The sequence below is a fragment of the Aotus nancymaae genome, unplaced genomic scaffold (genome assembly GCF_030222135.1).
Source record: "Aotus nancymaae isolate 86718 unplaced genomic scaffold, 86718_ANA_hifiasm-v0.15.2.pri h1tg000011l, whole genome shotgun sequence".
Lineage (NCBI taxonomy): Eukaryota > Metazoa > Chordata > Mammalia > Primates > Aotidae > Aotus > Aotus nancymaae.
The window spans coordinates 14,082,197-14,658,912 of NW_026988422.1; the positions used below are offsets into that span (position 1 = coordinate 14,082,197).

General features: G+C 40.1%; 7 protein-coding genes and 2 long non-coding RNA genes across 20 annotated transcripts; 4 read left to right on the forward strand and 5 right to left on the reverse strand.

The window, feature by feature from the left end:
• Positions 1–567: 567 nt before the first annotated feature.
• On the reverse strand, positions 568–60,044 carry LOC105725071 (cell surface glycoprotein CD200 receptor 1). Of its 3 annotated transcripts, XR_001109206.3 has the most exons (10): positions 59,694–60,044; positions 32,701–32,784; positions 18,400–18,465; positions 16,506–16,823; positions 16,134–16,382; positions 12,452–12,560; positions 11,864–11,909; positions 11,003–11,068; positions 10,617–10,688; positions 568–918 (listed from the first exon to the last, which is right to left on the reverse strand). XR_001109206.3 is itself a non-coding variant. In XM_012464020.3 (9 exons), exons 1-9 carry the CDS (start codon positions 59,758–59,760, stop codon positions 10,677–10,679), a joined length of 1,017 nt encoding a protein of 338 aa, XP_012319443.2. In that variant the 5' UTR covers positions 59,761–60,044; the 3' UTR covers positions 9,962–10,676. The 3 variants fall into 3 exon arrangements, 2 of the variants coding, with proteins under 2 accessions (XP_012319443.2, XP_012319442.2); XM_012464020.3 differs by lacking the exon at positions 568–918 and having other exon boundaries at positions 9,962–10,688; XM_012464019.3 differs by lacking the exon at positions 568–918 and having other exon boundaries at positions 9,962–11,068; positions 59,694–60,042.
• On the forward strand, positions 57,771–60,398 carry LOC110567877 (uncharacterized). The gene is made up of 2 exons (XR_002478210.2): positions 57,771–58,201; positions 59,811–60,398. It is a non-coding gene; the product is annotated as an uncharacterized LOC110567877 (long non-coding RNA).
• Positions 60,399–75,578: 15,180 nt separating this feature from the next.
• On the forward strand, positions 75,579–93,405 carry GTPBP8 (GTP binding protein 8 (putative)). 2 transcript variants are annotated; one of them, XM_012464010.2, is made up of 6 exons: positions 75,579–76,191; positions 77,822–77,920; positions 79,579–79,709; positions 81,335–81,434; positions 83,933–84,051; positions 92,093–93,405. In XM_012464010.2, the coding sequence occupies exons 1-6, from the start codon at positions 75,856–75,858 to the stop codon at positions 92,133–92,135; spliced, it is 828 nt and encodes a 275-aa protein (XP_012319433.2). In that variant the 5' UTR covers positions 75,579–75,855; the 3' UTR covers positions 92,136–93,405. The 2 variants fall into 2 exon arrangements, with proteins under 2 accessions (XP_012319433.2, XP_012319432.2); XM_012464009.3 differs by lacking the exon at positions 92,093–93,405 and adding an exon at positions 85,419–91,407 and having other exon boundaries at positions 75,580–76,191.
• On the reverse strand, positions 86,703–103,920 carry NEPRO (nucleolus and neural progenitor protein). Of its 2 annotated transcripts, XM_012464006.3 has the most exons (9): positions 103,794–103,920; positions 101,690–101,844; positions 98,533–98,612; positions 97,888–98,013; positions 97,367–97,444; positions 95,388–95,749; positions 94,977–95,038; positions 92,266–92,507; positions 86,703–89,773 (listed from the first exon to the last, which is right to left on the reverse strand). In XM_012464006.3, exons 1-9 carry the CDS (start codon positions 103,894–103,896, stop codon positions 89,305–89,307), a joined length of 1,677 nt encoding a protein of 558 aa, XP_012319429.2. In that variant the 5' UTR covers positions 103,897–103,920; the 3' UTR covers positions 86,703–89,304. The 2 variants fall into 2 exon arrangements, with proteins under 2 accessions (XP_012319429.2, XP_064230679.1); XM_064374609.1 differs by lacking the exons at positions 86,703–89,773; positions 92,266–92,507 and adding an exon at positions 92,514–93,928.
• A 4,676-nt stretch (positions 103,921–108,596) lies between these two features.
• BOC (BOC cell adhesion associated, oncogene regulated) lies at positions 108,597–357,581 on the forward strand. 4 transcript variants are annotated; one of them, XM_021668841.2, is made up of 20 exons: positions 108,597–108,681; positions 287,001–287,092; positions 320,340–320,518; positions 321,547–321,825; positions 338,916–339,062; positions 341,131–341,274; positions 342,728–343,021; positions 343,370–343,642; positions 344,698–345,005; positions 348,406–348,568; positions 348,981–349,091; positions 349,550–349,756; positions 350,124–350,305; positions 350,833–350,938; positions 351,289–351,411; positions 353,622–353,843; positions 354,551–354,786; positions 355,001–355,077; positions 355,588–355,781; positions 356,835–357,581. In XM_021668841.2, the coding sequence occupies exons 3-20, from the start codon at positions 320,425–320,427 to the stop codon at positions 357,020–357,022; spliced, it is 3,348 nt and encodes a 1,115-aa protein (XP_021524516.2). In that variant the 5' UTR covers positions 108,597–108,681; positions 287,001–287,092; positions 320,340–320,424; the 3' UTR covers positions 357,023–357,581. The 4 variants fall into 4 exon arrangements, with proteins under 4 accessions (XP_021524516.2, XP_064230678.1, XP_021524518.2 ...); XM_064374608.1 differs by lacking the exon at positions 108,597–108,681 and adding an exon at positions 282,009–282,046; XM_021668843.2 differs by lacking the exon at positions 108,597–108,681 and having other exon boundaries at positions 286,544–287,092; positions 348,409–348,568.
• Positions 357,582–362,685: 5,104 nt separating this feature from the next.
• Positions 362,686–393,229, reverse strand: LOC110567868 (cilia- and flagella-associated protein 44-like). Its single transcript, XM_064374611.1, has 7 exons — positions 393,140–393,229; positions 380,389–380,499; positions 377,618–377,734; positions 376,514–376,715; positions 368,856–369,016; positions 366,865–366,999; positions 362,686–363,288 (listed from the first exon to the last, which is right to left on the reverse strand). Exons 1-7 carry the CDS (start codon positions 393,143–393,145, stop codon positions 363,112–363,114), a joined length of 909 nt encoding a protein of 302 aa, XP_064230681.1. The 5' UTR covers positions 393,146–393,229; the 3' UTR covers positions 362,686–363,111.
• A 27,805-nt stretch (positions 393,230–421,034) lies between these two features.
• On the reverse strand, positions 421,035–491,235 carry LOC105724992 (cilia- and flagella-associated protein 44). The gene is made up of 21 exons (XM_064374616.1): positions 491,010–491,235; positions 483,510–483,614; positions 471,335–471,487; positions 470,271–470,424; positions 464,093–464,255; positions 460,228–460,330; positions 457,478–457,694; positions 455,347–455,461; positions 452,165–452,329; positions 449,935–450,090; positions 449,594–449,641; positions 448,892–448,991; positions 448,264–448,358; positions 444,880–445,089; positions 444,132–444,242; positions 435,299–435,460; positions 433,850–434,086; positions 425,077–425,222; positions 424,132–424,402; positions 421,382–421,437; positions 421,035–421,212 (listed from the first exon to the last, which is right to left on the reverse strand). The coding sequence occupies exons 2-21, from the start codon at positions 483,607–483,609 to the stop codon at positions 421,035–421,037; spliced, it is 2,940 nt and encodes a 979-aa protein (XP_064230686.1). The 5' UTR covers positions 483,610–483,614; positions 491,010–491,235.
• On the forward strand, positions 452,311–483,935 carry LOC135274216 (uncharacterized). Its single transcript, XR_010341996.1, has 6 exons — positions 452,311–452,369; positions 460,922–461,040; positions 471,706–471,761; positions 479,132–479,297; positions 483,528–483,616; positions 483,722–483,935. It is a non-coding gene; the product is annotated as an uncharacterized LOC135274216 (long non-coding RNA).
• Positions 491,236–501,745: 10,510 nt separating the features above from the next.
• On the reverse strand, positions 501,746–565,494 carry SPICE1 (spindle and centriole associated protein 1). Of its 5 annotated transcripts, none has more exons than XM_064374622.1 (18): positions 565,434–565,494; positions 556,390–556,488; positions 553,077–553,124; positions 548,950–549,093; positions 544,041–544,134; positions 543,257–543,306; positions 539,353–539,471; positions 529,094–529,233; positions 528,757–528,894; positions 528,133–528,398; positions 525,768–525,899; positions 522,616–522,763; positions 520,782–521,006; positions 512,106–512,590; positions 509,321–509,501; positions 507,041–507,143; positions 503,700–503,787; positions 501,746–502,474 (listed from the first exon to the last, which is right to left on the reverse strand). In XM_064374622.1, exons 2-18 carry the CDS (start codon positions 556,486–556,488, stop codon positions 502,421–502,423), a joined length of 2,514 nt encoding a protein of 837 aa, XP_064230692.1. In that variant the 5' UTR covers positions 565,434–565,494; the 3' UTR covers positions 501,746–502,420. The 5 variants fall into 5 exon arrangements, with proteins under 5 accessions (XP_064230692.1, XP_064230688.1, XP_064230691.1 ...); XM_064374618.1 differs by having other exon boundaries at positions 543,200–543,306; XM_064374621.1 differs by lacking the exon at positions 565,434–565,494 and adding an exon at positions 565,248–565,415 and having other exon boundaries at positions 543,200–543,306.
• Positions 565,495–576,716: the final 11,222 nt, after the last annotated feature.

Here is a 576,716-nt window from a genome sequence, read left to right on the forward strand (position 1 = left end):
AAAGCTGAAGCCATCTTCCAAAGGGAGTTTATTCTGTTTTTTTCCTATCCTTGTCTCCATGTTTTCTTCTACTTTATAATAGGCCCAGTTGTAGTATTTTAATTCTCTTGCTCTGCTTCATTAGCACTAATGAGAAATCCCCTGCTCTTTTAGATGGTTGTATTTCTGGCTCATGAGCAACTTAAAAAGAAGCATTTCCTGTTTGCACAGTTGAGCTGATGATGACTGAATTCTCTGCTTTGTGCTTTTATACATTTACTTATTTCAAGAGAAGTGTGTATATTTGACCCATGATTCAGATCCAATTGTAATTGGTTGAACTATGTCCCAGATACTGTCAAAATGGTTCTTATGAGGGATGTATAATCATATTTTTTTATAGATAAGGAAGTAGAGATTCCAACTGTAAGGTTTGAACGAAGCAACTGATATTTAAATGAGGCAACTGAGGCCAGTTATTGGAATAAAGAAATTTAATCAGCTCCTGGGCGAGGTTCTACGGTCCAACAGGAGGGGCCGAAGAAGTCGCGCTTCTCTTCTTGGGGTGTGGGGTTTTATAGGGAGTAGAGGTAACTGATTGACTATGGGGGAAACAAAGACAAGGTAGTTCTGTTGGGTATTAAAAGACTGGGGACGGGCGAGGTGAGCAAAATGGGGGCATTTCCACTGGGTATGAAGGGAGTAAGCACGGACGAGGGGCTGGTCGAGGACGTACGGGGGAGCTACCATAGGGCAGGTTCTTGGCGGGCCTTTTCAAAATTTCTGGCGGGTGCAGGGCTGAGATTGAAATGCAGAAATGGGCAAGGGGGAGCCCGCGTGGAGAGGGCAAATGCTGAGCAATGCGCTCAGAATGATGACGTCGTTTTTAGGCGCGGAGAGAGAGGGGCGTGTCCATTCGGCTCCCAAGGAGGCACCGGCCTTACACCAACAGGTTAAGAAACTTATCCTAAATCAATTAATGATACAGTAGAAGAAGAACCAGGAGAGAAACAAAGATCTTTTCATAAGTAATTTTCCTTACTTTGTATTGCATTTTGTATGTGTGTCTATGTATATTTGTTGGTATTTTGTTGTGTGGTTTATGAAAGAAGTAAAAGGGGTATGCACTTTAACACAGAAATCACTGAGGCAGAAAGTATTTAAAAGTAACATGCTCAAAAAGACCATAATACAAATAATTCTCCACCTAAATGATCATATTAGCCTCTTCTCCTTCATAATATCTACAAATATCTCTTTCCATCTCTTTGTTCGGTTTGTTTTTTGGCTAAAGGGATTTAGGATATGCTCTTTTCTTCTGCAAACTCATGATTGCTATGTGGGTTGCAAAGGTAAAGATAGAGAATGCTGAACTTTCTACCCATAAATTCTCCTTACATCTTCCTGACCACACAATAATCCTGCCCTTGGATTTTCCTGTGTGTTCGCCCCACCTACTTTCAGTGGTTCATACTCGTTTCAGTTTGGCTAGACAAAAGGAATGGTTAGTGATAATTTTGTATGAAAAAGGTGGAGGAAACTGTGCACCTTTGTTAACTTTCTAGACTATATAATTATCACCAGGATCAGATTCTTGTCTCCAAATAGATAATTCCTCCGCACATTTGAAGGTGAAATTGGGATTTTTAGTGAAAGAACAAAGCAGTTCTATCCTCCATATCTTGCCCACCCTCTATTTCGAGTTGATTTTTGTGTGGGCTATAAGGTAAAGGCCTAATTTTATTCTTTTGTGTAGGAATATTCAATTTCTCCAATATCAGTTGTTGAAGAGACTGTCCCTATTGTGTATTTTTGGAATCCTAGTTGAAGATTAATTGACCATATATGCATAAATTTATTTCTGGGGTCTCTATTCTGTTATACTGGTCTATATATGTCTGTATACCAGTAGCATACTGTTTTAATTGCTGTTAACTTTGGCTGGGCATGGTGGCTCATGCCTGTGATCACAGCACTTTGGAAGGCCAAGGCAGGTGGATCACCTGAGATCAGGAGTTTGAGACCAGCCTGGCCAACATGACGAAGCCCAGTCTCTACTAAAAATACAAAATTAGCCGGGCATGGTGGTGCATGCCTGTAATCCCAGCTACCTAGGAGGCTGAGGCAGGAGAATTACTTGAACCCAGAAGGCAGAGATTGTGGTAAGCTGAGATCATGCCATTGCATTCCAGCCTGGGCAACAAGAACAAAACTCCGTCTCAAAATATAAAATAAAATTGCTGTAGCTTTGTAGTATATTTTGATATAAGGAAGTATAATGCCTCCATGTTTATTCTTGGCTGTTTAAGGTCTTTTGTGGTTCCATATGAATTTTATAATTGATTTTCTATCTCTGTAAAAGTGTCATGGAATTTTGATAAGGATTGAATTGAATCTGTAGATCTTTGTAGTGTCTTAGCCTATTTTACAGCTATGACAAAATACCACATATTGGGTAATTTGCAAACAAAAGAAATCTATTTCTCACAGTTCTGAAGGCTGAGAAGTTCAAGATTAAGGCACCAGTAGATTAGGTGTCTGATGAGTGCTACAGTCTACTCCAAAAACAATGCCTTCTTGATGCATCCTCTGCAGAGTAGGTTTGTTGTGGGCAAACTTGCCCCTATCTACCTCTTTAATAAGGCAGTAGTTCATTCATGAGGGTGAAGCCTTCATAGCCTAATCACTTCTGAAGGACCCCTCCTCTTAATGCTGTTGCATTGAAGATTAAGTTTCAACATGAGTTTTGGAGGGGACACAAACATGAAAATCATAGCCGGTAGAATGAACATGGTAACAATATTAAGTCTTCCAATGCATGAACACAGAATGTCTTTCCATTTGTTTCTGTCTGCATTAATTTTTTTCATCAATGTTTTGTAATTTTCAGTGAACAAGTATTTCACTTGCTTAGATAAGCTTATTTATATTTTATTTTTTGATGCTGTTGTAAATAGGATTTTTTCTCATTTTCTTTTCAGATAGTTTGTTATTAGTATATAGAAATGCAACTGATTTTTGTATGTTGATGAAAGTTCATAAATACATGGAAATTAAATAATGCATTTTCAGACAATCAGTGGGTCAAAAAATAAAAGGGGATATAAAAAACACCTGACACATACAACATACCAAAACTCCTGAAATACAGCAAAAACAGTAGTGAAAGGGAAGTTTATAGCAATGAATCCCTACATTAAAAAGAAGAAAAACCACAAATAAAAAACTAACCCTACACCCCAAGGAACCAGGATGATAATAACGAATTAAACCCAAAGTTATCAGAAGAAGGAAATAATAAAGATTAGAGCAGAAATAAACAAAACAGAGATAGAATAACAATAGAAAAACATCAATGAAACTGAGGTTGGCTTTTTGAAAGATAAAATTCACAAGCCTTTAGGCTAAGAAAAAAAGAAAAGACAAAATCAGAAATAAAGGAGAAACATTCCAACTGTTGCCATAGAAATAAAAAGATTATAGGAGACTATGAACAATTTTATGCCAGCAAGCTATATAACCTACAAGAAATGAATACATTCTTAGAAACATACCACCTACCAAGACTCAATCATAAAGTAATAGAAAGACTTAACTAATAAGATTAAAGTCAGAATCAGAAAACTCCCAACAGAGAAAGGCCCAGGGCCTGATGCCTTCACTGGAAAAATCTACCTAACATCTAACAGATAATTTATACCAGTTGTTCTCAAACTCCTTCAAAATCTTGAATAGGAAGGAACACTTCCAAACTGATTTTATGAGGCCAGCATTACCTTGATGTCAAAATCAGAACAAGATACCACAAGAAAACTACAGCCCAATATCCCTGATGAAGATAGATGCAAAAATCTTCAAGTGACTCTTAGTAATATTTGCTCCAAACCAATAGTCATAGAGATGATCTTCTTACATAAAACAGGGGATCTGTGATGGTAATTTTATAGCTGGGAGAAAGGTGTTAGCTGCTATAATGAATTACGACAAATGTAAAGATGATACATTTGTTATGGATTGAATTGTGTTCCCCTAACATTTACACGTTGAAGTCCTAGCTCCTAATACTTCAGACAGGGTCACTTTAGGGATAATCAAGTTAAAATGAAGTCATTAGGGTGGGCCCTAATCTAATATGATAAGAATCCTTATATAAAGGGGGAATTTGGAGACAGACATATACACAGGGGAAATGTCATGTGAACATGAAGGTGGCTATGATGGTTAATATTAGGTGTCAACTTGATTGGATTGAAGGATGCCTAAATAGCTGGTAAAGTATTGTTTCCAGGTGTGTCTGTGAGGGTGTTGTCAGAGGAGATTAACATTTGAGTCAGTAGACTGGCAGAGGAATACCCACCCCCAATGTGGGTGGGCACCATCCAGTCAGCTGCCAGCACAGCTAGAACAAAGCAGGTAGAAGAAAGTGAGATAAGCTGGCTTGCTAAGTCTTCTGGCTTTCATCTTTCTCTTGTGCTGGATGCTTCCTGCCCTTGAACATCATACTCCAGGTTCTTCAGCCTTTGGACTCTTGAAGTTACACCAGTGGTTTGCCAGAGGCCCTCGGGCCTTCAGCCACAGACCGAAGCCTGCACAGTTGAATTCCCTACTTTTGAGACTTTTGGACTTGGATTGAGCCACTGCTGGCTTCCTACCTCCTCAACTTGCAGACAGTCTATTGTGGGACTTCACCTTGTGACCATGTGAGTCAATTCTCCTTAATAAACTCTTTGATATATACATATATCCTATTAGTTCTGTACCTCTAGAGAACCCTGACTAATGCAATGGACATTCACAAGCCAAAAAGAGAATAACTAAAGGCGACAGAGACATGAAAAACCCTTTAAAAAAATCAATGAATCCAAGAACTGGTTTTTGAAAATATCAAAAAAATAGATAGACCACTAGCCAGACTAATAAGAAAAGAGAGAAGAAATGGACACAATAAAAAATGATAAAGGGGATATCACCACTGATCTCACAGAAACACAAACTACCATTTGTAAATACCTGTATGCAAATAAACTAGAAAATCTAGAAGAAATAAATAAATTCCTGGAAACATACATGCTCCCAAGACTAAAACAGGAAGAAGTCAAATCCCTGAATAATAGACTAATAAATTCCAAAATTGAGGCACTAATTATAGCCTACCAACCAAAAAAACAAACAAAAAAAAAGCCCAGGACCAGACAGATTCCAGCTGAATTCTACCAGAGGTACAAAGAGGAGCTGGTACCATTCCTTCTGAAACTATCCCAAAGAATAGAAAGGAGGTAGTCCCTCCTAACTCGTTTTATGAGGCCAGCATCATCCTGATACCAAAACCTACGAGAGGCACAACAAAAAAAGAAAATTTCAGGTCAATATCTCTGATGAACATCAAGGTGAAAATCCTCAATAAAATACTGGTAAACCGAATCCAGCAGCACATCAAAAAGCATATCCACCACAATCAACTGGTCTTCATCCGAGGGACGCAAGGCTGCTTCAACATACACAAATCAATAAACGTAATCCATCACATAAACTACCACTGTCAAAAACCACATGATTATCTCAATAAATGCAGAAAAGGCCTTCGATAAAATTGAACATCTCTTCACTCTAGAAAATCTCAATAAACTAGGTATCGATGGAATGTATCTTAAAATAATAAGAGCTGTTTATGACAAACACACAGCCAGTATCACACTGAATGGGCAAAAGCTGGAAGCATTCCCTTTGAAAACTGGCACAAGACAAGGATGTCCTCTCTCACCACTCCTATTCAACATAGTTATTGGAAGTTCTGACCAGGGCAATCAGGCAAGAGAAAGATAAATCGAATATTCATATAGGAAGAAAGGAAGGCTAATTGTCTCTGTTTGCAGATGACATGGTTGTATATTAAGAAAACCTCATCATCTCAGCTCCGAATCTCCTTAAGCTGATAAGCAACTTCAGCAAAGTCTCAGGATACAAAATCAATGCAAAAAAATCACAAGCATTCTTATAAGCCCATAATAGACAAACAGCCAAATCATGAGTGAACTCCCATTCACAATTTTTACAAAGAGAATAAAATACCTAGAAATACAACTTGCAAGGGATGTGAAGGACCTCTTCAAGGACAACTACAAAACACTGCTCAAGGAAATGAGAGAGGACACAAACAAATGGAAAAACATTCCATGCTCATGGATAGGAAGAATCAATATTATGAAAATCGCCATACTGCCCAAGTAATTTATAGATTCAGTGCTATACCCATCAAGCTACTATTGACTTTTTTCAGAGAATTAGAAAAAATTACTTTAAATTTTGTATGGAACTGAAAAAGAGCCCATATAGCCAAGACAATCCTAAGCAAAAAGAACAAATCAGGAGGAGGCTGGGTGAGATGGCTAACACCTATAATCCCAGCACTTTGGGAGGCCAAGGCAGGTGGATCACAAGGTCAGGAGTTCAAGACCAGCCTGGCCAACATGGTGAAACCCCGTCTCTACTAAAAATACAAAAATTAGCCGAGCCTGGCAGCACATGCCTGTACTCCCAGATACTCAGGAGGCTGAGGCAGGAGAACCACTTGAACCCAGGAGGCAGAGGTTGCAGTGAGCTAAGATGGCACCACTGTACTCCAACCTGAGTGACAGAAAGAGACTCCATCTCAAAAGAGAAAAAAAAAGCTGGAAGCATCACACTACCTGACTTCAAACTATACTACAAAGCTACAGTAATCAAAACAGCATGATATTGGTACCAAAACAGAGCTATAGATCAATGGATCAGAACAGAGGCCTCAGAAATCATGCCACACATCTACAACCATCTGATCTGTGACAAAACTGACAAAAACAAGCAATGGGGAAATGATTCTCTATTTAATAAATGGTGTTGGGAAAACTGGGTAGCCATATGGAGAACACTGCAGCTGGACCCCTTCCTTACATCTTATACAAAATTTAACTGAAGATGGATTAAAGGTGTATATGTAAGACCTAAAACCATAAAACTCTAGAACAAAACCTAGATAATACCACTCAGGACATAGGCACGGCCAAAGACTTTTAGTGTTTTCATGACGAAAACACTAAAAGTGATGGCAACAAAAGCCAAAATTGACAAATGGGATCTAATTAAACTAAAGAGCTTCTGCACATCAAAAGAAACTATCATCAGAGTGGCAGCCTACAGAATGGGAAAAAGATATTGCGATCTATCCATCTGACAAAGGGCTAACATCCAGAATCTACAAGGAACTTAAACATATTTACAAGAAAAAAACAAACCACCCCATCAAAAGATGGGCAAAGGATATGAATAGACACTTCTCAAAAGAAGACATTTATGTGGCCAAGAAACAAAAAAAATGCGCATCATCACTGATTGTTAGAGAAATGCAAATCAAAACCACAATGAGATACAATTTCTCGCTGGTTAGAATGGTGATTATTATAAAGTCAAGAAACAACAGATGCTGGAGAGGATGTGGAGAAATAGGAATGCTTTTACACTGTTGGTGGGAGTGTAAATTAGTTCAACCATTGTGGAAGACAGTGTGGTGATTCCTCAAGGATCTAGAACCAGAAATACCATTTGACCCAGCAATCCCATTACTGGGTATGTACCCAGAGGATTATAAATCATTCTACTATAAACATATGCACACATGTGTTTATTGAAGCACTGTTCACAATGGCAAAGACTTGGAACCACCCAAATGCCCATCGATGATAGACTGGATAAAGAACATGTGGTACATATACACCATGGAATACTATGCAGCCATACAAAAGGATGAATTCATGTCCTTTGCAGGGACATGGATGAAGCTGGCAACCATTCTTCTCAGCAAACTATCACAGGAACAGGCAACCAAACACCACATGTTCTCACTCATAAGTGGGAGTTGAACAATGAGAACACATGGACACAGGGAGGAGAACATCACACACCAGGGCCTGTTGGGGGTGGGGAGCTAGGGGAGAAATAGCATTACGAGAAATACCTAATGTAGATGACGGGTATTTCTTCTTTTTTTTGGTTGGACTTCTTTTCTCATAATTATTTTGAGAAATATCTACACATTGATACTTTATACTTTTTATTGCAAATACTGAATTTTATAACTAAAATTATAAACTAATATATAAAAAATATATTACATAAATCAATTAAAATGATATATATTAAAAAATACATATAATTTATATATTATATAATAACATATAATATATACATTATATAATATATAATTTATTATATATTATATATTAGTTTATAATTTTAGTTATAAAATTCATTTGCAATCAAAAGTATAAAGTATCAATGTGCAGATATTTCTCAAAATAATTATAATGAGAAAAAAAGTCCAACCAAAAAAAGAAAGTATCTATTGTATGATCCTCTTTATGGAAAATTCTAGAAAATGCAAACTAATACATAGTTACAGAAAGCAAATCAGAGATTGCCTTGGGAATGAGGGATGAAGAGGAACAAGAAGATTGTAGGGACAGGCTCACAAAGAAACAAGAAAATTTTGGAGGATGATGGATAAGTTTATTATCTTGATTATGCTGATGGCTTTACAGATGTAAAATTATGTCAACATTTACCAAACAGTACGTTTTAAATATGTCAATATTTAACAAACTGTACACTTAAATATATCAATTATATCTCAGTAAAGCTGTTTTCAGAAGTTTGCAAATGAAGCATAGACTCAATAGATGTATAATTATGATGAATAACTTTCACATAACTGGAGATGTTGAAAGACAGAGTCAGAGACAGAGAGAAAATTGACAAATCAAGAAAACAAAGGAAAAGATACAAAATGGGGTGGGGAGAAAGCACAGTGAATGGGACATATAAAATGAGATTTGTAAAATGTAATTGACTATGTAAGTAATCGCACCTAACTCCATCTCAGCCTCTGCTTCCTGGATGACCTTGCTGACCTACCAGGTATAATCTCTAGATTTTCTAATTTGACAGGTCTAGCACGGGTTTGGAGAATATGTATAATTTTTTATATGATTCTAATGTTCACGCTTGTTCCAGCCCATAGTTGAGATTTTAGTACAATTATTTTCTGTACAATACTTAACTTTCATAAATTGTCGTGAAGTCTTTACTATGATGTCATTTAACATGCCTGTTTTGACATTATGTAGTTAAGAGGTAAGTATAGTACTGTCTTACTTTATCAGTAATTTTTAAAAAGATGGTCTTGGACCTAACTAACTATGAGGCTCAGCTCAACCAGGGTTGGATGAAGAATTAGTAAAGTTCAAGGACAGTGTAATCATGTTTGTTATGACCATTGCTTGGTCATATTTATATGCAGAAACCTAATGGACTGTGTTTTTTAGCCAAGCCAAAATTTTTTGATCAAAATATCAGCTACCAAGTGTCATTAGATTAGCTTTACATCCAAAATAGACTAAGAATCCTTTTAAGGATCAAAGTCCATAGTAACTGAAATGTCTAGAGGGAGAAAAATATAAGAGAAAATAGCTGTCTTAAAAGTCTCAGATGGCATGATTGAAGAATGAATACATTTTGTTTTAATTTCTATCATGACAAAAAACTTTTAATTTTTTTTCTTCTATGGAGCAAATAGACTTATTTTTATAATTAAAAAATAATTTCATGATATTAAAAATGATTACACATTGCCAATATTTGGCTCTACAGAAATATGGAGGGGAGGGACATGCCACCCCATGGCCACTCTCTTGTAATGTAGCTCATATCTTATAAATAATGCCCCATGTCCTCTATAGTGCATATTTTGCTGCTGATATGGTCAGTAGACATTCATTATTCAATAAATGTCTCATAATAGAATGTACACCCTAAAAATACACGATTCCAATGTAGCACATCTGCAAAACTGTTAGGCATCAAGTATCAGCACCTCTGTAGAGATATAATGAGTTCAGAAGAAGCTAATGTTCTCACAGGTGCATTCACTCTCATACAAACATGACCAAAAATGTAAATTCATTTTTATTAAATAGTATAATTCTTATTATAATCTCACATCATATTTAATCTGGTTGATTAAAAAGAAAAAGTGGCAACCGTAGAAGCAGGAATCTTACAGATATTAAAATAGAAATTTAAAGAAAGGCACATTTAAACAATGTTGGAGGGAATTTGACATATGTATTTGACACAATTTGACATATATGTCAATGGCAAAATTTATAAACCCTTTGACGTGACAATTCCACTTAAGAAAATTTTCCTACGGATATACTCAAACAAAAACAAAGAGACATAGTCACAAGAAACATTCTATGTGGTGTTGTTTATACCACAAACAAAACTTAAAAGAAATAAACAAAACTTAAAAGAATCTAAATGTCCATCATTAGAGTTCTGTTTAATTAAATAATGATATAACTATACAATGGAATTTTATATAGCCATTAAAAAGAATGAGGTAGCTCCACTTGTCATGATATAAAATGATCTCTAAGACTTATTTGGTTTTCATATGTATAGAACAGTATTGCAGTGTATTGTTCCCACTGGTGCCTTGACAAAGATATCTGTATGTATATGTAAATAGACATATAAATGGACACATATACCATAGGCATATAGACATGTCATATATACATAAAAATATTCTGAAAGGATACACAAGAAACTGTTCATGATTGTTCCTTCTTCAGTTATTTCTGGAGGAAATTTGGTTTTCATTATTTGCCGTCCTGCAAAATTGGAATATCTGGTCATGAGCATGTATTTTCTTTGTAATAATATCAGTTCTTCAGAGAACTAGCTGGTGGCTAAGAATCTAAAATTCCTATTATACAAGGGTATAAATGAAAATTCATTAAAATGTCTTCTAAGAACCTTGGAAAACCTAATTTCAATATAAGTCTTCATTCTGGAATGTAAGAAAATCAGACAGTAATTATAATGTATCTTGTTTGTTGTTGTTGTTTGGTGCAAGAGTCCAACAAATTATAAAGCATGGAGGTTTGTGCCAACTTCACTTTGTAATGCCTGAGATAACCTTCACCTTGTTTGTAGTATCATAGAGCGGATTGTTTTTCACTGTGTAGCTTGCATAGGGCTGCATTTCATCCTAAGAAAGAACTCAAAGTTAAAATCAACTCAAAATAATCATTATAGAAACTATCTGTATTTTTGTAGCAGTAACCCATAGTTCTATTTCTAACAGGTGCTCCAGAGTGCTTATAATTGTGTTTCTGGGCTTATATAAACATAAGAGCAGGCTTTGTTCTAACATTTTATCAAAAAGTATTTATCAATTACACAAGTCTCTGTATGGAGACAATGGCTCTATGAAAGTAGGAATGGAGATGAATGAAGCGATATGAGAAGTATTCCAAAGGAGAGCTTTGGAAACTTAGTAAGCTACTTATAATAAGAGATTAAGGAGCAGGATATGTTTTAAGTTTGTGTAAGAGAGAAATGTTGATAGTGTTGAAGAGGAAAGGTCATCAATTAGAGATGCCTTAGAAAGCATTTCATTGATTGCGTATAACAACTCTTCTTTGGTACATGAAGGAATTGTAATTATTTACCCAAATGTAAAAATTAACATGCACTTTCTCTCCCAAGATCCTGCCCTAAATTGGTGAAAATAAACACCAATTCAGTTTCTCCAAAGATTAGAGTCCAAAGGAGGCAAACATCATGTGTGTTAGGATATAGTTCATGAAGTGAAAATGTGGATCAAGACTGATGTATAAATGGCATTTAACAGATAATTAACAAAGTAATCACACATATAAGCATTGTAAATCAGAATTGTTTGTTTTTCAACTGAAACACTAATATTGACACAAACTACAAATTAAGTTGCTAGATTTTCAGACTATTGGCTTAAGTTTGTAAGTATTCTTTTTTATCTTACCTCCTCAACAACTGGAGTAGCTTCTGTTTTATTCCATTTATATTTTCTATAAAAATAAAATAAACTGAAGTGAATGGAGGAAACATCATTGTTTAGATTGAAAATGGGAAAAATAAGACAGTACACTATTGACAATTGTGGTTATTTTTGATAGAAGCCATAGTAAATCGGAAAGAAACTACTAGAAATGAGTGAAGAATACTGCTCGTGATTAATAACCCCAAGCAAGAGTATTCTGGATTTTGAAAAAGGAAATGAAATTTTGCAATATAAGCTTGATGCAATTGAATGCATGTAACAACTCTTCTTTTGGTACATGAAGAAATTCTAATTATTTACTCAAATGTAAAAATTAACATGCACTTTCTCTCCCAAGATCCAGCCCTAAATGGTCTAATTTTCCAGGCTTCTATGTAAAAGCAACCTTGCAAAATCTCTCTCATCATTCAAAGTAGTCCAAGTCTAATACTCTTAAGATTTGATTATGAGAAATTTGCTGTTAACATCCTAATATTCCCCAATCAATTCCGTATTTCTGAGTCTTTTCTAGCCTAATTAAGCTGAAAAAGAAAAATCATCAGTCAATACCTGCAGCCACTGATTTTCAATAACAAAATGAATCCCACGATGATCAAAATAATAATAGGAAGGATGATATATGGAATGTATAATTTTGCTGATTTTTTGGCACCTGCAACTACAAACAGAAAAATATAGGGTTCAAATGTGGTACAATCCAAATAATGTACTATCTTATTATTCAGTGTTAAAAAGAAATGAGCTATCAAACCATAAAAAGACATGGAGGAATTTTAAATGTATATTACTAAGTGAAACATGTCAATCTGGAAAGATTACATATTGTATGATTCCAATTTTAAGACATGGAAAGACAAAACTAGGGGAATAGTCAATAAATCATTGATTGTCTGGTGGTGAGGAAGGAGGGAGGAATAGGAAGAGCAAGGAGGATTTTGTAGGACAATAATAATACTATACTGGTGGATACATGTCATTACACATTTGTCCAAATGCATACAATGTATAACACCAAGAGTGAACTCTAAAGTATGGACTTCGGGTGGTAATGTTGTATCAATGGAGGTTCAACAATTCTAATAAATGTAACACTGTGGTGCAGGATACCTGTAGGTGGGGGAGGTGGGCATGGGCAAGGGCAGGGGTTATATGAGAAATTTCTGTACTTTTCACTCAGTTTTGCTGTGAACCTAAAACTGCTCTAAAAATTAATGTCTACTAAAAATATCTATATTTATATCCATGTCTATAGATATAGATGGCTCAATAATGTCTCACATTACATGAAATTCATATCTGTAGTTTCATTTTCAATACTTCTAACCCATTAATAGTTTGAGAATTATTTAAATTCCTTTTTCAATGCAGAATCCACAGTTTTCAGCAAGACATCACCTTATATTAGGATTTTGTTGCTATAAAGATTCATGAGTGGTGAATTCCTACCACTCTTTTACAGCAGAGTGTTTCTTCCCTCCAACATTCATAAATGGGCAGTAATGGCATTTATTAATAAATAGGCAATTATAAGGAAGGTACTTGGAAAAGTAACCCTAATTCTGCAATCATCTTTCTGCCAGGGCATTGAAACTAAAATGAATACATAGCAGTCTATTTATTAGCTGCCGGCAGCAATACAAAACTCTGACAAGCATGCAAGTCAACAAAGGAATTGCCAACTTGAGAGGCAATGATTTGCAAACTATGCTTCTGGTGTTGTGTGAATATGGCTCAGGGGCAGCAGAAGTATATGAAGTGGAAACTAAGCAGGCTGGTGTCCGGTCCTCCCACTTTCCTTCCAAAGTTGATGTTTTTAAATATTGAATTTCTCCATATGTTATATGAAAATGGAATGTTTGGTTTCACTGTTTAAAACAACATTTTAAAAAAACCTTGCTTTCCAACCACTAAGCTCTCTCTCATTGAATGTGTACTAGAGAGGCTGAAGATCCACAGTGCAAGGAAGACATCAGGGACATCCTTGCACTACATAGGAATTTGAACAAGAAGTTCCCTTCAGTTCTGAGACACTATAAATCTGACATCATATTGTAATATGAAATGGTGAGATTTCATACATAACCAAGGCACAACTGATCTTTTCAGTGAATACTACTAAAAAAAAATATGACTTAAATAATAGATATTTAAAAATGGTGGTTTCAACACATGAGATTTTTCTCTTCTCCCTCATTAAAACTTAGTAAAGTGTTAGTAAAAAGATTTTTTTAGTGTAGATCTGCAAAGACAGAGTTAAGAGGGATGAAGACAAGAACAGATGAAAGATTTCACACTGTTTTTAAGTAAGAAATGAATAGAAAACTGGCTAATGATTTACAACATAGAATAAATAAAAACTTTAGTAAACACAGAAACTCCAGGAAGCCTCTAGAGTAGGAAGCACCAAATGTAGAAAAAGGAGTATGTGGAGGGGTGAAGAGTGGGGCTAAAAGTTCAGAGCTTCTCTGAAAGTTTGTCTTGAGAACAGGCAGGTTGCCACATCTCCTGCCCCATCTTATGTCTCACACCTTTCCCAACCGGCAGAAAAAGGGGAGATTGGCAGATTGGCCTAGAGAAGATGGCCTGGAGAGACTCCAAAGTCAAGGATCCAGACATCAGGGAGGGTGAGAATAACATACCAGAATGAATACAGGTATAAAGGAAAGTCTGATTCTCAACAGTGCCGCACTCACATGCACGCTCACACACACACACACACACACACACACACTGTTCTCTCCCTTCCCAAACACTGGTAGGCGTATCTCTCCAAGGCCAGAGACTGCTGAGTTAATTTCTGCAGAGCCTGAACAACCCCAGAGAAAAGGCCTTCAGATATATAACAAATCTGCTAATTATTAAAAAATCACGTAGCTCCTTTTCACTGTACTGAAGCTAACTGGTTGGCAAACACAACCATTAACTAGTAGAGCTTCCAATTAGTTCATTAGTACTCATTTCAAAATGATCCATACCCAAGGACTACCAAAGAGTTAAGAAAAGTCTCCTATATGAAGGAAAGAGTTAAATGTGTGGAAGACAAAAGAAACTCAGATTACATAGATACAGGCTAAGAAGAGGATTGAGGCAATGAGAATGTCCAAGACAATAGCTGTACAGCAGGTCTAGAGGCCAATCGGGAGATTAGACCAAGCACATAGAAAAATTCAAGAAGGAATGACTGAGAAAAAATAGAACTAACAGCTTACCTAATAAACCCTAAAGGGTTCTCTACTTTTGTCAGTAGGCTTAGTGATAGTTTACAACAGGTACCTACATTCTTAAGGAAACAAAACAGGTAAAGCAATAATAAAGTCCAAAAAAGTGTCATTCAAAAGGGAAAGCATGAGTGTATTTCTTGATTCAGCACTTAACAGTACTTAAATATTCAGTTTAATGGGAACATAGGCTATTAAGTCAACAATTGCATTACCTCAATTGAAGTTTGAAGGAAATAAAGAAGGTAATGTGAAATCCTCATCTACCATAAGAAGTTGTGATTACATAATGTCTAAATTTGATACAGTAAGAAATAGCAGTATGTGCACATTACCTAAAAATGGCACCAATTACTAGAAGAAACACTGGAAAATCTGAAAGTACCTACCTCTGGGGAGTTTAATGGAGACGGCAGTTGGGTTGGAAAGACAGGGGTAGGGCTAATGGTTTTCATGAAGCCTTACGGAACAATTGCACTGTCAATATGTTTGTTGATATTTAATCATTTTAAAATAACAAGAAATGAGAGTAGGATGAGAGCAGAGTAAATAAACAGTAATGAACTGAATCATAATGTTATTATAAGACATTTAAGAAATTCAGTGATGAAAAGCCTGTAAAATAAAATTACACCAAACTAAAAATTCATAAAAACAACTTATGAGTGAATGTATTCTTCTAATAAAACCATAATTATGTGCTTTAAAGTATACTTTATTTTTCAGTAAACCATAAGTATTATTTTTAAAAGAATACTCATGCCAATTAACTACTAGCATAGAAGTGAACATTAATCATAGAATTAAATCGCATTCTGAAAAAGGGCTTTTTACAACAAATGCTTGGACTATTCTCTGAAACACATCTCTTTATTTTGGTCAGGGAAGAGATAAAAACGAACAGTGGAGAGAGCATCCTTGAACAAAATCTATTTGCACACCTCTTTTTTTTTTTTCCTAATATAACTCCTTTAAAACAATGGGAAAAAGTCAAAACTAAAACCATTACTGACCTGGAAGTAGCTCTATGTCCAGACTCTTGTTGCCAGTCAAATGGGAGACACGGCAGGTCACGGTAGACACATCGTGGCCCTCCCAGTGGCATGTACTCTTAACAGTCACTGTGCCATTGCCCAAGTATTCTTGCTCAGTGACACAATCCCCCTCTGGGATCCAGGAGATCTGTGCAGCTGGCTTCCCTGCAACTGCCTTGCATACTACAGCTCCATTCCTGCTTTGAAACAGGGTCACTTCAGGAGTAACTGCAGAGAGGAAAGGGAAAAAAATGCTTCGGTTTTCACATAAAGCATATGGAATTCAGAGAGACACTTGCTTCACTCACAGATCTGGTGATGTGAAATACCACAATATATGATGCTCCTTACCTAACACTTGGAGGTGATATCCACGATGGAAATTCCCATCAGGTGTTCCCATTATGCATCTGTAATACCCGTCATGAGTGATGACCACTGGACGAATCTGAAGGGCAGGATTCTGATCAGGTCTAGAGACCCAGGTTATTCTCTCATCGGTACAGTTGGTTTCCTTGGTCTCATTTGTTTCTTTCTTGTAGGCTTTTTTACAGAAAGGCTGGCCTCTCAGGATTATTTCCCATGTTATTATGATCAAATATTTTAATGCGATAGGAGGGCAACAAAGCACAGCATTTTCACCCATCAGTATAGGCCATGAAGTATTAACTAGACACATGCATGAAAGGAAAACAATAAAAGAAAATAAAGAATTTCATGTGTTACATTTATTAAGATATTACATGAAGTTACACTAGAACATAACTTTGCTGGTGATGTTATTCCAAAATATTAGACTCATAAAAAATTAAAATTCACAAAATATAAATAATATGTTGAACTCAATCCAGAGATTAACCAATTTTCTCCTGTATTATGTATTACTAGAAGTATAATACATTTTATAAAGTATTTTGATATTCACTCAGAAGTTTTAATATCTAGGAACAAAGAGAATTGTAAATTAAACAACAAAGGCAATGTCCTACATCTAATCTTTAGGTGGTGGAGACTATTGTCTTTATCATACAATTTATGTGCCACAGGAAAAGAAAATGGAAAAATTAGTGATGTGGTTGTCTCCTCCTCAGCTCTGGTGAGCACAAAAAAGTCTATCTCTAAGGTTTTTGTTTCAGACAAACATAAATATGGTAAGTATTCATATATAGTTCTTTCTTTTAAAGTAACTAACATGGCATTTGGGTTGAACTAGCTAGAAATTTTATTAAGTTCATTAGTTCATTTTTCATTTAAAGAATCACAAAGTCAGTAAAATCCACAGATCTTTAAAAAAAAAAAACCACTTATTTCACCAGTTGAGCCATCCCATAAAAATGAAAAATGATAATTCCTACTGATGAGATGCTTAGAAATATTTATTTCTTGTGAAAGTGTAGTGTGATATATAATTTTTAAGAAAGATTTATTTCCCTTTAGGCATTTTTTATAAAAAAAAATATTGCAAATCCATGAAATTATCAAATATAGCTTTTGGATGAGTTTTCATTCCTATTTAGTCACACATACACTATCAGATAATTCGGCTGTGAACTTAACTCACAGATTTTATTTCTGTATACCCAATCCAATTATCAACACTATATGCGTAAGTTGATCCCTGTCCATCATTTAAAGGAAAAATTACGCCCTGCATCCTACAAGCATCTTCCAAAATAGAACCTCGCACATCCCATAAATCAACAAGTTGGTGACTTAGTAAGGGCTTAGTGAGAGGTAATTAGTCATCTAAAGTATCTGTCACTACTCACCTGTAACAACGGTGAGTGTCAGTGATTTCATCACTATAGCATCAGCAGAATCAGCTATAAAGGGGCAAACCTTTATGTGGATGAAGGATGTTTTTGCTAAACCCTGTATTTAATATCTCTCCTGTCCTGTTTTGGTGTCACCTGTCTCTTATGTGGTTTGTACTCCAGCCCTTGCATTTCACAGCAAATTAATAAATACATAACTAGATGAAGAAAGAGATAGTACTTTAACATAGATCTGAGAGGTAGTTAAATCCCTGCTTCTTCCACCACTCCACCTTAGCAAAGCTTTAGAGGCTTGTTTGGAGAACAGCTAGAGGTTGGGTCATTCAGGATCCTTCATATCACAGTACTCAGATCACCACATTCTTCAAGTAGTCATAAGGCTGGCTTCCAGTCAGGCCATCAGCTAATATTTCTAAGAAAGCTCAACTTTCCATCCCTCAGTGCTGGCCATGACTAAGGAAGCATATTACCTTCTGTGGGAAATGCTGAATTGTTCTGTGTAATCTGTGTTCCATCCATACATGAACTGCTTGAGGCTAGAAAATATTTAGAGAAGAATAAATGAAATCAATTTTATGTACTTAGAGTGGAAGCCAGCATTTCTTCACAAAGTCTTATTCAACATGATAGGCAATCAGTTAACCATAATTAAAATTACACAGAAATCATTGTAAAACATGCAATACCATTGATTTGATTTTTTAAAAAAAGGAAAGAAATCATTGTAAAACAGAAGTTAGAAGTCATGTTATCAAATATGTTAATATCTTGAAAATTATAAGTGGTTAATCAATAATTCTCCTTTATGATACACTTTGGTTTGAACTATTTTGAAAATGGTAAGCCTGCGTCTACCGCATCCTTCTTCTCCAGCCAGGAAGATTGGTCCATGTGAGCAGCTCACGTGAGCTGGTCCAGATATATCCCTTCCTTCAGCTACCACTTCTCAATCAAAGTTATTTGGTCCAATGTTGGGCACCCCCCCCAGGTGAATACAGCATTGCCCTTTCTCAAGAATTTTCGAAGCCAAACTGAGAAGGGTCCATCCATCTCTGTCCATTTCTCATTTTTTTCTACTTATTAGAGTACAAAGGAAAAAATATAGCAGAAGCAAATGTCACCAAGATGGCTGACTGAGGCCCCTGGTGCACATCTCCTCCACAAGAAAGGACCAAGCAATGAATAGATGGCTAAGATTATACTGGAGTATCAAAGGGAGAGTGCAGGAGTGCAGCAAAGGAGTGGAGAGGTGCCTGTGGTCATCAGAAGCTCAGGAGGGAAGCATAAAAGCACCCTGCCTCTGGCACCCCATCTTCCCACCTGGTGGACATACGTACAGACCAGCTGAACAGCTGGGGAACTGTGCCCAGGGCCTGAGAAATAACCTTGTGTTCCCACTCCCAGCAGACATGCCCCCAGACTGGCTGAGTGGCTGCCCACCCACTCCAGAACCTAAGAAAGCCCAGTGGGTCCACCCCTGGAAGACATGCCCTGAGGATAGCCAAGCAACCATGTGCTTGTGCCCCTGGCTGGGGAAACAGCCCCATAATCCCAAACCCAGCAAGCTAGATGCCAGGTTGAGTAACCCACCATGTGTATGCAAGCACCCATGACCTGGAAAACAGACTGGCAAACCAACTCCCAGCAAAGCTGTGCCACTGCTGCCACAAACTCTCACCACCTAGGTCACAGGAACATTTGCAAACATCACTAAAATGGATTATATATGAATAAGTTTTCTCCTAAGGAGCCTATACCATAAAATTAGAAAAGGCAACAATTGCACCAGATGTGTAAGTATCAACATAGAAAAACAAACATGAAAAAGCAAGAAAATATGATAGACCCCACAAAGGAACACAGTAATTCTCCAATAACAGAACCAATTATAAGGCAATATATGAAATGGCAGAAGAAGAATTCAAAATAATAATCTAAAGGAAACTCAGATAAAGAAGAATATAGATAAACAAATAAAATCAGGAAAACAATTTGTGATTTAAATGGAAAAGTCAACAAAGAGATAGCTATCATAAAAAAAGAACCAGACAAATTTTAGAGCTGAAAAAGTAAATGAATGAAATATAACAATTTTTCAATAACAGTATGGAAAAATTAGAAGAAAGGATTTCTGAACTTGAAGACAGGTCTTTTAAACTAATACATGAGGATTTAAAAGGAAAAAAAATAATAAAAAAAAAAGTTTACAGAATTTATGAGACACCAGTAAGCAAAAAACGTTCACATTATAAAATTCTGGAAGGAGAAAAGAAAGAAAAAGGCATAGGAAACACATTTAATAAAATAATAGCAAAAAATTTTACAAGTTTTGGGAGAGAGAGAGATATCCAAATCCAGGAAGTACAAAATTCTCCAAATAGATTCAACCCAAATACATCCTCTCTAAGGGACTAAGGGACATTATAGTCAAATTATCAAAAGTCGAAGACAAAGGATGAATTATAAAACCAACAAGAGAAAAGCATCAAGCCAAATATAAGGGAATCCCCATTATACTGATAGCAGATTTCTCATCAGAAACCTTACAGGCCAAGAGAAAATTGAATGATGTGTTCAAAATACTGAAAGAAAATAACTGTCAGTCAATATTATGTCCAGCAAAACTACCCTTCAGAAATAAAGGAGAGACAGTCAACAACAGAAAAAAAAAATTCAAATGACAGATGTAAGTTCTCATCTATCAAACAACCTTGAATGTAAATTGATTCAATTTCCCAATTAAAAGATTTAGACCAGCCAAGTGGATTAAAAATAAAGGCCCAGTCAGGCATGGTGGCTCATGCCGAGGAGGGCGCATCAACTGAGGTCAAGAGTTTGAGACCAGCCTGGCCAATATGGTGAAATCTCATCTTTTCTAAAAATACAAAAATTAGCTAGGCATGGTGGCAGACATCTGTAATCCCAGCTACTTGGGAGGCTGAGGCAGGAGAATTGCTTGAACCTGGGAGGTGGAGGTTGCAATGAGCCAAGATCATGCCTCTGCACTCTAGCCTGGGTAACAGAGTAAGACTCCATCTTAAAAAAAAAAAGAATTCACTCACTATCATGAGAACAGCATGAGGGTAACCACCCCCATGATTAAATTACCTCCCACCAGGTTCCTCTCACGACACATGGAGATTATAGAAAATAAATTCAAGATGAGACTTGGGTGGTGACACAGCCAAACCATATCAGAAGGGGTTTACTTTCAGTTTTCTGTAGAGGGCTAGCCAGCTGTCCCAGCACCATTTATTAAATAGGGAATCCTTTCCCCATTGCTTGTTTTTGTCAGGTTTGCCAAAGATCAGATGGTTGTAGGTGTGCAGTGTTGTTTCTGGGTTCTCTATTTTGTTCCATTGGTCTATGTATCTGTCCTTTACAACTACCATGCTGTTTGGGTTACGGTAGCCCTACAGTATAGTTTGAAGTCAGGTAGTGTGGTGCCTCCAGCTTTGTTATTTTTGCTTAGGATTACCTTGGCTATTTGGGTTCTGTTTTGGTTCCATATGAATTTTAAGATAGTTTTTTCTAATTCTGTGAAGAATGTCAATTATAGTTTAATGGGAATTTGAGCAATATGGCCATTTTCACAATATTGATTCTTCCTATTCATAAGCATGGAATTGTTTTTTCATTGTTTGTGTAATCTATGATTTCTTTGAGCAGTGGTTTATGGTTCTCCTTAAAGAGGTCTTTCACTTCCTTATTAGCTGTATTCCTAAATATTTTATTTTTTTTGTGGCAATTGTGAATGGGAGTTCATTTGTGATTTGGCTCTTGTCTGTTGTTGGTATGTAGGAATACTAGCAATTTTTGCACATTGATTTTTGTATCCTGAAACTTTGCAGAAGTTATTACTTACCAGGTTAAGAAGCTTTTGGGCTGAGATGATGGGGTTTTCTAAATATAGAATCATGTCATCTGCAAACAAAGATAATTTGACCTCCTCTATTTTTATCAGAATTTTTTTGTTCCTTTCTTTTGTTAGCAACTTCCAATACTATGTTAAATAGAAGTGGTGAGAGAGGACATCCTTGCCTTGTGCTGGTTTTCAAAAGGAATGCTTCCAGCTTTTGCCCATTCAGTATGATATGAGCTATGGGTTTGTAAAAAGATTAACAAACTTCACAACCCATTAGCTAAGTGAACAAGGAAAAATGGAGAAAAAACAAATTAATAAAATCAGAAACAAAAAGGAGACATAATCACTGAGACCACATAAATACAAATGATCATTAGAAACTATTATGAACAACTACACACAAATAAATTAAAAAGATTAGAGGAAACTGATAAATTCCTGGATACAGACAACCAACCAACTTTAAACAAAAAAGAAATGGGAAACCTGAGCATTCCAATAATGAGTAATGAGATTGAATTAGTAATGAAAAGTCTCCCCAAACAGAAAAGTCCAGAAACAAATGGCTTCACAGCTTAATTTTTTTTTTGATTACAAAGATTTTTATTCAGATTTTTTCTCTTTATAAGATATATAATATAGCTGGGTTTAGTAAAGACCCTTTTGAAACCATTCCTATGCTGAATAATATTCACAGAATAATCATACATCAATCTTATTTCCTCAGTAGCTTTTTAAAAATTATATTTTAAGTTCTGGGATACATGTGCAGAATGTGCATGTTTGTTACATAGGTACACACATGCCATGGTGGTTTGCTCCACCCATCGACCCATCATCTACATTAGGTATTTCTCATAATGCTATTCCTCCCCTAGCCCCCACCCCTCTACAGGCCCCAGTGTGTGATGTTCCCCTCCCTGTGTCCATGTTCTCATTGTTCAACTCCCACTTATGAGTGAGAACATGCAATATTTGGTTTTCTGTTCCTGAGTTAGTTTGCTGAGAATGATGGTTTCCAGCTTCATCCATGTCCCTGCAAATGACATGAACTCATCCTTTTGTATGGCTGCATAGTATTCCATAGTGTATATTCCATAGTGTATATGTGCCACATGTTCTTTATCCAGTCTATCATCGATGGGCATTTGGGTTTGTTCCAAGTCTTTGTTATTGTGAACAGTGCTGCAATAAACATATGAGTGCATGTGTCTTTACAGTAGAATGATTTATAATCCTTTGGGTATATACCCAGTAATAAGATTGCTGGGTCAAATGATATTTCTGGTTCTAGATCCTTGGGAAATCACCACACTGTCTTCCACAATGGTTGAACTAATTTACATTCCCACAAACAGTGTAAAAGTGTTCCTATTTCTCCACACCCTCTCCAGCAGCTGTTGTTTTCTGACTTTTTAATAATCACCAGTCTAACTGGCATGAGATGGTATCTCATTGTGGTTTTGATTTGCATTTCTCTAATGACCAGTGATGATGAGCTTTTTTTTAATATGTTTGTTGGCCAAATCAATGTCTTCTTTTGAGAAGTGTCTGTTCATATCCTTCACCCACTTTTTGATGGGGTTGTTTGTCTTTTTCTTATAAATTTGTTTAAGTTCCTTGTAGATTCTGAATATTAGCCCTTTGTCAAATGGATAGATTGCAAAAATGTTCTCCTATTCAGTGGGTGGCCTGCTCACTCTGATGAGTTTCTTTTGCTATGCAGAAGCTCATTAGTTTAATTACATCCCATTTGTCAATTTTAGCTTTTGTTACCATTGCTTTTGGTGTTTTAGTCATGAAGTCTTTGGCCATGCCTATGTTCTGAATGGTATTGCATTGGTTTTCTTCTAGGGTTTTATGTTTTAGATCTTACCTTTAAGTCTTTAATCCATCTTGAGTTAATTTTTGTATAAGATATAAGGAAGGGGTCCAGTTTCAGTTTTCTGCATATGGCTAGCCAGTTTTCCCAACACTATTTATTAAATATGTAATCCTTTCCCCATTGCTTGTTTTTTTAGGTTTGTCAAAGATCAGATGGTTGTAAATGTACGGCATTATTTCAGAGGCCTCTGTTCTGTTCCATTGGTCCATCTGTCTGTTTTGGTACCAGTGCCATGCTGTTTTGGTTACTGTAGCATTGTACTATAGTTTGAAATCAGGTAGCATGATGCCTCCTCCAGCTTTATTCTTTTTGCTTAGGATTCTCTTGGCTCTGTGGGCTCTTTTTTGGTTCTATGTGAAATTTAAAGTAGTTTTTTCTAGTTCCGTGAAGAAAGTCAATAGTAGCTTGATGGGGATAGCACTGAATCTATACATTACTTTGGGCAATGTGGTCATTTTCCTGATATTGATTCTTCCTATCCATGAGCATGGAATGTTTTTCCATTTGTTTGTGTCCTCATTATTTCCTTAATCAGTGGTTTTTAGTTCTCCTTGAAGAGGTCCTTCACATCCCTTGTAAGTTGTATTTCTAGGTAGTTTATTCTCTTTGTAGCAATTGTGAATGTGAGTTCACTCATGATTTGGCTCTCTATTTGTCTATTATTGGTGTATAGGAATGCTTGTGATTTTTGCACATTGATTGTGTATCCTGAGACTTTGCTGAAGTTGCTTATCAGCTTAAGGAGATTTGGGGCTGAGAAGATGAAGTTTTCTAAATATACAATCATGTCATCTGGAAACAGAGACAATTTAACTTCCTCTCTTCTTATTTGAATACTCTGTATTGTTTATCTTGCCTGAGTGCCCTGGCCAGAACTTCCAATACTATGTTGAATAGAAGTGGTGACAGAGAGCATCCTTGTCTTGTGCCAGTTTTCAAAGGGAAGGCTTCCAGATTTTGCCCATTCAGTGTGATATTGGCTGTGGGTTTGTCATAAACAGCTCTTATTATTTTGAGATACATTCCATCAATACCTAGTTTATTGAGATTTTGTAGCATGAAGGGGTGTTGAATTTTATCAAAGGCCTTTTCTGCATCTATTGAGATAATCATGTGATTTTTGTCTTTGGTTCTGTTTATGTGATGCATTACATTTCTTGATTTGCATATGTTGAACCAGCCTTTCATCCCAGGTATGAACCCAACTTAATTGTGGTGGATAAGCTTTTTGATGTGCTGCTGGATTCAATTTGCCAGTATTTTATTGAGGATTTTCACATTGATGTTCATCAGAGATATTGGCTCGAAATTTTCTTTTTTGTTGTGTCTCTGTCATTTTGGTATCAAGATGATGCTGGCCTCATAAAATGAGTTAGGGAGGAGTCCCTCTTTTTCTATTGTTTGGAATAGCTTTAGAAGGCATGGTACCAGCCCCTCTTTGTACCTCTGGTAGTATTTGGCTGTGAATCTGTCTGGTCCTAAGCTTGTTTTTGGCTGGTAGACTATTAATTACTGTCTCAATTTCAGAACTTGTTATTGGTCTATTCAGGGATTCAACTTCTTCCTGGTTTAGTCTTGGGAGGGTGTATGTGTCCAGGAATTTATCCATTTTTTTCTAGATTTTCTAGTTTATCTGCCTAGAGTTGTTTATAGTGTTCTCTGATGATAGTTTGTATTTCTGTGAGATTAGTGGTAATATTACCTTTATCATTTTTTATTGTATCTGTTTGGTCCTTCTCTCTTTTATTCTTTATTAGTCTGGCTAGCAGTCTATCTATTTTGGTATTCTTTTCCAAAAAACCAGCTCCTAGATTCATTGATTTTTTTAAAGGGTTTTTCTTGTCTCTATCTCCTTCAGTTCTGCTCTGATCTTAGTTATTTCTTGTCTTCTGCTAGCTGTTGAATTTGTTTGCTCTTGCTTCTCTAGTTCTTCTAATTGTGATGTTAGGGTATCGATTTTAGATCTTTTCTCCTTTCTCCAATGGGCATTTAGTGCTATAAATTTCTTTCTACACACTGCTTTAGCTGTGTCCAAGAGATTCTAGTACATTGTGTCTTTGTTCTCATTGATTTCAAAGAACTTATTTATTTCTGACTCAATTTTGTTATTTACTCAGTAGTCATTAAGGAGCAGATTGTTCAGTTTTCATATAGTTGTGTGGTTTTGAGTGAGTTTCTTAGTCCTGAGTTCCAATTTGATTGCACTGTGGTCTGAGAGACTGTTTGTTATGATTTCTGTGCCGTTGCATTTGCTGAGGGGTGTTTTAGTTCCAATTATGTGGTCAGTTTTAGAATATGTGTGATATGGTGCTGAGAAGAATGTATATTCTGTTGTTATGGGGTGGAGAGTTCTGTAGATGTCTAGTAGATCCAGTCGGTCCAGAACTGAATTTACATCCTGAATATCCTTGTTAATTTTCTGTCTCGTTGAATTGTCTAATATTGACAGTGGGATGTTAAAGTCTCCCACTACTATTGTGTGGGAGTCTAACTCTCTTTGTAGGCATCTAAGAATTTGCTTTATGAATCTGGGTGCTCCTGTATAGGGTACACATATATTTAGGATAGTTAGCTCTTCTTGTTGCATTTATCCCTTTACCATTATGTAATACCCTTCTTTTTTTTTTCTTTTTTTAATCTTTGTTGGTTTAAAGTCTGTTTTATCAGAGACTAGGGTTGCAACCCCTGCCTTTTTTTTTTTTTTTTTTTTTTTTTTTGCTTTTTTTATTTTTTTTGCTTTCCATTTGCTTGGTAAATATTCCTCCATCCCTTTATTTTGAGCCTATGTGTGTCTTGGCACATGACATGGGTCTCCTGAATACAGAGCGCCAATGAGTCTTGACTCTTTATTCAATTTGCAAGTCAGTGTCTTTTAATTGGGGCATTTAGCTCATTTATATTTAAGGTTAATATTGGTACATGTAAATTTGATCCTGTCATTATAATGCTAGCTGGTTATTTTGCCCATTAGTTGATGCAGTTCTTTCATAGTGTTGATGATCTTTACAATTTGGTATGTTTTTGCAGTGGCTGGTACTGGTTTTTCCTTTTCATATTTAATGCTTCCTTCAGAAGCTCATGTAAGGCAGACCTGGTGGTGACAAAATCTCTCAGCATTTACTTGTCTGTAGAGGATATTATTTTGCCTTCACTTATGAAAGTTAGTTTGGCTGGATATGCAATTCTCGGTTGAAAATTCTTTTCTTTAAGAATGTCGAATATTGGCTCCCACTCTCTTCTGGCTTGTAGAGTTTCTGCAGAAAGATCCGCTGTTAGTCTGAAGGGTTTCCCTTTGTGGGTAACCCTACCCTTCTCTCTGACTGCCCTTAACATTGTTTCCTTCATTTCAACATTGGTGAATTTGACGATTATGTGTATTGGGGTTGCTCTTCTTGAGGCGTATCTTTGTGTCTTCTTAGATTTCTTTCTTCAGTGTTTTATGGTTTTTCTTGCAGAGATCTTTCATCTCCTTGGTTAAATTTGTTCCTAGATTATTTATTTATTTTTGTAGCTATTGTAAAATGAGATTGCTTTCTTAAGTTCTTTTTCATCTGGTTTGTTGTTTGTATATAGAAATGCTACTAAGTTTTCTATGCTGCATTCCAGCCCAGATACTATGCTTTTCCCATGGTCTTTGCAACCCACAGACCAGGAGATTCCCTCAGGTGCCTATGCCACCAGGGCCCTGGGTTTCAAGCACAAAACTGGGTGGCCATTTGGGCAGATACCCAGCTAGCTGCAGTTTTTTTTTTTTTTCATACCCCAGTGGCGCCTGGAATGCCAGCGAGGCAGAACTGTTAACTCCCCTGGAAGGGGGGTTGAAGTCAGGGAACCAAGTGGTCTACCTCAGTGGATCCCACCACCACAGAGCCCATCAAGCTAACTGGCTTGAAGTTCTTGCTGCCAGCACAGAAGCCTGAAGTTGACCTGGGATGCTTGAGCTTGGTAGGGGGAGGGGCATCTGCCATTACTGAGGCTTGAGTAGGTAGTTTTCCCATCACAGTATAAACAAAGACACCAGGAAAGTCAAACTGGGCAGAGCCCACTACAGCTCCGCAAATCTGCTGTTGCCAGATTGCCTCTCTAGATTCCTTCTCTCTGGGCATGTCATCTCAGAAAGAGAGGTAGCATCCCCAGTTGGGGGTTCATAGATAAAACTCCCATCTCTCTGGGACAGAATACTTGGGTGAAAGGGTGTTTGTGGGCTCAGCTTTAGCAGACTTAAACGTTTCTGTCTGCTGGGTCTGAAGAGAACATTGGACCTCCCAGCACAGCACTTGAGCTCTGCTAAGGGACAGACTACCTCCTCAGGTGGGTCCCTTACCCCCATGCCTCCTGACTGGGAGATGACTCCAAGCAAGGGTCAACAGACATCTCACACAGGAGAGCTCTGGCTGGCGTCTGGTGGGTTCCCCTCTGGGATGAAGCTTCCAGAGGAAGGAACAGGCAGCAATCTGCTGTTCTGCAGCCTACGCTGGTGATACCCAAGCAAACAGGGTCTGGAGTGGACCTCCAGCAAACTCCAGCAGACCTGCAGCAGAGGGTCCTGACTGCTAGAAGGAAACGTAACAAACATAAAAGAATAGCATGAACATCAACAAAAAGGACATCCACACAGAAACCCCATTTGAAGGTCACCAACATCAAAGGCCAAAGGTAGATAAATTCACGAAGATGAGGAAAAACCAGCACAAAAAGGCTGAAAATCCCAAAAACCAGAACGCCTCTTCTCCTCCAAAGGATCACAACTCCTCACCAGCAAGGGAACAAAACGACCGAGAAAGAGTTTGACAAATTGACAGAAGTAGGCTTCAGAAGGTGGACTAGAATAACTCTCGGTAAATTGGGATAAAAAGAAACTTTCTCAACTTAAAGAATATCTACAGAATAAAACAGAAGCAGGAGATGAACAAAGATGAGAGTCCTCACCTAGTTCACCTAGTTCAACTTTCTAATTCCATAGTTTCTGAGACTGATGTGCATTCCTTCCCTTTAGCTCTGTAGAATTTTTTACAATCACAATAGTTTTAACCTATTTCAAATTATGTTTTTGAAAAGTTGCTATATTATAGTTTTTAAAAAATAAAGAAAATGGAATACTATGAAGAATTCTATGCCCACAAATTTGGTAACACAGATGAAATAAACCAAAAAGACAAAACCTGCCAAAACAATTTGGCCATTTAAACAGGACTCTATCTATTAATTAAATTGAAGGAGAAAGAGGCAAATTAAACAGAACTATATCTATTAAATAAATTGAATCAATAATTAATAACCTTTCAGAACAGTTAGCACTAGGCCTAGATGCGTTCAGTGATCAATTTTGTTAAATATTTAAAGAAGAAATTATACCAATTCTCTATAATCTCTTTCAGAAACTGAAGTGGAGAATGCTTCCTAGCTCATTCTGTAAGGTTGGCATTATCCTAATACCTAAACCAGACAAAAACATTACTAAAAAAGAACACCACAGACCAGTATCTCTCATAGACATACATCTTAAAATCATCAGTAAAATATTAGCAAATCAAATCCAAGAATGTTTTAAAAGAATTATACTTCATGACCAAATGGAGTTTATTCCAAATATGCATGGCTGGCCCAAAATTCAAAAATTAATAAATATCATCCATCACATCAATAGGCTAAATGAAAAAAAATCATATGATCATTTCAATCGATACAGAAAAAGCATTTGGCAAAATTTAACACTCATTTATGAGTTTTTAAAAACTCTTGGTAAACTGGGATAAAAAGAAACTTTCTCAACTTAAAGAATATCTACAAGAAACTCTACAGCTAACATCATAATTAATGCTGAAAGCTTTCTCATTATGATCAGAAACAAGGGAGGGATGACTCTTTTCACCACTGCTTTTCAACTGAAATTTCTAACTAATGCAATGACAAGAAAAAATAAATAAAATGGATCAAGATTGGTAAAGAAGGAATAAAATTGTCTTTGTTCATACATGACATGATTATCTATGTAAAGCATCTGAAGGAATTGACAAAAAAATAAGAAATTAGTTTTGTATGTTAACCTTGTATTTTACAAGTCAATCACTTTCCTGTAAGTCAGCAGTGAACAAGTGGAATTTGAAATTAAAAACACAATACCATTTATATTAGCATCCCCAAAGTGAAATACTTAGGTATAAGTCTAACAAAATATGTGCAACATCTGTATGAAGAAAACGATGAAACTGATGAAAAAGAATCAAAGAAAATCAAAGTAAATGGAGAGAGACCTTGTGTTCACACCTAGGGTGAATCAATATTATCAAAATGCCGGTTTTTCCCACTTGATCTATGGATTCAACACAATCCCCATCATAATCTCAGCACGTTATTTTATGGATGTAAATAAACTGATTTTTAAGTTTATCTAGAGAGGCAAAAAACTCAGAATAGTCAACACATTGAAGGAGAACAAAGTTGGGGGCGTGACACTATCCAACTTCAAGATTTGCTATAAAGCTACAATAATCAAGACAGCGTGGTATTAGCAAAAGAAGACATAGATAAGTAAATGGAACCAAATATAGGGCCCAGAAATAGACTTACATAAATATTATATTTGGCAAATTAGCAAAGGCAATACATTGGAGTCTTTTGAACAAATGGTATTGGAACAACTGGACATCCATATGCAAAAATAAGTTGAATCTAGATAAAGATCTCACACCTTTCACAAAAATGTACTCAAAATGGATCAGTGACCTAAATATAAAATGCAAAATTAAAAAAAAATCCTAAAAGGTAACATAAGAGAAAGTCTAAATGACCTTTGGTTTGGCAGTGACATTTTGGCTATCACAGTAAAGGCATAATCCATGAAATAAAGAATTGATGCTTGGCCGGGCGCGGTGGCTCAAGCCTGTAATCCCAGCACTTTGGGAGGCCGAGGCGGGTGGATCACGAGGTCAAGAGATCGAGACCATCCTGGTCAACATGGTGAAACCCCGTCTCTACTAATACAAAAAATTACCTGGGCATGGTGGTGCGTGCCTGTAATCCCAGCTACTCAGGAGGCTGAGGCAGGAGAATTGCCTGAACCCAGGAGGCGGAGGTTGCGGTGAGCCGAGATTGCGCTGTTGCACTCCAGCCTGGGTAACGAGCGAAACTCCGTCTCAAAAAAAAAAAAAAAAAAAAAAAAGAATTGATAAGCTGGACTTCAGAAAAAATAAAAATTTCTACTCTGTGAAAGACACTGTCAAGAGAATGAAAAGACAAGCCACATACTAGAAAAAAACCACAGTCATCCTTGTTACAAATGGGGGATTGGATCCATCACCCCATAGATACCAAAATCCACAGATGCTCATATACCTTGTAGAAAATGGCTTAGAATTTGCATATAACCACCTGTATTCTTTAAATCATCTCTAGATTACTTATAATACCTAATACAATGCCTGTATATCACTACATCCTGCGGATTCAATGTAGTATGGCAAATTCAAGTTTTGCTTTTTAGAAGTTTGTGGAATTTTTTCCAAATATTTCCAATCCACGGTTGGTTGAATCTACGGATTTGAAATCCATGGATACAGAGGGCCAACTGTATTAGTAAAAGACATATTCAATAAACGACTGTTATCCAAAACACATAAAGAACTCTTAAAACTCAGCAATATGCAAGCAAACAACCAGATTGAAAAACAGGTTAAAAATCTTAACAGGCACTTTACCAGAGAAGACATATATGGAAAATATATCTATGTATGGAAAATAAGCATATGAAAAGATGCTCTACATCATATGTCATCAAAGAAAGGCAAATTAAAACAACAATGAGAACCACTACACACCAAAGGCGAGGAGTGGAACAACAGGTACTCTCATTAATTGCTAGCAGGAATGTAAAGTGGTACCTCTACTTTGAAATACAGTTTGGCAGTTTCTTACAAATCTAAGCAATCTCTTACCATGCAATCCAATCACGTTTTTTCTTATTTACCCAAAGAGTTAAAAACTTAACGTTCATACAAAAACCTGTGCATGGATGTTAATTGCAGCTTTTTTTATAATCGCCAAAACTTGGTGGCAGCCAAGATGTTTTCTTAGCAGGCAAATACATAAATAAACTGTGGTATGGTCACAATGGACTATTATTCAGTACTAAACAAATGAGCCATTAAGACCTGAAAAGTCATGGGGACACTTAAATGCATATTTTTAAGTGAAAAAAGCCAGTCTGAAAATGCTGTATACTGTAACATTCCAATTATATAACACTCTGAAAAAGACACAACTATGGAGACAGGATATCAGTATTGCCTGTAGTTAGCTGGCAGGGAAGGATGAATAGGTAAAACAGACAGGATTTTTAGGGCAGTGAAATTAGTCTGTAAAATGCTATCATGGTGGAGATATGTCATTATGTATTTGCCTGAAAACATTAAATCCAATCCCAACAGTGGCTCCTAATGCAAACAATGGACTTTGGGTGATAATGATGATGTTTCAATGTAGGTTCCTTAATTGTAACAAATGTACCACTCTAGTCAGGTATGTTGATAATGGGGGAGGCCTTGCGTGTGTGGGAGCAGAGGTTACATGGAAAATCTCTGTACCTTCCACTAAATTTTGCTATGATCCTAACACTTCTCTAAAAAATAAAGTCTATTAACTTTTCTTTTCTGTTTCATTGTTAATTATAATGGCAAACAAAAATTTTGGAGACAATCAGGTTGAGAGAGGATATGGAAAATATATCATTAACACCTATTAAGATATGCTTATTAACAAGTGCTCTGGGATAATCTAGGTTTCAAAAGTTGAATAAAAAATTTTTGAATAGACCATAGGTTTGTTTAGTGATCCCATTCTTAAAATAGGTACTCAATCAGTATAGGAATAATTTCAGAATGAAAAATGTATCAACACTCTTAAATATAATATCATTTAGATAATACAGATAATGCATGAGACAATTCAAGATCCTAAAATGTAAACCCTATATGGACATCAAGCACTCCCCTACTAGAATTATCATTAAAAGATGCACACTACCTAAAGCGAGATTCTCCTTGCTATCCTGCAGTATTAATGAGTTGTTTGGTCGAGCAGCACCCTCCGCTTCTGAATATGTGCATTCTGAAAAAGACATAGGGGGTAGAGAGAGAAATATGCATTAATAGATCTGACTCCTAGTTAAAATCATATTTTTTCACATTCTTCAGACTGTTTTTGTATTGCAGATGCCAATGAATATCTAAGTTATGACAGCTAAGCAAAAGTCTCGGCACAATGTGTCTCAGTATGAACTTTTGACTTGCTCTTCCTCACTGATTGGCATAGTCCTGCTTTAAGCCTAGCGTACCCATCATCCCCCTCTTGCTTTATATGCAAGTCTTCTTCCAGGCTTATATGCATTTAGTTTATCTCTGAGTGTGGAAGAAAATGATTTACTGTCTTTTATAGGCTTTTCAAGCACCAATGAGAAGGTAGAAAAGTTTAGTGGTGACGTATTGATTGGATGCTGGTATGGAACAAAAGGATTTTCCTAAGAATCATTGAAATCACATCACAGAGTCTCTGATGGGAAAAAGGTCCCCAACCTTTTTGGCACTAAGGATCCATTTTGAGAAAGATAATTTTTCCACAGACAAGGGGGAAGGGGAGGGCAATGGTTCCTGGATGAAACTGTTTCACCTCCAATCATCAGGCATAAGTTAGATTCTCATAAGGAATGCACAACCTAGATTCCTGGCATGCACAGTTCACAACAGGGCTCATGCTCCTATGAGAATCAAATGCCTCCAACTGATCTGACAAGAGGTGGAGTTCAGGCCACAATTCTCACTCACCTGCCACACACCTCCTGCTGTGCAGCACAGTCCCTAACAGGCCAAGGACTGGTACCAGTCTGCAGCCCCGGGGTTGGAGACTGGTGATATAGACAATGGCCTATTAAGTTTACATTTTTGTAAGCCAAGCTCTTAGTAGGAATTGGTAGTACACATCTTTTAAGCAGCAATTATTGGCAAAGTACTCTGCTAGGCACAGAGATATCATAATAAACAATACCCCCTTTTTTCCAAGAGTTTAAGATGCAGGAGAGACAGCAGCTAGGGAAACAATTGATAATATAAAGTTTTCAGTGCAGTGATCAAAGTGCATGTGCTGTACAGAAATTTAAAAGAAGAGATGTTTAAATTCCAGGAAAACAGGAGTAAGAGATTAGAAAAAACTTTCCTATACTGAGTAATGTTTTAGCTGGATCTAAGTACATGAGGAGTTTTCCAAGAAAATAGAAGGGAAAATGTGAATAAAAATAATGGCATTTGAAGAAGGTACAAAGCCAAATACAAATTTACAAGAGTTATAAATAGTTTAGTATTGCCGTGAAGCAAGAAAACCTGGATGTGTAATTGAAGTTAAGGCTGGCTATCGGCAGGCTCTAACTGTGCAAGGCACAAAGCTCCTAGAATGTGTTCACAAGGAAAAGATACGCTCGTAGCTTTATCTATAGTGACTGTATCTGACTAGCAAAGAGAAACATTTTAGAGTAAAATTTAATACTCAGTGTTATTCTGGAAAATTTTTTAATCTACTGCCCCTCTCAGCTGCCATTTTCTTTAACGAACTGTTCTTTTAAGATAATAGTTTATTGAATGAGTAGAGTAGGAATAGAGTTTGGGTAATTTGCTTATGTTCTTTATTTCCATCTCTCTATGACTAGCAGATATTATTATTCTCATTTAACAGATAAAGAAATGTAGATTAAGTGATTAAACAATTTGACCAAGACTACCTGGCTAGTAAGCTGCTTCAGTTGCCCAATTATAAATCTTAGTGCAAGTAAGCCTTACGTGCACTTACATGAGTAGAAATCACAGGTTAGACCATAAGAAATATGCTAGGATATATACACAACCCAAATTAACCCAAATTGAAGTGAGTCTAAGCCATGTTATTGCAAGAGCACTGAGAGACAAACTTTTAAAAGAGCAGATCAAATGGCAAGTCCATAAAATCAGGATTACCAAGGCATCTGGACACAGACACTATGAATTCTAGATCTGAATGGGATTGGTTAAGTTAGGGAAGAGACAATTGTGAGAATTCATGGGCTTAGAATAGTGGCTTGCACAGTTCCCTGCTACATGGCTGAATCAAGCAATAAAAATAAAGGTCAACCCAAACCTATAGCGAACCAGACTAAACATATGGACAGAGAGTTTATGGAAAAAGAAGTAAAAATGTCTCTTAGTCATATGAAAAGATATTCCACATTAATCATGGTAAGAGGAATGCCAATTAAAAGTATTTGGCAATACCATTTCTTATCTCTAGCTGGCAAAATCCAAAAGTTTAACAACATACACTGTTGGGTGAGGTTGTGGAGAGACAGTTATGTCTATATGTTGGTATTGTTCAATTTTATAGTGAGGAAGAAAGGAGATATAGATGTAAAATAAGTAAGTTTAAAGCACTTCGGGAAGCCGAGGTGGGCAGATCATGAGGTCAGGAGATCAAGACCATCCTGGTTAACACGGTGAAACCCCATCTCTACCAAAAATACTAAAAATTAGCTGGGCATGGTGGCAGGCATCTGTAGTCCCTGCTACTCAAGAGTCCGAGGCAGGAGAATCACTTGAACCCAGGAGGTAGAGGTTACAGTGAGCTGAGATCAGGCCACTGCACTCCAGCCTGGGTGACAGAGCAAGACTCTGTCTCAAAACAAACAAACAACAGCAACAAAAAAAGCCTCAGTCCTAAATTTTAATCAAAAGTATCAATATCAACTCATGATGTATTTTTATCTTTCAAAATACATATATCTTATCTGCTGCTATGTTGAGGGCTAATTCATTACATAGTTATAAACAACTAATATAGTTATCAACCACATTGACCTAATTGATATTTTTAGAACACTAACCAGCATCTGCAGAATACATTCTTTGAAGTGCACATCATATATTCACTGAGTTTGACCACATTCTGTGCCACAAAACAAGTCTCAAAAACTTTAAGAAACTGAAGTCATATAAAAGATGTTCTCCAACCAAAACAGAATTAAATTAGAAATCAATTACAATGAGATTTTTAAGAAAAGACCAAATATTTAGAAATCAAACACATTTCTAAGCAACCCTTTGTTCAAAGAGGAAATTGATAAAGAAATTAGTTTTCACTGGATAATGAAAATACAACATACAAATTTGAAATAAGCAGCTAACACAGTGGATTTAGAAAAAGTAATACCTTGAGGTGCTAATTTTAAAGGAAGAAATGCGTGCAATTCACCCATAGGAGCAAGAAACAAAGGAGAGAAAAGACAATAAGAAATCTAAGAGCAGAAATAAATAAAATAGGAAATAAGCAATGCAAAAAATTAAGGAAATCAAAACCTGGTTTTTTGAAAAGATCATCAACATTTATAAACCAACTACTAGACTGACCAAGAAAAAAATAGAAAAAAACACAAATCTAATATCAGGAAGGAAAGAAGGGCCATTCATATAGATTTACATTCGTGAAAGGAAAAGTGAGGGAATCTTACTAACAATATTATGCTAATCAAATTCAGTAACAGTTGAAATGGACAAGTTCATTGAAGACAAAGCTTTTGAAACTTAAGAATAAAAAAATCTGAAAACCTTATGTCTTTAAAAAACTGAATTTGTTGATAAAAAGCCTTCTATCAAACTGGCTACACTGACAAATTTAAGCAAACATGTAAGGAAGAAGTAATATTAATTTTACACATTAAACCCTTTTAGAAAATCAAAGAGACAACACTTTCTAACTCATTTTATGAAAGTAAAATTAACCATAGATCAAAACCATATAAACACATTACAAATTAAAAAACAATGACCAGCAACACTTACAAATGATACAAATTTTTTTCACAAAATATTAACAAATCAAATATTGCACTAGGTAAGAAGTATTAGGTATATAATTTCCACAGATACACTTTAACAGTTTGAGGAAGTTTTTTTTTCTTCCCTAGAACTAATTGAACTTAGTAAAGTAATAATATAAAATACTAATCCTATTTCAAAGCAATTATATTTTTCTGTACTAACACAAAGAATTGAAAAATGAAAATTTTTAAATGTTTACAGTAATGCAAAAAATACCTAGTAAAAAAGGTAATAAAAGATGTTTAAGACCTGTACACTGAAAACTATAAAATATTGCAGAGTAAATTCAATAAATCCTGTATAATGGAAAGTCCCAATATTATTAAGATGTCAATTCTCCTCAAGAACAGTCTCAATCAAAATGTGGTAGTCTTTTCTGTGGAAATTGCAAAGATGATTCTAAAATTTATATATAAATGCAAACCTAGAATAGCCAAATCTATTTGTTTAAAAAGAATAACAAAAGAAAGAGAGAGAGAGAGAAATCTACTTAAGTTTAATCTTCACTCTGAAGCTACAGTAATCAAAACAATCTGGTATTGGCTAAAAGATAATCATATTTATCAGTGAAATATAATACATAATCCAGAAATAGACACACACATATATACTTTATTGATTTTTATCTCCTTGGGTAAATTTCTCTCTTAGTATTTTATTTTCTGTAGCTATTAAAAATGAGATTTTTAAAAAATTTCTTTCTCAGATAGTTCACTGTTAGTGTATAGAAAAGCTACTGCTTGTTAATGTTGATTTTGTATCCTGTTAATGTTGATTTTGTATCCTGCAACTTTACTAAATTCATTTTTTAGTTCTAAGAGTTTTTGGTGGAGTCTTTGAGTTTTCCATATATAAAGTCATGTTGTCTGCAAACAGGAACAATTTGACTTCTTTATTTTCTCTCTGGATCCCTTTATTTCTTTCTCTTGCCTAATTGCTCTGGCTAGAACTTCCAACATTATGAGGAAATATTATTAACAACTTTATGCTTCCAGTACCATGTTGAATAGAAGTGGCAAGAGTGGGCATCCTTGTCTTGTTTCTGATCTTAGAGGTAAGGCTTTCATTTTCCCCCACTAAGTGTGATATCAGCTGTGAGATTTTCATATATAACCATTATTGTATTGAGGTACCTTCCTTCTATACCTAATTTATTGAGGATTTTTATCATGAAAGGATGTTGAATTTTTTTAAGGTCTTTTTGCATCTGTAGAAATAATCATACGGTTTCTGTTCTTCATTCTCTTCATGAGATGTATCATGTTTATTGGTTTGTGTATGTTGATCCTTACATCTCTGGATGAAGCCCACTTGATCATGATTAATGGTCTTTTTAATCTGCTATTTAATTTGGCTTGCTAGCATCTTGTTAAAGATTTTCGCACTTATGTTTACCAGGGATATTGGCCTGTAGTTTCCTTTTTCTGTAGTGTCCTTGTCTTATTTGGGTGTGAGGATAATTCTGGCCTTGTAAAATGACTTTGGAAGTATTCCTTCCTCTTCAATTTTTGGAAGAATGAAAAGAATTGGTATTCTTCTTTACAAGTTTGGTAGAATTCAGCAGTGAAGCCAACAGCTCCTGGACTTCTCTTTGATGGATGACTTTTTGTTACTGATTTAATCTTCTTACTCGTTACTGGGCTGTTCAATTTTTTTATTTCTTCATAATTCAGTCTTGGCAGGTTGCATATGTCCAGGAATTTATCAGTTTCTCCTAGCTTATCCAACTTGTTGGCATATAATTGTTTATAATAGCTTCTTGTTATCCTTCATATTTCTGCGGTATCAGTTGTAATGTCTCCTTTTTCATTCTAATTTTATTGATGTCTCTTTTTTTCTTAGTTTAACTAGCTATAGGTTTGTTGATTTTATCATTTCAAAAAGGAACTCATTTCATCACTTTTTTCTATTGTTTTTCTAGTCTCTATTTTATTTATTTATGTTCTGGTATTTATTTTTTGCTTCCTTCTACTAACTTTGGGCTCAGTTTGTTCTTGTTTTTCTGGTTCCTTACTTTCAACATTAGGTCTTCTTTCCTGATGTAGGCATTTACTTTATTGCTATAAATCTTCCTCTTATAACTATTTTTGTTGTATTCCATAGGTCTTGGTATGTTGTGTTTCCATTTTCAGTTGTCTCAATAATTTTTTTTTATTTTTCTTTTAATTTTATTAGCCAATTGGTTATTTAGGAGTATATTGTTTAATTTCCACGTATTTGTGAAGCTCCTCCTGTTATTGATTTCAGGTTTATATCATCATGGTCGGACGGGATACTTGATATGATCCCAGTTGTTAAAAATTTGTTAAAATTTGCTTTGTGCCTGTGATATTGTAAAATGTACATTTGGGTTTTGACCCTGTTTCCTGACATACATCTCCTAAAATTCTTAAAGTCTCCAAAGTGATGTCTTTTGCATATGCTCATTAGCTGACTGGTGGTTAGTAGCTTCAGGGTGGCAGCTGGTCACTGGGAAGACCAAGGCATGATTACCTGGTTTACTTTCAGCCCCACCCTTCAACCTCTGGGGAGAGTAAAAGTGCTGAAGTTTATGTTGATCACCAATGGCCAATAACTAATCAATCATGCTTGTATAATGAAGCCTACATAAACATCCAAAGGATGTTTAGAAAGTTTCCAGATAGCTAAACATACAGAGGTTACTAGAAGGTGGTGTACCTGGAAAGAGCATGGAAATTCTGCACCCCTTCCCACATGCCTTACCCTATGCACTTTTTCATCACTTTTTCATCTATATTGTTTGTATTATCTTTTGTAATAAGCTATTAACTATAAGTAAGTGTTTCACTGAGTTCTATGAGCTGTTCTAGAAAGTAAATCAAACCCAAGGAGGGGGTCGTGGGAACCCAGACTTATAGGCAGACAGTCAGAAGCACAGGCAAAACAACCTGAGGCTTGTAATAGGTATCAGAACTGGGGAGGGAAGGCACCGTCTTAGGGACTGAGCCCCTTAACCTATGGGATTTGATGTTTTCTTCAAGGAAATAGTGTCAGAATTGAATTGAATCAGGATACAACCAGCTGGTGTACACTGCAAAATTCATTGTTTGATGTGTAGAAAACAAACAAACTTTTGGTCACAGAAGTTGTCTGTGTTGATTGCTATGGTGTGAGAGCAAAGGAAAAACAATTTGAGTTGTTTTTCCACTCAAAGTAGTCTAACCTATGATCTAACCTAGAGAATGTTTCATGTGTTGTTCAGAAAAATGTGTATTCTGCAACTGTTGGATGGAATGTTCTGTATATGTCTGGTAGGTCCATTTGTTCTACAATGTAGTTTAAATGTAATGTCTGATTGATTTTTTTGCCTGGATGATCTGCCCATTGCTAAAAGTGGGGTACTGAAGTCCCCTAATGTTACTTTCTTTCAGTCTATCTCTCCCTTTAAATCTATTAATACTTGATTTTTATATTTAGGTGCTTCAATATTGGATACATATATATTTACAATTGTTATATGCTCTTACTGAATCGACCCCTTTGTTATTATTTAAAGACCTTTTTGGTCTCTCTTCACAGTTTTTGACTTAAAGTCTATTTTATCTTATATAAGCATAGTCATTGCTGATCACTTTTGGTTTCCATTGCATGAATATCTTTCAGTGCATGTGTCCTAACAGGTGAAGTGAGTCTCTGTAGGCAGCATATAGTTGGGTCTTATTTTTTTTAACCATTCAGCCACAACATGTCTTTTGATTAAGAAATTTAATACATTTGTACTCAAGGTGATTATTAATAGATAAGAACTTATGACTACTATTGTGTAAATTCCTTTTTTGCTGTTTTGTAAATCTTTTTTTCCTTTCTTCCATTCTTACTATTTTTTCTTTGTAGCTAAGTAATTTTCTCTAGTATTATGTTTTGATTCCTTGCTTTTGAGTGTGTATCTACTATAGGTTTTTGCTTTGTGACTACCTTGAGGCTTACAAAAATATCTTATGGTTATAACAGGTTATTTTAAGGTGATAATAACTTAACTTTGATAACAAAAAGAAAACCTCTACATTTTTATTTCACTCACCACTCACCTCCTAACATTTTAAATTTTTGATGTCACCCTTAGCATCTTTTATATTGCATATCCCTTAAAAATTATTCCAGTTGTTTCATTTGAAATGATTTTACCTTTTAACCTTCAAACTAAAGATATAAATGATTTACAGACCACCATTACAGTATTAAAATATTCTGAATTTGACTATGAGTTTTATACTTTTAGACGTTTTTGTATAACTCATTAGTGTCCTTTTCCTTCAGCTTGAAGAATGTCCTTTAGCATGTTTTTTAATTATTATTTATTTATTTATTTATTTATTTATTTATTTGAGATGGAGTCTTGCTCTGTGACCCAGGCTGGAGTGCAGTGGCATGATCTCGGCTCATTGCAACCTCCATCTCCCAGGTTCAAGTAATTCTTCTGTCTCAGTCTCCCATGTAGCTGTGATTACAGGTGCCTGCCACCACTTATAAGACAGGTCTGGTGGTGAGAAATTCCCTCAGCTTCTGTTTATCTGAGAAAGTCTCTCCTCCTTCATTTCTTAAGGACAGTTTTGCTAGTTACAGTATTCATGATTGGTAGGGGTTTCTTTTTTTTTTTTTTTTTTTTCATTTATTTAAATATATCATCCTACTCTCTTCTGGCCCATAAGGTGTCTGCTGAGAAGTCTGCTTCTAGGCACATTGGAGCTCCTTTTTATGTTATGGCTTCTTTTCTTTTGCTGCCGTCAGGATCCTCTCTTTGCCTTTGATTTTTGAAAGTTTGATTCTAATATGTCTTCGGGTAGTCTTACTTGAATCGAATCTAATTATAGAGTTTTGATTTTCCTTTAGCTGAATATTTTTATCTTTCTTCAGGTTTGGAAAGTTTTTTGCTATTATTTCCCTAAGTAAGTTTTCTATCCCTTAATCTTTCTCTTCTCCCTCTTGAACTCCAATGACTCAAACACTTTGTTCTTTTGATGCTGTCTCACAAATCCTGTGAGCCTTCATTTCTTTTCATTCTTTTTTTCTCCTATGACTATATATTTTCAAATAACTTGTTTCAAGTTCACAGATTCTTCCTTTTGCTTGATAATTCTACTGTTGACACTCTACATTATATTTTTCATTTTGTTCATTGTATTTTTCACCTCCAGGATTTCTGTTTGATTTTTTTTTCAAAATTATTTCAGTCTCTCTATTAGATTTCCTTTTCTGGTCACTTAGTATTTTCCTAATTTCATTGAATTGTTTCTCTATGTTTTCTTGAACTTTGCTGAGCTTCCTTAAAACAGTTATTTTGAACTCTCTATTGGGCTATTCATACATGCCTTTGTGGTTGGTCATTGTCACTTTATTTTGTCTCTCTGGTGATGTCATGTTTCCCTGATGTGCTTGATCCTTGTGGCCTTGCTCAATGTCTATTTATTTGAAGAAGGTGCCACTTCATAAATTGACTCTATGTGGGAATGCTTTTCAACAGTAAGCTTTTCCAGAGATCCTGGGAAGACCTACTACCATGACTCCTATGCCCCAGATCACTGTGGCCACTGGAGAACTAGGTGCATCCTAAGCCTGGTACTGCTATTGCCAGACTGGAATCCCTTGGCCACTGAGATTGGTTTAGTGTTGGAGTGCACCCAATGCCATGTGGTCACTGAGGCATGCCTGCCTCTGAGGTTTGTTCAGAGACAAAGGACACTGTAGTTAGCTAGCAGTGATACACAGTGCTGATTGAGTTTGCCTCACATGGGTTATGGGTTCTTACCTGGTGCTGGGTGGGTCTGGGGTCCATGGGCACCAGCCTGCAGTCAGGGCTCATGGGAATCTTCCCAGTGCTGGATTTTACTTTGGTGGGCCCAGTGTTAGGGTCCAATGCAAATTTCTATGTTTGTTTCCCTCTCTTTCCCCCAAGTAGACAGTATTTCTCATCACAATGTGCTGTCTAGAATTGGGTAAGAGGTGACATAAGTAATTTAAAACTGACCTCCTCTTCGATAGATCTTTTCTTATTAATATACTTATAACTAGGCACTGTGTTCTCTCACTTGGTTTCTTTAGCTCTCGTGAAGGTATTTTCATGTGTAAATAGTTGTTCAAATTGATGTTTATATGGGGGAATGATTGCTAAAGAGTTCAGAGACCAAGGACACTGTAGTCAACTGGCAGTGATGCAGACTGCTGATTGAGTTTGCTTCACATGGGTAATGGGTTCCGGCCTGGTGCTGGGGTGGGTCACCTTCTTGCTCCACCCTCCAGCCTATTGATTTTAAATAAAAGTGTTAAGGTAATTTTTAAAAGAGCTACAAGTTATTCAACAACACATGTTGAAAAAACTAGTATATATATATGCAAAACAATGAACCTCAACCTTTTACACAGACACAAAAACAGTTACCTTTAATTGGATTATTGGCTTCAATGTAAAAGCTGAAACTGTAATACCCCAGAAGAAGATATATAAGAGAATCTCTTACTTTGACATAGGCAAAGATTTATTGGGACATAAATAGAACAAGCCATGAAAGGAAATTTGATGAATTGGACATTAACAATATTTAAACATTTTGCTTTTAGAAAGATATCATTAAGATAATGAAAGACAAACCACAGAGTAAAAGAAAGTATTTGCAATATACATATTTAACAAAAGACTGCTATGTAGAATGTGTTAAGAACTGCTACAATTCAATAACTTTGAAAATCAGTTTAAAAATCTGGGCAAATGATTTGAACAAGCTTCCTCATCAAAAAATAAAAAGATATTAAAATGGTCAATAGATACATGGAAAGATGTTCAGTATTAGTAACCATAAAGTAAATGCAGATATAAAACATAGTGAGATAATGATTACACACCTATAAGTACAGATAAAATTTAAAAGACCAATAATAAATCCTGGCAAGAATGTGGAGAAATTAAAACTCTCATACATTACTAGTGGGAATGTAAAATAATGTAAATTACACTGGTAAATTACTGGCAGGTTTTTTTTTAAATTCAAACATGTGCCCACTGTATTACTTGGACATTCCAACTGTATTTACCTAAGAGAAATGAAAACGTGTACACAGAAGACTTATGCATGAATGTTCATAGTGGCGTTACTTGCAAATATTTATTCAAGATTGCCAAAAACTGGAAATAACTCAAATGTCAATTAATAGTTAAATGAATCATTTATCCATACAGTGGAATATACTCAACAAGAAAAAGGAAGACACAATATTGACCTACCTCAAAATCATTCTACTAAGTGAAAGTACCAGACAGGCACAAAAGAATGCATACTACATACTACAAAAACATACTACTACTAATATAAGATGCTAAGTAATCTTTGGTGACAAAGAACAGATCAGTGATTGCCTGCAAATGAGGGTGAAGGCAGGGATGGACTAAAGATACATGAGAAATATTTTGGAAAATGATGAAAATGTTTTGTATCTTGTTTGTTGTGATGATTCACAAGTATATCAACTGTCAACATTTATCAAATTATAGTAGTTTGGGGGTTTAACACATGTAAAGTTAGAATATACATCCACACAAATAAATACAAAACAAAATCTAAACAAAGATCTTTCACAGTGGAAATAATGTTTAAAAAAAAAATCCATTTCTATCTAAGTCAAAATCATCAGAAGTAAGAATGTTTTTGTGATTTTACGACTAGCGAAACCTCTTACTCACTTTGAGCACCAGAAGTTTCCTTTCCCAAGTCATCATTGTCACATGCCTGAGCAAGCATATACCACCCCCACACAGAAACTTAGGCATGACTATGCAAACCCATACTTTATGGAGGTTTCCTCCAGTGAGGAAAAAAAAAAAAGGCTCTCAGACACAGCACATGATTTTCTTGTTATCTTAAGCAGTTTTTATTTATTGTAAAATGCTGTGCTCTGCATAATCTGCTCTCTTAAAAAACTTAGAGATAGACATTTCTGAAACGTCACCATTCCTGTTAAAAACACCTAATTCAGTAACTATTACTAACCAAAAGAGAATGAGGATTATTTCATACTTAAATAGTTAACATTGTTGCTAATATTCATGAATTATTTCTAACGTATGGAGATGGAAAATAAAGACGATGTTCTGCCCTTTCATTCAGTTGCAGGTCTTCTGGAGGAATACAAACAGGTAAGTTAGGAGTCTGATGAATGAACTTCAAACTAAAACTCAACTTGGGGCCAAACTGTGGACTAACTAATGTGACTATGATTTTATAAGATAACCATATTAGCTGCAAAAGAGAATAGTGTATAGGTTTTATTGTGACATTTCTATGGACATTCTTTATAGGACTTGGGGCCTCTATGCTGGTAATGAGCTAAGTAGAATTCATTCTTATTGTTTATTATAATCTTTACAGTTATTTAAATTTTAATGAATTTACTATAGGACTTCAAAAAGTAGAACACAAACTAAATATACATTAAAATCTAAAAATATCCTGGAATTTTACTTGAGGAAATCCAAATAAAATTATTTCACTCTATATTTGGTGAGTCAAGATTTTAACCCTTGAAGTCTGTTTTCTTTCAAACTTCCGTAAGTCTCAAAGTTTCTTTCAAACTTCAATAAATCTTCAAAGTTATTATAACAAATGTAGAGATGAACCACTATGGATTATGCATGGATTAAGCATTAAACAATTTCTAATGGCTTGAAAATATTACTTTTACTTCTTCCTTTCTTACTTCTTTCTTGAATCTTTTTAGATAACTGAATGAATTACATGCTCTCATTTTCCCTTCAGTAAAACATATACTATCATTCTTACCCACTTTTAACAAATAAGGAATTACTCATGAAAGGTATTCAAAGTACATTACAAACTGAAGCATTAAGTCAATTGCAATTACATACATTTCTCCTAAAGATTCAAGGTTTCATTTTAAATGAATGCAGCTTTGTAACTGAGATCTTAATCACACACAGACTCAGAAATTCAAATTAGGCTGCCAGAGCAACTTTTATGTACCTACACTAAGCATATGACTTTTTTCTCATCACCAGTATGGTAAAGTTAATACAACACAGAACGTTTTACTCTGAATTTCCTGGAAAAATTAATGTTTGCCATTTTAACAATATGAAATGCAACATGGTTTTCAAATGAAAACATTCTCGTTCACATGTCTCATAGCATATTATCTTAATTGTTCTTCCATTGAAGAAGGAAATAAATTGAAATAGTAAATATGAGACTTGTTTTGTAAAATCATGTTCGTTACTTATGAACCAGAATTTTTCCAGGGAAAAAACTATTTTGCAAACATTTGAAATTTTAGAATAAAAGTTATTTGTATTAACAACATTATATAAACAACTACAAACTTAAACATGGATAAATCTCAACTATAATGAGTAAATGAAAGACATTATAAAATAATATACACAGTATGATTCCATGTATGCACCATCACCAAAAAAGACAAAATAAATTATAGTGTTTGGGATTCCACACACATGATAAAATGTAAAGAAAATCAATGAATATCCCTCAAAGGGAATGATTAGCCTAAAAAATAATGACTACGTTTAGAGCAGAGGTTGGGGGACGTAATTGGGGAGGAAGTGGCAATAGTCTGTTCTTAACTTACATAGGATTCAATGTACAATTATTCTTTAAAATGTACATAAATCATATAGAATATATATTTCATGTTAATATAAAAGAAAACTAAAGTAAGCATAAAGAATACAAAAAGTACAGATTAGTACTTACTTTTTTACTTTTAGCATTTTAAACACAATTTTAAAAATTGATTATTTCATATGTTCATGTTCTGATACTTTATGAAACTGATTTTAATTGTTAAAGATATCTAGTTAGTAGCAGACAACACCAAATTAGATGTTCAGTTAAAAAAAAGGGAGAGGGAGTGAAAAATCAAAGTTCTGGCAGAGACAAATATAGACAGAAACTTCAAAATTAAAATTAGAAAAGTGACTAACATTTGGGCTCTTTCATTTATTACCCTTGGAGTCTTGCAGGGGTTACTTTCTAAACCCATTTGCTTCATCTACACATATGAGAATGTAGTATCTGATATCACTGGTCACTCAAATTCCTAAAGGGAAAGATGATTATTTATGTCATTGATAAAGAGTATTATGAGAAATAGCTAGTCATGTGGGAAAATAAAATCAGATTCTTATTTCACTTCTCATATCAAAATAAAACAAAAGATTTAAATATACGAAACAAAAAAGTACTAGAAGAAAACATAAGTAATTTTTTTTTTAATCTTAAAAGAGATGGCATGACTAAAACCATTGTTGACCGGACTCAGAGGCTTCCTGGGATGCAGGACATTTCATACTAAAACTAGGAAAAAAGTTCCAGGCAAACTGAGGCAGTTTTTCACCTTCAGTGAAGAAATCTTTCTAATCGTGATGTAAAACATGGAAACCATAAAGAAAAATATTGAGAAGTCTGACTCTAGAGAGAATTTAAAACTTCTGTATGACAAAAAAGAAAAAGAAAAATACATAAAATAATGCTGCCAAGCAAAAACCTGGGGAATGCTTGCAGCATTTAAAATAAACAAAGACTAATTTCCTTCAAAAAAATATGCTGAAAACACATAAACCAATGAAGAAAAAAAGAGATGGACAACTCAACTGAAAAAACAGGCAAAGATATGAACAGGCTGACAAAAGATTAGACATGTTAAAGATGATATAGCTAGTAATTATAATTCTACTCTTTAGGTACAACATAGAGATAAAAAAATTCAGATGGGTTATAAAAAAACTGAGAAGTGTTTAGAAAAGTAACAAGTTTCAAAACAATAACTGAATAATGAATTTGATGGATGGACAAAATTTAGAGAGCAATACAAATTATGCTAATATATTTGGCCCTACTTTTTAAAGGCAATATAAAGTCGGTAGCAGTTATTAGGGCACAGTGCTAATAAAAGCTATCTTACTGGCCTGTTTTGTTTTTTGGGTTTTAATTTTTGGTTTGGGGAGTATTTTTTTGAGGAAGTTGCTGTCACAAACTCCAAAACTAGTTAACAGAGACAAACATGTCTCTAACCTAAGGCAGATGTTGTACAAATGTGTATCACTGATCACAAAGGACAACATGTTCAATGGATGTGTAAATATTGAATTCATATTCATATTAACATATGCAAAGATATATGTACTAGGATATTAATTATAGCATTGTTTTCCCAAAAATCCAAAAACAGTTTTGAAATTGTAATTTTAAAAAACTGAAAACAACCAAAAAGTTGATCTGTAGGGGGCTAATTAAATGTTATAAAATAATATATAAGAAGAGCTTTGAAAACTACAAAATATCATTAAATTGTCATTTTTGAATGCTTATAAATGCAGACCCAGTGCTAAGTACTTTACATGCATCATTGGACTTAATCCTTACTGCCACCCCAGACAGGGATTATAGGTAAAATCTCCAAATTTTATTATTAATTGGCAGCTAATTTTTTTAAAAAATTACATGCATCAGCTAAAGGTGTCTGCAAGCCAGATGTAGCCCATGAACTGCCAAACTGCAGTCTTTGATGTTAGAGAAGAGGCCAAAACTAGAGCCTTGAAAACATTGTTAATTAGAGATCTCTTGGAGGCATTACACTTAACAGAAACAATGAAGAAAAGTAGGAAGTAAATGCAGTGCCTTAAAGGCAAATTACATGGTTTGGCTGTGTCCCCACCCAAATCTGATCTTGAATTCCCACATATTGTGGGAGGGACCCAGTAGGAGGTAATTGAATCACGGGAGCAGGTCTGTCCTATGTTGTTCTCATGATAGTGAATAAGTCTTACAAGATTTGATGGTTTTAAAAAAGGAGTTCCCCTGCCCACAAGCTCTCTTCTCTTGTCTGCTGCCATGTGAGATGTGCCTTTCATCTTCCACCATTATTGTGAGGCCTTCCCAGTCACATGGAACTGTAAGTCCATTAAACCTCTTTCTTTTGTAAATTGTCCAGTCTCAGGTATGTCTTTATCAGCAGTGTGAAAACAGATTAATACAGTAAATTGGTACCAGAAGAGTGAGGTGCTGCTGAAAAGATGCCCAAAAATGTGGAAGCGACTTTGGAACTGGGTAGCAGGCAGGTTGGAATGGTTTGGAGGGCTCAGAAGACGGGAAAATGTGGGAAAGTTAGAAACTCCCTAGAGACTTGTTGAATGGCTTTGGCCAAAATGCTGATAATGATATGGACAATGAAATCCAGGCTGAGGTGGTCTCAGATGAAGGTGAGAATCTTGTTGGGAACTGGAGCAGAGGGGACTTTTGCTATGTTTTAGCAAAGAGACTGGCAGCATTTTGTCCCCCTGCCCTAGAGATTTGTGGAACTTTGAACTTGAGAGACATGATTTAGGGTATCTGGTGGAAAAAATTTCCAAGCAGCAAAGTATTCAAGACGTGACTTGGGTGCTGTTAAAGGCATTCATTTTATAAGTGAAGCAGAGCATAAAAGCTCAGAAAATTTGCAGCCTGACAGTGTGATAGAAAAGAAAATCCCATTTTCTGAGGAGAAATTCAAGCCAGCTGCAGAAATTTACATAAGTAACAAGGAGCTGAATGTTAATCCCTAAGACAATGGGGAAAATGTGTCTAGGGCATGTCAAAGGTCTTCACAGCAGCCCCTCCCATCAAGGCCTGGAGGCTTAGGAGAAAAAAAATGGTTTCATGGGCGAGGTCCAGGGTCCCCATGCTGTGCACAGCATAGGGACTTGGTGCTGCTCCAGCCATGGCTGAACGGGGCCAACATACAGCTCAGGCCATGGCTTCAGAGGGTGCAAGCCTCAAACCCTGGCAGCTTCCATGTGGTGTTGAGCCTGCCAGTACACAGAAGTCAAGAATTGGGGTTTGGGAACCTCAGCCTAGATTTTAAAGGCTGTATGGAAATGCCTGGATGTCTAGGCAGAAGTTTGCTGCAGGGGTGGGACTCTCATGGAGAACCTCTACTTGGGCAGTGTGGAAGGGAAATGTGGGGTTGGAGTCTCCACACAGAGTTCCTACTGAGGCACTGCCTAGTGAAGCTGTGAGAAGAGGACCACCATTCTCCAGACCCCAGAATGGCAGATCCATTGACAGCTTGCACTGTGCCCCTGGAAAAGACACTCAATGCCAGCCCATGAAAGCAGCTGGGAGGGAGCCTGTACCCTCAGAGGCAGAGCTGCCCAAGACTATGGAAACCCACGTCTTGCATCAACATGACCTGGATGTGAGACATGGAGTCAAAGGAGATCATTTTGAACCTTCAAGATTTGACTGCCCTGCTGGATTTTGGACTTGCATGGAGCCTGTAGCCCCTTTGTTTTGGCCAATTTCTCCCATTTGGAATCACTGTATTACCCAATGCCTGTACTCCCATTATATCTAGGAAGTAACTAACTTGCTTTTGATTTTACAGGATCATAGGTGGAAGAGTCTTCCCCTGATGAGACTTTAAACTGTGGACTTTTGAGTTAATGCTAAAATGAGTTAAGTTTTTGGGGAACTGTTGGGAAGGCATGATTGGTTTTGAAATGTGAGGACATGAGATTTGGGAGGGTCCAGGGGCAGAATGATATGGTTTGGCTGTGTCCCCACCCAAATCTCATCTTAAATTCCCACATGTTGTGGGAGGGACCCAATGGGATGTATTTGAATCATGGGGGCAGGTCTTTCTTGTGCTGCTCTTCTGATAGTGAGTAAGTTTCATGAGATCTGATGGTTTTAAAAATGGGAGTTTCTCTGCACAAGCTCTCTTCTCTTGTCTTCTGCCACATGAGATGTGCCTTTCACCTTCTACCATTATTGTGAGGTCTTCCCAACCACGTGGAACTGTAAGTCTATTAAACCTCTTTCTTTTGTAAATTGTCCAGTCTCAGCATGAAAACATACTACTTATACACCAAGTAAATAGGAGGTTTCAAGACAGGAAGAATCAATATCAAATCATATGGAGAAAAGTCTTAAACTATGAATTAAGAAGCTTCGAGGTTTGGTAACAAGAAGGTCATCAGTGACCTTAAGATCTGAAAGAGAGTTAAGTTTAACAAAGAAGTACAAGTGGAAACCAGATTAAAAGGGGCTGACCAGAGGTAATGGAGTCAACAAATGTGGATTTAGTCTTTCAAGAATGCTGACCTTGAAAGGATGGGAGAAATGAGACTGGTTTTATCCTTTCATGTCAAACTTGAAAGAGAGACAGATGTGGCAACATCAGGAGATATGAGGGATCAAGAAGATATTTAACAGTAGAGGAGAACACAGCACATTTGTAGACAGAAAGAGAGAGCCAGAAGTTACAAGAATGAGGAAGCTAACTGGTCAACCAGGATCCCAGAGGTACTAGAAGGAATGAGACAAAGAAGGTTTGCTTTTGAAAAGACTGATATTTCGTCTCTGAGAGGGGAACAAAAAGGGTAAGAACTATTACAGACACGAGAAACATTTTGACAAGTAGCTCGGTAGAGCTCAGGGAATGACAGCTTGAATGAGACCACGTCCCTGCTCTCAGAAACCTTCCCATCTGTGAACATTAAAGAAGTCCACACTGGAAAATGGTAAATCGGGAGGTGAGCAGCTGTCTGCAAAGGAAACAAGGATAGTTGGGGTGATGAGAAAACTAGGAAAGACCTAGGGCAGTGCTCTGAACCCTGCCTCCCATCAGAATACCCTTGATCTAGACTTGTGAAACTCTAGATCCCTATGCACTGGAAAAGTCTGATTAAGCAGATTTGAGCTCCATAGGCAATTTTAGGCTCTATAGGGATTCTGTCTGGCAACTACCTTTAAATCACTGGATTAGAACTATCCCTGGGAAACAACTAAGGAAAAGACAAAGACAAATAAGATAAATTTTTTGAAGAATAAAAATAACTAGATTTTATTATTAGGGATCTGTAAACATTTACCATTTGGACATTTTTTTTTTTTCAAGAACTTATCAGCACCACAAAATGAATCATATAACCAGATATTCTCATATTAAGTAACGAATAAACCTTTAGGCAAAGGTAGCATTTCATGGTAAAGTAACAAAATGGCAGAGAAAAAGAAAATTACTAAACACCTTAAAACTACATGAACACATACTAGTTGGAAAAATATTTCTTCCAAATCACTGAGTTTTCTCAAATAATATCCTTTAAACACATTCAGGTTTCCCCTATGTTAGTAGAAAAAAATTTATTAGATACGACTTCCTTTTCTAGCTAGGATCCCTTCTCCTTTCTTTGCTGTCTAACTTCTAGAATGAGTAGTCTGTGCCCACAGCCTCAATTTCCTTCCCACCCACTCCCTCCTCAATACCAGCAATCTTGCTGCTCCCACGTCCATCTACTCAAACTGCAATTTTCAAGGTCACCAGCCCTTTTATAGTCAAGCTTTTGGCTTGTTTTTAGTGCTGGCATTCCTAAGTTGCTTGGTGGATTTTGATACAATTAACCACTTTCCTCTCCTTCTAAAACCCCTTTCCTAGCCTTCCCACTACGCCCATGCATTCCTTCTCTGTCTCCTTCCCCATCTTCACTGCGTCCTCACATATCTATTCTGCAATCTGTCTTTCTCCTTGAGCATCATAATGTCAGTATTCACAAAAGTCTCAGCTGCTCTTTCTCTTTACACTTTTCTCCTCTTGCTCCTCAACCTCTTGAACTTCAACTAGATCTCTACACAGGTGATTTCCTCTTGTTTTCAGCACTCCAGTCATAGTTTAGCTCCCTTTGTCCTTCATCTGGCCTGTTTGACCAGCCTGGAATGTTCATCCCTCAATTCTTCTTACCTCGCTGTTTTTGTTCCTCTTCATCTTAAACATCACTTCCTTGGAAAAGCCTAACTTGACTCTCAAACCAGATTAGACTTACCAATTACACATTTCTATGTCACTCTATATTTATATTTATCCTTATGTACTTGCACATTATTTAATTATTTGCAGTAATTAATTTAATATCTATTTTCCCCACCAGATTTAAGCTCCATGAGAGCAGGACCTATGTCTGTCTTGATCAAGTGTCCACAGACATGAAGCACAGTGACTGATACATGACAGACTCTCTAAATTACTGAAGGACAGAGTAACCCACCGATATTTTAGCTTTGACTTATTTTTCCTAAACAAGAATCTCAAACATTTAGCTGAAATATTTCCCCACTTGAATGCTTGCTGTCATTTCAAGTGTATCATATCTAAAAGCCATAGATTTTTCTCCCACCCACTTGCCCCATCCCTTTCCCCTCTAATTTTTGTACTATGAAGGTGTTCGAAACTCAGCTCATACCCCAGAAAGCTGTGTGATATTATTAGCAATCCCGTGTACACACCTGGGCTTTATTTGCCCCATGTATAAAATGAAAGATTTTTAATTTGAAGGTTTCTAAAGTCCTGCCTTCCTGAGGGCTTTATACTTCTTAATAGTGTCATACACCTCCTTCATTTCACAAATGAGGAAATTACTGTCAAAAGAAGTTAAGCAATTTCTAAAGATGAAACAGCTAGTGGTTAGAATTACATAACTGACCTTTAGACCCAACACAGAGTTATATTAGTATTTAGAAATTGGTATCTATTGGTATCTAAATTAGTATCTAGAAATTTTACTAGAAATTGTGGAAAAGAAGAATGAAATTTTATTGAGAAAAGTGAAATGTACCAAAACATTCAATGCATGGGGAAAATTTAGAAAGCAAAAGGGCATAATATATTCAATCTTAACATCCAAGACAATATAACCACTAAGTCAATATTAGTTGTAAAAGTACAATAATATTTTTAAATATGTAGATGAAGAAAGTTTCACTTCTTTATGAGCCAGTGAGTTTCCACAGATAGGAACTATAAATTGTGGGCAAAATATTAAAAAAACTACCTGAGGCCACCTGAAAGTGGAGGAAGCAGAAAAATTATTGGAGAGTGTCAATGCTTGAAAAAACACAACGGCTCAGGGTTGTGGGTATAGGTTCCATTTTTTATGTAGGTTCCCATTATTTCCCCATTTTTACTGATGTTAGTCCCACGAAGGGCTGCAGTGGATACCATATTAGGCAGCTAAAACTCTAATAGAAAACCCACAGTTTTCTGAAGAACCAGAGGGCAGATTTTAAGGCAACCTTACTCTCTGAAAAGCAACGGAGTCAAAGTAAAAGAGTTCCAAATTCTGCACACACTCTACCCATATCTCTGCTGAGTCGAAAGCACACATTGTAGGTCACGGTCAAAGCAGATTAGCTAGCAGTAAAAGAACTGGTATTTGAAATGCTGTCCAAGGGGTAGAGTTTGCAGTTTGAGTCCAACCAAGTAATATCAACACTGCAACATAACAGAATCTGTGCAACATTCAAAACCCAAAAAAACCTATTTAATTTACAAAGAACCAAGGAAATGTGGCCCATTCTTAGGAGAAAATACATTAAGAGAGACCAATAACTTCAAGTTGACCTAGATATTAGAATTCTCAGACAAGAGTCTTAAAGCAACATTCAGCTATGCTTGGTGGCATAAAGAAAAATATACTTACAATGAATGAATGAAAACACAGAAAAATCTCAGCAGAGGAAAAAAAAACTTTAAACAAATAAATGGAAATTTTAAAATGGAAAAATATAATATCTAAAATAATATATTCACTAGGGCTTTACAGAAGAATGGAGAGGAGAGAGGAAATTGTAATCATGAGTAAACTTGAATATGTGGTAATAGAAATAATCAAAAGAACAGAAAGACAAGATATTGGGGAAAATACCTATAAAAGGAGAACCAAGAACTAAGAGAACTCCTCACTAGCAGACCTATACTACTAGAAACAGTAACAGAAATTATTCTGGGATGAAAGAAAATAATACCAGGTAGAAACTTGGAAATTCAAGAAAGAATTAATAGTATTATAAATGGCAACTACAGTGGATATAGTTATGTGATACCAACAAGTGCTTTTGACTTTTTGTTCTTGCCACTAGGATCACTGTCAACAGACGGTCTTCAGTTTTCAGCCTCTCCAGGGATGACTTCAGCTACTTTGACCAAAGTTAGACCCTTCCCAGGGGAGCCCAATCCAATAACTGATTTAGATGGCGGAATAAGGGACCACCATTTTTATTCAATGCATGGCCTCTCTAAGGCCACTCTAGCTCCTGAGCTCCCTGTGGGGTCAGGTGAGGGTGTCAATTGGTTTAGATTGCAGGTAGACTTCTCCCTCTGCTCAAAAGCATCTGTACACAAAACTCTGAGAGTTTAATTTCCAAGAGAACCTGCAACAGCATCGATAACTCAAAGTAGCAGAGATTTTTCCACAAAAGTATTTCTTTAAAAGTGGAAAAACTGGCCAGGTACAGTGACTCATGCCTGTAATCCCAACAGTTTGAGAGGCCAAAGCAGGAGGATCGCTTGAGCCCAGGAGTTCAAGACCAGCCTGGGCAACATGGGTCACCTTGTCTCTACAAAAAAATACAAAAAACATTAGCCTAAGGTCAAGGCTGCAGTAAGCCATGACTGCACCACTGCATTCCAGCCCGGGTGTTAGATAGAGTGAGACCCTGTCTCAGAAAAGAAATGGAAAAACTTTTAGCCCTTCTTTAATCCTGGAACTTTTTGATATTGCTTGCCTTAAATACAAATTGGATTTTGGTTTTTAGAATGGGGTCTAAGCATACAAACTCTAGCTAGAAAATCTCGGAAGTTGTTTGCTTAGTGTTAATGCATGAATAATGTCATTTCTTCCTGGGGAAAAAAGAGCTGATTGTGACTATGTCTATTATATGAACTATATAAATCAGTGATATTTATTACTATTATTATTATTTTAAAAGTAATGATTGTTGACTTGATTCTTAGGGGCTACTAGCATCACACAGTCCTTTATAACCGCAGATCTGCTCCCAGATCCCAGTCAGGAATTGACAAAGGTACATGAGTGATAATAAGGGAGAAGAGGCAAAAATATGTCAATGGCTACTACATTTTCATCAATGTACAGGTTAATTTTTCAAATATAACATAAACAACTACTGGTATTTCGTTTTATTAACTAAATACCATTAACTGAAATATTCATGATCTTATTGGGAGGAAATTTATCTTCTATAAACTCTCTCATTTGTTCCCATTACCTTATTGCCATCCTCAACCTATTAGCATCCCTATATCTACTGTCTCCTCTTAACCCTCAATTTCAGAAGAGTATCTTCTCTTATTTGAGGTTAAGCACTCAATTGGCACTCCATATTGGCTCCCTTCCTGTCTCCTCTCAGATCTTCCTATCTTTTGTAGACTAGAAAGAGATAAGTATGGTTCTCAGAGCCCATATCAGATATCTCTAGTGCTTATTCTATTTTTTTTGTCTCTATATTTATTCTGTTCATGGAATGGATCATCTACTTCATGAATGATTCACAAACACTAGAATTTTCTATACAGTCATCCTTCAGTGTCTGGGGGATTAGTTCTAGGACCCCTATAGAAAGCAAAATTCAAAGAAGCTCAAGTCCCTAATATAAAATGGTGTGGTATTTGCATATAACCTATGCACAATCTCTCATATACTTTCAATCAACTCTAGATTGCTTATAATACCTAATACAATGTAAATGCTATAGAAACAGCCCTTACACTGAATTATTTAGGAAATGACAAGAACAAAATCTGTACATGTTCAGTACTAATGAAATCCTCCACTTTTTCTCCTTATATTTTCAATCTGAAATTGGTTGAATCCAGGGATGCAATACAGAGAGCTGACTGTATTTCCAAGTATCTGTAGGAATTTTCATCCTGCTTGTCCTCCCTTCCTATGCTGAACTTAACATCTTCCTCCACAAAGAAGCTCCCTTCTCAGTCACATATATATCTCAGTGGCATCACAGAACTTTTTCAAATGAGAACCCTAGCATAGCTCTTGACTCATGTTTCAAAATAAATATATAATCCAGTGCCACTATCACTCAATGGAACACTGTCACCACATCCAAAAATGCTACTTAATTATATTATTTTCCTGTTCACCAAAAAACAAGTGGTTCCTCATTGTCTACTGACCGATACCCAGGTTTTTTTACTTAGCTATTAAGGACCCCAAAAAGCCAGCTTTATTTCCTGTTGTCATTGAATGCATAATTGCTGTTCCTGCAAGCTACAGTTCTTTCTCTCTCTGAAGCACCTTGCATTTATACATGCTACATGTCCTGTCTTTCCAGTTCCTTTCTCTACCTTCCCCTGTTTATCCAAACCTATCATTCAAAGCCTAGCTCAAGACCCATCTCCATAAAGCCTTCAACAACTCCAACCCACTGTAATATCTCCCTCCTTTAGATTTGTACTAGTTTCATACACAATTTCAAGATTTACTGACTTTAAATGTTCACCAACTGTTTTATCTTACCTTTCTCTTTCTAATTTAGATGGCTAATAACTTTTAGCCACTATTCTACACACACATATATACCGATTAATAAGGACTTTTAATTAATTTATTAATTGCTTAAACATGAACACTTAGAGAAAAACACACCTATAAATTATTATAATATGTAAATTCACAAATATCACAAACTGGAAAAGGAAGATAGAGCTAAAATTATTAATAAAGACAAACCCTTCTTTTGCTCAATTGTTTTTAATCTTTTTCCATTGTTTGCAAATCTGCCAAAGCTACCTTAGAGCCCTGTCTGGATTTTTATCTCCTCTTCTTGTTACTGCCTGTCCTCTAGTGGAAGATAACAATAAATGAATAAAAATTAGCCCAAAGAAGGAAAGAAGTAGAGGGTTCCTTTTTAGTAACTCATAATCACAAAACAGTAACTTTTACAGAAGATGGAATAATTTTAAATGGAACAGAAAAATACAATTTGAACACACACACACAAAATCTAGAAGACAATAGGGCTAAAAGAAGGAGGCAGAAGTGGCACAGGGTATGGGGAGTGCCAGGGAAGGGGACCAGGTACAAGCTTGGGAATAGTGCTCTGACGTGCACAATTTAGGTTGTTTTTATTTTTCCCTTCAGGTTTTTCTGGATAAATCTTGTCTACTGACTACCATGCTGCTTGAAGTTATAAGCAAATAAATAAACAAAAAGAAAGTAGGGAAACCAAATGAATACTATGTTTTACATTTAAGTCATTAGCTCCCTTGCTCCTTTGTTAATTTATCTTGTACAAAGCGAGTTCTGTAAATGACTTTATGCCTTTATTGCTAAAACTGCTCTGTTATTAATACAAAGGCAGTATTAATAACAGAGCAGTTTTAGCAATAAAGGCATAAAGTCATTTCCCCAAGTGATATGCTTCATTGTAAACCTATCACAACGAATCACTGCATGTAAAGTAATATACTTTTTTATATCTTGATTTTAAACATTTAATAACTTGATAGTAACATAAGCATAGACTTCATAGATCTGATATATGCAGTCTTTCCTAGTTGTGTTCAGAAATAGTTTTAAAATGTAAACCTTTCAACCTTTAAAACTGAAAATTATAAATTATGTTTTAATGGTTTTTTTCCTTTTCTCAAAAGTAACAGTGCAATTTGACATAAACAGCTCCTTGCCTATCTGGCTTTCCCAGCCAAGCTGGGTCCTGCACAAGTTTCTATAAGAGTTTTCTACAACAAGATCTCAACTACTGAAAGATTCAGATCACTTCAATTTTTTGTAGGTAAATAACAGTCTATTAAGACTAAAACTAAGTATTGGCTTGACTTTTTTCCCTGGTGCCCTTCAGTGAAAAGCACAGTGGTTAAATAATGAGGAAAACTGCCTACTCAAATGTTTAGCCGTGCTTACTGATGTATGTATATCATTACTGATTGTGATTCTGCCATATTCTAGTCATATCTAACCTTAGGAAAATCATTTCACCTCTCTACGCCTCCATTTCTACCTTTGTAAAATGGAGAGGTGTCTTCCATGTCTACTTCACTGGGTTGCTGTGCAGATCAAAGGGGAAAAAGTATGTGAAAATTCTCGATAGGAAGGTACAGTCGTAGAGTAGTTATTTTGCATGTGCTTGCTAGTAAGAGTAACATGTTGAAAGCAGATTTTTTGCTGGAAGATGAGCAGCATTTTAAAGTCATTCAGAAATGAGGAAGAAAAATACCTTTTCTTCTTTTAATTATCAAATTATAACATTTAAAACCAACTACACTCTTCCCTTGCAGCTGCTCCATCTACTAAAAGTGAAACCTGAAAACTCCCTCCGACACCAACTCCTACCAACCTTCTACAGTGAAACCAGGACACCCCCACAGTGGCCCACGTTCTGTATAACTTCTGTAGGAACCTAGATGTTGAGGAGTGGGTTGTCTAACTCATAGCGTCTCCTACAGCCCACACATCTTGAAGATAAATACAGACATACATCACAGACGTGCCACTGTAACTGTTATATTTTTTTAAGCGCCTTATCATTGAAAGTGACAGAGAGCAATAAACTGTCCTAATCTATGCTACTGGCAATGTGGACCTAAATGAGTTAGGGTTCTTATTTTTTAAAAAAAAAATTCTTGAGAGAGAAGAGGCTGGTTGCAGTAGCTCATGCCTGAAATCCCAGTTCTTTGAGAGTCTGAGGTGGGAGAATCGCTTGAATCTAGGAGCTGAAGATCAGCCTGGACAACATAGCAAGACTCCATCTCTATCAAAAATTTTTTAAATTAGCCAAGCATGATGGCACACATCTGTACTCCTAGACACTCTTGAGGCTGAGTGGGAGGACTGCTTGAGCCCTGGAGTTACAGGCTGCAGTGAGTTATGATGCACTACTGCACTCCAGCCTGGGCAACAGAGCAAGACCCTGTCTCAAAAAAGGGGGTGGGGGCGAGAATGAGATAAAGAGAACCTAAATGACTTTGATTGCTGCTGGCGTGTATTTGATGTATCCTGCCTTGTTCGAAAAACAGGAGGAAATAAGGAAGTGGGCAGTAAGACAAGTTATAGAGATGTGTGTATTACAGTCGGATACAAAGTAACATAAGTAAGACACGGGAAAAATGATGGTAAAGGAAACTAGATACAGGAGTAACCCGTAGTTAGCAACCCTCTAGATCTATGATTGCAATTGATTTGCATTGCCCCAGAAGAAAGACAAAAAAAACTCAGGAAGAACTGAGACCAGGTTTCTCACCATTCTCCCAAAGAGAATTCAAACTTACCAGTCACTAAGAAGACAGTCAAAATCAACAGTAGCCCTAGGTTAGCAGTTCTCCAAGGACAGAGCATTTCTGTTTTCTCTCTTTCTGCCCTTCACTCAGTAATTTTCCTCCACACAGGTACAGAAAGAGCTGTGAGCATGGTGAGACCCTTTCTGGTCAACTTCTCGGTACAGAATCCTCTCAGCCCATCAACCGCGCGGCGCTCCCTTCCTTCTAGCTCCCTCGTTCACGTCTATGTGGTTTAGCCTGATTAGTAACTTGGAAGAACAGAAGCTTTTCTCTGGAACTTGACACAGCAATAGATTTCCTGTATGAAGCCCTGAAGCAAAGACAGAGGAAGCAGATTGATTGAGTTATCTCTCAGCTCATTGGTTCTCTTCTCACTTCTGCTGCACACAGATAAACTTTACAGTAAGGCATTGAACATGTCCAAAATAAACAGATTTGTCTCAACTTACACTAAAAAGTAAAACAGAATATTTATTTATTTTGGCCCATCCTTGTAAATTTCTCAATCATGATAACTTTTAGAGGTTTCTCCCGGTTGAAGAGCTTTCTGGCCTTAATATTCAAGTCTGGAATATAATAGTTTTCCTTGAAAATTATGTGAAATTACCGTCTATAATGGAAGTCAACACTCAACTCTGTAAGCATCATAAGTATATTAGTTTCCTGTTGCTACTGTAATAAATTACCACAAACTCACTGGCTCAAGACAATATAACATTTATTATCATACAGTTCCGAAGATCAGAAGTCTGAAATGGATCTTAGGGGACTAAAATCAAGGTGTTGGCAGGGCTGCACTCCAGCTGGAGGCTCGGGCAGAATTTGTTCTCTGCCTTTTCCAGCGACTAGAGAACACCTGCATTTCTTGGCTTGTAGCAACATCGTTCCGACCTCTGGTCCACGGTCACATCTCCTTCTCTGTTACCCTTCTGCTTCCCTTTTATAAAGACCTCATGATTATTTTCAGTCCACCCAAATAATCTAACATGATCTCCTAATCTCAAGATCTTTAATTGAAACACATCTGCAAAGTCCTTTTTGCCACACAAGCTAACATAGTCACAGGTTTCAGTAATTAGGATGAAGGTATCTTGTTAGGGGTGAGTGAGGGCATTCTATTTATCAGAATTCGATACTTATTGCCATTCACTTTCACCTTTGAAGAGTTAGACTGATCATTTTAAGCAAATTAGAAATAATTATGCATCTTTTAGTTGCCACACATCTGGAATTCAGACTCCCCGCCTCAAAAAAAAAAAAAGTCTTCCTTAAGGTTACTAGTTCCTATGCTTTTAAGTTACGTTTGAGGGTGGGGGGAATCCTCTATGTGCTAAGAATTTTCTACCCCAAGGCAAAACTGTACAGGAAGGGGAAGAAAACATTGCAAACAGGAAAAAGATTGAACAGCCTGCATTTTTTTCTGTTAGCAGTTTCATCTTCCTTCTTGCCAAACATTATAAATATTCCCCCTTTCCCCTTCTGAAGCTTTTTTTTTTTTTCAAGTTAATTAATTTGATGAAGACAGTGAAATCAAGTCCTTGAGGGCATGGAACACTTGAGAGTATGAGCTATGACAATGGGGAGACCATAATAAAAACGTCTTTCCTTCTGTCTAATGTTTCACCAGGTGTCGGGAAATTAGTGAGAATACGTCATTTAAAATATGGGTAACATTCTGGTTTTCTACCACATAGAAGTTAAAGTTGGTTGGGAGCCGTGGCTCATGCCTGTAATCCTAGCACTTTGGGAGGCTAAGGCAGGCAGATTACCTGAGCTCAGGAGTTCGAGACCAGTCTGGGCAACATGACAAAACTCCAAACTCCATCTCTACTTAAAATATATATATAGAGAGAGACCAAAAAAAAATTAGCCAAGTATGATGGCACTCATCTGTAGTCCCAGCTACTTGGGAGGCTGAAGCATGAGAATTGCTTGAACCCAGGAGGCAGAGGTTGCATTGAGCAGAGAGAAATTAAAGTTAAAATTCACACTAGTTTAGGATACAGATAGACATTGGGTTAAGTCTCTGTTGTGCAATTACTAGCCCAGTGATACTGGGAAAGTTTCTTACTCAAGTCTGTATCTGTTTACATTATATTGATATGAGCTTTTTCTCATGTCATCAAAAATTCTTGGAGATCATTTATTTTAATGTCTGCTCGATGACACAGCCAAAGCTAAACCACAGGAGGGCTAAATGGCCTAAGGCCTCAAAGCAACTTGTTGGCACAGCTGGGAATAAAATGTGCTATATTTTCTAGCCCTGTGTTCTTTTCACTCAACTCCTCTGCTTTGAAATTTCATGCAACAACTTTCATAGACACACTCCCATGCACTCACCTGAGGTCAGACCACGATCTGCAGTCAGCAGTTTAAGAATCAAGTGATGGATATCAAAAACCATAACATTTGCAAAATAGATTTGACAGGATGAAAGCTTCTCTCCCTGGTCCCTCATCCTCTCCACCCGCAAACCTCACTCTTGTAACCTCTCAACTCCCACCTTCCACCTTTTATGGAGGGTGGATGTTTAAAACAATAAAGGGACTAAAAGTTTGTTAACATAATTATCCACCAAAGACATGCCACAAAAGTCAGTATAAGAGAAAGATGTGTGTGTCTCGTAATGCACCGCTCTAAAAACTCTGAAAGTCACAAATTCTCCCTGGTTGGGCCCTTTGGGCACAGGACCCAGGAAGCAAGGCAAAAGAGTGAAAAATGATGAAGAAACCCAAACCTTTTACTCCACCAGTCTTCCAGGTCTCCTTCAATAATACAGGTTACGAATCAGAGCATATGAGAGACAAACAACAATGTAATGCCAATTAATGCTGTAGAAGCCAAAACAAAAAGACATAGAAGCTTTAGTAAGTTAGAACTGCTTTAGGCCATAATTCCCCCAAATCAACACAGTTGGTTTACTCAATTTATCAGTTGCTAAACTGAAAATTGATTTAGGTTTGTATAAATGCTGTTGAAGTAAACTTCTTCCAATCAGGGGTATTTCTCTCCGATGTCAGATTCAGACTTAGTCACAGCTGAAATCATTTAAGATGAAATGTTGCAGTCTTGCCCTTGGGATTCCTCCCAATTACATGGAAGCTTTGCATGGCTCTTGAATACTCACTGCAAAGACTTCATGGACTTTTATTCCTGACTTCTTGTTCCCTGGACCCTTTGTTCCCCAGACCTTTTCCCCCAGTACCATTGCCTACCATTCACCTCCTATATTTGAGTCTTGACTGCCTAGAACTTCAGCACCTGCCTGCCCCTCCTACCATAGCTGAATTTTCTGGATGTGTGTCCTTGCAAAATGGGCCAATAACTACTTCCCTTTTCATTGTTACTTTTGGTGAACTCTCTGGCTTAGACATCTGACCTGACTTACCCTTCCCTACACATGCATATGTGCCCCCCCCGATACACACACACTCACACAAATGTATTAGCTAACACTTAGTCCTAATTCCCTCAATCTACCCTGTCCTACTGCTAGCCAAGTACTAACATAGCAGTTTCACAGAGGTAAAAAGAACAGTACCTAATAGTCTAAAGAATTTCAAGGGACTCAAACTCACAACACTCCACTCTTTTCTTTACTTCCTCTCTGCTCCCATGTACAATAACTAGAGATTTTAATCAATGAATTACCACGGAGATGCTATAATTCAACATAAAATTGCATAAAAAGACTGCTTTCCTGGCCATATTTCATTTTCTATTTTCCAGTTCACCTCTCCGTAACCTTCATTTACCCACGCTCTCAAGACTCGTCTGAAATCCTGTATCTTCCTCCATGGACAATCATTAAATGGACTAAACGGTAACTTAAAAGAGCCTCACGAAATGCATATTTCTATTTTTATACCTTCCATTATATTGATTTTTCTTGAAAAATTTTACTCTAATATATGGTTGATCTATGTCACATGCATGAAAATTCTTAAAGAGTAGAAAAAAGTCACATTGAAATTAATGATTACTTTTTATTATAATTTTATAGATAATACAAAAAGGAAAATTGAGAAATAGTTATTTGAAAATTAAATGTGGGTAGTATCAAAATAAGCAAAATCAGAGTAGAGAAATTAGCAATCACATTTTATATTCAGCTAAATATCAACTGCAAATCTCACTGGTCATATCCATGGCAGATATTTATCAAGCTCTAAGCTTAAAACCCTGGTCTTGTTCTAAGCAGTTTATAAATATTACCTAATTATCTCAGCAATCCTATGTAGTAAATACCATTTGCCATTGAGGAAACTCAAAGCAGAGAGATTATATAAAGTGTGAAAAGCCACACAGCTGAAAAATGATAGATACAGGATTCAAGCCCAAGAAATCTCACTCCAAAGTCTGCTTCTTAAACTATAAGACGAATTAGTTTCTCCTTTACTACCTACTTTTTTGAAGGTGGTAACGGTTTTGTCTCCAATACATCTCCCACATTTCTAACCCCTACTGAATCTATCTATTCATTCACTCTTTCTTCCAATTAGACACCCTTACCATCTCATAATTGGTCTGTTTTCTTTAAGTAAATAAGCAAACCCTGTGGTGTTTCTAATCATCTATTTGCATTAAGATTGCTCTCTGCTGCCACCTGGAGATAATTTGGTGAAACCAATGCTAAGATTTTTGTAAATGTATCTAGCAAATTCAAAAATAACTACACATTAAGATTTTGATCACAAAGTATGCTAACATGCCTAAACATTATACATTTAATTTACATCATTTGGAAACTGCTGAAACATAACAAATGACCACCTGTTGGATAGTACAGATATTATACCTTGAAGAAATGTTGTTGAAAAAGAAAAATTAATCTTTTGAGTTGCCAGAATGGTTTAATAAAAACAGTGCTGCCAGGCATGCTGTTTCATGCCTGTAATCCCAACACTTTGGAAAGCTGAGGCAGGAGGATCACTTGAGCCCAGGAGTTTGAGATGAGCCTGGGCAACATAGTGAGAGCCCATCTCTATAAAATAAAATTTAAGAACTGTTTTAAAAGCAGTAGTGTAAAGAAATGGATAAATGGATGGATGGATGGAAGTCAGATTCCCTACCTGATTGCATGAAAATTTGAGAAGATTGCCATCATTGGGTACTGTGGAATGCAAACTCTAAGATGGAGTTTAATGTGAAAGAGTGTTATTATATTAAGGAGTAACCTCAGATCATCACTTGGGGATAAGAAGGAACACAAACTGATGTGAATAGGGGAAATCAAACTGTAAGATAGGCCCACACCAGACTCAGCTAACCCTATGGGAAGCTCCAGAGCTAAAACTGCCCCTTAGAGTTGTCCTCTCTTGGCCTGAAATGGCCAGATCTTTACACTTCTGCATCTATCCTTGGGTAAGGCAATCCATGTAGAGGCCAACCCCTGAACCGTGGAAAACACTATCAACAATGGAGCAACAAAGTCCTTCACTGAAGGGGGTTGATGGTACCCCACAGTGTCTGCCAATTGAATAAATGTTAGAAAATAATCTACTGTAATTCTAGTCTCAAATACAATGATATTCCACTCAGTCAATTGTCTTTCACTCCCAAGAAACCAAATTAATGGAAAATCTTTCCAAAAATATAACTTTGAAGGAGCTCTGCATTAATATATTTCCTACCTGAGGCAGTCAGGTAATTTTCATCTGTAAGTGTCAACTGAGAAGATATGGAAATGAATTTTTAAAAGGAAAAGCCCAGTCATACACCTTGGCTAAAAACTAACATCAAGGCAAAGCATGCTGAAGAGAAACAAGTATGATCTGATCTCCAGAACACCCTGATACTAAAGTCAAGAAGAGCAGAACATTGTAAAAGGAAATATTTCAGACTGAGTCAAGTGGGTTTACCTTAAATTTCTCAGACAGTATTAATTAATAAGTGAATTAGTTCTATATAACTTTCTAACAAAAGAATATGAAACATGAAAATCATATCAGTCAGAGAAGCTTGTATTTGCCTGAAATTTTATTCAAATTTTATTGGGCTTTTCTCAAAGAAATGATGAATATCTGTTGATCCATCATGATTTTATTATATCAGTGGCTTGAAAATGTTGTCCCCAAATTACATATTTGACCACACTGTCTATCTTTTATAAGATAATTTAATGTTTTCAGTGAATAACTGAAAAATAGTTTAAATTGGCTAAACTCTAAATATTAAATTTGCAGTTTAAGAATGTCACCATTTTGTATCTAGTTTTGGGAGTAGCTGTTACTGTTATGGCCCCTAAGTTGAACTTCCTGGGTTCAAACTTCAGTTTGGCCCCTTAGTGGTTGGTTACTCTATTTTTTGTCTTCTGTTCTTAGATGCTATTTGATTCTTTTTTCAAATCTGCTACCATTTTAATAATTTTACTTGTCCACCAAAACTTCTAGTCTTTTATCTCCTAGAATATAAAAATAATATTTTAAAGTCTCTGTCTGATCATTCCAATATTTGAAGTAGCTGTGGGTAAATGTCTATTGGTTCTTTCCATGAAATGTGGTCTCCTCATGTACCAGGCATTGTGATTTCTTTCTCAAATTGCAGAAAAATTGGAAATGATTTGAGGCCCTGCAAAATTTTGTCTTCCTCCATAGAGGAATTTCATTTACTTCTGCCAGGACTCCATAAACATTAGCAATCAAGAATCACCTTAATCCGGTTTTAAGGACTAGAATTTTCTGTGCAATCAGATGACTCAAATGTAGGTTGCAGTCTGTGTGCTATGGCTTCAATGTGTCCTTTATATTTCATGTTGGAAACTAATCCCCAAATTCATATGCTGATTGGAGGTGCAGCATTTGGAAGGTAAGCAGGATTAGGTAAGGTCATCAAGTTGGGACCCCGATGATGGGACTGCTGGCTCTATAAGAAGAGGAAAAGAGACCTGAGCTGACACACACACTCTTGCTCGTTAGCCACGATACCCTTCACCATGTTATGATGCAGCAAGAAGGCCCTTACCAGATGCCAGCCCCTCAAACTTGGACTCTCCAGCCTCCAGAACTGTAGGAGATAAATTTCTTTTATAAATTACCCAGTCTGTGGTATTATGTTATAGTTATACAAAAATGGACTAAGACACTATATAAAGGGTGATTGTATTGTCCACACCACCCTACCCCAAACCACTCTTTCCCATTTCAAGAAGCCACCAAAGGCATTGCTAACCTTTAAACCAGCTCTTCTATATCAATCAGTAAACATCCCCAGGGTAAAAGTAGTTCCAATGCCAGTTTCACCAATCTGTATTTCTTTCTTTTTCTGAATCTTGGTGAGGTAATTCTTCATTACCTTGCCAGATCACTAATCTGCCATCTGTAGACTTTTAAAATGATTATGTCTAGATTTTCTACTTAGCTTGAGAGGGAAGACTAATCTAAATTTCTTTGTCTGCATCACCTGATGTAAAAGTCCCATCCCTTGATTCTTTACCTCAACTATCAGCAAGTCTTTTTGGTCTCTTTAAAATGTTTCCTGAATTTGACCATTTCACATCATCTCTACTCTACTGGATTAGAAAAGGGGGGATGCTGGGTGCAGTGGCTCACACCTGTAATCCCAGCACTTTGGGAGGCTGAGGCAGGTGGATCATGAGGTCAGGAGTTCAAGACCAGCCTGACCAACATGGTGAAACCCATCTCTACTGAAACTACAAAAAGTAGCCAGGCATGGTAGCGCATGCCTGTAATCCCAGCTACTTAGGAGGCTGAGGCAGGAGAATCACTTGAACCCAGGAGGTGAAGGTTGCGGTGGGCCGAGATCACGCCATTGCACTCAAGCCTGGGCAAAAGGAGCGGAACTGTCTCAAAAAAAAAAAAAAAAGAAAGAAAGAAAGAAAAGAAAAGGGGGAATGTAGTTACAGATTCGAAAGCCTGTTTTTTTTTTAAAACTAAATCACTGTATCATTTAACTTGTGGGCAGCAGCGAAAAGGTACAGATACCAGAAGCCACAGAACATTGTGTGCAGTGACTGCTTCCATTTTATCACAGCTTTCTGAAATATGTTTTACTGAAGTCGTTTTTATTTTGGTCACTTGTAGCATTGATTATGTTGTTGAAACATAAAAGCTCAGATATTCCATACATGAAATTTAAGAATTTTAAAAGTCAGAAGGCCTACATTAAGACATTTTTCTTAAAATAATGTATGCTCCATTGACATCTAAGTTACGTTTTTATGACTATTTTCCTACTAGTGATCTTTCTTTCTTGTATGCTTTCTTTTTACTTATCTAATATACTACCAAAAACTTGGAGTGATTTAATATGATTTCAAAATGCATGTAGGGGAATTTTCTAAAGAATACTGTTATGATTATCTCACCTTGCGAAAAGAAGAAGTAGGAAATATGAAGCTGTTGAAAACGTTTGAAAGTTGAATGTTCTGTATTTAGAAAAGGAAGTAGATAAGATCTTTTTTGATTTAATATATCTATCTTTTACTTGGCTAAATATGATAAAGCAATCAAACCTGTAAGAAGTAGTGCTCTGCTTCCTACCCAGAGTATCTTTAATTCTGGACATTTTCAACAAATTTCCTCCTTTTCTTTCATTTATTTCAAGTGACTCCCATAATATTGTTTGGTTTGTTTTTGTTTTTTAACATAGAGTTTTGCTCTGTCACCCAGGCTGGAGTGTAATGGCGCAATCTCAGCTCACTGCAACCTCTGCCTCTCAGGCTCAAGAAATTCCCATGCCTCAGCCTCCTGAGTAGTTGGGATTATAGGCGTGCACCACCATTACTGGCTAATTTTTTGCATTTTCAGTAGAGGAGGGAGTTTCCACCATGTTAGCCAGGTTGGTCTTGTACTCCTGGCCTCAAGCTGATCCACCCACCTTGGCCTCCCAAAATGCTGGGATTACAGGCATGATCCACCATGCCCAACCCTTATAATATTGTTATTTAAATTTCTTCTTTTCATCTTCACAGCTCTCAACTTTTTAATTTTTTATATTTTTTATCCCTTCCTAATAATTTTTGGAATATTCTCCAATCTAATTATCCTGCTCACTATTTTGTTCTTTGAGTTGATAATATTATTCAACTATTAAACATATCCATTGAGAAAGTTACTTCAACAATAATATCATTCCTATCCAGTATTTCCAACTGGTACTTCTTAGAAGCTTCCTGTTTCATGTTTGCTACATATTCCCTTATCTCTGAGGATATTTTCCGTTTTGATTTTAAATGCTTTGTCCACCAGGTCCATTCATTCTGATTACTTCTAGAATGAATTATCTTTTTCTTACTTTTTCTTCCAGTGCTTATGGGTTCATAATGTCAGTTTGTAAGATTATATGATTATAGTAAAAATCAGCTATCTTAAAAAAAATCAGCTGTCTTGGTAAATAATGGTTACCTAGAGAGGGGAATGAAAGGCTAGGTTCTGGCTTGTACTAGTCTAGGCAGGAGAAAGATATATCACAGCATTCTGGGCTCAACCACTTGTGTGCCCACCACCCATGAGATCCTGCCTATGAGGTAACCACCTAGTACTACTGCACCAGGCATTATTCCTTTCTAGAAAGTAATCACAAAACATCTTTTGAATCTGATTGTCCAGCCCCTAGAGGAGGATGGGGAAGGAGGTTGGAGGGAATGTTCAAGGATGTTGCTGCAGTCAACTCCAGCTAAATGTACTGTTCATACCAGTTGAATCACCAATTCATTGCACTCATCTCCAGAGGCCCCATACTTTATTACAGGTGACTGAGACAGCAGCTTTGATTATAACCTCCTTCCACAGGAAGAATTCTAGTTTTGCCATGTCCTATTAAAATGACTAGAGAAGGTCTGTCCCGCTTTTCTCAAAAATCTACAGAAAATTCACTTGTATTTAGAATGAGACCTGGAATACCTTGTTCCTGCAAGTATACAACCTCACAATAAGTGCAGATGAAAAACTTCTCATTTTAAAATGTTTTTAGCTTTTAATTTATGTGCAGAAAACAGTTCACATAGCAGGCCTATGGCTGCTACCCTTAGAAAGATTTGTTTATAAGATTAGCGCTGGGCTGACATTTGAGAACTTGACTGGTAAACAGTTTCCTGTATGAATAGAAAACTTTCTATTCGTGGTGAGTGGCTCACTTATCTAATCTATTTGTACAAACAACGTGGTACATACTGAACCTGCTTTCCTTCTGCAAATCTTAAATTTCAGTGACTATAGTCAGTCACACAGGCACTAGATGCCTATATGATCAGCACTCAGTAAAAACCCTGGACTCCTAGGCTCAGGTGAGTTTTCCTAGTAGATAGCATTTCACACATGTTGTTACAACTCACTGCTGGCAGAATTAATTGCATTAATGTGCAACTTACAGGATGATTAGAAGCTCGTGCCTAGCTTCCTCCAAACTTCACCTTGAGTGCCTTTTCTCTTTGCCAGGCTTGCTTTGTATTCTTTTGTTCTGGGAAATTATAGGCGTAAGTACAACTATATGCTGAGTCCTCTGCATCCTTGCTCACCTAATTTGGGAGCTAGTCTTGAGAACACCTGACATACTCTACCTATGAATAAGGTAAAAATTTGAATATATATCAACATATCTGCTTGTGAATGTTGCCTCATCTCAGGGTGTTAGAAAACATTCCATTCACTTCCAATAAGGTAACGTGATATAAACTAGAGGTGTACTACAAAGTAAACTTGCCCACTAAAATAACCTTGCTTAATACATGACAATAATTAAAATGTTAATGAATTAATCATTCAGAACAGCAAAATCCATACTATTTTCCAACAACAATAAAAAAAATCGTCTGAGTTTGTTACTGTCACAAAACACAATTTGAATATGGTAAATAGTATTCCAAATTATTTTAATAGCACTTGTATGACACAGAGTCAAATGCAAAATCACAAATAAAAAAAAAAATTAAGACCACTTAAAGCAATCATTTCTCTCTCTATTGATAAAAACAACTTTGAAATAAATGAACCTTTACTCCTCCTCCAGAACCCAAATCATTCTACGAACTCGCCTCCTACATATGAGTACTGTCTGATGGTTAATCTCTACATCTCTTTAGAGAAATCTGTCAGTGCAATAGGAACAACCTTAAAAGAAAGCTCAAAAAACTTATCTGAAAAAGAAAAAAAATTCTCTAAAGTTGAATATATTCTCTAAAGATACATTAATCAGGTATTTTAAAAACTCAATGCTTTCATGAGCTCCAAAGAAGCTCCAAGATCATGGAAAATATGTCTCTACTAGTTCTTGAAAGATGATAAAATAATAAATCTCAAGAATAATAATTTATAACTTAATTAAGAAATCAAGCCTGGGCGTAGTGGCTTAGGCCTGTAATCCTAGCACTTTGGGAGACTAAGGCAGGATGATTTCTTGAGGCTAGGAGTTCAAAACCAACCTGGGCAACATAGTGAGACTCTGTCTCTACAAAAAAAGAAAAGGCAAAAGAAAAAAAAAAGCTTTGTAAAATCAGCTGAAGGTGGTGGTGAGTGCTTGTCTCAGCTACTTAGGAGGCTGAGGCAGGAAGATCACTTGAGCCCAAGAGGCTGAGACTGCAGTGAGTCATGATTGTGCCTACTCCAGCCTGGGCAAAAGAGTGAGACCTTGTCTCTAAAAAAAAAAAAAAAGAAATTAGGTGAATAATTCCACAAGTTTGTGGAAGAAGTTTCAAACTTGTGTCAATGTGTCAGGTAATATCTAAAGTAAAATTTTAAAATGAATGTTGCACAGAAAATTTGAGAAAAATATAATTAAATGTATTTTAAATTTAAATTATTCATTCAGATCATAGTTATTACAATTTAAGTAATTTAAGTTATATGTGGAAGGTTCTCCCATGTCATGCTCCTTCACATAAAGCCTCTTTCATCTTCCTTTCTCCCAATATTTTCTTCCTAATACAAGAGTTTGAGATCCCAATTTGAATGTAGCCAGGTCTTTCTCATGGTTTGTTGGTACTCAGATAAATTCCTGGCATAGCAGGCACTCAATAAATGTTCATTACTGTTGTTAAGACAAGGGGAAAAGTCAGGGTAGGAAAGGTCTGGTGCAAATCAGACATCGAGATGTAATCCGTTCCCTCTCTCTACTTCTAGAAGTAAGTTCTGCTTGAGTCCCTGCTCTTGCTTCTGTCAGGGCATTCAAACCATGTTTAACTTAGGATGCGAGTTCTCTAGTGTCCCCGATGTCCCCTACTTACCTAGGACTACAATGCAACCTGCTTCATGTCTTAGATGGATTCCATAAGCTTTAAACCTATAGGACCTGGACATAAATTGGGATCACTCTGGACCCAATGGCCATTCACTATAGAGGCAGACATCACAGAACAATTGAGAGGATTCTGCCATACCTGTCTTCCTTCTATTCTCAGCTGAGCGTGACAGAGTATAACTATGACATTTAGGGCAGATGAATTATCAATAAAAGCTGATTCTAGGGATGCTGTATAAAGTATGTAACACCCATCAAAGTCATATTAAATTTTTAAAACCTTGTTAACTCTGTAATGAATGACCTCCTCCGCATCAAAACAGAGGCATTTTTTTCTCAGAAAGTTGGCCATAAATACATCCTAAGTCATATTGGAATAAGCATGTGATTATCTGAGATAAGCTTTCCAGGGAGAAGTACAAGGACAGAGGCAGTTGTGTGTATATGGCTTGCTTGAAAAACACCAAGGAAGCCAGTGTGGCTGGAATGGAGTAGACAAGGGAAAAATAAAAATAGATGAAGTCAGACAAGAGTGGAAGAAGAAAATGAAAGATCATGTGAGTTCTCTCAGGTTAGTGCAAGGACTTTTTCTTTGATTGAGACAGGAAGCTCTTGGAGGATTTAGCTTATAGTTTAACTGGATCATGGTTGCTGCCACTGAAATGGGAAAAGTACCCTTGTCCCCCTCACCGGGCATGTGATAGGGAGTGGCTCACTTCTTCAGGGCCCCACTGCTCAAACCTCAAGGGGAGCATACAGATGGGCAGGTTATGGGTCTCCGACACCACGGCAGTGTCTGGGGTGGATGTTTACAGCTCCTGAAGCCCCAGTGGGTGTGTGCTACCGTGTGCTCTTTTAGTTTTACCTTCTATAGGCGGCCTGTGTTAACCAGCTCAATCAGACCCCTCTACCTTTACAGAGGGCTTTCGGTATCCTGGGTTCTTGCCTTGGTGTACTAGAAGAATCAGATCACACGTGGACTTGGAGAATGAGTGCATGGTTTTATTGAGTGGAAGTAGCTCTCAGCAGACGGGGGAGCCAGAAGAGAGATGGTTTTCCCCTGGAGTTGAGCCACTCAGTGTCCCTCCAACTGCCCTGGCCAAACTGTGCATCATTCTGCCGGCCTATGACCTGCTGGCAGACAGCCAACATACTCTTGACATCCAGCAGTTGTGTCTTCTTCTATCAATGTGTTTCTCTCAACATCCAGCCGCTTGTGTGTCTGCCTGCTAGGATCTCAGGGTTTTTATAGGCACAGGATGGGGGCATGGCAGACCAGGGTGGTTTTGGGAAATGCAACATTTGGGCACAAAGCCAGGGGTGCCTGTCCTCACCTAGGTCTGTGGGCACAGGCCAGGGATGGAGCTCTAGCCACGGACCTGCCCTTCTCCTCCTTACACTTCCCTGTCTCCCTTCTGTATTATCATGTTGCAAATATACTGAAGGGGGCAAAGGGCAAAGGTGGGTGATCAATTTGAAAGCTACTGCAATAAGCTAGGTGGGAGATAATGGTGGCTTATATCAGGGTGGTAGCAGTAGATGTCTAAAAAGTGTCCAATTCAGGATATGTTTTGAAGGTAAAGCCAAGAGGATTGCTAACAACTTGGACTTGGGGGAAAAGAAAAAGAAGTCCAGAATTTCTCCCAAGACTTTTGGCTAGATCAATTAGAGGAATGGAGATGCCATTTAAAAGGAAAGAAGAACAGATTAGGAGACAATTTGAGAATATTAGAAATTCTATTTTGGACATGGTAAATGGGAGGCACATATTAGATGGCAAGGTTTTCTAATCTACAGTCCTTCTTTTCCCTACTTGGACTAAAACCCTATTCTGAATCTTAGCCCTGACCTAGCCCTGATCTAGCAGGCTAGATCCCTGACTCCCGATCTACACTTACTGGCTAAGGTCCTACTCCACACACAAAAAGATCACCTGGAACCAAGATGGTGCCAACAACCAGATTCACAGTACTATTGGCAGAACCCAGAAAGTCCTGTTGCAACATCCTATCCACCAGACTTGATTCCCTTCAATACTAATTTTGTTTTTATTTTTTATTTTTACAGGGACAGAGTCTCATTTTGTTGCCCAGGCTGGTCTTGAACTCCCAGGCTCAAGCGATCCTCCTGCTTCGGCCTTCCAAAGTGCCAGGATTACAGGTGTGAGCCTCTTTTCCTGGACTTTGATAATTCCCTGCAAAGTCTACCATGGGGTTATTATAAGCAAACTCCTCCTGATTCTAGCTTTCTCCCTTCTCACTAGTAGGTCTCACTGCTATGTATGTTTCACATTTGAACTTCTGCAAATTAGGAATGAGTTTAATTATGTTGAGGGAAAACATAATAATGTATCATTAACTCTAAACCATCCTTCTGTCGTTTTATATGCTTTGTTTATATAGATGCTTTTTAAAGATGAAGTGAAAGAGAAAAAAAGATTAATTGTCAAGTGGTTTTACTAGTCATATTTCTTTCCGGTAGACTGTGTGATCCCTCAGACTTTGCATGACAAGGCAATTTGCCGCAAAATCTATCCTGTCAAATAATTCTAAAATGTGTCTATTAGTCCTGGAACACCTCTAAAACCTTTCTAAGAATTGCCAAAACTCTTTCATGCTCTTAATTCCAAACCTGGGGCTCCAATGTTTGAGAACAAAATGGCACATACAAAAGCACTTTCAAAGCATATTTCATACATAGTAATAAGAATCCCAAATTTCTGATGTATAAAACGAAGTGTTATATACACTTTTATATATGGAGGAGTTTTAGCGAACAGAAAGACACCCCAAACCCGAATGCAAAGATCAATAAAAAGTTAGCTCCTGGTCAACATGATGAAACCCCGTCTCTACTAAAAAATATAAAAATTAGATGGGCGTGGTGGCGTGTGCCTGTAGTCCCAGCTACTTGGGAGGCTGAGGCAGGAGCATTGCTCGAACCCGGGAGGCGGAGGTTGCAGTGAGCCAAGCTCGCACCACTGTACTCCGGCCTGGTGCCTGGCGACAGACGGAGACTCTGTCTCAAAAAAAAAAAAAAAAAAGCCAGCCAGCAGCATATCAGGCTGCTGTATTGGCTGCCCTCAAAGTCGTTGGGTCTGTTCATTCATTTTTGTATCATATTTATTCAAGAATTGTCCTGTTTAGTTACTCAACGACCTAGGAAATAGCTCAAGAGGCCATGAGTTACCCCTTCTTTGCTATTTGCTGCTGATTCTTTAGAAAACCTAGTTTTTTTTTTTTTTTTTTTTACATACGAGTATTTTTCAGTTATTCATTTCATCATTATGATATCTGTATCTCCCATTCCAGCACTGATCGGCTTTAGGCAGAAGATTTGAAATAAGGTGATATTATGAAACGTTCACGAAACAATTCTGTACCATCTGTGCAAAACTGTTTTTGTAAGAAATCTCTAAAATTTAATGACATTTCCTGCAGTTACAGAGAAGGCTGAAATACAAACAGTCCCTTTCCCGAAAACGAGGTGCTATTTCAATCACATTTCTCACTTTTCTTTTTTGCAAAACTCTTTGTCCTAGTGATGTGGACGTATGACAGACGTCAATGGTTAATAAGATAAACAGAAACTGTGAAAATCAAACGTGCCTGGAACGCATCAGTTTCACACTTTTAGTCCTTCGCTTGAGACTCAAGGGCCACATGGCCAGGTAGGTCTTTCACCTCTGGAAACCGTTAAACATCCTTCCAGTAAGAAATAATCGTTAAGGGTAAGGTGTTAAAGAAAGAAATCCAGTGAGCTGTTCCCCACGGGTCACCGCCTCCCTCCACCTGCCTCCACCCTCCTCCCGCGCACTGAACGCAAAAAGCTTAGACAGGAGCGAGCGAGGCCAGAGGAGACTACAACTCCCAGCAGGCGTCGCGGCAGTGGGAGGTCACGCACGCGCAACCTAGGCCCCAGGACTAAAGTCTCGCGGCCGGCCTTCTGGGAGGGTAGTATGGCGGCGTCAGGGCTGCGGCTGGGAGCGGAAAAGCTCTTTGAAATGCCTGCGGTGCTGGGGCGACTGAGCCGCTGTCAGAGCACGTCCCAGGCCTTTGCTGAGGTGCTGCGGCTGCCGAAGCAGCAGCTGAGGAAGCTGCTGTACCCGCTGCAGGAAGTCGAGCGGTACCTCGCCGCCGACAGTAGGCAAGACCTTCACCTGCGGATCTTTAACCCGAGCCCGGAGGACATCGCGAGGGCGGAGAGCGTCTTCAAGGCCACTGAACATAACCGCATCGACTACGTCAGCTCCGCCATCCGTATTGACCACGCCCCGGACCTCCCCCGGCCTGAGGTGAGAGCGGCGATTCTCACGGTTTGCGTGCGCTCCGGCGTCCCAGCGCTAACCGCTGCCTATGTCATGGGGCTAGCGGGTGATTTTGCTGTTGTATTTTCTAGCTTTGTGTGAGCGCATATATTATTTTAACTAAATAGGGATATGCCGATGCTCCATGTACGTGAGGATACCCGAGAAACCCATCGTAAGTAGAAAATGCAGTCAGCACCCCCTAAGCCCATCGTAAAGTCAAAAATCGTTAAGTAGACCCACTGTAAGCCAGAGACTGCCAGGATACAGTTTACATTATTTGGGAATGAATATAGAAGACTTAATGCTTTAAAAGATTTTGAGACCCAAACTAAGCATTCAAAATAGTAACTTGACTTTTTTTTTTTTTCCTAAATAAGTAGGGAAAACATGCCAGACAAATCAGACAGAATTTAGACAGTGAGCAATAGGAAACGAGTAAGTTTCACAAACGAGATGATCCTTATCAATAATTAACTTTCGCCTAAACTTCCTATCATGTGCAAAAATAATAATTATCTCTAGATGGCAATAATGTGGAAAGTTTTTAATAGCAACTTTTATTAGTGAAATTTCATGAGTAAGCATTTTTGCATGTCCTACAATTCAATGATATTCTGTTCTAAGTCTGCTAAAAGGCAGCTGAACTCTCCATATGCATTTACAATAACTGCACCGTTGCCCAGAGATTTTTCTTCTAAATATATGTAGAACTATAGTCAGGATTCAGAGTACCTAAATTATTTAATGATTTTGAGACAGCCATTGCTATTTTATTTAAGCTTCTAAATTACTGGATTTTTTTGTAATTCGTTTTTAAAATTCACTTTTATCAGCATATTAGCATGAGGTTTGCTCTGGCAGAGCATTTAAAATTTTTGCAGGACTCAGATCAATTAATTTTGAAGGACTGACCAGAATTTTGCATGATAGGATCCCTGGCCCCTGCCTACTAAATGTCCCCCAATTGTCTTGATAACCAAAAATGCCCTTAAAATCTCCAAAAATGTCCCCCAAGGGCCAGTACTGTCCTCATTTAGAACAATTGATTGGTATTGTACCCCTCACCTCCAATACCATGTTCAAAAGCAGAGGAGAAAAGCTTAATGGGAACAAGAGTGGTCAAGGGCAAAGAGTAAGTTTTTAAATTGCAGTGGTGTTACAGTATACCATGGGAGTGCTTGAGAAAATGTGCTTCCAAACATGTAGTCGTACTTTTCATCAGTTTTGTTGAACTACATCTAGTTTTTACTCCAAAAAGCTTTGTAAATATGAAGTGCTTAATAAAAGTTGCATGTATTACTGAGGAGTGTAGTGAAACTAAAAGCACAGATTCTAGATATACATGTCCTGAGTTCAAGTCCCAATTCATTTACTTTCTATCTGTATGAAATTTTGGTTGGTTGTGTTCTCTCGTCCATAAAATGGGGATAATATCACCTACCTCCTAGGATGCTGTAAAAAATAAATAAGAAAATATATGCTGAATGCTTAAAATAGTACTTGGCACATTGAATTCATTCGATAAATATTAACCATGTTATAGAATTTGAAGTTTTTTGCAGCTAATGCAGAATATCGTATACGGCTAGTACTTATCTTCTTTTTTCTTGTATAGGTGTGTTTTATAGGCAGAAGCAATGTTGGAAAATCCTCCCTAATCAAGGCTTTATTTTCATTGGCCCCTGAGGTTGAAGTCAGAATCTCCAAAACACCAGTATGTTGAAATTTTTAAATATGTTTGGACTATCTCTTGGATTAGCTGGCACGAATAACTGTTGGAAGGTATAAGAAATCATAATTGCTAAGTTTCTAGAGAAGTTATTTCTTTCAAAAAAGTAATAAAGTAAGATATTCTAATGCCTTCATAGTTCTCTGAAGAAAACGAAGTGTGACTGGATTTATTTTAGTAGTCTTGACAGTATCTTCAGGAAATCTTTCTTTATCCAAATTTTGCAAAGAGTTGCCAAATAAAGTGTCTTATTGTCATTCTATATTTCCATCTATAAGAGTGATCATCTAGTTCTACACTGATTTTAGGGGAAACAGCTTTTAGGTTGTTTTGCTTTTTTCCTCCTATCATCTTTTCTAAGGTAAAAAGTACCTGAATTAGTTACACACACACATTGGGCATATTCTTACGTGCTTGTTATCCCAGCCAGTCTGCTGTAATAGCTGTCATTTTCCTCTGTTTTCTTAACGACACGGTCTCTACCAATATTAAGATACCCTTTCTTCAAAATCAGGCCCACTTTCTCTCACCTTATCTGGCCATGGTAAACCTTTCCACCAACCCTAATGTTCACTATACCTGCGCTCATGCATGCAGGCACGTGCGTGCACACACACATACACGCACACTTTTGAGTTGGAACCCTTCCATGAGACTTCACTAGGTCTTTTCTTGCTCCCCACTTCATATAATGATTCTCTGGCTCCATTGCTAATGATTCTTTCCATTCTTTAATCCTCCCATCCTTACTCCTGCCCTGCCTCACCAAATAAATCAGCTAAATTATCACTGCTAGGTAGAATGATCTCCTTCCTTTTGTGAGAGAACAATGGAGGAAATGTATTCTTGACATTCCCAATCTGTAATTCTAAAATAATTTTCCTATAGACAAATATACTATTTATAAAAATCTTTCTTTTGATAAGGAAAGATCTTTCTAAGATCCAAACAATTGACTTAACTTTTAAAATTGCCTATATAATCTTTTCTTTTTTGATTAATAAATGTCCTATGGACACAAAACTACAAATAAACCACTTTTCACCATCTTTACATCAATTTTAGTTGCACAAATATTATCATGTTACACATGCAATAAAAATTGTTTAATGAAAGCACTAAAATCCACCTAATAAAACATGCAAAATATCTTGATTTTAGGGAAGCAATAGTCTAGGTATAAGAAACCATCAGACTTTGGATCTAGGTTTTATGAAAACGTGTATGACTAATGGTAAGCATTTTAACTTATCCTTGCCATAATTAGTTTCTCTTTAAAGTGGAGATACAGTGTTCATCAGAGAATATTGATTGATGCAGTCACAATTTAGAGCAGGGTGAATTTTTCACTAAGGGTTAATGAAATAGGAAAGACTCCAAAATATTCTGCCTACATGTTTCTAATATGGAATCTAAAGTTCTTAAGTCATACAGATTCTTTTTGCAAAATGAAGGAAAAAGGAGTATGTTCTACCTATCTCCAGCCATTTCCCTTCTGTCTTCTTTGTCATCATCAACATAGTTAAGGTTATATACTTGGCTTTTAATAAATATTTATTGATTGAATGGAAAAGATTTTGAATCATTAAGTAGATGGAAGACATATTTTAAGACAGCTTTTCTTTTTCCATTTACTTTATCAGGGACACACAAAGAAAATGAATTTTTTCAAAGTTGGAAAACATTTTACGGTGGTGGACATGCCAGGTTATGGCTATAGAGCACCTGAAGATTTTGCTGACATGGTAGAGACCTACCTAAAAGAACGAAGCAAGTAAGGAAAAAATTTTCGTATAATAATAGTTACACATTTAACCCCAAAGCATGTTTTCATCAGTAGAGTAATATACACATGGTCAACACTTCAGTTTTATCAAATGACTTATTTTATAAGGTCCATTTTATTCTCATAATATTATACAATATTTAGGACCAAGGTATGTACTGCTTGCTTGTTCTCTGTCTGTAGTTTAGCTTACCCTTAATATTAAATTTAAGTGTTTTCTCAAATTGAGATTGAAACTAAAAAGTAATTCAGCATAGTTTTTTTTTTGTTTTTTGGTTTTTTTTTTTGAGACCAGACACCCAGGCCAGAGTGCAGTGACACGATCTCGGGTCACTGCAACCTCCATCTCCCAGGTTCAAGTGATTCTCCTGCCTCAGCCTCCCGAGTAGCTGGGACTACAAGTATGCGCCACTGTGCCCGGCTCATTTTTGTATTTTTAGTAGAGACAGGATTTCACCATGCTGGCCAGGCTGGTCTTGAACTCCTGACCTCAGGTGATCCGCCACCTCAGCCTCCCAAAGTGTGGGATTACAGGCATGAGCTACTGCACCCCAGCCCATCAGCTTTTTTTAAAACCAAACCCTTAGCTGGCTGATTTTGAGAATGAAAATTATTGGTTAAAACCAGCAAATTCTGATCATTTTTAAAATACTTCAGACATCACATCTGCTGCAAATGTTACCTCTTTTTTGTCTCCTTATGTAGTCAAGTGATAGTTCTGTTTCAATAATTGCACAATATATAGAAAATTGATGTTAATCTTTTAAAATGTAAAAAAAATGTTTATAAGTATCTTTGTTGTAGCTTTACATAGAGGATAAAATCAAATATTTACATAAGAAAGTGCAAAATATAATGTGTCTGGTTTCTGTTATCTGTTAGTCTTACAGTAATATTAAAAAGTTTCTATACAGGCCAGGCACGGCGGCTCACGCCTGTAATCCCATCACTGTGGGAGGCCAAGGCGGGTGGATTACTTGAGGTCGGAAGTTCAAGACCAGCCTGGCAACATGGCAAACACTGCATCTACTAAAAATAAAAAATAAAAAAATAAAATTAGCTGGGCATGGTGGTGCATGCCTGTAATCCAAGCTGCTTGGGAGACTGAGGCAGAAGAATCACTTGAACCCAGGAGGCAGAGGTTACTGAGCCAAGATCATGCCACTGCATTCCAGCCTGGGTGATAGAATGAGACTCTGTCTAAAAAAAAAAAGTTTCTATAACTTATGGTTAACTTGATTTTTATAATTTATGATCTGTAATTTATGGTTAATTTGATTTGTCTCTTACTTCTCCTCAACTTTAAGGTTTTTAGAGGCAGGAACTCACTCATTATATACCAAGTCCCAGGCAGAATGTCTTATGTCCAATATGTCCTTATTGAATTAAATTAATATTTAATGAATTTAGCTATTGAAAGTAAATAGAATTGAGACCTACTGGACTGCAGGATAAACTTCTGGCGAATTGAGAATTCCTTTTGCCTAAAGAAATTTTTTAATTTTGGATTGAGAATTATTCAAAGGAAAATTTCTTAGTATAATAAGGAAGAGGGGATAAATAAACGAGTATATTTTATATTGCCATTAATCTTCATTTCTATGTTATTATAGCTTGAGGAGAACATTTTTATTAGTGGATAGTGTTGTTGGAATTCAAAAAACAGACAATATTGCCATTGAAATGTGTGAAGAATTTGCATTACCTTATGTGGTAAGTACTTCCTTTGAATCATGGTTGCAATTAGATATCAGTTCTATGTACATCTGTGCATACATGTACCTTTTAACAATTGAGCTTGTATTGCCTCCTCAAAAGATAAAGGAGGGTGCCTTTTGAATAATAATCTTTTCAGTTACTCATCTATTAATATTAATTAAAGTAAGTTCTATGGCACTTTTATTCTCTTTTCCATCTCTCAGCTGTATGTTTTGAAAATTATAGTCAAAGGTTGTTTTAACCTGTTCATTTAATGTTCCTATGTAGTTTTCATATTTTTTTCTTTTTATAGCAACATAAATATTTGTTCAGAACAAGTCAGTAGCTCTTTAATAGCAGCTTGGCAGATAGTACTTATAAGAATGTGAATAAAACTGCAACTTAAAAAATTGCTTAATTTAAAATTTTGAAATTGTTCCAAGAATATAGCAGCCTCCAACACACACAAGTAGGATTTTTATATTTTTAAATCAAACAAAATTTCTTCTGGGAATTTCTTAGCAGTACTGTTTGTCTTTTGACCTAGAATAGAATACAGAATTGTAGGTTGGTATCCACATTAATTTTGCTTTGTGAGACTTCCAGATAAAATAGCACTCTTAAAGTTTCTTTCCAAAGAAAAGTGTAGAACCCAGTAACTATAATTTCGGTTCAAAATGATGTCAGAAAGCCACTAACAGGTAACAGTGTTTAGTACAAATCACGTCATGTTACTAGTTAACCACTTTTATTTTATTCTTGGGGTCATGGAATTCTTGGGGTTTACAAAAGTCCTATGAAGCATTAGAGATAATTTATAGTTGTGAGGAGTCAAAGGATTGATAGTCTACTTAGTAAAAATGCCTAAATATTGCCAAACTAAGTAATAGTATTCCTTATTTGGTATCACAGATACCAGTTTACGAAATCATATATTTTCCTCAATTTTAACTATAAGGAAATATTACTTTCTTTGTTGGAAAAGGAACTGGAATAGAGAAATTTTATCTGTATCTCCTTTTAAATATCAGTACATTTGCCTTTATGAGGAAAGACTCCCATTTGTGGAGGGATTCACAGGTAATTAGAAACGACACCCTTTCTGCTTCTCATTATGGGAAAAACACTGAAACCATGTTTTTCGTCTGCTCTCATACCACAACAGTTAACACAGAAGACTTCTGTGGCCAAATGTGTCAGGGGTTTTCCCCACCAACAAGCAGACGACACCAGCTGAGTATCTGAAAATTTGATTCTGATACTGTCTACCTGGAGATAGCATCAGATCCTACATATTAAGGATTCTATTGAGGATTCAGTCCCCAAGACTGCCCCTCTCCCCCAGCTTCAGACACTAGTCACAATTTTGGGCCTCTAGAATATCGAAACTGGCTTCAAGTCGGGGTTCCCACTACCCCCTCTTTGGGTTTAATTGCTGGAGTGGGTCACAGAACTCAGGGAAACATGTTTACTGATGGTATTATAAAGTATATTACAAAGGATACAATGAAGATGCACAGAAACTCCATGTCCTCCTTGGGCATGCCACCCTTTGGAAACCTCCCTGTGTTCAGCTATTTGAAAGCTCTCCAAACCGAGTCTTCCTGGGCTTTTATGGAAGATTCATGACATCAGCATCCTTTCTCCCGGGTATGGGGTGGGACCCTCTCTGGAATGAGGGTCATATGACCCACAGTCAGAAAGGTGAGGGAAGATTACAAGTCTTGTCTTTGGGCAGGTGAGTGGAAGGCAGGAGGTCAGAGAGATTTTGTTTCCCGATGCCTAACACATCCAACATTATAACAAAAGATTGTAACAAGGGCTATCGGAGTTATGAGAAAGGAACCATGGACATAAACCAATATATATATCATGATACCACACACTCCTGCCATTAACATCTTTTATGACTAAAAAGCATAAATGATTTGCCAGGAATACCTGGTAAAGTATTGGAAGAGTTTAACTGATTTTTGTAATCATCCATACTTTGACCTTTCTGCACTATGTACTTGTCTTTGGACAAGTAAAATTCTGGACTGACTTGGAATATAACGAGTAGCTACAACCTACAAATACCCTGATTTCTGATTTTTTCTTTTGAGTATAGGTCAAAAACTGATTACAAATAGGCAATTTTATATAGATAAAGCCAATATTCATTTATATATCCTAAGCTGTCAGGTATATTGTGATCATCTAAACATTTAGTTTATCACAGTTACAAATATGACCCTTCTTATTGATCTTTCCAAGATATTATGGCCCTGTGTGGTTAAAGCACTATAAGCAGCAAACACACTGTATACTTCATGTGTTTCACATATTTGCTCATTTAATCTTCACAGTTCCTCCTTCACGGATTTTTGTTACCATTTTTTAGACGAGGAAATAGGTACAAAGAGATAAGAAATGTACACGGGTAACCTAGTTGTAAATGAAATATTGTAGCTAAAATGTGTAAAATTATTAACAACCACTTTGCTAATGCTTAAAAATTTGTTTTCTTATAGATTGTTTTAACAAAAATTGACAAATCTTCCAAAGGACATCTTTTAAAACAAGTACTTGAGATCCAGAAATTTGTTAACACGAAAACTCAAGGATGTTTTCCTCAGTTGTTTGCTGTAAGGTAAGAATTGAATTGTTTTGTTTTCTGTTTTTAATGAAGTAATAAAATGAGAATGTTGTGGGTTTTTTAATTTTTGTTTTATTTCAAAAGTTTTTGGGGAACAGGTGGTTTTTGGTTGCATGGAAACATACTTTCGTGGTTATTTCTGAGATTTTAGTGCACCCATCACCTTAGCAGTATACACTGTACCCTATGTGAAGTCTTTTATCGCTCACCCCTCCCACCTTTCTCTTGGGTCTCCAAAGTCCATTTTATCATTCTTACACCTTTGTGTCCTGATAGCTTAGCTACTACCACTTGTAAGTGAGAACATACAGTATTTGGTTTTTCATTCCTGAGTTACTTCACTTAGAATAATGGTCTTCACCTCCATCCAGGTTGCTTCAAATGCCATTATTTTGTTCCATTTTATGGCTGAGTAGTATATCATAAAACATTATACCACATTTTCTTTATCCACTCGTTGGTTGAATTGTTTTTATAACTTAATGTACTGAAAACCTGTAATATTATATCAGTGTTTCTTAAATTAAGGTGTCATTTAAAAGGCATTTGAAGGCCAGGCACAGTGGCTCATGCCTGTAATCCCTGCACTTTTGGGAGACCGAGGCAGACAGATCACCTGAGGTCAGGAGTCCAAAACCAGCCTGGTCAACATGGTGAAACCCTGTCTCTAGAAAAAAAAAAAAAAAAAAGCCAGGTGTGGTGGCAGACGCCTGTAATCTCAGCTGTTCGGGAGGCTGAGGCATGAGGCAGGAGAATCGCTTGAACCCGGAAGCTGGAGGTTGCAGTGAGCCAAGATCACACCACTGCACTCTAGCCTGGGTGACAGAGCGAGACTCCATCTCAAAAACAAACAAACAAAAAACTGTAGTATATCCATACCTGAGAAATATTTTGGCTGATCTCCATACTGATGGATGGATGGATATAGGAAGACAGGTACATAAATAATATATACAATCATATAAAAATAATATATAAAATAATAGTAAATTTTTTAAAACCTGAAAAGTCTAACAAGGTAATTGAATTTTTGTTACAAAAAGAACAAATTAGAATATTTAAAAAAAAAAAAACCACCCAGGCAGAAAAAAAAGAAAACAACTAAAAAAATCAAGACTTATTCTGGAAAACAAAGCAAGATGGAAGGTATACTGAAGTTTTTGGAATCATGAAGGAAATGGGTGAGATAACATTGATCATCAGATCTTAGGATATTACACAAAGCAGCTGGGGGAAAAGAAGAACAGATTAAAAGGTGTTCTGCTTTCATGCATGAAATCACAAGAATTTGTAAATTTTTTAAGTTGACGAATTCAGATCTTATCTAAGGAAAGGAAGAAAATTATTTTTTCTTTTCACAGTGCTGTGACCTTTTCTGGAATCCATCTATTGAGATGCTTTATAGCAAATGTAACAGGAAATCTTGACTTGACTAATTAATGGCTCCCAGTTTAGCTGAAGATTCCCAAAAAAAAAAAAAAAAAAAGAAAGAAAGAAAGAAAAAAAGCTTTCTGCTAACTGGAGTTAAATACCTAGAAGAATTTCAACATTGTTTTAAATGTGCGTCTGTAACTTCCAAGAAGATGATTTCAGCTTTAAAACCTGCACCTTCTCAAAACAAGAATTAGCGCCTCGGGGAAAAAAGTTTATAAGTAATTGAATTATGGTGTCCATTAGAACAGATACCCTGTTTTAACAAACTGACAACAGCATATAGAAGTCCATAAAATGAAAACCTGTTACAACTATGTAGAGAAGGGTTTGCTGTTTTATTGGGCTTTTGTCTTTTAAAGAAAATGTCTACTATGTGTATTTTTTTAAAAAACATTAAAATAGGCTAAGTAAAAGGGGGCTGCTTTTCTGTTAAGCATCAGTAGGTAAGTTGATGAATATGTTCCTATGTAAGCCTATTTGAGTCCGTATTTGACTATTAAAAACTGTGTTAGTCCATGTTGGAAACAACCAAAAGAACAGAATTCAAGTTCCAGTTCTGACGTTTATTATGTATGTTGGATCTTGGGCAACTTACTTGATTTCTCTGAAATTCATTTGTTACTCTAAACTTGAAAGCTATTAATATTGAAATGAATGGTTTTACAAAAGGTAACATGTGAGAAGATAGCTACACATTTGTAAAGCCAAACCAACAAAGAAATATAGCAGAATTCACAGGTAGATTTATCACATGAAATGTCCTTTCATAGAGGAAGTAACATTTTCACTAGTGAAAAATCGAAAAAACAAAAATAGCTTTAGTGAGAAAACTAATTTGCAAAGGGTAAGAGAAAAAAGCTGACAGGACAGTTTAGACTGCTACATTTAAGGTTCAGAATGGAAAGATAAATACTTTCAAATAAAGTTAATAGAAAAGAGTTTTGTGAAGGGGCCACTGACCCATTCAGGTAAGTGGCTTAGTTTTTCCAAGTGAAGCTGAATAGTAAAAGATTACAGCTGTATTGCTGGATAAAAAAATTAAAGCTATAAACCAACTTCGTGGCTTTTTTCAGAAAACTCAATCTGAATATATTGTCATTTGTTTCATACTTCATGGAATTGGTCTAATTCTAACCAGCAGTGTTTTCAGCCAAAAAGATTTTTTAATATAGGCATTCATAAAATACATAGTGACAAGAATTTTCTTACAAGTCATCTATTTGTCTGCCAGTGTTACTCTACTGCTTTGTCTTATTCTTGGTTCTATAAGCAGAGCCTGAGCCAAAAGCTTACATATGTAAATTTGGAAAGTGATCCCAGGGAACAGTGGCAAAATGAAACCAGACAGACAAGCCTATTAATGACATATTCATTGAGTTAGCCAAAACATAGGCACTAGTGCTAGATCTTGAGGGAACATCTGAGAAGTCTTAGGAAATATGTGTTCTACATACACATAAAGTGAGCAGGTTCGATGCAGCCTACCCCTAAAGGCTCAGGGTGCTGAGATGCCAAAGAAAGAGGCTGACAAATCCAGTTTGTCAGAAACATTTAATAGGGACTTCTGCACAGAATCTATGTCTCAGGCAGTGATGAGACAGTGGATCCCCGCAGTTACCCCCAGACCCAGGGCTTATATGCTATAGAGAAAAGGGCATACATGCTTCAGAAGGAACATGTGAGACACTGAAGTCAACCCTCAGGGAAAGGCAAGAATGCTGTGTGCAGCATAGCATATAATTTGCTTAAGGCCAGGATTTACAGTGAGTGTGTATTATTTTAATAGTAGTAATTAGAAATCTTAGAGGCATTCCTGGAACAAGTTATCAGAAGTCAACATGGTAGATTAGCATCCAAGATGGAGTTACTTTAGCTTCACACTGTGCCTCTTTCTTTGAGGAGGGGATGGGGTGGCCCCACACCTCTTCCAGGTTGTACATACCCAAGTGCCAGGCAATTCCTGCAGCTGGTCAGAAGCTCAGGGGCAAGAATTGAGAAGTCCCCAGAGCAAAAGGCAAGGTTCAGCCCTACCTGAAACTGGATGCCACAGCAGTGACTTTAATAAGGCCAAGAGAATTTGAAGTGGCACACAAGAGGTCTCAAACACTGTCCTTATAAATGACTTGTGTGTCCAGAAGTGATAAAGTTGCTCCTCACTAGGGCGTGGATAATCCCAGCACTTTGGGAGACCAAAGTCTTGAGTCCAGGAGTTTGAGACCTAAGCAACATGGTGAAACTCCATCTCTACAAAAGTTTTTTTTTAAAAATTAGCTCTATGGTCCACAAAGCTATATACCAGTTCTCTTACTAATTTACCTTCCATTTCCTAATAGGTAAAGGAAATATATTGAACACAAGGACACTTAGAAGTTAATGGCCTTTCTAGACTTCTCTGGAAGGAAATCTCCTTGGTATTGTCCATATTTTAAGCCACTAAATAGCTACTATCATTTGGTAGGCAGCAAAAAGGAATATGAAAAGTGACTAGAGATTAAGAATTAAACCAGTTTACTTAACAAGACTTCAGGAGAGACGCTAAAGCAGTGTTGATATAACTGGATTTGGGGCCACTTGCATCAAAATCACTTGGGATTCTTGTTAAAAATCCACGTTTCTGGCCTGTTTATCAGTCTCTGGGAAAGGGCTCATCTGCCACCAGGTGATTCTCAAGAAGTCTAACATTTGAGAACCACTGGTAGAGATAACTGGGAAAATGCAGAAGGCAGACAGGGAAGGAAGAAAGCCAAATAAAGAATGGAAGGGAAATAAAAGGGTGGCTGATGAAAAGAAGGATGCAGTACATACTAAGGTACTGCTTTCTTTTTCTTTAAATCTCTATGTAACAAAAATTAAGGGCACGACAAAAGCTTATTAACCTAATTCTAGAAAAGTTAGAACACTGGAAAAATACCTACCTCAAACTTCACATCATTACTTGAAAATACTTAAGATGTACTCCCTCAGAGCAATAGTATAAGCAACATCCCCTATCAGATGATAGCATCAACACCAAATTATAAATGTTCTAGCCTCATTCCTGGGTCTATTTAATGTCTCCTAACATCATTTTCTCATTTTACTTTCTCAACTACCTGTTATCCTGTTATATTTCATATGTTACCATGAACCACTTTATATCCTTTTTGTAAAAATGTTTATTTGGAATCAATCACTGGCACCCAAATAAAGAAAATTAAAACTTCTTGGAGAACTCCAAACTCACTTTAATATAAGATGAACAAATGAACAGAAATAATGGTTGTAACCAGACCCTGGTAATACAAGCAGTGGCAAAGCCTGATGATCAATTCCAATATATAAACAAGACAGCAAGTGTCAGGAGCTACAGACTTTATAGAGAGGCAGACCTATCTACGATGGAGCCAATAAGGCCAAAGTGACCTTTCAGGTGTTTCCTTGCTATTCCTCATCCTCCCTCCTCATCTACCTCAAGGCACAATGGTTTTTGCAAATGGTTATTAAGCTGCCTGGTAAATCATAAAATTACTCAATTTCTAGAGACTTACTAGCCTCACTCAAGGAATTACATCTGGTTCTCAAAGGCAGGCTGTGGCAGACTATTCATCTTAACACCTGGCATGTGGTTGAAGCAAAAAAGAAGTACTTGTTGATGAATGGCACAGTGCTACTTTAAATGTAAACCTAAATGAAATGGAATGAACTCCTTTGCAATGCTGCACTACGGCAGCTCCTCTATGAGTCCAGGTGGTATTTCCAGATCTCAGCAGTTCCACTTAAAACAGAAAACTGAACTAGCCTTGTTAATCACTTATAAGTCTCATGTATGAACATCTAAACTCCCATTAAAGCAAAAATATCATCAATGTCATCTGTCTCCTTAATGGTTCCTGATGTAATGTTTTTATTTATTTGCATCACTGTGTACGAATCAGTTTCATTTCCATGGATGCCTCTAGGATTTTTATGAATCATTTTCTCCTTAGTTTGCATGACAGTCATTGAAACTCCACTACTCAAGAATTGCTTACTGTTAGGGTAGAGATCAGTTCTATGCACAGTATAGTGTGCGAGTCTCCACTTAGCACCAGTATCTGCCGCAACATTGTGAGTCCCTTGAGAGAACTTCTGAATTTCCCTTAAATGAGTTGACTGCAGCTTTCTCTGTGGTTTCCTTTGTCTCCGCAAAAATTTATTCTGTGATCTTCTCTGTCTCAGATGATGCTTCGAAGTTTTAATACCTGAGCCACGAAGAAGGCAGTTGCAAATAGACGTTTTTATGCAGTCTAGTTTCTTCGGCAAACTTTAAAGGACAGAGAGAGGAAAAATCTGGGCTTAAGATGCAGAAAAACAGGAAAAATCTGGGCTTAAGATGCAGAAAAACATTCTCAAGCACTTTTAATTTACCAACTGAAAAGAAAAATACACAACTTATCTACAAGTCCAGTGCCTGTGTACAATCCCAGAACTACATCGAAAAATATTGTTTCACCCCAAATCTGTTTTTCTTCAGAACACAAATGTCCTGATTGAAATGTAGACGAATGTGTCCCCATTTTGCTTTTAACCTCTCAAAAGTACAGCTGCCTAGCAATTAGCTGAATGCTGAGATACCTCCATACTTCAGTGTCATAGCTTTTCACTCATAACTGCTAATCTGTTCATAACGTAATGAGTGCGCATGAGGAAACATCACAAATGAAAAAATCTGACAGTATATATTTATCCGAATCTGGATAATCAACTTCATGCTGTGGCAGAAAATGAACAAAGAAAAAGGAATAAAGGCTAAGAGTTTATAAAACAATGTGAAGACAGGGCTTCTGGCCCAGACACACTAACAGCCATACACTACCCTTATTATGATTCATATGTCATCTTCAAGTTTGGAAATTCAGAACTCCAACAGCTGATCGTTTTAGATGTTTTGCTTCCACATGGGGTACATTGCCACAAGGTTTTTCCGTGCCTAGCTCAATTGTTTCATTGTTTGCGATAGATTTTAAAAGATGAGCACGGATAGAAAACTTTGAGGAAGCCCATTATAATAAAGTAAACCATGATCTCTGCTTCAGAACCATTTTTTATCTTACTATAAGCAGTGACTTTTAAGTGGGGAGAAGGTGGGTGTACTTCCAAGTTGAAAGGAAAACAGAGGGCCTGAATTGAGTTCCACATCTAACCCCTTGAGCAAAATCTTCCATTTACCCATCTATGAAATGGGAAACATACTGTGTACCCCACAATGTTATCATGGACATTCAATAAATTAGAAAGTTTACTACAAATATTTGAATGAAACAGCAAAACACGGCAATATGAAGGAGCACTGTATCTGGGGGAGTACTGAATAATGGTTTAACCAGTAAACACCAGTTTGCTACCCTTCTCATTAACTTTTAGTTGTTACCTCTGCCTCATCTAGCCTTGATTTTAAACCCATTTTGTTTTGTTTTGTTTTGTTTTTTTGAGGTAGAGTCTCGCTCTGTCACCCAGGCTGGAGTGCAGTGGCACAATCTCGGCTCACTGCAACCTCTGCCTCCCAGGTTCAAGCAACCTGTCTCAGCCTCCTGAGTAGTTGGGATTACAGGCATGCGCCACCCTACCTGGCTAATTTTTGTTATTTTCAGTAGAGACGGGGTTTCACCATGTTGGTCAGGCTGGTCTCGAACTTCTAATCTTGTGATCCACTTGCCTCGGCCTCCCAAAGTGCTAGAATTACAGGTGTGAGCCACCACGCTCGGCCTTTAAACCCAATTTTAAACAGAATGCTTCTCTACATCTCAGACTGTGTTTTCAGCCATAGAATATATCACTTTTAGGTTATTACAGAGCTTTAGGGGACCCACCTCAATGTAAAAACCCCTCAAACACTTTATCCCTTAGGAATATTCAACCATTTTTCCCATAGCTTCTAATCAAAATGTGTCACAAAACCCTCACTGTATAGTAATTTTTTTTTCTAAAACAGGACTATCTTTTCTGTAATTAAAAAAAAAAATTAACACATTTTCAATAGTTTGTTCATCCCCAAGAATGAATTTTGAAGCCCTGAGTACCTATTAGCTAATATCCATAGCTAACTATGGATAACAAACTATGGGGTATGGACAGGATATTTCTTAAAGAATACATTAAAAAACAGGTCAGGTAGAACAGGCTCTCAATATCTATTTGTGTCTGAAATCATTAATGTTAAGCCCTGAAGTGTCTAATGTCTAATTTCATGTAGTGCTTGATGCAATACTGGTTCACAAGCAAAGATAAGCACCCTTAAACAGTTCTGAATATAAAAATCACAGAAAAGAAATCAATGTATAAAGTGTCCAGCCGCTACAAACAGCAAACCTGACCGTGACCCCAGCAGTCTGGTATGGGCCTCATAGGAGGCAGGCACCTTCTGCTTCTGCTCTCATACCCTTATCCCACTGCACTGAAGCTGTCTGCAGAAAAGCTGCCTTCGCCCACAAGACCCTGAGCTCCCCGAAGGCCAACTCCTGTCTTTACGCAGTGTATCCTCAGGCTCAGCACACTAGACATTCTTAATGCTTCTTGAATGAGCGAAGAGCATAAATGACTGAAGTCCAATTAACCTGTTTATCTTCTTCCTCCAATGATATAGCTTTGCTCTTACAACAAAAGCAGCAAATGCAATTGCAGTTTGAGTACATCCCAATTTTAGCCCTGCTGCAGCAGCTGAACATCACATTTTAAAGAAAAGTGACCTGAATATATACTTTTACTCATAACAACAACAGAAAAAGTAAGAAAACATAAATTTTGTAATACACCTACCTAGTACCTTGAGCTTCCAGATGTTTAAGCCGGTTGCTTTTAAGAAGTTTGTTGCCCAGAAAAATGGCCTGAGCTTTGAGTTTTTTGCTCCTGCACCATACCACTGCCATTTGGATTTCTTCAGAAAGTTGTGTGAAAGACTCAGCCTCTCGGAATCTTTGTATGAAACTTCTGACTTGAGGAGTTGCTATCGCTTTCTGAGAAGAATGCTTGGTTGTCTTTAGTTTAAAATCAAAGCTGATCTGAAATGTAAAAAGATGAGAAAAATATGAAGTATTACTGACTTGTAATTATATGACAACAGGGAAAGCTAGCTCACAATCAAAATTTAAAAATTACAATCATCAGTCTTTAAATGCTTGAAGTGATGGATACTCCAATCACCCTGTGATTATTACGCACTGTATGCCTGTAACAAAATATCTTATGTACCCCATAAATACATATACCTGCTAGGTAGCCACAAAAATTTTAAAAAATGAATTATCAATCTTTAAGGAAATTTTTTTTGCTCACTAAGCTTTCCTCATGTCTTTAAAACCTGAATTTTTCTCCACTGCTCCAAATACAAGTTGTTTTGTTCCCTGTCTGTACCAGGACGGTTCCATCTGCAGCTGAGTTAGATGGAGACAGGAAAGTTAACGTAAATATTCTAACACACATATCTCACACACACAACAATAAAACCCCCCATGATTAAATACTGGCAAAAGCCTAACTGTAGGAGGTTGGGGGAGGTCACTGAAAGGCCCCCCTCCTCTACATCACTAGACTATCACACTTGTTTTTCACTTATTTCCATATCCTGAGCAACCATCTTCAATATTAAAAATGTTTCTGAAAACAGGAAAGACATGGGGCCTTGCAAAGCGCCCAGCAGAGTAGGCCCATTAATCAGCTAATGACCACTGAACATGTTAAAAATGCTCAACTGAGCAACACTTCCAGTTCTACTTCAACCATCTTCTGACAAGGCACCTTTACTTCTTCAACCCCTTTTTTCTATAATCAAGTCACATTTGGATTTTACTAACGTTTACTGTTTTTTTTTTTTTTTGAGACGGAGTTTCGCTCTTGTTACCCAGGCCGGAGTGCAATGGCACAATCTCGGCTCACCACAACCTCCGCCTCCTGGGTTCAAGCAGTTCTCCTGCCTCAGCCTCCTGAGTAGCTGGGACTACAGGCGCGCGCCACCACGCCCAGCTAATTTTTGTATTTTTAGTAGAGACGGGGTTTCACCATGTTGACCAGGATGGTCTCGATCTCTTGACCTCGTGATCCACCCACCTCGGCCTCCTAAAGTGCTGGGATTATAGGCGTGAGCCACTGCGCCCGGCCACGTTTACTGTTTATGAAAATATGCTACCACATGATGTGCTTATCTTTCTGCTTACCTTCTTCCAAATTTCTTACACTTAAAAGGAACTTTAAAAAGTAGAAAATATAAAAGTAACAACCCATGTCAATAGTTTATGTTTGGTCATCAACAGAAATATAGTGCTATTTGCGAAAAATATAGTAGCAATTAGTCTTGAATAAGAGGGATGTTGACCCACCAGATTCAAAACCAGCTCACCTACAAACAGGTGCACAGACTGCAGAAGTTTCAAGGCTCACAAAGCACCATAGTTCTTGAGACACAGTTGAAAAACTATTCTGGGGACTGGTGAATGGTAACAAAAACAGACTATGAAACCATACTGCCTGCATTCAAATCGCAGCTCTGCCATTTATTCACTATGTGGCCTGGCCAACTTTCTTGGCTTTTCTATGCCTCAATTTCCTCATCTGAAATATGAAAACAGTAATAAGCGTGCCCACCTTACAGAGCTTTTGTGCTATTAATAATTATATGACTTCATGCATATAAAGCACTTAGAACAATGCCTGGCACAGAAAGTATTATTCCTCACTCTGAATTCACGAATTGGACAGGACATCAATGGAAGATGGAGTCCTTAAAGTTCAAGAAAGTATGCTTAAGAATTCTTGAAGAGAAGTAAACTAACCCATGAAGAATACCAGAAGTAAAGACATTTTGCAAACACGGGGTTAAAAAAAAAAAGTCAAGTTACTGAGTAAAACACTAATGCTCTGATATATGCTGTTACAGAACAAACAGAATTTACAGACATTAATAAATCATGTTAAAACTTGAACCTCAACAAGAGTAAAGGAATAGCTTTATGACAAATGACAAGGATGATGACCAAAATGATGACAGTAGCTAATAACATCTAACTCCAATTAAATGCTTACCATACTCCAGACTCCTGAACACTTTACATGCATTAAACTGGCACAACCCTAGGAGGCACATATTACTATTACAAAATAGAGATATGAAGAGATCAGCAAACTTACAGAAGGTCACACAGCTAGTACCAAAGCCAGGATTCAAACCATCTGACTGCAAAGCCTATACTCTTAACCTGCAGCACAATCCATACTTAATGACAGATCTTGCAGTTACTTTAAAATTCTAGAGAAACTCCTACTAAAACATTTTTAAAGGTACTCTATTAACTGAATTAACTGGATGTATTAAAAATCCTCTGCCCCTATTCATTCAGAGGCAAACAGTGACAATAAGAAGGCATTAAGCTTAGAGCTGGGGATAAAATGAGAAAATTCAATCTCTGCCCTTGGTAAGAAGCATCCTCTACAAATTAGCAGAAATCATAAGCTAAATTTAATGAAGCCAGACAAACCTTAGTAGCTTTGTGTTTCAGCTTGTTGCAGAAAGCCCTCACATCAAATTCTGATGACTTTTCTGTGGAGGTGGAAAAATAGTAGATAAAAAAACTTAGGCACACTATTTTCAAATCTACAACAAATTCTTAAATGCATGACATTCCTTGCTAAATTACCACATAAGAAATAAAGAAATAAAGCAAGCAAAAAAACTAGGAAGCAACTACAGAAATAAAAAAATCAACTTTAAGTACTCAAGCTTAGAAGGCATAGGTATTACAATACCTCTCTAAAGATAATCAATGTGGATCAAAATTAAGATGTGAGATGTTGAATTTCTTTCCATGCAGTGAAGAGTACTTTCAACAGGTTTCTTTTTATTTGTTTTTTTGTTTTACTAGAGTATGTGCTGTATCAAAGCAAATTACCTCTGAAGATTTTCTTTTTCTTTACTGGCTGTCCAAGATCCTCATTATTCTGTGTATTTATCTTCATTTGTTCAGCATTTTTGGAAATTCCAAGTAAGGTTTCTTCGATGGCCTTTGGTGACTGCTCACTTATTAAAAACAGTTTATTTAGCCATTTAGTTATTCCTCTAGCTGCAAAAGCTGTAGGTATTTCTTTCTCAAAGACTTCAAAAAATGGCTGTCCTAAAAATTCAATGATATCAGAAGGAAAGGTAAAATCTTTGAAGTAAGGCATTGGTTGAATCCTAGAGACCTCCTGAAGGAATCCAAACAAAGTCTCGTAGAACAAAATCAACCTTTTTAAAACACCTTTATAGAGAACCCTAGAGAAAGAAACAGAAGCTAATTAGCCAGTAATTACAATTTGCAGATTACATAAAAAACTTGCAAGATTAAAAGCTGAAAATAAATGGCTATCAAGGTCTTCCAGTATGTATAAAAAACACTATAGTGCACACTTGTAAACAGCCAGATTAGTCCAACCCAACAGAAAAATCCCAAGTATAAAATGTTACTCAAGACCTGGCGCAGTGGGTCATATCTGTAATCCTAGCACTATGGGAGGCCAAGGTGGGCAGATCACTATGTCAGGAGATCAAGACCATGCTGGCCAACATGATGAAATTCAGTCTATACTAAAATACAAAAAAAAAAAAAAAGAAAGAAAAATTAGCTGGGCATGGTGGTTCGCACCTGTAGTCCCAGCTACTGAGGAGGCTGAGGCAGGAGAATCACCTGAACCCAGGAGGTGGAGGTTGCAGTGAGCCAAGATCTCGCCACTGCACTCCAGCCTGGTGACAGAGCAAGACTCCACCTCAAAAACAAAAAAAAGTTACTCAAAAAACCATAGGACAGTCCACTAGGAAAAATATATTTATATTCAAAAACAAAGTACTACATGGAGAAATGTACAAAAGGATGCATATCAAAGTCTTAAGTGTGGTTTTATCTAGATGGTGAGATTTTAGGCAAACTTCAGATTCTTTACATTTTGCTTTTTTAATTTCTTAAAATAGGCATGTATTATTGTAATCAGCAAAAATTAAAGCTATTTTCATTACAGAAAAGTTTCAAAGCTTTATCATTTTAAAATAGTATGATTAGTAATCAAACACTGTTATCTCTGATTAAGAATAAGGATAAAAAACAAAACGATAGGAAATAGTACTTGAGATATCCACGTTAAGACATCAAAATGTTTTCAATCTCTAAACACAGAAAAACTTTTTTTTCCCCTCCCGGTGTTTTCTTTCATTCATATTAGAGCTAATAATCTTAATTGCTTGAAATAGTCCAAAACAGGCCTTCTTATGAATAGACAAATTCTAATCATCCATCAGATCAGTTTCACAACATGTACTGAGAGACATGCAAAAGAACATCTCTTTAGTTTGCAAGTATTACCAGCATACATTAACTAAATATGCTTAGAAAAGCAGTGGTGTTTCAGGTAGCACATAAGGTCAAAAATTGCATTTATCATTGCCATTAAAAATTAGAAACCACGTGACAGAAAGAATCAAGTGATATAGGCAGCCCAGGAACAGCATCATTTTAAATGGCCTATATGACTACTGCCAACAATTACTTATTACTGCAATTCCCACTCTCAGACATTAATTTTTTTTAATGCTGAATACAAATCCACTGTTTCACTACAACCTACCATGACCCAGATTTCAGTGTCACACCAGTCACTCCCAATTTTTTTAGTTGCTCAGTGTTAGGCTGATCTTGTGGATTGAGATACAAAGCCTACTCCTTCAACATAACCATCAGCACTTGGCTTCCCATCTACCCCCAGAAAACTCTGATCAAATCAAGAAAGAGAATACCTGCACCTTCCATAACCCCATAGGAAAGTAAGTTTGAATACTACTAATAAACTAGGCTGAAAGGAAATGAGAAAGAAATGAAGGATTTCAGAGGTATGTACATACCATAACCTGCTCACCAACCCTACTATCACAAGGTTTAAAATAATGAACTCCTGCAAACCTAGATGTTTCACAGTCCAGCTGGAAAATCAATTTAAGGTGGGAAAACAAAACCAAAGTTAATTTGGGTTTTGTAAGTTACAATCATGAATGAAGAAATATATTGGACGTAAAGAGAATTTTCTTAAAATATTAAAGCCTTAAAGCATGTTCTGTTTAAGAATTTTAAACTTTAAAATACGGTAATAAACACTCTGCTAGTGTTCCTATTATTAAATTTATTTCTTAAAGTTTAGTTTCTAAGTTTAAGAATTTCTAGCTATTAATGCTTTTAGATAATATATGCTGAACAGTGACAGGCAGTCTCTGGCAATGGCCACATCAGGCAATTCCTGAGAAAAGGAGGCCAAGAAGCAATTCCTAATAACTCCTATCAAGTGTTAGCTTTCAAACAAAACTACTGTTAAATATATCCAAACAATTTCAATTCAAAAGAAGGTATATTTTAAGAGATTCAAGGATACAGAAATGTTTTGCAGCAGCAGTCCAACAAGCGAAGCAACAACTTGCAGGCTCCCAAAACCTTCATCAACACCAACTCCACCACTGGCTGACCAGGGACGACAGTGGTACTTATGGGCTGATTTTTACTTGAAAAAAAAAAAAAAAATAGAAAAAGTACATTACTTTCATTAAACCAAACAAAAAAAGGTTTATTTCACATTTGCCACTTTATTATAAAGGATATGACAAAAGATTCAAATAAAGAGATGCATAGGGCAAGGTATGGCAGAAGGGGCATAGAGCTTCCATGCCCTCACGGGGCGACCCTTCACATACATGTGAAGCTCCCATTACTTTTTTAAATATAAAACATTTCTATAACAGTTTTCAAGTGAAGACTTGCTTTAAGGTCAATTTCAAGTAGTTATATGCAATAACAGCCCACTGATGTTTTAATACAATCTATCATGACCCAGAGTTCACACTTGTCACTCCCCATACACCAATGTCAGAAGATTACCACAAACGCCAAGTGTCCCATGTTAAAATTTATACAGCTGAGGTATAATGATTATATTCCAACACCAAGCGTAGACAAATCAAAGGGAGATCACAAGACATCGAGTTCCCAGCCCACCACATCACAAAGCAACTGGACCACTTACCTGGGAAAAAACAACTCAAACAGGTCTTGAATTGAACCTGCCAAATTCATGTTTTTCAAACGTTTTAAACATTGCTCAACCTGAAAGAAGAAGAGCAGCTCAAATTCATGTGTATGTAATGCAGACATGGTCACTGATTATGACCAGGAAAGAGAAGAGTTCTAGATTTTCAAAGTATGGAAATATGCTAAATACCATAGACTACCTTATTTTTTTTCAGGGTAGAGAAATCCAAAATGCAGGCAATTGTTTCTGGTTACAAATTTGGAATTTATCCAGCCAAACAAATTTTTTAAATCAGGTGACTCCTCAGAAATTAGCATATGCCACAATGAGCTTGATGTTGTAAAAGGGACCAAAATGAGTATAGATTATTCTCAAGATTATAATTTTGCTGAGGCAACATGATTTTTAATAGTGAAACTACGCAAACAAGATAGCACATTATTAACTACTAAATCTCAACAGTCTATATAAAGTACCACAGAGATAAGGAAAATGATTGGCTTTAAACACTGAACAAATATATTCCTTGAGTATATGAAGCTTGTTCTTATGTTCCTCTGCATCTTCCCTCTTCCTCACTTCTCTTTCTTGAGTTTTTCCCCTTGTTTCCTTTGGAACCATAGTTCACTTACTGTATTTTCCAAGTGCTTTACCATCTTGCTTTGTCAATACCTCCCTCAAAGGATGGTGTCCAGACTTGAAAACCGAAAGATAGGAGGTGACCCTAAAGAATTTAAGGATTGTTCCCTCCATTGTTCTGAAAAGCACTATTAAAACAGAATCCATAACCTTGGTTCAATTTCTAAAAGTATATTTGCAGCTCTAGGAAGATACTCTTGTTGCCATTGCCCACCCGTATTTTTGTATCTGTCTAGATGCAGTCTCATGCTGCCCTTTGTGTGGTATTCCTGAGGACTACAGAATTCCTACAGCATTTTGTACAATGCATGGCTCTTACTTTTTTAAAAGAAAATTTAAAATGCTATTGAGTGCCTACTGAACGCTGTTGTAAGAACTGGATCACAGTGGCAAACAAAAAGGACAAAATATATTGCCCTTGTAGAGCTTACATTATAGCTGGGAGAGAAAGGCAGTCAATCGATGGTAGGTGGTGTTAAGTTCTATGGAGAAAAATAAGGCAAAAAGGGAGTGCTGAGAGAATTGCAATTTTAAATAGGGTCTGTTTCTTATTTTAGCATTTAGTTAATATTTTACATGTCTTCCTATTGTTACTACTAGATTTTTAGCAACTAGAGATAGGGAAGTTTCTAACACCATTTTATCTCCCAGCATGCCCTACATGTTCTCCACAGAACAGGAATCAAGACTGTTTTCTGTGTTTCATTTAGGGGAACGTTTACTTACATGAAAGTTCTCTGTAAACTGTGAAATGTTAAGCAGTTATAAGACAGTAGTAGATGTGGTAATAGCAGCTGCAGCAGCAACATAAGCATGAAACGTGTTTCCCACCTAAGGGATTACATACAATATAAAATATATACACAAATAACTTTACCACAACACAGACTGTGTTAAATGCTATAAGAGAAGTACAAAGAGGAGGCCCAAATAGCCAAGAATTAAAAAAAAAAAAAAAAAAAAAGAATTCAACTTCAGTAATAATCAGGAAAACACGACTTAAAATGAGATTACTATAACATAGACTATCACTGCCAGGAAGGCTTAAAATGGGACTTAGAGGATAGGAAGGCCTTTAACAGGCAGACATGGAGAGGCTGGGCATTCTAAACATACAGAACCAGGTGAGCAGACTCAGGAGGAACAAACAGTGAGCATGTAGGTGCATTAAGAGTTCAGGTTAGCGGGAATAAACACACCTGAACGTGAGAGACAAGCCTGAGCTAAGAAGACTGAAGAGGCCAGATCACAGATCTCGTAAGCCAAGCTAAGAAGTTTGGTCTTTACTCAGGACACACTGGAGAACCACTAAAAATCAAAGTTGTGTTTTCAGATGATTAACCTGGTTTTCATATTTCGAATATGCCAGAGCTTAGGAAAAGCTGAAGGAGGAAACACCAGTTATGATACTAAGAACAACTAAAAGTTGACAACTAAAAGTTGACAAGGTCTAAGAAGGGAAAATGGCAGCCAGAACTGAAGAGGTGACCAAAAGCAGAGGAAGTTTTGCTTTATGGACTGCCTGGATGGGAGAGCTACATAAAAGACAGAGACTAGAGAACACCAAATGTTTATGACTGGGTGATTATTTACAACTAGAAGTTAGAAGCAGAAATACATTCATTTTGAGGGTCAGCAAGCTTAATTTGGATTAAAAAGACTCCGAAAAAAATAAAAGCCACCATAGAATAGAAAATTTAGGGAAAGACCAGATCTTTCTTTGATAAAATCTTCATCCTTTTCACTTTAAGTACTAGGGGTCGAAAACTAACGAGAAGGCACGCATCTTAAGATTAGAGAATACATCTTTTTCATTCCTGTATACACAGCACTACGCAGTGCCTGGTACACAGAAAGTTCAAAAACACTTGCAAGGTGGCCCTGTCACACAATGGATAGCCCTCTGACCTTCTAAAAAGTACTTGCAGAATTAAGTGAATGAATGAATGAGCATATAAGGAAGCCAGCTTAAGAGGCTCTACTCTTATGCTGTAGCCCGAGCTAGAGGGCCCAATTTTGTCTTAAATTCCAGACGTTACATGAAACCAGTTTACACCACAACTTGCTATATACCCAATTACTCTAACATACCACCAATTAGATTATGTACCCCATAATAAGTAAACAAATTTGTTCTTTTTATAATTTTAGCACTTTGATTATGCTCAGGGAACTGTTTCTTAATGTCCAACACTTTGTATTGCTCAAATCATTTATCTTTGAGCTGGGCAAAGGCACTGTTGTTACAGATAGTATATAATGAAGACAACACTTAGTTACCCATTAGAAACAAGACTGGGAAAGACTTAATCTAAACATACTTCTTTTCTAACAAAAATTACTTTTTGAAATGCTTTCCGGAAAAAAAAAAAGACCCCATGTAACTGTGGGCTATAGACCTATATATCACAAATAATTTACTAAGAGTCCCATAAATAGCAAAATAGTAAGTGGCAGTGTGATCTACATCTTCAAATGAACAGGTTGGGTCTCAACTACAGGGCTTCCTCACCTGTTTGAGGGCCAAATGGGATTTGTGGTGGCCCATTCTGTTGTGATTGCTGTAAAGGAGTGTACATAACACATCTGTTTCTGCATCTAAGGCTCGGCTCTTCAGTGATTCTGTGACGAGATGGCATTCTTTAATTAAACCTGCAATCCAAAGGTCTGAAGCAGAGACATTTATTTAATAAGATTTAGTATGTATTTTTAGATTAAGTATATTATATCAAAAACACACTGAAAGAAGCATCTTTCCTTACTTGTTTTGAAGGAATCAAAAACTAATGTAATCAGTCTCAACTATAAGAACATAAGGATTCTAAGCCTAAGAAAAGTTGGAAAATGGTAACAGATGTTATAAAGTCCAGGAAATCATTAAGATAACATCTGGTAAATAGGAATCTATATCTTCACATTGCATTTTATCATGGTTTAATAATCTTTCATATGAATACTGTGTGTCAGTCATTCGGTGTACACTTACGCCTCAAGTGTACCCTTACGCCCCCACCTTGAAGGTGGGGCACAAGTCACAACATGGGTAATACTTCTCTAACTCCCCATGTTGCTATGCCTGAAAGCAAGACAGAATAGATAAATTCAGTCTTCAAAATCAAGGGTTCTGTGTTTGGATATCACTTTAAGAGAGACACAAACATATTCGGAAAAGAAAAACCACCATAGTAACTGGAAATCATATTTGATGAACGACTGACTGAACACCAGGTGCTCAGCAGATGCTACCTAGTCTGAAAATCTGTAGCAGTCCATAAAGTCTAAGATGTAGTTCATGTGCTATTTATGGCTCTAAGGGTAGCACTAGCATTCTAGGGGGAAGTAAAGGCTGGTTGCTACCTAACAAGAATTTTCTTCCTGTCCCAACAACTATCTGAAGACAGAATGGGCTGCCTCGGGGATGGGTAGTGAGTTGGTGATTTCCCATGCCTGACAGGAATTGTTAAAGAATAGAGAAAAAGGGAAGATTAATCTGTAAAGTGTGTAGGAAGGTTAAATGAGATAATGTGATAGATGGGATTATGTGTAAAGTGAGTAGGATGGATAGATGGGAAAGAGGATGTGATGATCTAAGCCAAGCTTGTCCAACCCGCCTTATTTTGTTGTTGTTCTGTTTAGTTTTGGGCTTTTTGCAGCCTGAAGCCATGGTTTTTAGTTTGTCTCTAGGGAAAAGAGGGATGAGGAAGGGGCTTTACTGGCCCAACCAGAAACAAACAAAGAACCCATGACTATTCTCTCCCTTGGGCCCCGGATCTAAGTAGTTAACATTCATAAGAGCTACCATTTGAGTGCCCATTTACTATGCCAGGCCGTGTTCCAAATGTTTTCTTCATAATATCAACTCTTTAATCCCCCGAAACAGCCCTATAAGGAAGGTATTTTTACCTCCATTTGAAAGCGAGATCAATGAGGCACAGAAAGGTTCAGTAATTCCCTCAAACTCCAGCAAAGGGTAGAGCTAGTATTCAAACCCAAAGAATCTGGCTCCTGCGCCAGGGTCCTACCTACTATGTGCTCTACACCCTAACAATACCATCCATTTAGGTGTAAAACGCTGTCGTTTACAGAGCACTCGCTCCTAAATTACATCATTAGGTATTCCCAACGCCCAAGTGAGGGATAGGACGACTGGCTCCATTTTACAGAGAAGCAGATAGTGTCCCGCTGCTTAGGTGACATCCACCGCTCCTCGGGGGCAGGGGGCAGGAAAAGGACGGAAAGGGGAAATGCACGGAAGGGTAAACAAGACTCCCCGAAGCCCGAGCGAGCAAGGGTTCCCGGGCAGCACTGTTCCCCGGCACTAGCTGAGTCCACCTCTCTCCGCCCCCTCCGCTCACGGCTGAACCTTGGTTCTTCACCTCTCCAGCCAAGCCCTGCATTAGCACAGCTGGTTCCATGAAGGATTGCAAAGCCAGAGGCCCTACGAGCTCCCCCAGCAAAATGCAGGGACCGCGCGACCCCTGTGTGTCCCCCCGCGCCCCTTCCCAGCGTCTCCGGGGCCCGGGAAGTCCCGGGCCCGCCCCCACCCCACGTGCGCCGGCCCGGCCGGGCGGCCTCCTCCGAAAACATCCCCAGTCCTCGCCCGGGGCCTCACTCACGAAGGTTCGCGCTGGGGTTCTCCACCATCACTGCGCTGCGGCTCCCCGCCTTAGGAATCCTCACGCGGTTCCACGACTCCGAGCCCAGCTGCATCGCAGCCATCTTGCGAGGCAGGAGACTTAGAAAAGGCGGAGCTACGCGAGAGCACGTAGAACGATCGGAGGAGGGGCGATGGGTCCGGGCGGGAAGGGAGCAGGGGGTGGGATTCGGGCGGGAAGGGAGCAGGGGGTGGGATTCGGGCGGGGCCAGGAGCTGGGCTGGGGGCGGCCTTCACCGAGTAAACGCGTGGGGGCGCTGGAGGGCACTGAATGGTGGGACTGGGAAGGATCTAGACAGTCATCTGTGCATTGGTTCCCAACATATGGCGGCGTAGAATCACGGGGGGGTGTTTTGGGGGAACAAAAGCCCCATCCTGATACTAAGCAATCAGACTCTCTGAGAATGGGGTGAGGAAAATGCATTTTGTTTAAACTTTGCACAGGGCATTCGGAAGCACAACCAAGTTTGGAACTATTAAATACTTCTAAGCATTTTACAAATATGGAAAATGAGGCCCAGAATTGAGTTGGTGCTTTCACCCCCAATTCTGCCTCAGACATTAGGGAGAAAAGGAAGAAATGAACTAAAGAGGTTTATGCAAGGTGTGGAATTTGTAACGAAGAAGGAGTGATTTGCTTTGAGTAGTAAAGGAAGGCTCCTTTATGTCCTGAACCACGGAAAAACCTACGTCACATAAGAGAAACTTGGAAGTCACCTGTCATTCCCACTTTTGTCAGTCTCCAAGACAAGATCATACTCCAAGCTCTACGGATCCTTACTTCCTTAATATCTTTCTAATAATTCACTTATCCTCAGCCGTATTAGTGTCCCTTTACTTAAGTGCTTAGGACTCCCACAGTAACGTATTAGAAAAACATTAGAGTGAGTTTTGGAAACAGACTTGCCAAGGTTCCATCCAGTTCTAGCTTTGCTGCTTACTAGCTTGTTGAGCTCAGGAAAGTTACTTACCTCCTCCTCCAGACTTTAGTATCCCTGTGGGTAAAATGAAGATGATAATAATAGTATCAATCTCACAGACTTGTAAAATGCCAAGGCACTCCTGGCACACAAACAATAAACATTTACCATAATTGATATTGTTGATGTTTTTACTACTATTTAATGCAAGCAGTCTTACTTTATTGGAACACTTTCCAGGCTCCTTCTGTGCGCCTTTACACATACTACTTACTCTACCTGCACATCCTCCAAAACACAGTCTCCTTTCTTCAGCTCTGGGGTCATATTTTGAGTAATTCTTCCTGAACACCCCATCCTCACTCACTCCATGACTTGACATAGAGGCCTCTTTAATGTATTACCACACTGCCCTGTGTTGGCCTATGTATTAGTTTTCTATGGCTGCTGTAACAAATTACCACAAACTTAATGGCTTGAAATAAGTAGAAGCTATTTTACATTTCTGGAGGTCAGAAACCCAAAATCAGTTTCATTGGACTGAATTTGGCAGGGCTGGTTCCTTCTGGAGTCTCTAGGGAATAATTCATTTCCACTCCTTTTCCAGCTTCTAGAGGCTGCCTTCATTCCTTGGCTCGTTTCACTATTCTCCACCTTCATAGTCAGCATGATACCTTTCAGTCTCCTCTTCTTTCGCTCTCTCTCACCCTCCTGCCTGCCTCCCTTCAGCTGTCAAATACTGAGATACTGGTGCTTGGATATAGAGAAATATGTATTCGATTTGGCCAAAGTGAGAAGGCAAGAGAGCAAGAGCTCTCAAATCCACAGTAACAAAAAAGAAGCAGGGAGTTTTTATGCAGCTAGAGAGTAAGGGAGAGGGAGTTTCAAGGAATCCAGGGGAAAAGTCTGCATTTCTTCAGTTTCAGATAACACCTTGTGCAGCCATATGTACATAGCAGCTGGTTGCAGTGTCCTTCAAGGAATTCCTACCTTCTCCAAACTATTCTTATGACCCCGAAGTTATCTCCTCCTGCTTGACAAAGAAACAGTACATCGGCAGTTTATAATTACGTTATGAGAACAAGGAATACCGGGCAAAAAGTGAATGGTTAACATGTACAAGCAAGCAAGGGCCTGATCAAAATTTTCCTTATTTCAGTCACAAAAAAAAAAAAAATGCGGGAGTGCTGAAGTCTCAAGCACCTGGTTATATATCTACAAAATTCCTTCTCAGTGCAAGATAACATATTTACAGATTATGGAAATTAGGATGTGAACATCTTTGGGTGGGAGGTGGGGGAATCGTTATTCAGCCTACTACAACCTTTCTCACAGAATTTACCTCATTGTATTGTATTTCTTTGTTTACTTTCATGTCTATTTCTCCAATGGCATATGAACCTACTGAAGATAGAACTACTATCTCAATGCTTAGTTCAGAGCCTGGCATGTAGTAGGGCCTCAATAAATATTTGCTGGCTATGTAAGAGGTTGGATGATGCTTGAATAGAGTCTTTTGAAGGATGTGTAGGAACTCCCCAGGCAGTTAAGGGAAGAAGAATATTACTACAGAGAAGTTTTAAGCAGCATGGGTTTGAAGAATCATTAGTCCTGAGATAGTACTGCTGGGACATGATTTGTGCTGACGGATAGAGCTGGGAGTACTGGTGTCAGGTCATGGGAAGATAGAGCTGGGAGTACTGGTGTCAGGTCATGGGAAGAATTTGGATTTTTACCTAAAGACCAGTAGTTCAGAAACCTGGCTGATTATCAAAATTGCCTGGATAGCTTTTAAAAATAGAGATTTTCAGCCGGATGTGGTGGCTCACACCTGAAATCTCAGCACTTTCGAAGGCCAAGGTGGGCGGATCATGAGGTCAGGGATTCGAGACCAGCTTGACCAGCATGGCAAAACCCCATCTCTACTAAAAATACAAAAATTAGCCAGGCGTGATGGCAGGTGCCTGTAATCCCAGCTGCTCAAGGCTGAGGCAGGAGAATCGCTTGAACCTGGAAAGCGGAGACTGCAGTGAGCCAAGATGGTGCCACTGCACTCCAGCCTGGACTGCAAGAGCGAAACTCCATCTCAAAAAAATAAATAAATAAATAGAGATTTTCAGGTCCCATTTTAGAAATTCTTATTAGTTCTGAGTAGGGCTGTTTTTAAAAGGTCTTTGTGATGGTAGGTTGACGTGCCCTCACTATAGGTGATAAAGGAGTCACTCGCTGAGTCTTAGGCAGGGCAATTTTTGTCACCTTGTCTCAGAAGAAGAGCACTCTAGAGAACAGATTTGGGAGGGAAGAGGTTGGAACAGACCCATCTGTTCTATTACAAAAGCTAAGGCCAGAAATGATAGAGGCCAAACCTTCAAGCATTTCTACTGAATATAGACAGTATGACTTATTTACAGTATGACTTATTTAGATGTCTAGCATGGATTGAGAGTATCCCTTATCTGAAATGCTTGGGACCAAAATTGTTTCAAATTTCCCATTTTTTTTAGATTTTGGGATAATTGCAAATACACATGAGATATCTTGGGTATGGGACCCAAGTATAAACAGCAAATTTATTTATGTTTGATATACACCTTAAACACATGGCCTGAAGAAATTTTATGTAATATTTTTAACAATTTGCTACATAAAACAAAGTTTGTGTACATCTCAGTCACCCATGTGGACAATCTGTGGTTGTTTGGTGTCAACATCATTCCTGACTCTGAATTTATATGCTACTGTTAAGCAATCATTTTCTTCTGCTTATTCACACATACATGCTTAATAGTAAAAAAGAAAATATGATATACTGTTAATATGGTGAAAAATAATGTGTTCAGGGTAACTTGTATCATGTCAGTACTCAAAAAGTTTGGCACTTTGGAGCACTTCAGATTTTGGATTTTCAGATTAAGGATGCTCAGCGTGTATTTACATATTTACGTGTCTAAAATGATTATATGGTTTGGGTCTGTGTGCCTACCCAAATCTCATGTCGAATTGGAGTTCAGGGGTTCAGGGGTGCCCTCAGTTCCCCTGAGAGGACGTTCTCCAGGTTCTTGGTCTAACACTCACCAAGAATGGGTGAGGAGACCATGGCGCAGTGCGCTCTTAAAAGTAAATGCCAGACTCAAAAGTGCAGAAAGTGATTTTATTTAGGTAGAGAAAGAAAAAGAAGAAGGAGAGAGAAAGAAACAGCTAACTCTCACACTCAGAGAATCCAGAAAGATGGAATCCAGGAGAGGAAAGCAGCTTCCACACTGAGAAGGGAATAGAGAGAGATGGAGTTTAGGAGGGGAAGACAGGCTTCCACAAGAGAGTGTGGAATGGGACTCCAGAGGGGAAATCCAGGAGAGAGAAAGATGGCTTCCATGAAGGGAGTGTTCATGGAAGGGGACCCAAACATGGAGTCCAAAGGTGTGTGGAAGAAGGGGACTTTTAACCTGGGAGGAACCCCCACCTTTTCTAAGTCCCCTGGCCAAGGAAAGGAGTTCCTTAGAACTTCCGCTGGGGTGATTGACTCTTAGTTTCTTCCCAGTCCCCTGAAATTTAAACATAAATAGTTAAATTCACGGATGGAGAGAGATGGGAGGTGGGCATGGCACTGGGAAGTTCTTGCCCTTAAAACTACGCCCCCTTGTGGACCCAGAAAGAGAACACATTCCGTCAGAATTATCACCCCCAATGTTGGAAAAGGGGCCTGGTGGGATGCAATTGGATAGTGGGGGCAGAAGTCCCCCTTGTTATTCTCATAATAGTGAGTTCTCATGACAGCTGGTTGTTTAGAAATGTATAGTAACTCTTCCTTTGTTCTCTCTCTTTCTTCTTCTTTGGCCAGGTAAGATGTTCCTGCTTCCCCTTCACCTTCTGCCATGTTTGTAAGTTTCCTGAGGCTTCCCCAGTCATGCTTCCTGTACAGCCTGCAGAACTGTGAGTCAAACTTATTTATAAATTATTCAATCTCAGGTAGTTCTTTATAATAATGTGATAATGTATTAATACAAATGACTTCCACTTAAGTTTGAAATATGACAAAATATGACATTCAGAAGAAGAATAGATTCAGGTAAGGTGGCAGGGGTGCTACGATAACTTTTGATATGCTGAGTTTGAGATTGCCCATGGCTATCCATGAGAAAATGTGCAATTCACCAGATGTATAAATTGGGCTATAGCTCAAAAATGATTGCAAAGGGATGAAGTAAAGACAGTGAATATAGGACAATATTTTTTGTAGTTGGATAGAAGTGAAAATGGAGTTTATTGGTGACAGAGAGATGCAGGATCAAGTAGAGTATTTTGTTTTGTTCTGATTTTAAGGATAGTGTACCAGTCAGGATTCCACCAGCCAAACAGAAACAGTAGGCTATATAAAAGGATTTACAGAAAGAAATTGACTTATGCCATTGTAGGGGTCAGATAGGAAAGCCTGAAATTCATAAGGCTGGAAACTCTCAGGCAGTAGCTGAAGCTCAAGTCCACCAGCAGAATTTCTTCTTTCTTCACACCTTCAGGGAAACCTAAGTTCTATTCTTTAGGCCTTTCAACTGATTGGATCAGGCTCACCCACCTTACCCAGAATAATTTCCTTTACATAAAGTCAACTGATTGTAGACATTCATCACATCTACAGAATACCTTCACAGCAACACCTAAGTTAATATTTGATTGAATAACTGGGTACAGCCTAGCCAAGTTGACACATAAAACTGACCATCACAGATGGAAAACAACTTGATAAAACATATATATAGGCTAAAGGGAAGAATTTGAAGTATGAAAGAAGCTGGATGTAAAAAAAAAAAATAGGAGAGAATTGTTGGAGAAAGACCCATTACTCATTCAACAAAGTTTCTGAGCATTAGTTTTTGCCAGACACCATACTAGGAACCAGAAGAGACAAGCAGGAATGGAATCAAGTGCTAAAGTAAAGGGGTTGACTTAAACGTCAAAAACTTTTGTTCTCTGAGCCAGGAAGAAAAATAAAAATAGCTATAGATATGGATCTATTTGGGATGGAGTGATAGATAGCTTCTGTGTTCTCAGTGAAGGAAGATTTGAGATCATTACCAAGAGTGGAGGAGGGCAGGGAGATGGTGTTCTGGATGAGCAATGGATGTTGAAATCTGAGCTTCCTTAAGCCAGGGGACATGGAATAAACACAGGCTATATACATTACAATGTAAGGTTTTAGGGCCATACTGTAAAAAAAATCTCTAGACTGCAAAGGAAGGCTGTCAAAGACACAAATGACCATTAAATGTAAAACCTTTTCCATATCATTTGTAATTCATGAAATACAAATTAAAATAATTTTTAGGTTCTACCAAATAGACAAAGAGTAAAAAGCGTGGTGTCTGGTGTTGTTAGGGCTTTGCACTAAAGTGTAGCTACAAAGTTATCCTTTGTTGTAATCATGAAAAAGGAAAGTGACATGATATCCTCACAATAATTTGATTACTTTCTAATACTTTGACAGTGGAATGTTTTATTCCCCAGAAAATCATATACAGAAACCAAATATGTAAAACAAATATATAAAAGTGGGATTGCAGTGGTTAAGGATGTATGGCAGAATGCAGGGCCCTCCCATTAAGGCCATTTTGAGGGGCTGTTTCATGAGGTACTTGCCTGGGATACTTCTAGAACAGTTTGAAACCCACTGTTGTAAATAAACATGTATTCATGTGAGAAATTATTGATGATACATTAAGATTTTTTTAAGCAGTTCAGAAAATTGTATGTCATTCCTTGAAAAAAATACATAGCCACACATTGAGGAAAAGGTCTGGAAGGATCTAAATGAAGGTTATAAAGGATAGATTTTTTTCTTCTTCTATGAGTTGTTTTAATTTTATATTTAAGAAAAAAGAAGTATTACTGTTGTAATGAGAAAAAAATTTATTTATTTATTTATTTATTTATTTATTTGAGATGGAGTCTCACTCTGTCACCCAGGCTGGAGTGCAGTGACGCTATCTCAACTCACTGCAAACTCCACTTCCTGAGTTCAAGCAATTCTCCTGCCTCAGTCTTCCCAGTAGTTGGAATTACAGGCACCCACCACACCTGGCTAATTTTTGTGTTTTTAGTAGGGATGGGGTTTTGCCATTTTGGACAGGCTGGTCCCCAAATCCTTACCTCAGGGGATCAGCCCACCTCGGCCTCCCAAAGTGCTGGGATTACAGGCATGAGCCACCTTGCCTGGTGAAAAAATTTATTTTTAATGCCAGATTACTGTGTACCAAGATGTTTGTGTGTGTGCATGCACAATATATTTAGAGACATATGCCTTTTGGCTTATTCATCTATGGCCTTTCAGCTCTAATCCCATGTTTCTATGTTTGCTCTGTGATGCTGGGACTGAGACTCTGCAAACTACTTTGCTAGCTGGTAGATATATCAATATGGGCCACTAGAGGGAGGTTGAAGGCAAGAACAGGAGAGAAGGTACTTCTCTGCTCCATTGTCCCTGGCAGTGTTGCCCAACACTGTCTTCACTCCAGGTAACGGCAGTTGGTTCCAGTCCCTGACTCTTTTTGACACACACCCTGACCTACCCTCAAAGGTACTAGCAGCACCAGGATGGTGTTCTGTCCTCAGAGATCTGGGTCCCAATTCTTAAGTCCTTTCCTCTAAAAAACCTAAATTCTGATAAACCCAAATTTTTTTACCTGGTTTCTCCAGTTCCAGGGATTGTAAGTGCTTTTAGTTACATCTTTGCATCTTAGTTCTTAAACATTCATTTAACCAATTCCTTATACTCCTTATATTATTTCTGGTGGCCAGGCACAGTAATCCCAATACTTTGGGAGGCTGAGGTGGGTGGATCACTTGAGGCTAGGAGTTCCAGACCAGACTGACCCACATGGTAAAACCCCAGCTCTACTAAAAATGCAAAAAATCAGCCAGGCATGGTGGTGCATACTTGTAATCTCAGCTACTTGGGATGCTGGGGCAGGAGAATCCTTGAACCCGGAAGGCAGAGGTTGCAGTGAGCCAAGATTGTGCCATTGCACTCCAGCCTGGGCAACAAGAGCAAAACTCCATCTCAAAGAAAGAAATCTTTCTGATGAAATGTATAACACTGTATTATTCTGTTTTACTAATGGACTCTGACTGGTATGATATTTGGAACCAAAAGTGATCCCAGGAAACAGCCCCTCTAAATGGAATTCTGTGGTTGGTTTGGCCATGTCCTTAGCTTTGAACACAGGAGTGATGGGGAAATTGGGTATCAGAAATCCTTGGTGTGCTGCAGCATCATACGTAGTCACCTGAGGCTGGCTGTGAGGAAGTGCACTTTGAAGCCCATTGACTCCATGACTGTTATAGTAACAGTGATGCTTCTGAGTGCACTGGAAAGCCTATAGAAAGTGACATGCTTAGGTATTTAATGCAGCTCAAGTCACAGAGATTCAGGGAGCATCTATGGTGGCCCTAAAATAATCAGTTATTTCTTATAGTTTCATAGCTGAACTTGACCCAAAATTCAGTTGCGTGGGTTGCAAAATTGCAACCTAAATTGAATTCATAGATTCACAGATCTCATATGTGAAAGTTAGAGCATTGATTGGTAGGAAGAAGGACTCTGAGCCTTGAAACTAGTTGAACTTGGGAAAAGCTGAGAATCTTGGAGCAGTCTGTCTTCCTGTGTCTGAGGAGACTTGTATGAAGACCCTATAATAACCTCAAGACTCACCAAAACCACTTCTCATCACTTCTAGAGCTATAACTAAAGTCAGACCTCAGTCTGCTTCGGGGGACAAGTACAAAGTCTGAAATGGAAAGAAGTAGTTTAGACTTCAAAATAATTCCAAAATATTGCATTAGTGACAGAAACTGAAGTAGTGTTGGATTTTAAGGTTATTAGACCATAGAGGGTGGAATATAAAGCACTGGACTAGACCAAATGTATCAATATGAGTCATGATATCAGTTACTAGAGAGTCTTGCAGCTAGAAGTGTATCTAACAGTTTTCTTAGATGATTGAAACTTGAATCCAGCCATAACCTATATTCAATGAGGTTACGATGCCAGAATTTTCCTGGATTAATGTAAAAGGACATATCCAAAGACTTAGGAAAATTGGAATGTTGGAATAGATGTATAATCTGTGGTCTGCACGTCCACCCCAGCATGACTGTGTGTTCTGAGAGAGCTCCGAGGTCACGCCCTCCACTAAGGCATTGAGAAATACATTAATGAGGGTCTATCAGTTTCTTTACAAAGTTCTGCAATGGATGTGTTCTGTAGGTCAAAGTGATGGTAGAAGATACCTTCATTGAAATTGGCTTCTTGATTTCAATGGGATCCCAGAATGAAAAAGGCCAATTGGCAATGATTAATTAGAAGAGACAGTTTGATGCATTTACTATAATGAACATTAGGAATAAAATGGTAACCAGATTGTTTTGACTAGCAAGGAACTTTAGTGGAGGCTAATTGCACTGTCTATAGGAATTAAATAGATTGCACCCTATGAAAATATTACTTCATCTATATAACAGGAACCAGGAACTTGATTTAAGCTCCAAACTAGAGAGACATGACTTCTTACTTAGTTTCCAGACTTAGCCAAGTTCAACAATGTAGAGTCTCTTGATGGACAGGAAATTCAGGACAAGGATGTTTATCGCTGTCATTTACAGTAATAAAAGTATAAGCACATATAAATATTGTTGGGGTTCAAAGTGTGGGACCTTAGAAATTGAGAAAACCACAGAAGCAAGATCATTCTTTCATATTCTCGTGCCTTTCTGCATGAGAGCCAGCCATAAAAGAATTATCTGACCTACCGCCCCTGAAAGTAGTCCATAAGACATCACAAGACAGGTGTTCTGCTCTATATCTAGAGGAGATAAAGGAAGACATACAGAAGAATCTGAACAAACAGACCTTGCTAAGTTCTCCCCCAACTCCTGTTTATTACCATTATGTCATACTCTCCTTTGTCCAATCATGTTTCTCCACAACTATCTACTTCTTTCATCAGCTTTACCATAAAAATACATAGTTTCCCGTAGGTCTTTGGGTCATCATTTCTGAAGGGTTCCATGTCATGCAAAACTTTGTTAAAATATAAATTTTATGTGTTTCCTCTGTTAATCTATCTTTTGTTATGGGGTGGTGGGGGTCAGTCATAAACCTTGCAATTGGTGAGGAAAAGATACTGCCTTTTGTCCCCTACAATATCCATGTTTCAGATATCTGTTGCTGGCTAACCATCAATAACTTAGTGCCTTAAAATAACTATGTGAATGCTTACAGTGCTGTGGGTCAGGAATGTGGGCAGGGCTCTGCGGGGTGGCTTGTCTCTCCTCCACATGGTGGTGTTGGCTGGCTGGCATGACTGGATCGAGAGACTCCTAGATGGCTTCACTTACAAGTCCAGCATTCCTCCTGGGATGGCTCAAATGGCTGAGGGTGAACTGAGATGCCTGGATCTTTATTCCCATGGCTTTATCTGGGCTCACACATATGTGTAGGGCCTCAGTTCTCCTCCATGTGGCTTCTCTCTCCACACAGTATCTCATCCTCTAGGACCTATGTCTCTACACAGACTCTCTACAAATAGGATAATCTGGGCTTCTTTACATAGTAGCTGGGGTCCACCCTGAGCAAAAGCAGATGCTACAAGGCCCCTTAGGATCTGGGCTCAGAAGTCCTCAAATGCTACTTTCATCACATTCTTCTAGCCAAAAATTCATAAGGGCAGCCTAGACTCCAGGAATGAGGAAATAGATCCCCACTCTTGTTGGGAAAAGCAGTCAAGAATACTACAAAAAGACATAGACACAGGGAGATGTGATTCACTCATTGGGGGCCATTTTTAACAACCTACTACAGCTTAATAAGAAACATTTCCTCTTAGAAATTATGATATGCCCATAGAATGAAAAACAGTTAGGGTAGGCAAAATGGCTATAACAAACAGATCCAAAATATGTAGTAGATCAGACATATTAGATGTGTATTCTTACGCGTTTCCCCATCTTGTTCAACACATGATTATTTACATTTTAGGTTTCTTCCATTCTTGTGACCTTGAAATCTCCCCGGGCCTTGTCATCATCTGCATCCAGCTATATGAAGGGAGAACAGATAACATAGAGGAGACACGCCTGCCTCTCATTACATTCATTACACTCATTACATTCATTCTCGGTTTTTTTTTTTTTTTGGCTCCCCCCAACTGCAAGAGGAGGCCTGGAAACATAGTCTATTGCATACCCAGAAAAAAGGAAATAGACTAGGCATAGAAGCTTATGTCTGTAATCCCAGCACTTTGGGAGGCTGAGGTGGGTGGATCACTTGAGGCCAGGAATTCAAGACCAGCCTGGCCAACATGGTAAAATCCCATCTCTACTAAAAATACAAACATTAGCTGAGCATGGTGATGCATGCCTGTAATTCTAACTCTTTGGGAGGCTGAGGCATGGGAATCACTTGAGCCCAAAAGGCGGAGGTTACCGTGAGCCAAGATCACACCATTGCACCCCAGCCTGGGTGACAGAGTGAGACTCTATCTCAAAAAACAAAACAAAACAAAACAAAAAACTGAACAGCAGAAGACTTTGCTACAATCATTTTTTAAAAAAGAAATTTTTGATGGCCCAGAGAAGTGCTTGTCACTGCTGTGACTGGCTGGGGCTGGCGTTGCAGGTGGAAAAGGAATTTACCAAGAAGTTGTAGGTAAAGAAAGGCAGGTTTATTAGAGAAAGTATGAAGATACATTGCAAGGGTGCAATGAGCAGCACAGCAAAGAAGGGGCTGTCTGCAAAGAGCCAGGAGCTGGAGGAAAGTTTTATAGGGTTGTCCTGGAGGGGGTACATAGAGAACGAGGTCATGCTGTGGGGCTATATGCAGAGTGAGGTAGTTGTTCCAGTGGTTGTTTGTGGTTAGCTGTCTCAGAACAATTGTTCTCGCCCACATGGGACCCCTTCTTCATTGTTGCTTACTCGTCTTAACAGGACTTCACAGTGCTCACATTTTATTAAATGATTAAAGGAGATAATAAAACTGGATACACAACTCCAAGTTGGGAAAGAGGCAAAGGGGGATGTGTAACCAGAGTAAAACATAATGCTGAGATATTAATAATAGTTATTTCCAGTTAGTGAGAATACAGAAGTTTTATTTTGTATTCTTTTAACTTTCTGAATTGTTCAGTGAACATAAATTAGCTCTATAAGATGACATATTATTTTTTAAACGTTAAAATATCTCAATTATAAACACAAAGTGCTCATTTAGCAAGGATCATTGCTGACAATCCATCTCCCGTCTCAACTCTTAGAACCTCATAGAAACATAGCGATAAAAACACCTGCTGATAGCAGTCTATTTTCTGAGGTATTCAGAGGCCAGCGTGCAATTTTAACCAATCCCTAATTGACAAAAGCCATTTCTAAGTCCATTGTTTGAAGAGGAATGCATTCTCCCACAAAATTAACGTGAAGGATGATGATAAGAATCCAAGGCCAGTCCACCAAAACCACTCTACTGCAACCATATACAATATTCCTGCCGTTGATCCCATAGAGACCAACCCTGGATCCCAGGATTGCTACAGAAAAGTGCTTTCCATGGTCAAGGGGAAGACAGCTGGAGCATATCTTTCCTCACCTTGTGTCACCCTCCACCCCAACAAGCCCTGGCAGCCAGAGCGGGAGCTTTGTTTTCCCCCCTCTAGTGCGTGACTTTGAAAGATTGTAATATATTCTATGGAGAACATTCAGCAATATGAAAGCCTTTCCTGGGCCCACGTGTCCTTTCATGGTCCACAACTGGTAGAACAGTTTGGAAATCCTTGAATTCTGGAGAGCTCGCTGGTCAGTCCTTGGGGAATGCAGGTAGCTATATTGAAAGAACCTGCTTAAGTACAGTTCTTGACATCTGGGCAATCCATTAGGGGAAGATCACTTCAAACTCAACAACAAAGTCTCCACATTTCTTGGGCACTTTGGGGATGGAGAGGTCTTCTCCAGGGGCTTTTCACTGCATGCCAGGCCTGATGACTTCCTTGAATACAATGGGTATGGTCTTGCCGTCCAGAGTGGGCTGTTCACTGTGCAGCCACACAGAGCCTCCCAAAGGCTGATCCTGGCAGGATAGATGACATCAGAGCCATTTCTCTTAAGAATACCATGTGGCTTGTCCTTTAAAACAAAGATTATGTCAGCTGGAATGTTACTGAAGGTTTGGTCTCCTTCCTTGCTTGGGAAAGGTGATTTTGGTCCCTCATTTCCATCATGTTTTTACTTCAGTGGTCCAGATCTTGACTAGAACCAGTTTCCTCACCATGTGGAAAGTGGGAGCTAGGACTTTCTCAGCAATGAGCCTTGCCATGGTGGGAGCACAGAGGCAGAGGGGAACGGCTTCCAGGGCGGGGGCAGTAGCTCCCACAGGGCATGGTCCTGAGGGAGACAGGTGGTGGGATGTTACATGAGGATGACTAGGAAGATGCCAGGGACCCCTAGGATGGGGAAGAGGTGTTTTCCTCATTTACTTTTCTCCTCATGGAAGCAGCCATCTTAGAGACTTTGGTTCCTCTCCATCCCAAGAACTCCATTATCCCACTTCCTTTAGTGTCCTCGTCTCCAGGAACCTTCACATCAACCTCACTGCAGGTACGCACTCTTAGCCATATCCCAAATCTTACCCTCAACCAGAGTTGTTCCTTCTCTGAAATCATGAATTTAGAGATTTCCCTTTCTGATAATTGGTGCTTATTTTCCAACTTTCTTACTCAAGTTACTCCTTGTAAATCTGATCTTAAACCACACTGAATCACCAGTCCGCAGCACCCTCTTCTCCTCTCATCAGGACCCCCACCTTCATCTTTATTTGTGCCCAGCCTGTTTCTTGCCAGCATTCTCAATTCCCTTGCCCCGTCGTACTTCCAGGAGATTTGCTGGGCAAATGCCCAACTCTATAATAATTCTACTCTGAATTTTCTGGGATTCCAGAAAAAAACAGAAATCCTTACATCAGAACTCAACTTTCTTTCTTTTTTTTTAATTGTATTTTAGGTTTTGGGGTACATGTGAAGAACATGCAAAATTGTTGCATAGGTACACACATGGCAGTGTGATTTTCTGCCTTCCTCCCCTTCACCCATATCTGGCATTTCTCTCCATGCTCTCTCTCCCCACCTCCCCACCCCCCACTGTCCCTCCCCTATTTCCCCCCAACAGACCCCAGTGTGTAGTGCTTCCTTCCCTGTGTCCATGTGTTCTCATTGTTCAACACCCGCCTATGAGTGAGAACATTGTTCAACACCCGCCTATGAGTGAGGTGTTTGATTTTGTGTTCTTGTGTCAGTTTGCTGAGAATGATGGTTTCCAGGTTCATCCATGTCCCTACAAAGGACATGAACTCATCGTTTTTGATGGCTGCATAATATTCCATGGTGTATATGTGCCACATTTTCCCTGTCCGGTCTATCATCAATGGGCATTTGGGTTGGTTCCAGGTCTTTGCTATTGTAAACTGTGCTGCAATGAACATTCGTGTGCATGTGTCCTTATAGTAGAACGATTTATAATCCTTTGGATATATACCCAGTAATGGGATTGCTGGGTCAAATAGAATTTCTATTTCTAGGTCCTTGAGGAATCGCCACACTGTCTTCCACAATGGTTGAACTAATTTACACTCCCACCAACAGTGTAAAAGTGTTCCTATTTCTCCCATCCTCTCCAGCATCTGTTGTCTCCAGATTTTTTAATGATCACCATTCTAACTGGTGTGAGATGGTATCTCAATGTAGTTTTGATTTGCATTTCTCTAATGACCAGTGATGATGAGCATTTTTTCATATGTTTGTTGGCCTCATGTATGTCTTCTTTTGTAAAGTGTCTGTTCATATACTTTACCCACTTTTGAATGGGCTTGTTTGTTTTTTTCTTGTAAATCTGTTTTAGTTCTTTGTAAATTCTGGATATCAGCCCTATGTCAGATAGGTAAACTGCAAAAATTTTTTCCCATTCTGTTGGTTGCCGATTCACTCTAATGACTGTTTCTTTTGCCATGCAGAAGCTGTGGAGTTTGATTAGGTCCCATTTGTCTATTTTGGCTTTTGTTGCCAATGCTTTTGGTGTTTTGGTCATGAAGTCTTTGCCTAGGCCTATGTCCTGAATGGTTTTGCCTAGATTTTCTTCTATGGTTTTTATGGTGTTAGGTCTTATGTTTAAGTCTTTAATCCATCTGGAGTTAATTTTATTGTAAGGTGTCAGGAAGGGGTCCAGTTTCTGCTTTCTGCATATGGCTAGCCAGTTTTCCCAACACCATTTATTAAACAGGGAATCCTTTCCCCATTGCTTGCTGTTGTCAAGTTTGTCAAAGATTGGATGGTTGTAGATATGTTGTGTTGCCTCCGAGGCCTCTGTTCTATTCCATTGGTCTATATCTCTGTCTTGGTACCAGTACCATGCTGTTTTGATTACTGTAGCCTTGTAGTATAGTTTGAAGTCTGGTAGTGTGATGCCTCCTGCTTTGTTCTTTTTGCTTAGAATTGACTTGGCTATGCGGGCTCTCTTTGGTTCCATATGAAGTTTAAGGTGTTTTTTTCCAGTTCTGTAAAGAAGGTCATTGGTAGCTTGATGGGGATATTGTTGAATCTGTAAATTACTTTGGACAGTATGGCCATTTTCACGATATTGATTCTTCCTAACCATGAACATGGAATGTTTCTCCATCTGTTTGTGTCCTCTCTTATTTTGTTGAGCAGTGGTTTGTAGTTCTCCTTGAAGAGGTCCTTTACATTCCTTGTTAGTTGTATTACTAGGTATTTTATTCTCTTGGTAGCAATTGTGAATGGCAGTTCGTTCTTGATTTGGCTGTCTTTAAGTCTGTTATTGGTGTATAGGAATGCTTGTGATTTTTGCACATTGATTTTGTATCCTGAGACTTTGCTGAAGTTGCTTATCAGTTTCAGGAGATTTTGGGCTGAGATGATGGGGTCTTCTAAATATACAATCATGTCGTCTGCAAATAGAGACAATTTGACTTCCTCCTTTCCTATTTGAATACCCTTTGTTTCTTTTTCTTGCCTGATTGCTCTGGCTAGAACTTCCAATACTATATTGAATAGCAGTGGTGAGAGAGGGCATCCTTGTCTAGTGCCAGATTTCAAAGGGAATGCTTCCAGTTTTTGCCCATTCAATATGATATTGGCTGTTGGTTTGTCATAAATAGCTTTTATTATTTTGAGATACGTTCCATCAATACCTAGTTTATTGAGGGCTTTTAGCATAAAGGGCTGTTGAATTTTGTCAAAGGCCTTCTCTGCATTGAGATAATCATGTGGTTTTTGTCTTTGGTTCTGTTTATGTGGTGAATTACGTTTATAGATTTGCATATGTTGAACCAGCCTTGCATTCCCAGGATGAATCCTACTTGATCATGGTGGATAAGCTTTTTGATGTGCTGTTGCAATCGGCTTGCCAGCATTTTATTGAAGATTTTTGCATCTATGTTCATCATGGATATTGGCCTGTAGTTTTCTTTTCTTGTTGAGTCTCTGCCGGGTTTTGGTATCAGGATGATGTTGGTCTCATAAAATGATTTGGGAAGGATTCCCTCTTTTTGGATTATTTGGAATAGTTTCAGAAGGAATGGTACCAGTTCCTCTTTGTATGTCTGGTAGATTTCGACTGTGAACCCATCTGGACCTGGGCTTTTTTTGGGTGGTAGGCTCTTAATTGCTGCCTCGACTTCAGACCTTGTTATTGTCTATTCAGGGTTTCAACTTCTTCCTGGTTTAGGCTTGGGAGGATGCAAGTGTCCAGGAATTTATCCATTTCTTCCAGGTTTTCTAGTTTATGTGCATAGAGTTGTTTGTAATAATCTCTGATAATGGTTTGAATTTCTGTGGAATCTGTGGTGATATCCCCTTTATCATTTTTTATTGCATCTATTTGGTTCTTCTCTCTTTTCTTTTTTATTAATCTGGCTAGTGGTCTGTCTATTTTGTTGATCTTTTCAAAAAACCAGCTCCTGGATTTATTGATTTTTTGAAGGGTTTTTTGTGTCTCTATCTCCTTCAGTTCTGCTCTGATCTTAGTTATTTCTTGTCTTCTGCTAGGTTTTGAGTTTTTTTGATCTTGCTCCTCTAGCTCTTTCAATTTTGACGATAGGGTGTCAATTTTAGATCTCCCCTTTCTTCTCATGTGGGCACTTATTGTTATTTTATTTTCCTCTAGAGACTGCTTTAAATGTGTTCCAGTGATTCTGGTATGTCTTGTCTTCGTTCTTGTTGGTTTTGAAGAACATCTTTATTTCTGCCTTCATTTCATTGTTTATCCAGTCAACATTCAAGAGCCAATTGTTCAGTTTCCATGAAGCTGTGCGGTTCTGAGTTAGTTTCTGAATTGTGAGTTCTAACTTGATTGCACTGTGGTCTGAGAGACTGTTTGTTATGATTTCCATTCTTTTGCATTTGCTGAGGAGTGATTTACTTCCAATTATGTGGTCAATTTTAGAGTAGGTATGATGCGGTGCTGAGAAGAATGTATATTCTGTGGATTTGGGCTGGAGAGTTCTGTAAATGTCTATTAGGTTTGTTTGTTCCAGGTCTGAGTTCAAGTCCTGGATACCCTTGTTAATTTTCTGTCTCGTTGATCTGTCTAATATTGACAATGGTGTGTTGAAGTCTCCTACTATTATTGTGTGGGAGTCTAAGTCTCTTTGCAATTCATTAAGAACTTGCCTTATGTATCTGGGTGCTCCTGTATTGGGTGCGTATATATTTAGGATCATTAGCTCTTCTTTTTGTATTGATCCTTTTACCATTTTGTAATGTCCTTCTTTGTCTGTTTTGATCTTTGTTGCTTTAAAGTCTATTTTGTCAGAGATAAGAATTGCAACTCCTGCTTTTTTTTGCTCTCCATTTGCTTGGTAAATCTTCCTCCATCCCTTTATTTTGAGCCTTTGTGTATCCTTTCATGTGAGATGGGTTTCCTGGATACAGCACACTGATGGGTTCTGGCTTTTTATCCAATTTGCCAGTCTGTGTCTTTTGATTGGGGCATTTAGTCCATTTACATTTAGGGTTAATATTGTTATGTGTGAATTTGATACTGCCATTTTGATGCTAGCTGGCTGTTTTCCCTGTTAGTTGATGCAGATTCTTCATTGTGTTGATGCTCTTTACTATTTGGTATGTTTTTGGAGTGGCTGTTACTGGTTGTTCCTTTCTATGTGTAGTGCCTCTTTCAGGAGCTCTTGTAAAATGGGCCTGATGGTGATGAAATCTCTGAGTACTTGTTTTTTTTGCAAAGGATTTTATTTTTCCTTCACTTATGAAGCTTAGTTTGGCTCGATATGAAATTCTGGGTTGAAAGTTCTTTTCTTTAAGGATGTTGAATATTGGCCCCCACTCTCTTCTGGCTTGTAGGGTTTCTGCTGAGAATCTGCTGTGAGTCTGATGGGCTTCCCTTTGTGGCTAACCCGACCTTTCTCTCTGGCTGCCCTTAGTATTTTCTCCTTCATTTCAACCCTGGTGAATCTGACGATTATGTGCCCTGAGGTTGCTCTTCTTGAGGAATATCTTTGTGGTGTTCTCTGTACTTTCTGTACTTGAATATTGACCTGCATTGCTAGGTTGGGGAAGTTTTCCTGGATAATATCCTGAAGAGTATTTTCCAACTTGGATTAGTTCTCTTCGTCACATTCAGGCACACCTATCAAACGTAGATTAGGTCTTTTCACATAGTCCCATATTTCTTGGAGACTTTGTTCATTCCTTTTTACCCTTTTTTCTCTAATCTTGCCTTCTTGTTTTATTTCATTGAGTTGATCTTCAACCTCTGATATCCTTTCTTCTGCTTGGTCAATTTGGCTGTTGAAACTTGTGCATGCTTCATGAAGTTCTCGTGTTGTATTTTTCAGCTCCATCAGTTCACTTATATTCCTCTCTAAGTTGTCCATTCTCATTAGCATTTCATCAAATTTTTTTTCAAAGTTCTTAGTTTCTTTGCATTAGGTTAGAACATGTTTTTTTAGCTCACGGAAGTTTTTTATTACCCACCTTCTGAAGCCTGATTCTGTCATTTCCTCACATTCATTCTCCATCCAGCGTTGTTCCCTTGCTGGTGAGGAGTTGTGATCCCTTGTAGGAGGAGAGACATTCTGGTTTCGGGTGTTTTCATCCTTTTTGCGCTGGTTTCTTCCCATCTTTGTGGATTTCTCCACCTGTCATCTTTGTAGTTGCTGACTTTCAGATTGGGCCTCTGAGTGAACATCCAGTTTGTTGTTGATGAAGTTATTTCTGTTTCTTAGTTTTCCTTCTAACAGTCTGGCCCCTGTGCTGTAGGACTGCTGAGGTCCACTCCAGGCCCTGCTTGCCTGGGGATCACCTGCAGTGGCTGCAGAACAGTAAGGGTTGCTACTAGTTTCTTCTTCTGCTATCTTTGTCCCAGAAGGATACCCGCCAGATTTCAGTCTGATCTCTCATTTATGAGGTGACTCTTTGGATATACGGGGGTCAGGGAGCTGCTTGAGGAGACAGTCTATCATTTATAGGAGCTCGAGTGCTGAGCTGTGAGCTCTGTTGTTCATTCAGAGCCAGAACTCAATTTTCTAACACCAACCCTACAAACTTACTTGTCTCCAAGTCATCCTGTCTTCCATTCCTTCACTTACAACAGATAAGGTGACCTTCCCCTCACCCAAGTCAGATCCCCCCATTTGGATCCTGTTTCCTAAATCCTTCTGCCTTTTTGTAAGTTTCAAGCAATTAATAAGTCCCTTACTTTCTTACATCAACAATAAACTCTTTCCATTGAGTCTTTCCTATGAGTAGTTAAACATTAACAGGTCTCTTCCATCTTGGAACAAACAAACTCCTTCCACTCAAGGTTTCTCCACTTGTCCTATCTCCTTTTCCTTCCTTTCCTCCTTCCTTTCTCCTTTCAGGGAAGTAGAGAGAGATGATGAATTCCACAGCCAAACTCCTTGAAAGCCTAACTCCTACTTCACCAAGTAAGTACTCACCTTTCAACCAACTGCAAATTAGTTTCTAAATACTAAAATTACCAGATCAGTCAGCATACTAGCAAGAAGCAGAATTCATCCCACATGGTTCAAGGGAAGAAGCTGCTGATAGAGATACAGGCAGGATGAAGGCATCAAAAATGGAATTGTGAAGCACTCCAAGAGCAGCGACAGAAGGAAGCCATTATCATTCCTAGGGCTGAAGAGACAAGAGGAGGAAATAGAACAGTAAGAATGAGAACCAGGGAGAAGAGGACACCTGGTGGGAATTAAAGTCAAGGAGGGGTGGACTTAACTGCCTAAGGGAAGACACTAAAGTTGGATGGAACTGGGGAAAAATGTTCTGCTCCCTCTGTTTCAGTCATCCCATCTGCCATTGCTTTCTTGGCCAAACCCAGCTGAAAGCTAGAGGACAAGGGAGCCTAAGTGATAAAGTCTGCAGAGTTCAGCTTTCAGGGGCACAGGGGAGAGGGGAGAATGGTGGATAAACAGAATAACCAGAACATGCACCCACAACTCTTTTTTATAAAAGTCAGTGTCTTCTTTTGATATTGTTGCCCACTGCCTCCTTGAAATAATGTCTTCCTGTGGCATGTGTGGCATCATATTTGGCCACTGTTCCCTCTCTCAGGATGCTCCTGCTCAGTTTCTTTTGCTGGTGCCTCTTCCTCTGTCCTTTTCTTTATATTGTTTTTCTCTACAGACCCCCAAGGCTCCATCTATAAGTTGAAAACTCACAAAGGTGTACCTCTAGTTCAGATTTCTTTCCTGAGCTGTAGACTTCAGGGTATGCAACTAGAGTACATCTCTGTATATCTGATGATCTTGAAGCACCTCACATTCAATGTGTCTTCAGTTGAACTCACCTCTCATCCTCCTCCCTGGAAACGCACACCTCTGCCTGTATCTCATTGAATAACATTACTACCCACTCAGTTATCCAATCAATCATCCAAGCCATTCTTTTTCTGCTGATAGAATGATTTTCCGAAAATGAAAAATATGATGATTTTACTCCTTTGCTTTCACTGGCTTATTAATTCCATGATAAATCTGAACTTCTTAAAGTGACTTGCAAAGGTTGTGTCAAATATTTCTAGGTGTTCAACAAGATCTATGTTCTCCTCTTAGTCGTGGGTGCACAGCTGAACTACTTTTTCTAGACTTGAATTAGGTTTGGCCAAATGACTGAGTTCTAGCCAATGGATGCCATTTCCAGACCAGTGCAACTGAAAAAAGCATCTGTCCCTTTTTCACACTCTCCTTTCCCCCTTCAGCTGTGAGGATGAAGTCCTAGGGGATGGCAAAATCACAAGAAGGAATTGGCTGGAGGAAAGCCACTGCAGACCAGGAACACCTGCTGGGACCATTAGGTGAACTAGGAATAGATTCATATCAAAAACTGAGTGTAAAGAGGTTAGGTAGCCCAAGGTCATATGGCAAGTATTCAACAGAGCCCAGATTTCAATCCAGATTGCCTTATACCAAAGGCCAGGTTGATATTCGTGGTGTACTGCTTTTCTTATTATAATTAAGAGTTGTATTATATTGCTTAATTGGTTGTCTACAGCCTGTAAAAGCTTTTTAAGAAAAAGGACCATGTATGCTGTTGACTTTTGGCACCTAGCAGTATATCTGGCATGTAATAGGTACACAATAAATATTCACTGAGCCAGGCACGGTGGCTCACGCCTATAATCCTAGCACTTTGGGAGGCCAAGGTGGGGAGATCACCTGAGGTCAGGAGTTGAAGATCAGCCTGGTCAACATGGTAAAACCCCATATCTACTAAAAGTACACAAATTAGCTGGGCATGGTAGTGGGTGCCTGTAACCCCAGCTACTCTGGAGGCTGAGGCAGAAAAATTGCTTGAACCTGGGAGGTGGAAGTCACAGTAAACTGAGATCATGCCACTGCACTCCAGCCTGAGCAACAGAGTGTGACAAAAATAATAAATATATATATATCAAATGCTGTAGTCTGAATAGTGTATCCTCCAAAATCCATATGTTGAAATCCTAACCCACAAGGTAATGACATTAGGAGGTGAACCTTTGCAGAGATGACTAGGTCACAAAGTAAGAGCCCTTATGAATGGGATTGTTGCCCTTGTAAGATAGACGAAAGGTAGCTCATTATCTCCTTTCACCTTGTGAGGACACAGTGAGAAGGCACCAACTGTGAAGCAGGAAATTAATCCTCCCCAGATATCAAATCTGTGGGTACCTTGATCTTGGACTTCCCAGCCTCCAGAACTGTAAGAAGTAAATATTTTTGTTAATGAGCCACCAAGCGTATGGTATTTTTGTTATAGCAGCCCAAATGGAGTATCACATCAAATGAGTAGCATTGGTGACTTAAGGAGAATATAGTGACAGGGAGAGCAGATAAAACAGTTATTACTCCTCTCTTGTTTTACTGCTTTTGGCTTGGTGAGAGGAGTATTTTGAGGAAGAGGGCAGAAATCTCATGTGTAAAGGGCAGAGATCAATCAAGAGTTGACAGTATCTGAAATGTCATTAACTCTCACATTTCAAAAGATGCCTGAAAGAGAGAAAGTCATTTACATGGCATTTAGGGCTGTCTATAGCTTATTTTCCCAAGAAAAATTATACCTAAGGAAGAAATTTCCAATTTTTTGCCATGTAAAATGAGTTTACATCCAAATCTTATTCACGCTTTAGTTTCTAGTTCAGAAGTCCCTTGTTTTACCTGCCCCCAAAACGGAAAGTAAGCTCCTTCATGTCTGAATTCTTTTTTGGGGGTGGGGGGGGCGGGAAGACAGAGTCTCACTGTGTGGCCCAGGCTGGAGTGCAGTGACACCATCTCGGCTCACTGCAACCTCCGCCTCCTAGGTTCAAGAGATTCTCCTGCCTCAGCCTCCCAAGTAGCTGTCACCACGCCTGGCTAATTTTTGTATTTTTAGTAGAGACCGGGTTTCACCATGTTGGCCAGTATGGTCTCAAACTCCTGACCTCAAGTGATTTGCCCGCCTCGGCCTCCCGAAGTGCTGGGATTACAGGCATGAGCCACCACACCAGGCCCTCGTTTCTGAATTCTGATCTTGTTTTACCGCTACCTCTCTTGTGAGCTGCCCATGGTCTGCCTTGTTCTCAAGACATTTACTCTCAGCTCTGTAAGCACCTTCATGCAGGTGATGAATTCATCTTCCATAGCACTGGCATGTGGGTGTTCAGGGAATACTTGTTGAACAAAAACCGAATGAATGAATGAATGAATGAATGAATAAAAAATCCTTCCTGTATGAACCAATCACTAATCTGCATTAAGAATTTCTTAATTCAAAAAGCACAACAGCTCTAGAGGGCACTGGAACACATTTGAAAGTCACACACTGGGTGCACAATATGTTAATATGCCATACTCCAGTCTCCAAAATTTTTCCTTGATTCTAAAAAGCATAGTCATAGATTTTAATTAAAATTGCATGCTTCTACCTGGACATACTTGAGAATTTTTTTCATTTTTAGGGCTTAAAAAGATAAGTATATTCTCTTGAAATGTAACTTGTATGCAAAAGTCTTAAGAAGACTTTTGTGTCAAGGGACTCTCACTTGTGTCAAGGGACTCAGAAGGCATAAGACCAATATGCTTTATTTAAACTTCTGAAATGAATTTTGGTTTGGAATTCGATCTGAACATATAGGTCTAAACCCTAATTTACAAACTCAAGTGTATTAATAATTAGAATTTTCCTGGGTCACATGCTGACTTTCACTTTCTGGAAATGTTTTTAAATGAGCATACAAGAATTTTGAAATTATCTCAAAATACACAAAATGTTGACGAAAAGGAAGAGCAAGTGTGGAGAAATGAGAAACCAGTTCTCAGCAAACAAAAATAAAAAGGGGATAGAATTAAAGCTCCTGTTGCTGAGAAATCAGATTCTCCTAGAACAACCTTTCCAACTCCATTCATTTAGATTAACATTTTAGTGAAACAGTAGCTGTAAGTGTAATTATTCCTCGTCGACCTTTGCGCTGACACTTGACAGCATTTGCCACAGAGATCAGTCCTGTTATGGCTTGTTCAATACCTGTTCTTTCCACCAGAGGGCAGCAAGAGGCCGCACACAGATTACTCTCTAAACAAGTCATTCTGGCTTCAGTGAGAAGCCATGTGGAGGAACCTACTAGGTTACAGCCCTCCTCTGCAAACCAAGATCCACAGCCTCAGACAGCATGGAGACAAATCGCCTTATCCCTGGCAGAAGATTTTCAGATAATCGGAGAAACATCTCACTGGCAAAATGCACATAATTTCAAGTCTTGGCCCCTGAAGAAGGAGTCAGTGGTGGTTTTGGACAGGAATGGCATAACTTAAATGTATTTTCAAGGAGCAGAATCACCTGATGCTGAGAACAGCTAGACTGAAAAAAAGAAAAGAAAAGAAAAAAGTCAATAGATACTTGAATGTATTTTATCTGCATTAAATACTAACTGCCCAAGAATTGGACTTGGAGAAAATGAAATCATTATGTCTACTCTTTGACAGCCTTGAGACAAAATTTCCAAGTCAAATTTAAAAGGCTTCAGATTTGATTGCTTGTTTTGCTTACTTCTGTCTTGCCAGTTACCTCCTGAGAGTTGGGCAAAGATCAGTAAGATCCCTCTGCTGTGGCTGCCAGCAAGTCTGTGCCTGATTTGATGAGACGCTGAAAAAGTACCAGTGCCTCCTCCTCCAAGGCCTCTCATGGAACATAGCACCCTAGAACTATGCCAAGAGACAGCCAAGCCACATTTCACTGTCTGCTGCTGAACCAAGCTCTGAACAGGGGCCATCTTTTCTGCTCAAGAAGTTGTTATTGAATTCTTTCAAGTGCTTGCTTTGGGGACAAAAATGGTCAAGAAAGATAGTCTCTGTACAACCAACATTTCCAGGAAACCCATTATTTGTGCATTTTCTGTATACTCACAAACACACATAAGCACACGCACACATGCCAAGAAATAAAAAGTTTTCAGTTAAGAGAGCCATGTTCCTAAAGGCTTTATCTTTTGCACCAGTATTTATTGCTGTCTATCCTCATAAGGTCTATTATGGGAGATGTAGACCTTACAGATGCTGGCATAGTAAGAACTTTGCCTCAGGAGTATATGAGAAAACATAATCAGGCAGAAAGCAGAGGTATTCAAATAATGACAAGGTACTAAAGTGTGTTACAGCCGACACGTGAACTCACATCTAACTCAGTTCAACTCTGGGATAAAAATAAGCATCAAGTATGTAATCTCTTCACAAGTATTTAGGCACCATGAGAACAGCAATATTTAGTTTCTTGTTCCATCCCAAGTGCCTGGAACATTTCTGATGCTCAATTAATGTTTGCCAAATAACAGAAATACTTAGGGAATGTACCACATCAGAGACAAACATACCGTCTCTTATAAGTCCATTTTAGATCATCCTTTTATCCCTCCAGTATTAACACAGATCATGATTTCTTTAGCTCAACACCAGCTGAAGTAGTTGACTTAGATTTAGGAGCTGTTTTGTATCTAAAGGAGCAAGATGCTCACCCGGGAGAAGTGCGTGGGCAGATACTGGCGGAATGAATGGAAGACTCCCATCTCACACTCTCTCTGGAATATGGTTACTGGATTTAGCAAAGAAAAATATAAGGTGTTCAGTTACATTTGAATTTCAGATAAATGAGTTTAGCATGGGACAAACTTATACTCAAAAATATTCATCATGTAATTGAAAGTCAAAATGAGCTTGGCCTCCTGTGTTTTATCTGGCAATCCTACCATGGGGCATACACTTTCTGAGTGGAAAGGTCAGGGGATTGTCCGACTTCTTCAGTTATGACCTCTCTTTCTCTCTGGGCACATAGGTTATATCCTTTTAACTTTAATGTATGAATGTCATTGTAGTATGATGATCACAGTGGATTCCATTTAATCCCGTTAAGTGTGCCATCGAAAATCCCAGTATTTGAAAATGTTCCTTGAGCTTAAGGATTTGAGAACCACTAGTACGCAAACTTTAGTAAGCAGCCTTCTTTAATCTGAATGAAGGGTGTGCTGAATAATCTTCTTCCTCCCCTTTGCATTGGGAAATTATTTCTGGGCAGATACCTTTGTTTAGAAGGTTGAAAATAGGCTTAGGTGGCGCTGTATTTCCTAAGTAACTTCCTGCCAATTATTAACCTCTTCATTGTAAAATGAGTCTAACAGCTCATTCAGGAGGTGACGCAGGGGTTCCTAATGGAAGAGCATGGGAAAAAAGGACTGAATTAAGTGATGATGATATGAACTCAACCTTTCCAACACAAATAAGTCTTAGAAAAAGTGATCCCCAGAGTTCTGTTTGAAAACATCTTGTGTTAGTCCTGGACCACAGCCAGTCTTTTCTGAGAACCCACACCTAGTTGTTACTCTAAACAAGTTATTAGTTCCTAGTTACAGTCTTAAAGAGACCAGGTCCACCTGAGATCAGCGCTGTGCTTTACGGGTCAACTTAGCCAAAAGGCTCAGCGAATAACCCTGATGCCTTGGGTGGAGGCAGGAGGAGTGGCTGGATGCAGAGGAATCCAGCTAGTAACCAGGCAAAGGATTTGAATAGGTGCTTTTCCATTAGAAAGTCTCTCTTCAAATGACCTCAAAGCTAAAATTATAGAATTCTGTAAAGAAAGTTATCTTTTGTCACTTATAAGCATTACCATTTTTTATTGAATTATACTATAAGTGAATATTGTTAAATCAAATGAGACTAATTAAATGAATAAAAATAAAACATTTACCTTTTCTGGAAGCCTTCATTATATTATAAGGCATTTTAAGGTATTTCACAAATTAACACCAATCTATCTTTCCAACCTCATCTCCTTCTGCTTCTTTCTAGAACTACTACATTCTAGCCAAAGGTTTCTGAACTTCGGTATTATTGACATTTTGAAGGGGAGAATTCTTTGTTGTAGGAATGTCCTGTGCATTGTAGGATATTTAGTGGCATCTCTGGCCTCTACCCACTGGATACCAGTAGAACATTCCCCAGTGCAAGAGCTTGGCAATTAAAAAATGTAGACATTGCCAAATGTCCCCTGGGGGGCAAAATCACCTCCATGAAGAACCACTCAGGGCAAAATCACCAGCATTGAGGACCACTGCTCTGGCCTACGAGACAACTTTCCCTCCTATGAACACATGTTCTCAAGCTCTACCCACACTCCCCCACCACACACACCTTTCATTCCCGTTCCCTTGACCTAAAACATCCTGCTTTCCCTCTTTCCATTGACAAACTGGTGCTTATTCTCTGAGGCCTAAATCAAATGCTACCCTATACAGCTTTCCTTACAATCTATGCCAACTTCATTTCCTTTCCCTCCTCTAAGCTGCCATGGGCACTGCACACCTCTTTCCTTATACTAATAATGTTGACCATATGAAGTTGCAATTATTTATTCACCCTTCCCTCCTTCTCCCAAGGGGCTGTTTCTCAAGAGCAAGGTCTGTGTAACTATGCTACCCAGCATGGTTTCCTGTGTATGCATGTCTGTGTGTGTGTGTGTGTGTGTGTGTGTGTGTATGAGACAGAGAGAGAGAGAGAGAGTAAATGGACAAATATATACAGCACTCAAGTAAGTGCTTTGTTGAAGTTTATAAGCTATACCATTTACTGAATTCCCTAAAGAAACGTGGATTTTAGTTCTCATCACATAGATTAATTTGTTAGATTAGATCTCACTAGACCTTATGTTCCCAAAATCTGGATTACTATTTTTCCAAATATGCATGGTATTTTCCCATCTCTACAACATTTTGGAAATTCTTTTCTTCACCTGGAAAGTTCTGCTCTCCTTTCTCCCTGTCAAAATCCTCTTCAAACATCACCTCTACTTTTCACAACCCTGGGCACACACACACACACACACCATGCATACACACCACACACACACACCACACACACACACATACAACACACATGCTGTGGTCTCTTCTTCCTGAGAGAGCTCTTGCTTTTTTTCTTCTTTTCCAGCTCTCCTCATCTCTGTCTTCTCGCCAATGGTCTCTTCTTAAAGTTGGATTCTAATCCTTGAAGGCAAAGATCGTATCTTCCTCTTCTTACTTCTGCAGCTCCTCATACAGTGACTTGCACATTCAAAGTATTGAGTAAGAATTAGTTACGTTGAAAAGAAAAATTAGAGATTCAGAGATTGTCTTGAAAGCAACCTCTGAATATTTAATTAATATCTGGACAAAAATGTGGGTAAATACAAAAAAAGAATGGATTTTGACAGCATCAGAGTCAAACTTTAGAAAGATGAACTCATCTGGGCTGGGAAATCATGAAGATGCACCATCAGGCACCCATGGTGGTGCAACGGTGAGGTAAAACCCTAACAAAGATGGCAGGGACCATTTCAGAGTAACACGAAATAGGATTGGATGCCTAATAGGAAAGGGGGCAAGGGAAAGAGAGGAGTGAGGAATTAATAATATTCTAATCCTGAGTGGGTGCTAGGGTGATGACAGCATCACTCATCAAAATATAAAGGCTTGGGGGAGAAGGAAAGAAAGTCAGAATTTGAGAAGCCAGTGAGCTACCTCAAGGAAAATATCACAGAAACGATTGGAAATGTGAGAGTGAGGCTCAGAGAAGCTGAAGAACCCAGAGACAGGGTTGGGAGTCAGTCACCTAGCTGAGGCCAAGGGTCATTAGAGGATGACTAAGGAGTGGGATCTGTGACAAGAGAAGGGAAGAGGGGCTGGTGGGGATGGGAGTAGCTGAGGAACAGGACTACGGAAGCCAGGAGGGAGCAAGGTTTCAAGAAGGTGAACATTTCAAGAATTGAAACGATGCAGAAGGTGAGCAAGAGGGCTGGAGATGTGCCAATAGACTCGTGGATTGGAGATCTGCTGACTTTTGGGAGATAAGACTCAGTGGGGATCAGAGGCTAAAAGCTGTTAGGTCAGCCGTGAAGGAGTAGTGAGAATGTAACGGCTGAAAGAGAAGAAAGCAATTTCCTCAACAAGTGTGTTAGTAAAAGGAAGGCGATAGGCACCCGAATCCCTTGAGGGAATAGCAGGGTTTGAAAAAGTTTTGTTTGTTTTTAGGTCGTGCAAGACTGGAACTTGTTTGTTGAAGGAGGGTGAGGAACTGGAAAGTGGATTTTGAAGCACTAAGAGAGAAAACATAATAAGCAAAGTCTCACAGGTGGGCTGGGATTGGTTTCGTTGAGGAAGGGCCGCCTTTTGAAGGAACAAGGTATCTACCCCTGAGAGAGAAGGAAAGGATGGATTAGGAGTGAGGAATCACATAACTAAGACAATGAAGAGAGTGAAAGGACCCACCTGTAGACATTTCCACTCTGCTGGAGCTAGAGAGTAGATAGTGAGCCAAGGCCATGGGGTTTGTGAAACTGGACTTCCACACACATGATCCTGAGACAAATGTCTCAGGAAACTGACAAGATCATTTGAAGGATTGAAAAGCAGCAGTGAGGTCCCAGGATTCCTTTCAGGTGGATGTATCTCTTTCTGGAAAATTCCATCACATCCGTCAACAGCCAGCTCAAATGTTCCCTTCTCTGGCTCACCCAGGTGGAAACGAAACTCATGGGAGTCATTCTGTCTCCCCGCACCTCCACAACCTTTCTAAAAATATTTACCTTGTTGTATTTGACATTTTATGTTCTCTCATTTGTCTCTCTTGATAGTTCTTAAGTTTCTAATTGGATAAAGATCATAATTTATCTCTAAATTCCTAGTGTTTGGGAACATGGCTAGCATACATTAGGTGCTCAAAGGGTGACGAGTGAGTGAATGAATGGAGAGATGAACACAAGAATAAATAATATTTTCCCCACTGGTGGAAGCTGACTTTTGCTTATAGTATCATTCATTAATGAGAGGACGGAGAGTCCCAAGGAAGTCTGGTCCTCTTTTCTGGCTGCACAAGATCAGAGAAAAACTGCACATGTGGCTACATGTGAAGTCAAAGCAAATAACAATCATAGCCATGAAATGAATGTGAAATGCAAATGGGTTTCTCAAAACCCATATGCAGTCCTGAATAGCAGAAGAAAAGAGTGGGAGGATGAGGAACTGAGTGAAGAAAGGGACCAAGCCCAAGAGATAATTTTCAGTTGGTAACAGAATGACTTCCTAAATCATAGAGTGTGTGGTCCAGAAAGCAGAGAGCCACAGATGCCGTTACTGTAAAAAGCCCCTCGTGACTTTTTTTGGAAAAAGTAAAGTCTGTTTTGGATCTGGCTATCTCTCTAGCATAACTTTGCCTTAAAAAGTCATGGCTCTGTGAAATGCTATTTCAGGTGGAATTCAGTTTAATGTGAATACGTGATGCCTTGCAACACTGATGAGTCTGTTTATGGAACCCCTACTTTGTATTCTGCGTGTCTGTCTTTATTTTTCACAACTTTCCTGCTAGTTGGGTGTGATTATCCCTGTTTTACACATAAGGAAACTGAGACAAGGAGCAGATAAGGGAGGAACCTCATATTGGACACTGGTACACAAAGCCTAGATTAAAGACCAAGTCTTTTTACCTGCAAAACCCATATCTGTCCACTTTACTACACGATGCTCCATCATGTGTAATCAGAAGCAGGCAGCCATGGGGATGCATAGAATCAAGGCCAGCTTTATGGAACACTACCTGTGAGGGCATATGAACCCCGTGTGTAGAAGGGCCTGGTGCTTGGTTTAATGTTCTGCTGCTACTATCTTGAAATTCTCGTTTTGCACTGGGCATTTTCATCTTGCACTGGGCCCCACAAATGACAGAGACAGTCCTGCATAGAATCAGAATATTGGAGCTCGAAGGACTTTGAGAGATCATCCATTCCACCCTCACCCATCTTGGAGATGAAGAAACTGAGGCACAGACAGTAGAACTGGCTGCCTTTGGTTACATAGCTCATTCATGTCAGAGCAACAGTATAACCCAGGTCCCACAGAATCTTTCCCCTTTGCTGCAGGAGCTTATCTCCAGCCAAAATATCACTGTGGCTGAGCTGGGTCAACTCATTTTACTCCTGGGCAAATGGCCCTGGACTTTTCATGAAACCAAAGGCACATAAACCTGAATGTGATTCCAGCAAAACCACAATGTCTACTCTGTGGTAAAAGAAACCTTTAGCTGAGTGTCTCACCAAACACCTCTCTCTCCTGCCCAAACCTCACCAGCATGCATTTCCTACGCTGGGGGTGCCAGCTCAGCCAGGATCAGGGGGTGGTCATTGCCAGGGCAGCCAGAGAGAGGTCAGGCTTAAGGCCAAGCCCCAGCTCCCACCAAAGCTGGCCCAGAGAAGGATGAGCATTGGGCCCAAGGCATTAATATTCCACATCTGCTAAATTGATACCACATTAAGCCCCTTAAGAAGGGCCTCTTAGAGTTACCCTCAGGTCATTAAGACAAATAACCAAGCATTTGTAAGAGTTTGTGCTCACCTCTTCTATGCCCACATATTTGGATGCTCCAAAAGAGGATGTAGTGCTCTGATTGTCAGCCTACAAAACATGGATTTGCAGCTGGGAGCAGTGGCTCACGCCTGTAATCCCAGCACTTCAGTAGGCTGAGGTGGGCAGATCACTTGAGATCAGGAGTTCAAGACCAGCCTGGTCAACATGGTGAAACCTCATCTCTACTGAAATAAAAAATTAGCTGGGCATAGTGGCATGTGCCTGTAATCCCGGCTACTTGGGAGGCTGAGGCAGGAGAATGCTTGAACCCGGGAGGCAGAGGTTGCAGTTAGCCGAGATCGCACTACTACACTCCAGTCTGGGGGACAAAGCTAGACTCCATGTCAAATTTTTAAAAAAAAGAAGAAGAAGAAAACATGGATTTGCCTCAGACACACTGGAGTTGGTGGCTCTGCTTAGTGGAGAGCCAGGGCTGAGATGCATTGGGCTGTTTCAAAACCACATGTATCTGCACCAGCTGAAAGAAGAGAAGTATGGCACATACAGATGACCAAGGAAACTTGATTTTGTCTTAAAAGAGCCTCTCTTGGCCTGGTACAGTGGTTCACGCCTGTAATCCCAGCACTTTGGGAGGCCATGTTGGGCGAATCACAAGGTCAGGAGTTCGAGACCAGCCTGGCCAATAAGGTGAAACCCTGTCTCTACTAAAAATACAAAAATTAGACAGGCATGGTGGCACACACCTGTAGTCCCAGCTACTCAGGAGACTTGAACTAGGGGAGGTGGAGGTTGCAGTCAGCTGAGATCGTGCCACTGCACTCCAGCCTGGGCAACAGAGTAAGACTCTGTCTAAAAAAAAAAAAAAAAAGAGCCTCTCTTGGTTTCTTGGAATTGTGGTAAGATTTTGCCTGTAGGAACAGTATGAAGAATTTTCAGGTTAGTGAGATAGGACGGACACACATAAGCCCCACTTAGCATGGAAGCAAGATGAGAGCAGGGAATTTTACTTCTTTTGTTCAGTGATGCATCTTGGGTACCTGAACAAGGCCTAGTAGGTAGCAGGTGCTCAATAATTACTTGATATGCGAATAAACGCTACTGTGATCTTGAAGGACCTTAAGGCATCCATATAACAATGCATAGTATAGGGTCATAGATTTTTTTTCATTTATTAATAATATGATAACCAAGGAGGGATATTCAGAAACTCTGAGGTGATAGAATGGGTCCACAATGTCTTGTGTGTGTTTAATCCAAATGACAGCAAGCAAGGGGGGTGGGGTGGAAATATTAGAAGTTACTATTTAATTTATTGAATTATTCCCATATGGCTCTGTGGATTTTGACTCATTCTAGAAACTCTACCAGACAATGAGAGTGGGTATTGCCCAGCCTTCACCTCCCTTCCCTTCCCTTCTTGGGATAGTCTCTTTCTCTATTCTACACAATCTTGATGGGACTGGAAATCAAGATGCTAATATAGCCAGGAGGTGGGCCTAGGAGTCACGAGTGACCAAATATACCCCTGTCTCAGGTCTTTCCATTTTAAGTAGATCAAAACAAGGATGCAAAAGAAAAACGAATGGAGGATATTTTTTCCAGCAGCAATGACCGGACAGGGTGGCTCCTGCCACCTGGATGTCCTGAGTTTCTCTGGCTCCCCGCTTGCTTCTGAGCTGATTTCTATGGCTTCTTTTCCTTTATGTGAGCTCTCCAGTATACCAGCAACACATTCCCCTGTTATTTAAGTTAGCCAGGGTTTGCTTCCATTGCTTGGAGCAATAGAACCCTATCTGACTCATCTGATTCCATAACTGTCTGCTAATTAGCATCAGAAGCTTTGCAAACAAATAGCCCCAACGGGTATCCCAGTTAGGAGCAGCCTGGAGTGCCCAGGACCTCTCCTCATCTCCACCCCTGATTCTAGCCTAGGAGGGGTCATACCTTTTGATTTTAGGGGGAAACAGGCAAATCAGTTGGGGCCATCAGTGCCCCAAGTTTCTGTCTGCCTTAACCTCACCTCCCACCATGGAATCACCATCTTTAGAACAGTCCAAAATCTGCATGACCCTTGGGCTCTGCTCTGGTCTGGGCCTTGAAGGCAGTGATCATGTCTCAGAAATCTTCATTCCCTGTGCTTGGCCCTAAGCAGGCAGTTAGGGTTCAAGCTGAGAAGTATGCAGATGGCTTAGAGCTGTGGCACTCAATCCTGGTCATACCTTTAAATCACCTCAAAAAATTTTTTTTTAAATCCAGATACTCAGATCAAAACTTCATTTCAGTTGTTCTGGATTAGGACCAGGAATTTTTCTAATTTTTGTTTTGTTTTGTTTTAAGACAGAGTCTAGCTGTATCGCCCAGGCTGGAGTGCAGTGGCGTGATCTCAGCTCACTGCAACCTCTGCCTCCTGGGTTCAAGGGATTGTCCTGCCTCAGCCTCCCAAGTAGCTGGGAACACAGGTGTGCACCACCTCACCTGGCTAATTTTTTGGGTTTTTGTTGCTGTCATTGTTTGTTTTGTTTTTAGTAGAGACAGGGTTTCACTGTATTGGTCAGGCTGGTCTTGCACTCCTGACCTCAGGTAATCCACCTGCCTCAGCCTCCCAAAGTGCTGGGATTACAGGCGTGAGCCACTGTGTCCAGTCTCTAAGTTTATTTTTTGAAATAGTTTTAAACCAACAGAAAAATTGCAAGAGTACTCTCTTTACCTGGATTCCCTAATTAATATTTATTAACCTTTTAGAGAGAAATAGATATGTATGTGTGTGTGTGTATGTGTACACATATACGCATAAGTGTGAATAGTTATACAGAACTGTATACATATATGCTTTTTATTTCTTCATATATATGTGTGTGCCTATTTATAGAGAAAGAGAGAAATGAACTGAATTTATTATAGTCTTTTTTCTGACGTCATGACCCATAACTCCTACAGATTCCAGTGCATACTTTCCCCAAACAAGAACACTCTTCTGTATTACCATATACTACCTTTCCAATCTGAAAATGAGCATCAACCAACACTACCTTCCAATCCACTAATCCCTTTCAAGTTTCTCCGACAGTCCCAACGCCATGTTATTCCTCGTTCCAGGAATTCCTATTGTCTCACTGTTTTCCTTCAGTCTGGAACAGTTCCTTCTTCTTTCTCTGGCTCTGGCTCTGTGTCCCTGGAAGTCTTAAAGAGGACAGACCTTTCATTCACGAGGATGAACCTCAACTTGGCCCAGTCGGATGTTTCCTCAGACTCAGGCCTTGCACTCTTGGCAGAAAGACTGAAGAAATGATGCTGTGCTCTTCTCAGTGTGTCACGTCAGGAGACTCTACTCTCTCAACCAGCCCCACTGTTGGGATGTTAACCTTGGTCACCTGGCCAAATTTGTGTCTGGCAAGTTCTCCACTGTGAAGCCACCACTTTTCCTTTGTATTTCATCAGTACTTTCTGGGGAGACATTTCAACATCACACCAATATTCTATTCCTCATCAAACCTTCACCCAGCAGCTGAGTATCCATGAATGACTCCTACCTTTGTCAGCCACCATAGGTTGACTGCCAGATGGAGACTGTCCATTGCCAACATTTCAGATAGTCTGTGTTCCCCTTCATTTGCTTATTTATATATTCACTTATTTGTATCTGTGTGGACTCATGGATTCTTATCTTATTCATTGAATTTCAATCCAGTATTTTCATTATTTATTTTGGTGCTTTGGTTGTCTCAGATTTGGCCAGTGGGAGCCCCTTCACGCTAACTTCTCTCTCCTTTTGACATGTCCCAGTAATTTTTTGAGCACTTCTTTATTTTCTGTCACAAGATAATTCAGGCTTCTCTTGTTCTTTCCTTGCCTTAGCCCTGTAATTAGCCATTCCTCTCAGGAGCTTGGCTCCTTTTTTGTGGAGGGAATATTTAAAAGCCGAGATCTGGGAACTTGGTGTGTATATTGCTAGATGTATCTATCTATCTATCTATCTATCTATCTATCTATCTATCTATCTATCTATATATGTTGCAAATATATATATATAAACATATATATATATTTGAAAATTCATGAGTTTCTGCCAGTACTTCCAATTTCAATCCAATACCTTAAGATCTCCCTAGATTTTCCTACTTCCATGATTATAACTCTTGTCCCAGATGATAAGAAACATGGATCTGACTATGCTCAATTCATTCACCTATTTGCTCAGTGCGCTAACTTATTTGCTGAATGTAACCAGTCCCCAGCCTTCCAGCTGCTTTTCTCACCTGCCACCTCTGCATCTTCCCCCACCTCTGTCTTCCTCAGCAATCAGACTGCCGCTTGCCATGTCATCACCACAGCATCCCCTCCTTCCTCACTGTCCTGATCCCTTGGATGAAGATTCAAAGAGAAAAAGAAAGGATTCGTATTTTTAAAGTGTTTCCCAAATGATTCTAAGTGTGTCAGCAGACTTATGTACATCATTTGGACCACATAAGTAATAGAAAGACAATACTTACATCTAAGCCTGAGTCCCAAATTATCAAATACACCATATGACATTTTCCTGGAAGCATTCCTTTTTTAGTAAGGATTCAGTTTCACAATTAAGAGTGGACTTGGTAGGCCCCTGGAAGTTATAGGGAGTCATAAGACTTCAGAAACAAGATGGTTTCTTAGTCAGTTCAGGCTGCTGCAACAAATTACCTCAGACTGGATGACTTAACGCATATTTATTTGTCACAGTACTAGAGGGTGGAATGTCCAAAATCAAGGTGCCAGTAGGTCCAGTGTCTGGGGAGGGCCAGCTTCCTGGCTTGCAGATGTACATCTTCTCATGACATCCTCACATGATAGAGAACAATAAGAGAGAGCAAGCTCTGGGTCTCTTTCTATAAGGGCACTAATCTTATTGATAAAGGCTCCACCCTCATAACCTAATTACTTCCCAAAGGCCCAACCTTCTCATACCATGACATTGGAGATTAAGATTTCAACATATGGGCCTGGCATGGTGGCTCACGCCTATAATCCCAGCATTTTGGGAGGCCGAGGTCAGGAGTTCGAGACCAGCCTGACCAACATGGAGAAACCCTGTCTGTACTAAAAATACAAAAATTAGCTGGGCTTGGTGGCACGAATCTATAGTCTCAGCTACTCAGGAAGCTGAGACAGGAGAATCGCTTGAACCCAGGAGGCAGATGTTGCAGGGAGCCGAGATTGTGCCACTGCACTCCAGCCTGGGTGACAAAGCAAGACTCTGCCTCAAAAAAAAAAAAAAAAAAAAAAAATTTCAACATATCAATGTGGGGAATAATGCAAACATTCCATCCATAACAGTTGGTAGAATAGCAGAAGTGGGAAATGCCAAGGAAAAGTACGTAATTTTGCTTCAGGCTTGCCCTGCCTATGTCCTCTCAAAATTATCTCATGCACTCTCTCTGAATGTGCATATGAGTCACTGTTCCCTAATCTAACTTGCAGTCAACCTTATTTGACTCCTGAACTATATGAAGAACGTACCTGCTTTAAATTTTTTGAAAGCTTCACTCCATTTCTAGAGTTCTTCTTGCATTTTTCCACTTTGAGGAATGAATTATACTCCTGGCAAGGAATATAACCAGTGGGCACACAGTTTTGTCTTGAGCTCATCTCTACCACTACCTCAGCCTTGACCTCTTATGTCTGTTTTTGGCTGCCTGAACCTTGGACCCCCACTCAACAACCTCACTGCCTTCTTTATTTAGTCTTTGCAATATGGTCTGGTAGGAATCACAAACCCAGCACTAAATTCCACAGGCCAGAATTGCAAAAGTAGAGCAGTATTAACCTACCTGAGCCAAAGTTAATGCATTTTCTTCAGCTCCACACTAATGAAGAAATTTGTCAAATATTTATTCTGGAAGACAAATTAAAATCAAGTTAATAGGAAAGGAGAGTGAATGATTGAATTCTGTTATTGCCTTTCCTGGCTCCTTATGTTACTGGAAAAAGCCATAAAACCTTATTTGTGCTGTTCATTTTCATATTTTCATGCTTACATTATAACAGAAAGAAAAGTCAAGGTTGGCTCCAGATGAAACATCTCTGCTTGGAAAAGGAACACTTTGTCTCAAAGCCACAATTGGCACAGCCCTGCAAAGCAAACTTACACAACAAACTCAGGGTAAAAGTCAAATAAGAGAAGAGCTAAAAGGAGACAGAACTCAACAGATGGAGGCTCTTTAATTTATTAAAGCTCTGAAAAAGGTCCATGAAAAATATAGTTAATATCTGGTTTGCTAGTAACAGCAGGTTGGTCTCCAGAATCTTCCTCCGACATGATCATCAGTTCCCAGAGATCGTTGTGCATGGCATTTCAAGAAGGAACCCTTGAGTAAATCACAGACTGACGCAGACACCCCCCCCCAACCACAAAAAAAAATGACTTATGTGAAGTAGATGGTGTTCACACTGCTTAAAGTGTAGCACTGGGAGTGCCTACTCTTTTCTAAGATAGAAACAGGGAAGCATAGAGGTTACTATGTTTTCATGGGTGTGTGTTTCTACATTAAAAAGTGAAGTATCAGAATAGGAAATGAACATAAATAAAAACAAACCACACAACTTGTAACCTGAAAAGAATACCACAATAAATAGAATAAATTAGAACCTGAAGCTAAGACAAGGCTGGGAAATTATTATAATTACATTCCATAAGAAAAATTTTGAAGGTCAGGAAGATTGTTCTAATCAAGGCATAGAGAAATTCAGTCAATCTCGGCTTCACTTTTGCTCCTACTATGTGCAGTGCATTGTGTTCACACCATGGATTGATGAAAGAACTAGAAGGTATAGCTCCTTCTAGTTTTATTCCAGGTCTGTGGTGTGCTGGAATTGGCTAAGACTGACTTGTGGGAACATATTGTTAACTATTCAGGAAATTCTTGAGCAGGTTGCTAAACCATTGTTAGCTTGAAATTAGCCACAAAAGAATATGTAAACCATGAACATGGACAAATGCTACACATCAGGACTTTGTTTTTCAGAGAGTCATCTTAACAACACACCACTGCCATAAACATACATAGACCAAGTCCAAGGCTGCAAATCATAGACTTATAAAGATTTGTCTGTCAGCTTGAATGTTGTTGGTGTATGTAAATGCTACTGATGTGTGTGCATTTATTTTGCATCCTGAAACTTTACTGAAGTTGTTTATCATTTCCAGGAGCCTTTTCACAGAGTGTTTGCGGTTTTGTAGGTACAGAATTGTATCATCTGCAAAGAGAGATAGTTTGACTTCCTTACCTGTTGGGGTATATTTTATTTCTTCCTCTTTTCTGATGGCTCTGGCTAGCACTTCCAGTACTACGTTGACTACGAGTGGTGAGAGTGGGCATCCTTATCTTTTTTCTGTTCTCAAGAGGAATGCTTCCAGCTTTTGTCCATTCAGTATGATGTTGGCTATGGGTTTATCATAGATGGCTGTTATTATTTTGAAGTGTGTTCCTTCAATGCTTAGTTTCTCAAAGGCTTTTCATTGTAAAGAAATGTTTGATTTTATTGAAAGCTTTTTCCACATATATTGAGATGATCATGTGGCTTTTGTTTTTAATTCTGTTTATGTGGTGAATTACATTTATGAATTTGCGTATGTTGAACCAGCTTTGCATCCTAGGAATGAAGCCTACTTGCTCATGGTGAATTAGCTTTTTGATTTGATGTTGGATTCAGTTAGCTAGTATTTTGTTGAGGATTTTTATGTCTATGTTTGTCAGGAATATTAACTTGTAGTTTTGTGGTTGTTCTTATTGTGTCTTTCCCAGGTTTTTCTATCAAGGTGATGCTGGCTTTGTGGGATTAGTTAGGGAGGAGTCCCTCCTCTTCAATTTTTTTGGAATAATTTCGGTAAATTGCTACCAACTCTTGTTTATACATCTAGTAGAATTTGGTCGTGAATCCATGTGGTACGAAGCTTTCTTTGGTTGGTAGGTTTTTTATTAGTGACTCAATTTCAGAGCTCAATATTGGTCTAATAAAGATTTCAATTTCTTTCTGGTCTAATCTTAGGAGATTATGTGTTTCCAGGAATTTATCCATTTCCTCCAGATTTTCTAGTTTGTGTGTGTATAGGTGTTCATAATAGTTTCTGAGGATCTTATGTATTTCTGTGGGATTGATTATAATGTCACCCTTGTCATTTCTGATTACATTTATTTGGATCTTCCCTTTCTTTCTTTCTCTCTGTTTTTCTCTGTCTCTCATGCGTGTGCTGATGCATTAATGTAGCTAGCAGTCTATCAATCCTGTTTATCCTTTCAGTGAACCATATGATCATCTCAACATATGCAGAAAAACTTCAACATAATCCGACATCACCTCATGATAAAAAGCCTCAACAAACCATATATTGAATGCATACCTCAAAGCAATAAGAACCATCTATGACAAACCCACAGCCAGTATCTTACTGAATAGGCAAAAGCTAGAAGCATTCCCCTTGAGAACCAGAGCAAGACCTATTCAATATAGCACTGGAAGTGATAGCCAGAGCAATCAGGCAAGAGAAAGATTTAAGAGACATCCAAATAGGAAAAGAAGAAGTCAAATTATCTCTCTTTATGGATGATATGATTCTATACCTAGAAAACTCTAAAGAGTCCACCAGAAGGTTTCAGCAACTGAAAAACAACATCAGTAAAGTTTCAGGACACAAAATCAAAGTACAGAACTCAGTAGTATTTCTATACACCAATAAGGTACAAGTTGAGAGCCAAATCCAGAATGCAATCCTATTTATAATTGCCACACACACAAAAATACCTAGGAACACAACAGGCCAAAGAGGCAAAAGATCTGTATAAGGAGAATTACAAGATACTTTTGAAAGAAATCATAGATGACACAAACAAATGGAAAAACATTCCATGCTCATGGATTGAAAGAATCAATATTGTTAAAATGGTCATACTGCCTTGTTAGGCCATTCTTGCACTGCTATAAAGAAATACCTGAGATTGGGTAATTTATAAGAAAAGAGGTTTAACTGGCTCACAGTTTCTGCAGGCTGTACAGGAAGCATAGTGGCATTGCATTGTTTGCTTCAGACCTCAGGAAGCTTCCAAGCATGGCAGAAGGCAAAGGGGGAGCAGGCACATCACATGGTAAGAATGGGAGCAACCAAGAAAGAAAGTGGGGACAGGGAGGTGCCACACACTTTTAAATGACCAGATGTCACAGAACTCACTCACTAGCATGAAGACAGCACCAAGCCATGAGGGACCCACCATGACCAAAACACTTTCCACCAGTCCCCACCTTCAGCACTGGGGATTTCATTTCAACATGGGATTTGGGCAGGGACAATATCCAAACTCTATTGCTGCCCAAAGCAATCTACAGATTTAACGCTATTCCTGTCAAACTACCAATGGCATTTTTTACAGAACTGGGAAAAACTATTCTAAAATTTATGTGGAACCAGCAACAAGCCCAAAATAGCCAAAGCAAGCCTAGGCAAAAAGAACAAAGCTGGAGGCATCACTGTACCCACCTTCAAACTACACTTGTAAGGTATATTAACCCAAAACAGCATAGTACTGCTACAAAAACAGATACATAGACCAGTGGAAAATAATAGAAACCCCAGAAATAAAGCCTTATATCTACACCCATCTGATCTTCAACAAAGTCAACAAATATAAACAATGGGGAAAGGATTCCTTATTTAATAAATGGTGCTAGGATAGCAGGCTAGCCATATGCAGAAGAATGAAACTGGATTTTTAGCTTTCACCATATCCAAAAATTAGCACAAGATGGATTAGTTTTAAATGTAAGACCTCAAGCTATAAAGCTCCTAGAAGAAAACCTAGGAAACACTATTCTGGACACTGGCCTTGGGAAACAATTTATGACTAAGTCCTCAAAAGCAATTATAACCAAAACAAAAATTGACAAGTGGGACCTAATTAAATTAAAGAGCTCCTGCACAGCAAAAGAAACTATCGATAGAGTAAACAGACAACCTAAAGAATGGGAGAAAGTATTTGCACACTATGCATCCAATGAAAGTCTAATATCCAGAATCTATAAAGAACTTAAACAATTGAACAAGCAAAAACAACCCCATCAAAAAATGGGCAAAAGACACGAACAGATACTTCTCAAAAGAAGACATACAAGTGGACGATAAACATATGAAAAAATGCCCAACATCATTAATCATTAGAGAAATGCAAATCAAAACTACAATGAGATACCATCTCACACCAGTCAGAATAACTATTATTAAAATGTCAAAAAACAACAGATGCTGGTGAGGCTGCAGGGAAAGGAGAATGCTTATATACTGTTGGTGGGAATGCAAATTAGTTCAGTCACTGTGGAAAGCTGTTTGGAGATACCTCAAAGAACTTAAGACAGAACTACCATTCAACCCAACAATCCCATTATTGGGCATATATCCAAAAGAAGACAAATTGTTCTACCAAAAAGACACATCCACTCATACGTTCATCACAGCACTATTCACAATAGCAAATGCACGGATTCAACCTAGATGCCCATCAGTGGTGGGCTAGATAAAGAAAATGTGGTTCATATACACCATGGAATACTACACAACCATAAGAAAGAAAGTATCATGCCCTTTGCAGCAACATGGACATAACTGGATGACATTATTGTAAATGAATTAATACAGGCAAAGAAAACCAAATGTTACATGTTCTTATTTGTAAGTGGGTGCTAAATATCAGGAACTCATGGACAGAAAGATGGCAACAATAGAAACTAGGGAGGAGGGAGAAAGGCATGGGTTGAAAAATTAACTATTGGATACTATGCCTAGTGCCTGGGTGACAAGATCATCCATATCCCAAACCTCAGCATCACACAATATGTCCAGGTAACCAACCTGCACATGTACCCTCTAAAATAAAAGTTAAAAAAAAAAAAAAAGAACATGAGGAATGACACTAGAAAGGACACAGTGACCCTATGAAGCCAGTCTCCAGGACAAGGCAAAGCCATTTGGTGCCATGGGTAAATTCCTGTTGAAAACAAGGCTCAAGAAAATTGAGGGGGAAAAAAATCTGCATTTTTTTGCTTGACAACCTTAATCACCATCCTCACCTCATCCCCAGTCAGGGCCATCCCATCAACCTATTAGACTTCTAAGGAAAGGCAGAGAGGAGCACAAAGGAAAGAAGGGGAAGATAGAAAAGCTGCTGAGGCATAGAATTCATTGGCTCCTAGAGATGGAAGGGCCTTGAAGATTACCCACCCAACCCAACCCCCTTACTTACAGCCGTGGGAATAAAGCCAAAGAGGCGAAAAAAGACACCAAGTTTATATAGCTATTTAAGTGGCACAGCCCAGGACAGAAACTTGGTCTCACTCATTATTCCTACAAGATGCCAGGTACTGTGTTGGTTCCTAACCCTGGCTCTTTTACTGCCATACCATTATGACTTACAAACACGTATGGGGAGGCAGTGCGGAATTAAGGGAAGAAATGAAGCTGATTAATCCCTCCCTCCAAGCCAGCACATTTAGTATTGGTTGTTTCAGAAATAATTTGGTTTATTAATTCCAACCAGGAAGGACCTGCCAACTTAGAAAAGGGATGGGGGCTGAAAAGCTGATCATGAAGATGCTGTGAATGTACCATCTGGTGTACATTGGAAAAAAGTGTCATTTGTCCTAACTTGAGTTCCAAGTCATAATTTCTTCAGTCACAACCTTTACTTCCTAAGAGACTACCAAAAATGAGCTGGTGATTTCAATTTCTTCCAGATGGAAAAATGTTGATGTCATCTCAAACCTTGCCTCTGTGAGAGTCATTTTATTCTTCCCAGCATAATGGAGCAGCTGAAACAGAGGTGTCAGAGTTGGAAGGAGTCCTTGAGACTAAACTGACCCCTCTGGAACCATTTCCTACCTGTGAAGGTTGCACTTCTCAGACTAAGGAGAGAAACTCGTGCTGTGGCTGCACCAGTGGCACCTTCTCGGGAAACAGATTTGGTTCTGCACTTGCCAACCAATTCCTGTTATCAGCATTACACTTATGTTATATTTTAAGAAGAGAGGTTCTTCTTTAGACAGGCTAAATAAAACTTTTGTGAGAGAATGACTCCAGGCTGGTCCTGAAAGGGACTGATAGAATGTATAGCTTGATTGTTCCCCTGCCTCTCTGATTGCAGTGATCATTTCAATAGAAGCATCAAGCGAGTCGACTTTTGGCAAAGTGGACTTTCCATAGCAAGAGGATTACAGAGATTTCCTTCAAAGGGTCATTTTGGAGGCTAATGTTGGGGGAGAAGAATAATCTCAGATCAATTTTCAATATTCTTACTTTGTGCCTAATAATTAACTGTATTGCTGAGATGACTCATCACCCATAGCTATGTCCACCAAGCAGATGGTGACCCCACATAGCTGGGAATAAAGTGAAGCTGTAGAGACTGAGAACAAAACAAAACTGAAAACATTTACTACAGACTCACCCCTCGCCCCTTTCTTTCTCTCTCTCTCTCTCTCTCTCTCTCTCTCTCTCACACACACACACACACACACACACACACACACACACACACACAGAGTCTATAACTAAAATGACAGGAGTGCTTTAGAAGTACCCAATTAAGTCAACTGAATTCCAAGGAGAAGAATCTTTATTCCAACTTCTCATCAAGGGCTCTGGAAGGATGTTACCACCTAGATCAATGTGTGGTATGTTACTTCAAAGCAAATCTAGTGGTACAGTGTAGTTAAGCAGAGAAAGGTGCACAAATTTATCTTTCCTAAGCCACTTTCAGTTGCCCATGGCATGTAGAACTCAAATTTAGTTGAGAATCTATCTAAAAAACTTGCCAAAGATTGCCTGTCAACCTGAGGTGACCCTCAGCAGAAGGGACCACCTCGATCAAGACCAAATATATGATAAAGTCCCAGCTCAATTCCAAAGGGATTCACAGATGAGACAAGAACACCAGGGATGGTTACTGTCCCCGGTGGAGCCAAAAGGGACCTGAGCCAGTATTATGCTGGCCACTGACTTTAATTAATGCCTGCAAGGCCAGTGGTGACCAGGTGGACGAAGGACATCTCTATGAGTCCAGAAGAGCAGAGGGCACATAATAGTAAGCACTTAACAAATACATACTCTAACTTATTTCTATTTTTCTTTCCTGACTATAGACCCTGGTATCTTTGGGACCAACATTAGATGCAGAAGCAGTAACCTTAACTAGACTGCTTAGCCACCTTCCATGGCTGTTCGAGATCTAATTCCTGCTAAAGATTCCCTTACTCAATATCTCTCATTTCTGATCAAACCCTAACTAATAAAAAAAGTGGTACCAGGAGTGGTTTCAGAGTAGCAAAACTTTAAAGATGGGTTATATTGCCTTTGGGTTTTCTGAAAGTGTTACTCTGATCTGATTAGATTTTACCTACTTCCAGGGGTAAATGACATACTGGTAATTCACAGCATGCAGAGGCAAAACTATGTAATCATCTTCCACCTGCAAACATAGGTAATCAACTGCCATTAGGAGTCAAAGCTTTTTCTTTTTTTCCCCAATAAGTTTTTCGGGAACAGGTGGTGTTTGGTCACATGAATAAGTTCTTTAGTGGTGATTTCTGAGATTTTGGTGCATCTATCACCCTGGCAGTGTACACTGTACCCAATGTGTAATCTTTTATCCCTCACCCCACTTCCACCCTTTCCCCCAAGTCCCCAAAGTTCATTATATCATTCTTATGCCTTTGCATCCTCATAGCCTAGCTCCCACTTATAAGTGAGAACATACAATGTTTGGTTTTCCATTCCTGAGTTACTTCACTTAGAATAGTGGTCTCCACTTCCATGTAGATTGCTGCAATTGCCATTATTTCATTCCTTTTTATGACTGAGTAGTATTCCATGGTATATGTATACCACATTTTCTTTATTCACTCATTAGTTGATGGGCATTTGGGTTGATTCTATATTTTTGCAACTGGAAATTGGGCTGCTATAAATGTGCATGTGTTAAATATCTTTTTCATAGAATGACTTCCTTTCCTCTGGGTAGATACCCAGGAGTAAGATTGCTGGATCAAATGGTAGATTCACTTTTTAGTTCTTTAAGGAATCTACACTGTTTTCCATAGTGGTTGTACCAGTTTACATTCCCACCAGCAGTGTAAAAGTGTTCCCTTTTCACCACATCCACACCAACATCTATTATTTTTTTATTATGGCCATTCTTGCAGAACTAAGGTTATATTGCACTGTGGTTTTGATTTGCATTTCCCTGATAATTAGTGCTGTTGAGCATTTTTTCATGTTTGTTGGCCATTTGTATATCTTCTTCTAAGAATTGTCTGTTCATGTTCTTAGCCCACTTTTTGATGGGATTCTTTTTTTTCCTCTTGTTGATTTGAGTTGCTCGCAGATTCTGGGTATTAGTCCTTTGTTGGATGTATAGATTGTGAAGATTTTCTTCACTCTGTGGGTTGTCTATTTACTCTGCTGATTACTTCTTTGGCTGTGCATAAGCTTTTTAGTTGAATTAAGTCTCAGCTATTTATCTTTGTTTTTGTTGCATTTGCTTTTGGATTCTTGGTCATGAAGTCTTTGTTTAAGCCAATGTTTAGAAGTGTTTCTCCAATGTTACTTTCAAGAATTTTTATGGTTTCAGATCTTAGATTTAAGTCATTGATACATCTTGAGTTGATTTTTGTATAGGGTGAGAGATGAGGATCCAGTTTCATTCTCCTACATGTGGCTTGCCAGTTATCCCAGCACCATTTATTGAATAGGGTGTCATTTCCCCACTTTATGTTTTTGTTTGCTTTGTCAAAGATCATTTAGCTGTAAGTATTTAGGTTTATTTCTGGGTTCTGTATTCTGTTCCACTGGTTTATGTGCCTATTTTTATACACATACCTTGTAGTTTTCGTGACTATGAAGTTGGGTAATGTGATGCCTCCAGTTTTGTTCTTTTTGCTTACTCTTACTTTGGCTATGTAGGCTCTTTTTTGGTTCTATATGAATGTAAGATTGTTTTTTATAGTTCTGTGAAGAATGATGGTAGCATTTTGGTGGGAATTGCCATGAATTTGTATATTGCTTTTGGCAGTATGGTCATTATCACAATATTGATTCTACCCATCCATGAGCATGGGATGTGTTTCCATTTGTTTGTGTTGTCTGTGATTTCTTCCAGCACTATTTCGTAGTTTCCCTTATAGAGGTCTTTCACCTCCTTGGTTAGGTATATTCCTAAGTTGTTTTCATTTTTGTTTTCTTTTTGCAGCTATTGTAAAAGGGGGTGAGTTCTTGATTTGATTCTCAGCTTGGTCGTTGTTAGTCTATACCAGAGCTACCGATTTGTGTACATTATTTTTGTATCCTGAAACTTCGCTGAATTCATTTATCAGTTCTAGGACCTCTTGGGGAGTCTTAGGGTTTTTTAGGTATATGATCATGTCATCAGCAAACAGACAATTTGAATTTCTTTTTATCAGATGGGATGCCCTTTATTTTTCTTGCCTGATTGTTCTGGCTAGGTCTTCCAGTACTATGCTGAATAGAAGTAGTGAATAGGGGCATCCTTGTCTTGTTCCAGTTCTCAGGGGGGGATGCTTTCAACTTTTCCCTATTCAGTATAATGTTGGCTGTGGGTTTGTCATAGATGGCTTTTATGACCTTAAGCTATGTCCCTTCTATATCGATTTTGCTGAGGGTTTTTATCATAAAGGGATGCTGGATCTTGTCAAATGCTTTTTCTGTGTCTATTGAGATGATCCATATGATTTTCTGTTTTTAATTCTGTTTATGTGGTGTATCACATTTATTGACTTGAAGATGTTAAACCATCCCTGCATCCCTGATATGAAACCCACTTGATCATGGTGGATTATCTTTTTGATATGCTGTTGGATTCAATTATCTAGTATTTTGTTGAGGATTTTTGCATCTACATTCATCAGGGATATTGGTCTGAAGTTTTCTTTGTTATGTCCTTTCCTGGTTTTGGTATTAGGATGATACTGACTACATAGAATGATTTAGAGAGGATTCCCTGTTTTTCTATCTTGTGGAATAGTATCAATAGGATTGATACTAATTCTACTTTGAATGTCTCATAGAATTCAGCTGTGAATCCATCTGGTCCTGGACTTTTTTTTTTTCTTGGCAATTTTTGTATTACATTTCAATGTTGCATGTTATTGGTCTGTTTAGAGTTTCTGTTTCTTCCTGGTTTAATCTAGGAGGGTTGTATATTTCCCGGAATTTATCTATCTCCTCTAGGTTTTCTAGTTTATGTGTTTAAAGGTGTTCATGGTAGCCTTGAATGATCTTTTGTATTTCTGTGGTATTGATTGTAATAACTCCCATTTCATTTCTAATTGAGGTTATTTGGATATTCTCCCTTTTCTTGGTTAATCTCACTAATGGTCTATCACTTTTATTGATCTTTTCAAAGAACCAGCTTTTTGTTTCATTCATCTTTTGTATTGTTTTGTTTGTTTGTTTTAATTTCATTTAGTTCTACTCTGATCTTGGTTATTTCTTTTCTTCTTCTCGGTTTGGGTTTGATTTGTTCTTGTTTCCCTAACTCCTTGAGATGTGACCTTAGAGTGTCTATTTGTGCTCCTTCAGACTTTTTGATGTAGGCATTTAATGCTATAAACTTTCCTTTAGCACCACCTTTACCGTATCCGAGAGGTTTTGATAGGTTGTGTCACTATTATTGTTCAGTTCAAAGAATTTCTAACTTTCCATCTTGATTTCATTGTTGACCCAAGGATCACTCAGGAGCAGGTTATCTAATTTCCATGTATTTGCATAATTTTTAAATATATTTTATTGCACTTTAGGTTCTGGGGTACGTGTGCAGAACATGCAGAATTGTTGCATAGGTACATACATGGCAATGTGGTTTGCTGCCTCCATCCCAGTCACCTATATCTGGCATTTCTCCCCATGTTATCCCTCCCCAACTCCCCGTCCCCCACTGTCCCTCCCCTAGTCCCCCCAATAGACCCCAGTGTGTGATGCTTCCTTCCCTGTGTCCATGTGTTCTCATTGTTCAACACCTGCCTATGAGAGAGAACATGCGGTGTTTAATTTTCTGTTCTTATGTCAGTTTGCTGAGAATGATGGTTTCTAGATTCATCCATGTCCCTGCAAAGAACACGAACTCATTGTTTTTTATGGCTGCATAGTATTCCATGGTGTATATGTGCCACATTTTCCTTGTCCAGTCCATCATTGATGGGCATTTGGGTTGGTTCCAGGTCTTTGCTATTGTAAACAGTGCTGCAAATGAACATACATGTGCATGTGTCTTTATAATGGAATGATTTATAATACTTTGGATATATACCCAGTAATGGGATTGCTGGGTCAAATGGAATTTCTATTTCTAGGTCCTTGAGGAATTGCCACACTATCTTCCACAATGGATAAACTAATTTATACTCCCACCAACAGTGTAAAAGTGTTCCTATTTCTCCACATCCTCTCCAGCATCTGTTGTCTCCAGATTTTTTAATGATTGCCATTCTAACTGGCATGAGATTGTTTCTCAATGTGGTTTTGATTTGCATTTCTCTAATGACCAGTGATGATGAGCATTTTTTCATGTTTGTTGGCTTCATATATGTCTCTTTTTGAAAAGTGTCTGTTTACATCCTTTGCCCACTTTTGAATGGTTTTTTTTTTTTTTTCTTGTAAATCTGTTTTAGTTCTTTGTAGATTCTGGATATTAGACCTTTGTCAGATGGGTAGATTGCAAAAATTTTTTCCCATTCTGTTGGTTGCTGGTTCACTCTAATGATTGTTTCTTTTGCTGTACAGAAGCTCTGGAGTTTAATTAGATCCCATTTGTCTATTTTGGTTTTTGTTGCCAATGCTTTTGGTGTTTTAGTCATGAAGTCCTTGCCTATGCCTATATCCTGAATGGTTTTGCCTAGGTTTTCTTCTAGGGTTTTTATGGTGTTAGGTCTTATGTTTAAATCTTTAATCCATCTGAAGTTAATTTTAGTGTAAGATGTCAGGAAGGGGTCCAGTTTCTGCTTTCTGCATGTAGCTAGCCAGTTTTCCCAACACCATTTATTAAACATGGGAATCCTTTCCCCATTGCTTGTTTTTGTCTGATTTGTCAAAGATCAGATGTTTGTAGATGTGTGGTGTTGTCTCTGAGGACTCAGTTCTGTTCCATTGGTCTATATCTCTGTTTTGGTACCAGTACCATGCTGTTTTGATGGCTGTAGGCTTGTAGTATAGTTTGAAGTCAGGTAGCGTGATGCCCCAAGCTTTGTTCTTTTTGCTTAGAATTGAGTCAGCTATGTGGACTCTCTTTTGGTTCCATATGAAGTTTAAGATGGTTTTTTCCAGTTCTGTGAAGATGGTCTTAGGTAGCTTGATGGGGATAGCGTTGAATCTATAAATTACTTTGGGCTGTATGTCCATTTTCACAATATTTATTCTTCCTAACCATGAACATGGAATGTTTCTCCATCTGTGTGTGTCCTCTCTTATTTCCTTGAGCAGTGGTTTGTAGTTCTCCTTGAAGAGGTCCTTTACATCCTTTGTTAGTTGTATTCCTAGGTATTTCTTTTTTTTTTTTAGCAATTGTGAATGGCAGTTCGTTCTTGATTTGTCTCTCTTTAAGTCTGTTACTGATGTATAGGAATGCTTGTGATTTCTGCACATTGATTTTGTGTCCTGAGGCTTTGCTGAAGTTGCTTATAAGTTTCAGGAGATTTTGGGCTGAGATGATGGGGTCTTCTAAATATACAATCATGTCGTCTGCAAATAGAGACAATTTGATTTCCTCCTTTCCTATTCGAGTACCCTTTGTTTCTTTTTCTTGCCTGATTGCTCTGGCTAGAACTTCCAATACTATATTGAATAGGAGTGGTGAGAGAGGGCATCCTTGTCTAGTGCCAGATTTCAAAGAGAATGCTTCCAGCTTTTGCCTATTCAGTATGATATTGGCTGTGGGTTTGTCGTAAATAGCTTTTATTATTTTGAGATACGTTCCGTCAATACCTAGTTTATTGAGAGTCTTTAGCATAAAGTGCTGTTGAATTTTGTCAAAGGCCTTCTCTGCATCTATTGAAATAATCATGTGGTTTTTGTCTTTGGTTCTGTTTATGTGGTGAATTACGTTTATAGATTTGTGTATGTTGAACCAGCCTTGCATCCCTGGGATGAATCCTACTTGATCATGGTGGATAAGCTTTTTGATGTGCTGTTGCAATCGGCTTGCCAGCATTTTATTGAAGATTTTTGCATCTATGTTCATCATGGATATTGGCCTGTAGTTTTCTTTTCTTGTTGAGTCTCTGCCGGGTTTTGGTATCGGGATGATGTTGGTCTCATAAAATGATTTGGGAAGGATTCCCTCTTTTTGGATTATTTGGAATAGTTTCAGAAGGAATGGTACCAGTTCCTCATTGTATGTCTGGTAGAATTAGGCTGTGAACCCATCTGGACCTGGGCTTTTTTTGGGTGGTAGGCTCTTAATTGCTGCCTTGACTTCAGACCTTGTTATTGGTCTATTCAGAGTTTCGACTTCTTCCTGGTTTAGGCTTGAGAGGATGCAAGTGTCCAGGAATTTATCCATTTCTTCCAGGTTTTCTAGTTTATGTGCATAGAGTTGTTTGTAATAATCTCTGATAATGGTTTGAATTTCTGTGGAATCTGTGGTGATATCCCCTTTATCGTTTTTTATTGCATCTATTTGGTTCTTCTCTCTTTTCTTTTTTATTAATCTGGCTAGTGGTCTGTCTATTTTGTTGATCTTTTCGAAAAACTAGCTCCTGGATTTATTGATTTTTTGAAGGGTTTTTTTTTTTGTGTCTCTATCTCCTTCAGTTCTGCTCTGATCTTAGTTATTTCTTGTCTTCTGCTAGGTTTTGAGTTTTTTTGATCTTGCTCCTCTAGCTTTCAATTTTGATGATAGGGTGTGGATTTTCGATCTTTCCTTGCTTCTCATGTGGTCATTTATTGCTATAAATTTTCCTCTAGACATTGCTTTAAATGTGTCCCAAAGATTCTGGTATGTTGTGTCTTCATTCTCCTTGGTTTCGAAGAACATCTTTATTTCTGCCTTCACTTCATTGTTTATCCAGTCAGCATTCAAGAGCCAGTTGTTCAGTTTCCATGAAGTTGTGCTGTTCTGAGTTAGTTTCTTAATCCTGAGTTCTAATTTGATTGCACTGTGGTCTGAGAGACTGTTAGGATTTCCGTTATTTTGCATTTGCTTAGGAGTGATTTACTTCCAATTATGTGGTCAATTTTAGAGTAGGTGTGATGTGGTGCTGAGAAGAATGTATATTCTGTGGATTTCGGGTGGAGAGTTCCGTAGATGTCTATTATGTTTGCTTGGCCCAGGTCTGAGTTCAAGTCCTGGATATCCTTGTTAATTTTCTGTCTCATTGATCTGTCTAATATTGACAGTGGAGTGTTAAAGTCTCCCACTATTGTTTGGGAGTCTTAGTCTCTTTGTAGGGATTTGACAACTTTTAAATTTCTGATATTAACACATGTGACTTTTAATCTTCTAGAATGAAATGTGTCAACATTTGAACATCTGTATAACTCAGTGAACAAATATTTGTCAAATGACCATTGCATGCTATTACTAAATCATATAGGATCCATTCAAAGTTCAATATAATGGATTTTAACAGTTTAAATAAATTTTTGTGATATAATTTCAATTTCACATTGTAATTAACCTTTAAGAAAGTAAATTTACCAAATTTTGGTATAGTATCAAAGAAAAAATTTTAAACTTCTCAGTTTTAATTTCCAAGATGGTAAACAATAATAGATATAATTCAAATAAATAAAAACTCTGGAGCTCTTAACAATCTTTGAGAATGCAATGGTGTCTGAGACCAAAAAGTTTGCAATAGGCTACCACAGAGGAAGGTACCTAAAGGCTTAAGGAGCTCAAAATGCTCAAGTGCATTTACTTTGTAAGACCTTCCCCTTCAACTACATCCCCTAAGAGAGTCCAGAGGACTCTTTTTTTACCAAGTCTATAAGAAATATTCTCAAAAAGGGAGTTCCAGCATTCTTGATCTTTTCTGTGTTGCTCTCTAACTGGTCCCTTGAATTCAATGGGAATGATTGGATCCAGGGGTGGCAGGCTTAATTATCAGCACCAAGGTGGATGTGGTTACTGTAATGGGCAACACAGCCAAAGCAATAAACAGAATGGTTTGAATCTCAGGCCACTGGTGTTGGCCACTTCATTTTAGTGTCTGTAGCACTGAATATATGGACAGTCTAATAAAGTTTACTTAATTTGGAAAAACAGAAAAACTCCAGGTTTGCTCAATGGAAGTCTGACTTGAATCACCATAAAGACACTTGTGACCTCTTAACCAATTCCTAAACTTGAGATAGTTCACAGATAGAAGCCCTTTAAATGAAGAGGTGGCTGAACCCTCTTGAGGAGGTCCTCTTTAGGCAGCCAAAAATTGTATGCAGTTGTCCCTAGGTATCCTCAAAAGATTGGTTTTAGGGCTGGGTGTGGTGGCTCATGCCTGTAATCCCAGCACTTTAGGAGGCCAACACAGGTGAATCATCTGAGGTCAGGAGTTCCAGACAAGACTGGCCAACATGGTGAAACCCTATCTCTACTAAAAATACAAAAAATTAGCCTGGTATGGTGGTGGGAGCCTGTGGCTACTTGGAAGGTTGAGGCAGGAGACTTGCTTGAACCTGGGAGACGGAGGTTGCAGTTGCTTGAACCCAGGAGATGGAGGTTGCAGTGAGCCGAGATCACACCACTGCACTCCAGCTTGGACGACAGAGCAAGATTCTATCTCAAAAAAAAAAAAAAAAGAAAAGAAAAGAAAAAAAGATTGGTTTTAGGATGCCTCCACAACAGATACCAAAATCCACAGATGCTCAAGTTCCTTCTATAAAATGGTCAAGTATTTTCATATAATCTATGCACATCCTCTCATATACTTTAAATCTTCAGATTACCTGTAATATCTAATGCAATGTAAGTACTATGTATATAGTTGTTATACTGTGTTGCTTTTTATGTGTATTACTTTTTTTTCAAATATTTTTGATCTGTGGTTAGTTGAATCCATGGATGCAAAACCCGTGGATGCAGAGCACACAATACAGAGGGTCTGCTGGATCTAAATCATCCTCCTGGCCTTCCCTTCCTAACAAGAAGCTTATATCCCAGCTCTCTAGGGGCTTGAAACTGTTTTAAGTGACCATCATTTTTCCATTTAAATCTTACCTGTTAAGCTAGTCATCACTTGGTGAAAGACCCCACTTGGGCCAAGAAGTTGAGCACAAGTCCCCACAAACACTGGGCCCTGCAGCATGGACCTGGTGTCCACAAGATTCAAAGCAACTGACCTTCCCCAATAAGCATGTCCCACCTTGTCTCTGCCTCCTCTCCTCTACAGCTCCCTTCTTTAGTTATCAGTCTTCTCTTTTGCTTGGCCCATTTTTGCCTTCAGGGTTTTTGTCTGTCAACTCAGTTAGTGGTAGGTCTATTCCATATGAGGGGAGTCTTCTAAATTTGGAATTGAGAAGATACAGGCAAGGTACCAATGTCATGTTATTACCGGCCACAGCTTTACCTCCCATTCCAAAGTAAAGCTGTCTCATAAGAATGTTCCAAGTCATGTGGGATTTGGCCCTGCCATTATTGTTGTCTTCTTCTTTTGATATAGGGTTTTGCTTTGTCACCCAGTCTGGAGTGCAGTGGTGTGATCATAGCCCACTAACCTCAAACTCCTGGGCTCAAGCAATCCTCTTGCCTCAGCCTCCCAGAGTGTTGAGATTACAGGCATGCGCCACTGCATTTGCCTGCTATAGTCTTCTTAAAGGCCTGGCACCACATATTACTCATGAAAAAGTTGGTTCATAGAAGGAGCTCAGGAAATATGTGCCGAATGAATGGATGAATGTTCATTCTCAACCTTGTTGGATGTGAGTGTTGAGAGCAGTGCCCAGAGCACCTGAACACTACATCTTAGTAGCTGAAGAACCCCAGCTCCATACTTCATATAAGAATATATAATCCATGTGATTCTAGAACAAGCTAAAAGGCATATGCCAGACATACTACTAAGCTAGATAATGACAGGAAAGTGAAATTTCAGCTCCATCCACTGGAGCCCTCAGTCAGCCTTCTGTAATGTGAATTTTCTGTGTAGCTGAGGATGTCTCTTTCAGGATGAAACATTTACATTGGAGGTTCTTGAAATTATGTATATATTTTCATTTTTATATATATTTCATATTTTTCATTTTCTATATGTAGCAACTGAAAATGTAAATATACATAATAAATATATATATATAGTCTATATTTCAATCTGCCTTCTTAACCAGAACCTGTTCCACATAATTCACTGTGTTTCGAACATCAAATTGTATACTAAATACTAAATGTAGTTTTTGATGTAGTAATCCAGTTTCTGTGGCAATTTGTTATATAAGTTATTCAAGAATGAGGCTGTATCTCAAAGAATAATTCCAAAGCTAGGTACTGGAGTGAGCTAAATGTTCCCCTAATGTTCTTTATGTTCAGGGGAACAGTTCAAGAACTATATCTGTTTCATGCCTACTTCACGTCAGGCACTGTGCGAGAGGCAGAGTAGAGAGGAAGAATAAGACTCTGTAAGGACAGAAAGCTCAGTCCTCATAGAAGTTCCTTTAGGAGACAGGATGAGAAGAAGTCCTGGGAGCCTTTTTTTTCTACAGTTTATCCTCTACCTCATCCAAATTGAATTGTGACCAAATATCTTTTTCAAGGTTCTTTTTCAAACAGTTGCTCTGTTTTTCTTAGAGAAAAAGTTTTTGTGGTGGTGGCAGCAGCAGCAGCAACTGGACATGTTGAATACTTATGCTAATCAGTGATTTGGCACCAGTTTACCGATGCTTCAGTCTGATTATTTATTATTTATAGAGTGTGGTAAATGCAAATGGCATTTTGCAAAGCATGGAACTCTGAAAATGAAACCCCAGCCTCAAGGCGTTGACTGTCTGATTTAGACATAAACAAAACACTGAATAAACAATGAGACAACTAGTTGACTTGATGTGGCTGGAAAGGAGGAAAACAGTGGGAGACTGAGAAACAGAAGTGGACGTGATGGAGGGATTTCCAGGGGGAAAAGTAACATGAAAAATGTGAGCTATTTCAAGAGGAATACAGGGAAGGTTACCAAATCAAGAGGTTAAAAAGGAAACAAAAGGAGCATTGAGGAGAAAGTCCCAGGAAAAGAAAGAACTCAGGGAGATTTTTTTCTGGTTGTGCCTTTTGGTGGGCGAGATGAGAGGCAGGGATGTCTGAGGGGAGAAAACCATAATGATCAGAGGCAAAGGTGACGAGGTCTTGGACTAGTGTTTCATTTCTAGAGAGGAAGAGAAAAAGATGACAATTGGATGTGCGGGAAGACTTGTTTCTCTATCTGAAAGTCTGAATAAGAAGAGAGGAGACAAGAGCGAAACTCCGTCTCAAAAAAAAAAAAAAAAAAGAAGAGAGGAGAAAAATGGAGAGCTCAGATGATGAGGTTTTTAGCATAGGTCAAAAGAGCTGCCAGCTGGGCCTTCTGCACCTGATTTGACTTTTTAGGGTCAGCGTTTTCCTCTTGTTGATTTATATGGAGAGGATCATAACTCCTTTTTTTTCTTTTCTTTTTTTGAGACAGTGTCTCGCTCTGTCGCCCAGGCTGGGGTGCAGTGGCACCGTCTCGGCTCACTGCAGGAGTTTGCTCTGCCTCTCGGGTTCAAGTGATTCTCCTACCTCAGCCTCCCAAGTACTTGGGATTACAGGTGGCTGGCACCACACCAGCTAATTTTTGTATTTTTAGTAGAGAGTTGGAGTTTCACCATGTTGGTCAGGCTCGTCTCGAACTCCTGGCCTCAAGTGATCCGCCCACCTCAGCCTCCCAAAATGCTAGGATTATAGGCATGAGCCACCACACCCGGCCAGGATCATACTCTTAATATCTTACTCAAACTAATAAAATTCACAAAAGGCTGTTATGTAAACAGGGATTTAGATGTATTGATTTAGAATGGGTGAGAAAAGTTTCAAGTAACTGGGTAAATGATAAACCACACAAATAGCATAAGAGAGTAGATAAGAGTATTTCAAGAGATAAAGAGGGACATTTCATAATGATAAGGGAGTCTATTCATCAGGAAAACAAAATTATAAGTGAGTTATGTATCCAATAACAGAGCTTCAAAATACATAAAGTGAACTTGGACAGACTTAAAGGGAGAAATAAAGTCCACAGTCATGGGGGGAGATTTTAACCCTTTTCTCAGCAACTGATGGAACTAGATAAAAATTAGTAAAGGCATAAATGATTTGAACAGCACTATTAATTACCTTGGCCTAATTAATATATTAGAACACCTTGGCTTGGACATGGTGGCTCACCCTTGTAATAGCAACATGTTGAGAGGCCAAGGTGGGGGGATCATTTGAAGCAAGGAGTTCAAGACCAGCCTGGGCAACATAGCAAGACCCTGTCTCTGCAAAAAAGTTTTTTAATTATCTAGGCGTGGTGGTATGCACTTGTAGTCCTAACTACTTGGGAGGCTGAGGCAGTAGGATTGTTTAAGCCCAGGATTTGTAGCTTTCAGTGAGCTATGATCATGCCATTGCATTCCTGCCTGGGCAACAGAGCAAGACCTCATCTCTTAAAAAATAAAAACAGTTACAATGTACACCTTTTAAAGTTTGCACAGTAAGGAGGCAAGAGGAAAGATTGACCATAAAGATAAAAATAAGCTGTTGGAAATTTTGTCGAAAGACACGTTGAATGACATTGATCTTACAGAAAGGTGTGTGGATTTGAGCCTAGGAATGATGGATTCTATGCCTCATTCTATTGTGCTGAGTTACCATGCACTAGAGGTTTAATTTCTGTAAACCTGTTTCTCTATCTGAAAGATGAGAACAATAACAAATGCCACTCACCACTATCCTGAAGCTTAAGTAATGTTTGTAAATGCTTTGAGCAATTTGGAAGGGCAAGAGTTTCATGAATACAACACATTATTTGGAAAAGCAAAAGGACACGATCAGAGAAGACTTGGAGTGTCTCCCTCTACATAGCCTTTTAATGAGGTTCCTCTTTTTGTCTTATAAGGGAAGAAAACCAAATCAGGAGATGACTAATCTTACTGGCTAATCTCTTCCCTTAACGTTCTCTGGACACACAATCTTCTCCTAAAAAAGTATGCTGGAATTTTGTCGTTCAGATTTCCTCATCAGTATAAATACATTCTTTCCTAGAAATATAATAGTGAAAGATGAAGGCTGTGGTTTTTTGAGGAGCTGGCTCTGGGCCCAACAGGCAGATGTTCTTGATCTTTTGCTGTACCTTGGATCTTGTGTAAATCGCAGTGTTGTTCAACTTCCTTCCTCATCTGTACAGTTGGAATAAAAGTGCCGCTCTCTGGGAGGTCAAATGGACATTGATTAGCTGTGTTTTGTGTTTTTTGTTGTTTTTCTTTTTGAGATGGAGTCTCACTCTGTCGCCCAGGCTGGAGTGCAGTGGTGCGATCTCAGCTCACTGCAACCTCTACCTCCCTCGTTCAAGAATTCCCCTGCCTCAGGGGCTGGATGCGGTGGTGGCTCACACCTGTAATCCTAGAACTTTGGGAGGCCAAGGCGGGCGGATCACTGGAGGTCGAGAGTTTGAGACCAGCCTGACCAACATGGAGAAACCCTGTCTCTACTAAAAATACAAAATTAGCCAGGTGTGGCGAATGCCTATAATCCCACCTACTTGGGAGGCTAAGGCAGGAGAATTACTTGAATCCTAGAGGCGGAGGTAACTGTTGTGAGCCAAGATTGTACCATTGCACTCCAGCCTGGGCAACAAGAGTGAAACTCTGTCTCAAACAACAACAACAAAAACAACAACAAAGAATTCCCCCACCTCAGCCTCCTGAGTAGCTGAGATTACAGGCGCACACCACCATGCCCAGCTAATTTTTTTTTTTCCGTATTTTTAGTAGAGATGGGGTTTCACCATGTTGGCCAGACTGATCTCGAACTCATGACCTCAGGCAATCCGCCCGGCTCTGCCTTCCGAAATGCTGGGATTACAGGCGTGAGACACCACACCCAGCTGCTGTGTTTTCTTTTTCTCCATTGATATTTCAGCATTCTCTTCAGTCATTAGTCAGAACAACACTTCTAGACCTTACTTCAATCCCACGACCACAAAATTCGTAATGGAAATGTATATGAAAGGATCTGGGAAGTTTACTAATCATTAAAGATTGGGGTTTCTGGTGAATTTCCTGAGATTTGAATTTTTAAAAGGCACAAGAAACTTTTGCCAAATCTATTGACCCCTTTCAATGATGCATTTCATTAAGAACACCAAAATATAAGAGTTTTTTTCCTCCCTCTGCTGTTTATCTTTGTCACTGTTTCTCTCTGAATCTCTCTGGGTTTCACTCTTTTTCACACTTTCTTTACTCTGTTTCTCTCTCTTTTCCCTAAGATTTAGTGGACATGTGAAAATGAGTTTAGCTGAGGTGTAATAATAAAATTAGCCACCTTGCAGCCTCACTGGGAAATAAAGTTCTGTTAAACACAACTGTCATCAAACTCATTAGCGCCTCCTCCCCTTGCCTTCTTGCCATTGGGTCACTAACAAGTTACAGTGTTTTTCTCTCTCCTCTCCAGTCCCCCTGGTTTCAGGTTTTGTTCTCTGCTTCCTCCTTTCTGCACTGCCTGCCCTGCTGAAGATGCAGGAGCTGCCCCTGCTGCCACCACTGTCGCCACCCCCCAGCAGACAGAAAGGCTAAAATGTTAAAAGATGCGTGGTTGCCTCTGACAAAAGTGCAGATCAGCTCTGAAAGGGGATAAATATGATAGGGGGCCCAATAATAACAGTGCGCACTTGTTAACTAGGCAAATCCAGCAGGAGCTGGGGGCAGGGAGGGCGGGCACGGTGGAGAATAGAAGCTGCCTGGGCAGGAGCCCCTTGGGGGAGAGTGGAGGGGGGTCCTCCAGCAGCCACCATCAATTATATGAGCTGGTTTTGTTTTGTTTTGTAAGGTCTGAGCGGAGGCTCAGCTGATGGGGCAGGGGGGTGTGGAGGGGGTGAATAAGGGATTTTACCCAAACCAGTGACTCTGAATGGAGGTCTTGGGCTCAGTTGAGGGGGCATCTGCAGTGAGAGCTTGAAAAGAGGGCCTTTGGGTTATGCAAGGGAAAGGGGAGGTGGGGCAAGATGGGAGCGAGGTGGGAGCTGGGGGACATTTGAAGTGGGAGGGGTAGGGGAAGAAGGAGAATAGCACAATAATGGGAAAAAGGAGGCCAGCTTCTGCGCTCTCATTTCTCACAATGAGTCCCATGTGGTTCTCTTTATCTCAGCCTTTCAGCAGTCAATAGAGGGAGCCTTTTTATTTTCAACTCTAAGTATACAGCCACCCTAACCCCACAACACACACACACACACACACACCTACCCCTACCAATGTGGACAGTGAGCAAAACATTTGAAATGTCTGAAAAGTTATTTCCCTTGCACAGGTTTGCTGGATTTTCTATACTCCTGCCAGACCCGTATTTATGGGACATTCACTCCTCCACGACTGCTCTGTCTCTCTTGCCCCACCTTCACCCCGCTAGGCTTGATTCCCTCCTCCTCTATTATACACCCCTCCCCCTTCCCTCCGTGGATGCCTCAGAAACTCCAGAGAGGTTGAAGGGAGAGGAGGTTCTTGACTCTTTAGAAAGTCATGAGTCATGTGATGACAGGTAAAGTGGAGATGGATGATGGAGTGATGCTGATTGCAACCCATAAAAAAGCAAAACTGAAAGATAAAAGCAAGCCCCAGCTTGAACTTCAGACTGTTTTAAGGCATAGAAAAGAACAAACATATTTTTTGTGTGTGGTGGACCTCTCTGAAATGTTAAGTCCCCATTTGGACAAGTCCCTTTCAATTTGTTCTTAAGTCTATGACTGAAGCAGCCACAGCCTCTGAACTTATTCAGCTTGACAGAAAATAATTTGTCTTTTTTTCAAACAATATTGTTATATATTCTCATAGGGTGCCTGAGTTTGAATAGGTACAGCATTCTTAATCAGCGGTGGAAGCATTTAGAAACAGATTCCAGGCCTCACCTCCCCAAGATTCTGCATCAACAGCTGTGAATGGGGCAGTGTGTGTGTGTGTATGTGTGTGTATGTGAGAGAGAGAGAGACAGAGATTAAGTTTGTTGTACACTGCCATTTGAAAATCTCAAAACTAAGTAAGGTGTTCCCCTTTAGCTAGATCAGGGAAGTATTCGTCAAATAACAGTCACTAGTAGTGCTGGGAAATTGAGCCAAACCCATCTCTGCTACCAAGCATTGTAGCTGGATGGACAAAAAGAAAGGAAGAAAGAATCATGTTCATCACCAAGAAATGAAGGGGGAAAGTAAGAATAAATGAAAATAACAATAACCTCAAGGAATTGTTTAGTACCAGGCATTTTTTCTGCAAGGATGATTACCCCATTGGAAGCAGGAATGAGACTCAGTTGTCTTGAGCAACTTACTCAAGGTCGCACACCTGATAAAATGGCAGAGCCAGAATTCCTTCCTACGCTTGAATGATCTGTGCAGCATGTGCTGAACTGGGTAAGACCTCAGGAATGGGGAAAGGAGTCAGGCAGCAATCCAGAAACAGGCTCTCCCAAGGCAATAAGATTGCTCCTGAGGGTTGCTTATGCACTCAACATCAATGAATGTTGGGGTGGCTCCTGGCTGTTGGTTTCTCATGAAGGACTCCAAACCTCTCTCGCCTCTTAAAAATCTTCTTGTCTCTTCCTCCTAATCCAGCTTGCTCTGCTAAGCAAAGTAGCCCATTACAGGCATAGAAAGAAAATGGATATTGCTTTCATATTTTTCTCTGCATAGGGAGATGTACTTTTAAGTCTCTCTCACATGATAAGAAAATTAGTTGCCCTCTTTTTGGTTCCATTTCCAGTCTCATGAAGGTGCAGCTGCGTGGCTTGGCCATGAGGATTGGAGAGGTATAAAAGAGGGCAGGAGAGGGGATGACTCCCATTTTGCCACCCTGGCAGCTCTCAACTGGCTCTGCTCTGGCCAACTCTTCATGGTACTTAAAGTCCTTTTTCATACACAAAGTGATGCTCCCACAGGGTTCAGATGAGCTCATCTCCTGTCTAAAGTGCCTCGAGGGCTGGAACACTGCCTCATACTTCTCCATCCCTGACATGCTCAAGCCCGATGCTGATACAGTGCTCAGTAAATTATTGTCCTTTGGTTGATTTGCAACAAGTGCTTTTTAAATTGGAATGCACAGGGTTGAAATAGTCCCTCAGTTGTTCTGGGTCACCATTCTTAATTATCCTTCTCTCGTTGGTGTACTATGGTTTCTGGATTTTCCCAGTTGAGGTATATTAACCTCATGTGGCCTCACTGGACAGCCGCTTTGAGGCTGCCTTCATCAACACCTGTCATTCTGCTGCCCACTTCATTCTCCCCAGTCTGTTGTGTTGGTTCCACATCCCTGAGTCATGCCCACTGTCTCCTGTCCTATTCCTGTGTTTGTGCTGACTTGACAAATTACTCTCATCTCAACTACTGTGTAGCAATAGTTTTTATTCAACTTTTACCAATTTCCTAATACCACGGTTAGTCCAAACCTTCTCCATGCTTTGGCTTTACTTCAAATTTCCATCCTATTTTTTTCTCTTTCCTAAAGAGAAGTCCACACATTCTAATTTTGTTATGACTTGCCTGCGCCTTAATCTTTTGTCATCTGGTTTCCGCTCTTCATGCTGTGTTGTCCACACCGGAAAAGGCACGGTAGCCTTGAAGAGTCTGTCCTTGATCTCGTCTTGCATGGTTTCTCTGCAGCCTTTGATGCTGTGGGTCACTGCCTGGTCCTGACACTCCCTCTTGCTTTTGCTTCTTTAATGCTCTATGTGCCTCTACTTCTTCTGCTACTGCTATTTCTCCATCCAGGCCTTTCTGAGACTCAGTCTCTGCTTGGTTTTCCTTAGAGGCAACTTTCACTCCTGTGACTTCAGTATGACCACCTGTACGCCAGGTCACACTTCCAGTTGTCTACTGGATTTTTCCACTTGTCCATCCCACTATTACTGAAAACTCGAGATATCTCAAGCTGGATTTATTTCCCCTTCCAAAACTGCTTATTTTCTTCTACTAACTTTAAGGCTCAAGATCTCTGCCCATCCATTAATTATAATAGTCCATCAGTCATGAAAGTATATGATTCCTTTAGATCTATTCTCTATCCCATCTATTCCATTTCTGCCACCACCCTAATTCTGACCCTTTTGTCCCCATATGAACTATTGAAATTAAGCTCTTAAAATAGTTGTTGTAGTATTTTATGTGCAGTGGCTCACACCAGTAATCCCAGCACTTTGGGAGGCCAAGGGGTGGGGGGTGCGGATCACGAGGTCACAAGTTCAAGACCAGCCTGGCCAACATGGTGAAACGCTGTCTCTACTAAAGACACAAAAAATTAGTTGGGTGTGGTGGCGTGCACCTGTAGTCCAAGCTACTTGGGAGGCTGAGGCAGGTGAATTGCTTGAACCCAGGAGGTGGAGATTGCAGTGAGCCAAGATCGCGCCACTGCATTACAGCCTGGGTGACAGTGCAATACTCCGTCTCAAAAAAAAAAAAGAACTTTTTCAAAAATGTGCTCTTCTACTCAAAACATTACAGAATCAAATCCAACCTTCTTCACCTAATGTTCAAGACCTCCCTTTATCCAATCCCAACTTTGTTGTTCCCACCATTTCTTCCTCTATTATATTTGCCTTGAAGAAATAAATCAGTTTAGTGAAACTGTTCTGCTCATAAGCTCCTAAACACTTCATATCCACACATATCCTTCCACCTACCTGCTACATCTGTCCCTCATATTCCCATTGCTTCTGGCCTAACCTTCCTTCAACTCTACCTTTCAAAACAGCTTCCTTGACCATCTCAATCTAAATTAACCTCTTCCTCTCATAAACTCCCTTTGACTCCATTAAGCTCCTGGCAGTTTATGAAATTATGTAAATTCCAGTTTATATGTTAAATGATTGCTTCATTTTTCTTACATTATCTTTCTTACGAGATTGTTTGCTCCTTCTGGATCTGATCCTCTAGTTGGCACCTGGCTCAGGCTTAATTAATGCTGTTTTTTCTTGTATGAGTTTCCATGAACGTATAAATACAAGTTGCTTTTGTAAATTGAGTCCCAAGCCCCTGTGTTTATAAGAGCAAATGCCATGTACAGGTATGGATATTCTGTTGTACTCCTTTCTAAACAAAATCTTATTTATTGGCCACCTATATGTCTTGGTCCGTTTGTGCTGTTGTAACAGAATAGCACAGACTGGGTAATTTATAATGAACTATATTTATTGGCTCACAGTTCCAGAGGTTGGGAAGTCCAATGTCAAGGTTCAGGCATCTGGAGAGGGCTTTCTTTTTGCATCCTAACATGGCAAAAGACATCACATAGGGAAGGCAAAGAGAAAGGAGGGGAGCAAACTTGCCCTTTTGTTACAACATTAATCCATGCATAAGGGCAGAGCCCTCATGGCCTAGTCACCTCTTCAGGGTCCCATCTGTTAATGCTGTTACAATGGCAATTAAATTTCAATGGGAGTTTTAGAGGGAACAAACATTCAAACCAGAGCACTAGTATAAACACAGGTGTAGGTACCTCACGTTACACATTTTGCCTTTTCTTTAGCAGATCAGGAAAGGAGAAGCAAGGTACACAGCAAGTTGTATTCTCTTCCAAGCAACTTCATTTATTATACAGTGGCTAATTTCTTTCTTTCTTCATGCCAAGTAACTGCACCATTTAAAGTGAAAAAAAAAGAAAGAGAGGAAGGAAGGAAGGAAAGAAGGAAGAAGGGAGGGAGAGAAAGAAAGAAAGGAAAGAAGAAAGAAAAGAAAGAAAGAAAGAAAGGAAAGAAAGTAAGTTTGTATAATAATAGGATCTGATTCCCTCCTCCTCTATTATACATATTCAAGAGTGTGGTGTGGAAAATATAGAAATTTACACTTGACAAACAACTTTACTATCTCTAGGACATTAATTAATTTCCTGTTTCCAAGCACCTGTCACATTCATTCACCAAAAAGGAAATATACAACGTTCATAGATACAAATGTATATTTGTTCCTTATATGTAGAAACAAAATATTTATTAATGAAATTTTTGCTTCTTTAATTCAGGTTAGAGTCAATCCATCTTTACCAAGTTCCCCATTTCTGGCCATGATGGTGAGGTGATGTCCTTCTACTCAGTGTGTAGGTGAACTAGCAAAATGGCATTACCTGGGAGCTTGTTAGACATGCAGCATCTCAGAACCTTTCTCAGAATCAGCATTTTAACAAGATTTCCAGGTAATTTAAATGCACATTAAAGTGTGCACATTGAAAAGCACTAAAGTAAGGCAGATGTAATAACAAGACAGCATTGGAAATTCCTCCCAGATGGCATTACATGAAGCCTCATGATTCTGTTGGAATCTTAATGCGCTATTTGGGTAGTGATGGGTTGACAATATAACGTAACTGCAGTTTGCAGACCTGAGTCCTGCTCTGGGCAGTGTCTTCCCAGTAATACCCCAGACTGCAAGAGCCCTGAAATACATGCCTGCCACCTTACTGATTTCCGCTGAGGAAATCTCTCTGAGAGTCACATTCCACCTACCACCCCCTCACTTGTCTCCATCATATTACCCTCTTCCTGGGACTCCTTCTCTGCCTTCCTATAGATATCTGGATGAGACAGGATGGAAGTGTCTCACTGCATCTGCCCTTGACTCCCCTATGCACCCTGCCCTAGGCCATGCCTCAGGAGAGGAAGGAGCTGAAACTGTGTATAACTCAGGGACTAATTGCCCCCCACCAGACAGTGTTTTCCTCTACTGTGTCATTCTCTATTACCTTTACTCTGTCATCTTCCTTTTTTTTCTTTATTTTTTTTTTGAGATGGAGTTTCACTCTTGTTGCCCAGGCTGGAATGCAATAGCATGATCTTGGCTCACCGCAACCTCTGCCTCCCGGGTTCAAGTGATTCTCCTGCCTCAGCCTCCCAGGTAGCTGGGATTACAGGCATGTGCCACCATAGCCGACTGATTTTGTATTTTTAGTAGAAATGGGGTTTCTCCATGTTGGTCAGGCTGGTCTCGAACTTCTGACCTCAGGTGATCCACCCACCTCTTTCTCCCAAGCTACTGGGATTACAAGTGTGAGCCACCGTGCCTGGCCTACTCTGTCATCTTTCTTAAACCCAACCAGAGAAATATAATCGCTTTAAGCATTGTATTTACTATTGTCTATTAGATCTGTTCTTTTCCTATCAGGTTTTTTCTAACTGTATCTTTGTTTTGAATCTTAAGGAAGGCTTAGTACTTAAAGATAGCAATCCAGAAACAGGCATTCCATTTTGGTGTGATGCTGGGTTCTCCTGAACACTGAGAACAACTGTAGCATCACATTTTCAAAACTTCATTCAGTCATTCATTTTCAGTAAACATTATTGAGCTCCTACTTGTCCATGGACTGCAACAAAAGCTCTTATTCCATGGGGTGCAACAACAACAAAAACTTGTCCTTCTGAAGACTCATTCTAATGGAAGAAGCAGTCAGTGAGCACATAAACAATACTATTTCAGATAATGAGTTGGGCTATAAAAAGAATAAAATAGTCATGGGAAAGAACAAGTGGGTATAAGTTGTGACCCCTTTACCTTGAGAGGTCAGGGAAGAACTGTGTTTGGTGTCATTTGAGCTCAGATATAAAAGATGAGAGGGAGACAACTATTGAAATGTCTAGAACAGGTGGTCCAGGCAATGGTGACATCAAGAGCAAAGGTCATGAGGCAGATCCTGTTATGATAAACATTTGGGGTGAGTAAGGAAGGGGAGAGAGGGAGAAGAAATGGCTAAAACAAGCCCTTGGCCTCAAATCTTTGGGAATCAGTGGAATGATCTAGGAATGGTAGGAGGAAGAGGGAGAAAATATTGGAAAGGAGAGAAGAAAGAACAAGAGGTAGAGGAAAGAAACAAAGACATGAGAGTGGTAGGAGATGGCCAAGTACAATTCACTGCCCAAGCCACTGGCCAGCACGAGTGCAGTGGGCTCCCTACCCAGAGTCTGTGACCAAAGAGAGTGTGTTTCTTCTTTGGAGGGAGGAAAGCTGCAAAAGGAAAATATACTAATAAGCCAGAGGCAAAGGAGGCCCTTAGTAACAAGAAACCTTCGGAAGAGAGAACTTAGGAATCACATCCTAGCAAAGATATAAGCTGGAATTTTCAAGCTGTGTTATTTGCAGAGGTTATAAGGACATTTCAGAGCGTCCTACGAGAGTTCTCACAGTCCTGGGCGGCATTCACACACACAGGTCGGTGTATGAATATATGAGTGTATGTGTATATCTTGTGTGTTGGGATCATGGAGGGGTGCCTGGGCAGAGGAAAAGAAGGGAAGGCCATTAAAAGCCTTGCTGAGAAAGGTATTTCTTGCAGACAAAAAAGAATCAGGCCCCTCGCTCCCTACTGAGCCCATTTCTCCTGCCTTTACCCGAGCTGTCAGGCATGAATCCCTGTAGCATTCCGTAACTAATTGACAGTAATGGGGGCCATTGGGAGTCTAAGAATACATGGCATTACCCGGCATGCATTGGAAAGAAGGGGGGCTGCTTCAGGGGCAGCTGTGGGGAAAATAAAGCCTGTCTTTTAAACTTTTTTTTGCTTAATCGAAGAAGGTAGGAGGTAGAAGTAAGGAGAAGCAGATTTAGGCAAACTTCTCCTCTAGCTTAAAAATAAAAATTATAAATCTCATATCTTATCCTGAGCTAATATCCCAGGATACTCTGTCTGCCACAGAGAAGAAACAGATGGAATTTCAATTAACCCTAGGGCCCCCTGTGAAATCTATATTGTACCCTCTGGATTTACAACATATTGTAATATATGACTGCAGGCTCTGGAGATTCCATCGCAAATCAACCTCTTTATTCCAGGGGTTCAGAAAACTACTACAAAAGCCCACTTCAGAATCAAAAGTGACCAGTTTCTTACAACTTCATCTTCAGAGTTGAAGCCCGGTTTTAATTTTATAACAGTTTATTTATTGAGCAGTCCCCATGTTTTTATAAGAGAAGACATTTACTTTTTTTTTTCTTTTATGAATGATGATATTGACGGACTAAAACTATTTATGCCAAAAAGAAAACTGGGAAAAGGTACAGCATTATGACACCTTGATGAATGATTCACCATACACTCACAGTCATTTATCATCTAAAGGATTTTTATATTTAAAAAATCATACCTTTATAGAATGTAGTCTTTAATAGTAAAGATATTTGAAATCAAAATAAAAGCAGTTACCTCTGCTATGAATATCACATGAAGTTGTAAATTTTGCAACAATTTTAAGAATTTCAAGTGGTTTTTCAAAGTCAGGATTGTTTGTAAAGTCCCTATAAACTTATGTCTCTGACTTTCATGTCTTTTATTATTGGCCTCACCTCTCTGCATTTGTTCTTCATTTCAAAAATAATATTTGCATAAATCTTCAACTTCTCACACCCACAAAAACTTTCAAAATTAATTTTGACCTTTTGATATTAAGGAAAAATTTTCTGTGCATTTTTCTTACAAGACTCCTTTTCCGTAAAATTGTATGTCGACTCAAATCTTGCATCACCTTCTGCAGAGATGAATTTTCCCCGTACAGTGGTACGGACTCCTTTCCCCTGTGGGTTGCTGTTATGTTATCCAGCTCATTTTATGAAAAATTTGCCTCTGAACCCCTGGGGACTATCTCTAGGAAATCAGATCAGCCAACTTCCTGTCTTCTGAGAAAAATAACTTTGGAGAATTGAAATGTGTCTTTTTAAGGGATTGCCATATGAAGGCTCCTCCTCATTCCAAGGTAACCATGAGGAACTGAGGACATAGGCTTCCCTCAGAAGCACAATCTATTAGTGATGTTGAGAGCTGGGCAGAGTAAAAAGAGCTGTCATTCAGGCACCTAAGATATTGTTTATCCCCACTTTGCTGTTTCATGGAGGTAAATAAGGCAGTTGCTGGAATCTTCCTCTTCAAATCGTCAGAACAAAGGAGTTCTCCAGCCTGCTCTTCTTTCCTCTATCAAATGCACAGCCTTGCAGGACCACTGGGGAACGCTTCTTTCTCCCTGTGTCTACCATCATGTGGCCAGGCCAGAAGGGACCATGACATGGTGAGGGCATCCCTCCCAAATCAAGCAGAGCTTGAAAGTGGCACAGGGACTGGGGGCCACCAAGGAAGTTCAAAGAACTGATCGATTTGCTCTTCAGGCAGGTTAGGAACATTGGCTCAGAGGCTCGAAGAAGGTTCTTCTAGTGGAACAAGCTCCTCTTATTTTTAACGAGGTTGCTTTGTCCCCTTAAACCACCCTTAAATTAGAAAAAAAAAGTGATTTTAAATAGGCTGAACATTTGTCTGTTTAGGACATCTTAATATCGGGCAATCAAAGGTCATTTTGATGTAATCATTAAGGTTTATTTCCTCATCTGAACAAAAACATGGATTTGTTATTAAACCCAGACTAGCATTCATTTAACCTGTCTCATTCTCATCCTAGATATCATTTATTCTGGAAAGGGAAAATATGTGGCCACTTAAAAATAATATACAAACCACATGTTAAGATTGATTGAGTTTTAGTTTGCTTTTTTAACCTTTTGTGTGTGCTTATTATATATAAATAATAAACGTCAATTCTTCTATAACACTACGTGCCAGGCACTATTCTAAATGCTTTATATGCAGTAATTATCTAATCATCACAATACTCTATGAGGTATTATTATCATCTATGAGGTATTATTATCATCTTTTTCCTAAGAGAGGATATTGATAACACAAACAGTATTTGGAATACGTTTGTTTCTTAGCCTTTAGGGGTTATAGCAGGGATCAGGTTTTCTGATTCCTGATCATTCACAGAATTGAAAGTGACATCTTTCAAAATATAGTCAGTATGGTTTCTCTTCTTCCTTCCCAGCCCCCTCGCCCACCCCCTACTACCTCTCCTTCCAGTCTGTCCTGAATTCTGCGCTCTATTTTCAACTTCTTATTGAGGCTCCTTCACTTTCAGTCTTCCTGTTTTTATTTTTATCCTATTAATTTCATGTTCCAACACTGCCAAAAGTCAATGGCAAGATGAAAGAAGCAGCAAAGGACAATACAGGAGGTATTCTAAAGTTATCTGGAAAACTTCATGATTGGATACGCAGGAAAAGCATACTGAAGAACTCAATTGAAAACATATATGATTGGTGACATTTTTTGCTATTACTTTACCTCTTCTTTCTTTTCTTTTCTGGGTTGGTTTTACTATTTTACCATGATTTTTCCCTGAGATTCAAAAAGAAATCTATTTTCCTGTCAGTTTCTCCCAAAAGTCTTCACTCAGCCTTTCCCATAGGTATCTATTCCCTTCTCACTGCCAAGCCCTTGTTTATTATCTTGGCTTGAAATTGTTCTCTCTTCATTTGCCTTATGCCTATCTTAGCCTCAGAACCAAGTTCCAAAGAAAATGGCAATTGTTTTTCTTTGCAGTTTCTGCAGTTTTGTTTTGAAAGTTAGACAAACTTGTTGAGCTGAATTAGGGAGAGTTGCAATGTATACATGCCATATTTCCCTGAAGTATGATTGCTAAGTGTGAAAGCACTGAACTGATTGGGAAACTGCACCAAGTAAACACAGTATCGCAGCAGGAATAGAAGAAACATTGGTCTGCACTGGGCCGGATGCTGGCATATAGAAAGATAATCTTAGGTGGGGACAGAAGCCCAGACAGCAGCAAAGAAGGTCTGGAGTCAAGCTTAGGCCCACTGTCAGAGTGGGACCATATGAGGAAGATAGTCTAGAATTTTGGAAGAGGCTAAGACTAAGGTTACAGCCGAGGAGTAAGATTGAGTTTCCTCTAGACCAAAGAAGACATATTTTCTGTAGCATTTGTAGAGAAGAGTCCAGGAGAAACGTCTGCACTGAGAATGGAAAGCACACTCCTGGGACAGTAGAGGTGAAGATGCTCAAGGAAAAGCGCAATGATGGCTGAGTGACTGGCCAGGAAAATTTGATTGCACTGTGATGACAGAGCTGATTCCAGGACCTCGTTTTTGTGGTTTCAACAACTCTTCATTTATTCTCTGAAGATTGCCTTTCATACCATTGGTATGAGTTTTGACCCTTCATCCTCTGTGTCCCTGAAAGCTCCAAGGGAGTCATTGTTTAAGGAATATCAAATTCTGCTTGTGAGAGCAGTCCTTGCGAACTGACCTGAACTTGGGGCCGGGCACCATTGGCAATGATAGCCACTCAAGACCAACACTGTTGCTATTTCATACCATATCTTTTTCTACTTACAGGCATACCTGGGAGATATTGGGGGTGTGGTTCCAGACCACTGCAATCAAGCGAATATCACAATAAAGCAAGTCACAAAAAATTTTGGGTTTCCCAGTACATATAAAAGTTATGTTTGCACTACACTGTAGTCTATTAAGTGTGCAATAACATTATGTCTAAAACAACCATGTATATACCTTAATTTAAAACTACTTTAATGCTAAAAATTGCTAATGATCATCTGAGCCTTCAGCAAGTCATAATCTTTTTGCTGGTGGAGGGTTTTCCCTCGATGTTGACAGCTGCCAACTGATCGGGGTGGTGAATGCTGAAGGTAGGGGTGACTGCATTTTCTTAAAATAAGACAACAACGAAGTTTGCCACATTGACTGCTTTTTCCTTTCACAATAGATTTCTCTTACCATGCCATGCTGTGTGATAGCATTCTACCCATATTTCTTTCAAAATTGGAGTCAATCCTCTCAAACCTGTCACTGCTTTATCAACTAAGTTTAAGTAATATTCTAAATCCTTTGTTGTCATTTCAACAATGTTCACGCATCTTTATCAGGAGTAGATATCTTACCAAGAAACTACTTTCTTTGCTCATATGTAAGAAGCAACTCATTCAAGTTTATCATGAGATTGCAGCAATTCAGTCATAGCTTCAGGCTTTACTTATAATTCCGGCTCTCTTGCTATTTCTATCACATCTACAATTACTTCCTCTGCTGACGTCTAGAACCCCTCAAAGTCTTTCATGAGGGTTAAAATCAACTTCTTCCAAACTCCTGTTAATGTTGATATTTTGACCTCCTCCCATGAATCAAGAATGTCTTTAATAGTATCTAGAATGGTGAATCCTTTCCAGAATGTTTTCAATTTACTTTGCCCAAATCCATCAAAGGAATCACTCTCTGTGGCAGCTATTGCCTTACAAAATTTATTTCTTAAAAAAAACTATGAAGCTTGAAAGTAAAAATTACTCCTTGATTCTTGGGCTATAGAATGGATGTTGTATTAGCAGACATGTAAACAACATTAATCTCTTTGTGCATCTCCATCAGAGCTCTTAGGTGACCAGGTACATTGTTATGAGCCGTAATATTTTACAGGAATCTTTTCTTCTGAGCAGAAGATCTCAACAGTGGGCTTAAAATATTCAGTAAACCGTGCTGTAAACAGATGTGCTGTCATCCAGGCCTTATTGTTCCACGTATAGAGCACAGGTAGAGTAGATTTAGCATAATTCTTAAGGGCCCTAGTAGTTTCAAAATGGTAAATAAGCATTTACTTCAACTTAAAGTCACCAACTGCATTAGTCCCTAGGAAGAGATTACTCAAAGCCTGTCTTTTGAAGTTGAAGTCAGGTATTGACTTCTCCTCTTTAGCTATAAAAGTCCTAGATGGCATCTTCTTTCAATCTTACATTGTCTTGTCTGTGTCTAAAATCTACTGTGTAATGTAGCTACCCTTGTCGATGACCTTAGCTGGATCTTCTGGCCAACTTGCTGCGGCTTCTACATTAGCACTTGCCACTTCCCCTGGCACTTGTATATTATGGAGTTGGCTTCTTTCCTTACACCCCCTGAACCAACCTCCGCTAACCTCAAGCTTTTCTTCTGCAGTTTCCTCACCTCTCCCAGCCTTCGTGGAATTGAAGAGAATTAGAGCCTTTCTCTGAAACAGGTTTTAGCTTAAGGGAATGTTGTGTTTGGTTTGATCTTCGATCCAAACTCAAACTTTCTGTGTATGAACAATAAGGCTGTTTTGCTCTCTTATCATTCATGTATTCACTGGAGTTGCACTTTTAATTTCCTTCAATAACTTTCTTTTGTATTTACAACTGGCTAACTGATACAAGCAGCCTAGCATTTGTCCTGTCTCAGCTTTCAGCATGGCTTCTTTGCTAACCTTAATTATTTCTAGCTTTTGATTGAATGTGAAAGATGTGAAACTCTTTCTTTCAACTTAACTTTTAGAGGCCATTATAGAGTTATTAATTGGTCTAATTTCGGTATTATAGTGTCTCAGGGAATAGGGAAGCTTGAGGAGAGGGAGAAAGAGATAGAGAAATGGTTGGTCAGTGGAGCAGTCAGAACACACACATTGGTCAGTAAGTTTGCTGTCTTATGTAGATTTTGTTTGTGGCATCCCAAAACAATTACAATAGTAACATAGAAGAACACTGATCACAGATTACCCATAATAGATGTAATATAACAAAAAAGTTTGAAATATGATAATGTGACAAAGGGACGTGAAATGAGCACGATGTTAGAAAAATGGTGCCAGTAGATTTGCTCAATTCAGGGTTGTCACAAACGTTCAGTTTGCAACAAATGCCGTATCTGTGAAGAGCAGTAAGTGAAGTGTAACAAAATGAGGTGTGCTTATATTAGCAAGCTGTTTTCATATCTTCAGAAATCATTTCATCTCTCTCATTAAGAATGGTAAAATAAATTGGCATTCATGTAGTATCTTTCCAGCAAACAGCTCAAAAGTCAGTAATGATGAAAGGGTCCTTTCTTTTTTTTAATTAATAGACTTTATCTTTAGAGCAGTTTTAGGTTTACAGAAAAATTGAACAAAAAATACAGAGAGTTCCCACATAATCCCTCCTCCTCCCCATTTCCTCATCTTCTTCCCCACAGATTCCCCTATTTTTAACATATTGTATTAACGTGATATGTGTGTTATCATAGATGAGCAATATTGATACATTATTATCAACTACAGTCTATAGTTTACATTAAGGTTTACTCTCTCTGTTATATATTCTATGGATTTTTGACAAACATATAATAAAATACATCCACCATTACAGTATCTGTCAAACAGAATAGGTTCACTCCTCTAAAAATCACCTGTGCTCCACCAATTTATCCCTTCCATCTTCCCTCTCTCCACCAGAGTCTCTGGCAATCACTGATCTTTTTATTGTCTTCATAATTTTGCCTTTTCTAGAATGTCATATGGTTAGGATATACAGTTATACAATATGTAGCATCTTCAAATTGGCTTCTCTCACTTAGAAATATGCATTTAAGACTGGGCATGGTGGCTCACGCCTGTAGTCCCAGCACTTTGGGAGGCCGAGATGGGCGGATCATGAGGTCAGGAGATCGCAACCATCCTGGCCAACATGGTGAAACCCCATCTCTACTAAAATACAAAAAAAAAAGTTAACTGATGTGGTGGCATATGCCTTCCCAGCAACTTAGAAGGCTGAGACAAGAGAATCACTTGAACCTAGGCAGCAGAGGTTGCAGTGAGCTGAGATCGTGCCACTGCACTCCAGCTGGGTGACAGAGCAAGACTCCTTCTCAAAAAAAACAAAAAAACAAAAAAAACAAAAAAAGAGAGAAACACGCATCTAAGGCTCCTCCATGTCTTCTTGTGGCTTGATAGCTCATTTCTTTTTATTGCTGTATAATATTCTATTGTATGGGTGAACCACAGTTTGTTTATCCATTGACCTACTAAAGGACATTCCAGTTTTGGCAGCATTTGTGCTGCAGGTTTTTCTCATTTTTAAGTTAAACAACGGAGAAGCAAGCTTCCCAGAATTCTGTGCCCCTCTATTTTCCCAGCTGTTTCATTGACTGGCTTGCTCCATGGCTCTGGTAACTATTTCCTTACAACTGTTCTTGATTCCCCTCCAAGCTTAATATGGCAGAGGTTAAAGTCATAGTTATTTCCAAATTGTTGGATAGCTGATCCCAGACCAGGGCAAGATGAGCATCTCTAAGACACCACCAGTGCAGAGAAGAGATAGTCTCAGCTGACCCAGAGAGGCCAATCCCACTAGGACCTGTGGCCCATAGAACCTGAACTTCCATCCTAGAAGTCATTTGGAGAAACAATTTTCAGCTACATGCTACAGACAGCTTTCATCTTCTGAAGCCAGCCCCTGGTGTCTTAGTTTGAGCTGATCTAACAGAACACTATAGGTCAGGTAGCTCACACAACAGACATTTATCTCTCATAATTCTAGAGGCTGGTAAGTCCAAGATCAAGGCAGTAGGCAATTTGTTGTCTGGTGAGGGCATGCTTTCAAGTTTGCAAATGGCCATCTTCTGGTTGTATCCTCACAAGGCCAAGAGAGATTATTTCTCTCTCCTATTTCTTCTTATATGGTATTAATGTCATCATGAGTGGTCTACCCTCATGTCCTAATTATCTCCCAAAGGCCCTGCCCCCTAATGTAATGACATTGAGAGTTAGGATTTCACCATATGAATGGAGTGGGGTACCACAACCTTTCAATCCATAACACCCAGCTAGATACTAGTTAACTATAGTAACTATCTACCAGCTAGATAGATACTATAGTTACACCCACCCTTCATACCTTTCCACCTGTGTCTTTTTAAACCCTGCTCAGCCTCAGGGAAATAGTCATCATGTTCTTTCCACTTAAAAAGGGAGAGTGTTCGCCGGGCATGGTGGCTCACAGCTGTAATCCCAGCACTTTGGGAGCCCGAGGTGGGTAGATCACCTGAGGTCAGGAGTTTGAGACCAGCCTGACCAACAAGGTGAAACCCCATCTCTACTAAAAATACAAAAATTAGCCAGGTATGGTGGCAGGCGCCTGTAATCCCAGCTACCTGGGAGGCTGAGGCAGGAGAATCGCTTGAAGCCAGGAGGTGGAGGTTGCAATGAACCGAGATTGTGCCATTACACTCCAGCCTGGATGACACAGCAAGACTCTATCTCAAAAAAAAAGAGAGGGTCTTGGTAATTAGGATCATCCATTTTCAATTTCTTCTATTGGTTCCTTCGCTATGTTAGTTTGCTGTTCTCTTGACTTCTACATACACTTAACATGCACTTTGGCTTTTTGTTATTTCTCTTTTCAAGGAATGTGAGGTCTTCCACTATCAAAATTGCAGAGGTGGTCTGTCTCCTCAGGCTCCACTCTCTGTGACTTCCTTTCTACCCACCCTGTGGCGCTTCTGTACTCACCTCAGTACCAGGACTCAGTACCTCAGTACTCAGTACCTCAGAACCTGTATCCTTTCATGGCCTGCTCTCAGGCTTTCTTGTCACCCCAATGATACAAAACTGTGTTCAGCAAACAACTGAAAAGAGTTTAGGCATTGCATTCTAATAAGGAATTGCCAAGTTGGGCCAGAAGTAGACTAGAATGTGTGAAACTGCAAGATGCCTGACCCTACCTCAAGGCAGCGGCAGTTTGGCTGTCCTGAGATGGTAGAAGGGCAAAGCCTCCTCTCTTGGTTAGCCCCTCACTTAGACCTGTCTCAACATCTATTGGAAATTTTCATATCACATAATTCATCTGCTAACACTCCTTGAAGAGGGTCCAATTTTCAGTGTTCTCGAGGCACTTGTCTGGGAGTTCGCCCTTCACAGGGATCTGTTCTTGTAAGAGCTCCTCGTTGGGGAAGGGACCGTCACGCCCCCTGTCAACAAAGTAGATGTCTTCTGGCCTGGCCCAAGCAATCGCTGCCACTTTGTTGAACTTTCCATAAAACATGGTAACAGCACTTAATATGGGATTACCCGCAAGCCTGCACATTGAAGCTTTAGAGGAAAAGAGACAACGCTGTACCTGTCAAAGACAGAAAAGGGGTTGGGAAGGACGCAGGTGTTTAAAGACAGCAAGTGAAGCAGGAAAAGAAATAGCACGAACTAGGGATAAAATCTTGGCAGTCCTGAGGTGGAAGGTAGCCGAGAAAAGGTAAGAAGCAATGAGGATGAATTGAGTGAGATGGTTTCATTATGATGTGTCTTATGTACTAAGATCTCTGAGGATACAGAGGTAAAGAAGACAGTTTGTTCTCAAGATCTGGTGTGGCCATGAAAACAGTTCTCCGTTTGTCACTCAAATAGCCACACTGGGTTTGAGTTGGGAAAAAGCCATTGATCATCCTACCACCAGAACACTGGAGTCAGCACTGCCTTGTTTCATAAGCAGAATAAGCAAGGGAGTAGGTTCTCATTTGAATGTTTGCAAAGTACCTTCCATGTCTGCTGAGCCACACTTCGAAGGGATTTATGTACATTACCTCAGATTACTCAGTTATCTCTATCTTAAATAGTCAGTGAAAGCAAGAAAGGTTAAGTGACTTACACAAGGACACACAGCTAGTAATTTTTAGAGCCTGGGTCCAACTAGTTCCAAAGCCCCTTTGCATGCCCACTAGGTGGTTTGAATTCAGCTTCTCTACTCCTCTACTTAAGACCCTTCTCCTACTAAGAAAATGAAATTTTACAATTAGGTATTTATTCCTTTATCTAAGCACTTTATTCTTAGATAAATTTCCACTAAGAGGAATAAGCCATTAAAAAGTTTACCATTAATGTATCCTGGCTAAGAACATATTTATGAAAGAATTTCCTGCAAGAAAATTTTGATTTGTGTGCATGTAGAGTGGGAAGCAGTCAGAAAAATGGTGAAATGAAAGACCAGCACAGAAAAGGGAAGCAAAGGTAGATGACATCTTTGCTTACACCTCACATTTTTGAGGGCACAAGTGGAGAAGCCCTGCCCATCCTCACTTCTCACTCTGTCAAGGGACCTTGTTACACCCCAGAGTTTCAGCGAGTGGGAGGAAGCTGGAGAGGAGAATACTGGCAATGGCAGAGATGGGGGCGGGAAGGGGGGTGGTGCAGGGAGGGTGGAGACAAAGGGGGAAGTAACTTTTTAAATAAAAAATGATAAGTGATGAATGGAATGGCTAATCCTGGGGAGCCCTGAGAATGCCAGACCGCCAAGTGAGGGCCTCTCTTTTTTTCACTGTCCTTTTTCTTTTCTTTTTAATTTTCTTTTATTTAATTTCGCTGCAGCACGTATAATCAATTACAGACTGAATCGGGATAAAGGGAGGGGAAGCACTTTAATTCATAAATCAATTTTATACGGTCATCAGTCAGGTTGTGAATGCAAATACCTCTGTCGGTTTAGGTTATTCAGAATTAATTGACTCCCACCGGGCTGGGCTGCAGATGGAGAGGGGCTTTCTCACAAAGTCTGCTTGGCCCGGCATGGGGGCCGACCACTTCCTCCCTCCCTCCTCTGGCCCTCTGGCCACCCCCCTCTTCTCCTTTACCCTCTGGGCCCCAAACATGGAGATGATGGGGGTGGGCATCCAGCAAGAAGCTGGGTGGATAAGAGCCCAGAAAGGCTGTTTGAAGAAGGAAGGGGATACACAGAAAGATGAAAGCCCCCAAACAAACCCTCTTCAGCCCAGGCCCTGCAGAGACACCTTTATGTGATTAGAAATGCTTAACTTTCAAGGGTCTGCTTTTAAGTTCTCTTGAGCTTCTTAAATAAGAAAGAAAAAAGAAAACAAACAGAAAAACCAGAGCCCCTGGGCTGAAGCTGAAGGGATATCATTCAGAAACCACTGGGTTGCAGGGTTTGTGTGGCTGCCAGATTTTAGCAGCCAGAGAGCAGCCCAGGACAGAGGCGTAGACGCCAGCAGGCCCAGTGAAAGTGAGTGTAAAGGCCCTGCCCGAGGTACCAGAGAGAACAACCCTGGGCTGTGGCCCCGCAGCAGAGGATGGAGAGAAAGAGAATAAATGATGGTGTAGAACCGGCTGACCAAGGCTTCCTAGTTGGGTTGCACCTGTTTCCTAAGTTAGGGTCTTCTGTCTGCAGGTGTTCATTCTAATTTGGAAAAGACATACACCCATCCACCCACACATTCAACATATTTTGACCTCGACTTTCCACTTTTTACCCTCAGCTAAATATACTTCTCATTGAGCTGCTCCGATTCAGACTGCCTTACTGGTTTTCAGCACTGTCCTCCTCCAACGGAATCACCCAGGACGTTTGTTTGTTTTGTTTTTCTGTTTGTTTTTTTCATGCTGTTGTCCAGGTCCATGCCTACAATTCTGCTTTAATTGGTCATGAGTCGAGCCCAGGGAATTGGTGCTTTTTAATAGGTTCAAAGTGAAGCAAGGGTTGGGACCATTGACGCATCCGAGGACGATGGTGGGCAACTCTAAAACCCCATGCTTCCGTCCCCAGTCCCCATTCCCTTCCCACAGCCTGGCAGTGTTTCTGAAAGTGTGCTCCCTTGGAATTACATTAGAAAAAGTAAAACATTTTTACTTTTTCTAATGTAATTAGAAATTAGAAAAAGGCATTGGTAAGAAAAACAGGAACAAAATAAAATTTGGGAATATGTATGTTGTAGATTCCCTGGCCCCCGCCAGACGCACTAGTAAAATCTCTGGAAAAATTTAGAATTTACACAAACTCCCAGTAAGTGTGGGAACCCCTGCTGAGGCAAAGCACCAAGATGTTTGCACTGTCTTTATTAACATCAAATCCTAGCCTGCCTGGTATGCATCACATTTTGCCTTGACGCATAGCAGTTGCATTTGTGGGTTTTGTCAGAGAGCTCTCCTGAGAGACCAGAACTTGAATCTGAGAACAAAATGAAAATAATCTATTAGATGAGATGATCTCAAAGGCTGCACATTCCAAAACATGAGTTCTTAACCCTTATTGAGACATTTAAAAATCTGCAAAACTCTTCTGCATTTTTAATTTAACCAGTAGTTAAATAATCTTTAATACACTTGCTTGTATGTAAATGAGCCATATCCATTTATTTTAAAAGGCTAAGAGGAATTCTTGGAAATGCTTCATTAGTCATTCATTTGTACTACCATATGCTACTGAAAGCAATAAAACTGCTTTTCTTTTAAAATTTTCAGAACTTCAGACTTCTTTCCCAAGTCAGACTTGACTTCCTCTCCAAAAAGTCTGAAGGTCTTAATGGAGATTAAATGTGTGTTTTCTCTTGCTGTGCTTAGCCAGCAGCAAAGAGAAATTTGGGCAGGGGGTGGTCCAGAATGAAAGGGCATCTTGTTCACAAAGACCTGGGTTTCTAAGGTAGATAATCTGAGACGTCCACAGGGGGGAAAAAAATCCTTAGACCATTCAGGCAGTATGGCAGGGTGAATACACAAGTTTCAACATCAGTACTGCCCAGCTTCATGATGTACATTGGACAAGATATAGCCCCTCTCTGTGCTTCAGTTTCTTCCTCTTTAAAATGGCAATGTTAACAGTAGGTACCTCATGGGGTTATCGTGAAGAGTAAATGACATAAAGCATCTAAAATCCTAGACAGAAAGCAAGCCCAATAAATGACAGCATTTGCTCTGATTGAGAGAGGCCATGGATGAGTGGTAATCAATGGGCCTATTGGTCTGATTCGATCTTCCCAGTAGCATCAGCATCACCTGGAAATCTATTAGAAATGCAAAATCTAGGGCCCCAGAACTACTGAACAGCAACTCAGAGGTAGGACCTAGCAGCCTGTGTTTCAGCAAGCCTTGCAGGTGATTCTAAACCACACTACAGTTAGAAAAGTACTGGGGTAAGCTAAGAGCTGGAGGCTGGAGTTTTGGAGAACAGTAAGAATCTCCTGGCTGGGCACAGTGGCTCACGCCTGTAATCCCACCACTTTGGGAGGCCAAGGTGGGCGGATCACCTGAGGTCAGGCATTTGAGACCAGCCTGACCAACATGGAGAAACCCTGCCTCTACTAAAAATACAAAATTAGCCAGGCGTGGTGACGCATGCCTGTAATCCCAGCTACTCAGGAGGCTGAGGCAGGAGAATCGCTTGAACCCAGGAGGTGGAGGTTGTGGCGAGCCAAGACAGCGCCATTGCACTCCAGCCTGGGTAACAAGAGCAAAACTCTGTCTCAAAAAAAAGAATCTCCTTAGAGTCAAGCAGTTTGTGGTAAAGAAAGAGGTTGGATTTAGCCCTCTATATAGGAAACTAAGACAAATTGTCTTACACAATTATAAGTCTGGGATTGGGAAGAAAGGAAATTTGGTGGGACTGCAGCCTGGAGTATCCAACTAAAGGAAGGAAATCTCACCAGGAACCATGTGCCTCATACAACAGCATTGTTTGCAAACCCCAGACAGCATCCTGTAAACCTCAAGACCTCAGGAAACCTTCCTACCCCCATACCTCTAGCCCCTCCTGAGATTCTAAGGCCCAGGGGTGCCTCCAGCCTTATTTGCTCTGGGACTTCAGCAAACTACACTACCCAACTATGTCACCAGATGAGAGCAGAAAAGTCTGAACCCCCTTCCCTAGACTTGTGCAGAGAGGGAGAACCTGCCAGAAAAAAGGGTCACAGAAGAGCCATCTCAGTCATGTTGCTTTGAGATGCCCGTAGCATGTATGCATAGCCCTTTCCTTCTCCCACAATAAGGAGTCTCACCGTGCCAGAAGGTGGAGATGGGGGGAAGGCAGTCTGGAGGGGTGGATACTAAAGAATTTGGAAGTCATCTGCAGAGAGGTAATTTTTTAAAGATATCCAAAAAAGAGAAAAGATAGTAAAGTTTGGGGCTTCAGAGAGAAACAGCATATTCAGATTTACGAGTGGCTAAAAGAGGCATAGGTGGGAGCTGAAGGAGGTGGCAGGAAGGTGCTGGTTTAAGGGATCTACTTCCCTTCATAGGAAATACAAAGTATTAGCTTTTCCTCATCCAATGCAAGGTTCATGACTGATGTCTCTATAACAAAAGACAGATTTTAGAGAAAAGCCAGAAATAGAGAAAAGCATAACAAATCTATTTAACCAAAGTTTTACCTGACAGGGGAACCTTCAGAGATGGAGATCTGAAGATTCAGGGAAAACTGCATTTTTGTGCTTGGATTTGATAAGGAATGAACAGTTATGCAGAAGTGTGATTGGACGAAAGGGGTTATGATCTACTGGTACAAAACTAGGAGAGCTTAGTCAGGCTTGTTGGTCCAGATTCTTCTTAACATCTCTGTGTCTCCATTCCTTTCTGCCAGGTGTAGGGCAGGACATCTGTCATGTGAGGGTCTTATGACATACTTTCAGGAGAGGCAGGTCAGAGAAGAATTCTTTTTTGGCTAGCCCTCTCTTCTTAGAAAGGAAGAAGACGATCAGAGAACTTCTCACCTCCGTGATTTTCTCATTTCTAAGGTGCTGTGTTTTGGGGTAGCGTGTCCTGCACCTATCACGTTTAACAATTACTGCGCACCTACTGGGTACCAGATACTCTGCCAGGCTCTGAGAGGACAGAAATGCATAAGACACAATTCCTGCCCTCAAGAACGCCTTTCAAAAAGGAGAGAGGAGAAAAAATTCACACATTTCCCCCATCCCAAAATGACATCTGAAGAAAGGAAACAAAAAGGGTAACTGCCAATGTGTCTTTAAACATTTGACTCAAATTCGAGATTTTCTGGTTCAGCAATCAGCTGAACCTCTCCCTCTCCTTTACATGTGCACACACACACACACAGACACACACACACAGGCATGCATGTGTGTGTATATACACATTCTGTAGCACGTGTGTCCTCATCCAGCTGGCCAGTAAAGGATAGGCCTAGTTATTGCTGGCCCTGCCAGTACTTCAGTTTTGATCAGAGAGCTATTAGAAGTTAATTAAAGAAACAAAATCCTAGTAGTTTCTGGCACATAAGCCAACTCCAACCTAACCCTTCAATGAGGTAAGGTTAAAGGAATCCGATAAACACATTTAATTTCCTGTGAAATGAACAGGGATTTAGAAACTAAGAAAGAAGTGGGATTTAGACAAATACATTTTGGGTTTTATCTCACAGGACACATAAAACCCTTTTGTTCTATTTATTATAGTTCCAGGCCCACTGGGTCTCACCTACCCTTGACATGCACCTCCATTACCTATCTAAGCCTCAGCCTCCCAGGGTCTCCAGGACTTTCCCCTTCCTTGGGGAAAGGAGTCAAAGCGACATTGTTGTGATGCAATGGCCAGGACTGGGGTCACATGGCCCCCTGCAGATCTGTCCCAGTGGTCACTTTCCCAGGTTCCTGTCCCACTTTCACACTTTGTCTAAACGTGATACGATATTTCTGGGGCAGAAAGGAGACTCCAAAAGGGGCCCCTTTGTTACTCTCCATGTACTGCCCCCCAAGGTGTCCTGAGACCTGTTCACTTGATCCCGGAAGGAAAAAATGAGTGTTTATTCCCTCTCAGACCTCTGCTGATATTTGCTTTTTAGCTAAGTTCAAGACAGCCAAATGAATTTTTCAGAAAGACCACAGCTGTCTTGTCAGGACCCAGGTAACAAGATGATAATAATTGAGAGAGGAAAAATCCCAGAGCCCCTTGGGTATCATTTTCACAAAGTTTTTTCTGGGTATCCTTATGTGTTCAGGGTTATTCATTGCTTCTCTTCTGTTGTCCTCACTGGCAATTTTCCTCTGCCTCTTCTTCTTTCTCTATAGTTTTCCCAAAAGCATAAGCTATGTGTCTCTGATCCTGAGCAAAGTTAATTTGAAATTTTTTTTAAGAACATTTCATAGACAAAACACAACCCCAGCTGCAGCTGGAGGCTGCTAGGATTTCTGTGCCTTGTTTTAATGCATGGCCCCATTCTTGAAATCTGGGGCAGTTAATGAAAAAAAAAAAAAAGAGGAGGGGGGGAAGAGAGGCTGAAACCTTTATACCCAACATGGGACTTCAGAAGAATTTACAGCCATCTTCTCTGGAGACCATTAAGATTTTTTTTTTTTTTTTTTGAGATGGAGTCTCACCCTGTTGCCCAGGCTGGGGTGCAATGGGGTGATATTGGCTCACTGCAACCTCCACCTCCCAGATTCAAGCGATTCTCCTACCTCAGCCTCCCAAGTAGCTGGGATTACAGGTGCCCGCCACCATGCCTGGCTATTTTTTGTATTTTTTGTATTTTTAGTAGAGATGAGGTTTCACCATGTTGGTCAGGCTGGTCTCGAACTCCTGACCTTGTGATCTGCCCACCTCGGTCTCCCAAAGTGCTGGGTTTACAGGCCTGAGCCACTGCGCCTGGCCGAGACTGTTAAGAGTTTATTGCCATAGTACCAGCAGTTACAATGCTCCATAGAACTCATAGCTGAGCCCATGCCAGGGATTCCCCAGCTCACTAAAGCTGGAAGAAAGCTATCTGGACTGCAGAGTTCACTTTAGGAAGAGAGAGGGAGTTTGCTTAAAGTGGGATGTGGGTTGGAGGAAGGATAGAAGCCCGGAAAGTAAGTAAGGTGTTATAAAGTCACACCTTAGGCCTGCAGTCAGACAAAGCTGGCTGTGGGTAACTTTCCGCTATTTAGTAGCTGAGGATATTAAGCAAGTGCTTTAATCATGCCAAGACTCAGTTTTCACATCTGTGAACTGGAGGTCATAGTAGCACCTGCTGTGTTAGATTGTTGTGAGGTTTCAATAAGATAAAGTCTGAAAAGAATTTGGCACAGTGCCTGGTTCATGGTAAAAGTTTAATCAGTATTATTTTCTATTATCATAATTATAAATAATGGCATGCAGCAAAGGAGAGGCTGCAAGTAGAGTTCACACTTTCCCTCCCTAAGTGTGAGTGTGTGTGGAGAAGAGACAAACATTCTGACATCCAAACAGTCCCTTCCGTGTGACGCTCTCATCCAAGTCTGCTGGGTGCCTTGGGTGTGAGGGCAAAGAGTAGTAAAAGGGAAGAAAAATGAAAGAAAAAAGAAGAGACCAGAAAAACAGAAGAGATTTGCGGGGGATAGGGGGCACTGGGGTGGCAGGGGGTGGGGTGGGCAAGAATGATTGGGAAAAGACATGCAAAAGAAAACTAAGAGAAAGAAATGAATATGGAAATAGTCAGAAATGGAAAGAAGTTTTGCAGCTGGATGTGGACAGAGCAGGAAATGTGGAGGAGAGGTGTAGGAGTCTAAAAATGTACAGGGTTTGATTTGCTGGCCAACACCTCCTCTGGGGAGGTAACAACTCCTGAAAGCCATGAACTTTTAAAAAAGAACCTACACAACACAGCCAACCTTCCTGAAGAACATATAACCTCACTGTGTACTTTCTGTCAGCCTCAATTCCTTCCCCACAACTTTCACTGAGCCATTGATAAATGACGCACCCTTCTCTCCCACAATCTCACACTCAGCTGTAACCCCAAAGAAGACTCTGCTCCTTAAGGCAATCCTCGACACTGTGCTGTGCAGGCCTCTGCTGCAAAGGGTAGGAGAAAATTACCCCATGCCTGGAGCTTAGTAAGTGTGCAGTCATGTTGATTGAATGAACAGATGGATGAAATCAGCCTGGGCAATATGGCAAGACCCTTGTCTCTACAAAAAAAAAAAAAAAAAAAAAAAATTAGCCAGGTGTGGTGGTGCACGCCTATAGTCCCAGCTACTTGGGAGGCTGAGGTGGGAGGATCCCTTGAGTCCAGTACTTTGAGGCTGCAGTGAGCTATGATAGTGCCACTGCACTCCAGCCTAAGGGACAGTGAGATTATCTTAAAAAAAAAAAAAAAACTGCTCATGGGGATAGGATTTCTTTCTGGGGAAAAGAAATTTCCTGGAATTAGATAGTGGTGGTGGTTGCACAACTTTCTGAATATATTAAAACCCACTAAACTGCACAATTTAAAATGGTAAAATGGTATGTGAATTGCACACCAATAAGTTTTAATAGCACAAACTGCAGCCGGGGAGAAGCAAACAGTCATGACTAGCACCTCTCTTTCAGTTGCATTCTTTTTTTTTTCTTTCTTTTTCCCACAAGTTATTGGGGTACAGGTGGTATTTGGTTACATGAGTAGGTTCTTTAGTGGAGATTTACAAGATTTGGGTGCACCCATTACCCAGTTGCCCTCTTGATACTGGGTTCTCTTCTCATCCTTTTGCTTCTTCTCAGGACATAGTAATTATCTTTAAAAGCCTTTCTTTTTTTTCCTTTTTCTTTCTTTTTTTTGTTTTTGTTTTTTTGTTTTTTGAGACAGTCTCACTCTGTTGCCCAGGCTGAAGTGCAGTGGCATGATCTCAGCTCATTGCAACCTCCACCTCCTGGGTTCAAGTGATTCTCCTGCGTCAGCCTCCCCAGTAGCTGGGACTAGAGGCACGCGCCACCACATACCGCTAATTTTTGCATTTTTAGTAGAGATGGGGTTTTACCACATTGGCTAAGCTGATCTTGAACTCCTGACCTCAAGAGATCCACCCGCCTCGGCCTCCCAAAGTGCTGGGATTATAGGCGTGAGCCACCACGCCTGGCCAGACTAAAGGCCTTTCTCATATGGTTGGTTGGTTGTTTTTGGATTTTCAAGTGTTCTGGAAATCTTAGTGGGACCAAGAATGGTTAGATCACATAGAAATAAAGTGGCTATGTAAGAGCGGCTCAGTTCTTTCTTGAACATTTCCCTAAGAGCTGTGTAAACTTTTCAAGCTTGAACAATCCTCAAGATAAAGATTCACTTTCATAGTAGGCCTCTTTCACATGGCCCCAGCCACCTGAGGCTCTGCATCAGATAAATTTTTGAGAAACTCTATTGCCTTATTGTCATGTCTCTTAGCCTTATAGTGCCTTTATGGAACACTTTATCTTCCCTGACAGTCAAGAGCATTTAAATGAACAGAAATGGTTTCCCAGACAGGATGGATAGGAAGAACACAATCTAGCAATAGATTCTCCCAGGGGTTTCTTTGGTTGTGTTTTGGTTGTGTGTGTGTGTGTGTGTGTGTGTGAGTCAGGGTATCTTACTGTCACCCAAGTTGGCGCGCAGTGACATGATTTTAGTCCTCTGTAACCTTGAACTCCTGGATTCAAGTGATCCTTCCGCCTCAGCCTCCAGAGTCACTGTGGCCAGCTCTCCTGTTCCTTTAACTTTCCTGTTTAGTTACAACCTCCTTTCTTATACATACCTATAAACACATGAACTCCAATATTAAAAATTTTTGTTTTCTATGGACTCAAGTTTGGTGAGATTATGTGTTTAACAGAGCAATTCTCTAAGGATTTTGTCTAGAGCTTACTTCAGGTGCCTGCTTAACACTGGCAAAGGAAACCCCTGAATCTTTAATACCACTTAATACATCAGTAACAGACTGTTTAAAAATAATAGGACTTTAGATTTGGGGACTGGTATCTGCTCTATTCCTGTAAAATAAAAAGAGAATGAGTCCATACATGTCTGCATTCCATTCTAAGGTTTGGGGCAAATTCTGAGTCTCCAAGAAATATTGGGAAAAGCAGGATATTCACATTCATATTCCTTCTTCAGCATCCTATCCAAGCAGAATAAAACTGTGAAAAAGTGGAATGCTACCTATTCAAACTTAACTTTGGACCTAAACAAAAAAAGTTTAAATATTCACACATTCCGGGACTTTATTTGAACTGAGAGGGAGAAAGTTCATGTATTGCCTCAGGAGCTTCTGCAAATTCCACCCAGTCATTCATTCTACATAACTTGTCACAACCCACTGAGAATCGCAGTTACTGAACTACAAAGTGAGTTTTTATCTCTAATGCCTACCATTCCTATATTTTTGCCATGATGTCATCATCAGCCAACTAGGGCCTCAAAGGCTCATGAGTTAGTGGTGCTATCAACTGAATTGCTTGGCAGCATCATGAGTTGGGAAATTTGTTAAAAATCTAAGTGTATGATTCCCTTTTAGGCTTTGAAAATTATTGACGAAAAGCTTTTAGACACTTTTTTTTTTTTGCCTTTGAGGATCCCCCACCTGTTCAAAGACCTCAGGTTGGGAATCACTAACTAAGTAATCTATAAGGTCCTTTCCAGCTTTAATAGTCTCTGAGTCTGGAAAAAAGGAAGCGAATAAATAAATGATGAGTTACCCGGATGTGTCCCTTTTTCCAGCAGGCCTGCTGATTTCCCTTGAAAAGTAGAGTTGTTTCCTGGCTGGATTGCACCCTCAGAACCAGCTATGACTATCCTCACCAGGGAAAACAATTCAAGACCTTCAGAACTAAAAGAAATACATTATTTTGATTTAAATACTAATTGCTTAATTTCCCCCGAATGTCTTTAGTATAGAAATTTAAGGAAAACAACTTTTCCTTAGTTATGTCCAATGACACTGTGAATATATGAGATGAACAGAAACATCCTTTTCTACTGTGCCCCAGATAATTAATGATAAAACTCTTGAGCTCAGAGAGACCCTAGAGAGTCCTTACCCAGTGGGAAACAGTCATTCTGCTGAAATATAAGAGCAAAGCAAGGGAAAGGAAACAAAGAAGACGTCCAGAAACTTGGAGATTCTAGGGCTTCTTTCCCAATCCCTGTTCCCTTGTAAAGGGGCCGAGGCCTAGACCCCATACTCATCCTCTCGCTTTTATACCTCTTAATGGTGCATAGTGGGTTTCTAGATACTGTGGGTGGCAACCTGTGGTTATTAAACTTCCCTTAGTGCAGAAAATCCAGAATAGTGCTCTTTTCTAGGAAAAAAATGACATTAATGTCAGTAGCCCTTCTCATGGTGGCCACATGGTCACAGGGCTGCCTCTGTGGGCAGAAAGCTTGCAGTGTGACTCACTTTGTCCACTTCTATTAAAATTTTTCTTTGCCATTGTCTGACTTTTAAAGATCAAGTTCTTTTTTGACCTCAAGCCCCAGAGTCATCACTCATTTTGGGAAGGGGAGAGTTCCTTGTTATATTTATTAGTGGTTTAATTGAGTTCCTAAGAAGATTTTATACTTCTCTTTGGAATCAAAACAGAAGACGTTATTGAAAGCCATAATTTGTATACTTTTCATTGCACCCCATCAGTCCTCATTCTTCCTTCCCAGAGCACCTTAAGATGAGTAGTGTCCTTTCCTTGATGCTCCTTCAAGAAAGTGCTTTCTATTTTGAGGAAGAATGTGCTATTCACTTCAGTAATGGATGAGCTTCTTCAGGGGAAGTTAACCCATTTGCTGGTGGTCCGCCGCAGAGTCTTTGCTTGGTTATTATTTGCTTCTTGGATTGATTTTGTATTCCTCCTCCAGAGAAATTGGAAAACCACCCAAAGAACCTCTAGAAATGTAGTATTCCCCAAACACTGGTTTTTATTCATAATTATCATTGTCGTCATCCTCCCTCTGACTGTGATGTTTAAAACCTTCTGTAAACAAATAATCAGAGACTGAGCATGGTGGCTTATGCCTGTAATCCCAGGACTGTGGGAGGTCGAGGCAAGAGGATCAATTGAGCTCAGGAGTATGAGACCAGCTTTGGAAACATAGTGAGACCTTGTCTCTACAAATAATAATTAAAAAAAAAAAAAAAAAAAAAAAAAAAAAACTCACCCAGCATGGTGACATACATCTGTAGTCCCAGCTATTGGGAAGGCTGAGGTGGAGGACCACTTTAGCCTGGCCAGTCAAGGCTGCAGTGAGCCATGATCACACCACCACACTCTAGCCCTGAAAATAGAGCAAGACCCCATCTCAAATACATATATACATACATAAATACATACATACAAATGATCAAATGGATTTCCGATGTCAGAAAAGCAAAAGACTGCTTATTGTTTTCCATATTTATTGACACTTGAACATGAGGCAAACTCATGTTTATCTGTATTTTAAGGAAGTAAACCATGCTCAGAACATTGAGGCTTTTCCTTTAATTCTCATGCTGGACAGCACCTTCAAATACAAAGATGAAGAGTAGAAACAACTTGTAAACCCTCCTCCATGCTGTGGCTATGACTGGGTTATCTTGGCTAGTGCTCACCACAGACCCTTGGAGCGGGTGTTATTAATATTACATGGCTTCTCATTTTTTCACCCACGATGGCTCCTAGTTAACCCTTGATTATCTTTGTTTCATGCTAAGCTCCTCCATTTGTTTGCTTAGTCTCTCTTATTCCCATACGCCATTCCCATTTCATTTCCACCCTTGTGCAAGGTGTTTAATGTGTATTTGAATGTGTTCTTGCAAAATATATTATTCTGTGCACATGTATTTTTTTTACATAAATGGATTTTAACAACACTTTTTCACATTTAAATCTCTGAAGTCAGGATTCATCTTACAATAAATGGTACATCGTCATTTAATTGGCAGAGCCTTTTTCTTTTTATTGGTACAATGTATGATAGTCCATTGAACAATCAGTGGTATTTAGATTTGATGAAATATGGTATATATCACATCCTGTGTTTTACTTTTCTTCCCCCTGGAGTACCCGTTTAAGACCATGCAAGCTTCATGTACTCATCTTATCTGTCACTTCTCATTGCTGCTTAGCCCTCCAAGGAGGACTTTCTGTCCACTCCCAAAACCTGCCAGGTTGGCCTTACTCCTGGAAACCACAAACAGCACTGGAAGCAGCATGCTTGTACTATCCCCTGTGGAACACTGTCAGCATTTCATAGGGCTATCATATCTAGGATTGAAATCCAGAGTCATATGATTTGCAAATATTAATTTGACTAAGTACAGCCAGATTGCTCTCCAGAATGGCTGTGCTATCTATATTCCCACCAGTGGTACATGAGGGTCCTTTGTGCCCATATCTCTGCCAACTTGGCATTATCCAACTTCCTCATTTTATGTATGAGAAAAGAGATTGTGCTGGTGAACTCTATTCCCTTGATATAGAGAAGAACTTGATATAGATGTAGTTAGTGGTACCAGAGCCTGGACTACACCAAGATACCAGATTGAGCCTATGGCCAGATAGATGAAATATGTGGTTTCTTAATCTGCATTTCTTCCACCAAGAATGTCTCTTGGCTTCTCTGGGCATCAGTTTTTCTCATTCCTTAATTAGAGGAGTAGCATTTGACAACATCCAGGGTTCTTTTCCAAATCTCTAATTCCCCAACTCTGAACACTCTTTGGTCCATCAATAGCAGTTGCTTCTGATGGCATCTAAGTGCCTTTGTGGGCTTCAAGATGTTGGAAAGGAAAGACTTTCTGGTTGTACCTTTTCATCTAAGTGACAAGAGAACCTAATGAATAATAAAGCACCCACATTTAACATTATCACCTTTCATATGAGCCTTCTCTCTCAATCTTCCCCACCCTCAATGGAGTCAAGGACCAGAAATAAAAGGCAAGGTATTTAGCATACTTTTGCAAAGCTCAAGGGCCTAGATTAGGCCTTGTTCTGGTCTGAAAAGTGATATTTCTGTCCTGGTGAGGGATGGATTGTATCATTTCACTAAAGGCAAAATCCAAATGGAAATGACATCACCCAAGCAGGGAGAAGCCAATATCTATCCTCAGTCATTTCTTGAACAGGGATGGAGAGCTGAGATATGAAGTTGGTAGTGCTTTGAGGAATTTATGGCTAAAATGCTCCCTTTTCACTTATTTTTCTCTCCACTGGATGAGAATATGCAGACTTTGCTGACTTACAACCAGCAGTCTGAAAGGATCATTAGTGCATGTTTGTATATTCCAGCCTTACAGAGATTCACTTCTGACAGTTCCCTAAGGAAGAGGAGCCCTTCTTGGGCCTCACAGATGAGAGTTTGGCAATTGTTTTCCACCAGGAATCTCCAGATTCAACCTTATCAGCCCTTTCCCATGTCACCTTCTTGTCAGGTTTCCAAATCTCAGAGACCAGAGAGGCTGTATTTTTGCCCAAGTGTCAACTTCCTCTTATCAAGAAGAAAATACATTACTTGCTATGGAGGGAAATTCCAGGGTGAGATTCTCAGGTCCTAGTCTCTAGTCCACAGAGCTAGTGCATCTTATGTCTGTCTGTCTGTCTGTCTGTCTGTCTCTCTCTCTCCCCTGATCCCTTATAGTTCTTACAGTTCCATTCTGAATACCCAGTATACCCCTCTGTCCATCCTTGCATTTTAAAGAGCAGGATAGGAATTGTTATTGATAGGTACAACTACATGCTCATGTGCTGTCTCATGTAATTCAAACGTTTTGGTATCCTAAACAAAGGACACTTCGCTGGCTGTTTCACTATTGCTTTTCTGCATGAACTGTCCCAGTGGGCCCCTTTGTCAGCAGCAGGATTCAATCTTCTCCCCCTCAATAGCCAAGTTGGGAGATACATTTTACACTGCATGGCCTGGGTCTGCTTATTGGGAAGAATTGCTTAGCCAGTTCACATCAGCCCTTCAGGGACCTGGATGGGAAATCCAGTATCAGCTCACATGGAATATTGCTTTGGCTGAGCTTCTGGGTAATGGTTCAGAGTTCCAACATGCTTGTTTTCACTTACTCTGTAGAGTCACCGCTAGGACACAAGGAGCTCTACCTGGCTCAGCTGATAGGGATTCCTCTGGTCTGGGGCTCATTGCTTCTTTTTAAAACTTTAATAGCATGGTATAGCAGAAAATGCAGTGCACTGGGAAGCCCTAACCTATCGATCACACTAACTCAGATAAATGAACATTATAATCAGCCTCACATCAGTACAGGCCAGGTCTGCCTCCACCCCAAGACACAGTCTTGCCCTGTCATCCAGGCTGGAGTACAGTGGCATGATCTCGGCTCACTGCAACCTCCACCTTCCAGGTTCAAGCAGTTCTCCTGCCTCAGCCTCCCGAGCAGCTGGGATTACAGGCACCCGCCATGCCCAGCTAATTTTAGTAGAGACAGGGTTTCGCCATGTTGGCCAGGTTGGTCTCAAACTCCTGACCTCAGATGATCCACCCTCCTGGGCCTCCCAAAGTGCTGGGATTACAGGCATGAGCCACTGCAACTGTTTTTCAGGAAAACATTCTGTGATTTTTAGAGCTCTTTTTTAGATTTGGAAATTGTAGGTAAGAGACTATAGACCTAATTAATGAAAAAAGCATGCTAAGCTTTTGGCACAAGAAAATTATAGTTTCAAATGCAATATGAAGTTCAGTTTTCTTGTTTGTAAAAAACAAAAACAAGCAAACAAACAAAAGCAGGTTATTGTTACTACCTTGCAGTGTTACTTAGAAAATTAAATGAAACATTGTGCGTGTAACACCTGACATCAAGTAACTAAAAAAAACCAAAAAGGTTATTTGTTATTTTTAGGATATGTGCAGATATGCAAGGATGAAGAAAAATGAAATATTGAGAGAAACAAGAAACTTAGATTTGATGAGGCAGATCAACTATAATAGAAAACCTTAACTTCAGTGTGAGAAGCAGTGGGGGGAAAAAGATCAGAAAGATGAAAACTTGATAATGAGCTATTGGGTTCCAGGGAAGGAACATGGCACCTTGGAGCAAAAGAATGGGCAAAAAGTTCAGCTAGAGGCCGGCGCGGTGGCTCACGCCTGTAATCCCAGCACTTTGGGAGGCCGAGGCGGATGGATCATGAGGTCAAGAGATCGAGACCATCCTGGTCAACATGGTGAAACCCCATCTCTACTAAAAATACAAAAAATTAGCTGGGCACGGTGGCGCGTGCCTGTAATCCCAGCTACTCAGGAGGCTGAGGCAGGAGAATTGCCTGAGCCTAGGAAGTGGAGGTTGCGGTGAGCCGAGATCGCACCATGGCACTCCAGCCTGGGTAACAAGAGCGAAACTCCGCCTCAAAAAAAAAAAAAAAAAAGTTCAGCTAGAAAAGATTGAGAACCAGCATGTTTACCTGCCTATTGGATTTGTAAAGAACTGGTCAATGTGTCTGACAGCATCAAGTGAATTTTTCTCATAGGACCATCTGATTTTTATCCACCTGGGTATATATCTACCCCAACATTTAATTGCACTTTGAACCAAGTGACTAAATCCATGTTGCACCAAAGCCCCCAAATGGAAAGGAGAAAGAAATACATTACAGCAGCTGCTGCTTAGTGCATGCCTCCCTGAAGAGCCAGGCACTGCGCTAAGGCATTTTATGTTCATTCTCCCCTCCGATTCTCACAATGCTATGAGGTATATATTGTTTTCCCCATTCTATAGATGAGGAAACTGAGGCTCAGAGAGGTTAAATGATTGCCCAAGGTCACATAGGTAGTGAGTAGCAGAGCTGGAATTCACTTCAGAGTCTGATTGGCTGCAAGAAGCATGTTCATAACCACCGCAATATGCTTATTTCCTGCTGGTGAGCAAGAAACATCAGTCATTGGTTTTCTATGAGAAATTTCTAATCTCTCAGATATTGGAAATGGAAGGCTACCACAGTGGAGTATTTGTGGGAAAGATCTTGGGCCCCTTCAGCACAGTCCCTCCCTGAGATGTGTCCTGGCCCCAGGCTGACATCCACCAGATACCACCAGCACAGGGCCAGAACCCCACCATTCTTTTTTAAGGGCACATAAACATGTTTTAATTTATCATAAAATCAAAACAAAAAATGATGATTATAATTTATAGCAATGGACTTGTAAAAGATAATTTTTAATACTTTTTTATGGCAAAAGTGTACATGAAGGCGCAAGTACCCGGGGCCCATGAAATACAGCCTTGCCTGTTTTCTCAAATAATCCAGAAAGTGTGTGGTGTGTAACTGTTATCCTTGCAGAGCACAGGCTCCTCTTTCATTCATTTGGGGGGTTATATCATCCTAGAAACCCTTTAGTAGAAAACATATTGCTTCTTTTGGCAGGCTGTTCTTTTTGGCTAACACAAAAGTTGATACAAATATGTCCAAATACTCAAATATACAAATGTCAACAGATATTTACAGCTCAAGACACACAAGCTAAACCCAAGAATAGTATACCCCTGATTGTCCATGGGCATAAATTCACAAGCATCAGGGGGCAGCCCTAGGAACTTTAGTGCAAATATACTGACCAACGTGCCCACGTGCACATGCACACACACACACATACACACACACACACACACACACACCATTTTTCTCAAAAATAAACAAATAGACCATGAGCCAAGAAGATCAAATTACCATCCCATGAACAGTTAAAAAGAGAAAAATCCCAGATTTGGAGCCTAATCTGCAGAAGGTAAATAAAGGGGTAAGAGCAAGTTGGAAAAGAAGAATGCTTTGCAAATGAACCGATGTACTATTTTTTTTTTTCAAGATCCAAGACTAGTTCTCCTTAATGATGGTTCCCAGAGATTCTCCAATTAGGCATCCCCTGATCTTTGAGGAGTCCAGATCTGCACAACTCGGCAATAGCATAAGATCTGATCTTTTATGGCCCAGAGGCTTGAACTGGGAGTTGAGAGGAGGGGAGAAGGGAAGTGGGTAAAAGCTTTGTGAGGGCTCCATGGTTAAAAACAAGTTCAAAAACAGCTGAAAAGCCAGGGAAGAAACGATCTCATTAATTGGACCCCTTTCACCCCTTTCCTTTCCCATTCCGCCCACAATTCTCTTCCTTCCACAGAATGTACCCAGGCAAAACAGTCGAAAGAAAGGATTTATCCACCCTATTCTCCAAAGCCAAGGGTTTTTATTTTGTTTTTGTTTTTGCTAATTCGAATAAAAATGTGAGGCAACCTCTGGGCAAAACTACTTTGCCTATTTGGAGTCAAATCCCAAACCTATACTGATAGGAAGATGTATACTTACCTCAATATGGTTTCTGTAATAGTTATTTTACTAGAATATTCAGAGATTTGCATGTTTGGGGCCACAAAGATATAATGCTATCTTTTAAAATAATAGCCACAATAAGTGATAATTCTGCCAGGCACTACGCTAAGTACATTATCTGCAATGATGCCATTTAATCCTCACAGCTTCATAAAGTAGGTGCTGTGATTGCAGAAACAGAATTTTATAGAAAAGGAAACTGAAACTTGGAGATGTTAAATAATGTACCCAAGTCATCACAGCTATTAAGTAGCTCAGATACAATGTAACTCAGGTGTGTCATTGTATAATTTACATTGTGGATTTGTTCTATTATTCATCATTTAATTTTTTTCCAAGTTGTAACTACTAGAAATAATATATTTTTTAAATTGTACTTTTAAAAAAAAATTATTTTTAATTTTTGTGGGTACATAGTAGGTGTATATGTTTATGTAGTACATGAGATACTTGATATAGGCATTCAATGTGTAATAATCACATCATAATAAATGGAGTATCCGTCCCCTCAAGCATTTATTCTTTGTGTTACAAACAATCCAAATGCACACTTTTAGTTGTTTTTTTTTAATGTGACGATGTGCTTTTTGTGCAAAAAGCTTTTATCCTTTGTTTGATTATTTTATGATTATCTTAGAATAAATTCATATAGTCAGATGTCTGGATCAAATGGCTTAAATATTTTTTAACTCTCACAGTGTGGTGTCAAATTGCATTTTCAAGGACTTTGCCAATTTACGCCGGGAATGCCAACGTAAGAGTGGTGTATTTTTCTTATATACTTTCCAGTACTGTCATTTGCAGATGAGTTTGTCCATTCTCTGGTCACCATTCCACATTCAAATGCAAGGGTTCCTAGGAATTTCGTTTGAGTGGTCAGTAGTATTCCAAGGCTATAAACAAGCTGGATATAATAGGCTCGCAAAGGTCCCATTTCCTATCTGTTAGCGAATCCCTTTAATTCTACCAATAGGGACTTTTCCTTTTAGCTTCAGACTTAGAGTGTTTCTAAAATGCCCTCTGGAAGGTGTTACTTTAAAATGGCTACTACTATTTATGGTCTCTTGTGAAGATGAGGGACCAGGTTGTTTTGAGAAGAAAGGGAAGCCAGTGATTGGAGTTCTGGCAGGGAGTGGGGAAGGAAAGGGAGTCAGAGAGGATTCAGAGCTAAGAAAGTACAGGTCCTTTCCCCCCCCATTCAGCCAATGTTTTTATTTTTCCTATTTTCCCTTTTCAGTGCCAATGCATGAGAATGTAGATTTTATTTATTCATCCACTCATTCTTTTTTTTTTCTTTTTCAATAAAAAGAGTCTCCCTCTGTTTCTTGGGCTTCAGTACATTGGCTCAATCATGGGTCACTGCAGTCTTGAACTCATGGGCTCAAGCAATCCTTCCACTTCAGCCCCAAGTAGCTAATACTACAGGTGTGTGCCAACATACCTAATTTATTATTATTATTATTATTATTATTATTATTATTGTAGTGATAAGGGTCTTGCTCTGTTGCCCAGGATGGTCTCAAACTTCTGGCTTCAAGCGATCCTCCTGCTTCAGCCTCCCAATATGCTTGGATGTGAGCCACCATGCCTGGCCTCCATGTTTTTTTGAGTGCTTACTCTGATGTAGACTCCAATTATAGACATTGGAGAGGGACACATCAGTGAACAAAACAAAACCTCTATCCTAATGAGGCCTATAATTTAGCAAGGGCAGACAGACAAATAAGTATATATGTCAGGATCAGATGAATGCTATAAAATGTCTCTAAAGAGGAAAATTGTCATAAGCCATGGTCTCTTCCTGTGCTGGAGACAGGCAATCCACAGACTCAAGGGTTTGGGGACATATGTGTGAGACTGGAGGATATGGCAGAAAATAAAAATTATAGGCAAAGCAAACAAGGCAGTTTTCTGACTCTTATTAGAAAGTACTACAGATTCCCTTCACTTCCCTTAAGAAAGATCTTTGATTTTATTCAGCAAGTCCTTCATTTTGCTGTAAGAACAGTGTTATTGTTCTCTATCTAGATACAGTCTTACTGTTTTATAGCAAGAGCAAAAAAAAAAAAAAATCTTGCAGGCTTCCTTCTGAGAAGCCCTGTGTCAGGCCCTTCACTGCTCTGCCCTGGACCTCTTAGAGCCTAATTAAGTAAAATCAGGAGTACAGACTCTAGAAGGAAGGTCTCTGTGGTCCCATCCAATCAGAGCCGTCTTTTTCTACCCCAGCTTACATTTCTGCCTGTGAGCCTCGTAAGCACACAACAGGATTAATCCATCAGCTCCACTGGGTTGGGAGAGGGAGGGAGGCAGGCGGAGGAAGTATCAATGATACCGCACTCCAGTGAGCACTGAAGAGGCTCCATTCATGGGCCAACAAAACCTGGGAGAAACCTTGGACTTAATCAGCCAAGGAGACTCCAGCAGCAAGAACAAAAGAAATCAAAGCCTCGCTGGACAATGCAGGCACAGCTTCTGTGTTCCTCCTGAGACCTGAACCCACTGGGTCCCCAGCAGACAAGAGGTGGTGGGCGTGAGCACACACACACACACACACACACACACACTCTGAGGGGTTACAGGTTTCCAGAAGAAAGGAGAGAACAAAGATGTGCAGACAAGGAACCTGCAGAATGAGAGTATAGCTGATATGACTGAACAAGAGCTTCATTCAACATTACCTCTTAGACCATACTCTAGGAATGCTTACACAGTAGTTTAACTTTTTTTTCAATTAAGACTCATGCTGTACTTTATAAGTGAGGAATGCTTTAATGAGATTCAAAATGAAACTCTTGCATGCACTTCTGCATAAAACCTTTCGGGGCCCTACTTGTTTCTTAACATAATACAGCAGTTGCAATACTTTGTATCATGCCTTTCCACAGAACATCTAGCTAGGTATATTTCTTTTTGTTCCACATCTAGCTAGGTGTATATCTTTTAGTTATATGTTAAGACACTCTTCTAGTGAAGCAGGTTGAGATTATGCATCACTCCTAAATGGGATGCTTAATCTGAGTTAATAAGTGGGAAAACTGAGGTTGTGTTTCTTATGGCTGCTTATTACCCCTATGAGTGCCACCATAATCACCTGGACCAACTTCATCAATAGCATGATCATTGTCCCTGATGATGGGAATGAGCAGATTGTCATCACCCTTCCACAGGGAAGTGCCAGAAGGAGGGCAGGCAATTAAGATGCCACGTAAAACTCAGTAACCTTACTGGAAACAGTGCCTTCTCTGTGCTAATCTAAATGCCACACTCTGTGTCTTTGTCAGACGCTGAAAATACCTGGAAGAATCTATTATTATCAGGATGAGTCACCAAATTTAATAATTACTTGTTTTTGTTTTGTTTTGTACACGCATGTTTTATATTATGTGACCTTCTGTTGCCCTGTACTATCATAAATTGCATCTTTCTGAAGGCAATTCTGAAGTTTGTATCCATGAGTATGTGTTAGCATTTCAGCTCATGGGCATTGCCTTAAAGAACCAGCTGGAGCTGTCAGCAACTTGTTGTGATGTCTTCAACTAACTCTTTTATTAAATACCTTTAGGACAAACATTATTGGCTGAAAGGTCTAGTATAAAAATTAAAAGGAGAGTCCTGTAAACAAAAAATACAGTTTACAGTGTTCAGTTATTTTTCCCTTAAAAAATAAGTAAGGGACATAGAGTTAAAACATTATTTTTGAGTTGTCATGACCAGTGGATGACAGAGATAGTTTTTACTTTTAAAATATGATACCTGTGACTACAACTGAATTGTAGGCAAAACCACAGAGATGCTTCTTTTGCTTGAATTCAGTTATTTTCCTTTTCTGTGTTCCTCTCCCCACTTGTGATTTGCTCTTACCCATGAATTAGGTGGCCCTTATCATCTCATTGAGTTGCTCTTGATCTTACCCCTGTTCTTTGCTGCTGTCCCTGAGCTCTTTATCTGGGGCCAAACCCACTTCTTCTCCCCTCTCAATACTTTCCAGCCAAGGGTCCTGACTTTCCAGTCCAGGTGCAAGTTCCTGATGCTGGGTAACTGCAGGCATCATTTCCACAATAGAGAGCTTTGGGGACAGAAGAGCCTTTACACAGCACTCATCAATCTCCAATTCCCCAGGGAGGGTCTGCCTATGCATTGAGTCTGGCCCCTTCAGACCCCTTTTTCCTGTCATCACAGAGGGAGCCCGAGCTGTTGGCCAGGCTTGTGAGCAGAGCAAAGGCAGTTGCTATCACTGTAAAACCATTTTAAAGCTTTTTGTGTGTATGTGAGGAAAGACCTTCTGGTGGGCCTTATTACATCCTACTGGTTCTCCTCCCACTTCTGTGGTGTGAATGTTTAGTTATCTAGGAGCAGGCCACTCCATCATTACAGATCCCACTTCCCACCCTGGTATGTTTCCCAGTGAAAACATGGCTTCTGCAGACCTCAGCCCCTAGAGATGACTCCTCCATCTTTACAGGCACTTTCTGCTTTTGGTGGCAACTTTTATCTGAAGGGATTAGAGGTGTTTTCTGCAGCCAGCACACAGTGGAAACAATGCATGTTTGCAGAGTTGAACAGACTGCCAAGAAAGATAGTGCCCTTCTGCTGTAAAATTCCAGTAGGAGTCCCGTGGCTGGGATGGTGACACACACAAGGGTCTAAGGCTCACAGCCGGCGATCATAGTCCACCTTGTAAGCCTTAAGAATACTGAAATATGGCTTTGAGGGGGTAGTTTATATAATATAAGATGAGATAGGGTAGACATAGGACTTTCCCCATAGTCAAAAATGTTTGAGAGCATTGGAGAAAAGTATAGCCTTGGTAGGAAGCCAAGGGATGGCTACCATCTTTGAAGAGTATCTGCTGTTGTGTCTGAAAATGGGCAGTTCAGCCTATGACACAGAAGGATGCAGAGAAGGCCAACTGATGGCTTTGGCCTCAGAGACTCATCACTGTCCTTTTAGACTCCAGATCCTGACTCCCTTGACATGATTACAACAGCATCCTCCATGTCCCAGGTGCTGACACAGACTCCAAGCCACGTGCGTGCACACACACACAGAGAGAGAGAGAGAGAGAGAGAGAGAGAGATGCCAGTTTGTTAGTTTACCCAGAAAAATACAACTGATAAGAGTACTGGTTGTTCACCTTGGCCTGATCCGCACATTGCCTCAGAACGCAGGTAGTGAATTGAGCTTGGGAAGTGTCTCTCCATTGAGATGCTTTAGGCCCTCTCAGCAAGCTAAGGGCAAGAAGACTCTGTCCAGAGCTGTTATCGTGCCTGAGTGGGTTTACCAACGTTTGCCTCTGCAACACCTCACCTTTTTCTTTATTCTTAAAGCTGATCATTTCTTCCCACCCACCCCATTCCCCAGACAGACACATTGTGACATTCTTCAAGCAGTATGCATACAACTGCTTGGGTTCTCAGTGCTGCCCTTTCTGTTTCCCTGAGATTTCTCCTAGTTGACCTTGGTTGGTTTCTTAGGTATTCTTAAGTTCTTGGCTCACACATTTATGAATGACTTTTTACTTTACTTCCAGAGATGACTACTTACATCAATTGTGCATGGATTTTAGTGGTTTAACTCTTATTTAAGCTGTATTTCAAGTCTAGAACATATCTTACTGTGGCCTTTAGGCCCTGCAATGACTTTTTAGTCTTCTGGTCTGTTGGTAGAAGCAAACCTTCCGAAGTCCCAGCTCCTGGATGGCAGAGACAGGCACTGAACTATGCATTGCAGCTATTATCCTTCCACTGAACTGAACATTATTAGCCTTCACTCCTTCAATGATGCCAGTTTTAAACATTCTTCCCACACTGCACATGGGGAGCTGCGGGCATAGTTAGCTGAACTCTTCCCCAAACCAACTTGTCGAAAGCAGAGGAATCAAATAAGTGATGAAAGCAGCTAAAAATGAGCTTGTGTGAGAACTGAAAAGTGAGCAACCCACGCCTCGGTTAGGGCCAGGGGCAGAAATTTAATGGCGCCCCTCAGGGTCATTTTGTTAGTTGTAACTTAGAGGATGGTCCCAGCTCTTGAGGTATCACTTGCTCCTCAAACATCTACTCGTGGCCTCCACCATGCTAGGCACAGAGTGCGGGGTAGCATGACTAAGAGATGCAGAAGACATCATGCTTGCACTCCAGGAAGTCACCGCCTAGTGAAGGTAGGATACCGTCTTGCTGGCAAGTGATTCCTGAAAAATTATGGAATAATGACTGCCAAGAAAGAGAAGGGAATTACCTCAAGAGGCATTCAACCTTGCAGAACCTCATGCAAGCTCAAGGCTGTTTCTTTGCTCTAAGAGCACTCGTTCCTCCTTTTTCTTCTCCCCTTTTCTTTTCCCCTGGCCCGTGGGGTCTGGCGGTTTGTCTGTGTGATGACTGCAACTGCTGCTCTACAGAATGAGTCACCTCCACCCATCCCCCTACATAAACAGCTCCGCACTCCATGAAGGGATCATGGATCTTCAGATTAAGCATAAATTTGAGACAAAGTATTTATTTATTTATTTATTTTTAAATTAGAGTGAAAACTCTTATTTGAATATGAATGTGCTTCCCCACTTCATTTTGAAGCATAAGGACTGTGTTAATTTCTGTTGGAGAAAAGGGCACAGGAAGGCCCCCTTTAAAAAACAGCAAGTTCCCAGTATCCTGAGACCCCAGGGCCAGAAACCTTGGACCAATAAGTGACCAAAGGCAAAGGAGTTAAACTAGCAACAATTAAAGAGCTAACTAGGAAAGTTGGATTGATTTTGGCTGAATTAAATCCCAAAACCATGTAAAATGTTCCAAGAACATGTATTCCTAAAGATTTTATTGTTTATAAAATGATAGTCCAACATATTATAAAATTAGCAATATTTAATAAGTGTCAGTCACCTTACTCAGCACTGGGAACACTGAGCAAGACACAGTCACAGCCCTCGTGGTTCCTTGATGTTTCATCACAGTAAAAGACACAGCTTCCTAAAGGTTCTGCCAGAAGTGAAAGTCAGTCTCTGTCTCTGCCTCTGTCTCTGCCTCTGCCTCTGCCTCTGTCTCCGTCTCTGTCTCCGTCTCTTCCACCCTCTCTCTTCCCTTTTTTCTCTCTCTCCTCCCCTACACTGATGATAGTCATGGACACAGTACATTGGCAACTAGCACCCTGATGTTCAGGCACTGCTTGTATGGTCCACAATGTGCTACATGATTGTATCAGTCAGGACAGAGTAGGTTATGTTGCAGTAACAACTCTAAACTCTTAGTGGCTTAAATAATAAAGGTTGCCTTTTTACCGAAGCTACATATTCATCACAATTCAGGAAGAATCTTTGCTTACTGTAGTCACCTGGAGTCCCGCGCTGATGGTGTAGCCACCATCTTGAATGCCACTGGCTATTGTACCAAAGAGAAAAGAAAGCTCTAAAAAGTCACAAATAGGCTCCAGGCTCCAGCCTGGAAGTGTCTGTCACATGTTACTTCCACAAAAAATTCAAAAGTCACAACTAGTTACAAGATCCCACTTAATCGCAGGAATTCAAGAAGTTCAGTCTTGCTTATGCCCAGAGTAAAGAAAATGAACAATTTTGCAAAAGCACTCACAACCACTACAATGGTTTATAGCAGATTTGACATGCTGACCTAGGCCTAAGGTGCTGGGCGACTGGGTGATCTCAGCCTTATCATAGTGAATCTTGTCTCTCCAGCCTCAAAGGAAAGTAGAAAAAGCACAGAACTGGATAGCTTTCCAGAATAATATGATCCCAGGGTGATCCTTCATGCGACCCTAAAGCCACATAGATAAATACAAAAATGATGAGGAGGGTGAGAAGCTGCTGTAATGAGATGGTTAAATGCAGAGACTTAAAAGCCAGACAAATTTGAGCTTGCAGACAAATTTGAGCTTGCATTCTGGTTCCACCATTTACTGTTTATGGCAACTTTGGCAAGTTTCTTAACTTTTCTGTGTCTCAATTTTCTCATTTACAAAATGGAACTAATAAAGCTTACTTCATAAGTTTGTTGTTGGGATGCACTAAGATAAAACATGCAAAACCCTTAGCCCAGTACCTGGTAACTGACAAGTACTCAGTAAATGGTAGCTGTCATTAGTAGTGTTAGGATTGGAATAATAAGCCAATATTAGCACAATGTCTAAAAGATGATGTATAACAAACTAAATAGTTTTTTTTAATTATTGCCTTTCCTTGAAATGCTCTAAGTTTTAAGAAAATGAGTATAGGCTGAGTGCAGTGGCTCACACTTGTAAGCCCAGCACTTTGGGAGGCCAAGGTGGGAGGACTGCTTGAGCCCAGGAGTTTGAGACCAACCTGGACAATTTAGTGAGACCTCATGGCTACAAAAGATATTTTTTAGAAAGACAGGTATGGTAGCATGTGTTTGTAGTCCCCACTACCTGGGTAGCTGAAGTGAGAGGAACGCTTGAATCCAGGAGGCTGAGGTTGCAATGAGCCATGATCAAGCCATGGCACATTAGTCTGGGCAACAGAGCCAGACCCTATTTTTAAAAAGAAGAAGAAGAAGAGGAGTACAGGAGAGAGATAACTCCAAGTATTGTTCACCTGAGACATTGGTATGCTACATTTGGAATACTACTACCTTTCCCAGCATATATCCTCTGGGGACACTGTGTATGAAAAGGCATAGTGTTGAGGAAAATAGGCTCTAGTGTCAGATTGTCTGAGTTAAAATTCAAACTACCAATATACAGTTCTGTGACCTCAGGCAGCTACCTTTGCTTCTTCCTTATCTGTAAAATGTTGATAATAATTACATGGCATGGGGTTGCCACATTGATTAAATATATTAATGTATATAAAACGTTTAGCCTAGTGCCTGACATGTAATAGTGACTCAATGGATGTTAGAATTACTAAACATGAGGAAATCAAGACTCCAAAAACTTAAGTCACTTGCCTAAGATCACATAGTAATTAGAAAAATTTAAACTCTGGTTTTTCTAAATTCAAAGCACATGTGCCTGCATTTTTACCATATCATTCCATTATTTACACTTATATAATTGCCCTTAGGACTTCGTTAATCTTCTGAAATTTGGGTCAAGCCATTCTCAGGCATAGTTTAAGAAAAGCAAGAAATCATACAGTGGACTATCACAGTCGCAGGAAGTAAATGGAGTCCCTCCATTTTCAAGACTGGTCCAAAAAGGCTCATAAAGTTGCTTACCCTATAAGAAATGAGAGGTGTTACTTCAGTGTTTGACTACCCACTGTTGAATAGCTGTGCTTCATGAGGCTCAGGTACGAGATGAGTTGCTTGTGTTTTCTCATTTAATTTTCACACAGCTCTTTGACAGTACTTATTATCCCCATTTTACTGAGGAGGGAAGCTGAGATTCAAAGGGTTAAGTAACTTACTCAAGGTCACATAGGTAGAAAATGGCAAAATCTCTGAAAGATAAGTTAGGTTAAAAACAACTTTTCCATACAATATAATGTTAGTTTTTAAAAAATTTTTGATCAGAATCTTCCAGATCTTCAGAGTAATAAATGCTCATTTTAGAAAATGTTGAAAGTAAAGTCTAAAGAAGCAGGAAATATTATCCATGATTCTACTGCCCGGTGTCACTCTCTGTTAACTTTAGTACAGTTCCTTTGAGTCCTCGTTCCATATTTATTTTTCACTGTATAGTTGAGATCACACCATATCATTGTGTAATGCAGTTTTATTCAACTCTAAAGTAGGTATTAGATAATCAAATAGCCAGAATAGTTATGCAACCAGTATTTTAATACACTCTACTTTTTAAGAGAAAGAAGTAAAGGACAGTAAAAAGGTGATAGACCTAATTTATTTCAAAAACCCCAACAAAACACTGCCAGGCTGTGGCCTGTGGGTGCTATAAATTCCTTTCTGTTTTCCACCCCTTTTCCATCTACAGCTTTGGGGATTGATGTCCATTTCGATGACCACAGTGATGATTCACAAGCATCACAGATTAAACGATATGTAACAACACTTCCCTCCCTTGGCTTGCACTTGGACAGGCCAGCACTTGAGCAAGCCAGACTATGCGACCACTTAGTGGACATCAGAAACAGGAGACGAGCCACGTCTCCCTCATGTGGCCTGGATCACGTTCCCATTTCCTCTTTTGGTCATTTTTGCTGGCTCTACAGTAGCTCTTTTGTCTCTAGGATCTAAATTTCAGGGCTTCCTTCTCTGTAGCCCTTAGATACTTCTCTGACTAACCATAGACTTGCGGATGATGGTAGCTGGATTGCCTTTGGGTGGTGTCCTTGCCCTGTGGCATAGGAAGCAAAGGAAAGGAGAGAGATGCCATTTGAGATTAATGAAAATGCTCTCAGCCTAATAAAATCTAAAGGTAGCCTCCCCGTGATAAGAATGCATGGCCCCTAAGGGTCCTAAAGGGAGAGCTAAGGGAGGTTCCAGCTGGCCACAGAGATGCTAAAGGTCAGGAGCAGACTTTAGAGTTTGCTGTTTTATAGGTTTAAGGACCAGGTCTGTGTTTTGATAACTGAACTTGCTAATAGCTGGCCACTTGAGTTGCTGTTTCCAGCTCTTTGTTTGTTTTAAATAAGGAGATTCAGCCAGTAATAATGGGAGGAGCTGCAAATGACTTCCCCAGTTGGGAGTGCCTGCTTGTTTTTCCTTCTGCCTGGGCATGCTGATGTGCAGGCCACACTCAGACTCACACATCTGAGAAGACAGCCCAAGGGAGCCCTCGATTTGTATATTTATATAAGATGTGTGTATAAGAGTGTGTTCAAGTATCAAAATACATAGGTAACCATGGCTGAAAAGAGGAATTCTGTTGCAAGAATTTAAATATACTATTTCTCATACATTTATTTCTTCATTCATTCCTTTAACAGACATTTATTGAGCACCTGCTGTGAGAAGCACTGTGCTATTTGCTATGAGACATGCTGAGATTTCTAAAAGGCAGGCCTTTATTTCTCCCTCTTCAGAAGCTTACCATCCAATGAGGGTACTATCTGATCATTCATTAAAGCACACAAAAGTCACCCACAATGAAAGATATTGTGGGATAAATGCTTTGGGAATGGTATTGAAGACAGGTGCTATAAGAACCCAGAGGAATATGTGTTTACTTTGGACTGAAAAGGCATCAAAGAGGATCAGTGGAGGAGGGAGAGGTGTGCTAGGAATTGTACAGTAAATATCCAGTGGCAAGAAAAGGCATAGCGTACTGGGAGTTTCAAGAAGACTGGTTTACCTGGAGAGGATTCTTATGGCAATGTGGATTGAAATAAAATTGGAAGTTAAGAGTCGGATTGTATAGGGCCTTGAATGCCAAGTTCAGTTGACTTAACACACATATAGATGAGGAACTGGGAGGGAGGTAGCTCCCAAGGTCTCAGAAATCCGGGTGATAGGACTGAAATTCTAACATAAAATGGCTCTTTATTTTCAGAATGGCTTCTAGGCCAGTAAGCCATCAATACACCCTAAGAAAATAAATTCATATGGAATTTGCCAAAGTTGGGGAAATAATACAACCTCAAAATAAGAGAAAGCCCTTTAAGTTGAATCTATTAAGAAAAGTTAAATTATGCTTCTTTTTTTCACTGTAATCTAGTGAAAATTCTATTGCAACCATTGATACAGCTAAATACACTTTATTCCAACTCGAAGCTCCTCAAGGAAACTTATGAATATCAGATGGGGCCATAGGAGAAGACATAAGAGGCCCCCTTGGCGCATTAGCTGCTACCCTGGTCTTGCACTTTGGTCTCCTGAGAGCCTTGCTAGCATAAATAAGCTTTCTCAAGTGAGATCAGCTCTTGGGACACTGGCTAAGTTACATTTCTTTTTTCTTTTCTTTTTTTTTTTTTTTAAGAGACAGGGAGTCACTATGTTGCCCAAGCTGTTCTCAAACTCCTGGGCTCCAGCAATATTCTGGTCTCATCCTCCTAAAGTCCTGGGATTTCAGGCATGGGCCAGCATGTCTGGCTCAACCAAGCCACATTTCTGAATCTTCAAGTTTAAGACTAAAAACCTTGGACTTGCCTTTGTGAATCCACTGAGCGCCTCTTTCCAGACTCCTGACTGGGGCAGTTTACCCGCTTTCCCTCTGGGCCTCCTTAAAAAGCACCCAGTCATTCAAAATACACACAGTTCTGGGTGATGGAAAAGTTTAATTAATAGACTTATGTGGATTGCATATGCAAATCACCAAGAAGTAAATATAATTAGAAACCTTACACTAAAAAACCCTAAATATTTATACATTTTTTGATGATTCAAGAACTGCATTACCAAAAGACATAACCAGAATATATCAGAACTCTCAAAACACAACAGAAAACAAACAACCCAATGTAAAAAAAGAAAAAAAAATGGGTAATTAAACAGGCACTTAACCAAAAAGGATAGCTAGATGATAAGTAAGTACACAAAAAGTTTTCAACTATTATTCATTATTAGGGAAATGTCCATTAAAATTACAATGTGTTACCACTCTGCATAAAATAAAAAATACTGACAATACCAAGTGCTGCCAAGGATGCAGAGCAACTGGAAATCTCATGCATTGCACATGTGAATGCAAAATAGTCAAGCCACTGTGGACAATGGTTTGGCAATTCCTTAAAAGGTTAAACATACACAAACTGTGTGACCCAATAATCCCATCCCTCAGGTTTTCATTCTAGAGAAATGAAAGCTTATGCTCACACAAAAACCTGTACATGCATATTTACCGCGGCTCTAGTCAGAATCACCAAAAACTAAAAACCAACCACCCAATTATCCTTAAATAAGTAAATGGATAACAAAAGCTACTTCAGAATCTTACAGTATTTTGGGGGGAACATTATGACCAATTAGTGTCATGAGAGTACATAGGAGGGAAATGGTCATAGTTTTCCTTCTACTTATTAAGATTCCAGAGAAAGTGAGGATTCCAGATAAAGTAGGCTCCTTATGTTTATAAGAAAATGTGTAAACATTAGCCATACTGTGAGTTATGAGTGTTTGTGTTGCAGCTAAATGCACAAGTATTGAGCATGAAATGCAGGTTTCGAAAGAGCAGAAGAATAAAGCATGTGAGTGAGAGAAGCAAGAGAAAGGCTGCATGCAGAATAAATAAAAGCAACTCTGTTCATCAGTGTTGACTTCAACCTCAGAACCAAAGTGAAGCAATCATATGTATGAGTGTATGTATGTGTGTGGTCCATGTTCATTTGGAGAGTCAAAAGCCTTTGATTAAAATTTCTAAAATTAAGACTCAGAATCATTCAGTGTTTTTAAAAACTGATCTCTTTAAGGGGAAGAATCCAATATTTTGATGGACATGAGAACAGACAAACTTAAAGAATTGGGAGAGCAGGAGGTCCTGCCAGAGGAAAGCCTGTCTAAATCCACATATCAGTGCAGGCTGTCTTCGGCTGTCCTACGTGCTAAGGGACATGGCTCAGCATGACCAATCCTCATGATGCATCAGTCACTGCATCCGTAAACCAGTGACCACTTCCGAAGCAGCAAAATTTATTTCGCTGCAAATCTGTCTCCAGGATCCAAAATTTGTTTAATCAGGGATGAGAGAGCCATTAGCTGAATGAAATGAGACATACATTTGCCAGCAGGTGGCAATAGAAGTAATGGTGTCTCCCAAAACATTAAACTTGCATTATTTTATAAGCCAGAAATGGGAACCTTCAAAACTTGATTGGGTCCCAACTTAACTTCACTCTGTCTTACATTTGCATTCTGAGATGAAATTATTCAAGCCAAGATATTGTAACCAGAAACAAATTTTTCTTTTACTAAGCTGATATTGTGCTTCATTTTCTAAGGGTGGCTCCTTCAGGAGTTTGATATTTTTAATGGAAAAATTTGAAAAATAAAAAATTACTTATAGTCTCACAAATTAGACTTATTTGTGGACAAGGGAGGCCTCAAAAGGTGAAATAAACACTATTTCAAATATAGCTGCCTAGCATTATTTAATGAGGGGAACCCTAATTCTCCTGTGAACAAAGATGAAGCAATTCATCCACTTTTGAATGTCAAAGGCATACTAGGTTCCTTAGTGACTCTCTTAAACGTTTGTTAATTCCTTTTACATATGAGAAAATCCTTAAGTTTCAATGGAAAAAATAAACATTTTATTCTCACATAATTTCCAAGACTATTGTAACAGGATAGTTTGCTCTAAAGCTCACATCCCAAATGGAAGGCATTGTTGCAAAAACATTTTACCTGACTGTTCTCATCATCCTATAACTTGTAGAATGCCTGTATTTCTTTCTGTTTCACCAAACTTCTCTGATTCTCTGGCTCCTCTCTTTCAGGATAGGTTCCTGGCCTCCTGTCTACACTTAGTCTCACTTCCCATGGTCCGTCTCTTCTCCTGTAGTTTATCACTCCTTTCATTTTCCACAATCCCACTCTCATAACTGGATTTGGAATACATAATTTAGAAAAACATATACGTAGAAAATATTTTATTTAGAAAACTGGAACTATTTATTGCTATGTTTTATGTAAAGGCTTGTTCAGTTCCGTATTTCAAAAAACCAGAAATAAGTTACTTGTCAATTATTTAACTTAATTTTTAAATAGGTATTTACGTTCATGTGATTCAAAATTTAAAAGGTACAAAAAGGTAGCAAAAAATTCCCTCCTACTTCCAGCCTACTTCCGGCCAGGAGCAACTAATGCTTCAAGTTTCTGATGAATATTTCCAGAGATATGCATATACTGGCAATTACATATATGTGCAGGTATGTGTATGTGTGTGTGTATATATATATATATCTACACATGCACGTGTGTGTGTGTGTGTGTGTTTGTGTGTAGATATTCTTTATCTTTCCTGGTTCTTACACAAATGATGAATGATAGCATACTTTACACAAAAGCACCTTGCTTTTTTTCCTTAGCTATTATACATAGCTTGGCAGTTATTCCGTATCAACCCAGAGAGAGCTTTCTCTTTCCTTTTTCATAGCCATAAAGTATTGCATTGTATGGATAGTCCATAATTTATTTCAATCTGACCACTACACATATGACTTTGTTTGTTCTTAGTTAAATGATTTCTCCTTTTAGTTTCTACTTTCTACTTTCTTTAGGTTTATTATCATTCAGTTCTTTTTATTAACTCTTTGAATCAGATGTTACTTCTTTCATTATCAGTCTTTTTGTTTATTACTCTACGTATGGGAGGCTATGAATTTTCCTCTGAGCACTGCTTTAAATTGCACTGCTTAGTTTCTAGTATGTAGTTATTTCTAAATTAGTTTTTGGCACAGAATTGGATTAATCGTCATCCTTAATTCATGGTACATTCTCATCATTGGTAAATGCATAGCCATTTTTTGTTTAGCTCTTCTGTTTTTTTAGCATAATTTTTAAAAGTATGGACCCCTCACCCAACAGGTCTTTACAATAACCTACATTTCGCTATACGGCCTCTCCCATTCCCTCTCTCTGCTTCTGTCCATACCACTCCCCTAACCACCAGACATAAATATTATGCTGAATTATTTGTTTTTCATTTCCTTGCTTTCTTTTTTATATAGCTTTATAGCTTCTATCTACTATCTTTCCTTAAAATATATTTTTATTTTAAATTTAAACATTTTATTATTTTCTGAATATTAGGTTTGATTTTGATTTTCTTTATGACCCAAGAGTTGCTTTAAGAAGAGTTTTGGGGTTGTTTTTCCTAGGTATTAAAATATTTTGTTTGTTGTATTATCTTGTTTTATTATTAAGATCTAGCGATATTACATTATGAACAGAAAATGCCTTCTGCACTATTTTTACATTTTGGAATTTCTTGGTGTTTTTCTTTGGCTTAAAATGTGTTCACTTGTGAATAATCCATAGAATGCTCTGTATCCACCTGTCTGTCTCTCCAATTTTGGGGACAGTGATTGCCCTGTGACCTCACTTATCTGACAGATCTAAGAACAGTTGCCGATTTTGTAGTTTGTTTGGCTTTTTAAATTGTATATCTTTAAGTTATACAACATGATATTCTGATATACATATACACAGTAAAATGCTTAATCCAGCCAACCAAATTAACCCTCCCATCACTTTCCATAGTTACCGTGTGTGTGTGTGTGTGTGTGTATATGTGTGTGTTTAGAGCACCTAAAAAATACTTTTAGCAAATTTTCAGCATATGCTACAGTAGTATTAACTGTAGTCCTCATGCTGTATTCTCTAGACTTATTAACAGTAGTATTAACTGTAGTCCTCATGCTGTATGTTAGATCTCTAGACTTATTAACCCTACATAACTACAAATTTGTACCCTCTGACCTATTTCTCCACATTCTCTACCCCTCCCTTCCCCTGGTAACCATTGTTTTACTCTCTGTGCTTGGTTTCTTACTTATTGTTAGAATGGAATGGTGACTTCTAAGTTCCTTAGCTGTCAGACTGGAAACCAGAAGTCCTTATGTCAGTATTTAAAAATCAGTTTAGAGGTGATAAACACTTCATCCTTTCCAAACATCTCTTACACAAATCAGCATGGCTCTGAGGTGACAGTTAAGAACCAATTGGCACAGAAAAGTTATGCAGATTACCCAAGGCCAAACAGCAGGCTAGCAACTGAGCAGGAATTCAATTTACAGCCTGAATTCCCAGCCTTGTGAGCAGACCACATTGTCTATAAACAAACTAGCTCACAGCTAAACTAAATGAATGTGCCTGAAAATAGTTACTTGTGGATGCCAAACTTGGCTTCTGTCCTGGTACATCTTTCTTTGTCTTCCTTCCTATTCATAACTTCATTCCAACCTCATCTATGGAGCCTTCCTTGACTATCTTTGCCCTCAGTGATCAACTGTTCTTTTGAATTTGTTTAACCTGAAGAGTTGACATGCATAAATTTTGCACTCATTTCTCTCCTGTGGTATTGAGTTATTTTAGGTACATGTCATATTTGACTAGTTGGATTGTGAGTTCTTTAAGAATAGGACTTGTATTTAGTAGAAAGCCTAGCATAGATCCAGGCACATCATGGGAAATCAATAAGCAGCTTTTCACTGATTGATTAAATGTAAAACATTACTGGAGAATCTGCTTCACTGTTTGGAAACGTTCTAAAGCATATGTAGTGTTAGGTGTGCAATATCCTTGGCCATGCAAAGCCAAATGAATCATACTCCTATTTCTTCCCGTCTCATTCATATTCACTGTTCAGCAGATTAACCTCTGCACAGGGCCTCTGCACACACTCTCAGTCACCTCTGGCCTCCTGCACCATCAGTTCCCCCCAGACCTCAAGACTCATCAGCTGCCATAATGCTGCCTCCTGGATTTGCCTGCTCACCTACTACTGTGTCTGAGCCCTGAGTCTGAGACACACACCCAACCCTCCTTTGCTACAGTGGTTATCCAACAATATAGCGAAGAAATTATGGAAAATTTATAGAAAATAAACTAAAGCTATGAACAATAGTAGTTAAAAGTATAAATAAAATTATGTTCTTTTGGCAGTCTGCAGGTTATCTACTAGAATCCTTCTTCCCCTTCTTCCTGGGCACGTAGCAGGACTACATTTTCTGGTCTTCCTTGTAGTTAAGTAAAGCCATGTAACTAAATAACTAAACTGTTTCCAAAGATGTAAGTGGAAGTGTTGTATACCCTCACCAGGTATGGGTCAATTATTCTGTGTTCTTCCACACTCTTTCTGTGGGCTGGGTGATGTGGTCTTAAGAGTTGGTAGAGCCACAGGGTCTAAGAAGCCATGGTCCATTAACTACCTTATGAAAGAGAGGTGCACTTCAGCCAGGAGCACCTCCCTTGAACAATTATATGAGAAACAATCTTCTATTGTGTTCACACCATTATGCATTTGAGGTGTATTTGTGACAGCAATTCAGCCTACCCTAACTAATACATCCATTAAGTGAATGAACAACGGTAGAACTGTTACTCTACTCTTACTAGACTCCAGAGAAGCATGTAATTGAGAAGAAAATAATATTTGCCTAATAACAAAAGGGAAGAGAGCCATAGGTGAATGTGAGTTCTATTTGCATAAAATAGGATTGAGAAACTTTGTGTGATGAAGGTTCTCATAGCAAAGACCTGGGTTTTTCATTGTTAACTGTCTCATTGGAATTATTATTATCCCAATGGATAAAACAGAATTCCTTTGGGACACGTTCCTTGTTAATTTTCAGACCTTACATATATTAGGTATATTTGTTAACTAAAATTAAATCAAGGGGGTAAGAATCCCAGCTCCAGCCCATTTCTAGACATGGAGCATAGCCAATTCTTATTAACAAAGTGCAATGTCCAAAGAAGGGAATCAGGAGTAGTAAGGTCTTAAAGCCATATCAGATGAGAAGCATTGAGGAAATGTAAATGTCTAATCCAGAGAGAGAGAGAGAGAGAGAGAGAAAGTGTGTGTGTGTGGAGGGGGGGGAATAGAGAGGGAGGGAGAGAGGTACTGAGAACCACAACTGCTGTTTAATAATTTGAAGTGCCGTCATGGGGAAGAGGAGATGTATTCCACATTCCTTAAAAGTAAAACTGTAACTAAACTTCTGTTTTATACAAAAAGAGATTCCCAACAAGTACAGACAATGGAACAGGCTGCCTTGGAAAGGACTAAACTTCTCCTTATAGGAAGTACTTCATCCAGGGCTGGCTGCTGCCAGTTGGGAACATTGTGGAAGGTTGTCCTGCATTGCGATGAAATTAGAGAGTGAAATTCCTTTTGGAAGGTTCCAGGTAGATCCAAGAGGCTTTCACTGATAAGGCATTTGGGAGACACTGTGTTCCAGGATCACCTGTGATTTCCAATAGTCTCTGTGCCAATTCCCAGTTGTTCCCACAAAGATGACTCTAGCCGGTTGCAAGAGGGAAGCACAAAGGAAGTGTTGGAGAAAAGAAGCCACGTGCCAAGTCACAAAATTTGTTATCTGGGTATTTTATTCAAAGTCTAGTTTGTGGGGAGAGGAGAGCAGCTGACAAAGATAGACAAAGCCCTTGGTCTCCCATCATCTCCCTTATCAAATTACATCAGTTTAATGGTGCTTTTAGTCGAGAATACCTAACAAAAAGATAAAGTCAGTTTGATTACTTACATCTTACTGGTTTTAAGAGCTCAGTACCTGATGGGAAAGAGGAAAAGCTAACTTTACCATATGCTTTTTATGAAGATCAAGCCCAGTTAGTAACCAAGGAAGGAATGCCCAAAGTTGATGGTGTGAGGGCTGGAGGCATTGGGGCACTGGGGAACTGAAGGAGTGGGAGGAACAGTGGTGAAGAGCTTTGCCTACTCTGCAGTTTAGCCTGAGGCCTTGGTGCCTCTCTGAGAACTTTCTCTGGGCTGAAGACATTGTTTGCCAACACCCAAATCGGGATGTCAGGACTTGTTTATAAACTGAAAACAGCTCACCACAGCTTATCCTCATCTTCTCAGTCTAGGCCAGTTTGTTCTCCTCAGGTTCAAGCCCAGGTCTCCTTATCCCTCTCTCTGGGAGAAAGAAGCAGGGAAGAAAAACAAGGATGCTCTCTGTGCTAAATGTCTTTCCATGAAGAAAGAGTATATCAACTGTCTATTCTCATGTGAGTTCAGTCACCACTCCCCACCAACCCCAGCAATTTACTCCTTCTGTGTTCAATATGATTCCAATATGACTCTGCAGTTTCTTTTTCAAGGGACTTCTGGAATCCATCTGCAAGGAGTGCCAGGTGGTGGCTCCTAAATACCCAGAAACCTAACAGAGCACCGGGTACTGCAGAAACCTAAGAAATGGGACAAGATAGACATTACCAGTTATCAGGGTGTAAGAGAGGGGAGTTATGGGTGAATTGCATTCAAGAAAGGCCTCACAGAGGAAGAGAAGGTGAACTCGAGTCTTAAGATTTAGTTATATAAAGAGAAAGCAAGGGAATTTCAGGTTGGAAAGACTACGCGGGGAAAAGGGAATGCAAGTGTCTGTTGAGAGCCAATGTGTGAGAGTCTGACTGGATGAATTTATTGGAGAAATTGAATACTCTGTGCAACAACCTCTCACCACCCACAGCCTCCAAGCACCAACCAGCTCTATCCATGATTGTTTATGAGTCTCTAGACAGGGATGACCATTCCACGGTTGAATCTGGTAGATTAGAGAATGTGCACGTAATGTTTACCTTCAAGGAATATGGCAAAACCTCTCATGAAGTTTTCAGATCAAATGGAGAAAAGTTGCCTGGAGAAAAGTATGATCAAATAAATTTATAGCTGGTTCCATCACTCGACCAAATTTATACTCATCTCTCGCCCCCAGCTCTACCACTGTTCATGTTTTCCCCATCTCTGTGATGGGTTATTCATCCAATGGAAATGGTAGTGGGTTCTTAAAAATAAGTCATCTCACACAGATTAGAGTATCCCTGGAGATTCCCAGGATATGTATTGTCTCAACAAAGGTACTTATTGAGCTTAAAGGGTATTTTAGGTCCTTTCTCCAGGACCTAAATATAGGACATTTAAAAACCATGTTTCTAAATGTGTCACATAGTACTCAGGACCTTTATATTTTCCAGTTCTAGAGTAGTGACACATTTTATTCAGGTTGACATTGGGTATCCTAGATCATTTAAATAAATGTTTCCATTTAAACCAACTCATGAGGTGAGAATAAGAAATTCAGTCTAGGCACAGTGGCTGACGCCTGTAATTCCAGCACTTTAGGAGGCTGAACGAGGAGGACTGCTTGAGCCCAGGAGTTTGAGACCAGCCTGGGCAACCATAGTGAGACTCTGTTTCTACAAATAAATTTTTTAAAATTATGTAGATGCACACCTGTAATCTCAGCTACCTAAGAGGACAAGGCAGGAGGATCACTTGAGCCCAGGAGTTTGAGGCTACAGTGAGCTATGACCATGCCACTGCACTCCAGCCTGGGTGACAGAGCAAAACTCTGTCTCAAGAAATAATAATAATAAAGAAAAGTTCAAATGCCAGTGCCACACGTAATGTTTTTGCTATTGAAAAATATGACTTATGCTGTGTTTTACCCACTAATACTCTCTGACTCACACAATTACAGTGGTTGACCTACATCTGCAAGTCCATGTAAAATACATGCAAATGAGATGACAACAGTGAAAAGAGAGGAAAGAGACAGAGACGAATGATTATAGAATGGAAGGAAGGGTGAGAAATGTCTTATAATTCATTAAGACTCAAATAGAGATATCTCATTGTTTGTTTGTTTTAAGGCACCGGATCTACTGAGAAACAAATAAAAATTAAAATATATATAAATATAATCTAAAGGACAGCCTGGATATGTGCAACATCATGACTCAAAAAACACCGAACCAGCAGAGTCCAGCAAACAAACTGTAAAATGCCAAAGCATCCTTTCTCCAGCATCACTTTGAAAAGTTGAGAATCACTTTCCTGGCAGGTCTTGAAGAATAAGGACCCAGTGGCAAGTCTGACCTGGAAGTCACAGTAGGGAGATGTAAGCACTCTTGAAATCCTTTCTCTCCCCAGCATCGTGAGAGTTCTGATTGAGTTTATGAGAACCGTTTTTACAAATCACAGGAGCGTATGAACTATGGATGATCAAGGAGAGTCTTCATTTCCGAAAGATAGATGCTTCCGTGGACAAGATGAGGCTGCCCCAAAGCTATAATCTGTCCACCTGAGGGGGCTGGTTGTGGCAGAACCTATATGACAGTTTGAGCAGAAATTTCTTCCAAAGGGGAAAACATTTCCACCTTTTGTTTGTAAGTTTCACCTTTTTTTCCCCCCTCTGAAGTTCTTAAACAGTAGTAATTATTTTTTTCCTGAGGGAATGCTGCCATTTCTGTCAGCATGGGCTTTGAACTGCTTTGACTTTTTCTCTAACCTTGCTGGCACAGAAAACTTGTTGCTGAGTTAATGAAAAGGGCGAACATTTTGAATAAGATAGAAAAGCACAAGAGAAGACCTCCTTGAGAGACTGCAGAGACTAGAGGCTTGTCTTTGCTAGTCAGATGTTGATAGTGCCCAGGAGCCACTCTAGCACTTAGGGCAGTGTCATATGGTACCAAGACAGGTACTTGTGTCAAATCGAGAGATAGGAGTGAGAGCATGTGATCAGATAAGAGGAAGCGAATCAGTTGAAAGGAGAGAGCTTCCATCACACTGGTCATTGTGGCCCCCTGTTGGAGCTTTGCCTGAGCAGGGAGTCTGTGGACCTTTCTCAATTCATGTACCAGTGGACCTGCAGGTTAATCAGGAGAAAGCTGTCCATTAATCCAATCATAAGTCCAAATACAGTCAACATTTTCACACATTCCCCAACCTCAATGGACAATGAAGTCTACAGGCAGCACTAACATTTAAAAAGGGAGAGGTCTGATTAAAATGACTTGAAAATCCCCTAAATTGTCCTTCGAGAACATTATTATACCATTGTGTGAGACCAAAATATGCCACCCCAAAATATGAAGGATTTTTGAACTGAAGGTAATTAAAAAGAAACAGATACAGAAAAGCTCAATGCCTTTTCTCTATTTGCCTAAAAGCAGGACATAGATTTATAAAGGCAATAGGTATCCTGTACCCCATCACCCCACTTCTACCAGAGAGAACAAAGGTTTACCACTAAAGACAACTTGGAACTCTTATAAACCTGGAGATGGTTCCAGAGCAATCTACACAAACAAGCTTTACTAACCAGCCTTTAATTTGCCTTCCCCTAAGTTGCCACCCCCTAGAGACCCAAAGTCTTTTTCCTTTGTCTTGCCACTTCTTTAAAAATGTGCTATTCTCTGCTGAAGATATTACATAAGCTGGAATTCAAAGCCATCTTTTTGAGAACTACTCCCTGGTGTCTCTCATGTATATATGAATATGCATATTAATATATGAATATGCATATTAATAAACTTCTGCTTGTTTTTCTCTTGTTAATCTATCTTCTGTTACAGTGGTCTAGATAGGGTTCCTATCTAAGAACTTCTGAAAGTTAAAGAAAAAATTATTTTTCTTTCCCTACACCGTTTTTCAACAAAAGCAATGTAACTTGTTGGGTGTTTTCCTTCAGTTGGGTAGAAGATAAAGTAGTGAACTTTTATTTAAAGAACAATTTTTTATTTTAAAAATATCTTATTTCCTAAACATAAATTCACTGATATTATGAGATCTATCTGAGAACCAAGACCGAAGAGGCCAACGGAAGAGGAGATTCACATCTCTCAGCTCACCTAACATTCCTGCTCGTTGTGTTGAAAGATGGGCAATCATCCTTACTATTTGAATGGCACTCTCTCACTTTCTCTTGCTCTGTCTCGCTCTGTTTAACCTAACATACCATTGAACTCATATCAATTAAACACAGAACTTTACTCCATAATTCATTAACATATCCTCTCCCACTCCCCAAGAGCCGAAGAGAAAGCTAGAGAAATAAAAAGACCCAGAGCTTAAGCCTCAGGACAAATTGGCTTCTGGAAAGTGCCTCTGCTCTTGGCTGCTGTCTTTCTAAACGTATGCGCCAGATCCCAGCCCTAAATTATGACACTTTTCCCATTTATGATACCTCCTCCACCTTTAAGTGTTCTTCACACAATTCTTGGATGAGGCATTCGGTCCAAAGACCTTGAGAAAGAAGGAAATACAGATTTATGGGAAAGGGACCTGGAAAATCTCAAACAGACACATCTTTATTGCAACCGTCTGAGTCTGTGGGAAAGAGAACAGGGCCCAGAAGGATCAGCTCTGAATTTGTTCCAACTCTAGACTTAACTCCCTTCTTTCCAAGCTCCCCACTCGGGCCAACATTTTAATCTTTCAATCTCTCTCCCTCCGTCATCATCCCTGTTTATCCACCTTTTCCATTCCCTCGTCTCATTTTCTCATTCTTTCTGATTGCCCCACTCTCTCGCACTCATATCCCCTCGCGTATCATCTTTCTGTTGGAGCCTGCACTCGTGGCCTCCTTCCAAGAGCAGCAGGTTTGAATCAGCTCCAGTTGAAAGTGAAGGCAGGAGGTGGGGGTGGCGTGAGGCCAGGAGGGGAATAGCCACTTTCTGATGGCCAATGTACAGTAAGCACCGCCCTCCACCCTGCCTCCATGCGCTCCCTCTGCCCAGATCCCCCTCCACACACAGGTATGTACAACAGAAGACCTAATAATCCCCTACAGGGAAAACCAGAGTCCCCACCCCCAATACGGCAGCTGGTTTCCATTAGATGTTCCGAGCCCCATAAATATTCTCTTTTCTCACTTATCTCTTATTATTTTTCCTTTCCCTTTCTCATGTTCCCGCCTCCTGATTCCCTCCTGGGAGGAGGCCTAAATTAAGTCAGGAAGGTTTGCCAAGCTTTGCATTAGCCATCCTGTCATGCCCCAGGCCTCTGGCTCAGCACAGCCCAGAAAATAGCTTCTTGTTTGTCCAGTTTGCTGCTCCCCACGCCAAAGGCTGATGTGTCCCCAGGAGAGAGGAAGGGTTGAGCTCAGCCTGAGCTGGAGGGTGTGGCCGGGGCCACCTCACCTGTGCATTCTGGGTTGTGTTCTTGGCTAAGCCTGTGGAGTCCTCTGTCAAGGTTGTCTCGTCCATAGCAGTGGATACTGTACAGTGTCTTGCGCACAGCTCTTGAGGGCAACATTCTGGGGTTCAGATCCCAGGGCCTTTGTTCACAGGGAATCTGACCTCAGGCCAGTTACATAACCTTTCTCATTTGTACCGTTGTGCTGATAACACCCACCTCAAAGGACGGTTAAGAAGATGAAAATGAAGTTACTAATGGGAAAACATTTAGCTCAAGGTCTGCAGGTGGCAGATGCTGGTGCTCTTCTCTTGCCCCTACCTGTAGGATTTACTGTTGGAAGACTTGCCCTCCTCCTCCACCAGCCTCCGACACCTTGCAAACAGTTACAAAACTTAATTAACTGAGCAATTACAGACTCTGAATACCCAAAGGCTTGACTTGGGGAGCATACAAATGTTTACTTTTTGTTCTCTCTCCTCCAGCCTATTTTAAGATAAAGAAAGAAGCAGAGAAAAAGTGAATATAAAATCTCTAAATTAGAACAATGTTTACAATTATTAGTACTTCTTATAAACTAGGCAGCAAAAAGCTATGTCATTGCTGAGCCAGTGACCCCAGAGCAAAAGTTTCTCCAGAGGTTGGGGAGAGGGAGGAACTCAAGAACCTCATCCTAAAGTGAAGTGATTAAGGGTACAGCCGCTGGGGTCAGACTCTCTCTGGACCTGGACTCAAGCTCCAAATCTTCCAGCTGCTGGTCCTAAACAAGTTACTGACCTCACTGTGCTTCTTTTCCTCATCGTAAATGAAGCTAACAATAGCACTGTCAGAGGCATTTGAACCAGAGAAACTTCATCTTGAATACGGGCTGGGTAAAATGAGGCTGAGACCTACTTGGCTGCATTCCCAGACAGTTAAAGAATTCCAAGTCAGAGGATGAGATAGAGGAGGTTGGCACAAGATACAGGTCATAAAGGTCTTACTGATAAAACAGCTTGAGTGAAGACCAGCCAAAACCCACCAAAACCAAGATGGCGATGAGAGTGACCTCTGGTCGTCCTCACTGCTACACTCCCGCCAGAGCCATGACAGTTTCCATATGCCATGGCGTCATCAGGAAGTTACCCTATATGATCTAAAAAGGGGAGGCATGAATAATCCATTCTTTGTTTAGTATATAATCAAGAGGTAACCATAAAAATGGGCAACCAGCAGCCCTTGGCTCTGCTCTGTCTATGGAGCAGCCATTCTTTTTTCCTTTACTTTCCTAATAAACTTGCTTTCACTTTACTGTATGTACTCGCCCCAAATTCTTTCTTGCGTGAGATCCAAGTACCCTCTCTTGGGGTCTGGATTGGGAACCCTTCCTGGTAACAGTACTACTGACTTGATAAGGCTGCTACAAAGACTGAATGAGCTAATATAGTTCACCAACCTTTGAATAGTGCCTGGCAGAGTAAGTATGCAGCACATGCTGGTCATCCTTCCTATTTGGTAAATCAGTCCTAGTATCGTATAGCCTGGCTCCTTCATCATGGCCATTCCCAAACTGACCCATATGCATGGGCAGTAATACAGCTGGGATTTACTCCTCCCACCTCTGCATGCTCCTCAGAAGAAGTCTAGCCACTTTGGTGGCTCTGTGTAAATTTTAGTCCTCACCGTGGGACAAACTCTGGAACCTCCTAACTAACTGGCCTTCTCAAGCAGGATGAACCTTTGGGAGACCATGCACTGTGAGTAGCAGGGATGCCTTTCCTGTTGCCCCAAACACCCACACCCATCATCTCCATGGCCTTCCTGAGACCACAGCCTTCATCTGGGAGTGCAGCCCATGACAAGCAACACAGTTGCACAAACAGCCAAGAGTCGTCAGATTATTTCAGGAAAACCATGGTGCTGGTCTGTCGTCTCTGCATGTCTCCTGGGCTGAGGGTGAATGAAGGGTATTCCCCTCCCAGCACAGAGGCATGTGTAGCACAGAATCCCAAAATCTTAAGTCCACAGAATTGATTCCCCTGTCCTCTGCACATGAACCAATCTAGACCAATGGCACTTCATAAAATGACTATTTTCTGTATTTCTTGTTAATTTCTTTACCATATAAGTCAGCCTTGTCATACACTGTGGAGTCAGCTTGACCTGGTTCTGTCACTTCCTCAATGATTGACATTGGTCAAGTTTTTTAACCTCTCTGAACCTCCATTCATTAACCTATAAAATGGGGCTAACAAGCTTACAGCTTTAAAGATATATCACATCTTCCTCAATAGACTTTAACCATGGATATTCACTTTTATGACTACTTATTCTGCCATTTTACTACAATTTAATTCCACTTCCTTTTATCCTATCCTTAGTGCAGTGAGAAAACAGCTGGTCACCATCATTCCTATATATAACTACCTTCCAGAGACCTGAAAACAGTTAATAAATCATTCTTCAGCCTCTGAACTTTAGGCTAAATAATGTCAATTTCCTTAATCTTCCTCCCAAGATCCTATCTCAAAATCTCGAGTAATTTTATTTTTGCCTTCTGGTCTCTCTAAAAATGAACACATCAGATTTCAGTGCCTAAACATGAATGTATTATTGTAACAAGGGCCTGAAAAAAATTTGGACTGTTTAATTCATCTAATTCACCCTCAAGTTGGGGTGCCCACTAGTATCCTCCCTATCTTTTATTTTTGCTTATAAATGTTAGATCATTCAAACATAAAATAGAGAAGAAAGGCCTGTGTTTATTCCTTTAGGAAGGCAGCCTTGCAACTTGTTAAACTTTATCCCATTTGCTGGGGTAGGGAAAAAGAAAAAACAAGAAACGGGAGAGAGAGCTACCAAAAGGAACTCTGAAGGAAATCGTTAGAGTAAGGAGAAAAGCTCTTAAGAGACGTTTCTTGCCCTCTGAACTTTTCTTGCTCAATTCTGTTCTCCCATGGTGACAGTGCAGCTAATATAAGTCTGTGCTCCACTGGGCCCCTGCTGAGCCAGGCCAGGGTAGGACAGGAAATCACCACTCAGAAAATAAATGACCTGTCCTAGAGCCTTTTGTTAATGAGTCCAGGGCATAATAAATCAAGGTGACCCAGTCTCAAGAAACACAAGCCTGTTTAAAAAGAAAAAAAATCCAAACCCCGAAGCCCCAGAGGTGAAGAGGAGGAGAAGGGAGAGAGGGGACCGCAGGGAGTCCTTATAAATCACACCCAAACGAAACTAGTGCAGATGTTTTCCAGTTTCAGACCCACTCAAGAGGCAGAGAATAGACGCATGTGGACGTGAATGGAAAGAGCTATCTGTTTTGAGGGAAGACAGGAGACCGCCAGCTAGCTCAGCGAGGCGGGGCCCCTCCTCTCACTCATGTCTCGGGCATTCAGTGGCACTGTCTGCAAGCTCCTTTTTAATGTTCTTCAGGCTGTTACAGTCCACTCTGCTTTTTCACTTCTCGGGGTCTCCCTGTAATCAGCATGGCAGGAGTGTCTGAAGAAGGGTAAATACCTAAATCCTCTTGGTGGAGGGAACCAAGACCCTCTTGTCAAATGTGGGTCCCAGCTTTCTACAGTGGAAGGCCTCTGTAAAAAGAGAGGGGCAGGCAGGCAAATCATGGAAGAGTCTTCACTTATTAAGTAAATTGCAAGGTCTCTGAATGTGATATCTAACAAGAGAATAGAAAACAAAAATGTCAGGCTGGAAATAAATATTCCATTACATGGTAGAGAAATGCGGCCCTATAGATCTAGGGTGAGGTATAATGTGAGACTCAGTTACTTGCAGAGGGCTTCATGTGGAGCCAAAATATACTGGTGAAACAGGGGTCCCTGGCTCTGTTTTGCAAATGAAGAAATTGGGGCAAAAAGAAGGAATAACAACATAGGCATTTGTAATGCACTTTACAGTTTGTAAAGGGTTTTCACAAACATCATTTCATTTGGCCATTGCCTGGATAGTGGGCTGTTCTTCTTTTGCTACAGATGAGGAAATCAGGGATAAGAAAGAAGTTTCAAACTTCTCCAGGTTACACAGCCAGTGTGTGCAGGAACGCAGGCCCACACCCAACTCTTAATTCTGAAACTGTTGTTTTTTTCTATTCAACCACAGCTATTACTAGTTGCCAGGGTTCTATGATGGGCTATAGGCTGCTAGGAAAGTATGCTGAAAAGGAGGATAAACTTTGGCAAAGGTCTGTGATTGTCTAGTTTGTTGTTGTGGTGGTGGTTTGTTTGTTTTTTAGTCTTCTTTACCATGCTTTAATGTTTAGTGTTTAGTAGCAGCTGGGCAGTAGATGAGTGGACAAGTGGAAACTGTAGCCAAAGATTTTTTTACCATAATTCCATGACGTAAAACTCATCATTCAGTCATTCTCTCCCTTCCTTATAAGCATGGCCTCCTCTGCTCATTGTCTTTTATTAGCCATCATTTTTAAAGAAATAGCAACACGACACAGCTTTTTAAACAATTATTTCCTATGCTGAATTCAACCCCATCATATACTACCACAAGCTAATATAACATATTATGTTTTTCAAAATTCTTCCGTGTCTGTTACCTTCTCTGAACCTGTTAATCAGGATTGTAATTTACCCTTGAGGAAACTGAGACCAGAGTGACTTGCCCATGATTTCTCCACAAGTTAGAAAGTAGATCCATCCTCCTAGCCTGGACTGGCTCCAAAACGACACAAGGAGGGAGACACAGTTTTTCATGTTGGTTTTCTTCATATTACCCTAGTTCTGCAGTAAGACCAATATCACCTTTTCCCAGCAGGACTCTCCATGAACTGCTTATGTCAGTTCCCCTTCCTTTTGAAATAAAATAATGAGCATCAGTCTCAAATCCAAATAGAAGCCAAGCATTTGCCCATCCACACAATGTCCTCAACCACAATAGGAAGATGCCACGGCAGGCTGCCTAAAATAAACCAAAATAAACCCAAAGCTTTTAATTGCCCAGGACCTAGATCTGCAGAACAGCAGGCACGCCCATGAAAATTATGACTGTTCCAAGTATTTTAAGTCAAATAGTAGCCTTCTATCAAGGCAGACCATGGCTTGAGGTTTCCTTTCCTTGTTTTTTTGTTTGTTTTTTGGTTTTCGGTTTTGGTTTTTGCTTTGTTTTCTGTTTTGGGTCTGCTCTGTGAGTCCAAATCTTTCATATTCAGATGTTGACTCTCAGCTGGGTGCCCAGAAGCAAGACTCCCAGTATGTGAGCATTCCAGTGAATTCTACCATGTCATTCTGCTGTTATGAACGTCAGTCATTCATTCCACAAATACTCTTGAATTCTTAACTATGTACAGTGACTGTGTTAAGTGCTGAAGAAGATTGAAACTTATGTTTTATACTATCCTTGCCATTAACTAGCAGAGAGAACTTAGGCAAGACTTTCCCTCTTTCTGGACATCAATTCCTGCCTCCGTTAAATGAAAGTATAGCTTGTTTGGTCTCCAGGTCGTAACCCTGCTGCTCTACAGTTCCTGGGAAGCCGTGATGATGGAATAGGCTTGGGTACAGCACCTAATTTTGATATACTATTGCAAAGAACTGGCAAAGGAGGAGGGAGAAGTGGAGATGATATTTTGCGAGGAAATCAGATTGCAGATTGTTAGTGTGGCTACTGAGTTTTCAAATTCCATTTTATAGGTCACTAAAAAATTCTCAAATACAAGTGTGTGTATCAGCTCATGCATAATATTTTTCACTCTTTTGTTTTAACTAACATTATTTTCATATACATTCTGTGTATCAAAAAGTGTAGCTTGTCTTTTTTTTTTCTTCTTGTTTTTTTGAGACAGAGTCTCGTTCTATCACTCAGGCTGGAGTGCTGTGGTACAATCATTTCTCACTGCAGCCTCAATCTCCTGGGATCAAGGGATCCTCCCATCTCACTCTCCTGAGTAGCTGAGGCTACAGGTGCGTGCCACCATATTGGAGTAATTTTTTTTTTTTTTTGTAGACACAGAGTCTCACTATGTTGAACCCCTAGGCTCAAGCCATTCTCCCACTTCAGCCTCTTAAAGTGCTGATATTACAGGCATGAGCCACAGCATGCAGCCTTTTATTTATTTATTTTTGATAACATAAAAATAAAATAATTTTTTCAGTAACTTCTATAAGGTTGTTCATATTTTCATTTCTTTCATTATTTTTGGGCTGATCTGTTTTCTCTGTGTTGAGTAATTTTCTGTGTTTCCCCTATTTGAAGAGTTTATTCATGTCTTTTGACCTTGTGTTTAGCAATATTTGAAAAACATGTTAAGGTTTATGTAGATCAAATTCTTAAGCAGTGCTCATATTAGGGATCCCCAAATGTGAATACATTTGTCATCAGGGTGGTGGGGAGTTTTGTCTTTGCTCAATGAAGTATTCCAAGCACTTAAAATAATGGCAGGCACACAGTAAAGGAGGTGCTCAATGCGTAATTATTAATATGTTACTACATTATCATTAATATTTATGAGATACCCACAACATGTTGAGACAAATGAACACTTCAAATTTGCATTGGATGGTGAGAAGAAAATAAGGTCAAAACAGCAAGGGAGAGGGAGTTGTTTCTCACTTCAGAATTTTTAAAAATCCATACCAGGTGAAGAAGGCAAGATAAGAAGCTACTAAGGAGTCCCTTGAAGTAATGACTAGACACTGCCAAAACATGACACAGGTATTTGACTGTGTTGTGCATATGAATATGTCAGACTAACTTCAGTATTATCACAAGGCGAATTTAATACAAGAAACAAACATTTTCTCAGCCATTACTATTATATGCAGGGACTGAGCTAGCCACAGTATATGCATTAGTGTACACAACACAGGGTACACTGTACACTCCCCTGTACAGTCCCACCCTGGGCAACATAGCGAAACCCTATCTCTATAAAAAAAATACAAAAATGAGCCAGGAATGGTGAGTGTCGCATGCCTGTAGTCACAGCTACCTGTGGTCTGAAGCTGAGGGATCTCTTGAGCCCGGGAGGTTGAGGATGCAGTGAACTAAGATCACACCACTGCACTCCAGCCTAAGTAACAAAGTGAGACCCTGTTTCCAGACAAAAAACAAATAAACAAAAAATAGTTCCTATGTATCTGTACAATGGAATACCATTCATCGAGAAAAAGGAGTCAACCACTGATACACACTACAACATGGTTAAACCTCAAAACTCTTATGCTAAGTGAAAGAAGTGAGATACCAAAAAAATACATAGTGTATGACTCTGTTTATATGAAATGTCCAGACAAATTTATAGTAGATCAGTGGTTGCCCAGGGCTGGGGTGGAAATGGGGTGACTGCAAATGAGCATGAGGGATCTCTTATGGCTGATGAATCATTCTAACACTAGATTGTGGCAATGATTGCACAAGTCTGTAAATCTGCTGAAACACCATTGAATTGTATGCTTAAAATGAGTGGATGTTATGGTATGTAAATTATACCTCGATAAAACTGTTTAATAAAAAAAAAAGAGTGACAAACATGACCTGTATACTCTCAAAGCAAAGCAAAACACAATCCCCAGAGCAGAGGGACAAGTAGAACACTGTCTGTTAAGGATTGCCATTGGGATGAGCCCAGGGGCCAAAAGGAGCACTGGGAGACCTAACCCAATCTAGGGGCTCAGGGGAAGTTTCCCAAACAAGCTGGTATTCCAGGTAGAATGAATGGGAAGTGAGAGAGTAGGAAAGGCACCACGGTAAGTCAGTGACAATAGTATTTATGTCCTGGAAGGTGACGCTGAAGGCAATGCCCACCTTGATTTGAGTTTACCAGGTTTCAGAAGAAGTTAAACACTGGAAAATACTTTGTATTTGAATTATAACTACTATTTATGAAGCACCTTGCCACAAGTCAAGAACTTTACATTCAGTAATAACAATCCTGCAAGACAGGATTACAGATGAAGAAACTAAGGCAAAGAGAGGCTATGTATATAATACATACTTAGTATGAAATAACAGAGCTGACATTCAGACACAGGCCTGAGTCTGAAACCCATGCTTTTCCCATCCCACTGTCTGCTTTTACCACCACACAGACACATAACTATTATGGGATATGAAATTAATTAATTAATGGCCTCTGCTGAGAAGAATGTAGGTTTTTCTGATGTACTCTAAAGAATTTGTAGAACCCATCTGCAAAGAGTTTTGCAAATGCAGTTTAACAGGGTCTCAAAATCATGGCCTTTGTAATTTATCACTGTCCCTAGCACACTGCTTTGTATACAGCAAGCAGGCATTTGAAATGTGCAATCCTTAGCTTAGGATGTGCAAGTAAAATTCAATATTCTTGATTCAACATAATTTAAAGGACATTTAACTTCTAGTTCTTCTCCCTGAATAGTTAGCAAATTCTGGAAGGACACAGAAATCCAGTCTGTAGCACAAAGCTCTAATAAAAAAATCCTCGGTAAATTTCTTTCAATAATAATTTTAAATGATCACACAAAGTGCTTAAGATGATATGACCAAAACAGAAACATGATTTCTTTAAAACCATGTTGTTTCTCTTTTAGATTTTTTGAGAATTTCTCCTTTCCCTTATCTTTGGCCCAGGTGGCCCAAGTGTATCTACCCTTTTTGGGAAAATTGTGAGTCCACTTGGGTGAGGCAAAGACACACATTCCTCTCTTGAAAGAACAGACTTGCATTCCTATGAGTAAAATAAATTAGGCTTAGTTTCTCTGTCCATTAATTATGTGGAATAAACAACCTTCTCCTGTTCAGGGCAAAGCACAGGAGACCAGCACAAATTTCCTCCACAGGCTCAGGGGAAAGATTACTTGACCATTCAGGAGAATGCCTGTGGTCTGGGAGGACTCAGAGAATTGGAACAGGCCAGACTCTGCTGCCAGATGTTTCTAAGAAATCCACTAATGGAGACAATCCCATGATATGATCCACAGAGGATTGCTGCTTTTCGGGGAGAGGAGGCTAGAATTGCGCAAGAGCAACAGAGTGAGAAGGAATTTGCATCCAACTCTGACCCTGGGGAATATCCAATCTTCAACCCTAAAGACAGCATATGGAGTCTTGGAAATGTATGGGGCCAGGTACTTATATTACTTTAGAGTCTTAGAATATGCCAGGAACTTCACCCTGAGGAGGGGGCTCAGGGTAGAGGATGAAGGGGCAGTAGGAATAAAGTAATGCATGGCCTCTGATGGTCTTAGCTAAATTGAACATACTGGGATTTGCAAGAGAATGGAATATTATCATGAAGAATCTAAAGGAGAGGAAAAATACAGCAAATGAGAGAAGTTTCAGAGTTGAAAATGTGTTTGTGGTTCTTGCCTTTAAACACTGGTGACTGATACTGCTATTCATTATCCCCATCAACTAAGACATCCTCAATTTTATTATGGGCTGCAGCAATGCACCCAGTTAAAACATCAGCTTCCCAGATGGCTTTGCAGGGTAGGGAGGCCATGTGATCCACTTCTGGCCAATGAGAGGTAAACAGAATTTGCTAAGATGGGATTTATTATAGAAAACACACAGGGCTTTGGCCTTTGCCCTTTGCCCTTAACTTCTCTTGCTGATTGAAATGTGGCCAGAATAGCCACCATCTTTGGAGCATAAGAAGGGACATTGAATGATAGTCTGGCAAGCTGAAATATGAAAGCAGTCTAGACCCTTGATGGGTCCCAGCAAACACTGCACACCTCTGGGCTGTTCCCTCTACTTTTTATTACATGATATATATCTTGTTTAAACTACTGTTGCTTGATCTTTGTTGCATGTAGTTAAGCATAACCCTCTGATAGCAATCTGAATTCAGTTAAACTTAACAATAATTACCTATAATGTGCCAGGTACTGTGCTAGGTTTGGGAATGCAAAGATGAAGAAGATATAACCCACTACCCTCAAAAAGTTCGCAATCAACTGGACGTGAGAAGATAAGCAACCCATTTATAGTGTAGTTTTTGTTTAAAGTGCTATGGAAACAAAATAATTATGAATATTAACAAGAAAGCAAAATACACTGGGGTAAATTCTATGGAATTTATCTCAATACCTCCTCATACCTTCATGCATATGTGGGCGAATCCCATTAACTCACCGAATGTTCACAAATTCCTATTCCTGATACAATCTGCCAAATCCTGGAGTCACAGTTATTTTATTCTCCTGTAAGTACCACTTTACGCTTGTTTATTTTCGCTGGTGGGGTCAGAGGACCTCCATGTTTCCTAAGTAAATTTTTCAAACCCTTGTCAATTCCTTATACACAGAGAAACCCCAAGAAATCCGTGGAAAAATAAACTCAATCTCCAAGAGCGGTAGTAACAAGGGACAGTTTGGTCTGAAGCACACCCTGAGTTGAATGCCGGAGTTCAGTAGCAGCGTTTTAACCCAACAGTAGCACCTACTTCAGCAACTCTTGTCTCTGCCTGTCTCCCTAGTTTTCTGTGACTCTCTCCCTCTGTGTCTTTCCCTCTTGCCCTATTTACCTTCTGCCCATCGTCCCTCTCTAGTCTCCCGGATGGCATCTAATGCTCCCATTTTCTCACACTCCATCTCTCTCCCTTATTCAACCATGAATTGAGACTTTAAAATTTGTTAAAGCTTATGTGCTGCATTTGTTGAGATCTTTATCCAAAATTTTAGTTTATGAGGTTGATGATTAGATTAACTGATACTTCTCAAAGACAAAAATAAGTTGCCTCATTTGTTTGAGGTAATACACTGACCTATTTAAAACTTAGAAAGTTTGAAAGGAAATAGGTAAAATACCTCCTTCGCGTCTCTCTCTCAGCCACCTTGCTCTTTTGCTTAAAACGACCAACATTGCTAGTTTTTTGTGTATCCTTGCAGAGCTATTTTATATATACAAGTAAATGGATAGGCGTATTTCCCCACTTTGTCTCACAAAAAGATGGCATACTCTGTGCATTATTTTGTACTTTGCTTTTTTTCACTTAATATATTTCTAAAATCTTTCTATGTCAGTACATAAAAAGCATTCTTGTTCTGTTTTAAGCTGAAAAATATTTCCTTGTATAAATGTATCATAATTTAACTAATCAATCACCTATTGATGGGCACTTAAATTGTTGCCAGTATTTTATTATTTCAATAATACTGCAATGAATTGCATCATTCTTGCATCATTTAACAGATGAGAGTATATTTTAAGATAAATCTCTAGAAGGGAGCCAAATGGTGTGCTCATTTGTAATTATAATAAATTTTGCTGTATTTTCTTTCTTAAAATATACTATTTTATAGTCCCGCTTACAGTATATGGGGGTGCCTATTTCCCTACTATTTCCCTAAGCCTTCACCAACAGTTTATCAAGCTTTTTTGACTTTGTCAATTTAATAGGTGAAAAACAGTTTGTCAGTATATTTTAATTAGTTTATTTTGTTGTGAATAAGGCTGTTCATCTTTCACACATTTTATAGCTATTAATATATTCTTTTCTGTTAAATCTTTGCTAATATTTATTCTTTCTTCTATTGGGTTAGTAGGGCTCTTTAAACTGATATTGTCGGAGTTCTTTATTAGGAAAATTAATCATTTGTCTGTGATACAAGATGCCATGATGCACATTTTTCCCTAGGTGTTTCGTGTGTCTTTTACTCTGGATTTTTTTTTTTTTTTTTTTTTTTTTTTTTTTAAGAAACAAGGTTATCTGTCATGCAGGCTGGAGTGCAGTAGCACAATCATAACTCACTACCCTCAAACTCCTAGACTCAAGCTATTCTCCTGCCTCAACCTCCAAGTAACGGGGATTACAGGCACATGACACCACATCTAGCTATTCTTTTATTTTCTCTTTTCTTTTTATTTTATTTTATTATTTTGCAGAGACAGGGTCTTGCTATATTGCCCAGGCTAGTCTTGAGTCTTGAACTCCTGGGCTCAAGCCATCCTCCTGCCTTGACCTCACAAAGTGCTGAGATGATAGGTGTGAACCACCACACCTGGCCACCAAGGATTTTTATCTTGCAGAGATGTTTCTTTTATATTTAGTCAAATTTATTTATCTTTTCCTTTCTAATTTCTAGGTTTTGTTTTATACTTAGAAAGACCTTCTTATAGGAGAGATGTGATTCGATATCTTCTACTTATGCATTATATTGAATGTCAATCAACATGTTTTTCTTATATGATTGCAAGTTAGCAAATGATCAGGAAGCAATGCTGACGTCGTGGGGAGAGGGAAGTGTGTGGCAATAAGAATCTGGATTCTTCCACTCCCAGTCGTGTTGCTAGGCCAGAGCACTCAGCCTTATTCTGCTATACACTCCATCTATTTGTCTGCTTTAGGCAAATGAACATGCCCAAAGTGCTGCAGGTGAGGTGTATGTGAAACGAGAATGCTAAAACACTTTCATGACATATGTACATGAATATTTTAATTTGTTTATCTGCACATCAAGCATGATGTCTTCATCTGGACAGCTAGGTGCTGCCTGTCTACATCATGTCATTGCTATTGTTTGTCCTCATAGGGAATAATTCTGACATGGGAGGTATAGCAAAACTCCTTGTAGATTAAAAAAAAAATCCCCCAGTGTATTGCAGTGAGAAAGGGGAGGGAGGGTCACTCAGTCAATACGTATACTCCTTGACTGAGCAGGGCTTGAGTGAGAGCCAAGCTTAGACATGTGTGTAGGGAGGCAATTATAGCTAGTTAGAGACATCCTGCCCTTTCTGCCCTCCTCTCTTCCCCAGCCTTAGCCTCCCAGCCTCATGGGGCCCACAGTCCTCCTTCAGATGAGGCCAGTGTCTCAGCCAACCCCTGACATAGGAAAAGCTGCCATCCTAGAGGATCAGAAAGACCCCACCAGTCAGAAAGATTCTGATGATGTCAGTTTTCAGAAGCAACAGCCCCCTTGTCCAGTGTTGTTACAACATCAGAAGAGCAGAAAAGCCGGCCACTTAGGAACTAAAACACTGTTACAGAGCATCTTGGCTTTCTTCCAAGGAGCACCACTTAGGCTTTGAAGATTTGTCCTTGGATTTTACTTTTTAGGACTTCTTGAGACAACGTTATGCCTACACATGGTTCTAAACGGAGAGGAGTGGCCCAGAAGCTCTGCTAACATGGAGTCATATGTGGTAGGCCTCTCTAGGGATATTATCCTCAATCATTAGATCGCTCAGGGCTTGGGCTTAGGCTCTAGGCAGGTGGATGATGGAGATACGGGAGGTCCAGAAGGATAGATTGAGGAGTAGCCACAGAGATCAGAATGAGTTTGGGTGCACGGAGGCCAGGCCACCTCAAGTCAGTGTCACAGACTGTATCACGGACATAGCATCTTGATGTAGAGTTAGAAGTGGGGGCTGAAGGATAGAGGAAGGTGTTTTTATAGCCTTATAGCTCTGTGTGAGAGATGGCAGAGGCCTCCAGATGCCCTTCTACTGTACCCCGCACAGTTGCCATCGGATTATGTGATAAAATCACTTAACATTTGGGCATTAGTTATCTCAGGGGTGAGACATGGCTGACTTTGCTGGTTTTAAGAGGGCCCCACCTATTTCTGATTTGAGTAGAGAGAAGAGTGGATTCCTTTAAGCTGGGAGATGCAGGAGAGCTGAGCAGGAGGCTGTGTCTGAATGGATAACTTATATCTGGAGGACTTATACTGATAGATCCCTCTGATGTCCCCTGAGTTAAGATTCAGGTGGTTTGAAGGCATTTTATACCTGAAACTATGGAGGTGACTCGAGGCTTCAGCACAAGAAGAGACCAAGAGCCATACGAGAAATGGCTCTAAGTTGTAGACTAAAAGGTAAGTTAATCAGCCAGCAGGAAAGGAAAAAATCGCCATTCATTCATTAACCACTGTTCATTGCACCTTATGTGTCAGATACTGTTAAGATGCCAGGGGTATAGCAGTGAACAAGACAAAATCCTTGTTCGCAGGGTATTCATATTCTAGTGTGAGAGGCAGATGGTGAACAAGATATATTACATTTATAATAAGATTATAAACAAGATATATGTGTATGTAACAGTGGCAATCATTGCTAATCAACCCAGGGAGGAGACGAGGTAGATAGCTAAGTGATGGAAGGAGGATGCTATTTTAGATTGGGTGGTCTAAGAATGACTTGGTGGTAATGATGTGACATTTGAGCAGAACTGGAATGAAGTGAGGGAGTGAGTTGTGCGAACATTGAGGGAAAGTGTTTCCAAGTCTAAGGTAACAGTAATGCCAGAGGCAGGAGTGTGCTGGGTTTGTGAAGTGCCACAAGGAGACTGTGGTTGGAAATAGTGAGTGAGGGTGGCATCGTGAGAGATAAGGTCACAGAACAGAGGTTGGGCCAAGCAGATGCGCGATGTAAGTCACATAGGGCCTTGCGGACTGTAGTGAGGATTTAGGAATGTGTTCTGAGTGAGATAAGAGACCACTGGCAGATCACATGCTGATCAGATTATTAGAGGGCCTGGAAGCCACTATACAGCTTTGTGTGATTTTCCAGTGCTGGACTTACCTCCTAGCCTGTGAACAGATTGTGCCCCCCAGACCTCCAATTACAGGGAAAACAGTTGGACCCTTTCAACCACCTACTGTGCAGTTCTGGGCGAAAGACATAAACAAATGCTACACATCTCAGGCCACTTGAGCAAAGCCTTCCTCATCTGTGTGCCTGTGGCTACAACTGTGACCTCGTAGGTAGGGACTTTGTTGTCCCCAACTTGAGTTGTACCATATGTACCAGTAAGTGGCTATTGCTGGAACATTCAGGAAACTGCTTCTGTTTCCTCATCCCTGAATTCTTCCTCTCAACATCTCATAGACCAGACCTCTGCTTAACAGAACCTGACAGGACACCTGCTAGGCCCATTTTCTTCCACCCGGGACAAACGACTGGCGGGTCTTCCCAAGTTTCGTCCTCATATAGGAAGTGAGACATCCCCTCCAACTTTCCATATAGTTAAAGAACAAGATTTATCTAATGTATTCATAGGTTCAGTCTGGAAAACTTTGCGCTTCTCGTAAGATTCAAATGCACTAGCAGGCATGCACACAGAAGGAACCCAGACCCCAGAAGCTGATTTCTTTCACAGAAATCACCTTGAAGCCTTAAAAAATACAGGCGGTGTTATTGTTTGTATGTTTTGGTTTTAATCATAAATTTCTTAAACACACACACACACTAAAGTCATAGTGCTGTAAAAGACTATTTAATAACCAGAAAGTTGTTCAAATGAAACAGCGTGGGCAAGGCTGTGGAGAAAAGGAATGCTTTTACACTGTTGCTGGGAGTGTAAATTAGTTCAACCATTGTGGAAGACAGTTTTGGTGATTCCTCAAGGGTCTAGAAATAGAAACACCATTTGACCCAGCAATCCCATTGCTGAGTATATACCCAAAGGAATATAAATCATTCTACTATAGAGGCACATGCACACGTATGTTTACTGCAGCACATTTACAATAGCAAAGACTTGGAACCAACTCAAATACCCATCAATGACAGACTGGATAAAGAAAATGTGGCACATATACACCATGGACTACTATGCAGCCATAAAAGAGAATGAGTTCATGTCCTTTGCAGGCACATGGATGAAGCTGGAAGCCATCATTCTCAGCAAACTAACACAGGAACAGAAAACCAAACACCGCATGTTCTCACTCATAAGTGGCAGTTGAACAATGAGAACACATGGACACAGGGAGGGGAACATCATACACAAGGGCCTAGCAGGGGTAGGGGTAAGGGGAGGGAGAGCATTAGGACAAATACCTAATGCATGCAGGGCTTAAAACCTAGATAATGGGTTGTTAGGTGCAGCAAACCACCATGGCACATGTATACCTATGTAACCAACCTGCATGTTCTGCACATGTATCCCAGAACTTAAAGTAAAAAAAGGAAACAGCATGTTCATATGATTGTGTGTGTGTTCTAAGCATAGGCAAATATACATAGACCTACCAAAGTGATAAGAACATGAGTGATTTTAATTTTCATCTTTTAAATGTAGATTTTCCAATTTAAAACATATTTTAAAAAATTCTAACATTCCAAACAAATGGATATAATGTTAGAAAGTCACAGTCTCAACCTCAGTCTTCCCATCAACCCTTCTACAGGAAAGGGCCGGTATATTATTCCAACAAATCCCCTTTGAAATAGAGCACGTGTATGTAGTAGACATTCATGCATTGATCTCCTGACCCACTGACCGATGCCCTGCTTTTTTCAGGCACTTGCACATGGCTTAGAATCATTTACACACAGGAACACAGCATCGGAAAAGATTTCAGAAATGATCTTGCCCAACCGCCAGCTCAATGCACAGCTCTTTCCGCTACATCCCTGACCCGGGCTCTTCTATCCTCTGCTTAATCATGTCCCAGGCTGGAGACACCAGGGCAGTGAGCCCCGCTGCTGGTGGAGAGTGGCTCCCATCTTGCAGAGAGGAAGTATCTAACTCCCACTCACAGATCCTAGCCCCAGATCTATGGCATTTCATAGCTTTAACAACTCATCTCACGGGAAATAAAAGAATCGGAGGGTTGGAATTTTCTTTGTCTTTTTTTGTTGTTTTATTTTAAAGATCTCTTTAGTTTATCCTAGTATTCTTTCCATGCTGTTTGGCTCTGCTCAGAGACTTGCCTTATTCTCTTTCTCTGTATCTGTTTCTTTCTCCCCTAGGCAAAGCACCGTAAGCTTATTGCTCCCACTTCATCTGGCCACCTTTCTTCAGCAGGCCGTCCCTACTCTAATTTCCTGCCCCATAGATAGCTGACTTTCTTTGTCTTTTCCCCTTCTATTCCCATCATTTTTCCCCCTTTCTTATTCAGAACTTCTTATTCTCGTTCCCTTTAAGGGTCATATTAAAACAGTTGGAGACATCACAATATTATAACGACTCTCTGAATATGAATAAAAATAAAAGCAGTATTTAGTTATAAATCAAGTTTAGGATAGACCACATTTTTTTCAGATATTCACAATAATGATTATTTTAATACTTTTTAGAAAATGTTTTTATTGTGGTAAAATACACAAAACGTGAAATTTACCATTTTAAAGTGTAAAATTCAGGGGCATTGAGTACATTCACAATGTGACACAACCATCGCTATCAAGTTCCAGAACTTTTTCATTGCTCCAAAGGAAAACTCCATGCCCATGAAGCAATCACTCTCCATTCTTCCCTCCTCGACCCGCTGGCAACAACTGAGCTGTGTACTGTCACTATGGGGATTTGCCATTTCTGGGTACTTCATATGAATAAAATCATACAATATGGCCGGGTGCGGTGGCTCATGCCTGTAATCCCAGCACTTTGGGAGGCCAAGGTGGGTGGATCACGAGGTCAAGAGATCAAGACCATCCTGGCCAACATGGTGAAACCCCGTCTCTACTAAAAAATACAAAAATTAGCTGGGCATGGTAGCACGCGCCTGTAGTCCCAGCTACTCGGGAGGCTGAGGCAGGAGAATTGCTTGTACCCAGGAGGCAGAGACTGCAGTGAGCTGAGATTGCGCCACTGCACCCCAGGTTGGCACCTGGCAACACAGCAAGACTGTCTCAAAAAAAAAAAATCATACAATATGTGGTATTTTATGTCTGGCCTCTTTCACTTAGAAACATATTCTCAAGATTCATCTCTATCATTGCCTGTATTGGTACTTCATTCCTTTTCATGGCCAAATAATATTCTACTATATGCGTATGCCACATTTTGTTTATCCATTCATCAGTTGATGGTCATCTGGGTGTTTTTCCATCTTTTGGCTATTATGAATAGCCAAAATATTTGTGTACAAGTTTTTGCTTGAACATGAATTTTATTTTTTGAGGTGTTAATTTTTCCTCCAAAACCAAAGTGTGTTTTTTTGTTTCTTGCTGGGAGCATGGGTGGGTAAACCGCTTTCATATTGTCCTAGGCAATGCCTAGCCTGTCCACTGGTAACCTCTGTCTTTTTCTCTATTTCTTTCACTCTCTGCTTGCCTGCACAAATTTGCATGTATATGTGGGTTCTCCCCTACTTAAACAATTTGGAATTCATATTGGCAAGTAAATTTCCTCCCTCTTATAGAGGTGATTAAAAAAAAAATAAGTACAGTGAATGTGTCCAATTCAGAAAGGCCTTGGGCTTCAGTTCTTAGCTTCCCCTAAGAAGGCCTCTTTCCAAGTGGATTCCAGGAAAGCAGGCTCCAGGAGCTCCAGCCAGCAGAGGCCCTGCCTCAGGCCTTAGCTCATAAACCCAAGGTGTGTCTGAGCCCCTCAACTCTGGCAGGCTTAGAACTTGAGCCTTCACTCACTGGCTGCTGTCAGAGTTCAGTGCTCCCTGCCAAGCTCATGGAAAGCTGGAGGCCAGAGAGAGAAGGCAAGAGGCATCAGATTTCTGCCTGCAGATGGGAATGGGACTAACACTCCCCACATAGGGTTTCTCTGTGAGAAACCACAGGCATTATCAGGATCACATCACAAAACACAGTCTGATTATCTTGCCTTCTCTTTTGCCTCCTTTTAGAGTTGCAGATGCGATTGCTCCTTTCCCCTTTGCCTCCCAGCCTTTTCCTGTGTTTGCCCCTCTCCCCTCTCCTCCACAGCCCCGGCTTTCCCAGGTCTGTTTCTCTGTTGCTTTTCCCCCAAAGGCTCTCCTGTTCTCTCCTGTCCCTTTGATTCCTCCCCCTCCTTTCATCCTGCAAATCTTTCTCTATCGACTCCCTGTCTCCTTGCCTTTCTCGGTGTGCCTTTCGGATCTGTTTCCTTTGACACTGGTCCCAGGCCCACTGCCAAGTTTCAGACCCATTAGTGAGGTGCCTTGCTGACTGAAACACAAATCAAGACTGATCCGGGTACAATTAGCAGCTGCTCACACCTCATCTGGAAAGCATTAGCCAGCACTGAGAGTGGAGGGAGGGAAGCACAGGGAAATATCGATGCCAAACAGAATAGATCTCCTACTTTTAGAGCATAAAAGGGTCCTGACCCAGTAGACACATAACCGAAAATAAGATACAAATGGACAATGCAAAGTTGAGAGGCATGTCAACTTACCTTGGCTACTCTTTAGCATCTACGCAAGCAACACAGGCTCCTTAACACACAATTCAGGTGTATAAATAGCATCCAGGAAAAGGGATGTCTGTTTCATTTAATCCAGATATTCTAACACTTGTGTGATCCAGGAGTCCTCTGCTCTCCTGCAAAATTCTATCTTGGTACTGTTTCTAAAAATTTAATGTACAAAAGCATCACCTGGCTTTGAGCTAACAATGCAGATTCTAATTGACTGGGACTGGAGAGGGGCCTGAGATTCTGCATTTATATCAAGCTGATTGGTGAAGCACACTTTAACTAAGGGTCTAGGACAATTTAAGACATATAACTTTGGTCAAGTACCCTCCCAGTACCCTGTCCTTCTTCTTTGGAGCACTCACAATTGCAATTAAGGATGAACGATATAATTAGCTGCTTGATGCCTGTCTTCCCAACTGAAAGGCAAGGACCAGGCCTGTCTGGTTCTCTTTTGTATCCTCAGTACTAGCCCGATATGTTGCATATAGTAGGTGTTCAATAAACATTTCACAAGTGAATTTTCACAAGTGAATGAGCCAACTTAATCCCTAAGGCCCATCAAGTCACTCCTCTTTCAGAAAGCCTTCCTAGGCTTACCTGCCTGGTGGCATTTCATCATTTCCCCTGTGCCTTATCTTAGCCCCTCAAGTAGATCATTAGCTGCTTGAAACTGGGACTTTGTCTTCTGAGTTTCTGGACTTTTTTTTAATGTCCTTTTTTCTCCCTTCCTCTCACTCTCCATCATAGTAAGGGCTTGCTCTAGTGGGCATTTAACGTTAGTTGATTGATTAAGAGACCTAGAATGATGCCAAGTTCTATTTAGACTTCAGTTATAATGCTCGAGGGGTGGCTGGATTTTGGCTTGGACAAAAGCCAAGATTTTTTACGTGCCCCAGTGGAAAACCTTTAATACCACCTAACACATTGTGGGGTAGGAAGGCTAAGACATTATGTGTGTACAAAATCAAGCAATGTAATTCTGTGAGGTTCCCAAGGCAGTTATAAATCAGGCCACTGCAGAGGGGTAACTGCAGGCAGTGGCCATTACTTCACTCCTGTTTTCTCAACTGAAAATGACGGCTCACATTTGCCAGGCTTTACTTGCAGGGGTGGGAGCTGCCATTCCCCAGGATTGGGCAGACCATTTCTCTTGGAAATACAGAAAACTGACTCACAGAGTTCTGCCAAAGATAGGAGAACCTGGTCTTGTTTAGAACTAATCAAATGCCCCAACTATTTTTCAAACATTTAGGGCTGTGTGAAATGCAAAGTGCTTTTGTCAAGCACTCCTCCCACACCCCATAATATTAAAACATGCATATTTTAAGGGATATTGAATCCATATGCTTTTTATTTACTTACTCTTAAATCATCAAAAATATTATTATGAAAATCTGTTTGACATCTAAGAAACTTTATGAGCATAATTTGGAAGTTTAAAAACCTTGCTTTTAGGAAAAAAAAAAAAAAACCAGTAAGTTGTGCTTTTCCAAAAGCACATTGCTTTTAACACAAAGAGACTTGAGGGCCTTCCAAGCATTCTGATTTCACAGGGCTTGAGGGGTTCCGCACCAGCACAGCACATGCCGATATCTCTCATCTCTCCAGTGAATCGCAAATGGAAGTCTCAGGCATGGCAGGCTCAGGCATGGCAGGCTCAGGCTGCTGCACTTGAGTTGAATCTGTGACCCTATAATACCTGACGGTGACAAAGCTTAATCTGTCTGCAGACTCCCAAGCATATTTTCCAAATACCCCAGATGCATGTTCAATGTGTATTTCTGCTAAGTGTGTGACTGTCGCCTGATTATCTTCTTAAGCAGATAAGACATAAATCCCAGGGTGTTAGAGACAACTTTTGAAGTTCAAAAGAAGTATCTGGCAATGAAAATCTACTGCAATGCAGCTCAAAGATTTCATTCTGCAAAATAGACTTGCAGTGATCTGATTGATCTCAGGGTGAGGCATGAGGCAGGAAATGTGGGATGTCCCATGTTATCTGTTAAGGCCTTATTTGAAATTGTCCGTGAAAACTGAGAGCCACCACTTTGGTCTCTGAGTTCTGATTCCAAGGTGGAATAGTGTAATGAGTGGGGTGTGTGACTTTCAAAACAATGCTGATGTACACACATACACACATATATAGCGTTTGTATACAAATGTCCTATAGGAACACAATGAATCCAGAGCAAGCGAGCAATAGGGAAGGTAAGAGATTCTGATGGAAGAAGAATTGCAGTGTGCCTAACACAAAGAAGAAGCTCAGCGCATAATTGTTGAATGGGAAGTGACTGGATGTTGCTGGAATAAGTAACAGGAAGTTTGGATCCATGACTTCCTAGTCCCAGACAACAGGCTCACCTCTTCCAAGGTAGGGACATGAGGTTTGAGGTAAGAGGGGATTAAGAGGTAGCTGCAGGGCAGGGAGCAGTGGCCTAAGAAAGTGGTGGGAAGCAGAGGTGCGAAACGGTACACGTTCCCCAGGCCTCCCCACTGTCCTCCCTTTTCTGCTGCCTTAGAGCTCAGCCTGCAATGAAATGAGTAGAGCCCTGCCTGGGCAGTGAGTCCCAGTCATGGTACTCAGCATCTGAGTTAACCACTCAGTAGACCTTCACTGAGGGCCCGTCAAGCGTGACACCGCCATTGTCTCAGAGCCACAATGGTGGAGAACATTTCAGTCCCCAGCCTCACAGTTCACAGTGTGGCAAAGAACGACCAGCTTCCCTTCTGTCTGCCCTAGATTCAAGAGACTGTTGATGGAAGCAACAGGACAGAAGGAGACGTGAGGAAGAGATGGGCTAGAGAGCACTCAACCCTGAGCAGATGTGAGGGGCAAAAGAAAAGGTGGCATTAAGGACCCATTCAAGTCTCAAGTCTCAAATCTCAGCATCCCGGAGGATGGTGAGGATACAGCAAAAACGAGGAGTACAAAAGGAGAAAAGCAGTTGAATGTGAAGATAACAGGGTCTTTGGAGCCTACCTACTAAGTCTGGTGGGATAACCTTGTAAAGTGGGAAGAGGGAGGCCTTTCCTGGTACGTTTTGGGAGGGAAAAATGACTGCCTAGAAAGTTCGTATGCCAGCAGCAAGAAGAAGAGCAGAATGGGATGAGAGAGTATAAAAGCCCTTCGCGAGGAGGTTAAGTTCTGGCCGGGTGTGCCCATCAGAGACCAGCAGAGACAACTGGCTGTCTGGCTTGAGTTCACCTACATCAGAACCAGCACATCTCTCTGTCTCATTTCTGATCACTGCAAATATTTTCAAAATGAAAGAAAAGAGTAATCTCACACCCCAATAAACTGGATCAGATGTGTGTGCTTCAGTGGGTAGTGGTAAATCTACACATGGAAAATTGTATTCAGAAACGCCTGACTCCAGCACTTAAATTCCATGGCACACATGGAATGAATTGAGAAGATAGCCAAACTTACAAATATTCCACCCACACTGTGTAATATGGCATCCTGATGAGTTCAGGAAATCAAAGAACAATGTGGTGAGACAGCCCCTCAACGGCTAAACGTGGACACCTTGAGCATGGACCAGATTCTCCTTTATTTTTTTGTTTGAGATAGAATCTTGCTCTGTCACCCAGGCTAGAGTGCAGTGGTGCGATCATGAATCACTGCAGCCTCAAACTCCTGAGCTTAAGTGATGCTCGCCTCTGAGCCTCCCAAGCACCTGGGACTAGAGGCCTGTGCCACCATAATTGACTATTTTGTTTTATTTTTATTTTATTTTATTTTTAGAGATGGGGCCCTCATGATGTTACCCAGGCTGGTCTTGAATTTTTTGATTCAAGCAATCCTCCCACTTCAGCCTTCTGAGTTGCTAGGATTACAGGTATGAGCCACCATGTCCAATGGATTGGACTCTTTATGAAATTTTGATATCACTAAGTATTTGGCCAATCTCATCATTTTCTTTTTTTAACTTTTATTTTAGGTTTGGGGGTGCATATGAAGGTCTGTTGTATAGGTAAACTCATGTCACAGTGGTTTGTTGTACAGATTATTTCATCACCCAGGTAGTAAGCCCAATACCCAATAATTATTTTTTTCTGCTCCTCTTCCTCCTCCCATCCTCCACCCTCAAGTAGACCTGACTACCTATTGTTCCCTTCTTTATGTTTATGAGTTCTCATCATTTAACTCCCACTTATAAGTTTGAACAGAATATACATCTGTTCCTGTGTTAGTTTGCTAAGGATAATAGCTTCCAGCTCCATCCACGTTCCTGCGAAAGACATAATCTTGTTCTTTTTTATGGCTACATAGTATTCTATGAGGTATATGTGCCACATTTTCTATATATAATCTGTCATTGATGGGCATTTAGATTGATTCCATGTCTTTGCTATTGTAAATAGTGCTGCAATGAACATTCCTGTGCATGTGTCTTTATAATAGAATGATTTATAGTCCTCTGGGTATATACCCAGTAATGGAATTGCGGGGTCAAATGGTAGTTCTGCTTTTAGCTGTTTGAGGCATCACCATACTGCTTTCCACAATGGTTGAACTAATTTCCACTCCCACCAATAGTGTATACATGTTCCCTTTTCTCAGCAACCTCAACAACATCTGTTACTTTTTGTCTTCTTAATAGTAGCCATACTGACTGGTACGAGGTAGTATCTCATTGTGGTTTTGATTTGTATTTCCCTGATGATCAGTGATACTGAGCTTTTTTTCATATGCTTGTTGGCTGCATGTATGTTTTCTTTTGAAAAGTATCTGTTCATATCCTTGCCCACTTTTTAATGAGATTTTCTCCTGTAAATTTGTTTAAGTTCCTGATAGATGCTGTATATTATACCTTTGTCGGATGTGTAGTTTGAAAGTATTTTCTCCCATCCTGTAGGTTGTCTGTTTACTCTGTTGATAGTTTTGCTATCAGAAGCTCTGCACAGCAGCTCTTAAATTTAATTAGAACCCGTTTTTCAACTTTTGCTTTTGTTGTGATCGCTTAGGTGTCTTCGTCATGAAATATTGCCCTTTCCTATGTTCAGGATGTTGTTGCCTAGGTTGCCTTCCAGGGTTTTAATATTTTGGGTTTTACCTTTAAGTCTTTAATCCATCTGGAGTTCAATTGTATCATTTTCTGGAAAGAAATCATAGACTATCCCCTCTGGCCATTTAGAATGCTTTGGAACAAAATTCATTGTTTTGAGGAGCTAAATGTCGCAGATAATAAAGGGTTTATCTTTTTTGATTTCCTGTCTACTTTCTGACTGAGTTCCAGATGGATAAGGTTCTTAGACAAATTCTCATTAGATTAGGCAATGATATTAATAAAAAATAGCCATCATTCATTGATCATTGTAATGCTAACTATGCTAAGCATTTAACCTACAGTATCATTTAATCCTCACTCTATGAGGTAACTATTTTGTTTCTAGACTGGAGATGAAAGAGTCTCGTACCTTGCCCAAGTTCCCAAAGCTAATTAGCTGCAGAACTGGCCTCACTAGGCCTGGCTGACTCCAGAGCCCAAGCTCCTATCACAGAAGATGCTGTGTTCCTGTTCCTTCAATGTAATCAAAAGTACTTTTAAATGTCTCCAGTCTTTAGGGTTGGAGCTAGATCTTTTTGAAGGAGATAAAGAGGATAAGAAGAAGGGGAAGGGAGAAGAAGGAAGCAGTAGTCAAGAATCCACGTCTTTCAATGAGAACACATGGACACAGGGAGGGGAACATCACATACCAGGGCCTGTCAGGCCTGTAGGGGAGGGATAGCATCAGGAGAAACACCTAATGTAGATGATGGGTTGATGGGTGCAGCAAACCACCACGGCACATGTATACTTACGTAACAAACTTGCACATTCTGCACATGTATCCCAGAACTTAAAGAATCCAGTTCTTTAAAAACCTCAAGGAAACAACAGTACTAGAAATGGTATTATTTTATATTGGTAGGTCCTTTAAAAATGTTTGTTCAGTGGTTCAGAAATAAGCAAGGTTTCCCTAACTGCTAGAGAAAGAATACTTTTTTCTCCTTTCTATAGCTGAAATCTCTCATCTATGCTGACTCTACCTCCAAATGCATGGCAAAACCAGCCAGGAAAGCTTTCTCACAGAAATGTGAAAGACTTGGATTTGCATTGTGTAATTTCCCTTCAGAGGCCATCCTTAGGAATTGTGTGCTTTTCATTTTGAAGAATTTCTGTCTTTGGTTACCTGACATCTGAATAAATGCTAATGATCTCACCAGTTGGTCCACAGAGTCCATTGTTTATGTGCTTCAGCTGTAGTGGGAGACAGGCGGGTAAACACAAAAGAAGGAAAAGAGAGTACTCCTGCTTGCAAGATGCTTTCCATCTCATCCAGCAGAGAACCTGGTCTAAGAGGGGCGGAAAGAATGTGTCTGTTCTATAAGGGAACAGAGGCCAGAAACCAGCAAGGCTGTGGACCTAACCAGCTGTAAAGGCAGAGAAGTTTTAAACAGAAAAGGCTGCTGGGCCTTGGCATGTATTTTGCAATGGTTTGTGGTGTGAGGGATGTTTGGAGCAACTGTAAACAGGAACTGCTATGTCCTTATTAGGAATAATCACTTCTCCAGGCAAAGAAGGGGCTATCGCGGGTTTTAAAGATGTTTTGCGCTTAAGGTTTCCTTTCTCCCTCCTAGCCCAGCCTTTTCTCCCCATTCCTCCTGTAGGAACTCACTGAAGCTGTACTGTATGGTTGCTCTTTGAGATTGCTGCTTGGCAGGACCCAAGAAAAAAAATCGAGGGACTCCATCTGGCTGGATTCACCTTGATCCTACCTGCTCACAAGAGCTATTTATTCCCCCAACACTGAGCCTAGTATACTTCTCCTTTCTACAGAGTGGCCTTCGGAGCTATCCAGCAGGCCTGGTAACTTTTACCAAAGCCAGAACACTGGGCAAGACTTCAGGGGTTGGGGATGAGTACTCAGCAGCCTGTATTTGGAGAGCCAAGAGCTCAGTAGAAAGAAGGGTGTATGGAAAGAACATATTAGTGCCTCAGTTTCCCTGTAGGGAAGGGCAGATAAACTCTCAGGCCTCAATGCCTGAGGTGATTGCCCAGGGGCAGCTTTGATCCAGTATCACCTGTACAGAGGTGATTAAAACATAGGCTATAGCAACAAACAATATGGGTCAAAATTCTGGCTCTGCTTCTTCCTAGATGCATCTGCTTGGGAATTAAAGTGAAATGTGGCAAAAAGCTGAATTTAGGAGGGAAACAAAGAGTCTTTTAGAAGTCTAGCCATAGGCCAGACCACCTTGAGGAGGTGAAGGCTATTTATAAACATTTGGGATTAAGGAGACTGAGCAAATTTGAAGACAAAGGTAAAGTCAGTTTCTCTCATTTTGAGAGTCAAGAGTGAATGAAATATTCAAGTGAAGATGGCAGTAGGCAGTTAGAAAAACAGAAATAGGGTTTAGAGAGAGGTTAGAATGAGATTTTCTTCATTAATGATCCATTTATGATCTTATTTTATTTATTTTATTTTATCTTTAATAATATGAAGAAAACTATGAACCAACCAATAGCGCAAGAACTAACCATTACCAATAACTCAAATCTTACCAAAGTCTTCATCCATATCCCAGCCCTTCACCTCAGAGAAACCATGATTTAGAATTCTGTGTCTATCATTCCTTTTCTTTGTTTTCTGTTTTATTACAAATATGTTCTTGTGTAAAAAGTAAATTGATTTATTTTTCTTGTTTTTGAACTTTATAAAGAGGTTGTACTATAATGTCTGCCGGGACTTTTGTCACTCTACTTACATCACTAAGATTTACCCATGTTCAGTGCAGCTGAATATCATTAATTTTCACTGCTGCATAATATTCCATTGCATTAATATATACAATTTATTTGTCTCCTGTCATTGGTCATATGAGTTGTTTCCAATTTTTTGCAAGCTATGGACATTTTTTCATATGACTCCTGGGACATATATGTAAGAGTTTTTCTTTGGCATATACCTAGGAGTGGAATTAATCAGGGAGGTGACTGTCAAAGTTTGTCCAGGGAAACCATGTAAAGCAAGAAAAGAAGTGGACTGGGGTCATATTCTTAGAAACATATACATTCAAGTATGAGGAAGAAGAAGAGGAGCCAGAGAAGGAAATTGAAAGGGGTGGCGGAAGAGAGGAAGTACACTCAGGAGAGAGGAGGGTGTCTTAAAGACAGGGTGACCAGCTCAAAGGATGCTGCAGAGACCATTTGAGGAGAATAAGATTGAAAAAAGGCCAGTGATCTTTGACAAAGCTATTTGTGGCTTTGTGGACTGCTGAGGGTAGAAGCCAGATATCAAGGAATTAAGGCTGAGTTGTGAGGGGAGAATGGAGTGTAGAATAATATTGTCATTATAAATACCATTTGGATAATTTTGCAGTGGATTCAGGGATAGATATAGAAAGTTAGAGGAGACAGCAGAGATGACACATGATTTTTATTATGTTAGTTTTTTTTTAAGGATGGAGAAGACTTATGTTTATAGATTCAGAAGTAGAAGCCAATGGGAAGGTAGATGAAGAAGCAAGAGAGCGTTGTAGAGGAAGGTCTTTTAAGGATCTGGAGAGGATAGAATGTGAAGCACAAGTTTGTTCTTGGCAAGGAGGAAGAACTCTATATCTCTTGAGATAGGGAAGTTGGAAAAGAATGCATCAAAAAATTATCCTCATCATCCTAGCAAGTTACATGTATAGGGTGTATCATGTAAAGGATCCTAAACTCATCCATTAACAAATATTATGTCACTTAATCCTCTAAACAGCCCTGTGGCATGAGTACTTTTATCATCGCTATTATACATTTTACAGAAGAGGAAACTGAAGCTCGGAGACATGACTGGACCCAGCTAGCTGGTTGAGGGTATGTGCTGTCAATCAGTACATGTAAGCTGAGAATTAGGAAAGCAGAACAAGCTTGAGCTAATGGCCAAAGCTCAGAGCTGAAGGAAATCAGAAATGTTAGAAGAATGGAAAGGCTTGGACTAGGCACTCTTGGGAATGTGACAACAAATCAGAAAAGGGAAGTAAACATATTGGGCTCCTACTATGTTTCAGACTCAGTGCTAGGACCTTTACATACACTGACTTATTTCAATTGAGATAAGTAAGAAGATGACTAAGAAGTAGCAAGGGCCCAGTAGTGACTGGAAAGCATCCAAATGTACTGGAATCAAACAGTCTGGGTTTTCTCCAGTATGCTCAAGTGCCAAGGACAAGAATCTGGAAAAGACAGTGTGGTTGAGACCAGGCTGGGGAGACACATAGTGGAAGCCAAGAGGCAGGGGTGTTGAGGAGGTCAGAGAGAACCATTTACTGGTGGACCATGAGGACTCACATGGGAAGGACGGTGAATAAAGTCATAGAAAAAGAGAATGAGATGGGGCTGGAGGAAGATCAATGGACTAAAGCTCACGAAGTGGTACAAAGCCAATCACTGGCATGAGTAGGAGGGAGGTGGAAAGGCAAGAGCTTAAGTCATAGAGGACTTTCATGGTTTGGAATCCTAGAGGTTGAGGAGCTGAGGGCTGAGAGATTTGCAGTGTGGTCACCCAGGTGGGTGCTGAAAGAGAAGAGGGTGTAGATGAATGCCACTGAGACTGAGAAAACAGAAGGCTCAGGTACACATAGCACTTGTAGTTTTGTTATTTTATAATCTTCATAGCTGCCCAATGGAGTAGGTGTTCCTAGAGACATTACATAGATGACCAAATTGAGGCTCCTCAATTCAGAATAGGCAGCAGAAGGATGTGAACCAAATTTCTGTATCCTAGTTCTCCTCTTCCTCTTCTTGGCAGAATATTTTCATTCACCATTCAAGAATCAGTTCGAATATCATCTCCAAGAAGGGTTTGCCACTCCCAAGACTGGGTCTGATACACTGCTTCTAGGATTTCATGATTCCTTTTTCACCTTTGTCCCAATTACTCATTTATTTGTCTCTTGCTAGTCTAGAAGAAAGGGACCATTCCTCTATTTCCAGGGCCTGGCACCATTATTGAGCCAAGATGGACTCAGTAAATGTTTATGGAATTAATTAATGTGTTGGAAAACAATAGACTGGGCTTACAGACATACCAAACCTACAAGTCTCCATTTCTGCTATTTGGACATACAGTCCCTATACGTTTGGTATGAGGGAAAAAAAACTTATTTATTAAAAATAATAATAATAAGGTCAGCGTGGCAGGGGTAAATAGAAGAGCAGCCAAGAGACGCAAGGGAGGGAGTGAAGGAAGGGGTGGGCTCATCTGGATAGGAATGAGTTTAGAAAAGAGAGTAGGAAATACAATTAGACCAGTACAGAATACATATTTGTTGAATTACGTAAGTCATTAATCAAAAGCTCCCAGTTTCCTTGGAGGGCAACTAGGGTTTCATCTAGTGTTCTCAGATAAAGGTCTAGATAAAACTAGACACAACTAGATAAAACCTTTGTTACTCTCCAGAAAAATCCTCCCTTCATCACTCACTCTTCCTCAACCCCAGAAGAATCCTCCTCCTCTCCTCAACTGCCCACCACAGCCTTGCTTCATTCCCCATTCTTCATACCAACCTTCCCTTCCAACCCCAACTCCCCCAAACCTCCCAATTCCCTCACACACGTCACTGCCTCTACATGCACACACATTCATACACACACACACACACACACACACACACACACAACATCATTCCAACCCCAGATGAGCATCTGCACTTGCTCTCTCCCTGGCTGTTTCTCCTCTCTCATTCCCAGACTGGGAGAAGAGAAAGCCTGTTTTCAGTTAGGGCTTTGGTCACACACAGATGCGTTTTCCATTACTCTTGTTTTTCCTCTTGAAGTGTAGCATTTCCAATTAATGCTCCACAGGGGAGGCAGCCATGCATTAACCACCCCACATGGGCTTGTGAAGAGGGGAAGGGAAGCAGGGCCCTTGGAGGCCTGACCTGGACTGCCTGCAACTGACCCCTGCACAGGCTGCAACAGGAGCTTCCTCTGGACACATTGCCTATCTCTGTGGCTAAGGTCTGTGAAATAGACACTCTCCTAATACCCTGTTCTGACCCTCTAGCAGCCTAAAGACACGGAAAAAACCTTGTCTGGTGAGATCCTGAAATTCATCTTGCTTTATTATAAAACTCTAGGGAAAGAGTTAGAAAGCAAGGACTATAACAGACTCAGGAAGATCAACAAGGATTTGTCCCTCATGGATCTCCTGTTTTATTCATAACTCTAGAACATATAATTTCCCCCACAAATTATGGTGGGGTGTAAATGAAAACATGAAGGAATTCTTCTGCCCCCTATGGAGAGCTTCAGCACATGTGATGTAAGGAATACACAAGGTTTCTTTGGAACCTGGATGCTGAGCAGTTGATTCAGCTCTTGTCACTAGTCCTCACCCATCAGCTGCACACACAGGAAATTCAAATTTGGGTCTTCAGAAAATGATAGATTGACATTTCATGGGTCCCGAAGTTTGGTCAAGAATTGTCAAAACTGCGAGTATTTTGCTTGTAAATGCCAAGCGTTGTGATAACATCCCTTGGTGTGATTTTTGTGAACTACGATAAGCCAGGCCTGGAGCTTCATGATCACTATGATGTGTGCCAGGGTTTGACTGCCATGATCGTGTGATACACTAGGACTGTCATGGAGAAACTCCATCCTCACAGAGGGCCCAGACTCCATCACTTTGCCCGTTTGCAGCTCCACTTCAAGAATCCTTGATACTGGGTTTCATGGCTGGAGATTCATCTGATTGATTCTGGGGTTGGTGAAGGGATTGGGGCAGTCCTTTTCAGCAGCAGGAAGAACAAAGCCCATGGGAAATGAGGGGTAGGAAACAGCAGGGGGATGAGAGGTATTTGAAAGGAGGAATAGAAGATTACTGTCGGATTTCAGACCCAGAGAACTCTAACAGTGAAGGACGCATGCTATTTATAATTGTAGGCAAAATAGGCTTGATTTTACCGTGAAAGCCTTGGGGCCCCTCTCCTACACACCAGGGTCCGATTATCCAAAGTCTCATCTACCTAGAAGACAAGGTGCATCCTGCTCTGATTCCTAGCCTACTGTATCCTCTCCAGAGTCTCATCTACTTTCTGAAGTGAATTTAAAGGAACCAAGTGGAAGAGGGAATTCTGGTTAACCCACACACCTGGAAATACATCACGATTTCATATTTCACATCTGCCTTGAGTTTTATCATCAGCAACTTATTTATTTGCACAGTTTGTACTTGTAATAATGTTTACACACCGAGATGCTTATTTTAAGAACATATCTTGTAGTTAAAAATTCTTAGGAATGGAAATATGATTTGAGAAATACAGTCAGCAATATTCATTGCATATTTCTTACCTTCAGATTACAGGAATGGGCACTTTGGAGATAAAATACAGAGTGTGAGCCTAGACCTCTAGAAGCAAACCATCTGCTGTGGTTTCAAGGTTTTTGTCCCCATCAAAACTCATATTGAAACTTGATCTCCTGTGCAACAGTGTTGGGAGCTGGGGCCTAATGGAAGGTGTTTAGGTCATTAGGGCTCTGCCCTCATGAATGGACTAATGTCACTATAAAAAGGGCTTTCTGGAGCGGGCTCACTTCAAGGTCTTCTGCCACATGAGGAACAGCATTCCCTCCTCTGAAACATGCAACATTCAAGGCGCCTATCCTGGAAGCAGAGAGAGTAGCCTCACCAAGTATCAAACCCGCCAGCACCTTGATCTGTGACCTCCCAGCCTTCAGAACTGCGAGAAATAAATTTCTGCTTTTTATGAATTACCCAGCCTCAAGTATTCTGTGATAGTAGCACTGACCAGACTAAGACACCTTCCAAATGGAGAGGCAGAATTCGCCCAAAGGATAATTAGGTGCTTCACTACTCAGACTAGGTGGGGAGGGGACCTGATCTACTTTTAACAGGATAGTTTCAAAAAGCGTCTCTAAAATGATGCATTTAAGCCAAGACCTGAAGAATGAAAAAGAGCCACCCTTACAAAGAACAGGTGAAATTATTTCTAGGGAGAGGAACCAGAACATGTAAAGTCCCTGAGGCTGGAAAGAGCTTGTTCAAGGAAATTAAAAATATAATTGAGATATTATTACACATAAAAATTTATATACCGTAGTTCTACTTAGTATGAAAATGCATTTTCTGTTATTAATTTTTTAAGTTTCAATGATCATATAGTAGTCTATAAATGTAATTTGCATAACAATACGTTTCAAGAATAGTTTTCAGCTTTTTGCTTTCACAGAAAATAGCAGCACAGCTTTATACATAAATACATAGAAATACACATATATGTAAATATTTTCTGATTTGCTTATTTTCCTTCAGGAAAATTTGCCAGGAGTGAAACTATCATTTGATGCATAAACATTTTCCAATTAAATTACTTTCCAGAAAGTTGCCTATATTACTATTTTACCAGCAATATATGAAATCCATTCTAGAAGCAATGATAATTTGAGCAGGATTTTAAATATAAAATATTAAACAAATCCTTAGTGTGGAAAATAATTTAAAATTATTGAGAAATGTTAGAAATGGAAGTTGTTTCAAAATATGTAGACTCAAATATACATAAGAATCCATTTAGGGTAAAAGTATTCTCAAATCATTAAATATCTTTGGAAAAAGTTTTTATTTGTAAAAAAATTTAAATTATCTCCTTATCTCATACCATAGACTGAATTATACGGTGCTCAATTAACTTTGTTGATAGTTCTTGGAAACTGAGACTTTAAGTGAAACGATGTGTAACAAAACCAATTTTATCATAGGCTAATTAACATAAACAAGAATTAGGTTTCTACAACATATTTCCAGTTACAAAAACATCTAAATAAAGACCCAAAACACTTATAATACTAAACACTGAAGTAAATTTAAGCTATACATATATTTAAGAAAGATTAATGAAAACAAGAATTATTAACCCAATTTTTGGTGAATCAGTGAGTGATGGTCGTCACCACAGTGGTGGTGGCTTAAATCAAGAAATGTTTGAGAAACAAAAATTGTAAGGAGCACCTCTTACCACCACACAGTTCAAAAACAAACAATAATAAACACGGCGGGCTCACAGAGCACTTCCATTCCACAGTGCTTATCATCATGCATTTGTACGGCTATTATAGACTTGATGAATTTTTATTTTACAATAATTTATACTCATTCATCCGTTCATTTTCCAACCTGCTTATTTTCATTCAGAGTTGCAGGAGGCTGAAGCCTTTCCCAGCAGCACAGGGACACGTTCCCCGACAGGACTCCAATCCATCACAGGTGTCCTCACACCCACCCTCAATCACTCAGACTAGGACCATTTAGACACACCAATTCATCTAGCATGCGTATCTTTGGGGTGTGGAAGGAAACTGGATTACCTGGAAAAACCCCACACAGACACGGGGAAAACGTGCAAACTCCACACAAATAGTGGCCTGGTGGAGAATCACATTTTTTTTTTCCTTATCAATGTTATAATGAAACGATGCTAAACTAAAGGACCTGCTCTACATTCCAGATGACTGAAAAGGTAAACATAAAAAAGGTATACTTATAAGGGAAGAGAAGCATAAAAGTCAAGGGAGAAAAGATTAACTAACTGCATACAGAGTCAAACTTTTGTATTTCAAAAGTCCTGTAGACATAAATTCATCCTCTAAGGTACCATAGGAGGTTTCTGAATAGTAATAGCTAACATGTATTGAATGCTCACCAGGCACTCTGCTATTTACTTAATTTGCTTATTATTATTTAATTCTCACAAGAATCTTATGATTCGTCTATGGATTCTTTTCTCTCCTATCATTAGGTAATAATTTTTTACTCTAACAGATGGACACTATAACTATCTACCTCTGGCTCAGAGGTGCCCAGGATTTTATAGCCGTCATGGAGCTGAGCTGAACCGGGTGGTCTCTCTTAAGCCCTCGTTGATTTACCCAGGATACTTACTCGGCATTCTCCCTTTGCAGTGCTTCCTCAGCCATAAGCCTGGCCTGCTTGGCAGTCATTTGCCCATCCATTACCGTGGAATTGCTTGTCTCACTCCTATCTCACTCATCCCAGGGCCAAAGACTACAGTCTCGTGAACACTGATTCACTCTGACTTTTCCTCTGTTGTCTAAGCCAACCCAGGAAAAGGCACCATAGAAACAGAAAATATTATTAAAGCTCATATCACAAATCCAGGGATCATTTCCACTGAGCTGAGACAGAAAACCGATATGTTTATCAGGAAAGATAACACTTGTCGACAGAGTGCTTTCCAGGCCATGGGATAAACAGGGGGAGCCGCCAGCTCGACCTCTAGACAGAGCATCTGCATGAGGCTGGGGAGCCCGTGCTCTGTCCACCTCCAACAAAAACAGGCTGCTGACTTCATCCAGCTTCCAGTCCTCTCCCAGACAGGTCCCAGCTCTCAGCCACAGGCGTCTTCCTCTACGCATTTTTATTGTACGAAGATATTCAAGAATAATTAACAAAGTAGAAATAAATAATTTCTCAGAAAAGATCTAAAAGGCTAAATACGTATAATGTAACTAAACAATGACGAACACTGGCCCCTTCAACAACTTGGCAATTCCCTTGGCGAAGGCACTGTTTAGGCTGGCCTGTGGGCCAAGGATCAGGAGGTGACTCACCCCGACATGGGCCTCACTGGTCAGATGCCTCTTCTCCATTTACTTGTGAAAACAGCACAGACCTAGACCTGACTTCACATCCTGACTCTGCCACTTATTAGGTGTGTAGTCTTTAGCAAAATCCTTAGTCTAAGACTTAGTCCTAAGTCTCAGTTTCATTACCTGCTAAATGGCAAAAATATTTTCTAACTCTTAGGAATGTTTTGGTGGTTAGTGATTATAAAGTATTCAATAAATGTTATTAACCTATTTTCAGAATTGAAATTATTATTTCCTCATTCCTACTATTTTTCCTGACTTCCCTTTCTGATCCTCTCTCTCTTTCTTAATAATAGAAAATTATTATAGTAATAAATTCACATGGATTAAGAAAAGCAAGTAATACTAAAGGGGCAATGATAAAAAGCAAGAGTCACATTTCTCACTCTTCTCAAACTGAGTCTTACTCTATAAAAGTAACTATTTTTTTTTTTTTTGAGACAGAGTTTCGCTCTTGTTACCCAGGCTGGAGTGCAATGGCATGATCGCGGCTCACCGCAACCTCTACCTCCTGGGTTCAAGCAATTCTCCTGCCTCAGCCTCCCAAGTAGCTGGGACTACAGGCGGGCGCCACCATGCCCAGCTAATTTTTGTATTTTTAGTAGAGACGGGGTTTCACCTTGTTGACCAGGATGGTCTCGATCTCTTGACCTCATGATCCACCCACCTTGGCCTCCCAAAAAAGTAACTATTTTTAACATTTTCTTCTGGTAATTATCTCCATATTTCTGATAATAAGCTTATATCATTTTTTTCATTTTTAAATAAAATTTTTACATGCTAAAAAAAAATTTCCAAAACTGCAAAAAGAACTATGTGTGCCTGCCATGAACACGTGCCTCTCAGGTCTCGGAGTGATTGACCAAGGATCCCAGTCCTATACTCTGAAATCCATCCCCACACGCAGACACCATGATTCAAGGATGCCAGGGATATGAAAGTAGGACCATTCTCGGGAAATGACGGACTCCTTGGAAGAGCAACTTCGACTCTTCCTCAGATTGCACCACATCTAACATTTTTCCTATCCAACCTTCCTTCCTTCACAGACTTCCATCATGGTCTCCAGAGGATACTTGGCCTCAGGGGCTCTTCCATCTCCCTCCCCATTTTCCCTCACAGATGTGCCCCAATAAATCTCTTGCACTTATCCTGCCTTGACATCAGCTCCTTGGAAGACCTGAACTAACACAGTGGTGCCAAGAGTGGTCTGAGAATAGGAGGCAATAAAACGAGGTTCTGAGACTGACTCCCAAATGACAAGTAAGCAAAGAGAACATGATCCTGAATGATGTATATAGCACAGATGGCCTCCAACATGCAGTGCTGATCAAATCACTAAAGATTTCTCTAGTGGTGACCTGGGAAAATGTCTTATGATGGGAGATGTCATGGCAGGTGCAATGAGTCAAGCATTTGAAAAACTCTGGGGGCAACAGTGTCTATAAAGACAGTGGGGTGTCCGGTTATAGCTAAGATGTACTGACTCCCTGCAGAGAGATTATGAGGAACTGAGGGCCATTAATAAGTAGTTGAAGACTAAATGCGAGAGCCAGAAGGTCTCCTTGGTAACTTATAAAGATGCAGCTGAGAATAGAATGAGCAAAAGACAAATCTGATAGTTAAAGTTGCAGAGCTTCAGAACATTTGAGCGTTAAGACAAGGTAGGACTGCTATGCTAAAGTCAGGGCCCTGGTTGGAAAAGACTAGGACCCTGAACCATGGAATGGGATCATCAGGAAAGATTTCTCTGAAGATGTTGATTCTACAGCCACCTACCCCTTAAACCTTCAGAGTTTGCAGACGTGGCTCAGTGTTTCCTAGTGAGGGTAACATTACCCCTGTGCTGGAAGATGCTATCAATATCCCTTTCCCAGGGGACACACACTCTCTAGAACTTCCCCCAGTCCTCTAGACTGATACCCCAAATCCCAGCATAACCAGGCTAAGGAATTGCTCGGCTTGGTGAAAGAGGAGCCAGATTATACATCAAAAGAGCTACGAAAATTAGCCAGCGTGTCCCACAAGAAGCCAAGGGAATATTACTGTGACTGGATTTTTTTTAGGGCACTTGATTAAAGGAATTAGAAGATGAAACAGGATTACCAAGATTTTATTGACTTTGGGACACTTTTTTGGGATATAGGATTTAACATCTTGGCAAGGACTCTAGGAAATGAAGAAAACTTGCATCTGGAGTGACTCCTTGAGGCTGGAAGAAAGTGGTGGCTTGTGCTGAGTGGAGTACAAATGCCCACGCTCAGGAGGAAAGAAAGAGGCTAAGAAAAGTGGGCTTGCAGGGATGATACATGCCTTAAAGTCATAGTCTTCTTCTTTTTCTTTTTTCTTTGAGTTGGAATGTTTTAATATGAGTGATAGCTACAAATTACATTATAATATGCATATGTTCTCTTAACCAAACAAGACATTTATAAATGTATTTGTTGGTAAATTATGCTTTTGTTTTTAATTTTTTTTAATTTTATGTTTTTTTAATATTTATTTTTATTTCAATAGTTTTATGGGACCAGGTGGTGTTTGGTTGCAAGGAAAAATTCTTTAGTGGTGATTTCTGAGATTTCGGTGCACTTATCACCTGAGCAGTGTACGCTGTACCCAATGTGTCATATTTTAACCTTCATCCCCCTCCCACCCTTCCCCCTGAGTCCCCAAAGACCATTATATCATTCTTATGCCTTTGTGCCTTTATAGCTTAGCTCCCATTTATAAGTGAGAACATACGATGTTTGGTTTTTCATTCCTAAGTTACTTCATTTAGAATAGTGGTCTCCAACTCCATCCAGGTTGCTTTGAATTCTATTATCTCATTCCTTTTTATGGCTGAGTAGTATTCTATGATATATGTATATGCCACATCTTCTTTATCTACTCTTTGGCTGATAGGTATTTAGGATGGTTCTATATTTTTGCAATTGCAAATTGCACTGCTATAAACATGTGTGTGCAAGTGTCTTTTTCATATAATGACTTCTTTAGTAGTGGGATCAAACAGTAGTTCTTTTAGTTCTTTAAGGAATCTTCATACTGTTGTCCATAGTGATTGTACTAGTTTACATTCCCGCCAGGAGTGTAAATGTTCCCTTTTCACCACATCCAGGCCAACATCTGTTATTTTTTTATTTTTTAATTATAGTAAAGGCTTTATTCTTTATTTACTTTATTCACAAAACAGCTAAAGTGCTGCTTCCTCCTGGAAGACTTATTCAATTTTTTGCATCCCTTCCTCATTCCTCTCTCAGGGTCCCTGAAACTCCGGGTCTCTCAAAACACTGGCTGAGCCTCTCTCAGAGCATCTGTTACAGAAAGTCATACGAGCTTCCTGAGGACAGAGGCCTGCCTATTCACCACCTGTCTCCACAACTAAACAGACTGGCTGGTACAAAATAGGAATTCAGTAATTATTTGTTCAAGAAAAATAATTTAATGTGCTTTTCTGTCTTTTTAAGAAGTATCCCCCTTCTAAGTTTGCCATGTGGTCTGCATTTAGTGCTTGGTGCATGATAGCATTTGAAAATTATTTGGTGAATGAATGGAGGTGATTACTACCTTGTTTTTTTCCAGGGAAACTTTAAAGCCCTACATCTTATCACCTTAGAATCAACCAGCTAAATCTGATAAACTACTTTATGCTAAAGTACTAATGGGAAAGGGCTGAAATTCAGGCTCTCAGGAAGTGGTGAGCATTTGAACTGAGGCTGTTTAGCAACCGAATTTTTATTATCCCTGAAGACCCCAATAGACTAATGGGCCAACCATTAGTCTGACCGGGGACCCTGCCTACCTGGATAGTGGAGCTGGAGAAACCAAAAATCAAGGAGAGAAAGAGAGAGAAACAGACAGACAACACCAGTGGGGGCTATGTTTAAATGACAAGACTGCAGCCCAATGAGACAAGGACATTTCGCTGTCCCGATGGAAGTAGTGACTACGCTTGGAGGCTTTCAGGATGAGAAATAGGCCTACAGAATAAAGTCCAATGGGAACAAACAGTAAACATGAGTTAATATTGGGAATCATCCTGATTTTCATACCTCCTCTCCAAAAGGGTAGCAGTTATTATTTGTTTGGTTAATAGATCAGCCTGGGTACAAATCTATGGTGTTTAGTAGACCAGCTTCACTAGGTAATAAGCCAAATATGATTTCTTTTTTTTTTTTTAAGAAATTTATTTATTTATTTATTTATTTTGAGACGGAGTTTCGCTCTTGTTGCCCAGGCTGGAGTGCAATGGCGCGATCTCGGCTCACCGCAACCTCCGCCTCCTGGGTTCAGGCAATTAATTCTCCTGCCTCAGCCTCCTGAGTACCTGGGATTACAGGCGCACACCACCATGCCCAGCTAATTTTTTGTATTTTTAGTAGAGACGGGGTTTCACCATGTGGACCAGGATGGTCTCGATCTCTTGACCTCGTGATCCACCTGCCTCGGCCTCCCAAAGTGCTGGGATTACAGGCGTGAGCCGCCGCGCCCGGCTGCCAAATATTATTTCTTGTCCTCCATACCTACAGACTCCGTGGGTATGGAGGACAAGAAATCTTTTTTAATTGAATGTACTTGGAAGGGAACTGAAACCCAAATGCACATGTATGTTTCCATGTTTATGCACACACACGTCACCTATCTGCACAGGTCCTTGGACATCGAGCGAGACACAGCACTAAAGAGATCTTTTTTTTTCCTTTTTGCTCATCTTTCTCTCTGCAAGGCAGAAGTAGGTTACTCAGTCTTCTCTCCCAGGATGGCTTACAGCATTCCTTCAATTCCATTATGCAATTTAGGGCAGAAATCAAAGTTTGTGGCCACTCACAGTTTTAACCCAGGGTCTTTCAGGTAAACAGCTAGAGAATGTTGGCTCTGAGGAAAAGTTTCTTGCATGGGGTGCCGGGAGGCAAGAAGACTTTCTAGTTTCACCACTTTTCTTCCTTGGCTTTTCTAGGCATGATTCTGTTGTGGGGCCCGGGGGCCTGAAGCCAGGAGAGGGTTAGCAAATGTTTCCCGTCAGTGTTTCTGAGGATTCCTGACAGAGCCCATCAGAGTTGCCTTTTATCACCACTGCATGCTTTAGTGCGTCTGTCGTGGCTCGCAGACATTGTGTTCCCGGCTGGATTAATCCTGCCTGCATTCATACTCAGGATGTGGGCCACAGGGAGGAAGCGGGGCAGGGAGAAGAAAAAGAAGGGAAAGAGACAGAGGGGGGACAGTCAGAAAAGAGGCGAGAAGAGAAAAAGAAACTTTGAAAGTGTCTAGTGGCAGACCTAGGAAGAAAAAATAAAGAACCAATTTGAAAAATTAGAGCAAAATACAGTTTGCACAAATTAAAGCTAAAAAAAAAAAAAAACATCTAAAATGGAAAGCAAAAAAGGGACCCGAAAAAAGGTAAATCCCAAGTCCCAGAATGTGAGAGGCATTCCATACCAGCACAGACAGACTCAAGCTCCTGGCTGGCACTGCCAGAGGAGGGTCATTCTATTTTTAGAAGTTTATAAAGCAAATTGATCACTCATTGGCCACATTATTGAAGCCCTTCTATGTGCAGGCCCCATGCTGTGACTCATCGGAGAAGTTGTCATGTACTCAGTTCTGCCATAAGCTTATTCTAAGGCATAGAGAAGGATATTTCATACATCAGAATCTTGATTTTGCTGTCAGTAAATCTGGGACCCAATTCAAACCTACTAGAAAAGCACTTTGGCATTCCCTTGGTGAAAGATATTTTGGAAAGAAAAAGACGACTAGCCTGGCACACAATGAATTGTAGTAGGAAGGTGCATTTGCATCTCAGTGCCACAAAGAGCTTCCCTGTCTGGATTGGCTGACACGTCAGGCTCTTCCAGTGCTGTGGTTCTGAAAGTCTAGCTTCTCACTAGAGAGAGTAGAGGCACAGATTCATACGGTCTCTGTCACTCTGAGTGAGCATCTTGGGGACAAAGATGAAACCTAGTTCATTTCTATGTCCTCTCTGCATACCTAATACTCTAGGTGCTCAGTTAATTTGGTATTGAGAAGAATCAGGAAAGGTATCAGAGAAGCTATAAATAAGAGCTGAGCCTTGAAGCCTTAATGGACTGCCTGCATTTGGTATACAGAAGTTATTTGGTAAAAGAAGCTTAGTGAGTTTGTGGAGAGGAAAAGAAAAGACAGACAGAAGTACAGAGGAATAAAATGCAAGCTGAATTCAAGGAACAGAGAGGTGGTTATGTGTGGCCAGGTCATTGTCCCCCAAAAACTGCTGGAGGAACTAGTTTTGACATGCAGATTCCTGAGGTCTCTACACCGAGAAATTCTGATTTGGTAGCCCTGAAGTTCAGCAATGGCATCTACATTTTAAACAAGCACTGCCAGTGTATTTTGTTACAGACAGTCTGCAAACTATATGTTGGGAAACACAAGCACAGAGATTGGAGGGCAGAGAAAGCGGGGTGAGTGGCATGAGTGCGTGGAAAAATGAGCCCAGGGTTGGTTGAGAAGAGTTTGGAGTCTGTCCAGGAAGGGAGCCCTCCAGGGTTTCTAAGCAGGGTAGAAACAGAGCCAGATCTGTGATGGAAATCAACCGTTCTCTACTAAAGCTCAGGTCATTTTCTCGTTGCTTCTGCTCCATTAGATGTCATTGCTTCAAGGGCCCTGAACAAATAGCATTTCATGAAAGCCTCCAGGTTTTGTAGGATCCAGAGTTCCAGTTACCAGTGGAATGTGAAGTTCACAGGCCGCGTTCGGGCTTGCAGGGAGAGGATTAATTAGGTAAAAAGGCAGTTGCACACATAAGTGGGTGCCCACACCCCAGTCTGGCCTGCTGTTTTGGTGCACTCATTCAGGCATACAATACTCTCTTCAGCTCTAAGCGCCACCTCTTGAAACAAGTTAAAAAGCAAGTTCCAAGTGAGATGCCCAAGTGCTATGTTTTACACAGACTAATGATCAACAGCTTTCTGTTTTTATGGGCCTGGCAACCAGACTGGGCTCACACTGCTAAGGACACTATAGAAAAGAATTGCTGCTTCAAACATCTGACTACACAGCCAACTGCTGGAAAACATGTTTCAGGTTTCTTAAAAAGTGGTTTTTTTACTGAAATTATTTGTTTTTAAAAATTTATGCCCTGTGGGGTTGTTTTACATTTTAAAATGCTGTATGTTTCATTTTATATTGGGGCAGCAAAATTAAAATAAATATTTATAATGTGTTTTAGTCTTTTTTTTTTTTTTTTTTGAGACAGAGTCTTACTCTGTTTCCCAGACTGGAGTGCAATGGTGCCATCTCTGCTCACTGCAACTTCCGCTTCCCAGGTTCAAGCGATTCTCCGGCCTCAGCCTCCTGAGTAGCTGGGATTATAGGCACCTGCCACCACGCCCGGCTAATTTTTGTATTTTTAGTAGAAACGGGGTTTCGCCATGTTGGCCAGCCTGGTCTCGAACTCCTGACCTCAAGTGATCCGCCCGCCTTGGCCTCTGAAAGTGCTAGGATTACAGGCGTGAGCCACTGCACCTGGCCTGTGTTTTAGGCTTTAATAAACACTTTCTCATGTAATAACACCTTTGATTCTCAAAATAATCTTGTGAGCTAGCTGTTATCATTATCTTCATTTCATAGATGAGAAAACAAACTGTTAAGTTTCATGACGTGTTTAAAGCCACACAGTGAGAAATTGTGGGGCAAAAGCCAGTCTCAGGTCTTCTGATCACAAGATCCATAATTGCTAGAGGAACCCTGGCCGTCAGTGGGAATGAGGATATGTCAGCTGTCACCCTCATGCCTCCACAGTGTGCTATAGCTCTGCTCCACTGCTAGTTGCCTCAACATTTTGTTCATTTCAAATGTCCATGACAGAGAATGAGGTGGGTAGGGTAACCGGCATCATGTATGCATTGATGGTTGACTAGATTGTATAGTTAATGATGGTGAGAATATGACTTGGGGAGGCTTGTCCAAATACTTTGTACTTAAAGTATCTCTCAAAACCCTGAAAACAGGATTGCCTATAAGTAAAATATAAAGTTAGCTCTAACAGACAATAAGAGCTATTCTAAGTCACCTTAGAGGCAGCACATCTCTCAATGTTGTAAGATGTGCATATCTTAATATGTCTAAGAAAATGTGGTAGCGTTCATGTGAGCTCTGCATAGGGAAAAACATCCCAACAACTTGATCCTTGCAGACCCAGTGACATGGACACCTTCACCATAATAATAGATACCATTCAATGGTCAGACCAAAAATACTAACCTCTCTGGGTTATTTCCATGCTAAGAGAGGTGATTCTGGAACTTGACCTCTCTGTTTAGAATGTCTGTGAGACCCTGTGACATACAAGCCACCAGACTGTCCAGGCGACTCCCAACCTGGCTCCTGGCCAAGCACTCACTTCTTTTGAAACATCCTGAGCAAATCCTGGATGTGATGCTCACAGCTCTGCATTGGCCTTTAACACGTGGGCAGGTCAGCACTCGCCCATGGCTGCTTGAATGGTCCTCCAGGTTTTAAATGCGTGATTGAAAATGAGAAATGGTGATTTTTCTGCTTGGCTTTTCTGTACGATTTTTTTTCTTTTTCTTTTTTTACATTTTCCATCTCTCTGTTATGTTGCGCCTTTCTGACCTCTCTTCTGTCCTTACTGTGCATTTTGTCCTTCAAAGAATTTCAGACATGCTTCTGCCCTTCTTCGTTCTTCTTCCAGCCCCCCCTTTTAACAGCATGGTCCCCATTCAGTTTTTCAACTTTGTATTCTAAGTAATTTTAGACAGAAAAGTTGCAGTGAGTTCCCATATGCCCTTCACCCAGTTCCCCTATTGTTATTATCTTTCACAACCAAATCCAATAATCAAAACTAAGAAATTGTTATCATTACAATACTATTAACAAAACTATGGACTTTATTTGGATATTACCAGCTTTTTTATTAACATCCTTCTGTTCTAGGATTCAATCCAGGATCCCATGTTGTATTCAGTCAGCATCTCTGCTTGGTCTTCTCAGTCTACGGGAAGTTCCTTTTCTTGACCTTGACACTTCTGAAGAGTATTGGTCAGTTCTTTTGCAGAATGTCACTCAATTCTAGTATAGTTAATGTTTTCCACTTTGGGGCAAGAATACCACAGAAATGATACGCCCTTCTCGGTGCATCTTACTAACAGAACCTAAAGTCAATATGCCTTTGTGGTTTTTTGTTTGTTTGTCTGTTTTTGCTGTTAATGTTTGTTTTTTTGTTTTCAGAGACAGGATCTCACTCTGTTACCAGGCTGGAGTGCAAAGGCATGATCGTAGCTCACTGTAACCTTGAACTCCTGGGCTCAAGCAGTCCTCCTACCTTAGCCTTCCAAATAGCTGGGACTGCAGGTACATGCCACCAAGCTTGGCTAATATGTCTTATTACTAGTGATGTTAACATTGGTCATGTGGTTAAGGTGGTATCTTCTGGGTTTCTTCTTTGTAAGGTAATTCTTTTTTAAGCTTTGTGGTTAAAAAATATCTTGGGGGTGATATTTTGAGACCACTGAAATTTTAGCATTGATCAATGGATCTTGAAAAATTGTTGCTGTAGTATTCTAATAAATACTTTCTACTTCCCTAACTCCTTCCGTATTTATTATTTGAAAGTCTTCTTTGAGGAAGAGTTGCCATTCTACTGTATTTATTTATCCAATCATTTATTTACAGCAGTAAGGATTCATAAATATTTATTGTGTTCTATGGGCTATAATCCAATACGGTTGCTACTTATTTTACTGTTGTTCTTTGACTGGTAAGGTGCAGTGGGCAAAAAGGTTAGAGTAACTAATTAGCTAAGTAAGAGCACCACATACAAAAGGCCTGGAGACTAATTATCCTGGAACATTCCTAAGAAGTTCTGTATGGTGAGGAAAGTCAGGTGGGGAAATGGTTGGAGACCACACTCGGACAGCACTTAATAGAGATCAGTGTGAAAGGATTAGTGTGCTTTGCTAAGGAGTTTGATTTTAACCTAAAAGTGGTCAGTGATGTCAATGAATAATTTTAGGGGTAAGTATATGACATGATCACATTTGCCATTTCTAAAGATGTCTGCATCAGGAATGTGGAAATGGACCAGTGAGGGAGGCAGACGGAAGGCAGGGAGATTAATCAAGAGGCTGTTGTAATATTCCACGTGAGAAATGATGGTCTGGACTAGGACAGTTGCAGAAGAGACTGGATACAGGTTCTGAAGAGATCCAGGATGTGGCATGATAGGAGGTAGTGATGACCATTGCCTGTGATGAATGAAGAGAAGGAGGTGTTAAGGATGATTCCCAGGTTTCTCTCTCAGACAATATAATCGTGTTGTTACTAAGGCTGTTTGATATAAAACTAATTTGTTTGGCCGGGCACAGCGGCTCACACCTGTAATCCCAGCACTTTGGGAGGTGAAGGCTGGCGGATCACTAGGTCAGGAGTTGGAGACCAGCCTGGCCAACGTGGTGAAACCCCATCTCTACTAAAAATACAAAAATTAGCCAGGCATGGTGGCGCGCACCTGTAATCCCAGCTACTCAGGAGGCTGAGGCAGGAGAATCGCTTGAAGCCGGGAAGCAGAAGTTGCAGTGAGCCGAGATCGTGCCACTGCACTCCAGCCTGGCAATGGAGCAAGACTCTGTCTCAAAAAAAAAAAGAAAGAAAGAAAGAAAAGAAAAGACTAATTTGTTTTTAAACATCAGACATGGTGAGAGAAGCAAATTGCTTTTCTTCTAAATAAGTAGGGCTTTGCTAATATTACACAAATTCATTGAGGAGGGGTCAAATATAAGAAAGTTTCACTGTTCACTCTCATCATTCCTAGATCACACTGGAGAAGAAAGGAGAGGATCCCAATCCCAGGGAGTGTAGTGGGTTATAATTTCAGATAGGGTTGAGTTTGGTGTGTCCAGCAGCGCCATGAGTTATATAGCCAACGCAGTTGCACAGAGCCTTGCTTAATTTTAATTTCTGGGGCTACCATTGTGAAATTTTTAATGAACTTATCTTTGAATTTGTATTTTGAAAGTGAAAGTCTATGAGATAATAGAATGTTCACTGGAGGTTTGGAGCCTCAGCTCATGTGTAGTCCTGCCTGCCCCTGTCTCCTTCCTCCCTGGGACAGGTTCTCAACTTCTCACTCCCTTGCGCCCCGGTACCCTAGCCTCCTGTGATCTCTCCCTTCGCACCCCCACTCCATGACCTCAGTCACTCTCTGCCACTGGCAGGGTCCTGGGTGTAAACATGAGGAGGTTCAGGGTAAGGCATGTACCCCATTCGCCTCAAAGAAGGGCAAGGCAGTGGCTGTTGCCACCCTAAGCTGGCAGCTCTTGGGCGTGTTCAGCCAGTGACTTGGCAGGGACCTCCAGCCCACCCCTTAGCATGTCTCAGTCTAGAGGTTACAATCTCTTAGGGATCATCTCTCTTCTGTGGGTTATGAGAAATAGAAATTGACTTCTCCTCTCCTTCTGGGACCCTGCATTTTTATTTTACACCCTGCAAATCATGTAAGCAAACCCTAGTGTTGGCTGATGACAAAAAAAGGGTGAATGGAATTGTTCTAACTCATTGTATCTTTCAGGAAGTGCAATCCTTTCTTGTCCCATCAGAAGAGGAACAAGACATTCTACCATGAGATCAGAGAGGGTGTAAAGCAGAGACCAGGTCAGGGACAAATTCTATTGCTGTAAGCTTTCTGGGAGAGACTCAAGTCCTTCTTTTATGGGATCAGCTGAGCATAATTCTGATTCTTATTGATCGTGGCTATTCTGGGGATGGGCTGCACCTACATGATAACTCACAAATCATTTTTTTATTGCAGTAAAAAACATAACATTAAATTTGTCAACTTAACCATTTTTAAGTGTATGGCTCAGTAGTGTTAAATATATACACATTATTGTCCAATAGATTTCTAGAAAGTTTTTATCTTGCAAGACTGAAAACCTAAACCCCCTAAACACTACTTCCCCCTATACTCTATCCCCAGTCCTTGGTAATCACCTTTCTACTTTCTGTCTCTATGATTCTGACTACCTTAGATAATTCATATGAGTGGGATCATACAGTATCGTCCTTTTATGACTGTTTCATTTTTTCAGCGTAATGTCCTTCAGACTAATCCATGTTGTAGCATGTGAAAGGATTTCCTTCTTTTACAAGGCTGCATAATATTCCATTTTTGTATGGATATACCACGTCTTGTTTATGCACTCATCTGTCTAGGGACACCTGGGTTGCTTCTACCTCTTGGTTGTTGTGAATAGTACCGCAATGAACAAGGGAGTACAGATATCTCTTGAAGATGCTGATTTCAATTATTTTGGATCTATACCCAGAAATTGGATTGCTGGATCATACAGTAGTTCCATTTTTAATTTTTTGAGAAACCTCCATACTGCTTTCCTTAATAACTGTACCACTTTAAATTCCCACCAACATTGTGCAAGGGTTCCAATTTCTCTGCATCCTCATTAACACTTAATTTGGGTGTTTTGTTTTTTTTTGAGAGTTGCCAACTTGTAACATTGCATTGTGGCTTTGATTTGCATTTCCCTAATTATTAGTGATGTTGACTATCTTTTCATATGCTTATTGACTGTTTACATATCTTCTTTGGGTAAATCCCTATTCACATCTTTTGTCCACTTTTAAATGAGGTTATTTGGTTTTTTGTTGTTGAGTTAAAGTTTAGCTATTCTGGATATTAACCCCTTATCAGATATATTACTTGGAATTATTTTCTTTTTTCTTTAAGTTCCAGGATACATGTGCAAAACGTGCAGATTTGTTACATAGGTATACACGTGCCATGGTGGTTTGTTGCACCCATCAACCCGTCATCTACATTAGGTATTTCTCCTAATACTATCCCTCCTCTAGCCCTCCGCCCCCTGATAGACCCTGGTGTGTGATGTTCCCCTCCCTGTGTCCATATGTTCTCATTGTTCAACACCCACTTATGAGTAAGAACATGTGGTGTTTGGTTTTCTGTTCCTGCATTAGTTTGCTGAGAATGATGGATTCCAGCTTCATTCATGTCCCTGCAAAGGACATGTACTCATCCTTTTTTATGGCAGCATAATATTCCATGGTGTATTTGTGCCACATTTTCTTTATCCAATCTATCATTGATAGGCATTGATGGTTCCAATTATTTGTTATTGTGAACAGCGCTGCAATAAACGTACCTGTGCATCTGTCTTTATAGTAGAATAATTTATAATCCTTTGAGTATATAGCCAGTAATGGGATTACTAGGTCAAATGGTGTTTCTGGTTCTAGATTTTTGAGGAATCACACCACACTGTCCTCCACAATGGTTGAACTAATTTACACCCCCATCAATGTGTAAAAGTGTTTCTATTTCTCAACATCCTCTCCAGCATCTGTTGTTTCCTGACTTTTTAATGATTGCCATTCTAATTGATGTGAGATGGTGTCTCATTGAGGTTTTGATTTGCATTTCTTTAATGACCAGTGATGATGAGCTTTTTTTCATATGTTTCTTGGCCACATAAATGTCTTCTTTTGAAAAGTGTCTGTTCACATCCTTTGCCCACTTTTTGATGGGGTTATTTCTTGTAAATTTGTTTAAGTTCTTTGTAGATTCTGGATATTAGCCCTTTGTCAGATGGATACATTGCAAAAATTTTCTCCCATTCTGTAGGTTGCCTGTTCATGCTAATGATAGTTTCTTTTGCTGTGCAGAAGCTCTTTAGTTTAATTAGGTCCAATTTGTCAAGTTTGGCTTTTGTTGCCATTGCTTTTGGTGTTTTAGTCATGAAGTCTTTGCCCATGCCTATGTCCTGAATGGTATTGCCTAGGTTTTCTTCTAGGGTTCTTACAGTTTTAGGCCTTATGTTTAAGTCTTTAATCCATGTTGAGTTAATTTTTGTATATGGTGTAACGAAGTGGTCCAGTTTCAGTTTTCAATTTGCAATTATATTCTACCATTCTCTAGGCTCCTTTTCACTCTGTCTAGTTCTTTTGTTGTGCAGAAGTTTTTAAGTTTGATGTAGTCCCCTTTGCCTATTTTAAAATTTTATTCCTTGTCCTCTCAATGCCATAGTCAAGAAATTGTTTTTAAATCTAATCTCCTGTAGCTTTTCTTCTAGGAGTTTAATAGTTTTAGGTCGTACTTTTAGGTCTTTAATAACTTTGAGTTAATTTTTTGTAATGATGAAAGGTAAGTGTTCAACTTCATTCTTTTACGTGTGGTCATCCAGTTTTTTTAATCACCATTTGATGAATGACTGTCCTTTCCCCATAGTGTAGTCTTGGCACCCTTGTTGAAAATCATTCAGCCATATATACAATGGTTTGTTTCTAGGCTATCTATTCTATTGCATTGGTCTATATATGTATCTTATGTGATAGTACAACATCCCCTTAACTACTATTACTTTGTAATGTGTTGTGAAGGCAGAAAATGTGAGACTTCTGACTTTCTTCTTTTTTAAGATTCTTTTGGCTGTTCGGGGTTTCTTGAGATTCCATATGACTTTTAAGATGATTTTATTTCTGTTAAAAAAAAATGCCTTTGGGATTTTGGTAGGGGTGAATCTATAGACTGCTTTAGGTCCACAAATGATTTTTAAGACAAAAAAACACTCACAAATAAGTGTGCATATAAAACTGGCAAAATATGAATGTGGCTGATGAGTTTATCAATGTCAATTGTTTAAGATATTGTACTATAGTTAGGTTAGCTATTGTGCTATAGTCAGGGGAACTGGATGAAAGGTATATAGAATCTCTCTGTATTGTTTCTTACAACTCATGTGACTCAGAAGGAAAACTGAAAAATAAAACATTTAGCTACAAGTCAGTCATATGCTATCATTTCAAACATACCATTAGCATCTAAATGCAAAATACTGTATAATACACATACAGCTTTATATCTAAGACAAACCAGGCTTTACCTGCTTTAGGCAAGGGCCTGTGTTTAGTTTTAAAACTGTAATTCCACCTCAGGCCCAGTATCAGTGACTGGTATTCTTTAAACATCATGTTGATCCATTAGGCTACAACTGCTGTAATAGGGATACTTGATGTTGCTCCTCCTTCTTCATCTACTTGATATATTTATATATTGGGCATCCACCGTGTGCCAGATGTCATGCCAAACATGTGGGTGCAAAGATGAAACAGATTGCCTTTGTGCTTAAGGATATTTCAGCAAGAAGACAGTTAGATCCATAATTATAATTACAATGCTCATGGCAGATGCCAGACAAAGGCAAGAAGAGTGTTTCATTGGTGGACAATCGGAGTTGGACTTGAGTAAGTCTTCCTAGAGCAAGTGATGTTAGAGAAAAGTCTGAAAGGGTAAGTAGGAGTTTGACGAGTAGAAAAGAGGAGAAAAGGTTGAAGTCAGAAGGAAATAAAGTGGGCAGGCTGGAAAGCATGAGAAATTGTGGTGCTTTGAGGAAGGGCAAGGAGATGCTGGAGCACAACATACAGTTTGGTGGGGCCTAAGGAGCCAGCCTAGGGAGTCCAGCTGGACCAGACCAGGAGGCACTTGCGCCATATATCAAAGGAAGCAGGGAGCCATCAAAGAAAGGGAAGGACATCATCTCTCCTGGATAAACAAGTACAAGGCTTGTAGATATTGCTTTTTAAGTAATTAGGAATCAGTGAACTATGAGACTAACATTCCTGGTCCTTCCTTATCCCAGGCACAGGTTTTTATGCAAGGCACTTATTAAATTGGGACCACCAATAAATTCCATGTTCTAGTTGATGAATCCAACCAATAAAAGGCAAAGCATATACAACTGGTTTCTGATTCTCAGTGGGAGAGGTGGCAGGGAGGCTCCTACACCACCACCAGCCCCAGAATCTATCTTCCTGTCGATTCCCCTCCCTTCCTCATGGCTCTGCCTGCAGGTCCACAGAGACCAGAGAGGCTGGTCAGCCTTCCCTCCATGCTCAGGACAGCAGAGCAGCTTGGGCCTCCTTGTTAAATTCTGCTTGTGAGTGCAGGACTTGAAGAAGTGGGGTAGGATAGAGTAGGGTCAGGCATAGTTGGTTTCCTGATGCTGTGGCCAGAAGTCTCAGAGAATCCCAGGTATCTTATGAAGGAGAAGGAAAATAACATATGTAGAACAAAACAAGGCAGCATGATACCTGCCTCAAAGCTCGCAATGGCAGCTTTGGCGTTAGATTCTGCCCAGCTCAGTTCCCAGAACATGGATTCCCCTCCGTGGAAGCATCCTGTTGCTAAAAACCCTTACAAGATGTGTGAGAAACTTCTTCCCTCCTAAATGGCTGACTGAACAAATTTAAGAGAGGCTGTTACCCACTGAGTTTCGTATCAAAGCTCTGAGGTCCAGTTCTCTTTGAGTTTTTTCTTTCATTTGGAATCTCGCACCCCTGCCCTCTTGGCTGCCGTCGCTGCACAATATCAAACAGCTGGAGTCTGGGCAGCTCCAGAATCCAACTTTCTCAGCCTAACAAGTGAGGGGGTGGGGGAAGAACCGACGGCGGGAATGGAGGAAGGTGGGGGTTTCACAGAGGACGAAAGGGGGCTGTGCTTGCTTTAGAGAATCTGATATCTTAGAAAAGTGGTCTCACGTGGGATTCAGTGTCAACAGGCTCTATTTGTCTAGGGCTTCAGGACTGCGCAAAATCAAGCACACAGAAGTGGCCTTGGACTAGTCTATTTTTAATTTCTCTGTCCTAGCTTCACCTCTCAAACTTTTACTAATATTGCTGCCGTTTATTGAGTGCCTACCAAGGGTTATATTTAAAAATATATGTATATGTATATATATGTATATATGCGTATATATATCTATATGTGTGTGTGTATATATATCTATATATAAAGAGAGAGAGAGAGAGAAAGAGTACATGTATATTATTTTCAATTTTCACAGAAACTAAGGTTTAGAGAGGTAATTAACTTGTCCAAGCTAACGCAGCTTAAGACTAGATTCAAACCCAGATTTGTCTTGATTCCATAATATTCCTTTTTAAAAAATCTCCTCCTCAGCTGGGCACAGTGGCTCACGCCTGTAGTTCTAGCGCTTTCAAAGGATGACGTAGGTGGATCACTTGAGCCTAAGAGTTCAAGACCAGACTGGCCAACATGGAGAAACCCCGTCTCTCCTAAAACTATAAAAATTAGCTGGGCATGGTGTTGTACACCTGTAATTCCAGCTATCAGGTGGCTGAGGCAGGAGAATTGCTTGAACCCATGAGGCAGAGGTTGCAGTGAGCCAAGATCATACCACTGCACTCCAGCCTGAACGACAGAGTGAGATCCTGCCTCTAAATAAATAAATAAAATATCACCCTCCCCCTAGGGTACCCTTGTCTATAGGGAGCCTTGTGGGGATCTGGTGATTAATCTGTAAAAGTTGACAGAACACAGGGCCAATAGGAATGCCTGAGTTGGCAGCCCGGGGCTAGAGAAGTCACTCCCAACCAGTTCAACCTGTATGAGGAATAGATGGCATCATACCAGGCTCACCTGTAATTCTGCCTGAACCATGCAATTTACAGTTTAATTATATGCTGTCTTGCATTGTTTCTACTAATTGTTGCATAGGTCAATCTTACACTTTCATTCATCATTTTTCCTTCAGTCAACAAATATTTTACAGAAACTGGGCACATTTCTTCTCCCGCAGCTCTTGCAATACCCAGCATAGAAAGGTAAGCCAACTCAGATAACTAGTTAATGGCCCAGTCAAGAGCAAATGAGGGCTAATTTTCCTAATTATAAATTAATGGATTATGTTATACATTTTGAAATTGTATTGAGATATTGCCTTAATAAATAGACACTTTATACACTCAGGATCTTGAATTGTAAAGCAGAAAGTTGGGTTCATGAATATTTTGTTTTCAGTACTATTTATCAAGATAAAATGTCTTTATCCAAATATAACCTTTGGGAATAGTTATGTGTACAAAAGCCAATTTACTAATTACTGTTAAAACTGTGAAATTTGGTATCTCATTTTTTATCTTAACCCATACATCAGAACACCATTCTCCTGCTGTATATAGTATCCTTAGACTCTTATATTAGTTACAATTAGTAAGATATCTTACTTCTTGGAATGACTGAATGTCTCTTTCAAAAAAAGGAAAACACCCCTTGGAAAGTCCATAAAATATTTCTTAATGGGTAGACAAAATTCGGGCATTTTCTTTTTATTTCTTTTTTTTGAGATGGAGTTTCACTCGTTACCCAGGCTGGAGTGCAATGGCACGATCTTGGCTCACCGCAACCTCTGCCTCCTGGGTTCAAGCAATTCTCCTGCCCCAGCCTCCCGAGTAGCGGAAACTACAGGCACGCACCACCATGCCCAGCTAATTTTTTTTGTATGTTTAGTAGAGACAGGGTTTCACCATGTTGACCAGGATGGATGGTCTTGATCTCTTGACTTTGAGATCCACCCGCCTCGGCCTCCCAAAGTGCTGGGTTTATAGACGTGAGCCACCGTGCCCGGCCTAATTTGGGCATTTTCTAAACAGATTTTTACTCCAAGAAGTAGCCTGCAAGTCACAAAATAGTTGTGAAGTAGTGTGTTGCACTGGAAAAATCTTGGGTTTTGGAATTCGTACCACCATTTGGTTGTTGGGGATCTCAGCCACCTTACTTAATTTTCCTTATCTATAACACGGAGGTAATTGAACCACTAGCACAAGGTCGTTATGGGGACTCAAGATGGAAGGTACACATGGAATCCAGGAGAGAGACTGGGAGAGGAAGGTGCTCAATAAACATTAGCTTATTTCTCAGAGGCTTGTTGAAAAGATTGAATAAAATCATAAATATGATTGAGTTCACAGAGTAAGCAATTAGTGTCCAACTCTTCCCATTGGAGTGTTGTTTCCACTAAAGTGAATATTTGGCAGTTGTTTTAATTATCATTTAGTATAATCATTCAAACTAGATAATTCAATCAAGTCTTCACTTGGGACCTGTGTTTGATGATCTCATTGTTGCTTTTAATTAAAATAATCTAAGAGATGGATATGTACATTGGACCCACTGGAGGACAATTTTCTAATACCAACTAAAAGCATTTAAAATGTTATATCCTATCCACTGATCCCAAACTCCTACTTACATGAATTACCCTCAGGAAATAATCAGAACAATAAAGATTTATAGCGAGATGCTTAGTCAACTGCAATACAGGATAAGAATAAAAATGGGAACAGTCTAAATATGTAAAAATACAAGAATGGTTGAATAAATAACAATCTTTCTCTTTGATGGAATAGTACGCAGCAGTTAAGTCAAATTTTGAAGATGATTAGATGATATGGGGAAAATAATTATTAAAATGTTAAACTTAAAAGCATGATAACAACCTGTACAATGAATCCAAATTTATAAAATATGAAAGTACCAGATAAATCAGTGAAGAAGCTGACTCCCACCTGAATTACCAAATGCATTAAAAAATTGTATGAAATAGGCCGGGCATGGTGGCTCACGACTGTAATCCCAGCAGTCTGGGAGGCCAAGGTGGGAGGATCACCTGAGGTCAAGAGTTCAACACCAGCCTGGTCAACATGGTAAAACCTTGTCTCTACTGAAAATACAAAAATTAGCCAGGTGTGGTGGCGTGTGCCTATAATCCCAGCTACTCAGGAGGCTGAGGCAGGAGAATTGCTTGAACCCAGGAGGCGGAGGTTGCGGTGAGCCAAGATCTCGATACTACACTCCATCCAGCCTGGGCAACAGAGCAAGACTCTATCTCAAAAAAACCAAAAATGTATGAAATATTGAATAAACAGACACCAATTATTGTTTTCCCTTTAAATGTCTTCCAATTCTGATTCAATTAGAATCATATACTCAGTGTAGATAATGTGTATATTTGTATTGATGAGAAATAAAAACAAGAGAGAAAAATGACTAGAAAAAACACTCCATTATGTTAATAACAATCTTATCCCTGGATAGTAAGTTTAAGTTGATTTTCTTCTTTTTTGTGTTTTTCTGTATTTTCTAAACTTTTTTTAGTACACATTTTATAATCAGGAAAGCCGATTTATACTAAAACGGAAAAAAATCATCAAGTCCTTTCTTGTCTACATTTTAATAATTTTCTTGGCATAATCCTCTTCCAGATATTCTTCACAATCAAGGAGAATCCTATTTATATGATAGAGGTAGAGTATCTACAGCATATTGAGAGAAAACCATGTCTTTTCATGTCGCTCACTGAATTCCTTCCAATTTATTCTGCACAGCCTAGCAACATGACTTATATAGACCTATAGTCCCCTGCTCACCTCCCCCTTTTCCCCCCCACCAAGCATTATAAATTAATGTGATGATCACTTTTTTATGCTTCCTTCTTGGTGGAGGCCCATAAAGTTTCCAAGAAAGCAAGGTGCTAGAGGTAAATCACCATCAACAGAATGGACGGTAGCAAAAAGCACCTTACAACATTCAGACTCCACCTAACTGTTTTGAAATGGCTAGGGATGCTGGAGTGGGTGGGGTGGGTTAGGATACAGACAGTAATTGAAAGGGGAGGAGAGAATTAGGCAAGAAATACCCTCCAGGCAAAATGGCTGGGGAGAAAATTCAGAGATGCTGTTGTTCTTACAGCACTAGTAATAAACATAATTACATTAATACAAAGATCGATAAAAACAACGTGTCTGAGGTACCAACAGTGTGCTTGATGCTGCCAGCAGAAATAAGTCCTCTTTATTAAGTTGTGATCTGCATTCTGCCTAAACTATAAGAAAGGTTCTCAGCAGGCTGGGTGCAGTGGCTCACGCCTGTAACCCCAGCATTTTGGGAGGCTGAGGTGGGCGTATCACCAATATAGTGAAAACCCGTCTCTACTATAAAAAAAAAATTCTCAAATAACCAAACGTGGTGGCGGGCACCTGTAATATCAGCTACTGGGGAAGGGGGAGGGGGAGAGGGGAGGGGGAGGGGGAGGGGGAAGGGGAAGGGGAGAGGGCAGGGAGGGGGAGGGGGAAGGGGAAGGGGAGAGGGCAGGGAGGGGGAGGGGGAAGGGGAAGGGGAGAGGGCAGGGAGGGGGAGGAGGAGGGAAAGGTGCTAGTAGGGACTGTTATATTCTTTGTGTTCTATTGTGTTCTAATGCTTTAACTCAGAGCTCATAGCTGTGTGGACCCAAAGACCAGAGTAAGAGAATGGGGAGTCCTAGGAGAAAGATGACAGAAGGAGTAGAAGATATCTTTGAGATGTCAAGCAATGAATAGTATATACAGGAATATAGAAGAATGAATCTGAGACCTTCATGCATCGTATTCTCATTGAGTAGTACTTAGAATAATCTTTGAAAAACAAAAGGCTGGATGGCTGCTTGGGGCCCTGGGGAGAGAGAGTGTTTTCACTGCGGAGGAAGCTGGCTGACCCATTCCCTTGGGGGAATTAAAAGTTCTGTACCCAGGGTGGACCCCAGGCCTTGTAGTCCTGAACTGTGCCTCAGAAGGAGGACAAAAGAAAGTGGAAGCTAATATAGTCATTGACTGGGAGTAAAATAGGTCTTTGAGACTGTTGGAGATTGTTGGAGATTAAAAGAGAAGGAAAATTAGGGTGATTAAATAGGAAAAGAAAATGTAGGTGGGTCATTCATAGAGGGAGTTCAGAGTCCTTTTCACCTTCTTGCTGAAAATGGATCCTCCTGCAGATCCATTTTGCCACAGGAACACGCCTAAGGATCCAAGTACAGAGTTGAAAGTATTTGATAAATCAATAAAGAAATTGGCTTCTGCCTGAATGACCAAACACAGGAGAAAAAATAGTGCAACATATGGAATAAAATACATTTATGTTTCCTTTGTAAAGGTCTTTTGGTTCAGATTAATTACAGTCATATACTCAGTGTAAAGTATGTATTTTTAATGACAAGAAACAATAAAAAACAAAGCAGGGCTAGGCACAGTGGCTCACTGAGGCCTGTAATTTTAGCACTCTGGGAGGTGGAGGTGAGCAGATCACTTGAGGACAGGTGTTGGAGATCAGCCTGGCCAACATGGTGGAAAACCCATCTCTACTAAAAAACACAAAAATTAGCCGGGCATGGTGGGGGGCGCCTGTAATCCCAGCTACTTGGGAGGCTGAAACTAGAGAATCTCTTGAACCCAGGAGGCAGGCATTGCAGTGAGCCGAGATTGAGCCACTGCACTCCAGCCAGGTGACTCCGTTAAACACACACACACACACACACACACACACACACACACACGGCCGGGCCCGGTGGTTCACCCTGTAATCCCGGCACTATGGGAGGCCGAGGCGGGCGGATCACAAGGTCAAGAGATCAAGACCATCATGGCCAACATGGTGAAACCCCTTTAAAAAATACAAAAATTAGCTGGGCGTGGTGGCGCTCGCTTGTAGTCCCAGCTACTCGGGAAGCTGAGGCAGGAGAATTGCTTGAACCTGGGAGGCGAAGGTTGCAGTGAGCCGGGACACACACACACCCCAGAGGCCCTAAAAGGTTAAATGACTTTTTCAAAGTCACAGTGACTTCCTGACTCCCAGTGCAGCTATCCTGCCACACAGGGAAGGCAGCACCCCCATTCACCCTACTACTAGCCTGCCTGTCTTATTTCCAGGACAGCTTCCTCACCACCTTGGCCCAAACTCCCAGTTCACTTTAAACAAATGGCTTAGCCCTGCTGGGTCTTGGTTTTCTCAGCTGCAGTGAAGATACGGAATGGATGACCGTTCACAATCTAGATTTCATTCCTAAAGAATAAGAAGGGAACCCAATTTGCCACCAACTCAGCATTTGCTTTCTCACTGCCCTGGAAAAGTAGCTTTTAAAACGTAGCCCCTGACCAGCAGCATCAGCATCACCTGGGAACCTATTAGAAACGCAAATTCCCAGGTGCGCCTAATGAATCAGAAACTCTGGAGGTGGGGCCTACCAAAGGGATTTAACAAGCCTTCCAGGGAGTCCTGCTACAGCTCAAGTTTGAGAACCACTGCTTTGAATGTTTTCTGACCGACCTACGCGCGCACACACATACACGTAGGTACCTAACTTTTCCGTAGCCACTACCACTCCCCACCAATGCCCCCAGCCCCAGCTCTCCCTCCGCATTCCTCGCGGCTCCATCCTAGGATGATGAATGGAGGTCAGGGCGCTGTCAATGGAGGATGCGGCAAACCCTCCCCAACCGACCGAGGGGGTCGGGGGAAGCTGCGTTAAGGCTTCCTGAGACTGGTTTCCTTATCATTTTCTCCACGGCCGCTGCCCCATTTTCTAATGAGTTTGCTTTTAATAATTTATCCAACAGTTTGTTTGCAAAAGACCATTGAGAGGTGGGTGTCAGGAAAGTCTTGGGAGAAGAGACTGGGTGAAAGGAGGAAAGGATTGTACATTGAAAAGCAAGGGTGCGAGGTGAAGCTAAAGAGAAAGTGGGAGCCTCAGGGGAGCCCCGGGTTCGGAAAAACGGCAGAAGATGGTGCTTTTGGTATGGGAAAGAAAAAAAAGTGGGAGGAGAGCGCGGGTCTGAGGCGCAGCAAAAAGTGGGTGTTAACGGGAAAACTGCCCTAGAGTTTGGGGGACTTTTTTTTTCCAGCTTCCTTTCCAAGACTTTTTCTTTGCTCCATTTTGCTCCTCCCCCTCCTCCCCGCCTCCTCCACTCTCCCCCCATCCTCGCGCGGTAATGGGAGGCTCCTAGGCAGGAGAAGCAAAAGGAGGAATTGTTTGCGAGTTCAGTCATCCAAAAAAGCTTCTTCCATATGGAGGGACCGGGTGCGCTGGGCGCGGCGTCCCCTGCCTCGTCCTCCTGCTGCCGCGGCCGCCGCTTCCTGCCGCGGGGACCCTGAGCCCCGGCCCGCTGGTGTCAGCCGCCGCGCGCGCACAGACACACACAGACTCACACACGCACCTAGAGACACACAGAGACACGCATACACACTCTCACGCCCGCCACAGCCACACGCGCCCGCACGCGCCCTCCCTCTCCGGCCGGCAACTTCTCCGGCCGGGGCTCCTTTGTTGCTCCCGCCGCGGCCGCTCGCCCGTGTTGTGTGTCCGCGGTGTCACCGCGCGTGTTGTGTGTCCGTAAGGCGCGGCGCTGTGTGGCTCTCTCCGCGCCCACCACGCTGGCCCCCGGGCCCCGGCTCGCCCTCTCCAGGCGCCGGCTGCAGCAGAGGTGAGTCACGTCGCTGAAGTTTGTTTTCTTTTCATAAAAAGTTGTGTTTATTGTTGGTTCGGGGAGCGGAGGGGGCGGGAGGCGGCCGCGGGCCGAGGCAGCGCCGGCGAGTGTCCGCCGGCGGCGGGAGCCGGGTCCGAGCGCTCGGCTGGGCGCCCGGGGCTGGGAGCTGCGGCCGTGGCGGGGCGCGCCGGGCGGGCAAGTTGGGGCGAGGAGGGCGGCGGGGGTCCCGGGGGCTGCAGCCGCTGCGAGGCGCACATCTCGTTCCCTGCCGGGCGGTTTGGCCAGGCGGTGGTGGTTCTGCCCCCGCGGTTCCCGGAAGCTTCTTGGGTGGAAGAAGGGCCCGGCCAGCCTCCCAAACTTCCCCGAAGACTGACACCAGCGCCCCGGCCCCAGGCGCCAGGCCGTGGGGGGAACCCGAGGGGTGGCGGCAAGTGCGTGGAGTCACTCAGCACACACTCGGCCTCTTCGCGGGGTAAGGGTTTCTCATAGTTGGCGTCTTCTAAAGGAAAAACACTGCAATGAGGGACTCAGCGGACCGGGCGCGATGCAGCCTGTGGGAAGCATCCGTAGCTGTGGGCGCAGAGGGGCGAGGCCGAAGCCGAGTGACCTGAGCTGTCTGCGGGGCTGGGGCAACGGTGAGAGAGGGATGTGTGTGTTCCCGCCCGCAGCGTCCTCTTGGGGTTTTTGTTGGTGTAACTGTGAGAAGGTGTGGGAAATGAATCTCTGGGTGGAAAGGGGCTGTGGGGAGGACGCAGAACCCAGGAAGAATTTTCTGCGGGGGTTTGGAAGGGCCTGATTAATTTTCAGGATGCTCAATGTGAATTTGCCTTTCCAGGTGATGGGAGAATGCTGAGGAGTGGAAGGCAGGCAGACCCGAAGGAGTTAATGGCGCCTTGGGGATTTGTTTTGCCGAGTTTTGTTTTGGGGATACGGGTGGTAGTGGCAGAGTTGCCTGAAACAGAATTGTGCTCCTCCAGAGATGTGGCAGTAGAGCTAAGAATACCCAAACCACACACCAGCAATCCCAAACAGGCACTTTCTGGGTGTGGTGGGGTGTTCTGCTGCTCCCCTCATCACTTCTTTGCAAGTTCAAATGGGTTCACATAAGTTTTTGACCCAGAGTTAACTCCTTGCGTGGACTGAATGAAGATTGTATTTTGGTTTCAGGCCTTTGTGCCACCTCCAGATGCACTGTGCCCAGCACACGTGTGTCACCTAGTTCTTTGTTGCCCAGAACTCTGCACACATTGACCATTGGATGAATGTCATTTTAAAGCTCCTTCAGTGTGCAAACATTTCTGATTTATTCCACGTCTGGGTTCTAAACAGGCAGCCCAGCTCTGGGATGGTTTTTTCATCCCTTTGGTTACAGCCAATAAATCAATCTTCGTTTTCTCAAGGGCAGCGTGGAAAATATTAAACCACAGTCTTGGGCGGGGTGTGGGGCTAGCATGCCCATACATCTGGGTGACCTGTCTTCTGAACTTAAAGTTAATCTGAGGCAAGAGCTTAGCCATTTTGAGGTGTGTAACAGGTTTCCCAGAAACATTTCTGAGGTCTTATAATTGGTACTTTTTAATGGTCTCATAATTGAGACCCAGCAGCTTCTCGTGGTAATCTTGAAGCACCTTGGGGTCAGTGGGACAGAGGCCGGGTAGAAACAGCATTAGAGTTATTATTTTCCTGCTGTATGAGTTTTTCAAATGAGTTTATGCAAAGAAGTAAAAATGAAAGAAGGAAGAGTTGCCTCATTGGGCCACTTTGCTGACACTGCCCTCCCCTGTATAGATTTATCCCTTGGAATTTGGCCCTGGAGGAGGCTGGAGGCTGTCTACACACCTATGAAGCCTGAGGATTGAGACCTCAGATACGGTCTATTTTATCCTCTATCGAGATACTTCAGAAAGGCAACACTGCAAGAGACGTTCGCTAGGGAGAAACTGTCTCCCATGCTATAGACCATTGGCCTTATTTGGAAAAAGAGTTTGCTAGAAGCCAGGATGGTTAGTTATTTAACTACACCTGGAGAGGAGAACCCTGCTTAGCTGTTAAGTGGAAGCCAGAGGACCCTGCTTAGCTGTTAATTGGAAGCGAGAGGATCCTGCTTAGCTGTAATTGGTCAGCCAACCTGTGATAAGGAGTGTAATTTATGTTCCTTTCTACTCTCCAAATGGGTCCAGAGATTTTCCTTTCCTTGAAGTGATTTTTCAAGTGTTTGGGATCCCAGCTCTCTTCAACAGCATGGTTTCCATGTCCTAAGAATGAATAAGAGATTTTACTCATGAAATAATTCAGTTGACTTCCACATGGTCCCGCAGGGTTTTTAAAAAGGAGGGCAAGAAGTGAGCCTGATGTGTCATAGTGTTCCATGTGCCCTAGGGGGTCTGGGTTCAAATATCAGCAAAGCCACTAATGTGGCTAATGAATTAGGGTTTGTCACTGTGTCTTTTAAAGTACAACAGAAAACTCAGGTGCACCAAATAATTGCTATCCAATACCTTGTGGCCTCTGAGTAAGAAAATACTAGGCACCAAAAGATATTATATATTTGGAATTTGCTTTCTTTCCTCCAAACTTTAAGCCCTCTTGCTATCTGGGAAAACATGGGAGAGGGGAAGAGAATCAAAAGTTGGCTGGGAGAGGAAAAAAAACGATATGTTCCATTTAGGAAAATCTGTTTACTCTAACATGTAACTTGTCATCTTCACACTTCAATTCAGCAAACATTCATGATGCATCAGACACCAGGCTGAAAACTTCCTTGTCCCAGGAGAGTAAGCTTTCTTAGTCGAAGGATGGTTCCTCCTCAGTTTTTCTTTTTATTTATTTTATTTATTTATTTTTTTTATTGTACTTTAGGTTCTGGGGTACATGTGCAGATCATGCAGGGTTGTTGCATAGGAACTCACATGGCAAAGTGGTTTGCTGCCTCCATTGCCCCGTCACCTATATCTGGCATTTCTCCCCGTTATCCCTCCCCACCCCCTGCTGTCCCTACCCTAGCCCCCCACCAACAGACCCCAGTGTGTGATACTCCCCTCCCTGTGTCCAAGTGTTCTCATTGTTCAATACCCACCTATGAGTGAGAACATGCGGTGTTTGATTTTCTGTTCTTGTGTCAGTTTGCTGAGAATGATGGTTTCCAGATTCATACATGTCCCTACAAAGGACACAAACTCATCGTTTTTGACTGCATAGTATTCCATGGTGTATATGTGCCACATTTTCCTTGTCTAGTCTATCACTGATGGGCATTTGGGTTGGTTCCAGGTCTTCGCTATTGTAAACAGTGTTGCAACCTCCTCAGTTTTTATTTATTGCACAAGCATCTACTTCTAATTAAGAAAATGTTTTTAAAATTATCCACAATCCTATGCTGCAGTGTGACTTGTGTTGTTTATCACGTGCATGCATTTTTTTTACATAGTTGTGATAAGAGTATAAACTTTTGTCATCACACAGCCCTGATGTATCTCTACATTTTTTACTGAAGACTCACAGAGAACAGATAGAGCCAACTACTTTGCTATTGGTTGGAAAGACCCAAATCCTAAGCGTGCTCCCGCATGGAGCCTTAACATGTAACATTTTCATAATTTATGAGGTTGACTCAAATATTCGGTATTGGGGGTGGGATGGGAGAAGGTATTTGGTTTTTAATCTATAAATCTGTGTTTATGAAAAGCTTGCCTAAAGAAGGTTTTGCCTCGTTGGAGCCCTCAGGGTTGGTAATGGATAGAGAAGAGGAGGTAGAATGCAGGAAGGAAGGTTTAGAGGATCCATCTCAAATGGCACTGCCTTTTAGGAGAGTTAGGAAACAGGGGTTGGAATCTAAGCTCTGCCTGTGGACTTCATTTACACCGACTCAAACCGCTGAACTAATAATCTGTTCCTACCTCTCTGCTGCCAGAGTTAGACACCTTCCCCAAGTTTGCCTGCTCTTTCCTGTCCATCCTTTTATTATTCCACCATCTTTTTCATTCCTGCCACCACTACGCTTATTGATGCCCTTGACAATTGTTGCTGGCACATGGCTGGGCCCTCCAGTGCCAACCTATGACCATCCCACTCATTCTCTGATTCTTATAATCAGATTACCACCCAGCTTAAAAACAACCTAGGTTTAAAATCCAGGTTTTTCTTTCTTTCTTTCTTTCTTTCTTTTTTTTTTTTTGAGACAGAATGTCGCTCTGTCACCCAGGCTGGAGTACAGTGGCACGATCTCGGCTCCCTGCAACTTCCACTTCCCAGGTTCAAGTAATTCTCCTGCCTTAACCTCCCAAGTAGCTGGAACTGCAGGCGCATGCTGCCACATCTGGCTGATTTTTGTATTTTTAGTAGAGACGGGGTTTTACCGTATTGGTCAGGCTGGTCTTGAACTCCTGACCTCAGGTGATCCACCTGCCTCGGCCTCCCAAAGTGCTGGGATTACAGACGTGAGCCACTGCGCCCAGGCTAGAATCCAAATTTCTTAATGCTCTGCTGTGTGGCTCTGTCCCACCTAATGATAATATGACTTCAGTAGGAGCCATCTTCTCCAGTCTAGTAGCTGACCCTTGATTTTTTGCTGAGTTCATTCCTTGTCCTCTGTCTTATCACCCCAAATCCCTTCCATGTAAGCTTGACTAATTTTTTATGAGGCCTGCTTATAATGTGTTCTTAAGAAATATTTGATAACTATTGATGAAAATGGACTACTGAACACAAAGGTAATGGTTTTGTAAAGTGCAATCACTGTTCTTAATCCATTTTTCATTTCAGCAAGGAACCAGGAAACTGGACATTTCAGGAGGCCTATGGTTTTAGAAAAATCTCTTTTCTTCTGTTTTCTTATTTATAAAATGTACTGATAAAGAATTACTATGGTTTGTAACGATTCACCTTGTAAAAAGCAAATACTTCAGAACTGTTTATTTTGTTCAAAAGACGAGATAATTTTCTTTTTCCTCAGTTTCAGAACAAGCTTCCTGGAACCCATGACCCATGAAGTCTTGTCAACATTCATACCGTCTGAGGGTAGCAGCTCGAAAGTAGAAGAAGTAGGTGAGGTTTCTGTTCAGTCTGATATCTCTGGCCTATTAGGTCAGCCATTTGTTCATGTTTTGTGTTACCACTTGAAGATAGTGTTTCTTATCCGCAAGTATTGGGAGTCCAGCTTTGAGGGGAATCTGGACTGAACTTCAGGTTAGTTCCAGTTTGGCTCATATGTTCTTTTAGTCAAAGCCTGTGATGACGATGTGAACCCCCTTGCTCTGAGGCAAGCTCTGTCAGGCATGTTAAATACAAACCATTTACTGTGGGATTTGGAGTCCAAGCTTGCTGTGAAAAAGTCCTGTGTAGGTTTGGACGAGGAAAGCCATGTGTTTATGTCTCTGTCAGTGGTATCACAGCGAATCCTTGTGGTCTGATGTGCTGGGCAATGTTTGTCTCACAAAAATCAGCAGGATTGTGCTTCTTCCCATCTTCTGAAATAAAATTAGGAAATAATTTCTCTTTTCCTAATGGTGAATTTGGCCTTCTCTTCAAAGAAGGTCTTTGATGTTTGGGGCAGGATTATTGGGCAGTAAGAGGAAATCCGAGCAGAAGGACACAGTTAATGTAATTCAGTTGCCAGAGAAAATGTGGAGGAAAGTCTCAACCCATTCTCCTGGTTAGCAATAGGAAAGTGCATAATATGGGTAGGGTGGGTAGGGCTGAAGAAAAATTATTGGAAGCTGAGCAAAGGAATATTTATTCTTCTCCAAAGTGAGTTTGGACAGTGTTGGACAAGAGGACGGTGATGAAGTATGTGAGGTTGGCGCCTTCATCCTTTGAACAAGCTTTTATTGAGTGTTTGCTGTGTGCCTGGCGTCAGGCGTGGGTGGGCAGGAATTAGTACCAGAGCCCATGCCATCCAGAATCCTATTACTGACGGGAAGGGAAACACAGAGCACTGCAAAGCAAACTCTAGGGTTGAAGTACTTGGAATGGGTCCGTTAAGAAAGACTTCTTGGCCTGGCGAGGTGGCTCATGCCTGTCATCCCAATGCTTTGGGAGGCCAAGGCAGGAAGATCACTTGAACTCAGGAGTTCTAGACCAGCCTGGGCAACATGGCAAAACTCTGTCTCTACAAAAAAAAAAACAAAAAAAAAAACTCCAAAAATTAGCCAGGCATGGTGGCATGTGCCTGTAATCCTAGCTGTTTGGGAGACTGAGGCAGGAGGATCACTTGAGCCCAGGAGGTTGAGATTGCAGTGAGCTGAGATGGCGCCACTGCACCCCAGTCTGAGTGACAGGGTGAGACCCTATCTCAAAAAAAAAAAAAACCAAAACAAAACAAAAGAAAAAAAGAAGATTGGATAACATTGAAAGGTCAAATTGTGCAAAAAAAAAAAAAAAAAAAAAGAAGACTTCTTGAGAGAGAGGAGTTACTGCAATCTCGGGCAAAGTCTTACAAGCAGAGATGGGACCAGTAGTACCAAAATGTGCTTTGATCTCTCCCTGTATGTGTTGTTCATTATGTTCTTCCTTAAAACTCCTTTTTTTCCTCAGTGAATGGTTGGCTTAAGTATGCTGGAGACACAACATTTCACATTCAGAATAGTTGTTTTTAAAATACTTTTTGGAAAGTTAAAACTTGGTATCTGCATTAACTGTGCAAGCTCAGAAATCTGGGTCTTAAATGCCTAAAACCAGTTATTGAGTAGCTTCCTGGGAGAAAAGGAGAAATGTGTGATTTTTAAAAAATTTCATGTACATGAGATTTTAGCTGAGAATCCTAGAAATACATGCCTGAATTCAGCTTTTTACCTTTCAATTCCATTTGCCATTTGTTTGACCGTCTGTGGCTCTGAAAGCGTTCCCAGAGTACCAAGTGAGGGGACATTTATTTTAAGGACATGAAAGTTGCCGGGCTCTCAAGTTTCCCAGAAACCTCCTAGACTGTTGAGAGGAAAATAGCACACAGGATGGGAGCTACGGTGAGGAAAGCGGGGCCTGTGGAACTGGCTGGCCGTGGAGGCCTTGGAGCCTCCTTCCTTCCCCCACTAAGTCTACAGGACTTTGGAAGAGAGCCCTCCCCCACCTTCCCTGGCTCTGCCAATATTTTTCCAGATTACTCCCTGCCAAGTGCCTTTACTAGTCTGAGCTTACCTAATAGTACAATCCTAGCAGGTTTATTAGGTGTGGGTCACAGTTAATTGGAGAGGAAAATTGGGAGGTTCTGGGTTTATTAGTTTTTCTATGAAAGCAGAGGCTGCTCTTAAAGATTTCAGAAATCATCTTCCCCACCTGTCTTTCTGTTTTCAGTCTTATGACTATCATTCCACAGTGGTGTTAAGATAGCTCTTCCTTCTTACATAGCTGTGCCAAAGTGAGAGAGACTTAATAATGCAGTTAGCACAGTCCCCTCTTTTGCAAGTGACACCACATAAAGTCATGGAAATTCACAGCTGTTTACCTCTGTCATTATGAATGGATGTTTTGTAGTGAACAAGTTATATACAGCAGACCGTGTTATAGCCAAGAGTTAGAGTCTAATGGATCATCAATGTACAGGCCTCTGAAATAATCACCTGCAACCTTGCCTTGAGAGTTCTGGTGGTCTGCCATCTGTGAAGGCCCCACAGTCAGGTGCTTTTCATTCTATAGGCTTCTGTTGCAGAGCTGGAGGCTGGGGCGTTAGGCCTGGCTTTGCCTGTCTGGACTGTGGCAGCTTGCCAGCAAGTTTCACTGGGTGGTCTTCAACAATGGCAGAAGGCGGGTGAGGGAGCTCAGCTCTCCTCCCCAGAAAGGAGCAACAAGGTGGCTTTCTGTAGGTGGGTTTCACATTGGCAGCCAATCCCTTTGTCACTGACACACCATACAGGTCTTGAGTGTGGGTGAAAAGAATTGAACAGGTTGCCTGAAGGTGATATTGTGATGGGGTTAATTTGTGTTCCCTTGATTTTACAAATGAAGCCTTGTGTTTATGTGGCGAGCCTCCCTCCCAAGAGAAGGAGCACACGCAAGCAGCAGGTACTCCTCATCGTGTGAGGGGAGAATTATTATTCTCACTTGTCATGGGAGATGCAAACCTCCCAGTGCAGCCTTTCACCCCATCGCTTAGACAATCAGCTGTGGACCCAGGGCGCAAGCTGAGGTCGGCTAGTCTCAGTGCCACAGAAGCAGAGCTGCCTGCCTGTGTTGCCCTTCCAGCAATGGAGAGAATGATAACTGCCATTTAGTGAGCACCTACTGTGTGCCAGTCTTTGTGTTAAAGTACTACAAGCATTATCTGTGCAATCCCCCAGCAGTCCTGTGAAAATGTGCATTATTTTCCTATTCTGCAGACAAGCTAAAGCTTAAATGATTGTAGTGACTTGTTCTGGTCTCACAGCTGGTAGATGACAGAGCCAAGATTTCACTGCAGGTCTGCTGAGTCCAAAACTCGAGTTTTTCATGAAAAAGAAATGAAGCAAGCTTTCTCTCACAGCAGAGCTCTTCTTGCTTGGGAAAACTGTTTTTTTGCAGCTAACAAAGTATAAGGGGTAGGTGAAGGTCTTTGTGAGACTTGCCATTAAGAGACTTAAGTTTAAAACTGGGACTACAGCTTGGAGATTTTGAAGGGCTCAGTAGCAGCCCCATAAGAGAAGCCAGGCTTTGTGGCTCGGCCAGTGTCAAACTTTGCAGCCAGTGGCTTTGTGGCATAGCTGGTGTCAGACTTTGCAGCTAGTGGCTTTGTGCCACAGCTGCAAACTTTACAGACAGTGGTGAAAGCCACCTTCACCTTAGGTTTCATCTCAGAATATGTCTGTTGATTTTTTTTTCCCTTCCCCGGGACGTTGTCTGAATTGGCTGTCCTGGGTCTGTGCTTCCACTATACCTGCCAGGTGAATCCTTTTGCTCCTAGGATCTCTGCAAGTCTGATCAAGCAGGTCCTCCATGCTCTTGGTGGGGCGAGGGGGAGAAGATATTTGGCCCAGTAGATACTTTTTACTGGTCAGGAGAAGTGGCGGCTTGTACAGAAAATACCCCGGGGAAGGAAGTAGCAGCTTTGACAGACAGGTAACTGACAGAAGATGCTACCTTCCAGGCAAATACTCATAGAGCAGCCACCAGAAAGAATTCGACAGGCAGTTACCTGCAGAACAGCAAACAGACCTCTCTACTGGCTTAGGAGAGTGATGGCAATTTGGCTGAGGAGGACGTGTAGTTAGTTACTCTTGTTCCTTGTTTTTCTGTGACAAACATGGAAAACTTGAAGCCAAGGTGTTCTGGGTTTGGGGGCACAGAGGACACCTGGGCTTAAGAGATAATTATGTGACCAGCTACTTGGGTAATGGAGAGGAAGTCATGGAAACTCAGTGTGCCTTTATTTCCCTGTCTTTATACGCTGCCTCCTCAGAACATTATGAAGAAGCAGTGAAAGGTGAGAAGTTTTCCCTCTAATGTGAGAAGTACCTTCTTACCCTCAGAAGCCCAAGGCCGTTGGCCTCTGTGCTTGCCCAAGATGTGTTAGATGAGATATTCTAGGGAACTGGCCAGAGGTTAGAGTCTGGGCACAAGGGATTCATCTGCTTCTGTGGTTCTGTTTTTATTTTCTCAGGGCAGAAGCCTGGATTGGAGGCATTTTGGTCGTATTGTTAGAGACACTCCTGGATCCGTCCAGACAAGCTGCCTTTCCCAGCCTTGTGGGACCAGGCAATGAAGGAGCTCAGGTCCAGGGGCAATTGAGAGAGGAAAAGAACTCATGGCCAAATAATTCTGGTTAGCATTCTTTGAGAGAGGAAGGAACACGGGCATCTGTGGAGTTTCTGGAGCTCCCATCTGAGAGGACAGAAGTCAGGAATGAATCTTATTAGAAGAAGGGTGAAGTGTGGGGAAAGATGGCTGTGTTGCAGGAAGGAGCCATATTTCTGGAGTCGCTTCCAGGTTTGAGATTGTGCAGCATTCTGGTTGAGGGGAGATTTTGGAACAAGACAAGCCGGTGTTTCAGTTCTGGCTTTGCCAGTTGTTAGGTGTGTGACCCTGGGCAAATTATGTAGACTCCGAGAACCAATTTCTTAGGATTATTGCGAAGGAGAGGCAAGATAATCCACATAAAACATACAAAATGTACTGGAAGCAACAAGTAGAAGGTAGCTGTTATTAGGGAAGGAAAGAGGAACAGAGTGAAAGGAGGTCACTGGTGGGATTGGGCAGCTAGAAGGATGAGCAGGTGGGAGAGCCCAGCGATAGAGCCCCCACTGACTCACGGTTTACAGAGAGAAAGAAATGTGAGGATGGAGAGATAGAGGAGCATGCAGAGGGGCAAGGCCCTGCCCCAGGTGCACCATTCTATACCAGTCCTTGGTCCTGCTCACTGGGTAGATAAACCCCCCAGACCTTCCCCTCTGCTTCTTCCCCATCTCAGTGTATCCCATTCTCCCAGGTGTGCCAGAAATCTTGGAGTCATCCTTGACTCTGTTCTTTCTCTCATGCTCCACTTTAAATTGGCCAGTAATATTGGCCTTACCTTCAGAATGTTTCCTGAATCCTATGCCTTCTCACCGCCCTGTCTTCTATCAACATTTCTGACCTGGATTATCAAAATTAGCTTCCTAAGTGTTCTCTTCTTCCACCCTTCCCCATAGTTCATTCTTTATAGAAAAGTCAGTGTCGCACTTTTGAAACAAAAGCTAGACAAGGTCACTTCTCTGCTAAGAACTCTCCATGGCTTCCCGTTTGATTGAGAGAAAATATCCAAACACCTCACAGTGTCCTCACCTCACCCCTTCCCTAGCAGGCCTCCCTTCCCCCTTTGCCCACTCCCACAGCCATGTCAGCCTCCTCGTTGCTCCTCACCCTGGCTGGGCAGCCTCCTCCCAGGGGCTTTGTGCTTGCATTTGCCCACTGTCTGGAAGGCTCCTCCCCAGATGCCTGCACAGCCCCCTCCTTCTTTTCATGGTCACCTGAACCTGGCCACACTTTATCAAACAGCACTGCCGCCATCCTTCTCTCTGCCTTCAGCCTCGTTTCTTTTCCTCTGTGTTTTTGCCTCCTGGCTTGTGTTTATTTGTTCTTCCGGTTATTGCCGGCTTCCCCTCATCAGTGGAATCAGGGACTTTGTCTTCTTCCTCACTGTCTTCCTAGTGCCCAGAATAGAACCTGGTTGGTAAGTGGTGCTCAGTTGTTTTCTTTTTTCATTTTTGCTAGTTTGCAGGCCTCTTCTGAATCTCAAAAGGGATGTAATAGAAGTTTCAAACAAAATGAAATAGTTACATCTCGATTTATGTAAGAAAATGCATTCTAGAGTATATGTATATGTATATGTATATGTATATGTATATGTATATGTATATGTATATGGGGGAAATAAGAGAGAGGTCCTGAGAATGCTAATGTTAGAGCATCTGTTTCAGAGAAGCCAAGAAGCAGTGTGCAAGGCTGCAACAGAAAGAGCCCAGTGTCTTCTCTTTTCCTCAAGGTAACTGCCCTCGGGAGTATCCGTGGGTGTACCAGTTGCTCCATGTCAGGGGATGTAAGCATGGATGTCCTGTCTGCCTTTCCTCATCACGTAAGAGGAAGCTGTTGATCATCTGCTTTGTGCACAGCACTGTGCTAGGCCTGGCTAGGAGACGCAAGGGCCCAGCTCCTGCTCTTATCCCACCAGCAGTTTGCAGTCTGGTTGGTTCATCTGGGATTTCCTGAGTGTGCCTGGCTCATCCACTTTGCCATTCTACTCCCTTAGCAACATGAGTTGAATTGGACTTCTGTTGATCTGGTTTGGAACCACAAGCCAAGTACATAGGGTGAATTTTAAAACAGTTTAGTTTTCCACACACCAGAGAGCCTGTGGTAGGGCCAGTCCTGTGCCAGGCACACAGGTGACAGAGACGGTCGCTACCATTGGAGAGTTGACAGGCTGTGGAAGTAAGGAACTGTGCATTTCGATGGTCACCCAGAGGGGGACAGATCTGACTTAAATTGCGTCCCAGTCACTTCTGACTTGGTTCTAGATTTAGAAGCTGAGAAAAAAATAAAAATAGGGATAAAGATCCCAAGAGGTCTTGTGCTGACACCAAAGATGGACAGATGTGCCTGAGAAATTGCACAGGCAAATCCCAAACCCCACATGTAAGCCTCTCAGGGAGCTGGGAGAATAGCCGAAGCCTCTGGCTCCAGCTTTGTTTGGTTTTGTTTTTAATTAAAAGCCTTTTAAAAAAAGTTTCAGGTGTATAGAAAAAGTTAAGCAAAAAAATCCTATACAGACTTGCCATTCCAGTTTCCCCCAGTCACTTAACCCCCACCGGGGTCCCCTACTATTAACATCTTATGTCAGTATGGTTTATCTGTTAAAACTGATGAGCCAATATTGACACATTATTATTAACTAAAGTCCATGGTTTACATTAGGGTTCACTCTTTGTGTTGTATATTTTCTGGGTTTGACAAAATGTGTGATGACCTATATCCACCATTACAGAATCATACAGAATAATAATAGTTTCACTGCCTAAAAATCCCCTGTGCTCCACCTATTCATCTCCCCTTCCCTCCCGCAGCCCCTGGCAACCACCAGTCTACTATTGTCTCTCTAGTTTTGCCTTTTCCTGAATGTCATGCAGTTGGAATCACACAGCCTATAGCCTTTTCAAGATGAGCTTCTTTCACTTGGCAATCCCCTTCAGTTTTAAGTACGGCTTTCTCTCTTTCCCTGCCCCATACACACTTCCAGCTGGGGAGCAGGGACTGGAAAAGGAGGGGCCCAAAGCTGTATGCTGAGACCTGTCCCCCACCCCCAACCAGAGCTCTTCGGGTCTGCAGTGTGGTCCCTTTACCAGCGCCCACCGAACATGCCGGCCCTGGCGCTACTGGCGTTTAACCCAGCTTGGTAAACTGTCAGGAGCTGCCTGTGTTTGGGTTCCACATCTGGAAATATCAGCTACGCAGACCTTCCCATCCCTAAACAGAAAGACACGAGGAGCACATGGGCTGTTTGCCTTCCTCCTCAGTAGTTTGTTTTACTTGCTTTGGAGCTGCGGAGAGCAGTGGGGAAGTGAGCGTGCCCTGGGCAGGCAGCGCTCTTGCATGCCTCCGTCCACATCCGGTGGTGGTGGCAGGCCACAGGTCCCTCAGCTTCTGAAGTTTCTGCTTTTGGTCCCGCCCAGATTCCAGCAGTGTCTGTGTTGAGCCCTGAGAATGATTGAGCACTAGGACCTGTTTTGTGGTCATTAAGGAGGAAGACCAGTAAGACATGACAAGTTTGAGGGCATTTTCCCTGCAAAGAAGTGCCTCTTTCTTGAGTCAGCCTCGAAGATTAGGATTCCCTGGGAGTTTGGTGACAGAACCCCCAGGATTCAGAACCCTTACCAGCCACTCTCAACACAAGGCACTCTGGAGGACAGGTGATGATGGTGGATTTTATACGACATAGAATAAGGAAGATCCTCCAAGCCCACTCCAACTCTGGACTGCATTTAAGAGAAATGAAAGTGCATGTGAATTGGAGGGGGTCATGTGGACCATCTGATCCAGGCTGAAAAGCTCTCAGGGCTGAGGAAGGTAGACAGGATTCCAACCCTGAGGAGCAGGGCTTAAACTTAAACCTGCTGGGCACAGTGGCTCATACCTATAATCTCATCACTTTAGAGGCCAAGGCAGGCAGATTTCTGGAGGCCAGGAGGTCAAGACCAGCCTGGCCAACATGGCAAAACCCCATCTCTACTAAAAATACAAAAATAAGTCGGGTGTGGTGGTGCATACCTGTAATCCCAGCTACCCAGGAGGCTGAGGCACAAGAATCACTTGAACCCAGGAGGCAGAGGTTGCAGTGAACAGAAATTGCACCACTGCACTGCAGCCTGGGTGACAGAGCAAGACCCTGTCTCAAAAAAAAAAAAATTAAACTCCCAGCTTCTATGGCTTCAAGTTTGGAGTAAATAGAGAGCTGAGGCCAGCCAGTGTCTTCTCATGCTGAAAGACACTAGCCAGGTATTTATTTTAGTGTTCAGTACAGAGGAGGACTGAGACTCACAGAACAACTCAGAAAGTCAGCTTTTGGACTATGGAAATTCCATGCTGAAGATCCAAGTCCACACCACCTCCCCCTCTGGTTTCTTCACATGGCCTATCCTCCAATCTATAGCCTGACCAGTGCTCACTAAGAGCACTGGCCTGCCATTCAGTGGCTCTGCCTACCCCACGTAAGTGCAGACTAATAATACATGTCCCAGGTTTGTCCCTGAGACTGTGAATGCTAATGCGATGGACTGTTTAAAGCCCTTTTAGCTCTTCAGAGAACCACACTCTACTGGCAAGCTAGCCTTGCTTTTGTTAATTATGGAATCAGGGTGCAGTCTCCTGGTGCCTGTCTTTTTAGGTCTAACTGTAGAGACTGGGAGGCTGTAACAGTGATTATGAACCTTCAGCCCATCTAGAAGCCTTGGCTCTTGCCTCAGTTTACCTGGAGAGGCAGATAATAAAGAACTACTGAACTGTGTAAGTGTGGGACCCATGTTCCCTACCAAATCCAGCCTTCACTTCTAAATCTCCCTTCCTACATTCTGCCCCCGGAGTAGGTACAGTTAGTCCCGAGAAAGAATCCCAAACTGGCTTCCGTAGATACACACCAGGTAGTGTGTTTATGACCGGGGGCCACATTTTCTGAAACAGAAGACAAGTGTATGATCTGACAAAGCATTTGTTTCTTTTGTTTTTTCCTAATGTTGGGGTGGGGTGGAGGAATTTCAGGCTAATTTATAAATATCTTGTAATACATGAAAAAAAAAAAAAACACTTTTATCATAAAGAGTGGCATTCTGTACAGTAGGGCTGTCCAGAACCTCCCAGTGGTGTGGTCTTGTGTCAGAGCAGGAGGTACAGTGAGCACAGAATGGGTCTTTCTCCACGTGGGGGGCTTCACTGAGTGCTGGTAGAAAGAAGTCTCTGGTGTGGTCTGGGTCTTCCCTAGTACTTTCTCTCCAGAGCAACCTGTAGACATGAGGGTGGGCTCCTGGATTTACTGACCACCATCCCATGTCCTTCTCCAGGAAAAGCCAGCCTCCAAGGCATTGGAACAGGGAGGCCCCTTAATAACTAAGTTCCAGATCCCTTGAAAGTCAGGAAGTAAAGAAGAACTGCGTGTCCAATTGTGATGGAATCTTAAGCAGGCAGAACTAACTTTCCCCACATGAGAAATTAACCAAAATGCCAATGTTAATATCCTTAATCTGGATGGGGGAATGGTAGTGAGACCTTATTTCTGCGCATCTCAGCCAAGATGAACCTGGCTAGGGGTGGTGACCTGTCTCCCTTGTGGGAATAAGGCTACCTACTAAAGCTTGTGATGCCCACTGCAGCCTGCCTCTCCTCTGTCACTTGAGTTTTAGCACTGAACTGTGCACCTGGGAATGGCAGAACCTCAACAGGGGGATCCTCTTTGCAACTGGTGGAGCCTAGGAGCAGGAGGCTAGAATTATCCCCACCCCCTCTGCTCCTTCCCTTCTTCATGCCTCTCCAATTCCCCACACTTTGCTCCGGCTGTAAACAGTGGTGCCTGATCAAGCTGGCAAGGCTCCATGTGTTACCTGACAGCAGCACATTCATGCCTCTCAGTCAGTTGCCACAGGGGCCTGAAGACATGTGCAGCCATCAGAGTTGCCTTTCAACTGACCAGTTAACAGATACTGAGCACTAAGCCTACTGCCTTCAAGATAATCTGTATTCTGCTTTCTGAATATTTCTCAGATGACAACAAGAGATCATACTGCCTTGAATTGCACGATCCATATAATCATAGAAGAGTGCATGGCTTAGGGTAGGGGCTTTGGTGGTCTCCATTATTCTTATTAGTTTGGCTCGAGATGAGCTGCTGATTGATAATTCTCCCACAAGAGCCCATATTCTTGGAGAATGTGGCTATTTGAAGAGTTTTGGCAATTATGCTATGTTGTATAGGTAGAGAAGTGGAGGCCCAAGGAAAAGTAATATGTTCATAAGCCCAAGCTGGCTTCCTTTTTGAGTCTGCACCTGGACCTCAAGGCCTCTGCGCATGGTTTGTTCTAAAGCAGTGAAAGCCAGCCAGAGCTGGTGACTTGTCACTGGTGAGATATGCACAGTCCTGGGAAAAGCCCTTCCTGGATAGGGAAGCCCCAGAAAGATGGGAGTGGGGGACAGCCAGATGGCTCCCAGTGTTGAGTCCAGAGAGCCAGGGAGATAGGTTTCCTCTGGCTGTGACCAGCAGTCCTCTGTTCAGAGGTAGGGCTGCCTCTTTGGCTCAACCTTGAAGAGCCCTCTTTTCTACCAAAACCTGGGCACTCACTGAAACCTGCCTGACAATGCAACTTGCCTTAATTGAAAGGACATCGGGTGGTTGGGTGAGTGGGGGTTTCTGCACGTTGGTGCAGGATTGGGAAGGTTTGAGAGGATCTTATTCTACTTATCCTATTGAAAACTAGTGTTTTATTTTGTAATTAAAAAAAAAAAATTGAGCTGGGCGTGGTGGTTCACACCTGTAATCCCAGCACTTTGAGAGGCCGAGGTGGGTGGATTCCGAGGTCAGGAGTTTGAGACCAGCCTGGCCAATATGGTGAAACCCCATCTCTACTAAAATTATAAAAGTTAGCTGGGCGTGGTGGCGCTCACCTGTAATTCCAGCTACTCAGGAGGCTGAGGCAGAAGAATTGCTTAACTCAGGAGGTGGAGGTTGCAGTGAGCTGAGATTGTGCCATTGCATTCCAGCCTGGGCAGCAGAGTAAGACTCTGTCTCCAAAAAAAAAAAATAGAAAAGAAAAAAATCTTTAACTTTTAAAAACTCAAAGAGATATAAAAGCACAAAGCATAGTATGAACCCTGTCTACCCATCACCCAGATTCAGCAATTATTAAGACAAACAAATATTTGGGTTTTTTTAAATATGATTTTGTTTTCATTACTGTGCTCTGTATGCAGGATAGGTCAAAGATGGATGCCCAAGGTTACTCTTTCCAAAGGAAGTGTGTAATCCAGCTTTCCTACCACCTTCCAAGAGTGAAGTGGAAAGGAAAGAGCTTTGGCCAGGGTACTAGGGTTTGATTTGCGATTGCTCCCTGGTGCTCTGAGATGTTTCTGTGCATCTCCTTTACCAGATGTTGAGCTTGAATTTTATCCTTGGATTCCCAGGGCCTACTATTTAATGGCTGTTCAATAAGCATTATTGACTTGTGAGGCGAGTGATTTCATGAGATAGTGACTTTCCCTCTGGACAGGTTTAAATAAGCTAGTGCTTAGCTCACCATCCTGGGGGGACGGGGCAGATGATGGTGCAGAGTTGAGGTGGGGCTATTATTCGAACCCCTAGGGGACACTCAGAGGGAAGGACAGAGCCTCTTAGGTGAAGGGTTAGGAGTGCAGGGCTCCTGATTTTGCTGAGAAGGAGGAAGTCAGTAAGAAGGAAGAACAGGAGAGATTGGGGCAGATCTGTTCTCTGTGCCTGGCCCCCAGATTCAGTCAATCGCAGGCCCTGGATGTGGGTCAGGATTATGAGAACGGAGACTCCATCTCCAGAGCCTTTTTCTGGGTGGCCACAAGCAGCCTGCAAGCCACCTGCACCACCAGGCCCCACGTGCCATTCCAAGGACTGTTTTACTCATTTTGGAGTTGGAAGGAGAGAGCAGGCAAGGCAAGGGGCCGTTCCAAGTATTGGGGGAGTGGGGTCCACTTCCTGTCTCTGGAGCTCTCTGCAGTCTGGCCGTTCTGAGCTCCTCTGGGGCAGGGCCGGGTGGGGTATGAAATGGGATATGCAGGGAAAGGAGGGACCCTGATCCTAGGGTGTAGCAGAGGCCTCAGGCAGGGTGTCTCTAAGGCTCTGATTTTCAGCAGGCAACCTACCCCTCCCATCCCTGCCTGGTCTCTTTCAGTTTAAACTTCCAGCCTGATCCTCTCCTCCCATACATGTATGATGTATGTGTGTGAGTGTTTTAATTTTTATTCTTGGCAGAAGTTAAGACACAAGATGGATTTGGAAAGAGATTAAACCAGTCTGGGTATATGTTGGGCAGCAGGCAGCCTCATTCCTGGAGTGGGAGGGCCGGGAAGGAGTGGGGCTGCAGCTCTGAGGTGGGGGTGGAGGGTTGTCTCCTCCCCCAGTAGGAACCCAACTGAAACTAGAAGCTGAGCTGTTAACCCTTTGGGTTGTCAAACAGCCGGTTTCAGTGAGCCAAAGCCCTCTGGTCTGGTCTGGTGTGAAGAGGATGTGGGACCCTTGCATGGCCAGCACCTGTTCTGCTTCTCAGTGGTCTGTCACAAGCCCCTGGAAGCTGCTGGCCTTGTTAAAGTTGTCATTGATGGCTTCTCAGACTTCGATGTGCAGTCGCTTAAATTTGCATGTGCTTGGAAAACATCCCTCCTCTGCTAGGTCTATCTTGGGTCCATCCTATCCCTGCCCCCCGCCGTGGCAATTGTTCCTGGCCCCAGTCAGCAGCAGTCACTATGGCTCAGGACCTGTTTGTCACCTTTGCCACTGTAGAGGCTGCCTTGGCCCCCAGAGTAGGTGTTCTTTGCAATGGCGGCTGCCTCTTTGGTCTTTATTTCTGTGCAAAGAAGAGAAAATGAGGAATCTGAAAATCCAGAAAATATCTGGGGAAATCTGAGAGAAGGTTTTTGGGAAAGATGTTTTCTTCCTTAAAATGTATTAAGATATTTAACTTGTGAGAGAATAAAATACTTATTTTAGCTTTAAAAATTATAAGAATTTCTTTAAAATGATATAGTAAGGAACATCTTTATGCAGAGTTCTCAGTTTCAACCACCGTACCAGTGCAGAGCATTTCTGGCAGATATTCCTTACCAAAGTGATGTCAAAATCTACAACACAAACACCTGCACTGGGATTCTCAACCCTGGCTGCACATCACAATTTCCAGGAAGGAGTGGTGAAAATGTTGATTTCAGCACCCCTTCCCTCAGAGATTCTAACTTCATTTGCTTGAGGTGCTGCCCAGGCATTGTTACATTTTTAAGTGCCTCCAGATGATTCTCCTTTGCAGTCAGAATTGGGAGCTTCACATCTAATGTTATCAGAGAACAGAAGGAAGATGAGAGAGCTTATGTTATGAAATGAGAAGGAGCTGCTTGTCTCTCAGTACATGGTAGTGCATATAACTTGGATCCTAGATTCAAAGCGTGGCTGCCAATCTTTGGGCTGTATTTCCATACTGAGACACTCAGGACTGACTCCATAGGTGTGGAGAACTTTCAGGAGTGCGTCTTCAGGAGTACAGATGCAGAGTACATTGTGAGAATCCATCAAACCAATTCATCCTGAAACATGGTGGCTAGTGCATGACTCCAGCTCAGACTGACTTCTTTTTTTCTGCCTTTCTTAATTCCTGTTTTGAAAACAGTTTTGTTGTGTAACTCTTCTAAGCTGCCAAGGACACCAAGACCAGCAAGCAGGGGATGCAGACACTCTAGGCCTTGAATCCTTTACTTAAGTTTCTTTATCTCTCTGGGTCTCACTTGCTGCATCTGTAAAATGGGATGAGAATACTACCTACCTCATATAGTTGTGTAGTGGTTAGACAAGATCATTCATGTGTATTAGCTCATTATCTTGTACATATTAATCCAACAAGTGATCAAATAGGATTGATAGTTTCTTTTCGTTCTAAATATGTGCCTCAACCCCATATTGCAACAAAATCTAGTATACTACATTCAATAAATCTCAATGATTTCTAACTTGCATTTACAAATCAGTAGGAAATTAGTAATTTATCAGGAAAAAAAGCAATCTTTAAATGTTAACCTGCTCAACATGACTTTTTCAGCAAACTATTAGATGGTATATTCTGTATAACTTACTAAACAAAGTAATTTCAGATCTATAAAGCTTGTTAACAAAATAGTAAATGTGTTTTCATCTTTTTTTCCAAAATACTTATCCACATTGTGTGAATACAACAGAATCCTGAAATTAGGGGAAGTGTTCTTTATAAGCTGAAGGAGTTGATTGCTGGAGATTAGACACAGCAAATTCCTTAGCTGTGATAATGGGGCAAGGAACAACATTTTATGGTTGAGGGGGTGGCTGGGAAATGAGGCCTGTGGGAGGATGGGAAGATAAAATATCAGTGGTGACATGAGAATATTTGAAGATAGCTTTTTTCGAATTTGCCTTTTTAATTACAAAAGTAATGCTACATACCTACTTTGATTATTTCTGAGGCATTTAAGGCAAAAAGGGCAAATCCACTGATCTTCAGGGATAACTGACATTAAAATTTAAGTGTCTCCTGACGTGTTCCTGTGACAACCCAAATAACTCCCACCACATATTCACATGTAATGTTTTTAATTATAAAAATGGGATCATGCTGGTTTGCAAATTGCTTTAGAATTCTCCTGGAACCTCTTAGGCCAGTATTCCTCAAAGTGTATTTGGTGAAGGCCTCATCACTAATGGTACACTGAGGGGAAAAAAAGGGTAGTTTTGTTAAATAAGTCCAAGTTTGTGGTCAAGTGAGTCGAAGCCTGTGGGTACAGACTTTAGCGCGTACTCTCTCCCTCTCTTGGCAATTCACGATGCACAAAGCATGCTAAAGGCTCTGAAAAGTCCTGCAGTAAAGAAATCTGATTAGCTTTTCTTAACATAGCATTTTCTAAATTATTTTTGGTAACATATTTTAATATCTGGTAGGTTTTTAGAAAATTCCTCACTAATCTTTCTACCACTACACCTCCCACCCCTCTGCCACTATAACCTTGTGAGATAGGCAGGAAAACAGCCCATCTGTTCATTTAATCAGCAAATACTTACTGCACTCCTCCTATGTGCTAAGCATTGCGATTGATGCTGGGGATATGTGAATGAGCAAGATAGAAGGCTGTCTGCCCTCACAGACTCTCACTGTTTGCCTGCAGCATAGTGATGGTATTAGTTACGTCCATCATTAGTCATGATGGATGGCTGTGCTCTGTGCACCTGGGAATGGCAGAACCTCAGCAGGGGGATCCTCTTTGCCACTGGTGGAGCCTAGGAGCAGGAGGCTAGAATTATCCCCACCCCCTCTGCTCCTTCCCTTCTTCATGCCTCTCCAATTCCCCACACTTTGCTCCTGCTGTAAACAGTGGTGCCTGATCCAGCTGGCAAGCCTCCATGTGTTTGTTTTCTCTGTATGTGCCAGCCTTGCACCAAGGCCACTGAGCTTCCCAAGTTGGGGAGAGCTGGCGGTGGGGTGGGGGGCTTCCAGCAGAAGGCAGGGGCTGATTGACAGACCAACTGGAGCGTGCTTCAGATTTCCAAACTGATATTTATTTAAGTTTTAGGTGATTTAAAAGGGCTTTGTAATTGAGAAAGGAAGGATTGGGGATGAAGTTGGGGACTGAATGTGTATATTTGGGGGTCAAGGAGGTGGCAAAGAAAGTGGGTTTGTATGAGGTCAGATGGGAAAAAAGTAAACTGTCATGACTCTAAAGCTTACTTAGCAGCTGGAGCTGTTTGCTGTGCGAGTGTGTGGGGGGGGGGGGCGGGGGGGGGTGCGTGCATGTGCACGTGCCTGTCTTAGAGGTGGAGAACGCACATGTCCAGGGCAGGATGCTGGGCCAGCCTGTGTGGAGGTATCCAGCCCCCGAGATATTGCCTCTTCTTAAACCTCTTTTGTTGAAATACTAGGGATGAATTTGCAGTAAGCATTAGACTAATGAAAATATTCCTAAAACTATCCCTAAAAGGAGTTATTCAGATTTACTAAGTTGCTGTCACTTATGGGATACCTACTTAGTCCCGGTCATTGTTATACATGTTTGCTGATGTGATCTGTTTTTCCTTCAGCATCCCTATGCGAGTTGATTTTGTTGGCCTATGCCAAACTGGTTCCTTTGAAAGGTCAGGATAAGGGTTTCTTTCTTGCATAAAAGTCTAAGAGGGATATTGCCCATGTCACAGTGCAGCCAGATGCGAACTGAGGAGTGGTAGCGTCTCATCTCCCATCTTGGCACTGACTTCAGCGGTTTATTTTACCTCAAGGCTTAGCTTTTTATTTCAATGCGTCAGATTTCCTGCAAGCATGCTTAAGCATGTTAGGGGTTGGAGGGTGTGTGTGTGTGTGTGTGTGTGTGTGTGTGTGTGTGTGTGTCCCTGGGTTGGGGCTGGCTTTGCCTGGCATCTGTTTGAATTAGCCCCAGAGAAAGGCCAAGATGAAGCAGCCTAATCCTCATTCAGTCCAGGTCACAGCACCTGAGACCTATTTTGAGTCATATGGCGGGTATAAATGTGGGCCTAGGGCCATTGGTTGTTTAATCATCATGAGGAAGGGGCATAGAGAATGACTGCAAGTGACAGCTTAATTGGAATTGGTGGTAATTATGTTGCATAACAGAGAAAATCAAAGTAAGTGTTTTTAACCCCCAAGCCTTTCTAGATGCCCAACTCCTCATACCAAGAAAACAGCTCCTCACTAGTCTATGTGACTACAGTGCTCTCTCCTTCCCACCATGACCTTTCACCTTTGCATCTCAGGTGCATTCATTCATTCAACAGGTGTTTGCTTTGTAACCAGAAGTGTGGTAGATGCTGAAGATGCCTTGTGAATAAGATCATTGCTATTCCTGAGCCCTTGGTCTAACAGTCAGGTGAAACCTAAATACTTAACAGTGTGCTGGGCTCTGGAGTCATGAAGAGCTGGGGGCCTCACCACTGTCTTGTGGGCTGCCTGATATAGAGAGGGTACTTGAGACCTGTCTATCGAATGGAATTGAGCTTCCTCAGGCACCTACTTCTGTTTACATTCTTCTTTTCCACATTCAGCCCACCCCATGATTGGAACATCTTGTGTCCTGCCTGCCTTCTCCACTAATTAAGAACCACGGTGGGCTCTCAAACCAAATCCCTAAGGGAGATAGGAACAGGAATATTAGACACTCATGTATCACCTTCCCCTGCTCAAGCTCCACTTTGCAGCCAGAGTCCCACCTGGGATTCATCAGATCCAAACTCCATGGACCAGTTAGGCCTGGAAAAGACCTTGGCAGTAGGAGGTCTTTAGAGCTTAGCAGACATTCATTGGGTACCTGCTACATGTTGAGGAGGGAGACTGACAAACAAGTAAGTTACACTATAGTGCGAAAATGACAGTGTGGGTGATAAAGCTGAAGCTTAAGCGTCTATAGCTCTAGGGCTTTTTCCTGCCTTAATTGACAGACTTTGACATATCTTCCAGGACTATGTAAGGAATGAATCTAGATGATTTAAAAGGGAATTCTTTTAAATTTGTGAAAGAAGCTACATTAAGAACTGACCTTCCAATGTACCGAGGAGGGCCTAAGTGTGTGTGTGTGCGCGCACGCGTGCGCCCGTGTACAAGGGCATGTGTGCACAGGTGTGTAGGAACCTGTGAACATTTATCATTCTTCTGATGTCTTTGTTAGCGTTTCTGGCTCCTTGACTGTTCTTAGTAAAATCCGCAGTTTATCTTGTAGCTTAACTTTTCTTGAGGCCATGCTACATTTTAATTTTGGTATAATTGAGTGATGTTCTCAAAGCTGATGGGGACTAGGTCTGAAGCTCATTGAAGACTGGAGGCTGTGCCTTGTTTTCCTCTACATCCCCTCAGCCTTTTGAACAGTGTGTGGCACCTAGAGGGTGCTCAGTGTCAGCACTGAATTGCGTCCAGTGCCACCCCAGGACCTGTACCTCTCCTCAGGAGTGACTCTGGGATTGCCAGCTGTTCTGTCTGCTCCTCTCAACATGAACACTAAGCAGAGTGCCTTGTTTTTACTCCACTTAGGAGCCAAATCCTGTTGCTCCCGGGAGCATTTCTTGGGGTAGTACACCGTGTTTTTCTCAGGGCTCCATTGTTTTCCACAGGCACTCTCAGATGGAGTCAGTGTTCGTCTTCCTCTGAGCCTGTTTATAATAGTATAGTAAGGTTTGTGTTCACACACTGGTTGCTGGTCAAATGGGATCCGTTTCCTTTGTGGTAAGAGATAGGACTTTAAGCTCTTAAGATCTGCCGTAAGTGCTGTGCAGTTCCTGGGACTGTTTGTTTGTATGCCTTTTTGGTACTGTCTACAGGCTCTAAACAATTCTTTTACATGGATTGTTTGTCAACTCTGAGCACCTAAAGGTTGGGAAGTAGATGCTTGTATTTCCTTTCCAGCCACTATAGTAGCATTTTAGTTCATTTTACATGACTTGTGTGGGTATAGCCCTGGTCATATGTTGTAATTAGAAACGGGGAGGGAGAAAAAGAACAGGTGGTTTTGTTGTGGCTTTGTGCATTCAGTGAACGAGGTCAGAGGTGAGCTCCTTTCTGGGGCTGGGAGTGCGGTCCAGGAGGGATTATAGGGGTAGTTTTCCTTTATATAAACACTTCTCCACAACGTCTTGTCTCAGTTGACCTACTGTCTGATGAGGATATTTTCTTTTTCCCTCTGAACAAGTAGAGACACTGTGAAGAAATTATGATTATTATTGTCATTATCATCAAGAGTGCAGAGAGGGCATACTTGGGGGAGGGTGAAGAGGTTATTAGCTTAAGTGATGTTAAATGCTGACTAGTGTTGGGTAGAGATGGAGACATTAGGAACTAAATCTTGCCACAAACTTGGGAACACTAGAGCATTCTCCATGGATCCCTATTCCACAGGGCTATTTCAAGGGTCTGTAAAACATTATATAGAATTTATTTTTTAAAAAAAGAATATTTCTTGAACTTCTGATGCATGTGTGTAGGGTGGAAAAGTCAGCCCATTGCTTATATTTATTTTGTATAGGAAAGAGCAACGAGATGATATCATGTGTGTTTAGAGTTGTTAAAGTATATTATGTCTGGCAAGGATGTGGAGAAAGAAGAAAGCTTATATACTGTTGGTGGAAATGTAACTTAGTACAACCCCTATGGAAAACAGTGTGGAGATTCCTCAGAGAACTGAAAATAGAAGTATCATTTGATCCAGCAAGCCCATTATTATCTACCCAAAGGAAAGGAAATCGTTACATAAAAAAGATACCTGCACCTCTATGTTTACAGCAGCACTATATCACAATAGCAAAGATAAATGTCTGTCAACGGAAGATTGGATAAAGAAAATGTGGTGTGTATATATATATATATATATATATACCCATGGAATACTGCTCAGCCATAAAAAAAGAATGAAATCATGTCTTTTGCAGCAACATAGAAGGAATTGGAAGTCTTTCTCTTAAGTGAAGTAACTCAGAAACAAATCCAAGTACCATGTGTTCTCACTTGTAAATGGGAACTGAATAATGTGTACACATGGACAGAGTATGGAATGATAGACGTTGGACACTTGGAAGGGTGGGAGGGTAGGAAGGGGGTGAGAGGAATAAGAAACTACCTAATTGGTATGTTGTACATAATTGGGTGATGGTTACACTAACACAATATATCCATGTAACAACAATTCACTCGTTATCCATGTAATAAAGGGCACTTATAACCCCTAAATCTACAAAAATTTAAAAAATTTTTTAAATAAAAAAAGTGAGCAATGAACATTTTTTTTAATAGCGCATGTCTTCAGGTCTTAAAGGATGTTGATCTACAAGCCAAAAAGGTGGCAATGCCACTGCATTAAATCAGGCATCCAGTGAGTCTCTTCTGGAAGAAAAGTTTCATGACCCCTGACTCCCAAATTATGGCATGATTGGTATATGCCAGGTTGCTTTTGCACATTAACTTATTAACTTTTTAAATAGTTCATCAAAGTATTATCACTCTTACTTTCACAAAGTATAAACTGAGGCTCGAAGATATTAAGTAACTCACCCAAGGTTATCTTCTGTGAAGGGTAGAAGAGCTTCAGAAGCCAAGGCTTATCGTTCTTCAGTACCTGATCCTGCTGAGCTCCAATGCTGTCACTTAGTAGAGAAGCTTTGTCTATAATAAAATTTGAGATGAGATATAATGCCCTTATGTGATAGAACATCAGGAAGGGTTTTGATAACATATCAAAATGGGGCCAGTAACACTACTTGGGAGGTAAAGATTAAAAGTGATCATGGATATGAAGCAGCCAGCCGTGGGCTTAGCACATCATAGGAGCTGGGCAAAACTAGGTGCCTTTCCCACATCCCTGACCTCATCCCTCCTGCCTTTCTCATGCTCTTCTCTTGATCTTCTTAAGCCTGAACCTGTCCTCTTTCTCACTCCATAACTTTCTTATTTCTCCCTCTTCCAACCCCCTTTGCCTCCCTCCTCCTACCCAGCTTCCAACTCAGGGCCATGGTGATAGTGGCACAGGCATGGTCTCATCCTAGATTAGATTCTGTTGCAGTCCAGTGGCTATAGGAAGCCTGGAGCCACAAGCTCAGTTGGGTGTTCATTTTGGAAGATGAGATGAGAAGAAAAACAAAAGATGCTTTTGGAATGGAACCTCAAGGCACAGGAGCATCTGCAGAGGCACAGCCTTCTGTCCTTAAGAGCTTAGAAACTCATCAACATCCAGCTCTGCTGCAGGACTGCCCACACTGATGTGGGGACCTTTTGGTTTTGAAAAATACAGGTCACATTTACAGTCATTTCCCTGCAGGAAAAGAAGTTGGTTCCACCATTAAGAACAGTGTGTGTCTCTCTGTGTGCCATACATGTCCTTGGTCAGGCTAACATTCTTTCTCAATCCTAGATTTCTAATCTGACCAAACCCTTCAATCCAACAAACATTGAAAAGGCACCTACAGTGTGCCAAGGCTCTAGGTGCTAGGGTTACCAAGATAAATTTGACACATCCTTGCCTTCAGTGAGCTTACAGTCTGGGGTCAGAAGAAAGAGATAAGAGGTGTATGACACATATGCATGATTGAACCCAGAAATCCCTGTGGAAATGTTATATGAGCTTATTTGAGATACTGCGGGAACTGGAATGAGGAGGTGACATTTGAGATAAGATCTAAAGATAATTAGGAGGTGTTCCATGGGCGGAATGAAGGAAGAAGGGAAAGGTGGTTCCAGTAGAAGGAATAGAGAGTATGAAAATGCAGCCTCCCCCGATTTTAGGGCTTACAGGAGGCAGTCACAGGAAAGGTTGACTGGAACCTAGTTATAAAGAGCCTAGAAGGCTTTGCATTGGAATTTGAACTTTAATTATGCTCAGATGGAGAGCAATCAAAGATATGTCTATTCACTTGTTTTTTTTTTTTTTAGACTGAACTCCAAGTAGGAAAAAGAATCATAAAAAAAAATCATAATTCCTCCACATTTTCCAATCAGCTGCTTTTTAGAATGGTCTAGGCCTCATCCAGAAGCTCACTTGCTTTTTATGAAATGAGATCTATATTACTTATCTTTTAAACGTTTATTTTCATGTTGCTACTTGAGCTTTATAATTATCATTTTAATAGCTGCATAATAGTCCATCAATTATTATGCCATAATTTACAGAAAGCAGCATGGTAGAGTGAAAAGAACCAAGGTTTTTAGGATCAGGCAGACCTGGTTCAAATCTTCACTCTGAGATTTACCATCTATGTGATCTTGGACACGATTTTAATCACTCTGAACTTCAGTTTCCTAATCTATAAAATGGGTTGACCATACACACACCTTCCAGGACTACTGTGAGATTGTCAAATTCGATGAATTACGACTATGGCCAATAGGAGGTGCTTGCCAAAGGAATAGTAGCTTCCCAGTTACCATTTACTGTTTGGTTGAGCTTAATGTTTTAGAAAGAAGGTAGATGGCAATGCAGAGGCAGATTAGATGGAGAGAAGAGGGAGCCTGAGAGCCAGTTTGACGGCTCTAGACCCGTGCTGTTCAATAAATCAGCCCCTAGCCCATGTGGCTGTTGGGCACCTGAATGTGGCTAGTCTAAATTGGATGTGCAGTAAACATAAAATACACAGAATGAAAAAATGTAAAACATCTCAATTTTTATCTTGATTACATGTTGAAATTATATTTTGGATATATCATGTTAAAAGACATTGAAATGATCTTCATGTGTTTTTTAACATGGCTACTAGAAAATTAAAAATTACATAGGGGGCTGGAATTATATTTCTGTTGGACAACATGGCTCATGCCAGAGGTAGAGTCCATACAACTGATCAGATAATGGGGCGGAGAAGCAGGAGACAAGGTGACTCCAAGGTTGGGCAGCCAAGTAGGTCGAAAATCTTTTCATGGCTTTAGGGAAGGTAGGAGAAGATTAGACAAGTTTATGTTTGTATAAGCAGGTCATTAATGGGTGTCCTCTGAGCGGTGACACAAAAGGCAAGGATTTGGTTTAGGCTAGAATAACTGTCCCTGCCTTCCTTATGAGTTGGCCATTCAGGCTTCTTCTGTGTCACATACTGTACATGCTTTAATTCCTGCACAGACTTGTTAGGGATACTTCTTCCCACGCCTGTATGCTCACAGCCCACATGACGGCGTTATCACCAGGTTCAGAGCATACTTGGTGCCCAGGGGCTTCTGGAGTGAAAGATTACTAACCAGTGTGCTCTTTGCAGGGAAGGTTGGGAAGAGCTTGGCTGCTCTGTGGTGCCCCCAGAAGGCTCCAAGACTGGCTTGCCAGAGAGCTCCAGATACTTCTGCTTGCCCTTTTGTGGAGCTCTCTTCTAACCCATGAAATATGCTGAGTCACAGTAGCCCAGAGTAGGACTGTGTAGAAAAAATAAATTGCAGGGAAGGCTTCCACAGGGAGGCTAACTGTTCGCAAAGCCATGTTAGACCCAGCTCAGTGTGTGTCTCCACTACTCTGGCTTTTCTAAGATTCCAGGAGTCATCAGAGAGTTCATACCGAGGACCAAGGAGCTGAAACTGGCTTCTGGATAGCGTTTCAGTTAACCAAATGATACTTAGGTTTGAGAGCCAGGCATTGAAATTGTACCTGGCCTCTAAAATAGCCAGCATACCATTCCCTGCAGGAGTGTTGAGATATAGTAGGGCCTTGGGTTGAGCTAGGAAACTAGAGATCGATGCTGCATCTCAGCAGCGGGTAAGAGCAAGGAATGTAGAATATATCAAGCTTGGAAGGCAAAAATCCACAACAACAAGCACAGTGTCTGCCTTGGTTTCAGCCATTTCAGCTGACTTTGCCTACCCGGCATTGGTACTGGAGGAGGGAAGAACAAAGGACACCTGTGAGATACTCGCCCCACTCTGGCAGGGGTATTGCGGCACCTGCAATAGGAGGCTTTTGCTTCTCCTAAAGCCATTTTCATCTGCCCCAGCTCCAACTGTGGTTGTGAGGTAGTGTTTCAAGTTCTTTGTCAGCAGTAGTAAAACTCTAGGAGCATGTGTTCATTCAGAAATCATTTATTGAGCTCCTTCTATGTGTTAGGTATACCATAGGATTAAAGTTTCAACTATAGGGAAATACATGAGAGTCCTTTTAATTTTTCTTCCTTTTTTTCTGTCCCGATTTAAATTTGTGATTTTTTACAATTGCAGAACAAATCGTTTTAGGTTTTACAAGTTATGAAAACTACTTATTTATCCTTTGAGTAATTCTGTCTTGGTTATGAATTTTCTTTTTGTTGCAAAGATGGGAGAAATTTACTCTGTTTCCTTCCCATGTTCCCTGGCCCTCCTTTCCTATTGAGCATTGGAGGGAAGATGCCCTTAGACCTCAGGCATCCCCAAGCCTGACTTCCAGCAGATATACTTGTGAGAAGGCCCAGCCTACTGAAGAACCCACTCCCTTAATGCAGAGAGGCCCCTCGTGCCCGTAGCTTGGCTGTGGCAGACCACAGCTGTCACCTCCTCCTCGGCCAGAGCCAGGCGAACCAGAGGAGGAAATGGGCCAAACTTGGCAGGCTGGTGGGTCCTCTGCCCCTATGGGGGCCCTTTGTTTCTAAAGTGGTTTCATCCCAGCACGCATCTGTGATTTCTCAAGGCCACTGGAGAGCTGAGAATTGGCCACAGGCCTGATAGCCCAGTAGGGTAGGTGTCACTGGCCTTAATGACCTTGTATTGACTGGGATTGTGTTGATAGGGCTGGGGTGAGGATTCCGGAGAGAGTGTCAGAAACACCTAGGCATAGGTGACTAACTATGAAGGTTTCTGTCCCTGAAGGCCCTGATGGGTGGGTGCTCTGCCAGAGACCATGCTCACCCATACTCTCTAAGACGTGTGCACAGTTCAAACCTGCACACATCTGCACACACAACACCAACTGTCTGTGGCCCTGTGTGGATGCTGCACCCCTCTCTCCCTCTGCTCTCCCGGGAACTCCTACTTCTCCCACCCCCCAACACCACCATAGCAGTCCTCACTCCTAATCCCAAAGTCCAGCCTTTCCACCAGCCCCAACCTCTCTAGATTAGAGCTCTCTGGGGACCAGGACCTTTTGAAAGGAAGAAAGAAAGGAAAAGGGAGGAAAAACAGAAAAAAAGTGGGAAACAGAAGAATGAAACCGGGAAGGGGCAGTGGTGCCTTGAGCTATCTCACTGCATTACAATGAATATGGACTCTATTAAGCTCCGTTCTGCCTGTTAGTGTTTCCCGGGGCAACACAGCCCCCATATGGCAAGCATGCAGCAGATTAGGGTAGGCCCCCGGGCTGCATTGAAGGCCAGTGGCTTGACTGGCAGTTGAACCCCCTCCCCACCTCCCCCTACTCCTCACACTTGACACTGCCTGTGTTTATCTAAAGCAAGGAGGGGGGGCCATTTGAAAGGTTTTTGTCCTGACTCAGAGAAGGGAGAGGAGGAGGCTGGAGGCAGGGTGGAGAGAGGGAGGATGAGGGAGGAAGGAGGGTGGAGGTGGGGTAGAAAGGGGAGAGGTGAGGAGGGAAGGCTTCATAAATATTCAAGAGGAGCTCTGAATGGAGAGAGAGAAATAAAGCAGATGGAATTCGTGTTAAAGAACAGCACAATCACCCTGTTTTGAGCTCTCCAAAAACAAAAAAAAAGAAAAGAGAACGGCCTTCTAGGAGTGTAGAAGCTGCATTTATCCAATTAGCAGGGTTGTCAAATTGAATTTATATGGAATAGGGGTGGGGGAATTGAGCAGGGAGTGTAGAAGAAAGGAAGTGGTTTTCCTTTTCTTTCGGTTTTCCAGTTTAGCAGTAAAGCCCCCCACACCATGGGTAGATGCGTGGATTTTTTTTTTTTTTAAACTCTTTAAAGAAATGAGGTCATTTTGGGGAAAGGGTATGAGTGACAAAACTCCCCAGTAACTTTTTCCTCCAGTGCTGGAGGCGGGAGAGGATTAGACGTGTTTTACCAAAAGCTCAGTGGGCAAATCAAGAGGTAAGACCTCTCCTTGACTGACGTGGCAGAGGTGGCTTCTCTCTATGGGGGGTTCCTCCCCGAAGGAAGATGCTGTATCGTCTTCCTTCCCTTTCTGCTTGCCTTGATGGTGAGTGGAAATAGGCTGTGTTTGTCAGCACCTTGTTATAAATTCTGGGTTCAGTGAGAGGAACCCAGGTTTGGCTGATCTCACCAAAATACCACTTTGATTATATAATTCCCTTGCTCAAAAACCATCACTAACTCTCTCCTTCTGTGGTATGAATTTTAAACTCTTTTCTCTGGTCTTCCACAGTCAGACCCAAGCTCAGTGTCCTGCCTTGTCTCTTTTCATTCTTCTGAGTAAGTCTCCAAAGTGGGATGTGAGCGCTAAGGGGAAATATAAGCAATACCATTGGAGCACTGTTAGATTACAGTAGAGATTCCCTTAATGTTTATTTCTGCCTAAAAAAGGAATAGGAAAGAAATTCAGCTTTGCTAATATTTAATATAGGGGTTGGCCGTGGGACCTTTGGTCTGTACATTAGGCTGTCATGTGTCACAACAGTGTCCCAGGCATCTCCATGGGTAAACGGCCTGACAGTGTCATTCCCTCCCCAGTTTTCCTGTTCTGCCTTAAGTGGATTTACAGATTATATTATTTAGTTTAACTAAATTAACTCTCACAAAAGGACAAGTGGCTTAAAGAGATTGCTACAAAGAACCTGTGGGTTGAAGAGAAGGCTGGTAATCCAAGCACATGCAAACAGGAAGAAAACAGCAGAGCTGACCCTTTTCAAGCCACAGGAGGGAGTAAAAACAGTGATAATGGAATCATTTCTGATGAGAAGTCAACAAAATAATTAACAGCCAAGCAGACTATTTGAAAGAGATTACACCCATATCATTAGCGATGATACTAATCCTAAACAGGCGTTCTGCCTTAAGCTATTAGCTAATGATATTTTAAGATAATCTTGGTTAGGGAGTTATTAAAATGTGGTTTCATTTTCACCTACTCTTTTTAACATTTTAGTTCTGCAGTGCATGTATTTAATTTATAAGTAAAGAAGTATGCATGTATTAGGGATGTTTGCCCAGAATATTTCACTCAGGCGTTAGTAGGATTAGGGAAGTTTGACATCCACTGTTACAGATAAGCCCAACTGCTTGACACACCACGCTGCAAACACAAGACTAGCGTTCCCACCAGGTGAGTACCACCTTCCTGCCGTGCCCTCCTCCTCCTTGCTTGTACCTACCTCAAGAGGCCCAGTTTCAAATCCTATTTCCAGAACATCTTCCCTTAAGACCTGAAACTGAAAACACTCTTCTGCCTCGGCTCTCACTTGCCGCTTCACATTGGTGACTGAGCTGACTGGTGAACGTATTAAAGAGTGCTGAAGTTATTACAGGAGAATAATCACAAAATTTCAGTGGTTTTGTGCAACAAGTGTTTATTTCTTCTCACGTCTGTCACATCTTGACCTAATTGCTTTGATCTTATAGCTGTGCCTTCTGAGCCATGTGCTGTATGGGTCACCAGACTGGAGAAGCAAAGATGGAAGTGTCTGTCAATCTCTTAACCCCCATGCCCAGTAGCGACACAGGAAGTTCACTTACACTTCATTGGCCAGCACTAGTCACATGGCCCTAAGCTCACTGCAGAGGAGGCTAGGAAATGAAGAGGAGCTTGTGGATATTCGCTGGGTGCTAGTGAATTTATGTCCCAAATGTTGCTTTAAGCTGCTAAGGACTGAATCCCTCTTCTACTCACAGCGCCTTGCATACTGTGTTGTATGTGGTCAAATATAGCAATATTTTTTTCTTCCCAATAATATTAATAATTAAAAGTCACAGCACACATCTTTTTATTAATAGAAGACTCATACAGAAAATCTGGATGAGGAATAAGGTAAAATATACTTAGAGGCTGGCCAGAGCATGGTTCATACTTAAAAACATCAAACCATTGCTTTTTTCTCCCCTATTTGACATCAGAGTGTTCTGGGTAGATGTTCCAGGTACTAGTCTAGAACTTCGCTGTCTCATTTGGCAACCACTCGCCCTATATGGCTATTTAAATTAAATCTAAAGAAAATTAAAAATTCAGTGTCATAGTCACATTAGCTACATCTTGACAACTTAATAGCCATGAGTGGCTAGTGTTTTAAACAGCACAAATATAGAACATTTCCATCATTGCAGAAAATTCTACTGAAGAGGTTTGTGCAATGAATAATAGGAGATTTTTATAGATTAGAATGTAGACGATGAAAAGATAAAAATGATCACACAAAGTTACGGTGATAGATAATGATCCAGGTAACATTATTCTTACGTATAAGAAAGTAAATTAGGAAACATTCTAAAATTGGCTCTAAAACCATTTCTAGCCAGTTGGTTAATGTGGTTCCAGAAACAATTTGCTAGGGGGTAGTGTTGGGCTAGTACAAGGAGCACTGGACTAGGAGTGGGAAGACCTGACTTGTACCCTTAAATCTCCCTTCTGACTGGGAGACCTTCTACAAATCACTGAGATTCATTCAGCCTTGACACATCATTCATAACACTCAAAACACATTAGGCATTACTCTAGGATACTTTTTTATTTTCTCTGAGGTCCCTCCTAATTAAAAAAAAAATTGTTTTAATTAGGTCTGTGTGTCAGGTACACCTCTTTAAGTAAAAATGACCTTCGTTTTTTGTATGTATTTAAAGGTATACAACTTGATGTTTTGATAAACTTTGTTTTTTTAGAGGCAGGGTCTTGCTTGTTGCCCAGGCTAGAAGGCAGTGTAGTGTACATCATAGCTCACCGCAGCCTCAAACTCCTGCGCTCCAGTGATCCTCCTGCCTCAGCCTTGTCAGCAAACCTCTTTCTTAATTCCTTTGCCTAAGTCTGTCTACACTCACATACTCAGCCCTCTGAAAGTTAAATTCATTTATTTCCCCAATATTTGCCTCAATGCCTCTCTTCTGTGCAGGAGTACCACCCTCTTTCTTGAGATGGGGGCTGCCAACACTTGTACCCCAGACACTTGGCATCACCTTCTAGGAGCAAAGCTTTCTCCGCCTTTAAGACAATTGGGAAAGGTAAATCTTGTTCTACAAAATTGGGAGCATGCAAAAAATGAAAAAAGCAACTTGGAGCAGGATTTTTTTCTTTTTCATGTAGCTAACCCCTCTCAACCAATGGAACAAAAGAATTTGTCAGATCGTATTCTTGCCACTAGAAGAATGTTTTTAAGAAAGTCTCTTTGTGCTATCTGCTACATCACACTGTCTCCTATTCAGCTCACCTTTGTTACTGGTCTTAGGACATCCAAAGGGCATGTTTTGTGTTTTAGATCATACAAGCTTCCCTTTCTGAGACAGCTGCTGTGACATGAGTGTCCGGAGGATGAGCCGGAGGCTTTTTTTTGTGGTGTTGTCTCACTCTTGTCCAGTTAGTCAGCCAGCCCTCTTGGGAGGAAGTAGGGCTGGCCTCCTCCTGATGATCGACTCTCAGTTGTTCGTAATTTTCTCAAAAAACAAATACTCTAAGGCTACAGTTTCTCAGCATTGGTCTTAACCCCAGAGTGTGTTTTGTTATTGTTTTTAGAAAGTTTCAAAAACATCTGTTTGGAGGAGGTTATTTTGGTGGGGAATATGCATGTCCGCAGTTAAATGTCTCGGACCCATTTTCTTTCTTTTTTTGTGTCCAAATCACCCTTTAAAATGTCAAGTACCTAGGCTTCAATAATAAATCAAATGATTTTGATATATTTTTTTATTTATCCCCTTTTCCTCAGAAATTGCCAAAGGAAAATAAGAAGGATCTAGATATGTTTTTCATTGCCAAGAAAAGTAATAGGCCTTATTGTTGTCTTCGCCCAATTTTGAAATTGTACCTTGTTCATTTCACAATGGGACAACGTTACGCTGCAATTAGGTTCTCCAACTTAAGCCTCACTTGCCTTTTTTCCCTGAACGTTAAAGTAAACTTCACAGATAACCGAATCTCTAGTATTATCTTTCTAGACCAAACTCACTAGCTAACTTGGTTCAAAAAGTAACTCAGTTTCCCCAGATACTAAATAAAATGCATCATACCTTCAGTGACCAATCCCCCAATCTCCCCCTCAACATAGCCATATTTTTTGGTCACAGTTCTGCTTTTACATGAATAAGACCCCACAGATCCTGTTTTGGGGTCCTTAAAATGGTACTTCTTACAACTCTGTTGTGGGGATTAATGGGTTAACTCCTTATTCCCTCTCTGGATACCTGCATCTTCCCCTCTCACTCCCAAATACATTCTTTTCTCCTTGTTGTTTTTGAAGCAGGATGGCGGCTGGTGGCTGGCGCAGTGACAGGATCTGTTTCCATTTTGAACCTTATAAATTACTGAGGGTGCAGAAGTAACAGGAGTTGCTTGGCTGATCCTCGTTAAGCAGGAGGGGGTCTGGGCTGAATTTCCTCAGTAAAATCTTTGTTGCTTTTACAACCCAAACACCTCTGTAGCCACACTGTACTCATAAGAAACAACCCTCCCATTCCTCTTCTGCTTGTCCTCTTTTGCCCTTCATTACTTTAAGTTCATTTTCTGTCTCCCTGCCTCCCTTCTTTCCTTCCATCCTCCCTCCTTCCCTTCCTCCCTTCCCTCGGGGCATGGAAGGAACACTTGCTCTCAATTTCCTTAAGGGGCTGGGGAAATTAGGGCATGTCTTGAACAAGCGAGTTCCCTAAAACCCATAATGGGAACTCATGCAATGTTCTATATACCTTATCTCATTGGGGAAAAGCAAATTAGAGAATTAAAGCAAGTATCTGGAAAATTGAGAGGAACCCAAAAGCTTACTTTTTGGTATAAACTTTCCCTCTAGAAATCACTGTTAAAATGCCCCACTGTTCTACGTCATACTATTCCAACTCTGTTTGCTAAACACCCACTGGATACAGAACCATGATAGGAAAAAAAAAAATGGGGAAAAGGCTGCTATTGTGATTTAAAGCACAGAGTTTTGGAATCAGTCCAAACTGGCCTACTGTTAAGTAATCCTGGGCAAGTTAACTTCTGGAACTCAATTTTCTCACCTGTAAAATGGGGATCTAAGTCCTCGCATTGCAGGACTGATGAGAAGATTAAGAGAAAGACCTTGTATAAGAGCTTTAGCGAGTATCTGGAGTCGTGGCAGGCGCCCCCAGCTCTCCACCACCACAGCCCCTCCCAGTTGTACTCACATCCTTTGCAGCTTTCATGAATTTTACTTTGCCAATAACATAACCCTTTGATTTACTGGATTGTTTGAAAAAGAGCAAAAGCTCTCTCTCTGCACCAATGGGAAATTATCTTAACTTGCCAGGAAATAACTTTTGAAAAACTTTTTTAAAAATGTTCTTTCAAATCCCTTTTAGAAAACGTCCCCTTGTTCTGTCCCAGAATAGTGCTGACATCTTGTAAGTCCTCTGATGTCGAAGTCCTGCGGCAAAGGGAGAAAATACAAACCAATGGGAAAGAACTCTTAGAGAACATTCTGAGCAGTCACAGAATGCTAGGGGCTGGGGTCCTCCCTCCGGTTTGGAGGGGTGCTCACTGGGCAGTGTGGATCTGGCCCTCTTCACTCCCTCAGCAGCCAGGCAGAAAATCAAAGGACCACAGGTCCTGGGGACGGGAAAGGTATGGGTGAATCCCAGGCACTTCCCAGCACAGAGCAGCAGTCCCGTGTCAGATGTGTTGGGTGTCTCCTTTCCTTCAGCAGACTGTGCAGGCATCCTGAACTCCAGGACTGGCCAGCATAACACATCTCTCAGTTGAGAAGCTTAACTACTTCTCTTGAGTTTTCAATGGTGACTGTAAATCTTTGAGAGAGTTCCGGTTAGGTAACTTGGTCTAGAGGAGTTAACATTTTGCATATATGTGACACTCCTATAAATATACTATTAATATTGCCACAGGTGAATGATCCACTGTGCGGATCACTAGAATGTTGCCTTCAACGTTGTCTGAACTCATCCCAAGGCCTCCCTGCCTAATGAGGCTGTTGATACCCTGTCTTTATTTGCTAATGTTCTATAAACCCATCAGTGAAAAGCACATAAGCAGAATCTCGGTTTTGGCTGTGACAGAGCGTGTGTGTGTGTGTGTGTGTGTGTGTGTGTGTGTGTGTGTGTTAGAATATACACTTGCCCATGTGATTTTAATAAATCTTGTAAGGACCATAGCTTAAGAAAGGCATACAAAATAGTGCCTTCTGGAATGGGAGATGCCACTGTTCCAGGCAGAGAGGGTGGCTGATAGGTGAAGTGTGTTATCAGATGGCTGGAGGTGCACTGTGGTCTGAGCCTCAAAGCAGTGTTGTTCTGTGTGGAGATACATGTTGGGTAATCAAGAGCATAGATTTTGTAGAGATGGAAAAGCTCAAAATTTCTATCACCAGGAGCAGAGAGAAGTGGGAGCCAGTGAGGGAAATGAAAACAAGGCTCTATGTCCTGAGAAAGTGAGGAATCTTGGCTGGCTTTTGACTTTGGGCTGTGTTTGTTCCTGTGGGAGTAGATGTTATGAACAAGCTGAGGAGAGTAGGGTGATTGCAGAAATAAAAGGGAGTTCACAGGGATATAGGCATAGAGCTGGGGTGAGGAGAATCAAAGCAGGAAATCTTTCATGAGCCACTGAGACTTTAGGATTCATTCACTTAGTAGCATCCCCTGCACGGACATTCGGTGTACATCACACACATGGCACTGCTGCCCTTTGATAGTCTGCACTAGCCACGTGGCTTGGTACATGGCTGTGACCAGCTGGCCTTTTGCAAGCAAAGAGTAAGAATAGTCTCATCTGTTCTAGCATCTGTGCCTGACAGTCACTGTCCTGTGCCATGGACATGGCTGCAAGCCTCAGCCTCTCTGTGTCCTCTGCCCCTCATCCTTGTTGCTTTCCGTCCACTGGGCAAGACTCCAGCATTCTTACTACAATAAAATCACCTTCTAGCTAGAGAAAGAGCTCAAGGGGGCAACTTACCAGAAATGGCATGGTAGTGTTCTTTGGTCTTCCAACAGCATGACTAGGTCTGTACTTCGAATGTTGCCAACAGGGAGCAAGGGACAAAGCCAAGCCCCACGGCTACCACAGGTGCACCCCAGGCATCCTCATCATGGCCATAGCTCTCCCTTTCTCTCTTACAGCAGAGTGTTGCCGGGGACGGCAGTATCTCTTTGTGTGACCCTGGCGGCTTATGGGACGTTGGCTTCAGACCTTTTGTGATACACCATGCTGCGTGGGACGATGACGTGGAGAGGAACGAGGCCTGAGGTCACACTGGCTTGCCTCCTCTTAGCCACGGCAGGGTGCCTTGCTGACTCGAGTGAGTGCTTTCCTTCCCTTTTCCTGCCCTTAGAGTCTAATGGAAACATTCAGCATTCTACAATAACTCTTTAAAAAGGCCTTCTCTGGACCTGGGCTTTTTTTGGGTGGTAGGCTCTGGATGAACCTGGAAACCATCATTCTCAGCAAACTGACACAAGAACACAAAATCAAACATCGCATGTTCTCACTCATAGACGGGTATTGAATAATGGGAACACATGGACACAGGGAGAGGAGCACTATACACTGGGGTCTGTTGGGGAGGAGTGGGGGGACAGCGGGGGGTGGGGAGTTGGGGAGGGATAGCATGGGGAGAAATGCCAGATATATGTGAAGGGGAGGAAGGCAGCAAATCACACTGCCACGTACGCACCTATGCAACAACCTTGCATGTTTTTCACATGTACCCCAAAACCTAAAATGCGATAAAAAATAAAATTAAAAAAAAATTTAAAAAAAAAGGCCTTCTCTACCTGGATTTCAAAGAACACTTTATTCTCATTGGCCTTCAGGGACGTAAGAATACAAGATGAGCCATGATCACAACAATGTCATATTGGTTTCAGTTTGGTATTTGACTCGTTTCAAAGCTATGCCAAAGGAGGAGGAGAAGTAATAATAACTGCTTTTTATTGTGCACTTGACGTGGCAGGTAATTTACACACATTATTTGGAAGCCTCATGACAACCCTGTGAGGAAAGCATTATTAGCCTGTTTTTACAGGTAAGAAACTGAGACTTCACAAGGCTAGAGTCATATGGCTTAAAAGTAGTGGCACTGGGATGAGACTCAGGTCTGTCCAAATGCAAAGCCCAGGCTCTTGCCTTTACAATACGTGCTCACTCCAGATCTACTCTCTAGGGACAAAGGCAGGTTGCAAAATGGACAGGAGCAGTAGAGTTGGAGAAAGACCAACTCCCCTGGTGGCCACTTCTGGAAGACTTCCTGGGCGCAGTGCTTCTAAAAACGTGGTATTGTTTTCTTGGGGGCATCTGTTCATTGCTGCATCCTTGTTCTTCCCCCAGATGATGTCCCTCAGGTCACCGTCCAGCCTGCGTCCACTGTCCAGAAGCCCGGAGGCACTGTGATCCTGGGCTGCGTGGTGGAACCCCCAAGGATGAATGTAACCTGGCGCCTGAATGGGAAGGAGCTGAGTGGCTCGGATGATGCTCTGGGTGTCCTCATCACCCACGGGACCCTCGTCATCACTGCCCTTAACAACCACACTGTGGGACGGTACCAGTGTGTGGCCCGGATGCCTGCGGGAGCTGTGGCCAGCGTACCAGCCACTGTGACACTAGCCAGTGAGTCTGCTCCTTTGCTGCCCTGCCATGGTGCAGTCGCTCCTTGTGTCTCCCACCCCAAAGCCCCCACTATTCATGCTGCCTCTTACTAGTCTTAGCATACAAGGGCCCTTAACTGCTGAAATTTCAAATCAGAATGGTGGCTGCCTAGTAATGCCCAGTGATGGGGGACCCCTGTGCCCTTGGGAAACCTCACTCTGAATAGAGGCTGTATCTGGAGTGAGTGTCTACAGAGAGGGGAATTGGTCAGTGCTCTTGACATGGCAGAACTATTTCATGAGCCCCAGAGCAGGGCCATGCCGTGCCTTCTTAGCTGGTCATCCTGTGGCTTAGGTGCCCTGTACCAACTGCTTACCACCCCTTCCAGACCCTCACTCCACTCTCATCACCGTTACAGTCGGAGCAGGGAGAGACAGGATGCCAAGAGACGTGAGCATGGCCGTGTGTAGTCTGGCAGAGCCCACCCAGTCCATACGTAGCCTCCTGTCTCTCTGTGAGGGACAAGCATAGTCCAAAAGCCTGGAATATGAATACTAGAACATAATGAAAAGGAAACTGTGTGGCAAAGGGATAAAGGGATGCAGAGAAAGAAGCAAGGAAGAGATGAGGTGACGGTTTGGACCAAGGAAAATGCCAAGAGTATCAAATGCTCACACCACCTCTTATTTTCTGGTTTTCCATTCTTTTATTTATGTGTTACAGTCAGTATAGGACAGTTTATTAGAATCATTATGTCTGTAGACATTCCGCTTCTGACATAGAAATTGTGTTACCTCTGACCTCTATTTTCTCCTATTACCACGACAAGGAACATAGGTCTTCTGACCAACATGCGGAAACCGAGGGCCAAATGGCTTCTAAGGTCCCTTACAAGACAGGTGTTTCTAGTTGCCATTATATTTATTCTACCTGATGAGGACCCATTGTGTGAGGCTGGATGGAAGTGAGGTAACAGGCATCCTGCCTTTGCATATGACTCCCACATGGTGTGCTGTGTCCTAGGCACAACACATACAGTATCTGATTTTGTACTCATTGTACGTATGGGCACATGAGACTTGCTGGATTAAATTCACCACTGAAGGCTGGAGAGCAGCCCTGACACCCATTCTTCTGTGCTGAGCCTGTGGCAAGGAAACTTAAAGAATTGCCTCCAATTTGGCCCCTTGCCTGGGGCCTGAGGTGTAGAAAATAGAGAAACTTGTTGAGACTTTAATGGTATTTGGATTTAAACTTTGAGAAGATTTCCAGGGCTTGTGCCCTCATTACTCAGCAGCACCTCCTTATCCATGAAAGCCCTGCTTTGGGCGTCCAGGTCACCATCATCATCATCACCCTCGTGGGTGAGGTGGTTCCAGGAGGCTGGCAGTGCTACATCATGGGGCTTACCTAAGGCAGCAAACTTTTGAAATGCCCTCTCTCTCCAAGTCAGCTGGGATCCCTGGGCTGTGTGAAGCTTGAGTCCTGGGACACGGGGGCAGGGAGGGAGGGAGAAGTAGTAAGGGAGTGGAGGAAAGCCCCTATATGCCCTCCATCCCCAGATCCCTGGAGGAGCTTCACTCTACGAGGCAGTGGAATGGAGGCTTCTGGCAGGATTCCTCTTTTCTTGGGAAAGTCAAGCAGCCCTGCCCTTTTCTCAGAGAGAAGGCAGAGTGTGTCCTCGGCTGCCTCCCTGAGCAGCCAGGCTGACACTGGGCTGCATCTCCGAGCCCCCTTCACAATGGAGCCCCCATGGAATCTGAGTGCCTGGTCTCTGGGAAGCAGCCTGTGAGGGCTCAGGGAGGGAGGCAGGCCGTGGGTGGCCAGGGGGCCCTCCTTTCTGGCTGTGCTTGTTGGGTGAGGGCTGCTAGGAGCTTAAATGAGGGAGGTAGAGGGTGGGGAGGGGTCATCTCATCACATCAAGAAGGGCTGAGGTCAGAACTATACTTCCTATCATTATATACTTCCCGCCTCCACCTTCATATTTTCAAATTATAATTGCATTATATAATGTTTAGGATATATAGAATTAATCTCTCCTAAACCTGCTATCTTCATATAACCACCACTGTCATTTTGGAGTATAACCTTCCAGTCTTTATCCCTGCTCATATTTTTATATTGTAAAGATACAATGAATATATTGTTTCTATTCTTTTCTGTCTGTTGATGTTGTATGATAAGCATTCTCCATTGGCCATATGACCATGTTTACTTTTTTTATTGAGTGTAAAATGCATACAAGGCCTGGCATATAGAGATCAAAGGTAATTATTACAGTATGGTTCAGACTTGCAATCCCAGCGCTTTGGGAGTCTGAAGCAGGAGGATCATTTGAAGTTGGGATTTTGAGAGCAGCCTAGGAACAGTAAATTTTTTCTACCAATTTTTTTTTTTTAATTGCCAGGTGTAGTGGTGCACACTTGTAGTGTTAGCTGTTTCAGAGGTGGGAAGACTGCTTGAGCCCAGGAGGCCGAGGCTGGGGTGAACCAGCCTCTTACAAATGAGATGTGCCCTTTTTTTGGAGACCCTGTCTCCAACCGATGCATTTTTTTTCATGTACGTCTGCCCAGGTGACTACCCCCCACATCCCCACATGCCCCTTCCTAGTTAATCCACCCTCCCAGCCCCCACCAGTACTTAACAATTATAATTACCAATGGTCCTAGAACATCCTCCACCTTCCATTTTCCTGTCCCTGGGCAATTAGGGCGCTTCCATTTGTTGTTACAAATAAGATGTGCCTTTTAGCAATGTGTGTGCCCTTAAAGAACAACACTGCCCATCCAACAGGGAGGTTTCATCTGCAAACAGGCAGCACGGGTCTGGAGACATGAGACTATAACCATTCATTTGGCCTAATTAGGAGCCAGGCTGAACCTTTTATTGTTTGGAAAAGGGAGAGTTGGAGAGTGGAAGATTTATCTTGGAGCTGTCCTTCTGCTTCAAGGTGTATCTGTGTGAAGAGAGACAATTTATTAGCCTTCATTTTAAAAATATTCCTGGCCACTTCTCTCTCTAGTGCTTGAGGGGATCTGTGGTTGGCAGAAAGGACAAAGAGAAGTGTTTGGTTGCAACCCAAGAAGGTACAGTGAGAGAAGAAGGGCCTTGTGCAGAAGCTGAGCTGGTTTCATTTGAAAGCCAGGAACTATTGGCTTGTCATTTAGACATGAATCAGAAGGCAAAATGTTTGGGCCTGACTAGAAGGAAGAAGTGCTGAAAGTTGAGAGAGCAGGCATGGGTGGCTGTGTCATGGAGCAGAGGGAGTTGGTGGAGTGGAACTGCAAAGCTTGGAGGAGGCAGCGACGAGGTGGCAGGAAGGCGGTGGGGGGTGGGGCAAGAGAAAGGGGTGCTGTCTTTGGGTTAATGCCATTGGGGGATCTGGCCCAGATGCAGCAGTAGATTAAGTTTCTGAAAGCACATTCCTGAGCAGAATAGGGGCTGTGTTTTGCTGGTTGGCTGATGTATGAGGGAGGCCGAGTGGTAGACGGGATTACCAAAGGCACGGTCTGCATTTAGAGGAAAGGCTGGGCAGCGGCATGCCGGTGCACACGCATGCACACCCACACACACTCAGCATGTTAGGCTTCCTTTTCCTCTGGCCTCTTCTCCATGCTTTCCCGTGTTTATCCTCACACAAAGCAGCTGCTGTCTGGCCTACCTGGCAAGATGCCGCTTCCTGCGTCCAGCCTCTAGAAATCACTGGGAGCTATAGGTAATGGGGGCCCAGGACCTGGTTTGAGGATTCAGGGGTGGAGAGGAGGCCGCTAGTGGAAGAATTTTTCTGGTGCAATGTTGGGACCTGGGGGGGTCCACTTGGACTTCACTCTGACCAGGTGACATCATCTTTTGATTTTCAGTAAAATAGAGTCGGAAGTCGACTCACCTGAAGAGTCTCACCTGTGCACGCTCCCTCCCTCCACCCCAGGCTGTCCTTGCCATGTCAATAATGGCTGCAGCATGCTCTGTGGAGGTGCCCATCTCGCTCTCCTCTGTGAAGGGTGTTTTCTTTCCTATGTAACCTAAATTTTTTAAAAAATCAGTCTCTCTTGCTGCTAATGCCCAGCTTCAGATCATCTTGTCTAATTCTTGCTTTTTGAAATGCTTTTAGCTGTGTACTCCTTCCTTTCACTTCCCTTTCTTTTCACAAGCCTCACACCAGGCATCTAACTGCTCTGCACAGCTCAGCTGTTCCCAGCCTGCTCCTGAACCAGCAGCAGCCCCTGCCAGTGGGCACTCCACTCCTTCCAACTGGACGCTGAGTTCCACCTCAGGCCTGTTCTCAACACAGCATGGCAAGGAGTCACGGCCAACTCTCCAGAGCTGGCAGTGGGAAAGCTGTTCTCAACCTTTCAGCTCTAACAGTCAACCGTTAAGAATTCTTTATTTTTAACTTAAACATTTTTGATAATTCTTCCAATTCTCTCATCATCCCTAGGTCCCACTGGTAGCCAAAAATAGGTGGTACCTAGGTAGCTACCTATAATTCTAAACTTGGGAATTTCAGTCCTCAAGTTAATGTGAAGTCTTAAGTTGCAGCTGGTATAATTGAGAACAGATTGGTCACCTCTCCTTAAGGCCTCCGAGTGCTAAGACCAGGCATATACTCCTGAATGGTCCTGTCTCTGGAGTCAGAGATCAGCAGGAAAGGTGGCTGACAAGAAAGGAAGGAGTCCTCCTTGGCACTCATCCTCACGACTCTGTGACTTTGAGAAAATGTCCAAAGTGACCAGGGACCCTTTGTTATCATAATTTAATGTAACCCATGAATAAAATGAAGAGCCAACTGGTATAGTGGGAAAAAAATTATAAAAAATGTATTAAATTCTGGGTTTAAGCCTTAGCTCTGCCACTTAAGTGTTACATGACTTTGAGCAAATCACTTGGTCTTTAGATTGCCACAGCTGTGAAATGAAAGCAATAATTACATCACCAGTCTCGTGGATTTTTTTGAGGATAACTGGGAGAATGTATGATATTAGTATTTGGAAGCATTTTAGAAATCTCAGACTTTATTTGTTCACCCCTGTGGCTGGCAAACATTTCTGGAGTGTCTCCTTTCTGGAGGCTCTGAAGCCCGTGTCCAGCCCTGTGCTGCCCAGCTCCGTCCTGGGAGTGACCCTTAGGAAGACGGTCCAGAGGGTGGCAGGGCTTCCAATCAAAACCAGAACCAATAGAGGACAGGCTTGTTATAAAGAGAACTAACCCATGTCCTGTGACTTTCTTAGTTCCTTATGCACATGTGTTCTCTATCCCAGATTCCCACCTCCAGCTGCCTTCACGAGCAGCCGCAGTATCATGGTGCATTGTCAGTGTAGCCTGCAGACCTGCTCACTGATGCTCCTGTGGGTTCACTGTTGCCCACTCACCTGCTGCCCCATCCAGACAGCTGTGGTTTTGCACTGACAGGCTGGGCTGACCCCGGCCTTCAGCATGGTGAAGAGACAGAAGCCGTGTCTCTTTGCTCAGCTCCCCTAACCTCTGATTCCCGTCACACACTTCACTAAGGTCATCTAGGTTCTGACTGTGAACTAGAATAGTCCATAGTCCATTAGGGACCATTGTAGACATTTCTTTCTTAAAATATTTCTAGCTTCCTTTATCTCACTGTATTAGGGTTCTCCAGAGGAGCAGAACCAATTATATGTGTATATATATTACATTTAATTTTGTATACATAAAGTATAATTATATATTATACAAAGAGTTATTTTAAAGAATTAGCTCGTGCAGGCTGTAGATTCATGTACAATGTAAGAATTGACATTGCAGTCTTGAGGGTAAAAGGAGGAAACTCAGGTTTTCTGTGTTGTCTTGTTCTCTGGAAAACATGTCTTTGCTATTAATACCCTCATTGATCAAATGAGGGCTATCCCATTAGGGAGGGTAATCTTTTACTCAAAATCTGACTGTAAATGTTAATTACATCTAAAACATACCTTGACAGCATATCTAGATTAGTGTTTGAGCCAACAACTGGCCCCATTGTCTAGCAGAGTTGACACATGAAATTAATCATCACAGCTCCCTACTGTCCACCTGAAATATACCACCTGCCTGGGGTTGTTTTGAAACATGTCTCTTTGGAGGCAATGTGAAGAAATTAGATTTTCCATAGTCCAACTCCCAGTGTCATTAGTGACACCTTTAGACAGAGATGTTTTCACACTGTCAGGACAATGGTTATTCCTTAACCTTTATGGAGCCACGAACTCCATTCACACCTGGGTGCTTTGGATTTCAGCCTTGGGTGGAGCTGCACCATTGGGAGATGCAGACACTGAGACGCTGTTGCCCCAACCCCTACCAGAGATGCATTCACTTGTTTTAGAAACAGCTTCATGCAGCCCTCTCACCTTGCCACAGGCATATTGTTTGGTATCTCTTTGGCTACAGGTGTCTCAGAGCAAAATTATAATTTAACTTGGGCAATCTTATTAAGACCATCCTTTCCTAATTTTCCCCTAGTCTTGATTTTAAAATAAACACATATAATCTGTATCAAGTTTTTTTCCTCCTCTGTGAAGTGTAGGAGTGGAGAGGATGAGAGAAGAAACAAGCAAGAACTCAATAAAAATAATATCTTTTATTTCCAACAGCCACTATAGTTTTCTTCCCAAAATATATTTTCTTACTACAACTAACAATCTACCTCTTTAATTTTGTCCTCAGTACTACTGCATTCTGTTTCTAAAGACTTCTATTAAATAAGACAAGACCAAAGTTCATGACTCCCACTTGAAAAACAGCAAAGCACTCATCCTCCAGTGCTGACCCTATATTTGGATGTTTTGGAGATTGGTGCCCTAAGAATTGGGAAGCGTTTAGAATTTCTAACAGTAAGGTCTGGTCCTGGCCGTTGAACATCTCTCAGTCTAATGGAGAAGGTGGACTTGTTTTAAACACAGTAGTCATAAAGCAAGGTAGCCCCATGAGTTTCCTGACAGAGATGTGAACAGATTTTCATGGGAGCTCAACTAGCAAGGATTTATTTCCATTTCAGGGGATTGCGGTAGACTCAGGAGTTGATCCTTGAAGAATGTGTGCAAGACAACCTTGATTTTTAATTTCTGAGTCTTCACACACCTTTCTCAGACCTTTAACAACCAACGTTGCTTGTTTAAGGTCTGAGAAAGGTGTGTGAAGACTCAGAAATTAAAAATTTCTCCTCTCAACCTAGGTGCAGTTCAGTTTCTGGGTGGGACTGCTACTGCCACAGTACGTTTCATTTCCATAATGGGATATTTCCATGGTGAACTCAATCGAATTCTTAATCTAGCTACCAAGTGACTGTCTTTCTCTCCATCCTGTTCCCCGCTCCTCTCAATTTCTCACTGTTTCTCATCTCTTTTCTCTTTGGGTATGAACATTTTCTGATTGAGAAAGAAACTTAGGATGTTTTCTCCAGTAGTTCTGACTTCTGCCCCAGTCTGGTTCAGTCAGCCAGGGACTGACAAAACAGGAGGAGCCATTCGCTCCGAACTGGAAATACATCGGTGTGTTGGCTTGGGTGTCAGGGAATCCTGTACAAGCTTTTTGCTTTGGGATGAAGGGATGGCAGTGAGAAGAAGGATCGTGGGGAAAGAAAACACAGGTGGCTTCCTAAGCTGCCCCAGGAGGGGAAGGAGATGTGCAGCTGGGGCTGAGCGTGAGTCTGTCTTGGCTGGGAGAGACAAAGAGACAGCTCCGCACAGGGGGATGGAGTTGGAAAAGGAGAGCCTGCTTGAGCTTGAAATGTAGTTGTTCCGTGCCGTAAGTTATGTGTATTGTACTTTGCCAGTTGGGCAAGAAAATGATTGAAAGATGGCAGAGATCCAAAAGGTGCTGAGCAACTTGAGCATCTTAATAGGAAATGAATAAGGAATACCTTATAGCATTAGGACAAAGTTACATTAACTCTTTCTGTTTTCCACCGGATGCAGGCAGAAGCCCATAGCTCACAAGAATTTTCCCTGGTACTCTGGTGAAATCTTCAAACGGTGCTGGCCACACGCATCCTGTTAGCCCCGGTGCAAGCACCCAGACAGATCTGTGGTGTAAGTTCTACTCAGCATCTCGGCAGCAAATGTCTGCCCCAAACGGCCAGGGTCCCATTCTGTGTTTATCAGAGGTCACCACCAAACAGACCTCAAGTTCATAGTGCATCTTCTACCAAGGACACCCTTAAGGACTCTTAACCCACTCCACCCTTGTCCCTAATTGGTTCTTTGTACTCACAGCCAAATGGTTAAATAAAATCCTAGGTTCATTTTCTAAGTAAGAGAAAAGGGAAAGGCCATGTAACATGTTGATTCATTGAGTCAAAACACAGTTTGAGGAGCATTTTCCAGAAGCCAAGGGAAAGATTGATTTGCTTGCTCGGAATCATTGGACTCTTTTAAGGAGCACGATGCAAGATGGTTCCTTTAAAACATGGAAGAAAACTGAGAGGGCAAATGAGTCCTTTGTTCCTCCGCTTTTTTAAAAACAGCTTCACATCTCAGCATGCCCTGTTTCTCGTGTGTGGAAAAGTTTAGCAATTTCTGCTTTGACTTTGTTTTTAGACTTTCAGCCATTTTTGGGGTCTGGCAATAATCTTGAGCTCTATAGAACGGCAAGTCTGTCCTGCAAATAGACGTAGTGTTCACATCCAAAGTAAAGGATGATCGCTTAATAATGAGAAAAAAATGTAAGCAAAAGAAAAACTTGGTGAGGTAAAAACAGCATTTCTTTTCCTATGCGATTAGTAGTGAGGTCCTCACAGCCTTTCACTCAGGCCACTTGGTGTCGCGTACTTGCTCCTAGCTCTTGTAATGGTTCCGCAGCTGGCAGCAGCATCTTCTCCATCCCCCTCCTCAGAAGGTTCCCCCCTCCCTTGTGTTACTAATTCCTTCTCAGTTTTCGAGACTCGGTATCTTCTCTAGGAATGTGTCTTGACCCCTTCAACTTCCAAGTCTACAGTAGGTTCTCTTCCTGGCTTCCTTTGTACCTTGGGTTTGCATCCACAGCCCTTTCATGCCTCTCTGCCTGGAGGGTAGGAACTGTTATTATGCATCTGCGCCCACTGTCCACAGGGCCTGGCATAGCATAGGCCTTTTGTGAGTATCTTGAAAGAGAAAGACTCCCAGATAAAACATGTTTGAGGTCTAGAAGATCAAAAAGGCCATACAGAGGGTAAATTTAACAGTTTCTGAATTTTCTCTTCAAATTCTGATATATTAAAAGTTTTCAAGAAGTAAATAAGAAAAGATAAAGCAGGAACTCAGGATGCAAACAGGTTGAAGATACAAATAGATTCAAGAAAGGTTGAGAAAAATTGATGAATGCCAGAAGCATACAACAGCATTTGAAAGAAATTGAGGCGTTTGAAGGAAACTCTGGAACCTTAGGGATATGCCAGTGAATGCAGCTCCATGACCTAAAACAGGGCTCCCCAACCTCCAGGCGGCAGACCAGTACCAGCCCATGGCCTGTGAGGAACCAGGTTGCACAGCAGGAGGTGAGCAGTGGACCAACAAGCATTACCACCGGAGAGCCACCTCCTGTCAGATCAGGGGTGGCACCAGATGCTGTTCTAGTAGAATAGAATAGCATAGGGCAAACCCTACTGTGAACTGTGCATGCGCGGGATTTAGGAGGTTGCGTGCTCCTTATGAGAATCTAACTACTGTCTGATGATTTGAGATGGAACAGTTTTATCCCAAAACCATCCTCCCAGTCTCCCCACCCCTGGTTCATGGAAAAGTTGTCTTCCACGAAACTGGTCCCTGATGACAAAAAGGTTGAGGACCACTGTCCTAAGAGATACCTTAAGGGGCACTTTGAAGTGGGTGGATGGGATTGGTGCCACCGAGGCTGATGGGAGTATGCAGTTCCCAGGTGTGTGGGAAGGAAAAACAGGCCCCAGTGTGGGCCTCACTGCCCTATCCCTCCCACCTGGAGTTCTGTTCATCAGAGCCACACCGAAGTGCTCATCCCCGTTCTCTCTCTGAGCTCCTCAGCCTCCGCTTTCTTTCCTCCCTCTCTTCCTGTGCAGGCCGCCAACCCTTCCGAAGCCTGTGCCAGGATCCAGCTCTGGCTCTGATGAGTCCAGACCACCAGGACTCACATTAATTTTCCCACTGCTAAGTTTATAGTTTATATTTGGTTGATCAGGGAAATATGTGTGATGTGGGTTGCTGGCAAGTAAATCTTTTTTTCCTTCTCTCTTTCTTCAGTATATTTTTTTCTAACTATTTCATTCCTTCATCTAGTCCAAAAGAAAATCCCCAGTTCTGCTAACCAGCCCTACCTCAGAGCAGCCCTGCAGTCGGGTAGATGAGATGGTCTACAGACATCTTCTGTGTTCATCTGGCTGCCAGACCCAGTGGAGACATGGCTCCATCCTTGACTTGTCTTTGAGGATTAATCACATTTCTTGTTCTCTTATGTCTTTTTTAAAATAAAATATTTTTAATTGGTTCAAGCCAAGAAATTCCTGAAGCCTAAGGCGAATTCACTGCAGATGATTTAATGACATTGCAAAATAGGTTCTTTTTTAGTCTCTCTCCTTCTTCCTCTCCCACTCCTCCCCTTAGACCTGCTTTCTCCTCCTGCCCACCCCCAGATTTCTCTCTCCTATCTTGACTTTGATTTTTGGCCCTCATCTCCCAGTCTCTTTCATCTCTTCCCCAATCTCAACTTTCTCCCACTGCTCAAATCTGGGTGCAAATCCCACCTCAACTCAAAGGGAAAGAAAGAAATAAGATTTAACAACTAATGTGTTTGGCATCTACAAAGGTTTTTTTCTTCTTCTTCTTCTTTTTCCCCATGGAAACTGTTTTCTTTAAATAAAAGAGAGCATGCCTTGCTTTCATCGGAAAGTGTGTTTGAGAAATTTCATGTCATGTTTCCATGGTTGTCAGGAAAGAGCTTGGGAGCCAAAATAATTTGTGCAACTGGACAGGCAGAAAAAAAATCCCAAAGAGAGCAAACATATTTATCCACTCTCCCGGCCTGCAAAGGGAGGAGCAGTACTCACTCTGCCAACCACGTTTCTAAGTTTCTCTGTAGATCGCGGTGTTGACTTAGGCTGGAGTGCTGGTGAGGACTGCGCTGTAGAATACCACACCACGTGTATGAATTATTGCGTCCTTCCTTGTCTATGCGATTAAAAGCTCCCTGTGGTTAGGAGCAGTGTCTTTTCTTCTGTGTATTTTCTGTAGTGCTTGGCATAGTAGACAATTCTGCAGCACCTGACTTGCTAAATGAATGACTCGATGATGCCTGGAGGGATGGTACTTTACCAAATGCTGGTTTTGTCTGCTTTGTGGGCTGCAGGGGTCTGTGTGCCAGAGCTAAATGTCTTGGTCACTACCCCAAATGCATGGCTTCTGAGATGCTTGCCCAGCCCACAGTGAACACCAGCTACTTACCAGGTGCCAGGCTTTCTGACCCCATGAGAGCACCGTGAGGCTCCAGCCTTTCCTCTGCTTCTGTAGTTGTCCCACATCCTCAGCAGGTAACTGCCGTGGCTTTTCACTTGCAGACCATTTTATTTCAGAGGACTAACCTTGGAGTCATGCCATGCCATGCCATGGTTCCTCAAGTGACTTGGGGGTCGAGAATCATGTTGGGAATTTTTGTCCATCAATGAAGCAGTTTGGGACACAAGACAGCCCCCATATTGGCCAAAGGCAACATAATGAGGAGTGTCAAGGACGCTTCATCTTCTCAGACACTATAGCCAAGTCTGTCTGATAGCCATGAGCCAGAGGCTCAGCCAGAGAAAACTTAGTAACTTCACTTCCCCTGCACCTCAGCCATCTCTCAAAAAGGGACTGAGGTGCAGGGAAGGACCAAAGGATTAGCATGCCACTGAGTAGTGCTTCATTAGGGGAGAATCCTCTGTGCTTTGTAGCATTAGCCACAGGTGCAGCAAGCTGCCACAGGGACAAGTTGAGGCTTGGAGGTCGTGACAGTTGGGTAATAGAATTATCCACCAGCCCAGAAACCTGCTGGTGGCCCTGAGGCTGCTAAGCCATCCTGGGAGCATTGCCACGTGAGCCCCATGCAGTGCCCCGTGACCTGGTCCCATCCAAACCTCTGTAGAGGAGTGCAGGCTTGTCCCGTGATCCCCAGGAGCAGGCAGGAGGGTAGGACAGGACTGTGAGTGAGAAGCACCTGCGTGTGTAGAAGGCCAAAATTTATTTAAGCATTCAGCAGAGTTCATGGATATGGAGATATTGATAACTCCATGAAGCATCCAGCAGACAGTGGGGTCTTACTTCAAACAGAATCAAACTCCGATTTGCAGCCTAAGGAAGGATGCAGGAGAAGATGGAATGAAGAACTCTCTTGGAAGTGATAGTTAGGTTTATGGATTACACCTGGGGCATTTAACTGAGCCCCAACACATCCTGTAGTTGGACACGTAAAGTCCATGAAAATTGGGGGATAAGCCTACAAGGAATATTTGACAGTTTGTGTTACGAGAAGGCATGAACATACACCAAATATTGTAATGTAATTCATAGCTCTGCCGAACCTTTTATTAAGAAAGGATGGAGGCTAGAAGGTGGTGAGAAAGAAGTTCAAGAGACTCAAGAGAAAATGTGCCAATTTGCAGTTTCACGTGTGATCCTGCTGATGGCAGCCACATCCACATGCCTTTGACAGTCTTTAATTTGCTGTCTGTTTTCCCATAGCCAGAAGGATCTGTGCCTGATGTACCTTTGAAGGTGAAGAGAAAGCACAGAGTACATCACATGATGTGTGTCTGAACACATCCCTGTAACCTGTGTGTTTAGGCCTCCTGCAGAAGTGATATATCAGAGTGTACATCTTCCCTTTGGAAACTGAGCTCCCAGAAGGAAGGAACTGGGCCGGGTTCTGTATGGAGCCTAATATATGCGCTTTCTCAGAAATCACAAAGCTCTGTGACAAGTAAATAAGGTCAGTAAACTCAGAGATGGCCCCAAAGATCAGGACTTCTGACCTGTTGGGAGCCGAGAAGCAAGAGTGGGCCAACTAGCTGTTTGATTAATGTGGACAAGTTAATGAAGTAGCTGGAAAGTGCACAAAGAGAGGATGTGAAAGATGGGTGCGAGGGGAGGGAAGATAAGAGGATTAAAGCTGCAAAAACATTGCTCTAATGGATTTCTCAAACACACCAGCCAACAGGCAAGGGCAGGTGTCCTGTCAAACCATTTCCCCAAGAAACCTGATCCATCTTTCTGCAGCAGAGGCCTGCTAACCCCATTTGTAGTTGAAGGGCCTGTCCCTTATTTCCAGTGAAGCACACTGAGCAGCCTAGGGATTCAGCCAGGAAATGGGCTTTGCAGACAAAGGCGCCTGGGAACAGGCTTCCTTCATATGCGCCAGCTACAGCCCCTCTCTGCATCTGCCCCTTCTGGTGGCTGATTAGGCTCTTATTGATCATCAACTCCCCACCCCTCCCTGGCCCCCGTCCTGTCCAAAAACACTAGAAAAAGGGGGTCCTCTGATTTTTCAGATCATTCTTCACTTCATTATTCTGCCTTTGATCCCTTAGTGAAACTCTCAAGTTTTACTTAGGCAGCCAAAAATTGGGAGTGTTTTAAGCTAAGGCTTAAGCTGAGGAGGCACAGGGAGGGGACAGGGCCAAGGAAACTGCTGCTTATTTGTTTTGAAGCCAGGAAGGCTCGCCTGCCAGTTGCCCCTTGTGGGGAGCTGGATGCCCAGCTGGAGTGCCCTCGGTCCTGCCTGCACAGGCCGTTGTGCACATGTTGGCATCAGAACAGAGGGACTGTCTGGCTGCATGGCTGACCGGTGCCCAACTTCATGCTTCCCCACTGCACAGCCTTCTGTCTCCAACTGAGCAGCTGTCAGAGGGTGCAGCAGGAGCCAAGAGGGGATTTAAAAAGACAGTGTTTTCTACCGCTGGGTTGCTGAGGTGGGTGCCTGGCGGAGTGCATGCTCCGTGCCTGGATAAGCCCTCAATTACAATGGGCAGGAGCCTGGGGAGATGGCGTCCTGGTGCCACACTCCTTTCAGTTGCTCACATCTTTCTTGCAAAATGATCTGCTAGGTTTAAGTATATTCTTTGCTTGAGGCAAATTCCTTGGAATGAGGTAAGAAAAGGAGAAGGAAAAAAAAAAAACTTCTTGGTGGAGTAGTTTGGGATTTATTCGACCATGGAGGGAGTGCTTCACAGCGCCTGAGGAATTTTCCAGGTGCCTCTAAGCTCAGGCACTCATAGCTCGCTTTGTGTGAAGCCTCCTGACTTGGCAGGTACAGGGCGCCTTGGCCTGAAGGAGGATTAAGGCCTTTGCATTTTTTAAGTGAATTGCTTTCAGAAAACAAAGTTACCAATATTTAGCCAGAACATGTTGAGCTCAAGCAATTCCTTTCCCATAGTCCAAACCTTCCTCCTCTCTGAGAGAAAACTCATTAGTTGTCTTGGCTGAGAGGCTCAGCCAGGACTGACTAAATAATTTGTGGGACCAAATGCTCAGTGAAAATGTAGGGTCCCTTGTTGAAGCATTATTAAGAATTTTAAGATGGTGAAAGCAGAACATTAAATCAAGTGTCATCCCCATCAAGTGCAGGAGCAGGTTGCACACCCATCAAGCTGGGCTTGGGCTCAGCCTTCCAAACTGTATTTATTTGGCAGGGACTTAGAAAGCATTTGCTGTATCCTCAGTACTATGCAATAGAGCTTGGGGTTGGGGCGAGGAGTGAAAAATTAATAGGCTTCTCACGAGGAATTTATAATTTATTTAGGGTCAGCTATCACACACAAAACATGAAATAATTTTGAAATCATTATTTAAAGCCCAGGAGGCCCTACACTTACCCATAGGAAGGAATCTATGAGAGATCTCACCTTGACCCACAGGCATTGTGCTTGTTCTGCCTGGAAAGTGAAATGGGGCAATAAGAAGGGAATCAGCCAATCACTGTGTGTGTGTGTGTGTGTGTGTGTGTGTACGTGTACATAGTATGTGTGTGGGTACATAGTATGTGTGTATATCAGGTGCATGAGATGTTTTGACACAGGCATGCAATGTGAACTAAGCACAGCATGGAGAACGGAACAGCCATCCTATCACTGTTTTCACCACGCCACTCCTTGAGTAGCGTATATTTCTTACAGCACATTTATTAGACCTATTTCACCTCTTCCTTCAGACCCCGCATAACCTCTTAAGAAACATTCTATTTGCAAAATAGCTACCATTGGCCAACTTAGACATAATGTTCATAGAACATCGGTTGTGCTGGGTTCCTGTCCGTAAGTTCAAAATGTAGATCAACTTCAACTATGAATCTGAATTTCCAGGCAGCATAGTAGGCAACTTGTACCTAACTCGTGGGGCTCAGCTTCCAAGATATTCATTTATTTATTAACATTCATTCATTCATTCATTCAACACTTGCCAAGTGTGTACTTGGGCAAGGACCTGGGTTAGGTTCAGGGGACACAGACAGGAACAAGACTCGGTCTCTGCCCCTAAAGAGTTCACAGTCTAATGTTGTAATCAAAGGGACATCAATCCTTTAACAGAAACAATAGAGCTTTCCTCTGCTGTGTTGGCTTGAAGTGACCAAGAGCTGCTGGAACATTCCATTAAGTGGGAGGCCTCCTGACCTCACTGAGTACCTTAATCACCAGGCCCTCCTAGGGTGACTCCAGTTTGTTTTTGGTAATTATCTCTTGTCTTCTGTGAGAAACCTGACTCCAGCCCTCTCTGGTTCTCCAGTGGCAACAACAGCATAGGCAGGTGCAGTCCTGCAGTGAGATTGCAGTCAGCCCCAGTAGGAGGGGCTGAGCAGGATTTGGTGTGGCCAGCATTTGGAGAAGGTGCCTCCAGGGCTTTCTGAGTACCTTTAGGAGGAGAGTGTCTCGGTAAAAGATTGCCATCTGTCTTATACTCCATTAGTTTTGTTTCTCCTCTGAAATTCAGCTAAAATCCTGAGAAACAGATTTCCATCTTGGAATGCATGCATTTTTGTTGTGCAAGTGGCCCCTGTTTATTCAGCACCATCAGTGGCTCATACAAAGAGATTTGTTGTTTGGACTCTTGGACTGTTTGGGAAACATTCTGCTCTTATTCTAGATGGATATCCATGCTCTCCCAGTTTAGATCCCACAGTGCCAAGCCAGGAGAGATGGCCATGGGGCTGCCAGAGACCAGCCTCGTGTCAGGACCCTGGCTTCTCCCCAGTCCACTGCCATTAAGCCATGGTCCTGGCAGATCCCTCTTTGCCTTAGAAAACCCTTAGAGCATCCGGAGTCCTGCCCCAAGCCCCATGGAAGGATCGTCCATGACATAGGGTGTGGCTCCCAAGCAGCAAGAATCAGCCTTCTGGTTATAACCATGGTCAACAATCAAGTGGAATCTCAGGGCTGTCACTTGTCATCATGGATGCCTAAGAAGAACCTGGGAAGGCTGTTTTTTATGACAGAGTTTCGCTCTTGTTACCCAGGCTGGAGTGCAACGGTGCGATCTCGGCTCACCGCAACCTCCACCTCCTGGGTTCAGGCAATTCTCCTGCCTCAGCCTCCTGAGTAGCTGGGATTACAGGCACGCGCCACCATGCCCAGCTAATTTTTTGTATTTTTAGTAGAGACGGGGTTTCACCATGTTGACCAGGATGGTCTCGATCTCTTGACCTCGTGATCCACCCGCCTTGGCCCCCCAAAGTGCTGGGATTACAGGCGTGAGCCACTGCGCCCAGCTGGAAGCTGTTCTTAATCAAATTGGAGAAAAGACATCAAGCATTCTCTTTTATTGTTCCCGTCCATCTCCATTAGCCGAATCTTTTGACAGCTCTGCTAGGACATTTGTTCCTTGACTGATGCGCTTCTGGGCTGAATAAGCAGAGCCAACTTGTCCCCACATCTCAGTGTAACAGAAGAGGCTGGTCTGAGCCATAGGCACCTCTTGATGGGATTCTCTCTGCACCTTCCCCCATCAGTGATGAGGGCCCCACATTCTTATAAACTCTGATAGACAACAAGGGGCTGGAGGAAGAACTCAGAGGACCCCCTGATATCCCCCTAGGTACGAGCTTTGTCATGACTGACAACACCAAGGCACAAGCCCACCCTGAAATGTCACACTTTTGCTCTGTTCTCCTCTAACCAGCACCTTCCCTTCTCTTCACAGATCTGCAGGACTTCAAGTTAGATGTGCAGCACGTGATTGAAGTGGACGAGGGAAACACAGCAGTCATTGCCTGTCACCTGCCGGAGAGCCACCCCAAAGCCCAGGTCCGGTACAGCGTCAAACAAGAGTGGCTGGAGGCCTCCAGAGGTGAGTGGGCAGGAGCCCAGAGGCCAAGGCTGAGGCCAGAAGGGGAGCTGACCTCCTCTGACCACTCGCTGCTCAATAAAGCTTGGGCGGCTGTGACTGCCTCCCAATGCCTCCTCAACATGCCAGCAACCCTGTCCTCATGCTGGCCAGCTGTCTCCTCCCTTTTTTTTTCTTTTAAGAGACAGGGTCTTGTTCTGTTACCCAAGCTGGAGTGCAGTGGCACAATCAGAGCTCACTGCAGCCTCCATCATCAGGGCTCAAGAGATCCTCCTTCCTCTGCCTCCTGAGTAGCTAGGACTACAGGCACACATTACTATGCTTGGCTAACTTTATTTTTTGTTTGCTATAGAGACAGAGTCTTGCTCTGTTGCCCAGGCTGGTCTAGAACTCCTGAGCTCTAGCAATCCTCCCGCGTTGGCTGGAATTACAGGCTTGAGCCACCATGCTTGGCCATGTCTTCTCTCTTGATATTTAGTCCTGTAGGGTCCCAAAGCAGGCGGCTTCCATTATGGAAGTCCTCTGTCTTAGCATGAGGAATTTCTTTATCCTTTCAGGCTCCAGAAGATATTCCTGAGATGCTGCTGTTCCAGCCAGGCTCTCAGCACATGGCTCTGGATGCTGCCTGTGGAAGTTCTGTGCCTCCAGGCACACACAGGAGGACTGCCTGATAAGAGGCATTCATGGAGCCCCAGGGTTCCCTGGCAGGAGGTGGAGCTCTTCCCCATGCAGCAGAGAGCAGTCTTTGTAGTGGACTTCATTTTTCCCTCTCCCCATTTGCCTGGCCAATAGAGTGAGACCTTGTCTCAAAAAAAAAAAAAAAAAAAAAAAAAGTATACCTTTAAAAATAGTCTATCGATTTTAAGATATTTTTATTAACTCTTTCTGGTTATGCAAGGAATATATGTTCATTATAGAAAACTTAGAAAATACAGAAAACTGTTTTCAAAAGGGTGACACCCCTAATCCAGCCACTCAGAACTAACTGGAGACTAGGGAAGAAGAGCATTAATCCCTACTGTCCCCAGCAGAAGGTTGGCAGCAGCCTCTGGGAGAGGCCTGCCTGCCCCATCAGGCCAAGGGCTTCTCCCACTCCATCTGGCCCTTGCTAAGCACCTCATACCTGGGTGGCCCAGCAGCAGGCAGGCACCAGGCTTGGCAACAGCACAGCTCCCAGGAGGGGCCACCAGAGCACAGCTCAGTGCTGACGACCATAGCTTTGCCTGCCAGGAAGCCAAATGCCACCCTAGTTGCTGGGGTGTCCAGGAGCTGTGAATCTGCCTCCTGGCTACAGAATCTGAACACCCCTGGGGGCCCATGCCATGGCACCCCTGGACCAGGAGCAGGCAGAGCCTAACAGGCCCCTGATGCAGAAGAAAGGATTTCAGTGGCATTCATGGGGAGGGTGGGGTTGGGAGTCAGAATATTCCTCTCCAAGTGGCAGAGATGCAATAATGAGGTGACTCTGAGTGATGGCTATGACTGATGGGAAGACTTGCCAGTCATTTGGGAAGGGAAAACGATGGGAAGTTCCAAAGTCAATTTCCTCCTTCCTGGAGGCTTGCAGAAATGATGATCTCATCTCCCATGTGTGCAGCTTGGGCCTCTCAATCCTTACAATGGCCCTGAGGCCGCCTTTTTACAAAGAGGAAACTGGATCGGAGAGGTTAAATAACTTGCCCAAGATCACACAGTTAATACCTGGCAGATCCAGAGCATGAGACCGTGGCTGATTCTAAATCCTGCTTTCTTTCCAGCCTCCCAGCTCCCTTGAAAGTATAAAATGCTCTTCCATAGACCTATGCACTAACTTGGGGCAGTTAGTCAACCAGCTGTTAGCTAGTTGGTTAGTTACTTTTTCTCTCTGGCACTCTGTCCCGCTTGGTGCAGGGTTTTATGGGAAGAAGGCATCTTAGGCTTGGGCTTGTGGGGACCCAGGTGGACATCAGCTCCTAGTGCCTGCCCAGCCTGCCCCACTTCTTCCATGCACCTCTCCTTTGTGGAAGCTGCAGAGTGCAGCATTCTGGACCCAAACTCATCCCGTCTTCCCCTGGCCCTGCCCTTTCCACAGATAACTACCTGATCATGCCCTCAGGGAACCTCCAGATTGTGAATGCCAGCCAGGAGGACGAGGGCATGTACAAGTGTGCGGCCTACAACCCAGTGACCCAGGAAGTGAAAACCTCCGGCTCCAGCGACAGGCTGCGTGTGCGCCGTAAGGCCCGGGCCCACCTGCTGGGGGACAGGGCATCACTGATGGGCTCGCAAAGATGGGAAGGGAGGTAGATACCTGGAGGTGCCGCATCCCAGCTGCAGTTCTGTGTGCACTGGCTTTGGCCAGGGGGAACCCCTGGGACCCAACGAGGTGTTCTCTCCCCTCTGACCAGCTTCGGGGCCAGCCTCTCACAGCACACAGCCCTTGGGCTGGCTCTGGCAAGTGACCGTGCCTGCTGCCACACCTGCCTGTTAGGAGGTTTCCTTCGCTGTTACTTTGCAATTGGGATGGGTCAGAATGTGTGTGCTGGGGCAGGATGGTAGGTCTTGTCTCAAGCTCAGCAGTGGACACAGCCTAGAACAGACGCCCACGTGGGAGGCCTTCAGGCCACCTTTCTGCCCTACGTGAGGTTCCTGGCCCTGCACTGATGCACTGATGAGGTGTGCCCAGCACTGCCCTCTGGTGAGCATCCAGGAGGCCCACGTGCTCTCAATGCACAGGAAAACAGCAGCTACCTTTCCATGCACTTGTCTGGAGTCCCTGCCTGTTCAGAGGAGTGACATCTTACACGGAGTTAGAGTTGGCACAGAGATAGAATCACTGTGAAGCTAATGAAGCTAAATGCCATGGTCCTTCACTCACCAACAGAGGCCTCTCAAGAGCCTAATTTTCTATCATTTTCCATTCTTTTTGGGGTCTCTGAAATTGTATAAATTTCAGGTGTTAGAAAACCTGGGTCTGCCCCTGGTTAGCATATAAGGCAGAATTGGTCCCCGTGCTCCTCGAAGGTCGCTGAGGAACAGCACACACTGGAGAGTAGACGTGCCTTTCAGTGAGTTCTGTGCAGTTTGTTCCCGGTGTGGAGAAAAGATCTCAGCTTCCCCAGCTGTGCGCCTGGATTAGCACATAGGTGATTTGCATTTGGGGACCTTGCAATATGAGAAATGCATGTGTTTAAACAGTGGATTCCATTCAGCTCAGTGGGAGGCCAGCTCTGAGATGCACACTGTGAGAGACACTTGGGCCTCAGAACTGTAGGGCGGGGCTGGGGGCATGGCAGATTCTTGTTCCCCATCTCATCTTCAGCCTCACAGTGCACTTACTGAGTGCAAGCAGGAAGAAACATCTGTGCCATTTAAATAGCCTCTCCTCCCCCTCACCTTTCTCTCTTTGCCAACACTCATAGTTAACTGCATATGTTGTGTTGATGCTGCTGTTCTTCTGTGTTGTCTCATTTCTTACTCATAACAGCTCCCTGCAGAAGAAGCCCTTGTTTCTGATAAGGACATCAAGTCCCAGGGGAATTCTGTAGCATGCCCCACTCTACATAGGTGGAAAGACCTGGAATGGCTGTTTGATCCCATCTCCACGCTCTCTGGGCCTGCCTCCTGGGGATGCTGTACAGGACGTCCTGGTCCACATGCCTCTGTCCTTGCCCTCCTTGCCCCTCCAGGCTCCACTGCTGAGGCTGCCCGCATCATCTACCCGCCGGAGGCCCAAACCATCATCGTCACCAAAGGCCAGAGTCTCATTCTTGAGTGTGTAGCCAGTGGAATCCCACCCCCACGAGTCACCTGGGCCAAGGATGGGTCCAGTGTCACTGGCTACAACAAGACACGCTTCCTGCTGAGCAACCTCCTCATCGACACCACCAGCGAGGAGGACTCGGGCACCTACCGCTGCATGGCAGACAATGGGGTGGGGCAGCCTGGGGCAGCGGTCATCCTCTACAACGTCCAGGTGTTTGGTGAGTGTCTGCTGTGGACTGTCTTCTCCTGGCCTTTTTTCTCTCTGGTCTGGGCAGCCTTTCTAGAAATGGGACCCAGGCTCACAGAGGGTTAGCATCTTGTGAAAGACTGCACGCTGAAGAGTCAGGGCTCCTCGGATCCCAGAGCAAGGGCACGCAGTCCTGGGGCCTTCCTGTCATGACTCTGACGGTGGAGGCGTCGGACCTCTCCTTGCCTCTGTTCTGCCCGTTAGGAAAAAGCAACAGCCGACGGGCAGGGGAGCCGCTCCTAACTGCGTCCCTCCCAGCCCATCTAGCCCTGGGACAGACACACACAGCCCTTCTCACCCTGCTCTGGTTTCCTGGCAGAACCCCCTGAGGTCACCATGGAGCTGTCCCAGCTGGTCATCCCCTGGGGCCAGAGTGCCAAGCTCACCTGCGAGGTACGCGGGAACCCCCCGCCTTCCGTGCTGTGGCTGAGGAATGCCGTGCCCCTCATCTCCAGCCAGCGCCTCCGGCTCTCCCGCAGGGCCCTGCGGGTGCTCAGCATGGGGCCTGAGGATGAAGGCGTCTACCAGTGCATGGCTGAGAACGAAGTCGGGAGCGCCCACGCTGTGGTCCAGCTGCGGACCTCCAGGCCAAGTGAGTGCAGCCCAGGGGTCTGAGATTCCAGCTGAAGATTCACTGAATCCTTTTCTCAAATGAAATCTAATTTGGAACCCTAGTATATAAGATAGAGAAAAGTAGCTTATAGTTGTAAGCTCAAATTCATATAAACTTAATAAATCAGAAGTGCAGATTTTCACTAACAAAAATAACCCATTTAATTATTGTATTAAAAATTAAATTTCCATGGAACCACCCAGTTTGACAACCACCACTCTAGTGCTTTGGTAAAGAAAAGTTAGTCTGTCCTTCTCAGCAAGCTTCATTCCAGTTAGGGCCTGTGCCAGCTGGGCAGTGACCGTGCTCAGCCCCGGGAGAGGTAATGTAGGGGATGCAGAGCAACGCGGCAAAGACCCTGCCCTCAAGAACTCGCCTACGGAGACGAAAGTTACCAGGGAGACAACTTGAGAAAAATGCAGCAATGAATACAGTACAGTGCTGAGTCAGCATTATGGGGTGCCCACGTCCTGTGGTGGGGAAGGTCAGGTAGAGGAGAGAAGGTGCTGGCAGATCCTGTGGAAACCTCCCGGAGGAAGCACCACCCCTCCTGGCCTCGCAGACTCTCAGCGGAGATTCCAAGTTGGGTTCATGTCTCACGTTCCCAGTAGGAAAAGGCCCACATGGTGCCGTGGTGTTAAGATCCTACATGAGGGCACAGCCCCATCCCCAGCCTAGGCCAAGAAGGAAGGCGCAGGGTTCCTGGGCCTCGGAGCAAATTGAGTTAGTTCGCTGGAGATGCACTTCACATGGACTCAGGAGAACAGCAGGCCACAGAGATGTTTGCTTGCCATGCCCAAGCCACCCTTGAGCCCCTGGCAAGACAGGCCAGGCTGCCTTTTCCTTCTGGCAGGACAGGGACACCGGCACTGTCTTCCACAGAGCCTGGCTGGGCAGCACAGAGTGGGTGGTGGTCGGGCTGATGGCGGGCCCCAGTTGCCTCTCTGACTTCTTTCTGTTTTCTCCCCAGGAATAACAGCTAGCAGGTAAACCAGGGGACTCATGTTTCCTTCTCCTTCCTGTTGGTCCTCCAGGCACAACCCCGAGGCTATGGCAGGATGCTGAGCCGGCCACTGGCACGCCTCCTGCACCACCCTCCAATCCCGGCAGCCCCGAGCAGATGCTGAGAGGGCAACCGGCGCTGCCCAGACCCTCGACGTCAGTGCGGCCTGCTTCCCCGCAGTGTCCAGGAGAGAAGGGGCAGGGGACTCCCGCCGAGGCCCCCATCATCCTCAGCTCGCCTCGCACCTCCAAGACTGACTCATACGAACTGGTGTGGCGCCCTCGACATGAGGGCGGTGGCCGGGCGCCGATCCTCTACTATGTGGTGAAACACCGCAAGGTATGGCCCTGGTGTGGCGCCGCTGCCTCCCCTGCACAGCCCTCCCCGCAAGGCTGAGCAGAGTCACTGCCTCCTGGCCATCTCCCCTTGAGCTCCTGAAGCCTGGACCAGTAATCCTCACCTCTAATCAGGCCCTTCTGTCTCCTCCAATGTCTATCCGTGCCACCTCCCAGGAGGCTGGTTGTGAGATGGGCGTGTGGGACCCTAGAAGGCCCAGGAAAAAGCCTTGTGCCTGCATCCAGTACTAAGCTCTACGCACTCATTTCTCAGAAGCTCGCACCGGCTTCTAGTCCCTGAGGAGATGGTGAACAGTCTCCCTGGTAACTATGACCCTCCCCACTGCTTTCCTCTGCCATTTGTTGTTATTACATTTCATTTTTTCACGAAAGTTAAGCTGTGCTGGGTACATACCTGCAGGAACCCTGGCATGGTAAGCCAGCTGTAATGCCAGGAAAACAAATATTTGTGAACAAGTGTTTTCTTTGTAGGCTCTAAAATACCCTCTCTGTTCTCAGAATCCGTCAGGGCTAGGGCTTGGCAAGCAGGCATTTGAGCTCAAAGCACATCATGCTGTTCAGACCTCAGCTATTTCTCCTTGACAGAAGAAGTCTGTCCAGGTGAATGTTTCAGGAGCTGTCAGGGAGGGAATCTCCAGCTCTGATAGGATGTGGGGGCAGAGCCCAGCCCGGCCAGTGCTCCTGGACACTGTGTGCTGTGAGGCAGGGCAGGGTCCCCAGGCCACCGCTCCCGCTCAAGGCCGTGCTGTTACCTGCTCTTACCCTGCAGGGATGAGGACATGAAATTCCCTGTTAACAAAATGTCCTTGAAAATGTTTCTGTTCACTCCAGGTATACACCACTTTCTAAGGCCATTTGATAGTAGAAAACTATTATTATTAAATGAATTTTTAAAAATTGTATTTGATAAATAATAGCATATACGTGCTGAATTTTATTATGCATTGGTATTACTTTTGCTTATAAAAATGCTATGTGCACCTGATGGAAAACATATGAATGTAGAATTAAAAGTATTTATCCACTCCTCCCCACCTCCAAAAACAAGCAAGAAAAACCAACCCTGCACAGTGGAGTGCGCGAGCTGTGCAGAAGCCCTTTCCCTACCTTGGAGCCCTGGCCCTGACTGCTTCTATTCTGTTCTTTTTCCCTTACATCCTCTCCTAGAAGATCTTGGGTCAGGACAAGCCCACAGAGACCCTGGGTTGTCAGAAAGACACCTAAGGCAGAGCACACCCATGCCCCCTCTGCTGCCTCCCTAGAGGCAGGGGGATGGCGGGGAGCAGTCTCATTAGTCCTCCACCTGCTGGCCTCTTCATAGGCAGCCAGCAGAGCGGGTGAATGAGTTTTTAACAAAAAGCGGCATTGTTCACATGTTACAGGACAGGGCTGCTCCTAATCCTATTTCCCTATGTAACTGGACACCTCAATCTCAGAGTTGTAGACAAAGATCAGGGCAGGCCAAACGCCCGTGGTTCCCAGGAGACAAAACCCAGTGTGAGAGCAAGAATAATATTTTTCAGGCCAATAGGTGGCCATGAAGCAGCCTCGCACAAGAGGCTGATTGGCGAAGTCCGTGCCGTGGTGATCCGGAAATGCCAGGCTCAGGCTGCATTCACCCTCTCAGTGTGTGCGACAGTGACTAATTACCCTTCTATTTCTTATTTTCATTTCTGGACCCAGTGGAAGTGTGAGGGAAGGGGTGCCTGCGGCGCAGGGGAAGTGAGAGTCCAGACAGGCCCCTGCTGCGTCTGGCTTCTCTCAGGCTCCAGCCTGGGGGCTCTTCAGTCTGGGGTTGCCAAGGCAGAAGTTCTGGCTTGAAAGCAGTTTCTTTCTTACAGAACTAATAAGTCTTAAAGATCACCCAGGAAAGAATTTGAAATCAAAAGTCAGCATTTGGGCTGTTTTTTCATCCCTCTTCTCTTGCTGGGGATTGGGAACCATTCAGCTAATTTTCACTATTTCACATGTGCGAAGCAAGTTTCATTTCCTGGTGCATCTGCAGACCCTGGGCTACTGTGTTTGGGTTTCCAGCACCACTGGGGAGTCTCAGTTTGTAAAAACTTCTTCTCCCCTTGGAACAAATCCTGGAAGCCTGACAATGAGCCCAGACCATTCCTGTGCCTTGAATGGTAGGTTTTGTTTGACTTTGGAATATTCTGCTCAGGGAAAAGAGCTTTTCATTCCAGCTGTTTTCTTCCTTCAGCAAACCACAACTTCAGGTTCCAGCAGGCTCTCTGGGATGTATGTACAGAGTTGGCAGTAAAGTCCTTCGTCCCGAAAGCTGGTGGGGCGGGGCGGGAGGGCTGAAATGAGCAGCCTCTCAGCATCACCTGTTGGTGAGCTGGAGCTCCCTTACTTTTTCCTTTAAAGAGCTAGGAATTTGCAGCTATTAATTGTGACCATCATAGTCACAATTCATCCACAGTTTGTAAGTTCTGAGCAACGACTGGAGGCAGGAGCAGAAACAAAGAGGAAGAAACCGCACTGGGCTGAGGATGTGGGGAGGGGCCTAGAGGGGCTGGGCGTTGGCTGGGAACCTACCGTACACCAAGCTCGCTGTGGGACACTTTACACGCGTTCTCTCATTTAATCTTCAGAATAACCTGAGAGATTTTATTTGCCTCGCTGGTGAAGTGCAAAGCTTAAGGGTCAGAGAGTTAGGAGACTTGCTCTGAGTTACACAACCGGGATTTGAACCCAGGACTTTGGATCCCAGATAGCGTGCAATGCTCTTTGGAGTCAAGTCATAGTTTCTGTGCTCAGCAGCCATGTGGCCTAGAGAAAATTGCTCATCTCTCTAAACTTTAGCCTCATTATTTGTGAAGTTGGAACAATATTAACACCAATCACTTGGGCTACTTTGAGGAAAAGGAAGTAGCGCCTGTAAACTGCTTAGTTCGAGCCTAGCACCAAGTAAGCACTAGCAACAAATGTTGCTGTTTCAATGGCTGCTGATGCTTCCGCTGTCTTTCTCATCATTGTGTCTCATTAGAATTTAAACAGAGGGAACTGCATTTAGTTTACATACAGAAGGAGAAAGAAAGCAAAACGTGGAGATTCTTTGAAATACAGGGAGGGAAGGTCTTTGGAGGCATTCTCAGCAGTGTCAGTCAGGCTGTCTGACTTCCCCACTGAGGTTTCTTTGATGAGATCATTAGACGAGGGATCAGGGAAACTGACTTGACTGTCCCAGTGAGGTTGGCAGGTCCTATAGCCGGGGGCGGGGGAGTCTGAGTCTGTGCCACCCCCAATTCCAACCTGGCCCATCGTCCTTCCCCTCCTCCTGCCCTCTTGGGCTCAGTGCTGCTTTCCTTGCAAACCACAATCCACTCGTCGCCCGAGGCTGAGATGCCCGTCCTTATACCAGCTACCTTCTCCAGCAGGTCACAAACTCCTCCGACGACTGGACCATCTCTGGCATTCCAGCCAACCAGCACCACCTGACCCTCAGCAAACTTGACTCTGGGAGCTTGTATGAAGTGGAGATGGCAGCTTACAACTGTGCAGGCAAGGGCCAGACAGCCATGGTCACCTTCCGAACTGGTGAGAGTCAAACACTGCCCTTTGCTTGGGGTCTCCATGGGTCTAAGCAAGTTCTCCCAGCCCAGGTCAGAATCCCTGCTCACCTTGCCCCAGCTGTTCACCTCGAACTTCATCTGTCCTTCCAGCTACCGCCCCCTTGTGGTTTGTGTGTCACACTAAGGTCCCAGCTCTCATTAGGACAGTTGCCAGCCGGCCTCTCCGGTGCCCCTTTGTTCCTCTCACACAGGGGCCATTAGCAGTACCACAACACAGCCAGGCTCGCCAAGGCTCAGCCCACACCCTCAGGGCCCAGGATGCTTATTTGCATCACTTCGCCATGCTCCTCAGCAGAGTCTCAGGCAAAAAGGACTCTGTGGGAGGGATATCTAATGCCTGCTTCTTCCCTTGCTGACTGCAACCCATTTCCACCCAGGACGGCGGCCCAAACCTGAGATCGTGGCCAGCAAGGAGCAGCAGATCCAGAGAGACGACCCTGGAGCAAGCCCCCAGAGCAGCAGCCAGTCGGATCACGGCCGCCTCTCCCGTAAGCCCCGAGCAGCAGGGACTGGGACATGCAGTCAGGACTGGAACTGCCTCAGAGGGCCTGTTCCCAAGGCTGAATGGGGTCTTGCTTCTGTAGGTCCAGGATTTTTATGACATTTTCTTGGCATCTCCCAGTTTACCACAATGAGGAAATGTAGTTTGGAGCTTTTTAAATAAAAGGCTGGCGTTGATGCTGGGATTGCTGACCGGGTGCATCCAGAGAGCAGCAGAGGCCAGAGCAGTGGCCCTTCAGCCACTACACTCTGGCTTTGCAGAAGGAAGGCATAAGGGGTCTTAGCTCAAAGGCTGCCCCCAGCAGAGGGCAGCCCAGGCAGCCATGGGGAGGTCTGATGCGAACACCAGTGGGTGGAGCTCTGTGGCGAGGAGCAGGCCAGGCCCAGTGGGCACACAGCCTCATCCCACCCTGCTTCCTTCCTCACCACGTACGGTCTTTCCCAGCCCCAGAAGCTCCCGACAGGCCCACCATCTCCATGGCCTCTGAGACCTCAGTGTATGTGACCTGGATCCCCCGTGGCAACGGTGGGTTCCCAATCCAGTCCTTTCGTGTGGAGTACAAGAAGCTAAAGAAAGTGGGAGACTGGATTCTGGCCACCAGCGCGATCCCCCCCTCGCGGCTCTCCGTGGAGATCACAGGCCTAGAGAAAGGTAGGGGCCTGGCCACGCAGCGGCCTGATCCCCCGGCTGCCCCTGACTGCCTGGAGGAGGATGACGAGCCTGGGATCCCCTTCTCTGGGCCCAGGCCCTCACCCTCTGGCGTGCTCAGGTGCTGCTGCCTGTGGTGTTCACCACAGTCCTGCAAGCCCTCCGCCTCCCTCTCTCCAGAGGAGCATCCGGAGCCATCTCCCTTGCAGCTCCGCTGTGACAAGGGCGGGCGTTCTTGTGAGGCCTTTGAGAACTTGCTTTGGGGAAGGGCTGCCCAGAAGACCCCTCCAGGTCCTGGGCCTTGAAAGGCTGTGGGAGAATCAGACGGTGCTTCCCAGCTCCTGAGTTCAGTGAGTGTCCCTCTCACCAGGCACCTCCTATAAGTTCCGAGTCCGGGCTCTGAACATGCTGGGGGAGAGCGAGCCTAGCGCCCCCTCTCGGCCCTACGTGGTATCGGGCTACAGCGGCCGCGTGTACGAGAGGCCCGTGGCGGGTCCTTACATCACCTTCACGGACGCCGTCAATGAGACCACCATCATGCTCAAGTGGATGGTAAGCGGGCCTGGCCTTGTTCGAAGCGGAAGATGGCCTACCCCAAACGCCCTTCCCTGTGAACCTGGGGATCAGACTCCCCTGAACGGGGCACCTGAAAGCCTTATGAGTGGAATTTGGGAGGCTCTTAGTGGCTGGAGCTGCTCTGTAGTCTCCTGTTGATTCTGGTGCCTCACCCTCCTTCCTGCCCTTCCCCTGACACCACCGGGGATCCCAACACAATCGTTCAGGTCCCTTTCTCAGCCATAGGGGCCCCTCACATGTCCGGGGAAGTCAGAAGCAATTGAAGTCTTTGGAGAAATGGCAATTTGTTTCTTCTCTTCAAAAGCTTAGGGACCTCTAGGCTAAATAAAATAATAATTTCACAGCATTTTTCAGAGAACCTCAGGGATAGCATTAGAAGTCTTTGTCAGGGGCCCCCAGTGAAATTCAGACTCCGGGCTGGGGTAGAACTTTCATACACCAGTGGTTTTGCTTTGATGTTTTCTCTGCCCCTTGTCAATGTGTTTCTTCTCCATTCCCTATAGTACATCCCAGCAAGTAACAACAACACGCCAATCCATGGCTTTTATATCTATTACCGACCCACAGACAGTGACAACGATAGTGACTACAAGAAGGATATGGTGGAAGGTGAGAAACACTTCTGTGTTTAAGTTTCTGTGTGATACGGTGCCCTCCGCTGGCATGGGAGACAAGGCATTGGTGAAATCTGGTTAAGCATAAACCTGTGTCTGAGCTCCATATCATTGACTCATTCATAATACCCTTGAAGCTGTCTATTTCATGAACCCACATGATGATGGGACAACAGGAACATGGGTGGACACCTAGAACATCTCCTCCAGCGTTGCTTCACACACCACCCCTGTGCCAGTCAGTGGCATCCTCGCCCACACACTGCCCCAGCTGAGTCTGTGAGATTGGGATCAAGAAAACGATATACACATTGCCATGCATGATTCTCTGACTCTGTTTCCCAGGGGACAGGTACTGGCACTCTATCAGCCACCTGCAGCCAGAGACCTCCTATGACATTAAGATGCAGTGCTTCAATGAAGGAGGGGAGAGCGAGTTCAGCAACGTGATGATCTGTGAGACCAAAGGTGATGCTCTTTGGGTCTTCTCTCCTGTCTTGGTGTTTCCAGCGAAGGGAGGCAAAGTCACCCCTCCCTGTGTCATGCTGGTCTCTTTCCCAGGAAGACTCTTTGTTTTCCAAGGACCCTCAGACTTTGTCATTTTTCACTCTCATTTGTCTGTGCCTAATACCAAATAGGCCATCGTGACACTTTCAAGGAACTTGGTAATTAACTCATCCATGAACTCATGGGATAGATCTCTTTCTTAAGTTGGGAACTTCCTATAAATCCTTTATTCCTGCAGTGATATTTGGTGCTTACATTGGTTGGTTTATTTAACTGAACTATAATCCCATGAGATGGGAAAGGAAGTATCGGGAAGCTGCACACTTTCCACCAAGGCCATGCAGCCAGTTAGGGGTAGAGCATGCTTTGGGCCAGGATTATCTAACTACAAGCCCAGCCCCTTTCTATTACACTTAAAACATGTTAAACATAGTCACATAATAACTTGTTAATATTTGCACATTGGTCAGATGGGGAGGCGGCATTATATCTCCATTTTGCAGATACTGAAAATGAGATAAAGCAGTTGTATTTGCAAAGAACATAATCAGGAGAAGATCACAAAGGAATAGGAATAGTGACAGAACAATACATTTTCCTGTCATCAAGGCAACAGCATTCTCTCTCCTGCTTCACTGACTTTGTCGCTCAGCATTTCCTGAGTGCCTCCGTGTCTCTCCCTGCCCCCTTCCATCATGTATACGGGAGGGAGGGCAGATCCATGCACACCCAGAATCCTGAATCACCTGGTGCAGGGAGTGCCCAGAGGGAGGAAGAGGCTTCCTAAAGGCTTCACACTGATCTTCTGGAAGGACCGAATTTAGGCCAGGGATGAGGAGGGAGTGGCCTGGGGGACAGGCCAAGCCTGGACATAGCTCCAGCACTGGGAAGGAGGTTATGGGAGTGAATGCCCAGTGAAGAGCCCACTGAGGATGCTGTGAGATGAGCTGGTGCAGTCAGGAAGAGCAGGAGCCACCCGAGGCTGTGAGGTAGGGGAGGTCGCCAGTGGATTTGTCTGTGGAGATGGGTCACTGGTGACTGTGCAGGGAATGGGCTGAGGGTTGAGAACCCGTGCTGTAAAGTAAAGGTGAAGATAAGGGAGGTGTGGGTGGAGGTGTGGGTGGGATCAGGGACTGCTTGCATGCCAGGGCTGGGAGCGAGTGAAAGGAGTTTAAAGACTTTAAGGTTTCCAGCTGGAAGTACTGCACAGGTGACGTTGCCACTTACTGAAATGGCAACAGCAAGAAGGGAAACAGATTTCATGAGAAAGGAACAAGGTAAAACCACTTGGAGGCTTACTGAGCCTTGGATTCTTTGGAGACATTGAAATGAAGTGGCTGATAAGCAGGGCTCCTGCCCCAGGCAGGAGGTCTGGATGGGGAGATTGTTTTGGGGGTCTTTAGGATACAGGTGGAAGTCAGGGGACTAGGTGAGAATATACAGAGTACAGACAGGGAGGAACCAGGAAGCCTCCCAGTGTCTGCAGAGGCAGATGGCACAGAGAGAGGAGGAGAGGCGTACAGAGCAGCAGAGAGGTGGGGACGTCAGGGGACAGAGTCCAAAAGCCAGGGAAGAAGGCAGCCACTAAGGCCAGCAGGGTCAGATACATCTTGTAACAGCAGAGCTGAAGCGAGGAGCCGACGGCCTTGACTCCACTTCTCAGTTGGCATCTCACATGTACTGCGTGTCCTTGTGCGTCCCGGAACGCCTGTCTCCCTGCTGTGATTCATGGTAATACCTAGTACTTCATGTCTCAATCCACCAGGAAGAACAACTTTGTGGGTAAATTCTTCCATCCCCAGTTCTTTTTCTGGCTTCCTGCATTTTAAATCTTTTCTTCCATAAGTTCACCAGTTGTTCTTCCCAGAAGCACTACACCACTTCCGCCAGGAGGACCCAGTCCAACTCTAGTGCATGACTCACAGATACCTCAGGCTCTGCTTTGAAATGTTAGGGTCAGGTCTTCGCCACAACCCCAGATTTCACATTAGATGCCAATTTCATGCTGAGTGTGGACACCATTCAAATAAGGGATTTTGAGGCTGTATCTTGTGAGTTTGACCCTATTTCCCACACCCATGAATGGGGGTATTTTTTTTTTTTTTCTATTATTTGTTTGAAGGAAATGTCAAAGAAATAGATACTGACTTGAGTTTTATCCACAATTACAGCTCGGAAGTTTTCTGGCCAGTCTGGTCGACTGCCACCTCCAACTCTGGCCCCCCCACAGCCGCCCCCGCCTGAAACCATAGAGCGACCTGTGGGCACTGGGGCCATGGTGGCTCGCTCCAGCGACCTGCCCTATCTGATTGTTGGGGTTGTCCTGGGCTCCATCGTTCTCATCATCGTCACCTTCATCCCCTTCTGCTTGTGGAGGGCCTGGTCCAAGCAAAGTGAGTGAGTGATGCTTTCAGTGGGAGGAGGCTGGGTGGGAAAGGGGGTCTCCCAGCCCACCAAGGAGGCCTCTGCCCAGGTGTGCGTCCACGGAGAGCTCAAGCCCAAGACCCCAAAGGTCTCTGAGGTCAGAGAACACCCCATGACTGGGCCCTCCCCACAGCTCACAGACCTCAGCTCGGGGAGGAGGAAGGAGTGAAAGTTGGGCTGTCTTCTCTGCACCTCTGGAGCTCGGGACCTGTGTGGCTCCATCTTCTTGGGTGTCCAAAGCTGCTCCTCTGACCTCACGTTCATACTTACAGTCCATCCTGCCTCTTCGCTGGGCCCTGAACTGCCTTCCGCTTTCCCCTTTATCCTGGAATCTGACTTACAGTCACTGATTTCTGCTTCAGATGGCAACACATCTGGTCAACTTGTCTCATCTAAATATTGCTCCTCCTTTTCACTCACCGCCTCCTGTCCCCAGGCCGTGGACCCTGTATCTCCCCACTTTTCTCCCTGCAGAGGAGTCCAGGTGTCAGGCAGAAATGGGCAACATAAAGAAGACTCTAAGGGAGAACGTTCTCCATCTGTTGGGCACTGTCAGCTCCCTGCCTACGTCCTTCCGCCTATGTGGCCAGGAGTCTCCTGAGATCCTTGTGGGGTTTTTCCAAACCGTCCCAGGCTACCTCGGTCTAAGCACACCTTTGTCTCTCTCTTCTTCCAGAACATACAACAGACCTGGGTTTTCCTCGAAGTGCCCTTCCACCCTCTGCCTGCCCATATACTATGGTACCATTGGGAGGACTCCCAGGCCACCAGGCCAGCGGACAGCCCTACCTCAGTGGCGTCAGTGGACGGGCCTGTGCCAACGGGATCCACGTGAATAGGGCCTGCCCCGTGGCTGCAGTGGGCCACCTGGGCATGAAGCCACACCAGCACTGCCCAGGCGAGCTTCAGCAGGTAGCACACTCTTGGGTGTGGGTGGCAGGTATGGGACACTGAGGAAGGAGTGGCTGGGCTGCCAAGGGGGGCCTCCTCCCTCCTAGGGTCTCAGCCTGGGCTGTTGGGCCAGGCTTTCTTTAGTCAGGAGCAGATGCTCCTGTTGATCAGCGAACACTGGAAAGTGACTTGGACTCCCTGGCGTGGCCGTCTCATTACTCTTCCTTTTGAGCAGCAGAATGACACAGGCAGCCTGCTGAGGCAGAACCTTCTTGGCAATGGCTACGACCCCCAAAATCACCAGATCACCAGGTAACCAGGCTTCTCTCCTTTCACTCCCAGGCCCCACAGCCTCACTTTCCCTTTAGCTCCTCAAATCCAAGGTCAGTCACTGAGAGCCAAGCAGTAGCGCTGCACTCAGGGGTCCCCACGGCTGACAACCATGCTCCTCTGAGCCGTTGCCCTAACGGGCAGTCGTTCGATTTGCAGTTGCGATGCCCTTGCTGCCTGGTGGCGTGGGTTGGTATCTCAGAATCCTCCCTCACTAGGCAGCGCAGAAGCACCCACCACAACTGACTTTGCTCATAGGCCTCTGGACACCTGACTTCACATCCTCCCACATAGAATAAAATGGAAACGGACTAGAATGATCAGTGGAAATGATGGCGTGGCCTCTTGATGTTCAAAGGGGAGAGCAATCCTTGCCCCATCTGAGCTCTCACCAGCTCTGATGCCCTCAGACGGGGAGACAGCCGGCAGGGGGATGGGGCGACAGGCCCGCCCTGCCCTGCCTGTCTTCCCATCTGGGCTTGTGCACTGCAGGGGTCCCGAGTCTAGCCCGGATGAGGGCTTTTTCTTATACACGCTGCCCGATAACTCCACTCACCAGCTGCTGCAGCCCCACCATGACTGCTGCCACCACCGGGAGCCGCCTGCTGCTGTGGGCCAGTCAGGGGTGAGGAGAGCCCCCGAGAATCCTGGCCTGGAAGCAGCGTGGGACCCTCCATTTCACTCAGGTCGGTGCCAGGAGCAGGGCAGAGAAATTGAACAGGCTGGGGTGACATGAGGTAGGCATCCACAAGCCAGTAGTAACAGTCTTAAAGGTAGGGCTGGCGTGTCGAGGGTGGCTGGCCACTTTCCTTCGCTGCTGAAGGCCCAGTAGGTCTGTGGGATGTCCAGGTAGGTCCACTCCAACATTATAAGCTGCGGTCCTCAGCCTCTGAGAAAAAGACGGCTTTTCCATTTTGGAGAAAAAAGCCCTTTTTGGTCTCTGCATTTCAAGGTCATTCACAAATTCCATTTGCCCCTCATCACACAAGAGCCATTCTCTAATCATTCTGAAATGTCTTGCTTTGTTGAGGCTTGTCTCTTAATTAAGGAATAAGGTTGCCTCAATCATTAAGGAGCCAATTTCTTACAAACATCATCATCATAACTCTTTGTGCTTCCACAGAACCTTTTCTCCACGGGGTTTGGGGCCATTCATGCTAAGCCCATCCCATTGTCTCCCTGCTAGTCTCCTTGGAAATCAGTAGATACTTGGTGAGGACACAGGCTAGTTCAGAGGACTGGCTAATTAATGTTTCTTAGCCTCTCTGTGTGCATGTCCATTCATAGGCAGATCCTGGACTCTGTCTCTAGGAACTAAATTTAAAAGATGCTGGGTCCTAAAGCTCAACCCAACATCATTTAAACTGGCCCGTGGCAATCTGGGGGCACTGGATGGTGAGTGGGGTGACTGTAACCAGAAGCTATAGCGAAGAGTGGACTAGCAGCCCGAACATAGAGCAGGGCTTCCTTCTGTATTTCATGGGCTTCGCTGACTTCATCTGCTCGGGCGGTGCAGGCGTCTCTGTGGTCCGAGTATGAGTGCGAAATGGGTGGCAAGTGGCCCTCCCTGTTTCAGTGAGACACCTTGGAGGGAACATAATGCCCTCGTAGGCTTCTGTCCCCTTTTTGGAGCCAGTGTAACCACATTCCACCACAGATAAGAGACTGGCCCAATGCCACTGGGTGCTGGTTCCTCAGTCAGTCTGGATTTTCATGTTTCCTGCTCTTTCTCCCCTCAGGGCCCCCATGCTGCTTGGGCCTTGTACCAGTTGAAGAGGTGGACAGTCCTGACTCCTGCCAAGTGGGTAAAGGAGACTGGTGTCCCCAGCACCCCACGGGGGCCTACGTCGGACAGGAACCTGGGATGCGGCTCTCTCCAGGGCCACCGGTGCATTTGTCTTTTGAAACACCACCTCCCACAATTTAGGCAGAAGCCGATATCCCAGAAAGACTATATATTGTTTTTGCTTTCTTAAAAAAACAGAGAAAATTGGTATTTATTTTTCTATTATAGCCATATTTATATATTTATGCACTTGTAAATAAATGTGTATGTTTTATAATTCTGGAGCGACATAAGGAATCCTATCCGTTGAGGTTGGAGAGGGAAAATAAAGAAGCTGTCACCTACCAGAAGTCACCCAGGAAAGCACCGCACAGGCTGGCGTGAGACCGACTCCTCACCTGGGGCCTCTGCAGCGGCAGACCCACAGATACGCTGGTGAGAGGAAGGATCCCAGGCACGCGGTTCATCAGGACCATGACGGAAAAGCAAGGGTCACGGTATCACAGCCTGGAGACACCCACACAGTTGGCTGGATCTGGTGCTACTGGAAACATTTTCCTAAGATGGCCATGAGAACAGACCAAGATGTGTACAGCACTATGAGCATTAAAAAACCTTCCAGAATCAATAATCCGTGGCAGCATATCTCTGTAAAAACAAACACTGTAACGTCTAAATAAATGTTTAGTCTTCCCTGTAACCTTCAACTGAGTCATGTCTGAGTCAGCATTTTCTTTAGATGTTAGAATTCAGTCTCTCAGTATTTGAAGAAAATACCCACTTGTGATATTTTCAGGTCCATCAGACATGAGATCTGGAAAAGGTACCAACTTTTTCTCTCTTTTCTTTTTTAAAGAAAGAGTGAATGTCAGTTGTGCTTGGAGTAATGCAGAACACATTACTGTTTAGTCCAGAAGGAAGCTGTTTTACAACAGACCAGGGAAAACAGATTCACAGTTCTCTTACCAACTGGACTTGAGATGAAGTTCAGGTCATAGTGAAGAAATAAAACTAGTCTTTTTTATATAGGTGTATGTTGAAGATCAAATATTTTCTCCAAAAGCCTATTTAGCTAAGTGCTGTGCCACACATGAACATATGGTGTGTGATAAATTCACTTACCTTCTTTCCAAAGAGACACCAACGCTGCCAGCGTAGTTGACTCACTAGTTTAAAATCAACATTTACTTACTGTCATCCAACCAAAGGATCAAGCATAGATTCTTTTTCAGCTGAAATTTTAAAATCTCTATATGTGGAAGTGGAACTAGATGGAGACTGACACAATGAAAACCTTACTACACTTTTGAGTTTTGGGGCTGGGGAGTGCAGGGGGTGGGGCGTATTTTCTAGATTTCAGTAAAATTGAGTTACAGATGAAATGCCACTTGAGACAGTCTCGTTAAGCGGGAGGCAGACCTTGGCTTCTAAACATGAAGAATTCTACAAATGGGGTCCCACGGAAGCCTGGGGCATTGAGTCACTCTGACTGTTTAGTGCAAGTGCATCCTCTGCTGGCCAAAGTAAGTATAGCACCTGCCATTCCTCAGACTTTTGCATCCTTTTTCAAATAGCTAAAAGTCAGAACTTCTTATTGAAATGCAGCATGGTTTTCAGGAAAGCAGTATTTAGAAAATATTTTTAAAAAAGGACTGTAAGGAACATGTAAATAAAAGGAAATGAGAAGCAGAGATGAGAAAAAATAAGATACCGTGATTTCAGACACGCCCAGAGCTCACTTCCAGAATGGGCAGGGCTGACACACTCAACCATTGCTTTGCTATCCAGAGGCCCTCCCGCCCAATCTGAGATGTAATTCACCTTCTAGCTCCACTGGCTTTTACATTTTTTTCCTTTTTTTCTCCTTGATGATCTAAGGTAGTTGTCAATATTAATTTTGGTGAACTTTACTGAAGTGATATATGCAACATCTGCTTTCTGCATAGCACTGGAATCATAACACTGAATGGTTTTAGCTCTGAAGAAAAACTTAGCACATGGCTCACAGACCTCCCTAAGGGTGGGAGCCTGCTGTGGTGGGACAGGCTGACTGGCAGGCATGAGCAACTCCTTTACTTCAAAGTTGTGACAGAGGTTTTTTTCTTACAATGCTGAGATTGATTATCGGTGATACTATGGATGGGAGTTCAGAATAACCAAGTTATATGAACAACTGACCCACAAGTAACTCAGTGTAGGCAGATTCTTGGCCTCACCCTCAGAAGTAAGGCCACTCCTCTGGGAGCATGGCAGGAGGCTGGCAAGTGTGCCAGGAGCAGGACAGCCTCCTGGCAGCCACCCCCCACCTGCCTCGCCCATGCCACACCCTGCTGGTCTACTTGTGTTTGAAGCTTAACTTCCCAAAGGCTCAGATGCTCTAACTTTACAGATTTAAAGCAGGAGGTATCACGCTACCTGATATCAAACTATACTACAAGCCTACAGTAATCAAAACAGCATAGTACTGGTACCAAAACAGAGGCCCTGGAGGCAACACCATACATCTACAGCTATCCAATCTTTGACAAACCAGACAAAAGCAATGGGGAAAGGATTCCCTGTTTAACAAATGGTATTGGGAAAACTGGCTAGCAGCGTGCAGAAAGCAGAAACTGGACCCCTTCCTGAGACCTTACACTAAAATAATCCATCTGGAGTTAAAAGACTTAAAGGTAAGACCTAACACCATAAAAACCCTAGAAGAAAACCTAGGCAAAACCATTCAGGACATAGGCATAGGCAAGGGCTTCATGACTAAAACACCAAAAGCATTGGCAATAAAAGCCAAAATAGACAAATGGGACCTAATTAAACTCAAGAGCTGCTGTACAGCCAAAGAAACAATCATCAGAGTGAATTGGCAACCAAGAGAATGGGGAAAAATTTTTGCAATCTACCCATCTGACAAAGGGCTAATATCCAGAATCTAATCTAAAGAACTAAACAGATTTACAAGAAAAAAACAAACCCATCCAAAAGTGGGCAAAGGATATGAATAGACGCTTTCCAAAAGAACACATATATGAGGCCAACAAACATATGAAAAAATGCTCATCATCACTGGTCATTAGAGCAATGCAAATCAAAACCACATTGAGATACCACCTCACACCAGTTAGAATGGCGATCATTAAAAAATCGAGACAACAGATGCTGGAGAGGATGTGGAGAAATAGGAACACTTTTACACTGTTGGTGGGAGTGTAAATTAGTTCAACCATTGTGGAAGACAGTGTGGCGCTTCCTCAAGGACCTAGAAATAGAAATTCCATTTGACCCAGCAATCCCATTACTGGGTATATACCCAAAGAATTACAAATCATTCTATTACAAAGACACATCATGCGCACGTATGTTCATTGTGGCACTGTTTACAATAGCAAAGACCTGGAACCAGCCCAAATGCCCATCGACAATAGACTGGACAAGGAAAATGTGGCATATATACACCATGGAATACTATGCAGCCATAAAAATGATGAGTTTGTGTCCTTTGTAGGGACGTGGATCAATCTGGAAACCATCATTCTCAGTAAACTGACACAAAACCAGAAAATCAAACACTGCATGTTCTCACTAATGGGCGGGTGATGAACAATGAGAACACATCGACACAGGGAGGGAGCATTGCACACTGGGGTCTGTTGATGGGGGCCAAGGGAGGGACAGCAGAAGGGGGATGGGGAGGTTGGGGAGGGATAACATGGGGAGAAATGCCAGATGTAGGTGACAGGGAGATGGAGGCAGCAAACCACATTGCCATGTACGTACCTATGCAACAATCCTGCATGATCTGCACATGTACCCCAGAACCTAAAATACAATTAAAAAAAAAAAAAGACAGCCTGGAATCAAATTGAAATGAACCTAAAGCTATCAACATATTTTGTCCAATTCAAAATAAAGAGTGTTAACTGTCTTGTCAATTCCCAAACATGCAAAATGAAGCCCTGAATATTATAGAATTAACTAGTGACTTAGTCTAGCTTAGTTTGGGAATAATTATCTCGATTAGTTTTACTCTCAGTTGAAATAAACACATTGAATCCTGACGTGCCTCTTGCATAGACTCTCAATTCATTCTTGCTGCAATCAGAATCATAGAATTTTCAGAATGGGAAGGAACCTCAGAGCTTCTACCAATCCTTCATTTATCAGATAATGAAATAAGGCCCAGGAAGATAATGTAACTTCTCCTGATTCTCTACAACTACCAAGGGGATGGTGTCCCCTCAAGACCTTTCTCGGAGACCAGCCACTCTCTCCAGGCAGCTGCTACTTGTGGCCACCAGCCCCCACGAAGGCCCCCGTAACCCCAACCTGGTATTCGCACCCTGTTCAGTGCCCTACCACATTACACAGGGTCAGCCTGTGACCCATATGACAATAGTGACAGTATGTCACTTCTGAGCTTAGGCTGTAAAACGTAAAACACTGTGGCTCTCGTGTGCCTCATTCTCTCTTGCTCTCTCTTGGATCACTTGCTCTGGGAGAAGTCATGTCCTGAGCAGCCCTATGAAGAGGTCCACATGGCGAGGAAGGGAGGCCCTGCCAAACGGCCAAGGGAGTGAATGTGTTAGCCCCTCCAGCTCCAGCCAAGCTTCAGATGGCAGCAGCCCCAGCTCCCAGTGTGACTGCAACTCCACGAGAGCCCCTGAGCCAGAACACCCGGCCAAGCTGTCCCCTGTTTCCTGGACCTCAGAAACCCTCTCACCCCTGGGTGAGATGATAAGTTTGTAAGTTTGGGGGTAATTTTTTACCACAATAAATAAGAAACTCGGAGCCATGACTAGCATACTTTCAAAAATATTTGAAAGGCACACATGGTTTAGGATATATAACACAAAGTGATTTTTTTTTAAAGTGAGTGCTCTCCAGTAGAGAAGTGACTGCATCAGAAATTAATGGTGATAAATGCAAACAATGAGGTATTCTGACCTCTTAAATAGGAATATGAAAGAATCTTAGGAAGACAATAGGCCACCTCTAAGAATATTCTGATGTACAAAGAAAGCAAGTCCTGTTTCTAATTTCGGGGGGCAGATTAACAGGCTAATCACAGGTGAGGAGGACCTGGCACTGCTGAGTTCCCTTGTACATTTATGCAATGTTGCCTTCTTCACCGCCCTTCTCAGGGACCAGCTCTGCTGGGATAGCCTCAATTGAGTAACTCATTAATACAGAGCTCTTAATCTAACGAGCTATGCTGTTACTAACAGGACTCCAAATGTCAGTGAGATTATCCTTCAATGGTTACAGCCATGAGCCTCAATGAGCACTTACCCCCCAACCAAAAGGATACTCTTACATTAGCTTAAAATGTTACGGGTAATCAAAAGTGATTGTTAAAGATGATCTCTAAATCTAAATCTATTTCATTATCTCCTCCTCTGTATCAAACCCAGCAAACGGCCCAAGTAAAACCTGAAAGAAAATGGCAGAGGACATGAGAAACCACGGGGAAAACTTAGAATTCTGATGGAGTTGCAGAAAGCTTTAGAGAAAAGCCTCCTTGTTGACCGTTTTATAAAGCTCGCTCCTCTGCTCCACTCAGAACTGAGGAGCCTACAAAAACTGTGGGTGAGCCAAGAAGGCTGGTTACTTTCCTGCTTTCTGCCAACCCAAAGCAAACTGCTCTGCCATGTCTGTTTGTATTTCCTGAATCCTGAGCCCTCAAATAACTGCTTTATGAAGTCTACCATGCCAAAACTGAAATTTGCATTTCTATTCTAAGATATCATTGGCAAAATGTCTTTTTCTTCTGCATTCTCTCAGAGTACCTTAAAAACATCTAAGTTTATTTTCTAAGGATCAAGAAAACAAAGTTTTCTTAATTGCTGAATGATAGTTTTTCCTGCCAATGGCTAAAAATTCAGCATACTCCCAAATCGAATTTTCCTAAAACAAAATACATTACAGATGCTTTGCTGCAATGATGAGACACAGCTTTCTGAGACTTCATAGTCAATCTAGTAGGTTCCAAACATCTGAAATGATTCCATTCTACAACAGAGGTGGGGTGCTGCAGTCGGTTCTAAGATAACCAAATTGTAGAGAGATTCTTAAAGCTACATGACTGGATCTGGTTTTAGACTTTCAGACAAAATACTTTAAAATCACTTTAAAATAATAGGATTGTTGCAGGTGACAAGAAGACAGAACTTTGGGTGAATTATGTCAGAAATCTTGCATGGGTTTGCGAAAACAGCAAACTCAGAGAGGTCCATGGGCTACATCTCATTCTCTTGTGGAGACCGAATGGGTGGGAGGATAAGGCCACCTTTCCTACGCAAAAGAGCAATCTCCTCCTTTAAGGCCAAAATCCTTTCCGCCTGGAGTTGGATCAATTCAGTGACCTCCTCTCTTGCCACAATATCTGCTTCTCGAGGGCCCCGGAAGGCATTGCCCTGTTGAAAGAAAACACCTCCCTGTTGAAGCATCATTTGGCATGTGAAAAACTCCATGTCCTTACACTGTGTATCTGTGATGAGTGCTGGCCCGACAGTCACCCTTAACAGCCACTGCTCCTTACTCTTAGGAGCCTTAAATTCCTCTGCTAAAATCTCACCATTAGAAATGTGTGCCTTTGGACTAATGAACAACTCTTCAAGTGAAAATCCTCTTTGGATGAGTGCACTTTAAGCTAGCTATCAGTCATTCATTAGAGAGCTCATCTCTGGAACAATAAAACACAGACTGTGTCTTTCTTTTTCTGGACAGCCTGTATTTTGGTTCCCAGAATGACATCTTCTGTTCCCTCACCTGATTTCTTTCCCCATCCAGCTGACTCCTACTTGGGTTTCACACATCATTTTCAGGGAGGCCTTCTTTGCCCCATGGACTAGGTTAGGATTTTCTGCTTTCCGTTTTATTGAAACATCCATTATACATATGCCTCACTATAATTTACAGAATGAACCATATAATATTTATGATATTTGACAATTTTTAAATCTAAAAGAATGGCAATTTAATATGGTATGGCCGAAGTGCTTGTTTGATACCTATCTTTCTTGCTAGATCCTGCCTTTTAGAGACAAAGCCTCACCACTCTGTCCAATACCTGCCCTAGTGCTTTTTGCATAAGTAGATGCTCAATAACATTTGAATGCACGAATACATCTGTGAGAGGAAAGACATAATACTTGCATGGTGCCCACTCAGTGGAAGGTGCTTTGCAGATGCTCTCTCATCTAATCCCCAAAACAACTCTGAACTGAGTTGTATCATTCCAGTTTTACAGATAAGGCCACTGAGACTCAGAGAGTCATTAACGAGCCAAGTCAAGCTGGAAGCCGGGTTAGAAACAGGTTGCCTGATGCTCAAGTCCACACTTTTTCTATTACTCCCATGTACTGTAGCAGACCTTCATAGTAAGTAAGGGTTACCCAATACCCTCTGCCTCTTCTCCCTTGCTCACCTTATTAAGTTCTGGGGTACATGTGCAGATCTTGCAAGATTGTTACATAGGTATACACGTGCCATGGTGGCTTGCTGCATCCATCCCTGCCTCCGTCACCTACATTAGGTATTTTTCCTAATGTTATCCCTCCCCAACCTCCCTACCCCCTGCTATCCCTCCCTTAGCTCCCCACCCCCCAACAGACCCCAGTGTGTGATGTTCCCCTCCCTGTGTCCATGTGTTATTGTTCAACACCCACTTATGAGTGAGAACATGCGGTGTTTGGTTTTCTGTTCCTGTGTCAGTTTGCTGAGAATGATGGTTTCCAGATTCATCCATGTCCCTGCAAAGGACCTGAACTCATCCTTTTCTATGGTGCATAGTATTCCATGGTGTATGTGCCACATTTTCTTTATCCAGTCTATGGTTGATGGGCATTTGGGTTGGTTCCAAGTCTTTGCTATTGTAAACAGTGCTGCAATGAACATACGTGTGCATGTGTCTTTATAGTAGAATGATTTATAATCCCTTGGGTGTATACCCAGTAATGGGATTGCTGGGTCATAATGGTATTTCTATTTCTAGATCCTTGAGGAATTGTCACACTGTGCTCCACAATGGTTGAACTAATTTACACACTCACTCTTATTTTAGAGGCCGTGAAAGCTAAACACTAACCTTACATATTTTCTCTTCCAGCTAGAGGGAGCTATGCGGCTATAATCTGAAACTTTTGCTTCTTAATAAAAGGGACTGAAGAGGCTGGTGCACGGATGTGAAACATAGGAGCTGAAGCAGCTGTCGTGTGACTTTGAAGGAAGCTTTGGGAAAATCACAGAGTTACCGGCTCTGGCATCATGGGCCTACAAAACCAAAGCCTGTACACTCATCTCCCTCTAGACTTCTTGCCAAGTGACAAAAATGACTCCTATTTATTTAAGCTCCTCTCAATAGGGCGTTCGGTTACTTGCAGCTAAAAGCATGCCTGATACACCAACTCATGCCGTCATTCCAGCTGGTAACTTTGAAGTCTCCTAACTTTCCCCTCCTTCTTCTCACCAGATTCAATCAAATTTTGGCTATTCTTACTTTAAAATGTCTTTTGACATTTGACACATTTTTGTTGTCATCAACTATATCCCAATTCATGCCTACATCATTGTTAAGAAGCAACGGTCAATTGTGAGAAGCAATGGAGTCAGCATTGGAGGCAGACAGATCTGAATTTCAAAACTAACTTCACCATGCATTAGCTCTGAGAGCTTCAGCAAGTGACTGAACTCCTCTGAGCTTTAGAAAGTAGTGTTTTGAGGATTATATGAGATATCCCATGTGAAGACACCATGCATGTAAAGATATTCTGTGTAAAGAGACAGATACTAGTAATTTCCTCTCCCATTCAACTGATCTCCTGCCTCTAAGCTTTTTCCTCTCCAATGTATCTGGACTGATCAAAGCACATCAAGTCAACAAATGTTGACTGACTGCTCAGTCTGTGAAGATTTGGGTTAGGCATTAACCTTGTCAAACACTGCCTTGATCTTTCACTTAAAAGTTACTCGTAGAAACTTTTCAAATTCTATTTGAATTTTCAATATTCAAATAGAATTTGAATATTCAAATTCTAGTCTTCCTTTCACATCTAATCTTCAATTATAAGCCTTCAAAATCCTTCTAATTCACATTTCATGGAATAAAGAGCATTACTTCTTACTTTAAAACTTTTGCTTAGACCAGTGATTGTTAAACTCTAGCATGCTTCAGAATCCCCGGGAAGGCTGGTTAATGCAGACTGCTGGGCTCTCCCCAAGGGCTTCTGAAGCAGTACACCTGGGTTGGCACCCTAGGACCTGCATTTCAAACAAGTTCCCTGGTGAGGCTGATGCTCTTCTTCAGGGGACCAAACTGTTGGAACACCTAGCTTAGACCATTTCCAGGGTGCTGAAGGAAAACATAAAGCAAAGAAGACCAAGGGAAACAGCTGGTCTTTTTGCAGATAATATTGTAAGTATATAACATAGAGTTTAGAATATGCCATACATGTGTTACGTCTCTAGAGGGCAAGATTTGGATTGGGTAAATATTTATTAAGTATTTTCTACCACATACAATGTATTAAGTGCAATGTTAGGCTGACTAAATATTAGATAATAGCAAGTTAAAACCCACACAAAGTAACAAGCATTTAAATAAGATAACAGGGTAGACTTCACCATTCAAGATGCCCACTTCAAGTCAAATGAAATAAACAGATACTGGAAATAGATGTCTGACGCCAAACTCAGGGAATATAATGGTGTCATTACTTATACCTAAGTAACCTTACCTCTCCAGGACCAAGGCAATTCTACTGATAAGTACTTATATGAGTTCATGGCACCCAAGAGGCATCCAATAAAGCTAGTCCCTCAGGCCCACTGTAATGTGGCTAACACCAACTCGGTGTCCTTAGGGATGCAGATGGCCCGGAAGTGGTCCAAGATCAAGCAAATTTGTTTAAATGCTTAACATTCTTGTGAATAAGCTATCTTTAACAGAGCTTCCTCAATTCTGAAAAAGGGTCTGAAGAAAAAGAACATACCTGCTGATTCTGTAGCGTATTCAACCGAGAATCAAGTTTCTTCTTTTCAACACACAAATCATTCATCTGATAAAGCTTTCTGGTGTGTTCTTTTGTTTTCATCATCAGTTCCCATCGCATTTGAGCAATTTTTTGCTACCAAGGTAGAAAGATGCAAAATAGATGTAGTAAGTAAGAGAGGAAATAAAGAAAAATGAGTGTCCAGATTTGGTCAGAATCATCAGGCAGATGGAGCAATGTGCACACATGAAAATATAATCAGAAGCCAACGTGAAAATAACAAACAACTGCATTGGGCCTGGTTTGATTAAAGTTAAGAATATAAGTATGCTCGAGAATAGGAGTGAGTATAAATAAGATAGAGATGGGCATCACTGTATTCTTGAAGAATGAAATTAGTATGCATACTGATTGCTGGTCCTCATTACTTAAAAGGAAGGATGATAATTTCAGCAGCTAACTTTCCCCAGTCTTCGCCCAGGATCCTTAAGGTAGATGGCTCGAATGGCCATACGTCTGTATAACAGCTTTCTTTTGTTTTCCTGTTGCTCCATCAGTTGCTCACTGCAGTCTCGAGCTTTTGGGCTCAAGTGATCTTCCACCTAAGCCTCTCAAGTAGCTGGGACCACTGGTGCGCAACACCACACCCAGCTAATATTTTATTTTTTGTAGAGACAGGGTCTCACTATATTGCCCAGGCTTCCAGAAAATTATTTTAGATTGCATATATTATCTCCAGCATTCCCTTAATAGGGACCAGTCCCACCGACATGAACACTATTTGCTTCTTTAAACTACAGTGGTACATCTTAGATTAGAAAAGTTGAGATGGGGCCACTGGACAACACAGCACTAGGAAGCACTCCTCCTACCCCATCTGCTAAAGAAATAAGACAGGAAACTGGAGGCGTCATCATGATCTGTGGACTCAGATCTCTGTCAACGTTCCTACCTCCGAATCAGGCTGGAACCAGGGCACGGCTCGTGGCTCTCATCTCATGGCTCAGGGAACAATATGTAAGCATTAACATCCTCTAAGATTCTGTAGCCAAACAGTCTATGCCTTGTTACAAAATTTATTGCTTAGAGGTGTTTCATAATTTCCAAATTGGTACAGCATACAAAAGCCATCGGTGACACAATTCGAGCCTGAGAGGATAGCTGCTCCATTTCTAAAGCTGTCAGAGCATTTATAATCTTTTAAAAAATTTAGGTTCAGGGGTACATGTACAAGTTTGTTGCTTGGATATAGTGTATAATAGTGAGGTTTGGGTTTCTAGTGGACCCATCGCCCAGATAGCGAACCCTGTACCGAATAGGTAATTTTTCAACCCTCACCACTGCCATCCTCCCTGCTTGGGGAGTCTCCAGTGTTTATTATTTTCATCTTTGTGTCCACATGTACCCATTGTTTAGCTCCCACTTATAAGTGAGAACATTCAATATGTGATTTTCTGAGTTATTTCATTTAGGATAATGGCCTCCAGCTCTATCTGCTTCTGCAAAGGACATGATTTCATTCTTTTTATGGCTGCATAGTAATTCATGGTATTCCATATACATATACATACACACAGCACATTTTCTTTATCTGACTGGTGTGAGATGATATCTTATCTCATTGTGGTTTTAATTTTCATTTTTCTAGTTAGTGATATTGAGCATTTTTTAATATGTTTTTTGTCTGCAGAGCATTTATACATTAATGTAGGCCTCAAAATGAGATCTCTCCATAATCTTTCATCCATTTCACATCATATTTATATGCACCCTGGGCCCCAAAACCTAGTGCTGGTGCTCTCACTCCAAGATAAACAAGTCCCTCTAACTAAGTGAACAGGAAGGAAGCCAAGACAGGCCTAAGATCCTGGGGCAGCCAAAGGGGGTCCACGGACCAGCTCCAGATGCTTCTCAGGTACCTCTTACAGCTCCCTGGAATTTCTTGCCTCCAGCCAGATTCAACCACAGATCACCTGCCCTCTCCTCCTTACCTCCCACATCTTCATCTCCTTCGCATTCGCTAGCTCCTTTCGAAGTTTTCTGATCTTCAGTTCTTCAAGTGTTGTATTAACAGAAAGCGTCTGAAGGGCTTCTAGGTTTACCACACGGCCAAACTTGCTGATCATGAGTTGACGGACTGTTTCCTCCATTTCTAAAAGAAGACAGTCACTGGCTCGGGTTGTTCAATAGCTCCCATTGTTATAAATGAACACCAGGAACAGTAAAGTTCTAAGGAACTGCTTTTGCAAGAGGTGAAAGATTTTACGTCATCAGTGATTTTTCTTCTGTTACTTTCTGCCTACTGCTTTCCTCATTTAAAATGCCAATTCAGTATTGTCTTTTCAGCTTCCGAATCCTGTGTGAAACTGACTCATTGTTCCCACCAACTGGCTTACGCACTGATCCGCCCCTCCTCAGACTGCTAACGGGCACCATCTAGATTATGAGCTTTTCATTTTTTCAAATATGGAGCTTTACAGCATCTAGTATTAAGAATAGAGCAAGCACTTCAGAAAACTGTCCAACTTACTCCAAGTAAATAATGACAGTCCCTTTGGGAATTCAGGAGGCCCTGCATGGTCGGCCTGCCTACCCTCCTTTCTCTCCCCCGCTGCTTTCTCTTGCCTCTCCTCCTCAGCACCCTACTCTAGACACACTGGCCTCCTCTGTGCTTCTCAGATGCCAGAGTCACCCCAGCCTCAGTTCCTTTAATCTGAACTGCTCTTCCCCAGAGATCCACATGGCTTGCTCCTCCCAGCCCATTTACTAAAAGCAAGCTGAGACTGGAGCTGTGGCTAAGAGCAGGCTCTTCTCTTCTAACCAGGGAGAGCTACATATAATCAGACGTGCTGCCTTTCCACGGCGCCCTTCCCTGTCTCCCTCGGACCTCAGCACTTTTTTCTCAATCCATTTTTAATTTTTCTTCTTAGCAATTATCTAGCATGTAATATCTAACATGCAATATATTTTACATTTGATAATTCTTTCTAGAACACCTCTCCAAGAAAACAATCTTATAACAGGACTTTCTCAGTGACCAGACTGTCCCCTAAGCGAAGTTTGAAGGAATATGTAGCAAGATGATTCAATTCTTTTATAGTGCAGAAATTTGCATTTGGGCATAATTGTTATGATTTATGTTTGAATTAGAATAGTATGATTGGCATGGCTGCCATTGTACACAGTCCAGGAGGGGCTATTCACTTTCTGTTGTAGATGAGTGGTGCCCCAGGGACATGTATAATGTGGTGGCCATCGTCATTAGCGAGGCAAATCAAATGACGAATGGATGCTGTGCACATGTGTGCTGGCCTGTGGCTACCTGCCTGGCCTCTCTCAGTAAGAACTTTGATTCCCCTCAGGCAGTCCCACCCCCAAACAAGGGGTTGCCCTCTCACACGGCAGCCTCATATACCAGAACGTGTGGTCTGGTCCTTGCCAGCTCCATTGTGGAGCCAGCCTAATGTCCTTCTCCTGAGATGACAAGGCCAACTAGTGCTCACTAGGGACAGAAAGTCTTCTGAAACACTACTACCCTCCTTCCCCATGGCCATGAGCTGTGCTCTCCCTAAAATGGAGAGGACTTACTCCTTCTCACCCCCATGTTCTAGGCTCTCCTATTCTTCCCCATTGGATCTAGGGATACAGAAAGGCAACAAGCCAACTGCAGCGTTATTCATCACTTCTAAGCCATATGGTCCAGCCATATATCCTACTTCTGGGAACATATCCAAAAGAAACGGAAGTAGCCAGGCGCGGTGGCTCACACCTGTAATCCCAGCACTTTGGGAGGCTGAGGTGGGTGGATCACGAGGTCAAGAGATCGAGACCATCCTGGTCAACATGGTGAAACCCCGTCTCTACTAAAAATACAAAAAAAAATTAGGTGGGCATGGTGGCGTGCGCCTGTAGTCCCAGCTACTCGGGAGGCTGAGGCAGGAGAATTGCCTGAACCCAGGAGGCGGAGGTTGCGGTGAGCCGAGATCGCGCCATTGCACTCCAGCCTGGGTAACAAGAGCAAAACTCCATCTCAAAAAAAAAAAAAAAGATATGGAAGTAGAGACATACACAGATATTTGTACATTCATGTTCATCACAGTACAATTCACAATAGCTAAAAAGTAGGAAGCAATCCAATTGCCCATTGACAAATAAATGGGTGAATAAAATGTGGCATGTACATATAATGGAATATTATTTGCCTTAAAAAGGAAGAAAATTCTGACACATGCTACAGTGTGGATGAACCTGAAAGCCATTATGCTAAATGAAATAAGCCATTCACAAAAAGACAAATCCTGTATTACTCTCCTCGCTATGAAGAACTTCAAGTAGTCGAGTTCATAGAGACAGAAAGTAGAGTGGCGGTTTCCTGGAGCTGAGGGAGACAACATGGGAGTTAGTGTTTAGTGGAGCTTGGGAAGCTGAAAATGCTCTGGAGATGGATGCTGGTGATAGCTGCACAATCATATGAATGTACTTAGTGCCACTGGACTGTCCACTTGCAAACGGTTGAAATAGTAAATTTTAACGTACCTGCACTGCAATTTAAAAAACAGACTTAGAAATTATTAACCCTAAAATAAAAGATTGATAAATTAAAATCACACAGTTATTGTTCATCAAAAGCCACCATAAAACAATCAACAAAGTAAAAAGACGACCCACAGAATGGGAGAAAATATTTGCAAACTATTCATCTGACAAGGGGTTAATAACCAGAATATATAAGGAGCCCAAACAACTCTACAGGAAAATATCCACTAATCCAGTTTTTAAATGGGCAAAAGATCTGAAGAGACATTTCTCAAAAGAAGACATACTGGCAAACAGGCGTATGAAAAGGTGCTCACCATCACTGGTCATCAGAGAAATGCAAATCAAAACTACAAAGGGATATCATCTTACCCCTGTTAAAATGGCTTTTACCCAAAAAACAGGCAGTACAAATGCTGGTGAGGATGCAGAGAAAAAGTGAGAATGTAAATTAGTACAGCCACTTGGAGAGCAGTTTGGAGATTCCTCAAAAAATTAAAAACAGAGCTACCATATAATGCAGCAATCCCACTGCTAGATAATTACCCAAAAGAAAGGAAATCAGTATATTGAAGAGATACCTACATTCCCATATTTACTGCAGCACTATTCACAATAGCTAAGATTTGGAAGCAAATTAACTGTCCATTAACAATGGATAAAGATAGATAAAGAAAATGTGGTACATGTAGACAATGGAGTGCTGTTCAGTCATTAAATAATAAGATCCGTCTGGGCACAGTGACTCATACCTGTAATCCTAAGGCTTCTGAGTCTGAGGCAGGTGGATTGCTTGAGCCCAGCCTGGGCAAAATAGCAAGATACCATACATGCAAAAAAATTAGCCAGGTGTGGGGGTGTACACCTGTAGTCCCAGCTACCCAGAAGGATCACCTGAGCCCAGGAGGTCAAGGCTACAGTGAGCCATGATTGTGTTACTGCACTCCAGCCTGGGAGACAGAGTGAGACCCTGTCTCAAGGAGTGAGAGATCTTGTCATTTGCAATAACATGTATGGAACTGAAGTCATTACATGAAGTGAAATAAGCCAGGCACATAAAGACAAACTGCACGCTCTCCCTTAGTTGTGGGGGCTAAAAATTAAAACAACTGAACTCATGGAGATAGAGAGTAGAATGATAGTTACTAGAGTCTGGGAAGGATAGTGAGGTGGGGGATGTGGGAACGGTTAATGGGTACAAAAATAGTTAGAATGAATAAGATCTGGTATTTGATAGCCCAACAGGGTTACTATAGTCAGTAATAACTTAATTGCACATTTAAAAATAACTAAAAGAGTATAATTGTATTGTTTGCTACACAAAAGATAAATGCTTGAGGTGACGATACCCCACTTACCCTGATGTGATTATTAGACATCGTATCTCTGCATCAAAATACCCCATATATCTCATAAATATACATACCTACTATGTACCCACAAAAAAATAAGAATTTAAAACAAATTTTTAATTACCTTTAAAAAGCCTCAGCTGGGTGCAGTGGCTCATGCCTGTAATCCCAAAACTTTGGGAGGCCGAAGAGAGTGCATCACCTGAGGTCAGGCATTCAAGACCAGCCTGACCAGCATGAAGAAACCCCATCTCTACTAAAAATACAAAAAATTAGCTGGGTGTGGTGGTGCATGCCTGTAATCCCAGCTACTTGGGAGGTTGAGGCAGGAGAATGGCTTGAACCTGGGAGGTGGACGTTGAGGTGAGCTGAGATTCCACCATTGCACTCCAGCCTGGGCAACAAGAGTAAAACTCGGTCTCAAAAAAATAAATAAATAAATAAAATAAAGCCTCCATAAAAGTGAAAACAAAAAAACAAAGGCAGATATTTGGAAAACATATAAGCAACAAAGGATTAGTATAAAAATATTAATTCCTACATGTCAACTTTTAAAAGGCAAACAAATCAAGAGAAAAATGAACAAAATACATGAACAGACATTTTATAGAATAGGAAACATTAAAGGCCCAAAGACATACAAAATGTGCTTAACCTTATTAGTGGTTAGGAGAATGCAATTCAGACCATGAGTTACCACTATATACTTTCCAGTTCCACAAAAATTTCAAGTCTAATAAGATTATTTACTTTCAATGATGTACGTAGCTCAAAGGGGACTCTTAACTACCACTGGCTGGAGTGTAAATTGGTATAATCATTCTGGAAGACAAGTTAACATTGATTGTTTAAACCCTTATATGCCCTATGACCCAGCTGTTCTACTTTTAGGTATGAAACCCTTATACTTTTAGAAATGCCTGTAAACATATACCATGTACAGGAATTTTCATAGCAGAATTGTCAAAGCAAAAAAATATAAAACAATTTAAATGTCCACTGTCAGCAGAAGAATAAGTAATTTCGGTAGAACCACATATTTTACAACAGTGAAAACAAATAACAGCTCTATGCTATATCACATCTAATCTTATGAATATAATACTAAATGAAAGAGTATGTTTCAAATGGCTACAGCTGGTATAATATTTCTGCCAAGTCCTAACGCAATATATTATTTAGAAATACGTATAAATATGTCGTAACTTTTTTTAATGAGAGGGAATGCTAAACATAAAATTGGGAATAGTAGTTGTCTCTGAATATGGGGAGACAGAGAATGGGACAGACAGAATGCACACAGGCAGATGTTACAGTGTTGCTAATATAGTTAATAAGTTGGGTGGTGGGTTCCCAGGATTCATTCTGTTGCAATACTCCACCACTTGTATGTTATGTTCCACATATCAGATATTACAAAAGTGTTTTAAAAGACAATTATCTTTACACTATACATCTTATACTATATACTTCAATTTTAAGTGGGTTAAAAACCCAAATGTGAAGGGCACTACTAATTAGGAAACTACTGAAAATGATCTTTTTAAATTGACAAAAGTTGTATGTATCATGTACAACATGCTGTTTTGAAATACACATACATTATGGAATGGCTAAATTGAGCTACTCAACTTACGCATTACCTCACATACTTTTTTTCTTGTTGTGAGAACACTTAAAATTTACTCTTAGCAATTTTCAAGAATATAATACATTGTTATTAACTATAGTCATCATACTGTACAATAGATCTCTTGAAATTGTTCTTTGAATCTCACTGAAATTTTGCATCCTGTGGCCAGCGTCTCCCCAGACTGTACCCCAATACACAACCACAGACCCTGGTAACCATCATTATATTCTGTTTCTATGGGTTTAACTTTTTTATGCTCTGCTTATAAGTGATGTCAGGTGGTATTTTCTTTCTGTGCCTCTTATTTCACTTACCATATTGTCCTCCAAGTTTATCCATGCTGTTAAACATCATAGGATTTCCATCTTTAACGCTGAATAGTATCTCATTGTGTATATATACCACATTTTCCTTATCCATGCATCTATTTATGGACACTTAGGTTGATTCTGTATCTTGGCAATTGCAAACAATACTGCAGTGAACATAGGAATGCAGATATCTCTTCTGCATACTGGTTACTAATTTCATTTTCTCTGGATATATACCCAGGAGTGGAATTGCTGGACCAAAAAATATCTTTATGACCTCCAAATAGGAAAGGATTTCTTAAGAAGACACACACACATACGCATAGTGCATAAACCATAATTAAGTAGATTGATAAAAATTACTATATTAAGATTTAAAACATCTGTATCCAAAAGATTCACTAGACAAAGTTAAAAAGAAAAAAAAAAGATGGCTGGGCATGGTGGCTCATTCCTGTAATCCCAGCACTTTGGAAGGCCGAGGCAGGCAGATCATCAGAGGTCAGGAGTTTGAGACCAGCCTGGCCAACATGGAGAAACCCTATCTCTACTAAAAAATACAAAAATTAGCTATGCATAGTGGCATGTGCCTGTAATCCTAGCTACTCGGGAAGCTGAGGCAGGAGAATTGCTTGAGCCAAGGAAGCAGAGGTTTCAGTGAACCGAGATCACACCTCTGCACTCCAGCCTAGGTGACAGAGTAAGACTCCATCTCCAAAAAAAAAAAAAGACAAGCTACAAACCAGAAGAGATTTGCAGTGCATTTAATGGACAACAAGAATATATTAAGAACTCCCTAAAATCAATTTAAAAACAAAAAATAGAAACTGAAAATGGGCAAAGGATAGGACAGGCAAGTTACAGAAAATAAAATAAATAAATAGCAAATAAATGTATATAAAGATGTTTAACTTCACCAGCAATCAAAAAAAATGCAAATAAAAACCACAATGAAATATATTAACATCTTGCAGGCTGGCAAAAATATTAAAGTCTGATAGTATCAATACGGAGCCTGGGGAATTCTCACATATTGCCAGAGGGAGGAGAAATTTGTTCAACCCCTTTGGGGGCAACTTGGTAATATCCAGGAGAGCTGAAAATGTCCATATCCCTCTGTAACCCAGAGATCCAGTACTAGGATTCACCTTCTCACGCATGTGCACAAGGAGATGTGTACAAGTAGGTTTACTGTAACATTGTCTATAAATATGAAAAGTAAGAAATATCCTAAATATCCATCAATAGGAGGTTAAAGAAATAAAGTCTTTAATGTTCATACAATGGAATTTTGTAGCAGTAAAATGAATGAACTATCTGAGCTTACAAATAAGTCAAAATTTGTTTTAATAAAGTAAACCACAAAATGATATAAATGTCATCACAGTTAAAAATATGCAGGTAGGTTTCTATATTGTGTGTGGACACATCCATATGTATGTGTGCATACCTGGTGTCAACCCTGAAGGAGCAGCAGCAGAATCGCATTAGAAAGAGGTGGGGCTTCGACTATCTCAATGTATTCTTTCTTAAGCTGGGTAGTGGGTACTTGGTTATTATTGTATTATTCTATATTTTAGTCATACACAAAGAGAAGATGATTCTATGATAAAAGATTTCTCCCTTTAAAATAGGACAGTGAACTTTTCATGGTAACAGGAGAAATAGTGAGTAGGAAGATGTAAAGCTGTTCTTATTTCCCTTCTCCATGGTTCTGAGTCTGCAATTACTGTTTTCACAGTTTGGAGACAGTCGCCTGGAAAAGTCCCTTTCTTACCAAGAAAACGTACCGTGAGGCAGTGGGCTTAGATACTCACTCTGTATGGTTTTTGTCATTTCTTTCTTTTCTCGGATGAGCTGTTTGCGTCTCTCTCTCCATTCTTTGTTAAGTTTTTGCTGCTTGGCATTTTCCTCCTGGAGCTCATGGATTCGTTCTTGCAGTCGTCTCAAGGCATGGTTAGAGAAGACCAAAGTCCCAGAAAGATCACTAGGTATTTCTCCAAATACCACATACTCTATCTACGACCATAACGCAAGTCAAAATAAAAAAGAAAACAGACAAAGACACAGATTTTATGTGGCAACAGAAAGCATAAGAGGTGTACTTCTTTCTCTGCCCCTTGTTTAGCTCATCTTTGGGCTCCTCCATCTTCCTCACCGAGTGACAGTGGCCAGGCAAACACAGAGAGATGTTGTCAGAGAGAAAGCCATGTCGCATCTCTGTGGGGAGAGCAAATCCTCCCACACAGATCATGCCTATTATCCACTGTATAACAACGTGACAGACATTTCAAGGCTGGCATACTAGGCAAACTGCTACATATAGCTCATCCAGTTTGGGTCAGGTTATAGAAAACATACATTAAGCTGATGTTGTTGTTTTCCTGAAATACAGCTTTTTCTCTTAACCTGATAAAAGATAATACAATGAGCCTTTTCTCTCAATGATATATATTCCTGCAATTTAATGTAAGTTGCAATTCAAGTAGAAATGAATAAGTAAAAAAGAGAAAATATTTCCCTTTTGTCTTGACCTCCCTCATCAATGAGTAGAGACTAAGCAAAGGTCATTTTAGCATCATTAGTCCATGCACAGGTAAAGATGGTGTGAAAAGTGACATTGGTGTAAGAGCCAAGATTTCACCTCTGAGCCATTCCATTCTTAAATCATAGGCTCTTCATTCCTCTACACTTGAAATGACTGATTTCCAAAGTGCTAATGAGCCATAGGGAAATAGGTATGTTTTGATGTTAGTCTTTTATAACAATCTGACAGTGGATAAGACAATTTAGGTGTCATCCTACAGGTAGAATTCTCAGCAAAGAACCACGATTCTCCCCATTAGGAAGCATGAATCTTTCTCTGAAAAGTTTGGGTGTGATGACTCAGACAGGGTGGAGCGACTCTCCAGATGCATCACCTGGTGGAGCTTGAGCGGAATCACAACCAGCAGTTCATTCAGCCGCTGCTGCTTCTCTCGCTGATAAGCCTCCAGGGCCTCCTCTGCTGCATTCAGATTAGCTGCCACAATTTTCACCTGTAGAAAGCCCAGTGTTGTGAAATGGTGACAAGACTCAATGAACAGACACCTAAAGGTGGTGAATGAAGGTATCTTGGGAGGAAATAAAGCATGAGCAGAATCTGCTTTGTTGGGCTGTGATTAAGTGCATGAACCCAGTTTGCAACTCAGGAATGCATACTATTTTCTTTCTGCCAAGTTATGATCCACATCACTCTTTCAATCATTTCTATGACTCCAGAGTTAAAGCGTTTTGTGAATAAGAGCCTAGAAGACATGTCTTCATGTCCCCTTTATTTTCTGCATGAAAAGCAGCCCTCAGCATGGAATGTCTTTGACAGAATGGTGGGAATCTTTTTTGATCATAATGACTTCAACAAATTAAAGTTTCATTGCTTTAAAGCAATGAAACTGCTAACTATAGTATTTCTAAAGCACATTCTTCATGTTCTAGATAACCTGAAAGTTTTCCAAATCATTTCCTATCTGCAAGAGGAGAAATAATACATCAAAAATATTTCTGAACATGAATCAAGTTAAATGATATTGCTCTACAGAAGAGTACCTAAGACGGAAAGTGGGCAGATTAAGGCAGAAATTGATCAATATTATGCCAGAAGTTTAGCTTGGTGATCTCCAACATGGGATGCATGCACCCCAGAGAATCAACAAAATAATCTATTGGGGTATAAATTGAAAATGTCAGAGTTTCTATTTCTACTTATTTTTATCTTGTTCTATTTAATTTCTGTTTTTATGGATGTTTTATACTGTACGAAACATATAATAGTTCATAAATACAATTTATAAATACATGTACATTTATTATATGGGGAGGGGCTCTCCATTTTCTTTTTTTTTACTTATAGACTTATGTCATCAGAAAAGTCTGGAGACCCATGACTGAGATAAAGTAACTCCAATTATCAAAAGAGCAATGTCCCCCACAATTTAGGGAGAAACAAACCTGGTCTTAACATTTGAAATGTTTTTTTCTGAGAAGTCCTCACATTGTCATTGCTATGAAATGGCAATATTATAGCGAGGAGAATGTATAGCATTTTGAGAGGATAAATAAGCCTACTTTTTTTGACAATGTCTCATATTCCTTTTTGAGGTTATCAACAATTTTCTTTTCTTCAACTAAAGCCTCCTCAATGTCCAGCCTTTTCTCTCGAAGTTGAAGGGCCAGCCCAAAAAGAGTCACATCACAATCTGCCAAGAGAATTAAAATAAAAACCAGCCTCATCTGCTGTGGAATGTGGTAGTACTAGAACTGTGAACTTTAGAGATTCAGAATCAATAATGTCTATTTATGGATGCACTCCAGCAAGCTTTTAAGACACTTATGGCTTAATTGTTCCAGGTTGAAATTATTAATAGAATAACCATAATAATAATAGTATTGATATTCTGAGCAGTACTCAGAAGCAGGCTCTGTGCTAAGCCCTTTATGTACATTATCTCACTCCAGGCTCATGGACCCCACAAGGCAGAAACTACTGTTCCCATATATAAGTGAAGACCAAGTCTCAGAGAGGTGACATAACTGGTGTATAACAGAATGGGATTCAAGTATATTATCTATTATTTCTACAATATCACACTAAGAGCCACATTTATCCACCAAGTAATAGAGAATATAGAAACAGAATACTAAAATAGAATTCAGGAAGCTTAGGTCCAGCCCTCATGGTACACCATACTGTGAGTCATTGTTCAAGCCATTTAATTATCCTGCTATAAAATGAGTGGCATTAGAAGGTTTGTGTGCTCTATTTCACTCATAAATATTATGATTTTTAAGACCATCGTATTCAAAAGTAAAACAAGATACAAACTTTATCTGAAATTAAACTTTTAAAATTTAATTAAAGCTTTATTTGAAATGTCTAGGAAAAAAATTATAGATCCCAAAACTTGTTTTTTCTCTACTGAATCATTCATCTATCGAGACTGTAAGAAATTGGTCTGGCAGCTCCTGACTGGTTTCACCAGTGAAAACGGTGAATATAAACTGCCAACCATTTCCAGGAAGCTAGTCAAAATGCCCTTACAAAGATTTGCCACACAAAAATCTGAATAGATTTGTCAAAGAAGGAGATTACTGTAAAACAAATATGCAAATTACAGTCTGGCATTTCTCTATAAAATTAAACTTGCTACATAATTTATAACTCTGAATCAACTGTCAATTGTGTGCATATTATTTGTCACTCATAAATGGCTGCCTAAGAGAACAGATAATAAATCATCCAGAGGGCCCCCAAAAGTATTGGTTAACACTTTCCCTGACCATGCTATTGGAAACAGCAACGTTCCTCTCCATCCTCACTCCTGCATGCCCTTCATTTCTTTTCCCATAGCATGTGCTACTTTCTAAGATTCTGTTTGTCTTTCTCCACTAGACTATAAGCTCCATGAGGACAGAGGAGTTTATTTTATACTTTGATGTATCCCTAGCATCAGATAAATGCCTGGCACATAGAAGTTAAATATTGTTCAATAAATATCCTTATACTTTAAAAAAAGGCATTCATTAGACTCTATTTCATACATTTTAAATCATCCTTTCTTTGAATTATCTGAGAACAGACAAAAAAATGGCCTTCTCAGTATTGCCAATCAATAGTCACACTTCACAGAGAATACAAGGCTTTTATCTAACTTACTTGATGGGCAAATAGAATCATCAAAAACCTCATCTTCAGATCCAGACTCATCCTCATCACTCTCCAAGCTAGATTCTTCTTCACTTGATTCCTCACTTTCCTCATCTTCATCTAAGGAAAGATGAGGCCATTGTTAACAAGAGAAGTTTCCATATTAAACTAAATACTAGATTTTTAAAGTAAACTATTTTTCAATGAGTCAGTCACTAGCAAAATAACTCAATCAATATAAGAGTTTTAAATGGTTAAAGACACAAAGAACACAAGCCCAAATGCCTGCAAAAGGTTGTGCAGTTACTATAAATAGAAGTCAGAGGGATCTGAGACCAAGTTGCCAAGCTGCAGATGTTGTAGTCCACCTAACACAGTTAGTGAAATAGACTCACAATTCCTAACTCATAAGATGCTCTAAAATCAGAAGTGATTCCTTCCTTCCTTCTCTCCTTCCTCTTTTCCCCTTTTCCCTTTCTTTCCATCCTCCCTCCCTCCCTTTTTCTTCCCTCCCTCCTTCCCTCCTTCCTTCCTTCCCTCCTTCCTCTTCTTTCCCTTTTTCCCTTTCTTTCCATCCTCCCTCCCTCCCTTTTTCTTTCCTCCCTCCTTCCCTCCTTCCTTCCTTCCTCCCTCCCTCCTTCCTCCTCTCCCCTTCCCTCCTTCCCTCCTTCATTCCTTCATTCCTGGATCTGGCTTTGTTGCCCAGGCTGTAGTGCAGTGGCACAATCTCAGCTCACTGCAACCTTTGCCTCCTGGGCTCAAGCAATCCTCCCGCATCATCATGCCCAGCTAATATAGGTATTATTATTCTTATTTTTGTAGAGATAGGGTTTCGCCATGTTGGCCAGGCTGGTCCCAAACTCCCGGGCTCAAGAGATCGACATACCTGGGACCCCAAAGTGCTGGGATTACAGGCATGAGCCACTGGGCCTGGCCCTGAACAGATATTCATAAGTTTTATAAACTGAAATCATGCTATTTATAGTCTTTATTTAACTTGGTATGAATATTCATGTTTTGCTGCAGAAGTACTAAGATGTTTGTTTGATTTTGGGATTCTGTCCAGAACTTGCTAGTGGTATCATGTTGACAAAGACTCTCTCCTTTAACCTAATTTGAGTCAGGCTTCTCTGAGTCCTTTTTCTGACTAGTTCCTGATCTTGAGTTGTGTCCTTAACCTATTTAGTCTGATTGCAGCAAGAATCCTGCAAGTTAATTTAAAAAAAAATTCCCCACTTTTGATAATCTGATCAAATTCCTCATCACTCTGCCCTTATTATCTTATCACCTGGCTTGCCCTCAGCAAATGTCCTCTTAAAACAGTCTACTAAAGAATTACCCTACTTCTCAGTAAGTTTCTGTTCACTGATCCCCACACTCTGTTCCTTGGCTATAAATCTCCACATGGCTTTGTTGTATCCAGAGTTCACCCCCGTCTCTCTTCCCTGTTACAAAAACCCCATACAGTAGCCCTCCTGAATAAAGTCTGCCTTACTGTTTTTATTAAATGTCAGGAATGATTTCTTTATCATATCATATATATCTTCAGAAATATTTCTGAACACTAAAATACATCTGTCCCCAAGCGTTTTGGATAAGGGATTGTAGACCTTTCCACTCCAACCGGCCCCGTTTTCTTTTAAAACACCTTGAGGCCATCTATGAACTACAGATCACCAATTTACAATTAATGCAGCTGAACATTATGTGCAAAACAAACATAAGAAGACTCTGAAAAAAGGGAGAGAAGAAAGTCGAGCAACTATGCGCCTTAGAACCTGAGGAGCAACACTGTGGCGAGTGCCTTGGATATTCTTTCAGACTCGGAGATGAGTAAGTTGGCAGCCCAGAAACACCAACGGATCTACAGATATAGGAAGCCCCAACAGAAGCTTGCTTTCTCTAGCCCAGGAAAGGCGCAGCATAGCAAGACAGAAAACTTTTAGACGATAACTATTCCATTCCAAACACCACAGAAAAACTCAGGTACAACCCCCAACCAAATCAGCAAAGGTGAAGTGGGGAGGCTAGACATTTCACCCTCACAGGGCTGTAATTAGGTGTCCCAACACTCCCCCTGGATGATGTTAGGGAAGGTCAAGAAGGAAGCCAGACATTTATTCACGCTGGCTGGTAACCAGCCTCGCCCCCACCCTCACCACCAAGATGCCTGCGGAGGCCACATGACAGCCTGGACTTCCACTCCCAAGGGCATTAACAAGGTACTCTTCCCCCTCCCCTCAGGGGTGGTATCAGAAGAACACTAATAGAGTCAGGACTGTCATCATTATCCATAAGTACTCGCCGTCCCCGCCAGGTGGATCATAGAAACTACATGTGGAGCTGGAACTCCCACCCATACACAGCAGTAACAAAGAGGCCCCCCTTTCTTGGGTGACCCTCTCCTTGTCAGAGTAGTGTTTGAGAATTTCAAGAAAAACGGAAGATGTAAAAGATACAAAGTCTCATAATATAAAATGAAAGTTTTTAGGATTCAGTTAAAAGTTACTCATACCAAAAACCAGGAAGACACCTGATATGGTCTGGATCTGTGTCCCCATCAAATCTCATGTTGAACTGTAGTCCCCAGTGTTGGAGGAGAGGCCTGGTGGGAGGTTACTGGACCATGGGGAGGAGGTTTAGCACCATCCCCTCAGTGATGTTCTCACCATAGTGAGTGAGTCATCATGAGAACTGGCTGTTTTGAAAGTGTGGTGTGTAGCGCCTTCTCCCTCACTCTCTTGGTCCTGGCTCCTGCCATGTAAGACGCCTGCTCCTGCTTTGCCTTCTGCCATGAGTAAAAGCTCCCAAAGGCCTCCCCAGAAGCAGGTACTGCCATGCATCCTTTACAGCCTGTGGAACCATGAGCCAATTAAACCTCTTTTCTTATAACTTTCCCAATATCAGGCATTTTTTACAGCAATGCAAGAATAGACTAATGCAATCTCCAACTGAGTGAAAAAAGAAAACCAATAGCTGTCAAGACTAAGATGACAGAGACATTAGAATTATCTGATCAAGTATTTAAAATCACCATCATAAAAATGCTTCCATGAGCAAAATTTGAATATACTTGAAGGAAATGGAAAAAATGCAAAGCGCCAGCAAAGAAATAGAACCAAGTAAATCTCATCTTGGGTTGTACTCCCATAATGCCCGTGTTTGTGGGAGGGACACACTGGGAGATCATTTGAATCATGGGGCAGTTTTCTGCATACTGTTGTCGTGGTAGTGAATATGTCTCATGAGATCTGATGGTTTTATCACGGTTTTCACTTTTGCATCTTTCTCATTTTCTCTTGCCACTGACATGTAAAAAGTGCCTTTTACTTCCTGTCACGATTCTGAGGCCTTCCCAGCCATCTGGAAGTGTAAGTCTAATTAAACCTCTTTTTCTTCCCAGACTTGGGTATGTCTTTATCAGCTACATTAAAATGAACTAATACAGTAAATTGGTACCAGTAGAGTGGGGAGCTGCTGAAAAGATACCCGAAAATGTGGAAGCAACTTTGGAATTGGGTAACAGGCAGAGGTTGGAACAGTTTGGAGGGCTCAGAAGAAGACAGGAAAATGTGACAAAGTTTGGGATTTCCTAAAGACTTATTGAATGGGTTTGACCGAAAGCCTGACAGTGATATGCACAATAAGGTCCAGGCTGAGGTGGTCTCAGATGGAGATGAGAAACTTGTTGGGAACTGGAGCAAAGATGACCCTTGTTATGTTTTAGCAAAGAGATGGTGGCATTTTTGCCCCTGTCCTAGAGATTTGTGGAACTTTGAACTTGAGAGAGATGATTTAGGGTATCTGGTGGAAGAAATTTCTAAGCAGCAAAGCACTCAAGAAGTTAGTGGGTACTGTTAAAGACCTTCAGTTTTAAAGGGAGACAGAACATAAAAGCTTGGAAAATTTACGGCCAGGAGAGAGTAGGGCCAGCTTCCCAGTGGGACTGGGGCACATCCTCTCTGCAAGCCCTCCTGCCTGCCAGTCACTCCCAGGGCCCATGCCTTGCCACCCTGCAGGAGCAGGTCCCCAGCACAGCCCCTGCAGCTCAGCCTGAGTGCATTGCTGCACCTGAGTAGTTTCCTGGTAACTGCAGAGCAAATCAGATTTCCAGGGCTGTGGATCACCACTCAAGAGTATGGAGCCAGCATTTGAGTTGGGGAGGAGCCCTCACTCTCAGAGTACTGAGAAGGATGAGACGCATGGATTCCTGGGCTGGAGTGACAGTGGGGCTTTCCTCCCTTTGCAGGGCCAGTCCAGAAAGAATGTGGCATATCTCCCTGCTACAGTCTTTGTGCAAGGGGGTCCCATGGCTTGGAACGCCCAACAACAACAACAAAACACAGGTACAGTGCCAGTAACTGGAGAGGGCTCCCCCAAGGCCCAGGAGTGGACCTGGTAAGTGGGCCATCTCTCCCACTCCTTCACCCCTACTTCAGAGCACACCTGCAAACACAAAGAAGTACTAAAGAGCTGTGCCGCTGGGTATTAACGCAGCTACTGGCCACTACTCTTAAGTGCCATCTACTGGACTGCGGCCCAAACTACAACATCAAAAATTATTCTGCTAATAAACACATCTGTGAAACCAAGCACAACAATTCGCCACACACAAAGATCCTATACAGAGCCCTTGGCCTTGAAAACATCCATAAATGTCACACCTGTAATCTCAGCACTTTGGGAGGCTGAAGTGGGTGGATCACGAGGTCAAGAGATCAAGACCATCCTGGCCAACATAGTGAAACCCCCACTCTACTAAAAAAATACAAAAATTAGCTGGGCATAGTGTAGCCCCAGCTACTCAGGAGGTTGAGGCAGGAGAATTGCTTGAACCTGGGAGGCAGAGGTTGCAGTGAGCCGAGATTGCGCCACTGCACTCCAGCCTGGCGCCTGGTGACAGAGCGAGACTCTGTCTCAAAAAGAAAAGAAAACATCCATAAATGAAGCCAACTGACTATAATTAACTTACACCACAATTAAAAAAACAGCAGCTCTCCCAGATGAGAATCAGCATAAGAACTCCAGCAACTCAAAAATACAGATGTTCCCCTTTCCTCCAAAGAAGTCTACTAGCTCCCCAGAAAAAGTTCTTAACAGTCTAAAATGACTGAAATGACAAACATGAAGTTCAGAATCTGGATGGCAAGGAATCTCATTGAGATTCAGGAGGTAGTTGAAACCCAATCCAAAGAATTCAGTAAAATGATCCAAGAGCTGAAAGATGAAATAAGAAAGAAAAACAAACTTTTTAAAGTTATTAAATCAAACCATTTTAAGAAACAAGAAAACCAAACTTATAGAGCTAAAAAACTCACTACAAGAATTTCATAATACAATTGGAATATTAACAGCAGAATAGACTAAGATGAGGAAAGAATCTCAGAGCTTGAAAACTGCTTCTTTGAATCAACTCAGTCAGACAAAAATAAAGAAAAAAATTTAATGAACCAAATCTCTGAAAAATATGGGGATATGGGGTTCTATAAAGAGAACAAATCTATGATACATTGGTACTCCTGAGAAAGAAGGAGAATAAGCAACTTGGAAAATATATTTGAGAATACATTCCACAAAAATTTCCCTAATCGCATTAAAGAGTTTAACATACAAACCCAAGAAATACAAAGAACCCCAGCTAGATACTATACAAGATGACCAACCCAAGGCACATGGTCATCAGATTCACCAAGGACAATGCAAAATTTAAAAAATCTTAAAGGTAGCTAGAGAGAAATTTCAAGTCACATACAGAGGGAACCCTATCAGGCTAGCAGTAGACCGCTGAGCAGAAATCTTTCAAGCAAGAAGAGATTGGGGCCCTATTTTCAGTGTCCTTATAAAGAAAAGAAATTCCAACCAAGAATTTCACATCCTGCCATACTACATTTCGTAAGTGAAGGAGAAATAAAATCCTTCTCAGGTAAGCAAATGCTGAGGGAATAATTTCAACTAGACCAGTCTTACAAGACGTCCTTAAGGCAATGTTAAACATGGACTCAAAAAAAAAAAAAAAAAATACCTGCTACCACAAAAACACACTTTAGCACACCGCTGACAGGCACTATAAAGCAGCTACAAAATCAAGCCTACATAACAACCAGTTAACATCATCATGACAGGATCAAAAATCACACATATCAATATTAATTGAATGTAAATGGGCTAAACACCCCACTTAAAAGTTAAAGTGCCAAACTGGATAAAAAGGCAAGAACAAACCATCTGTTGTCTTCAAGAGACCCATCTCAGATATAATTATATCCATTGGCTCAAAGTAAAAGGATGGAGAAAGATCTACCATGTAAATGGAAAACAAAAAAAGGGCAGGAGTTTCTATTCTTATATTGCTAAAACAGACTTTAAACTAATAAAAATTAAGAACGATAATGAAGAGCATCACGTTAATAAAGAGTACAATCCAACAGGAAGACTTCACTATCCTAAATATATATGCACCCAACATTAGAGCATGCATATTTATAAAACAAGTTCTTCCTGGCCTACAAAAAGATTTAGACAACCACATAATAATAGTGTGAGACCTCAGCATCCCACTGACAGCATTAGACAGCTCATCAACCCAGAAAACAAGAAAACTCTGGACTTAAACTCAACACTTGACCAATTGTACCTAATACATATCTACAGAACACTCAACCCAACAACCCAGAATATACATTCTTCTCATCTGTACACAGAATGTATTCTAAGATTGACCACATGCTTGGTCATAAAGCAAGTCTCAATAAATTGAGAAAAATTAAAATCATACCAAGCACACTGTTAGACCACAGTGCAACAAAAATAGAAATCAATTTCAAGAAGAGCTCTCAAAACTACACAAAGACATGGAAATTAAGCAACTTGCTCCTGGAGAACTACTCAATGAACATCAAAATTAAGATAGAAATTAAACAATTTTTTGAACCCAATAAAAATAGGGACTCAAGATACTGAAATCTCTGGAATGCAGCCAAAGCAGTGTTAAGAGGATAGTTTATATCCCTAAATGCCTTAATCACGAAATTAGAAATATCTCAAATTAATTTAAAGGAACTAAGGGAACAAAGAACAACCCCAAAGCTAACAGAAGAAAATAAATAACTATAATTACAGAAGAACTTAATGTTGAGATATAAAAATCCATACAAAAGATTCATGTGACCAAGAGGTTTTTTCAAAAAATAAACAAGACTGATACATCACTAGTTAGGTTAACAAAGAAAAGAAAATGAGAAGATCCAAATAAGTACAATTAGAAATGACAAAGATGGCATTACAACTCATCCCACAGAAATACAAAAGATACTCAGAGACTATTATGAACACTTCTATGCATACAAACTAGAATGGATAAATTCCTGGAAATACATAATCTCCCAAGATTGAATCAGGAAGAGATTAAAAGCATGAATAGAACAATATTGAGTTCTGAAATTGAATCAGTAATAAAAAATATGTAACAATGAAAAAAAAAAAAAAGAAGCCCTCGGTCAGATGAATTCTTGGCTGAATTCTACCAGACATACAAAGAAGAATTGGTACCAATCCTACTGAAACTATTCCAGAAAATTGAGGAGGAGGTGTATCAGTCAAGGTTCTCTAGAGGGACAGAACTAATAGGATGGATGGATGGATGGAGGGACAGAACTAATAGGAAGGACGGATAGCTAGCTAGCTAGCTAGGAAGATAGATAATAGATAGATAGATAGACAGGAGTTTATTAAGCATTAACGCACACATCACGAGGTCCCACAATAGGCTGTCTGCAAGCTGAGGAGCAAGGAAAGCCAGTTCAAGTCTCAAAACTGAAGAACTTAGAGTCTGATGTTCAAGGGCAGGAAAGGTCTAGCATGGGAGAAAGATGTAGGCTGGGAAGCTAGGCCGGTCTAGTCTTTTCACATTTTTCTGCCTGCTTTATATTCTAGCCATACTGGCAACTGATTAGATGGTGCCCAGGCAGATTATGACTGGGTCTGCCTTTCCCAGCCCACTGACTCGAATGTTAATCTCCTTTGGCAGCACCCTCACAGACATGCCCAGGATCAATACTTTGCATTCGTCAATCCAATCAAGTTGATACCATCACAGGAGGAATTCCTCCCTAAAATATTCTATGAAACCAGCATCATCTGATATCAAAATTTGGCAGAGATAAGATGAAGAAATAAAACTTCAAGCTAATATCCCTGACGAGCATAGATGCAAAAATCTTCAATAAAATACAAGCAAACCAAATCCAGCAGCACATCAAAAGGTTAATTCACCATGACCAAACAGGCTTTATTCCTGGGATGCAAGCTTGGTTAACATACATAAATCAATAAATATAATTCAGCACATAAACAGAATTAAAAGCAAGGCGTGATCATCTTAATAGATGCAGAAAAGGTTTTCAAGAAAATCCAACATACCTTCATGATAAAAATCCTTGACAGACTAGGCATCAAGGAAACAGACCTCAAAATTTTAAGAGCTCTCTATGTCAAACCCATATAGCCAACATCATAATCAATGGGCAAAAGCGAAACCATTCTTCTTGAGAAGTGGAACAAGGCAAGGATGCCCACTCTCACCATTATATTCAACAAGGTACTGGAAGTCTTAGCCAGAGCAATCAGACAACAAAAAGAAACAAAAAGCATCTAAATAGGAAAAGAAGTCAAACTAATTCTCTTTGCTTATAATATGATTCTATGTTTAGAAAACCCTAAAGATTATGAAAAAGCTACTAGAACAGGTAAATATTTTTAGCAGAGTTGTAGAATACAAAGTCAGTAGCATTTCTATACACCAATAATGTACAGTCTGAGAGCCAAATAAAGAACATAATCCCACTTACAATAGTGACAATAAAAATGAAATACCTAGGAATATAGTTAATCAAAGAGGTGAAGGATCTCTACAAGGAGAACTACAAAACACTGCTGAAAGAAATCAGAGATGACAAAAATAAATGGAAAAATATACCATGCTCATAGATAAGAAGAATCAATATCATTAAAATGGCCATATCTCCCAAAGCAATCTATAGATTCAATGCTACTCCTATCAAATTACTAATATCATTTTTCACACAACTAGAAAAAACTAAAAACTATTCTAAAATTCGTATGTAACCAAAAAGGAGCTCAAATAGCCAACACAATCCCAAGCAAAAGAACAAAGCTGGAGGCATCAACACATTACCTAACTTCAAACTACAAAGTCATAGTAACCCAAACAGCACAGTACTGGTACAAAAACAGGCAGATACATAGACCAAAATAACAGAACAGAAAACTGAGAAATAAAGTTGTACACCTACAATCATCTTATCTTCAACAAGGTTGATGAAAACATGCAATGGGGAAAGAAGTTCCTATCGATAAATGGTGTTGGGATAACTGGCTAGCCACAGACAACCTATAGAATGGAAAAAAATATTTACAAACTATGCATTCAACAAGAGACTAATATCCAGAATCTATAGCAAAAAGCAAATAACTTCATTAAACAATGGGCAAAGGACATGAACAGGCACTACTCAAAAGACAACATACAAGCAGGCAACAAACATGAAAAACTGTTCATCATCACTAATCATTAGAGAAGTGCAAATCAAAACCACAATGAGATACCATCTCACACCAGTCAGAATAACTATTATTAAAAAGTCAAAAACAAAAAAATACAAGAGGCTAGTGAGGCTATGGAGAAATGGGAGCACTTATACAACATTGGTGGGAATGTAAATTAGTTCAGCCACTGTGGAAAGCAGTTTGGAGATTTCTCAAAGAACTTAAAAACGAGCCACCATTTGACCCAGCAATCCTATTACTGGGCATATACACAAAGGAAAATATATCATTATACCAAAAAGATATGTGCACTCATGTTCACTGCCATGTGCATTAGTCTGTTCTCATACTGCTAACAAAGACGTACCCAAGATGGAGTAATTTATAAAGGAATAAGGTTTAATTGACTCATAACTCAGCATGGCTGCAGATGCCTCAGGAAACTTACAATCATGGTAGAAGGGGAAGCAAACATGCCCTTCTCCACATGGCAGCAGGAAGAAGTGCAGAGTGAAGTAGTGGGGAGAAGCCCCTTATAAAGCCACCAGATCTCATGAGAACTCACTCGCTATCACAAGGATACCAGTATGGGGGTAACCGCCCCCATCAATTACCTCCCACCAGATCCCTCCCATGACATGTGAGGATTATGGAAACTACAATTCAAGGTAAGATTTGGGTAGGGACACAGTCAAACCACAACACCACGCTATTCACAACAGCAAAGTCATGTAATCAACCTAGGAGCCGACTGGACAAAAAAAATCTATGTGTACACCACTGAATACTACACAGCCATAAAAAAGAATGAAATCATGACCTTTGCAGAAAAATGGATGGAGCTAGAAGCCATCATACTAAGCGAATTCACTTAGTAAGGAACAGAAAACCAAATACTACATATTTTCATTTATAAGTGAGAGCGAAAAACATCGAGCATACATGGACATAAGCATGGGAACACTAGACACTGCAGATTATTAGAGTGGTGAGGGAAGAAGGAGGGGGGCGTTGGTTGAAAAACTGCCTATTTGGTACTATGCTCACTATCTGGGTGCAATATACCAATGTAACAATCCTTCACATGTGTCCCCTGTATTTAAAATAAAAGATGAATTTTTTTTTAGAAAAAAACGAATGCAATGGGTAATATTACTACAGACCCTGTAGACACTAAAGAGATAAGGCTATTCATGCATAAATTTGGCATCTTAAATGAAATATACCAACTCCTCAAAAAAACCCACAAACTACCATGACTCACCCAATATGGAATAGATTATTTGAACAGCCCCGTAACTATTAAGAAAGTTGAATTTGCCATTTAAAAACTCCCCCAAAAGAAATCTTCAAGTCCAAATACTTTTACTGGAGAATTCTACTTAATGTTTAAAGAATAATTACCACCAATTCAACACAAGATTTCCAGAAAATCAAATGGAAAGGAAAATCTTCTAATTCACATTATGAAGCTAGTATATCCTGATACTAAAACCAGACAAAGACAGTACAAAAAAGAAAAACTACAGAAAAATAATCTTCATGAATATAGAGAAAAATTTCTTAATGAAATATTAGCAAATAGAAGTCATCAATATATAAAAGGAATTTCTCACCATGCCAAGGAAGGTTTATTTTAGAAATGCAATTCTGATTTAATAATCCATAATCAGCCAAGGTAATCTATCATATTAACAAGCTAAAAAGGAAATCACATGATCATCAATCAATGTAGACAGGCATCTGACAAATTTCCACCACCAATCATGATAAAAATTCATGAAAAAGAGGAACAGAGAGGAACTTCCTCAATAGAGTATCTATAACATACCTACAGGTAACATTATACTTTACATTGAAAATCAAGCAAGAAGGTCAGCTCTCAGCACTCTATTTAAACATAGTACTGGATGTTCTAGCCATGCAATAAGGCAAGAAAATGAAATAGGCATACTGATCAGAAATAAATGAAACTGCCAACATTTTATTATTTATAAGATGAAATTATTAGGTGAAATTATTTTGCCATTATTAAAAGAAATGTCAAAAACCACAATTACTGTTGCACCAATATAATATCATCTCCATAGAAATTCCTAAGGAATCTACTAAAACCTCTTAGAACTAATAAGTAAGGTTACAGGATATAGCTAAACATGTAAAAATCTATTAGTAGCATTGAACAGGAGGATACTGAGATTAAAAATACAATATCATTTAAAATCACTAATAAAGGAAATATGTGTAAATCTAACAACACAAATTATATATTGAGAACTATATACAATTTTGATCAAAGAAACTGAGGTTCTAAATAAATAGAGACATATTGTGCCTTGTAATAGAAGACTCAATGTAGTAAAGATACCAGTTGTCTCCAATTAAATACACACTTTTAACACAATTACTATCAAATTTCCAACAAGATTTTTTATTGATATAAACAAGATTATTCTAAAATATGGAAATACCAAGGAACTAGAACAGCTACAACAATTTTACAAAAGAATAATAAAGTAGGAGGAATTAGTCTACCTGATTTAAGGGCTCAATATGTAGCTACAATAATCAAGACTGTAGTATTGGTGAAAAGATTGACACATAGATCAATGGAACCGAATACAGGACCTAGAAATATCCACACAAAGATGCCCAAATGATCTTGACAAAGATCAAAGCAATTCAACTGAAGAGAGACAACCTTTTCAATAAATGATACTACAGTAAATGAAAAAGGCAAGCTATATACAAGGAAAAAATATTTCCAAACCATATATCTGACACAGCACTAATATATAGAATATGTAAAGAACTCTGAAAATTCAACAGTAAAGCAAACAATCCTATTGAAACACAGGCAAAATGAGACATTACACCAAACAAGATATACATATGGCAAATAAACACATAAAAGATGTGCTTATTAACTTAAACTACACTATGTTAACTCATACCAGACACACAAAAACACATGGGTACATGTGCAAACACACGCACACACACACCCACACACACAGATTAACTCCAAGTGTTTGAAGACCTTAAGGTTTCTGTCTTCTCCTCTTTAACCCCTACAGTGTCTCTACATTGTCTGTGTTATAGTGAAGAAAATAGGGTATCTAATAGGTCCCTTAGTTACTCTCTATTTCATGTTAATGAGAGAAAATAGGATCATATGTAAGAAAGAAATACAAACCAGCATCTCCTTCAACCTCTTTTTTCTTTACCCGTTTAATCTTCTTTTTTAGAACCTTCATGAGGAAGTTTGCAAATTTATTGTTTTCTCCAATGGCTGTTTGAAAACCAGCATAGAGTGCCTTTTCTTGCTCCTGGAGTTTGGTGATTTCATTCTTTTTCTCTTCCATCTCTTTAAGAGTTTCGTTTATTTTCCACTAAATGAATAAAAACAATGACAAATGATAAACATTTCTGATAAACCAAGTTCAGAGAGCAATGTGCTTTACAATGCAAGGTTACAGTTAACAAAATATTTTTTAAAACTTCTTAAAAAGAAGTTTGCATTTCTGGCCAGGCATGGTGGCACACGCCTGTAATCCCAGCACTTTGGGAGGCCAAGGCAGGCGGATCATGAGGTCAGGAGATTGAGACCACCCTGCCAGCAAGGTGAAACCCTGTCTCTACTAAAAATACAAAAATTAGCTGGGTGTGGTGGCACATGTCTGTAATCCCAGCTACTATGGAGGCTGAGGCAGAACTGCTTGAACCCGGGAGGCGAAGGTTGCAGTGACCAAGATCGTGCCACTGCACTCCAGCCTGGCAACAGAGCAAGACTCCATCTCAAAAAAAAAAAAAAAAAAAAAAGAAGTTTATATTTCTGATGTTTGCAAAGCCATCCATTTATTGGTTAAATTTTTTTTTTTTTTTTTGAGACGGAGTTTCGCTCTCGTTACCCAGGCTAGAGTGCAATGGCGCGATCTCGGCTCACCGCAACCTCCGCCTCCTGGGTTCAGGCAATTCTCCTGCCTCAGCCTCCTGAGTAGCTGGGATTACAGGCACGCGCCACCATGCCCAGTTAATTTTTTGTATTAGTAGAGACGGGGTTTCACCATGTTGACCAGGATGGTCTCGATCTCTTGACCTCGTGATCCACCCGCCTCGGCCTCCCAAAGTGCTGGGATTACAGGCTTGAGCCACCGCGCCCGGCCTAAAATTTTATAATTCTTTTGTAAAAACCAGTTCAGTTCAGAATTAGAAAGATCAGCTTTTTAGTGCTAAGTTTTCTTCCAAAATCTAAATTAAATTTAAATTTTTTGTGATATGTGGATGTCAGCTAATATTTTTGCATGTGTAGTCTCAAAACCAAGAGATTTTGTACTGATATATAACTAAAACAAAGATACATATAATTTCTAGTGAAGTTAATATACCTTAAAAAGAATGTTATTATTTAGCATATAGTATCGCTTTAATAGCTTTGTCTTATTCTTTTAAAACAAAGCTAGTATAATTTAAATATATAAATTTAACAAATAAAGGAACCTCGTTTCTTATGATATTCAATCATATATTACACTGAAGCTATCATACTTAGGAAACTCACCAGCTCCTTTTTCAGTTATTTTCATAAGGGTAACACATAATCAAAACACAATTTTATATCTAACTTACTTTTTTTTTTTTTTTTAAGGGACCCCAGCCCACCAGGCTGGGGTAGAGTGGCACAATCAAAGGCTCACTTTTGAAAATTTTATTCTATCTTACAGAATATCAGACCCAATTCACTAAAAATTCTGAACATTTCTCTTTGACCATGAATACTAAAGATGGAGAGTAGGTAGGAATAACAGGAAAAAGGAGGGGGGGAAAGAAGACAAGAAAGAGATGAGGGCGAGAAAAAGGGGGAAAATTGAGTTAAGAAGAAAAAGAAATCAAGTTTTTCCACAACCAAGGGAGTAGCCAGCTAAATTTCTTCTTCCCACTGATACCTGCATGTACTGTTCCTCTTTGTCTAAGGAATTAACACGCTCTTGAAGTATGTTCTCTTGTTTTTCAAAATTCTTCAGGAGAAGCATTTCCTGAAATAAGGTGATGTGGTGCAGGTCTGATAATTTCATCTGAGTATCTAGTTTCAGTTTCTGATGTCTAAGAAGACGGAGTTCTGCATCAAAAGTGACAATCAGTTCTTTGATCTGAGATGGAAAAAAGATTTGAGGATGTATTAGAAGATTTAGATAAATGCATTTTTAAACTATCTAATAGTACTAAAATGAAATCATTTTTTGTTATGTCCTCGTGGATGGAGAAGTGTGTGTGCATGTAGTCACAAAAATAAATTCATTAATAACATTAAATTTACATAAATTAATTTATTAAGTGGTAGGAATTCTGTAACTATAGTCCTTCCAGCTATTTCTTCACCACTGACTAAGCCATCAATCAATGCCCTTCTTGCTGTACTGTGTAGCTTATGAGCTCTCTGAATGGGTGGTGTTTCTGTCTCCTCTTCATTCTCCACAGTATCTCTACAATCCCTTTTATATAGTAAGCACAAATAAATATGTTTCTCAACTTCTTATGTTGAAAATTGTCAAACCTACAGAATGGTAAATATTTTTAAATAGATAAAATAATCATGAAGCCACAAAAAACCTGTTCAATCTTTTTATAAGATTGTAGTAATTAAGGTCAAAGGTAGTTTTCCCGATAAGAACTTAAGAATCCCAAGTCCTGGTCCAGACCTTATTTCATTATGGTCCTACTAATTTTAAGTCCTCAGTTTTGTTCTGATTTTGGTACAGCTTTCCCCCGCAGCACCACAAAGGAGATGAAGAGGCCAAGAGAGAGCCTCAAGGACTGGTTCTCCTGAGGAAACTAGAACAATAGGAAGAGACGAACCATTCCATATTTTTCATTAGTTTGTATACGATAGGTGGCCTCAACTGTCAAAAGCCTATAGTAAGTGAGGCCTCAGACTGGGGCTGAGGGGAGAAAGAGATCTGTGGGTTTGGAGGAGTGAAACTACTAGAGAAATTTAAAGAGCTGAAGAGAGAAAAAAAAAACGCAGAGAGAGAAGAAAAAACTGAACTTTTATGTAACTATGGCTATAGACTACATGTTTGGGCTCCCCTTTAAAGCTTGTTTAACAAACTTGAATTATTCCTGAATTTATTTAGAGGCAGGCCTATATTTTCTTCAGTGCAACACCATTCTTAAACTAAACTGAATACGTCTCCAAGTCTGTAAGGATTACACTTGCTTTTTCTCTCTAACCCCAATAGCCCATAAACTTTGTGAGGATTGAGAACATGTCTTTAAGTATTGTTGTATCCCTAATCCTATCTATCACTGTCGCTGCACATAGAACACCCAATAAATATTTGTCAAATTAATAAACTAGTTACAATTAAATCAATCAAAATCTTTGACTGAATATCTATGATATGTTTGACATTGTCCTAGACAATGTGGAGGAATCAGAAGAAGTCTATGTGGCCTGTTACTCAAGGATTGTATAATTTAATTTTCAAGATAAAACTAATACCCATGAAGCAGCAAAGAAAATTAGTGTAAAATATGAGATGCTTATTACAGGTGAAACTGGAGTTTGGAAAGAAGGAGGGCATATGCAATGTGGGTGGAAAATGCTGGAGAAGGTTTGGAACCGGGCCATGCTTTGAATGATAACTCAGCTCTCGAAGGAAGTCATTGCAGGTAGAAGGAAATAGCAAAGGAAAAAGCACAGATAGAAAACTCAGAAAGGTGTGGGAGGAAAAGATGAAGTGGAGAGAGGCAAAAATGGTGAGAAAACAGGACTGGACAAAGAAGAGATAATGGTGAAGAAGATGTCTGGGAAGCTATTGACAGTGTCATTGCAGGGTGGAGCTGGAAAGACACACTGAGGAAGGGGACTCCACATGGTGCAGCAGAGAGTTCTCTATCCAAGAAAGGTTCTTTCAGGATCAAAGAACATCCCGCCCAACAGGCCCTAGTCTACTCTTGATTTTCCTGGAAATAAAAATAGTTGCCGTTCCAGCTCCAGAACAATCTCAACCCCAGTAATCACCATAAACACTTCTACTAATGGAACAAACCACATATTAGAGACAAAGGATGGTGTGAAAAGCAGAGGGTGCCCTGTTTCTCTGGAAAATTTTTAACTATGTTCCATCCATCATCTAAAAGCTGCTCCTCCACTTCCCCTTTACGATGACTTCAGTTAGATGCCAAGTAACTAAACCATGGGCTTGCCCTTCACTCTTGGTCAGCTTTCCAAAACAAAACAAAAAAAGTTTGAAAGCTCTGTAGTTCTGGGAAGACCACAATGATTTCCAGAAGGCCAAGGATGGGGAAGAAGCCAAGCCATCACTGAGTGGTGAGCTGGTCAGGGTTTGGGAAAAGTTCATGCAGAGAAATTTAAAATAAATAAACAAAAAAACCAGACCCAATTTTTCCCCTTCTCTTCTCTCTTTCAGCTATAACTAGGAACAGGTGCACCCCTTACCCTGTTGACCAAATACTGTTGCATGTACACATGTTTAATCTCATCCCTCTTTATAATTTCCAGCTCCACATCCGTTGGCTCTGCCTTTTCAAATTCCATAAACTTTGGTGTATCTAGGCTGAACGTAGATGCCCTTGATGATCTAGATGTTGAATCTCGGGTTGCCAAATCCCCATTCTTTCCAGAAGACAGCTTGAGGAATCCTCCACCTGGGCCTCCAGACCCTGTCTGTTCCACTTGGGGGGATTTTCCATCTATACTTTTCATACGCTGTTGCTCAAAATTTAGGAGAGTTTCTTCATCATACTGAAATCTCTTTTCTGGAACTTCTTCTGGGTGTATCTGAGGAATTTTGGGAATGGGTATGTGCTTGGATACGTGAAGAGTCGACTGAACGTTCTTCAGTTCTTGTACCAGGCACTGTATTTCCTCTACGACGGCCACTTTAAGGTCTCTAAGAGAGAGGATGCACTTATTCATATGCCTTTTCTTTCCGTGGACCTGAAAAAGAAGAAGAGGAAGGAAACAACGGTACAACCCTCCGACGAATAATTGTGTGGAGTATGATCTGCTCTTTTTCCTTGCCTATAGGCCTAGCAAAAATTCAAGATAAAAATTCATCTGATCATACCTTTTTACCACCAAGTTGCCCTTTTCTTTAATATTTAGGCTTTTTTCCCATTTAGCCCCTCCAAGACGGAAGGATAGTCCAGATGTGACCTCTGGTATCTCTTGGCTTCCTGCAATTTGTTCCCTCCAGCTGGCTCGTGTGGCTGAGTTCCCTTACCAGAACTTCCTTCATCACTACATGGAAGTCTTTCCTGGAGCCTTAGTCTAGCTGGATACTCTCTCCAGAGAGGAAAGGGAAGGCCCTTAATGCATTTCCCTGCCGGAACTTTGAATCCCTTTGGCTTAGACTCACTAGGGCTGCCTACCTAGGCCCAAACTACAGCTTAGCCTATTTTCATTCTGCATTTTGGCCACATGATTATTGTTACTCCTTGTATAGGCAAGGCCATGATTCTGAATTTCAGTAGCATGTCACACCAAGAGACTGCAGGATCTTTCCTTCATTCCTTCTCCATTTATGTAAGCCAAGTTGTGCCTCTGCTTCCAGGCACAGGTGCTATACACTCTCATTGCTCTTTCATTACCAGCTCTCTCCCTGGTCTGTGTTTTCTAAATGCCATTCCCAGAGCCTGAGAACACAGGCAACCCTATTTCCTGTGTGCAGTTAGGCTACTAGATTGTCCAAAGGCCATTAAGAGTTACTTTGCATGTACAGTTTTTTAAAGATCAAAAGTCACTCTTTCAAATAGTCTTACTAAAGCTACATGTGTATTTACTTTCTGCAAAGCAGAAAACTGTAATAACATAAAGGAAATGTTCTGCATACTTGAAAATAAACCTTTAAAGCACTAAGGTTTAAACTCAAAAGCCAGCAGTTCGGTGAATGGACAACTACCTCTGAAGTATCTGAAGGATTGCAGATTAGCCCAACAAGAACAAACCCACATCACTGATGGCTGTAAGGCCTATCTCTTTAAGGAACCTCTTTACACATCGACTCTTTCTAGTTTTTCACATACCACACAAACCTAAACACTGGCTGAAAAGAAAGACAGATAATACACTATTTAAAAAATATTTAATACCTTTCAATGATTTTCAATTTGACCATAACAATAAAGACCATTTATGGATTTTGACCATTAAATTAACCCTATGTGTACTAGACATGGTATTAATACTCTTCCTACAGATGAAATAAATGGCTTGGGGAGATTTATATGACTTAGCAAAGTTCATATGGCTATTAAGTGGCAGAGATGGAAACAGAACTCCAGTCTTCTGACTTGTAGAACAAGGTGTTCTAAGTGATTTTATTTTAATAAAGCAAATTTCAGTGTAATGTAGTTAAGTTGAAAACATCATATCTGCCCACCTTCTCTAGCTAGAGCATGAAATTTCAGGTTGGATAAATTGTGGTCTTAAGAACATTTCTCTATGATGATTGATGTAACATGATAAATAAATAAAAATTACCTTGGAAGAACAACTAGGAAAACAATCCAAATGGTCATTACTAAAATGCCCAAATTGTCCATTTTGATGAGAAACACACAGTTATGAGCTATGAAAATGTATTTGTGGATATGAATTGCCAGGCCAGGACCCTTGTGCTGCTGGGATGTAACTCTTTGGCAAAACAGAAGACAACACCCCTTCCTCAGGACACTTCATTTGCGTTTGTCAGAAAATTATTAAAATATTCAAAAATACTATTAATATATCTGTGATATGATCGGCACCCTCTCCAATGTGATGCCTTGAAACCTCCACAACCATATTAGGTTACTGTGTATCTAGTGCTCCTAAAAGTAGTAGCTCAGATAACCTCTAAGCTTTTAAGCATAAAAAGTCACTTGTCAGTTCAAATGGTGATTAAGGAATTAATATAGCAGGAAGAGGAACTTTCATAAGAAAATAGGGATCAGATATCAGGATGATAGAAAATGGTTTGGAGGAATGCAGAGAAAATAACAAAGAAATAAATTAGCACTGAGTTGCTTAGAACAGTTTCAAAGTCCTACAAAAAAAGGCTAAACAATGACCTTTTCTCTCTCTCTTTTTTTAAATGGTACTTTAGGTTCTGAGGTACATGTGCAGATTATGCAGGATTGTTGCATAGGTACATATATGGCAAGGTGGTTTGCTGCCTTCATTCCCCCATCACCTATATTTTGTATTTCTCCCCTCGTTATCCCTCCCTACCCCTGCTGTCCCTCCCTTAGCCCCCCGCAACTGACCACAGTGTGTGATGCTCCCCTCCCTGTGTCCATGTGTTCTAATTGTTCAACACCCACCTATGAGTGATAACATGTAGTGTTTTGTTTTCTGTTCTTGTGTCAGTTTACTGAGAATGATGGTTTCCAGATACATCCATGTACCTATGAAGGACACGAACTCACTGTTTTTTATGACTGTGTAGTATTCCATGGTGTATATGTGCCACATTTTCTTTATCCAGTCTATTGTTGATGGACATTTGGGTTGGTTCCAGGTCTTTGCTATTCTAAGTGCCGCAAAGAACATACACGTGCATGTGTCTTTATAATAGAACAATTTATAATTCTTTGGGTATATACCCAGTAATGGGATTGCTGGGTCAAATGGAATTTCTATTTCTAGGTCCTTGAGGAATCTCTCCACACTGTATTCCACAGTGGTTGCACTAATTTTTACTCCCACCAACAGTGTAAAAGTGTTCCTATTTCTCCACATCCTCTCCAGCATCTGTTGTCTCCATATTTTTTAATGATTGAACGACGGACTTTTCAATCTAAGTCCTTGGTTGTCCATGGCAACCAAAAACTAAACCCAATGAGGACTTGTCTGAATTTCAGAGGTTCAAAGTCCACAAAATATAATGCTTACCCATGAAACTGGTATTGAAACATGGTATTTTAAGAAAAGCTCAAAGACAGAGTCTTCTAAGAAATGCTAACTCAACAAATATGTATTAATACTTCTAATAAGGCCACAGCAAACAAGAGATAGATACATTCATCAAACTCTGACCTAGATTCCCATATATCCTTGATGACCCTGCCATACCTGTCAGGTAGTACCCATCTATAACCCTCGGATACACTGTATGTATTTACAGCTGGTTCTTTCATATTAGCTGACTAACCATGGACAAATCTCTTGTCCTCTCTGGGCCTCGGTTTCCTCACTTGTAAAAAGAGGATATTCTAGATAATCATGATAATCTTTTCCAGTTCTTAATTTCTATGGTTATATATTCTTATTGACCAGATAAGGAAATGAGTGGTTTTAGCAGAATTTAATTAAAAACCCAGGGTACTTTCTCCATTGTCATAAAATCTGTAGATAAGTACCAAAGAATCTAGGTGTCCTAGTTCCTCTTCCTTCTTGGCAGCATTTATTCTCATGTGCTCAGGTATCTTGTAGTCTGGGGCTGTCTTCAGATTGAAATCTCCCATACACACCTGGGCTTCTTTGATGGCTTGAAGATCTTTGGGATCTTCATAGTCATCATCAGGTTTATTCTTGTATCTATTAGAAAAATAGACAACCCAGACACAAATATGAAATAAACTCTAATTTATCTACTTTAGGCATATATTCAAATTTAATCATGAAACAAAAGTACAATTTCAAATCTATAATGCTACTTTTATCACAGAGCCCAAGCAGTTTTTAAAATTCAATTACTACTTTTAAAGTATCCCAAGCAAAGTAATATACAATTATATAAATAGGAACCAATCACTAGATTGTACCGAAATAATCTGAATTACTGTTAGGCTTTGGTTCACTTCTATGTAATTCGTATGAACATTGTTATTTATTCTCTTGATATAAATTAAGCCTTGTAAGTTAGGTGGGTTTTTAATGACTGAAAAGTCAATTGAACTTTTTTATTGCATTTGCTTGCTGTAAATTTTCAGAAAAGGTATCTAGTTTAAGATGAGAGCATGAACATACATATTTGCCTCTCCCTCTGTCCCAATTCCCTGAAAATGACAGTACAGAAGTATAAAAAGTTGTAAATTATCAGGAAAGCTAAGAATGGAATAGAAAGTCATGAGCAAATCAGTGACACTGAGCCAGTTCTAGAAGACAGAAAGAAAATCAAATTATATAAATGAATAAACCAGATCAAACTATAGCCCTGAATACCCACAAGATAAAGCAACAAAAAGGACTGAATATTATCTTCTTGGTGAAGTCCCTAGAATGCTCCAAGCACAGAGAGAGCAGGTATAGGGAGTGGAATGGAATGCTAGATATATTTGGCAAAATTAATTACAGGATTGAAAAAAAAATGCTTAAACCAGTTGGGCCCTCCCAAACTTTCCCACCTGCAGACACAAAACAGTGGCAATCTGTATATTCAGACTAAAATTAAAGAACTACTCTCTACAGAAACTGAACTCTTTGCTTGGGAAGTACTAAGGTATCTAGGGTATGGGCTACCAACTCATACCCTTAGATACCTTGGTACTAATAAAAGGCCCTTAACTGAGAGATCCCAACATACCTAAGTTTTTAAAGTGAAGTCTACTAGACAACATGGACATGTACACATAGCAGTCAGTCAGCCCTTTCCTTTAAGAGAAAGTTTTTTAAGGAAATGGACATGCAAAATTCCAGAGGAAACCCATCATCTATTATATTAAATGACAATCATTTATTTGTGTAAAACTGCACTAAAATGAAGGATTAATATTTTTAAAGGAAAGGAGAAAGGGAGAAAGGAAAGGAAAGAAACAAAAAGGAAGGGAAGAGAAGAGAAGAGCTACTTCTGCTTCTGGCCATGTGAGAGGAACAGGGGCCATTATTATCCTCATATAATATAAACAATCAGAAAACTGAACAAAAAATATGTGAAACAACTATATTCAGACATTGAACATAAACAGCATAAAACTGTAATTCTTTAGAAAAGTAAAAAGATGTGATCCCTATTACCTCCTGGCTGCTGCATAGAGGAAATTACCAGCCTATAGAGTAGGATCAGGATCCCAAATACAGCCCAGTGAACTCACTGACTGAGGAGGCAGAGATTAGAGTAAAGGGAGGCCAAATTTGGTACTAAGAATTTGTGAAAAAGAATATCAGAGGTACACAAAGAAACACCTCTGGAAATCTACAAAGGGCCTTAACTTTTGGGCTGAGTGTTAGAGTGTTAATCTGTACATGTGCAATATAAACCACCATGGAGCTGGGCAAAAAACTTCTAGGGAAAGTACAATTACTGGGAAACTGTAGAACAAATAATTCTCATAGTTTACACATAGCTAGGAACCACTCATGTTCCCACCAATTGGAGAGAGCTTGCTGAATACAGGGGACGTTCAAGAATAACCCTTAAAAACTCATGCCTTCAAAGAGAGAAAGACATAGAAGATATGAAAAACATTATCAAACATCTTGTCCAAATTGACATTTATAGAACACTACACCAAGCAACACAAGAAAGCATACCCTTTTCAAGCACACATTGAACTTTTATGTAGACAGACTGTATGTGCAGGGTCATAACACAGTTCTCAATACATCTTTAAAAACCTGTACAGACTATTTTCTATGATCACAAACTAAATTAGAAATCTAACAGGGAAACATTTTTGAAACCACAAATCTTTGGAAACTAAGCTGCAAGTCAAGGAAGTAATCCTAAGGATATAAGAAATACTTGGGACTAAGTGATAATAAGTATCTACCATATGAAAATGTGTAATGCAGCTAACTTAATGCTTAGGAGGAAATATATACTTTAAATGTCTATATTAGAAAAGAAGAAGAACATAGAATCAAAGCTTATACACAGGTTTACACGTTAAGAAGTAAGAAAGTAAAAGCTAATCAAACCTGTTAACTAGAAGGTAAGAAATTATAAAAATAATAGTAAAATGACAGAGAAAGTAGACCAAACAATATTTTAAAATCTATGCCCAAAAACTAGTTCTTTGGAAAGATTGATAATGTGGGTAAATCACTAGCTGGAATGATCAAGAAAAAGAGAGAATATAAAAATTAACAATAAAACAGAGGACATTAAAACAGATACTGCAGAAATTAAAAGAGAATAATCTTTATGCCAATAAAATTGGCAACTTAAATAAAATGCACGAATTCCTTCAAAGACACATTATAAAAACTGACTCCCTGTAATCCCAGCACTTTGGGAGGCCGAGGCAGGTGGATCACGAGGTCAAGAGATCGAGACCATCCTGGTCAACATGGTGAAACCCCGTCTCTACTAATACAAAAAATTAGCTGGGCATGGTGGCGCGTGCCTGTAATCCCAGCTACTCAGGAGGCTGAGGCAGGAGAATTGCCTGAACCCAGGAGGCGGAGGTTGCGGTGAGCCGAGATCGCGCCATTGCACTCCAGCCTGGGTAACGAGCGAAACTCCGTCTCAAAAAAAAAAAAAAAAAAAAACTGACTCAAGAAGAAATAGAACATTTGTATAGCACTGTAACACTCAAAATTTTAAATTTATATTTAAAAGTATCCCTCATAGAATACTTCCATATGAATTCATTGAAAAATTACTTAGTAAAGCAGAAGAAAACAGAAATCTAAAAAATAGAACAAAAGAAAACAAAATATAGAATACAGATGTAAGCCCTAAATATAAATAAGTACATAAATATAAATGGTCTAAATACACCACTGAATGACAGAAATGGGCAGTGTGGATTTAAAAACAAAACAGTATGTTGTCTAGTGAAGTTAGTGAAGACACTAACTTCAAATATAAAAGTATAGGTAGGTTGAGTTAAAGGCTGGAAACAGTTATATCATTTAAACACTGAATGCTTTCCCTCTAAGATAAGAAACAAAGAGTGGATGCTAGTTCTCCCTACTCTATTTCAATATAGTACTGGAAGTTCTAGCCAGTCCAGTAAGAAAAGGAAATAAGATGCATACAGATTAGAAATAAAACTGTCCCGGCTTCCAAATGACATGACTGTCTACACATAAAATATCAAGAAACCTACTAAAAAAAAAAAAAATTCTTAGAACTGAGACAGTTCAGAAAGGTCACAGGATACTAGATAAACATACAAAAATCAATTGTATTTCTATACTAGCAGCAGTGAATGTGAACACAGAGACACCAGTATTAAAAACACAATACCATTTAAACTTGCTAAAAACAGAAATACTTATGTGCAAATCTAATAAAATATGTATAGAACTTTTATGCTGAAAACAGCAAAACACTGATGAAAGAAATCAAAGATCTAAATAAATGGAAAGTCATACTATGTCCATAGATTGAAGACTCAACACAATAAAGATACCAGTTCTCCCCAAAGTAATACACTGCTTTGACATAATTCTTACTGAAATTATGGCAAGATTTTTTATACACATAGACAAGATTTTTCTGAAATTTATATGGAAAGACAAAGTAATTAGAATGTCTAAAATAATTTTGAAAGAGAATAAAATGAGAGGAATCACTCTACAGGATTTCAAGATCTATTATATAGATATAGGAATCAAGACAGTGCAGTGTTGGTAAAAGAACAGATACATAGATCAATGGACTTGAAAGTGAACCCAGAAATAGACCCACATAAACATGTCCAAATGATTTCTGACAAAGGGGCAAAGGAAATTCAATGGAGGAAATGTCTTTTCAATAAAAATGCTACAGTAATTGGACATCCATAAGAAAAAAAACAAATCTCAACCTAAGTCTGATACCTGATTTAAAAATTAGCTTAAATATAAAATGAAAAAACTATAAAATGTTAAAACAAATATAAGATAAAGTATTTAGGACCTAGGGCTGGGTAGAGTTTTTAGACTTGACACCAAAATCAAGATTTATATAAGGAAAAATTGATAAATTGAACATCAACTAAATTAAAAACTGTTGCTCTGTGACAAACTTTGTTAAGGGAGGCCAAGTGTGGTGGCTTACATCTGTAACCCCAGGACTTTGGGAGGCCAGGGTGGGCAGATCACTTGAGGTCAGGAATTCCAAACCAGCCTGGGCAATAAGATGAAACCCCGTCTCTACTTTAAAAAATACAAAAGTTAGCGGGGCATGATGGCACATGCTTGTAATCCCAGCTATGAGGGAGGATCATTTGAACCTGGAAGGTGGAGTTTGCAGTGAGACAAGATACTCCACTGCACTCTAGCCTGGGCAAAAGCATGAGACTCTGTCTAAAAAAAGAAAAGAAAAAAAAAAAGAACAAACTCTGTGAAGGGAATGAAAAGACAAGTTACAGACTAAGAGAAAGTATTTATAAACTGTATATCCAACTAGTATCTAGAATATATAAAGAAGTCTAAAATCTGAACAGTAAAAGAGCAAACAATCCCATTCAAACATGAGCAAAAGACATGAAGAGTCACGTCACCAAAAAAATACAGATGGCAAATAAACCAATGAAAATATGGGCTTGTCAAGTGAAACTACCTCGTACCAGATTTCTGCTAAATCCCCAAATCTCTCTGCTGCTTGCAGAGCATACTGCTTTTCAGTGTCCATCAGGGTCTGATTGAAAAGTAACATCTCTCTCCAGGAGAGTTCAAATATTTGGGCAGAATTCTGGAAAGCCTCTCAGGGTCATCTGAAGAGTTCCCAAGATCCCTCTTAATTTGCTTTAAGTACTGTAGGGAGAAGGGGACCTGGGCCTTACTGGGCCCAAATTCACTGGGCATCTGTTGGAGGGGCAAGAGTGAGACTGGGGCTTGTTTAGGGCAAGAATTTCTAGGAGGGGGCAAGTGAGGGGCTGAAGCTGGATAAGGTGGTCAGGGTGGATCTGGAGGAGCAAGGCTGGAGGAGGTGACTCTTCTGCTGGGGCTGTCTCTGAGACTCGTATCTTTAATTCCCTGGGCTTACCCCTTGCGGCCTTCCCTGAGATGGCCAACAGGAGGGCTGGATCAATCGATCCTACACTGTCAGCAGAAGTCTGGATTGCCTTGCAAGCTACAGAAAGCCTGAACACATGGAGCCTCAGACCATCTGTCCTCACATCTATAGAAAAATTCCAACTGCTGAATGGTATCAAAATGAATAGTTCCTTCCTGAGGTCAAGCCAGTCCTTCCCGTAAATCATAATTTGGCCAAACCTTTGTGCAGAGGGACACAAGGGGTCAGATTCTGAGGGTCAAAGTAGTCTCAATGGTTCAGAATATACTCCAGAGGAGTATAAGCTGGGGATGATGAAGAGAATTTATTGCCCATTCTGAAAGACAGGGAAGTGAGGTGTCCCTCATTCCCTTCCGTCTTTCAGTGAAAATTCAGGGTGTGATGGAGAGAGAAAGAGTGCATCCTCCTTTCACTTTCCACCCATTATCCTTGAGCTGGCGATAGGTACCACTGCAGTATATACCCAGGAAGCAGGGGAAACCTGGAGAACAGGAATTAACCACCCTCACCTATGCCTCCGTTTCTCCCTGCTGTCAGCATGGCTTCTTTCCGTGGGGTAGGAAGTTTAGTCGGCAGGAATTGGTCCTGCTTTACATTGTGCCTGTTGCCTGGCTTTGGATCCCTCAGACCTGGTTTTCCTTTCTAGGGACTCAGATGAAAGCTTGCAATCGAGGTTGGGACTGAAAAAGTATTTTAGAGGCTGTATCTACTTAGGGTGTCTCAAATGTGCCTGCCAAATGTGCAGTTCTCAGCCAGGAGGGGCCATTCCTGTTAACTTTCTTATCAGAAACAGAGCAGGGTCGGGGGCGGGGGAGGGGAGCCCTTTCACTTAGAAAAGAGAAAAACAGTTTAAGGGGCAAAAATGGAAGAGATTCTGCGGGAAGAACCCCTTGCTTAGTGCAACTGGGCCTTTCTAATCCTTATATCTTTCCCTCAGTTCAGACTAGGTTGAATTCCTTGGCCAGGGGAGGAGAGGTTCCATTGGTATGGTGGGCAAGAAGCACTTGTCTGTTGACTCTGTGGGGTTGCAGCTACTGTCATGGCTTTCTCCCACCCTGCTCGTGACTGTTGGGCTTGGCCCTTGACTGCTGTGGGCATGCCCAGGCACCCAAGCTGGGAGGAAAAAGGGTAAGGAGAGGTACCCTGAGCTGTGCATGCCTGCAGCTGTCGAGTTGGAGGCATACATGGCACCTCTAGGAACAGCTGGTCTGATTTCCACCTTCAGCAGCTGAGCCTAATGCTCATTGTACTTAGTAACATTTCCACAGCCTGTAGCAAAACTCCTAACATTATAAAGAAAGACATAAGAGTCATTTCAAAGACAGAAAAGAGACAAAGTCTGGGGGTTTTGACTTCCCACTTAGGGTGGAGTTTTTAAAACTCAGAGAAGGAAAACAGAGCATCTCACCTGCAGGAAAAAGAGAGGTGGCAGGGTTTTAGAAGAGAGGCAGACCCAAAAGTTTGGCATTCACCCACACTCACCTTCTGCAATCCCGGATGAGCCCCCAGTTGAAATGGGAAAGATTCCCTTGTCCCCCTCAAAGGGTATGCGATAGGGGTGGAGCACCCTCAAACCTCTAGGGGGAGCATACAAACGGGCAGGTTGTGGGACTCTAACCCCAGGCAGTGTCTAGGCATGAATGTTTACAGCTGAAGCCCCAATGGGCATGTGTTACAGGGTCTCTCTTAGTTTGCTGTCTAATGGCAGCCTGTGTTGACCAGCTCAATTAGACCCCCTTCCTTATCACAAGGACGGAGGGATTTCTCTATCCCAGGGTTTCTTGCCTTGGTGTACTAGAAGAATCAGATCACTTGCGGGCTTGGAGAATGAATGCGAATTTTTATTGAATGGAAGCAGCTCACCCCAGTGGGAGAGCCAGAGGGTTTTTTTCCTGGAATTGGGCCACTTGGCAGCCCCAGCCCAACTGTGCCGCCAAACTCTGCCTCATCCCACTGGTCAATGGCCTGCTGGCTTGCCGGCATCTGTTGATGCCTGTCAACCTGCTCTTTCTCCTGCATGCTCTCGATAACTAGTTGGTTGTGTCTTCTTCAACCAGCGTGTCCCTCATGACATCCAGCCACTTCTGCGTCTGCCACTAGGGTCTCAGGTTTTTAAATACCCAGGATGGGGACATAGCAGGCCAGTGTGGTCTTGGGAAATGCAACATTTGGGCAGGAAATGCCTGTCCTCACCTAGGTCCCTGGAGGTAGAGCCCTAGCCAGGGACCATGCCTTTCTCTACCCAGTACTTCCCTTCCCCACTTCCATATCATTTAAAGGGACCACACCCTTCCCTTCCTAGCACTCCCATATCAATACTAGACTTTTGTTTTTTGAGAAAGAAGTTAACCTCAGATGGTTAACAATAAAGTCAAAACTATAATATATTAGAACATACAGGAGAATATGTTTATCATTTTGAGATAGAAAAGCATTTCTTAATTCTTAAAAATCATTCTGATTATACTCTATTTTTTTTTACTTTTGCATTTAAATGATAATGTCAATAAATATAAATATTTTTAAGATATATTATTTTGGGGCTCGAATATTAAAAAGATTAGAGTTTAGGTAAAAAACTCACAGTTCCTCCCATTCTTTTTTTCGCTGTTGAATCTTCAGTTGTGCTCTTTCAGCTTTTAATATAAGTTTTCTCGTTTTCTCAATTTGATTTTTCACCATAATTTCACTTAGGGTTTTAGGTCGAAATTTCTTCCCTTTTTCTATTACTGATTCTTCTTGTGCAATAACACTCTCACCTATACAGAGAATCAACATTTCTTAGTCATTTTAATCTGCTAAATAAAAAAATGCAGAGAATATGTTGAATTTGTAAATCAAAGTATTTATTGAGCACCAGCTGCAGTGGTTCACACCTGTAATCCCAGGACTTTGATAGGCTGAAGCAGGCAGATCACTTGAGGTCAGGAGTTTCAGACCAGCCTGGGCAACGTGGTGAAACCCCATCTCTACTAAAAATACAAAAATTAGCCAGCCGTTGTGGTGTGTTCCTGTAATTCCAGCTACTTGAGAGGCTGAGGCAGGAGAATTGCTTGAACCCAGGAGGTGGAGGCTGCAGTAAGCCAAAATCTCACTACTGCACTCCAGCCTGGGAAACAGAGCAAGATTCCATCTCAAAAACAAAAACAAAAAGTATTTATTGACCACCTACTATGAATTCAACCCCATAATAAGTACTGTGAAATGCCAAAATAAAAAGATCTAAGTCACATTTTTTGCTTTTAAGAACCTTATTAAAAGTTGGCAAGATAAGACATATATTAAACAATTAGAGAACAAGATAAACGATGGTGAACCACCAACATGTTGGGAAGGAGTGTTTGTGACACGATGGTGGAGAAAAGGAGGAGAATCGAGTAAGTCCAATTTGATACATACGATTTGAGGTGGTACATACCAACTGAAGTGCTCTGCAGCCAACTAAAAACTCGTCAGAAACACAATCGAATAATTCAAAAACTATTGGCTTTATGGCCAGGCTCGGTGGCTCACACCTATAATCCTAGTACTCTGGGAGGCTGAGGTGGGCAGATTACCTGAGCTCAGGAGTTTGAGACCAGCCTGGGCAACATGGTGAGACCCCCATCTGTACTAAAAATATGAAAAAAATAATTAGCTGGGTGTGGTAGCACACACCTGTAATCCCAGTTACTCAGGAGGCTGAAGTACCAGAATTGCTTGAACCTGGGAGGCAGAAGTTGCAGCGAACCAAGATTGCAACACTTCACTCCAGCCTTGGGGACAGAGAGAGACTATGTCTCAAAAAAAAAAAAAAAAAAAGAAAGAAAAGAAAAGAAAATTGGCTTTATCAACTAGCAACTTTTTTTTTTTTAAGACGGGAGTCTCACTTTGTCTCCTAGGCTGGAGTGCAATGGCGCAATCTTGGCTCACTGCAACCTCTGCCTCTGGGGTTCAAGTGATTCTCCTGCCACAGCCTCCCAAGTAGCTGGGACTACAGGCATGTGCCATCATGCCCAACTAATTACTGTATTTTTGTAGAGATGGGGTTTCAGCATGTTGGCCAGGCTGGCCTTGAATTCCTGACCTCAAGTGATCCACCCACCTTTGCCTCCCAAAGTGCTGGGATTGCAGGGTGAGCCACCGCACTTGATCTACTAACAAGTTTCTATTAGGGAATTACTCTATTCATGTTTAAGCTACATATAGGCATGAAAAATTAAATAATGAGATATTTATATAGTTACAAATAAGTATTTCATCATATTTCATATTTCAAATGTATGGTGGTATAGAGAAAAAGTTTATGTGGCCAGGGTGGTCATGGGAAGGCTTAATGAAACAAAAGTAATTTAAGCTAGAGCCCAAGAATTGGTAGAATTCGGAGAGGAAAGGAGTGAAGAGGTCACTCCAGCAGGAGCCTGGGTGTGGAAGTGAAGACATAATTAGGGAGCAGCTGTGGGTCAAGATGGCCAGGGGCAGACCTAAGTTATTTCTAGTTAAATAATTATAAGCTTGCTTTGCTTATTGTACACTGAAGCTTATACCCCAAACTAAGCTCTATCAAATATTGGTGCAGCAAAATAGAAATCAAGCGGCAACAGGCGGCCTAAGGTAAAGACCATCTGAGAGTGCTGTAAAACCGTGGAACACCACGGGGTGGTTGCAGAGCAGGAAATACTGCTTTGGTCCCATGAACGCCTTCTCAACATGGAGGCTGCATGAGGATCTCATAAAGGGAGATCCTCTGAGAAGGGAGGCAACTTCTGCTCACAAGATCCGGGAGGGTCTCCGCAGATTGGAGCTTGCAAGGGGGAAAAGCCTTGCAGGGCAGAGATTACTGGAATGCCACAGGCTCTGTCTAGGTTCTCAGAATATGGAGTAATCTTGATTGCTCTGTGTCCAGCCCCGTGATGCACTGGGTGTGATGAAACCTGGTGGTGCCTTATCCGCTAAGCTTCTGACGCAAATGCACCTTGGCAGCAACCAGTGGTAGAACTCAGTGTTCTAGGTTTGCATAAGAATCACGTCTGCTACTGAATACTGCAGACCACACCTCTCTCTTGGCTATCTTTCCCACCTTAGTTTCAAGGCCTCTCCCAACAGTTTCAAGTCCTCCCGCATCATCCCTTCCTGCTCCCCCACCCCTCAATTAACAAGTATATATACCTAATAAAAGCACGTGGAGCCCAGAACTTGGTGCCAACACAGTTCACCCCACGAGAGAGTGCACTGGACCCCTGGACCCATGCTGTGAACTTCTACTCTTGTATCTCTGTCTTTATTTCTTTTTCTCACTCCCTTGTTACTGCCGGGACACAGGGCACCCACATACAGGCGTGGGCTGGTTCCCAACAAGCAGCAGGCAGGACAAAAGACTAAATAGGTGTTGAACAGTATGAGGAGGCACAACTAGAAACATAGAATGGGGATAGATTGTGGAAGGATTAAGTACCAGGACAGCCATTCCAGAATTTATCCTAGAATCAAAAAGGAGACATTAAAGAGTTCTCAATGAGGAAGATAAACCAGTATTAATGTTCGTATTGTATCATGGTCAATAGCCTAGATCTAGCCAGGCTGCAGCAGCACCTTTTATTTATTGTTGATTGGCTCTCCAAGCCATTTCCAGAACTCTTGTTCTTCTCCTACTCATCTGCAGTCACCTTGTGGAAGTCACAAGAAACAGGTTGAAGGGATTAGAGGACTATTTTCATACCTGTATTCTCTGTTCATTCTATTTAAAGCACATGTTCTTAGAAAACAGTCTGAAATGCAGTGTTTTAGCCCCACACTCTGGGATGGGGCCCAGGAATCTGAAAAGAACCACTGCCTAGAACCTAGCATCTGGGGAAATCCTAGCTTTAACAATAGCCAGATGTGGCAAGTAAGGAAACAGCAGCATCCAGTCCTCTCACCCACTCTCGTCACATGACCAGGGTAGGTCTTCTTACAAACTACATTAAAGAGGACAGCAGGCATGGAGCATTTGTTGGAAAAATGTGGCCTCTCATTCTCAGCTATACCATATACTTTTGTCTCTCTTGATTATTTACTCCAAAGCAAACCATCATGGAAGGAAGAGGGACAAGAGATTGAGCTCAAGCACCAAAGAAGGTTCAATGGTTCTGCCCACAGATGATTCAGTTTTGAAGTCTTAGTACCTAAGAATTTCAAAGCCTTCTTGTCATAGGGTACCTGCATCTCTCTGGCTGTCCTTTCTTCCAGTTCCCTCTTTTTCAAACCTGTCCAGTTTGCTTGGTCTTCTCTCTGACTGACTTGCTCGTTTGAATGTGGAGTACTTAGAGGGCTGCACCAGCCTGTAAGAGGATATCTTGTGGTCACTTTGTATGGCATGAACCACAATAGTATCACTTTCCAATGGATCACGAAATCTGAAAAAACAAAACAAGTATTTTCTATAGTCACCATTTTGATCATTCTGCATAATTACTAAGTAACAAAATAAAACTATATTATTTTTATTATCATTACACTGTGCTAGACTCAAATTTTAACCATATATACCAACAGGATGTCATGGAGATTGAATTGGACTTGATTAAAGAGCAAATACAGTCTTTCTAATGAAAAGACTGAACAACTCATTATTAATCATTATAATACCAGTGTTTTGCTAATATGTGGGAAAATGAAAATTTTGCAGGCAGACTGCAGTTTAATGGTAAATAGATCATATCAAACTCTGAGGAAATATAATCCACCTCTCTACATATTATATATAATAGACTATATATTATATATTATGTAGCTATATGTCTACACATATACCTATATAAAATAGATTGTTATATATTCTTACATATAATAGTTATATATTATAGATAATATATATTACCTATATATAATAGATATATCTATATATATTATATAGTATGAAATATCTATACAAATTATAGATATCTATTATATAATCTATATATAACTTATAGATAATTATTATCTATAATATATTATAGATAATAATTATCTATAATATGTAATATATAGTTTGTGTTTTGTTGCATAGATATATGAATAAATATAACATGTAAATTATATAAACAAATATATAAATATCTGTGAGTGAAGAGTTTCTAAATCAAAAAGTAGAAAAATAATTTTTAACACTCATTCCCTAGAAACTAAAGAATATTCATTCTTCATTTCACTAAAGCATTATGCATCTCACATACATTTTGTTTTTTTAAATTACATGGTATGTGTGGTGTATATATGTGTTTACATATACGTGGCAACGCAATTTATTTGTATGTAGTAACTATGAGGAAAGCAGACCTCAAGCAGTTGAATAAAAGTACAGACCTGCTCATTTCTACTCTTTGCCCCTCAGTTTTTCATATTTAATAACATTTCATGAAAGTCCCCATCTATTGGATTCCTCCATTTGCCTCTGTAAAAAAACATTAAGCTCAGGAAATCATACTAATCTCCAGTTCATCTAGTTCATCTTTCTCTCATAGCCCACATTGTCTTCTTTTTTTAAAAGCTCTTCATCTATCTGTCAATTTTAAAAATTAATTAAAAAAAATTTTCATCAATTACTTTGTTATTTGGGGGCATTGGTTCATAATTATCTCTCTCACACACACACACACACACACACACACGGAATTTAATTTATTTTTGTATATATTAATTATTCCTAGCTTGTTTGCCTTTCTTACTATTTTTCTAACTTAATCTTTTAAACTCTATGTCTCCTTTTGAAATGATTACTGTTTCTTTCTAATTTTCCCTTTTCTTTCATAGTACTTTCTCATCTCTTTAAGACTTATTTTCCTTTATGTTTTTGCCCACTGGAACTTTTAAATTTTAGCCTTTCCATGAGACTGGAAAATATAGCTGGTTTTGATCACATAAAAATTAAAACTTCTGCATAGTTAGAAAAATATGAACAAAGTTTAAGGCAAATGGCAGAGTAGAAGAAAGCATTTACAATATGTAGAATAAAAGACAAATATCTGTAATATAGACAAAGAGGCTAAAATTAAAAATAATGGGGGAAATAAACAGAACCCAAAGAAAAAATGAACAAGAAATCTAAACAGATAATTCTCAGAAGAATAAATATAAATAAACTATAGGCATATGAAAGGAAATGCTGAACGCCACCAATAATCAAAAGGATCAAATTATTCAACCAAGTTATATTTGGCCTATTATATTGGAAAAAATGAAAACATTGGTAATACGCAGTGTTTGGTGGTACAACTTTATCCTCTCCCCACATTCCAATCAGATAGGTTCTTACTATCTTCTTCCATATGTTCCCTGAAAACATGATGCTATGGTGGATGGAGGGTGCCCAGATCAGGGATGGAAAGCAGGAGTTAAGGAAAAGAGTATTTAATTATAAGCATGGTGGGGAGGCAGAGGTGAGCCCTGACTTGGAGGAGGATGGGCAAGTGGGTCCCAGAGCTGTGGGCACTTGTTCCCTGCATCTGAAAGCATCTGGGGAGATGGTAAGGCCTTAAGAGTGATGTCTGTATGTGTGTTTGATCTACGGCACAGGGGGCTCCTGGCCTCACAAAACACTGCCTGCTCCAGCAGAGCACAGAAACCACAGAATCAAAGGATCAAAAGAAGTAGGTAGGCTGGGAAAATGAGACAATGAGCTTCAGTAGTACTGAGACTGACTTTCTTATCTTCTTGATGGAAGCCCAGAGTCAAAGTCAGATTTAAGTTAATTTAAACAAAAAACAGCCATGTACTTACATACCTAAGTTTGTAAGTTAGGATTCATATGTGTGTGTATACACACACACACACACATATATGTAAATACACACACATACACACACACTTATAAATATACTGTGAATACTTATTAAAGCCAAACATAGGCTGCTATGTTGAGAGTTCTTCCTGAAAGGAACTTCTTCACTACTTTCATCTTTTAGCAGGTAGCAATCTGGTTATAATTCAGCGATTCAAATATTGAAATATTTTCCAGGAATTCACCTATTCAGAGATGTAATACCTGGTAAAAAGTGCTATAATTTTCATGGTGAAGTACCAGAGAGGAGATAGCAACACGAGAGAAACAGAGATAGACAGACCCAGAGTCAGAGAGAGAAAGAGCTCTGAAGATCTGGAGAGGGTTCCCTTCCACTCTGCAGTTAAGCACTAATCAGCACTCCATGAGAAGGAGTCTACCTGAGGCTGGGAAAAGAACCACCAGAAAGGAACAGGCAGAATAATCCACAGATCTCACACAGTTGAAATAGCTGTGTTCCCATAAACCTGATAATACATAGTCTGCTCAGAAGAGTTGTCTGAGTAGCTGGAAAAACATTAGCCCTAGACTAAAGGCTGCCCTGATCTCACCTGACAAAGATCAAGGCAAGCCTCAGAAAAACGAAACCAAACACTTTCCAAAACAAAGCTCAAGAATATTTTAAAGTATACAGAGATTAAGATGGCGGATAGGAGGCAGGACTAGCTGGCTGTTCCGGACAGAGCATTGTGTGGAGACTCACATCATGAACTTTTACTCCAAGAATTACCACAGGAACATACCCAGAAAACTTGAGAGAATCCACAGACCCTTTGAAGGAACTGGATCACCCATGCAGACTCCCTGAGATGCCAAAAAAACTGAATCTGCTTGCTTTCTCAATGGGGAGGTTCCTGGTCTGGGGCAGTTCTCAGCCCTGCTCAGCAGCTGTCTGGAAATAGACTTGCTTTTGGGAGGGTATGGTGGGAGTGAGACCGAACTTTAGGACTCTGGGCTGCATGGTAGCAGGGTCAGGCCTGTGACTACCAGCTTTCCCCAACTTCCCTGTAAGCCTCAGCAGAGGCAGTCATAATCCCCCTGGGAATATAACTCTATTGGACTGGGAACCACACCCCCATCCCCACACAGCTGCAGCAGCAAACCCCACCCAAGGAGAGGCTGAGCTCAGACACACCTATCCCTGCCCCCACCTGGTGGTCTTTCTCTACATGCCCTGGTAGCTGAAAACAAAGGTCATAATCTTGGAAGCTCTATAGGGCCCTGCCTGAGAAACCTGCATACTTAACCAGGTGTTCGTAGGGCAAGTTTACATCCTCCTTACAGGACTGCAGCTGATGGGCTCTTGAAATGGCCACCTCCTGGCTGGAGCCAACCAACACAAAACGAGCACACTAAACAAAAGCACAACCAAGGACCCTCACAGAGTCTGCTACACTCCCCTGCTACCTCCACTAGAGCAGGTACTGGTATCCATGGCTGCAAGATCTGAAGATGGATCACATCACGGGTCTCTTTGCAGACACTCCTCAGTACCATCCGGGAGCTTGGTAGCTCTGCCGGGACTCAGGTGAAAGGACGAGGGATGATGAAGGATAAAAGACTACACAGTGGGTACAGTGTACACTGCTCAGGTGATGTGTACACCAAAATCTCAGAAATCACCACTAAAATACTTTTCACATAACCAACACCACCTGTTCCCTAAAAACCTATTGAAATTTTTAAAAAAAAGTTTTTTAAGTATACAGAAATATCTACCACCTACAGTGTAAAATTTACCAGGCAGACAGGCCAAAAGCATAAAAATGTAACCCAAAGAAAAGTATTTTAAAAAGCATAAAAATGTAACCCAAAATAAACAGAAATAAATCAGTCAATAGAAAGATACACAGAAATGACACAGATAATATAACCAGCAGACAAGGACATTAAAGCAATTATTATAATATATACTTCATTTATATATAATATGTATAATTATATATTACATATAGAATATATATAATTACTATAATATATTCTACATTTTCAAGAAGGTAGAGGAAAGCATGAGTTAAAGTGAGGAAAATTTTTAGCTACTCACTAGGAAGTCAATAAAAATGACTAATAATAAATGTATACAAATATATTATTTAGATATATGGTTGTGACCACTATAAAAATATTAAAACTGATTCTTTTTAAGATATATCATGTTTATGTAAGATAATATTTATTATTTCCTTTAATGTCTATTATTTCCACAGATCCCATGTAATTCCAATAAAAATTTTAGCAGGCATTTTCTAAAAATTGACAAGTTGATTCTATGCAAAGAACTTAACCAATCTTGGAGATGAAGAACAAAGCTGGAGGATTTACAATATTATATGTCAAGAGTTAATTAAGACAGGTGATACTGGCACCTGGATAGACATATAGGCCAATAAGACAGAATAGAGTTCAGAAACAGACCCGCGAATGTACAGTTACCTGACTTATGACAAAAGCATCACTACGATCTAGTATAGAACGGATAGTCTTTTCAACAAACAATACTAGGTCAACTGGATATCAGTATAAAAACAAATGACGTGATCTCACACCACTTATAAAAATTATTCAAGGTGGATAATGGAAAAATAGAGCTTCTAGAAGAAAACACAGAATTATTTTATGAATTGGAAGTAGGCAAAGGTTCTCTAAGTATAACACAAAAGCATTAATCTTTTTAAAAAAAGACTTCATTAAAAGAAAAAACATCTATTCAACAAACTCCATTAAGAGTAAAGCCACATACTAGAGCAAGATATTTTACATATGCAAACACACACATACACATACACACGTCATATATATAGTCACTCATATATGTATATAAATAACCAAAGCTCATATGCAGATGTAAATAATTCCTGCACCCAGTTTTAAAAATGGACAAAAGACTGGAACAAACACTTAACAATAGAAAATATAAAAATGGTTGGTAAATATATGAAAAAGGACTGAAAATCACTCATCAGGGAGATGCCAATTTAAACCATATAGAGATGCCACCACAGAATAGCTGGAATTTAAAGGGCTGACAATCCCAAGTGATGAGATTTAATCATGGCTGGACTTTAAAGGGCTGACAATCCCAAGTGATGAGATTTAATCATGGCTGGACTTTAAAGGGCTGACAATCCCAAGCATGAGTATTATGGATTTGTGTCCCCCCAAAAAGCTATGTTGAGGTCCTAATCCCCAACACCTCAGAGTGTGACCCTTATTTGAAAATAGGGTCTTGATAGAGGTAATCAAATTATAATGAAATAATTACAGCAGGCCTTAATGAAACATAACTCGTGTTCTTATAAAAAGGGGAAATTTGGACACAGAGATAGACATACACAGGGAAAACTGTATGAAGAGACACAGGGAGAACATTGAGTGAAAGCAAGTTTGGAGTGATAGATTCATAAGCCAAGAAAACCGAAAGTTGCTGGCAAACCACCCAAAGCTTGGAGAGAGGTATAGAACAGATTCTCCCCCACCAAGTCCTCAGAAAGAACCAACTTGCCTGACACTTTGATTTTGGACTTCTAGCCTCCAGAAGTGTGAGACAATAAATAATCAGTTTTAAGCCAATCAGTTTGTGGTACTTCTTTACAGGAGCCCTAAGAAACTAACACAATGGGGAACAATAGGGATTCTCATACATTAATGGTAAGAGTGTAAATTGATCAAACCGTTTTGAACAACTGACAGGATCTAATAAAACTAAACATGCATATAACCTATGGCCTAGCAGTTCCACAACTGCGTATATAACCAACAGAAATGAGCACTTTTATCCATCAAAAAACATACACAATGTTGACAGTAGTGTTATTTATGGTATCCCAAAAACAGAAACAACTCAAATATCTATTAACAGTAGAAGGGATAAACTGTGGTATAATCATTTTAAAGAAATATTAAAAAGCAATGGAATACAATACACTACTGTTACATGTAACAACACTGATAATCTTAGACATCATGAGTTAAAAAAAAAAAAAGCCAAATGCAAAAGAATCCATACTGTAACACTCTATTTATATGGAATTCACAAACCAAACTAATTTATGGCAATAAAGATTCAACTTTGGAGAATAAGTATTTCCTGGGATGAGGAGTACATGGGGGAACTTGCTGAAATGCTATAAATGTTCTCTATCTTAATATGAGTAGTACATATATTTATACATCTGTAAAAACTTTTTAAGATGTTAAAATTTACATACTTTACTTATATAAATTATATCTCAATAAATGACAAAAAAAAACCAACAATCATTTCCTCTGGAAGTCAAATTGATGCATGACAGGGATAAAATCAGAGGTGGTTGTCTTTTATTTCAAGTCCTTTGATTCTATTTGAATTTTTATTTCTTAATACATACATGTTCATTAATTAACTTGATATAAATAATTCATCAAAAGAGAAAGTAAATATGTATTGTATAATTTTAAAAATCTAAGTGTTAAACTAATTTCCCACATTTAAACTAGAAAAGGAGGTACAGAAAGCTCAGGAAAATACCAGTAGCAGTGACAAGACGATTCCTTGTGATTTCAAGTTAGTGGGTACCTTCCAGAGCCCTCTTATCTGGCCACGTCACTGACACTACTATACGCTATGTTATTCAAACATGTGCTCTCAAACATCTTAGCTTGTAGAGAATATGGATCCTACCGCTTCTTTAGCTTCATTAGGCCGAGTTCATGTTTCTCTTTTTCCCAAGCTAATTCCTTTTCTACTTGTTGAATTTTGAAAGCTGTTTTTCTGTTTATCTCATCACGGATTCTGGAATCTACATCAAAATCCTGCAGATAAGAAGATCCATTCACCAAAATGGGTACTTTATCAACTCTGTTTCATACAGATTTCAGTTTTGTTCCCAGTTTCATGCTGCATCATAACTCTTCCCCAAATGTCATACACTCTCTCCATTATAGAAGAAAAATAGCGTATTTTTAACGTTACTTCCACAATATAAGGAGAAATGTTCTTCTCAGTTAACAATAATGCAAATAAAGTTACACATTTTAAGATTTTTTTCCCACAATAAAAATAATGAATGCTATCAATATTTGGAGAGTATACAGTTTTAAAAATACTCTCACCATCTCAGAGAAACTGCTATTACATAAAAATCGGACATGAGGTAGATCCTCATGGCAACTGATCAATATCTGAACATCCCCCCTGGTGTGACCCCACCCATGAAAGATGGCAGTCTCTGGTGTCTTCTTGACATTACCAAGTTTTTGTTGAATCTCCTTCATAAAGAGCTCCACACTAGAATAAATTAAAAGATGCCCCAAAAAATGGCTGTTGAAATTTTGAAAGAAACAAACAAAAAGAAAGATGATTTTAAGTGTTTCTACTTGTTGGAAAAATAGTCATCTCTATCCAGAAATAGCATATGTCAAAATAAATATCAAGTTTATATTCGGCTTACTGTTCGTTTAAACTGCATATGCTCTGGTAATTCTTCATTCATTTTTAATAGTTTACAAAATTCATTCCTCAAAGCTTTGATTTGCTCTCTCTTCCTTGCCTTTATTTCTTCCACTTCTTTCATTAATTTGTCATGTTCTCTTTTTCTCCTAGCATTCTCAATACTGAAAACAGAAATTTAAAACAGTAACAGGTTATAATATAGAAACAGCAAAGAAAGAGAAAATTAGTATTCAATAATTTGAAAATTCACTAAGCTAGGCCAACTTCTGCACTGTTGATTTGTTTTGCAAAATCTCAGGCCTAGTCAGTATTTATCAAAAAGTTCCATACCTGTAGGCTTGGGGATCTTCAATGTCTTCTGGAATCGGCTCTGTTTCAATTCCAAACTATAAGAAGGGAAGTAAAAGCTTAGCCCTTTAAAATTGCATAGCATTTTCCCTAAAATATCTAGGAAGAAGTAAATTAAAAACGCAAATTGGTTGGGGTTTTTTTCTGCCAGTTTCTAATAACTGTAGGTCTGAAAAGTAGTTTCACAAAAAAAAAAAAAAACCTAAGAAAAAATTGCAGTTTACTAAACTTACTCATTTCTGCATTATTTGAAGGAGTATGTAGGAATGGTCTTAACCTAATCATATGTCTGCAAAATGTTAATATCCCCATAATTTCCCCTCAAAATGTAAATTACTAATGTTAATATGCTATTAACACAGAATTCACAAAAACAGTCTAGATCATTTATTTCAAAACGCTGTTTTTCAGTATATCGCTTTATAACATGCATCATTCATCCAAATACCTCAATGTGTCCTAGAAATATTTCAACATATATATATATATATATTTTTAATTTTAAATAAGCATTTTATATCACCTTTTCAAAGGAAGACACAAAGTAGAAAATGCAAAGAACAATATAATCCCCCTCCTTGAAAGAGAAAGATATGAAATCAGAAATACACATCTCCCTTCAGAAAGGAAATCAGTCTAAATTTGAGGGAACTAAGAAGTAAATCACTTAAAAGTATTGTGTTTATTCAGGTGCTGTGCTGTAAAATGTCTTAGTCTATAATGTTAAAGAAGAATTATAACCCAGGGAACAAAATAGCCTTAGTTTGCTAACTAGTATGTTCATAAATAAAATTAAACTTTATTCCCTTTTTCAGAGAAGATAGGTCTTTATTTTGCTGTCATCATTTGTTGTAAATAAATATTCTTGATAAAGTTGTTTTTATAAAGATATGAAATATAAATCTACGTATTTTTATGAAAGTCAAGGTTTATGACTTTAATAAAAGCAAAGTCAGAAAACATGATCAATATGAGACAATAATGGCTAATAAACTGTACTGACTATTAATCACTTAGGATACAAATTTGTTGAATTTTATTTATTTTTTATTCTTTCATTGGCCAGAGCTAAGTCCCTTGGTTCTCTAATATCAGTGTGACTTCTAGGATTTGATGCCGATACTGGGACAATTGTCTCCTGGCCACAGTTGTTTCCAAGAAGGTTGAGTTAAACAAAGTTCCAAAATATATGCCAATGGATCTCAGTCCTAGCTGCACATTAGAATCACATGAAGGATAGTTTATAAAATACTGATGCCTGGACCTCACCTTCAGATATTCTAATTTAATTGTTCTTGGGTAGGCTCCGGTATCTGTACTTCTAGGGCTCCCCAGCTGATTCTAAAGTACAGCAAGGTAAGAACCTCAGACCAGTGCAGAGCTTAGTTGTTTTTTGTTGTTTTTTAAAAAATTCTAATTTTTCCTTTTTTTTTTTTTTTTTTTTTTGAGATGGAGTCTATCTCTGTCACCCAGGCTGGAGTGCAGTGGCACAATCTCGGCTCACTCCAACTTCCACCTCCCGGGTTCAAGCAATTCTCCTGCCTCAGCCTCCAGAGTAGCTGGGACTACAGGTGCGTGCCACCATGCCAGGCTAATTTTTTGTATTCTTAGTAGAGACGAGGTTTCATCGTGTTACCCAGGATGGTCTCAATATCCTGACCTCATGATCCGCCTGCTTTGGCCTCCCACAGTGCTAGGACTACAGGCACGAGACACTCGTCCTGGCCTAATTTTTCCTTCTTAAAAGCAATGTCTGCTTCAGTGATTTCAGAAATATTGATTGCAGCCATAAATAAAAGAACATGACTATTCAAATGTGGAATAATATTTTTCTATCCAATATGGGTTTCTACAGAGAGGGCTGGCACAAGGTAGAAAGACATTTTCTTCTTGTTTATATACTTTCCTTCCTGTAATTCCGTTTTCCTCTCCAAAGAGCAGCCCATACTCCAAATTTTGCCATTAGAAGAAATGAAAATTGACCTACTCATATCTTCCTTACATTCTTTATGTGTTCTTTGAAGTAGGCTACTGGCTAAATGGGAAGCCAATATGTTCATAGGAATTTTAGTTGTAATCTTTTTAATACAACTCCTTTCTCCTTAGGAGCAATTCTAATGGTTATTAATTACTGATTTTATCTGAAGGAATTGCCTTAATAATACGAAAATCAAGTTCTATGACCAAAAAAAGGACAAATTGGGGGATCTGAACCCCCAAACTTCATCACAAAGCCAAGAATCTAGTTCTGCTTTTAAAAAAATACTTTATACTGAATCATGACCCACATTGTCACATTCTAATACTAAAGAAAGATATTTTTGCAACTCCTGTCAAAAGCACAGTTTATGGCATACATCCTATATTAGCCCTTACATCGAGTCAATGAATAAATGAAAAGCAAAATACAATCTGAAAAAACTGTGAACTTTGCAAAAAAAACTTTAAAAAAAAGGTTTTTTTTAATAGAAACTTTTGACTACATAGAAAAACGGACACATGCTTTTCTAATTTGGGGAATTCCAATCTTTAATAATAAGGGAAAGGTAATACCTTTAATATTTTATATAGGAGTACCAGAAAGTCAAATTATAATACTAGCAGGAAGATTAGACTATAACACTATAAGATGAATGTGTCTAAATAAATTTAAATTTATAAAGAATATGAACAATTTTGATATTAGCATTTTTGATTAAAGTTTGTTATTAACTGGTTAATTACTTACATACCCTGGGGGATGGCACCTTGGCCTTGATGTCTTTCCTTAGCATAAATTCAGAAAAAATGTTGAAAACAAAGATATTACCATCTCCTCCAGTAGTCACCAAGAAACGATCATCAAAGCTACTAGCAATACTTTTAATACATCCATAGTTATTGTCATGCATATTGAAGTGCCAATAGTTCACCAAACTTGTCAATGAAGGATCATTCTCATTTAGGACATAGACTCGAATTGCTCCATTTTTCATTCCACAAAACATCATAATTTTGTTACTGCTATGAAACAAAAAATGTAAATTATTCTTCCCATTAATCTGAAAATAATGCTTAATTTCAAATCAATTAACAAATAGCTAAATTAATAATGAAGTTGTTATGGACTGAGTTGTACACCCCCAAAATTAATATATTGAAGCCGTAACCCCTAATACTTCAGGATGTAACTGCATTGAGATAGGGCCTTTAAAGAGGTAATTAAGTTAAAATGAGAATACTAGGGTAGGTTCTAATCCAGTCCGCCTGGTGTCCTCATAAGAAGAGATTAGGACACACAGACAGACATCAGGCTAGCACACACCCAGAGAAAAGACTGTGCAAGAAGGCAGGTATCTGTAAGTCAAGAAGAGAGGCCTCAAGATAAACCAACCTGCTGACACCTTGATCTTGGAACTCTAGCCTCCAGAACTGAGAGAAAAAAAAATTCTGCTGTTTAAGCCACTTAGTCTGTGATGTCTTATTGTGGCAGCCCTAACATACTAATACAAAAGAATAGAGAAATATAATTTCAGGATTAGCTTTGATTCTATTTATTCATTTGATTTATTTAACCAAATATTTTTTGAATACCCCTTCATTTGGATGGATCTCTAAAAATTGACAATATCCATGATGGACAAAAGCATAGACACTAATGGGATATGGTTTTTTAAAGCTTTTTGAATACCACTCACTTGAAAGTGATAGTTTGGATGGGATTATCATCTGTATTCTCAAGATAACGGACATCAAAAGGTTCATCTTTTTGTTCTTTGAAATTATTGCTTTCATCACAAGGGGGGAACTCACAGTGATACAGAAAACCAGAATCATAGTCACCCTGGAAAAGAGATAAGTAATATAGAAGGTGGTACTTGAATACAGCACACAATAAATGCATGATAATTTTTTGATTATTTCAAATTTGAAAATAAAAATAGATGTTTTCAAACATCTATTTCTATATAATTTCTATTATAGATTTATTTCTATAAATCATCTCCTTTATCCATTTACACACAACTATATAATTATAATAAAAACCATATGATGATTTGTTTCCACTTAAAAATCATTATAAGAGAGCGATTACCTCTGACTCCCTGCTAAATTTCATTTTATTTCTTCAAGCATTATTCTGCATAAGCAGTAACAAATAATAGGGCTTTGCAGTTCCTTGTTTTTACAGCTAGTTTTCAGTCTAAGGAAACTGTAAACACTGTTAATTTTCCAGGAAGGGCTATTTCTGAAAAATTTATCCACGTAGTGAGAAGACGAATGATCAACTGGAAGAGCTATACTGCTCCAACTCTAATGTCCTTATTACTGAGATTCCTTATTACAGGGAACAAATTGAGGGTCAGAACAACTTTATGAACAATAAATAAATAAATAATAAAGAGAAGGTAACAACATGATCACCTCTGAAAATCAAATTACTAAGTTTTCACTTTTGACAGTGTCAGACTAGATTGTTTCAGCCAAACTCTCCCACTGAGAACAACCAGAACAAATTTTCTTTGTTTTTTATTTTTTCACTTTGGGTATTTTTATTGTCCAGTCACTTCACAATCTAATGCTTCAGGATTAATGACCAGTTTAAATATATAACCATCAACAGAGAGTTTGCAGAGGGTTAATCACATTTTTATTTTGTTTATATAAAATTTTAAGCCTTTTTTAATGCAAGGCAATAAACAAAGTAACATTTTGGGTTACTAACAGCATTATCTGCTATAATATGAATAAATAACTAGATTTGTAATATTGATATATCATGGTAGTTACAAATAATATAATACATTTTCTAGACAGCATAAAGACATTTAACCTATCCAAATAACCAATTTTAACCATGTATTTACTGATTCAAATTTTGAATCATACAGTTCTAATATTGATACATATTCATGTACAAATTCTTTAAAAAGCACATATAACAACTAAAATTTTTTCTTATATTATACTTTAAGTTCTGGGGTACATGTGCAGATCGTGCAGGATTGTTAAATAGGTATACACATGCCATGGTGTTTGCTGCATCCATCACCCCATCACCTACATTAGGTATTTCTTCTGTTATCCCTCCCCAAATTCCCCCCTTCTATCCCTCCCCTAGGCCCCCCACTCCGCAACAGGCCCTGGTGTGTGATGTTCCCCTCCCTGTGTCCATGTGTTCCCATTGTTCAACACCCACTTATGAGTGAGAACATGCAGTGTTTGGTTTTCTTTCTTGTGTCAGTTTGCTGAGAATGATGGTTTCCAGCTTCCTCCATGTCCCTGCAAAGGACATGAACTCATCCTTTTTTATGGCTGCATAGTATTCCGTGGTGTATATGTGTCACATTTTCTTTATCCAGTCTATTGTTGATGGGCATCTGGGTAAGTTTCAAGTCTTTGCTATTGTGAACAGTGCCACAATGAACATACATGTGCATGTGTCTTTATAATAGAAACGATTTATAATCCTTTGGGTATATACCAAAGGATTGCTGGGTAAAATGGTATTTCTATTTCTAGATCCTTGACGAATCTCCACACTGTATTCCACAATGGTTGAACTAATTTACACTCCCACCAACAGTGTAAAAGTGTTACTATTGCTCCACATCCTCTCTGACATCTTTTGTCTCCCGATTTTTTAATGATTGCCATTCTAACTGGCATGAGATTGTATCTCAATGTGGTTTTGATTTGCATTTCTCTAACGACCAGTGATGATGAGCATTTTTTCATATGTTTGTTGGCTGCATAACTGTCTTCTTTTGAAAACATTCCATGCTCATGGTTAGGAAGAATCAACATCATGAAAATGGCCATACTGCCTAAAGTAATTTATAAATTACATGCTATCCCCATCAAGCTACCATTGACCTTCTTCACAGAACTGTAAAAAACCACCTTAAACTTCATATGGAACCAAAAAAGAGCCCTTATAGCCAAGACAATCCTAAGGAAAAAAAAAAAAAAAAGCAAAGTTGGAGGCATCACGATACTTGACTTCAAACTATACTACAAGGCTAAAGTAATCAAAACAGCATGGTACTGGCACCAAAACAGAAATATAGACCAATGGATCAGAACAGAGGCCTCAGAAGTAACATCACACATCTCCCACCATCTGATCTTTGACAAACCTGACAGAAACAAGCAATGGGGAAAGGAGTCCCTGTTTAATAAATGGTGTTGGGAAAACTGGCTAGCCATGTGCAGAAAGCTAAAACTGGACCCCTTCCTGACAACTTATACAAAAATTAACCCCAGATGGATTAAAGATTTAAACATAAGACCTAACACCATAAAAACCCTAGAAGAAAACCTAGTCGATACCATTCAGGACATAGGCATAGACAAGGACTCCATGACTAAAACACCAAAAGCAATGGCAACGAAAGCCAAAATAGACAAATGGGATCTAATTAAACTTAAGAGCTTCTGCACAGCAAAAGAAACGATCATTAGAATGAACCAGCAACCAACAGAATGGTTAAAAATTTTTGCAAACTACCCATCTGACAAAGGGCTAATATCCATAATTTATAAAGAACTTAAACAAATTTACAAGAAAAAACAACCCCATCAAAAAGTGGACAATGGATATGAACAGAACAAATTTTCTAAATGGAAAGCTATCAAAATAGCAAGATCCAAAAACGAAGGAAAGCCAGAAGTGAGCTTGGCATTTGACACTGCTTTACTCCCTGGAGCAATTGTCAGTTCTTAAAGTGGCAGCTGAGAGGCTACAAAGCTGGATGGAGCTATCTGCAGTCCCATGGACTTACGTAGAAAGAAATAATTATCCCCCAGGTTCAAGCAGGGTCTCAAAGAGATATTTGAACACCTGCCTCATTTATAGCAGCATTATTCACAATAGCCAAAAGGTAGGAGCAATCTAAGTGTCTTTTTTTTTTTTTTTTTGAGATGGGGTCTCATTCTGTCACCCAGACTGGAATGCAGTGGTGTGATCTGGGCTCACTGCAACTTCCACCTCTGAAGTTCAAGCGATTCTCCTGTCTTCTCAGCCTCCTGGGTAGCTGGGATTGCAGGTTAGAGACAGGGTTTCACCATGTTGGCTAGGCTGGTCCCGAATTCCTGGCCTCAAGTGATCCACTCACCTTGGCCTCATAAAGTGCTACGATTACAGGCATGAGCTATCAAGCCTGGCCCCAAGTGTCTATTAATGACTGAGTATATAAGCAAAATCTGGTACATACCTAAAATGGAGTATTATTCAGCCTTGAAAAGAAAGGAAATTCTGACATATGCTGCATCATGGATGAAACTCAGGGAAATCATCCCAAGTGAAACAAGTCAGTCATAAAGAGATAGATATTATATAATTTCACTTATTTGAGGCACTTACAGTAGTCAAAATCATAGAGAAAGAAACTAGAGTGATGGTTGCCAGGGGCTGGGTAAAGGGAAGAATCAGGAGTTATCATTTGATGAGTATGGGAGTTTCTGTGTTACAGGATGAGGATGATGGTGGAGACGGATGTTGGTGATGACTTCACAACATTGTGAATATGTTTACTACTACTGAGCTGTACACTTAAAAATGGTTAAGATGGTAAAATTTATGTTATATGTCTTTTACTTCAATAAAAAACAATTGGAATACAAACTTTAAAAAAGACAGTTATGAAGCTGGAACAGAGATCTGAAAAAATAAGCTAAAGCATGGAGAGACACAAAAGGATGGAAAATTCTTTTGATGATATAAGATACATATGTAACATAATGAAAAGGATGTAATACACATAAAGTTAGGATCCCAGAATGAGAGAGTGAAAAGATAAGCCAGAAGCAACATTGTGGTAGACAAAGGCTAAGAATTTTCCAAAACTGAAGAGATATGTTGAAATTTAGAGTGCTACGAACTGCTAACAAAACAAAAATCTTAAAGTAAGTAAGATACATGAACTAGATCCAAAAGTAGTAATTAAGATACAATAAATAGATACATTAGCCTTCAAAAAAAGAAGAAAAACATGACATTGCTGGCTAAATGGAAGACAGAAGATGATAAAACAATATCGTAAAAGTTTTGGAAAAATATTTAGCAAAAATAAAAGCAAAAGAAACACATTTTAAAACAAAGCAAAACAAAAACAAAGCGCAAAAAGCACGAGACAGAGAATTAGTCACCAGCAAGCCTCCACTTAAAAAAAAATTATTAGTCTATTGTTTAGGCAAAAGGTACAAATTACAAAGATATAGAAAGTAATTAAGAGTAAGGGAAAGGCAAAAAGGTATTACTCTGGCTTCCAGTAGGGTCCTCATGGGTGCAGCTGGCTCAGCAAATAAAGCTCTTGAAATACCATGTAATATGGGAAACTGGCTTCAGGGTGTCTACCAGTTTGCCAGCAAGAGGAATGATAGAGGAGGAATTTGATCCTCAATTTGGAACTCTTTGCTGCAGTTTGGCTTGCCAGGAACTTGAGTCACATTAACCTCATTCAGACAGCAGTGTAGTCAAGTAGACAAATGGAATCTTGTGCTATTCCTGAACCTTCCAACAACAGAGCCTATAATCTGTGACTACAAAATATACCCTGATGGCAGCTGAAGTCTGATTCAGATGAGCATCTTCCCTATCCCTGACTAGTTTCCTTTTGTTCCTTGAGTCCCCTCAGAATTCCATTCTCTAATCAGCAGACAGGCTAAGTTAAAGTATAGCCTCTGTTCTATTAATTTCTGCACATAGTTCCTAAGCTTTTTCAGAAGATGATCTTTGTTCTTGTCCTGAGGAAGAGCAACAATATTTTAACAAATATTGGAAATAAAGACTGCACAAAGATCCAAAAAAAAAAAAAAAAAAGTAAGAAAGATAAACTAGAATGATATTAATGATTAAAAAAAATACCAAAATGCATTCTTAGGTGGGGTGGGGTAGGGTGAAGAGGATACATGATGTTAAAGTATTCTAAGGTAATTTTCTCTGGAACTAATAAAAGAATTTATACTAAAATTAATTAAGTCAAATCCATATTATGCTCTTTAAAATCACCTCTAGGCTGGGCACTGTGGCTCTCACCTGTAATCCCAGCACTTTGGGAGGCCAAGACAGGCAGATCACTTGAGGTCAGGAGTTCAAGATCAGCCTGGCCAACATGGTGAAACCTGTCTCTACTAAAAATACAGAAATTAACCATGCATGGCGGCACACACCTGTAATCCCTGCTACTCAGGAGGCTAAGGCAGGAGAATCACTTGAACCTGAAAAGTAGAGGCTGCAGTGAGCTGAGATGGCACCACTGCACTCTAGTCTGCACAACAGAGTGAGACTGTGTCTCAAAAATACAAATAAATAAGTAAATGAAATCACCTCTAAAAGAATAGTAAAAGAATGTATACCTCATAATCTAGTAGAGGAATAAAATTATGGGAAAAATTACCTAATAATATAAGGTAAAAAAGGGAAAGAAAAGAAATTTAGAATGAGTGTGACAAATAGAAATAATTAGATACTAGATTTAAACTAAAATATATCAGTAATTACATTAAATATAAATGAACAATAGTACTTTTTTAAAAGACAAAGATTATGCTATAGGATTCTTTTAAGCCTAAACATATACTGTTTACAAGAGACCTACTTTTGATATAAGGGTATCAAATGGTAAAGGAAAGAGGAGAATCCTTAATAACTCAAGGTTTTGGCATAGTAACTAAGTGGATGATTGTCTCATTCACTGAGATGGAGATGGAGCAGGTTTGTATGGGGCAAGTATGGTGTAAAAGTAATGTCTTGGACAGGTTAATTTTGAGGTGCCAAGGAGCATTGTCAAGTTGGATATAGAGGTCAGGACTAGAGATAAATATTTGAGATTCACAGGAAGACAAGTGATATTTAAAGCCACCAGACTGGATAAAGTTACATTAGCAAGAGAGGGCCCAAGGCCACACTCTGGAGTATTTCAAACTTCAAAGCTTGTTCTGTAAATGAGAAGCCAGCAAAAGAGGGTGAAAAGGAGTGGCCAGAAGAGTGTAATGTCTTAGAAGCCAAGAGAAGAAAGCATTTGAGAAGCATGAGGGGTCAACTCTGTTAAATGCTTCCAAAAAGTCAAACGGACAGAGAATTGACCTCTGAGTTTGTCAGTATGTACATCATTAGTGAAGTGATGGAGATAGAAGCCTAACTGGAAATGGATGAAGATCAAATAGGAGGTGAAGAGGTTAAGCCAGTGACTACAGATGATTCTTTCAATAACTTTTTCTGTAACAGAGCAGTGGGAGAAAAGAAAAGAGAGGTTAAGGAAAGAAAATTAAGATTAGTACTAGAGCATGTTTTTATGCTTATAATAAGAACTACATAGGAAAGACAGAAACTGATGATACAGGCAACCAAGTGGTTTATCTCAGGAGCAAAATTTTTGAGAAAATTACAAGGTATGGGACTGAGGGGCCATTGGGAACAGTATCCTTGGAGAGTTGCAAGGGACTGTTCTCCAATTATAACAATAGGCAAAGCAGACAAAAGGTATATAGATTCCCTATAGGGTGCTACATCTAATTGAGACAAGAAAAGCAAATTCCATCTGATTGCTTTTGTTTTCTCTGTGAAATGTGAGATAAGGTTATCAGTGAAGAGTAAGAGAAGGTATAAAATGTTTGAGGGGAGAAGAAAGACTTAAAGCGATAATTTGGAAAGCGAATATGGCTGGGCAGTAGAATTGGCCTGCAGTGTGACTATCGATTTGAGAACTGCAGTCATTACTTCAAAATGAGACTGGTTTTTGTTCAGCATCTGTTTGGCTGCAGGCACAGAGTTGTCAGATTGTTGGCTCAAGCTTTGCCACCTCTCTTAACTATGTTTTAACCTTGTTCACCGTGTAGCTTAATGGTTAAGAGCCTGAACTCTGGACCCAGATTGCCTGAGTCCAGATCCTCGTTTCACCTCTCATTACTTATATGGCCTTGGATAAAATACCTAACGTTTCCATGCCTTGGTTTCTTCATATATAAAATGCAAAAAATAATAGCATTTATTTTATAGTTGGTTAAGTAAATTACTTAGAAATTTACCTGGTACAGAATAAGTAGGTTGTCGTATTCAGCATATGAAAATAAAGGACACCTATTAAATTCAAATTTCAAATAAACAATAAATAATTTTTAGTCTAAGTATGTACTATGTACTTTTACTTGGAAACCCTAAGAGTAAGCACTTAATATAGGTGGGGTTTTCTGTTTGTGTTTTGTTGTTGTTGTTGAGATGGGGTCTCGCTATATTATACAGGCTGATCGCGAACTCCTGGGCTCAAGCAGTCCTCCCACCTCAGCCTCTTGAGTAGCTGGGACTACAGGCATGCAACTCTGCCCTTAGCTTAAACATGTTTGTTAAATAATGAGTAACTTTTGCATCTACATTTCCAGGGCACTGAAAATCTATTGCATTGTATTCCAGTTAATTGTTTCCGCACCTCTTTTCCTCAAATGAAGACTTCCTGAACGGAGGAAACGTATTTTCTTTATCCCTTTATCCTCTGAACTCCAAACAATAGCAGCCATTTATAATTGTTTTATAAAACACAGAAGACAGGCAGAAAGGGGAGAGGAACTAATAAATGACGTCCTATGATGTCGCCAGTGCTTTTTTCCATCCTTCTTTCTGCTTGCCTCCTTAGAAGTTGCTACAAAAGATATATTTCTAGGAAAAGTTGAGGAGGGGAGAAGTCAACACTCATCACTCCTTACAGCAACAGTCCTTGGCTAGTCAGTGTCCTGGTAGGACCAGTGGTGAATTAGTAATGATCTTCCACAGACATATTTATGAATTTTTTTTTTGGTGGATGGAACTGAAAATTGTGACAAAATTATAATGAAGGAAATCTTGCTTTGCAGTTTATCAATAAAGTATTTTAAGGAAATAGTAAAAAATGTGTAAGTGGAGGATGTACTCCTGCAGCACTGTGATAGACCCTGGTACTTTCTTCCTAATATCCATTTTTCCTTTCTTCCTTATTAGCCAAGTTCTAGTTTTGCTCAGGGTGGCAATTAGACCATCTAAAAACACTTAACTTCCTAGACTTGCATATGGCCGCACAGCACAGTTGTAGATAATGAGATGTAAGCAAAAGTATACTGAATAGTACTGCCATGAAAGCTATTCTTTTCAAAATTAAAAAACAACAGTCTTGGCTAGAAAGCCCCCTGGCCTTTTTTCTTTCACACTTGATCCTTCTCCACTTTGACCTGCCTGGAACGTGTTATGACTGACAAGAAGAAAACAGATAATCTATAACCTATAGATTTATCTGCACAATTGTCTTCACAAGTAGACATATAAAAGAGATGTTAAGAATATTTAAAAACAACTAAACCCCACATTCATTCACCAAAACTCGCATCTTCAACAGTAGTTAATAAATGAAATCTTAACATAAGAGTAAGAAAGAATGAAGTTATAACAACTATAAACTATATTGGAACATGTTTGAGGTAAAAATTGTTATTTTTACTTACCAAAGAAACCCAGAACTTCCCTGGCTCTGAGTAAAATCCACAGAGGATACGAGAGGGGGTTAATGGAATAAAGATTTCAGGTAATGGCTCTTCTTCCTCCTCCTCCTCCTCTTCCTCTTCCTGAAATTCTTTTTCTCCATCTTCTCCCATCTCTGCTGCTAGCTTATTCCTCCTTTCTTCCCTTATTTTCTCCTTCAACTTCTTTTGTTTCTCTCTCTTTTCAATTTCTATTAATCTCTTTTAAAAGAAACATTAAGTAGGTATAAAAACAACTATGACTCATTCGTTCATTTACACCACTGGGGATGACCAAAAAAACAGAAAGAAGATACAGTTCTTAGAAAAACTCACAGCTCTGTTAACAGATAATGTTTAAAAATAGTCACCAATATCAGAATATATTTTTATCATTAAAACTTTTAAATCATCAGAATGACTCATTTTTGTTTTACCCCCATCAGTCTTGGTTCTATAGACATTATTTGGTCATTTTTTTCCTAATAGAGAAGCTAAATATAGCTTCTCTTAGAGCCTATCACTGGTAACCCAAGAATTAGGTAGACTGAAACAGTCCACAAGGAAAGTTGTTTCCAACTTTAGTAATACTTTGAGTTTGGCCTTCATCATCTATCAACTGTCCTTTGCAAAAGCCCTCTGACACTTGTATTTCTACCTCCTACTTTTTACCACTTCATTCTGCTCAACTCTCAGAATTATCTTCCTAACTTTTATATCATCACATGAATCCCCTCCTCACAGACTCACAATGGATCCCAATGATCTAAAACGAAATGTCTTGGCTGGCATTTAAGGAACCCCATGCATGGATCACAGACTCCTGCAACACTCCTCCACAAATTGCCTCCCTCTATTTTACTGATCTAGTCCTCATTTCTTGAAAACATTCACAACTCTGCATTCTCTTGGGATGTTCTTCCAACTTTTATTGCCATCGTCCTATTTTCAACTCTCAAAATTTCCCCTATTTTTTTTTTTCTTAAGACAGTGTCTCACTCTGTCACCTGGGCTGAAGTACAGGTGTGCAATCATAGCTCATTGCAGCCATAAACTCCCAGGCTCAAGTGATCCTCCCATCTCAGCCTCCCAAAGTGCTGGGATTACAGGCATGAGCCAATGTGCCTGGCCCCTCCTATTCTTTAGGTACTAAATGTCACCTCCATGCAGTCATCTTTGACTTCTTCCTATCCCTCTATCAGAATCCTCTCTCTTTTCCTCTGCACACCTCTAAAATTTCTTTCTTCACATTTAGATTTCAGTATCTATTTACTACTGCCTTCTAATAGCTGTTTTCCTGCCAGATTATAAACTCCTTCATTTCAGGGCCTATGTTTTATACTTTTTTCTATTCCCTTAGCACTTAACACAGGATATTTTATATTCTAAGGAAAGGAAACTGTTAGAAGATAATTCTTCAGGAATATTTCATACCAGAATCTTAGATTTGACACTTGAGAAATGAAAACATTTTATGCACATGTCTTTGATTTCATAGGAAACTACATCACGATCATCTACTTCTTGCTTTATGGTTGGAAGTGGAGCTTCAAGAATATAGCCATTTTCACAGAAAATTAGTAAAGTACTTTCAGGCTAAAAAAGAAAAAATAAACATATTTACATTTAAGCAAATTTTTAAAAGCATAGTTTAAAAAGATTATAAATTGAAAATTATATTAGCCATATTTAAAACACACTTAATTCAGTTATTGGTAAAAAGTCAAATTTATGAATAATTACTGTACAGTCGTAAGTACCAATTATTGTGTATCATTATTAATTAATGATGTAATTATTGGATTTACATTCAGTTCCTTCATAGATGCCATAACATATGTGATTCACATATGTTTTCTGATTTTCTGATCAATATATGTGGTTGTGAAATCTGTTAGCCTAAGGGGCCAAATATTAAAATTAGGACTGCCAAGGAAAGTTTGCATTTGTGGATAGTGTAGTCAGTCTGAGTTTACTTCGATGGCTCATCTTCTATCTGCTTCAGTTCAACAAATGTGGATGTTCCCAAGGCTTTTGTCCTCTTCCCTCTTCTCTATCTCCATAAGCATTTTCTGGGAAATCTTATAGCCTTTATTACCACTTACATGCAATTAAATTTTAAATTAATCTTTATAGCCCAGACCTCTCTCTTGGCTCCAAAACCATGTATTTAATCATGAATGGGAAATCCCCATCTTTATATTTACAGATACATTATTTGAAATGTTTATTCATTTGGTTATTTCATTCTACAATTATTTGTTGTGTACATACTAATAAAAGATCAATCCACCAGAAAGTCATAACAATTATAAATATATATAAATTCCATCTCAGAGCACTTAAATATATAAAATAAACATTGAGAGAGATGAAGGGAGAAAGTAATATAGTAATAGTAGACTTCAATACCCACTTCTAATAATGGATAAACATAAAGATAGAAGATCAATAAAGAAACAGAGCGAGGGCGCAGTCCCTCTCATCTGTAATCCCAGCACTTTGGGAGGCCGAGGCAGGTGGATCACCAGAGGTCAGGAGTTCGAGACAAGCCTGGCCAACATGGTGATGTCTCTACCAAAAAAAATACAAATATTACCTGGGTGTGGTGGTGTGCCTGTAGTCCCAGTTACTGGGGTGGCTAAGGTGGGAAAATCACTTGAACCCGGGAGGCGGAGGTTGCAGTGAGCTGAGGTCGCTCCACTGCCCTCCAGCCCGAGCTAGAGAAAGCTTTCACAAGATGGACAGATACAAACAAGTCTAGACTGTGAAGACTAATAAATATCTAACTCTTCAATGTTCGGACACAAACAAACATTCATAAGCATCAAGGCCATCCAGTTCCCAGATGGTATCTCCAGACACACCTTGGGACAGAAGGGAACCCACTCCCTTAAAGAGACGGACCCAATCCTGGCAGGATTCATCATCTGCTGACTAAAGAGCATGTGGGCCCTGAATAATTAATAGTGGTGGCCTGGTAACACACAGTGTGGGCTTTGGATGATACTCTGAGAAAGCTGGTTTTAGGTATCACCCAGCACATTCCCAACTGTGGTGGCTACGAGAAGGGACTTCTTCTGCTTGAGAAAAATTGAGAGGGAAGAGTCAAGGGGATTTTATCTTGCAATTTAGGTACCAGCTTGGGTACGTGGAATTGAGCACTAAGAGGGCACTTGGGGTTCCCAATTTCAGGCCTTTGCTCTTGGACAAGCCAACAATAGTAAATTCTTCCCTATAATAATTATTTTAAATGTATTTGGATTAAACTCCACAATGTAAAGACATACAGAAGCTGAGTAAATAAAATAAAAAAAAATAAGACTCGGCCAGGTGCAGTGGCTCACGCCTGTAATCCCAGCACTCTGGGATGCTGAGGCGGGCTGATCATGAGGTCAGGAGATCGAGACCATCCTGGCCAACATGGTGAAACCCCATGGTGGCGCTCACCTGGAGTCCCGGCTACTCGGGAGGCTAAGGAAGGGGAATTGCTTGAACCTAGGAGACAGAGGTTGCAATAAACCAAGATCCCACCACTGCACTCCAGACTGATGACAGAGGAAGACTTCATCTCAGAGAATTCAAAATAGCTGTTTTGAGGAAACTCAGAGAAATTCAATACAACAGAGAGAAGGAATTCAGAATCCTATTAGATAAATTTAATGAAGAGATTAAAATAATTTTAAAAATCAAGCAGAAACTTCAACTGATATACTGAAGAATGCATCAGCGTCTTTAAGAGCAGAATTGATCAAGCAGAAGAAAGAATTAGTGAGCTTGAAGACAGCCTATTTGAAAATACACAGTCAGAGGAGAAAAAAGAAAAAAGAATAAAAAAGAATGTGAAGCACACCTATGAGATCTAGAAAAGTGCCTCTAAAGGGCAAATCTAAATTATTGGCCTTAAAGAGGAGGCAGAGGGATATTGATTGGAGTAGAAAGTTTATTCAAAGGGATAACAGAAAGTTTCCCAAACCTAGAGAAAGATATCAATATTCATCTACAAGAAGGCTGTAGAACAACAAACAGATTTAACCCAAAGAAGGCTATTTCAAGCCATTTAAAAATCAAAATCTGAAAGGTCAAGGATAAAGAAAGGACCCTAAAAGTAGCAGGAGAAAATAAACAACACACAATGCAGTTCCAATACTTCTGGCAGCAGACTGCTCAGTGGAAACCTTACAGGCCAGGAGAGAGTGGTATGACATATTTAAAGTGCTGAAGGAAAAAAAACGCTTCATCCTAGAATAGTATATCCAGTGAAAATATTCTTCAAACATGAAAGAGGAATAAAATTTTCCCAGAAAAACAAAAGCTAAGGGATTTCATCAACACCAGACCTGTCCGACAAGAAATGTTAAAGGGAGCTCTTCAACCTGAAAGAAAAGGATGTGATTGAGCAATAAGAAATCATCTGAAGATGAAAAACTCTGTAGTAATAAATACACAGAATTTTATAACACTGTAATTGCAGTATGTAGACTATTCATATCTTAAGTAGAAAGAGTAAAAGATAAACCAACCCGAGGCAGGTGGATCACGAGGTCAAGAGATCGAGACCATCCTGGTCAACAAGGTGAAACCCCGTCTCTACTAAAAATACAAAAATTAGCTGGGCATGGTGGCGCGTGACTGTAATCCCAGCTACTCGGGAGGCTGAGGCAGGAGAATTGCTTGAACCCAGGAGGCGGAGGTTGCGGTGAGCCGAGATCGCGCCATTGCACTCCAGCCTGGGTAACAAGAGCGAAACTCCATCTCAAAAAAAAAAAGATAAACCAACCAAAATTAATAACTTCAATTTTTCAAGACAGAGACAGTACAATAAGATATAAACAGAAACAACAGGAAGTTAAAAAGTAAGGTTATGAAATTGTAGAGTTTTTATTAGTTTTCTTTTTGCCTCTTAGTTTGTTTGTAAAATCAGTGTTGTCATCAGTTTAAAATAACAGGTCATAAGATATTATTTGCAATCCTGATGGTAACCTCAATGAAAAAAACATACAATGGATACACAAGAAATTTAAATCATACCACCAGAGAAAATCACCCTCGCCTAAAAGGTAGATAAGAAGAAAGGAAAGAACAAAGAGAAGACCACAACTCAACCAGAAAACAAGTAACAAAATGGCTAGAGTAAGGACTTACTCATCAACAATAACATCGAACGTCAATGGACTAAACTCTCCCAACAAAAGAAATGAGGTGGCTGAATGGATTTAGAAAACAAGACTCAGTGACTTATTGCCTGTGAGAAACACACCTCATCTATAAAGACATATATAGTCTGAAAGTAAAGGAACAAAAAGATATTCCATGCAAATGGAAATCAAAATGGAGTAGAAATAGCTAACTTACATCAGACAAAAATAGATTTTAAGACAAGGAAGGTCGTTATATAATGATAAAGGGGTCAATTCAGTAAAAGGATATAACAGTTGTAAATATATATATACCAATGCTGGAAAACCAGATATATAAACCAAATATTATTAGAGCTAAAGAAAGAGATTAACCCCAAAACAATAATAGCTGGAGACTCCAACACCTCACTGTCAGCATTGAACAGATCATCCAGGCAGAAAATGAACAAAGAAACACTGGACTTAATCTGCACTATAGACTAAATGGACCTAACAGATATTTACAGAACTTTTTATCCAATGGCTGCAAAATACACATTATTCTCCTCAGCATATGGATAATTCTCAAGAACAGACTATATGTTAGTCTACAAAACAAGTCTTAAAACATTACAATAAAATGCAATTATATCAAGTATCTTCTCTGACCACAATGGAATGAAACTAGAAATTAATAAAAAGGAATTTTGGAAACTACATGAACTCACAGGAATTAAACAATAAGTTCCTGAATGACCAGTGTGTCAATGAAGAAATTAAGAAGAAAATTTAAAAATTTCTTGAAACAAATGACAGTGGAAACACAACATATCAAAATCTATGGGATACAGTGAAAGCAGTACTAAGAGAAAAGTTTACAGCTATAAGCAACTACATCAAAAAGACAGAAAAACTTCAAATAACAATGCATCTTAAAGAGCCAAAAAAAGCAAGAGCAAATCAAACCCAATATTAGTAGAAAAAAATAAATTAAAAAGATCAGAACAAAATTAAATGAAATTGAGAGAAAGTAATACAAAAGATCAAATTTAAAAGTTGGTTTTTTCAAAAGATAAATTAACAAACCTTTAACCAGACTAAGAAAAAAAGGAAGAGAATACTAAAATATATGAAATCAAAGATGAAAAAGGAAACATTACAACTGATACCACAGAAATTCAAAAGATCATTAGAGGCTACTATGAGCAATGGTATGCCAATAAATTTTAAAACCTTGAAGAAATGGTGAAATTCCTAGACACATACAACCTACCAAGACTGAACCATGAAAAAATTCAAAACCTGAACAGACCAATTACGAGTAATGAGATCAAAGCCATGATTAAAAAAAAAAAAAAAAAGTCTCCCAGCAAAGAAAAGCCTGGGACCCAATGGCTTCACTGTTGAATTCTACCAAACATTTAAAGAATACCAATCCTGCTCAAACTATTACAAAAAATGAGGAGGAGGGAATACTTCCAAACTCATTCAGCGAGGCCAGTACTACCCTAATACCAAAGCCAGACAAAGGCACATCAAACAAAAGAAAACTACAGGCCAGTATCACTGATGAATACTGATGTAAAACCTTAAGAAAATACTAGAAAACTGAATTCAACAATACATTAAAAAGATAATTCATCATGGCCAAGTAGGATATATCCCAGGGATGCAAGGATGGTTTAACATATGCAAATCAATCACCGTGATACATCAAATCATTAGAACGAAGGACAAAAATCAAATGATCATTTCAATTGATGCTGAAAAAGCACTTGATACAATTCAACATCCCATCATAATGAAAACTCTCAAAAAAACTGGGTAGAGAAGGAACATACCTCAACACAATAAAACTTGTATATGATAGACCTATAGCTAGTCTCATACTGAATGAAAAAATACAGAAAGCCTTTCCTCTAAGATCTGAAACATGACAAGGATGTCGACTGTTACCACTGTTATTCAACATAGTACTGGAAGTCCTAGAGAGAGCAATTAAATAAAAAAGCAATAAAGAGCATCAAACTGGAAAGAAAGAAGTCAAATTATCCTTGTTTGCAGATTATAAGATCTTACATTTAGTAAAATCTAAAAACTCTGCCAAAAAACTATTAGAACTGGTAAATAAATTCAGTAAAGTTGCAGGATACAAAATCAACACACAAAAATCAACAGTATTTCTATACACAAACAGCAAGCAATCTGAAAAAAAGATAAAAAAATATACCAAGTTCTGTCAACTCTAAGTATCTCTTGTCTGCACAGCCTTTCATGTTCTGGTCACATCACAGCTGCCTAACAGATCCACATGCCCCTGACCTGGCTCCCTTGTATCTTCTACACACTGCTGCCAAAGTGAACATGGTAGTAACCATGGCAGGCAGAATGGTTCTGTGTGTACATGGGACACACCCTTACTGGAACCATCCGAACCATCAGGCAGAAGCTTAGCGCTTTATGCTCAGGTATGAGATCTGATATTTCAGCTGGTAAGGGCTAAGACCTGTTGCAATTTGGACAATTGAAGTCTGTAGCAGATCAGTTACATACAGTAACTTACTTTTATTTTAGTAATTTGCAAATGATATTAGAAATACAAGTGCTAGCAAGCAGCACTGCCCAAAATGACTTTTAAATTATGCTGAGTGTTTTGGTCTTGTATGCCTACTGTTACAGGATGTTTATCCCCTCCAAATCTCATGTTGAAATTTGATCTCTAATGTTAGTCAGGGAGCCTAATGGGAGGTGTTTTGGTCTTGCGTGTGGATGCATCCCGAACAGATTGATGCTTTTCCTGAGGTGAGTTCTTACCCTATTCTTTCCCAGGAAAGCTGGTTATTAAAAAGAGCCTGGTACCTCCCCACTCACTCTTTTGTTTGTTTGTGATAGGGTCTCACTCTGACACCCAGGCTGGAGAACGGTAGCACGATCTGGGCACACTGCCACCTACTGAAGAAGCAATCCTCCTACTTCAACCTCCTGAGTAGCTGGGACTAGAGGCATGCACCTTGCTGATTTTTATATTTTTTGTAGAGATGGGGTTTCACTATGTTGCCCAGGCTTGTCTCAACTCCTGCACTCAAGTGATCCACTTGCTTTGGCCTCCCAAAGTGCTGAGACTACAGGTGTGCACCACCATGCCCTGTCTCCCCACTCTCCCTCTTGCTTCCTTTCTCATCACCTGATCTCTACAGACTGGCTCCCTTTCACCTTCTGCCATGACTAGAAGCCTGTCAGGCCCTCACCAGAAGCAGATGCTGGCACCATGCTTCTTGTACAGCCTGCAAAGCCATGAGCCAAATTACCCAGCCTCAAGTATTCCTTTAGAGCAACACAATAAAGTAATAATTACTTTTAATTTTTTAAACATATTTTGAAATATGTATAGATTTATGGGAAGTTGAAAAGATAGTACCGAGAGGTATCACATACCCTTCACTCAGTTTCTACCACTGGTTACATCTTATGCAACTATACAAAACCACCTGCCGGGTGCGGTGGCTCACGCCTGTAATCCTAGCACTTTGGGAGGCCAAGGTGGGTGGATCACCTGAGGTCAGGAGTTCAAGACAACACCACCCAGGACAGGGACAATTAGTATAGAATGTGTGTACAGCTCTACATCATTTTTTCATATGTGTGGATTTGTGTTAAGACACAAAACTGTATCACCACCACAAAGGTCTCCTTTAAGCTACTTCTTTAATGTCACACACCTACTCCCCTCCCACTCACCACCCCTAACCTCTGGCAAATGTTGGTTTATCTTTTTAGTTTGTACGTAGTGAAGTGAATGAAGGAAGCACAATGGTATATGTTGTGATATAAACATTCACGCTTTCTCACAGAGCTTCCTTGGCAGCTATCATTCCCTTCACCTGAACCATCCGTACCCACCTCTTATCCATCTGCTCGTACCCTACCAACTTCTCAAAATCAAGGTACGATAATACAAAATAACAACTTATTTTAACTTCTTTCTTTCTTGATAGTTCCCTGCTCCAAATTCACAACACACATTGTCTATACGAGGGGTGTCCAATATTTTGGCTTCCCTGGGTCACACTGGAAAAGGAAGAATTGTCTTGGGCCACACATAAATACACTAACACTAACAATAGCTGATGAGCTAAAAAAAAATTGCAAAATATCTCATAATGTTTTAAGACAGTTTACAGATTTGTGTTGTGCCTCATTCAAAGCCGTCCTAGGCTGCATGCAGCCCACGGGCTATGGGTTGGACAAGCTTAGTCTATATAATGGATATTTTAGTCACCAATTCCTTTGTGAAACCTTATTGTTCAGTGATAAGGTATATTTAACTTTTTAAATGTATATTTTTTTCTCCTTGAGAGACTGGTTATTTAATGCACCACAGTGCCTAGAAAAGATAGAAACAATAAGCATTTGCTGACTAACTTCAAAAAGCATTTTTTAGATAATACTAATATGTTTTATAGCCCTTTTATTTAGAAAAGCTTAAAGTGGATTACAAATGTTACTCCAATAATCCTGATGACACTTCTATGCAATCCATCAGTATTATTATCCTGGCACCTGGCACAGCCCTTGATTTAGGCAGTCAATCAATATTTAGATGACTGAATTATCACATGCTCACATTTAGTAAAACTAGAGACATTAAGAGAGATTAGTAATCAATACTGAATTGCCAATTGCTAAGCAAGAAGCAATAAAAGGATAGAGGAGAAAACAGATGTGGATTGAGGGCAGAGGAGAAGTAGAGATAAAGACAAGAAAGTACATTCAGACCTTAGAATTCAGCTTCTGATTGTCAGAGAGACAGACCGATCCAGGTGAAAGCATTTTGACATGCCATGCCTGTGGCCAAAAGTCTCCAGTGATGGAGCAAAGCCTGATATAGCCCTGCATTTTCAGAGGATCATGGTCAACTAATAAGACCGTGGAAGAGAAAGGAGGCCGTGAGGAGAGGGCAAGGCTCCTGAGTGATGCTCTGGGCTAACGCCAGCAGCACCACCTGAGCTTTCTGTTGCGGCATCCCTGACCCTCACTGCAAGAACCAGGAGCGGGCTAAAAATTCCACCTGCTATTCTCTATCTACAAGATAGCTTCACTATACAGTAATTGACAATTAAGCAGGAAGACAAATAATAATGACTTACATGAGAGAGAGGAGACCACATTAACTGACACACGGGTCCAGGAGTATTAATATAACCAATTGGCTTATAATCATTTTCCACTTCAAAGAAGAAAACAGTTTGATCTTTACTCTAAGGAAAAAGAGACACACCAACCAAATATATATTACTATGAAATCTAGTCTATAGATCACAAAATGTGTTTAAAAAGCATATGGTGTCTCTATCTACAATGGTTATATATCCCAGATCATTAAGGGAGAATTCTTATTTCAAATACTTGCTCCATTTTCCTCCATTAGAACATTTGGCAAACCATGTGTGTATGTGGTTCTGAAAATATGATCACCATACTTTCAGAAATTCACAAAAATATTCTACCATGTATATGCTCACCTATTAGTGCATAAAGAATTTACATGGTTATTCTCTTCATTTATGGCAATTCTATATAAGTACATACCTATGCTGAAACTCATTATAAATAATACAACCTAGCATGATCCCCAGTTGAAATTTTTCATTCACTTAAAATAAGCATTTCAATTTGTAAGAATATTTTTAAGTGTTGTTCACATGCTCCAGCTCTCTTCTGATTAAAAAGTTATTCACAGACTACACTGAAAGAATGTGACTACAAAAAAAGCAAATATGAATATATTGACAGAAAATGGTTTTCAGTAAATAAGTTATGATGAAGTAGGAGGAGTTACAAGGTAATGTTAACTATGAAATTTCAACAAGAAAAGAAAGGAAATGTACTGCTTACCCCTGTGGCTAGAATTTCCCCATCACGCTCATAAGCTAAAGCAGTGACACAAGCAGTATGGGGTTTGAAAACCTGTTTCAACTGAATATCAGCATCCAAAATTTTCTTCCGTCCTGCAAAAACTCTGAGTCCTTTTGGATCATAAAGTTCAAGAAGTCGAACAACTCCATCTTCAAATCCTACAATAATTTGTGCTCCAGTATAGTTTACCTTGGAAAAAATTAAAGACAAGGGACCTGAAATTAGTTGAGAAAGTTGTACTATATAACAGATATTTTATTTAGAATTAGGTAATTGAATATTGGCTGCCGATTGGCAATTCTTTATACCACTTTCTGGTAATCTCTATCTATTCTAGAATAGTTCCTTATAAACAATGACCACAAGAAGGATCAACAATGGCAGTTCAAACATTGAATGAACCAACAGTAGAATGTCTGCCTACGCATGCTAAGCACCTATCATCAGCAACTCAGTGGTGAACATAAAAAGACTCAGTGCCTGGCTTCACAGAGTTTTGGTCTAGTGAAAGGTACAGACGTTAATCATCACATAAATGAGCTTGAAATTATGAACTGAAATAAGTGCTAAAAGAAAGAAACATTGTCTGAGAGCATATAACAAAGAAGGCTGACCTCGACTTACGGCTTCCCTAAGGAAGAGATGGTAGAGCTGATAACAGAAGGTACAGGAAGGTAGGACAAGCACTCCAAGGAGAGAATATAACTTGTGCAGAAGTCCTGTGTCAGGAAATAACAGAACTCAAGAAAAAGTTATGGTCTGAAAGAGTGAGAGAACAATGCTTCCCCCGGTGGCTGGAGAGGAAGACAGGCAGGCAGCAGATCACACAATGGCTTCCATGTTACATTAAGAAGAGTCTTCATCCCAGAGCAGTGGAAGGCCATCAAAGTGTTTTTAGCTGGGTTCCAGGGGGAAGTGGTGGTGAAATGGTCAGATTTACTATTTTTAAAATGTCATCCTAGCTGCAGTGTGGAAAATAGATATGAGGTGGTTTAGATATGATGCTGGGAGAACTTCTGAAAGACCTTTTGAGATGGCTTCTGCACTTCAGGAGAACTTTTGGTCTGAGATAATGTAGTGGAGATGAGGGATTTGGACATACTTTAGGAAGAGGCGTAATGGCCCTACTTGATGATGTCTGGATATGGGGAATGAAGCAGACGGAGGAGTCAAGGATGACTGATAATGGCACTTACTGAGACAGAAAACACTGGAAGGGAGCCAGGTGTGTGTGTGGTTTGTAGTTGCTATTGTTGATTTAGGGAGAAGGATGGTTGGGGATGTGTGAAAGACATGGACTTAGTCTTGGAAACATTGAGTTTGAGGTCCCCTTGAGATTTTAAAATAAAGATGTCATAGTCTGCACCTTAGAGGAAAAGTCTGAGCTAGAGATATAAAACTACCAATGTCTGAATGTACTAAATCTGCTGTCTTGGAAGGCATTCAGGAGAAGGGCAAGAGCCTGGGCATACTCTAGAGCTCAGTGACCATCAGTTATGAGAATCTGGGGAATAAAAAAGCTGTACACCATTCAACTCTAGTTGAGTGTTGTTTACTCAACAAAAATTTACTAAGTGTCTAAAAGTACCAGTAACTAGAGAGGCACTGGAGGTACAAAGAAGAATAAGGCCTGGTTGTCGCCATGAAAAACAAGCAGTCTAATGGGAAAGACAATAAAGCACATAATCTTAGTATGCTGTGATAAATGCTGTAAGAGATCTATACACAGCACTAAGGGGGAACAAAATCACAGAGGAAGGAGGCCCTAACTCTACTTGGAGGTAGATTCATGGAGGGCTATGCAGAGATGATGTCTGACCTGAGCTGAGTCATACAGACTGATGTGTACCCTTCCAGAAAGGTCAGGGCGTATGGAAAAGGGACATTTTAATTGTAGCTTAAAATCCATATTATCATTACTTGTATATAAGTCTAAAAAAAGGAAACATTCTGTAGACATTCTGTGACCATCGGAATAAACAATTCAGTTACCTGGATTGTAGTTTTAAGACTTCAGTTACAAGTGTAAAGAGATTAGAATAGTGAGTGAGCCAGATCTGCCAATCCAAATGCTGTCATTTCTACTTACTCTAGCCTCATCGTGAAGATGGCTCTGTTCCCTGGACTGAGTTCTCCTGGTCTTGATCCCATCATGAAATTCCCCCTCATTCCATTTATATCCACATTTACTTTTAGCCTGGAATATTTTCTCTTTAATTTCAACCCAAAACAGTAAAGATTAAATACTCCCCCAAATACTTCCATGGCATTTTAAAGATATGGCTGCAAATCTTTGACATGCCTCCCATGGAGAGATGGGGTTTAAGTCCCTCCTCTTGATTCTGTATGGGGCCTGCGACTGTGTGGCTGCTTCACCCAATCAATTCCGGTAGAAGTGATATTTTGACTTCTGGGAAATGGGCCATAAAAGGCCATCAGCTTCTGCCTTTACTGTTGGAACACTAGATCTTGGAGCCCTGAGCTACCAAGTAAAAAGTGTGTGACTGTCCTGAGGCTGCTATGTTCTGATGAAGTCTAAGCCACATGGAGAGGGTATTCGGTATAAACACTCCTGCTGGCAGTCCCAGCTTAGTCTACCCTTCAAGTCATCCAACCCAGGTGTCAGCCTTGTGATCAAGAAACCTTTGGATTATTCCAGGCCCAGACATTCATGTCTTCCCAGTCGAGTTCCCAGACACTCTGAAGCAGAGACAATTCATCCCTGCTGTCACCTGAATCCCAACGCAATGACTACATGAGCAAAATAAAATGATTATTATTTTATGCCACTATATTTTGAGATAGTTTATTACACAGCAATTGATAAATGGAAAACTCTCTATCCAAGCCTATTTTTTTTCTGTAGTTCTTATCATTATCTAACATAACATGTACTTAACTTACTTATTTTGACTACTATCTGTCTCTGCCTCCCTCCCACTAAAGCATAAGGTCCATAAGGGGCAAGTATTTTTGTCTTTTTATTCACTGCTATATTCCCAGAAAGTAAAACAAGGCTTGGCACATTGTTGGCACTCTGGAAATATTAATAGGATGAATGGAATCAAAGTCAGATAGATAAAAGCTAGATATACAAAGGTCTGTTGGGAAATTGCTTTGCAACATGAAACTATTACGAATCTGCAGGTGGCATAAAAACAGAAATTTTACTAAAAACAAGACCAAACTCATGACAACCATCCAGGTAAAGATTTCTATTACATTCTGACTAAAACAAACTAACTTAAAACTTTTATTATTCCCTAAAATTTTGAGTCAGCAAATATCTATATTTCCAAGAAATAGCATTGATATACCATATTTACCAACAGATTCTAATAGTTCATTATAACAAAAACTTACCATTTGGGGTACCCAAACAAGGGCAGTACCTCCTTGTTTGAATTTCATCTGAGCCAAAGGAGTTTTGCTAGCAAAATCACAGATTCGAACAGAGCCTATGGAAAGACAGTTTTAAAAGAAAAAAAAAATTATATACGCATTTTTTAAAGTCTTGGTTCACTTTTTACATGTTGAATATTATAACAATTCTTAACTAAATCAGTGAAAAACTTTCTTTTGTAAAAAATTTCCATGTACAACCTCAAACAGGTAATTCATAAACATGAATAATAAAAAGGATAACAGATGATTGACTGGTGGGTCAATTTTACCTTGCATAGTCCATATAGATTTGCCTTAAGAAGGAAGAAAGGAGGAGGAAAGAATAGAAAAAAACTACAAATGTGGGCAATATCAAAATGAGCAGCATTTTCATGAACAATTTATAGATTGTGTCCTTATTTTAATCTCTCACAGTAACCATGGCTGGGGCATTTTGTGCCCTCTCCTCTCTACAACTCCCTTCACTTGCATTCAAGAGGCTCCCCTTTTGGGAAAATTCTCAAATGCTCTTAAGTCAAACACATATAAAAATTGTATTGCAAATAAAACAAGGCCAGATAAATTTTAATAAAGAGTTTCTACTTACAGTCCAAGGCAGTTGTGGCCATGAGGTAAGTGAGAGGAGAAACAGCCACGGCTTCAATAGCTCCAGAATGGAAGGAGAAGAGGCATTCCGGGTCCTGGGTCTGAGAACAGACAGACAGCTTACTGGATCTCAAAGACAGGGTTAACAAAGAGTTAAGATCATGTTTTTAAAAATGTAAATAGAACAATATAACACATGTGTGATTTTATTTGGATAGAAATAAGAAAAAGCACAAAAATCTAGAAAGAACACTGGACTTCAGAATCAGGAGAACCAGATAGAGTCGTGGGCTTTGCCCTTAATGGCTATGTGATTTTGCACAAGTCACCCCAAATTCCAGTTTCCATTTCTTCATCTGTAAAATGAGATAACAGCTGCTTGCCTACTAAATAGGGCAGTGATGAGGACCACGTAAGAGATAAAATAAATGAAAATTCCATATATTTATAAAAACTATCAAGCATATATCATGTTAGGTATTGTCACTGCCACTTTTCTGGTAAATTACGCTATGGGACAGATTCTTTTTTATGTAAAATCATAATGAGAGAATTCTCAAGAGTAGCACATGTTGAGTAAGTTTTTTATGAGAACCATGATCAAATATGGAGAAAGATAAAGAATACTTTAAAGACAAACAACACAATTTTTTTGTATTTTGTTATAAAAGTTAGGGGAAGATAAGAGTAATAGGCAACTTACAATATTTGAAAAACTAAGGTCAAGCTTCCATATGGCTCCACTGGCATCCTAAAAAAATTAAATACCCAATAGTATTTTATCATTGTAAACTTTCATCAAAATTTTAAAATGTTCTTCCTATGATTTATTAAAGTAAGGACAAGCAATAATATCAAAAGCTCACATATATTTTAAAGTATAATTAAAATTTAATAAAAAAACAACTTCTATATTTTAGAATACAGCCACACAATAAGCAATCTCATAACACAGTCAAATGGACTTGTCAAATCAATCATATCATTATTTTAATTTTTTGTCCATGTAATGTTAAAGACCCAAGAGAGAAGAATGCAACATACCTGAGCCAACCAAAAGTTATTTCCAGTTTCACTCATTTTTATCATAGAGAAGAGTTTCACGTTCTTGTCTACTTGAAGTTCATTAATAGGCTCGATCTCCAACAATCCAGTCTCATCTTTTATATCAGCAGTGTCTATTGTCTCAAAATCCCATATCTTGTAAAATGAAAATACTTTAATCAATCAGTAGTTTCTGAACATTTATTTTCTAAGCCAGAAAAACCCTGTTTTTTTTTTTCAAAAGTCATTTCTTTTTCTTTCATGAAAAGTAACAGTGAATAGGTATAATAAGAACACCAGCCAAAACCTGACCCCTGGAATTTCATTCTGAACTGAAGTATGGTAAGTTATTACAGGTCCCTTTGTATTTAAAAAAGTTAGAAAGTACAGCCTTGCAGAAGAATTTTATTTTGTCCAAAACAAATTTTATTTCAAAGTTTCTATTAGGTCTCTTTTTACATAAAGTGGCCATTAGGAGTACATGGTTCGGCTGTTCAGCAAGACATTACAATCAGCCTTGTTTTCTAAACACCAGTAGGCCCCTGGAAAGGGGAAATACACCTTCTTGCTTAAATACACATTCTATATTCTTTGCTTATCTCATTATAAGCAAAGACTATAGATGTAGATAAAGCCTCCATTAGAAATGTTTCTCTTCCTGAATATTAATATTTCACACTTTACTATCTCATAATAAATGAGACAGCAAATGTTACTATCTCACAGTGAGACAGTGAAGTGTAGGTGGTTGTTCTTTGGGAGAGGAGTTCACTGGGAGAGGAACACTACGGGAAGAGTGAGGGAGCACCGTTTCACCTCATGGTGGCAGGGAGACTCAGAAGCACTTCCCCTGTGAGGGGCCAAAGCTCATTCTGGACAGTTCTGGTGACATAGCCTGCCATATGATCCTAGACTGCATAACTGAGGCTTTGAGAAAGAACTCCAGGGGACTGTCTCATAGATTAGCCTGGTTGAGGGAAGAGGGAAATATCTGAGGGTCAGGGTTAGTAGGGTTAGGGATCAGTCTAGGATCAGACTAATTTCTGGGAGTTGGGGTAGGTTTTTTCTAAAGGGTAAGAGGTAGAGATTTACAGTATGAAGGACTGAAAAGGCAAGGGCAGGCTCTGAAAAGAGAGGCAAGCTTAGGAATTACTGGTGTCCATGAAGAAATCCTCTGCGAAATATTTAACTTCTTTTCTCCTGAGATTTTCTCCCACTTGGTATTTAGACATTTTGGGGTAATGTATATCTTGGAAAGACAGCAAATATATGGCAAAATAAAGGACACAAAGCTCCCCAGAGCAGTGTGTGAAATCTAACAAGATTAAATATAAAATTGTTAATGTTAAAACCTATACTGGGGCTCAAAAAGCCAGTGGTAAGAGGATCCACTGTCAGAGATATGGATTAAACAACATATTAAACACAGTAAGCTCAATCGGTGGCAACAGAGTGACCAGACTCTTAAAAAAATACAATCTTACTTTTGACAACACTTCTGAAACAAATGTCAATAGAACACTGCCACTTTCTTATGAAAGGCCCCACTGAAAATATTTACCAAGAGGACTACACGGCAAATCGCAAAGCTACAGGTTGACCAGCCACAGCGGGATACTCATTAACAGAAAGTGCTACACAGAGTGGGTGGGAGAAGTGTGACAACAGCAAGGGGGACTTAGAAGCTGGAGCAGTGTTCCAGCTTAGCCCAGGCTTTGGGCAAGAGACCGTCCACAAGAGGAAGCAAGTGAGTTCCTTAGCATAAGGAGCAAGAAGAGTGTAGCATTCATAGGCAAACTCCATCAGTTCACCTCTGGGTGTATTTCCAATTGGTAACTTCAGTAAAAAATAACTAACAAATGTTCAGCACCTTTGTTCCTAGAACATGGCCCATTCATATGAAGCCTTCTGGAAGGATATGTGGGTCTACTGTTTATCCTATTCTAACATGAGTTTTCATCTTCTGAAGTTATTATTTCAACAGAATCCAAATGACAAGAGGCCCTCTTAATTTACTGCACTTTACCCTCAGTGGTAAAGTGCAGTAAATTAATTTTGATGATAATGCAAATATTTACCACAAGAGAAGCATTATTTAAAGTGAATTGGCCTTGGGAATAAATGACTACTGCTCTCCTTCACAAAATAACCTTTATGAAAAATAAAACCCTTTGGGTGATCTACAAGCCTTAAACATGAGTGCTACCATCCAAGTATCAAGAAAACTTACCCTAACACATCCATCTGACCCAACAGTGATAACTTCACCCTCATACAGCATTATCTGGTTAATGGGACCATTGTGACATGACTTGCTTGTACCTCGACAGAGCTCCACTTTGATCAGACCACCTTCCCAAAGCAGCATGTTACCCCATTCTGACCCTGAGAGCACCTGGCAGGTATGTGGAAAAAAGGAATATGCATTAAAACAGGTAAGTGTACACATTCATGCCTCAAATAGTAGGTGAAAATTATTTTTAAGGTTATTTTTATTGATTATAAAATTTTAAAATGGAAAAATAAATACAGAAAGAAAGACCTACTACCCCAGACGGAACTACTAATAACATTTTGATGTATTTCCTTCTAACATTATGATCAGTTTTGCATCTTTGTGATTAGGCTGAATGTTGTTGGTAATTGTTCATGGATGTATATAATAGACTTCTTGGTATGTCTCTTAGGACAAAATACAGGTATGGAATTAGATGACAGTCTACTTTTTAAGTGTAATATTATCAAATTTTAGATATTAGATAACTTGTAAGGCCAGTCCTGAATTAAGTAGATTATGGCATAATAGTATCCAACTTCAAACAAGGATAATCATCTAAAACCTTCTCAAATTAATCCATTTAATTTGGCATTTCCCCAAGTGCATACCACCAAACACTAGTTCTTAAGATGTTTAACAAGTGTCTCAAAATGAAGTAATATTTATTGAGCATTGACTCTGTGCTTTTCGTTCAGTACTTCAAATATGTTAAGTTATTTAATGCAAAAAAACATATGAACTAGGTACATTTATCAGGAATACCATATACAGTTGTGCATGTTGGGTACTTCATCCTCCTAGAAAAAACAGCTTTTTTCTGACTCACACACAAAAAAAACAAATGGGCCAATGGTAGCCCTGACTATTATTATCCCCATTTTACAGAGGAGAACACTGAAGCACAAACTTGCCCAAAACTACCCGGTGAGCATTCTAATCCAGGCAAGGGGGCTCAAAGCTTCCTATTCTGACTACACAGCCTTAGAATGCAGACGCTAGGATAAACAAAGTCAAACTTTATTTTCTCTAGGATCACTGGGAACTTTTAATAAGGAAGTATTTGCTGGGAATCACCAAGGGGAATTTTTCAATACACAGAAATTTTACTTAAAAAGTCTTATTTTTTTTTTTTTTAGAAGCAAGATGGAGTCAACAAAGGAAAAAAAGAAAAAGTCTTATTTTTATGGAGCTTCTGTACAGACTTATGTTCCATAAAAATGCACTTTGGGAAACTCTATTCTAATTTTGGCTGCATGCTCTAGAAGTCTGCATTTTCATTTTCCTCTCTAGAGAAATTTCATTTCTCTCTTTCTAGAGAAACATGATTTTATTCCGTCTTTTATCCCTTGGGTCTACCTACTTTTTAACAACCCTACCGACTTTACTGATTGTGTTCTTAAGTCTCAGCCATTTATGATAGAGTTTTTAGACTTATTTTCTTCTGTCCAGTGATGAAAGCCAGCAATGGTGACAAAAACCTATAAGGCATTTCTTTCTGAAACATCACTCATACCTAGCTTTCCTTTTCCATTTGTTCTAAGAAGTCTAGGCCCTTGATCACCTCTTTTTAGATGACAGCAACAGCTTCCATTCTAGCCCATCTCCTTGACTCCAGATTTCCCTTTGTCAAATCAACCTGGCATTTTATGGCCAAATTTGTTTATTACTTCTTTCATTTGCAAGTCTACTCTTCCCATGTAGAGTAGTTCTGCCTAAATATTAAACTCCTGGTACACTAGGGCCCAGTCATACTTCTCAACTGAAATTTTCCACTCTTTGCAAACATAAATGGTTTATTCCAATCTGCCCTAAAAATCTGACATTTATTTCTAACGCTAAACACTTCCTTTAGTTGGTCTATCATTTAAAATGGTTTCTTTCTTCCCTATAGGTATACAAATTCTACCAACCCTTTAAAAGATGTATCTCATACCATGTTTTTAATAAGGATTCTATGGATCTTTATCTTAGCTTAATTTTTACAGTATTGAGAATTTGAAGCTGGAATGATTTAAGATCATCTCATGGATTTAGATACATAGTTTAGCCAGCATCCAAGGCTTTTTATTTCCTCCTATATATCATGCTTTTGAATTGAGAATATTTAGTCAGGTAGATGACTAGACCACTTGGTTCCTTAGAGTAACATTTGTATGCTGGCATTTACTTACAACTGAGATGATCTCAAATGATAATGTATAATTCATTCTAATAGGACACTATGTAAAATACTGATGGAGAACTAATCCTAATTAACTATTGTTTCAGGCAATATGCCTATAAATTTTATAAGAGGAAGAAAGGAAAGAAACTAACAATATTAAAGAATAAACTAACAGATTACAGTTGCAGTGTTCCAGATGCCTCTATAAAGTGGTTTGCTCTTACTGAGTAATAATCTGACAATAAAAATAAATGCCACAAAGTTACATATAACCTTTGACCCAATAAGTCTTCTTGGATCATGATAGCAAGATAAAATGGGGAAAAATAAGTAATATAAATACTGCAACTCTGTTATATATTTAAAAGTAACAAATATGTCACTATGTTAATATATGAAAATGCTCACATACTTTATATTTGTGTATAATATTTAGTAAAAAGAAAACAGAAGGCCGGGCGCGATGGCTCACGCCTATTATCCCAGCACTTTGGGAGGCTGAGGCAGGTGGATGACGAGGTCAAGAGATCGAGACCATCCTGGTCAACATGGTGAAACCCCATCTCTACTAAAAAAAAAAATAAAAAATTAGCTGGGCATGGTGGCACATGCCTGTAGTCCCAGCTACTCGGGAGGCTGAGGCAGGAGAATTGCTTGAACCCAGGAGGCAGAGGTTGTGGTGAGACGAGATCGTGCAGTTGCTCTCCAGCCTGGGCAACAAGAGCGAAACTCCGTCACAAAAAAAGAAAACAGAAAATGGTAGGTACATATGGATTATGACAATTTCAGGGAAACATTTTAATTACAACTGATAACTGAAGAAGTAAAATGAAATGTTCATTACATTTACAATGATAATATCTGTTATCGGCAGAGCTTGTTAGAATGTAATATATTTTCATGTATGTATGCTTTCATATATGTACTTGAAAACAAAGTTTTATTATTGTAGAATAGTGGCTATACTCACCTTCCCATCTGGGAGCTCCATGTAGCCTTCTATATCAGTAGTGGTTGTTTTGCCAAATCGACCTAGTGATCCCTGCAGCTTGAGACCTGTGAATGTAAAAGCCATTTCCCAGAACCTACAAACAAACGAGAAAGAGACTGAATGTACCTCAAAGATAGTTTACTGATTTTTATTTTAATATGACCCAAACATTTACATATTTTATAGTCACATATATTATTTCACTCATTCATCCGATTAAGATTTGTTTAGTATCTACTACTTGTCAGGCAAGGTTCTAGGCAATATGACTTCAGCAATGACCAAAACAGGTGAAAAATAAAATTTCCTCCTTCATGCATTTTATATTTTAGAGCTGTGCTACCTAATACAGTAGCCTCCAGCTATGTTTGACTATTTAAAGTAATTAACATTAAACAAAATCAAAATTTCAGTGTTTCCATCACACTAGCCAATTTCAAGTGCTTAGTAACTACATGTGGATGGCAGCTACTGTGTTAGACAGCATAGAACATTCCCAGTCTGTCAGAAAGTTATTCGACAGTATTGTTTTAAAGAATATAAAAGTTTTTCAAAGAATTTTAATGTATTAGCTGTGTGACTCTGAGTGCTTTTCTTGATCACCCTATACCTTCATTTTCTCAGGTGTAGAATAAGAAAATTAGTAACACCTACCTCATAAAATTGTTGAAAAATTCTTAGAACAGTGCCTAGCAGATCAAAGCAATCAGCAATTCTTATTACTAGCATTTTCTCATTCATAGTCTAAACAAATGAACAGACAGGATGATGAAGACCATGTAGAAAAAGAAGACCTATCCAACTAGATATAAAATAGATAATTGAGGGTACCAACAAGCCAATGATACAAAGCCAAAAGCCTATATAGCCAACATCATCTCCAGAGGAATGGTAGGTCCCCTGATGATATCCTTCTATATACTCTGGGTTCCCTTCTAGCACACATGAAATTAACTGTTCAATGTCTGCATTTCTCCCAAAGACATGGGGCATAGAAAAGACAGATTTTACTAAATAATAGAAAAATATAAGAAATTGGAAAACTTTTGCAAATAGCTAGCAGAGGGTTATTTGAGAATTCCCTAATGGTTACAATTAAAAATCTGCTCAATTAGTCTATATTTCTAATGAATTAATTTAAAAAAAGACCAGATCTAAATTGAGACAAGAGGAATTCAGGATGGATAAAAATGTCTTTCTCTTAAAGAGACACTGATAATCAAGTTATGGGCAGATCTAGGGTGGTAGAAGGTTGTTACATAAAGGCATGAGACAAAGTGGAACAAAGATAGAGAAAGACAAGATCATGCCATCCTGGAAACAGACAAGGGTATGATATAATGAAAAGAGCGTGGAGTTTGGAGCAAGAATAAGAGTAGGCTCTGTCACTGTTTTGTATTGAGTGTTCCTTGTCAGGAATGATACTGTGATAATTCTTGTTTTACAGATGAAGACTAAATTGCTACAAACAAGAAATTTAGTAGTGGATATGAAAACTTAATATGAATTTGGAAATATCATCCCAATGTTAGTTATTAAGATACTACACAAACTCTTTTAGGAGATGGAGCCTACAAGAAGGCAGCAGGCTGTATTTAAAAGCCCTTATTGGCCGAACATGGTGGCTCACGCCTGTAATCCCAGCACTTTGGGAGGCCGAGGTGGAAGATCACCTGAGGTCGAGAGTTCAAGACCAGCCTGACCAACATGCAGAAACCCTATCTCTACTAAAAGCACAAAATTAGCTGGGTATGGTGGTGGGTGCCTGTAGTCCCAGCTGCTCAGGAGGCTGAGGCAGGAGAATCACTTGAACCAGGGTGGTGGAGGTTGTGGTAAGCTGAGATCACACCATTGCACTCCAGCCTGGGTAACAAGAGTGAAACTCCATCTCAATTTTAAAAAGCCCTTATTTTATCTATGCTCCTTGCAGAAATAAAATCCCACATATCTAATTAGAAAAGATGCATTACTAGTTAGCTTTTTAAATAACATATTTTTAAATAATTATAATGTTAACCAAAACTGGAAAAAAATGTCTCTAGCTCTTAGAGCTTCTTAGAAAAATACCCCTGTGAAATCTACTAGCACCTCTATTGGTTACCTGACCTACTTGATATGGCCTGATCCCGATGTAGTAAGCTGCTCTTCATTATCAGGATTGAAAGTAACCTTAAAAACTTCCTGAGAAAAAGCCTTTGTCCTCAGTATGGGTTGTTCTTCTTTCCAATTCCAGATAGTCAGTGTATAGTCCGGGTTGCTACCAACAGATGCCAGCAAGGTACCACTGTAGTTAAAATCCACATAAGCATATCCCTTCTCAGTCCCATCTGGAAGGATAAATGGGAGTCTAATAAATAAAGGCACATTTATTCATGTCAAAAGCATATTGTAACAAAAATGGAGAGGGATTCAGCTCATGGTGATATAAGAATGCCAAGAATACCCTAAAGGAACAATTCCAAAAACATTCACCATCTTTGGCTTTAGAATTAATTATGTGATATGAAGGGGGAGGGTAAAGGAGCTTTAATTACATATTGCATGAGTATTCCATTTTATGACATAGGGAGAAACACAAACACATATTAGATAGCAGTGTCAGAAGCATTGGGACCAGAGTGACTCCATCTGGGATAGAAGCTGGGTAAAATGAGGCTGAGACCTACTGGGCTGCATTCCCAGGAGGTTGGGCATTCTAACTCACAAGATGAGATAGGTGGCACACGATACAGGTCAAAAGACCCCACGGATAAAATAGGATGTGGTAAAGAAGTTGGCCAAAACCCACCAGAATCAAGAAGGTGATGAAAGCAACAGAGATATTGGCCTGAGGTTTACTTTTTTTGTTGTGTCTCTTCCCGGTTTTGGTATCAGGATGATGCTGGCTTCATAAATGAGTTAGGAAGGATTCCCTCCTTTTCAAATGTCTGAAATAGTTTCAGAAGGAATGGTACTAGCTCCTTTTTGTACCTGTTAGAATTCAGCTTTGAATCCCTCTGGTCCTAGGCTATTTTTGGTTGGTAGGCTATTAATTACTGCCTCAATTTCAGAGCTCATTATTGGTCTATTCAGGGATTCAATTTCTCTCTGGTTTAGTCTTGGTAGGGTGTACACATTCAGGAATTTATCCATTTCTTCTAGATTTTCTAGCTTGTTTGTGTAGAGGTGTTTATAGTATTCTCTGATGGTAGTTTGTATTTCTGTGGGGTCAGTGGTGATATCCTCTTTATCATTCTTTATTGTGTCTATTTGATTCTTTTCTCTTTTCATTAGTCTAGCTAGTGGTCTATCTATGTTGTTAATTAAAAAAAAAAAAAAAAACAGCTCCTGGATTCATTGACTTTTTTTGGAGGGTTTTTCTGTCTATATCTCCTTTAGTTCTTCTCTGATCTTATTTATTTCTTGTCTTCTGCTAGCTTTTGGATTAGTTTGCTCTTGCCTCTCTAGTTCTTTTAATTGTGATGTTAGGGTGTCAATTTGAGATCTTTCCTGCTTTCTCTTGTGGGCATTTAGTGCTATAAATTTCCCTCTTAACACTGTTTTAGCTGTGTCCCAGAGATTCTGGTACGTTGTCTCTTTGTTCTCACTGGTTTCCAAGAACTCTTGATTTCTGCCTTAATTTCATTATTTACACAGAAGGCATTCAGGAGCAGGTTTTTCAATTTCCATGAAATTGTGTGGTTTTGAGTGAGTTTCTTAATCCTGAGTTCTAATTTGATTGCACTGTGGGCTGAGAGACTGTTTACTATTATTTCAGTTCAGTTTGTTATGATTTGCATTTGCATTTGCTGAGGAGTGTTTTACTTCCAATTACATGGTCGATTTTAGAATAAGTGTCATGTAGCACTGAGAAGAATGTATATTCTGTGGATCTGAAGTACACAGTTATGCAGACATCTGCTAGGTCCACTTGATCCAGAGCTGAGTTTGAATCCTGCATATCCTTGTTAATTTTTTGTGTTGTTGATCTGTCTAATACTGACAGTGGGGTGTTAAAGTCTCCCACTATTATTGTGTGAGAGTCTACATCCCTTTGTAGGTCTCTAAGAATTTATGAATCTGGGTGCTCCTGTATTGGGTGCATATATATTCAGAATAGTTAGCTCTTCTTGAATTGTTCCCATTACCATTATATAATGCCCTTCTTTGTCTTTTTTGATCTGTGTTAGTTTAAAGTCTGTTTTGTTAGAGACTAGGATTGCAACCCCTACTTTTATTTATTTTTTCTTTCCATTTGCTTGGTAAATTTTCCTTTATCCCTTTGATTTGAGCCCATGTGTGTCTTTACAGATAAAATGGGTCTCCTGAGTAACAGCACACCTATGGGCCTTGACTCCTTATCCAATTTGCCAGTCTGTGTCTTTGTTTTTGTTTTTGTTTTTGTTTGAGATGGAGTTTTGCTCTTGTTGCCCAGGCTGGAGTGCAATGGCATGATCTCAGCTCACCCCAACCTCCAACTCCCGGGTTCAGGTGATTCACCTGCCTTGGCCTCCCAAGTAGCTGGGATTACAGGCATGTGCCACCATGCCTGGCTAATTTTGTATTTTAGTAGAGATGGGGTTTCTCTTTGTTGGTCAGGCTGGTCTTGAACTCCTGACCTCAGGTGATCCACTCACCTCAGCCTCCTAAAGTACAGGTGTGAGTCACCACATCTGCCCAGTCTGTGTCTTTTAATTGGGGCATTTAGCCCATTTACATTTAAAGTTAGTATTGTTATATGTGAATTTGAATAAATCTCTTTTCTATCTTCCACTAGTTCTGTTTCTCTGGAGAACCCTGACTTATGAAATACTGTCACACCTTCTTCAGAATGTTGTTATCCTTGAACAGGAAATATTTTAAATATGCTTCTAAACTTACCTCGAAGGATTCTGTAGGGTCTCAGAGAAGGAAATTCATAGATGATAATATTTGGAAAACTCCCTTTTTCAGCTACTGCGAAGTAAGTTTTATGTGGATGAACCTACAAAAGATAAAATGTCACCAAAATATTAACAGAAAAATTTTCATATAAATAGTCTGATTAATGCAGTATTTAGCATTATTTCATAATTTGTGTAGTAGGCTTTACTTCAATAGAAAACTCAAAAATGGGTATCCAGTAAATATTTTGATGATGGATATAATTTAAACTGAAAACTAGAAAAATACACACTTTAAGTTTTACTTTAAGACAGTCACTTCTAGCTCTACAATTTTTTTAATTGCCATTGGAAGAGCTAGAACAATGGTTCTCAATCTTTAATGTGTGTCAGAGTCCACAGAAGGGCTTATTGAAATACAGATTGCAAGCCCTACCCCCGAGAGTTTCTAACTTAATAGGTCAGGCTGGGACTCGAGAATTTGCATTTACATGTCTGACAAAATGATTTCTAACAAGGTGATTTACATTCTGACAAGGTGATTGACATTCTAACAAGGTGATGTTGATGTGGCTAGTTTGGAGAGCTTGCTTTGAGAACTGCTAAGTGGGATCAATTGTCTACCCTCCATATAAATCAACCTAAATTTTGTATAGAAAAATTCATGGAATGTATGAAATTCTTATTTCCAGACCAGGTTACATCACAATTTTTAAAATTTCACTCTGGAAAAACTTACCACAAATGAATGTAAACTTACTAGAAGTGAGAAAGATATAATATTTGCAAGCCAGACACAGAGGAAAATACAGTAAGTATGCCCTGGATAAACTATTGTGTCAGTAGTTTTAAAGATAGCTATCTAAGTTGGATAGAATAATATGTTCATTTCTGTTATTTTTATCTATTGGTAAGCCAAATATGTAGGAAGAGTAAATGGCCAGCCAAAAATTCAAAATAAAAATAAGCTGTTACAAGAATAAGCTATTTAAAGCACATATTATACTTATAAAATTCTGTTTTCAGGTATTATTTCACATCTCCTAATTATATATAAGACAAAGAGCCTGGTTCTCAGATATAGATTGCTAATCCTGGTACCCAAGATAACATTATTTCCTTTATATTTTACACCAACCTTGTGAGCTTAGATACCACTATTATCTCCACCTTATTGACGAGTAAACCGAGGCACAGAGTTTAAGTAACTTGCCTGCAGTCACACAGTCTACAGTGTGTTAATGTAAGAGATAGGATTCAAGCCAAGTGTTGGAGTCAAGAAACAAATGGGACAAGAAATAGCAGATCTCAAGGAGGTAGGGGAAATGGATTAAGACCATATCTATCTGATTCCCATTTATAAAGAAATACAGTGTGGAACATGTGGTCAAAGAAATTTGGATGAAGATCCAGACAAATCCTTTACCCTTCTAGGTCTTGTCTACAGTAAGTTTAAAAATTTCTGCCTAATGCAAGGTTCTTTGAACTGATTGTACCATGGACTATACCATGGTGACCCCTGTGATCCACACATACACCTCCAGACAGCCTCCTGGAGCCAGAAAGCCTAAAGTAACAGAAAAATCGCAAAAGGAGAAGAATAGCTAGCTCCTGCAGTGCTTGATTAACCCACCTTGTGACATTCTACCATTGCTCCTGCCTCAACCATTCCTGCCTCAACTGATAAGTCAACCTTGTGACACTGGACTTCTGACACTGCCCCCACCAATGGCACCTGCCTGGCTTGCAAAAAGTGCCCTGAACTATAACTTCTGTAACTTTCCACTGCCTACCCCAAATCTATAAAACCAACTCCTATCCCACTGCCCTTCACTGACTCTCTTTTCTAACTCAGCCCACTCACACCCAGGTGAATAAAACAGCCTTGTTGCTCACACAAAGCCTGTTTAGGGGTCTCTTCATTCACAGTGTGCCTAACACCTCTCATATTGGAAATTGCTGTAGGGCTGAGTTTGGGAGATGGATTGACTGAGACAGAGTCTCACTCTGTCACCCAGGCTGGAGTGCAGTGGCATGATCTCTGCTCACTGCAACCTCCACCTACCAGGCTCAAGCAATTCTCGTGCCTCAGTGTCCTAAGTAGGTGGAATTACAGGCATATGCAACCACACCTGGTTAATTTTTGCATTTGTAGTAGAGATGGGGTTCCACCATGTTGGCCAGGCTGGCCCTGAACTCACACCCTCAGCCTCCCAAAGTGCTATGATTACAGGCACGGGCCACCACGCCCAGCCAGGAGTTTTATTTTTAGTGAAGACCTGTAATTAATCATTCACTTTACATCCAACGTAGAGATTCACCCTAACTTTTCCAGGTAGGGTACCCAAACACTTTTCTCATAGCTTTGCTACAGTATTTCTCATCCTTACCTGGATAACTGTTTCAGAAAAGATGAGGTAACATGGACAGTGGAGGCAAGGCCTCTGTCACAACCCAGGCTTCAACAGCTCCAGCACACACAGACAAAAGCCCTTGTGGACATAAAATTGCTCAACATCCAGGTGGATGAGGATTAGGATTAGCTTACTTATTTTTTTTTTTTTAGGACGGAGTTTCACTCTTATTGCCCAGGCTGGAGTGCAATGGTGCGATCTCAGCTTACTGCAACCTCTGCCTCCCAGATTCAAGCAGTTCTCCTGCCTCAGCCTCCCAAGGTAGCTGGGATCACAGGTGTGTGCCACCATGCCAAGCTAATTTTGTATTTTTAGTAGAGACGGGTTTTCTCCACATTGGTCAGGCTGGTCTTGAACTTCCAACCTCAGGTGATCCACCCACCTGGCCTCCCAAAGTGTTGGGATTATAGGCAGAGCCACTGAGCACGGCCAGGATTAGCATTCTTGACCACACTACACCTCTGACTACTGTCCTCAAACCAAATTATTTTATAACAAAATAGTAAAATAGAAATTTAAAAACTATTATTGACCACAAAGTAATAGATAAATATTTGACAATTAGGTGTTTCCTCATCTCCTGCAGATGGTGTGGACCTCAGAGCTCCTGAAACCTCACAGGCTGACTTCCCTTCACAAAATCCATGACCCTCATGTTGGGCCCATGGCTATCTGCACACAGGTACTGCCACATTAACTGCCACATTTTCATGTAATGTACTTGTGTGTCTAGTTGGTTTTTTTTTTCTTTCTTACAAATATAGGTCTTGTCTCTTTAGATGGATTTTAAATTCTGAATTCACAGAGGTCATGAGCTCTTCTTCATTTAAATTCCCTGCTATATATTCCGTGTAGTGTTGGATGCACAGTATTACATAATAAATTATTGCTGAAGTTATTAGTCTTGTAACAAACTCCCTGAGGACATGGACTTTTATCATGTATACATGCTATATATAGATAGATGATGAAGAAAAAAACAAACATGATAGTATATTTCACTCCATACATCTCAACACATCCTGTTTCCATAGTAATCTATGTCTACATCCTCTGTGTCTCACGTTTTCCTCACTTTCTCCATTCCCATGGCCATGTGCCTGCTCCAGCTTTCAGATTAAAAATCTTTAAAATGTCTTCACTCACTTCCACTTCTAATCTAAATGTGAAAAACTTGCCTGACTATGGGGAAGTCACCTAACCTCTATAAGCCTGTTCCCTATCTGCAAAAAGAAATAATAATAATATAATAGTGCAAAGAGGTAATGACAGTGAATGTAGTAGCTGTAATAACTGAATTGAAAATGCCTGAGAATACAGACAGTTGTGCATCTCGTGTGAATCCAAAACACTGTACATGGTGTTGGCATCTAACAACCATATTGGCTGGTCCACAGAACAAGCAAAAAAAACATAGATTATTTTTTTTCTAATTGATCGAAGACATACCCCAATGACGCCAATTCCTTCACCGCTGCTACTTCGCAGGTAGATCTGTTCCTTGGTTTTCAAATTCAGAAAGATCACTTGGTTCCCAGCTATGTACACTGCATTACTGTCATCCAGAAGTTGTAGGTTGGCTCGCTTTCTGCAGTCATAACCAAAAGAATGTCTGAGGGAAGCTGCTAAGGAAAAGAAGTGAAAAACAACACTGTCCCAGGGATTGGAAAAGTGAAGAAATAAATATATCTTAGATGAAGATATGAGGTTGAAGTAGTTGAATTTTACCCTGAAACTCATGATTTTTCTATGTATCACTAAAAAATTTGTTTTTAAATTAGGTGAGGAAAAAAAGGCCTGAGCAGGAAATAAATAAATAAATAAACAAATCAGGTGACTATCCCCATACTCTGATTTAGTTAATATTTTAATTTTCCTGGGGAATCCTGAGAGCCCATTAATTGTTTTTGCAAAAATAAATAAGGTTAAACCTATTTGGATACCACAGACAGCAAAGTTGTCACCTGGACAATTTTATTATCCTATCTTCCACTAAAACTAAATCATGCTGTATAACATGGGAGAAAATCTGTATCTTCATCACCTTTGTATTCACAATGCCTGCTAAATTTGTTGACTAACCATAATAAAAATATTATGTAGGCAAATTCTAACATGTTTGTAAAATTCTAACACACCATTTGATAATATGATTATAATAAATTCACATACATTTAACTAAAATTTAATTCGTATCAACAAATTATGAAAATTGATTAATATATAACATATAAATATATATGTAATTAATAGACTAACATTTCTTTTCTGAGCTTAGTATATGTATGGGTGTGTAGGTAAGTAGCATGTGTATGTGTTTGTGTGTGTGTATGCTATAGAATAAAATTGTACTGATTCAAAATAGAGTGGGACTTACTAAACTAAAGAGTTTCTGCACAGCAAAATAAACCATCAACAGATTAAACAGCCAACCTACAGAACAGGAGAAAAAATTCCCAAACTATGCATCTGACAAAAGGCTAATATCCAAAATCTGTAAGAGACTTAAAGAAATCAACAAGAAAAAAATAATCCCACTAAAAAGCAGGCAGAGGACTTCAATAGACACTTTTCAAAAGAAGACATACAAGCAGCCAACAAACATGAAAAATGCTCAACATCACTAATCATCAGTGACATGCAAATCAAAACCACAATGAGATACTATCTCATACCAGTCAGAAAGGCTATCATTAAAAAGTCAAAAAATAAGAGATGTTGGTGAGGCTGCAGACAAAAGCAAATGCTTGTATGTTATTAGTGAGAATGTAAATTCGTTCAGCCACTGTGGAAAGCAGTTTGCAGGTTTCTCAAAGAACTAAAATTAGAACTACCATTCAATCTAGCAATCCCATTGCTGGGGATATACCCAAAGAAAAATCACTGTACCAAAAAGATGCATGCACTCATATGCTTATCACAGCACTATTTATAACAGCGAAGACATGGAATCCACCTAGGTTCCCATCAGTGGTGCACTAGATAAAGAAAACGTGACATATATACACCATGAAATACTATACAGCCATGAAAACAATGAAATCATGTCCTTTGCATCAGCATGGATGCAGCTGGACGCCATTATCCTAAGCAAATTAATGTAGAAACAGAAAACCAAATATTGCATGTTCTCACTTATAAGTGGGAGCTAAATATTGGGTATGCACAGACATAAAGACAGGAACAACAGATACTACGGATTCCAAAGTAGGGGGAGGGAGGGGACAAAGGCTGAAAACCTTCCTATTGGGTCCTATGTTCACTTGTGGGTGATGAGATCAACCGAAGCCCTAACGTCAGTATCACACAATATATTCTTCTAATAAGCCTGCATGTGTACCCTCTGAATCTAAAATAAAAATAATTTTTTTAAAAAGAGGTATAAAAATCTAAGTTATATAAAACATATTTTAAATGTATATTGTTAGTAAGTTTAAGTCAAAATTAATATACCCAAAACATAAATATAATAAGCAAGTTAAGTGAAACCAATCTATGAAAAAAATTAGAGTTGACAAAAGAAGCATATCCTATAGTGTAGCTTAAGCAAAAAGATTCTTTGTTCACAAGAATTTGTTGCTGAACATCTAAGTTGAGGGATTATTGGAGGAATTTGTATTTCTTGTGCCCTTGTTTAAAAACAAATTGTGATTTTAGAGGATTCCACTTATTCATAAGTACAAATTTTCATAGAAAGAAATATTAAAGTTTAACAAGAAAATGTAGAATGTAAAAAGAGAGATTTAAATTAATGCAATTTAAATTGTGAAATATAAAGAAATTATAACCAAGTATAAGCAGCCTCTCTTGTTACCAAATAGTTAAAGTGAAAGAGATAGCCAGGCACGGTGGCTGACACCTGTAATCCCAGCACTTTAGGAGGCCGAGGTGGGTGGATCACGAGGTCGGAGTTCGAGACCAGCCTGGCCAACATGGTAAAATCTCATCTCTACTAAAGATACAAAAAATTAGCCAGGCATGGTAGCACACCTGTAATCCCAGCTACTAGGGAGGCTGAGGCAGGAGAATCACTTGAACCTGGGGAGACGGAGGTTGCAGTGAGTGGAGATTGCGCCATTGCACTCCAGCCTGGGTGACAGGGTGAGACTTCATCTCAAAAAAACAAAGATATAAAAAAAAGAGATAAAGAGATAAAGCATTTCAGGGTACTGGATCTGTTCAAGGAAAAGAAATTTTACGTCTTTTTTCTTCTCTTCAAACCACTACCCTCACTTTCCCTTCTTCCCTTCCTTTTTTTCCCTCTTCCCAGGTGGCAATATAATACCTCAGAAGGCTAAAAGCATGTTAGTAGCTATGAGAATAGAAATGGGTTACCATTTCTTCACTACCTTAGATGAAAATAGGAATTAGAGAAATTATCATTTATCTAATATTATCTTTAATTTTAGCGGGAAAACTCCCTTTTACATGCTGCTGTCCTGATAAAAGGGCAAGCCAGGATGGGTCAGGTTGTTAACTTCTCAAATTCTCACCCTCTAAATTACAGCTTACTGAGGGCAGAGGCTGCTTCTCTCGGTCTCCACTTCCCAGAATGCCTAGCACATTGTCTTCACCCTTTTAGTTATTCAGGAAATGTTTGTTGAATGAATCAATTCATTAATTTGTGCATAACTAGAACCTGATCCTTTCCTTTTTCTTCTTTTTTAGAGATAGGATCTCACTTTGTCACCCAGGCTGGAGTGCAGTGACATGAACACGGCTCACTGCAGCCTCAACTTCCCAGGCTCAAGAGCTCCTCCCACCTCAGCCCCTCAAGTTGCTGGGACTACAGGTGTGCACCACCACACCTGGCTAATTTTTGTGTTTTTTTGCCATGTTGCCCAGACTGGTCTCGAATTCCTGAGCTCAAGTGATCTGCCTGCCAAGTCTCCCAAGGTGCTAGGATTACAGGTGTGAGCCACTGCGCCTGGTCTGATCCTTTCCTTTTAATCCCAGACACAGCAGCAGACCCTCAGTGGAGTTCTGAAAATCTTAAAATGTGTTTTGATATATCTTCAGCACTCTTTGTCTTATCTCATCCTCTCTTCTAGCTTGCCTCTTCTTAAATTCCTGTCAAAGACCTAGAGCTTTCAATGTTTGTCCATAGTCATCCAAGAACTTCACTTTAAAATGTTTAAACATTGTCAAGTTCTGTATAATGTCCTTTAAAATTATACCATGGTTTATGTGATACTTTATAAATAGCACATTTCTTGCTATTGAAAGAAAACTTAAAATTAAGTTTTCTTAAAAGCCAAATTAAATTTAACAGAGTTTAACTGAGCACAGAACAATTCAAGAATTGGGCAGCCTTCTCAGCCAGAGTAGGCCCAGAAATTCCAGCCCAGCCACGTGCAGGAAGATTTATGGACTGAAAAAGGAAAGTGACGCATAGAAAACAAAAATGAAGCACAGAAATAGCCAAACTGCTTACAGCTTGGCGTCTGCCCTATTTTAACACAGTTTCAATAGTTGGCCACCTTTGATTGACCAAAACTTGAGTAATTGGCTCAGAGTAGACTTGAGTCTAACTCCCTCTAGGTTATAGTTCACCATGTACAGCGAAACCTTTAGGCCAAACTTAAAATACGTAAGGAGGCAGCTTTAGGCTAAACTTCATTTAACATTGCTAAAATTTAAAAGACGTACATTTAAAAACTGAATTAGAATCAATATAATATATTAATAATCACTAAAGGGTTAATTAAAAGAGTACTTAGGGAATGCATGATGGCTGACTTGTTCTTCCTAGAATTCCCCACAAGATAGAGAGATTATATTTGTTCCATCGCCAGAGAACAGAACTAAATCTAATGGGGGCCATCCCAGTGAGGCAGGATTTTATTCAAGGCCCAAAAAGCTCTCTAGTGAGACATCCAAAAGTGAGGTAAGCTACTCTGTGATTTTTTTGGTGTTGAAAATGTTTAAGAAAAGGCTATAGCCGGGCGCAGTGGCTCACGCCTGTAATCCCAGCACTTTGGGAGGCCGAGGCGGGTGGATCACGAGGTCAAGAGATCGAGACCATCCTGGTCAACATGGTGAAACCGCATCTCTACTAAAAATACAAAAAATTAGCTGGGCATGGTGGCGCGTGCCTGTAATCTCAGCTACTCAGGAGGCTGAGGCAGGAGAATCGCCTGAACCCAGGAGGTGGAGGTTGCGGTGAGCCGAGATCGCGCCATTGCACTCCAGCCTGGGTAACAAGAGCGAAACTCCGTCTCAAAAAAAGAAAGAAAAGGCTATAGTTTATACAGCCACCCATCTAGCATGAACAGAGAGAATTCATATATTGGAATAAAAGTTGAGGTTCTTCTGACTCTGCTGTTTAGAATCTAGGCATGTTTCTCTAATACAGACCCTCCTGTCCTCAAACAGTGACAAAGCGGCTCACTGCCAAACCATCTCGGAGAGTTTTTTCGGAGTACATATGCCCAAGTCCCTCTCCACACAGAACTAGCATAGTAGGTCCGAGAAGGCATCAGAGCATTGCGTACTTTAGGAAAAACTTCCAGGGGATTCTAATATACCACCCCACCCCATCTGGGAAAAAAAAAAAAGGCAAAAAGGAAGTAAACAGCATAACTTTTGTCAGAAACTTGTCCAAAGATGGGCAAAAAAAAAAAGCCATGAAGAGAGAAAATTCTAGGTTACAAGATAATTCAGCATGAATTAGTTTAGTTACACCTGGGATTTAACAACATGTTCTATTTTTATGTTTTCATGTAAAAAGCAAAACTGAGTCAGTGAGTATTGTAAGTATTCACTATCTCTGTAAGTATTCCTCATGTAAGAGGCCAGTCAGTGGTTTCGGCCATGTGATGACAAGCACTAACTATCCAAAAGGCGAGCCCAGTAACTTGCCGGCTACGGACCCCAATGGAAACTGTCTTCTAACTACCTGCATCGCAAGCCTAACATCACCATGTGACGGCAAACACTAAATCCCCTTGTCAGTTATCCCCAGTTCCACATATCTCCAAGGGCTCTTATTCTCCAGACCAATAAAAACTTGCTATTTTGTGCCCTATTTCCTAAGAATTGTCTTCTCTGACAGTTCTTCTGATATATAACGTGAAAATACTAATGCCTTACAATGGACAGACACATAAGTGTTTCAAGAAAGAAAATCAATGATTTAACTTAACAGGCAATGGCAAAAGTAAATGGGAATAAGACGTCTTCTGGTTTCCTTCACTCAGGTCTCATGAACTGCAGTCTTTCCACTTGTGCAAAGGACAGCCAGAAAAACATCATTTCTCTGTATGGTTATTTGGCACCAAACAAAAGCTTAGTTTAAATTAAGATCATGCATTTCTATCAAATCTCTAAGAACTCAAGCTTCTTAGAATGACCTAAGATGGGCTGGCACACTTTTAAAGGGCAGGTAGTAAATAGTTTTGGCGTTGTGAGCCAGACGGTCTCTGTCACAGCTACTCATGTCTACCCTTGTGTAATGGCAGCCATAATAAACAAAATGTAAACAAATGGATGTAGCTGTGTTCCAATAAAACCTGATTTACAAAAACAGGTGGGAAGGCAGATTTGGGCTCCCTGGGGCGTAGTTTGCTGACCTCTGACCTAAGAAATGAAAATCCCAAAATTATACATAATTGGCCAGGGTGGATACATGAGTGTGAGAAGATCCAGTGGTATGTTTGAATCCAGAGTCACAAAAGGCTTCGAAGCAAGCTCCATATAATCATAGAAGAAACTTTCTGATATTTTCTTTTTAACTTCCTCCTCTGCCTCTTCCGCAGCTGGAGCAGGGGGTTGCTGAGATACTAAAAAAATAAAATAATTTAAGAAGAGTGATATGGTTTGGCTGTGTCCCCACCCAAATCTTATCTTGAATTGTAGTCCCCATAATCTCCACAAGTCGTGGGAGGGACCTGGTAGGAGGTAATTGAATCTTAGGGGCTGTTACCTCCATGCTGTTCTCATGATGGTGAATGAGTTCTCACATGATCTGATGGTTTTATAAGGGGCATTTCCCTCCTTCACTCTGCACTTCTCCTTCCTGCCATCATATGAAGAAGAACGTGTTTGCTTCCCTTTCTGCCATGATTGTAAGTTCCCTGAGGCCTCCCCAGCCATGCAGAACTGTGAGTCAAGTAAACCTCTTTCCTTTAAAAATTACCCAGTCTCAGGTATATCTTTATTAGCAGCGTGAGAACCGACTAATACAGAGTGTCTAGTGAATACAAAATTGTATTTCCCAGGGACAGGAGGAATGTACACAGCCTGCAATACTCTTGCCATAAGTACTACCACTGGCCTGAATATAGGACACAGTCATCAATGAGCATGGAAGGAAAAGCCATCATGCCCACATGCATTGGGAGTAAATGCTGAGCTCTGGTCATGGCACAACAGTCTCCAAGAGCAACTCCCAATTACTTTCAAGCGAGAGGTGAACTCCCACTCATGTGTAGTAGAGCTGTTTTTATACCTTCTCAAAACCCAGAAGAATGAGTATGAGAGTTCTGTATGTGATCCTCAGAAATAAAAACCACAAGTCTAGGGCTGCTAACATACCCTAACGAAATATGCACAATATTTGTCCTTTTATCATTCCCACACAGACACACATCCTGTAGATTTTTCTTTCTATAGATTTATAACTGTTGAATTTGTCTGGCTATTTGTCTTTAAAACAGTGACAATTACTGGTAGAAAACTAATAATACCTACCTGTGGTGCTTTGCAAATCTTCATACTGAAATGAACTCAAACTTCCTTCCAAATGTTCCTCATCTGAGTCTTCTTCTAAATATGATTCTTCCCCTTCAGTAAATGTTTCATCTGTGGCATCTTCTAAAAATTTGTTATCTTCTTTAACAGGAGCTATTAAAATTTGTTTTAATAACTTCTAAATTTCGATTAAACATTTTCTTATTTCTAAAATAGATAAAACTTCCAATTTGCTTGTGCTCTAGATGTAATAAATTTTAATACATACTCAAAAATTTCTAGAAGAATCATTTTATTTGGTCAGTCTTGTAACTTTACAAAATAGAAAAGCCTCTTCTGTTTGTTAACCTCCATTTTCACTTCATTTCTAGTCTATTTCCTATCACTAAATACTTAGAGGAAGGAAAAGATAAGGAAAAAAACAGAGGTTAGTATGCTGCTATCATAATTTCAACTAAATTCAATTTAACCAACTTTTATAGGGAACCTGTTATGTTAAAGACAAATAAAGCTTATCGAAGCACAACTTTCTCTGAGTATGATGATTTTGCTTGGAAGTGGTATCCCAGGAACAAGTTGGAATATTGGCTTTAGGACAAGCTGGGAATGAGAACTGGAATATGAGTAGAACGGCCCCAGGTATAAGCCAACATTTCAGATCAAGTCCAAACATGGAGATGGTTAAAATATACAATGCCAAGCAGGATGGGTATACTTTCATATAGGGCTAGGTGAACTTTCAGAAGAACAAGGAAGAAATGGCAAAGTGTACTACTAGGTACCAGAGCTATACAGTAGATATGAGATGAGACTAAAAGATTAGGAACAACACCCAAGACTAATATGAATAAGACAGAAAAGCTGGGCCAAGCCAATTAGTTGCAGAATGGGAGAGTTCCTTAGGATTCATGTATCTGGATGGCAAGAAAGTAATCCTGGGTACCTAAATCGGCCAAACACACAGGTTGGATTCCCCAAGGGAGGGTCCTAGAGAACTACTCTTTAATAATACCTTAGCTCTTTCTTGTGACTGGGGCAACCAAAGACTATTTCCTCATTTCAAGATTAGGGCACTACAAGAGTAACACTCCTCCTAACCTCTGGCTTCCCCGGAGAAGGAGCTAGAACTGATAGATGAGGTAGGTGATCGCTGATTAACAAATTGAGAGGGGAGATCCAAGATGGCCGCTTAGGAGGAACTCGGGAATGCAGCTCCGAGAGAAAGCACAGAGGGTGAGTGGACGCCGTATTTCCAGACTGATTTTTACTGCCCACAGTCCAGGAGATTCACACGCAGAGAAGCCACACGGGTCGCCAGCGCCGCTGGCGCTGCTGGCTTGAACAGCACAGCCGCTGGGCCGGCACCCTGAGGCAACGGCTCACTGTACAAAGTGAGAGAGTCTGAGTCCCCTATAAGCCAGCAAGGGGAGCTGAAACGGGGAGCCAGGCCAGCGCCACGAATCTCAGAGCCGCGGCTTTAGCCAACGCAGCGGCTCCGGAGGCAGATCAGATGAGACGGTATCCCCTCTTACCCAGCAAGAAGACCTGAAACACAACTGAAACCGGGACGGTCCAGCTCTGTGGAGGAGGGGCGTTCTCCATAGGCACCCTGCTATTCCCAGGGCAATCTAACAAGGCAATCCGCCACTACAGAGACTCCGTCACTACAGGGGCGGGCCAACATCGCGGAAGCAGTTCTAACTACACCCAGAAGTTCACACGGAAGCTGGGTGGAGCCCACAGCAGCTTAGCGAAGCCTCTGCAACCTGAGTGTGACTAGGCTGCCACCTTGTGGGCAGGGAAAACAGCAACCGCACAGGGGAACATCATAAAACCGTAACTCCCTGGGACAGAACACCTGGGGGGAAGAGCAGGGGGTTTATGAGTTCTGCCACAGCAGACTTAAAATTACCAAAATCAGAAAGACAACAACTACAAAGTCAACAGGTGGATAAATCCACAAAGATGGGAAGAAACCAGCGCAAAAAGGATGAAAACACCCAAAACCAGAACACTTCTCCTCCTACAAGGGATCACAACTCCTCACCAGCAAGGGAACAAGACTGGATGGAGAATGAGTGTGATGAAATGACAGAATTAGCTTCAGAATTAGCTTTCAGAAAGGATAATAAGAAACTTCCGTGAGCTAAAAGAACATGTTCTAACCCAATGCAAAGAAACTAAGAACCTTGAAAAAAGACTTGACGAAATGCTAACAAGAATGGACAACTTAGAGAGGAATATGAGCGAATTGATGGAGCTGAAAAACACAACACGAGAACTTCGTGAAGCATGCACAAGTTTCAACAGCCGAATTGACCAAGCAGAAGAAAGGATATCAGAGGTCGAAGATCAACTCAATGAAATAAAACGAGAAGGCAAGATTAGAGAAAACAGGGTAAAAAGGAATGAACAAAGTCAACAAGAAATATGGGACTATGTGAAAAGACCTAATCTACGTTTGATAGGTGTACCTGAATGTGACGAAGAGAATGCATCCAAGCTGGAAAATACTCTTCAGGATATTATCCAGGAAAACTTCCCCAACCTAACAAGGCAGGCCAAGATTCAAGTCCAGGAAATACAGAGAACACCACAAAGATACTCCTCTAGAAGAGCAACCCCAAGACACATAATCATCAGATTCACCAGGGTTGAAATGAAGGAGAAAATACTAAGGGCAGCCAGAGAGAAAGGTCGGGTTACCCACAAAGGGAAGCCCATCAGACTCACTGCAGATCTCTCAGCAGAAACCCTACAGGCCAGAAGAGAGTGGGGGCCGATATTCAACATCCTTAAGGAAAAGAACTTTCAACCCAGAATTTCGTATCCAGCCAAACTAAGCTTCATAAGTGAAGGAAAAATAAAATCCTTTGTGAACAAGCAAGAACTCAGAGAGTTCATCACCACCAGACCAGCTCTACAAGAGCTCCTGAAGGAGGCACTACACATAGAAAAGAACAACCAGTACCAGCCACTCCAAAAACACACGAAAAGGTAAAGAGCATCAACACAATGAAGAATCTGCATCAACCAAAGGGCAAAACAGCCACCTAGCACCAAAATGACAGGATCGAATTCACACATAACAATATTAACCCTAAATGTAAACGGACTAAATGCCCCAATCAAAAGACACAGACTGGCAAATTGGATAAAAAGCCAAAACCCATCAGTGTGCTGTATCCAGGAAACCCATCTCGCATGCAAGGATACACAAAGGCTCAAAATAAAGGGATGGAGGAAGATTTACCAAGCAAATGGAGAGCAAAAAAAAGCAGGAGTTGCAATTCTCATCTCTGATAAAATAGACTTTAAAGCAACAAAGATCAAAAGAGACAAAGAAGGACATTACATAATGGTAAAAGGATCAATGCAGCAAGAAGAGCTAACGATCCTAAATATATATGCACCTAATACAGGAGCACCCAGATACATAAGGCAAGTTCTTAAAGACTTACAAAGAGACTTAGACTCCCACACAATAATAGTGGGAGACTTCAACACACCATTGTCAATATTAGACAGATCAACGAGACAGAAAATTAACAAGGATATCCAGGACTTGAACTCAGACCTGGAACAAGCAAACCTAATAGACGTTTACAGAACTCTCCACCCCAAATCCACAGAATATACATTCTTCTCAGCACCACATCACACCTACTCTAAAATTGACCACATAATTGGAAGTAAATCACTCCTCAGCAAATGCAAAAGAACGGAAACCATAACAAACAGTCTCTCAGACCACAGTGCAATCAAGTTAGAACTCAGAATTCAGAAACCAACCCAGAACCGCACAGCCTCATGGAAAATGAACAACTTTCTCCTGAATGTTGACTGGATAAACAATGAAATGAAGGCAGAAATAAAGACGTTCTTCGAAACCAACGAGAATGAAGACACCACATACCAGAATCTCTGCGACACATTTAAAGCAGTCTCTAGAGGAAAATATATAGCAATAAGTGCCCACATGAGAAGAAAGGAGAGATCTAAAATTGACACCCTATCGTCAAAATTGAAAGAGCTAGAGGAGAAAGATCAAAAAAACTCAAAACCTAGCAGAAGACAAGAAATAACTAAGATCAAAGCAGAATTGAAGGAGATAGACACACGAAAAACCCTTCAAAAAATCAATAAATCCAGGAGCTGGTTTTTTGAAAAGATCAACAAAATAGACAGACCACTAGCCAGACTAATAAAAAAGAAAAGAGAGAATAATCAAATAGATGCAATAAAAAATGGCAAAGGGGATATCACCACAGACTCCACAGAAATTCAAACCATCATCAGAGATTATTACAAACAACTCTATGCACATAAATTAGAAAACCTGGAGGAAATGGATAAATTCCTGGACAGCTGCCTCCTCCCAAGCCTAAACCAGGAAGAAGTCGAAACCCTGAATAGACCAATAACAAGGTCTGAAGTCGAGGCAGCAATTAAGAGCCTACCATCCAAAAAAAGCCCAGGTCCAGATGGGTTCACAGCCGAATTCTACCAGACATACAAAGAGGAACTGATACCATTCATATTGAAACTATTCCAAATAATCCAAAAAGAGGGAATCCTTCCCAAATCATTTTATGAGACCAACATCATCCTAATACCAAAACCTGGCAGAGACTCAACAAGAAAAGAAAACTACAGGCCAATATCCATGATGAACATAGATGCAAAAATCTTCAATAAAATAATGGCAAGCCGATTACAACAGCACATCAAAAAGCTTATCCACCATGATCAAGTAGGATTCATCCCGGGGATGCAAGGCTGGTTCAATATACGCAAGTCTATAAATGTAATTCACCACATAAACAGAACCAAAGACAAAAACCACATGATTATCTCAATCGATGCAGAGAAGGCCTTCGACAAAATTCAACAGCCCTTTATGCTAAAAACCCTCAATAAACTAGGTATCGATGGAACGTATCTCAAAATAATAAAAGCTATTTATGACAAACCGACAGCCAATATCATACTGAACGGGCAACAACTGGAAGCATTCCCTTTGAAATCTGGCACTAGACAAGGATGCCCTCTCTCACCACTCCTATTCAATATAGTACTGGAAGTTCTAGCCAGAGCAATCAGGCAAGAAAAAGAAATAAAGGGTATTCAATTAGGAAAGGAGGAAGTCAAATTGTCTCTATTTGCAGACGACATGATTGTATATCTAGAAGACCCCCTCATCTCAGCCCAAAAGCTCCTGAAACTGATAAGCAACTTCAGCAAAGTCTCAGGATACAAAATCAATGTGCAAAAATCACAAGCATTCCTATACACCAATAACAGACTTAAAGAGAGCCAAATCAAGAACGAACTGCCATTCACAATTGCTACAAAGAGAATAAAATACCTAGGAATACAACTAACAAGGAACGTAAAGGACCTCTTCAAGGAGAACTACAAATCACTGCTCAACGAAATAAGAGAGGACACAAACAGATGGAGAAACATTCCATGTTCATGGTTAGGAAGAATTAATATCGTGAAAATGGCCATACTGCCCAAAGTAATTTACAGATTCAATGCTATCCCCATCAAGCTACCAATGACCTTCTTCACAGAACTGGAAAAAACCACCTTAAACTTCATATGGAACCAAAAGAGAGCCCGCATAGCCAAGTCAATTCTAAGCAAAAAGAACAAAGCAGGAGGCATCACACTACCAGACATCAAACTCTACTACAAGGCTACAGTAATCAAAACAGCATGGTACTGGTACCAAAACAGAGATATAGACCAATGGAACAGAACAGAGGCATCGGAGGCAACACAACATATCTACAACCACCCGATCTTTGACAAACCTGAAAAAAACAAGCAATGGGGAAAGGATTCCCTGTTCAATAAGTGGTGTTGGGAAAACTGGCTAGCTATATGCAGAAAGCAGAAACTCGATCCCTTCCTGACACCTTACACTAAAATTGACTCCAGATGGATTAAAGACTTAAACGTAAGACCTAACACCATAAAATCACTAGAAGGAAACCTAGGCAAAACCATTCAGGACATAGGCGTAGGCAAGGACTTTATGACCAAAACACCAAAAGCATTGGCAACAAAAGCCAAAATAGACAAATGGGACCTAATCAAACTCCACAGCTTCTGCACAGCAAAAGAAACAGTCAATAGAGTCAATCGGCAACCAACAGAATGGGAAAAAATTTTTGCAGCCTACCCATCTGACAAAGGGCTGATATCCAGAATTTACAACGAGCTAAAAAAGATTTACAAGAAAAAAACAAACAAGCCCATTCAAAAGTGGGCGAAGGATATGAACAGATACTTTACAAAAGAAGACATACATGAGGCCAACAAGCATATGAAAAAATGCTCATCATCACTGGCCATTAGAGAAATGCAAATCAAAACTACATTGAGATACCATCTCACACCAGTTAGAATGGCAATCATTAAAAAATCTGGAGGCAACAGATGCTGGAGAGGATGTGGAGAAATAGGAACACTTTTACACTGTTGGTGGGAGTGTAAATTAGTTCAACCATTGTGGAAAACAGTGTGGCGATTCCTCAAGGACCTAGAAATAGAAATTCCATTTGACCCAGCAATCCCATTACTGGGCATATATCCAAAGGATTATAAATCGTTCTACTATAAGGACACATGCACACGAATGTTCATAGCAGCACAGTTTACAATAGCAAAGACCTGGAACCAACCCAAATGCCCATCGATGATAGACTGGACAGGAAAAATGTGGCACATATACACCATGGAATATTATGCAGCCATTAAAAACGAGGAGTTCGCGTCCTTTGTAGGGACATGGATGAACCTGGAAACCATCATTCTCAGCAAACTGACACAAGAACACAAAATCAAACACCACATGTTCTCACTCATAGGTGGGTGTTGAACAAGGAGAACACATGGACACAGGGAGGGGAGCACTATACATGGGGGTCTGTTGTGGGGGAGTGGGGGGGACAGCGGGGGGGGTGGGGAATTGGGGAGGGATAGCATGGGGAGAAATGCCAGATATGGGTGAAGGGGAGGAAGGCAGCAAATCACACTGCCACGTATGCACCTATGCAACAACCTTGAATGTTTTTCACATGTACCCCAAAACCTAAAATGCAATAAATAAAAAAAAAATAATAAAATAAAAAAAAAAATTAAAAAAAAAAAAATTAAAAAAAAACAAACAAACAAACAAACAAACAAAAAAAAAACAAATTGAGAGTGAATACAGATGAAGGACAGGAGGTATTAAAAAATAATGGAGATTCTGAGCCTGGGAGAAGGGTGATGCCACTGATAGAAAACTGGACTTTGGAAAACAAACAAACAAATAAACAAAAACTAATTTGCCAGGAAGTAGGCACATTAAATCAAGCTGGCAAATCAGCACACTTAGGCAACTTTGTGAGGGCTGGATATTTCTATAATTTTTATAATCCTAAAATAGACTGGTGGAAGACTTATGCTTTGAAGAATAAATCAGTATTTGCCTTTCTATTCTTGGAAATAATCTAAAATCAACATTGAGAATAAACGCCAAAAACACAAACTCCATTTTTTGGTAGAACTGGAAGCAGTCAAAACCCCAAATCACAAATGGATAACAGGACCACCGGCAAAAGGGCTGGCAGAATTAGTGGAGACTGAACAAGGACGGGTGCAGGAGAAAGCAATGGAAGGTGACCAAGGAGATAGGAAGGCCGTAACTGTAGATATTCAGAAGAACCTGCTGGGATTTTGGCTGTATGACCCACAATTCCATATGTGAGTTTCTTCCGTTTTTTTGTTTGTTTCCTCCAGCCAGTCGATGTAGGAAGCTTTGAGATCTCTCCTCTACAGCTACCACAGAGATACTGCTTCCTGCAGTTTGCCTCTATGATTCCTTATTTACCCCTACCTTTGCCATGAGACTCAGAACACTATAAGAAAGCCTACAAATGGTATGGTTGCACATACAGAAAAATCTGTAAGAGCTACTTTATAAAAAAAAATTCATAAGAACTAAATTATAATTTATTATAATTTTGAAAAGAGTTCAGTATGATTACTGCATAAAACAACAATATACAAAAATTAATAGTAGGCATGTCTACTTTGGCTATAATGAAGTAACTAGTACCAGGCTGCTCTCTTACTATGATTGTGGAATTAGTTTTTCTTTAATTCTATTTTTGCTTTGTGTATTGTGATGCTGTTACTAGGTGCACACATATTTATGAGTATTATGTTTTCTTATCAATTGATCTTTTTATCCTTATGAAATGCCCCTCTTTGTCACTGGTAGTACTCTTTGCCTTGAAGTCTATTTTATCTGGTATAAATATAGCCACTCCAGCCTTGTTATGCTTACTTTTTGCATATATATCTTTTTCCATCCATTTACTTTCAACCTATTTGTGTCATTATACTTAATGTATACTTCTGTAAGCATCATATAGTTAGTTCTTATTTTTATTAGCCACACTGATAATCTCTGCCTTTTTATATTAATGTTCAGTTAACTAATAATTAATGTAATTATTGATATGGTTGGATTTTAATACATAAGCATGTGAAATTAACAAATAACATTTGATAATTTATTTTGTGTTTTTCTCCTCCTGCCTCTCTTTTCCTTCTTTTTCTCTTTCCATGTTTTCTTTTAGATTATTTACTCTTTATAATTCTATTTAAATTTCTGTTGGCTTTTTAGCAATTCTGTGTTTTATTAGTGGTTGCTTCAGAGATAATATATAACAACTTTTCACAGTCTACTTAGAGTTACTATTAATTATAGTAACACATATATTTCAGCAATTGATAGAACAACTAGTCTAAAACTTAGTAAAGACATAGATGATCTGAACATCACTATCAACCATCCTGACCTGGCATTTATAAAACACTACATCTACCAATACAGGATGCACATTCAAGCACACACGGGTCATTTACCAAGACAGATCACTTGCTGGGACATAAGACCAGTTTTAATACATTTAAATGGATTGAAATCATATAGAATATATATGTTCTCTGAAAACAACAGATGTAAGTTAGAAACCAGTAATGATTAGATACCTTGAAAAAAAAGTCAAATATTTGAAAATTAAATTACACAATAAAAATAATGCATGGGTCAAGGAGAAATCAAGAAATTAAAAAATTGTTCAAATTATTATTAAAATACAATATATTAAAATTGGGATACAGGTAAAGCAGTCTTTGGAGGGAAATATAGCTTTCAACACATATGTAAGAAAAGAACAAAAGTCAAAAAAAAAATCAATGGCCTAAAGTTTCACCTCAAGAAACTAGAAAAATAAATGGAAAAAACAATAACAACAAAGTAAATTAGCAAAGCCAAAATCTTAGTCTGTGAAAAGATCAACAATATTGACAAGCTCCTAGCTAGACCATTGAAGAAATGAAAGAGAAACAACATGTATCTCCAATATCAAGAATGAAAACAGATCTTACAAAGTTACATCAACAGATTTGACAATTTAGAAGAGAAGTGGGCAAATTCCATTAAAGATACAAACTTGCAAAGCTTAGTAAAGAAGAAACAGACAGCCATCTGTTTAAAAAATTGAACTCATGGTTAAAATTTTCCAACTAATTAAGAAAATTCCAGGCCCAGACAGCTTTACTGGTAAATTCTAGCAAGCATTTAAGGAAGAAATAATACCAATTCTACACAAAATATTTCTGAAAATAGAAAAGAACAAAATACTTCCCAAAATTATTAAATACGGTCTGTAAAAATTGGTCCTTTGATAAGACTCAGAAATCAATGCCTTAGTAACTAACAGTCCTTCACCCTTGTGAGAAATGATGGATGGTTTATCTGGCACACTTGACCTAAATTTCTTAATAGAACTCAGAGATAGCAGAAACCTCTTACTAAGTATGGGGTCAAGTCTACTCCAACTTCTCTGCTTGGGTGGAATACAAGGACTTTTATTCATTCTACATGAGAATCCCAAAGAGTCAAAACTTGCCCTGATGTGTTAGCAAGCCTGAGAGCAAATCAAGGCTTCCAGGGGTTGGGGGAATGCAGCTATCAGGTATGAGGCTGAACCAGGAGAGAGACCTCTTCACACAGCAACAAGATACAGGATGTTTAGAATGCCAGAAAATTATTTCGCATTATCATTTGGGATTCTAAGACCAACGATGTGTGAACTAATTAATGAGCTGAGCACTGGGCCAGGTCACACTTGAAAAGGTCTGCCCCTAAGAGGGTCTGATCCTAAGGAAGGGAGGTCCTGAAGACAGTGCTAGACAAAGGGTCATTATCATTAAATCCATCAAGGGAAAGGTGACAGTTGCATCCAGGAAAACACTGCCAAGGACTGGAAGCCAACACATAGACAATCCTCCATCAGAAATGCAGGGAGCACAGAAAAATGAAAAAGGAAAAACAAGGAAGGAACAAACTCAAGTGTCTGAGGTAAGCGACATAATCATACTTTCTGGAAAGAACTCGAGTGGTGGTGTGGAGGGAGATCTGTACTGGAAGACTTAGGCAGAAATTCACGTTGCAAGAGTACAAACCAGAGAAGATAAATGCCTACAATAAAATATAATGTGGAGAAATTGTGGATTTACAAGACATGTCTGAGATAGATTAAAAGAAGTTAGTGCAAATTTTGCATGTGTATTGATTTTCCCAGGACCTCATCTTCTCTAGGTGAACAGTCAAAATAAAATTTCTAAAATTATATTTAGGATTAGAACCTTAAAAAGTCAAGATTCCACTAAGATACCTAACATTTTGACAGTCAGAGCCAGCCATCTTTCAAAAATCCTAGTTATAAATTCCTCCTTTTTAATTCCATTGAAGTCTATGAGATTCTTCTACATGTTATCCTATGTAATTCCTGAGTGACTCATAATTGTTGTTTTAATGGGTGAGAAAATCGAGGCTCAGAAAGATGTGATAATTTTTCTAAGATCAAACATCTCTAAATGGTAGATCCAGGACTCAGAACCAAAGTCCAGGTCTCTTTCCACTACACTGTATCAGTGAAGTCCATTAAAGACTTAGTAGCTCTCACAGGAGAACTCTAGACTACACGGGTGGATAGGTTATTATCAACCTGTGTGCCAGGAGCTGTGATAAACAAGTCCAACACAGACTGCTCTCAAGGAACTTTGAGTTTCGTAAGGGAAAACCATTTCTGTTCCATAAACTCAGATATGCACTACTTAAAAATTATTTTGCTCACTTCATCTACTTGATTGTAAAAAAAAAGAAAAAAGAAAAAATTACTTTGCCTATTTTTTTGACTTTTTAGAAAATTATTATTTTTATTGAAGTACATGCCCATAACTTAAAAAGTCAGGTAATGCTAAAAGACTTGTTTTTAAAATATTCAACTTAAAAAAATACTCAACGTTTCCCTGCTTAACAGCCTTCTCTTATCTCTCCAGAAATATCACTTGTAGCTTTTAATCTTCTTTCTTCTGATACTTACCTCCATATTTCTAAACAATATGGCTATAATGCTCTCTCTAGTCACTTTTAGACAGTGTTTGTTGTGGGGAGGTTAAGACTGTTAAATCTCTATCGCCACTTGCTATCTCTCTGCCTTGCAATATAATTAAAGCACTACAAAACTATAGTGAAGTCCATGCTTACTGTTTTTAGTATATTGGCTTAATAATGCTCATTCCTGAGTTAAGAATTTATTATTTCCTTATTGAACAACCCACTTTTCTATAACTAATAATTATCTCATTTATTTTCACTTCTTAACTTTCTGGAATCTCCTGATAAGTCTTCCCACATCTTGCCATAGTTCTATAAATTCCACTCAATTCAATTTTCTACCTGCATCTATCAGATAATCTATCATTTAACATTTTTTAACTTTCCTGGAGGTGAAAATTCTCCTTTCCTTGCTTTAGTCATAAAAAAATTGCTCTCTGTATGGCTGCCCAGGTGTCATCCTGGGTGTTACCTTTGCCTTATTTTTATTTTGAATCTCTTATTTCCTGGATTCCATGTAGTCTTTTTTTCTTTGCTAACTCCATCATTTTTATGAAGCCCACCTTCCTACAGCTTTATGGGAAACGGGACTATAAGGGATCTATCTTATAAGAGTCTACTCTTTCTATTCTACTATAAAAATTGACTCTGTTTACCTAAATGGAATACTTTTAAAAGTGTATATGTGTAATCTATACTTACATCTTGATTCCGATTTAGAAGACCTCAGAGAATGCTTCCCATCACTCTTTGATCTACCTGATTTCTCCCCATCAGTATCCTGATCATCTGGTTCCTTCATTTCCTCTGTAAGTACAAAATTGGGATGAGAAATGGATAATACTATAAAATAGAAATTAACAGATTTCCCCCTAACAAATCTCATAAGCACCAAACACCATGTATGTGCACAGGATCCAGGATGACCCACCAACAAGAGGGTGCAACTACCATCAGAGACCTCTGATCTCTGCAAAACAGCTCATTCTAATCACAGATTCTCCTTCTCTAGGTAAACTTGTCATTATGGTGCACTTTGGTTTTCCAGAGGTCCACAGTGAAACACATTACCAAAGTCCATCTTTTCCCCAAATGCTTCACCACTAAAATTAACCTTCTGCCATGCTATGTTTGGTCCATCCCTCCCTCTCTCTCTTTCCATTTTCGAATTCCCTTGGAGTTATTTTTCAGTTTTTAAAATATTTTTTGGGCACACTTGCAGTGTATCAAGTTTTATGTTGGATACTAAATTACAAAACTGGAAAAGAGAAATATGGCCCCTAACTTTACAGAGCTTGTTTAGAAAGATAGATATTAAACAAGCAATTAATATAATGAGTGCTACAAAAAGGAAAACATAGGGTGCTGTGGGTACATGTAGCAAGAAGTGTAAAACATGACGGGAGGCTAGAGAAGAGGTGTTTGAGACATAGATGACGGCCAGGAGTCGGCCAGGCATAGAATGTGAAAGGTACGTTAGGCACATCAGAGAGGGCTGTATCTTTAAAGGGCTGCAAGCAGTCTATTGGCCAGAGTGGGAGAGTAAAATGGATAGCAAAAAGGAGATACACCATGGAATACTATGCAGCAATAAAAAGGATGAGTTTATGGCCTTTCCAGGGACATGGATGAAACTGGAAACCATCATTCTCAGCAAACTGACACAAGAACAGAAAACCAAACACTGCATGTTCTCACTCAAGTGGGTGTTGAACAATGAGAATATATGGACACAGGGAGGGGAACATCACACACTGGGGCCTGGGGGGTGCGGGGCTAGGGGAGGAATAGCAGGGGGTGGGGAGATTGTGGAGGGATAGCATTAGGAGAAATACCTAATGTAGATGATGGGGCGATGGATGCAGCAAACCAGTACCATGGCACGTGTATACCTATGTAACAAATCTGCACAATCTGTGCATGTACCCCAGAATTTAGAGTATAATAAATAAATTTGAAAAAAAAAGAAAAGGAGATGGGTAGTGTATCATTAAGTTGTCTCTAAGCTTTGCTAAGAAGTTGTACCTTATTTCTTTAACAACTAAAAACCATTAAAGGGTTTTAAAGAGGGGGGTGACACAACAGGTTTTCTCTGCCCTTTGTCTATATTGCAGCTTTTCATATATTTGAAAACACCTTCCTTCCAAGTCTTCACTTCTCTATACTAAACACCTAATGTTTCCTCAACATTCTTCTATGATATGCCTGGCAAGCAGAACGGAACGCTGGCTCTATTTGGATCAGATTTATAGTTAGATTAGGGTTTGAATCCCAGTACTGACATATAACTAGCTAATTAAATGACATGAATTCCTCAATTGTAAAGGGAATGAAGAAAAAACTTTTTACAAGCCTGCTATGAGGATTACTAACCTGCCACATTGTTATACCTTCCTGGTCTCTGAAGATAAACTGGTATGCCTAAAGCAGATGTGGTAAACTACATGATCAAAGGACAAAGGAGAGTGTGTGATGACTGCCTCCCTTTAACTGGGCATTAGGGTTCATTCCATGTTTTCTTGCAGTGACATCATAATGATGCCTTCTTTTGATTTGGGGGATAACAGTATATTATCTAAACATTTGTCTTATAAACTATTATCAAGAAAGATATAGGCGGGTGCAGTGGCTCATGCCTGTAATCTTGGCAGTTTGACAGGCTGAGGCAGGAGGACTGCAGGAGTCAGAGACCAACAGGAGAAACATAGCAAGACCCCATCTGTATTAGTTTGTTCTCACACCACTAATAAAGATATACCTGATAATGGGTAATTTATAAAGGAAAGAGATTTAATTGACTCACAGTTTAGCACGGCTAGGGAAGCCTCAGGAAACTTACAATCATAGTAGAAGGGGAAGCAAACATCTCTTTCTTCACATGGTGGCAGCAAGGAAAAGTGCAGAGCAAAGGGGAAGAAAACCCCTTATAAAACCATCATTTTGTGAGAACTCAATATCACAAGAACAGGATCAGGTAACTGCCCCATGATTCAATTACCTCCCACCAGGTCCCTCCTATGATACATGGGGCTTATGACAACTATAGTTCAAAATCAGATTTGGGTGGGGACACAGCCAAATCATCTCTACAAAAAAATTAAAATGGCCAGGCATAGTGATGTATGCCTGTAGTCCCAGCTACTCAGGAGGCTGAGGCAAGAGGATCACTTCAGTCCAGGAGTTTGAGACTGCAGTGAGCTAGGATCACACCACTGCACTCCAGCCTGAGTGACAGAGACAGACCCTGCTTCTAAAATTTAAAAAAAAAAAAAAAAAAAAGATATGATCTAACGTGATACTCACGTTAATAAGTTTTATATTTTGGAGCCATTCTTCTGGGTTACCAAAATAATGTTTTACTTTTTAAAAAGTGTGTGTGTGTGTGTGTGTGTGTGTGTGTGTGTGTGTATGTTTACATGTTTTTCATTTCCTTTCTTTTTTAGCTGGGAATCTTCCTTCCTCTTTCTCTCTCCATCTTTTCTTCCTTTTCTCCTTCTCTTCCTTCCTCTTTTCTTTCCTTCCACCTAATTGTAGAATATATGCCCTTTGGGGTTTGAGGGGTGGGGCTAGGAATCAAACAGTAGAAAACTTTAAGTAGCAAAATCTTTTAAAACTCATTCTGTCATTCAGTATATTTTCTATTTCTTCCAGTTTGGGACACACGGGCTACTATGTTACTCTATAGTGAGTAACTGATTTTTTTTAAAAAGAATTATCCAGGCAATTCAATTATTACAGATCTTAGTTATAAATTACCACATATTGTGAGTAAAATCGTTCAGCTAGATACAAATACACCGAAATGCTATTTTCTCCTTTGTTTTCCTAATTTAATTCTTAAAACTACTGAGCATATTATTATGCTAGGCATTGCAGTGGTCCCTGCTTTCCTGCTGGCTGTTACCCAAGAGTCCTTCTAAGTTCCAGAGGCCACTCGCATTCCTTCACTTACGGTGCCCTTTCAAGCCAGGAATAAAGGGTCAAGTTCCTCCTAGTGATTTGAATCTCATGATTTTCTTTCCTGCTATCATAAGCCTCATGACTTCATGAGATCACTTTCTACTTTTCAGTCTTCTTTTTCCTGAATACATTTAACATACTATAACTGAATGTTAACTGGATATAGATTCTAATAAAAAGAGCCCATAGCTTATTCATAAGATAATCATAAGGTGAGCAAAAAACAGTTATGGTAACTAAAGCACTCTGAAAACAAAGGAGTTGAACCACAACAAAAAGTAAGTCGGTGTCAAGACAAAAGCACCACACTTTATTCTGTGCTATCTTAAACAGTATATTCCTCAAATGGCTAATACTACCATGTAATAAACTTTCATATCACAAACCCAGTTAATGTCAGGTTGTGTACAATGTGGGAGAAAATACTGGAACCCAAGGAGTTTGCCCAGTGTTCTGAAGCAGCAATACCAGACAATAAATACTAGGATCTATTGCTAGCTTTTCTGGGTGAAAAAAAAGTGACTGAAGAACCTGTAAAAAGCAGTAGAGCAGGTCAGGTGGGAAATGCTCCTGTTCTCCTGGAGATTATCAGTATAACTGGTGAGGTAGAAGGAGGTATTTTTGTTTTTTTTGTTTTAATAACAAAGGGATTGGGAAGCTGTATTGTAAGCTGCAGAGACTTTGGGGCCAGAGAGACTTGGGTTCACATCCAAGAAACAAGTTCCTTAACCTCTTGGTCCTTTAATATGTAAACTGGGGGTGATAAGGTTATTAGGTGGAGTTGTTGTAAATATTAAATGAGATCTTTTATAGACAGAGTTTTCAACTTTGCACTTTAGAAACACTTGGAAAACTTAAAAACATACCATTAACAGGGTCTCATTCTCCAGATAATTCTTTCACATAGTCAGGCATAAGAACTGGTTAGGAATCATGAGTTTATATAAAACACCTACTAGGCACTCAGAAATGGCAATTGTTTTTACTATACTCCTAGATATTCTCTTTGACACAGATAAAATCATGGAATCTTCAGAGTTGAAAGAGGACTTACCTAGTTTAACTTCCTATCCCATACAGGTCACACATCCTCAATATCCATCCCAGCACTGTAGAAAAGTAGTCTAGTGTGTTGGCCAGAGCTGAGAATACTGGCTACAGAGTCAGTCTGACTAGGTATAAATTTTGGTTCATCCTCTTCCTGGTTGTGAGGTGTTAACCAAGTATTAATTGCTGTGTGCCTCAGTACTTCCATCTTTAAAATGCAGTACCTACTGCATAAGGTTGTTCTGAGTCAACAAAGAAAAGCTCTAAGAAAGGTACATGGTGCTCAATATGTAAAATGGTTGCAGGAGCGAATGTATTAATATATTCCTGAATAAATAAACAAATGAAAGAACAAGATTGCCAGTCAGCTTCAATTTAAATATTTCGGGTAAGTGAGTGAGCACATTCCGTCAATGCTCAGCTCTAGTTCTTAGTACATATTATATTAAGCTGAAATCTGCTTCCCTGCAACTTGGATCCATGTGACCCTTGCTTTTTCTTCTGAGAACACACAGAACAAGTTTTTCTGTGTCTTCAGCTATTCAGATAATTGTAGTTGGAGCTCAGTTCTCTCCAGATCTTCCCTTTTCCCAGAGAAAGTATCCCAATTATTTCAATTATTCCTCAATGACATGTTTCCAACTTTTCTTTACCACCCTGATAGCTCAAGAAGTTAATTCCTAATGCATCATATATCCCTCCTAATTTTATGTTCTTCGTAGGATCTGAATGCTTTCCAGAAGACAGGAACTACCACTTCTATTCTTTCCAGAAGAGAGGAACTACCTTTGTAGACATTCATTGTATTCCTGTAAGGCAGTCAAAGTCTGGGTTCTAGACCATGTTCTACCTTTTACCAGTAAACTAGTTAGGTTTGGGAGTCTACTTATAAAACTAACATAAATTTCCTTTCATTAGATCCAGGCCTATTGGTCCAGCCTATGGCCAATTCTTTTAACTAACTCATTAGTTTGACTATGCAGTTTTGAGTTGTGAAAGTTGTCAGAATTGAATGGAGTCACCACTGTTAAAAAAAGAACCCTGACAAATAGAGCTGGGGAAGGCTATGAAGAGTGGGTTCTCACACTTGTATGCTGGATAACTATCCCAAAAGACTGCAAAGACCACACCCTTGCACAAAAGCCATCACAACCTTACACACACACCAAAAAAATACTTCTACAAGGACATCTGCCCAACAACTGCCTGTCCAACCTCAGACTAACATCACACTTATTGTTGATCTTTATAGCCAAGGATAATTATCTCAAAATAATTATATAATCTCTTTCATTTTTCCTTCAAAAACCTTTGTCTTCTTTTACCTCTCTGAATATACATATAGTTTACCATGGCATGCATATTCCATTGCAATGCCTTACTCCTGAATAAACATTTTCTTTTAGAAAGCCTCTCTTTGTATGTTATTTAAGTTGACAGGTCAACCCTAATGAAGTATAAAGAAAACAGGAAAATAATAGTCACACTGATGCAGAGGAGCGTGTTGCTAGAACGTTGGCTGGACGCCAGACAGAGCGCTCTCTAAGGTGACATTGCTCTGATTCATTCACCAGAGTCCAGGGTCTGGTCCTCACACTCACAAGCTCACTCAATCCCAGCAGTGTGCCAGAGGTGGTTATTTAAGATTCACAGTGACTGATGTATAAAACAGACTCTCGATTTTTACTTTGCAATGTGAAATACAGCTGTGGAGAAAAAAAGTAATAGCTTGTATTTTTTAACGTTTACTATGTGTCAAGCACAGTTCTATTCTACACATAATATCACATAGTTCTCAAAACAACCCTCTGAGGCAGGTGCCTTTTTTTAATGTATTTATTTATTTGTTTTTATTTACTTATTTATTTGAGATGGAGTCTCGCTCTATCACCCAGGCTGGAATGCAGTGGTGTGATCTTGGCTCACTGCAACCTCTACCTCCTGGGTTCAAGCGATTCTCATGCCTCAGTCTCCTAGAAGCTGGGATTACAAGTGCCTGCCACCAAGCCAGGCTAATTTTGGTATTTTTAGTAGAGGTGGAGTTTCCCCATGTTGGCCAGGCTGCTCTCGAACTCCTGACCTCAGGTGATCCACCCAGCTTGGCCTCCCAAAGTGCTGGGATTCCAGGCATGAGCCATTGTGCACGGCCTATTATTTTAAAATCTTGCTTTCCATTATTATTATTGTCATTATTTTACAGATGAGAAAGCACCACATTTACTCTGAATCCGTCTCTCTCGCCCAACTCATGTAACTCATGGAAATGATTTCCAAGTCCTGTTATTAAGTAGTCAGTGATTAGCCTTTTGAATTCCTCCCCTCCCTTCAATTCCTACTGTCCCTGCTGTCCCTCTGTAGTTCCAGTCCTCGTTGTGTCTCACTCTACATTACTGCGTCATACTTTGTCTTCCCTTCTCTAATCCATTTTCTACACGATCACTTGTATTTCTAAAATACAGCTTTTAACATATCACTCTTGTTTAAAACCTCTAATAGCTCATCATTGCCATCAAGTAAGAGCTCAGATTCCTCGCCCTGGCATAAAGGTCCCTTGTCAGAGGGTCTGTAGCTTATTGCAGCTAGCTACAGTCACTCTCTCTCCCTAGCCTCCTTAGCCCCTTCTCTCAAAGGTTTTCATCAGTACGCACCCTGAGCAACTCATGATTGATTGGACACGTATGCGACTGTCTTTGCCTATTATTCAACAAATATTTATTGTGCACCTACTGTATGCCATCCATGTGCTAAGCACTTTACTTGTATTATCCTATTGAATAATAACAAGAACTCCGTGAATTCGCATTATCACCTTCCTTTCTGGAGATGAGGAAGCCAAAGTGCAGAGGGGCCAGCGTGCCAAGCAGCCCCGGCACTATACCTGCAGACTCACCGCTGCTCTCATCTGGTCAGGTCTAAGCCGTGCTCCTGACACCTGGCTGGCTTCCACCCGTTCAGACTGACAGCATCTCACAGGCAGGAACCGCGCACGGTGTCCAGCTCTGAGCCCAAGAATAATACTCTGGCTTCAAAAGTTTGCTGAGCTACCGCAGGGAGGACGAAGGCTGTGTTTCAGCACAGCCTGGGGAACACTGGTCCAGCCTGAGAGAAGCACAAGTGGGGTTCACTGCCCTCTGAGCCATAAACAGATTTGAGGAGGAGGGTGTGGAAACTGCCGACTGCTGAGATCAAACTCACCGAAGGCACGGACCGCCGCAGCTCCTCTCTTCGCAGCATCTGCCCGAGGCCTCCGTTTACTACGGTTACCGCGGCAACGCCACCCCTCTTCCAGGAAGGCGGAACCAGGCAGCCGTGGGGCGCATGCGCGGCAGGCGTCCAGCTTTGCAGGTGACCCAGCAGCGGTGACACCAGGAACCCGGTACCATCCGTTCTCTGGTCGGGCCTTTCCACCTCATGACACTGGTTCAAAGCCAAACAGAAAAGCCCGACGTTTATTATCCCCTAAAGGACGTCATGTAGATAATTAAATGACATGAATGCTGTCGAAGATACCTGCCCGATATTCCAAAATGGCCCAATGGGGCCCTGATCGCAACGTTCCTATGTTGAGGTTTTAACTTTGATTTTAAGAGGGGCCCTGGGAGATGGTAGACAGCTTGCTGGCAACATCAACAACAAAGATACATGGTGGAGATTTTGTTATTTTTTAAGCTATATTATCTCTGTTGGCTTTTAAAAGTAAATAAGGTTTTATATTGTGGGTTTCTTGGTCGCAGGGCACAAAAGTAGCGGCCTCCCTTGACAGATCTAAGTTTAGCAGTTTGGGCAACTTCTCTGTAGTACAGTGGTCATACTGTTTTTAAAGTACTAGTCTAACGTTATTAGTTACAAAATACTGTTTTTAAAACGGTTACAACATTGCAATATCTGACAAAGGACTTTGTATCCAGAATGTACAAAGAACTCTTATAATTCAATAAGAAAAAACTACCCAATTTCTTAAACGGGCAAAGGATTTGAATACTTTACCACATCAGATATATGTATGGCCAATAAGCACATGGAAGGATGCTTAACAGTAGTCATAGGGGAGATACAAACCACAATACATGTAACTCCATATCCACAAAGGGGTAAAACTGTTCAAAGACTGCCAACACCAAATGCAGAAGGATATGGAGGACTTACATACTCTGCTGCTGGGAATGTAAAATGGCATAACCACTCTGGAAAACTATTTGGTAGTTTCTTCAAAAGTTAAACATACAGAAAGCCATTCCACATCCAAGATAGTCTAGAGACTTGGGCAAAGTGGTTGCCTAGGACTTAAGTGAGATGCACTGGAAAGAGACACAAGGAATCTTAGAAATGATAAGCACTGTGTCTTAATTGTGGTGGCCAATTATGGGTATATACAACTGCCAGAAGCCAATAAACTGTTCTCTTTAAATGGATATATTGTTTGTAAATTATTTCTCAATAAAATTGGCAAGAAAAAAATTGCTATAATTTGTGTTTATTAGTTTCCACAATATTACATAAATACCATGCACTTATTTGCAATATGGAAATGTCCTTGCTATTATTAAATGGCATATATAGGTGCCAGAAAAGATAAAAATAGGGTAAACTTATTTTTAAATAGCATATTTTCAAATCATATGCACAGCATGTTTTCTTTCAACCTCTAGATATCTTCTCAGGTGAAATGTCTCTAAATTTCAAGCACTGTGTACAATTGTTAATCTGAGAAAAACAATAAATTCACTATACAATGTCTTTTAAAAAAAATGGAAACATGGGGGAAACTGTATTTATTTATACACACACAAAAAAAACTGGCAGTGATCATTACTGAGTGCTTATCATGAGCCAAGCTCTGAGCTCAGGCCATTTACATATACTTGCCTCACTTAATCCTCACAAGCCCCTAAGGAACACATATTATTATGTCTAACTTTCGAATGGAAAGGATGAGACTAATTTGTCCAAGGCACATAGCTCAAGTGGCAGAAATGGCATCTGAAGGCAAGCTTTCTGGTTTCAGTACTTGGATCCTCAGCTACTGTACTATATTAGTTCCCATAACTAATTAGGAAAAGTCCAATAATTGCAAGTTCAAGTCTTGGCTTTATTTCTTACAAGCACTCTGTCATTAGACAACTTTCTTCACCTCTAGGGCTCAGTTTCCTCATCTGTAAAGGTGTTGGGAGAGGAGGAAGCATTTACATACCTCTAATTCATCAGGCTACTATGAGATTTAAATGAGATAATGGTGATTATCTTACAGTGTCTGCAACAGTAATAGCTCAATAAGGAATAGCTGTTATCATTATTATGCTACTTCCATACTACACACACTGTAAAACAGATTTACTCTCCATCAAGAACAGCACAGCATAGGCTTCAGAGAAAGACTGCTTAAGTTCCCATTCTAGTGCCACCACTCTCTAGTTGTGTAACCTTGAGAAAATACCTCGTTGTACTCCAGTTTCCTCATCTGCAAAATGAGGATAATAGTACCTATCTCATAAGGTGTCATGAAGCACATAAAGTGGCTACAACAGTGCCTAGTACATAGTTAACAGTTACTGTTAACAGTTAAATTATTATTAAATTCTGCTAACCAAAATCATTTTGTTGTACAGCATAGGAATGATTATATCATAACTGTGGATGTTATCAATCCAGTACCTCTGCCAACATGTAATTTGAAAAACTATAAATTTCAGGTTGAGCAAGTTATTAGCTGTTTTCTGGGGCATACTAGAGAAGTCACATGTTATCCAAATATATGATTCTAAACACAAGTAATCCCAGTTTGAATTGTTAAAAGTAAATGCAAATGTAGTACATCATAGTCAAACATAGCAGAGTTCACCCATATCTAGTGCTATAGATCAACAGCATGCATCAGAATTACCTGAATAGGCATTTTTTTTTTTTTGAGATGGGTCTCACTCTGTTGCCCAGGCTGGAGTGCAGGGGTGGTGCAATCTCAACTCACTGCAATCTCTGCTTCCCAGGCTCAAGCAAATCTCTGGCCTCATCCTCCTGAGTAGCTAGGACTATGGGTGTGAACCACCAATGCCCAGCTAATTTTTGTAAAGACAGGGTTTCACCATGTTGCCCAAGCTGGTCTCAAACTCCTAAGCTCAAAGCAATCTGCCCACCTCAACCTCCCAAAGTACTGGGATTATAGATGTGAGCCACTGTGCCCAGCCCCAAACGGCTTATTAAAACGGACACCAGAGTTTCTGATTCAATAGGTCTGTGGTGGGACCCAAGAATTTTCATTTCGAACAAGTACCCCAGGTTATGCTAACGCTGCAGGTTCACACTTTGAGATCTACTTATGCAGAGGGGTCTGCAGGCTGATAAAAGAGGCCCAGCCGGGCGCGGTGGCTCACGCCTGTAATCCCAGCACTTTGGGAGGCCAAGGCGGGCAGATCATGAGGTCAAGAGATTGAGACCATCCCAGCCAACATGGTGAAACCCCGTCTCTACTAAAAATACAAAAATTAGCTGGGTGTGATGGCACGTGCCTGTAAACCCAGCTACTCGGGAGGCTGAGGCAGGAGAATTGCTTGAACCCGGGAGGTGGAGGCTGCAGTGAGCCGAGATTGTGCCACTGCACTCCAGCCTGGCACCTGGTGACAGAGTAAGACTCTGTCTCGAGAAAAAAAAAAAAAAAAAAAAAGAGGCCCCAAGGTAGTTTATCACTTCAAATCAAAGGATCACCAATTTATGATTCGGGGGTGACAAGTATCTTTATGTTTCCCAAATTTGGCTGGCTGCACACTGGAATCATCTGAACACATTCTTAAAAATGCTGATGTTTGTGTCCTGCCACAAGGGATTCTAATTTAATTGATCTGTGTGAGACAATGGCAATGGGAATTTTAGAAGGTCCCCAGATGACTAATGGCAGCCAAAACAGAGAAGCACTGCCTCAGAAGGCCTAAGAAAGAAAAGGCTCCTTTCCTTTCATCTATTATTCTTGGAGTTTTTTAAATCTACTTTTATATTTTATCAGCAAAACCAATGTTAACAGGATGGACACTTAAATGTCAGTCCCAAAGGTTACCAGTGAACTAGTGATACAAGTCTTTTGCAATAGTTGTGAACCTGGGCTGCACACTAGAATCATCCTGAGTAGCTTTTTAAAATACCATGCCAATACCATCCCCTAGGTAGTCATTTGGTGTTAATATTTTTTTAAATGCTCCCCAAGCTGAGAATCATGGCTTTTAAGGTTTAAAGGAATATAGAAGGAAAAAAATTAAGAGCCAACAAGTTAAAACATTAGGGAAAAGGTATGTCAAAATAATACATTCACAAACAAGAAGAAAACTTGACATTTCAATATTATAAGGAGTGACACTAAAATTAGGCTTATATCCCAGACAGGGATAGTATTTATTGAATACTAAGTTTCAAAAAGTGCAATACAGATCAAAGAATCTGCAGTAACGCAAATGAATACAGATGACTTCACATAAAAAAACCAGTGATATTTAAATAATTATTTCTGCCACCACAAAAATGAAAAGGTCCAAGTGAAAGCTGCAAAGGATACTTCATAGAACAGATTTACAGCCATAACAGAAAAAGTTATCCAGGTGGTTCAATGTGCTGTTCCACTCCACTTCCATCTCACTCAAGTTGAGAATTCCTACCATAAGGCCAAGGGGCAGAGCTCATTCAAAAAAAAAGTTTAAAATAGAAATCAACATCTAAGAACCAAATGGGTACCTGGAAAAATCCACCCTGAGCCAGGCGCAGTGGCTCATGCCTGTAATCCCAGCACTTCGGGAGACTAAGGCAGGTGGACCATTTGAGGTCAGGAGTTCAAGACCAGCCTGGCCAACATGGTGAAACCCTGTCTCTACTGAAAATAAACAAATTAGCTGGGTGTGGTGGCCTGTACCTATAATCCTAGCTACTCAGGAGGCTGAGGCAGGAGAACTGCTTGAACCTGGGAGACTGAGGGTGCATTGAACCAGACTGAGCAAGTGCACTCCAGCCTGGGCAATAGAGCAAGACTCTGTCTCAAAAAGAAAAAAAGAGAAATCTACCCTGAAATATCTGCTTAAATTCAGGGCTGGGAAAACCGATAGCAATGTTTTCTATTTAACTGTTTGAAACATTCAATATACCATTAAATCAATGTTACCAAACAGGACTGCAGGGAAGTTCACACTGCAGCTGGGCAGAGCCCACAGCAGCTCAGCAAAGCCACTGCAGGCAGACAGTGACTAGGCTGCCTCCTTGCTGGACAGGGCAACCCTGAAAAAAAAGGGCAGCAGTACAGCGGAAACTCATAAATAAAGCCCTAACTCCCCGGAACAGAACACCTGGGAAAAAAAGGGGGTTTATGAGTTCTGCTGCAGCAGACTTAAACGTACCTGCCCAGCAGCTCTGAATGAACAGAGTTCACAGCTCAGCACTTGAGCTCCTATAAAGGACAGACTGTCTCCTCAAGCAGCTCCCTGACCCCCGTATATCCAAAGAGTCACCTCATAAAGGAGAGCTCAGACTGACATTTGGCGGGTATCTTTCTGGGACAAAGCAGAAGAAGAAACTGGTAGCAACCCTTACTGTTCTGCAGCTGCTGCAGGTGATCCCCAGGCAGGCAGGGCCTGGAGTGGACCTCAGCAGTCCTACGGCAGAGGGGCCAGACCATTAGAAGGAAAACTAAGAAACAGAAATAACTTCATCATTAACAAACAGGACGTCCACTCAGAGACCCAATCAGAAAGTCAGCAACTACAAAGATGACAGGCGGATAAATCCACAAAGATGGGAAGAAACCAGCACAAAAAGGATGAAAACACCCGAAAACAGAACACCTCTCCTCCTACAAGGGATCACAACTCCTCACCAGCAAGGGAACAAGACTGGATGGAGAATGAGTGTGATGAAATGACAGAATCAGGCTTCAGAAGGTGAGTAATAAGAAACTTCCGTGAGCAAAAAGAACATGTGCTAACCCAATGCAAAGAAACTAAGAACCTTGAAAAAAGATTTGACAAAATGCTAACGAGAACGGACAACTTCGAGAAGAATATAATTGATGGAGCTGAAAAACACAACACGAGAACTTCGTGAAGCATGCACAAGTTTCAACAGCTGAATTGACCAAGCAGAAGAAAGGATATCAGAGGTCGAAGATCAACTCAATGAAATAAAACGAGAAGGCAAGATTAGAGAAAAAAGGGTAAAAAGGAATGAACAAAGTCAACAAGAAATATGGAACTATGTGAAAAGACCTAATCTACATTTGATAGGTGTACCTGAATGTGACAAAGAGAATGCATCCAAGCTGAAAAATACTCTTCAGGATATTATCCAGGAAAACTTCCCCAACCTAGCAAGGCAGGCCAATATTCAAGTCCAGGAAATACAGAGAACACCACAAAGATATTCCTCAAGAAGAACAACCCCCAAGGCACATAATCGTCAGATTCACCAGGGTTGAAATGAAGGAAAAAATGCTAAGGGCAGCCAGAAAGAAAGTTCGGGTTACCCACAAAGGGAAGCCCATGAGACTCACAGCAGATCTCTCAGCAGAAACCCTACAAGCCAGAAGAGAGTGGGGGCCAATATTCAACATCCTTAAAGAAAAGAACTTTCAACCCAGAATTTCATATCCAGCCAAACTAAGCTTCATAAGTGAAGGAAAAATAAAATCCTTTGTGAATAAGCAAGTACTCAGAGATTTCATCACCACCAGACCTGCCTTACAGGAGCTCCTGAAAGAGGCACTACACATAGAAAGGAACAACCAGTACCAGCCACTCCAAAAACATACCAAATGGTAAAGAGCATCAACACAATGAAGAATCTGCATCAACTAATGGGCAAAACAGCCAGCTAGCATCAAAATGGCAGTATCAAATTCACACATAACAATATTAACCCTAAATGTAAATGGACTAAATGCCCCAATCAAAAGACACAGACTGGCAAATTGGATAAAAAGCCAAAACCCATCAGTGTGCTGTATCCAGGAAACTCATCTCACAAGCACGGATACACAAAGGCTCAAAATAAAGGGATGGAGGAAGATTTACCAAGCAAATGGAGAGCAAAAAAAAGCAGGAGTTGCAATTCTCATCTCTGATTAAACAGACTTTAAAGCAACAAAGATCAAAAGAGACAAAGAAGGACATTACATAATGGTAAAAGGATCAATGCAACAAGAAGAGCTAATGATCCTAAATATATATGCACCTAATACAGGAGTACCCAGATACATAAGGCAAGTTCTTAATGACTTACAAAGAGATTTAGACTCCCACACAATGATAGTAGGAGACTTTAACACCCCATTGTCAATATTAGACAGATCAATGAGACAGAAAATTAACAAGGATATCCAGGACTTGAACTCAGACCTGGACCAAGCAAACCTAATAGACATTTACAGAACTCTCCACCCCAAATCCACAGAATATATATTCTTCTCAGCACCACAGCATACCTACTCTAAAACTGACCACATAATTGGAAGTAAATCACTCCTCAGCAAATGCAAAAGAACAGAAATCATAACAGTCTCTAAGACCACAGTGCAATCAAGTTAGAACTCAGAATTCAGAAACCAACCCAGAACCGCACAGATTCATGGAAAATGAACAACTGGCTCTTGAATGTTGACTGGATAAACAATGAAACGACGGCAGAAATAAAGATGTTCTTCGAAACCAATGAGAACGAAGACACAACATACCAGAATCGCTGGGACACATTTAAAGCAGTCTCTAGAGGAAAATACATAGCAATAAGTGCCCACATGAGAAGCAAGGAAAGATCTAAAATTGACACCCTATCGTCAAAATTGAAAGAGCTAGAGGAGCAAGAATCAAAAACACTCAAAAGCTATCAGAAGACAAGAAATAACTAAGATCAGAGCAGAACTGAAGGAGATAGAGACACAAAAAAACCCTTCAAAAAATCAATAAATTCAGGAGCTGGTTTTTCGAAAAGATCAACAAAATAGACCACTGCCAGATTAATAAAAAAGAAAAGAGAGAATAACCAAATAGATGCAATAAAAAATGATAAAGGGGATATCACCACAGATTCCACAGAAATTCAAACCATCATCAGAGATTATTACAAACAACTCTATGCACATAAACTAGAAAACCTGGAAGAAATGGATAAATTCCTGGATAGTTGCCTCCTCCCAAGCCTAAACCAGGAAGAAGTCGAAACCCTGAATAGACCAATAACAAGATCTGAAGTCGAGGCAGCAATTAAGAGCCTACCACCCAAAAAAAGCCCAGGTCCAGATGGGTTCACAGCCGAATTCTACCAGACATACAAAGAGGAGCTGGTACCATTCCTTCTGAAACTATTCCAAATAATCCAAAAAGAAGGAATCCTTCCCAAACCATTTTATTAGACCAACATCATCCTGATACCAAAACCCAGCAGAGACTTAACAAGAAAAGAAAACTACAGGCCAATATCCATGATGAACACAGATGCAAAAATCTTCAATAAAATACTGGCAAGCCGATTGCAACAGCACATCAAAAAGCTTATCCACCATGATCAAGTAGGATTCATCCCAGGGATGCAAGGCTGGTTCAACACACCCAAGTCTATAAACGTAATTCACCACATAAACAGAACCAAAGACAAAAACCACATGATTATCTCAATTGATGCAGAGAAGGCCTTTGACAAAATTCAACAGCCCTTTATGCTAAAAACTCTCAATAAACTAGGTATTGACGGAACGTATCTCAAAATAATAAAAGCTATTAACGACAAACGAACAGCCAATATCATACTGATTGGGCAAAAACTGGAAGCATTCCCTTTGAAACCTGGCACTAGACAAGGATGCCCTCTCTCACCACTCCTATTCAATATAGTACTGGAAATTCTAGCCAGAGCAATCAGGCAAGAAAAAGAAAGAAAGGGTATTCATATAGGAAAGGAGGAAGTCAAATTGTCTTTATTTGCAGACGACATGATTGTATATCTAGAAGACCTCATCATCTCAGCCCAAAATCTCCTGAAACTGATAAGCAACTTCAGCAAAGTCTCAGGATACAAAATCAATGTGCAAAAATCACAAGCATTCCTATACACCAATAACAGACTTAAAGACAGCCAAATCAAGAACAAACTGCCATTCACAATTGCTACAAAGAGAATAAAATACCTAGGAATACAACTAACAAGGAATGTAAAGGACCTCTTCAAGGAGAACTACAAACCACTGCTCAACGAAATAAGAGAGGACACAAACAGATGGAGAAACATTCCATGTTCATGATTAGGAAGAATCAATATCATGAAAATGGCCATAGTGCCCAAAGTAATTTACAGATTCAATGCTATCCCTATCAAGCTACCAATTACCTTCTTCACAGAACTGGAGAAAACCACCTTAAACTTCATATGGAACCAAAAGAGAGCCCGCATAGCCAAGTCAATTCTAAGCAAAAAGAAGAAAGCAGGAGGCATCACACAACCAGACATCAAACTATACTACAAGCCTACAGTAATCAAAACAGCATGGTACTGGTACCAAAACAGAGACATAGACCAATGGAACTGAACAGAGGACTCGGAGGCAACACAACATATCTACAACCATCTGATCTTTGACAAACCTGACAAAAACAAGCAATGGGGAAAAGAGTCCCTGTTTAATAAATGGTGTTGGGAAAACTGGCTAGCCATATGCAGGAAACAGAAACTGGACCCCTTCCTGATACCTTACACTAAAATTAACTCCGGATGGATTAAAGACTTAAACATAAGACCTAACACCATAAAAACCCTGGAAGAAAACCTAGGCAAAACCATTCAGGACATAGGCGTAGGCAAGGACTTCATGACCAAAACACCAAAAGCATTGGCAACAAAAGCCAAAATAGACAAATGGGACCTAATCAAACTCCACAGCTTCTGCACGGCAAAAGAAACAGTCATTAGAGTGAATCGGCAACCAACAGAATGGGAAAAAATTTTTGCAGCTTACCCATCTGACAAAGGGCTGATATCCAGAATTTACAAAGAACTAAAACAGATTTACAAGAAAAAAACAAACAAGCCCATTCAAAAGTGGGCGAAGGATATGAACAGATACTTTACAAAAGAAGACATACATGAGGCCAACAAACATATGAAAAAATGCTCATCATCACTGGTCATTAGAGAAATGCAAATCAAAACTACATTGAGATACCATCTCACACCAGTTAGAATGGCGATCATTAAAAAATCTGGAGACAACAGATGCTGGAGAGGATGTGGAGAAATAGGAACACTTTTACACTGTTGGTGGGAGTGTAAATTAGTTCAACCATTGTGGAAGAGAGTGCGGCAATTCCTCAAGGACCTAGAAATAGAAATTCCATTTGACCCAGCAATCCCATTATTGGGTATATATCCAAAGGATTATAAATCGTTCTATTATAAGGACACATGTACACGAATGTTCACTGCAGCACAGTTTACAATAGCAAAGACCTGGAACCAACCCAAATGCCCATCGACGATAGACTGGACAGGGAATATGTGGCACATATACACCATGGAATATTACGCAGCCATCAAAAACGATGAGTTCGCGTCCTTTGTAGGGACATGGATGAATCTGGAAACCATCATTTTCAGCAAACTGACACAAGAACACAAAATCAAACATTGCATGTTCTCACTCATAGGCGGGTGTTGAACAATGAGAACACATGGACACAGGGAGGAGAGCACTACACAATGGGATCTGTTGGGGGGAAATAGGGAAGGTACAGCGGGGGGTGGGGAGTTGGGGAGAGACGGCATGGGGAGAAATGCCAGATATAGGTGAAGGGGAGGAAGGCAGCAAATCACACTGCCACGTATGCACCTATGCAACAATCTTGCATGTTCTATACATGTACCCCAAAACCTAAAATGCAATAAAAAAATTTAAAAAAAATCAATGTTACCACATTTAGGCATTTGAGCTCTAAAATCATTATTTATTTGATTTGTATTACCATTATTGATGACATTTTCACATCCAAAACTATGTAAGATTTTGTAATAAATACAACCCCTCTTACCTGCTTAAGCAAATATAAACAAATACTCCCACATCTATTTTTTTAAAGTTGTGTATTTCACTTAACAGAAAAAGTGACAGACAGCAATGACTTCCCATCAAAAAGAAAGAAAAGTGGGTGTTACATTTTCCTGAAGGCCAGACTCTAATCACACAGAGGAATTTTAGTTCCACGCAAAGCAAATTAGTTATTCAGGGGAAAAAAAAATGAAATGGATCAACATTGAAGATACACTAAACCTCAAAAAACCCTGAATAAAGATGACAATGGTAAAAATGTATTAATCAAAAAAAGACCCTTAAAGTTATTAAGAAAGTATTAAAATACAAAACTTTAACTTCTCTACAGTCAAAATTTCATTCACCGGGAACTGCAGGCCAGTTGGTTGTTGAAAACTTATTTGAAAAAAAGTCAAAAAATAATTGCTTTCTTTCATTTCTTTGGTATTAATTCACAGGATCTTTGTAGGTTTTACTTGAAAGAAGGATATAAAAACTTAAAAGCAGGGAAATGGGAGTGGAAGGTCAAAAATAAATTATTAAGAACAAACTCCGTGAGACTTGACTTCACTTATGATACATGGGTGGAAAGAGCAAACCAGCCTTCTTCATTATGTTTTTCAACCTGTTGAACAAAGACACAACAAATTTTGATGGTAATCAGAAACATGAGACTACTAAGATTTACAGATCATTTAGACCAAGTGCATAAAACAAAGTCATCCTGTGCCATTGAATGGTACTGGAAATTAAATTGCTACTGGCAATGTTTATTCTCTAACAGAGATACTATCAAATAACTAATCCTCTTACTGATTAAAGAGGTAAGATCTACTGGTCAACAGATCCTCTTTTTGATTTAAGAGTCATAACTTTTTTTAAGTCCAGTGTTTTATAGATATCATGGGTACAAATTTTTCAAATGATAAAAAGACAGTTATTTGGTCTCAGTAAATTAAATGTTACTAAATTCTAGGAACTAAGAATAATTTATACAAAATAGCTTACTTTAAAGCTTTTGTAGAATATAAGAAGTAGCAAAGAACAAAGCTCCTAGTACTGGACGATTCAGGTATATAAGCCTACCATTTAATTTGAACTAAAAAAATCCACTCTTTGATCTAATTACTGAACTCAGTAATAAGAAATGCAAAGATTTTCCCAATGTCAGACAGTTGTTGGCTCAAGTATACAAAATTAATTTTTACAATTTTAAAAATATCCTCACAATTTACTATAACCACTCAAAGGAACTATATTTTACTATACTAGCACCACAGAAAAATGCCTTCTGCAAAAATTTTGACTATACTTGAAATGCTTAGCTTCTATACATACATGTGGCACATCAAAAGACATGAAGAAAACATTAAGACATTTATTTTTCCCGGTACCATAACTTATCTAACCAATGGCACAGTCAGATATGGCACACAGGGATAAAGTGAGAGGAAAAGTGACTGGACCTAGTGCTCTGGCTGTCCCAGACCCCACCCAGTCACAAGGACTACAGGAAACAATAGCTCAGGAGATCTACAACCCATTCAAGGCACACCTGTATCTCCTGCCATAATATTTGGGAAGCTCTACCTGAAACCAGTACTTTCCAGTCTTTAAAGACTGCTGAATATCCTATTGAATTTTACCTTATTCCTTAGTTACCCTAGAAAACAGAAGTAGTATATGGCTTGTTTTCCTAATGAAGGTAAATTAATATTTCTTTTAAGAATTTCATATCAGCTTTAGGATAACAGAATAGTAATTAAGAATGGAAATCACTAAATCAGCCACCTTCCACCCTCACCCTCACAACCCCTACATACATTTCACAATTACACTTTATGGTGTACCTTTGCTCTTAGATTAAGAGGTGTCAATCTCCCACTTCCTGAGGTGGCATTTAGTGGAGAACAAGAATTACTAGTAGCTCCGGAAGATCTATTTATGAAAAATAAAAGAGAATAAGAGAGTGAGCTATCAGTATTAACTTTAAAAGATTATACAAACAACTGACAATTCTCAACACTGGCAAGAGCTTGAAAACAAATGGTTGACTTAGGTCCAAATGAGGTACATTATTGGTAACTTATTTTCACCAACCTGTAAGTCTTTGTTAATTAATAATGATATGGTTTGGCTGTGTCCCCATCAGAATCACAACTTGAATTGTATCTCGCAGAATTCCCACATGTTGTGGGAGGGACCCAAGGGGAGGTAACTGAATCATGGGAGCTGCTCTTTCCCATGCTACTCTCATAAGAGTAAGTCTCATGAGATATCATGGGTTTAACAGGGGTTCCCGCTTTTGCTACTGTTTCATTTTTCTTCTTCCTCATTTGCTCTTGCCACCACCATGTAGGAAGTGCCCTTTGCCTCCTGCCATGATTCTGAGGCCTCCCAGCCATGTTGAACTGTAAGGCCAATTAAATCCCTTTTTCTTCCCAGTCTAAGTTTTAATCAGCAGCATGAAAATGGACTAATATGGTAAACTGGTACCAGTAAAGTGGGGCGCTGCTGAAAAGATACCCGAAAATGTGGAAGTGACTTTGGAACTGGGTAACATGCAAAGGTTGGAACAGTTTGGAGGGCTTAGAAGACAGGAGAATGTGGGAAAGTTTGGAACTTCCCAGAGACTTGCTGAACGGCTTTGCTCAAAATGCTGATAATGATATGGACAATATTATCCAGGCTGAGGTGGTCTCAGATGGAGATGAGGAATTTGTTAGGAACTGAAGCAAAGGTGACTCTTGTTATGTTTTAGCAAAGAGAATGGCGGCATTTTGCCCCTCCCCTAGAGATTTGTGGAACTTTGAAACTCAGAGAGATGATTGAGGGGATCTGTTCGAAGAAATTTCTAATCAGCAAAGCATTCAAGAGGTGACTTGGGTACTGTTAAAGGCATTCAGTTTCATAAGGGAAGCAGAGCATAAAAGTTTGGAAGATTGGCAGCCCATGTGATAGAAAAGAAAAACCCATTTTCTGGGGAGAAATTCAAGCTGGCTGCAGAAATTTGCTAAAGTAGCAAGGACCCTAATGTTAACCCCCAAGACCATGGGGAAAATGTCTCCAGGCCATGTCACAGACCTTCACATCATCCCCTACCATCACATAGGCCCAGAGGCCCAGGAGGAAAAAGTGGTTTTGTGGGCTGGGCCCAGAGTTCCTGTGCTGTGTGCAGCCCAGGGACTTGGTGCCCTATGTTCCAGCCACTCTAGCCATGGCTAAAAGGGACCAATGTACAGCTCAGTCTATGGCTTCAGAGGGAGGAAGCCCCAAGCTTTGGCAGCTTCCACATGGTGTTGAACCTGAGGGTTCACGGAAGTCAAGAACTAAGGTTTGGGAACCACCACCTAGATTGGATATCCAGGCAGAAGTTTGCTGCAGGGTAGGGCACTCACAAAAAACTGCTAGGGCAGTGCGGAAGGGAAATGTGGGGTCAGAGTCCCTACTGGTGCACTACCTAGTGGAGCTGTGAGAAGAGAGAGCGCCACCATCCTCCAGACTCCAGAATGGTAGATCCACCAACAGCTTTCATCATGTGCCTGGAAAAGCCATGGACACTCAATGCCAGCCCATAAAAGAAGCCAGGAGGGAAGGCTATACCCTGTTAAACCACAGAGGCAGAACTGCCCAAGACCATGGGAACCCACCCTTTACATCAGCGTGACCTGGATGTGAGACCTGAAGTCAAAGGAGCTTATCTCAGAGCTTTAACATTTGACTGCCCTGCTGGATTTCAGACTTGCATGGTCCCTGTAACCCCTTTGTTTTGGTCAATTTCTCCCATTTGGAATGGCTGTATTTACCGAATACCTGAACCCCCATTGTATCTAGGAAGTAACTAGCTTGCTTTTGATTTTACAGGATCACAGACAGAAGAGACTTGCCTTGTCTCAGATGAGACTTTGGACTGTGGACTTTTGGGTTAATGCTGACATGAGTAAAGACTGTGGAGGACTGTTGGGAAAGCATGATTGGTTTTGAAATGTGAAGACATGAAATTTGGAGGGGTCAGGGATGGAAAGATATGGTTTGGCTGTGTCCCCACCCAAACTTCAACTTGAATTGTATCTCCCAGAATTCCAACGTGTTGTGGGAGGGACTCAGGAGGAGGTAATTGAATCATGGGGGCCGGTCTTTCCCATGCTATTGTTGTGATAGTGTATAAGTCTCATGAGATCTGATGGGTTTATCAGGGGTTTCTGCTTTTGCTTCTTCCTCATTTTCTCTTGCTGCCACCATGTTAGAAGTATCCTTCTTCGCCTACCACCATGATTTTGAAGCCTCTCCAGCCATGTGGAATTATAAGTCCAATTAAACCTCTTTTTCTTCCCAATCTCGGTTATGTTTTTATCAGTAGTATGAAAACAGACTAACACAAATACAATCTAATTTTTAGAGCAGTTTTAGGTTTATGGGAAGATGAGCGGAAAGTACAGAGTTCCCATATACCCCTTAACCCCTACTTCCAAAACACACACAGTTTCCCCTATTATTATGATCTTGCATTAGTGTGACAAATCTATTACAATGGATGATCTAATATTGATAAGTTAGAATTGACTGAAGTCCATAGTTTACATCAGGGTTCACTCTGTTATACATTCAGTGAGTTTTGACAAATATATAATGACATGTATCTGCTATTACAATATCATATGGGTAAGTTTTTAACAATAAAGAGAATAATGAATGTGCAGGGATGGGGAACAAGGTCCAAGTAGTAGAACAGTAACAAGACCTGGAACAGCACAGTACAATAGTAAGGATGCAGAGTAAACAGAAAGGCCAGGTATGTCCTTAGTGTCACCATTTACCAATCATATGACCCATCTAGACAAATCACCCACTTAGCAATGAGAGCTTCAGTTTCATTTACTGTGAAAGAGGAAAATACTACTGGTAAATTCAGTTGCCCTGTCATATATCACCTCCTAATTTTGTAACCCATAAATACTCTACATATGTGTTATTCACTTTTGTTTTCAGAAGCAAACCTATGCCTTTCTACTTAAAGTTTATTCCTCACTCCCCTTCCTGCCAAAATTCTCTTTTCAAATTACTTTACTCTTTGCATTAATTTGTCTCAACCTAAGTCAGATGTTGTACACTTCCTTTTTTCACAAAGAGAATAAAATACATACCAAATTCTTTTTTTTTTTTTAAAGTAAATATTCACACTGCAACCTACCTTCTTGTATTTATCCCACTGACAGAAGAGACAGTACTACATTTTGAGCTTTCTGGGGCTTCTGCTCCTGGAATAGATACCTCAATTGTCCTCTTTCCTCCTTCTAAAATATAAAAACAAACATTATCCTTCAATGAAATAAAAATTTCACTCAATTTCTATCTTACTGCAAATTGCACTTTATAAATTTGGTGGTTCTTTCTGTATTTTTTAAATTTTTTAATCTTAGCCCAAGATATACTTGAAAGATTTTTTTTAATGAACTGTGAGACAAGAAACTTTAGTTACTAGTGTTAATTCATAGTATGCCAGTTCATAGAGAGCAAGAATCTTCAGACAAGTGACATCATGTCATTTCTGGAAGTAAAAACAGAAATTAAGAGCTAGCCCTAAAAAACTTGAGATCTTTGCCCAAAAGAGTTTACCTAAAGTTTTCCCCCTACCAAAAAAAAAAAAAAAAAGGAAAAAGGAAATTTCTGAAGTCATTCAGTAAAACTTTAAATCTTTTAAATTGATTATGACTATAACGGAAAACATTAAAGTGGGAGAGGTAGTTAGCTGAAGAGCTCCATATAGCCAATTGTAAGTATAATTATGAATATTTTCCATATTTCAGAAGTAGGTAATGAATCAGCATGTATTTGCTAATAAAAGACTATGTCCATCACAGGCAGTTTCACAGAGGCTCCTGGTTTTGCTTGATTTCCTGACTTTATGAGGTAATAAAACCCTATTTAATTTTACAAAATATTCCTCAGTTACCCTAGAAAACCAAAGAGGTTTTTCATGGCATATGGTTTTTAAAATTTTTATCATTATAGCCCACAGAAGTTTTTTTAAAAATAAGCATAAGAATTTTACCCATAAAAAGAATACTTTAGAGATAAATCATTGGATGAGAAAGAACACAGTTGCAAATTCACAACTTGCTTTGGAACCTGATAAATCACATTATCTCTTTGTCCCTCAGTTTACTTATTTATCGAATAGGCATAATATTAGCCTTATTTACTCTTCTTAAGGTGTGTTGAAGGCTAAATAATATAACAGAAACAAAAGCATATTTTAACCATACAGAAATACTGAAATGGAAGATGTCATATTTAAACACAAAATTATTCTTAAGACTGATCTGCTTTATTTTTCTTCCTTGTACTTAGCACTGATATTATCCCAGATACTGATTTGTTTGTTGCCTGCTCCCCTCCTCAAATGCTAGAGTATTCAAGCCCACACATGGCAGGCACACAGTACATGTTCATATATAGTTGACTGATTTTATTTATTATAATCAGAAGTCATCTCTAGGCTTCATAACTATGAAAACAGTAGACAAAACTGTCATTTGAGGAAGCCTAGAATAAACAAAGAGAAAGAACACTGGGGGAATGCATTACCCATCTTTTTCCAGTAATTTCCAAAAGAGTCTGCTTTCTGGGTCTGTAATTTCAAAAAGAAAATAATTTCTAACAAGGGGAAAACTCTTACTGGAAGATATGTTAAAGGTAACCTACTTCAACCAGAAATAAGACATATGAGTCCCCCTCAAACACCAATGTTTGAACATCTCAGAGAAGCCATCAATTACTGGTATACAGAGCTTTTTCTATTATAGACTTTTCTTTTACTGGGCCAAAATCAATCTCTCTGTACTCTTCATGTAGCTCTACCCCTTGAGGGCTTCAATAATGCAATTTCTGATAAAAAAGCAACTTGATATATACTTCATCAGTATCTTTTTGAATGTGAATACTATGACAATTTTTCAGTTACTATTTTATTATTCAGAATTCCCTCTAGCTTTTCACATTCCTAAATGTAATAGAAAATTTAATTAACAAGTGAAAATGTTTTAACAGTTTTACAGAATAAAAGCTTATAATTTGCTGCAGATGAAATTCTAAATTAACATTCAGATATTTATATTTCATGCTTAGCTGCAGCATATGACCTAAGTAAACTGCACACTATAATGAATCCCATTTAGATGTAGGATAATTTAGGAACTCAGACACAAATATTAACTATAGGCATCACAGGATAGAAAGAATCAGGAGATTTGCATTCTAGTCCCATTTCTGTCACTTATTCTGTGACTTTGGGCTGTTTCTTTCCAAGTAAAATTGAAGGGACCAAAATATATGCTCTGATATTTCTTTCTTTTTTTTTTTCCTTCTCTTTATGCTCTGATATTTCTTTTGGCTCAACACGAACTTGCAAAATCAAGAAAAGTGAAAACATTCACATTTCCAGTTTTTAAATCATAAATTTGTGACCAACCAGTCCATGCTCTGAGAGGTAACTGAACAGGTGACGCTGGTGGAGAAGGATTCAAACCAACAAGTTTCTGCTGCTCTATCAACTGCAGTAGCTTTCCACGAGCCTCCATACTTTGTCGATTTAATTCTGCAATCCGTTCCTCCATACTACCTGGTGCTAGAGACTGTGCTACTGGAAAACTCTTTGGGAGAAAAAAGCACAAATTCAATACTGAAAAATCTCACACAATTTCGACTTTTCTACTAAGTGCCAGCAAGTTATTATTCATAGCCCTTATATACAAATGTGAATAGTGAGCACACAGTAGAATTTACAGTCCCTTTGTCTAAGCACATATTCTGGGAAAAGCTTTCCTGTATCTCTTAGTATCTGCAGAGCTGCACAAAAGATCACATGAGCAAAGAGACTACTCCTAGTGAGCTGGTCTCTAAATAAATACCACACATCTTTGAAGACAGATCTGGGGTTTGACAGATTACAAAACAGGACCTGCTATCTTTGAAACAGAAGTTTCTATAATTACAATCTTCAAACATGCATCATTTGACAAAGATTCTGGGAATCTTGTCACTCCTTCTATCCATATGCCAGCCTCCCCAGGCCTCTTTTGGCCTAAGGTATCTAATTCAAGAATAGCTGGTGATTGGAAATAAATATGAGACATAGGGTAAAAAATAGCCACCCAAAAAATATAGCATAAGTTTAATGTGCTTATGTCATTCCTATTTCATTATTCCTAATTATTTCATTGTTTCATTCCTAAATATTTCATTTCTCTTTGGGAAAAAACAATCCCTAATAAAAATCACTGATTTTTAGCTTATGTCTATTAGAAATGAATAAATAAGAAAAACAATATGAAATAAAGATCATTTTGTATTTCCAATTAAAACAAAAGAGAGTAGCAAGGACAGAAATATTAGTGCCTTCTAGCCTGATCTATATACTAATTAAAAAAACAGACAAGCAAAACATTAGTAGACTCTGCTATCTTTTTTAAACCAAGAGTTGCCTGTTATGAATAATCTTCAAAACTACAAACATATAAATACCTCCCAATGACTCAAAATTGAGGCAGTTGGTATGCACCACTGCCAACGGCTGCTTCCTACTAGCAATATTCCTTTCTGGCTCCTCTTCTGCCAGTTCCTTCTGTCTACTACTTCTGTGATTCAATATCTGTATTGTCCTTATTCCCCATGAGCCAGTGCTGATAGAGAGGGCCCTTACTCTATGGCCCACCTCACCCTGACCTTCCTCACCAAAGCCCTCCAACCACCGCTGTTAAAGCCTTTATGAAGGCAGCACCTCAGGAGCCTCTAATCCCCAGTGACAGTCCCCAGCTCCTTCTATCAGAAACCTGACAGGAGCTTCCTTGGCTCTAGAAGGGGTAAAAGAAAGTGTCTATCATCACTGGAACCAGCATTTGGAGATCTTTTAAAAACTCTCCCTAGCTGGAATTTAGACTTCCTTATTTCCCCCAGAAACAAGGAAATGAAGCTTTAAGTTACCAGGTTAGCCCACAAAGTTTATTTAGCTTACAAAACTCCTGCACTATAATATGCAGACCTTTGCTACTCAAAGCATCATCCTGAGACCAACAGCACTGGCATCATTTGGGAACTTATCAGAAATGCACAGGTCCTACCTTAGACCTCCTCAATCAGAAACCACATTTTAGCATGATCCCTAGATGATTAATATGCATTATTAAAGTCTGGCTTTAATAATCCTTTAAATCATCATTTCTGGCCAGGCGCTGTGCCTCACGTGTGTAATCCCAGCACTTTGGGAGGCTGAGGCAGGCCGATCACTTGTGGTCAGGAGTTTGAGACCAGCCTGGCCAACATGGTGAAACCCTGTCTCTACAAAAAATACAAAAATTCACTGGGCATAGTGGTGCACAGTTCCCAGCTACTTGGGAGGCTGAGGCAGGAGAATCATTTGAACCCAGGAGGCGGAGGTTGCAGAGAGCGAAGATGACGCCACTGTACTCTAGCCTGGGCAACAGGGTGAGACTCCATCTCAAAAAAACAAAACAGGCCGGTACAGTAGCTCATGCCTATAATCCCAGCACTTTGGGAGGCCGAGGCGGGCGAATCACAAGGTCAGGAGTTAGAGACCAGCCTAACCAACTTGGTGAAACTCTGTCCCTACTAAAAATACAAAAATCAGCTGGGTGTGGTGGCATGCACCTGTAATCCCAGGTACTCAGGAGGCTGAGACAGGGGAACCGCTGGAACCCGGGAGGCAGAGGTTGCAGTAAGCTGAGATCAGGCCACTGAATTCCAGCCTGGGCAACAGAGCGAGACTCCAACTCAAAAACAAAACAAAACAAAAAAAACCCCTCATTTCTATAGGAAAATGCATTCTATGTCCTCAAAAATTAACTACTAATGAGTTGAGGGCCAATACTCTTATGAGCCACTCAAAGAATAAAAACACTTTCAATTAATGTGTGGCTGTGTGGCAAACATTCAAGTAATATTAAGTCTATACTTTATACTTAAAACTTCATTCCTAGCTTAGTCTTAGCTTTTCTACACATTTTATCTTTGTCCTTTCATTTATGTAATCTTCCTTTTATGCTGTCTTGTACTGTATGTACAACTGACTGATAAATAACTTGGACCTATTGTATTGAGGACATGCCAAAGCGTAAGCCATCTAGCCTGAAAGCTTTCTAGGATCACTTCTGAAAAGAAGTTTCTTAAGATGCTCAAGCTAAAGTTCCTTCCTATTTAAATTTCTGTATGTCCCTAATCAATGCTTAAATGTTACTCACAGAAGTCATGTCACTTGCACTTTCTTGTTTCTTCAACTCCCGGAGTCCATCCCCTTGCTCTCCTCCGGGCTCAATAGTATTATTCATATGTGCCTTGATAGCTGGATTCTGCAGTGTCAACTCAGCAATTCGTGCCACTATGTCCTTTCTTTGTATTAATGCCTCATTTGTTCTCAGCTGCTGCCCATCTCCCAGTACTGGGGGCTCTTCTGAGAATGTAGGATTTCTTGAATGTTGACTGTTGGAATGGGAATTGCAGAGGGGCTGTGAGACGTTAACAAAAGAAGACTGAGTTTTGTTCTCCAAATCGTCTCCCATATGAGAGACTCTCCACCTCTGGGTGAAGAGACAACTCTCTTCACTTGAATTCTGAATGTCTATATCAATAGGTAAGGTCTTCTTTTCCCAATTTTGTTCCTTCTCAATTATTTCCACAGTTGGAGGAATTCGTGGAGCAGGACGAGTTTGAACAGTCCTTCTCAATACTATAGATAAGAATTAAAAAATAACAAACATGTATTATTTTCCCATACACTGGCACTATACTTATTAGCCCACCATGGTAGTTAGAAAAGTATTTTAATAGAAGTATTTGGCTTCTGAATACCTGAACTATTTTCAGTAGAGAACACCCCAACAATGTCACCCCTCATAATCCAGTACAGAGACTTTTTATATTCCTCAAAGCATTTGTCAGTAACCTTGTGAAAAACCACCTGTCAAGTTCACATTTTAACACACGTATTAACTCACATCTGGGAATCTTGGGGAAAGAGGAAGAGGGTGTAGGTACCTAATTTAAACAACAGATAGCCAGGAAAGGCCTGTCTGAGGGAGTAAAATTTTTAAATAATTACATATGTAATAGGAACTAAAGGATATTACAGGCAGAGACAACAACATACGTGAAGTCTTAAAAAACAGGAAAGAGCAAAGAAATGAGGCCAGCCTACCTGTAGCATAGCAACAAGCAGAGAACTGAAAAGACAGGAGATTAGAGAAGGGTGCAGTGGCCATTTCTGGTAAAGCCTTTTAGGCCATGTTAAAAATGTTGTAATTTAATCTAAGAGCAATGAAAACCTAGAGAAGGTCTGGCAATGATTTGATTTACATTTCTTAAATGCTGCAGGTAATTGAAGGATAGCAGAAATGGAAGCAGGAAATCCAGGAAGCAATTGCAATAGTCTAGAAGAAAGATGATGGTAGTTCTGACTAAGGTATATTGACATTAGAGATGATGAAAAGTCAATAAATTTAAGAAATATTTTGGCTAAGAACTGAGAGCAATGAACTGGAAGTGGGGAGTGAGAAAAACACACAGATCAAGATGACACATATCTTGAGTGGACAGTGATCACATTTACTGAGCTGCTGAAGGCAAGAGGAGAGACTTAGGGAAAGGAGGCTACATCAAGAACTTGAGATGCCCTATGATTCATTTGTGTATCCATCCAAGCAGATGGATATATGGGTTTAAAAATCAAGAGAGACATCTGGGCTACAATATAAAACAGAAAGTTGCTGACATTTAGAAGGTATCAGAAGCCAAGAGAATGAGTGAGATTATCCAGAGAGAAGAGTAGAGGGAGAAAAGAAATCAGTCTCAAGACATGAGGAACTCAACATTTAGGGTTAGGTAAAGGAGGAAAATGCCAGTAAAGCAGACTAAAATGGAGCAGTTGGAAAGATAAGGAAAATATTACATAAACATGGCATCAAGGAAACAAAGTAGTTAACTGTGCATAATACCACCGTCAGACCTGGAAACATAAGGACAGAAAAGTGTACCCTGGACTTAGTAACAGGGAGGCCACTGGAGCCCTTAGCAAGAGTTGTTTAGGTGGAATGTCCTAATTGAAAGGAGGGATGCTTCTAGTTCAAGACCACGGACTGAGCACACATTTATCTCATCTCCTTTCATTGACAGCAAGGACGTATAAAAGGAAATAAACCCATAATCGGTAAAGAGAATAGTCTCGGAAGAGAATCACTAGCTAAACAAGATATTTCAGCAAATATCTGAAAGACTGGGAGTAGATGGAAAGTATGTGAAAGCGTACAATTGAGCAAAATCCACAGTCCAGAATAAATAGATATACATTAGATGAAAATGACAGGTGAAAGCCAGTATATTTTGTAGGGACCCCGAAAAGGCTACAGCCACAAAGCTGACAGGTACAGAGGAAGAAAGTGAGAAGTAGAACTGAAATCCAGGGGATTACTTGAAAATTTGACTACTGTATACTTTTGCCAGTCAAGCTGCTGCACACCACTTCCCTGAACTGTCCTTCTAAGCAAAAAATCAAGGATGGAAACAGCAAATGTAAGAGACCCAACTGAATGGCTGGATCCTGCCTATATACTCCAAAAGGAAGCCCATAGTTAGCATATCATGCCTATATACACAAAGCAACCACATAAGGGAAAGTCTACTGGGAAAACAGACCTAGACGATTACATCACAGAAGAGAAAATTTATGACAGCTACCTATAATATTCAACTTATAATACAAATGGACAATAGAAGAAAAAGCCAAGAAAGGTAAATAGAACAGACCAAGAAGAAAAGAAAATTCAGGTACAGAAGAAAATGTAACAATTCATAATAGAATTATAACTAGTATCCTCAGAAGAGTTTCTGGAAGATACTGCATTCATAATAAGTGTCAATGAAAAAAGGACAATAGACAAGTAAGGGCTCTTGCTTGGAAATCAAAAACACAATTGACAAAATTTTAAAAATCCAAGAGACAGGCTTGAATATAAAGTGAAAAAATCTTCCAGAATGTAAGAAGGAAGATGCAAGGCCAAATACATAAGAAAATCCCAACGATCAACATAAAATTTCTCCAACTGAAGAAAAGTCATATGTCTTTAGACTGAAAGGTGCAACTAGTATCTCATGGTGCAAGAAGGTAAAAACTCGTATTTAGACATACCTTGTCCAATTTCAGGATAAAAACAGAGATCCTAAAAGCTTTCTCAGAAAAGAAAAAAAAAGTAAGTCCAATACAAAGAAATAAACGACATCTCATTATAAGACATCTCAACTGAACACTGAATACTAGAAACCAATGGAATAATACCAATTGTGAATGGGAGTTCACTCTAGATCTGGCTGTTTGTTGTTGGTATACAGGAATGCTCGTGATTTCTGCACATTGATTTTGTATTCTGAGACTTTGCTGAAGTTGCTTATCAGTTTAAGGAGATTTGGGGCTGAGACAATGAGGTCTTCTTAATATATAATCATGTCATCTGCAAATAGAGACAATTTGACTTCCTCCTTTCCTAATTGAATATCCTTTATTTCTTTTTCTTGCCTGATTGCTCCGGCTAGAACTTCCAATACTATATTGAATAGGAGTGGTGAGAGAGGGCATCCTTGTCTAGTGCCTGATTTCAAAGGGAATGCTTCCAGCTTTTGCCCGTTCAGTATGATACTGGCTGTGACAAACCTGACAAAAACAAGCAATGGGGAAAGGATTTCCTGTTTAATAAATGGTATTGGGAAAACTGGCTAGCAATGTGCAGAAAGCAGAAACTGGACCCCTTCCTGGCACCTTACAATAAAATTAACTCCAGATAGATTAAAGATTTAAACATAACAACTAACACCATAAAAACACTAGAAGAAAACCTAGGCAAAACCATCCAGGACATAGGCATAGGCAAGGACTTCATGACTAAAACACCAAAAGCAATGACAACAAAAGCCAAAATAGACAAATGGGATCTAATTAAACTCCAGAGCAATTCTGTACAGCAAAAGAAACAATCATTAGAGCAAACCGGCAACCAACAGAATGGGAAAAAATTTTTGTAATCTACCCATCTGACAAAGGGCTAATATCCAGAATCTACAAAAAACTAAAACAGATTTACAAGGAAAAAAAAAACCCATTCAAAAGTGGGCAAAGGATATGAACAGACACTTCTCAAAAGAAGATATATATGAGGCCAAAAAATATATGAAAAAATGCTCATCCTCACTCGTCATTAGAGTAATGCAAATCAGAACCACACTGAGGTATCATCTCATGCCAGTTAGAATGGCAGTCATTAAAAAATCTGGAGACAACAGATGTTGGAGAGGATGTGGAGAAATAGGAACACAATTCCTCAAGGATCTAGAAACAATTCCTCAAGGATCTAGAAACAGAAATTCCACTTGACCCAGCAATCCCATTACTGGGTATACACCCAATGGATAATAAATTGTTCTATTATAAAGACACATGCACACGTATGTTCATTGCAGCACTGTGTACAATAGCCTGGAACCAACCCAAATACCCATCAATGATAGACTGGACAGGGAAAATGTAGTACATATACATCATGGAATACTACACAGCCATAAAAAACGATGAGTTCATGTCCTTTGTAGGGACTTGGATGAATCTGGAAACCATCATTCTCAGCAAACTGACACAAGAACAGAAAACCAAACACCACATGTTCTCACTCATAGGCAGGTGTTGAACAATGAGAATACATGGACTCAGGGAGAGGAGCATCACACACTAGGGTCAGCTGGTGGGGGTGGGCTACGGGAAGGACAGTGGCAGGTGGGAAGGGATAACATGGGGAGAAATGCTGGATATAGATGAAGGAGGAATGGAGGCAGCAAACCACCTGGTTATGTATGCACCTATGCAACAACCCTGAATGATCTGCACATGTACCCCAGAACCTAAAATACAGTAAACAATAATAATACAAAAGATTATACCTATAATTTCTAAGGAAAAAGAACTATTGACTTAGAATTCTTTAGCCACATTATCAATCAATCAAGTGTAAGAGAAAAATGACAACATCTTCAGATTTTGAAGAACTCAAGAGTTTACCTTGCATACACTTTTTCTGATTATTTCTTTCAGAAAATTGTCAAATAAAACCAAATAATAAAAAACAGAATCCAGGAAACAGGTGATCCCATTCAGGAGTGCAATGATACCAAATCCCAGGATAAGAGCTATGCAGAAGGCCCAGAGAGCAATGAGTGAGGACTGCAGCAAGTTTAAAGGGCTTTGAGAAGGTGTCTCTGGGATGAAAGCAGATTCCATGCCACAGAGAGCATGACTAAAGGACTTGAAGACATGGTGCACATTATTGTCAACAAGAGAGTAAAAGCAATTTGAAAGTCTATGCAAAGCAAAAACTGAACAAGAGAGTCACAGTATAAATATATAGCAAACTAAAAGAGTCTGAGCACTTCTAACATGAAATAAGAATACACCTTGATTTTCTTAAGAACTTTTCCCTTTGGCAGGACTGGGAGTCACAATGGATTAAAAAAGAAAATGTAACTGTTATTTATTTGTTTTTACTTTTCAATATGTATATAGACAAGACACAGGAAACACAGTTGTTGTAATGGAAGAGGTTAATGTAATCAAACTTAATAATGCGAAAGGGAACGTATAATTAACTGAAGGTGGGAGGCAGAAAACAGAGGAGAAGCAGAGGGAAGGGAAGCTAGTATTCTATATAGTAGGAATCAAGAAATACTACCTAAAGTTAAAGAAGAAATAGAAAGTATTAAAGTAACAAAAAAATTAAAATAAAAACATAACTATCCAGAGTAGAGAAGGGAGGTAGGTGTTATTGTGAATTATACTCTCTTCTTTAATAGTCTATAATTATTGTGTAAAGTTGGTATCTCAAGAAAAGATATGCAAAAATATTTTATATTAATTACAGAGACAATTACCAAATCAACAAAAATCGAATTGTGATAAAAATGACTGCCTTTACAGGTATATACTGTGAAAGTTGTCAGAACAAAATGGAGGCATTTGGCCAGGCATGGTTTCCTGTAATCCCAGCACTTTGTGAGGCCAAGGTGGGCAGATTACTTGAGGTCAGGAGTTCGAGATCAGCCTGGCCAACATGGTGAAACGCAGTCTCTACTAATAATACAAAAAAAAAAGTTAGCCAGGCGTGGTGGCACAGGGCTGTAATCTCAGCTGTTCGGGAGGCTGAGGCAGGAGAACAGCTTGAATCCAGGAGGCAGAGGTTACAGTGAGCCAAGATTGCACTCCAACCTGAACAACATAGTGAAACTCCATCTCAAAAGAAAAAACAAATTGAGTAATTTGTGTCGGAGCACAAGTGACTTTATCAAAGTCACTCTAACAGACACAAGTGACTGATTAAATGGAGCCTTAAAAAGCCATGAAGGAAGGGTTCTCATGCATGTGTGACTGATAAAAACAACTATTCAAGAGACTTCAAAAACTAGAACTTGCACAAAGGCCACCACAACCTTGCACAAAAAATAATTCTGCAAGGATATGTGCCCAACAATTGCCTGTCCAACCTTAAATTGATGCCACCCTTGTTATTGATCCTTGTAGCCAAGGATGGCTACCTCAAAACAACTTAGATAATCCGCCTCATTTCCCCTTTAAAAACTCCTATTTTCCTTAACTTCCCTGAATATGCCCATCATATTCCCATTGCAATGCTCAATCCTGAATAAATATCAGTTTCTTTTAGAGAGCCTTTCTCTGGGTGTTATTTAAATTGACAGTACTTTTTTAAATACCATATACAAATATAAATTAGAATGAACACTTTAAAATAAGGAATGAATGGGAGACTGGAAAATGAAATGAAACTGCACACAAATACACACAACTTGTTCAAGAAGCATGGCTGTAACGAAAAGCAGAAATAAATTAATAGCTAGAGGAATATATTTATGATGGGAAATTCTAGAGCAATACTGTCCAATATGGCAGCTTCTAGCCATATGTGGCTATTTAAGTTTAAGTTGATTAAAGTTAAATAAAATTCAAGTTCCTCAGTCACACAAGCCACATATCAGGTGTTCACTAGCCCCATGCGGCCAGTGGCACCATTCTGGATGGAGCAGATACAGAACATTTTCATCAACCCAGAAAATTCTATTAGACAAAGCTATCTTAAAAGAGAACTGAATGCTGATGAAGGGCCCCACGTATCACCCATTTTCATCTGCATATTCTGTTTAACTGAATAATTCTTTATATGTGAGTATTCCAAACACAATGCTTGAAAAATAGAATAAAACATCACCAATTCAAATACATATTCACAAGCAGCTCTGTCTGCACACTGTAAAAGAAACGGGCAGTTATTTTAAATGCATACTTGCTGAAGATACTATCAAAATGTTGTCTATAGCAATCCCTGACAAACTTGCTTTAACAAGCATTTAGTACATTTGTGATCAAAGTAAAAATATTTATTGTAACTGTTGCTTACAAAGAACTTTATTTTACCATCAACAAAGAAAAATATTTACAACATCTAATAAAAGATCATTAGGCAAGCCTATTAGCAACATGCAAACAGCTGAACAACTACTTTAAAGAATAAAAGTCTAGCCTGAATAGAAATCAGAACTGAAATCGTATTTCCTGAATCTTGCCTGAGTTAGTAATACTGTCTAGCCCTCTGAAGAGGAAATACTGAATCATACAATGGTAGAGCTAGAGGGAACATTAAAGATAAATAAATATCTTCTCATTTTATAGATGGAAAAACTTAGGTCTAGAAAAGGTTAACTATCTGAGCCTCATGCCTCACAGCTAGTCAACGACAAACAGGCCAAGATACCAGCACTCCTGACTCAGCCTGGCACTGTCACCACTGCACCACACTGATCTGACAGATGCTACATCTGCATTATAAATACCAAAACAAAATTTGTAATAGCAAGGATTTGTCATTTTCTTTAACCCCTAGGGCTTTTTCATGGTCCTTTATTGGAAACATACATCCAAGTGCAGAAAATCACACAAAATTTGTATGTCCCAATAATAATAAACAGTTATTTTTCTGTTCCCCTATGTAAGTAAGAATATAAAAAATCTTTTCAAAGAAATAAAAATTCAGGCTAATCAGACCTGAATATTTTTCAAAAAACTTCAGAAGAGAGTTTAAGATAGTGGTTCTTTTTTTGACTAAAGAACTCTTTGAAAATGAAATAAAAACAATAGTTCCAGAAAAAAAAAATGTACATGGAGACAAATAAATTTAATTTTCCCAACAATGCAGTTGTCCATGGAACTTCTGAAGACCATTCATGAACCCTAAGTTAAGAATCTTTGAGCTAAGAATTAATAATACATTCTTAACACATGTATTCAGAACGCTACCTGTGAGCTGCAAAAGTAACTCTAAAGCCATTTTCAATTGCCCATTAAATTTTATTATAAAATTCCCTCAACTGACTGAGCTGAAAACTTTTGATGAGAAAGAGGTAAATATGATGACCAGATGTGACTTATAAAACCCTTAAAGTCACAGTTCTCACCTTTCATTGGTCTAACTTTCATTACTCTTTGGAGTATAATCTCTTGCTTCTCACTCTTTCATATGCTCCTGGCCATAGGGAAAAAAAGAGATTCCCCTTACTCTGCATCTTAATGCTAAGGACTCTGATCTTTTGATCTGAGTTTAAAACTTACAGTGTTTAATAAAATAGATATACAATAAAATTAATTAAATGTCACATCACCACAAGTGTAACACACATAGTATGAAAATTCTTCAGCTCAAAGGGTATGGGTGGTAATCAATGTCTTTTTCAATTCTGTTTTTCAGGTAATGGTGAAAATAACATATTGCACAAATAAAGCATAAAAAACAACTTACATGTAAATTTAGAAGAAGATTTACCGTCCTGCAGAGGAGAGAATTCTGAGTTGCTCTTCTGCCTGGGTGGTGTTAACAACACAGCTGGCTCAAAAATATGTGCTGGAAAATTCTTGGCCGGATTCATGCTATCTGGAGGATTTGGCACCTGAGACAGTTTAACAGGCAACTCTTCCTGTGGGAATTCAGCCACTTCTTCCTCTCCGAACACCAATGGCACTGAGACATTGGCATTTACAACTGGACCCTCTGAAGAAGATGAGAGGATATGAGTACAATAGGAACAAAAAGAAACTATGGGCACACTTCAGGTATTTATTCTTAAATGCATCTCAGTAGAGTGCAAAATCCACATGAATCCACATGGCTCCTGGAGCCTTTACTTTCTAGGCTGTATCCTCATCTGCCAATCATTCATAGGCAGGCTCCTGGGGGGCCAGTACTGGGAAGTAGTTACTATTTTTGAGAAAGGCACTAGGACCTCAAAGCCATGAAAAGTGAGCCACTTAGGGACTCCTAAAAAAATCAATGTGGCACCCTAGAATGTGGCTTTTTTTTTTTCAGACAGGGTCTCACTCTGTCACCCAAGCTGGAGTGCAGTGGAGCAATTTTGGCTCACTACAGCCTCGACCTCCCAGGCTCAGGTCACCTTCCTGCCTCAGCCTCCCAAGTAGCTAGGACTACAGGCATGCACCACCATACCCAGCTAATTTTTTGTATTCATTGTAGAGATGGGGTTTCACCATGTTGCCTCGCCTGGTAGAATTTTTCATTATTTGTTATGGATAGCTTTTTGATGGTCATAACAAGGAACAAAATGGCTTAAATGGGGCATATTAATGCACTGACTTCCATATACAAGGCTCCTTACAAAAGAAGGAACTTCACAGGTCATGCATTATCACAACATAGTCACATTCCATATTATTTTACAAGAGTTACAAGAGCTGAGACTCAGGAAGATACTACATAAATCTTTGGTCTCACCTACATAAATCTTTCTTTTTCCACAGGCAATAACAAAAATTAACAATAATTCTACAATACACTTACTCCCAGCCCTTCTCACCTACAGGATAATTAAAAGCATTCTCGGTAGTGAAGCTTAACTCAGATAACAGTAAAGCACTAACATATTCCTTGACTGAGATATTAATAGCAAGACTCCACCATAAGAGAGAGACCTGCCCTAGCCATTGACTTTATCTCATACAAGTTAAATCTTGGTCAGTCACTTCTTAGAATCCATCCTAAGAAAACGGTTTTAAATACATAAAACACATTCCTTACAGACACTCATCAAAGTCTTACTTAAAAGCAAAAAACATGAAAAAACTGACATGTCCAATTCAGCCTGTAGCATATGATGGCAAATGAGATGAGGAAAAAATTTCAAAACAGCACTACCACATATGAACAAAAGTTATGAATTTCTAAAACAGTATTTTTCTCTTTCCAAAACCATCTCTTCTGAATCTAGGGCACTGTGGTTAAAAGTGCTAGCACTAAAGTCTCATTGGTCTAGGTGTCCAGTTCTGCTGCTTTCTACCTGTGTGACTGCTAAGTTACCAACCCTCTCTCAGTCTGTTTCCTCTGAGGATAACACTAATGGAGATAACAATAACACCTACCTCATCAGACTATTATGAGATGAATTGAAATGATGCATTAGGACTTACGTATCTGGCATGAGCAAGCATCCAGTATTAGCTGGAAAGTAGTGGCAATTGTAGTAGGAACAATACTGTACATGCATAAACAGTCAATAAGTCTATATAAGTTTAGAGATTTAGGGTTTGGTTTGTTACCTAAGGTCATTAAGTCTAATGACGGTCTGAGATAATAAGACCACACTCACCTAGACTGTCCATAACTCTTCTACCTGTGGCTCCCCTTTCTGACGCCTGAATTTCTTGTTTGTTATTTATCACTGGACAGTTCTTAATAGCATATGTGAGTGATATAAGTTGCTCATCTGTTGTGACCATATACTGCTGAAGTCTTGCCTGGAGAGGAAAACATATGAAATAATATTATTAGCATATCAAACATCAAGCCACCACCTAGAAAGCAAACCACACAAAGTATATGTGTGTTTACACATGTATAATAGCATCATTTTAAATATTTCAGGAATTTGAGACTTTCATTCAAATTAAAGCAATGCTATCTATAATTATAAATATTCCAATAGTCCCATCATAGGGAAATGGTTAAGTAAATCACGAAATAGTAATTAATAAATACCCTTCTATAACATTAAGAATTAACCTTTCTACAGAGCTGTCCATTTACAAAACCTCTTCATATAGATGTCTCAACTTACTCTTAAGCTACCCTCAAGAGACAGATACATGAGGTGGAGGAAACAGTGAAGATTACCCAGGCATTTAAACTGATAAACATGAACACTCTAAATATTTGTGGTAATGTATATGAAATAATGTTAAGGGGAAAAAAAGCACAAAATTCTGTAATTAATATGAATATTAATTACATATTATGTAATTACATAATTCATATAAAAATATGAATATTACATAATTCATATGGAAACATGAATTCATTACATAATTCATATTAATTCATGTAATTAACATGAATATTAATTACAATTTGGTTTTTATATATGTGCATAAGAGAGATAACACTATATTTTATATATGTATATATTCTCATATTTGTCTGTGTGTGTATATTTTTTTTATATTACATAAGGTTTTTTTTTAATTTAAAAGATCACCCACAAAATAACTTACCCATAGATTTACCAAATGTGTTAAGTGTTTGGAATTCCATTGTTACATGTAAAAGTCAACCAGATTGCCCAGAAGGTTAGATGAATTTGTTTTGTTGTTAATCTTTTCTACAAGGATGATATAAGTAGGTTATCTAAAAACATCACGTTCGATCACTACCATATAATGCTCATCTTTCGTAAGTTACATATTGGTGTTATGCAAATGGTTCTTAGAAGTAGAAAAAATTGCAGGTAGAAGGAAGAAAAGGAGAGTTCTGTAAATTGCTGACACCCTGTAATAACAAAGTAAGAAAATCACTACCACCAACAGTGTTCCTATTTCTCCACATCCTCTCCAGCATCTGTTGTCTCCAGATTTTTTAATGATCGCCATTCTAACTGGTGTGAGATGGTATCTCAATGTAGTTTTGATTTGCAATTCTCTAATGACCAGTGATGATGAGCATTTTTTCATATGTTTGTTGGCCTCATGTATGTCTTCTTTTGTAAAGTATCTGTTCATATCCTTCGCCCACTTTTGAATGGGCTTGTTTGTTTTTTTCTTGTAAATCTGTTTTAGTTCTTTGTAAATTCTGGATATCAGCCCTTTGTCAGATGGGTAAGCTGCAAAAATTTTTTCCCATTCTGTTGGTTGCCGATTCACTCTAATGACTGTTTCTTTTGCCATGCAGAAGCCGTGGAGTTTGATCAGGTCCCATTTGTCTATTTTGGCTTTTGTTGCCAATGCTTTTGGTGTTTTGGTCATGAAGTTCTTGCCTACGCCTATGTCCTGAATGGTTTTGCCTAGATTTTCTTCTATGGTTTTTATGGTGTTAGGTCTTATGTTTAAGTCTTTAATCCATCTGGAGTTAATTTTAGTATAAGGTGTCAGGAAGAGGTACAGTTTCTGCTTTCTGCATATGGCTAGCCAGTTTTCCCAACACCATTTATTAAACAGGGAATCCTTTTCCCATTGCTTGTTTTTGTCAGGTTTGTCAAAGATCGGATGGTTGTAGATATGTTGTGTTGCCTCCGAGGCCTCTGTTCTGTTCCATTGGTCTATATCTCTGTTTTGGTACCAGTACCATGCTGTTTTGATTACTGTAGGCTTGTAGTATAGTTTGAAGTCCAGTAGTGTGATGCCTCCCACTTTGTTCTTTTTGCTTAGAATTGACTTGGCTATGCGGGCTCTCTTTTGGTTCCTATATTATCAATTTAAAAAAATTATACATCTCTATCTAATGTCCATTAACACAAATAATTTATCTTCTAACTACTGCTTGTCTAAATAAGACAAGCAGTTCTCTTCTGGCAAATAAATAAAATAATAACCACCATATGAGAACAAAAAAGATGAATAAAATAGACTGTATACACTCAAGAAGAACAGTCTCAGTGACAAGTACACATATAAGTATAACATAATTCGGTAAACTCAATAATACCAATATCCAGACAGTATCAGAAGTGCACAAAGAAGCAGAGTGCAGTGGCACATGCCTGTAATCCCAGCACTTTTGAGGGCCAAGGTGGGCGAATCACTTGAGCCCTGGAGTTCAAGATCAGCCTGGGCAACATGATGAAACCCCATCTCTAAAAACATAAAAAGTTAGCTGGGTATGGTGGTGCACCCCTGTAGTCCCAGCAACTTGGGAGGCTAAGGCAGTAGGATCACTTGAGCCCAGGAGGTCCACTCCAGCCTGGGTGTTACGCACTCCACCTTGAAAAAAAAAAAAGTACACAAAGGAAGAATGCTCAATGCAGCATAGAAGCAATAGGTTTTCTAGAAGAGAACTGTGTAAGTCTTTGAAAAAAGAAAAGGAGCAATCAGTCAAGCAGCAAAGAGGACTTTATGTAACAAATATGAAGATACTGTGAACAACTGTAAATAGTATCTGATATAACTGAAAAGGACTCCTCAAAGGCTATCTTCTGCTGTTTTGAAATTAAAAGTGGCTATCATAACACTCACTTCATATTTTGGATTAACTACTGTAACAATGGTAGTTATAATTTAAATGCAGACTCTGTCTTCCCACTAAATAGTAAGTCTCTTAAAAGACAGGGAGACAGTCCATATACTATTTCCAAGCTTCTACTATAATACCTCCAATGTAATAAATGTTCGATAATAGCTACCACTGATGATGATCAGACTAAGTAATCACATCAACACAGTTAAACCAAAAAAAACTTTAAGAGAATCTAGTACATGTTTAAAGATGTTTTATACCACTGAACACATAAAAATTGGGATCTCATCTGAGTACCTGTGTAGCAGCATTTTCTTCTCTAAGAAGAAGAATTTCAGCTGTCAGAGCATCAATGAGCTCTCGATGATCACCTAATACTTGTTCCAATTGTTGCCTTGTCTCTACTTCTTTACGTAACTGGATCTCACTCTACAAAAAAATATCAAATAAACGTCCCCCAATAGCATCACTTGTTGAAAACTAAGTTTTCACTCAAAGTTGGCAAAGAAGATATTTACAAAGCATATATTACGTGACAGTAATGACAAAGATTTTTATTAAAAGGTTTACTATATTTAATTAAAGAAAATGTGCTGCTTTATCCTCTTCATTTCTTTAAATAGAATAAAATGAACAAAATGCTATATAAAATTAAGTAGCTACATTTTTTGTAAAAAGAAAGTAGAGGGATATACATACACATATTGTTTGAATATATACTGACCATCTCTAGAAAAATACACTGGTATCTGGTAATAATAGTTGGCTAAAAGGAAGCAAACAGGCTAGCTTAGTAAGTTAGGGATGAGAGTTTTTTCATTGTACAATCTACTGTATCTTTGAATTTCATATCACGTGACTATATCGTCAATTCAAAAATTAAGTTTGTTAAAATAAATTTAAAATAAACGACTACAACTTTAAATGGTTTAACTTTGTTAAAGCAAGTGATTTGCTTAAAAAAGTACATGCTTCTGGCCAGGGGCAGTGGCTCACGCCTGTAATCCCAGCACTTTGAGAGGCCAAGGCTGGCAGATCACGAAGTCAAGAGATTGAGACCATCCTGGCCAATATGGCAAAACCCCATCTCTACTAAAAATACAAAAATTAGCTCGGCATGGTGGCATGCGCCTATAGTCCTAGCTACTCAGGAGGCTTAGGCAGGAGAATCACTTGAACCTGGGAGGTGGAGGCTGCAGTGAGCCGAGATCACATCACTGCACTCCAGCCTGGCAATAGAGCAAGATTCTATCTCCAAACAAAAAAAGTACATGCTTCTAAGCCTGAAATACTTTCCAAGAGCCAAAAGTATACTCCTGAAGATACCTAAGTTAAGGGTGAAAGAATGTTAAGGCTTTAATAGGTCTGACAGTACAACAAATCTTTCATTTAAAAGGAATTTTAAAGTCAGGTGTGGTGGCTCATGCCTGTAATCCCAACACCTTGGGAGGCCAAGGCGGGAAGATCGCTTTGAGCTCAGGAGTTCGAGATCAGCCTGGGCAACATAGTGAGACCATGTCTCTACAAAAAAATACAAAAATTAGCCAGGAGTAGTGGCATATACCTGTGGTCCCAGCTACTCAGCAGGCTGAGGCTGGAAAATTGCTTAAACCTGGGAGGTGGAGGTTGCAATGAGCCGAGATCATGCCACTACTGCACTATAGCCTGGGCAACAGAGTGAGACCCTGTCTCAAAAAAAAAAAAAAAAAAAAAAAAAAGCAATTCAACTTTAGGAAGACAGCTCTTGAGAAACTGAAACATCTGTATTAAGGTGGTAGATCTATTTCGTTAAATAGATTTTCCTTAAACATTTTTGTCATATTTGTATAACAGGCTTAAGTATATAACAGTTTAGATAGATTTTTAAAAATTAAATACATAACCAACTCTAATTCTGTGGCATTCTGTGGATGGATTATTTGAAATCAAATTAAAGAAACAATTCTTACTTAGTTCATAAATTATTTTTACAATAAAACATCTCCGACTTAGACAATGAAGCTATACATGAGTTACCTGTATATGTGAGTTACTTATCTGTATCACATACAGATAACAAAAAAACTTCCCACCTATCACGCCTACAGATGATAGGCAATGCCACTCTCCAAACTGAACGTGGGAGGAGGAAGCAGAGAATAGCAACGGAATGAAGACACAGTTAATAGTTCTATTTAATCTACAACTGCCAAACAGCAATATTTAATATTAGCACAAGATGTAATTATATTAATGGCAGATTTACCCTACTAATTATAATTTGCTAAAGCTCTTATTAAAATTAAAATCACTTATCTGAGCATATATCTACTAATGGCAGAAAAGGATTTAAAGGATAAGCCTTTACTGCAGATAATCTAAAACTGAGGTATTTTAAACAAAGCTATTCAAATTTGGCTCTTCTTTATTTGGAGGCTGCAATAACTGGAGAGGAAAAAACTCCATGCATTTCTGCCTGAAGGGAAAACTCAACCTAATGTTCTTACCTCTTTCTTTTTTTAATGTATTTATACTAAAAGTTTTCTTTTTACATTCACATCTGACAGTTTATTATATACCTTTATATCTCACAGTGTGTGTGAATATATTTAGTTGAGAGAGCTTTCTTAAAAATGATCTGTCTGGCTAAGGGGTAATCACCACTTTGCAAGATTGTTCTTACCTCTTTAAGGTACCGAACCAGGCGACATAGGGAGCTCACCAGCGACAAAGTGAAGCCTGAAAGACCCTGACTGCTCCCCAGTCCTTTGACCTCGCGACCTGTCCACCGCTCATATTCTTCCATTTCGTGTTCCACTTCATGTATCATGTGTTTGAGGACATCCAGACTGGAATTAGTCCTATTTGGTAAGTCTGCAGAGGTTGTGCTACCCGATAACATGTTTTTCTTCGGCTTGGAAAGAGCATGCAAATTCGGTTTTCTTTTCACTGATAATGAGAGAAGTCATTCTATCTTAAGATCAGGAAAAAGTATGACTAAACAACTACTAGAAAAACCTTTTGACTATTGTTCACAATTTATAAAAGGCTTTTATAGATGATATCACCATTCCTCTCATAAAAATTAAACAGTTTAAATCAGATTTACACTAGCTATAATGAATGCACTAGAACCACTGTTCGAGACTTACATGTGGTAAGAGGTATTTCTTAGCTACCATTCAACAAACTCTTAGTTGGAACCATGTGGATGAGATTAAGGGGAAAAAAAATTTACTAAGAGATTAAGACAGCTCCATCAAGTTACATATTTAATAATTCATCTTTGTAAATGAAGGGACTGAACCTTTATTTAACAGCTGTTTTTGCTTCCTTGAGTTCAGCATGTGTCCCACAACAGAGCTTGAGTCTAAAGTCTCAGTAGCTTCTTCAGGCTGAAGTCTGGTTTGGAGTCTCTTGACAGCACTGGTAGCATTGAGAGCAGCTAAAAGATAGAACATTTCCAAAAGTATCTCAAGTGAACAAACATCTTAACAAAGTACTTCAATTGACAGATCCATCAGTATTTTAGTCAATTAGGCTAAGGCAGTCAAAACTCAAATAACACTCCTTTCAAAATTACTTCATTCAAGAATGAACTCAATAAAGCAGGCAACTAGAAATAATGCAAAGGGGAAACAAACCTCTTTGTTCCCCTGATGAAAGAGCAGATGATGGCGTTCCTGGAGGAGTTATTTGTGACTGGGTTGCTATTTTCTGCTGAATATCAGTCCACAACTTATTAATTAACTCAGAATTCTCCTCCATTAGTTGCTGGAGAAACCTATAAATTAGGGAAAAATAAGCTATATAAGAATTTTAATATAAATTAATATAAATATAAATGATAGCACCTACTATAGAATAATTCAACAACTAAGAGTTTGTTGAATGGTAGCTAAGAAATGTCTCCCACCACATGTAACTCTGGAACAGTGTTTCTACTGCATATATTATAGCTAGTGTAAATCTGGTTTAACTTTTATGAGAGTGCTATTATAGAATAGTAGGTGCTATCATCTAAACTGTCCAAATACTTACCTGATTCGAAGGAGCTTTTAGTAATTCATAATCAAAGAAAAAAATACGTTCACTTTAACTGATAAGACAGATAGACAGCAAAAATGCCTATCATCTTAGTGTTGGAAAGAATCATTGCATTGGCCTCCCAGTTTCCTACCTACCTTGGTCCCTAACATAAGCATGTTTGCCCTTTCTGAAGTTTTGTGGTATGGCTGCATCCTCCTCTCTCTTTCTCTAGAGTAAAGTAATTAAGCACATATGGCTCAGCCCTTTTTGGTTTCTGTCCTACAAAGGAGCCTGTCCACAGAGCAGCCAGTCTCTGCTCATCACTAAAGTAAACTGACCACAGCATACTCTGTCCCTGTGTGTCAGGAAGGGGTTAGAGAGAGTGAGAAGAGGCGCTGTAGTTTAGGGGTTACTAATTACAAGCACATTGGTTACAGAGCTAAGTATTATGCCGTAAACATCTTTATCACTGATAAGGTTGATATTTTAATTTTCAACTGTGTGATTCATTTGTCTATTTCTCAAAGTGCTGAAGGTACAGCCTACCTTCTTCTGGAGGCTTAGTATAAAAGAGATAAATGAAAGGAAAAACATTAAGCAAACAAAACCAGGGCTTGGTGTTTTGAGAAGTTTACGGTCTGTCCAAATTGCAAAAGATTAGTAAAGTCACTGTTAGGAAAGCATACTCTAGAAAGGACGAGAGTACGGTTGAATAACTTTGTACTAGTTCTGAAGAGATACGGCATGTGATTACTGGATCTTCCTAATGATCTCAGAAGAAGCTAACAATAAAGATGAGATTATCCACGAAGGATCTGTCTATGGAGTAGATTACCATGACATATACAAGATACTTACAAAATCTTTTGAGAATGTTATACCAACAGAAATACTGCTAGCTTGAATTGAAAGACACAAAGGCAGGATGAAATGAAGGAAGGATGCCAGACTCCAAAAAGTCTACAGACTACCTTTCTCAGCCTCTGGTAACCATCATTTTACTCTCTATCTTCCTAAGTTCAATTGTTTTCATTTTTAGCTCCCACAAATAAGTGAGAACATGTGGCCAGAGCTGCAGATCCATAGGCACAGAGGCCAAAGCCAGAGTCACAGGCACAGACAGCAGAGCCATGGATCCAGAAGGGTAAAGACTCAAGTCACAGAGCATTATTTCTAGGCCTTGAAACCTAATAGTATTTGCCCTGCTGAATTTCAAAGTTGCTTGGAACTGCTGATCCCTTTCTTCCTTGATTTTCTCTTGTAAAATGGAAATGTCTATAACTTTCATCCTACGTCTGTCCCATTACGGTATTTTGAAAGCAGACAACTTGTTTTCTAGTTTCAGACCACAAATGAAGAATTCTGCACTAGGATGGATTATATCCAGTTCGCCCATAACTGATTTAGATTATGAGATTTAGGACTTTCGAGCTAACGAGATTTCGATGAGATTTTTGAACTTGAACTGAAGCTGAAAACTGAAGGATATTGGGATGGATAGCTGGAGGCCACTGGAAGAACCCCAGTAGGCTAAATAATAACACCTGAAGATGTTCTATGTCCTAAACCCTAGAACCTGTCACTATTACTGTATATGGCAAAAAAAGGGGTGGGGGAGCCTCTGCAGATACAATTAAGAATCTTGAGATGGGAGATTATCTTGGGGAGGCCCTAAATGCAATCATGTATATTCCTTTTTAAAAAATTTTTCTTATTTCATGTATATTCTTATAAGAAACAGGCAGAGGGAGATCTTTGACACCCACACAGAGGAGACAATGATGGTAAGATAGAGGCAGAGATTGGAGTGATGCGGCCACAATTTCAGAAGCTAGAAGAAGAAAGCAACAAATTCTCTTCCAGAGCAGCTTCTCCTCTGGAGGGAGTGTGGCCCTACTGATACTTTGATATCGGCCTAGTGAAACTGATTTTAAATTTCTGGCCCCCAGAACTTGGAAGTAATCAAGTTCTGTTGTTTTAAGCCACCAAACTTGTGAGCTATTTAATATACTTAATTGTAGCTATAAGACAAAAACAAAAATGGGATACCACATGGAAGCATGGTATATAAAAATACTTCATGTTCTGTCAAAGCAAAATATACAACTAAAAATGGGGAGAAGGATACAGAGAAAATAATGGAAAGAACAGAAACATAGAAAAATTTATTGTACAGACAACAGACATTTAAAAAAACAAAAAAATGTTTAAACTTTTTTTTACATGTCATTGTCATGTATAAAAAAAAAGTTTTAATTTTTTTTGGGTTTTTTCTTTACATGATAATGACATGTAAAAAAAGAAAACAAGATTAAAGGCTCTATAAAAGGTATATATACAAAGGTAACCACCAGAACAAATTCCAAACTTTCTAAACACCAAAAGAAATTTTTGAAAAGAACAGAAAAGAAACATCACATAGAAAATGTAATTATAGTACAATAAACAGTACTATAAAATAATGTGACAAAGTTAACATTAAACATATCAATAAGTGTTATAAGCTTACTTCAATTAAAAGAATATTTTCAAATTGTCTAACAAGGCAAGACTGAACTCTACATTGAATACAAGAGACATACTTGACACAAATAATTTCAAAAGGCTAAATATATTAAAGATCTAAAATACAGAAGGCTAAATGTAAAAAGCAAAGATAAGCCAGGAAATTGGAGACAAGAAAAAAGCAGAGGTTTCATTCCTGGTATCAGACGAAGTAGAAATGAAATCAAAAGGTATTAAATGTGACAAAGCATACTTTATAAGGGTAAAAGTTATAAATCACAAAGAAGATGTAACACTTACATTCCAAAAAACATGTACCAAAAAACACAATCATGACTTTTATAAGAAAGGAAGTATTTAACTCTAAACAACTAAATATACTTAAACATAAAATGGAAAGAGAAATAGAAACATACTAGTAGTAGGAGACTTTAAATACACCATTCTCAGTAGAAAATAGTGGCAAAAATAAATAAGGATACAAAAGTAGTAAACAACATAATCAATGAGGTAGATCTATGGATATACATTTAGAAATTTATACCTTGGTATATACTTTTTTCTCAGGCACACACATGAAACATTTGTAAAAATTTGTAAAAAGAAAAAACATCATTAAGTTCCACAAGTAGAAACATTACAAATCACACTCTGAATATAATGTAATAAAACTATAAAAACAAAGAGACTCTGGAAAACCTTTTAAAAATCTTCTATCAGACAACTCTTAAGTAAACATGAAAATATAAACTGAAATTACTTCATTCCTAAAGTAACAAAACACTACATACCAGAATGTATGGTACACATTTACAGTAGTGATTAGAGTAGAATTCAGAGCCCTAAACATGTTTATCAATTAAAAATAAAAGAACAAAAATGAATGTTTTAAATTCTCAATTAGGTTTACTAGAAAAACAAAGTAAACAAAAAAAGCACAGGTAAGGAAATAAAGATAAAAGCAAAAATTGATGAGGAAGAAATCAGAAAACTGGACCTCTAAGTAATAAATTAAAAATCTTAGTTCTTTGAAAAATTCGTAAAATAGGCAAACTGCTAAAAACCTAATTTTAAGAAAGACAGCAAACCAAAATAAATGATTGAGAGCAAGTCAGCACTGAAACAACATTTTTTTAGAAGTATAGAGATTATTGGCACACCTCTATGGAAATACACTGATTCACCTAGATGAAATGGAAATTTTCCTAGGAAAATATAACTTACAAAAATTGGCTTGAGAAGAAATAGAAGCTTAAATAAAGAAGCAAAGTTATTATGGCACTTCCCCACCAAAAAAGCACCATGAGCAAATAGTTTCGGAGGAGGAAAGCTATCAGCCTCAAAAAACAGATAGTCTCAATGCTATATAAATTGTTCCAGGACTTAAAAAATTAGAAAAATCTTCCAGATGGTTCTTATGAAATCAAGTATCACACTGTTACCTCAACTTGATAAAGGCTACAGATACAAACTACAGACAATATAATTTTTGAATTTTAACACAAGAACACTAAAGAAAATACTAACAACGTCCAATACTCCATTAATGAAAATAACACATTATGGTCAAATAGAATTTATTGCAGAAATGCAAGAATGGTGCAATATTAGGAAATCCATAGTATAATGTACCATATTGAGACGTAAGCAGAAAACTCATATGATTATCTCTACAGATATTGAAAAAGTCTGATAAAATTAACACTCATACTGATTAAAAAACACTCAAGAAAACAGGAGTTGATTGGTATTTCCTTAGCATTATTTTAAAAAAATACGTTATCTGGGTATGGTGGTTGTACGCCTGTAGTCCCAGCTACTACAGGCTGAGGGAGGCTGAGGTGGGAGGAACACCTGAGCTGTGATCACGCCACTGCATTCTGGCTGGGGTCACAGAGTGAGACCCTGTCTCAAAAAAGACTAATAATAACAATAATTTTAAAAATGTAAAGAAAGAAAGAAAGAAAAAAGACCTCAATACTAAAGCCAGCACCTTACTTAAGAGGAAACAACAGAAGCATTTTCATGCAATCAAAAACAAAGCAAGGATCCTCACTATTCCATTATTATTGAACACTGTCCTATAACTAATAAAATATACAAAAGAAACCAATTAGAGGTGTAAGACTTAGAAAACAAGGAAAACAATGTCTATTTGCAGATGACATGATAATCAACTTAGAAACCCTTAGAAAATCAGTGCTAAAACTAATTCAAGATTCAATAAAGTAACCGAATATCAAGATAAGAGAGGGAAATCAGTAGCCTTCATAAAAACAAAGAATAACTAGTTAGGAGGTATAATGGAAGACAAAATTCCATTTAAAAGAACAGCAAAAGCGCCAAAATACCTAGGAATAAACTTAATAATAAGCAAAATCTATATGAGAGAAATGTTAAGACACTCCTGAAAAACAGAAAAGTAGATTTTTAACAAAAATATACTATGCTCTTGGATAGTAAAATTCAACATCATAAAGATGCTAGTTCTCGCTAGTTAATTTAATAATAAAACATGGAATACTGGCCTGGCACAGTGGTTTACACCTGTAATTCCAGCACTGTGGGAGGCCGAGGTGGGCGGGTCATGAGCTCAAGAGATCGAGACCACCCTGGCCAAAATGGTGAAACCCTGTTTCTACTAAAAATACAAAAATTTAGCTGGGTGTGGTGACATGCACCTGTAGTCCTACCTACTCAGGAGGCTGAGGCAAGAGAATCACTTGAACCTGGGAAGCAGAGGTTGCAGTGAGCTGAGATCGAACCACAGAGCAACACTCCATCTCAAAAAAAGAAACATGGACTACTATTCAAGGACATGGATGGAGCTGGAAGCCATTATCCTCAGCAAACTAACGCATGAACAGAAAACCAAGCACCACATGTTCCCACTTATAAGTGGGAGCTAAACAGTGAGAACACATGGACACACAGAAGGAAAGAACACACACCGGGGCCTGTTGTCGGGTGGGGTTGGGGAGGGAGAGCATTAGGAAAAATAGCTGATGCATGCTGGGCTTAAAACCTAGGTGATGGGTTGACAGGTGTAGCAAACCACCATGGCACACATTTACCTATGTAACAAACCTGCATGTTCTACGCATGTACCCTGGAACTTAAAAATGTAAACAATAATAACAAAACATATCCTAAGAAAAAGTACCAATAAGTTTTTTTGTGATGTTAAACAAATTTATATGGAAAAATAAACATTTAAGAATCACTAAGTAAACTATGAATGTAAAAAGCTATGAGGGAGTCTTTTAAAACACTATAAACCCTCTCTTGTTAGAATATGGTATTAGAGCATGACTACAGAAACAAAGCATGCAGACCAGAATAGAAAATCCAGAAACAGATCCAAGTACATAAGGAAATTTAGCATGTGACAAACAGAGCAATCTCAAGTCAGTGGGACAAGGGTAGACTTTAATAAATGATGCTCGGACAACTGGACAGCCATCTATAAAAAGACAAAAATTGGATTCATATCTCATACTATATGCCAAAATAAACTCTAAATGTCTTAGAGAACTAAATGTAAAAAAACCGAAACTACACAAGTACTAGAAAACATGAGTGAGTTCCTCTTATCACCTGGATTTTAGAAAATTTCAGAATATAAATCAAGATCTACATGCAAAAAGATAATAAATTCAAATTATATTTTGCTTGGTTAAAAAGAATGCCATCAGAAATTCAAAAATTACTGGGAAAAATATTTGTAACATATTATATAGGTAAAAGACTAATATCCTTAATATGTAGAGAGTATTTACAAAGTAAGAAAAACAATACCAAAACCTTAAAAGAAAGATGGGCAAAAGACATCAACAGACAATTGCAATGTCCCTTAACATGCAAATTATTTTCAATTTAACTGAAAAGATAAAGTAAAAAAAAAAAAGTGAAACTATGCTAAGATACCCTTTCTCACCTATGAAATTATTTTTAATTGTTTTTTCTGAAGTTAGAGACAGACTGTTGCTATATTGCCCAGGCTTGACTCAAACTTCTGGGCTCAAGTGATCCTCCAAGCTCGGCCTCCTGAGTAGTAGTTGGTATTACAGGCACAAGCCACCATGCCCAGCTCACACCTATGATATTATTAGCAAAAACCAAAACCTGACAACATACTCTGCTGGCCACTCATATTTTGCCAGGGAGAATACAAAATATTATAACCTTCATAAAGCAGAATTAACACAGCATTTAACCTTTAACCCCAAAATCCCACTTCTAACAATTTATCCTAAAGACCCCTTTACATATATATTATGTAATTGTATATAATGTATATGTTTACATATTATTATACATACGTATATTTTTATTATTATACATATACACAAGGTTATTCACTGCAGTATTTTTGTAATTATAAAATACTGAAAATGGCCGGACTCAGTGGCTCACACCTGTAATCCCAACACTTTGGGAGGCCAAGGTGGGTAGATCACCTGAGGTCAGGAGTTCAAGACCAGCCTGGCCAACATGGTGAAACCCTGTCTCTACTAAAAATACAAAATTAGCCAGGCCTGGTGGATGCATGCCTGTAATCCCAGTTACTTGGGAGGCTGATACAGGAGATCACTTGAACCCGGGAGGTGGAGTTTGCAGTGAACCGAGATGGCACTACTGCACTCCAGCCTGGGCAATAGAATGAGACTCCACCTCAAAAAATAAAAAATAAAAAACTGAAAATAACCTAAATCACCATATATATGAGAATGGTCAAATAAACTACGGCACATTCACGCAATTTAGTACTATGTAACTGTTTCATTTTGTTATAAAAATGAAGGGAAAAAAATACCTCTGTAAACTTATAAACAGCTATGGGGAGATTTCTAGGATATATTATTAAGGAGTAAAAGCAAATATAGATGGATATGTTAATTATCCCAATCTGATCACTAAACATTACAGGTATCAAAACGTCTAGGTACCCCATGAATATGCACATTTATTGTCAATTAAAACAAAGTAAAATAAAAGCAAATATACTATGTTATCTTTTATATAAGAAGAGAAAATAAGGATATATATATCTGCTTACATTTATAAAAAGAAACACAGAAAGAATAAATTTTAAAACTAAGGAAACTGGTTACCTACAAGAGTAAGGGCAGATAGGAACTAGTCAGAAGGCATAGGGGATGATGACACTACCCTGAAAACATCTTTTTATACAATTTTGTCAAGAAGAGAGATAAAAACCTAAAACTGAATACAAATAGAAACAAATGAACCTAATTATATTTCAAATGAACACAATAACCTTTTAAAAATCTGCTAACAATCTTGAACTCTACTTAGCAGGTTTATTTTTGCAGTAGTATGGGTGCAGCAATTCCAAAACCACTTTCTATGTATTGCATGATTGAATACGAATCAATATACTTGCATAATTCTTGGAGACATGCTGCTCAGTGTTAAAGAAGAGCGATACAAATATGGAATAAAAGAGGACCAAGATAAAACCAGTAGTGTTAAATTGGACTTGGAGCTATCAGTGTAAATTCATGATTTATAGCTAAATAGACAGAAAACTAGATACTAATATAGATATGTTCATATACATATGACTACAAGTATATATGTATGAGTGCATATATATGTATCTGTTGGTCTAAAAACCATTATGTCAGGGTCAATAAGCACATCTAATACTTAGATTTTGATTTCTCTTTTTTTTTTTAATTGTATTTTAGGTTTTGGGGTACATGTGAAGAACATACAAAATTGTGACATAGGTACACAGTGTGATTTGCTGCCTTCCTCCCCTTCACCTATATTGGCATTTTTCCCCATGCTATCTCTCCCCACCTCCCCACCCCCCGCTGTCCCTCCCCTATTTGCCCCCCAACAGACCCTAGTGTGTAGTGCTCCCCTCCCTGTGTCCGTGTGTTCTCATTGTTCAACACCCGCCTATGAGTGAGAACATGCGGTGTTTGATTTTCTGAACACCCTCCTTTAATAAAATGAACCAAGGATTCTCGAAGAAATGGTTGATTCTAGGGAAAGGGAAGACAAAGTATAAGAGCTATGTAGTGCCAGAAATCAAATGTTAAAGAAGATATGTTAAAAGGACACAAGAATGACTTGAAGAAGCTCCCAAATATGTGACAAGTGAACATCAAAATAAATAAAAGATAAAACAGAGTATAATCCATTGAAGGAACATGGCAGACATCACTGTAACCAAACAATGAAAGTTAACAGCACCAATAATGAAACCAAGGTATCATTGCCTCTTGATATGATGCATTGATGACTTAGCATCACTTTAGGGGTATTCCTGCCCAAAATGTATAAGTAAGCTGAGTCTAATAATGAAGAAATTATAAAACAAAGTCACGTTAGAGAGAATTTTGCAAAATAACTGCCCTGTACTTCTTCAAAACCATAAAAATGTCATAAAAAGCAATGAAACACTAAGATTATATTTTAGGAGATTCCAGATTTTTTTTTTAATGAAAGACATGAAAACTAAATACAGTAAGTGATTATGATTGTTTCTTCAATCATTCAAAATAACATAAATAACATTATTGGGACAACTGGAGAAATCTAAATAAGGTCTATAGATTAGACAATAGCATTAAATCAATGTAATTTCCTGATTGTGGTCATTGTACTGATTTTATCTGAATGAATGCTCTTTTTCTTAGGAACCACACACTGAAGTCTTTAGGGATAAAGAAATATGAAATATGCAACTTACTTCCAAGTGGTTCTTTAACAATGTGTGTCAACTGCAAAGATATGGAACCTAAGTGCCCATCAACCAATGAGTGGATAAAGAAAATGTGCTATAGGTACACCATGGAATACTACTTAGCCATATACACACTCACACAAAAAATAATGTCTTTTGCAGCAACTTGGATGGAGTTGGAGACCATTATGCTAAGTGAAGGAACTCAGGAATGGAAAACCAAATTCTGTATGTTCTCACTTTCTAAGGAGCTAAGCTATGGGTATGCAAAGACATAAGGAGTGATATAACAGACTTTGGAGACTCAGAAGGAGAAGGGCGGGAGATAGATGGGGGATAAAAAAAACTATGTATTAGGTGCAATGTATATTATTCAGGTGATGGGTGCACATGTGCATGCATGCATCTCAGAAAAGGAGATAAAATGATAAAACAAATGTGGAAAATGTTAATAATTGATGAATCTCAGTAAAGAGTATATAAGAGCTTTTTATAATATCCCTGCAAATTATTTTGAAATATCAAAATAAACAAATTTTTAAACAAAAGTAAACTCTCATTTAATAAAAAATGATGCAATAAACAAACACTGAAATGGCCATGGAAAAAAAAACAGGAGTTATAAATACTTATGCCATATATACATACCTGTCTGTATTCGTGTTAGACTGAGAGTTGAGAGAGTTATCAAACTCATTCTCATTCTCACTTTCTCCTGACTGGCTATTTACAGTTCCTTCTTCTTCACCATCTACATCATTAAGAGCCTGTCTCAACAAAACGATAAAAACAGCACAAGTTGAGTATATATATACACTCATACTTTCTCTTTTTTCTGTCACAACAGAAAAGAGGTCCCTTCTCCTAAGCCCTCCACATGTTCTAGAACACAAATCCTCTCACATTCTTCCACTCCTATCAATTATCCTATCTCTCTACCACATTTTCAACCTCTCTCTGTAGTGGCTTCGGTTGACCAACATTTAAACGTGAGCAAGCCTCTCCCATCTTACCCTGACCCTATACTTATCTTAAGCTACATATATCTTCTTTCTTCTACCAACAAACTTCTTATAAGAGTTGTTCCACCCTCCTCACTCACCACCTATGGCCTGCAACTTTGCTTCTGCCCTACTGCTCTACTCAAACTGCTCTCTACAAGGTCAACCTCAAAACACTTACTCCTAAATCAAATGGATATGTCTGTCTTTGCCTTCCCTTACTTTTCTGACCACTCATTTCTTTCCTTTAAAATCTACTTGGCCAGGTGTGGTGGCTCATGCCTGTAATTCTAGCACTTTCGGAGGCTAAGGTGGATGGATCACTTGAGCCCAGGAGTTGAAGACCAGCCTTAACAACATGGCAAAACCATGTCTCTATAAAAAAATACAAAAATTTGTCAAGTGAGATAGCCCATGCCTATAGTCTCAGCTACTCAGGAGGCTGAGGAGAAAGGACAACCTGAGCCCAGGAAGGTCGAGGTTGCGGTGAGTTGTGATTGTGCCACTGCATTCCAGCCTGGGCAACAGAACGAGACTCTGTCTCAAAAAAAAAAAAAAAAAAAAAAAACTACTTGATACACATTTCCTTTAACTCCCATAATACTGTATTTTCTTAGATTTTCTCCTACTCTTCTGGCCATTCCTTCCCAATCACCTTTACTGATCTTATGTTTCTACCCTTTCCTTATATCTGATGTGACTAAAGTCACATCACACCTGCTAGGTAAACACTCAATACATTTTAGCTATTATTATCCAGTCTTATCTTGTTTGGTACAAACGTTACACATAGAAAGTGCAATACACTTAAGAAAGAGCAAATCTAGCAACCACAACAGTATTTGTTGATATTTAAACTTTTAAAATGTTTACCACAAGGCCTATATCAACCTTTTCTCCCCTCATCTGATCCAATTTGAGTGGTTATATCTAAAGCTGTAACTACAAATGAAATGCTATTAATTTCCAAACGTCTATCTTCACACCCAGATCTGTCCTAAGCCCTAGACATTTATATTCAACTGGCCTATAAGATATCCCTATTCTGGCCAGGCACAGTAGCTCATTCCTATAATCTTAGCATTTTAAGAGGCAGGAGGATCGCTTGAGCCCAGGAGTTTAAGATCAACTTGGGCAACATGGCAAAACCCCGTCTCTACCAAAAATACAAAAATTAGGCAGGCATGGTGGCGTGCACCTGTAGTATCAGCTACTCAGGAGGCTGAGGCAGGAGGATTACTTGAGCCCAGGAGGTGGAGGCTGCAGTGAGTCATGATTGTGCCACTGCATTCCAGCCTGAGTGACATAGCAAGACCCTGTCTCAAAAAACAAGATATCCCTACTCAATAGGTCCAAACTGAACAGCTTCCTAACCCCTCCTACCATTCTTCCAGATACTTTGTTCCTGCCAATATTATCTGCCAATATTACCTAAGACAATCAACAGTGTCACCATCTACTCAAATGCTCAAGTCAGCAAATGAGGAGTTATCCTTCTTTCTCCCCTGTCCTGTCCTATAGGTCACCCAATCCTGTCCTATAGGACAGACACTCTCAAGTCTATCCCTACTCTCCTCTATTTCCTTCCCTACTGGCACTACTTTGGGTCAGGCCCTCACCACTTCTCACTAAGATGCCCACCAAGTCTTCAAACCAGACCCTCTCTCCAGTCTTGTCCCTTCCCAATCCATCTTCCACACTATACTGGATCTCATCGTGACTCCACTCTTTAAAATCCTTCAGTGGCTCTACTTTTACTTTCCAGTCCTTAGCCCTCCAGGACCTAGGTCCAGCTTGTCTCTCTAACCTCAAATCCTGCTACCTCCCCAACCCAATGACAGAGATATGCCTTAATCATCTACGTATCCTAGCATCTAGTGCATGATCTGAAATATTACATGATGAATAAGTGAGTAGGTTCAGTCTCACTAATTTCTATATGGATGAAGAAATTAGGACCCAGAGAACTTAAGTAATATAGTAACAATTTCATTTTTTCTTGGTGACTCAAATTATCTAAAGCAACACCAATTTCCCTTCTGATGTATAGTGGTCCTCTGCTTATCTATTAAGGTGTCTCCTCTCTCCCCTCCCTCACCAACATTCTTCTCTGCTATCTCTGCTTTGAGAGGCTCACATCACTGTTTTTCATCTGCTATCAGCTGTAAATTGAGAAAGAACTTAAACCAAGTAGGTAAATTAGTTGTATCAGTAACATTAATTTGAAATTCTACTGCTGTATTAACAGTAATAGGCTCAGATGTGAGAATAGACTCTTCAACACAATAAAATCTGACCGCTTTATTCCATGTTTCTGGGATACACTGTGTACTTGTTTCCAGGCTCCAAATAACTGAAAAAGTGCTTAAAGTAGGACTAAAATAAATGTGGCTAATGGATATGGCTATTTAAAATATATGTAACATTTTACTTAATTGCCTTTGGAAGTATGAAACAACATAATTAATATATCTGTTATGATTCTGGACTCTTGAGAAATGTTAAGTTTATGAATATTGATACTGAGAAATGTTAAGTTTATGAATATTGAGAAATGCTGAGTGTATGGTAAAATATATTGTTTGCTAGTAAGAACGATAGCAAGGAAAACCTAGCCCTGCCCCCACTCCCCCACCCTGCAAGAAAACTACTTGGGGCATTCCAAAGTGGCAGGACAATGTATCAATATCATACACAGGTTAAAACAATTCTTCAAGATATCTGACCCTGCCCCCGTGGCTCCCTCATGGAGAATACTTTTTAGTTTGTATGTGTTCAGTGGTTAAGCAGGCACCAGCTGCCTAACTGGCATATTCTGTGTTATGAGAAAATACCAAACATCTGTTTGTTAATAATAATCAAATGTTCAGAGAGAATAACTGTGTGGGTCAGAGTCCACTCGAGGCCTTCAGCCTGGAATACTGCCAGCCCCTGAGGCTCTCAGCTTAGAAGGCTGCTGGCCCCTCGGATAGTACCACTTTGCTGTTCTATCTTAGTGTCTGCCTCTCAGTTCCTTCTGCGCCGCCTGGGTGGGGGTCTCTACAACTGAGCTGGCTATCGGTACTGGATCTTGCAACTCCCTGGGATCACCTGACTCCAAGTGGAAAGGCTCCCTGCCATTTCCATAATGATCGATGGTGGCAGTCTTGTGGAGCCACATGGCCTAGATTTGAATCCCATCTTTGATGCAAACTACGTAATCTTGGCCAAGTCACTTAATTTTTCTCAGCTTCAGTTTCCTCATCTGCCAAATGGGGATAATGACAGTATATACACCTACTAGGTAAGCACTCAATAATTTTAGCTATTATCATCCAGTCTTGTTCGGTACAAACATTTCTCACAGAAAGTGCAATACACTTAAGTAAAAGCAAATCTAGCCACCACAAGTAGCATTTGTTGATATTTAAACTTTCAAAATGTTTACCACAAGGCTATATCAATTTAAACTTCCTTTCAGCATGAGTGTTACAGCTATGAGTAGAGCACATTACCTGAGGTTCTATGACAGACTCATTAAAGATAGGTTGGGTGATAGGGTCTTGATTTACCATAATGGGACTCTGAGAGGAATCAGGAGCCATTGTTATATTTGGAAACCCTGCAAAAGGAAAAGAAGTTCTGATGATTTATTTCATTTAACTAAATTGAGTTCACAAGCTCTATACTACATATACTCTCTATACTGTCCCATACTTCATCATCATATGAAAATCTTAAAACAGCAGCTCACATTAATGTAGTGCTTACTATATGCCAGGCACTGTTCTAAACGTACTTACATCTATTAACTCATTCCACCCTCACAAAACCCTATAAGTACTAATATTATTTTACAGATCAGTAAACTGAAACTCAGACTTTAAATAACTAGCCCAAAATAACATTAATAAATTACCAAGCCAGAATTCAAACATTATATGAAAAACTAATGTTTCTAGAAGATAAAAATGAACTATACACACATTAAAATAAATAATACGTGTATCTGACAAGAGGCAACATTCCTCTGAGAGAGAGACTGAAGTTGCTTTAGGTTTCAAACTAAGCTTTACTCAAGTCATTTTAAAATTACAAAATCCTGTACTTTGCACAAGATATTTTAGTTGATTAAAACAATTTACTTTTCCTTAGCTGAATTATTTGAAATACAAGTAGTTAATATTCTTATGGAAAGAGATTATAATAACCCTAACCCTAACAACCCTTGTAAATCCACCCTACAATACTTGTAATATAAATATGATGCCTAAGAAAGGCCTTTAAATTCTTCCAAATAGTCAGGTGTGGACTATAATTTAATAAGGAAGAGAAGCTTTTATTTGAATTGACTACCTGTGCGCCTAGGAGGAAACAGCTCTTTTGCTGCAGCTATCAGATGATCAGATTTCTCCAAAACATCCTGCATCTGATATTGATCGGAAAGAATCTAGATACATGTTAATGACAAATGTTATTATTCAGATAAACATATATTTACTTTTCAAATTGCAAAAGAAAAGACTATAAAAAGGCCTGGAGCATGAAAATAACCATAGGCTACCTTCTTAAAACCCTTCAGCAGCAATATCCTTAAGTACCAGTAGATGGGGCTATGACAATAATTAGTAGCTTTCAAATGCTTGACTCCAAAGAAATAGAATTAAATTGTAACCCACGACATTTACATACACGCAAATATATATATTTACATATATATACATATATATTTATACACACACACATACACACAAGTTTTAATTAACCTTGCTACATGAGAACCATATTTTCTTAATTTCTATTCCATTTTTAAAATGTTGGCTGCAACTCACTAACTTCACAATTCATTAACGAATTATAATCTATAGTTTGAAAAACACAGATTAAAGACAGGAATCTCTGAGCTATAAACTTAGAAGGTGTTTCAACCACTAGAGTGAATTCAGAATCCACTAATGTGTCATGACGTACAACTTTAAAAACATAAGATATGAGTTTTAGGATTAAACAAAAAATGTGATGCTTCTGTGTTTAAAAACAGGTCAGTTTTTTACCCTGGAGAGGTAGAAACACAAAAACTACCACTACAGTAGTGCCTCTGATTATGCACTTTTAACTTAGGAACTTTCATATATATTATAAGCAAGGCCACAGGCTAGAATAAAAGTCAGATAATTCTCTATGCACCACCAGATGGCATTCTTAAGTTAAAAGCACTTGGAAACTGTTTCCAACACAGACTCAAACTGGTAAAACATCTGATAACAAATACTCTTAACAGAATTTCTCTATACAACGGAATCAAGCACATACATAATGTGACCTCAGTTATTGTTTTAGGACACAGAAAGAAAAATAATAAGAGTCACATTCTTAATTTGTCCCTTTCTTCTCCTGCTATAACCGAGCAGGTTGGCAGGCTCAGTGAGAATAAAGCCCTAAATTTATTCCTTCCACAAAGAGTAAGCTTTGGAATGCTATCAGGTCAAGAGCACAGTTACAGCCAGAAGACTGAAATACTAGTCCCAGTTAACAACCCTTCCCCAGACCTACAAGGGTGTTATATGGATATGAACACACTGAAAACCTATATACCACTCTAGAGATGTTTGAGAATTTTGCTATATCTAGAGATGTTTGAGAATTTATATTATCCCACAAACCAAGTGGGAACAATTATGAGCTTAGCCATCTTCCAAGTACAAGCAATTATGAGCTTAAGAAAAGAATGTGAATGAATGAGTATAATCTTTCACTATATTAGAATAATTACACAAAGCTTATTTCCTAATAACAATTTTAAGAGTTTACTTTTTTAAAGAAACATTGACCTATCAAAATAAAGAAACAGAATTGACACATAAAGATTATAAGTAATAATCTTATTAACCATATTGAGATCTGATTTTTTTTTATAATGAGGTCTCAATAAAAGCCATTATCTGTCACCTTCTGCTAGTCCAAGCTTGCCCAACCCGCGGTACAGGATGGCTTTGAATGTGGCCTAACAAATTTGTAAATTTTCTTAAAATATTATGAGTTTTTTTTGTAACTTATTTTTTTTTTTAGCTCATCATCTATCATTAGTTAGTGTATTTTATGTGTGGTCCAAGACAATTCTTCTTTTTCCAGTGTGCCCCAGGGAAACCAAAAGATTGGATATCCCTGTTTAGTCTATGCCCTTGGGAAAAAATGGTTTGAGTGGCCAAAGATCAGTGTATTGGCTCTTATTTCTTCTTTCTAGATTTATAACTCCTCTTATAAAGACCATCTCTTGATAGGTAAACTGATCTCTACAAGCCTAACTGTATATATTACTCCTCTTATGAGTTTGCAGGGCACAAACTTAAACCTGTAACTGGTGGTACACATGATGGATTTTCAAAGGATCAAACTCTCTGCAAAAAAAAAAAAAAAATTATCAGAAACTTCGTCATCTTAGCCCTTTTGTACCATGGTAACAGACAGCAGGTGGAACTGGGAAATTACAAAGAGACTTTAGGAGTTATTACATTTTTGGGATTTATAAGATCTTTATGAAAGCCTCCCTCTCCCTGACTGAGAAGGAACTCTAATTTGCTTGATTCCCATGGCAGGGGTACATCTTACGGCAAATCAAATCTAAGATTATGCAGGCCAAACAGCTTTCTCTTAATTTATGTTCATCTAGGAGTCCAGCTTCAGGTGGATGGGTTCTTTTAGCATTAATAGATAATGATTAAGCTTATGTGGATATGTCTAAGAAGGCTTCTGCCTTTGGTCCACTGTATCCCTTAAACAGAGACATTGCAAATTTAGTAACACTGAAATAAAAGATGCACATATCCATTGACTAAGCAATTCTACTTTTAAGAATTTATCCTACAAATATATGTGTACCCAAAAACATTTTCAAGGATATTTATTACATTATTGATAGTATCAAGGTAGAAAACAATCCGTGGGTCACTGACACTACTACTTAAGTATACGGCAATGTTCTTTTCGTTTCTCCTTTAACGGCAGAACTCCAGCATTTTAGCCAATTACATGGCTAGATTTCCCACCCATCTCTGTAGGTGGGAATGGCCACGTGATGACTTTCTGGCCAACAGGATATAAGTAATAGGAGTAGCATGCACTGTTCTTCCTGTTTCCTGCTGGTTGGCATATAACTGAAGGAAGCTGCTATGGCTATTTTGTATTCAGAGACAGAAATTGTGTAATGAAGGACTGCAGAGTTCCCTACCAGCTACCACTTTCCTCTCAACTGTTTCATGAAATAGAAATAAATGTTTAAAACAAAACATATAGTAAGGTATTTATTTCCAGAAGCTTAAACTGTACTCTAATATACAACCTAAGTGTTCACCAATAAAGCACTGAATAAATGTGGTACATCTATATGCTATTGGCCATCAAACAGAAAAAGTAGATGTCTAAGTACTGACAGGGAATTATCTCCAAGATATGCTGGTAAAGAGAAAACACCTGAATCCCAATAAGAGAGGAGGTTCTCAATCCCTGCAGCACATTAAAATTACATAGGAACTCTCTAAAGAACACCTACATGGGGCCACATCCCAGGCCAACTAAATCTGAATCTCTGGGTACAGAATCCAGATAGTTATACAGATATATATAGAGAGAGAGTTTTTTTTTTTTTGTTTTTTTTTTTTTGAGATAGAGTGTCACTCTATTGCCCAGGCTGGAATGCAATGGCACGATCTCAGCTCACTGCAACCTGGGTTGAAGCAATCGTCCTACCTCAGCCTCCTGAGTAGCTGGGACTACAGCCACTCGCCACTGCGCCAGCTAATTTTTGGGATTTTTTGGTGGTGGTGTTTTTGAGACAGGCTGGAGTGCAATGGCACAATCTCAGCGCACTGCAACCTCTGCCTTCCAGGTTCAAGCGATTCTCCCACCTCAGCCTCCCAAGTAGTTGGGATTACAGGCACCAGCCACCATGGCTGGCTGATTTTTGTGTTTTTGTAGAGACAGGGTTTCACCATGTTGGTCAGGCTGGTCTTGAACTCTTGACTTCAGGTGATCCACCTGCCTTGGCCTCCCAAAATGCTGGGATTATAGGCATGAGCCGCCATGCCCAGCTGTTATACATTTTTTTTAATGGCACTTCTTGACCCTGACTGATTGTAATGTGCAGTGAGAGTTAAAAACCACTATACTAGTGCCTGAGGAAGCAGATCTACAAAAAGAAGGCAAAGAAACGTCACTCATCCTCTCTCACCTTTAAACACTTTCTTCTACCACATCTATAACTTATATGAGAAATTCAGGACATTAGCAGGAACCATAGGGAAAGGAAATAAAAGCCCAGAGTCTGATGCAATCCAAGCAGGCTGCCTTTCTTCATGGTCAGATCTGTGTTTTCACACCTTTCACTGAGAATTACCACACAGCATTTAAATGTATGTGACTTGTCCAAGATCACCAAAAGATACTTATCCGTAAAGCAGCATTTTCTCAATCAAGCCACTGTTCTTTTCTCAAGCTCATGTAAACATTTATTTGGGAGATATTATTCTTTCTGGTATCTCTAAGACTGAGACTTTATTTCAATAAGAAGCCTAACAAATTGCTAAAAAACAATGTATGATTCAAAGCTGCCATGAAAGGTCAGATAGCTAAGTGCTGTACATAAGCTTCAATCTGAACAAAGAGCAACACTCCAGACAAAGTACATTCCTTTACAATGACTTCAGCTCAAATTTTAAAAGGTTATTTGCTGTAGTTTCCTCTTATTTCCCATATTGCTTATCCCTACATATCTGATTACTTATCCAAACACCCATGTCTGGCAAAAGGTTAAGCCAAAGACAAGTTGCTTACTACTCAGTCGGACAAACATACATTATTATGTTGTTTTTTTTCAAAGTAATCTAACAGCACTGCTGTTGAACTAAGAAAAATAATTATAGCAGCTTATATATAAAAGGAGGAATAAGCAAAGATTGTGCTGATCACTTTGTAAGTATACCACTGAAATCTCGTAACAATACAACCAAATAATTTTAAATATGAGAAAATTCAGGCTAAAAAGTTAAATAATTTACTGAGGGTCACATAGCTAGTATGTTGTAGAAGAGAAATTCAAACCACCAAACTAGACTCCAATCACTCTGTTGCTTTTTTTGAAATGCACATGTAGATTATTGAATAAGAACGCAGTGATTACTAGAGTCACTCCAATGTGAATCAAATTGAGGGGAAAAACAAAGAACCCTATTTATCTCCTTTTTCTAACTCTAATGCAGTTTAGCATTACCTCCTTCATGATAGACAATCTTCTTTTCTCCAGATTTGAAGTTTCTGGTTTCTGCTTCCTCAATTTTCTCTTCAAAGCTTTTTCTTGGAGTTCCCAGTGTACTAACGCTTTATTCTTTGATTTGTGTATTTCATGACGACGTACCTGTATAGAAGAGTAATGGGGAGAAATGTCAGATATAGGTAACAGGCGGATAGAGGCAGCAAACTACATTGCCGTGTATGTACCTATGCAAAAATCCTGCATGTTCTGCACATGTACCGCAGAACCTAAAGTGCAATAAAATATATGTGTGTGTGTGTGTGTGTGTGTGGCGTGTGTGTGTATAACATAAAGGAATGTTTTAGACACGAAGAAGTGGCCTATTCATATGGTGAGACCACCTACTCTAGTTTGTCACTTTTTAAACTTCTTCTGATCCAATATATGCATATTTATATATATTCACAGCCAAAATTTTCAGTACCCTAAATTTTCAAAAATGATCTTCAAGAAATAAGTATATGGAACTGGTAAACCCACCTAAAAGATATACTGAAAGAAATATCAATTTCTACTACTTTTCTGCAAGTCTATCCAGCAAACCAGTGTTTTTCAATCCACAGGTTGGGACTCATTTAATGGATGATAAAATCAATGCATGGGTCAAAATCAGCTTTTTTTTTTTTTAAATATACACACATTAAGCACAATGTAAAAGGTACAAAATCCAGAGTCATCTTTAGCAAAGACACACTTGTTTCGTGACAATCACATCACTACCGAGAACTAATAATGCAGTGTGTTCATAGCCCTTCAATGGCTTCATGTGGAAGTGGGTCACTGAAAATACAGAAGTCAGGGAAGTAGAGTTCCTGAAGTACAAGAAGAGATATGAGCCAAAGGTCTTAAGTGTTAGAGGAGAGGGTTCACTACAGTGGCTAAAAATAAAAATAGATATTTGGTTTTACAAGGACTCTAGTATTCAGAACTATGAACATGAACATATGTGATAAAATGTACTGCTGAGTTTTCTCCAGTAAATAAGAAATCAATCTATTAAAGAAACAACCATAAATATAACACATGGATTCTGACTCACAAAAAAACAAATGAAGATGACTTTAGACAATTGAGGAGATTTGAATATGAGCTGAGTATTAGGTGATACAAAAAAATTATACTTTTGTTGGATGTAATGGCACTGTGATTATGTTGAAAAAAAAATATTTCTTAAAATGCAAACTGAATATGTAAGCACAAAATGATGTGTTCTCTTGAATTTGCTTTATAACATTTCGGTGAAAAAAAAAGGTAAGATGAAGCAACTTTGGCAAATTTTTAATAACTATTGTATCTGGGTGAACAGTACATAGTAGTTATTTCTATTCTTGTCTCCATTTTCCCACGAGTTTGAAATTTTTCATTTAAAAAATGTTAAGTCAGTTGGGCATCACTATTATTCTCAATAAATAGTTAATGAGCACCTACTAGGATTAAGACTCCCGGGTACACAAAGATGTATAGGATATGGTCTGTATCTCTCAAAAGCATTAACAATCTGCCCATGGAGATTGACCACATCCATATAAAGACAAATTACATGAATTAGATGTCATTTACTCAATGCCTTAGATAGTAAGACCAACAATAGTTTAGAGGAGATAATTGGTCTGTTTCAAAAAACAGGACTTCAAACTTACTATAAAACTATAGTAATCAAGACAGTGTGGTACTGGCATAAGGACTGACAAATCAGTGGAATATAATTGAGAGTGCTGAATAAGCATTTATATTTACAGACAAGTGATTTTTCAACAAGAGTTCCAAGATAATTCAATGGGGAAAAAGGTCTTTCCAACAAATGCTGTTTGAACAATGATTATCCCTTAGCAAAAAATAAAGTTGGGCCCCCCTCCTACCACACACCATACAGAAAAATTAACTTAAAATAAATTACAGTTCTACATATAAGAGCTACAACTATAAAACTCTTAGAAGAAAACATAGGTGTATATCTTTGTGAACCTTGGCTTAGGTAACAGTTTGTTAAACATGACACTAAAAACTCTAGTGAAAAAATAAAAAACATGTAAATCTGACTTCATCAAAATTAAAAACTTTCCAGCTTAAAGGACACCATCAAGAAACTGAAAAAACAAGAAAATGTGAGAAAATATTCGTATCTGATAAGGAATTTATATTCAGAATACATAATTTTTATAACTCATCAATAAAAGCACAAATAATCCAATTTTTAAATGACTAAGGTATTTGAATAGACATTTCTCCAAAGAATATATTACAAATGGCCAAAAAGTACATAAAAGGATGCTTAACATCATCTGTCATTAGGGAAATGCAAATTGCAACCAAAATGAGATAGCACTTTACACCTACTAAGAGAACTAAAATGAAAAAGGTGACAGTAGCAACAATGTGGGGAAACTGGAAGCCTCATAGATGCTGGTGGGGATGTAAATGGTGCAGCCACTTTGTAAAACAGTTTGAGGGCCGGGCGCGGTGGCTCACGCCTGTAATCCCAGCACTTTGGGAGGCTGAGGCGGGTGGATCACGAGGTCAAGAGATCGAGACCATCCTGTCAACATGGTGAAACCCCGTCTCTACTAAAAATACAAACAATTAGCTGGGCATGGTGGCGCATGCCTGTAATCCCAGCTACTCAGGAGGCTGAGGCAGGAGAATTGCCTGAACCCAGGAGGCGGAGGTTGCGGTGAGCCGAGATCGTGCCATTGCACTCCAGCCTGGGTAAGAAGAGCGAAACTCTGTCTCAAAAAATAAATAAAAATAAATAAAAAATAAAACTAAAAAAAAAGTTTGATAATTATTCAGAAAATTAAATATGGAGAAATTATGACTCAGCAATTCTACTCCTAGATGTATACATATAAAAGAACTGATAATATATGTTCACACAAAACTTGTACATGAATGTTCACAGCAGCATTATTACATAACAATGCAAAAGCAGAAACAATGCAAATGTCCACCAAGTGAACAACAGATAAATAAATGGTGGATCCATACAATGGAATAATTATAAGGAATGAAGAACTAATATGGGCTAGGCATGATGGCCAACACCTGTAATCCCAGCACTTTGGGAGGCTGAGGTGGGCAGATTCCTTGAGCCTAGGAGTTCAAGACAAGCCTGAGCAAGACAGCAAAGCCCTGTGTCTGCAAAAAATACAAAAATGAGCCAGGTGTGGTGGCATGCACCTGTAGTCCCAGGTACTCAAGAAGCTGAGGTGGAGATGGCTTGAACCCAGGAGGTGGAGACTGCAGTGAGTGGAGACTGATACATGCTAAGACAGGGATGAACCTTGAAAACATTATGGTAACAGAAAGAAGTTAGTCACAAAAGGCCACATATTGTATTCCATGCATATGAAATATCCAGAACAGGCAAATACATAAAAGCACGAAGTAAACTGGTCATTGCTACAAACTGGGAGGAACTGGGCACAAGGAGTGACTGTTAATGGGTATAGGGTTTCATTTTGGGGTAATGAAAACATTCATGTTGCACAACTCTGAATATACCAAAAATCACCAAACTATACACTTGGAACAGATTTTATGGTATGTGAACTATATCTCAATAAATCTTAAGAACAAAAAAAAGTGGAAACGTTAAAAAAAAAGTAGAACTTGAACTAGGATAAAGAAGTAAAGAATGATTTGAACACGTAGAAAAGAAGGTACAGAAACTGTTCCAAGTAAGGAATAGGGGCTCAGACGTGGAAATATTCATGGCATATTCAAGGGATAAATTATTACACTAACTAGAACAATATGTTTGTATAGAGAAGTAACAAATAATGCTGAAAATATATCTATAGATCGTTTTAAAAGGCAGATAGATGTACATAGGGCAGTACTAGATTGAAGAGATTTCAGCTGTAAACCCAACACATTTAATGAAATTCTAATACATATTAATTGATATTCCTAGCTAAAATCAGGAAGTCCAGAAGATAAGCTTTTTGATTTTATATAGACATAAACAAGATTAAACATAAGTGAACAACTTCCAGGAAGTGCATATAGTTTCTATTCTAAAAGTTACAAGTCAAATACCAAACAAAACACTGAATAAATGACTTCAGTTTCGATAATGAACTTACCAGATCTTCAGGAGTTGACCGATGAACTGTTAGATCAGTCACAGTATTCTGTAAAAAAAAAAAAAAAAAAAAGTGGGGGAGGGGCCTTTCTTTAAAAAAGAAAAAAAAAGTTTTCTTATAAAATATACACACTTGGGAGGCCGAGGCAGGTGGATCACGAGGTCAACAGATCGAGACCATCCTGGTCAACACGGTGAAACCCCGTCTCTACTAAAAATACAAAAAATTAGCTGGGCATAGTGGCGCGTGCCTGTAATCCCAGCTACTCAGGAGGCTGAGGCAGGAGAATTGCCTGAACCCAGGAGGCGGAGGTTGCGGTGAGCCGAGATCGCGCCATTGCACTCCAGCCTGGGTAACAAGAGCGAAACTCCGTCTCAAAAAAATATATATATATATACACACTTACTGGATTTTAATGGCTAAATAGGTTTCAAAATCCTAGGATCAAAAACTCTTTCATTCTAGGAACCAGTATTCTCAATTTAGGTATTAACACATATTAGTTAGGTGTATTTATAGAAAATAACAGAATAATTTTAGATATCTTACAGAAAATAAATACTGGATTCACCAGCAGTCATACATTATATTAAAACAATGAAATATTGAAAATGAATATATGGTATATGAATAAATGGCAGTATATATTTAAAATGAGTAAGTTTAACTGAAGTTTTAGTTTTCACACTGTGTTCTATGGAATCCCAGGATTCCACAATGTAACTCTAAAGGTTCCTAAAAAACAGTGTGATCACTGGCAGGGCACAGTGTCTCACGCTTGTAATCCCAGCACTTTGGGAGGCCGAGGCAGGTGGATCACATGAGGTCAGGAGTTCAAGACCAGCCTGACCAACACAGCAAAACCCTGTCTCTACTAAAAATACAAAAATTAGCTGGGTGTGGTAGTGGGCGCCCATAATCCCAGCTACTCGGGAGGCTGATGCAAGGGAATCACTTGAACCCAGGAAGTAGAGGCTGCAGTTAGCCAAGATTATGCCACTGCACTCCAGCCTCGGCAATAAAGCGAGATTTCATCTCAAAAAAAAAAAAAAGTGTGACCACTATAGAGAGGTTCAGTTTGTGTCTGCAAACATCTTAAGCATAGATGCTACTACCATGAAAGATGAAATCTGAGGGCAATGTATAATTTCACAAAATGTGAAAAGTCACTTAAAAGGCACTAAACTAAAATGGCAGGGCTACCCCACTGCACTACTCCATAAGTTATCACTAATATCAGAGTCCATGTAAATAGCACCCCCTGAAATTGTGTGGTACACAGCCTGCACAGTTCAAAGTAGCAACCTGTAACTTGGCCCTTTCCAAAGCAACTTCAGCCATTTTGCTACACAGATTTGGTAAGGCAGGAAATAAAATAAGTTAGTTTCACTTCTAAGTGATGAGGAACACAAAGAGTCAAAATAGATTCTGATCAAAGATTAAACTTTTTGGCCATGATTTATATTTGGCTCAAGGCTTTTCTATATGAAAACTGTTAATACTTTTACACTTATTTAGAAAGGTAAAAGATAAAAGCCAGGCATGGTGGTGTGCGCCTGTAGTCTCAACTACTCAGGAGGCTCAGGAGGCCGAGGCAGGAAGATCGCATCACAAGCCCAGGAGTTTGAGGCCAGCCTTGGCAAAATAGCAAGGCCTTGTCTCAAAAAAAAAAAAAAAAGAAAAAAGGAAAAGGTAAAAGAAAGGTACTACAAGATCATGAGAATTGTTTTTAATAATCATTTAAAAACTCAGGCATACAGATAAATGATATGCTTGAAATTTGTTCTCATGGAAGAAAATAATTCCATCAATACTAGTTGTTTAAAACTTTCTGAAATTGCCTTTAAATCTAATCTACAAGCCATTTCAGAAAATGTCTCACTATTTTTATCAAGACAGTATTAATCAGTTTCATCTCTTCTCCATCATTTACCATTTACTTCAAATGACTTATGACTATTTTCCAAGTTCAGTCTACCTTCAAAAAACAAAAGATTTTTCCAGCACTGCAGATAATAAAAAGTAAATGAGGAAGGTTCTTAATGCAATTTCAAATGATAGGTTTCAATTAAGTTTTGAGCAATAGCAGCATGCTGGAATAAATGCAGTCATCCCACAGTATCCAGGATCCCCACATATATCAAAATCCACACATACTCAAATCCTACATTATAGTATCTCCACGAAGCAAAACCCACATACAGGTTTTGCATATGTATTTTCAATCTATCTTTGGTTGTAGAGGTAGAACTCAGGGATACAGTCAACTATATTTATTGAAAAAAAAATTCATGTATAAGTGAACCCATGAAACTCAAAGGTGATGTTGTTCAAAAGTCAACTGTACTGAACTTCCCAAAGTAACCACTCTGAAGGGGAAAATACTTACGTTATCATATTTTTCTTTCCTATTGATCAGTTTCCTTACCTTACAGTCACATTCTTATTATTAAAATTTTACAGCCATTCAGACAGCAACAAAAGAAGTCCCCCTCCCCCACTTCAAAGGCTGTCAGTTTGCCCAGCATATCTGGCTAACATGGTAGGTTGCAAACCAGAAGATTCCAAGTTCAAAAGAATCCTTGAGATCCAAACTAGCTACTCAGGAGGCTAAGGCAGAAGGATCGCTGGAGTCCAGGAGTTTAAGGCTGCAGTGGGCTATGATGGCAACACATCACTCCAGCCTGAGTGACAGAGCGTGACCCTGTCTCTTAAAAAGAAGATATAAATCCCTGTGGTAACACCAGGCAATATTCAGGTTAGGAGCCAGAAATGATATGTCACAGGTACTTGAGACTTGTCTTACATTGTAAGAGAACATTTGTTCTGAAACTGATCAACCACTGGAAGTGAGCAATTTATGGGATAAAAGAGCAAAGATCACCTATTTTTTTTCAGCCAAAAATGGCACTCACATGGTTATGAAATCACTGATTGCTCTGAACAAATCTAAAAAAGATACCGAAAAAATTCACAGACTACAGTGACACCGGCGAGCTGGGGTTGCCTTTATGCAATGAGTTCTCAAAGTGAAAGTGAGAAGACTTTCTTTTAAATATGCTCCCCGTTTCCTTAAGATTCCAATTCTTCAAAGGAGATAGAGGTTACAGTCTGGACATGTGTATTCTAAAAACTTCCCCCAAGGATTCTGCTCTTCCCTCCAAGACCTAGACTATCACATGCTCAGAAACCTATTCCAGCCTATTACATGATGAGCCCCATTCAGAACACCATCTTGCATTACTAGGGCCATATCTCTGTGTCCATTCCTACAGAGTAATGTTACATTATTTACTATCCCACCTATACTCACATCCCATTCTTGTTTCACTGAAGTCTTCTTCTTCTTTACTTTCAGTGTCTTTCTTACACCAACTCGGGGACCACAGCGGTTCACTCTGACAAATGACATCTGGGAATAATAATCATATCAACTTTTTAAAATACAAGAAAAAGCAATAAGCATCACCAGAGTTGAGAGAGACCTAAAAAAAACAAATTTTAAAATGTCAGAAGAAAAACTTAAGCATAATGAAAGGAACAGGCTATTAAAATACTTAGTTATTTCATTCTACAACTAATAAAAGTTGGTACTGATAATTATAATAAAAGAGGTCTCAAGTCAATAACATGTATATATATGATTAATAAAGAACTCTAGGAATGCAAAAATTATGGCCTAAAGCAGAGAACTAAAACAGTAGTCATAAGCTATGTCATCAGTTACACACATTCACAATTAGTAGAAAATAGGCCACTTAAAGCTAATAATATGAATGTAAGGTGAAGCGAGGAAAGGGCAAAAGAAAGTTGGAGTTCTTTTTTAAGCACTCTAATACTCAAAATCACTACCAGGTACATATGTGCTTACCTGAAAATAAAGGTAGCTAACCTTTAGAGAACAAATGAGGTATGATACCACTTCTAATATATCTGTCACATAATGCTAAATGGGGCTAATTACTGATTTTTTTCTATTGCTGCTAAATTTTAAAATAGAATTTTTAAATTGCCAACATTGGCTTGCCACTGTTTAAATAGGAATGCTAAGGACACTAGACTACATATTATACCAAATTAGAAAAACGTCCATAATCCCCAAACACCAGGATTTTACAATACATACGACTTTTAAAAAGCAGTATATACACATGACGACTGCTGCAGAACCTTTTAACCTACCTAAATTACAGAACTTTCCAGCTGACCCCCTTACTCCCAATTAGTCTAAAACAAGAACTCTAGTATTTTCCTTAAGTACTTTTTTTGAAAAAAATTACTACTATAATAAAAATGTCTAAATACAAGTATTTCTTAAGATTTGTCCTCAATCTTCCTTGCACTCTGTACTCTCTCTTAACAAGAACATTCACTCCTTAAACATCGTATCTAATTTCAGCATTTACAATTCAGCCAAAGAAAACAAGTTACATACAAGTTAGAGAACAACATTTAAGTATTATGATGGTAACAATGATGATAGCAGAGGTGGTAATGATGGCATCGGCTAACACATATTGTGTGCTTACTATAAGCCAGATACTATTTTTAGCTCTTTAAACATTATTTTCTTGAATCTTCACAATAACCCCATGAGGTACTTAATAGTTATTCCTCATTTTACGGATGAGAAAACTAATAGACATAAGTTAACCAACCATGAAGGTCACACAGTTAGTAAGTAGCAGAGCCATAAGTAGCATTTAAAAAGACATAAAATAGGCCGGGCGTGGTGGCTCAAGCCTGTAATCCCAGCACTTTGGGAGGCCGAGGCGGGTGGATCACGAGGTCAAGAGATCGAGACCATCCTGGTCAACATGGTGAAACCCCGTCTCTACTAACACAAAAAATTAGCTGGGCATAGTGGCGTGTGCCTGTAATCCCAGCTACTCAGGAGGCTGAGGCAGGAGAATTGCCTGAACCCAGGAGGCGGAGGTTGCGGTGAGCCGAGATCGCGCCATTGCACTCCAGCCTGGGTAACGAGCGAAACTCCGTCTCAAAAAAAAAAAAAAAAAAAGACATAAAATATAATAGAACTAAGAGTCTAAAACAAACTCTTACATTTTTAGTCAGTTTACTTTCAACAACGGTGCCAAGACAGTTCAATGGGAAAAGAATAGTCTTTTCAACAGATGGTGCTGGGACAACTGGATACACATATGAAAAAGAATGAAGTCGGAATCCTACCTCACATCATATTCAAAAATTAAATTGAATCATGGATTTAAATACATAGAGCTAAAACTACAAAACTCTTAGAAGAAAACAGGAATAAATCTTCATGAGCCTTGAGTTAAGCAATGGTTTCTGAGAAATGACACAAAAAGCACAAGCAACCAAAGAAAAAAATAAATTCACCTTAATCAAAGTTAAGAATTTTGGTGCTTTGAAGACACAATCAAGAAGATGAAGACAACCAATAGAATGGGAGAAAGTATCTGCAAATCATTTATCTGACAAAGGACTTGAATCCAGACTATATAAAGAATTGTTACAACTCAACAATTTTAAAAATCCGATTTAAAAATGGGAATAGGACTTGAATAGACATTTCTCCAAGGAAGATACTATACATGGCTAATAAGCACATGAAAAGATGTTCAACATACTTAGTCGTTAGGGAATTACCAATCAAAACCACAATGAGATACCACTCACACCGACTAGGATCACTATAATCAAAAAGATGGACAACAACAAGCACTGGCAAGAATATGGAGAAACTAGAATCCTCACATATTGCTCACGGAATATAAAATGGTGTAGGCAGCCTGGAAACAGCTGGCAATTCCTCAAGAAGTTAAACACGAGTAACCACATGACCCAGCAATTCCACTCACATATTTACTATATCCAAAAAAACTGAAAACTTAAGTCTATATAAAAACTTGTATATAAAAGGTCATGGCAGCATTTTTAACAGACAAAAACTAGAGACATTACCTGAATGTCCACCAACTGATGACTGTATTAATAAAATGTGGCATATCTACACAATGGAATATTACTTGGCAATAATAAGCAATAATATACTGATAATATGCTACAACATGAATGAATCTTGAAAGGGTTCTAAACACAGAAGGTCCTGTATTGTTTGATATCATTTATATGATGTGTCTAGCATAACCAAATCCACAGAGACATAGATTAGTGATTGTCAGCATCTAGAGGGAGCATAGAATGGAGAATGACTACTAATGGGTATAGGGTTTCTTTGGGGAGTGAAAAAAATGTTCTGGAATTAGACAGTGATGTTAGTTGCACAATTATGTGAACAGACTAAAAACCTCTGAACTGTATGCTTTAAAGGGTGAATTATAGCTCAATAAAGCTGTTATTTTAAAAGATATGAAAACAATTGTTATTCAAAGAAATGAGTCTACTGCATTTTAAACACTTAGATCTTTAACCACTTAGATCTCAATTTACTCTGCAAAAACAAACAGGAGTCATAAAATGTCAGTATACCTATATGATGAATTACACATCCATTGAAATTATATTAAGGAAAATGTTTAAAATTATATTAAGGAAAATCCATAAGAAGTATAAAAAGTAGAATACAGAACTGAATGTATGGTATATTCTCAATGATGTTGGAATGCAGGTATTATTAATAAAGCACTTATCTCTACTAAGAGCGTCACATTTGATCCCACAACCCTGTGAGGCCGTTCTGTCTTGAGAGACAATATAGTATAAAGGCTAAGAACGCAGTCTGGAAACACTGTCTGGGTTTACATCCCAGCTTTGTCACTAACTATAAAACAGAACTTATTAAATATATAAGTGTTTAGAATCCCAGCTGATATGGTTTGGCTGTGTCCCCACCCAAATCTCATTTTGAATTGTAATCCCATAATCCCCATTATAAAATACATGCACACACATGTTCACTGCAGCATTATTCACAATAGAAAAGACATGGAATCAACCCAAATGCCCATGATTGATAGACTGGATAAAGGATTGTGGTACATATACATCAATGAATACTATGCAGCCATAAAAAAGAATGAGATCATGTCCTTTGCAGGGACATGGATGGAGCTGGAAGCCATTATCCTCAGCAAATGAATGCAGGAACAGAAAACCAAACACCACATGTTCTCACTTATAAGTGGGTGCTGAACAATGAGAATACATGGACAAAACATCACACACTGGGGCCTGTCAGACAGCAGCAGGAGGGTGGGTGGAGGGAGAGCAACAGGAAAAATAGCTAATCCATGCTAGGTTGAATACCTAGGTGATGGGCTGATAGGTGCAGCAAACCACACATTTACCTATGAAACAAACCAGCACATATTGCACGTCTACCCTAGAACTTGAAACAAAATTTTAAAATATTAAGAATATTAAAATTCAAAAAAATGAAAAATGAAGCTTAGAGAAAGTATATAGCTCAAAGTCATACAAATAATAATGAGCAGAGCCGGGAGCTGACACTCAAGATCAGGTCTGACTAATTCTAAAGCACATGCCAGAAAACTTTGCCAGAAATTGGTTACCTCTGTTTGGTTCTATATTTCCCAAACTTTCTACAATGAACCTATGTTACTCTTAAAAATAGGGAAAAAATTATTTCAAGTTACATTCAGAATATTTTATTTATTCAGAAGCTAAAATTCCACCAGGCTCAATTCTGAAAAACCAGGCATGATTCTGAAATATGCAAAGGCTTATGAGTAGTCAAAAACAGCTGTCCAAAGGTCCAAGCACTTGTTTTTAGTCACAGGTGAGGTCCCTGATATACCAATATCAAAAATTTAGAAAAAGAAGCAGTATCTTTTTTTTTTTTTTAATTGCACTTTAGGTTCTGGGGTACATGTGCAGAACATGTATGATTGTTGCATAGGTACATACGTGGCAACATGGTTTGCTGCCTCCATCCCCCCGTCACCTCTATCCGGCATTTCTCCCCATGTAATCCCTCCCCAACCTCCCTACCCCATGCTGTCCCGCCCCTATTCCCGCCCCCAATAGACCCCAGTGTGTGATGCTCCCCTCCCTGTGTCCATGTGTTCTCATTGTTCAACACCCATCTATGTATGAGTGAGAACATGCAGTGTTTGATTTTCTGTTCTTGTGTCAGTTTGCTGAGAATGACCGTTTCCAGATTCATCCATGTCCCTACAAAGGACAGGAACTCATCATTTTTTATGGCTGGTAGTATTCCATGGTGTATATGTGCCACATTTTCCTTATCCAGTCTATCATCGATGGGCATTTAGGTTGGTTCCAGGTCTTTGCTATTGTAAACAGTGCCGCAATGAATATACGTGTGCATGTGTCTTTATAATTGAACAATTTATAAACCTTTGGATATATACCCAGTAATGGGATTGCTGGGTCAAATGGAATTTCTATTGCTAGGTCCTTGAGGAATCGCAGTATCTTTTAATCATATAAACTTGTACACTAATAGTGACTTATAGTAAATTCGATATATCCAAACAAAAACTTCTTTAAGCAAAGATGCGGAAATTAATATAAACACACACACACACACAAAAGAAATGGTTAAAAATGGTTGTGGTCACCTTAAAATTATCCCCAGTGATTTGTGGTACTTATATAATCTCCTCCCTTAAAGTATGAGAAGGACCTCTAACTTGTTTTAGCCAATAAAATAAGGCAAATGTGAGGATAGATGTCATTCTTGTGATTATTTTACACAAGAATGTGTAACCATATCTGTCTTAGAAGACCATAGCAGAAGACGTTTTCCTGCTGGCCTTGAAGACACAAAACACCAAGTTGTAACTCTCTGTGGAAAAAGCCAGAGACAAAGAATTCAAGGAGCTGCAGGCAGCCTCTAGGACCTGAGGACGGCCTTCAGTAAACAACTAGGGCAAGGTGGGGAGGTGATGAGGCTCAGTCATAAAGCCACAAGGAAATAAATTCTGCCAACAACCTAAGTGCATGTAGGAGTGGATTTTTACCAAGTTGAGCCTCCAGATGAGAATGCAGACTGGCCAACAACTTGATTACAGCTTTGGAAAGCCCTAAGCAGAGAATCTAAGCCATGTCCAAACTCATAACCCACAGAAATTGTGAAAGGATAGGATAAATAGTAATTGTTTTAGGACACTAAATCTGTGGTAATTTACTATCTGTGTACGGTAGGATGACACAGGTATAGCTAAGCTGCTGTCCCATCTTTGCCCTTCTCTTGCCATCCAACTTCATGAAGAGGTACACTTTAGCCTGTATTTGCTAATCCTTAGTTCTACCTCCAAGTTTCATTAATTACAAAACCTCTGACCCCAACTTTGCACTGAAAAGCATTCTCTCGAACACCACCAATTATAGTAACCATACTTTTCTCAACCAAGGATCAAATGCTGTGGTCTAACAAAGGAATTTTGTGCCACTTACAGAAACCAGAGAGCGTAAGTATGCTACAGTTCATTGTCAAAATGTAAAACTAGAGGTATTCTGATGGTTTACAGTGTTAAGACATCAAATATTAAAATTAGCAGAGCCAAGAAAAGCTATGCCTGTTTGGAGAAACTGAAATACTAACAACAGCCCTTTCCAGCTCTGCACACTCCCACTCCTAGAAGCCCTCTCCTCCCTTGGCTTCCAGGACACCCTTTCTGTTTTTCTTCTATGATTTTCTCCTTTTCTTCATGGGCTCTATTGTCCCCTCTGCACACACAACTTAATCAATGATCTCCACCCAGTTCTACCTCAATTCTCAGTCCTCTTGTCTTTTCATTAGATACCCTCTCCTGTCATTAATTATTTGGAGGACTGCAGCACACACCAGGCACTGGCTAGGCATTAGAGATATAAGTAAACTAAGTAAACTAAACTAAGTCACTAGTAAACAAGTCTAATATGGTGCCAGCTCTCATAGAGCTGCTTTCTTGATCAAGGGTCAGTTCACATCCTGCCTCAGTGATCTCACCTACTCCCTTGAGCAAAGCTATGAATGTATGGACACACAAACATACTGTGAAAATGAGACCCAAATCAATGATTTACACCTTTCCTCAAAACATCAAACACAGTGGCTCGCATCTGTAATTCCAGCAACTCAGGAGGCTAAGGCAGGAGGACAGCTTGAGGCAGCTCAAGACCAGCCTGTGCAACATAGCGAGATCCTGTCTCTAAATTTCTTTTTTTTAATTAGCCAGGAGTGGCAGCGAGTGCCTATAGTTCCAGCTACTCAGGAGACTGAGGTGGGAGGACTGCTTGAGCCCAGGAGTTGGAGGCTGCAGTGAGCTATGATGGTGCCCCTGTACTCCATCCTGGGCAACAGAGTGTAACTCTGTCTCTTAAAATAAACAAAACAAAAACACCAAATGCTCAATTTCTAACTACCTACTGTGCACATCTCCAAAATACCACAAATACAGTATATCAAAATTCAGCTCATCATCATACCTCAGATCTCTACTTGCTGATATATAACTGGTTGATATATATAACTCGATAAATATGTTGAATTAAGCTGAATTTACAGAATTACAATCTTCCAGCTCTTCCCATTTAAAACCTCAGCATCACCTGTTCCACATCTCTTGGTGAACCAGACAAGGAATCTAGCTCCTCCAATTTAAAACCTCAGCATCACCTGTTCCACATCTCTTGGTGAACCAGACAAGGAATCTAGCTCCTCCAATTTAAAACCTCAGCATCACCTGTTCCACATCTCTTGGTGAACCAGACAAGGAATCTAGCTCCTCCAATTTAAAACCTCAGCATCACCTGTTCCATATCTCTTGGTGAACCAGACAAGGAATCTAGCTCCTCCAATTTAAAACCTCAGCATCACCTGTTCCACATCTCTTGGTGAACCAGACAAGGAATCTAGCTCCTCCAATTTAAAACCTCAGCATCACCTGTTCCACATCTCTTGGAGAACCAGACAAGGAATCTAGCTCCTCCAATTTAAAACCTCAGCATCACCTGTTCCTTATCTCTTGGTGAATCTATTAACTTTTTCTCTAAAAATTTCTCTTGCCCGCTTTTCTTCATCTCTACTAAAAATATTTTCGTTCAGGCTCTCATTATTCTAATAGTCTCCCTTTCACTCCTCAGTCGCTCACTTCATCATCCATCTATCAATTTAACTAATATTTTGAAAGCACCACCTAAGAGCGAGGCACCAGGTATAACAAGAAAGTAGAATAGTCTATGCCCCTCCAGAGTTTAGTTTCTAAGAGGACCAAATTAAACAAGTATTTTCAACAAAGGGTAGCATGAGAAGTAAATTCTGTGTGCCATGAAAGTACCTAACTCTGTGCGGTAAGAAAACGCTGCCTCCTCTCTGTAATAACCCCAGAAATGTTTGCACTGACTGAGAGCCAAAATACGAATAAAAGTTAGAAGCAGGAGAAAAAATATTCCAGGCAAAGGAAAATGCATTTACGAAGAGTTTGAGAAGTTCAGTTCAATTAACAAAGATCTGAGAGGGTGAGAGGTTAAAGGAAGAAAGGCAGAGGGCAGATTGTAGTCTTATGAGCCACAGCAATTGGAACACTATCCTAAAGACCACAGGAAGCCACTGAAGAATTTTAAACGGGGACAGCTATGACGGGATTTAGTAAATCCACTGACTGGTGTGGAAAACTGATGAAAGAGAAACAAGAACTCTTTCCAAACATTGTTGAATCAACGCTACCTATATGCATGGATAGAGAATAGACCTCAACCCTTTACTTACTTCCTCTAAAGATTCCAATGGCTCCCCATGGTCAAGCGGAATTCAACTCAGCTTGGCATTAAGACCCTCTCCCCCATATGGCCCGGCTGACCTTTCTTTCCAGTATTCTCTCACATCTCCCGCCAATCCTAAAACCAAGCTCTTGCCTCACATATAGTTGCAACCATTCTTTTCTCTCTGCTTAGAACACCCGTCAGGCTCACTCTCTTTTCTATCGGGTTAACTTCCACGGACTCTTCAAACCTCACACAGGCGAAGCTTTCTGAGAAGCCCCTCTCTGACGTCCATCGGTTTAAATGACTCTCCCCGTCCCAAAGCACCCTGGATAGTTTGCCTCTCTCCTGCTAGACGGTAAATCCCCCGAACGCTACAATCGAGTACTCCCTATCACCAGCTGTGTGCAAAAGCCCCCGAAAGCGATGCGCACGCGCACACTCGGGGTGCTCTGGCACCACTCACAAACACACCCAGACACGCACCCTGACACGCACTTGCACTCTCAAAACACAGAGCCGCCGCAGCGCTTCCTGAAGTAATGATTCCCCAACCGGACGCCTGCATCCCAGGGAGCAGAGAGACGCCACCACCGTTCTCCCCTACTCGTTTTTTGTAGCCTAGGTCCCTAAGGTTCGTTGGGACTGCGAGCTGCAAGCCTCCAATCCAACATCTCAACCTGCCTTGCCGTTTCCCGACTGCCGCCGCCACCGCAACTTCAAGCTCCGGAACCGCGGAGCGCGCCACAGGTTTACCCAGCCCGCGGCTTCCGGGCTGTTGCCTAGGTCACCAGAGCCCCGCCCCCACGCCCTTGCGTATATCCGGCGAGCCCAGTGCGCAGGCGCCTCCCAAAGCCTAGTTTGGGTTCTCAGTCTTAGGTGATGGTGGTTCTTGCTCTCCGGAAGTGTGGTCTCTGCAAGGTTCAGGGCAAATCATTAAAGAATAGGCATGTAGCCGGGCGCGGTGGCTCATGACTGTAATCCCAGCACTTTGGGAGGCCGAGGCGGGTGGATCACGAGGTCAAGAGATTGAGACCATCCTGGTCAACATGGTGAAACCCCGTCTCTACTAAAAATACAAAAATTAGCTGGGCATGGTGGCGCGCGCCTGTAATCCCAGGTACTCAGGAGGCTGAGGCAGGAGAATTGCCTGAACCCAGGAGGCGGAGGTTGCGGTGAGCCCAGATCGTGCCATTGCACTCCAGCCTGGGTAACAAGAGCAAAACTCCGTCTCAAAAAAAAAAAAAAAAAAAAAGAATAGGCATGTAGCATTAGCCAGTGCCTCCAGAATTCTCTAAAAGAAAGATGTTTCTGGCCTCACCAGACTTCACATTTCACTTAATTTGCTTTTATCTCTATTCATTGGTCTAAAATGTTTAGTACTATAATCCCAGCACTTTGGGAGACATGAGCAGGAGGATTGCCTGAGCCCAGGAGTTTGAGACAAGTGTGGGCAAGATGGCAAGACCCCGTCTCTACAAAAAATTTAAAGAATTAGTTGGGCTTGGGAGTATGCCTGTGGTTCCAGCTACTCAGGAGGCCGAAGTGGGAGGATCGCTTGAGCCCAGGAGGTCAAAGCCACAGAGAGCCAGTCGTGCCACTGCACTCCAGCCTGGGCTACAAAGCAAGACCCTGTCTCAAAAAAAAAAAAAAAAATGCTTATTACAACCTACAAATGTGCTGGAGAACTAGGTTGTATGGAGGGTGAAAAACAGGCAAGGTAGGACTTACAGCATGGTAGCAGACAGTTATCAATGACAAAAATATCAAATTAAAATTATGATGAGTGCTAAGAAGGAAGCACTCTAACCAAATACTTAGCTTATTATTATAGTAATATTTGAATTACTCAGGAAAGCTGAGACAGGAGTAGGCCAGTGGGGAAGGGAAAAAGAATCCTGCAGAGGGAGCTGCATGTGCAAAGACATGGAAAATGCAAGGGACAGGAAGAAGTCCAGTGTGTCTGAAGTTTGGAGAACAGTGGGAACTTGGTGTTTCTCATTAGAATCTCATTAACTTGGTGTTTCTCATTAGAATCTCATTAACTTGGTGTTTCTCATTAGAATCAAAGGAAGCAACAAGACAGAATAACAGTTCAAACATATTCAAAGAAAACAAACTGTCAACCTACAATCCTTATACTATTCCTTTTTTTTTTTTTTTTTTTTTGAGATACAGTCTCACTCTGTCACCCAGGATGGAGTGCAGTGGCACAATCTCAGCTCACTGCAGCCTCCACCTCCCAGGTTCAAGCAATTCTCCTGCCTCAGCTTCCCGAGTAGCTGGGACTACAGGTGCATACCACCACACTCGGCTAATTTTTGTATTTTTAATAGAAACAGGGTTTCTCCATGTTGGTCAGTCTGGTCTTGAATTCCTGGCCTCAGGTGATCTGCCCTCCTTGGTCTCCCAAAGCGCTGGGATTACAGGCCTGAGCCACGGCACCTGACCCTTATACTATTCCTGATACCACTAAAGATAGACTGTGATAAATTAAAGATGTAATACTATAAACCCTAAAACCACCACTAAAACAATGAAACTTATTGTTAAAAGCTTACAAAAGTCATATAAAGGATAATGAAACAAATACTTGATTAATCTAAAAGTACAAAACAAGAAAAAACTAAGAAAATAGAGAAATAGAAAAGAAATAGCAAGATGACAGACTCATATCATGAATCATATTAAATGTAAATTGCCTAAACTGTCTGATTAAAAGGCAGAGATTGTCACATTGTCAGAGATTGTACTGGTAGTACTGCAGTGTGAAATTGAAAAATCCACAATTATAGTCAAAGATTTCAGTGCACCTTTCTGAATAATTTATAATGCAAGTAAGCAGAAAATCAATAAGTTTATAAGAGACTTGAACAATCTTGACCTGATTGGCATTTATAGAACACTCCAACAATTGACAGAATATACATGGTTCTTAAGCATATACAGAAAGTTTAGAATATGGACAATAAACTGGACCATAAAACAAATTCCAATAAATTCAAAAGGATTCAAGTCATGCAAGATATGTTCTCTGACCATAATCTAATTAAATTAGAAATCAATAACAGAATAATTCTTGGAAAATTCCTCAAAATTTGGGGAATAAAAGAACACACTTGTAAACAAGCCATTGCTATGGTCTGAATGTGTCCCCACAAAATTTACATGTGACAGTTTGCCAATGTGATAGTTTTAAAAGGTGGGGCTTTCAGGAGGTGATTAGATTCTGAAGGCTCTGCCCATTGTGAATGGGATTCATACCTTTAAAAAAAAAGTTTTAGGAAGACTGTTTGGTCCTTTTGCCCTTTTTGCCCTTCTGCTACGTGAAGACACAGCATTCGCCCTTCCACCATATGAGGACACCGTACACTGAAATTGCTAGTGCCTTGATCTTGGACTTCCCAGGCTCCAGAACCATGAGAAACAAATTTCTGTTATTTATAAATTACCCAGTTGAAGGTATTTCATTATATTAGCCCAAATGGACTAAAACAGAAATTGGTACTGAAAAGTGGGGTGCTGCTGTAACAATTACCTAAAAATGTGGAAACAGCTTTGCAACTAGATAATTGGGAAAGGCTGGACTATAAAGGGATGTGACTATAAAGGGCTCAGAAGAACAGGAGAGCTGTAAAAACAAAAAGTCTCAGTCTGAAGTGGTCATCATCAAAGTGTTGGCAGTAAATGAAATTCTGATGAGGTCTCAAGTGGAAATAAGAAACAAAATATTGGAAACTGGACAATAGGCCAACCTGGTTTTTAAGTGGTAAGAACTTGGTTAAATGTGTTTGTGTCCTAATGTTTTGTGAAAGAAGGAATCCAATATCCAGTCTTAATAGAAACCTCTCAGATAACTAGAAATAGCAAGAAACTTCCTCGACCTGATTAAGTACATCTACAAAAGACCTACATCTAACGTGATACATAATGGTGAAAGACTGGACTGGATGCTTTCCTCCTTAGATCAGTAGAAGACAAGAATGTCTAGTCTCACTATAACTATTCAGCATTGTACTGGAGGTTCTAGTCAGTGCTGTCAGACAGAAAAAATAAATAAAAAGCATTCGGATTGTATAGGAAAAATGTCTTTATTCCTAGCTGAGTGAATGTCTTTGTAAAAACTCAATAAAATCTATAAAAAGAGGCCAGGCGTGGTGGCTCACACCTGTAATCCCAACACTTTAGGAGGCTGAAGCAGGAGGACTGCTTGAGGCCAGGAGTTTGAGGCCAGACTGAGCAACATAGCAAGATCTTGTCTCTAAAAAAAAAAAAAAAAAAAAATGGTAGCTTGGTATAGTGGCTTGTGCCTATGGTTCTAGCTATTCAAGAGGCTGAGGCAGAAGGATTACTTGAGCCCAGGGGTTCTACTCAGGAAACTGAAGTGGGAGGATCCCTTGAGCCCATTAGGTCAGGGTTACAGTAAACTATGATGATGCCACTGCACTGTAGCTTGGATGACAGAGCAAGACCCTGTCGAAAGAAAGAGAAAGAAAGAAAAGAAAAGAAAGAAAGAGAAAAAAAGAGAGAAAGAGAGAAAGGAGGGAGGGAGAGAAGGAAGGAAGGAAGGAAAGAAAGAATCTGCAAAAAGAAAAATGCCGTTAGAATTAATACATGAATTTAGCAAAGTTGCAAGTTACAAGATCAACATACAAATATTGAGTGTAGGCCAGGCATAGTGGTTCATGCCTGTAATCCTAGCACTTTGGAAGACCAAGACAGACGAATCACTTGAGGTCAGAAGTTTGAGATCAGCCTGGCCAACATGGTGAAACCCCGACTGTACTGAACATACAAAAATAAGCTGGGCATGATGGTGGACACCTGTAGTCCCAGCTACTTGGGAGGTTGAGGCACAAGAATTGCTTGAACCTGGGAGGTGGAGGTTGCAGTGAACCGAGATTGAGCCACTGCACTCCAGCCTGGGCAAGAGAACAAGACTCTGTCTCAAAAAAATATATGTATATATTGAGTGTAATTCCACATATTAACAATGAACTATTAGAAATAGAATATCTTAAATGCATTTTATGACATCAAAAAATCAAATATTTAGATATAAATCTAACAAAAGATATGAAAGCCTTGTATATTACAAACTACAAAGTATTGCTGAGAGATATTTTTAAAGACCTAAATTTGTAAAGACATATCTCATTCATGGGTTGGAAGACTCCATATTGTTCGATGTCACTTACTTCAAACTGAGCTCATATATTCAAGTAATCTCAATCAAAATCCCAAAAGGTTTTTTGTAGAAATTAATAAGCTGATTCTGAAATTCATATGAAAATGCAAAGGACCTAGAATAGACAAAACAACTTTGAAAAACAGCAAAATTATGTGACTATAACTACCTAATTTCAACACTTATTATAAAGCTACAATAATCAGAATAGCATAATATTAGTTGAAAAATACACAAATATATCAGTGAAACAGGATAGTGTCCAGAAATAAACTCATGCATGTATGGACAACTGATTCTCCTCAAAGGTGCAGACATAATACAGTGGAGAAAGGACAGATCATTCAGTAAATATTTCTTAAATAATTGTATATACGTGTACAGAATAATGGATCTATATCCTATACCATATGCAAAAAAAATTAACTAAAAACATATCATTGACCTAAATGTAAAATCTAAAACCATACACTCCTAAAAGAAAACACTGGAGAAAATATGTGGTTTAGATCTTAGATCTGATGCCAAAAGCACAATCCATAAAATAATAAATCAATAAATTGGATTTAATAAAAATTAAAAACCTCTTTGAATCACCTGCTAAGTGATCAAAGAAGCCACAGACTGGGAGAAAATCCTTGCAAAGTATATATCTGGTTAAAAGACATATCAGAAATGTGTTTTAAACTCTCAAAACTCATCAAAAACAGAGATATAGACCAATGGAACAGAACAGAGGCCTCGGAGGCAACACAACATATCTACAGCCATCTGATCTTTGACAAATCTGTCAAAAACAAGCAATGGGGAAAGGATTCCCTGTTTAATAAATAGTGTTCAGAAAACTGGCTAGCCATGTGCAGAAAGCAGAAACTGGACCCCTTCCTGACACCTTACACTAAAATTAACTCCAGATGAATTAAAGACTTAAACATAAGACCTAACACCATAAAAACCATAGAAGAAAATCTAGCAAAACCATTCAGGACATACGCCTAGGCAAGGACTTCATGACCAAAACACCAAAAGCATTGGCAACAAAAGCCAAAATAGACAAATGGGACCTAATCAAACTCCACAGCTTCTGCACAGCAGAAGAAACAGTCATTAGAGTGAATCGGCAACCAACAGAATGGGAAAACATTTTTGCAGCTCACCCATCTGACAAAGGGCTGATATCCAGAATTTACAGAGAACTAAAACAGATTTACAAAAAAAAAAACCAAACAAGCCCATTCAAAAGTGGGCAAAGGATATGAACAGACACTTTACAAAAGAAGACATACATGAGGCCAACAAACATACGAAAAAATGCTCATCATCACTGGTCATTAGAGAAATGCAAATCAAAACTACATTGAGATACCATCTCACACCAGTTAGAACGGCGATCATTACAAAATCTGGAGACAACAGATGCTGGAGAGGATGTGGAGAAATAGGAACACTTTTACACTGTTGGTGGGAGTGTAAATTAGTTCAACCATTGTGGAAGACAGTGTGGCGATTCCTCAAGGACCTAGAAATAGAAATTCCATTTGACCCAGCAATCCCATTACTGGGTATATATCCAAAGGATTATAAATCGTTCTACTATAAGGACACATGCACACAAACGTTCATTGCAGCACAGTTTACAATAGCAAAGACCTGGAACCAACCTAAATGCCCATCGATGATAGACTGGACAGGGAAAATGTGGCACATATACACCATGGAATATTATGCAGCTATCAAAAGCAATGAGTTCGTGTCCCTTTTAGGGACATGGATGAACCTGGAAACCATCATTCTCAGCAAACTGACACAAGAACAGAAAATCAAACACCGCATGTTCTCACTCATAGGCGGGTGTTGAACAATGAGAACACATGGACACAGGGAGGGGAGCACTACACACTGGGGTCTGTTGGGGGAAAATAGGGGAGGGACAGCGGGGGGTGGGGAGGTGGGGAGAGATATCTTGGGGAGAAATGCCAGATATAGGTGAAGGGGAGGAAGGCAGCAAATCACAGTGCCACATGTGTACCTATGCAACAATTTTGCATGTTCTTCACATGTACCCCAAAACCTAAAATACAATTTAAAAAAAAAAAGGAAACAAGCCAATTTTTAAAAGCTGGGCAAAAGATTTGAGCAGGCACCTCATTAAACAAGATATGCAGATGTCAAATAAGCATCTGAAAATGTGCTCAACATCATTAGTCATTAGAGAACTACGACTTAACACCACAGTGAGATACCACTATGCCCCTATTGGCATGGCTAAAAATTAAAAGACTGACCATACCAAGTGTCAATGAGGATGTGGAGGATGTGGAGCTCTCATACATTGCTGGTGGGAACGTAAAATGTTTCACAACTTTGGAAAATAATTTGGCAGTTTCTCATACAGTTAAAACACACTACTGTATGATCCAGTCATTCCATTTCTGGATCTTTACTAAAGGGGAAAAAAAATAGGTTCTTACAAAGACTTATCCATGAAAGCAGCTTTATTTGTAATAGCCAATCACTGGGGTAAGGAAACAGATATCCATCAACAGATGAATGAAAAAATTAGAATAGATTATTGTATATCCATACAATAAAACACTGCACAGTAACAAAAACTAATAAACTATTCATACACACAACAACATAGATGAATCTCAAAATAACTGTGCTGAGTGAAAGAAGCCAAATTGTAAGTACATACTGTGCGATTACATGTATATAAAACTCCAGAAAATGAAAACTAACGTAGAACGATGGCAGGTGGGTGGTTCCTTAGGAATGGAAGGGGAGCAAGGAGGGGCAGAAAAGGTAGACTTAAAAGAGTGAGAAAACTTTGGAAGGTGATGGATATTTATTTTGTTGACTGTGGTGATGGTTCCACAGATACATGTGTGTATATAACATAGGTGACTTGCATGTGTGTGTGTGTGTGTATGTCAAAACTTATTAAATGGTATGCTTTAAATATATAAAGTTGGTTGTCAGTTATACCTCTAGAAAGCTATTTATTTGGCCTTTTCTGGTTGCTCCAAATATGATCCAAACATGCTCCCCAAACCATAAGATGTCCTGCCACTCTGCTCTAGTAGAACCGGGGTTTCGCCATGTTGGTAATCCACATCCAGATTCCCTATACCCTTAATCAGAGCATTCCTGTAAGTTTCCCTTTATTTCACTATAAACCTTTCCCACTCCCTTGCCTGTCTTTGAGTCTCTGCCAAATGCGAAATCCCTTACTATGTATATCAAGCTCTGAATAAATGGCCTTTGTTTATTCTCATTTGAGTGATCTTCATTTATTTCCACTGTGTGTGTGTGTGTGTCTGTGTGTGTGTGTAGTTTTACTACATTGTTGGATTTTCCTTAATATTCATCTTGAGTACCGCTGTAAGTTAAGATGCCTAAACTGGGATATAAATCATATGAATATCTGGTTGGTTTCAGCGGAGGGCGGAGGGGTGGGGAAGTAGGGAAGCTGGCAGCCATGGCCAAGTCTTGACCATCCTGGGCTAACTACTGCAGAGGTTTGTCCGATTGTCCTTTGATTGTCCTTCAAATCCTCAATCTCTCAGCCCTTTCTCTTTTCTCTTTTTTTTTCTTTTCTTTCTTTCTTTTTTTTTTTTTTGGAAATGGAGTTTCACTCTGTTGCTAAGACTGGAGTACAATGGCATGATCTCTACTCACTGCAACCTCTGACTCCTGGGTTCAAGTGATTCTTCTACCCCCCGAGAAGCTGGAATTACAGATGTACACCACCATGCCAGTCTAATTTTTGTATTTTTAGTAGAGACATGGTTGGCCAGGCTGGTCTCGAACTCCTGACCTTGGGTGATCCGCCCGCCTCAGCCTCCCAAAGTGCTGTGATTACAGATGTAAGCCCCCTGTACCTGGCCTCAGCCCTTTTTTTTTTTTTTGGTCATTCTCTCACTTGCAAGAGCTTGACCAATTCAGGGAAGACTAAATATCCATCCATATCTTTACCACTTGGGGATTCTCCAGTTATCTCCATAGTCAACCATATTGCAAGATCTTCTTGACCTTCTTCTTGTGTCATCATCATGATACCTGATGAAAGAGCAGCACAGAAACATATAAAACTTCAGATAAAATGCAAAGAACCAATACCATGATGGCTATTGATATAAACAACAATAATTAACAGTCCACATAAGATGCTTCAGAACCAGTTCCCTAACCCAGGCCAAGAGAATAAGTCCTGAAGGCCATGAGGATCAATCTTAAAGAGCCAATTAGCTCTTTTGTTCAGATGTTGTTTAGCCTGTCTTACTTTGCCTGTTTCACATAGCAAGAAGTGTAGGGTCCAGCCCTTCTCTACAGGTGTGAGACGAGAGACTGTAGAAATAAAGACACAATGCACCGAGATCAAGAGAAAAAGAGTTTGGGCCCAGGGTCCACTACCAGTTCGAGGAGAGACCAGTAGTGGCCCCAAGTGTCTGGACACTCTGACTTTTATTAGGTACAAAACAGGGGGGCAGGGTAAGTAGGGTGAATCTTCAAACAGATCTCGTGTCTCAGGAACAAGGGACCTAGAACTTACAAGTAGCTAAAGCAGAGGGCAGCAAGATGCGTCAGCACTTTATGTTATACTTGCCAAGTAAGAACAAAGTCTTCAAAAATTATGCTACTTCTTACTATCCTCAAAAGAGGAACCGGGTGCAGAAGTAGGGAGTGAAAGCAGACACAGATTGCAACCAATATAGCACAGCACCACATAGAGACAAGCCCCGGGGTTGCTGCAGGTTGGGCTGAGTGATATCAGTCCCTCCACAAGGGCACGGAGGAGTTGTGTGTTCTCCCACTCACCCAAGGACAGGGAATGTTCCTCTCCAAGGTCTGCTGAGTAGCGGGTGCTTCCCCAACCACTGGCACTACTGCAAAGATTTTAGATGCCCTCCAGCAACCCTTACGCGGGTGTGACAGAGAGCTTGGTTTCGGCATTCAACAGTTTATCTCTGCTGATCGCCACCAATCGATGTTCGACAGGAATTAATTCTCTTGCCTCGTGGCCACATTTCACAGTGTCCCTTATCAGTCCCTGACCACAGCAACCCGAATTTCCTAGATAATTATGCGCAAAGTATAAGCAGGTTTTAATCAAGGCTTAATATTCAATAAGACTAATATCTAATTACTCATGATACTTAATACTCAATAAGACTAATATCTAATCACTCATGGCACCTATTCCTAACTAGATTCTTCTTTCTATATTCTATTTATTAAACAGGAACTGGCTGAGGCATCAGTCTCCTGCCTCAGCACTTATGAGACTTTCCACTCACAAAGAAGTGTATTTAACAATGGCATAGACACCACCATGACTAGCAAACAAGAAATCAAGAGCAGTAAAATTGTCCATCACTTCTCATGCCAATGAATTGACATTGATCTGCATTCCGCCAGGGCTGAGGGGGTATCATTAATAACTTCTGCCAGAGTTAATGTTAAGTTTCTTATAGTCTTGTTCTATTTGTATGATTTGCAGCATTGAGAAGACAGCTCTGATTGTTCGTATAAACAATGAGTCAATAATTCCTTCACACAGAGTACTTGAATAATCAAGGTGGCCTCCTTTTGAAGTTTGCATCTAAGTCAGAATTTTCAACCTTGGTAATTTATAGAATTAGAGTCCGTATACAGACAACTCTTGGAATACTATTGTTGAAGTGCATGAAGTGTTAGTCTGAGGTAAAGAAGACAATGTGTCCTGGCTGCAAAGGAAATAATAGCCTTAGAGACCACAGGTAAATGCAAGAAAAAAAGATGTTTATGACATGAAGTCAGAACCAAGGCCTTACATTTGCTGGGCGACATATTTGGATATCTACTAGTCTTTTTTAAGTGACAAGTATTTGGCTCATTAACCTTCAAAGGTGATTGAATTCAAATTTAGAATTACCCGAAATCTGTTGAATAGATTTTAGTACTTTATTATTTTTCTGGGAGAAAAGAAACTAGCAAGGTCATGGGTTAATGTCTTCAAGGTGATTTTTCTAGTAGGTGCAAGTGAAACCGCCATTGGCTATAAGTCCTTGTGGTCTCATTTGATGAGACTGGAATCACCCACACATTTTTATCTGGGGGGTTCAATGATGGATAACATATCCAACAGTCAGTAAGATTGATGGCAGTGGCTACCGCTTTGGACAATCTCAGAATTGTGTTAGAATAAGTATGTTCTGATCTGACAACAAAGAGGGTGCAAAAAGAGAAAAGGGACCATTATGGTAGAAAATAACCAGTGGTCTAGAGTAAATGGGAAGAATAATTATCAACAAGCAGGTCAAAAACAAAAGAGGAATTAGGGGTCTTGGTTTACTGTGTTGGGTAGAAGCTGTCCATTAAGAGGACATCTGCTTGTTTGAAAGGTCTTGGGTCAAATGTCTATTGCCAAAGATAGGCTGCTTCCTGAGGATCTCTCAGAATTCTCAGCATGAGGTGCCCTATAAAGTAGTCTTCCAAAAGTGTGGAATTCTGGCTTGTTTCTTTAGTGATGAAACATAAAGTTGAGGATTGGTCTGCTGGAGTTTCACTGCTATATTGGTAATTAACAGTATCTGATAAGGTTCCTTCCACTGAAGTTCAAGAGCAGTTTTTTATCCAATATGTATTTCAATAGATGAAATTTCCTGATGGATGCTCCTGAAGAGCCAATGTAAGAAGATGTTGTAGGAAGGTGGCTTTAACTTGTTGGTGATAGGACTGGGTATAGTACATGAGTTCCTCGCAATATTTTCCCATATCTGGATGCAGCATGGAAG

What these genes read in the sequence shown, in the direction of transcription:
- LOC105725071 (XM_012464019.3), bottom strand. Translation starts at nt 59,760, where the DNA reads ATGCTCTGTCCTTGGAGAACTGCTAACCTAGGGCTACTGTTGATTTTG. An exon ending in GACTGTCTTCTTAGTGACTG is followed by an intron (nt 32,785 to 59,693) that starts GTAAGTTTGAAT and finishes TGTCTTTTTCAG; the next exon opens with AATGCACATATTCAGAAGCG. An exon ending in ATATCACCTCCAAGTGTTAG is followed by an intron (nt 16,383 to 16,505) that starts GTAAGGAGCATC and finishes TCCTCTCTGCAG; the next exon opens with TTACTCCTGAAGTGACCCTG.
- GTPBP8 (XM_012464009.3), top strand. Translation starts at nt 75,856, where the DNA reads ATGGCGGCGTCAGGGCTGCGGCTGGGAGCGGAAAAGCTCTTTGAAATG. An exon ending in TCAGAATCTCCAAAACACCA is followed by an intron (nt 77,921 to 79,578) that starts GTATGTTGAAAT and finishes TTACTTTATCAG; the next exon opens with GGACACACAAAGAAAATGAA. An exon ending in AATTTGCATTACCTTATGTG is followed by an intron (nt 81,435 to 83,932) that starts GTAAGTACTTCC and finishes GTTTTCTTATAG; the next exon opens with ATTGTTTTAACAAAAATTGA.
- NEPRO (XM_012464006.3), bottom strand. Translation starts at nt 103,896, where the DNA reads ATGGCTGCGATGCAGCTGGGCTCGGAGTCGTGGAACCGCGTGAGGATT. An exon ending in TGCTGCTGCAAAACATTTCT is followed by an intron (nt 97,445 to 97,887) that starts GTATCCTTGAAT and finishes TTGATTTTCCAG; the next exon opens with CTGGACTGTGAAACATCTAG. An exon ending in TGAAACACAAAGCTACTAAG is followed by an intron (nt 92,508 to 94,976) that starts GTTTGTCTGGCT and finishes TTTACATTTCAG; the next exon opens with ATCAGCTTTGATTTTAAACT.
- BOC (XM_021668841.2), top strand. Translation starts at nt 320,425, where the DNA reads ATGCTGCGTGGGACGATGACGTGGAGAGGAACGAGGCCTGAGGTCACA. An exon ending in CAAGAAGGATATGGTGGAAG is followed by an intron (nt 350,939 to 351,288) that starts GTGAGAAACACT and finishes TCTGTTTCCCAG; the next exon opens with GGGACAGGTACTGGCACTCT. An exon ending in GAGGGCCTGGTCCAAGCAAA is followed by an intron (nt 353,844 to 354,550) that starts GTGAGTGAGTGA and finishes CTCTTCTTCCAG; the next exon opens with AACATACAACAGACCTGGGT.
- LOC110567868 (XM_064374611.1), bottom strand. An exon ending in TGATTCTATTTGCCCATCAA is followed by an intron (nt 377,735 to 380,388) that starts GTAAGTTAGATA and finishes GGCTTTCTACAG; the next exon opens with GTGAAAATTGTGGCAGCTAA. An exon ending in AATGACAAAAACCATACAGA is followed by an intron (nt 369,017 to 376,513) that starts GTGAGTATCTAA and finishes GTCTTCTTTTAG; the next exon opens with AAATGGAGGAAACAGTCCGT.
- LOC105724992 (XM_064374616.1), bottom strand. Translation starts at nt 483,609, where the DNA reads ATGAAGGAACCAGATGATCAGGATACTGATGGGGAGAAATCAGGTAGA. An exon ending in CTGGATCTTCTCACACTCAT is followed by an intron (nt 464,256 to 470,270) that starts GTATCCACCCTG and finishes AGCTTCCCTCAG; the next exon opens with ACATTCTTTTGGTTATGACT. An exon ending in TTGTTTGGGTACCCCAAATG is followed by an intron (nt 445,090 to 448,263) that starts GTAAGTTTTTGT and finishes ATTTTTTCCAAG; the next exon opens with GTAAACTATACTGGAGCACA.
- SPICE1 (XM_064374618.1), bottom strand. Translation starts at nt 556,488, where the DNA reads ATGTCATTTGTCAGAGTGAACCGCTGTGGTCCCCGAGTTGGTGTAAGA. An exon ending in GATTGTCTATCATGAAGGAG is followed by an intron (nt 544,135 to 548,949) that starts GTAATGCTAAAC and finishes ACATGTATCTAG; the next exon opens with ATTCTTTCCGATCAATATCA. An exon ending in AAGAGTTATGGACAGTCTAG is followed by an intron (nt 521,007 to 522,615) that starts GTGAGTGTGGTC and finishes CATCTTCTTCAG; the next exon opens with AGGGTCCAGTTGTAAATGCC.